The following is a 487,587-nucleotide window of genomic DNA, read 5'->3' as shown; positions in this document are numbered from 1 at the left end:
TCTTCCGATCTCATTCAAACCAAGCATCCAGGGCATCATAATAAAAAGATAAAAGGCGCTAAAATGCAGGACACCACTTTTTACAAATATTGCCTAAATTGAATAGCCTCTGACCATTCTGTCAGTTGAACATTTGGTACCACTTCTCAGCTTACGTTAGAAGAAGAAAAAATATGTGCAGCTTGCTTTTCTGTGAAACACATCTGTCACCGTGGCAATGCTGCCAGAGCCATGTTATTGTATTATGCAAAACGTCACCTCCTAATCTCTCAAAATTTAGCAGTTGAGAATGGTCATGGGTGGAATGGGAAGGAAAAGTATTCTAAAGATGGAAGCTTCCCCTATGCATGTTCTCAGAGTTCTCAATCATATAGGGAGCCTGAGGAGGGCAGACTCTGCTCTTCAGACCTTTACCCCAACAAGTATTCAAGAATAAAGGTAAAGGGACCCCTGACCATTAGGTCTAGTCGTGACCGACTCTGGGGTTGCAGCGCTCATCTCGCGTTATTGGCCGAGGGAGCCGGCGTACAGCTTCCAGGTCATGTGGCCAGCATGACAAAGCCACTTCTGGCGAACCAGAGCAACACACGGCAACGCTGTTTACCTTCCCGCTGGAGCGGTACCTATTTATCTACTTGCACTTTGACGTGATTTTGAACTGCGAGGTTGGCAGCTCACCCCGTCGCAAACATAATTGAGGCAAACATACTTGGTACACTCTGACCATTAAAACATTGCTGATGAAGAATTGGCGAAACAGGGCCTCGTCCTGGGATTTTTTCACTGGAATTTATTTTTATTTGCCTCATTATCATACTGGAATTGATTCCTATTTGAATTCATCTTATCATTACATAAATAAAACCTTTTGAAGACTTACTTGAAATTCATCTTCTTCCTGGCCCGAGTTCTTGCAATTTACTGTTTATTTCAGGAGCTGAGACAGAGCAACGGGAGCTCACCCCGTCGCGGGTATTTGAACCGCCGGCACATAATGTCAATCGCTTGTGCTACATGCAAACCATATATTGAAAAAAACAATCCTAGGAACAGTAGTTTTTTAAGGGTGGTGGGAACTGTTGCTCTGTGAAGGGTAAACTATGGTTCCCAAGATTATTGCGGGGAGGTCAGTGCTTCAAATTCATGGTTTCTAAACAACTAGGGTTTTGCACTCTCAAGTGGGTCTCACTGCCCATTTAGATCCCCTCTCAAGGCCAGTTAAAAATAAGAAATAAGTTGCTATTGTTGTGTAAAACCATATAGACTCTTTTATTTCCAGTCTTCTGTAGTTAAATATGCAAATACAGTGATCTGCTTTTCAAAAGTGGCCTGAAACATTTCATTGTGCTTCAATATGTTTAGCAGCAGAGTTTTTATACTGATTATTCCAGCGTCTTAACTTAATGGAATGTGGCCTGGGAAAATTGGGTATTACAAAAAGTTAAGCTCCCCCCCCCACTTGGAAATGAAGAGCACCTGTTTGCCCACTGCATTAAGTCAGAGGAGCATAGGTATGATTTCAGAGATTACTGGAGTTAAAACGGGGATATAGAAGCAGGGCTAGAATTGCCAGCAGGAAAACAGAACAGGGGAGGTACAGTGGTTTTATGAATGCAAATGTAAAAGGTTGCTTTGTTTGGAAAGAGGCAAACAGGGAAAATTAGTAAGAGGTACATTGGGATGTATAAGCACAGTAATAAGCGTCTAGGTGAGATTCTGAAAGGACGAACCAAAGCATTTCTCAAACCATCCAAAAACAATTAAGCTGTCTAATTATAGAGCACCAGTGTGATTAGACTCCTGCAAAATTTCCTGGGTGGACATTTGTCCTAAAAGCAGGCACACCATGGGGGAGGACGATAGCAACCGTTTCTCTTCTTCTGCCTCCGCCACCATCTCTCTAAGCAGCAGAAGCATATGCAGGACCATTATTATCTGCATTCATAAATAAAACAATTCCTTTTCAGCACAATAACACAATGCTGGTTAATCAAAACATTTCTCCGAGCAAACAGCACTGAGGGAACAAATATAATTATTTCAAAGTCAACAACCAGGAACGCAGCAGAGCTACTAGCATGACTAAAAGGGGCTAAGGAAGGGATTGTCTTGCTTTGCTTACTCTGGGCTATAGGGCTTCATTTGGAAATGCAGAGGGTTTGCTTAATTACGGGCTTTTGGAGAGTTCAGATCTATTTACGACCAGGTAAATGGCAGTGTTTGGCATTTGCTCCCACATGAGGCAGTGGAAGTCACGAACTTGGACAAATTCCCTGCACAGTGGCTACTCACCCTGATCATAGCTGCCAAGTTTTCCCTTTTCTCGCGAGGAAGCCTATTCAGCATAAGGGAAAATCCCTTAAAATAAGGGATAACTTGGCAGCTATGACCCTGATGACTATGTTCAGTGCTTCCCCCCCCCCGAAATACTCAAGGGCACGCAGAACCAGCACCTTTTTTGTTGTAATTTAAATATGTGGCACTTACTGTAGCAACTTTGTGGTGAGTACCAGCACCTCTCTTTTTTTGGTTAAAAAGCGTGACACTTAATGTAACAGCTTCATGGTGAGTATCGGCTCCTACTTTTCTAGGGGGGGGGGAGCACTGGCTATGTTCCACCTCTACGATTGGAGACAGCATGCTTCTGAATACTAGTCTCTAGATACCTCAACCTCAAGAGGGGAGAGTGGTGTTGCAGTCAGGCGTTGTGGTTTACAAAATCAATGGCCTCAACAACAAAGCCAAGGAAGTTTGACTGTACTATAGATGTTTTCGAGTGATATTGGCTCTCTCTGCAAAGGAAGTCATGCAGTTCTCAGAATGATCTTCAGAATCTGCTACTAATAGCTTTCTTTGTCCCCCTCATCCTGCAACCTATATTGGAAAATTGCATAGGAGTCTTGAAGTTAAAAATTAACAGCCCCCACGCCTGCTACCTGTTAACCTTTGGATAGAAGTGCTGGCAGCGTTGGCTGGAGTCCTGTTTGGTTTAAAAAATTGTGAATAAAAAAGGGTGATCAAAATGGAGAGCAGAATGTTGTGGCCTCTGTATGGAGTGGTGCTCGGTGGTATGAAGCTCCTGCAGCCAATCGGAAGCTGCGCCGGATGTCTGGATTCCAAAAGAACGTTCACAAACTGGAACACTCGCTTCCGGGTTTGCGGAGTTCAGAAGCCAAAACGTTCGAGTGCCAAGGTGTTCGGCTTCCAAGGGAGACGTCTTCCCTCCCCTAAAAAGCAAAGTCTTGGAAAGTATTCTATGATGCCATGTTCACAAAGCATTCTATTGCAGGCATCCTTCGATTACATGACTTTGGGCATGCAATATATATTCAGACCCTGCTTTTTAGTAAGAGGCATGGCAGTATCAGTATCAGCAGAGTGCAGCGAAATAGCATCATTCCTCACCCCACCCCCGCCCAAATCATTTTCGGATAAACAGAACACATGAAAAGCACACTATTGGTGCCAATCCTAATAGTAAATCCATAGTTAAGTCGACAACAGAAACTTCCATAGTTCACGAACTGTATCACAGAAGTCATTAACAGTTACAGTTATTTATCTTCTAATTTGTTTTTTTATATTAAAAACCCCTCATTATTTGACTATTCCAGATGTTATAGCAGTTAGCATACTCATAGTCAAACCGGCTGGTATTTAATTGTTGTTGTTGACGTTTAACAATATGAAATGAAATGAAAGCCTAAATATTCTAATACATTCCACGGATAGTCTCTAAAAATGCTTGAAAGTCACCAGATAGTTTGTGAAGCTGCATGTGTAAGGAATGCACCACACACCGTTCAAATACAAGCCTTTCAATCTGAGGGTGGTGTTGCATACATAATATATTTCAAAACACACTTAAAAAAAGAGAGTCTGAATAATAGCTTGCTTCAGTACTTCAGTCTTTCAGTCTGTTGTCGCAGCTATACAAACAAGAATCCAGGTGATGTCAGTTATACCTAATGAGGTGAAAACTTAGGATGTCTTCAATGTCACAGCAGCCAAACTTTTCATTTTAGAGCATAGTCAGAACAGCAGCTACAGCGTTTTCCTCCATTCAAGCTGTATCCTCTTTTAGGGGAAGGGCTTGTTCCACACACCTTTTCTGGAAATAATACACATGGCTCAAATCTGCCTTATTGGCCTTGCCCAACCAAGCAGCTGGTGCAACTTTTAATGAGTGAAATGGTTACTAAAGAGTTGGTTGCAACACTTCCATTCCCTCTCCTCCCAATTTCCCATTTCTTTCTCTCTTTTTAAGCAAAATGATGAAGTTTTTAAAAAATAGGTATTTATTACAGAAAGAGCTTTGCTGTTGCTTGCTTGCTTGTTTTCTCTTTCTCTGTCCAGCAAGGTCACCAACTTAACCAAACAAACGAAAAAGCTTCTCAGAGTAGGAAACACTTCCCGTTGCTTCTCTGAACATGCTCAGAACCAATGCATTGATTCTGATAGGCCTGTGTTACCCCACAGGGCTGTTTTTTATGCCCCAGCATCTGTTGTGGCAGCTGTGCTGGACAGGCCTCATAACAACAGAAGGAGACAAGACTTTACCTACCAGCTGCTCAATCAGTCACCGACTCTTTTGGCTTGGGGGCTTTGCACTGCTCAACTGGTCCTAACACAGAAGTAAAGCTGTGTCCGAGAGCTGATGGCCAGAGGACAGACTGACACTATTGAATCTGTAAATTCAAGGCAGTATAAAAAGGGGTGGGGAGAGTGGACAGGGCAGGAAAGAGTGTGGTGGCATGGACATTTTGAGGATTGTTTTTTAATTGCCTGATATTTTCAGTGGGAGGGCTGTGCCCCAATGGGCCAGCCTCCTCTGTCTGTGCTTACATCTGAAGCATGCCTGGATAGCGCAGTTGGTTAGAGCGTTTTAAGTTTGATCCCCATATGGGGCAACTGCATATTCCTGCATCATAGGGGGTTGGACTAGATGATCCTCAGGTCCCTCTCCAACACTACAATTCTATGATCATCTACCGTGTTTCCCCTTTTTTAAGACACCGTCTTATTACTTTTTTTTCTCAAAAAACCACAGGGTGGCTTATTTTTGGTGGGATGTCTTACTGGTATTTTTATTATGAGTCTGAGGGAAGGGAGGTGTGTGCGTCCCTGGCCCAGCCCTCTCTCCCCAGCCCTGGGATGTTCGCAAAGGGCTGCTCTCTCTCTCCTCTGATGTGGGGACTCACTTAATAGCAATCTGCTACACTGGAGCTTCTTAAATCTAAACCAGTATAATGGAATCTATCTGTGTGATACAGTCCTAGCAGTAGCCTATACGTAAAAGCAAATAAGAATCTCTACTAGCCAGCTGCCCAAGACTTAAGTTCCAACAATGTAACACTTTGTAGTGCTAAAATAAAAAAAATCCTTCAGTAGCACCTTAAAGACCAACTAAGTTTTATTTTGGTATGAGTCTTTAAGGTGCTACTGAAGGAATTTTTTTATTTTACTTCGACCCAGACCAACACGGCTACCTACCTGTAACCAGAACTTTGTAGTGCTATCACTGATAGCAAAGAAGCTACCTGCTGAGAACAAAGAAGCCAGCTAAACAGCAATTAAGATTGCTGACTTGGTAAATGGTAGCAATTAAGAAGCAATTGAGCTAGCAAGGTAAAATTTTGTGGGTAAAGGAAGCTAGGACCGGCAGTTTAACTTTTGTGCTCACAAACAGCAAGAAGGAAAAAGTCCTTAATTTTTTTAAAAAAGTCCCCAAGGCAAGGACTGCGATCCAGACTACTTACAAATCCTTAAAGGGGCAGCTCCACAGACAAGCAAGCATAAGGTAGAAAGGAAGGCTGCAAGGAGACAACAATCAGACACAGGAGACTGCCGTCAAGAGGAAATCAACAGGCAACTCATGGGTGGACGCATAGAATGGAAGGGAAAGGTGGAGGGAAGCGAGAGGTGGGTTCTGTGTGTGTGTGAGAGAGAGAGACAGAGAGACAGAGAGACACAGACGCGCACACGGAGATCTCTCCCTTAAAGGGAAAACAGCCTTTGCATTCAATCGCTCCTCTCCCGTCAAGAGGAAATCAACAGGCAACTCATGGGTGGACGCATAGAATGGAAGGGAAAGGTGGAGGGAAGCGAGAGGTGGGTTCTGTGTGTGTGAGAGAGAGAGAGAGAGACAGAGAGACAGAGGACACAGACGCGCACACGGAGATCTCTCCCTTAAAGGGAAAACAGCCTTTGCATTCAATCGCCCCTCTCCCGTCAAGAGGAAATCAACAGGCAACTCAGGGGTGGGCGCATAGAATGGAAGGGAAAGGTGGGGGGAAGCGAGAGGTGGGTGCTCTCTCTCTCTCTGTGTGTGTGTGTGAGAGAGAGAGAGAGAGAGAGAGAGAGAGAGAGAGAGAGAGAGAGAGACGCAGGGGGCGGGGGGAGAGAGAGAGACAGACGCGCTCACGGAGGTCACGAGGCTTCGGCAGCCAACAGCTACGGCTCTTCAGTGCATTTTTACAAGCTTTTAAAGGAAATACGTGTCTGTGGAGCGACAGCAAAATGGAGATATTTTTAAGGGGGGGTTGGCTGGCGGGAGGGGGGTTATTGCTACTGGGTGAAGGGTCTATCAGTATGTCTTATTTTCGGGGTATGGCTTGTATCGCGCAATTGCTTAGAAATCCTGCTATGGCTTATATAATGACTACGTCTTAAAAAAGGGGAAACACGGTAGAGCCCCCATCAAGACCATTAAGTCCAGAGTTCAAAATTACCTAGCTGCACCACTGCTACTGGCCGTATATGAGCAGGGCTTCTGTAGTTGGTTTGTTCATTTATTTGGTTAATGAAAGGTGCTCTCCTTTCTGCCTTTTGTGTGTGTGTGTGTGTGTGTGTGTTCCACAGGTGAAGAGGTAAACAGTCTGTGAGGAACTAAATAAGGGGAAACCAGAGGAGGTGGTAAAATCAAGCAAAATTTACAAAATGCTCACATGGCAGCATGGATTTCAAAGTCCTCATGCACACATAAATCTGCAAGACACCGCACTGTTTCCCAGAAACACAAAAGCTTTAATTTGTTAAAAAACAACAACAAAACTCAATATGTTCAAACACTTCTTTGCCACCTAAAAAGCTGTTAACTATAAAATGCTTGGTCTGTAGTGAACTGAACAAGTTAGGGAAATTAGGAGCAGGCTGCCTTTAATATTTCTAGTTGTTGGTTTGTTTGTTTTTTAAAAGGATCACCTTCAACCCCTTTATAAGTGAAACTGTAGACCTACAGGTGAAACTCGGAAATTTAGAATATCTTTGAAAAGTGCATTTATTTCAGTAATGCAACTTATTATTTTATTTTAATTTTTACAAATGCTTTATTTTGGAAATTCCGCAGTAATAAAACTAATAGTTACAATAATACAAAAATAAACATCGCTATTACATTTCATTAATTACATTCCATTTATAATTGACCCGCCTAATGACAAATAATTACAACAAAAAAGGCTTGACATATCTTGCTTTGCATGTCATGCATCTATCTCATATATTGGTTTCACCTTTTAAGTTGCATTACTGAAATAAATGCACTTTTCAACGATATTGTAATTTTCCGAGTTTCACCTGTACATTTGATGTGCAACACTCATTAGGGTTGGATCTACACAGATTTAAAGAACGCTAAGAAAAAAATTATATACTGTAGCTATTAATGCATATTTCCATGGTCTGCAGTACAGTGTCCCCCAGTGTCACATTTTTATAACGCACTTTAACATTATAATTGACCTGTATAGCTGAGTCCTATGTGTTGTAACAGCATTCGCCAGATTTTAGACACTTGGTTAAACATAGGTGTTGTTTACTATATAGTCACTTCTTGAAAATCTTAACAAAAATGTCAAAAAAGGTACAAAAATGATGTGAGAAGAATTCTGTCGCTTCTTGCCAGCATTAGCAAGAGCACTATCTATATACCATTCATCAGTGGTGTTGTGCAAGAAGAATAGAGTGCACGAATCACAGAGCAGGAGTGATACTATCTGCTAAAAGAGAAGGATAATTGATAAAGCTTCCCCTTGCTCTGGCAACTGAATTTGACAATAACAAGTCTTTCAAGTATTACTATTGTTTGTGACATATTAGCACAGAGGAAGGCAGAGATTTGGAAAAAAATAATTAGTGGAAGCTGAATCATTCTTTTCTTGATGGGGACTATACTTCGTGTTAGTTTAAATGAAAAATGCTCCTTTTGCAAGAGTGTTCACATTAAAAAATGAGAAAAAGTAACTAAAGCTAAGGGCTGCATTACAAATGGCTGCAAACACAGATGGAAATTAATAGTTAATGCTCCACGCGTTTTGCAAAATTAACCTATGTAGTAAAAGCACCACTGAGTTCAATGGAGCTTATCCGTTTAACTATGCAGAGGATTCTTGCAGTCATGCCATGCGACTAATCAGAGACACAACTGGTCTGTCTCCCCAGTAATATCCGAAAAGCTGCCGGTGCTTTAGGGCTGTCCTTGAGAACCTGGCTGTGAGAGCTGTCATGATGAGTTCCTGCACTTTGCTACCAGAAACCCACCACAACACCCCTGCTTTTCATACTGACATTTTTGCACATGCCTCCCTGCTATAAAAAAGACATGCTGTTGCGGGATATGCTGTCGCCTGCATTCTAGCGATGAAACACACCTGCTAGGACAAAGATCTTTGGTTCCCTAGAGCAACTATGCATTTAATGGCCAATCAAATTATATTCTTTAAAAGCTCCTGGCAAATGTGTGAAAGCTATTATAAAGTTGAGTCGGCAGTGGCAGGGCAGACAAAGGAGACAATGATCAGCAAAGAGATTTGTTCATTTTCTCTCTCCTTTAAAACCAGAAATGAAGTTAGATCAAATACAGGAATGAAACTTTAATTCCATGGCGAACTGATTTACAAACTCAGCACTCAGCAGGAAAAAAATTGTACAATAAAGATCAATCAATTTTATTGTGTATTTACGGTTCTTCAGCAACCAGTATAACCATCTGTAAACAGAAACTACATTAAAAGTTTTGCTGTCAAGCATACGTCAGTAATACGTGCACATGAGTAAAAATTTTGCTTACTGCCAAATATGTTTTAAAAACGGACTTGAGGAGCAAATAACACTGATTGAGACTATGCTGAAGGACCAGGCAACACACTGATTCAGCTCTATGTATAAGGTTGGAGAGGGATAAAAGTAGGTCTGTTATCCAGTTTGTGACACTTTATTTAAATTACAATACCTTTTCCTTTAAAAAAAACAACAGCATAAATATGTAAGCTAACAGCTTCAAAATTCTGGTTATGCGGACATGAAAATGTTATGATAAGCGAGAGCTAGTTCAAGAAATCTCAGGACTTCAAAATCAGCAACGTACAAAGCTAAAATTCATATGCTCCTTTTCCAGTTATAAACACTTTTGCTAAACATAGATTTTTCAACATATATTAATATATTTTTCTGACATTCAAAGTTGTAGAGTCAATATGGCAGAATTATTGTTAAAAGCACATATGTACAAATATTTTTCCCCGTGCCCCACCCTTACATAAAGTATTTGGCATAATTATAACAATCTTACTGCATACACAACTGTCTGGTTTTTTCTTTTTCACATAGTTGTACTCCTTATTAAAATTAACCAGTTATGTACAAAAATACTCGGACATTTATTATAGAAAACCTCTATAGCTACCATTAACAGCATATACCTGCTGAAGGTTTCGTTGAGGGAATATAAAAAGTGGTCACCATGTTGCAGAGTTAAGCTATCAACAAAGCAAACTGTTAAATCAACATACACACACACACACACTTCCCAACAAAACAGGGAGATAACTTTTGAACGGTATGACTGAAAAATACAGATCATACGTGTCGGTTGTCAAACAGATGTTGCAAATAGTACATAAATGGGATGGGGAGTGGAGAAGAGATAGAAAAATTGCTTATACAAGGTGATTTAATCTGTGGTCCTAGAACTGAGTACGAAATTTCGAACGGATCTACAGGAGCTTTCAAGTGAAATGCCACCTAGAACGTCATCCGCCAAGAGTAAGGGCACTTCAACACAGAATGTTCTGCAGGGACTTGGGCTGCGATCGGGAATGTCTATTTGCAGACAAGTGTTTCTATTTTACTCACTGAGGGGTCCGTTTTCCTTTTTTCAGACCACAGTTCCTCACCCTCCTGAGGCTCCCTCATGTTTTGGGAGTGGAATGTACAGCAACTGAACAGAAAGGAGGCCCAGCTCTTTCATTTGGGGAGATTGGAATGTGCCGTGCTTTTGGGGAGTGTAGACCTTGCACAAAGTGTCTCCACTCTGAGCAGCGTCCTTTGCTTGTCAGGACAGATTTCCAAAGGCAATTTTGCAAGTTGCACTTGGGTAGAGATACTGCGGTGATTTTAAATGGCACACCTTTGCAATGTACGGTGCAGTATGCAGTCTGGAGGCTTAAAGGCTGCCAAATGGGCAAGATGGTTGATTAGGAGAAAGAAAGAAAAAAGAAAAAAAATCACTATTAAAGCCTGAATCCTGATTTATAATTCTGATGTTTCACCCACAGTTAATGCCCGCTGCAATTATTTTTCAGGAACACTTTTTGTACCCAGTTGTTTTCCATTCTTTGCATTTACTAATTTTACAGTGCTGACAATGGCCATTTCAGATCACAATGAAAAGGACACAGTCATCTGAGATACTAGAACACCTCAAAGTTACTTCCCTCCTCTGAAAACACACAATTTTTAATGTGTAGGTGAAAATTCTACAACCAGCTGTCCATGGGAATTTTTTAACAGCAGCTAAATGGAATTATGAAGTAAATTGGAAAATGTAGGCCATGTTGACAGATCATTGCCAAAGTGCTGAAAATGTCATTTTTCAAAAAAGTATGAAAATGTATATACATACGCTTTATAAAATGTGGAAATGTGCGAAAAGAAAGTAAGTAACCCCAAACAAAGTGTTTTGTTTCATGAACTCAGCAACAACAATATCCTCATGATTTTGCAATGCAATTATAAGCACTTGACCCATAATCACTTTTGTTCATGTACATGTATTAATAAACAGGTTCAAAAATGGTAAGGGAACAGTCTCCAAAATGTTCACAAAAAGTAGAAATGAAACTATCTTGTTACAGGAACATGCCCTGGTTTTATATATTAAGTTTAAATCATATTATTCTGCATGCTCTAAGAAGTACAGGGAATTATGTTAAAGGAAGTTGTGGAGGGGAATTATAGTTTTGCTTAAAGTATTTTTTTTTGGGGGGGGGAATTAGCTTCAGATTCAAACTGGTATGCATTCATGTCTGCTGTACCTAATATTAACGAAATCATTTCAATCCTCTTTCTTGCAATTATCTGACATTCTAGGTTAGTACTTTTCATCTGCCAAAAATATGCAACATAATATTAAGCAGTTAAAAAAAAGAAAAAAGAAAAAAGAAAACGACTGGAAAAGAATATTTGTGAAAAATATTAAAGTGCCTTTGTTAGATGTGTGTGTGTGTTTTTCCCACTTAAGTCATTACAAAAAAAAATGACCCTCTCTTTAAAAAGTTATAACTGAGACACTTTCCGCGGAAGAGGCCTGGGCCGAGGGACCTGTTCAGTTCTCTTGCTACTGTTTTCCAGATTGTTTGGTCGGACCAGCAGGGGTTTGGGTGGCAGAGCTGGCGGATCCGTGGGGATGGGGATGGAAAGACTGTGAGGTAGCGGGACAGGGCGCCTCAGTGTCCGCTCATAAACGCTGTAAGGTGGTGGAGTCTTGCTCTCTTTTCTCACGGGCTCTTCGGACATGTTGCAGTTAGAAATAGGTACTGGGTGCTCCATGACTTGAGTTTCAAAGCCGGATGTCTCAGACGTGCTACATCGACTGAGGGAGGAGATGCCACTGCTGTAACTTCCAGACAAGACTGGGGAGTTGGAAATGAGTCCCGAGGAATGGTAGTCCACAGGAGATGGAGTAAACGATTGTATTGAACCCTGGGTAAAAAGAAAAGGAATTAGTCCCCCCACCACTGCCACCCAAAAGAGAGAGAGGGTGGAGGAGGAGGAGGAGGAGGAGGAGGAAAGTATTTCTCTGAAGAAAACATGCCAAATTATGGATAATTTTTCCTTCGCCACAAGGTCTGGGTTCCTTGTGATACGGCGCACTGAAATTCTGCAGCTACCAGAAACGCAGTGTAGTTTTCTCATTTTGCACCTTCAAAACCAGAAGCTGAAGAGAGCTATTGCTTATCACTACATGCGCATTCACTAGCAATACTATAAAAGCCTCTAGAATGAATGGTAGCACTGTGCCCTCTAATGCCAGAAATGAGTAGTTTCCTGACAAATCTCTAGACTGTAATGCTGAATCTGCTTCCCAGAATTTTCAGATCTCAGAAACAGGCAGTGGCAATACAAGATAGGAGAAGCAATTCTCTATAGCAATTACCACTGCATAAATCTTTCAAGAGAAGTAACCGTATTTGTAGGCATTGGGTATAAAATAAAAACACACAAGTTGTTCTATGTTCACTCCAGCTTATGGCCGCTGTCTTCTGAAAGCATAGGAGCAACTTGCTGCTACAGACACTGGTACTGTCTTTTTATTCATATCAATAAATAAACTATATGCTTATTTTATTTATTTATTGCCTCATAACCTAACCTCTCTAAGCTGTTTTAATAAAAAGGAAACACGAATGTGCTGGTTTCAAGGGCTAAGCTTTTATGATATGGTAAAGGGATCCCGACTGTTAAGTCCAGTCACGGACGACTCTGGAGTTGCGGCGCTGATCCAGGACATGTGGCCAGCATGACAAAGCTGCTTCTGGCGAACCAGAGCAGTGCACGGAAACGCCATTTACCTTCCCGCTGTGGCGGTTCCTATTTATCTACTTCCACTTTGATGTCCTTTCGAACTGGTAGGTTGGCAGGAGCAGGGACTGAGCAATAGGAGCTCACCCCGTCGCCAGGATTCAAACCGCCGACCTTCTGACCGGCAAGCCCTAGGCTCTGTGGTTTAGACTACAGCTCCACCCACATCCCACAGGTGCAGGGTATTCAAAACATTAAGATTCTAAAGGCAATATGCATGTCAGAATATGTGTTGAAGGTGAAAAGAAAAGCATCGTATTGTAAACAAGAAGAAACACAAAATAGTTCAAATTCCATTTAGCCACTACCTTCATTGGAGATCTTCCAGCAGGAGAAGGGGAAACTGAGGTTAGGTGTCGAGGTGATGCCGCTAAAAAAAGGGAGAATTTAACCGATTTGAGAATTCAGTTGTAATGAGAATAATAATGAAGCTTCAAATAGACATTATATCAAAGCTTACACACATGCATGGACACTAAGATAAAAATTTGGTGAATTATGACAGCGTTTGTGGGGGTGGTGTTTTTTACTTCCTTATTTTCCTCATTTTTTGCTATTTTTTCCCTTTCTATAGCAGCTTTTATCTTACTGACAGAATGATATAGTATGTATTTATTTATGCATAAGTGTTGCTTGATAATAACATTATGATGACCAGTCATAATAGTCCACATTCATCATTTACTTTCCTTTAAAAACAAACCTAGGCTTTGTCCTCAGACCCCCATGGAAGCAACTCCACAATGAAAGGATCTCGCCCCGCCCCCCGCCTCCATTACCATAAAAATCAGCAACCCACAGTTCTTGCTTTTCAGCTTTTCAGCTCCAGACAGAGCACTGATAGAACTTTTCAACCTAGAGACTTCTCTTATCTGCAAAAGCCCTCTAAGAAGGGAGGAAAACACTTCCTCTTATTTCCCCCTCTCCAGCTGCGCTGAGGACCATTGCTCTGGGACCCCTCAAAATATCTCTCTCCAGACTGGAGGCACCAGGCTATCTCCAATAGCAACACAACATAAGCAACACAATTGTGTGTGTGTGTGTGTGTGTGTGTGTGTGTGTGTGTGTGTGAACAAACAGGTAGTTGAAAAAGAGCAGGCAGCAGCAAGAAATATGGGACCCATTGCAAAACCAAAAAAACTATCCTGCAGGCCCTCTGGCAACATCCCTGTGCCCCGCTGCCTGTTTCCCACCTTCCTAGTCCCTTCCAGGTCCTTGAAAAATAACCTCTTCCCAGTCTGCTTGCCTTGTCCCTCTTCAAGCCATCTATTGCTCTCTTCTCATGGCGGGTCTCCTAGCCATGTGGCTCCTGGACCTACCCATCCCGGTTTCTCAGACGAAACCTGAGCTGAATTCAGCCTGTGGCAGACCATTCCCTTGCCTGGTACTAGAAAAGAACAGTTGTGATGTATCCACATACCAGTTTGCGTGGGGCGTGGGGGCACAGGAGGAGACATAAGCTTTGCACTCTCTGACATGTTCCTGGCTTCCTTCCCGCTGTCCAAGCTCCAGCTGCTGGGAGTGCTGTTTACAGCTGGATAAAGATGACAAAAATGAGCACTGGTATTCTAAGCTGTCAAAAGTTAAACTACATAGAAGCCAGTTTTTAAAAGATGGCTACAAATTCTTGATTAAAGACCCTAGAGTGAATTTACTTAACTAGTCTCTGTAGCCTCCAGGTTAAGGGTTATCCTTCAAGGACAGAGGTTTCGGCCTCTCTTCTGTCTGAATCTACTGAGGAAGCCATTGTTTCACATTTTATTTAGACTCACTATTTCGTCTTACTGAACACCACTGTGGTATTTAACAGCAATATACATATAGTACTGAATGCAAAATTGATTACAATTGTGTATATATCTATTAAGTAGTACCTGAATAAATCATACTTACTAAATCAATAAAAATCAATTCATTAGCTTATAATCATGACTAAGTTACAGTGAGTCCGTTACTTCAATGGGTCTCCTATGAATATGACTAAATGGGGTGCCACCCATTATATATCTTATATTATATTATAACACTACATTATATATTATTTCTGCTTAACAACTTTTGATTATTGTGCTTTGCTTTACTTTTTTCTTGTGAGAGCCACCACAGATATTTTATAGAAAGGTGAGATATGAACAGCAAAATAAATAAAATGCTTACCTTTCTCAGGACCAGACAAATTAGGATCACTTCGGGGCAAAGCACCATCTCCAATGTGATTGAACAAAATTCTCTAAAAAAATCACAACATTTTAATGACAGCGTTTTTATTAAACCTTTAGAAATCAATTTTCAGATATGTTTGCAAATATAAAATTAAATTTGGGGGAAATTATCTTAAATAAAAACCCAGACTAAAGCATGGTTGATATGGCTTGATATGGATTTTCTTTAATTATGAGTCCTAAGACGATAGCTATAGAAGTCAAAAAACAGAGGTAATTTAATTTAAATACCATGTAGAAAAACAAAGGTCAGTTCTTTATGTATTGAAAAACGAGGAATAATTAATCTGCAGAAAGCCTATGCATTGAACAGTTACAAAATAAGGCATTCCCGAGGCTTGCTTTTTAAAAACCAGTGGAAGCTAAAATGCTTCAGATAACATTCAAATTCAACTGCAGAAACTCTTGAGATCTTAAAAAATATGAAAAGAGCTTCCTTATTTTTTTTGGGGGGGGGGTCCTGCCTCTACTTAATAAAATATATATCTGATATAATCTGGGCAAATCCTATTCATACAACCACACTTGACTCATGTGTAATACACCATTTTTCTAACCACCCAATGATACTGGGATTTTCTTAAGGACAGTTAGTAAAGAATATATTATATAATAATTACTATATGTCATTAAGAACTTGTTAGCAAAAGTCAACTGGATGAATTTTACAATCTCCTTTGAAAATGATGGTTTAATAATAATGCAGATACAATCATCAGACAAACCATTTAGACCAAGTTTGGGAAGGCAACAAAACAGAGTTTCTTCTAGAATATAAAGTAGCATCATTTAGTCAATGGTACCTATAAAAAAAAATCCCAAGGCAGTTCCCACATCTCCCTCCAAGGGCAATTACTTATTATATATAGGAAGTGAGGCAAAGATGTACAAATGAAGTTTGAGTGAAGGTATGCACTTAAATTGAAGACTATAAAGTAGATTTAGATGTTTATATAGAAATAACATTAGTAGGTCCTGAAAGAGCTAGTGAAAAGGAAGAAAGCACCCATAAGGTCATTGGATGTGAATGCTAAACTACTAGTAATTTCCAATTTACATCGCAAGAGCTTAAATACTGGTTAAGCAAACGTGTCAAAATCAAGGTTAGCAAAGGCAACATTTGCAAGAACTTCAGATCTTTTCTGTAGGAGAGTATACAGGGACCAGCCAAGGAACCAAAGTCACTGATAAAGTAGTGGAAGCAAACTAATAAGACAAGAACTGCCAGATACCCAAGGCAAACAATACATTAATGAGAACAGGGAATTGTGGGGTACTTGCGAAGAAAGAAAAGGGGAAAAGGTGTGGCAACTACAATGAAGCTAGAGCAGACATTAAGAGGATGTAAAGCTTTATCACTAGAAACATCGACATGCAGACACGTCAATTAGAAGATGGAGAATAAGCATGACAGGTTGTGACAGCGCAGCCAACAGCCACATTCTCAGAACAGGAAACGATCAGACCGCCCAAATGTGACGGTAACTCGGTCTAACAGGCCAGCTTGTGAATTTGTTAAAAATGGGGAAATCTGAGTGGCGGTGGTAAAATATGGAAATAGTTTGACTAAAGCCCATGTTGTACCACCATTGTGTCCCATATTTACTAAATTCACCCCTTACAAAAACGAGGCACGTCGTTACCAAATAATGATCTTGTCCTGGTGTTGTGACATAGGAAAGTACAGAAAAAGGCAAGCAGCATGGAAAGGAACCATACAAATGGGCAGATTCCTGATCAGCCACCCTAAACATGAAGAAAGCTAGAATGAAAGACCTGTCGTCCAAGTCTGGCCACCGCTTTCAAGTGCCCTTAGTGAGGTTTCTATGGTCTGAAATGAATTACTGAAACTTCCAGGTCTGTTTTTATTCCCCTGAGGCAAATGACCACCTGGATCTCAATATCCAGTGCTTTCTCTTATGTGGGTAGGTATTATGTGGGTAGTATTTCTGAATGTGAGGCTACAGGGGAACTGCTATTGCCTCCAATAATGACTTGGTGAACTGTGACAAAGCAGTATGCCATTTCTCCCACCCCATATCCAACTCTCTAGTGATAGCCCAGAGTTCCCTGCTATGGTGATGTTCTATAGCACAGGGCCACCACAAGAAAATATCCTTCTCCTCTTTGATTTAGTTTAAAGAGGTGACAGAGAAAAGGAACTGCTTGAGTCGTTCTCCATAATGTTTGCATGAGAAATAGGTATTTTTTTTCTACTTACCCTGTCGGGGGCTACTGAGGTTGTTGACAGATTGTGAGACTTCCCTGTCAGGTAAGCCTCTGGGTGAGCAGATACTGGGCCTATGTGCTCCTCAGGCTCCTTTGGTGAATCTCGGATGCAGCGCGGAATAGAGGCCTCATTCCACTTGGCAAAGCAAGGGTTTGCAGGCTGGGAGCAAAAATGGTACAGTTCTTTCTTTGTGGCATGTACCAAAAGCCACTTTAACATAAGAACATTCCTCCGGGGGCCCATTTCCTGCCCTGGCTGCTCCAGCGGATGATAGAAAAGTTTAGGCTGATTCAAAAATAATGTTTGCTGTCGCTGAGCAAATGTCAGCTACAATGGCAACCAGCAAGTCATAACAAGACTAGAGGAGATCACGTTATAGAATGGCAGAGGAACTATTAAGCAAGAGCTTCCTATCGGAGAAAATGAATTACAAAGACCCAAGGGACATTCGTTTCTGAAGATCCTTTGAAATGGCAATAATGTTCTACCAACAGAGCAGAAACTCCACAAATCACAGGGAACCTGCTCCAAGGTTCCTCCAAGTCTCAGCATGAGAACTACATTGTTAATAGCATGGTGTGGGGATGGAATGGTCTACAGAAGTTTCAAGAAATATGCCAAGGGTAAATGTGATCGTTAAAAAGAATGGCTGTCAATTTTAAATAGCATCATGTAAATGGAAAATGGTAGGTACTTTGACCTCATGTTACAAGAACTTCGTATGAAAAGGAGTCTGCCCTGCTTCAAATAATAAAACAGTGACACTAAAGGAGAAAGCAAAAACAAAAATCATGGGCTTTCTTCATTCACAACACTTCTCTGCTATTCTTCAAGAAACTGCCATAATGGATCAAGCTAAGAAATTTAGGAGCTGAATTATTACTTACCCTAAAAGTAAACATCTAAGCATTATCATCTGATGAGGAAGATCAACAATGCTCAAAAGATCTACTGTATCTTTTACATGCACAAAAAGTAACCTGTTTGAATTCGGTAGGTAGGTCAATACCATTTCTGCCCCGCAGAATCCCACTTGAGAGAGGGCTGCCCTGTCAAGTCATCCTTAGCAATGCCTACCTGTGAAGACTCAGCAGGATTTGGGTAAATGGCACTACAAGGCCTCTCCCTTGGAGACAAACAAGAATTTTCTCTGGAATGTTTAAGCTTGTCAGACAACAGAGGCGAGCCTGGAACAAAAGAAAAACCTGCAGAATCAGTACAGTTCTCCTGACCTTCAGTTTGGACAGAGACTCTACAGTGGCTTGCCTCGCACTGCAGAACTGCAAAATGGTGTGATCGAGAAATGGGTTGCATTAAAATCATTTAGTAGTGCACAGAAAGCTTCTGGAAGGAACTTTAGGAAATGAAGCACTAACCTCTGGCACTGGATGGAGCAGAGCTGGTCACATTAGGTGAAGCTGAATGAGTGGAACTCAGGCTTGAGGTAGATGGACTTGGCTGGAAATACAAGAGCCACAAAATCTCAATGTCCTCATGTGACATGATGATAAACAGGTGAACAACAACATGCTCTGATTCATGGTATGGTAGACCAGTGTTTCTCAACCAGTGTGCCTCCAGATGTTTTGGGACTACAACTCCCATCATCCCTAGCTAGCAAGACCAGTGGTCAGGAATGATGGGAGTTGTAGTCCCAAAACATCTGGAGGCACACTGGTTGAGAAACACTGTGGTAGACTATGGAGAGGCTCAACATACAGGATCCAAGGCTTGACTTATTTAACAAAAGATAAATTGGAGCAAATATATGATTGGGTGTGCAATTCTGCGCATGTTTACTGAGAAGATTTCAAAGGGATGTACCCAAATGTACGTGGTTGCAGCTGAAATTCACTTCTCACCCCAAAACCGTAACCTCATCTTTTTGCTCCGTTTATTGCCTTTACAAACCATACAGTAAACCTAGTAACTTTGTGTGTCAGGATTAACAGTGGGCCTTTTTTGTGTGATAGGAAGGAACATGGAAAGGCAGCAAACAATCAGAAACATTAACAAATGTACTCAACCTTTAAAGAATATTTTATTTACAGAAAAAAATATTCTCATCTTGCACTTGCTACCCTAAATAAAACTAGCAAATTGGGCCACAATAAAATACTAAAAATGTGTTTTTGAATGTTATGCATAGAAAATTATTTCTGGTTGCTAAACTGATGACCCTCGGGGTCCTTTCCAACTCTATGATCCCTTTGTTTTGTTATGTCCATCCCACTTCTCCAAGGGGTACAGCCCTTACCCGGGTTTAGTTTACTTTGGAAGGAGTTCACTGGAGACTCGTGGCCTAGTTAAAAATTTGAATTTATTTACCAAATACTGTACACAGGTTGAGTACAAGTGATGCACAGCTTCAACACTCAAACACCCGAAGGTTCACTACTTCCACATCAGATATCCAGAAAAATGCAGCTGGCACACCAAAATGCTACTAGGTTACAGGGTCCATAAACTAGGGGTGTGCAAAAGTTGTGTATGGACTCTGAATCATGAACTGAAACGGGGTTACTTCAGACAGATTTGAGGATTGCCCAAGTGAGGGAGAGATCCCTGAACCAAAGTGGGGACCTCTGAAGCACTTTGGAGAGTCAGATTTATTTATTTATTTAAAAAAAATGGTGGACAGCATGCCTCTAAAAACTGAAATGTCTCTCCCTATATTTACCATACAAGAAAAACGCCAGGGTGGAGAGAGGGAAACCTCTTTTGTGACTGATCTATTTTGAAGGAATCGTTAGCCAAGGTTCTCAAATCACTGTGTTTTGGGAAGGGATGTTGAAGTAATGGATCTTGTATGTGGCAGCTTTGCATGTATCTTAATACATTTATCTGTATCAAGAACTAATGGCTTAAAAAAACAGATCCTGTTGAAATACATCACTAGACTATCCTGAGCTCTCAACACTCCTTTGTCTGCTCCAAGACACTGTCCAGGTATTGCCTCAGCATAATCACAGAAGTCTGATAGGAAACCTGTAAGAATATCTCCTCTTAAAAGTGGAATATGAGGGTAAATAATCTACAAAGAGACCTGGCGCTCTGTGTGACAATATTTTAAACGGCTGTGCAGTTTGTTGTCATGGAGCAGCATGGCTTATCACCCACTCACCCCATCCCCAATGGAGAGAGTACAGTAAGACAAAACCTTGATGCTAATATATTTAAGATCCTCTTCTTGAATATGGAGTCTGCCTGACAAAGGGCAGTTGGAGACTGAACCTTGTGGGCTTCACCATTAAGTGAAGAACAGCTTTTCTCTGGAGATTTGCCAAAGGCAGAGCTAGAGCTTTCCCTCCCAGCACTTACTGAATGATTAGTCTTTGTTTGTCAGGATTATAAAATAAAAAGGGTATTTTAAATAAATAAATAATATTGGAATGGGGATTGATCGTTTCAAGTTTTATTTCTAATCCTGAGCTGATCAAATTGGATGTGTTAGAAGTACAAATAAAAATAATGAAATAAATCTTGCAGCATCCTCAGCTGAAGATGCTGCAAGATTTATTTCATTTTTTTTATTTGTACTTCTAACACATCCAATTTGTTTCCCTCCGTACCGCTTCAAAATAGTACCCCCAACCTCCCCAAACTAGAAAGGTCCTCAGAAAGATATAAACTGATCCAGTTTTAGATGAAGGGAGCATTTTGTACCTGCATGTTGAAAACTTCATCGGAGCTTTCAGACTGTCCAGTTATATTGCTGACCTCTGCAGAGGCTTGAGAGGACAATGATGAGGAAGAGTATCTGTTGACCGCTGGGTAACTTAAGGGGCTGTTACAAAGAAGAAAACAAGTTTTCATCCACTCTGATCCTTTATCAGTTTGTCATATAGTGTACACACACACACACACACACACACACACACACACACACACACACACCATACAACTAAGCCATCTTACCTCCCCCCAAAAAATCCTGGAAACTGTAGTTTGTTAAAGGTGCTAGGAATTGCAGCTCTGTGAGGGGTGAACTGCAACTCGCATGATTCTTTGAGGGAAGCCATGTGCTTTAAATGTACGGTGTGTACTCGGCCAATGTGTCAGCACTCAAGACTGCTTTTCCGCATGTCAGTATTAGATTTTAATGTGGATTCACATATTCTTTAGGGTGGTTTTTAAAAAACACAAAACCACAAAAAACCCACAACTGACCATGAGAATGTTGTGGGGCAATAACAGCAGCTCACCCTATAGCAGAGAAAGGAGGGAACCTACAGGCCTCCAGGTGTTGTTGGACTACAGTTCCCATAATCTCTAGCCACTGGCAATCCTGGCTGGGCCTGAGCCTGGTGGACTCCAAGAGGACCTGAGAAGCCTTCAGGTTCCCCATCCGTATCGTAGAGCAGGGTTTCCCAAACTTGGGTCTCCAGCTGTTTTTAGACTACAACTGCCATCACCCCTGACCACTGGTCCTGCCAGCTAAGGATAATGAGGGTTGTAGTCCAAAAACAGCCAGAAACCCTGTCCTAGAGTGTTGCAAAACTGTAAGACTAATGGGATTATCCAATTTGTGCCCTAAAACAGTTTCTCCCTTACTTCAAGCATTCTGCCCTCCATCACAAATGCCTGCCCAACTTTATTTTTATGAATACCTTTAAATGAAGGAATCACTATAACCTCCCTTGGCAGCTGGTGTTATTATTTTTTTATCTATTTCAGGATTGTCCAACTTTTGTGAGAATTGGTCCCCTTGTACAAATATTGGAAACACGGAACTTCACTTTTTCCACGTACCTGCGTCTGGGAATCACTCTGGCACCCTCTGGACTCATAGAAACAGGGATTGAATTTCTAGAGATGCGGGGGCTTCCGTTCGGAAAGTGAATTGGACTGGCCTGGATGCATGCAGCAAATTCCTAAGTATACATTTAAATTTAAAATATTAGGGACCAGGAGAAATTTTTTTTAAAAGAGTATACTTTGCTGTTTTGAAGACAACTTTTATATATGGCAAGTATCTTGTAAAAAAGAATTAATACTATGAACTAAGGAAACTAGAATTTTCTTTTTTAATGCCCTCCCACAATATGCATTTTCCCTTGTAACAGGAAGATATAAATTACGGTGATGCAATATAATCCTACAACCAGAAGATGTCACTGTCTGTTGCTTAATAAATATACTGACTATGTACAACCTAAGGGCCTTTCATCATGAATCACACATACCTGTATTCCCAAACTTGATTTCATCACAAAGAACTGATCCACTAGTTTTTTATGTAAAGGTCTCATATCTTGAGGGACAAACTTCTCATGCACAGCTAAGCCAAATTCCAGAATCTGGGCCTTCACACAACAAAGGAAGAATGATTATTATTTGTCTTCATACGTTTCTTTGCTATGACAGCAATTTCAAACCATGTAACTCCAAAATTGCTACTATGAACAATTAGCTAACATTCAGGCAACTATGAAGCTGAGGAAGTTCAGATGCCATGATATTATTTATGGCGACTTGAGTGAACCACAGTGAGCTCTCCCTCCTCATTTCTCCATCCTTATAGCTATGAAGAAATTGGAAGCTTCCGCTTCCATTTTTTAAATGAAGCATAGTTTGATTAACCACCATAAACGATGACTAATTTTAACTATGGTATGTTGAAACAAGTCAGCTTCATAACCCATTGCTGGATTCAGATAAAATCCCAAAGTGTACTTAATCAAAAAGAGAAGCAAAAACTCCTGTTTCCTTCTCATGACTACACTGGAGAAAGTCACTGTGACTTGCTCCCATCACAATAAACTATGGCTTATGCCCAAACCAGCTCGCTGTTGGATATGGAAGAACATAGTTCTGCATGCATAGATCTTTGCCACTACGCAGAGAGCAATCCTTGTGGGATCCTGGAGCCTGCTGTAAGCATACGGCATACATTTCAAAAGCTATTCCAAGAAATTAAATCCCGCTGGAAATATGGACATTTAAAGGGCAGTGAACTGCAAAAGACATAGCTGCTAGACTGCATAATTCATCTCCAGTTTTAAGGAGACTAAGAATTAATACCGCAAAGTAATCTTAAGATATTTTTTTAAAACCACCCTTGTTTCTGATCCCCTTCATTCCCTGCTTTAAGCCAGATGGAATCCTTCCTACAGTACATTTCAAGCAGCATATTATTAAAAAATATGCAGACAGTCATGTGGCAAAGTTCTGCCTGTCACCCACTCTTCAGTTTAGGCTGCTCTGCCGAAAACAAGAGAAATAGCAGTTTTAAAAGATCAGAGGGATGATGTTAACAACACTTAGCTTGCTCACTCGCCCTTAGCATTGCCATCTGAACATCAGTTCTACAAATCCCAGAGCCCTCTGAAAAGCAGAATGTTGCCTTGTTGTGCTTTTTCCTGGGTGCATGTCAATTTCAACAGACAGCACATGGCTTGCTTGGGTGGGTTCCCCTTTACCTGCTCAAGCATAAGTTCCCTCAAGCATGCGATCTTCTCTCCATCCTCTGGGTGGTTCAAGATATATTCCTTCACAAAGAATGCCTGAGAAAAATACAATTGTAGCACAGGGTCTACATGTTAGTTCAAAGTACATTGTGTTTACAAGAGTTTCCATCCAAACCCAGTCCTCCTGACAGCAGCCTGCCATCTCCTTAAACTGCATTTTGGCTCAAAAGAGCAACACCAGTTCACGGTCAGTTCATTTCCACGGTAATACATGTTTGCAAGGTATTATTGTTACCGTGTTGTGACTCACTCGTTTTTACATCTAACGGTGCATGAGCAGCTGCCTGTCACCTTAAACCAAGGTTCTCTGATGAACACTGCCTTAATAAAATGTGTCAGTTTCCATTCCGTGTTAATCAGCACGTCTGCAAAACCAAGGAAAGGTCCTGCAGCCCTTTAAAATTGAACACATTTATTATGGCACAAGGTTTTGTGGTTTTAATAAATTGCTGGTAACTGTCATATGGGTTGCATCCAACTGAGTTTTACTTAGAGTAGGCACATTGAAATTAATGGTCCTGATGTATCTATTTATTTCAATGGGACTTCTCTGAGTATGACTGTTTACCTAAATCAGGCTTCCCCAAACTGCGGCCCTCCAGATGTTTTGGTCTAAAACTCCCATGATCCCTAGCTAACAGGACCAGTGGTCAGGGATGATGGGAATTGTAGTCTGGAGGGCCGAAGTTTGGGGATGTCTGACCTAGATACAGTCCCCAAGTACTGGGATTGTATCTGGGAAGAAGGGCTGGATAAAAAGGTGATAAATGCTATCTCAGCCTAAAGAGTCAATCAGATTTCTAAACAGTCTCAATTAGTGTGACAGATAGGATTAAGTTAAATATTATTATATAGCTAAGTAAGGTGGAGCAGAGGGGCTTTAAATAAGAATGCACCTTAACCCCCAGCACTTTAGGTAAGAATGACATACCTCTTGGTACCTGGTGACTCCACCATTCACCGCTGCATCAATGACCCCATTCAAACACATTGTGAGGGGGTTGATGTTCTGCATCTGTCGAGTCTGACACTGACTGATCAGTGTCCTCAGTTGTTGGTTTTTATTTTCCAACACTTCAATAGCATTCTCCAGGGGGCTCATTTCCACCTGAAAACCATCAACAGCAATGCATCTGCTTATTTGACACGGACTTAGCAGCTCCTTTGCAACTGCCAACAGCTTTGACAACCTCATCTCTGATGCTGTAGGCAAGAGCAAGATGTACTATTCTGGCTGAAGAGAAATTAAGCACCACCCCACTTCCAAGTGATGTTCTGGAAAGCTTGAGGATATGTAGAGTGTCGGGTGGAAACTGTGACCAAACTTACAAGAGGTGTTAAAGCTACTATATAGTGTTATTTATTTAGCCCTGCACCTCAACTAAAAGCGGCATGGAAGGGATGTCATAACTATACATGCCATGTCTTTGTCATAGTGGTTTAGAACTAAATCTTTATATGCAATGACTATAGCTATAAGATTTCTATATTTACATTTATGTTAAATGCACTTGGTTAATTTTTATTCACATTCAGAAATGATTATATAACAATCTCTTTATTTCTCCCTCTCTCTGTCTTTTTCATGGGATGAGCTTCTATCCAGTTTTAGCAGTTCCCAGGATATGGTCCCAGAGCATTGTGTACCCAAGGCAGATATGACCACTATTTTGCTGAAATTAAGCAGATCTGGTCAGTGCTTAGATGGGAATGACATTTATGTCATCTTGGGTTTGATAGCTGAAGAGGAGTGGAATATAAATGGAAGAAAAGAAATAATTTCTGTACTGAGTTCGTTCACTCCACACACACCGCATACCATACCATTTCATTTGCTATTTGCTATTATCTAACTAATTTAATTTACAACAGTGCCAGAGGGGAGTGGTCAACTAGATAGGAGGGATAATTTTATTTGGCCAGCAAATAAACCAATATAATTTGTACTGAGTGGACTAATACACACACTGGAAAGTAATGTACTTTTCTGTGTAGAAGACTTTTTTTCTTTAAAAATTCTGCTAAAAAGTGGAGGTCATCTTATACATGGATAGTGCATAGGGTGGACATTTGATTGGTTGCTGCCATGGCTGTCAGCAGCTATTGGGCGTGGTATTGGATGCTGCATCAAGGGCTGGTGTTGATTGGCTGATGTTGCGGCAATTGGGTGGGCGTTTTCAGTTTCTGCCGGCAAGGGGACAGAGAAGCGGATTTAGCACCGCGTGCAGGTGAGCGATTTTTTTGGGGGGAACCCCCAAAAAAGCTCAACAACCCTGTGCAATCTCCCCCCAAAAAGCTCAACAACTCTGAGGCTTCCCTCCCCCCATTTTCTTAAATTTGAGTCCCCAAAAATAGGGGGCGTCTTATACACAGAAAAATATGGTACTTGTTCTTCAGATTTTCCTCTTTGAATGTTTGTCACATAATTATTTGCTCACAGATGTGCCTAACGCACATTTTCCTTTAGATAAAATGCATTTGCATTGATATAAAATACGCATCTAAATACTTATCCTGTGAGGAATACCGATGAAAGTAACTTATTTTTGAAATAATAAATAAATCACATACGAATATAGAAACCGGACAGAAGTAACACATACAAAAGGAGGGGCTACAGACTGATACATCTATCACTATGGTCAGTACCCAAAATGACTTAAGAGCGTGGCGAGGGCAAATTCAATCCATACTCACTACTTCACGTTTCTCCACTTCAAACCAACGTGAAATCCCAGGCAAGCTCTGCACCAAGATCAGTGTGGTTCTCTCCACCCACAAACTCTGAAACAAAGGAACGTTAATTACACAGCAGCCCAAATTCCTTACCCGCTTTCTGGAGTGGATGCGGGTGGAGCACAGGTGCTACTCTACCCAGCCTGGAGCGAAATCTGCTGGTCTCTGCTGCCATCCACAAGCGGCACTCCAAAGTGGCGGCCCAAGTTTTGGGCAAAAGACACCACGGATGGTTCCCCTTCCAGAAACAGCCAGCAGAACCCCCCCACCTCCCACCCCACCCCCAAAATGGGTTGGGGAAGTACAGAGAGGGGCCAGCACAGGATCTGCTGGATCTTGATCTGCTACCACAGCACATGATGGCAGTGGGCCGGATTCAGACCTCTCTATTGCACCCAGCCTGGGAGGTGGCGTAGCATTTTCCCCTTGGCCCTTCCTTTCTACCTGTGCAGCATGAATAGCAAAGGCTGCGGGTAAATCAGTGGCTCCATTAAATTCTGTCACCGCTAGCCAGGGGATTGGGTTTTTCTCTTATTAATCAGACTGCTTCCATTAGCAGCATTAATCCCATTCAGGGGTGGGTCTCCTTTTACTGAATTTGTTGCCACTTCACAGCATATTAGTTTCCCATCCACAGGTCAGCCGACATACGTAGAGAAACGAACACCCTCTACAATTTAGGTCCAACCATAAGACAAACGGAAGAATGTGCATGGCTCTTTTCAAGTTTATCTAGGCAAATATGGTGACAGGAGCTATGCTGAGACATGGTATTGGAAAGGGGTATAAAACAAGGCTCTTGCTTCTTATACTAAGAGGAGGAGAATGTGAAGAGCATTGAACTAGAGCCTGGGAAAACAGGGGTTAAATCCCCTCTCAGCCATGGAAATTGGTCAGGAGTCAAAATCCTCATTTGGCCATGAAGCTGACTGGGGGAATCTTAGGCCAGTCACCAGTTCTCAGCCTAACCTTCCTCATAGGATTGACATGGAGATGAAGTGGGCAGCCATATACACCACCTCAAGCTCCTTGGAGTAAAGTTAGAATATAAATGCAAAAATAAATTGATAATAGTTCCACCACACACACACACCCCAGAAATGTGTAGGGAGAGAAAATATTCAGCCAATGTTATCTGGCCTGCATTTATTTATTTCATAAAATTTTTGTTTAGCTGTAAACAGTAAACAAAAAAGAACCCTCAAAGCAGTTTATAGAAAGTTATTCTTGGCTTCACATCAGTAGTGGATGCAAACCAATAAATATAATGGGAAGCTTATCTTTATGAGTGAAAAATCTCACACTAGATAGGATTCAGGAGGGGAAATTAGTTCTGTACACCAAGGAGGCTTTGAATTTGAACACATACACACACACATAGAGGGCATTTCAAAAGGCAATTCTGGGTTTTTTAAAAGCCACATGCAAGATGTCCATAAACACTAACTTCAAAAAAGCCTACAACTATAAATTCTCCTTTCATCCACAATCAACCTGTGAGTCACCCTCGTCCCGTCCCCCCCACTGCTTCTCTCCTAATCGCCAAGCCATCCTGCCAAAGGGAACATCAAATTTCAGGGAAAATTGGATAATAATAACAACCAGAAATCCACAGACCAAAATGAAAAGAAAGAAAAAGAGGAAAGAGCAGGAGGAGGAAATAAACCGAATGGAACCCCAGCCAGACAAAGATGAAATCAATGGTTGTACATTTTCCAATAAACTAACAGTTTTGATAAACTTGAAATACAAGGAATCCCTGCCAAATATTTTGAAACTTTTTCCAGAGTTTCTAAATAGGCTATTCTCTCTTTTGCAGCTATGTCAATTAGACATAAATCTCCAAACCTAACTGCCTTCCAGAACAGCAGGATTAATTATCTGGTGACAATTGCTGCATAATACAAACCAATCTTTCTGATATTTGTTTAGCCTCATATCTGTCGTATGTACTGTGGAAGTACGTGGGCAATTAAATGTCATATGAATTGGGGCCAACTCCTCATTCCAGAAAGGTGCATAAAATGCATAAAATCAATCAGAACTGGGGAAACATCATACCTTGAATTCATTGTCCTTGTCTTTGGTCCCTTTGTGGAACGGCCTATCATATCGGAATCGCCAGATGTGATTCACTTTATAAAAACTTTTGATGTTATCTGGAATGCCTTCTCTTTGCAGCACTTCCTGGCTTTCTGGAATTGGTGTCACGGCATAGATTTGCAGGTCTATGTGTAAGGTGTTAAGGTCAAAGCCAACTTTCCAACCAGCAAAGCTAAACAGATGACCCTTTTCACTAGAAGGAAGGACTCTATTGTACAAATGAAGGTCCGTACAAATGATACGTGTTTGCCATTTGAAAACAAAATATAAACATTGAGCCCTTATTATGATATCAGAAGCTTCCACCACAAGCCCTCACCCACTTTCCAGCCTCTTTTCAGTCCAAAATTTGCCTAATGACAGTGGTGAATGCTCACAACAGAAACGTTTGCAATGAGCCCTAGTGTTTTGTGGTCACCAGGAAGCACAGGAAATATAGTTCCCATGGTTTTTGTTTAAAACCCCAACCAGATTCATGAAATGGGTAATGATATCTGTGGAATCAAGTGTGACTTCCTGTTAATAAAGAATTAAAGGAATCCCATGATTCTTTGCAGTCTAGTGCACAAGCAACATAATAAAATAACAGATATTCATAGCTGTGAGTATTCTAGCTTAGTTAGGGTCCACAAACAGTGGCACCATGGATTTTTAAATATAACACCACAACTGGGACAACAAAATGGTGCCATGTGGAGTACTTCTATCCAGCGTCTTAGTCAACCTGCCACAGCTTCTTTCAGGATATGCTATTACGGTAAATTCCCCTTCCCCAAAATATAATTGTCAGGGGGACTCCCTACAGGGAGCCTCCCCCCGTCATCCTGACCAGCACTTCGCCCAGCAAGAGCGGTAGCAGCGGGTCAGGTGGGGGGAATGAGGAGTGGAGCGGAATGGAGGAGGAAAGGCTCAGCGAGGTATCAGAGCCCCTGCACTGCCCTAGCCAACAAGTGAAAGAAGGAGCACAGCCGCTTCCAGCGCCCGAACTGAGGCACGCACCCAAACGCAGGTTTAGAGGGCGGCGTTTCGAGGTGCCCAAGCTATTATGCTGGCCCAGGAGCAGAAGGGCGCCATTGCAGGATTCTGCGAGTAACTAAGAGGTCATGTTTTCTGTTATCTCTGCACTGTAAATAGTATGCACAATAAAACCCTTAAAGACAGAGCGGACTGGAGCGTCTTTACTTGGGAGTAGCCGCGACAATAATTATGCAGCCACTGAGCATGTTTAGTCCCATCGGGCCATGGGAGGGCTGCCCCCTTAGTTTTGCTCTCCTAAATACCTCTCTCTCATTTCTCTGTCTTGCTCTGTCTTGGCAACATGGTCATCATAACTAAAAGAAAAATGTTCATTTCAGCTTCACCAGTGCTAACAGTGGTTTTCCTTTGATTACACCCATGGGGGCGGGGAGCATGCATGCTAATAATGAACTTAGCTGATCTTACTACTAGTATATGTTATTTCATTGTTTCCATACTTTTGTCAGAAAAAGAAGAAAAAGACACCCTTTGCACTGGCACGGCTGAAGTGGGCTTTTGGAGGAATTTCATTCATTTCAATCATGCTACAGGTGAAACTGTGTGCATTAAGGCAGGCATACTGTACTGTCGACCGAGTGGATACACTGTGCTTCTGCTTGAAAGATGGTTTCATCGGGCTGATTGGCATGTTGCATAGCAATGGCATGTGGGAACTCGTTCAGCATCCGCTGTTGAAAAGCCTCCAAACGCTCATAGTCATGCCCTCGGCAAACAAATTCTTTGTTCTGGGAGGAATAAAAGCAAAGTGAGTTACATGAAAACAGCAACAACAAAAAAGAGGCTACCATTAGCCAGTAAGATACAGTAATTCACAAAGGTGTTTTCTTCCCCCACACTCCAAATTAGAAATAAAAAACACTGGAAGCCTTTTCACTGTGTCATAGTCAAGAAGCTTTGTAATTCCCATTCTTCCATTCCGTTTTTGTCAGGCTGTGTATAGTTTTAGTGATTACATGTAATCACACCTTTTGTACAATGTGATATTCTTCGTGATCATTGCATAACAGAACAGTTCTTAAAAATAAAGATGATTTTAAGAAGAGAGTGATCTTATTTCCAAACACATAATTTGGAAAAGGAAGCATTAGAACCGGCAACAATCTATAAAGATGAAAATATCCAGCGGTGCTGTAGAACTGGGGAAGGGATGTAACTCACTGGAAGAGCATCTGTTTTGCATGCAGAACGTCCCAGGATTCAACCCCCAGCATCTCCAGGTAGGGCAGGGCATGTTCCATGTCTGAAATCCTGGACAGCTGCTTCCAGTCAGTATAGTCAATTCTGACCAATGGGCTGACTCGGTATACGGCAGCTCCATATATTCCTAAAGGGACTATTGCTCTTTGAATGATCTCAGTGCATTTGCAGCTTATTTCTCAAGAGAAAATCTCAAGATTTTCAAACTCCTCCCAAGCCTAACTTGCTTTTCCTCTTTTCAATTGTTTTCCATCTCTTTACCATCAAAATGAAGCAAAACAAAGAAACTCTGTTTTGTAGGTATTGCAAACCCCTGGAGAAAGAGCCGTAGGAATGCATCTGGGTTAGCTTCAAGACTAAAAATAACCTCTTAGAGCACTATGGATATTTTATCTAGTTTTCACTGTAGATTGCTGTTCATGTTTCTAACTATAAAGGCAAGCCAGACCAGCCGTATATCCCTTATGGGAAATGTATTTTATTTTTCTTTATCATGGCCTTTACTCAAAGTGCAAAAGAAGCCCCTAACAAACTGCACAAAGTAAACAACAACAACAGCAATTATTTATTTTTACTCCGCCCATGTGACTGGGTTGCACCAGCCATTCTGGGCGGCTTCCAACATAATACGGTACTAAAATACAATAATCTATCAAACATTAAAAGCTTCCCTAAACAGGGCTGCCTTCAGATGTCTTCTAAAAGTCTGGTAGTTGTTTTTCTTTTTGACATCTGGTGGGAGGGCGTTCTACAGGGCGGGTGACACTACCGAGAAGGCCCTCTGCCTGGTTCCCTGTAAGTTGGCTTCTCACAGCAAGGGAACCACCAGAGGGCCCTTGGTACTGGACCTCAGTGTCCGGGCAGAACAATGGGGGTGGAGACGCTCCTTCAGGTATACTGGACCAAGGCCATTTAGGGCTTTAAAGGTCAGCACCAACACTTTGAATTGTGCTCGGAAATGTACTGGGAGCCAATGTAGGTCTTTCAAGACCAGTGTTATGTGGTCTCGGCAGCCGCTCCCAGTCAGCAGTCTAGCTGCCGCATTCTGGATTAGTTGCAGTTTCCGGGTCACCTTCAAAGGTAGCCCCACATTGCAGTAGTCCAAGCAAGAGATAACTAGAGCATGCACCACTCTGGTGAGACAGTCTGCGGGCAGGTAGCGTCTCAGCCTGCATACCAGATGGAGCTGATAAACAGCTGCCCTGGACACAGAATTGACCTGCACCTCCATGGACAGCTGTGAGTCCAAAATGACTCCCAGGCTGTGCACCTGGTCCTTCAGGGATACCCCATTCAGGACCAGGGAGTCCTCCACACCTGTCCATCTCCTGTCCCCCACAAACAGTACTTCTGTCTTGTCAGGATTCAACCTCAATCTGTTAGCCGCCATCCATCCTCCAACCACCTCCGACACTCACACAGGACCTTCACCGCCTTCACTGGTTCTGATTTGAAAGAGAGGTAGAGCTGGGTATTATCCACATATATAAAAACCTAATAAGACACGAAGCATTAAAAAGCTTCCCTATACCAGGCTGCCTTCAGATGTCTTCTAAAGTTACTCTAAAGTTCTAAAGTTTATAGTGTAGCCTTATTAGCTGATAAGGGTCCTTAAGTTGCGCCCAGGCAGGGACAGAGACAGTCAACAAGACACCGAGGGTTGAATCCAGAGAAAGAAGTTAATTCTTAAATTTAAGAGACCCTTGGTGATCAGCTCACAACAAGAGTAAAGAAACACAAATTTGCAAAGCTTCTTATACACTTCTTGGGCTCCTTTCCCCCTCCTCTGTAAATGTGCGCACACAAGGGGGTCACAAGTACATATAAGGAAGATCCGTGTCCGGTCCTGTGCCGGTAGCATCCTCACCCGGCCTCGAGTGGGGGCTTGAATTCCTATCTATCTTGCCTGCTCTTTGCGTCAGACTGCTAGCATCAGACAAGACAGTCATCCGGCCTTGATAGCTTAGCAGGGCATTCTGTCTTGCTCTTGAATGTTTTTATTACACTTTGGCCCACTTTGGTGCACAGACGCCGAGGAAAAAAGGAAAGCATTTTAAGAAGCATTTTAGGGCTATGGGGGGCTAAGCCATACAATCAGAATTATACAATGCAAACTATATGATCAGATTTAGCTCAATAACACAATTGGCAAATCTCTCCCTTCAATATAGTTACTCATCTCCTTGGCAGTAAGACAGTGCATTGGGTTTTAAGGATAGGAAGAGATCACCACTACTGAGCAGTGATCTGAAGTTATGGGGGGAAGCTTCCCATGTCTTTAAAGACAAAACATATGGGGCAGCAGTGGAGGCACCAAAGGCAGGAGATGGGCATATCTACATGGTGCTAAGTCCACAATGGGTTTTCCTAGGTAGTCAGTGGCTGTGCATCTGGAGTACAAAATTCAGCAATCCCCTTGCTTCTACCATGGACCTATGACTCTGCTGTTAAGAGTCTTTTCCTTCAGTTGCCACTCGCTGGTGACAGCGTTTTCTAATGCCTTTCTAGCCATTGTCCCAGATCAGCAGCCACCGCTGGTGCCAGGATTTGGAAGGCTCATGAATGGCTCAATAGCTGTGCTACTGATACTAAAAGATCTCTTTCCACTCCAGTTCCCTGTATCTCAGATCAGTAATGCTCCACTTGCACAAGAACCTCACTAATTCTATATTTAATTTCCCTACGTTCAGTGTGTTGTAAATAATATATGCCTTTGGCACTTCCATATATATATATATATATATATATATATATATATATATATATATATAATCTCGTAGCAAAGCAATTCACTGGGTTTCTCCCCATACATCTTTATGGTGGTTCTCCAGGATTTGATGATACAATTATCTTGAAAACAACCAGACACAAACAATTACCAACTTGACAACTATAGGAGCATGGACCATGTAGAATTCTTATTATTTACAATCGAACCACTTCACGTTGCTATGGGAGCCGAAAAGATTCCTTGAAGGAGATAAAAATACCACACCTCGAGTAAACCTTGTATTCCTGGAATGGCTTACAAAAGGATTCAGAAATTGGCATTGATCTAAAAGTCTGTGTTTGAGGGACCCTGTAAATTGCTGCAGACATAATCACTCTGCAAGATTATTACTATTGTTCCTCTTTATCACTATTCTTCTTCTTTCGTTAGTTCATTGCCCCATATACCTCAAAGGTCTCAAGGCAACTTACATCAATAAAATGGAATCATAGGAAAACACGTACAATAAGACACAAATGTGCATGAATACCCAAGCATTAAAATCTCCAGTTTCTAGCCTACTTACACTATGCTCCACCATTAAAACAACCAGCTAAAGAATAACAATGAAATTTCAGCAGCAGAAAAAGCATCAACCACCAAATGCCAGGGGGTAAAGCAAAGTCTTGGCACAGGACCAAAAAGATGACCATGTTTGCATCAGACAGGCTACCCTGGAGAGAGCAGTTCACAGCTGGTGGACCACTACTGACAAGTTCCTCTCTCCTGTCACCACCCTCTGCACTTTTGCCGCAGGGGCCACTGAGAGGAGGGCCTCTGATGATGGCCCGAGGGTAAAGGCAGGTTCATCTGGAGAGAGACATTCTGGAAAGTACTGAGGCCTTGAGCCGTGGAAGGTTTCATAGGACAAACCCAGAACATCCAATTGTGCCCAGTCATGTACTGAAAGGCAGTGCAGTCTTGCTAGAACCAGTGTTATGATTTCCAACCATCTGGGCCCCATTAGCAATCTGGATGCAGGATTATGCTTCTTTTGTCACATTTGAGCTTTTAACTGACTTACCGTCCCAAGTAACTCAAATTATTTAATACCTCTGTTGCTGTTTATGAACTGACTAATGGAACTACAGAAGGCAAACACTGCAACAAAATCAAATTACTTCTAAGACAACACCTAAGAGAATATGATGTGTCATGTTACTTTTAGTAAGTGTGTGGGTGGGTGTCTGTCTGTATATTCCATTGCACTCACCCAGCAATGTGGGGACCCCCAACTTTCATATGTGATATGGTGAGAGAACTGAGAGAGCAGCCTGCATAAAGTAGGTAGGTGGGATGGCGATTGCATGCTCACTTTTCCCTCATTAAAGCTATATATCAGAATCAAAGAGGGGAAAAATGGAGGGAAGGCATAGCCTCAATGAAACTAAAGGTTATTGGAACTTCTTTGATCTTGAAGTTCATGCCAATGACCTGAATGACCACAGGGGAGTATTCCTCTCCTATTCATTTAAAATGGGGAGGCTTCATGAATCACAGTTGACCCTGTCACACACCTTTAAGCTCCTAGATAGTCTGAGATGCTGTAAGCCTGATTCCTATATGTTTTGGGGAAGGGCTTTAGCTCAGTGCTAGAGCATCTGTTTTGCATGCAAAAGGTCCCAGATTCAGTCCCCAGCATCTCCAGGTAGCATTCGGAGAGCTACTGCCAGTCACCATTGGCAATACTGTACTGAGGTAGGTGGATCAATGGTCTGACTCTCTATAACAGGCATCCCCAAACTTCAGCCCTCCAGATCTTTTGGACTACAATTCCCATCTTCCCCGACCACTGGTCCTGTTAGCTAGGGATCATGGGAGTTGTAGGCCAAAACATCTGGAGGGCCGCAGTGGTATTGATGAAATCAGGAATTTATGTCTGCATGGTGAAGCACGATGGCCTTATAGCTGGGGTGTGTGTGTGTGACCTTATAGCTGGGGGAAAGAGCATTATTTAGTGCTCTGCTTCAGACGGCAAAAGGTTTTGAGCTAGCTCAGTCATGAATTAAGGCCTTAGTGCAACATAAGTAGATACATTATATACTCACTCGTAAGAAAAAGGGAAACTTCTTCCCATAGAATCCAACTCGGAAAAACTCTGGCTCCAAACGTTGTTGATCCATAATTTTATCATACAAAGAAGCTTCCATCACCTGAGTAAGATCAGATTGAAAATAAACAAATCAGATAAGCAATATCAACAGCTAAAATGCAACCAAGGTAAATGAGAGTTCCTCAGCCCACATAAAGATACTTGAATGTATCTTTCAACTTGTGCTTATCTGCTTTGGTCAATATACAATTGGAATTATATTGACAGGAGGACAAATTGAACATGAGGGGTAGCACAGTGTTTGTAGAATTAACAGAAGTGTTACTTAACGATCATGGTTTAGTGTTCAGAGATTCATCAGTCTAAATATAATCAATGTGGAAGGCAGAATTGTACTGTGGTTTAAAAACGAAATTAGAGTAGGAAAAGTATTGAAGTTGATGATGCTTGGCAAATGCAAAGTACAATCCTGCCTCAACCTGGCACAATGTGTCTTGGCTTGAATTGGCCTGATTCATGTGTTTTTTTGCCAGGATTTTAAGTAAGTTAGTTAAGAGTTTGGGCATGGCCAGTAGCATTTTAATCCCCTACCCTGCGTGATATGGAATAGGTCTGTTGATCAATCTGCTGTTGAAAATGTTGATTTTAGTAGAAATGGGAAAAGAAATGCATTGCCACATGTTATTTATACACAACTAGCATAGCGACTATTGTTTGGCTTCCCAGATGAAGTTTATTAATGTATATAAATGGTTAGTAGTACTATTCTAAGTCTATGGCGAAATAAGTCCCATTGAGTTCAGAAGCCTGCAGGTGAGTGGATATAGGATTGCAGTCTCAATATAATACAGGGACTACACTGCAATTGCATACACTGCAATTCACAAAAATAACAGAGCATTTGAACTATGCTTTAAAATAACATAGAAGTGTGAGTGTCTTTGCTTTCCCTTTTTGCAACAATCTGACCCAAGCAAACATGTATGTTAGAATAACAAATGTAGCTTTTCCATTTATTCGCTCTTTCTAGCTATAGCCCTCTAGAACAGGGATTGCTAGGTTGTAAGAACCTGTTGTAAAAAAAAGATTAAGTCAAAACAAAACAAAACATGAGCATCATAGTTTCAGCATGAAAGTTTCAGTGGGGAAAATTAAATTGCTGCCTTGCTGACTAAACAAAAGCCAGTTTTATACTGATTCTTAATGGCCAAATACATCTATCTCCATTACCCGCATCTTGCTGAGGTTTCTGTAGTCGTAATAGGTTTCATACTGCTCAGCGATCTTCCTGCATAAGATAATGCCATTCTCCCAGCACTGTAGACAAGCAAGAAAAAAGGAATGTTCGGCAAAGAGAAGGATCTTAAATGCTTTTTAGTTGTTTCAAACAGAGTTTCAAGTGTCCCAGTTGGCAGTACAATCTAGCATTAACCAGCGCTTTCAGAGAACATTAACCAACAGGCAGAAAACAGCTGCTTATGAGAACTGACAATATGGTATTATAAAGCCTCTTCCTTTTTGGGATTGGCGAACTGCACTCACAGGTACTGAGAGCACTTGTCGTACAAAATAAACCCAAATCACATGACAGCAGCTGTCAAGAATCAATTCCACAGCACCATTCCTAGAATAGGAACTTTTTTGGGTGCTGGGGGGTTAAGGTTCTCTTTTGGTTTCAATTCCACAGCACTATTATTCAAATAGGAACTTTTTAGGGTTCTTAAAATCTAGGTCTGTTAAACTTGAGTTCCGCAATTACTGCCAATGCTAGTTGTGGAAGAAAACTGTGAGTACATTAATTACTATTCAGCCAATGGCATGGTTCACACACTACATTAAACCATAGCTTAAAATAGACTATGGTTTAACTCACAAAACTGCTTTCCTCCTACCCTACTCCTGGCTGCTGTGCCGGGAAGGAAAGAAGCCAGAGCAATGTGTGAACCAAGGCTTCTCTCCAAACAAACCACTTCTCTCCAAACAAACCATGGCCAATCAAGTTGAGCATCATGCTCTCACAGTGGCCAGTCAGATGCCTATGGAAAAGTGCAAGAGCCTTCGCCCCTCCTGTGGATTCCAGCAACTGGCATTCAGAAGTATTACGGCCTCCAACTGTGGAGGCAGAGCACAGCCATCGTGGCTAGTAACCATCTTGATAGCACATGGGGTGTGCTCATCAAGAAACAGACTCCCCAAGGCTCCATGGCCATTTGAAACCAGCAGCATTGCTCTCCTTTGAAAAGGACACAACAAAAAGTAAATGTCCAATCAAAATATGATCATTAAATCAAATATATATTCAAAAATCTACCCATGCCATTGGGAATACGCAAAGTTTAAACCTGTATCAGCCTAGAATAGGAGGGGGAAAACCCACCAGTTTTCAGCTAGGCAAACTGGCTGAGATGCTTGCTAATGTACAAACAGTTGGTTTAAGCAAGCTATGAATGGACTGCTTACAGGCGCAGACTCTGCTTGGATAAATATGATAATATATGTATACAGTGGTACCTCGGTTTATGAACTAAATCCGTTCCGGAAGTCCATTCTTAAATCGAAACCATTCTTAAACTGAGGCGTGCTTTCCCCAATGAGGCCTCCTGCCACCGATGCCTTTCCATCATTCGGATTTCATTCTTAGACCGAGGTAAATTTTGCAAACCGGGACACAACTTCCATTTTTGTGGAGTTCGTAAACCAAATAGTTCGTAAACAGGGCTGTTCTTAAACCGAGATACCACTGTATGGACTTTATACAAAATGTAGTAAGCTGTTAACATTTGCATAGGTATTAGGATAATAACACTATACCAATTTATAGAAAAATGTATGGGAACGTCATATATTGCATTTTTGCATATATATATATATATATATGCATACACACACACACACACACACACACACACACACACACACACACCAATATATGTATCTTTGTTGTTGTTTTCTTCCCCTCACCTTTCCTTCTTTTTTCTATATCAATTTATTTCTTTTAATTGAAATCACTTCAATAAAATATAAATATTTTTTAAAAGTCGGTTTAAGCATATGGTTGCATCACTTGAATGAGATTAAAAACTAGGTGTGCACTGAAATGTTCTATAGAATTGATTAATTCTCGTAGAACCGTAACACTGTTAAGGATGGTGGATGTCAACTAGCCCAATCCCTTGTTCAAGGCAGCCTTCTTAGTGCAGGATGAAACTACTGGCCCCTGCTTAAATAACTGCAGAAAAGGCATTTAAGAGGCATAGCAATTTCCAACCTCAGATTTCATATGAGAATTTTTTTAAAAAAGGACAACTCACTTTGTATAGAAAAGTGCTATATATTATATATCAACAGTGAAAAATATATCAACTGCAAACCAGTTTGATTAAGAATCAGTTTGGTTCAATAAGAAAACAAACAGAAAACACCACCACCAAAATGTGGTGACGAAACCCACTTACTTTCCCCCGGTCAAAGTTCTGGATGATAGTGAGATGAAGGTATTCTTTGCGCTGCCACTCGGTCTGCATGGGATAGTTCAGAAACTCTCTCAGCGGCCGTTCCGACCATTCCAACAGCTCGTCATACAGCAAGAGCGTGTATGCAGCCTCTGTTGGGTGTTAGAAGTAAACAGGAAGAAAATCCTAGTGGGCACATATTTTCATGACGAATGGCACAGGCAAGCAGAACTGATAATTTCAGCTCTTGCCTGGAAAACAGACACACTGGAGGAAATATATGTAACAGTTTCATGGGTCAGCCTGCTTAGAGCATCCATGCAAAGGGCTGGTGGACAACGGAAGTATAAATAGAACCAAGGTGCCTGATTCACCTTTGAGGCACACAGATCAACTGGCGGGGTGTGGGTGGGTGTCCTCAAATCTGCTGCAGATTCACTAGAATAGATCTGGATAAAGCTTTCCCTCCATCTTGCTCACTGACTGCTGGACTGAACAAGTCCACAGTTGCATTTCCTATGGGCCACTTTCAAAGATACCAGCTGCTGTTCTGCCCACATGAAGGTATTGTGGGATACCGTTTGCAGAGACGTTGATCTTGCAAGCTTTTAACACATTGTCCATGTTAATCAGTAGGTTCTTCTTAATGAGAGGCCAAAACACCTGGAATGTCTGGGCAGGTAGCCAGGAGCTACCACCAGTTTGCATTTCTCAGAGAGCCCTCCAACAGCTAGGTACCCTTAATTATATGTGGTTCCATGTGGACTTTCCACGTGGTGTCATTTTCTTGACAACCGTGCTGCCCTGTTATCAGAGAGATACTTGATCATTCGAGGCTGCCTTATCTTGGAACCTCCGGAGAATAATATTGATAAATTCAACGGTACCAATTAATTAACTATTTTGTATTTAGGGCTATATATATAGATACAGAGACATACACATGCATGGGCAATGAAGAGATGCCACAGCAATCTCCCATACAGACTCTGGCATAACATACTAAAAATGAAAAAAAGAAATCTGCAAGCCCCTCATTTGCTATGATGTAACAAGGGACCCAGATGGCGCTGTGGTTAAACCACTGAGCCTAGGGCTTGCTGATCAGAAGGTCGGCGGTTCGAATCCCTGTGACGGGGTGAGCTCCCGTTGCTCGGTTCCAGCTCCTGCCAACCTAGCAGTTCGAAAGCACGTCAAAATGCAAGTAGATAAATAGGAACCGCTACAGCGGGAAGGTAAACGGCGTTTCCATGTGCTGCTCTGGTTTGCCAGAAGTGGCTTTGTCATGCTGGCCACATGACCTGGAAGCTATACGCCGGCTCCCTCGGCCAATAATGTGAGATGAGCGCGCAACCCCAGAGTCGGTCACGACTGGACCTAATGGTCAGGGGCCCCTTTACCTTTTTAACAAGCAAGTTAAACTATCTTTCAGAGCACGATTTCTCTTTCATGGCAATATTCAAAAATTTAGAATGATAACAATAGTAAATAAAATCATTCAATTGAAAACACATTTCACCCATTAAAAATCAGTAGTACCAATTAATTCATAGCAGGTTTTACCTGTAAAATACAGGTTGAAATAAAAATGTCATAGGAGTTTGTTTTTAAACAAACCAATAATGCTGTAGCTACAGGGGTTTCCAGGGAGATAGAGTTCAACAGATAAGAAGCCACCACTGGGGGGGGGGAAACAAAAGACACAACTGCCCCTGATACCCAACAGTCTGGAGTATATACTTGTATATACTCAATCTGACTCTTCAGGGGGACTGCAGGCTATACACTGATATCCAGATCAGCAGATTTCTCAACCCACCAGATTTCTGTTTTGAATATTACTCATACTAAAGAAACAACTGAAAATTATACAAATCCCCCCACAGGAAAATAAATCCTAAGGAAACCTAACCGGTGGAAATCATGCTGTGAAAAGCAATGTTTTCTTGGTAGAAGGTCAGAAAGTTTATAAGAAATAAAGAATGCAAATAGATAAATATCAGTTCTCAGAAGGGAGTACACCAGCACAGTCTAGGTTAAATGTGTCAAGCACTGCCGCTGTTTAAGCATCAGCTGCAGACATAGTCTCTTGAAAACACATCCACGATGCTTAGCAACCCAATTTGCAATTGTCACCCAGGAGCAGCATTGGCTGCCAGCTGTTCGAGGGAAGATTTAAACTTGACATTAAAAAGGAGTGGGTTTTGCCAAGAATTATTGGCACGTAACACTGGCCACAGATACAATCATGCAAAACTAGCAGCATCTATGGATTCCAATTATATCATTTCTCTCCAACAAAGATCACTAATAATCTAGAAGAAGAAGAAGAAGAAGAAGAAGAAGAAGAAGAAGAAGAAGAAGAAGAAGAAGAAGAAGAAGAAGAAGAAGAAGACGTTATTATTTATACCCCGCCCATCTGGTTAGATTTCCCCAGCCACTCTGGGTGGCTTCCAATCGAATATGAAAAGCAATACAGCATCAAACATTAAAAAGTTCCCTAAACAGGGCCGCCTTCAGTTGTCTTTTAAAAGTAAAACAGTTGCTTATTGCCTTGACATCTACTGGGAGGGTGTTCCACAGGGTGGGCGCCACTACCTAGAAGGCCCTCTGCCTGGTTCCCTTTAACCTCACTTCTCACAGTGAGGGAACCGCCAGAAGGCCCTCGGTGCTGGACCTCAGTGTCCGGGCAAAACAATGGGGGTGGAGACGCTCCTCCAAGTATACAGGACTGAGGCCGTTTAGGGCTTTAAAGGTCAGCACCAACACTTTGAATTGTGCTTAGAAACAGACCGGGATGGTACGCTTAATGGTAAAAGTAAATCACTTTGATTCCAGGGAGCACGTTCTCAATATCTAGGGATGCTGATAAACGAAGCCACTTCTGAAGTGGGATCATTTCTACTCCATTTCCATTTTTTATTTAAAACAAAGGAAGACCTGGCAGCTAAGTCTGCCAGGAAGAAGTTACTCACTTTCCAAGTGAGGACCTGCTGCAGTACAGATACAAGTGACTACATGTCTCACCTACAGAGAGGCTCCTATTACACATGCCTTAATGGTCCTGTTAGCTTTTTATGTTACAGGTTGGTGCCTTAGGTGGTCAGATGCAAGATTCTCAGTACTTCACACTACAGCTGGAAGGTGCCAAAAGTTCCCTCCTGTTTGGTCCTCCTTTGTCCCTTGTTTGAGCAAACCAAAGGTTGTTCTTACTCAAGGCAGGCCCAACCATTGAGGAGGACACCCTAGGCAGCTGGCTTTGGATATCATAAAAGGGCAGAGAATTGTTGGGCTATTTAATATTGTATTTTTTTTTACTGCCAGGGAGGGTAGCTTGTGGGAATCCCCCTGCCCCACAAGTTAACTGACCTTGTATACAAAGTACCTCAACTTGGATGCAGGAAGAGCAGGCACAATCTGTTGCTCTGCCTCAAGCATAATATTCTGGGGGCTTGCTCCTGCTATTACCTCTGCATCCAAACCATATTTTGCATCCAAACTAGGGATTGAAATCTAAATAGCCATTTCAATTGGTGGCTTGGAGATACCACCAACTTTAAGGAGTATCTGAGAAGATAAGATCAGTTCCCATGTAGGCGTACACGACTCTACCTTGCTATATCCAGCTTTTTCCAGAAAATATAGATGCCAGCTTGAGACACAGGAGGAATTCCTGCACCTATTTATTCCACTAATCTGCTTCCATGTCTCAAAACATATTTTATACCCAGATTATTTGGTGAGTTATTTACCTGTAAAGTTTTGCGCTTTAAGGTGCAGATCATACAGTTTATGTATATATCGAATATACATCTCCTCCTTATTCAATTCTGTCTTGTAAAAATTCTGGAATAAAAACACATTGCAATGCAAGATAGTTATAAAAAGACAAGGTAGCAACATTTATCTATGCCTTTTAACCTATGCCTGATCTTTCTCTCTCTCTCTCGAAAACCATTCCTTATCAGATACCAGAAAAGCTTTGCAATCAAGAAAAAACCGTTTTTGTGAAATGTTGTGATGAATCTCAAGCAGTCATTTTAGTCTTTTAAAACAAAAAAAGGTGTTACTTTAAAAAGGGAGGCAAATGTAAAAAAAAAAAAGAGAGGAAAATGTGTGATATTGGTAACAAAATGAATTAAAACGTAAGTAAGGAGTTGGGAATGGGGTGCAATGATGCTGCAAAATGTATGTTTTCAGAAATCTACATCGATTCTTATAGGTAATTATTTTCCATGGGTTTGTTTACCTCTGTGCACTGGGTAAAATCTAGCTTCTGTTATCCATAGTGTGGGACATTTGCTATACATATCCCTGGTGCTTTTTACTACATACAATGCCAGAATAACTGCCAATTGGTACCTCATTACACACTGATATTAGTATAATGTTGTAAATAAAGAGACTGAGAAAGATAAAGATAGTCATCACTAGTGCTCCAATCTGAAAATGGAAAAACATCATGATTCACCTATTCCTAATCTGTGACAAAATATTTCACATGGGGCCTTACATTTTAAAAAAATTATCTGCGAATTTCAAACTGATACTTGCTTTTTTTCTTCTTCTACTACTCTTTATATTATGTTCTTAGTCACTGTGAGAAATCAATGAAGCTAGGTTGATGGAGTATACATTTTAAAATAAATGTATTTCTATGGTTTTTTGCATTTAACAAATGTGCATGCATTTTAATAATCAGATACCCCTCAAGAAAAGAGGTGTTCAGGGAAACAATATTAAACACCTAATCTGGAGATGCTGCCATTTTGAATACAAATAGTTTAAAACGGTATCTGAGTCTCAGGTAAGTTGGAATGCGAAATCTGTATGGGTCTGGTTTGAATGAGTTTGTACTACCTTTGAACACACTGGATTTTCAAGGATTAAAAAAATAATGGTTCCTTGAGGCTGAAAGCAGCATACTGTACATCGTAGGCTCAAATCACATAGTTGTCCCAAGTGGGACACACTATATTGGAATTTATACCTAACTGTAATATCCAGACAAGAACATTTGGAAAAAATAAAAATAGGCAAATGTGCCTTGTCTGTGTTGTGGAAAGGATACACTCCCACACCAGGTATATCCACTTCTAGCATAGGGATTTGTTCAAATAGGGTCAAGGGTTTTTCAGATTTTGTACAGTGAGTTTGCTTTTACATGAATATTCCTCTACAGTAGGCAAATAAACTGTACCAATCTTTTAATGTAAATGTACAGGGTGCTGGTGCACATTGCTAAAAAGGTATTCCACTTCTCCCCTGCTCCTGTCAACACAATCAGAAAACAAGCCAGAGTTTGTTTTTAGCTGTGGTTTAATGTGATGTACAAACTGGATCAAAGGCTTGCATGTATGAACCAGCCTTCGCAGATAAAACAAGCATATTTTCTCAGAGTTGGTACATGTTAGACACAGCTAGTTCTAACTCTGCAAGAATCAAAGCACAGCACCTCAACTCATTTAGTCCAATCCCATTACAGAGAATGCAGTTGTTTTCTTTTTAGACATGGTAGTCAATAGCGCTAGTCTGGGCAAAATCATAACATATGAAATTCCCATAGCAAACTCTTCATGGACCACCTTGCCTAGAGGAAAGGGAAGGGGGGATGTAAAAATACATTCAAAGTGTGGGTCTTTAAATTACCGAACACTAAAAATGTATTGAATAGAGTGGCCACGTGTGCTGCTAGTTCTCTATTTGAAGACTTTTCTATAAATAGGCATTTGCAAATTTCATGCAAATGTGTGTCCTCTTTTGCAATGATACATTTCCTCCTTTTTGGCAATTTGCATATGGCCACCCTAGTTATTTAAATGCTGCTTGTCTCTGTAGTCATTCAAAATACAGATTCTTTCATCCTTCCTCCCAAAACAGAATGCTTTGAAAGATCAATGACTTATCACTCCATCTGGTGATATTAACAGAAATTTCCCTTCACATAGGATCTACGTCAGACACAAACAGCAATGCAAAGCATCGAAAGCAGCATTGGTGGGAAGAAGCTACGCAGCACTATGTTTGAGTGAAGCAGAACTACAGAGGTCAAGGACTCTGGTGAAGTGCAATGTTGTTGTTGTTGTTTAGTTGTTTAGTCATGTCCGACCGTTCGTGACCCCATGGACCAGAGCACACCAGGCACTCCTGTCTTCCACTGCCTCCCACAGTTTGGTCAGACTCATGTTGGTAGCTTCGAGAACACTGTCCAACCACCTTGTCCTCTGTCGTCCCCTTCCCCTTGTGTCCTCAATCCTTCCCAAAATCAGGGTCTTTTCCAGGGAGTCTTCTCTTATCATGATGTGGCCAAAGTATTGGAGCCTCAGCTCCTCACCACAGGTGTATTCAAAAGGAAGTTGCTGGATTGTAAAGCCATGCCTACATGCACATCAGGGGAATCTAATCTGAGGCATTTGGAGACATTTTCATTAAGTATTGTGAATGGTAAAGTATAGTCCACATTGATGGTTTCGAGGCAGAGAGATGAAAGGAATAGAGCAGCCTGAGCCCATGGATAAATAAAAAAGAAACAACAACTTGCAATTAAAGTGTCACCAAGGTGACATTTTTTTCTAAACCTGACAAGCTCTTGCTGTTAAGAAAATGGTTGAGAGCCTATTTGGCTCTTCATATAAAAAGCAAAAGTTTGGGCTTCTCAATAACAGTCTTCACTGAGTTCCTTTACTCCAGCTCCTATACTCATGGCAAAGAAATTCCTTTTGGATGAAAGATATGTATTTCTGTGGGCATTAGGATTCAAATAATGACTTGGAGATTGGAAGGGGCCACCATCTATTTCCGCAACTGGTAAAGCAGCAGTGGTAGGTCTGGATTTGGAACCTCAGACAAAAAAAATCCCCACTCAGCTCCAAAGTTTACTGGTCCACCATTGGTGGACAAATGGTATGCAGCCCATTTTCATGGAGCTTTTAGCAGGTTGAAATGTGCACCTGGTACGGGCTGATATGGTTTTGCTGACATTTGTTATATTAACTGTGCTCAGAAATTTTAGGCAATTTGAATCTCTTTTAGTATTTTAATTTGTGAATTAATTTTTGAATTTTTGATTTTATTGCTTCATCTTTTTGTAAACCGCTTTAAGGTTGTTGTTGTTGTTGTTGTTGTTGTTGTTGTTGTTTTACAGCCAAGCAGTGTGTAAGTTTGAGGAAATAAATTAATTAATGGAGGAGCAATCACACATGTCTACTCAGAAGTAAGCCTTATTGAGTTTACTCAGGTAAGTGTATATGCAAGGAGAGATAGCACCTTTCCAGGGGTGCACCCAGTATTGTGGAAGGCTTGACTTTAACGAAGCACAAAGGGTCTCGTCTCTTGCTCTGTGCTGATTGGTAAAAATATTGTTACACAGGCAGGCTTTTGCCTGCTAAGTATCTGCTGTAAATGCCATTTTATTTCTGTGGTTTCTGCCTTTTTTATTTTCAATGCATTTTAATGCCTTGTATTCAATGTATTTTATTGTGGTGTTTTAAATAATATTTTATGGCATTATTATTTTTAATTGTTGTAAGCTTCCTTCCCTGCATAGTTCCAAGGCAGTAGCAGATTCAGTGGCGGAGCATATTCCTGCACTGACCAGGGCGAGTACACTCCCGAGGGGGGGGCACAGAGGATACCCTCCCAGGCGCTGGAATCTGGATAGCCATTCGGGTGCACCGAGCGATGCGAGCGCCATGCAGCTGGGAGTGGAGTGAGCTGCCGATGGCGGACATTCAGCGCACCACCCACCCGTGACTCCCAAGCCTCCCCCAGCTGCCAAAACGAAGGGAGAAGGGGGGAATGCCCCTGGCAAAGCTGTGCAGCTCCCCCCCCTTCTCCCGACGGCTCAGGGTAGGCTTGGGAGTTGCAGGCGGGCGGCGCACCAAATGTCACCCCCTCAGTGAAGACACCCAGGGAGGTCCAGCCCCACCACAACCGCTTCTTCCGCCCCTGAGCAGATTACAAGGGTCGGCAGAATTCTGCATTAAGTAGAAAAATGTTTTTATATCTTTTAGCCCCCGCTTTTATTGGCTGCTTTTGGTGAGACAAAAATATTAACAGAGGAGACAGCAACCATATCCTCTGACCTGGTGCCCTCTGAGGAAGGCTAGGATGCAAATGTGCTTGATTATCATAAGCCACTCTGTGGTCCTAAGGGATTAATGGTTGGGCAAAAATCTTACAATTACATCCATACAAATAAAATAATCACCCAACTAAACTTGAAATAATATACTTCCCCTAAATCATGCAGAAAGTTTTTTTAAAAAAGGAGGGGATATATCCCACTCTATCACACATTTCTCAGAGAGAAAATCACCCTTTGAAAAATATTATTTCACCTGTAGTTGGGAAAAGTTACGCAATTCCCTATCAATTGTAAAAACCAGAAAGGTTTCTGTCCTGTATAAGAAGAAGCAAGGATGTTGGAAGAAGTATCCCTGCTTCCTTTTCTCACTGCCAGCAAAGTAGCAAATGTGCTCAGAAGAATCCCACTTCTTCGGCTTCTTTCCCACCTGCCAGCTCATATAATTAGAGACACCCACCCACTACCCAAACCAGGCAGGACGACTGTATTTTTGCAGGCTTATCAATATATATTCAAATGCAACATGAATACTTTATGATTCTATAATAGGTTTTGAATTCATTAATTATGCAGTGGAAAGCGTGCTTTTAAATCCCAGTTTGGAAAGTAAGCTATTAAAAACACGCTCCTTATCTAAACATTCAGATCCTTAAAGTGGCATAGTTAAGATCTCCCAAAAGAAAGAGATACGCACCAGCAAGCTGACAGTACAGCCAATCTTTTTGCCATCCACTTCACCCATTTTCATGCAGTCCCTGGAGGGATTAAAAAAAATATTGTTTTAAAAAAAGAGACCAAATCATGTGAAGAAGAATTAATTATGCATGTTACATAAAACGATGTATCCAAAATAAATTCTGTTATTAACTGACTCAAATACACTATTTGATTCAAGAATGTATGACAGGTGGTACTCTCATTATGAAGCCTAATGCAAGAGAAGATCTCCAAGGGCCAAAGCATAGTTCAGGGTAAATCAACCTTAAACTGTAAATGCAATAACTGCAAAAATTCCACATCCATCCCTTGTCTGTTTCTGCCTTGATTATCTGCCCTTCTTCTGTTGTATAGATCAGGCGTGGGACAGTTTTTTTCCCCTATCAAGGGCCAATGACCCACAGAGAACAAACAATTGCAGGTATGTGTATCAATGTGAGCCAAAGCTCCAGTGTGTTCAACCCCAGAACCTGCAGGTTTCACTCCAAAATTGTTTTCAGTGCCAGATTTGAGCTCTAAAGCACGTGGAGCAGTAAACTTGAGAGTGCCTCTGAGAGCCTCCCACTACAACCAGGTGAGACTAATCTAAATGTGAAAAGTAAATGAATTCAGTTATTGGCAGAAGAAGTCCTGGAGTCATTCCCTGTTGTTGTTGTTTAGTCGTTTAGTCGTGTCCGACTCTTCGTGACCCCATGGACCATAGCACGCCAGGCACTCCTGTCTTCCACTGCCTCCCGCAGTTTGGTCAAACTCATGTTCGTAGCTTCAAGAACACTGTCCAACCATCTCATCCTCTGTCGTCCCCTTCTCCTAGTGCCCTCCATCTTTCCCAACATCAAGGTCTTTTCCAAAGATTCTTCTCTTCTCATGAGGTGGCCAAAGTATTGGAGCCTCAGCTTCACGATCTGTCCTTCCAGGGAGCACTCAGGGCTGATTTCCTTAAGAATGGATAGGTTTGATCTTCTTGCAGTCCATGGGACTCTCAAGAGTCTCCTCCAGCACCATAATTCAAAAGCATCAATTCTTCGGAGATCAGCCTTCTTTATGGTCCAGCTCTCACTTCCATACATCACTACTGGGAAAACCATAGCTTTAACTATACGGACCTTTGTCGGCAAGGTGATGTCTCTGCTTTTTAAGATGCTGTCTAGGTTTGTCATTGCTTTTCTCCCAAGAAGCAGGCGTCTTTTAATTTCGTGACTGCTGTCACCATCTGCAGTGATCAAGGAGCCCAAGAAAGTAAAATCTCTCACTGCCTCCATTTCTTCCCCTTCCATTTGCCAGGAGGTGATGGGACCAGTGGCCATGATCTTGGTTTTTTTGATGTTGAGCTTCAGACCATATTTTGCGCTCTCCTCTTTCACCCTCATTAAAAGGTTCTTTAATTCCTCCTCACTTTCTGCCATCAAGGTTGTGTCATCTGCATATCTGAGGTTGTTGATATTTCTTCCGGCAATCTTAATTCCGGCTTGGGATTCATCTAGTCCAGCCTTTCGCATGATGAATTCTGCATATAAGTTAAATAAGCAGGGAGACAATATACAACCTTGTCGTACTCCTTTCCCAATTTTGAACCAATCAGTTGTTCCATATCCAGTTCTAACTGTAGCTTCTTGTCCCACATAGAGATTTCTCAGGAGACAGGTGAGGTGATCAGGCACTCCCATTTCTTTAAGAACTTGCCATAGTTTGCTGTGGTCGACACAGTCAAAGGCTTTTGCATAGTCAATGAAGCAGAAGTAGACGTTTTTCTGGAACTCTCTAGCTTTCTCCATAATCCAGCGCATGTTTGCTATTTGGTCTCTGGTTCCTCTGCCCCTTCGAAATCCAGCTTGCACTTCTGGGAGTTCTCGGTCCACATACTGCCTAAGCCTGCCTTGTAGAATTTTAAGCATAACCTTGCTAGCGTGTGAAATGAGCGCAATTGTGCGGTAGTTGGAGCATTCTTTGGAGTCATTCCCTATTTGAGTCCAATGGCTCTGGCCAGCCGAGAGATTCAGGTTTCGAGCCTGGGCTGCTCCACAATCAGTGTGAGGAGATGACTCAGTGACCCAGGGCAGTGTTTGCACTCCCAGCATTCCAGGCTGCTCCTCCATAGCCAATGAATAGAGCAAAGGAATTAAAAGGATGGAGCTGGGCTCCTGCAGTTCCTCTGGTAGAACTGCAGGAGTCCAGAACTGAATGAAACAGGGGGATGCCAATTGGTTGCTGTGGAGCAGAGGTGGGGAACCTCAAGTTTAGGGGATAAATGCAGCTCTCCATGCCTCTCTTGGGATCTTTTCCAATACACATGCTTCCCTAGCCACAATGCATTTCCACAGGACGTGGGTGGTGCTGTGGTCTAAACCACTGAGCCTCTAGGGCTTGCCGACTGGAAGGTTGGTGGTTCGAATCCCCGCGATGGAGTGGGCTCCCATTGCTCTGCCCTAGCTCTTGCCAACCTAGCAGTTCGAAAGCAAACAGTGCAAGTAGATAAACAGGCACCATTGTGGCGTTTCCGTGCGCTCTGGTTTCCGTCGTGGTGTCCCGTTGCCTCAGAAGCAGTTTAGTCATGCTGGCCCATGTGGTAAATGGCGTTTCCGTGCGCTCTGGTTTCCGTCGTGGTGTCCCGTTGCCTCAGAAGCAGTTTAGTCATGCTGGCCACATGACCCAGAAAGCTGTCTGTGGACAAACACCTGCTCCCTCGGCCTGAAAGCAAGATGAGCGCCACAACCCCATAGTCGCCTTTGACTGGACTTAACCGCCCAGGGATCCTTTACCTTTTTGCCTTTATACAGGCCATAACCCTCACTGACCATGAATCACACTTTTCATGAGTGCTTTGGCTGGCTGGAATGTGTCCTGGAACTCTTTGTTTCTTGCATTCCAGGGTAAAAGACAATGAGGGGTGTGTGTGTGTTTGTGGTTGTTGTTGTTGCTGCTGTTGTTGTTGCCATTCATCTGTCTTGAGAAACAATAGAAGAGTGCACCATAGGGGTCAAACCCTTGGAGAGTTTCAGCACCTGCTGTGGTTGTAGAGACCAATATGGTAGAGACATGTTTCATTGCAGCCGGGGGAAGACGAAAGCGTCTGGTTTCACTGTTACAGATACACTATGGTGTTTCTTCTCTCTGCACTCCTCGCAGCAGTCATTTCTCCTCTGATCACTGATGTGGATGCATGGCACTCTGTCTCCAAGCACTGTGATCATCTGCAAGGGATTCCTACACTGTGGTGCTAATGTTGCCATCCTTCATGTCATGTCTGCAGACATCTTTATAACGCAGTTGGTCAGCTGATAGGTTCGGTGCCTGAAGCCAGCTCCCTGTAAAGCACAGCCTTGGGGATCCTGCCATCTTACACTCTGTGTACATGACCAAGCCAGCGTTGATGTCGCTGAGACAGAAGTGTAAACATGTTGAGAATGTAGGCTTTGAAGAGCACATCTTTGTTGAGACACTGTCCTGCCATGTGATACCCAAAATCTTCCTGACCCTGAACATACGGAAGGCAATGAGGTGTTGCTCCTGCCCAGTGCAAGTTTCATAAAGCAGTGTGCTCAACACACAAGCCCAGTAGACCTTCATCTTGGTCTTGGTCTTTAGCATGACATTATCTCAGCCATTGCTGTAGCTGCCTTGCCAATCCGCTTGTCTAACCTACTGTACAAAAGTAAATTCATCATTTGTTGCTCCGCATACTTTTTGCTTCTGACTCTGGCCACCACTGGCACATGCCATCTGTAAGGTTGCTGAAACAAGAATTCAGCCATTGGGCTGAGAAAAGATTCCCCACCCATGCCCCACAACAGGGTTTTCTAAACTTGGGTTTCCAACTGCTTTTGTACTACAATTCCTATCATCCCTGAACACTGGCCCTGCTAGCTAAGGATGATGGGAGTTGTAGCCCCAAAACAGCTGGAGACCCAAGTTTGGGAAACCCTGCCCTAGAAGGATACACTGCAGCTTCCATCCTAAATCATCTTTCTTTTTGTCCAAGCTAGTGGAGCTATGATACTAAACAATAATAAAAAATTTATAATAATTTTTATTTATACCCCACCCTTCTGGCTGGGTTTCCCCAGCCACTCTGGGTGGCTTCCAACAGAAAAATAACACACAGTAATCTATTAAACATTAAAAGCCTCCCTGAACAGGGCTGCCTTCAGATGTCTTCTAAAAGTCTGGTAGTTGTTTTTCTCTTTGACATCTGGTGGGAGGGTGTTCCACAGGGCGGGTGCCACTGCCGAGAAGGCCCTCTGCCTGGTTCCCTGTAACTTGGCTTCTCGCAGCAAGGGAACCACCAGAAGGCCCTCGGCACTGGACCTCAGTGTCCGGGCAGAACGATGGGGGTGGAGACGCTCCTCCAGGTATACTGGACCAAGGCCATTTAGGGCTTTAAAGGTCAGCACCAACACTTTGAATTGTGCTCGGAAACGTACTGGGAGCCAATGTAGGTCTTTCAAGACCAGTGTTATGTGGTCTCAGTGGCCGCTCCTAGTCAGCAGTCTAGCTGTCGCATTCTGGATTAGTTGCAGTTTCCGGGTCACCTTCAAAGGTAGCCCCACATTGCAGTAGTCCAAGCAAGAGATAACTAGAGCATGCACCACTCTGGCTAGACAGTCTGCAGACAGGTAGGGTCTCAGCCTGCGTACCAGATGGGGCTGATAAACAGCTGCCCTGGACACAGAATTGACCTGCGCCTCCATGGACAGCTGTGAGTCCAAAATGACTCCCAGGCTGCGCACCTGGTCCTTCAGGGGCACAGTTACTCCATTCAGAACCAGGGAATCCTCCACACCTGCCCACCTCCTGTCCCCCACGAACAGTACTTCTGTCTTGTCAGGATTCAACCTCAATCTGTTAGCTGCCATCCATCCTCCAACCGCCTCCAGGCAATCGCACAGGACCTTCACTGCCTTCACTGGTTCTGATTTGAAAGAGAGGTAGAGCTGGGTATCATCCGCATACTGATGAACACCCAGCCCAAACCCCCTGATGATCTCTCCCAGCGGCTGCATGTAGGGGGAGAGGACAGAACCCTGAGGCACCCCACAAGTGAGAGCCCAGGGGTCTGAACACTCATCCCCCCCCCACTTTCTGAACACGGCCCAGGAGGAAGGAACGGAACCACTGTATAACAGTGCCCCCAGCTCCCAACCCCTCTAGATGGTCCAGAAGGATGTTATGGTCAATGGTGTCAAAAGCCGCTGAGAGATCCAGCAGGACTAGGAAACAGCTCTCACCTTTGTCCCTAGCCCGCCGGAGATCATCAACCAGTGCGACCAGGGCAGTTTCAGTCCCATGATGAGGCCTGAATCCCGACTGGAAGGGATCCAAATGGTCCCCTTCTTCCAGACGTGTCTGGAGTTGTTCAGCAACCACTCGCTCAATCACCTTGCCCAAGAATGGAAGATTGTCCATGGGCAAGAGTTTGTTCAACCCCTTGTCAACTGGAAGACCTAAGTGGTAAGAACTGATCCTCTCCTCTTCTGTAAAGCATCATATACATGCACTAGCTTTGTTTGTTTAATAATAATATAAATCCCACCATATATACCCAAGCATCTTTCTGTATCTACACTGTAAATCCTTAATAACCTGGTTATCTTATGAAATTGAAAGCAAGGACAACAAATATGGTTCTGTGCTCGGTCCCCGCAGTAGAAAGGAGTTATTGTGCAGGGTAGCGATTTGATTCTTGCCTCTGTCATATACCCTTGAGGGGGCCTTAAGCAAGCCTGATTCCTGCCCACCCCACCCCTCAATCTGCAACAAGGATGTGCTGCACAGGGCCACAGCAAAGATTACAACTATAGAAAGAAGAAATGCAAAGCAAAGGTGAGCTGCAATATGATATTCACCACTCAACCAATGCCTGGAACTGCTATCAAACTAAACAGACTACTGTACCTGCAAGACTGGTATCACCAAAGGAAAAGCTGGACAGATGTGGACTCTTCTTTTCTTTGGATTCAAGTTATCCATGGCTTACATGAAAAATTTAGACTAGCGCTACCTGCCTCCTACATCTTTCGTCTGCTCTGTCTAGTTGCCATCACGTTTTCAGGCCACAGATGGCCTCTCTCTATGCCAAATGTGCAGAACCTAAGACAATTCGTCCTCAATTCTTGGCTGTGTCTGTTGCCACAGCTCCTACAGATGTCAAAAGTGAGGAAGGGGTTGCAATGCATCCTGTACATTAATGTGCAGTAAGATGTGCATTAAGACCCAACCTGACACTGGCAATATGCCTGATGGAAATATGCCATCAGACCTAGTGCACAGCTGCGGTGCACATTAGTGCAACATTATGGCTGATTTGCACTAGCATAAGAGTCATTCTTAGAGCTGATCTACATATGCAGAACCATGGCATTCTACTAATGTTCTGTGATTTATTTATTTTTTGGTGGGAGAACCTTTTACATAGAAAACTATTGTGTCAGGAAAGTGGTGAGATCTCTTCTTCCTGGCACATAAGCTTTCAACAGGCAAGGATAATTTTGTGTGGGTGGGGTGGGGTGGGGGAGGAAATCAAACATGTGGCTTACCCTCTTGTACCCTGCATTGAATTATGAACTCCCGAAAACTTGGTATCTGATATTGTATGTGTGCTTTCATATTCTAGCTACTGATAATTTTCTCGAAGGAATGCTGGCACCAGACTTTCAGACCATGGCATATTTCTTGCTATAAATCATGCAGCAATTGCTCACCTGTAGTCCAGCAGTCTCTCCATAAGACGGGTTACAGTGGCGATTAATGAAACGCCACTTTCTCTCCATGTTTCGCGTTCAATTTTCTTCAGCAAGCTGGAAGGAATGAACCCAGGGCAAAATATCAGCATTTATTTTTACCGGTCTCCATAACAACCAATTTATACTCAAAGGTACCCAAAAATGCCTTAGCAGTATCTGCTCATTCACAGATTTTATTATTATTTTTATTATTTCCTTCAAACAAAGCACAATTGCAAATATTCTCTTACCTGGGATAAGGACCAAAGAGTGGAATTCTACTCCAGGAAGCATTGACAAGGCAAATTGAATTTTTTTTAGGTTAGCCAACTTCAAGACAACACACACAGAGAGAGCATCCTATTTTCCAAATATATCTAGACATCTCACAACCTTTACACACAGAAGATTCGGGATTTATTGCATGCTCACCCCTTTGTGCTATTCATTAGACCTGTATTTCAACATCAAGAAAAGAAACTGAAGATTTTGTTACCTAGAAGAGAGCATTTCCCATCTCACTGCTTCCCTTTCGATGAGATTTCAAATCTTCTCAATGTAGGATTTTTCCCCCTCCGTACTTTAGTCGACAGTAGTTCTGCACCCACACAATTTACTGCATTGTAACTGCCACAGGAAAAGCCTTTTCCTGAGGAGGATTTTTTTTTCTTTTTTAACCCAAACACTTTCCTTTCGCTTGGTGTTATTTATGCATTTCAATCTCATTCATTTAACTGTTAAATAATTGATAGCTTCTTGGTGGCAAATGTTAGCCAAATGCACCAGGTCAGTTAGAATTGAAAGGTTCTGAGCCCAGCAATAATAAGAAAATACAGAAATAGAACCACTGGCAATAATACCAATGAGCAATGGCTAGCATTTGCTTCGTTTCTAAAAATGAGAGGGGCTGGGGGTTGTTCCGGAAGTCCTTTTCCCAAGTCTAGATGCATGCAAGCCTCAGAAGGGCACATGGCATATGCTCACAGAGACTTTGTCCTTCAGGATTGCCTCTCACATTCCAAGGCTGAGCCCTAGAATCCTAGAGCTGCCCAAAGGTGATTCCACAAGCGCTCAAGACCCCATCACAACTATGCCTTTTGCTGAAGTCCCTTGGGAGAAGCTTTGAAATGTTTTGATGTTAATAGCACAGGTATCCTCCAGGGACGAGTCCCCCTCCCACAAATCATAAACAAGGATTCTAGGTTTTTTAAGGTGTTTTAGGCATTTGTAGATTTGTAGACCTCTCCCTCCCTCTCCTGCTCTCTCTCTCTCTCTCTCTCTCTCTCTCTCTCTCTCTCTCTCTCTCTCTGTGTGTGTGTGAAACTAGTTGCTCCCCCATTCCAGTTCCCCTGCCTTTGACTGAATCCTGAGGATCTGTATAGTTACTGGTAGTACCAGTATGTATTTTGTAAAAGTGGGATGTTGGACACGTTGGGGGAAGGTGAGAAACTCCATTGTCGTACTCGTGTTAGAAAGGGAAACAGGCATGGGGGTGGTTAAGCCATTGAAAAGCAACAGCACTGAAGTGCCCATTTATGTTACTTAGGTCAAAGCACTACAACCAACACCAGAAACTTAGGGAAAGGAGAACCAAACATACCTAAGAGCTATTCACACAACCATCTGAGTGCACAGTGGAGACATCCACCAGCATATGGAAAGCCAGTTGTACATACTCCCAAGTGTAGAATTTGACTTCCACCACCCGTTGAAAAATGCTAATTCTCTGGCAATGACTGGCTCATCATGGGTTGGGAGCTACCATGTGCAAACTTTTCAGACATGCTCCCCACAACTGCCACATACCCAAGGGCTATTAAATAGCCTTTGGATAACCCAAAGCTATGATGGGCTACCCTTTGTGCTTAATGACTCTACAATGTCAGCAATTGGCAGCTTGGACCAGTCTAGCATTTCTCAAAAGTCTGGTCCCAAGACCCGCAATGAGTAATTATTTAACAGATTTATAAACTGCATAATGGTTGAAGTAGTGTACAATATAAAAGCAGGATAAAACACCAAGCCCAATTTCCCCTCAAGGAAAGCCTTCCTGAATAATAATAATAATAATAATAATAATAATAATAATAATAATAAATGTCATTAGATATGGAAATAATCTGGTCTGGACTTTGATGCCTCTGTGGCTTATTCTTTGTAGCTCCGTAACCTTGATTCTCTCTGTTGCTCTTATTTTTATTTTGCTTTTACTGCTGTGACTGAATGCTAAAACTAATAAATACATTATTGAAGATAAATATATCCAATAGCCACCTAAATACTATGTAGTTAGGTGCCTGTCTAATTTCAGCTGGGAATTCATTCTAGAGGGCTGGAGCTACAGCACTAAAGGCCCAATTGCTAGAAATATACAGGGCAAAGTTGTCCTTTAGGGAGAATTCAGAATAGTATGCTAAGGAGGTGTATGAGGTATTTGACTGCTGAGCTGTAAGTTTATCATTCCACTTCCTGCAGCTAACAGAAAGCTAAGCATAGAAGTGTATTCCTTGGATGGGAGGAAAAAAGTTTATGTTCCTTCACATTTTGTATGAGACACACACTACCCAGTTGCCTATAATAATAATAACTTATTATTTATACCCCTCCCATCTGGCTGGGGTTCCCCAGCCACTCTGGGTGGCTCCCAACAGAATATTAAAAACACAATAAAACATCAAACATTAAAAACTTCCCTAAGCAGGGCTTCCTTCAGATGTCTTCTAAAAGTCAGGTGGTTGTTTATTTCCTTGACATCTGATGCGAGGCCCTCTGCCTGGGTTCCCTGTAACCTCACTTCTCGCAGTGAGGGAACCACCAGAAGGCCCTTGGAGCTGGACCTCAGTGTCTGGGCTGAAAGATGGGGGTGGAGATGCTCCTTCAGGTATACTGGGCCGAGGCCATTTAGGGCTTTAAAGGTCAGCACCGGTACTTTGAATAGTGCTCGGAAACGTACTGGAAGCCAATGTAGGTCTTTCAGGACCAGTGTTATATGGTCTCGGTGGCCACTCCCAGTCACCAGTCTAACTGCCATATTCTGGATTAGTTGCAGTTTCCAAATCACCTTCAAAGGTAGCCCCACGTAGAGCTTATTGCAGTAGTCCAAAACTGTACTTGAACTGTACTTGACCCGGATAGCCTTTCAAATAGAGGACATACCTCTGGCAGCTTTACAGATAGAGAACTATTCCCTGTAAAGTATGGCCAACCTAATAGTCACACATGCACATCCTATGCAACACCTTGAACTATACTGCTCCGACATGTCTCACTGTGGAAAGGAAAACATTGTTCATCTTGTTACAGTCCAAATAATTTTTAGGTCACACTTCAGCTTGCGTACACATAGCTATTGATCCCATAATCAAGTGATGGCCAGTTCCACTCCTGTATGCCATAAAGTCAACTCCATAGCATTTGAGGGAGATGCCCATGTCCTGGAAAGCTGGAGCCAATGCCAGCTTCCTGCCATACATCCCTGTGGGTTTAGAGGCATATGTTTCCCCTCGAGACAGAACAGGGTTCGCCTGGAGACCTCCAGGAAACACATCTGCACAAAGCCTGAAATAGCCTTGAGTGACATAAATTAGGGTACCGAAAGGTTGGGCTTCATCTATTTCAACGTATTCAGGAAAACCAACTGGATTCATGTAGAAGTGCTGAGGGGGATTAGGAAATTGTGCCGAAGGAAAATGTTCTCTCGCCTGGAGGTTTCTCCCCTGCCAAATATCAAAGACTTGCTGAAGGTAAGGAAACATCTCAAAATGAGAGCTAGTATAATCTCTCAGAAGTGATATGGATTAGCCAATTTAAATACAGGCTTACTTTCAGTTTATATTTTTTGTATCCAGCATATTATGTGGGTAGGTCCTGCCTCCCTCCCTCCCACCCACCAAGAATTCGTGCAAACCCCTTGCATCGCAGACCTTTCAAAGATAATGCACAAAGCAAACATTCCTGACTAGAGAGCCTCTCAAAAACAAGCCTCAGCTTCCTCGGGCAATATCTAGATAGGAGGTAAGAAGAAGGGTATTTCAGCTAAGCTGGTGTTCTCTCCTGAAACTCTTCTGCATGCTTTACTGTAATCTTTTATTCCATCTTCCTTTGTTCCTTCTCCAGAGGTCTGTTTGCTTTCCAAACACCCAGAGTGGTGCTTCTTTAATCTGCAGCTAGATTGCCAGCAGATTTATAAAAATTAAATAAATAAGATATAGTTTGAAAAAACAAGAGTGGTTCGGTTCCTCGTGCCATATCCTGTATTGTAGTGGTTGGATGGCCATCTGTTGTGGATGCTTTAGCTGAGATTCCTGCACTGAAGGGGGTTGGACTAGATGACCCTTGGGGTCCCTTCCAACTCTAAGATTCTACGATTCTATGATTGAGGCGACAGGAACCATGTCAGCTGTAGTGGGTGCATAATAGTAATAATAATAGGAAATGTGTTTGCTTATGGACCGTTTGTGGGATATCTATGCTAAATCTTAACAAGCAACAATGGCTACTGTTGCTGAATGCCAAGTTGGCTGTGAGTAAGACCTCCCTCATCCATGATTTGATTATGAATCACTCTGTAACCCTGAGGCCTGGGTGGTGGAACATGGTGGAGTTGGTCTCACCCAGCTGTGCCCATGGCACTCAGGTACTGCGTGCAGAATTCAGGACCCAATTGAGAGTTGGGGAGGGTAAATTGCTGTGGTCTATGCAGATTCTCTCTCTCTTTCCTTGAGTGTGAGTTCCTGGCACTGGGCAATTGGGACAGATTAGAGATTCTGCAGGTTTACCGCTTGCCTTGCTGACCTTTCAAAGATAATGCACAAAGCAAACATTCCTGACAAAAGAGCCTCTCAAAAACACTTGCTGGAGGTGAGGAAACATCTCAAAATGAGAGCTGCTATAATCTCTCAGAAAGTGATATGGATTAGCCAACATTTCTCTACCACCAGGCCTTTGGCTGATTAACATTCTATGTGTTCATGATAGGTGGGTTATTGGTTTGTTTGTTTTATTATGTATTTGGTGTTCTTGTTTTGTATTTCTATGTTGCGATCCACCCTGTGATCTGTGGATGAAGGGCAGTATACAAATTTTAATAATAATAATAATAATAATAATAATAATAATAATAATAATACACTTTGCAATTATTCTGCTACTTAGATCTAAAGTTCCATTTTTCTGCAAGACTCTGGGCCACATGGAAAAGTGTCACCTCAAGCAACGACACCACTGTGTGCAGGATGGAGAGGTGTTATAAAGGTCCTGTGAAACCATTGATATTAGAAAAATTATCTATGAAATTTGCTATGCCTGAGATTGTCATAAGAGCGCCTGGGCTAAAATTGTCTATCAAAAACGTCACTCTTGTGGTTTATCACCATAACAGCTATGCTTGAGATGTTACAAGTACAGTGGTACTTGGGTTTACAACCATAATTCATTCCGGAGGTCCGTTTGTAAACCAAAACAGGTTGTAACCCAAGGCGACTTTTCACCAATGGGGGCCTCAAAAAAATTTTTGTTCGTAATCCAAAAAAAATTGGTTGTAATCCAAAAAAAGGTTGTAGACTGGGACACACACTTCTGGGTTTGATGTATGCAAACCAAGACGTATGCAAACCAAGGTACCACTGTATAATGAACAACTTATTCAACAATTTTCATTTAATGTGAATCAGACATTGCATCATAATGTTGAAGATTGGTATCTATGCATACAAAAAGTATCGTATTAAGACAATACCACAGGAATGCCTAATAAAAGGTGAGAAACACACTGACTGATTTAAAATTAATGAAATTGCTACAAATTTCCAGGAGTGATTCTCTAATAAAATAAAATAAAAGTACCACAACATCATCTAATCTCCATTTTTTCGGATTTTATATCTCTGTCTTTTTCTTCATATAAAAAGAAAGTGCACCCAAAACTACTGTAACTAGCATGCATCCAGTCAGCTATTTAGTTCAGGAAGTTCATCCGTAAAGATTCTTTGGGGTGTTCTGTTATAAAGGAACTTACAAATGTCGGAAGTCTCTCTTGAGAGCAGGTATTTTGCTTCTATTTTGCACACCAAATTATTATGACATTTGAACTTGGTGTCATGTGCCTCTTGCTTTTCTGCTTTTAATAAGTGAAGACATTTTGGTGAGGAAAGAGTTTACTGTATATAAATCTTAACCAGTCAGTTTTCAAGGTTGTAGAAATTTCTACAGAGCTTGACTTTTCATGCTTTATATGTGAAAATAAAGGCGCAATACTCAAAAAATAAATGAAATAAATAACAAATGCTTCAATCATAAAAAGGTTTCTGATGGGAATAAGTTAACTGTTAAAGTCTATGCTTCAAAAGAGCCGTGTTCTTCTAACTTGATTTAAAAACAAAACAAAAACTTAGGGCATTATTGCTTTGAAATTTTCATGATTTCATGATAGAGTGAAGCAAGACAGAATAACTGGAGAGTCAGAGCCATAAACCATTCTCTCTTCCATTTTTAGTACACCTCTTAGTTCCAAGTCAGCCATATCTGTGACTTTTCAGAGCTCCCCAATTGAAACCAGCCGGAAGACTGACAGCTACAATTTGATAGGATATTTCATTATAACCGAGTTTTAAGTAGCACTGGTCTCCAAACAATTTTATTTTTTAAAAAATGAAGGTGACATGAGTGATTTGTTTCTGAAATCAATAAATACCTTAATGTTTTAAACAGAATTGTCCTAGGGATGTATTTATTTTAATGTGCTTTATGATTTGTTCCATAATTCAAGAACTGCAGGGCAAGTTCAGTTAAAAATAAAAAATGCATTATCATAATAAAGTCTATCTGTGCCCTCTTTACAAGGGGATCACTAGAAACTACTTTTTAAATCTGTTGATCCAAGCTTTAAAAAGTGAAAACCAGTCAAAGATTACCCTAGAATAGGCTTCCTCAACCTCAACCCTCCAGATGTTTTGAGACTACAATTCCCATCACCCCTGACCACTGGTCCTGCTAGCTAGGGATCATAGGAGTTGTAGGTCCAAAACATCTGGAGGGCCGAGGTTGAGGAAACCTGCCCTAAAACTTTGTGAAGCTTTAACTAAAGTGTACATGCTTCCAGTATTACCTCAGCTTACAGCCCAATTCATGTATAGCAGGGGTGGCCAACTTCCAAGAGACTGCGATCTACTCACAGAGTTAAAAACTGGCAGTGATCTACCCCCCTTTGGGGGGGTTCAGGTCGAGGTTGTTGAGCTTTTTTTTTAGGAAGGAAAGCCATCCATGTTTTAGGGGGTTCAGGTCAAAGTTGAGCTTTTTTTTTAGGAAGGAAAGCCCTGTTTTGGGGGCTTCAGGGCAAAGATGTAGAGCTTTTTTTAGGGGAGCCGAAGTTGCTGAGCTTCTTTGGGGGGAGCCAGTGATCTACCACAGATGTCCAGTGATCTATTAGTAGATCATGATCTACCTGTTGGACATGCCTGATGTATAATGACATGGAAGCAAATCCCTAAGGGTGGTTTCTACTCTGAGTAAAAACTTAGTTGAATACCACACACTGCATTCAATGAGATTTCCCCTTTCAAACAAGTGGGGTGGAAGCTTTAATTTCAAGCACTGGTTCCCAATGGAACACGATGGAAATACTTTGTTTAAATAATGGGTGAATGAAATGATTTTGAACACAAAGCATAACACAGACACCTGGACTTTTTCTTAAATTCCCTTTTGTCAACGATATTACAACTTCGGTCTCAGTTTCAGATGCTTGCAAACACTCATATGTTTCCGAGCACAATTCAAATTGTTGATGCTGACTTTTAAAGCCCTAAATGGTCTCAGCCCCGTATACCTGAAGGAGCGTCTCTACCCCCTTCGGTCAGCCCAGATACTGAGGTCCAGCTCCGAGGACCTTCTGGTGGTTCCCTCCCTGTGAGAAGTGAGGTTACAGGGAACCAGGCAGAGCCCTTCTTGGTAGAACAGATGTCGAGGAGATAAGCAACTATCTGACTTTTAGAAGACATCTGAAGGCAGCCCTGCTTAGGGAAGTTTAAAATGTTTTTTTAAAAAAATATTCTGTTGGAAGATGCCCAGAGTGGCTTGGGCAACCCTGCCAGATGAGCGAATTATTATTATTATTATTATTATTATTATTATTATTATTATTATTATTGGAATTGTCAAGCTCATCAGACATTAACCAATCCTCTCATATATCAACACTAGCAATGGGGTTTGACACACAGTAAGTTCCCATTCCAAAGTACCCTACTTGCATATACTACAGAGGTGAAATGTGTATGGCTGTTTGATTTGCTTCTCACTCTCATATAACACACACTTAAAATACAATTTGCAGCTTATCAACAATGCTCTTCAGAACTTCAAATAGAACCGGTGAGGGCACACACTGAGCTGAATATTCTTTTTGAACATAGGCAGGGCGTTGTGCTAGATTGCATTTGAACCACGAGTAAACTTTCTATAAGCTAGAATCTAGACCAAGGCAGAGAGCAGCCACGGGTGTTCTCATTGTGCCAATTCACTTTAAAGGGGATGATGTATGTTCCAGGAGGAAAAGTGATCCTTCTTTCTTTGTAAGTGGTTTCGCAATCAATCAGAAAGGATAGGGGGAGAAGATACTTTTATAATAGATGTTGTTCAATCTTTGGGGACTTGAAAGCTATCTTGATATTTAAATATTTCACGGTTTTTGTGCAGAGACAAAAATTGAGTTGCTGTCCCTCATTCTCAAGGCATGTAAGGTAATAGTTCTGCCTACATTGGAGAAGGGCCCAATTAGCGGAGCTGATTTCTGCCTTGGCAGTCAATAGTCTGTCTATAAAGATATTTGGATGGCAGCTATTACATCCAATTAGCTATGTTTCTAACCCTCTCTTGTCTATTTGGCATTTAGAGTCAAAACATCTGTTTGTTCTATCATACTTTCTTGAACTATTGGAAGTCATGGTAAGTAGCAATTGACAGGTTTTTGGTGAAATGGAGACAGGATGAAAAATTAAGCTTCATACCTGCTGCATCAAAATGTGCTAAATTTTCTGTTTTACATCATAAGCTTTCTCAAAGTACTTTATCCCCCCCCCCGACTAATATTTTGTGGGTAAAAGATGCAAGACATAGCTGTCCATGATTCTAATTGTATCATTGACTCATTTCAAATGAAAAGATGGGAATTATGAAACCATTATTTTTGAAAATACAAAAAATATGGGAATAATCCATTTAAATTTGTGCCACTTTCATGCCAATGATTTCAGTGGCAAATATGCAAGTATTCGCTTATCACTTCCACTGAAATCAATGCTGCTTAAAAATGCCAATCTAATTGGTTTGTGCCCCATCTTCTTTAATTTATACATAGAATTAAAAACTATATTAGCTCAATGCATGTTCTCTAGAAAAATAAAAAATTTACTTCACATTTTACACTAAATATTAAAAATTTTAGCACCGCATTGCACATTATAACAGTATAATATTTATTCACTGTGGGAAACTTATTTACTTTTAATATAGGGTTTTTATGTGAGAAAATTTAGCAAAAGAGAGACAGAGACAGAATAGAAACCAATATAGTTTCCAACGTGTTGTTTTTCAAAATACTACATATTGTTTGAGCTCATAGTCAGCATTTCTAGCTCTTCCAGTTTTAACAATTAAATGAATGAGAAAAGAATTTGCTCTCAAAACGAACAGAAAACCCCACAATCTTAGTAATTAGACACAAGGACAAGACTTGTTCTCTCATTTAGGTAAATTAAAGAGATTCCAATAAGACAAAGCATTCCCTTCAGTACTGGAGCCGCATCTGCAGTTGCACTCCGTCACAAAACAATCCGTAGAGTTTGGACATTTATTACTCACATACTATTGAAGAGCTCTCGGTATGTTTCGTCACCTTTGCCTTCTGACATCAAGCTATCCAATTTGTCAATCAGTTTTGCTTCCACCTGCAAGGGACATATGTCTGCATGTAAAATGAGGGTATATACATTGTTGGCTAAACTATTTAAAAGGTTTTTGTTTTCCACAAAGGGCTTTTCCTGCGCAACTGTCCTCATATGAAGAATTAAACATTTAAGTAAGATTCCTACACTGTTCCCATTCTTTGTAGAGCTGAAATTATCTCACAGGAGCCTTCTCATGTATGGCACATATGCAGCAATTTAAGTGGAGCAACATGACTTTAAACTACAGGCATGTGCTGCTGCTAAGGCAGCTATTTATGGAGCCAAACAAATGCAGCAGACAACTTAACTCCCCATCTCGAAATTCCACCCCAGGCTGCAAATGAAAGACAACTATATGTATCTCAGCAAAAAAAGCCTCTCTCTTTTTTTCTCCCCCACCCCCTTCTCTAAATCCCTAGATTAACAGGATCACAACCCGCCTGCCTCTTTCAGCACTGGGTGAGAAACAGAAATCTACTGGTACGGAAACCTACCCTGCCTCCAATGTTGCTTGGAGGAGTGAAAGATGCTCTTAATTTTCAACCCAGCAAACAAGAGCAGTTAGGGGAATATGAGTTTGGTAGCTAAGGACCATTGCTTAAATACACACACGGCTGTGTTTGTTATCAAGAAAATGTAGCAAGGTGCAGTTAATATTGCATCTGTAAATTGCCTCCCGTACAGTAATAAAGGCAATTAGTGAACAAAAAACCCAGAGAAAAGGCTTGCTGTAGAATTATTAAGGAATGAATAATAGCTAGTGTCTTTCGCGATAATGAATAATGCACAGATAAGTAAGAATGCTTGTACCCTGTTTATATGAAAACTGTTATCCCTGATAGAGTAACTGACAGTTTATCATAGCCTGCTTATATTGCATTCACTGCATTCCACTTTCATTCCTTAATCTCCTCGCCGCCGCCGCCCCCCCGAAAGATATCTGTGCAAACTCCTCTCCAGTTATTTTGCCACTTCACTTCCCAAATTCAGACGCTGTGGCTTTGCTTCATTTGAAGCAGCAGGAAAGGGAACAGAGAGAAATGGTCTGAAGATACATCGAGGAGCAGGATACAAACTGCAAGAGCAGATGGCACATCTAGTACTTGGCATCTTTAAGACTGTTTAAGTAGGGAAAAAAGGAACTGGATTGTGACACGGCTTGAAAAGAAGTCACAAGGGTCAAGTTTTGGGAAGCGTGAATACTGAGGCACGTTAGTGAGAAATCACAGTAGATAGAACCTTGCATTCACTACTATAGTCCGTCCCCCCCGCCCCCGTTCGGTCCATAGCACAAGCACTTCCCGTAACAGGAGCTATTCGCACAATCGTTATTTCAAGCAATGAAAATGCAGCCGTTACTTATCCATTGCATAGGAGGCCAGACATTTTCTTTCAAGTTTTTTCTCCTACTGCAGTGATACTGCCTTAGGATTTCAACTGCTGCCTAGAACGTGACTACACGCCACAGGCACCTACTGTTATCACCTGCAGTGAGTGGCACCAGCCAGCCATCCCATTCACTGAAGTTCATTTTAAAAGGAACTAGATGGATGAATGGTTTGACTCAAGTTTCTGATGATCAAATCTAAAATCCTACCCACCAAATGCAATGCACTGCTTTCATCCGCTTTCTTGCCATTGCTGCTCTATTTAAACATTCATTTGCTACCTGTCCTGCTCCCTTTTATCACGCCAACCTTGTTCTAGGTACCATTTCCCTCTATGCTCGCAACTTCTCCATTTACGAAGCAACCTTCACCTTCAAATTCCTCCTCAAAATGCAGTTATTTCCGCTGCTATTTGATCCTCTGCTACTTGTTTTTAGCAAACCAAATACCCTTTCTCTTTGCCCTGTCCAATCCATCATATCTTGGCAGCAAGGCATTTTTGGTTTTCCAACCATTTTCCCTTCAACACTCATGTGCACCTGTGATAGCAGCACTTGCCAACTGCCTTTGGATACAGCGGCACCTCCCACACCTGCAGTCATCCAATATCCCCACAAGAAAGTTTCCTATCCATTTACCAAGCCATGTTCAAAGTTATCATATTAATTTACAAAGACCTGAACACCTTAGGCCCAGGGTCAACCTTGGGGATCACCTGAACCCTTATATCCTAGCTCAATCACTGAGATCATCTGCAGGAGCATCGCTGGTCATTCCTCAAGTTGGCAAGGCTCATTTGACAACAATAAGAAACCAAGGACTCAGCTACACAGCTGCAAATAAAACACTTTAAATCTGATAAAAAAATTCCTTCAGTAGCACCTTAAAGACCAACTAAGTTTTTATTTTGGTATGAGCTTTCGTGTGCATGCACACTTCTTTGTGCATGCACACGAAAGCTCATACCAAAATAAAAACTTAGTTGGTCTTTAAGGTGCTACTGAAGAATTTTTTTTATTTTACTTCGACCCAGACCAACACGGCTACCTACTTGTAACTTTAAATCTGTTGTAACGTGCAATATACAAATGTGACACTAGATGGCGACAGTGAGCTATGAAAATTCAACGTGTTTTTCAAAAACTTTTTTTAAAAAACATTTTCACAGCTTTTTTAATATATGTGTGTAGATTCTACTCAAGTCTTTAGTGTCCTCAGCCTTGTCCTGTGAAATATTCTGATAATAGAGTTTTATTAGGTGCATTCTGTGCCAAATTTTAAATGCCTGATGGAAACATTTCTGTTCCACCAGGGCTATGCAGGTAATTAAGAACAACACATCTTTCCAGAATAGTTGATGTCTGAGTTTAACTTTCGATGAGTTGATTTTTGTCGTATTTTATTGTATGGCTTTATGTACTTTTGCTGTAAATAACTATGATTTTTTTCCTGAAGTAGCAGTACATAAATTTTTAAACAAACAAACAATAGGAATAGACATATGAGCACCTCTTGAAAGTAAGATAGCCAGGGACTGCAGCCTCATCCACATCTTGCCACCAAGATTCTCAGTCACTAGTAGCTTTGCAAAAAGCACAGGATGAGGGTTACTTCAAAGGTGCCCTATAAACCCATATACCACAAGTATAAGCTATGGTTAGAGACAGGATATCCTCACAGCATGTTGTGCGGATGCCTGATTATCGTCTTCCAAAGCAACTATTCTATTCCGAACTTAAAAATGGAAAGCGTAATGCTGGTGGTCAACAAAAGAGGTTTAAAGTTTGTCTCAAGGCAAATTTTTAAAAAATGTAGTATAAACACCAACAATTGGGAAACACTGGCCTGCGAGTGCTCCAATTGCAGAACAGCCTTGCAGCACAGCCTTATCCTGGGCTTTGAAGACACTCAAACTCAGGACGCAAGGGAGAAATGTGCTAAGAGGAAGGCACACTTGGCAAATCCACAACGTGATCAACTCCCTCCAGGAAACCAATGTCCCCACTGTGGGAGGACATGTGGATCCAGAATTGGCCTCCACAGTCACTTATGGACTCATTGTTAAAACCGTGTTTATGGAAGACAATCTTACCAGGCCAAAGAAGAAGAAGAAGATTACACGGATGGCCTATAGACTTAATCAAACAATAGGAGTTTGTCTGATTACACAGGCCTAGAGCAGATGGTAATCAAAACCATGCTGGGGATGGGGAAAGTTCTGAACCTCCAGTCTGAACTGGCCCAAGACATTTTGACACCTGAGGCAAATCACAAAACAGTGCCTCCCCCCACCAAGGAAGAAGGGGTAAATGAAGATCTACATCATGAACAGGGAGGGAATAAGAAAAAATATATTGAGAAGGGGTGGAGCTGAAGATCTACAAAGGGAGGAGTCAAATCAATCCTGCCTGATAGTGGAAGTGGGAATCAAAAGACCATTATGGGGGCTCTCAATAGCACTGAGTGGTGCAGACCTCCAGAGACCCCAGAGGGCAGCCCCCACAATTTCCTCCCTATATGTGGGAGGAAAGCCGCAGCGCCTCCTGTTCAATGAGAGGCCGCTGTGGAGGTGGCATTGGCCAGCGGCATCTTGGTGAATAGCTGGCATTCTGGTGGTCTCCCCCTCACCCCTAGAGGGGTTCTGTCAAGGAGGTGCCAGATCTGGCCCCTGAGGAGTGCACCGCAGTTGTTACTGGCTCCACGGCAGTGCCAACAGGCAATGCATTCTTTGAAGGCTGGATCTGCTGCCTTGTGGATCCTGCGGCCCAAGGTGGTCACCTAACCTTGCCCCTGTGTTGGTCTACTACAATTCCCACCATCCTTGACCAGTGGCCATGCTGGCTGGGGCTAATGGGAGTTGCAGCTCAGCAATATCTGGAAGGTCAGAGGTTCAACATCTGTCAAGGCTTCAGGAAAACTATTCCTCCCCCAGTTGCAGCAAGAGTCCTTTTTAATGAGTATATTCATTCATAATAGTGAGAGAGAAAAGAACACATTAAGCCCTGACAATGGCGTTCCTCCAACTGGGCTCCTCCCCATTCCTTCCTAGCAACAGCATCTCCCCTTAGGTTGACCACTCATGGCCAATTGTCTCCGAGTCCTTTGTTCCTGCACTCTTAACGAACGCCAAGTTCTGGGAGAAGTGGGGTCAGAAATACTTCCCAGTGACAATGCGTCAGCCGGTTGCTCTGCCTCTGTGTCCCCCTGCCCTTCTTCTAACACTTCCCAACTCTTCTGTTCGTCTATCTCTGAGCTGTGACCTTCCTCAAACCCCTCAAATAATCAATGCTGCATTCCTCTTCTCCTGCAGGGTCAGGAGAACGGGGATGGGGGTGGGTGATTCCTCTTCCGTCTCATCCCCTTGAGTCCAATCTCTGACAACATCCCTTCTTCACACACGAAGAGAGAGAGAGGGTGATGTCTGTTTTCACTTTGGAATAAACCCCCTTATATATGAAGTCAGGAAATGGGTTTGTTCCAACTGGAGTTAGTTAAAGCAAACCAGGATCCAAATGTATATAGCATAGCGTGAGGGCTACTCATTGAGGTCGGGGAATTATTTCTCTTCTCTTAACCAGTTGACCCAAATAAAAAATAATAATACCTGTTTAAAGTTGCCACTGCGCCTTTGCTCCCAGTCCATCATGTCATGGAAAATAGGAATCATTACATTTCGAAGATCCGGTTGAGGTATCAGTGTCACTTCTAAGAACGGGCCAATCAGTGCTGGGATGAAGTGGACTTTGTGTTCCCCTAAAACGAAAACGAAGCCAGATTGACTTGAACTACATTCAGGGATGAAGTACTGCAAAACAGAAATGCTGTAACTGCAAGATGAATTGAGTCATGTGATGTCATAAAGATCTACAGTACAGTGGTACCTCTGGTTATGAACTTAATTTGTTCTGAAGGTCCGTTCTTAACCTGAAACCGTTCTTAACCTGACGTACCACTTTAGCTAATAGGGCCTTCCACCACTGCCGCCGCACCACCGTCGTACAATTTCTGTTCTCATCCTGAAGTAAAGTTCTTATCTTAACCTGAGGTACTACTTCCGGGTTAGCGGAGTCTGTAACCCGAAGTGTTTGTAACCCAAGGTGTTTGTAACACGAGGTACCACTGTACATTTTGTCCAATAACATTTTCAGCATGGATTGTTTTATGAATAGATATAAGAGAAAGAAACCAAGGGCAAGATAAAGATAGGCCTAATCGTACACATGGATGAGACTGCTCATGTCTCACAGAGATTTTGAGACAGGGATGTGGAGAAAAACAGCTAGGCCTTCTTGAAGTGTTTTCCTAAGAAATAGGTCTCCACCAAACCAATTCACGCAGACTAACTTGTTAACTGGAATGCACCATGAATCAAATGGGACTACGAAATAAAATTTAAAAATCCTCCCAAAACAATGATCGAACAGGACTACAAGCGAAGATTGCATATAGAACATGTTTTCTAAAAGGCCATTTTTGTGTTGGAGGTACAAACTGCTCTGGCATTCTTGTACCTGAACCTTCAGAGACTGCTGCAAGTGTGAATACCCACCTGAATGTACTGTATATGCAACACCAGGTAGAGGCAAAAAGTGCACCCACCCTCCATTTTGTAGCACAACAATGGAAGTGCAATTTTCACCTGTAGAAAAGGAAGCTGGAACTTAGCTTTTCTTCGGGGTGGGGGGGAATCCCTTTACAAACAAAAACAAAACAACTTAAGGGCCATTAAGAGTGTGTGTTTTTTAATTAGAATTAAAGAAGTTTTATTAATTTGAGAACTGCCCGATGGTCCATGAAGAAGTTACCTAAATACGTTGGCTAAAGTAACATAATGTTCTCTCTGGTAACAAACTAGTATTACACATCAGATTAGCAATGTTTTCTAATCTGCATGGATATGGCAGCAAACAGATGAAGTAATCCCTGCTAATAGCACCAACAGATAGAGAGACCCAGGCATGGGTTGTGGCGCACAACACGCATTGTGTTTCTTTAATATAACCCTTCACATTATATTCACATATAATTGGTTTGGCACCCTTCAGAGTCTTGTTATTTTCCGTTACAAAACTTGACAGCAAATTCGCTCGTGGGAGTATTTTCCAGTTCTCTATAATGTATGTGTTTTCAAAATACAGAAGATCAATACATGACCTCTTCTTTTTTTAGGTGGGGGAAGGTTACAAGAGGTTCTCTATATTCCAAACAACGCTGGCAGTTCCAGTAGAATATAATATAATACTATATGCCACGACAAACAATGTATAATGAACACACAAATAAAAACGATGGCATTCCTAAGGATCCTGTGATAAGAGCTAGGGCTGGACCTTGGAGCTGAAAGACAGTGACTCAGAAATCCAACCCAGGGAGCAGCAGATAATTGGGGGGGGCAGCCAAAGCCCCCCAAGCCAGCAAGGGCCAGCACAGGTGACACAGCCTCCTCTCTTCTTGTTCTAAAAAACATTTTGCAGCTGGAGTACAGGTGCGTATTTATTTACATAAGCTCATCAGTCTTACAACTTTAAAACGGTGCTTATTCCCAGGTAAATGGTCTTAGCACCAGGTCGTCTCCTACCTAGAGGTGTATCTGGCACCTTCATTATACAGTTTCCGGAGAATTCCAAAGACTCTCCTCTTTGCCCTGCTTTTGACACTTCAGGTGTACTTATTTCTGTAATGGTAAGTTGCTGTAAACTGTTTTTTTAATATTGTGTTGTAATGTTGCGTTTTAATGTTGTCACTCACTCTGGGACCTTAATAAATTTAACAATAAGAATAAGAATCCTAAAAAGTCAACTGAGGTGAAGTATCCAACACTCAGTTTTCTCCTTTTGCTACTTAATTATAAGTTGCTTACCAAAATTTCTAATCAAATTCATAAGCCTTAATCAAAGGCTATTTATCATTCATAATCAAATTCAAGTGAAAAAAAATCATTTTGTAGTGACATGGAATAAGCTAATAATTAATCCCTTTCATAAGGTTCAGAAAAATGTGTATCTTAATCCAAAATTAAAATACTAAAAGACAACTAGCTAGAACAATCATTAATTCATTGATATTGTAATTCATTCAACAATAAATTGTAATTCATTCAGTGTTAGGGTAAATTAACCTTATCCAAAATGAGGCAATTCATTAATGAGTTAAATAAGGTGGTCCTTCATTAATGACCTTGCTAAATATTAGTCATTAAAGGTTAGCTTCTTTAGCATGTAACCAAAGTGCATTAACCAAATATCAACAGAACTGAGATGAATCATTTAGATGGGACAACAGAATATCCTCAAAAAAAGGTGTCCTTGTTGCTATTAAAGAACAGTGAGCAGATAATCGCGTAGGAAGCAATCCTACGCTTGAGAAGCTGGTGTGAAGCAAGCCAGTGTAAATTACGCTTGCATAAAGTTATGCCAGATCCAAACCCTGTTCATCAAAGGAGTTGCTGCTGCTCTGCTTAAGCCTGGCAGAGAGAAAGCAAGCCTTTAAAACACTGCTCTATGCTGGGTTCCCAGCTGAACAAGTTTGGAATTGAGCCTAAGTCCCTGCTCTCTGGGCCCAGCACACACACCTCAGCACACCGCTTTTTGGGGGGACTTCCAGCGGCCTTGACCCGGCCAGTTTTGGTCCTGGCTGAGCCAGGATAGGCAAGTTATGCCAGCGTATATTTGGCTGAGCCAGAGTTTGCAGCTTAATGCCAGCTGTGCCCACATCCCAGCACATCTTGCCATAGGATTGCCCCCTGAATCAGTTAATCAATTTGATGGTTAATCAGTGGGGCAATTAGTTAGAGATTAGTAGCCTTTTATTGACTCCAATTAAGTCATCTAGGTAACCGGCTTGTTGTTACGCGGTAAGCAGTCTCTCATACCAGTACTTAGGGGAGAGAGAAATTATTCTGCAATAAATTATTTAGTCTAGAGATTCTTATCCAATGCTACAGCATATTAGTCTCTTAAACTGTCAGCTGCACCAAGTCAATTAGCCTTGTAACAAACAGGATTTTATTGTCTCATTATTACCATTTGCATCTTTAGACTTCAGCATCTTGCAAGCAAGGTTTCTGAACCAACCATCTTCCACATCTTTTGGCAAAGCTGGAGATGCTTAAACTCCTTGTCAGTGTTAGAAGGGGGGTGGTCTAATCACACTGTTGCCGACTGGCCTCTTTGGAGTATCTCAGAATCATAGAATTGCACAGAATCATAGAATTCCTCCTCCTTCTCCAGCTTTGATTTCCACCCATGTGTTTCTTAGAAGAGCTGGGATGGTACAATCTTGCAGGGAGTGAGAGTGGCAACTGACAGAGGAAGCCTCTCACTGCAGTTCCTAACTCCATCCGGCTATTTGGGTGTTTGGAACTAACATTGCTTGTGACTTTGTAGTCTAGAGCGGAGGAGGAGGAGGAGTGATGGTTGGTAAGCAATATATTGATTAGAATGATCAACTTCAAGGTGTGATCCACAGAACAGCATTCACCATATGTTAGTGGTCACTGGATTACCACAATCCTTCAAAACAGTGTATTAAAAAGTATTGCTCCAAATTTAAGGATATGGAAGCAAGTGCAAGCTTTCAGGATCCACACATAAGATCTGTTTCACTTCTGAATCTTCATTTGGTAAGGCTTACATTCTGTATGTCACACTTTTGCACAGTTTTCTAAGTAAAGCAACTCCAGTTTTTAGTTTTTATACATATATATGGATATGGATCTTAAGAAATACCAAGAAACTTACCTAAATTTTGCCACATGCTGAAGATTTCACATCCCATTGTCACCCGCATATCGCCGTATCTGTGATATATTTTTAAAAACGAAAGATTATTTGGCAGATCATTTCACTGTATCATAAACCACTCTTTTTTTTCTTTTCTTTTTTGCATGTTTGCAATAAGGGCAACTTCTGTGCATTTTGCTCCTGGAATTTGAGTACTTGTAGAATATGTGCCTGAAGAATACTGCTCCTGTCAACCTCATGATCATTGGATAGAATAATATTTTTAACTGTAATTGCTTTGGGGATGTTTTTAACTGAAACTGCTTTTAGATGTTTTTTATTGGAATTATTTTCAGAGTGTGGACCAGCTATCAGGCTGCAATTTAATATAGAGTTCTCACAAGGTTACACAGACATGATAGCAGGAATTCCAAGGGGTGTGCTTATGTGGAAGAAAACAGCAGTCATAACTGATGTCTTCCTTCTCCCTGCTTGCCATAACAGTTCCTACTGCTAAAGAGGCAATGAGGGCTTCAGTTTAAAAAACAGCATGTGTCTTCAGCAGTGGGGATCACTGCAACAAAACAGTGAGGAAAAATTTGAGCTATGCATATAGCTATTCTCACAGGCACAACTTCTTTCTTTGATTCCTGATGTGTAGTTCTTCTGCGCATTGGCCCCATTCCTTGCTTTAACAGGGTGGACCAACAGATTTAATCCAAGAGCTTGGATGGTTCATACAGAATACCCAAAGTATTCCTTTTCTTTTCCTGGCAAAGGTCATTCAAGCATATGAAAGCATTCTAAGTTATGTCAGCAATAAATAAGCTGTTAAGAATTGCCCATTGTGACCATTGCCCTGTCTGTGTGTTTTTTTAAGCATCTTAAATCCAGCAAGATGGGTTTTTCTTTATTAAAAAAAAAGTTACATCACAGGATAGTTTCCCCCAAAGACCACTACCTTACTTTGCATAATAAAGAGTAACATAAATATTAGATGCCCTCTAGTTCAATAGTGATAGTGATACTTACTTTTCTAACACCTTTTTCTTCTTGGATGGGGTAAACATCTCTAACTGCAGGCATAACTGGTTTATAAAAATGACAGCCAGGTAAAAGTAGGAATCCCATATCTGGAAGTAAATAATAATAATAATAATAATAATAATAATAATAATAATAATAATAATAGTTTATTATTCATATCCTGCCCATCTGGCTGGGTTTCCCCAGCCATTCCGGGCAGCTCCCAACATAATATTAAAAACACAATAAAACATCAAACATTAAAAACTTCCCTAAACAGGGCTGCCTTCAGATGTCTTCTAAAAGTCAGATAGTTGTTTATTTCCTTGACATCTGATGGGAGGGCATTCCACAAGGAGGGCACCACTACAGAGAAGGTCCTCTTCCTAGTCCCCTGTAACTTCACTTCTCACATTGCGGGAACTGCCAGAAGACCGTTGGAGCTGGACCTCAGTGTCCAGGATGAACAATGGAGGTGCAGACGCTCCTTCAGGTATACTGGGCCGAGGCCGTTTAAGACTTTAAAGGTCATCACCAATACTTTGAATTGTGCTTGGAAATGTATTGGGAGCCAATGTAGGTCTTTCGGGACCGGTGTTATATGGTCTCGGTGGCCACAAACACGAAGTGTGGTTGTTTCCCTCCTATTTAGAGATAGTACAGCTAGGGTTGCTATATTTTGAAGAGCAAAAAATAGGACACATTTGCCGACTTCTACTTTTAACTATAGATCGCTTTGACAACTCTACCAATGAAAAAGAGGACATATGGTAACCCTAGCTGAGCAACACTATGGTGACCATGATTTGGGATGTATGCTGCCATGAGTGCTTTTTTAAAAAAAAATTTAAAAAGTAAGTGGGACATATTTTTAAAAAATATAAATAAATAAATAAAATGTTAGTGTAAGCTGAGGACAGGGGGATGCTGGCAAGGAAAATGTTTGTTAAGATCAATGGTTCCAAATGAAACACATTTTAACATACCAGCAGCTCAGTAAATCCAACACATACCACCACGAACAAAACTAAAAAACTCTTTTAAAAACTAGAATAACTAACAAAAGGTACAGACAGCTCGATAACATAAAATGCATATCATTCTAAAACTTCCAAATGAACTAAAATAGAAGTCCTACAAAAGTCATATTCTTGAAGACTTTCAGCACAGGATTGCGATCCCCTACTCATTGATAGCCTAAATCTGCGGCAGTACTATTGCTTACCCAGAGACTACAGGAAGGGAATAAAATTTAGGAGAGCTCATTGCACTGGAAGCCCAGTGTGACAACAGGGGGGAATGGAAGATACCAACAGACATTTAGGAGGAAAAGATCGTTATTACGGAAGCCAATCGCTAGCTTACCTTGTAATCAAAGCTTTCATTTAAGAAGTTTTTACGAAGAGCATCCGAAAGATATAATACTGTTGTAATAATAACACTAGAAAAAGAAGAAAACATTACATATTTTAGTAATGATACTGACTAAATTATATATATGATCTATTTTCTTTTATTAAGGCAACAAAACCAACTGCAGACTATAAGATAAATGATGCACAATAAAATCTTAATAACTTGTGAAATAGGAGTCTATAAGCTACTGGAATATGTATTTTGCATCTAGTTATGTTGATGTGAGATATGAAATATTCTGATTAATGCATCTCTTCAACTCACAGAATTTATGAAGGAAAGCAATGGGGAAAAGCTATTAATATACTTTTGTGTATTACTAGCTTTGTTTATTTGTTCTGGCACAACCAATTTCTTTTCCTAAAAGTTGAGATGTCCATTTCTAAAATTTATGTATCTAGGACTAATTACTTGTAGGTTTTAATATAGAACCATCATCCTTAGCTCAGATTTGCCAAGTACAATCAATGTCATCAGGGCTGAAGTATAGCTGGCAAAGCTGAGAGCTTTGTATGTATGAAAAGACACCAATCTCATCACAAATATATTCCATTACTGATACAGTGTTTTAAATCTATTTCTGACTGACTCCTTTCTCCACCAATCACCTCCTGACTTATTGCCTCTTCCCTCAGCCCTAAGCAAGACTATTAACATTCTGTGGGATATTCATGTTTTGAATACACAAGACAAACAAAAGTCCCATTGGTTTATTCCAGAGATTTTAAGATCCAGAAACTACTAAAAAAAACAAAACCAACCTCCCAACCAAAAAAACCCCGAACACTTTCCCTAAGACCATACATTTTGTTTGCTCATAGGCCATCAAAAGGATTAATAAAGTTTCCATAAACTATGCAGACTACATCCTTCCATCCTTCAAAACACCAGTGAAAACCACCATTGGCCACAATTTTATTCAACTAATCATCGAGAGCCAATGTGGTAATGTGGTCAGTGTATTGGGCTGAGGACCAGGGGAACCCAGGTTCAAATCTCCACGGAAGCCTGAAGCTCACTGAGTGATATTCAAATAAGTTTTGTTCAGAGGAGACCCAATGAAATGAATGAACGTTACTAAGATAGGTTAATTGATTTAAATGGCTCCACTCTGAGTAAAGTGCAGTTGCATACCTATGCCTAATCAGTCTTACAGAGTTGTTGTAAGTATAAAATAATTTATCTTTTGAAATCCTAGATTCTGTTAGGCAACTAAAGTTATATTACTTATTTGGATGTTTTCTCAACCCCAGTGCTTTTTTCTACCCCTAAACATTATGTGAATCTAAGTTTAGCCTTATGGAGGGGCAGTATTTCAATATGAGTAGGAAAATGAGAGTACCCCTTAAAAAAAATTTTTTTAGAAAAAAGAAACACTGCACCATCCCTATTTAAAGGAATGCATAACATCCAAGTTTGTAATGTACTTGACAAACTCAAACATCCTGTTTAAACATGTTGTGAATAATGCAGTTTTTGTCTTGCAGACAACGTTCTAGCCGATCCAGTGCTCAGCTGGTGTACCATAGCTGAGAATCTGTCACACTTAAGAGGCCTCACTCCAAGCTCCAACTCACCCAATGCCATGAAAACTAGCAGAACTTTCATGCGTGTCATTGTGCACAGGGCTGCATCCTACATAATTTACTTCTAAATAAGTAAGATTATACGCAAAAAGGTACAAAGACCTCATACGATTACTTGTTTTATGCTTAGTAACAAGGACTAAGTTTTCAAATGAGGCTATTGATGTTTTTCCAGTACCGTGTGTTTAAATACGGTTCTCTGTGCATTCTGGGCCTCTTCAGCTGATGAAGGATTTAACTTGCATCAAATGCTGCCAGTTCTTTGCAATCATCCTTATGCTTACTTCGCTTTGCCAACCTAGTCATTGATGTTAGAATTCTATTTGTTGGCATGCAATATGTTCCTGACTTGAAATCATCAGTAGTTCTCTGGCTTCACAGCCGCCAACATGGCCATCTTTTCTCCTTTTCAATTTAAATTACACCAAACAGTAAAAGAGTACCATGATTAGCAATGAACTCCTGGGCAAATACACACACACACACACACACACACACACACACCATGTGCCTCAAGAGTCTTTTGTGGGACAAAAGCTGTAAGCTGCCGGAAGAAAATAAGGAAAGATTTCACTGTTCTTTGTGTTTGTCAATTTTTGAATTGCTTTCCTTTCTCCAGAGTCTTCCTGTTTGATTTCATTTCACCACTGCTCTATCTAAGACACATACTCGTTTCTTTGACCTATTTAATGTGAAAACCATAGGCATTCCATACTACTTATGAACTATACACCTTAATGGCTTGTTAGGATCGAGCCAGAAGTGGTTAATATTAACCCAGACCTGAGGGTCATTGGTTAAGGATCAAGTCTGAGTGGTAACTATCACCAGAAACGGCAGACTATAAAGGAAACAACAAACTGGACCAGTAGAGACCCCTATCAGACCACATTCCCCACCGCAGCTCAAGATAATGCTCATCCTTCATAAAAGCTTTCTGGCTGAAGAGAGAAGGAAACTCTGCCACTTCTCCTCACCACAAACTTGCCTCTCAAAACAGCAATTCAAAGGATACGCTTAGAAAAACTACAGGGCTAAAAAAAGTTTAATTTCTCATTAGGAACCAAAACATTTGAAGAACCAACATTCAGCTTAAATTCATAACCATTTGTCCCTATGCCACTGAAAATTAATGATCCTATTTCTACAGGAACAATAGTAAGAATAGAAGGACATACGTGTTCCTGGAAAACTAGTTGTTACATTTTATTTTAGCAGACAGCAGCATAGTAAGACTTTGCAGTCGTCAACTTTATCTTGTATCCATCCAAATGTGCACACATAAATGCTTAAAAGATTACTTAGGTCTTTCGTCTGCAATGCGCTGCCAGGAGACATGCAGTTTGCAAGCAGGCAGAGCAACCTAATGTGGCTGGAGGGAAGGAGAATCCTTGGCAAAAGAACCACAAAATCGAGAGCCTTACGGGTCCTGCATTGGCAGGGGGAAAGGGGGTTGGTGAAAGGGGGAAGGGGAGAACTGGGGTGGGTTATATATTTTCCCATTCATGCCATTAGTGTGTTGGAGGAATTGGAGGAATTTAAATTCTACAGATTCAGAGTCTCTCCTGAACATGCTCAAGGTCAGATGGCTGTTGATATTCCCAGAGCCAAAACAAAGGCGTCTCTGGGGATGGACCTCCTTCTCTGCTTGTGAAGAGGGAGCTTTGCAATATTCTCTGGCCGCTGAGATGACCTCCCAGGGGCCACAGAACTGGTTCTTAAATTATTAGTATTGTTTCCAGTTCTATTCCCATTAACACCAGTTCTATTGTTACCATTATATTTAAGCAGTCTTACTTGTTAGCAACTAAACGCATCACTGTCCAGTCCTTTGGAAACATCTCTGGCCGTATTAATATTCGAAAGACTGTAAATATCTGTAATAAGAAATCCTAGAGCAGAGAAGAGGGGAAATATTCCATAGGTAAGAGAAGGAAATGTGCAGTGAATCGTTTTAGCATTTGACATTACAAAACTTGCAATTAAGAAGGAAACAAGATTCTAATAGGTTATGGGAGGGTAAAAGCAGCCACTTATTTTTTCTCCAAAAAAACTTCACAAGGATTATGAAACGATTTAATGATGTGCTTTTAAGTGAGATGCAGACAGGAGATTGTATTGTCAAAGGCTGCTGAATAATGCATTACTCCTGTGATACAAATAAAATGTAAAGTTAATCTTTATACCACGCAGACATTTTCAACCTTCAAAATAATAACACATGTGATTCTTGAAATTTGCAAACTTCAGCTTTACTTTTCACCAATAAACTGTGTAGACTGCATGTGAAAACAATTTCTACCGGATTTGGCTGCTGGTGGGGGACTCACATAATTGAAAACTGGATGTGTATCATTCAGATGTTTATCATCCACATTCTGTTACTGAGAAATAAAATTATTCCGATAGCCTGCAGCAGCTGAAGTGCACAGTCAGCTAGTGGGGCCGTAGCAATTTGGACTGCTACCTGGAATGCCTACAGGAGGGACTAGATAGCTCAGTTGGTACAGCATGAGACTCTTAATCTCAGGGTCGTGGGGTCAAGCCCCACGTTGGGCAAAAGACTGCAGGGTGTCGGCCTAGATGACTCTTGTGGTCCCTTTCAACTCTACAATTCTATGAGGGTCACAGGAATCCCTTAGACAATTAATGATGAACAATACTATTTCCTGCTCTGTTATGATGTAACCCTAATGCTAGTCTTCAACCTGCAAAGAGGGATGAAGCTGTCAAGATGTGCAGAAGTGTGTCACCCTAGCTGTGAGTCTTCAGACTTTGCTGTGTGTCTTCTGCTGGACTGGATCTAGTATCCTAGGGATAGGTTCTTTTGGAGGAGAAATGGACTGGCAAAGAGATGTATATCTATTGCATGAACATCAATTTCCCTGCCTGAAACTCCCAAACTAGCACAATGACAACAACTGAAACAGCCTGATTCCTGGAGGCAGCAAGTCAATATTATTATAGCCTGTAATAAAATCACAGCTTCATAATGGACATAATGATCTGTGTTCTAGGTCTGGTGGGGTGAAGTCTGTAGCAGTTGTGCTCGAAGCTGCTCCGATAATATCCACCCATGTGCACTTCCAGGCTTTTAGCGCATGACATGTTGTTCTTGGGTTCTATATATACACGAATTCATGCATTTTCAATAGTACACAGCTGGCTCTGGTAAGATGCATCTGTCTCCCTCATTACTGACTGCAGGAGGAATGTAAAAACATTCCTGTTTACCCAGGAATTTGATGGCTAAAAGATGCTGTTCCTGGCAACTCTGAAATCATTAGCTGAGAGAATGTGATGGTTTTAAACTGTTCTTGGAATATTTTTAATAACATTGAGTGGAATTTGCCTAACCAGCCCTGGCAGCAGCACTTCTGCTTCCTCAATAGGGTTTCCACCCCGCATCCTGCCCTGTGCACATACCCCAAAATTGACCCACTGAAATTAATGGGCATGACTAACTCAGGACCTATTCTGAGGAGAACAGCAAACTGTTATATCATCCCCAGAGTGTTTTTGTCGCAAAGCAAGGATTTGAACCCAAATCTTCAACAACTAAGCTCGGCAGACAATCCACTTTATCACACTGATCCATATGCATGAGAAACCTTACATTAGCAAGTCACCACTAACCCTAAAACAATAACCTAAGAAAGTCAGGTCATGCTCTATTCCCACTGGGATCAGTGAGCTCATTCAACTGGCTTTGGATTGCGTCTCGCAAGTGCATATCAATGGTCACATAAGTAAAACAGGACAATGTACAGGACAATGACAAACAGGACAATGAACAGACTGGAAGGGGGAGAAGTTGATGAGAACATTTGTAGATGCTGAAGCACAAGCCTTGCTACTTACCCTCAGCTCGTCCCTCGTCTTGAATCTATCAAGGAGCTGCTGGTAATGTCTGTCAGTCATTTGGCGCAATAATGACAAAAGACATGAAACAAACTCTCCCTGTAAGAAATGGTTTTAAAAGGAAAGGAAAGGCATTACAAAGTAAAGACTGTTGTTGTTGTTGTTGTTGTTGTTGTTGTTGTTGTTGTTGTTAAAAGTACAGTGGTACCTCTACTTACAAATAACTCTACTTACGAATGTTTCTACTTACAAATGGAGCTCCGTCCGCCATCTTGGATGCGGTTTAGATAGGATTTTTTCTACTTACGAATTTTTAGATAGGGTTGCTTCGACTTACGAATTTTTTCTCCCAATGCATTCCTATGGGATTCGACTTACAATTTTTTTTGACTTACAAATGTGTGTTCGGAACGCATTAAATTCGTAAGTAGAGGTACCACTGTATGTGTTTTCTATTGATTATGGAGGTATGAGGACAAGCAGTATTATCATCATCATCATTTATTAAGTTTGTATACCTGCAGGCCTTAGTTTAGGGCAGTTCACAACATAAAGCCACAATATAAAAACACAAAATACATAATAAGAACAAGAACAACCCACTAATCCCCCAACACATTTTAAAAGAGCACTGGATGTCAATCAGCCAAAGGCCTGGTTAAAGAGGAATGTTTTTTGCCTGGCGCCTAAAGGGGTATAATGAAGGCGCCAGCCGAACCTCCCTGGGAACAGCATTCAACAAAGAAAGCTCCTTTGCAAAGATTTATCTTAAACCCAACACTGCAGTTCTTTCCTCAGTGTTTAACAACTGAATCACATTTCCTGAGCCTGCAGTACAGAACTCACTTATTAGAGAAGAAGTCCAAGGGAGCACTTTGGCACTTACTTCTGAGGGCCACATTACGCTCAAGGCATTACATGCAACTTTATCACTGGTTTCTTTCTTTAATTAGCAGTGGGGTGAGGAGATATATTTCCATCAGATATTTCATCCCTCCCTTCCTAGCAACGATCCAGAAAGAAACACTCCCCACCCCACCCCATTCTGCATGGCTATAAGGCTTAATAAAAAGCTCCCATTTGGTGGATATGGATTTCTGCCCAAATCACGACTGGAGAACAAGAGGATAAACCTCCCCTCCACATATTCTGTGGAGCCCCTGCACCTGTAAAGAATTAAAGAAATGGAGCTGAATACTATGAATTTTGAATAATGTATAGATTTTGCCACCAGTCAACATGGATTTGCTGTTAATACTCCAAAAGTAAGGATGGCTTATGTTTGTTAGGGACGCGGGTGGCGCTGTGGTCTAAACCACCGAGCCTAGGGCTTGCTGATCAGAAGGTCGGCGGTTTGAATCCCCGCTACAGGGTGAGGTCCCGTTGTTAAGTCCCTGTTCCTGCCAACCTAGCAGTTCGAAAGCACGTCAAAGTGCAAGTAGATAAATAGGGACCGCTACAGCGGGAAGGTAAACGGCGTTTCCATGCGCTGCTCTGGTTTGCCAGAAGCGGCTTAGTCATGCTGGCCACATGACCCGGAAGCTGTCTGCAGACAAATCGCCGGCTCCCTCGGTCAGTAAAACGAGATGAGCGCCGCAATCCCAGAGTTGTTCAAGACTGGACTTAATGGTCAGGGGTCTGTTTACTTTTTTATGTTTGTTTAACACAATTTCCATGTTGAGCAAATATCTTATACATTTGCGGCCTTTCAAAACAATGCTACCACGAAGTCTATACCAGTACCAATGTGGAAATGGAAGCAAGTCTCACACCATGGGGAAGGAAGAAGAAGTTGATACGGTTAAAAATCTGGTCTAAGTGAATTAAGCTATTTCTCTGATAATAGATCTCTTTCCATTCTATCTGTATACATGCAAATTAGTTATCTTTTGGCTTGAAAACCAATGAAGCAACTAAGCATATACAGTATACAACATAAATGGGCATGTCTTCTATTCCAGATCAGCTCGTGTAGGAAGAAATCACAGCGTTATTTGCCCTTTGCTTGTCTTGTCTCGGTGACAAGACTGCATTTAGTACATGTTTCAGCACTTCAGTCCTACACATACTCAGCCAGGGAGTAAGCACTATTGAACATAGTGGGACTTACTTGTGTGTAAACATGCACAGGTTTACCCTATAAGTAAGGCATAGGCAAACTCGGCCCTCCAGATGTTTTGGGACCACAACTCCCATCATCCCTTGCTAACAGGACCAGTGGTCAGGGATGATGGGAGTTGTAGTCCCAAAACATCTAAAGGGCCGAGTTTGCCTATGCTTGCTATAAGTCACCATGAGCACTCCTTTAAGGCCTTGACACACAGAACTAATGAAACACACTGCAGTCAAGGTTGATGGAAATGCCATTTTTCCTTAAGCTTGTTTCTATAGCAAGGCAACTCCAGCTTCTGAATTTGGGATGGAAAGCTGAGCCTGGTATTTCCGTGCAAGTCCACCTACATGTCATAAAATGTGCTCATTTATCATTTTGATAAGCATAGAATGGGTTCCTGACAACACATGGGGACCAAACCTGCCACCTACACTCAAACTGGGTGGTGTCTTTCTTCGCAAATATCTCAAGAGCATTTGGCTCAGTAGGTTGCCGTAAGCAAGTACAGTTCTGCATGAACTTGCTACATAACAGTATATAATTGCCTTATGCTGTGCGGTGAGTCACTTAAAAATTAAGTGCTTGATGTGGCACTTGAAACTTCCCCACACAACGGCTTACACGATATGGTGCAAGGCCCCCAAGAACCTATTCTTTGAGAATGTGTGAAAAAATACTTTCATACAGCTTTGGGGAAAGGGAAGCCACCTCTTTCTCCAAAGGAAACCTATTAAAATAACACTTGCTCAAACTTAAGGCTATACTTATCCCACAAGCCTTATTTAGCAACATTTGCGTATGCGAATTATTAAATAAAAGTCAATGGACTTATATTCAGCAAGCCTTCAACAATATGGGGGGGGGGGACTTTTCAAAACTAAAATGTAAAGAATCCTGAAATCTTATCAGTACATCCTGCCAGAACTACAGCTTGTTGCTAACATCTGCCAGGTGTGGTAGTGCAAGTGCTGGACCAGTGTCTTGCCTTGGTAATGGACTGGATGAGAGCCAGCAAGCTGAAACTCAGCCCAGATAAGACTGAAACACTGTTAGTTGCTATTTCCCTAAACTGGGTGGATGGAGGTTGCCTGCCCTTGAAGAGGGCACTCTCTTTCTGAAGGAGAACATATATAGCTTGGGGGTCCTTCAGGCTCCTTTGCTGTTGCTTGAGGCTCAGGTGGCCTCAGTGGTGCAGAATGCCTTCCATCAGCTTAGGCTGGTGGCCCAGCTAAGCCTGGACAGCCTAACTACTGTTGTCAATGCTCTGATAGCCTCTAGGTTACTGCAACATGTTATATGTGGGGCTGCCTCTGAAGACGGTTCAGAAACTTCAGTTAGTGCAGAATTCAGAAGCCAGGATGCTAACTGGTAGCACTGCCATATTTAAAAAAGTAAAAACCAGGATACCCTGAAAGTTGATGAGCCAAAAAAAAACCCACGATTTTTTTTTATTGACTTGCCTAGGATCCAGGACAAAGGCACCACTCCCCCCCCCCGGTCAATTCCGCTTTTGAAATCCCGGTAATGTCTGGGAAAATCTGGAAGTATGGCATTGCTACTCACTGGGTTTGAGCATATTACACCGATCCTGGCCTGGCTGTCAGTTAGTTTCCAGGCCCAATTCAAAGTGCCGGTTTTGACCTATAAAGCTTTAAGTGCCGCAGGACCACAATACCTCAAGGGCCATGTCTCCCATATGAACCAACAAGGACCCTGTGATCATCATGAGGCCCTTCTGCATGTGCCCCCTCCACAAGAGGCCTGGAGGGTGGCAACATGAGAACGAGCCTTTCCTGTGGTGGCTCCCTGTTTGTGGAATGCTCTCCCCAGGGAGGCTTGCCTGGTGCCTTCATTACATATCTTTGGCATTCTAACATTCTACAGCCTTTTAACTGTGTTTGTGGGACAGGGCTTAATGGTTTGTTTTTGTTCTTATTTTATAATGTGTTTTGTGCTCTCATTTTGTATTCTTATGTTGTGAACTGCCCTAAAGTATTTGGATGAAGGGCGGTATATAGATTTAATAAACAATAGCAAGAAAGTCACATATTAACTTTGTCAACAGTACTTCAATTTGGGGGGGGGGCAATAGAGAGGAGTGAAAAATAAAGTTCTCACATTTTTTATTAGATTACCTCTAAATGATTTCACTCAGAACAAAGTAGCATTTAGAATATATTGCTAGAAACCTTTTTCTATCAGGAATATTTTTTCAAGGCTCCATGACTAATAAGGCCCCATGTCAAAGAATGGGTGTGCTAAATATTTCCCTGAAACCTTTACTATATGAACAAAAATAGGTCAGCTGCTCTTTTAAGAGTTCTTCCGTGCCTCCCACTGTGTAAGATACCTCCCATTTTGACAAAAGCAGAGCACAACCTGACATTATTTCACTTACGTGGCTTTTGTGTTGTTCTCTGAGAAATAGGATTTGAACAGCCTAACTCACATTAACCTCTCCATATCATTGAACAAAATAGGACATGGGCTGTTGTTGTCTTTTACTTACAAGTGACCCAGATAGGAGAGAGGTGTATCTCCTTTTTTAAAAATAATAATAGAAAAGCAGGTGAGGAAAGCTTCCAGTTTCAAAACAAACAGCAGAGGAAGGGACTGCTTAATCCCGTTCCCCTTCCACTATTGGCCCACCATTGGCTATTGCCCTGACTAATCACCCTGCTTTTCTCTCTTCATAGGAAAAATGTAAGGCTCCATATCTTTTCCGCTCTGGATGGGGCGGGGGCAATTGGAACAGGATAACAGCAAGAAGTGGGAAAGTTGAGCAGCCTCTCCCACGTTCCTGCTTGCCACTTGGGGTGCTGCTTTTTTGATGTGCATCTACCATGAATTTTCTGATTTGGCACTCATACTCAAGAGAAGTATTTCACTTGTGCTTTCTTTCGCAACACTAGATCAGAACAAAAAGTTCCCTGTTTCGACCGATGGAACAGTGGACTGAGCACAAGTGAAATAAAGTACTTCTTCACACAGCACAGAATTAACTTGCGGAATTAACTGCCACAAGATGAGATGATAGCCACTGACTTAGTTGGTTTTCAAAATAGGATTGGGCAATTTCATAAAGCACAAGTCTATCAAAAGGCTACTATAGCAAACTTATGTAAATATGCTACCAAGTACCAGATCCAGGGAACAAGCAATGCAGGAGGGATGTTTCTTGCATGTTTTCTATATATGTTTCTAGGAGGTATTTGGATATAGACTAGATGAACCCTTTGTCTAATCCAGCAGGCTCTCTTTATGTTCATAATGTTACGCACTAGACCTGATCTTCAAATGCTCATTGTAGGACCAACTCGCGCGTGTTTAGCAAATCCTACAGAGGGAACATGGGCTAGTTTTTGGGCCAGCCACAAGGACTGAGGCCAGCCATAAGAATTTTTAAAGCTGGATGAGGGAGAGAAGGGGGAATTCACATTTTATTTTATTATTTATTTGTTAGAATATTTCTAAACCTCCAACTCATTTCAAAAGATGTCGTGGCGGTGTACATGACCAATCAAATTCCTCAATATTAAAATTCAATGGGAAGCCTTTGTGCAAGTGGATGGCCATTTTCTCTTTGAAGCACACATGAGCCCAACACACAGGGGCTGGAAGCCTTTTCTTACCATTTTTATACACTGAGACAAATTAGGGGAAGCCATAAATCAAATATTCAATCCAGTTATTTCTACTGCAACACTTACAGTAACATCTTGAAACTGAAGCCTCGTCGCGGACCCTGCTGTTTGAGGGCGGCTTGTGATCTCCAAGATGGTTCTGAGCAGCACATCTAGCAGGCTGTTCACAATTACATCTATTTCTTCCAAAACTGACTTTTCCTTTAGTTTGTTTAAAAAGAAAGAAGAAGAAATGGACTATTTAGGTCAGTATTAATGAAAAGCAGATACATTATTTTCTCAGCCAAATGTTAACAAACTAAATTTGTATTATGCAAGGGAGAGACTTGTCGTTTCATTCTGGGTTTATATTTCATTCTGTATTATACTTTACCCAAGACAGCAGAAGTACCAACTTTGATATGCTTACTATTCTGAAGCAAATAAACAAGAAATAGTAAAAAGAAGTAAAACTTCTATCACGTCTGAACATCAGCCATGCTGACTCGGGCCGATGGGGGCTGGAGTCCAGCATCATCTGAATGGCACCAGGTTGGGGGAAAAGGGGAGCTAAAAAAGATTTTAAAGCCAATATTCACCTAGATCAAACACAATCTTAACTGAGCTCTAATTCAATACAATTTTTCTACTGCTTCTTACAAATGTATGGCCAAGAGAAATCATAACTACATGCAGAACAATGTGGCATATTCATTAAACAAATATCATTTCACTTCCCCCCCAGACAACTGATTTTTTCCTTTCCTGTTAGAAGTCAATTCCATATGATGTAGCTCCTACTTACAGAACTATTTTTCTTTATGAGGCAAAAGATGTTGCTTAGGATGTGTGCACACGTGATCAGATCCTTTTGTTCCTGCAGATGTACATAGAGGTGATGCAAAACAACCGGTAGTAGAATATATCGAGACTCTGGAAGGAAAGAAGAAAACTAGTCAACACTCTTCTTTTGTGGCATCCCAGCTCCACTCCATTCCTATCCTTTAGCAATTTCACCATCCTGTCCTTTCAATGGATGGGACTATGCAGAACATCACATTATAGTACTTCACTTTCCACATACAGAATTACTTGATTAAAAGTGTTCCCACGAGAAGAAGCATTTCCTATGTAAAGACCTACAGCCTCTCCTTCTATAGCTCACATTTTCTGGATGAAAACATCCCCAATGTGTTGCATTTTTTTAAAAAAAAAAAAAAAAACACCCAACTACTGTGCTTGAAGATTGGGCTTACTCTCTCAGCTTTATCAGGCTTCATCACAATTGCCAGTATCTCCAAAGGAAGATTTATGAACATCTGAATTGGGAGGAGGGGATAATATATCTAGTCTAAGCTAATGAAGAGTCAGGAGTCATAAATGAACTCTGCTACATTGCAGAGCCAACCTGGTGCTATGCCACAGAAAATTGAATGCTATACCCAATGGCACTACTTGTCTCCACTTCTGCAGAAGAAAACACAAAACCCCCCTCGGTGTTATACAAATCTGATTAGCAGGTAAATCTGGCTTTAGAACAGAAAGCTATTCACCACAGAAAGCTTTTTTTGTCTTAGAAGTTTGAACAATCTGTTTGTACAGCCTACGAATTCTTCCCTTACCATGCTATTTTTCCGCACTCAATAGCAAATAACGTTGCAATATTGTAAAGAGTTCATTTTCACCCCCTGAGACAGGGGAGTTTAATTACACTTCAGATCACAGCGAGTCTCGGCTTTACCGCAGGACTTCATGCTTTATTTTTCCAGACCAGCATACTTTAGACAACTGAAAGCATTTTTAAGTTTTATTTAAAGCAGGGCAGGGGTGGGAAAGGGATTCTCCTCCACTTGGGACTGAGGGGAATGGAGGGTGGGGGAGGACAGAAAAGGGACAGTGCAGAAATGGGGATAGACGCCCCCCCCCAAAAAAAACAATTACAGGAATTAAATAGTGTTTTCAATACTTGAAAGATCTCCAATGGACATTACATTGGCCATGGGACCAAGTGACCTATAAACAGGGCTTTTTTCCAGTCAGGCCAAGAGTCAGATAATCAGCAAAGGCAAGAGGCCGCTTCAACTACTTGCCATCCTACCTGGGTTCATGTACAGTTGGCTCTCTACTGTTTTTCCAATGCACTGGAGTTTCACAGCTTGAAGGGATTCATCTGCATTTGTGATGGTTGGTAAGCTTCCTAGAGTATCACGCACCAAATTTGCAACCTCTCTCACTTCAAATAGCTTCAGCAGCTCTGCGTACACAGCAGGGAAGGAGACAAGAAAGACCGCCTAGTGAAAAGAGGGGAGAAATCAAAATACACTATGAACCTGAGATTAAAGAAATTGGGACAGGTGGGAAATTTGAGTATGAGGATGGGATCTGACTTTAAACTATTGTTAAAACTTTCGTAAAACATCTCCTTTGCCAGAAGAACTCAGTTTGGGGTTGGAGGGTGGTGCTTTTATTTTATTTTTCTAAAATGAGTGATATTGCAAATTGCATTATCGTTAAGTAACTGAAGTTCTAAACTGAAGACCAGAAAGCAAATGGGGCTATGGTGAAGATGAATAAGGGGAACAGTACTTAAAAGATCCATAGCTACTTGCAGAAAATACAATCAGGTAGACTGACAATATTCTTGGAAGTGAGTGTGGAACAAAATGATCTCATAGCTCTGCTAGCTTGGGCCAAAAGCTTGCTATAGGGGGGAAATGTGCAGCCAGATGTCTGAACCCAACTTCTGCTATCAACATGTCAGTAACAAAATGAAGCACATTATAAGTCATAGCAGCAAGAAACAGCAAATTGGTCGCATCAGGAACAAGGCTGCTTTCCCCCCGTATCTGTGACCAGGCAGCTTGAAACAGCGGCAACAGTGTGGTGCAACAACTTGTTAACTTACTTGGGCTTGGGATAAAGAACTAGCCCCTTTGGTTTCTTGGGAAAGGAAGAAGCGCACAGACATCAAAAGCTCTTGAATACAGCAGCAGAATTCCTCCTCGTTTTGCCCTCCAGTAGCAAGAGAGAACAGCTTCCGAGACTGGATGATATACTTAAATATATATTCTTGTGCCTACAAATGTCGAACGAGAAATATACAAGACTACATTGTTGGTTCTTAATAATTAATAAATAAATACTTGGTTTCAGAGACATTTGAATGGTCGGTGTTTAAACAAATAATAAACAAGGCAATGGAATTGTTTATACCAGGAATAGAACTCTTTGCAGTCAGAAGAAAAACTAATATGAAAAAGGAATAGCAAGCTGAGGGGAACCAGGGGTCAGCCCCCACACCCACATCACTGAACAGAATCTCATGTTATTTCAGTGAATGATTATTTATTGGACAAAAATCTGCTTCATTATGGCCCCGGATCATGGTCATGAAGAATTTTCTCCGATAATTGCTTATAGGCAATGACCCACAAATGCCCAATTTGTTCTGTACTTTCACATTATGTGACTAATTTTTTTGTTTCTAGTATGAAGTAATTTGAAAAAAATAAATAAAACCGAAAACTTTTTAAATCATCAGAGCAAATTTTTACTGGAGTGTTTTATAATGTTATTTGTACTTATTATATGATCTCTTTATCATAATGAAACCTTTAGAAAAATCCTCTGAGCTGAACAGTTTGTGTCTATAAGCTATTAAGCAATTTTCTTTTATTCACAATCTTTTCACCAGGAAAGTAAATGCAAATCCCTTGAAATAATGACAAAATTGTTTACTTTCGGTTTTCAAATACAAAAAGTTAGGCAATTTGCTCATGTATTTTAAAATTTATGTCCTACAATTAATTGACACCATCAAGCTCTGGTTTATGCTCTTATCGATACATCTATGGGACTTTAGTAGCTTCTTCTTGTTCTATTCCTATTATATTGCATCACTGATGGAATCATGAGGGCTACATGTTTTGGGTATATCAGTCATTGAAGGTCATCTGACACAGGTTTTAGCTAAGTCTAAAACTCCATAAATTGGCTTGCATTATTAACATGGAAACAAACAAATACAAATGGACAAAAATTCGCGTGAATATCTGTAAGGGCGCTTGTTGGCTTCTCACAAGTAAGAGGCTTCAAACTCCATAGCTGGTTTTTACAGAGTTTTAGTATATACATATGTACATGACAGAGCTAAAAAGTTCATGACTGTCTAGTCCGAATCAAAATCCGGAAGTGGAGCCCGTCTAGATTGGTGCTAACAAAAGAACCTGGGAGCCCTCAGTTTCCGCTTTTGCTCCTGACGCTTGTCCCCCCTGCGCTCCTGGGGTGAAGGGGCAGGGACATTGCCTCCCCCCCCCGAACTACTAAACTGTTTGGCAGGTTCTCTGGTAGCTAACACTTCTCCCTCTACAGTTCTCAGGTCCAACACTTCCAACATAGCTGCCAAGTCTCTCGTTTTCCCCGGGAAACCCCCGTTTTTCCGGCTGTCCCCAGCCGAAAAAATGGATTTTTTTGGTTTACCCGGTTTATACTGGCACGACGGCCATTTTGGAACTGGGCGGAGCATGCTCAGAAGCGACTTTTGATGCTGCTCTGCCCAGTTCCAAAATGGCCGCCATGCGACTTCTGGTGTGGCAGCCATTTTGGAACTGGGCACAGCAGCATCAAAAGTCACTTCTGAGCATGCTCCACCCAGTTCCAAAATGGCCGTCGCGCTACTTCCGGTATGCTAATTTCGGTCCGGTCCCTTATTTTTCAGAGAGGAACTTGGCAGGTATGACTTCCAACCTTCCCCACTGCTGCTGTGATCTGTCAGCATCCCCAGAGCTCTCCTCCTCTGTGAGAGCCTCGGCACCACCTTCCAGGCGATGCTCTGAGGCAGCAACATCTGGGCTCCCTGCTGACCCCTGGTGGTCCCCTGACAATATTACCTATTACTTTCTACATGTCAGGTTTCCAAAAAGGGTTGAGTCATTCTGTGAGTGAGCTGAGTATGTACTTAGTTTTACATGTTAAGAGCAATAAACCATTGTTTGTCGCTATGCGAATGAGCTTCAATGGGCTCAAGCAAAGGGTTGGGCTTATCCACTCCACTTGCCTGCCTACTCTGCTCTGTACAGTCAAGAGGAGGACTTCTGTCAGGTTTCATTTCCGTTTCGTAGAATCTCGGTTTAGCATTATGCACAAACCAGGAATCTTGGTTTACAGCAAACAATACTTAGTTGTGAAACCAAAGAACTTCAAACCATGGATTATGAAGCTAGCTTGTTTAACTGGCCATGGTTAGTTATTAATGACTGTCCACATAGTGCTCACCCATGGCTTAGTAATATGTGCACACCAGCCTTTTGACTTCAAACCACCACCACCCAACCAACGCACAAAGCATTTCCATGCACACACTCGCAGCAGGATGGGTCCCATTATCCTTCTGCCAGCTGCATCCTCTCCTAAAAGTTACTCCAGAGGGAATCTGATGCTTCAAAGACAAATTTAGAGGATGTATGGAGCCTACCACTAAAAGGAAAAGTGGGAAAGTGCCCTTGCACAAGCAGACTTTCTTAGTTCCAAGTCTCAGTAACTTCAGCTGGCATAAATTCATGTTGATATAAAGAGATACAAGCAAGATTACACACTCCCCTGCCAAACTGTGTTACCTTTAATACTTCTTGGTTGTGTGTTTGCCTTTCCACTTCTGTTATCCGATCAACATGCCACTTCAACACCTTTATGAGGTCTCTAGAGTATAACACAAAATTTATTTCCAGGCTGAAGTGTGAAAGACTTAAATAACACACTGGATTACACGACGTCTAAAACAGATCAAAATAATGTAAGTAATTTATAGTGCAGTCCTAAAGGCATCTACTCTAAACTAAATTTCATTCAATACAGTGGCACCATGTCCCAGGTAAATGAGAATTAGGTGGCAAGCTTAGCTTGAAATCTCAAAGTATTGCCACTAAAGAGCAAATACAAAAGAAGATCCCATTATATTTTTGGATACTTAGAAAAAATTGTGATTTTGTTGTTTACAATTTCATTTCACAGGAGTGTCTTGAGAGCAGAGTTTCCCAAACTTGAGTCTCCAGTTGTTTTTGGACTACCATTCCCATCATCCCTAACCACTGGTCCTGCTAGCTAGGGACCCAAGTTTTGGAAACCTTGCTTTAGATCAGGCAGGACTTGCTTTAGATGCAGGACTAAACCTTGCTTTAGATGCAGGACTCTATGTCAGTGAAAGAGAATACATATTGCATGCAGAATGTCCCAGATTCTATTCCTGGCATCTCCTGATACGGCTGGGAAAGACTCCTGGCTGAAATCCTGAAGACCTCCTGCAGTCAGCAAAGGCAAGATTGTTCTAAGTGTAGACAACACCGAACTAGATGAGCCAACGATCTGACTCATTGCAAGATAGGGTCTTATGTCCCTATGGTCAATGTGTTTGGCTAGCTATGAAAATTTGTAAACATTCCTAGCAAGGGAAATTTAACAAATGAAATACTGGCAACTATCCAGAAAGCCTATGGTTATATTTACACTCTGCGACAAAAAGTGTGTCCTTAGATATAAATATCTCTTCCTTGGGAGCCGATTTTGATCAAGGGCTGTAAAGTTTAATGCACTAGTTCTCCTTTTACATAAGACTCCAATCTAAGCTTCGTATCCACTGTGTGTATGTTAAGTGGTAAATTTATGTGTAGCCCCAAGGCAACAGAGAAGCAGGATGTATCTGTCTAACGGAGATATGTATCTCCCACCCAGAACAATAGGAAGGCATTCCTTCAACTGTCTCCTTTGATCTGCTAATTGTTTCTTTTTGCAATAGCCTTGATCTGGTTAACCAAGAGGTGCACACTTAGGACTGCCCCAAAAGGCATTCACGAATACCACTGTCTAGCCATGGGAAATCCTCCCATTGGGGCCTCTTAACTTGAGACCGGAAATGTATTTGCCACCTGGAAACTGATTGGACAAATTCTGTTCTACTCACACCCTCCCTTCCTGTAACCAGGGAACAGAATGAACCATGTATCTTTGCACTTCCTCCTTGTCTTTCCTCCTCTTGTCCTTGAGCACCCAACTTCAGTGAAGATGCCCGGGATTTGTTAAGCCAGTTTCACCACCACAACATCCAAACCAGCAAACTGGTTTTAAAACGCACCACAAATCAGAATCCACTCCTGGTTGTTTTACAATTACGGTACATTTTAAAGTTAAATATTTCCTCTTACATTTTACAATTAAGTATTTCTAGGTGTCAGGACAAGGTTAGGGTTTGTTTTAAAGGTCACATATCATTACACAGCATTATGGCAAAAGGCAGAAAACCATTTAGTGGCAATAGAGATAGTAGAACTGAACTGATTTCAAGCTGATAGTCTCTCTCTCTCTCTCTCTCTATATATATATATATAATGTATATATTCTCAATCAATTTATCAGCTCATTGAACTTTTATTTTGATCTACTGCCCTTTTATTTAGATCAGTTAATTTAATTTACCTTCAGTCAATTAGATGTTAGTTGTGCTACTGTTACACATACTGCCTGTCCTTCACCAGCAGGTCCCATGGCAGCTTACAACAATTAAAAATTGTAAATTGTAAACTGATAAAACAGATCACAATCACAGAAATGGGGTGGGTGTATATACTTTTACCTGTATGCAAGTGCTCCTGCAAAGTGACTTTCAATGTAGGTGTCCATAACTGGCTTAAAATGGTGAAACTTGCTGTCCTGCAGCAAATTAATTATGTGAACCTAAGAATAACAACACTGGTGTTTATTAGTGTTTGGAAGTCAGCTTCCAAAATTAAAATAAGACCGTAGGGAATAATAAAATATACCTTACCAAACAATCAAATACTTGGGAGCCGTACTTTTGAGAATTTTCATCTAAAATTCCAAATAAAGTGTCCAGTGTATCTTGGAGAAACTTGATGAAAGAGAAATTTAAGAAATACATATTTAATGAATGTTATTTATTATATAACCTGCTGGAGAAATTACATTTCTCTACAAATGCAAAACAAACAGTGAAAAGAGTCTTTACCTTTACTATTTCTGACCCATCAATTTCTTTCAATTTTGAGAGGCAGCTGGCAATTTTTTCTGGGTGGGCTCGCCACTTAAGAAGGTCAAGCATGTCTCCTACAAAGTAAAGACACAGAGCAACAGCTAGAGATGCAACAAATGTGTGATTTATCTACATGATGTGGGAGGAGGGGAGAGAAAAGACAACAGACACAATCCAGCAAAAGTTAGGTGTGTCAAAGTGTCATTGATGTCAACAGCACTTATCATCAGCTAAATCCCACCGAACCTAATGAAACATACTTATGAATAGATCACACATATATATGACCACACTGGCAAACTTTTGTCTTTTAAATAAAAATTCCATGTACGTCTGCAACTTATGCGGAGGTTACGTTCGGGTAATCATGCCCATAGCCAAAATTGCATATACGCATAACACATTGGGTGCAAAAGAGACTGGGATTGCTTAAGTCTTTTTCCTAGATGTCCTTCCCCCCCCCTATTTATTTATTATTTTTATTTGCCAAGCCTTTAAAGATTAACACGCACATGTTAAATGTATGTAAATTGTGGGCTTACTGTATTTCAGTAGATCTGTTGGTGTGCTACCTTAATGCACAGACAAGATTACTAGCCCTAACAGATAACCACACCAAAGCCGTGACTGTCCTGTTCCCCACCAGGATGTTTACCTATCCCTAAAACAAGTTGTTAATGCATTTAATTAATGTGCATTATAAGGATATTGCTTTTAAAAAGCAAGAGAACAATTAATAGGCAAATCTAACAGTACTTTTTGATTCCAGGTGTGCTGCTGCTGCTGCTGCTGTTGTTTAAAAAAGTTGTTCACTACATGCAGCCTATGTCAGCTTTTGCTTTGCTCTCAAATAGTCCCACAAGTTCCTTTATTAGTGTGTTGATAAAACCAATGTTTTATTCAATATCATTTGTGTCTATCTTGCAAAGATTAAAACGACATGTTAAAAGCATATCCCGATTTCAAGAACCTCACCTGTTACATTAACTGCCTGTTACACTGTTTTAAGAACCAACATGTTACTTTACCGTTCTGTGTAAGCTTAGTCGAACACAGGAAAGATGTTATCCAGAATGATTCCTTAGTGGTTTTTACTGCTTGGTGGTTATTTGAAAGGAGATGCCCCTTTGAAAAGGGGAATTTGAGGTAGCGACTAGAATCCTGAAGGCTTACATTTTCTTCACACTGGGGGAACAATTAAGTCAAGTTTGCATTTCAACTTGCTATATAAAAAATGAGATAAAAATGTAGCACAAAGCTGTCACATAAAACTGTTTTTCTTTGAAGAATGGCATAATGTGCTAATTACCTCTCCCCAATGGGTTTCCTTCATGGTCTTTTCTTAACCCTCTAGAATATTCTCTCTAAACGCTGTCCCAAGGTGATTTCATTACATCCTGTGTCTTTCAATACCACACACTTTCAGTACCCAGTTCTGCTATCTCTCTCTCCATCCCAACTCCACATCTCTAAAGTGCCCCTCTGATATTTCTACTCAAATGCTTTGTTCACAGTGAATAAACTGAAGACATAGGGCACCTTTCTTCTCACTTCACCCTCTGCCTAATGTCTCTAATTATCTGCTAATACCACCATCCATCCTATTAAAAGGATGGATTTTCTTTGAGTTTTCTCTTTGTCTCCCATATTCACTTCCAGTTACAAGCAAGTGGTCCTTCTTGTCTGCCCCCTGTAGTCCACACCTTGGTAAGCTTTCATCTTGATTACTGCTATCTTCTTCTCTCTGGCCTTACATTATCTCATATTGGGGCTCATACACACTTTCGCTGCCTAGAAAGCATGGGTCTGAGTGGTTTCTCCCTTGCTGCGATCCTTTCCCATGGGAAAACCCGCTCTTTAGCTCTAAATCAGAACAAACCCAATTGCTGTTTGCTCCGATTGAACGTAAAAGAGTGGTTTTCCCAGAGGAAAAACAGCAGGACAAGAGGGAGAAGCCCTTGGTGTCCTCAGCTCTACCCCATATCAGCTGCCTAAAATCATACAACTTTCATCGCTCTTACCAACTGGGAAACACACACACACACTGTTGCTAAGCACAAGCGGTGTTATCAGGGAGAAGATACACAGGGAACTTTTTCGTGCGTGCAAATACACAGAAATTTCAGTGTGGATAAAGGGGTGTGTGTGTGTGTGTGTGTGTGAGAGAGAGAGAGAGAGAGAGAGAGAGAAACTTTGGCCATCCTAGATGCAACACGTTAGCAAAACAGGAGCAGTATCCAATAAGGAAATTATTCACAGTACGAGGTACTGCATTGAAATGCATAACAAGATTTAAAGAGCCAATAACATAAGCTTGAAAGGATAAAATGAGAGGGTATTTTGCAAAATGACAAGCCTAGCATTCTTTTGGCAGATGATTCAATCTGCCTAAATCTAAGGGGAGCCCTAGGCATTTGGAGTGTTTCTCTTGAATAAATCACATTTCTCTTTGCTTTCCAGTGGAAATTACCTTGTGCACAATGAGCTCGTGAGTGCCATCTGGCAGTGTCCTTCCATTTTCCTGCATCAGAGGGACGAAAGAAAAACCAAACAACTTCTTCTCCCCCTTTTCTTTTGCTGAAACACATATATAAATTAAAAATCCACCATATTCCAGGCTGGAAATGAGAATGCATAGATTCAGCGAAAGCAGAGTTGCATATATAACTTGGCACTCATCCACAACCAGAAGTCGGAAATGAAATTAATAATAATAATAATAATTTATTTGCACCCCGCTCATCTGACTGGGTTTCCCCAGCCACTCTGGGTGGCTTCCAATATATAAAAACATAATAAAACATTTAACATTATAAAGCTTCTCTATACAAGGAAGACACCTTCAGGTGTCTTCTAAAGGTCATCTCCTTGACATCTGATAGGAGGGCACTCCACAGGGTGGGTGCCACTACAGAGAAGGCCCTCTGCCATAGTGAGGAATCCATAACCTACAAAACTACTTATAGGACACAATCCAGCAAACAGTCACAACTCACACAGAAAGCAATGTGACAGGACACTTTTGGACATGTTTCAATTAAAACTGAGATCAACAAAGGCTACCAGGAGCATGGGAGTGTGAAGGAGGAGATTTACAATGGCCTCATCTCCATGTTGTGATAAGCCACTTTGTCTCAGTCTTACATGTGCCTTGCCCCTGCTGCGTAGCTCCCCCAGGCAGCTTTTCTCCCAGCATGCATGGTGCCTGGGCAGCTCAAACAATCCACAGTATGGCTTGCCATGTTGTCCACACCGAAACTATGTGAGTGTTAAGCCAGAAATAAACCAAGAACTTGATTTCTGGCTTAGTGCTGATGGTTAGTTTCTTTAAAACAAACCATGATCCAGGTTGGGATGGTGTGATACCATACAATGGCTTGTTTGAGTTGTACAGGCACAGGGTGTGGGTGGGTGGGTGGTTGTAAGATGGAGAGGGACCCACGCAGCAGGGAGAGCTACATTCACAATTAAGCCATGGCTGAAGACGAACTATAGCTTTTCATGATGTGTGAACTAGACCAACATGATGGCATAAATCTATGCAGGAAATAGTTCATGGCCATGTTAGGAATCATTCCCAAAAACGCTGTTGGCAGCTACTTCCTTGTAGCATCGGGTCTAAAGTAATTAATAACATGCCATTCAAATTCATCTTTCTTTACTGAGCACAATCCTTGACTCATCCAAATTACGGAATTATACCAACTATTTTGAAAATACTTACCCTGATTCTGGATATATTTAAAATGCATTCAAATTCAAAACAACTTACTTTCAAGTAAACGTGCTTAAAAGTGCCAGCTTGCTAGGAACAAAAAGCAATACTCCGTACTTACATCACTATTTGTGATGTTTTTTAAATAAAAGTTGATGAAAGACATCTATATAGACCTAGCCAAACTAGAGACTAATCTAAAGTCAGATCTTGAGGTCACTCAAAGAGTTGAATGATCCTAGCTAATACCTGCAGAGATCTTTGACAACAGTCAAGAATGCAAGAGATAAGGAGAAACAAGCTGTATTCTCAGACCACTTTGTTCATCACACATACTAATGTACGATATCTGAAGAAGAGAAGGCAAAGACTTCTAAAACTGTAAATTGTAGCTCTCCTTCAATATCACCTTACATTGCTTTGAAGAAAAGAAAAAAGGCAAAATGTTCTAGAAAAAAATCACCTACTTACTCCTATTTCTGTGCTCTTGTTTTACCTCAAGGAATAAACATGTCACTTCCCTAATAATTCTATTATTTGAGCCCACAACCCTTGCAAATCTCTAGAACAGTGGTTCCCAAACTTTTCCCCACACAGACCACTTGAAAATTGCTGGAAGTCGTGGTGGACCACATAATGATATTTCTGCTTGTAATGTGCTGTGCTAGGTGCTGTATGATTTTTAATTGTATTTTTATAGACATGCCATGGACCACCTGAATAAAGCTTGTGGACCAATGGTGGTCTGCAGACCACAGCTGGGGAACCCCTGCTTTAGAACAAAGCTGGGGGAGCCTGTGGGGAATATGGGAGTTAAACAACATCTGGAGGAACACACCCCTGTTCTAGAACCTTCCAATTATTTCCCCTAGCAGTCTGTGCAGGCAGGAAGCTTTTATCTTATAGCATTTCAGGTTTTTTTCTGAACTGTGTTTGAGAGAATTGTCATTTGCATTTGACCCTCGTAGGGGTGAAAAGTGTTTAGGTAAAACAAATACTATCAGAAAGGCAAGTAATAATGACACCGATATTGAGGAAAACCTTTACAGCTGCAAATACCTGCAGCCTGGTAAAGAGTTTCATAAACTCTATAGTTATGGAAGAAAACCCATCCCTTTCTGCAGGATAGTGTTAAGGCAAAGCTGTTAATGCCAGTGGATAGCTGGTTTTCGAATGCGATTCCCTCTCCCAGTAAGCTGCAAAGAGTAGAAAATCTGTCTTAAGTCAGTGTGCACGAAAAGCATTTGAAAAGCTCCAAGACTGCCTAGTGCAACTCCAAAGCGCTACAACTTATGAATAGGTCTTACTGGAACAGTGTCGGAATTCAAAGCGAAGATGAGCTCCCCTGAATTTATCCACAGGAATAGGAAGTTTCAGCAGCTCAGCCCACCTGGGACTGTTGTTGTGGTAAAGCACAAAGGAGTGAAATTCAGTGGCTGGTGGCTCTCCAGAGCCAAAAGAGATAAAATCCTGATGAAGAGAGAAAGAAAGCAGGTTAAAGGCATTACTTTAGAGCCAAAATTAACAAGGACTCTGGAAAAAAAAAGACGTCAAAAGCATCTACGAAACATTGCCAACCCTTCATTGACCTTCTCAAGCAAGTTGACCTTCTCAAGCAAAGGCTCAATAAGGTTCCCTAATTTATTTATTTTTTGGCTTGCCTGGGACTGCAAAAGAAGCAAGGTTATGAAGGTCCAGCAGGCCATGGTATAATTCATGGGCTGTGTTTAGCTTGGTCACACAAGCTGTGCAGGCCTAACTAGAAGTTGCAATTTATGTGCTTGATTGCTGTGATTATGACCCCATGAATACCTAGTGTACATATTTCTCTCTATTGGATAGCTGGACTGTACATTGTTATAAAATCTAGGGGTTGTCATTGACTGAGAAGGTTACCACTTAGAATAAAATAAACAATAGGAAAGGTTAAGGAGAAAGCTTGCAGAAGAAAAATACCTTTAAGATTTGACCACCACAGTCCACAATGTACATTGTCACTTCTACATTCCTAGCCACACTTTTTCCTCCCTTCTCAAACTCTCCTCTTTCTATTGTGATATATAAGTCATTCCTCATTTCACCTGCAGGAGAGGGGGGGGGAGAAACAGTTGAAGATTAACCCAAGCAGAAACAACACAGCCTTGATCTTCACTTTAAATAGCAAAATAAAATAATAATAAATTGGGTAATAAGCCCAGGAGGAAGGAGTGCTAGATAAAATTTACTCTGTAATCACACTGTGTGTGTGTGTGTGTGTGTGTGTGTGTGTGTGTGTGAGAGAGAGAGAGAGAGAGAGAGAGAGAGAGAGAGAGAGAGAGAGAGAGAATAGTAATAATGAGATGGGATCCGTTCTGAAAGAATCGTATAATCAGACCATGATCCCCTCTCAGGAACATGCCCACTGGACAGGGTGAGGCTCATCCTAAACCCCTTGTACTGCTGAGACACAACATTAAGCTGGCAAAACCATGCTGGTGTAACAACACTCTTGCAGCAATAGGACTCCATTGGTGCAGGGAGAAAACTACGAATACCAATATAAGTGAGGGAGGCCTTTGGCTCATTCAGGGTCCCTCTGAACTACACACATCCGTCTGTATGCACACAGAGCTCTTTTCGACATCAGCTGAACATACAGATGGCATCTCTCCTGGAAGTGAGGGGGTGGGAGGTGCACTCCCAATTGTTCCTTGCCAAGAGGGGTTTGCTGATGGTGTCCATCAGGGAGCCCCGGGAAGCTGTCCATTTGCAGATGCGCTTTGAAATCAAACCGTTCCTGCAAAGCAATATTGTTCCTTTGCAGGGAGCTTTGCTGGTCCGCAAAGGTGAAACATTCATTTGCAAATGCCCTTTGCAAATGGACAACTTCAAAGGTTCCCACTGCCAATGCCTACTAGCTGATAGCACTACCCATCTGCCCTAAATGGCTTGTGGATGGTGAGCCAGTTCTTGACCTGGTCCTTGGGGTGAAAAAAGCCCCCACCCCCACCATCTTAAAAAGAAAAGAAAAGGAGGAAAGATGGGTGAGGGGAGCTGAAGGTATTAGTTAAGCCAACTATTTCTGCATGCAGCAGTTTGTATGATGGAGTGTGGAAGGAACGAGAATGCAAGCAGCTGATGTGCTTTCCAGTAACTTTTCTTTAACCAGGTTACAATCCTATTAAACACATAAAAATATATTACGGCAGGCACTGCGAACAAAATAAATTCTACTATGCAGCGAACTGTGTTTCAATAATTACTCTATAACAGAACAAAGGGCAAGAGCAGTATGTATCTTAGAAGCTGGTTGCTAATTTTGTATGTATTATTTTAAGGGGGAGAATCATCATTCCACAGCCGGAAGCATTTTAATTAATGCTGCAGATAATATTAAAGTGACTGGGAATACTATGCTTAAAGACACAAAACAATCAAGACTCATTCAAGCTGGAAATAACCTCATAATCCATTCCCCGTGTAAATCTGTTATAGTCATACTAGATCTTAAACAAAGCATGCATGCATTTGCCCAGAGATGCATATACCAATACAAAGCCCAAATCTCAATTCAAGAAAAGCCATTTGGCAATTAGCAAGTGTAGATATATAATGGAGGAGTTCCCAATAGAATACCTAATAAGAGCAGACACAGACGACTTGAAAAAGGCTTGAAAAAGCTGAAAGAGAGAGGCATCTGAAATACAGGCTACATTCCCCACAGCTCATAACAGTTTTATGGATGGTTATAGTTCAAGCCCTATTTACTTAACTGTATTGCTTTAAACTTATTTTTCAATAGCTAACACAATCAGAAAAACTTTGCGACAAAGGACTCTGGTCTGGTAAGGGGGGGGGAGTTTCCAATTGAATTTTATAGACTTTGCAATCAGCAAGAAGTTCCTGACTGCAAGAATGGAAGAACATTACTATTATGGGAATAATATTGGGTTGCGTCAAGCGAAGAGATGACTCTCTTGGGGCTTCTGCACAGCTTGATTGCTTGCATAATGACCTCGAAGGCTGGTGGGTACTTGTTACTGAAATTTGTGGCAAACCTGCCTGGCAGGGAAGCGGCTGAGACAGGGTACAGTGGTACCTCTACTTACGAATTTAATGTGTTCTGAACGCACATTTGTAAGTCGAAAAAATTTGTAAGTCGAATCCCATAGGAATGCATTGGGAGAAAAAAATCGTAAGTAGAAGCAACCCTATCTAAAAATTCGTAAGTAGAAAAAATCCTATCTAAACCGCATCCAAGATGGCGGACGGAGCTCCATTCGTAAGTAGGAACATTCGTAAGTAGAGTCATTCGTAAGTAGAGGTACCACTGTACTGCCTGTTGTATGTGTCGCAGAAGAGAAAATACGGCAGTTTTCAGTGTAAGCAACTAAGGAGAAAGAAAGCTGAATTTTATTGCTGGGTAGCAGGAAGGTGCCTTGCAGGGCGAGGTTACAGGTGCCTGCTGTTACTTTTTGAAACACATAATGCTTTACAGATTAGATCTGTGGCTGCCCCCTATGCTGAATGTTTGTATGTTTGTCATCAGACAGGTAAAGTGGTACCTTGGTTGTCGAACTTATTCCGTTGCATTTAACTCTTGGAACCATTCAAAAACCAAGGTGTGGCTTCCGATTGGCTGCAGGAGCTTCCTGCACTCAATCGGAAGCCACATCGGATGTTCGGCTTCCAGGTTTGCAGCGTTCAGGAGCCAATTTGTTCGGGAGCCAAGGCTCTTATCCCATATAAGCCTGCCAGGTTTTTGCAGTTCTGCTCCAGGGACCTTCCCTTCTGGAGTAGCATTTCTGTTAGCTTTTCTTGCTGTGAAGTTGTGGAATGTTCTCTTCCTCAAGAGGTTAATTTATGCTCCTTTTGAGACATATAAAACCTTTTGGGGAGAAAACCTGAATTGTTCTATATTTTCATTAAACCCCCCCCAAAAAAAACAGGTTAAACTGTTTCAGAAACATTATTTTGTTCAAAAGCGGTATATAAATACTGGAATAGTGTAACAACAATAAAAATTAATGTGAGACAGTACTCCCCGAACCCCATTTGTACAGGTACACTCATTAAGTCACAGGGAACAAACAGAAGACAAATGCACAGCAAATATCTGAAAGAGCAGGAAATTAAATTCTTAACACAGTTAAAAATCTAAGGCACAGCTCTTGCATTCCGTAATTTCATAATGGTAAACCCTTTAAAACAAATACTGTAACTGCATTCCAGTTGTACAAATCCAACACCTTCTTTTTGTCTTCTTGATTTAGAGTAGAGTCAGTGAGTACAGAGAGGACAGAAACAGATTCAAATAACACAACCTAATTCCTCAAGGAGACTTTTATCTGATGAAAATACTTCCCTGTAGATGGTGCTCACACCCAGCATCTGAGCTCTGTAGTGTTGATTAATTACAAAGGCCCCTAAGCAGAAAATAATATTTACTGCTGTTGAGGGAGAAGAGGATTTTCTGGGGGCTTCCCCCCACTATAACAATGGGGTCTAGGATGGGTCTAAATAGAGCTGGAAAATGATTGGGAAATACTGACATCTGAAGCTTTAAGGTTTAATTGCTTGATATCTGAGACACTTTCAAGTGTCATACAGAATCAGATGATTTGTGATTTCAACATAATACAGTAGAATGATTTCAACACAATATTCTCAGCCTATGGCTGAGTCTTTCACACTTCTTCCTCTTCCCAACAAACAATATATATGCACATGATATATAGGAATAATAGTCCTGTTTAAGAATGTAAGAGCTCTTTTGGATCAGATCAAAGTTCTACTTAGTCCAGTACTTGTTTCCCACAGTGAACAACCAAATGCCGATGGGAAGCACACAAGCAAGACATCAAAGCAACATTTGAAGATGACTATCATATCTCCTCTCAGTCTCCTCTTTTCCAGGCTAAACATACCCAACCATTCCTCATCAGGCTTGGTTTCCAGATTCTTGATCATATCTTTCACCCTCCACTACACATTCCAGCTTCTCAATATCCTTCTTAAATTGTGGTGCCAAGAATTGGACACAGTACTCCAGGTGTGGTCTGACCAAGACAGAATAGAGCAGTACTATGACTTCTCTTGATCAGGACACAATACTTCTGTTGATGCAGGCTAGAATAGGGTCAGAGTTTTTTTTGCTGCTGCATCACACTGTACTCATAGATCCTTTTCACATGTACTACCAGGCCACATGTAAGCCAGGTTAAGCAGCTACAAATTCATCTGACAGCTACTTTGTCAGGCTCACATTTTACCAGCTTCTCTGGCAAGAATATCATGGGGGACTTTGTTAAAAGCCTCACTGAAATCAAGATACACTATGTCCACAGCATTCCCCTGATCCACCAAGTTTGTAACTTCATTTAAAAAATGAGATTTGTCTGGCATGACTTATTTTTGAGAAACTCATGCTGGGTCTTAGTAATCACAACATCCTTTTCTAAGTGCTCAGATATGGACCATTTAATTATTTGTTCTAGGACCTTTCTTGGTATCAACATCAAGCTGACCAGTCGGTAGTTATCTGGGTTTTCCTTTCTCCACTTCTCAAAGATTATAGACAAAGGTTCTGAAATTACATTGGCAAACTTCTTTAGTACTATTGGGTGCAGCTCACCAGGCCCTGGAGATTTGAATTCATTTAAAGTAGCTTGTGACCCCCCCCCAACCACTGTGTCCCTTGGGTTGCCCATCCCATCTGATTAAAGCTGTGTGTTATTCATGGAACAAAGTCTATCCTACACTGAAGGATAACCTTATGCTTTTCATTTTCCATAGTGTCTGGCTACAATTAGCAAAACAAAAATTCATTATTATTAAGGTACGATTTTTGTTGTTGTTTAGTTGTTTAGTTGTGTCCGACTCTTTGTGACCCCATGGACCAGAGCACGCCAGGCACTCCTGTCTTCCACTGCCTCTCGCAGTTTGGTCAGACTCGTGTTGGTGGCTTCGAGAACACTGTCCAACCATATCGTCCTCTGTCATCCCCTTCTCCTTGTGCCCTCCATCTTTCCCAACATCAGGGTCTTTTCCAGGGAGTCTTCTCTGCACATAAGGTGGCCAAAGTATTGGAGCCTGAGCTTCAGGATCTGTCCTTCCAGTGAGCACTCAGGGCTGATTTCCTTAAGAATGAATAGGTTTGATCTTCTTGCAGTCCATGGGACTCTTAAGAGTCTCCTCCAGCACCATAATTCAAAAGCATCAATTCTTCAGCGATCAGCCTTCTTTATGGTCCAGCTCTCATTTCCATACATCACTACTGTGAAAACCATAGCTTTAACTATACGGACTTTTCAAATAAATATATATATATCCTTTACAGCATGTGCCGTATCTTCACAAAAGTGGTTCAGTAGGCTCACAAAAGAATGGAGCCAATTACTAAGCTGATGTCAAAATCTATATTTTTAAGCAAAGTCCATCACAGCTACAGTAGCGCAGTTTTTACATAGCTGCTGAAGTCTACCAGCAGCTGGCCACACACTGCTCGGCTGTAATGTGCATTTTCATAGTGGCACAGAATATCACTGTGCCTCACAATGGGAAGTCAAAAGAAGAAAAATTATTTATAGCAGCCAGAGGAAAATGTGACAACGCACAGCGGAGAGCCGCTATATCATGCACTGCTAGCAAAGGATGGAATAGAGCTAATAGGGATGCCTGGTGCTCGGTAAAAGCTGTTACTCATTAGCATCAGTTACACCAGCTTCCAGGGTGCTTGATGACATTTCCTCAAATTACCAAACTACAACAACACAAAAAAAGGTAAAGAAAGCTGGAGTGCTAGTGGATACTGCTGAACTTCAAGCAGTTATTTATGATGGACTTTGGGGAGAAGATTCTTCAAATAATCTGCATGGTATTCTGGATAGAATCAGGACGTGGCAGAAGATTAGCCTTTCACCCCCACAATCAACATAAAGCTGAACAGGAAATAAAAGGGAGGAAGGACCTATGTAGTATCCAAAATGGGTTCTTCCTGGCTTCTGTACACCAGGCAAAAATGCAGACCAAGCAAAAATGAGAATTATCTGTTTAAAAGCTCTGAGATTAGCTTTCAACAATTAATTGTGCAATAGTCCCAAACATCTAACAACAGGAACTTGTGGTTCTCTGCCAATACTTGCTGCATCTGGAACTGGATGATTTATAGCTACCCTCCATTTGATTCTCAGAGCTAAAGCTCCCAGAAATTCTTGCTACACACTCCTGTCTAAGCAAGCCAGCTGCTGCCTAAGCACCTAAATCAAACTGCTTTGATGCCCGAACCTCTCCACTTCCTATCATCCTAACTTTACTCCTGCTTTCCTCATTCCATTGTCAATCATGTCTACCTGGACATGCTCAAGTCTAAACTGTTCTTCCCCAATGTCTGTTTTCTTGCCCTAAAACACACAGAGAGACACACAAACCTTTTTGCCATGGTATAATTTACCAGTCATTCAGAAATTCCATCACAGAGACAGTTAATCATGTCTTTAGTCACAGCACTTTTGCAAAGGCTTGGACCAGAAGTACAAAGATTTACTGTACTTGGAATTAGATCCTACTGCTTTCGGTGTGATTTATTTCCATGTGAGCATGCTTAATCATGGAAGATGCAAAATCTAAGCATTACAAAAAATCACCAAGGAAAAAGAAGTAACTTTCCATTATCATCATTTGTAACCTCATGGAGTAGCTGCTGCAATGCCCTTTAGCTATAGCGGCCCTTGGAGGTAATTCAGAAGAACCAGCTGGTATAAAATGCTATCGCCCACCTCTTTGCAGAAGTCGGGTTGATAGGAACATATATAGTCTGCTGTACAATTTGCTGCACTAGCTATCTATCTGCTTTCTGATCCAGCTGACAAGTGTCTTTTCAACCACCTCGAACCTTAATTCCCACTTTAGGATAGGGTTTTTCTTATCTTGATTCTTTAACCCACCTGGCATGATAATATTGGAAAAGCCCAGCTTTCTTGTTATCGATACTCCATGGGTAAACATAGATGTGTAGTCCCTCCTGATTTGTTCAATGTCTCCGTGTAGCAGCTGCAGAGAGACAGCTAGACCTATAAAAGGAAAAGGAAACAGTCAAGAATCAGTCACTCTTCACTTTTCCAGAGGAGCACCAGGGGCCATCTGTCAAAAGAATCTAGACAAGCAGCACGTAAATTCATAGGGCCAATAACAGGTACTCTATAGACTGAGGGTGACCAATTCTTGGGGACCATAAAGTGTTCTAGAGATTGGAAATCTGTTTTCCCATGCAAACTGACTTCAGAGATCATCAGGTTCCATAAAAAAAATTGGCACCATTCAGAAATAAGGGCTTCACAGTTAAAGATTATAAGCTAGGGTTACCAGACGTCCCCGGTTCCCGGGGACAGTCCCTGGATTTGCAAATCTGTCCCCGGACAAATTCCATCCCCGGAATGTCCCCAGATTTGCAAATCTGTCCCCGGGAAACGTGGCAGTGGCAGCCTCAGCAGCCCGGAGCCAGCTTGGTAGCACAGTTGGCTCTGGCTGGCTTCAGGAGCTGCTTGCTGCCATGGCGCCTGCCATTTTTCCTTGCCAGAAGTCCCCATATGATGTGTTGTGCGCAACACACATCATATGGGGACTTTTGGGAGGCAAACTCGCGGGCACCAACTCTGCTGACTACCACTGCCGCTGCTGAAAGGGAACTGGGGACGTCCGGCGGTACAGATCTCTTGCCCCCTTCCCCCTTTGTTTTAACTGATCGGGGGAGGCTAGGGCGTTATGGGCGGGTGGCCGTTACCCGTTTTTTTAAAAACTCTGCGCATTTATGTTTCACAGGGTGCGAAAGAAGGGCTTTGCACCATTATACAATATGCATGTGTGCTTGGGCCCAGGATCTTTTGCCTCACCATCCCCACTACTTTTTTTTAATATAATTTTTATTGATTTTACAGATTACAAAAAGAAACATATATAAAAGAAACACTTTCATAGATAAATTTTCCACCTTCTTTCCACCCCCCCTCCCATGGGTCCTCCCCTGCCACAGGAGTATCCCATGCAGGCAGGCAGTTGAAGATGTTCCATTTTGTAGATGAGTTTATGTCCCCCCCTCCCCCACCCCCCCAGAGTCCCCCCCTGCCACCAGAGAGCTCCAGGAGCAGAAAGCAGAGAGACAACCACCCAGCAATCCAAAAAGAAAAAAGCTACACTAAAAGAAAAAAGAGGGAAAAAAAGAGATTTAAAAAAAAAGAATAATAAAAAAGACAAAAGACAAAAGACAATAATAAAAACAATCTTTTTCAAATTTACATTGATAAACCATATTTTGTGGGCTTCCCCTACCTCCCCCCTTTCCCAGTTTTCTTCCCTTTACTATCCTCTTTATCAGTTTCCATATCTATAAACAACTTACTTTTCCTCTTCATAAAAATTTTAAACTTAGCTAATACCATTTTCACTAAATCTCTTAATCCTTATAATTCATTATCCAATTTTTCTTCCCTTGCCTAATTTTTCCCCCCTCAATAGACTTCTTAAAATTTTAAATCCCTAAACTTCTTTTATTTTAACTTTTCCCATAATTAACTCTTACACTCTAAAAAATCCCAATATAACCTTTCTTCCCCAGATTCCGACTACCTCCCCCCAACCCAGCAAATTCCGTAATCAACAATCCTAATTTGCTCTTGATAATCCGTCCTAATAATTACACTCCCATTTTTCCTTCATCCCACCCCCTTTTTCCAATGTTTTATCCTCCAGATATCCATAGGGCCCCCCTGAATTTCTCCCCTTCTTAAGTTATTCATGTCCTTCTCCTTGTGGGAAATCTGTAATTCCATTGGTTCCTGTCGTTCCCTCCTCAAAGGAGGGGTACTCCTCTTCTCTTTTTGTAAGGCAATATCAACTTTTTCCTTGTGGTGTGCTTCATTTTGTGTTGTATTGTCCCAGTCCTCATCGTTGTTCTCTTCATGCTCCACGTCAGAGTCCGCCTCATTGACCAGATCATCCAAATTGCTATCGCTATCATTGTCGCTATCTTCCTCCTCCATTTCCATTTCAATATCCTCATCATCTGAAAAATCATATTCAGCAATCACCATCTGAAATTGCTGCTTTAGTTCCTGCTGTTGGATCTCATCTCGGCATAGTCCTATTTTTAGTTCCCACATGGCTGTCAAAACAATCCGCTGGAACTCAGGCGAGTAGCTTTTTGTTGACATAGTTCCGTCTTGTCAAGGTCACTGCTTATCGTGTGGGGTGGAAAATGGTCACTGCTTATTTTCCCAGTCTCAGCAAAGTAGTTACATTTTCCAATTCCAGATTCACAAAGATCCAAACCAACATTTCACAATTCAAACATTTCAAAGCATATACTCTTAGCTTCTTGAGAGTCTGAATGAAGTAAAACTCATTTATAAATCCTCGTCAGCTCGCTGGGTTGTCTGGGCTGCCGGCTCCCGGGGAAACAAAAGGTTTTCCTCTTTCTTTTTCATCATTCTGCAGAGAATCGTCCTTCTCCCCTTTTACCCTGCATCCAGGGGAGAACCTTTTATGTCTTTTGAGGAAACCTTTTAAACATTCAGTTCGTGGCTTCGGGTATTTATTTTACTGTTCCTTAACTACCGGTGGGAGGGGGTGGCTTCCGTTTTATTTCCCTCTCTCCCAAATCCAAATTAGTCCAGATTAATATTCAAAATCCAATTTGAGAACTACTTACAGTCTTAATTTCTAATTCTTTCTTTTGGAAGAATCCAGCGCTCTCCGCCTCCGGCTCGGAGCTTCTCCCCGCTAGAGCGACGATGGTGCTCAAAATGGCCCCCGCGACTTCGACCCTTCTCACTCCGGCGCTCTTACTAGGGCAGCCGGACGGTTGGGGAGTCCGGTTTTGGGCTCTGCCGAGCAGTTTTGCCCCCAGGACGCCCGACCCGGGGTTCTATGGGATGCAGCGTTGCTCTCGCTGCCCTCCCTCCTCTAGCAAAGACGGGCTGTCTCGGAGCGAGACAAAGACCCTGCCGATCGGCGCTGGCGCTGGACCGGAAGCCCCACCATCCCCACTACTGACTCCCTGTTGCTAGCTTCCAAAAAAAAGTGTCCCCAGATTCATTTAAAAAACCTGGTAACCATATTATAGGCGAAGTTGGCATGCTGCACGCAAAATCCAAAGAGACATTGGCTTGCTTCATTTGTAGCAACAAAAGCATGGCTCAGCTGTTGGGTTCATCCACTCCCTCCCACTTGCATGTTCCAGATGCCTCTCTCCCTTCCTGTAGTCTGCAGTAGTGTCTGTACAGGAGAAACTAGTTTGCACAAGCAGTACTGTAGTTCACCTCCAAATACCAGAATACGAAACCTAAATGCAGTAGTGGCCTGGTGATTGTTGTGGCTGAGGGCATTGTGTGGCCTGAGGAAAGTCCCAGTCATCAGACAGACTCCTGGAGAACTGCATTTGGCCTCCAGGTCTGAGGCTCCCCATGCCTATTATACAGTCTCAATTTTTCCAAAACATATTCAGCATGGCTACACCTTTTTCTGTCTATTGGTCCAGAAACATTATCCCCATACCTTCTATTGTGATTTTCATGGGTATTTTGCCCATGATAAAAGGGACCACAGATGACATGCTCTAACATTAGAGATGTGATCACTCGATTCTCAACTCATTCCAGATGTGTGTGTGTAAATGCACATGTGAACACAACTATATAAGGGGGACTTTTTAATCACTGGCCATATTATTTTTTACTGTTTAACAAATAACTTTGCTTAAGACGTTTATTAAATTGGGTGATTTATTTTTATTGCCTTCTAAGAGACAAGGACACATTTGCTACAGACTACAATTACTTCAAAGAAGAAGTCTGCTAAAAATAATAAGATATTCTGCACTGCCTGGTGCCGTGTAATCTTGTTATTCTTCCTAAACACTTTAAAGTTCAAGACCTTAAATCTAATTAGCATTTAAAGATTTCTCCAACCTCTTCTTTCATCTGCCTCAGACTTCCTTTGGAGAATTGTATTTCACCCAGGAAGCAGGAAAATATCAACCACAAAAGCAGCTTTTAACCCAGGACTTGAAGCTGTCAAGCATCTTAGACTAAGGCCCTTTTCACTTGCTCAAATACCACTTTCAATTTACATTGCATAGGTGCATGTGGATTGCAGTCCTCACCCTCACCTGCAAACACACAGTACTCTCAGTACATACATGCAGCTGAGTATAAGAGGGATCTTTCCCAGTATTCAATGACTGCAAGTAGGAAGAGAGTCTGAGTCCTGCCACAACTAACCATGCTTCTATCACATGATGTTCCAAACCCAGGGCATCAGTATTGTATCTCCAAAAAAGTAGGCAACTGAAGAAGAATATTCAGTAGGAGATCTCAAAACACAGGCTAGATTGGTATGTTTTTAAATGCTTAATGTTTTGTTATGTTTTTATATGTGTTGGAAGCCGCCCAGAGTGACAACCCAGTCAGATAGGTGGGGTATATTATTATTATTATTATTATTATTATTATTATTATTTATTTAGGGTGTCCCTCGTGGGTGGCGCTGTGGTCTAAACCACAGAGCCTAGGGCTTGCCGTTCAGAAGGTCGGCGGTTCGAATCCCCGAGACGGGGTGAGCTCCCGTTGTTTGGTCCCAGATCCTACCCACCTAGCAGTTCGAAAGCACATCAAAGTACAAGTAGATAAATAGGTACCACTCCGGCGGGAAGGTAAACAGCGTTTCTGTGCACTGCTCTGGTTTCACCAGAAGCAGCTTGGTCATGCTGGCCACATGACCCGGAAACTGTCTGCGGACAAACGCCGGCTCCCTCGGCCAGTAAAGTGAGATGAGCATGCAACCCCAGATTCATCCGCGACTGGACCTAACGGTCAGAGGTATCTTTACCTTTAGGGTGTCCCTATTTTCTTTGGAGAAATGTTGGAGCGTATGTGGAAATAGGCACCTACTTGTTCAGGTGTTGAGGTCCCAAGTCATTTACAACTTTAAAAGGTTAAGTACCAGCATCTCAATTTGGGTCCTGATAAAAAGCATTGCAACCCTCTTTCCAGTTGGCGAAAAAGCTTTCCTGAATACTGATGCAACCTGCTATTCCTTGGAGTGCAAAGAGTCAGAAGTGACCCATGTTTGCGAGCCTACTAAACGAAAGTGTGGGCCAGCTCATTTGAACATAAAGTGTTAATAAGCCTGAGCAAATGCCAAGACCACTGGGACCAGACAGGCACTGTATTATAGTACCTTTTAAATATACTGAAGCCACAGGAGACCAGTACTCACTTTCATGCAAGGTTTGCTCCATTGTTGAGAAGCCATTTTATATATACTGTATATATTGTACCAAGGACACGGTATAGCACAGAAATCTGAAAAGGTGTCAAGTTTAACTAGGGTTACAACTGCCTTCCAGGCTTTCTACAAGCAAATTTTACGTGAAGTCTTTATGCTTCATAATAGAACTACTTTTTTTGAAGTTGCACAATTCAGGTACCACTGAAACAGGATGAATGATAGCCTGAGATGCTAACAATAGTTTATTGGTACAAGGCAGCTACTGAATGTCCTATTACAACATAATTTTTTAATAAAACTGTAGCTGTCAATTACCTTAAGCCATTGCTGCAAGGGCGTTCAAAGTGAGCTTAGTCAATAGAACATTATCTTCTTGTTTAGATTACTATAACAATATAACGAAACACCTTTCCAATCTAGCAGAATTTAATAGCATTAAAATGTAAACAAAGTATAAGCTGGCGTAGGAAGATAATCATGGCTTGAGCATCCAGCTGAACACATAGCAGCTCGAACATTTGGCTGTGTTAGATTATTATAGCCAGTGCAAGTAATGAGAGGGGAAATACAATACATTGCATAGCAGTCAGTGAAAATAATGAGGGTGGAAGTGTGGAAATTTTCTGACCGATAAATGAGCTGTGCGGATCAAGAAGAACCGGCGCAATTTGTGTGCAGCAAGACTCGTGCTCATCGTTACAATATTCAGAATGGGTGTGAAGACATTGCATGGATATCAGACACCTATGTGCCTACAAATGTATTACCACTTTACAGGGGCAGTCAACGTGGTGCCCTCTAGACATCGCTGGACTACAATGTCCATTATTCATGAACTTCAATCATGTTGGTCAGGGTTGGTGGGAGTTGGAGCACACCAACAGATGAAGATAACCATGTTGTCCACTCCAGCACCACTAAATGGGGCTCCTTTGGGCAAAGCAGAGCTATGCAATGTCAGGTTGCAGGGAGGGGGCAGATTTTACCTCCATCTTCTTCTTCTTCTTCTTCTTCTTCTTCTTCTTCTTCTTCTTCTTCTTCTCCTTCTCCTTCTCCTTCTCCTTCTCCTTCTCCTTCTCCTTCTCCTTCTCCTTCTCCTTCTTATTACCGGGTATTTCATAATATAATGCCATCATGGTGCTTTACAGAGTAACAAGTCAAGTCCTTGCCTTGAGGAGCTTACAATGTACAATTGGGGGGGGGATGCCTTAGCTTTGCTATATTCTACAGAAAATCATGGCATTAAGTTCATAATGGGCCAAAGAGCAAGGAACCAAAGATAAATTCACATCTTCATGCATAATTAGAAGAGTGACACACTCATAAGATGCAGGAAAAGTCAAGGAATGGAAGGTGTGGAAGGGAGAAAAAGATAACATGACATCTTGCTACTTTTACCTTCAGGCATGAGTGATAGGTGTTTATGTATTTAGGAAGGAGGGAAGGGTTAAAACTGGGAACCCTTCTAGGCAATATTGTCAGTAGGCTACATGTCAGCAGTGGGCAGGACCAGAGGCGAAAGTGGGAGGAGCAATGAAAGTAAATTTTACCTATCTATAAGCTAGTTTACACCCCCACACCCCTCTGTCTTCAATCCAGAAAAGCAAGAATTGCACAAGCACACACTCCAGCCCAGCAAAAGCACCTGGGGCAAAAAGCAGGACCAGTAAGAGGCATGGTCTGGGGAGAGTTCTGAAGGCTGAGTTGAAAGGCCTGTGGAGGGCCACATCTGGTTCCCTGGTCATGAGGTTCCCCACCCCTGCTCAAGGATCAGGGGCTAAACTTGCTTGTTAGAAGCACATGATCTGAGGAAGGGCCTGGCAACCACCACCATCCAGCAGCAGCTGTGTCCCAAACTGCAGTCTAATTACCGTACTAGGTACTAGAGACTTCAATGGGTGTCTTAGGAAATGGAGCAAGTTCCGTCGCCATAGGTTTGCCCTTTCTTCTGCAAGGTCCAGCCGTCGTTTCTGTTCCTTAGCCACACTGGAGTTGGGAGCTGGCTTTTATATTATGGATGGCAGATTGTCCCCTCTCTTGTAACTGTGCTCCAAAATTTGAGGCTTCGGCTAAATGTGCATAAGATGGGCAAGGAACCAGATGAGCCTGCCAGAATGGCCCCATAAAACGTTTCCAACACAACAGAGAAGTTTGTCTTTCAGTTATCCTAAATCCCCCCAAGCAGTGCTTGTCAAACGTGAGAGGTCAAAACCAACTCATGGAAACCATGCTGTGTCCTATCACCATCTGCTATGACTAACTACTTACTCCTCATCATGAGTCAGTGCTCACCTCAATAATTATATTGGCTTAGAAGTCATGATTGTATTTAAAATCATCTTTTCGCGCATGGCTTCCTGAGATTTGAGTCATGAAGATATATACACTGTAAGCAAAACTTTCTGGTCAGAAGAGAACGGAGCTGAAAACTCACAACAAGCTCAAACTTGTTCCCGTAATGCTAAGCTACAGTCTATCATTGTGTCTGAATGCTGTCAAAATAAACCGGGAGGCAAAGCGTCGCTCATCTTGGAGATCAGAGTGTGCTCTCCCTCTCATGCTGTGAGAAGCAAAATGTATTATTTCCAGTATCTTGATTTCTAGTCAATACTCGTGCGCCTTAGCTGACCATTAATTTCAAAACATGAACATTGCATGGGAATTCCAATTTCAGGTAACCATGGCTTGTCCTTATGTGCAAATCCAGACAAACAGTTTCTGATCCTGGCTTGATATACCACTGTTTACATAATGGCAACTGAACTTAGTTGAAAACAGAAATGAAAACTTCTTATCTCTTCCTCGTGGTTGCATCAAAAAAGGACAAGGAAGGGAGAGTGCATGAGTAACACTAAATCATAGTTAAGTGTTATGTTGAAATCAAGCCACTGACTGAAGGTGCAAATGGCCAATGAAATTATGCCTATTGTTTCATTTGCTTTGCTATCTCCTACCCCTTAAGAAATAGTGTTATTCATAGAATCACCATTTTTGTTGGGGTTAAGGGCCCCATGTTTCTAAATCTTTAAAAGAATAATCTAAAAAAAAAATCATCCAGGAACCAGATATATGTGCATAGCTTTTATTTTATTTTATTTTAATCAAAAATCTCAAAATACTTCTCCTCTACTGTCAAGTAATAATTAAAGCTAATTGAGCAATAATTACCAAGCAAAAAAATCTCCAAAGTTCATTTGCCCTGGCTTTCCTTTTATTGAGAACAAAGTGAAATGCTTCCATGCTGTGTGTATTTAAGTTGAATCACAAAGATCTCAGCATCATTCCTGCCTTGAATTTCTTTCTAACAGCAGCCTTCAGTGACAATTGATGTTTAAACACATCAAAATCTAATGTACATAATCTCCTTCCCTCAGAAGTGTAATGAAGGATTAAAATGGCAGATTAATATCCTGTCACAAGAGTGCAAAAGCAATTATACAAAAGCACTCTAACGTATGGGTGCCAGGGAGAGTGGGTATAAAACACAACTCTTCAAGTGCTGTTGGTATATTTCTGAACTAAACAGAGGCATATTCGAGAGCAAGCTGAATCAGAGACCTAACAAGTCAGCGTTTCCTAACTTGGTGCCCGCTACATGTTTTGGACTGCAGATGCCCTCAGGCCCAGCCAACTGGCAAATCGTCTTTGAGAATAGTATGCTGGACTAGATGGGCCTTTGCCCAGATCCAGTGGGGCTCTTCTTATCAATGGGAACTACAGTCCAAAACACTTGGAAGAGAGCCAAATTCAAGAAGGTTGCAGTAAATAAGTTCCTTTCCTCCTTGATGTGAGCAGGAAGAAGCGCATTATCAATATGGTGACAAATGTATTCTATAGAAAGAGGCAGGGATTTTTGTCAGCCATAACTCCTCTTAGGTGGGTTCTGGCACCATTGCTGGTGGGCACCATTGCCATGTTAAGACCTCAAGAGAGGTGTTCATGGTGAATTTCAGCACCTCTTTTTCCCCTAGAAAAACAGCACTGGAAAGAGGCCAGAACAGAACATTTTCTAGATGATATGGTGCAGCTTCGCCTTGCACCAAAAGTTCTATAATGCAATTTCCACATCATTTACTATAAAGAGCTGACAATCAACCAGCAGACCTCAGCTGCAGATTGTGAGCTCACGTTGTAGCCACATTTTTACTATTTGAGTGAGGGTATGTATATAATAGGGACGTGAGTGGCACTGTGGTTTAAACCACTGAGCCTCTTGGGACAGGGTCAGCTCCCGTTGCTCGGTCCCAGCTCCTGCCAACCTAGCAGTTCTAAAGCATGCCAAAAAGTGTAAGTAGGTACTGCTCCGGCAGGAAGGTAAACGGCGTTTCTGTGCGCTGCTCTGGTTTTGGTGTTCCATTGCGCCAGAAGCAGTTTGGTCATGCTGGCCACATGACCTGGAAAAACTGTCTGCAGAGCAGACAAACGGCGGCTCCCTCGGCCTGTAAAGCGAGATGAGCGTCACAACCCCAGAGTCGTTCATGACTGGACTTATCTGTCAGGGGTCCTTTACTTTTACCTTTATGTATTTAATACCATACAGGTTCAGAGAAAGTCTGTTCAATAAAATGAAAGGTCTCAATGCACATACACACAGAGAATTGAGAAACGGTGTCTGTAAGATTTAGATATTGTCACCCTACAAGAACAAACACCAGTATGGAAATGGACTAATATGTTACCTACAGGACAATCTTATACACATCTGCTTGGAATTAAGACGTGCTGTGTTGGGGTTTACACTGCCAGTAAATGTATTTAGGACTCTGACATTAATGCTGTCTCTGAGGCATCATTTGGAGGCAATTCATGCTGAAAATATGCAGCTTCTGGAGCTAGGTGGAAGATTGCCTGGGAGCCCTGGAAAGTTGTGGTCCCTCATGGAAGAAAGGCAGAATAAACAGTGCAGGATCACAATACCTCAAGGACCATGAACCAACCAGGACCCTGCAATCATCATCTGAGGTCCTTCTTCGTTGCCTCCCCTGGAAGGTGCAGGGCCGGCTGTAGGGGTAGGCTGGGTGGCACGGGGCGCCAGGGCGCTGGGTCGGCAGGGGGGCGCTACACGGCGAAACTGCGCGGAAACCGCGCTGTGCCCGCCCACCAGCCGTGGGAAGAAACGGGGCGGGGCGGGGACGTCAGAGCGATCCGCGGACCACAGCGCCAGGGCGCCCGACCCGCTTAAGACGGCCCTGGAAAGGTGGCAATACAGGAATGGGCCTTTTCTGCAGTGGCTCCATTTCTGGAATGCTCTCCCCAGGGAAGTTCGCCTGGCGCCTTCATTACCTATCTTAAGGCGCCAGGCAAAAACATTTCTCTTCAACCAGGCGTCTGGCAAATTAACATTCTAAGACCTTTTAAATGTCTCTGTGGTTTATTGGTTTGTTTTGCTTTTGCTTTTGTTTTATTATGTATTCTGCATTTTCATTTTGTATTTTTATGTTGTAATATTTGAATAAAGGGTGGTATACAAATTTAATTAATTAATAATAACAAACACTATCATAATGGAATAATTAAATGAAAACTGGTTCAGAAATTCCACTGGGCTGTATCATGTGCTCATTGAAGTTTGCAGGAGGGATATAAGTTGTAAATTAGTTGTCCGTGGATCTCTGGTGCAGCATTTTTCAAAATGATTTTTTTAAAACAACAACAACAACAACAGACCTTCACACGCTTCAAATTTCTAGCAAAAAGCCCCAAATTGATCACTTGGGTGTGGAATTAAAGCTTGTAATTCATTAACATTACAGCTACTACATAAACCAGGATAAGACAACATTCTGGCTTAAATTAAGCCTCCTTTATCTCATGGGAGAATACACACACATGCATGGTTTCTTAGTGTAATAACTGCATCTCTAAATGTATCTGTAAAAGTATGTAAACCTCATTCACTGAACTTGGCTTACTCATGTGCAGGTCAGCAGCATGAAAAAATGCACATATCTTGGCCAAACATATGCAACAACAGCCTCTATAACTTTTGGATTATTAAGACTAATAAGTACTCTTTTAGGCCAGGGCAATATAACGCACTAAAGTTTAAATGCAGTGCACACACCATGACCCTACTACTTTTTAATTAAGACTGCAGCATGCTGACTTTCCCATTACATTAACTCTTTCAAATCTCCCATGTCGCCAGGGTTCCGCTGCATCATGAATTTAAAATGGCAAATTCACCTTACATTAAAATGTGCTCTGCAGCAAATCACCGTCATCACAAAGCCCATCAGAATGTCATGTGCAGAGATAAGACCGCTAATGCTCTGGGGCAATGCTGAAAACACACATCCAAAATTGCATAAGATTGATGGTGCTAGTTGAGTCTCTTTTCTTAAACTGTTTCTTTGTGATTAGTTGCATTTAAATTAGCACGACTACTTATATACCTTATATACTCGCTGGCAGAAATTGTATGGAGGGCTATGAAAAGCTCTGTCTTCAGTTTTTAAAATCAAAAGCAAATTTTCAGACCTCATGGTTGCAAAACCAAAATTGTTTGCTAATGTATGGGCAGCGTCTGCTGAAAGATGGTGACCAGCCTAAGATGGCAAGGCCATCCATATTTATTTATTTATTTGGGGGGGGGGTCAATAAAACATCATGGGACTCAGGAATGGACCAAAAGGCTATCCAGAAAGCTTAGAAGTTAAGCAGGAATTGATACCAGATTTTGTGCTGTGTGGAAAGCTAAAATACTACCTGCTACACCATACTGACTCTTCAAATTTTGCAGAAGAAAATCAGCTAGATGACTTACCAGCATTAGATCCTGTAAGGTTGTAACGAGCGTTGAGCTTCTTGATGATGTTCTCATGGATCTGGAACCAGTCACTCTCTGTGTTACACCTGTAAAAGGAGTAGTGTTTTAAAATTCCAATAGGAGACATGTTTTCCCTAGTTAACGAATTCAGAGGGTCTATCTCCCAAGACAGGGTTGTATCTCTCATCCAACGCTACCAACTGTGAAATGAAACAACTTCGATGCGTATCTGTTATGGGCTCTGAAGAGCATTGAGGGCAGGGAGGCAGGGGATCAGGGGAGTGACCCAGGAGAGGGGACCAGCAATGTATGGGGTGTGGCACAGCCCACAAGTCTAGAGCTAAGGTAGGGGAAGGAGGGTCAGCCAGGGCTGTCTGAGAAGGAGGAAGGCACTCAGGATATGGCGGAAGGAAAGGCTGTTCTGGCAACAGGCAGATCAGTAATCTACCCACCTTCCCCTGCCCCGCTGTCTCCCAGAACCAGGAGGGGCTTAAGGCAGGGAGAGTAGTAGCAAGCTCCATGCAGGAGAAGTCTCAGGTTGCGAGTGTGCAACAAATCAAGGGAAGGTATAGAAGCCAGCAGGGGGCATAGCTGCCAAGTTTCCCCTTTTCTCGCGAGGAAGCCTATTCAGCATAAGGGAAAATCCCTGTAAAAAAGGGATAACTTGGCAGCTATGGCAGGGGGCAGGGTCTCACTGTTGCTGCAACTGACCCACAGAGTGCTGTCAGGGACAGCTGTCTAGTGGCTGGAAGTGGGGGGGGGGGGGCTGGAGTCAGATGCAGGTCAATTGTCAGTGAAGTTATTGGGTTTTTTTTTTATTCATACAACTTAGCAACCCTTCCTAGCAGGTCTTGCCCCTATAGAGCAGTTGCCAGGACTGACGGTCCCTGACTTCCACCCTTTCTAAGGCTTCTCCTTAAAAAAAGGATGCTTCCCAAGCCATCTCAAAATACATCTGTGCAGCTCTGGTTTGCTCTTCTCATTACTCTGCACATTCTTGGAGACCAGGAGGCGAGGGAGAGTCCTTGGAGTCTGCAGCAGCCTCCTCTGCTTCAGCCTCAGAGCCTGAACTGCTGCCTGTCACAGGCTCTCCCTGCTCACCAAACCCTGTTGCCCCATCAGAATCCAGCTCCCCCTCCTCCCAATCTCTCCTCAGTGTCCCACCACAATACCCTGGCTCTGAGCCTTCTTCCTCTGGGGTTTCCCTTGGGGGTTTCCCGGCTGGTGCCTCCCACCACTCCTCTTCGTCCAGCCAGTCCCTGACATCGGGGATCTGGGAGTTGCTGTAAGTGCTTCTTTTTGGTCAGTAAAGTCTTAACTATCAGATATGTGCCTTCCTTAGCTGGGGTACATCTAGACAGTATCTGGAGCTTTCTAAGAATTGCTCGAAATGAGTGCTATATACACAGAACTCTAAGTAACGCATCTAGGGATAGCTCCAGGTTTGACACCATCACCCCAGCCAAGTACCATCTGATGGGTTCTTTCCAACATTAGTAGCTCCCCAACATCAGTCAGTGCACACCCCAATAGGCTTACCAACAGTAGCATGAAACAGCATGACCTGTGGTGACTGGGTGCCCATCGTTTTAATGAGCAACAGTGCCCACCACTGGACCACTATGGATAATTATATACCACATTCTAATGCACAGATAATGGCACCTTAGGAATACCTGCTGAGCAGTTAGAGATCATGAGCTCTAAACTGTGAGCCTCTTACTCAAGTCATCTAGGGGGTAAACCACCCAAGCTGGCTTTCCCCCAAGATGACTTACAGATAGTTGAGACTGGCCACTGTGTATAGATTGTTTGGAACTAAAGGGCAAAGAAAATTATACCACAACACAATTTATTTGAAGTGGGCTCACTCAAAATGGGAAGCCACTAAAGAGGGAGCCATGAGTACCAATTTTCAATAGCAGTAGCAGAAACAAAATGCTCAAATCCCATAATTCAGCAATTATTTTAAGATGCATTTGTTATTTAAAGGAAGCCAGGATCCTTTTTTTATGTGTTGTCCTGCTATAAAGAAAAGAACACATTTTAAAAACATACACATAAACAGTCCCATTCTCAAAGGAGAACAAAATTGGCAAGTCAACCTCCCTACTGCTGAGGAATCCAGCAGAGAACACTTTCAGCTGAACTGTCAGAAAATTAAAGTAAAATAAAAGCTATTCTGCCATTGCTCCATCACACTAAATTGCTCTCAAAACCATTGCTTCCAGCAGCTATAATATGGGGGGAAAGAGTCCAGTGAAAGATTGACCTTGAGACACTGAGGCGATTCATAATCCAAGTACTAACCCTGAAAGTAGCAGAAGTCCCCAGTGAGTACAGCTGATAACATCACAGTCTGTGCCCTCATATTATTTCCCAAAATATTATTTCACACTTTCAAGTCCAAAGTCAGAGGAGAGTGAAATATACTTTTCACTGCTTCCAAGAAACTAAATAATACCACAGGGTCAAAACTACAACTTACACTTTATTTACTAAACAGCTCCAATGGGATTGGAGTGATCATTCTGTGATATTATAGAAGTGGACAAAGCTGTATTGTAACTTTCGAAAAATGCATATGCATGTTATGGACATAAAGACATGGAGGCATATTGGAAGGGCCCATTGGTACATCTTGCTCAGTGCTGTTTGCTGCATTGGCCATGGGCTTTCCAGAGTTTCCAAGGGACGTTTCTGGCTGTTGCTGGACAAGCAAAGATTAAATCTTGGATCCTCTTCATGCAGCCTGTGTGCCCTGCTGCTGAGCTACCGGTACTATCTCTGTTAAAATGTCTGGCTTCTTGCAGCCACCAGCCTTGACAGACTGTGTGTAAATTAGTCACCACTGCATCAAAATATAATGTTGCTTTATGGTTGAAACTGCTAGTCCAAAATTGCTGGAAAATAATCTGTTGGTCAGTGAAGAAGAAGCAAGATAAGAGCAGATACTGAGCAGCTTAGAAAGTTGTGTGAAATGTGAAGCTGTAGCAAGTGGCATGCAAACATCAGGTAGGTGTTTCTGTGGAGCCTTGTTCCATGGTTAAATGCTAGCAACAACCTGCCCAGAGAATGGCTAATCAAGGACTGGAGTGTAGTAGAGGTCAACAACCCGCATAGTATGGTTCTGGTCTGCTTTCTTACTCTGGATGTGCGTCTTGTTAGACCTGATCAAATTCTCATGGCAACTAAGTATCCTGTTAGTTTGCTTGAAAATATATTATAATATAGTAGCAACTAAAGTAGTCAACTACCAATACAGGTGGGCAAAATATTGGGAGAGCCCTTCAAGTGATGTGTAGGAACATACGCTCAGTCAAGGATATTCTTTTTTTGATGTTTCGACTTATAAACGGTTAGCAGAAGCAGTATGAAGAATAGTGTTTGGGGCTGGAAAAGTACTCTCATTTTATTTGTAAAACCCACAAGGGATAGTGGGGTTACAATAAGGCTATAGGGAAGAGTAGAGAGGTTTAGTGTTACCTCAGAAATCCCTATTAGTTCTTTTTATAATTTGAGAGGTTTGAAAACAAAAGGCGTAAGGTGGGGACTTATTATGTCGCAGATGGCTCTTCCAATTCTACAATTCTATGAATCAAAAAGTGCTGCTGCTGCAAAAAAGATTGTTGTGTCATCTTTTAAATCCACACCTTTACTCAGAGAGCAACTTTTCATAGGCAACATCCTCCTTTGCATGATGTTATTGTTCTTTAAATTTTCACAGAAGTCTTTATTGTATTAGCTGCAATAGACTGTGTGCTAGATTTCTTGATCAGGTCAGAGAATGGAGTTGAGGCTGAAAATAGCCATTAATAACTGACTGATATTAAGACTCAGATAATGTATCATACCTAGGGTTATATGATAACTGTGCGCAATAGGCTATAATGGCTTGATCTGAATGTACAATGAAACGTGGATCTGCACATATAACTTGAAGTCAAACCCTTTTTGGAGAGAAAACATCAGATTAAATTTCTATTACAAAATTTGACCTCACAATTTCTTCCCATGGACTATTTTAATGTACTTCATATTTACATTTCCTTACATGTATACTTTCAGAATAAGATCATCTTTTGTGTCTCCTGCCAACAGATCCGCTATGCTGAGGACTGCACAGCCAAAAGGTCGTCGGTACTGTACATTGCAAGCATTTTTCTTTTCACCAGCTCCCATTCGGCCTGTCAAACAAAACATAAAACAAGACGCATGAGCCACAAAATAGCATCTTTCCAGGCGTGCACATGAGAAGGAGGATATACCTGCCAACATCAGCAGTTAATTTATTTATTTTTTAACAACTTTATTTAACTTTATAAAACATACATATTCAACCAAAAATAGACATTAAAAATTTCAAATCATAAAGAACATTTTACACAAACAAACAAAAAAAGTTTCGAATATCATGAGCTTAAAAGGGCAGAAAGAAAAGAAAAAGGGAGAAAAGGGAGAAAGCAACACTATGGAAAATAAAATAAAAAAACACTTCCTGTTATTTACGATACGCTTTCCTTTGTATATACTCTTTTCCTTGCCATATCTCTTAGTCTATTTAATTACCATAATTCCCACTACCTCATAATATTTAATATTAATGTTATTTAATTTAATAACATTATTGGATTACAGCTGGGCAAACCTTCCCACCCCAAAATACCAACTGCATTGAAAGGGTGGTAAATATTCAAACTGCTGTCATTAAACCATAGGTTGGCAGAGCACTCTAAGTTCCATTTGTCTTATTCAAGAAGCACTCACAATGCAGTCCCCAAAGAATTGTCTCATAATGGCATCCAAGTAAAGGAATCCATGCCAGAGGTTCAAAACTTGGATGCCCAGTTTGGCTCAGATATCTCACCTATCTCCTATGGTGTCAATGCACCTTCCTTTGGACTTCAAGCCTAGTAAGGATCATCTGACAGTTTAACTAAATGTTATGCTTAATGCATAGCCCAAAACAGCTATGTCTTTGGGTTTTGTTTTGTTAAAATAGCTCCAGCTGCAGGGGTAGGGACAATTTTTATTTGAATCACAGTGTGCGGAGAAGCAAAATGTATCTCTTTCTTCCCCTAGCCATGACCAACCAAATAACAAGGCTGGGAGAGGGTGAGTCCCAACTAGCACCAACTTTTTCGCTATATCATAGTCATGTGAGGGTGGTGATATTAAGGGAGCTCACAGAGAGCGGGATAAGGGATAGACTTTCACCATCTACATGCTGTGATTCTGGTAACTGGGCTCTCCTGGCGGCTGTACTTAATCTAAGAAAAATAAGAGGCATAGCTGCGCTACATAGGGCAAGGAATAGTTTGACTCATTCTAGGAGTTGGGCTTCATCAGAGCAAAGTTTCTGGCAGACATGGAGCTAGCCATGGTGCTGGACAGTTTATCACAGAGAGTGCTACACTGCTGCCACTTCCTACTTCAACCTGGCTAGCCAGAATCTAAACTTATTACCTATTGTTGCATGTTCTCGCTACCAGCCTAGCTGACTTTCTGAAGCCTACTTGGCACCTGCAAGTTTCTGCCCCAGCTGGAACATGAGAATGTGGAAGACAATGATGATAAAAAGAAGAAAGGGGGCAAACAAAAGATTACCAGGACTACAAATGAAGGTTTAAGCAAAAACTATTCAATTGTTAAAGAGCATATGGAGACAAATACTGACTTTCAACCACGTGTTCACAAAAGTTGCACTTCAATCTGGATTACTACTGTTTTGACAAATTTTCAACAGTTTGTGTGATTGCTCTCTCTCTCCCACTCTCTCATAAATCCACATGAGCTATATGTTTAATTTATGTGGTGACAAAAGGCACATTATTCCCAACAATCTACACAGTTGCTTGCTTCTTCTGCCTGTCACTTCTTCTTTGTGTTAGAATAAGCTGTGCTGCCTGCCCTTAAAAACCTGCACTGGGGCCTGACTGCGGTAAAATGAAAAACACACAGCAGTCTATTCTAGGCTTTGCAAGATCAGAAGCCATCAGTGGCTGAACAGATGCAGCTTAAACAGAAAATGCAGTGAGGAGAATACTAAGTCTTTAGTTTAACATTCATAGGCAGCATTTCTAAAATCTTAAATATGTGTGTTTGTTTAGATTTATATCCTGCTTTTGATCAAATCATTCTCAAGTTGGCTAATAACAGATCGCATAAGCAACCGAACAGCCCTTAGCTCCTTGGCTGATGCATGATATTTGCCCTAGGTTATTTTGGATTCGAACAGGTTATTTTGTTCTACAAGTTTACTTCCTGAAGCCCTCTCCTAGCGGAGCATCCATGATAGTCTGTTTTTTCGGGGGGAATAGTAAGTGGTTCAATCATTGGCTTATACTGGTTCAATAGACTAAATATTTGATTCATGTTGTTTGATGAATGTTGGAGCCCAATCATACTCCAACCTGAAGCATTCAAAATATCAGGATCCAGATGAGTTTCCACAGCAATTTACCTATGGTGAATTGAGCTTGTGATTGGGAAGGTGGCTCTCTGAATTTATTCTACTGGCAATTCAAAATATTGCCACTGCTGCCACTAGTGTTCCTCGAGTTGAAGCCAGGACTCTCTCTCTTTTTTCATTATTCTCTATCTAATCATTCAACATTTATTTTTATCCTAGCATTTTTTCAAAGGGTGGCATACATAATCCCCTCCTTTATCCTCCCAACAACTCTATATTAGGTGTATTAGGCAGAGAGAGAGAGAGAGAGGACACCCAGCAAGCTTTGTGGCTGAATGGGCATTTCAGCTTCTCCTTGACTGAAGTTGAGCACTCTAACCTCTATTCCACACTAGTTCTCTAATGTTTCTACATATGTAGACACAAGTTCAGCAGTATAGGAAGGGGCATGCAACTGGAACAGAAGTGGCACAAATAACAGCAGCTAGAAACACATTGGTGAGTTGGGGTTCCTGTTGGAGTATTTGCACCTGTCTTATTAACCACAGAGCCTAGGGCTTGCTGATCAGAAGGTTGGCGGTTCGAATCCCTGTGACGGGGTGAGCTGCTGTTGCTTGGTCCCAGCTCCTGCCAACCTAGCAGTTCGAAAGCACATCAAAATGCAAGTAGATAAATAGGTACCGCTACAGCGGGAAGGTAAACGGCGTTTCCATGTGCTGCTCTGGTTTGCCAGAAGCGGCTTTGTCATGCTGGCCACATGACCTGGAAGCTATACGCTGGCTCCCTCGGCCAATAATGCGAGATGAGCGCGCAACCCCAGAGTCGGTCATGACTGGACCTAATGGTCAGGGGTCCCTTTACATTTACCTTATTGCATGACATCTGCAAGGTTCAATAACGGAACTCTAATACAGTAGTATCGTTCACCAAAGTCAGGCAATTTTTGACATATGCATTGCCCCAGCTATAGTATGCTCAACCACAGTCAATAATAGATAAAGATACATTCAGTATTTCAAAATGGAAGGCATAAAATGCCAAATTGGGAGGAGGAGGAGGAGGAGGAGGAGGAGGAGGAGGAGGAGGAGGAGGAGGAGGAGGAGGAGGAGGAAGCCACTGTGGATGATAAGTGAAGATTACTGGAGTTAACTCAGTGAAATCCATATGACAGCTTCTTTAAATAAGGAGATTAACCACTCTTCTCTTCTACACTACCTTAACATTGTATTTGGCTTAAATCAGATTTGTCTAGAATAATGTTAACCATATGATAAACTGTTCTAGGAAGGAAATAAATGTTCTTATTCATGCACACACCCACATATGCAAGACAAACTGGTGTTACCAGGGGGGGAGGGGAAGGCAATTTCAAGAACCAAGGAAGGCACAAGAAAGGTAACAATAGCTGGCATAGGAGGAGTTGAGAGATCCAGACTCCCCATGCCTGTTAATAAGCCTGATTCCATTTTTCTCCTCCTCCTTTTCTCTCTCTCTCTCTCTCTCTTTTTCTCTCTCTCTCAGAATTTCACCAGTGTCTGTTGGCAGCTATTTAAAAATCATCACATACTATGGCCCAGTGCTTTTAAAATAAAAAATAATAAAAACAAGGTCCAGGTATCAGGCAGCAAAAAATATGTCATACTGGTAAGTTCAGTCACAGAACTCCTAGGGCGAGCATACACAAAATTATTTCCTACATATGTGTGAGACAAAATACAGTGGTACCTCTGGTTACGAACTTAATTCGTTCTGGAGGTCCGTTCTTAACCTGAAACCGTTCTTAACTTGAGGTACCACTTTAGCTAATGGGGCCTCCCGTGCTGCCGCCGCACAATTTCTGTTCTCATCCTGAGGTAAAGTTCTTAACCCAAGGTACTACTTCCGGGTTAGCAGAGTCTGTAACCCGGAGTGTTTGTAACCCGAAGTACCACTGTAAATGTGCACATTTCCCACACATTACAGTTGGCAAATGGTGTAATGTGCCTTTTTCCTTAAGGAAAATTATCTGTGAAGCATAGGAAAACGATTTTGTGTGGGCAGAAGACCAAATAAAGCTGGCTCCTTGGTGGCCATTTCCCAAGGAATTTCATGAGATCCATTGTTAAGTTCGATCAGTGTGTCTTATCCCTCCTCCTACTTCCAAAACCTAGTCTAGATAAATAATTTATCTTGTGGATCCATCACTTCCAGATATGTAGCATTTTTCTGATGATTTTTTGTTTGTTTGTTACATTTATTGTGCTATTTTGCTTTTAAAGAGCTTTTAAAACCAAAAGCCACTGTAGAAATATCTAAAATAAATATATCAATTTCTCTCTCTACGCTCAATTTTACCACAAAATGCTTATCTAGATCAGACCTAAAGTAGCTTGGAGATGGTTTCTGGGCTAGCTCACACATAATGCTAACACTGGTTTTTCCAGCCCCAACTAACTGTGGTAAATCCTAACTAGGGTTAGTAGAAACAAAACAACTTCAAATTGTAGTTCATTGTGTTTCAACTAACCATAGTTAGTTGAAGTTAGTTGAAACTTAAGCACATGCTAAGGCTTGTATGCAGTGCTTCCCCCCCCCTAAAAAATGTTCAGGGGTACTCTCATTTTCCTACTCATATTGAAATACTGCCCCTCAATGAGGCCAAACTTAGATTCACAAAATGTTTAGGGCTATGTGTACTCCTGCATTCCCCCCCCCCCAGAAAAAAGCACTGCTTGTAAGACATATTAAACTAAGGGTGATCTATAAAACGAAAGTGGAAGCTTCTTATCTCTTTACTGTGGAGGAGAGGTGAGGAAGGGAACAGTCATATGCAAGGTTCATTGCAGCTCATTCTTATAATGTTAAAGAATCATGGCCCTAAACCACAGTTGAGCATTACTACATGAGAAGAACCCTTTCTGAAAGTATTATTAATATTTCAATGTAAGGCATCCCAAGTGCTAAGTGGTGGCCCAGCAGCAGTGACAGTAAGGATAACCATCATTGCACAGTGAAAACACGTGGCCTAAAATTATCACATTATCTAACATCTTCTTACGTAAAGGTTTTGGGGAAATCAAGTGTACATACCAATCCGTATAATGTGCACAGTGATGTAGATGTCTTTCCTGAGCTCACTGCTTCCCAAGTCCTGTAGAGAATCAGAACAGGCTACAATTATTAATTTTTGTTGTGTTATTACTGTATATTTTTTCCTAAGTTTACTTGTGTCTAGGAGATAAAGAAACAAGGAGGTGATAGCTTCAATATATTTGATTGACTCACAGAAATGTTTGCTCAGAAATAAGTCCCATTGTGTCTACTGGAACAAGTGTGTGTTTCGGACTGAAACCTAAAAGCATCAATGGCATATATTGTACTTATATCAAAACATTGCTGTACTGCGGCTAGTACCATGCAGAATTTTGAAACTAGTGTGTGTCCCATCCATCAGATATGCATTATCATAGAATTGTAGAATTGGTAGGGACCGCGAGGGTTATCTTGTCCAACCCACAGCAATGCAGAAATTTCAACAAGATCACACATAGCAGATGGCTACCCCACCTCTGCTTGAAAAAGGAAAGAGAGTGCACCACCTCATGTGGGAACAGCTCTTGCTGTCAGGAAGTTCCTCCTGATGTTTAACCGGATTCTCCTTTCTTGCAACTTGAATCCATTGGTTTGGGTCCTAGTCTTCGGAGCAGGAGAAAATAAGCTTGCTCCATTCTCCATGTCACAGCCCTTTGGGTATTTGAAGATGGCTATCGTATCTCCTCTCTGTCTCCTCTTTTTCAGGCTAAAGATACCCAGCTCCCTCAACCGTTACTCATAAGGTTTGGCTTTCAGACCCTTGATCAACTTGGTGGTCCTCCTCTGCACACATTCCAACTTGTCAATACACTTCCTAAATTGTGGCACTCAGAACTGGACACAGTATTCCAAGATGGCAACCGTATCGTGAAATATCGAAAGGGCTGTAACATGTGAAGTTCTACTTCCTTGAAGACAGGGAATGCCATTGGTGATGGGGTAAGCGGAAGTCAGTAAAGGACTGCCCGACAAATCTGGAATGAGTATATTCATCTTGCAATCAATATAACCCAGTTCCCTAACCCTCTCTGTTAAATTGGACTGGCTCTCAAGTTCTGCAGAAATCAAATGAGGTTTACTTCTTAAAATGTGGTTTCAAGTCTACTTTCTAGAAAGGAAGCCCCATTGAACTTGTGTAGCCCTGGGTTGCAAGAGATTTATTTGATTTGACAAGTAAGATACAGAAAAGAAACACACATTCAAGTTATCAAGGTGGCTGTCATACCTATTTGGCACAGTTGCTGGTACCCAATGGAAGGGTACTGGACAAAATGAATGGTAAGTCTGCACAGCTATGCCCACTCTTTTGTGCTTTGTAGTGTGCTTTTTATTTCTACAACTGGACTACCAGCAAGCAGGCAACCCCGTTAACCAAGTCTTGATTTATTTATTTTTGCAATTACCAAATGCAGACAAAAATAAACACCCACTCACCACAAAAAGAGAACAATGTCTTTCTGGCTTCTCTGGACATTTTGGCAAACCATTCCGATTCAATTTTAAGAAAAATCTCTCACTGCAAAAGAAAAGAAGCAATGTAATATAATGGGCAATATTAAAATCAAGGAGAAAATACATCTAACACATCTGAGTAAACATGTTTTTGACACTGTTTCCACAGCACACGTTTCCAATATTCACAGCTGACACTGCAAAGAAGTTAAACCTTCTTGCTGTGTGGCAGAAGAAAGCTTATTTGAAGTGAAAATCTAGAATTCCATGGGAATGGTGCAATGGTTTCAAGAAATGCTGACTTTAAATCGAAGCCAGATGTGATCTTTAAAGACACTTTAAAGATCTTTAATTAAATTAGCAAATGGGAAACACATCAGAGCTAATGTTTCAGAAGTTATGAGCGCATATAGGATATTAGGTCAATCAGAAGGGGCATAATCACAAAGTTTGTAAGAAAAACATTACGGTTCATCCAAAATAGTGTGCGTGAGAGGAGGGGGGCATTAACGTCATTCTAGGGCCAAAACACCTGTGATGTTCTGTGAAATTACATCTTACAAAATGAAGCTGTGGGTGCTACAAATTAAAGAGCAGGGGACTGTCCCAAAAAAAATGGCGACCTGAGGAACATGTAAGGATGGAGATCCCCCCTTTTCACCATTCCATGTACTGGAACAAAATTTTACTTCAGCATTGGTTAGCATCCTTCTCTGTACCTGATGGCAGCAAGCTAGGTTAGTGGTTGTAGGACAGGTTCCCAATCTCCCACAAAAGGGATCGATCAGGGAGCTCTGGAAGAATGGCCAGGGAGGCTGCAGCTGCTCACCCCCCAATATGCCAACCTGAGGCAATATATGTCAACCTGAGGCAATTGCTTCACTGCCTCATGGCAGGGCCAAGCCCACACAAGAGTGGTGTGAGGAAGGAGAGTTTTAATCACCTCCCCTCATCCTGTTTTCAGCTTTAAAAAAGCCCCCATCTGCTTCACATCCTGCATAGGAAAAGATATGAGGTTCCTTAGGTTTTCCTTGAAGGGCGAAAACAGTTGAGGCGGGGGGCACACACAGACACACACCCACATACAATTTTTAAAGGGGGGGAAATGAGCGATGTCCCTTTCTTCTGCTTTAGCTTGAAGCTTGCCCCAGTTTACTTTGTAAAACAAAATGAACAGAGACAATCCACACACAAGACTGCATCGCATTAGCGTGGCCCAGCAGTTGTTCATCACCTTTGCCATAAACAGCATCAATTTTAAGAAACCGACATCTAATTTTAGCCACTACCACAGAAAACAAATGTCAGTAGGATCAAATAATTAAGACCGAGAAAAAGCAGGCTCCCCACACAAGGCTTTTCTTTTTCACTTGCTGTACCTTCCAATCATCTTACCATCAAATCCCATCATACATAAGAGATCACTCCGTACATTCCTTTTTAACTATAGCTTTCTCAGCTGTTTCCTTGGCTTCTGCCAAGGCTGAGCGACTGCCACACATATGCTGTCTTCCATATGCAACGACGAAAATAGCAACCAGAACATCTATGCAAGCACAATAGAAGTACTAATAGTATATATTGTGTATTGTGTGTGTGTGTGTGTGTGTGTGTGTGTGTGCGCGCTGAAACGGATGCAGCTTAATTCTCCTATTGCCGAGGGGGCAACTGTCAGTGTCTGGCAGGAAATCAGGCCCCAAGCAGTTGGGTTTCCAAGTTTGGGGGGAGGTGACCATCAGTCTGAAGGGGCCAAGAGGTGAAAAACACTGTCCAGGAAAAGCAAGGGTCAACTTCTCTAAGCAGCAGGCAAAGATCAGAAGCAGGACGCCTAGTCCAGGGCATGCAGGCCAAATTCCTTTAGCAAGAATGTGGGAGGAATAGAAGAACAGGATCTTAGATTGGCAGGATTCTCTAATGGGGAAAATGTTGCTCAGTCTGAGGGCCAGGAGTCAGAACTGGTTCCAGGTTCGAGAGGGCAAACAGCACATGATTCCTCAAAACTATGCTACAACACCAGCATTAAAACGGTAGCTAGATTCAGCTCCCTGTTGCTGCTCAGATCACTAGGGAAGAATGAAATGGGGGCACCAAAGACATTGGCCACCTCTGCTGGAGTCCAGGCAGCTGCCCAAGGGTGCCTGGTAATCATCTCTGGTATAGAGAGACTGGACCTTGGGGTGATCTCACTCTGTCAGGTGGCAAGGTTGGCACTGCAGCCAAGGTGGTACCATGGAAGAGCTCAGTCTCCAAAGCATGAATCCACAGTCACATGCTGGTGGCCCAGAAGGAAAGGCACTAAATACTGATTGTTGGGGAACACAGTTTAGTAACACACCCACACCTCGCATAAACGCTAATCAGGAATTACTGCAATGCCACTTCACACAGAAACAACAACCATGTTGGTGTCTGGTGGGCTTCCCACAGGAAAGCATTCCATAGAGGGCCCGTTCTGTCACTACTATCCTCTGCAGAGCCGGCCCTACGTGCAGGCTGGGTGGCACAGGGCACCATGGCGCCGGCCCGCCAGGAGGGCGCCGCGAGCTGCGCCAACCCGCTGGCCGACCGGTCCGCCGCGCAGCTGCGTTTGCCCGCCCGCCTGCCGCGCAGCAGCGCCTGCTGCACCCGCGCTGCGCTGGGAAACGGGGTGGGAGGGCGCCGGAACGGGGCGGGAGGGCGCTTGAGGGATCCGGCGCACCATGGCGCCGAGGGCGCTTAAGACGGCGCTGATCCTCTGGGCCTCCTTTGGAGTTGGTACAAGGAAATAGGCCTAGTGTAAAAACTAGCACTTTGAAACGGGACTTTGAACAAATAAGATTATGTAAATATTGCCTTTGAGGATCCATACATAACAAGCAAATTTTCCATCTAGCTTGTGGCTCTGCAGGGTGAGATGCTGAAAAGATAGTGACCAGTAAACCCTGAGAGACATGCTAGCATTAATCACACTCCTGGATTAAAAACTGATGGCTAGAATAACACCACTTTTTAGGATATTTGCCTGATGTGCTTTCCTTTTTATGTTCATCTGTCCAACTCTGTCACCAAAATCAAGAACAGTTATTGTGAATGCCTATGATGCGCTCTACTTCGGAATGTGTTTCTATGAATTTACATGTGTGCGTTGTAAAATTAATTGAACGTTCTCAAATGCAAGCCCTACTCTGATCAGCCACAGTACTCCTAAAAATATCTCAGCTCACACATTTCTAGACTGTCACCAGTAACCCCCCTCAACTGACAAAACCCAGGCCTCTGCAAGTTGAAATTAAAAACATGCACTTAAATATATATTTAGCTGATTGTCTACCACCTACTTAGCAAGCTTGCTTTAAAGTGTGTTTAAAAGAAAAAAAACTTGTTGAAAACTGTAGTAAGTTGCATCTCCCGTCACAAACTTCTAGCTTATTATTGTCACCAAATCCATGTTCATCTCTCTCACCTTCCAGGGAGTATTACTCCTTCTCTCTCTCTTTCTCCAAGTTGTCTTCCAAATCAATGTACAGGTGGAATGAGAAACTCAACTATTTGGGCAAATATCAGGAAAAGAAAGGGCTTAGAATGCTACAGAAGTATGCTTAACCACTAAACTGGAGTTTCACAACTTGTGGGAAAGGGAGAGTAACTAAGAACACCTCCCATATTATTATGTACTCCCAGTTCCACAAATGTAAGAAAGTTTAGAGACAGAGAATGTGATTTATCTGTTATTGAACTGCACCACTTCAGACTGCCTGTGGGAAATCCAACTTTTGAATGCCCTGGCCTGTTGGGGCAAAAGAGGAAACGACTCTGCATGACTTGCAAACAAAAACTAGCACACTAGGAAGGGAGAAGGATATACAAGAACATACAGTATCTCCTTGCCATGCTGATTTTGGCATGTGTGCGGAAACATTTTATACAAGGGAAATTTCTGAACATTTCATTCCTCACTTGCAGGCTGAAGTGGTGCAGTTCAGCAGCAGAAACTGCACACGGGATAGTCGATTATGTACAACAAACAGATAACTTTTGAGGGGTGTAGCTCTGTGGTGGAACACACAGCAGTGGTCCAGTGTTCAATCTTTGGCATCTCTAATTTAGGCTAGGAATGACTCCGCCTGAAATCCTGTCACGTGGAGAAGAAGCCCTAGGATCTTGTGGCAATTTTTGTGAACGTTGGACAAAGAGAGAAAGCAAGCAAGAAAGCAAGCTAGATGGATAGCTCAGTCAGTAGACTTTTAATCTCAGGGTGTGTGTTCAAGCCCAACTTTGGGCAAAATGATTCCTGCATTGCAGGGGGTTGGACTAAATGAACTTTGTGGTCCTTTCCAGTACTACTATTTTATGATTCTATGATTCAAACACTGTTTCCTTTACTAACCAGATGGGTGGGATAGGTATGGCATCCCTTACTGGCTTTTATTTCCTTTAAGTCAACATTCATAGTTCATGGCCAAAACATGTCAAAGTTAAAGTTTTAGCAGCAAGACAGCACAGCACTCTTTCCCTCTTTCTCTCTCTCACTTCACAATCTGTCCTTTTATTCCTCAGCAAAAGCAATAATGATGCATCTACTTGGCACCTCCTGTCTAAACAACATGTTTTGAGATTTTTTTGCCACGCATTTTAAAGAGAAAACCAAAACCAACTGTTAAGCTTGTCCTTCCTAGGCCTAAGGAACCATCAATTTTAGCCAATTTCAGCAAATGTGAGAGCAGTGATGATGGGCTGAAATGGATGACAATACTGGAAAAAGACAAGTCTTTTGGGGCAAGCTGCTTGGAACTGTTGCTGGATCACAGAAACAGTAGTTATGTGAGAAACTGGCATCTTGGGGGGCTGAGAACCTGATGGGGTTAAAGTAAACATCGTATGTGTGAAGATGCTAATGACAATGACAACGGCATCTTAGCAACTGTGGAACCATAACAACATCAGAGAAAATAGAATTTTTATTATTTATTTATGGGTCGCTTTTTACTTTCTTCTCAAGGTGATTTACAAACACACAAAAAAGGCTGGAATTACTTTTCAAATGCTTCTGAAAACAGACACCTAAAGACAGGTTTGAAAACAGTACCAATGCTGGGGCTAATATATTTTCATTCAGCCAGGAAAGTCTGTCAAAACAAAAATATCTTCATTTATTTCAACAAAGTATGGATAGGCAGAGGTGCCATCTTCTTAAGAGGATTGACAAGGCCCATATGTGACGCCATGCAATGTCATGCGTGAGATGTCATGCATGTATTGAGGGGGCTCGGCCTCTAGGAATTGGTACACCTGTGGATAGGGAGTGCCTTCTGTATCTCAACAGAGAATGTAAGAAATGAAAGGGCTGTAAAGGAGGGGAAATGCTGGTGAATAAAGGATGTTCATTCAGAGGCGCCTTTCATTGCTCTCTTCTGCCTTCTTGCACTCTCACCCAGCTGAGGACACAATTTCTGTGGCCTACTGCTCTGGCTCGGCAACCATTTATTGCAAAATTTTAGGGTATGTGTGTCTTGTTTGGTCACCTGGCTTGAAAGGGCAGACTCCACCTACTCGCTCGGGGAAGGGGGAGGTTTGATGCTGGCATCAAGTTTTAGTTGTGGATATGCATTACTTTTGCTTCTATCTGAGTGACATGCATAGCTGGCAAGTTTTCCCTTTTCTCGCGAGGAAGCCTATTCAGCATAAGGGGAAATCCCTTAAAAAACGGGATAACTTGGCAGCTATGGTGACATGGCGTGTTTATTGTTAGACCTTATTACAAATTACTGTACCAGTGGATTGTTTAATTATATGCTATATTAATTAATATGAGATATTTTCATTGCTCTATTGTTCATGACTCATATTCAGGCATCCCCAAACTTTGGCCCTCCAGATGTTTTGGACTACAATTCCCATCATCCCTGACCACTGGTCCTGTTAGCTAAGGATCATGGGAGTTGTAGGCCAAAACATCTAGAGGGCCGCAGTTTGGGGATGCCTGCTCATATTGCTACATTTTGTTATTGCTGTGAGCCGCCTTGAGCATGGTTTACTATGGAAAGGTGGGATACAAATAAATGAGCCAGATGTGTTAGAAAACGTACAAATTAGTATATAGTGCAAAACTTAGAAATTATGTTTGATAATTAGGTGGATTGCAGAGAGGCCAAATCTTTGGTTAGGATAGGAGCAAGCAATACTAAACTCCGACTGATTGTTGCTAATCTTGCACATTATTATCTAAGCACTTCATTGCTACAGTACATCTCCCCCCCCTTACATTGCTTTTCTTTTTTTGAAAGCTACCGTAATAATACTCTGTATGAATATTGTTCTCTGAAAAGCACTGTCTATCAAAAATGATTGATTTGTTTCAGTTACAACCTTGAGTCTTTTATCACTGGTTCTGCCTTGCTCCCTGACCCGCTGGGTTGCTAAAGTACAAATGTGAACCTTGATTACATCACCAAATTAACACCAATTACAAGACACAGAGGATGAAAAGAATGCTGAGGAGAGAGTTATGGCTGGATAACAGAACAGCTTAAGGGGGTTGTGATAAGCCGCAGAAGTAGAATCAGCTCCAGAAATAACATGACTTCCATGCCAACTTGTAGCTGCTGAAGGCAGCTCCATACATTACAACTGCCAAGGGAAACACCAGCATTTCATCAGTGTTTCCTACACAGCAAATGTGTAACTACACAACCTTTAGAAGACATCTGAAGGCAGCCCTGTATCAGCAAGTTTTTATTATGCTTTTGTATTTCTTGGAAGCTGCCCAGCGTGGCTGGGGCAACCCAAGCAGATGGGTGGTATATAAATATTAAAATTATTCTTCTTGTTGTTGATGATGATGATGATGATAACCATATCCAGTAGCAGAGGCAAGCTTTCATGCACCCAGCACCTGTTCATGGTTCTAAGGTAGGAGAAAACAACAGAAGTGCACTTGATCATCTTTGTGGCCACAGCCTGATCAGAGATTCAACCCTCCAGGTGGGCATGGAGAAAGAGTAAGCATGCATGCTTCTGTTAGCCTTCACCAGTTCTGAGCTGTGTCTTTTGGTGCACGTGTGTGTGAGCAACTATGCTCCAGTTTATTCTTGATACCATGTTATGTTTCAAAGATGCAACATGAAGACAAGGCTACCCAACAGGGGTGCCAACTTGAATAAAATATTGTGGGGACCCAGGTAAGCCCTGCCCCACATAATCAATCACATGATGCAGTGCACATGCACCATTTTAATGGGAATGCTTATCAACTTTGTGGGGACTCAGCCCCTCAAATATTTTATTGTGGGAGCCAAAGCCCCCACAGACCCTAGGAGTTGGCTCCTATGCTACCCAAGGATGTTTTGACCTCTGAACAGAGTCCATGTCTAATTTAGTAACATCTTTGCTTTGCTTCCAATACCTCTTTTTCCCCTTCTGCTGCTTCTTTTTTTCATTTAAGGCATTTAATTGACAGCCTCTCTGCCTGAAGGCAGCCGAAGCACGATGCAACATTAAAAACCAACAGTACAATTCGGGGAGGCAATAAAATTACAGAAGCCTAATAAAGCCTAATGTTACAATATAATTTTAAGAATAGCATCAGCAGTACAGAAAATCTATACAGCAACAAAATGCAACAGGAAACGTTTCCACTAGCCGCCACTTCAACAAGTGTGTGTGCATTGTGGAGGGAGGAAATACACAATTCAGTGCAGTAAGATTCTCATATCAACCCTTTCCTGATGAAATTTCTCACTTGCAAATATGGTTGCTGGAAGCAAGCATGGTTTCTTTTCCTCTAAACCACCCACAGCCAGGCTAAGCAAACATAATTGAGAGTAAAAAATACTAAAATACTGCAAAGCATTATTTATAGCTCTCTGTTCACTAGTGCTGCAGTGCTAAAACCTTCATAATCTCACATTGGTGTGTGTATGTGTGTATTGTTGCCTGTATTTTTAAACTCTGTTTCAAAACAAAAGTAAAATCCCACGGAACCAAGAGACCCATGCAATCCCGCATCCATGTGTGGCTATGTTGTCTGAGTAACATAGCTCTGCAGGATAGTATCACGGAGAAGCATCTTTAAGAAGCTCTAATTCTTCATCTAACCAGCCCTATCATGTTCGACCTCATTCACTCTTTATAACAAAACCTGCTGTGAGCAGGTTTATGCAATTTATTTTTCAATTTGTAATTAAGCTCCTACAGTCCCGGCAACAATTCAGTAATTATATTCTGGAAAACCAGAATGAATTAATCCCATTGCCATTTTTATTCTCTCTCTCTCTCTATTACAAATATCCATCCAAACTTCATTTACAAATCCAAGTAGCACATCCAATGTACCTAAGTTTTTAGTACGAAGTGCAGTTTGGGTTGCTCAACCACAGAAAGATTACATTTATGGGTCATGAAGATGGAGCATAGCTTTATAAAAGCTCATAAAATTAACAGTCTGGAGGTAGGACAAAGGAAAAAAATATTTTCCATCTCAAAGCAGTAGATCTCAGGGTCATCAAATGACATTTCAATAGGTTCACAACACACAGAAGAAAACATTTTTTTTCATGCACTGCATGACTAACTTCTGTAATTTATTGCTTTAATTGTGACTTTCTCTGACTTTAAAGAGGAATGTACAGATTGAATGACAATAGAAATATTAATGTGTATTAGACTGAATAGGAACAATTTGTATCAGGGAGCAGCACAGACACACCAGAGCATATTTTATGTGGTGCAATGATGTTTGTTGTTGTTGTTTAGTCGTTTAGTCGTGTCCGACTCTTCGTGACCCCATGGACCATAGCACGCCAGGCACTCTTGTCTTGCACTGCCTCCCGCAGTTTGGTCAAACTCATGTTCGTAGCTTTGAGAACACTGTCCAACCATCTTGTCCTCTGTCGTCCCCTTCTCCTTGTGCCCTCCATCTTTCCCAGCATCAAGGTCTTTTCCAAGGATTCTTCTCTTCTCATGAGGTGGCCAAAGTATTGGAGCCTCAGCTTCACGATCTGTCCTTCCAGGGAGCACTCAGGGCTGATTTCCTTAAGAATGGATAGGTTTGATCTTCTAGCAGTCCATGGGACTCTCAAGAGTCTCCTCCAGCACCATAATTCAAAAGCATCAATTCTTCGGCGATCAGCCTTCTTTATGGTCCAGCTCTCACTTCCATATATCACTACTGGGAAAACCATAGCTTTAACTATACGGACCTTTGTCGGCAAAGTGATGTCTCTGCTTTTTAAGATGCTGTCTAGGTTTGTCATTGCTTTTCTCCCAAGAAGCAGGCGTCTTTTAATTTCGTGACTGCTGTCACCATCTGCAGTGATCAAGGAGCCCAAGAAAGTAAAATCTCTCACTGCCTCCATTTCTTCCCCTTCTATTTGCCAGGAGGTGATGGGACCAGTGGCCATGATCTTGGTTTTTTTGATGTTGAGCTTCAGACCATATTTTGCGCTCTCCTCTTTCACCCTCATTAAAAGGTTCTTTAATTCCTCCTCACTTTCTGCCATCAAGGTTGTGTCATCTGCATATCTGAGGTTGTTGATATTTCTTCCGGCAATCTTAATTCCGGCTTGGGATTCATCTAGTCCAGCCTTTCGCATGATGAATTCTGCATATAAGTTAAATAAGCAGGGAGACAATATACAACCTTGTCGTACTCCTTTCCCAATTTTGAACCAATCAGTTGTTCCATATCCAGTTCTAACTGTAGCTTCTTGTCCCACATAGAGATTTCTCAGGAGACAGATGAGGTGATCAGGCACTCCCATTTCTTTAAGAACTTGCCATAGTTTGCTGTGGTCGACACAGTCAAAGGCTTTTGCATAGTCAATGAAGCAGAAGTAGACGTTTTTCTGGAACTCTCTAGCTTTCTCCATAATCCAGCGCATGTTTGCTATTTGGTCTCTGGTTCCTCTGCCCTTTCGAAATCCAGCTTGCACTCCTGGGAGTTCTCGATCCACATACTGCCTAAGCCTGCCTTGTAGAATTTTAAGCATAACCTTGCTAGCGTGTGAAATGAGCGCAATTGTGCGGTAGTTGGAGCATTCTTTGGCACTGCCCTTCTTTGGAATTGGGATGTAGACTGATCTTCTCCAATCCTCTGGCCATTGCTGAGTTTTCCAAACTTGCTGGCATATTGGGTGTAGCACCTTAACAGCATCATCTTTTAAGATTTTAAATAGTTCAGCTGGAATATCATCACTTCCACTGGCCTTGTTATTAGCAGTGCTTTCTAAGGCCCATTTGACTTCACTCTCCAAGATGTCTGGCTCAAGGTCAGCAACCACACTACCTGGGGTGTACGAGACCTCCATATCTTTCTGGTATAATTCCTCTGTGTATTCTTGCCACCTCTTCTTGATGTCTTCTGCTTCTGTTAGGTCCTTACCACTTTTGTCCTTGATTATGGTAATCTTTGTACGAAATGCTCCTTTCATATCTCCAATTTTCTTGAACAGATCTCTGGTTTTCCCCATTCTATTGTTTTCCTCTATTTCTTTGCATTGCTCATTTAAGAAGACCCTCTTGTCTCTCCTTGCTGTTTTTTGGAAATCTGCATTCAGTTTCCTGTATCTTTCCCTATCTCCCTTGCATTTTGCTTGCCTCCTCTCCTCCGCTATTTGTAAGGCCTCGTTGGATAGCCATTTTGCTTTCTTGCATTTCCTTTTCCTTGGGATGGTTTTCGTTGCTGCCTCCTGTATAATGTTACGAGCCTCCATCCATAGTTCTTCAGGCACTCTGTCCACCAAATCTAAATCCTTAAACCTGTTCCTCACTTCCACTGTGTATTCATAAGGGATTTGATCCAGATTGTATCTTACTGGCCCAGTGGTTTTTCCTACTTTCTTCAGTTTAAGCTGGAATTTTGCTATAAGAAGCTGATGATCTGAGTTACAGTCAGCTCCAGGTCTTGTTTTTGCTGACTGTATAGAGCTTCTCCATCTTTGGCTGCAGAGAATATAATCAATCTGATTTCGATGCTGCCCATTTGGTGATATCCATGTGTAGAGTCTTCTCTTGTGTTGTTGGAAGAGAGTGTTTGTGATGACCAGCTTGTTCTCTTGACAGAACTCTATTAGCCTTTGCCCTGCTTCATTTTGAACTCCAAGGCCAAACTTTCCAGTTGTTCCTTTTATCTCTTGATTCCCTACTTTAGCATTCCAATCCCCTGTAATGAGAAGAACATCCTTCTTTGGTGTCATTTCTAGAAGGTGTTGTAGGTCTTCATAGAATTGGTCAATTTCACTTTCTTCAGCACCGGTAGTTGGTGCATAAACTTGGATTACTGTGATGTTAAAAGGTCTGCCTTGGATTCGTATCGAGATCATTCTGTCATTTTTGAGATTGCATCCCATTACAGCTTTTGCCACTCTTTTGTTGACTATGAGGGCCACTCCATTTCTACTACGGGATTCTTGCCCACAGTAGTAGATATGATAGTCACCCGAACTGAATTCGCCCATTCCCTTCCATTTTAGTTCACTGATGCCCAGGATGTCGATATTTATTCTTGTCATCTCATTTTTGACCACATCCAGCTTACCTCCACTCATGGTTCTTACATTCCAGGTTCCTATGCAATATTTTTCTTTACAGCATCGGACTTTCCTTTCGCTTCCAGGCATATCCGCAACTGAGCGTCCTTTCGGCTTTGGCCCAGCCGCTTCATCAGCTCTGAATCTACTTGTACTTGTCCTCCGCTCTTCCTCAGTAGCATGTTGGACGCCTTCCGACCTGAGGGGCTCATCTTCCAGCGTCATAACTTTTATATGCCTGTTGTCTTTGTCCATGGAGTTTTCTTGGCAGGGATACTGGAGTGGCTTGCCAGTTCCTTCTCCAGGTGGATCACGTTTAGTCAAAACTCTCCACTATGACCTGTCCATCTTGGGTGGCCCTGCATGGCATAGCTCATAGCTTCTCTGAGTTATTCAAGACAAGGCATTGATCCATGAAGGGGGCAATGATGTTTATAGATGCTGAAAAAGCCTTTGACAATGTATCTTGGGATTTCAGCACATGATAAAAATAAGTGATTTTCAGATGCTTGGGTTTTAGTTACCTTCCTAATTACCTGTCAGATCTTTCCATAGACCTCTGATTGGCTACTACAGAACACTGACTGATAGACCAGATGGGCTTTTGTTCTTAGCCAACAAAGAAAATCTTACGGTATTTTGACTGGTTTTGATACGTACTATGCCAATTCATTTGCTTGAAAAGAAGTTAAAGGGGGTGGATTCAGTCCTATAAACAGTAAATAGGTCATGGGCATGGTCCTTCTAGGCTGGCATGCAGCAGACCCAATAAACTGCAGATCCATCACACAACTCAATTCTTAATGCAGTTTTGTACCCCTCTTGGTAATAATCAAGCTGCGAGTCCATGTATTATACCCATGAGTGGAAGACCATGGGTGATTATTTTGAAATAAACATCCAGGACCAGATTAAATTACAGGCGGTCTGGGATGCAAGTAAGGCGGTGATGAGGGGACTGTTTATACAACAAAATTCAATCAAAAGAAAATTGAAAGGGAAAAAGAAATTTTAGATGAAATTATGGGAAAGGAGAAGGAATTACAGTTGTACCTCTTGTTACGAATGCTGCGGGTTGCGTACAACACGGGATACATACGCGCCGAACCCGGAAGTACCAGAACGGGTTACTTCTGGGTTCGGCAGTTCGCGCATGCGCAGACGCAACGAATGACATCATGCGCAGAAGCACAGAATCGTGCCATGCACATACGCAGATGTGGCGCTTCATGTTGCGTACTGCTCATGTTGCGTACGGGGCTCCGGAATGGATCCCGTACGCAACATGAGGTACCACTGTATAAAAAAAGGCAAACAAAGAGTTACCGTAGTAAAACAGGCAATTAGAACATTACAAATCCAATGTTCCATGATAGTTAATGAAGAAATTAGCTGGAAAATAAAAAAGAATGAAGGAGAAATATTTTGAACATGCTAATAAAACAGGAAAACTGCTAGCGTGGCAATTGGAAAAAAAAAGTGAACAAAGGAATTTTATAAACAAAATTAACATAAATGGAAAAACTACAGATAAGGTGAAGGAAATAAGAGAAGCATTTGTGAAATACTTTTCAGAATTGTACAAGAAAGGAAAGGAAAAGAATTTTAAAATAGAAGAATACATAAAAACTAGCAATCTGCCAAAAACAAAAGAGGAACAAGCAGGGATTTTAAACATCCAAATAACAACTCAAGAAGTTTCAGAGGCAAAAAGAAATGTAATTGGCTAAATTGGTTGATGATTGGTTTTGTAAAATTTATTCAATAAAAATATATTTTAAAAAAAGCCAAACGAATGAGCCCTTTTTGTTCAACAAAAGCACCAGAATACAATTTTGTGGTTTGGAGAGAAAAGACAGGAAGTACCAGGAGGTTTTTGACTAAGCAGCTGAGACAAAGAATATCGCATATCCACCTAGCTCCTCTTTCACGCTCTATAAATCATGTCTGCTTACACTACAGATGCTGACAACTACCAAGAGGAGCTGCCAGAAATAGCTTACCTGCAGTTAGTAAAACAAAACAGAAGCTTCCAAACAAGTTTCCCCAATCAGTTTAATTAAGCTGAGCCCTGACATATGCAGCTACGTCTCGGGCAAGAGGGCCTGATGGATGGCACCTAAACATTTTACACAGCAAACATGTGAAGTATGAATAACAAACAGATAGCTATCTTTAAGTTGTGTATATGTCTATGGGAACCCTGACTGAGCAAGATTTCATGTGCACAGACGTTTAAAGATGTATCCGTGCTTGTTCATCATGCCCACCTTTGATCAAAGGTTCCAAAACTTAATTGGCCTACCACCCCTTTCTCAAGAGGAAAAAAAACCCATTACTCAGCACTGCCCTCCATCCCCGGAAATCTAGTATGACCTGAGTGAACTCAGACCGCACTGTCCCAGGGGTGGGGCCAGCACTGCAGCCTGCCTGCCATTGGCCAAATAGGCAGGCAAGCTGCAATCCACTTCCTGGGCCTGGGTGAAACTGAAAAGGGTTCACCTAAACCAGAGGACCCAGGTGGCGCTGAGGGACCCAGGTGGCGCTGTGGTTAAACCACTGAGCCTAGGGCTTGCTGATCAGAAGGTTGGCGGTTTGAATCCCTGTGACGGGGTGAGCTCCCGTTGCTTGGTCCCAGCTCCTGCCAACCTAGCAGTTCGAAAGCACGTCAAAATGCAAGTAGATAAATAGGAACCGCTACAGCGGGAAGGTAAACGGTGTTTCCATGTGCTGCTCTGGTTTGCCAGAAGCGGCTTTGTCATGCTGGCCCCATGACCTGGAAGCTGTACAGCGGCTCCCTCGGCCAATAATGCAAGATGAGCGCGCAACCCCAGAGTCGGTCACGACTGGACCTAATGGTCAGGGGTCCCTTTACCTTTTTAAACCGGAGGAAACCCTTCACCTCCAGCACAACCACTGGATCCAGGGGAGGTTTGTCACCATCCCACAAGAGCAGCCAACCTGGCGGTTAAGTGCCATTACACAACAGATGAAGCAAGCAGTTTATCAAAATTTTCTTCTCTTCCTTCTTTATACTTCCACTGCCCCCTTATTTTTATTCAATGCCCCTCAATTGCACCCAAGGTTACTACCACACCCCTGAATCACCCACCTCCAGGGGATGGTATCACCCACTTTGGGAAACACTGCTTTAAATCCAGGGTTCCCAATACGGTGATTGTAGACACCACAGCGATCACATACACACAATGCTTACAAAGCACACTGCCCCTTGAGTTACTTGGGTGGGGATTGTTAACTGAGGTGTTGGGATTGTGCGGTACTGTCTGGGGCTTTTTTCATCTGTTTTTAATTGTTCGTTTTTGGGGGGTGCATATATTTTCCCTGTGTTTTCTTTCAGAAACGGAGAGCTCCTAAACATCAGCAGTTTTTCTTCTGTGAAACGTGTATTTTATTGTGCTCATGACACTTTTTCAGATTCCCAACGTGCCTCTGGGCCCCCAAAACCTTTATGTATATATAGCAAGATCACACCCTCCCTCTCATTCCGGGACTGCAAATCGCAAGTATGGAGAGTGGCCGCTATAAGAACAGGATGATGGAACAGACTGGTCTGATCCAGCACGACTCTTATATGTGCAGAGGACATGTAGTGGCCTAACTATACATTACACTAATTGTGCGACTCACTGCAATGTCAGGGATTTGAAAAACAAAACAAAACAAAAAATCCTAGGCACGGGCCAATCAGGAAGACTGCAGCATATTACACATTACATTCTCTGTATTTTACTTCATTTCTGTGAATCACTTCAGGGCTTACACTGCTTGTGGGAAGCAATTAATAAATTTAATACAGTGGTACCTCGGTTTATGAACAGAATTGGTTCCGGAAGTCTGTTCATAAACTGAAGTGTTCATAAACTGAAGCGAACTTTCCCATTGAAAGTAATGGAAAGTGGATTAATCCGTTCCAGACGGGTCCGCGGAGTACTTAAACTGAAGCGTTCATAAACTGAAGCATGGGTGTAATTGGTTCCGGAAGTCTGTTCATAAACTGAAGCGTTCATAAACTGAAGCGAACTTTCCCATTGAAAGTAATGGAAAATGAATTAATCCGTTCCAGATGGGTCCGCGGCGTTCATAAACCAAAAATTCATAAACCGAGGTGTTCATAAACCGAGGTTCCACTGTAAACTAAACTTCAGAGCTGAGGCTGAGAAAATGCCACCTTCGAAATTGATCGCCGTTTCTTTACCACCGCGGCAAAGAGTGCCATTTCCCCAGCAACACATTCTGTGAGACTGAGCTTGCTGCTCAAGAAACTACTTGCCTTTCTTCCCCCCCCCCCTTACCGGTAAATATGTTTTTCTGAGCATATTTACAGCTCTAAACCTATTTACCAATCATGCTGAATGCATGTGTGGGTATCTCACCAAAGGTTTGCCTACAGAAGTTCAGAAAACATTACCTACCAAGTGGAGTAGAAAAGTATGCAAGGAAAGGAGTTGGCATTTTTCAGCCAAGACCCATTTTTACCCCATGTGCCACTTTTGCTGGGGAACTGCTTCCTTGAAGGAATAGTACCCTGCCCGGATCTCCAAGCCATCAGGCAATTGGGCTTGGGCCTACTGAAACAACATTAAGCAGCCTGTGGGAATTCCTTGTTCCTCCTCCATTCAAAGCAGTGCTGAATAAACTGGATGCCTCTTGTGGTGCAGATAGGTAATTTTAGACCCTGGAATTAATGCTCTTATGGAGATCTTATTTCCACCGTGAGACAAACTTTTAGCATTTCTCTTTCTCTCCCTGCCCTCCACCATTTCATGCTTTTACAAATGCTATTACATTCCTGCTATATTAGAGCAAAACAACAACAACAAAAGCATGAAAGAAACACTTTCAACTTTCAACTCACATCAATTATAGCATCATCACGGACACAGAGGGAAAACAGGTTGGTTTCCGCTGTCCTGACTATAAACATGTTTGTCTGGGAATGAGCACCATTTTGTTATTCCAAAAATGTAAGGTACTTTAAAGTAAATAATAATAAAATCAGCATCTGTGGCCAGGCACACACCGGGCCAGTCCTCCTCCAACTATAAAACGTATTTAAAAATAAGAATGGTTGCTGTGGTAACCAGCAGGTCCATGTCAGCCAGATGACCACACCTGCCATTCCCTGAGTGGTCAAGTGGGGGTGGGGGCCAAACTGCGAGGCTCTGGGCTTCGGCCCCAAGTTTCAAGAAAGAAGATTCTGACTAAACTTAAGGAAAAACTTTCTGGCAGTAAGAACTGTTTGACATTGGAGCAAGACCTACTAGGAAGAGCTGTTGGGGTTACTAGGCCTGCACTTGTTTTAACTTCTTTGAAAAAAAGAGTTATCTTCACTGACACTGTAATTTTCATTGCTGACCTACCCTTGACTCTGCTTCCTGACATACCTCAGCCCATGGGGTTCACCTGCTATGAACAGGGGGGTTAGCATCAGAATAGCTTAATCTAAAACAAAACAAAAGAACAAAGCTAGGAGAAGAAAAAGCAAGTTTCAATTTTAAGTGGCAAGAGCTCGAAAAAGGTATTAAGAGACAGATATTAAAACAACAAAGTTGGTTCTTTGAGACAGAAGAAAATGTATTGATGCAGCCATAATAAATCTTGTTCTGTGTCCATATGGATGATATATCTGTGTGCATTTGTGGGCAAGGTGAAATATGAAAGAAACAGTGTTTACGTTGACAGAGAGCAGCAGATTAACCTGACATTGAAGGAGCCGGGAACAGTCAGTCAGCTGTAATAGGACTCTCATATCATATTGACACAGACCTGGAATATACACATAGAGCAGAAAATCTTATCACGGCAGCATCTTTCACAGTCAGTGCCCAGGAATTTCCAAGCTAGTTATTCATGTTACTTGGGAGAAATTACATAAATTATTTTTTAGTACTTGGGAGCAAAATTTTGCTTGAAAAGGCAAGAAACCCCTTGCCCATACTACAGCAAATTTCCAGAAGCAATGGCTAACATCGAGCCTTTTAAGTCAGGCCTTTATAGTTTAATGGGTTGCTAGTTGTTGCATTGAATGCATTAACAATGGGAAGAGGGGTGGGGAAACCCCAACCTATGCAGATTCATTTACTAGCTAAAATCCTAGGTCTCATCACTGAGTTATTGCTTCTAGATTTATATTCTTATGCCAGTTTTCTCTCCTCTGGCTTCCACTTGCTGCAACTGAACTCAGCCAACTGGCAGGCTCATCAGGCACCAACCACCAAGTGCAAGGAGTCTTTTTTGTGTGTCTGCATCTAATCCTGCCTCTTTCTAAGAATTTCTTTATTGGTGTGCTGTTGTTATTTTCTTTTTCTTTTGTAAATCTACCAAAGAATAAAATAAAATAAAATTGGACAAGAATTACAGTATATGTTATTCTTAATGCTTTAACATGAAAGCTCTACTAGTCAATAATATTTGCATCCAAAAAATCTAATTTCCATTTCCATCTCAACCACAGTCAGAAATTGACCCCGAATACATCATTTTCTTATTGTGTGTCTCTGCTCCCCATACAACTCTACTCCGTATACAACTGAAATAGAAGCAAAGGCTGATAGTATACAAAGACTGTACTACTTGCAATGCTAAAAAAATGCATTGTAGATAATAAATCATAATTTTAAATCCAAGTCATGCCACAGTAAATGACTTTTATTCTTTTCCATGGCCATGTAATCTTGACTTTGCCTCTTGTGGGGTTTCTGAAAATGCACAGAGATAAGCAGGATTTGTTGAAGATCTGATAAAAAAAATCAATGCAGGTTTGATTAAAGAATCAGTCTTATCTGAGAAACGCAGTAATTGGGCCCTCAAGCAAGGCTGGGGTCAAACTACCTCAATGTATTGCAGATGGTAAAATAGGTTCTGGTGTCAGATTATGTTTTATATATTGGCAATTTATTAAAGGCAACATCTACATTACCTGAGGAAAATATGTGTATTTCAAAACTACACAGGATTTTATAGTAGATGTCTATTCCAATAAATGTTGGAACTAAATGTCACAAAAATCCATAGACCACATAATTTGCCTACACCATTGCAGGTGCACATTTAAAACAACAGAAGGTTTTTTAATTTCCACCAGAAGCGCAATGGGCTGTATGTATTTATGACTACAGTATGCATATCCTTCAAGACTTTGAAGCCAAAATCCAGGGTGCTATCTTTTCTGGGCATGGCACTGTACAAAATTGTGGCACTGAAAAGGGGTGGGGTGGGGCGTTGCATCATGAAATCCTGCGAGATCACAACAACCAAAAATGACCACTGTTCTCTCACAATAAAAAACAATATATCCCAGTTTTTCTGGGACACTTGCGGGGTATGAACTATGTACATTTCAATTAAACCAGCACTCTCTGTAACAGAAAAACAGAAGCATTGCTGCATCCTTCAGACTGCAATGGGATAATCTGAAGAATCCATTATTCTTAAAAGAGTGTAATATCCTTTGGATCTTCATGTGTGATTTGAACTAATGAGCAGAACTATCTCTGTCTTAGGACATGATTCAGTCCTAGTTCATTTGGGTCACATTCATTTCAGCTGCAACATACAACACATGGTTAGCTCTCTTCCCACTATGATCAATAGGACTTTGAAAACAGCCGTGGTCTCGCGGTCCTCACTTGTACACTACAAATGATTGCAGTGTTCAAGATTTAAGGAGCATAAAGACTTGGCAGTAGTTATTAAGATTAGCATAATATTTCTTTCTTGTAAAAAAAAGCCTCATTAATTAGCAACTGTTATGTTCCACATAAACCTACATTGTAATTACCACTGCAGTTACATTAAATGCTAAATGACTTTAGTAAGAATATTAACACCAAAGGAGGTAGACATTTATTTTAATAATTAGCAGGCATCGGTTTGCATAAGTGGCAGTGCCCCCATCAGTACTGAGTGGGACTACTTTGCGGTTGTCGTGCAGAAAGTGTTCAGCCCAAACTGGTCCATGGTCCATTGTCCATCTTCATGAATTGCCTATGCAGCTGCCTTTCTACCCTCATGGCAGGAGTGTTTTGAGGGCAAATGCCTACCTATTACCACAAAATTCATGCTACCATCTACACCGCATGATATTTCTGCAGCATCTATGTGTACTCCCAGGTGGAGAACCTCAGATCCTTCAGATGTTGTTGGGTTCCCCCTCCCATCAGTCCCTGTCCATGTGGCAAATGGTCAGCATTGATGGGAGTTGTAGTCTAGCAACACTGGGAGGGTCACAGGCTCTCTGCTCCTGCTGTAGTGCAAACAATCATCCAACCTAAGACACACAGAATCATAGAATTGTAGGGTTCGAAGGGACCCTGAGGGTTATCAGATCCAACCACCGCAAAGCAGGAATCTCAGCTAGCTCATACATGACAGATGGCCAGCCAACCTATGCTTAAAAACCTCCAAGGAAGGAGAGTCCACCACCTCTCATGGGAGTCTGTTGAACAGCTCTTGCTGTCAGAAAGCTCTTTCTGGTGTTACGTGGAATCTCCTTTCTTGTAACTTGAACCCATTGGTTTGGGTCCTAGCCTCCATAGCAGGAGAAAACAAGCTTGCTCCATCTCTCCAGGCCCATTTTCTATGTTGCTTTAAGAAGAAGCAGGTATAGTGGTGCCTTGGCTGTTGAACTTAATTCGTTCCGGGAGTCCGTTCAACTCCCGGAACCATCCGAAAACCAAGGCACAGCTTCTGATTAGCTGCAGGAGCTTCCTGCACTCAACTGGAAGCTGCATCGGATGTTCAGCTTCCGAAAAAAGTTTGCAAAGTGGAACACTCACTTTCGGGTTTGTGGGGTTCAGGAGCTGATTTGTTCGGGAGCCAAGCCGTTCAACAACCAAGGTACCACTGTATAATAATAATAATAATAATAATAATAATAATAATAATTTATTTATACCCCGCTCATCTGGCTGGGCTTCCCCTGCTACTCTGGGCGGCTTCCAACAAACATTAAAATACATCAAATATCACAGATTAAAAACTTCCCTAAACAAGGCTGCCTTTATGTATTTTCTAAATGTCAGGTAGTTGTTTATCTCTCTGACCTCCGATGGGAGGGTGTTCCACAGGGCGGGTGCCACTTCCGAGAAGGCCCTCTGCCTGGTTCCCTGTAGCTTTGCTTCTCGCAGGGAGGGAACCGCCAGAAGGCCCTCGGCGCTGGACCTCAGTGATACAAAGTGATACATAAAATCCTCTCTTCTAATATTTTGGTACACACATTTCCTAACTTCAGAAACTTTTCTTTACTGAGTATATCACTTTGAGCTATCTTTCCCCGCCCCTGGCACCATCAAACTTGAGAATAGGCACAAATGCCTTCTAATACAGTCAGCATTTATGCCTGAGAATTTAAAATGAAAGAATCTACAATGTGTACTCAAGCTTCCTCAAATAAAGGAAATATTGCCAAAAGTTTGAACTGCCCCCTTTAATCGAGGGTTCTCTGAATATTTTGTAAATACAGTGTGACTTCAGCAAAAAGAAAAAGAAATAAGGGGAGGCTCCCACGTGGCAATACATCCTTGCTGGCTCTTTGCACACATGATTTGCTTTCCGTCCGCTCCCTGGCACATACTGGCCTGGCTGAGGCGTTTCATTTGCTCCATTACACTTGTGCCAGTGGTAGAAGAAAGTATTTCATTCCCTCTTTTGTAGGTCAAAGACTAAACCATAAATTGTGTCTGTGTGATATATGCCTGCATCTTTAAACAGGAGAAGGCAACAGCCCCATTTGCTGTTCTCACATGAATCACAATCTGTCTCTCTCTGCTTTCTTTTTCTGCAGTCAGAGGGACCCAGCTGCTAAGTGTCTCCATGCATACCACAATACAGTCTGATGAAATTACAGGTTTTCACTACAGCCTGGGGCTAGACGGCTTCGTGTCTCTTTTGGAAACCATATATTAAGCCACCTTTTCCTTTCAATATTAGTGAAGTTTGTTTTCCTTTTTATAAAAAAATAAAATTTTGCATGCTTCCTCCCTCAATTCTCAAAACGATAAAGCAGGGGTCAGCAAACTTTTTCAGCAGGGGGCCGGCCCACTGTCCTTCAGACCTTGTGGGGGGCTGGACTATATTTTGAAGGGAAAAAATGAACCAATTCCTATGCCCCACAAATAACCCAGAGATGCATTTTAAATAAAAGCACTCATTATATAGTACTCATGTAAAAACACCACAGGCCCCACAAATAACCCAGAGATGCATTTTAAATAAAAGGACACATTCTACTCATGTAAAAACACACTGGTTCCCAGACCGCCTGCGGGCCGGATTTAGAAGGTGATTGGGCCGGATCCGGGCCCCGGGCCTCAGTTTGCCTATGCAATAAAGCATTTCCAGATTGTTGAAAGAACAAATTATCCAAAGAAAGAAAACGCTTACCAGCAAGGTTAGTTTTTTTAAAATTAAAAACAGAGGGCTAAAATTTCAACAGCCTCCTTATACTTTTTGTGTTAAGAAGTATTAATCACAATAGACCACAGTATCCTCAAATATCCAGGCCAAGGATGGCACAATTTGTCAACCAGCCCAGTGAAGTGGGTAGGCATAGGAGTGAAGTCTGAAGTACTGATTCTTAAAGAGATAATTCTCAGAACCATTCCACAGGAAATTATTATTATTATTATTATTATTATTATTATTATTATTATTATTATTGCCAGTGGCACACATCAACTCATCTGGTTCAGCTCATAGCCCTGCTGCAGGTAGCCACTCTGAAAGATCTCCAAAAACCAGACCAAACTAAGATGTTGGGTAAATCAGAATTTGGGGTGCACTTTTAAGAAGTTAAAAAAATGTATCAGGGAAATTGTGTGTGAGAGGAGCACAATTCAAAACAAAAGCACAAATAGTTCCACATGCCCAAGCAAATGTCTTGTATTTCTCAAATGGCATCCTCCCTGCTGCATAGCAAATCCCTTTTGAAGCTTAGGGGAGTTTCAAAAGCAGTTTGCGCTATGGTCTTGGAGCCTGCTGTTCAAAGGAAAATAATCAACAATCCAACTGGGAGCAGCCATGCAGCTTTTTGGAGCCTAGGCTTTGTTCCTACAAATATTCCGTGACATATATATATATATATATATATATATATATATATATATATATATATATATAACGAAGCTGAATTTTTTTTCCAAAAAAATTGTAAAATATATTCCCTTACAATAGTTTGGAGGATGATTAGTGAGCAAGATACAGCGGCAAAGTTTGTTGTTAACAAGAAAGCTGAACAAGCTTACTGCCATTGCTTTGACAAAGAACGGATTAGGGCAGCATGCCTGCGGTTTTGATTCTATTTTATAGACCTCGTGGTTCTAAGCCCTGAGTAGTTTTGAGTGCAACAATGGATAAGAGACGGAGGCTTAGTCTAATATGTTAATAATGGACATTCTGTCTTCAGACAGCCAGTGATTTATTTATTTACAACTCAAAGGCTCTGTCTTACTTCCAAAAATCACACAAGCACATATCCATTATAAACAAATCTGGGGGTGGGTTGGGGGGGAGAATCTCAGCAGGTAGTGGCTGTAATGCAGCGTAAATTCCACTAATGGCTTTTAATGCAGAGGAAGCAGAGCTTGGCAGGAATTATGGATTTCCCAACACGAGCTTTCCCCAACCTGGTGTCCCTCAGTAGCTTTGCACAACAGTCCCAGCCAGCATAGGCTGCCATGCACTATGAAAATAACCTCTGTGTCATATAATGTGGTCTCTTTTCTTCTCTCTTCATCACATTTAATGGTGTTACATATTTTCACCTTTGAAAAGTATAGCTTGGCAGGAAGGAAAGAGCCATTTTCACAGGTTTTTATAGTGTCTGGAAAACAGTCACTTCAGTTAGCTAGCTATTCCAGGTTCTAGTTACAGGTAGGTAGCCATGTTGGTCTGCCGTGGTCGAAACAAAATTAAAAAATTCCTTCCAGTAGCACCTTAGAGACCAGCTAAGTTTGTCATTGGTATGAGCTTTTGTGTATCTGAAGAAGTGTGCATGCACACGAAAGCTCATACCAATGGCAAACTTAGTTGGTCCCTAAGGTGCTACTGGAAGGAATTTTTTAATTTTGCTATTTCCAGGAATTCTGATCTAGCAAATTTTGATGTATTAATGTAAAGGTAAGTTTTAAATAAAACTAAGCAGCACTTGCCGTACATAAGAAAGCAAACACCTTGCAATGAATTTATCAGCCCCCATCAACACAAACCTTTGTATCACTGAGTGATTAGATATGTCTGCCAGTGGCGGAGCTTCATGCTCCGGCACCAGGGGGTGGAGAACAGGTAGGGTGGGGCACGTTCTGGGGGCAGGGCACCAGCGGGGGGGCAGCCGCGATGGCACCCTGCCGGGATCGCGCTGCCGCTCTTCCAATGATGTCTGGTAGCAGGTGGATTCAGATGTGGCTAAATAAAGGCTAATCCTAACAATGTTTTCAGAAGGACATCCAATTGTTTTCAATGAAACAGAGCAGGGCTGTGCTGAAAGCAATTCATGAAAATCAGCAGCACTGAAAAACCGCTTGCCTTGACAACAATTTATCACAAACTTGCTCTAACCCAACACTGAACTCTCTGTGACATCAGGGCCAAATCTGATGGGTATTTAGCATGTGTTATGTCATCCTGTTCACTTTGAGCTGTTCACCTGTCGCAATCACCTTGATGACTAATCTGGAATCATTGCTGTCACTCATTTGCCCGTAGTGACATTTATGCAGCCTAATTGAGCTGCACAACATCACAAAGACACCTTACTTGTCATGCAACTCCCAACTTTGTTGGGATCAATTATATGCAACTGATTAAGGGAGGAGAAGTAGCAGCAGCAAAGGAAAACTAGATGGCAAATCAACAGTAGCCAGAGGCAACAATGGCAAATGGTGATCCAGAAATATCTAAATAAATAAGATGAAATAGAACCACATTAATATTTGGAGCTGAGCACCCATGTGTTGATCACCCCATGTATCCATCACTGGTCGTTTCCAGTAAGGAAAAAAAGTAGCCACCTATATTCACATACCAACTGGATTCAGTGGCTCAGACACCAATTCAGAAAGTTAGACAACAACAATTAAAATACAAATTTGGGATTACATTTATGGGTTCCCTAAGACCCAAGAGTCAACACATGCAAGGCAAAAATTCTTTGTTCTCCAAATGAAGACAAGAATGCATGAAGGAACATTCTTGCTTTCTTCAATGAAACTACCTGATTGGTCGGTTCTCTTTGCTATCAAAGAGTGAGAAGATGACCTCTAGTTCTTCTCCCAAGTTGGAACACATCAAACTCTTCATCTGAACGAAGAGGTGGTGGCTGCTTGCTGGGACGGGCGTGTCTTTCTTGCGATGACGGTGCTCCATCTACATATGGCCATCAACAGTCAGGTTACCATTTTGTATTTTATAAAATTCAGCATACCATAGACTAATGCTGAAAATAAGGCTATGTTCTGTTGCCTGAAACATAATTTTCTCCACCAGATCTTATTTTTAACCTCAGCCATCAGTGATGCGCATCTGATTTTTCATTAGGTAATACTGGAAAGAGATCGAAACGTTTTTGGCTGAGCTTATTCGCCAATCACTGCATCTAGTAAATAGTGAGGTTCAGTTTATTCACTCCCTTTTTACTTTATATCCCATCCTTACTCCAATGAACACATTACAATAAAGTATGCATTATCAGAGTTGGTTGGAAAACTCCCAACCAGGCAAAAACACTCATGGAGGGTGTGAAGCAGGACTGAAAAGTGGTCTGGCCTGGGGAAATGGGCGTAGGGTTGGAACATTCCAGAGGGTCAGTTAAGGAAGCTATTTGGCCCCCATCCCTGGTGTATAGGATTGCAAGCTCAAAGAACTGAAGGAAAGTGGAAATTTACTTACCAGTCTATACAGCTCTGTAATACTGATCTCCTCTGGATCCACCATAGCATATTCTTTTCTTGGTACCAAGTCAAGTCCTAGTTGTCTGCAAGGGAATATGGAAAGTCTGGTTGGTAAAGGACATTGGCTAGATCCTCCTAAAAGCATAGTTAGGATCTCTTATTCTCTTTATCCATTGACAGCTGCAAAAGAGACAGGTGGTACATAAATGAAGTGAAATGGAATGAATGAATGAATGATAAGCACTTTGTTCCACATGATTGCAAAACATGCATCCAGTGCAATATTATCAGAAACAATTATTATTACTCCCATTTATATAGAGCTTTTAATGGTTGGCCAGCACCATTTATTTGCATGCTGATTTCCCACAGGAAACCATGATCAAGGTGGTTCACGACATCAAAACGTTTCACATAATTCTGCAACCGTAACAAGACCTAAGACAATTTAAGTAGTCGTAGAAGTGATGCACTAACAAAACATCTCATAGTAACAAATATTCAACAGAGTTAAACAACTTGCTGAGAACTAATGACCAAGTCTGACAACAAAATACAGCAACGTTAAGTCAGATAATAAATGCATATTCAAAACTAAATATTGCCCCAGCAAAAAAAACCCCAACACTCTAAACAATACCCCATCCTAATGTTCAAAGTATTCGCATGCAGTTGTACACTTAATTGTTTTCTAATCTAGCACACTTATTTTGGGTGTAAAATACTGGTTTGCAAATGTCAAAACAAAAACATTAGATAACAAATAATGACATTAGATGTTAAATAGTTGAAATCCCTGCATTACAGGGGGTTGAACTAGATGACCCTCTGGATCCCTTCCAACTTAGCAAGTCCATCCTTCTATTATAAGAAAGTAGCACAAGATGTAACGGGAGGAGGGTATCAGGTCATGATTGCCAGGGCGGAAATGATAACAATATACATTTTGGAAACATTTTTTAGCTTTTGGTGTGGGATTCCGATTCAAAGCTTTATCAGCTGTTTGCAACCCTGCAGGATATAGGCAGTCCCTGTTTGCCCTGTATCTTTTTTTCTGCCCGTGCTCTTGTTTCCAAAACTTGGATACAATGTGCTTATTGCATGAGGGGAGATCTCTGTCTTCCAGTACACCGGGGATCACTCCCCAGCTACAGCCCTCCATGAACAGGTTCCTAGAGGGGCCCAATTCAGGAGGGTGTCTAAGGGGCTGCACTGAGAAAGGAGGCTGCAAATCCCCTGTATGTGCTATTTTATCCAGGCTCCATTCTGCAACTGGTACAACAAATGCCGAGAAAGAAATAATCAGGTAGCAGATGGCATAAATCTGAATAACTCACCTGCTTAATCTTGTGATGCATCAGAAACACTTAAGTATCTTTGATTTGCAAATTGTACAAGCAGCTCCTTTAATTTAGAAGATTAAAGCTCTCCCAGGAACATGTACAGATGCCTGCCGCCTTGCCTCTAAAACAACTGGCGAGCAAACCGCTTCTAGAAAGAGGCAAAATCTGCGCAAAACTTTCTGCTTTCATATAGGAGCATCCCTATGCATGGTTTATTACCTGGATTTATCTCCATTCTCTGCACCAGTCTCAGCCCCTGTGAAATACGACCACATATTCTCTACTGCCACCCATATTCTATTCCATATTCTATTCACTCTCTGCCTGCTCTCTAGGTTGATATGCATTGCAGTACATGATCGATTCTAATGCAAGCCCCTTATGTGTTATGTGCTCAGACAAAGGCAACAAACCCTAGTAAAGCAATTCTCATAGATGACAACACAGGAGGGAGATAATACAGATGCGCTTACAACAATGGCATAGAAACAACGGGTCCAGCCAGGGGTATGTTTGGTTTTTTTAAATTTTATTTTTTGTTGAATTTTTAGAATGGATGAGCCAGTTGTTTTTACAGTTGTTTTACAGCTTAAGCACCCATTCATTTGCAAAGAAAGCACAAAACAGGTTCCCAATAATTGGCACCTCTAATAGTCATCATTATCATCATATACCTGGATGCCTCCCATTTGACTGGGTTGCCCCAGCCACTCTGGGCAGCTTCCAACAAATTAAAACATCAAACACAGTAAAATATCAAACTTTAGTCTAAGAAACTTTAGTCCTATCAGTTCCCTGCAAGAACATAATCCTGAACTTTAATGCAACTGCCTGGGTACTTTCAGCCTGTGTTGCCATTGTCCCAAATAATTTTGAGATGAGAGAAGCCCACTGTGTTTATTTTTTCCTACAGCATCCTGTCTAGAATAGAGATGAGCTGGTTAGTTTTTTCAAACCCTGCAAGGTGCTGTCAAGATCAGTGGGAGTCTTACCTGGCAACATTCAGATCACATTCAGCGTCAACACATAACTGTATGAATTTTTCATTTCCGAAATAGGTGACGGTATTATGCATTTAGTAAAAGCGAAGTGAAAGGCTTTGATATGGCACGGGTTTAGCAAGCACAGAAACATAAAGGCTTGTTTGCTATAAAAAATTTAACACGGCATGTTGATTTTTCTGTATGTCTGCAAGCAAATATTCAGATGAGAGCAAAAGGCAAAAGGTTTTCTGAATTCCTTCTGCCTTTGTGGAATTTTTATTTTGCCATTTATAAATTGAGATTGTCCGGACAGATACCCTGTTTCTCATATTTTAAGGCACCCCCATAAAATAAGCCATAGCAGGATTTTTAAGCATTCAAGGAATATAAGCCATACCCCGAAAATAAGACATAGTGATAGGAGCAGCAGCAATGCTGGCCGCGGCAGGAGGAGGAGGAAAAAAATAAGACATCCCTTGAAAATAAGCCATAGTGTGTTTTTTTGAGGAAAAAATAAATATAAGACGTGTCTTATAATATGAGAAACACGGTAGGAAGCAATCTGGCTGTGCCCATGGCCAAATGAAACTGAATTCTGGCGCAAGACACTCCGCTGTTTTGCCATCACAGTCAAGGAGGAGCATTAATGAGATCTGTTTAATCTCCTCCCATACAAACCCTCCCAAATCTGCTCCAGAGGCCCATCTAACCCTTCAGAGCTGATTTTGATGGTATTTGGGGGGGGGGCTGGAGTCAGCAGTAGAAGAAGAGAAACAGGAGCTTCTGTTGCACTTTAATAATTAATATTGCAAATGTAAATGCACAATAATGCTTGAGGGCACCACCACTATGGAGGCCCCGTCATACATTAATCCAGGGGAACTGGTGTCTCTTGCCAGCACTTGCTGGCATTGCGTGCTGCTAGGGGATGTGTGTAAATACACATACAGAGATGGTTGTGAAGGTCTTTCAAAACCTCCTGGGTGGGTACCAAATGGTGGGAAAGCCTTATGGAATTCTCCTCCGTTGCATGGAATATTTGCACTCCCCAGTGACGTGAGAGTCAGTACAGAGATTACTATAGCACTGGATGGATTATGACAGCAAGGTGAGCAGGCAGCACTTCATACTTAAGGCTTTTATTTCAGCAGGTATTTTAACTGAACATTGATTTTATTGTTTAACTGTTTATTATTATTATTATTATTATCATCATCATCATCATTGTATTGTATTGTTAGGTTGTGTGTACACCACTTAGAAGGCTGTAAATAAGCAGTGTATAAATTGCTGGAAAAAATAAACAAAACTGTGGACAACAAGCAGAAGCAAAAAAGAAAGAAAAACCCTTGAGTGAAGTTCCAGTCAAGGGTGACTGTTTCCCATCTTCTGTTTTCCACGGCAGAAAAGCCACTGTTGTCAGGGGTGGAGATGAGATGAAAGGCATAAAGCTGCAGGTGGGAGAGGGCAGGATGAGAGATTTTCTCTTGTGTGCAGACACGCCTTTCACTTAAACAAGAGGCTTCCCGGAGACTGACCGTTTCTTTTCCCAAGGTAGCTAAAAGGACATACATTTTTCATGAGCATCAGTCATGGTGATGGACCCCCCCCCCTCCTCTTTAAATCTTCCTGTGTAAAAGCTGCCTGCTCTTCATGTTGCTTTCTTTTAATTGCCTTGTAATAAATAAATGCAATGAATGGAGGAAAACGCAATTGGTTTTATATATCATCTCTTACTCACTCATTGCCCCAGTCCAAGCGAGCAGTGATGTGCCGTTTGACGTCCTTCATCCTATCATGGGTGAGATGGCCGACGAGTACCTGCCGTCGTAGGTCTAGGATTTCATTCATTATATGCCATAGTCGGTGAAAGAGATCCCCTTCATTTCTCTGTCAAATATATATATAACCAAATTCTTAGGCTTTGGTACAGAGAAATAAAACAAAGAACACCTTTGCTTCTCTAGGGTATTCTGTTCTTCGGTTTGCAGAAACGTATATATACAGTCATACCTTGGAAGTCAAACGGAATCCATTCTAGAAGTCTGTTCAACTTCCAAAACGTTCGGAAACCAAAGCACAGCTTCTGATTGGCTGCAGGAAGCTCCTGCAGCCAATCGGAAACCCTGTCGGACGTTTGGCTTCCAAAGAACGTTTGCAAACCGGAACACTCACTTCCGGGTTTGCGGCCTTCGGGGTCCAAGGTCTTGGGAAGACAGGCGAACTAATATCAGTGTACTGGAAGAAGCAAAGATCACCAGTGTTGAAGCAATGATTCTTCAACATCAACTTCGTTGGATTGGTCATGTTATGCGGATGCCTGATGATCGTCTTCCAAAGCAACTACTCTATTCCGAACTTAAAAATGGAAAGCGTAATGCTGGTGGTCAACAAAAGAGGTTTAAAGACTGTCTCAAGGCAAATCTTTAAAATGTAGTATAAACACTGACAACAGCCTTTACCAAAGGTGTCATGGGCTTTGAAGAAGCTCGATCTCAAGATGCAAGGGAGAAACATGCTAAGAGGAAGGCACGCTTAGCAAATCCACACCGTGATCAACTCTCGCCTGGAAATCAATGTCCCCACTGTGAAAGGACGTGTGGATCCAGAATTGGCCTCCACAGTCACTTACTGTGTTTAACATACACTTGTTAAAATCGTGTTTATGGAAGACAATCTTACTCGGCTACGAGTGATCGCCAAAGAAGAAGTATATCTTGATCTGTAACTGCGTAAAAGTATAGTCTTGTAATAGGATTGATCCCTACCCCACAAACTCCTCCGTACTCCCAATTTGCCTCCTTATCTTGACATATAAAAGTTTTGTTATTGGGGGGGGGGGGTTGAGGTCAAGCTGTTGGATGGTTGCTGTGGCTCCAAGCCCACATTCCCAGCATGTTCGCACTCCTGTCTCAGCAATGGCTTGGCTTGGTCGTGTCCACATTTATGTCTACCATCATGGAGAGAAAGGCACTTGACCCCAAAGTGCCAGTTGCCCGCTTACTACCCTCCTTCTACCATTTATAGCATGAATAAGGATGATGAAAATTGGATGGTTCCCATTCTCTGCACTACACCCTGTGGTATTTTTCTATGTACAGTGAGGACACACAATGATCCCATACCTTCAGCTGCTTATTGGCTGTTATCAGGAAGCAAGGCAAATGTCTGAAACGGTCTTTAGTCATTCCAACAAACTTTACTGAACAGAAGGATTATAGTCTAAGGACTCTCATATGGATTGGAATGAATATTTTAAAGTCATCCATGGCACTGTGTCATTTTAATGTTGGTAGTACATTGGATTTCACTTTAAATCTGTTAGATTAGCTTTGTGCAAGTACTGTTTAAGGCTGTTATTGTCAAGGTCAGTCTTTCTGCTACTTTTGTGCATCAAAGCAGGTTTCTTTCTTTGTAAAAAAACATCTGCTTTATCTCAATTCAAAGTGCAAACATGCAAGATACTTAAAAAAAAAGATCAGGTTTACTTCTAACATTTTGTTATCTAGTCTTCACCTTCACTTCTAAAATTAATCCTACATTTAGCTACCTACATATTCAGCTGAAAATTTAGCTACCTACATATTCAGCTGAAACAGACATTTCCATGTTCAATTTTGGGTGAGTGTGTGTGTGTCTGCTTTAAACCACGAGGGCAATTTGTACGGAGGCAACTTATACACAGTTAGGCCACCTTATGGAACAAGCATTGGGCTATATGCAAGAAAGCAGCTGTCATGCAAAAGTCTCCTTATGGAAGAAGCATTATGTACATAAAAGGGTGTGATTTGCATGGTACCCACAGCTAAATTCTCACACTAGTATTATGTTTACAATTCCGGTTGCTGAACTATGACTATGAATGGAGAACCCAACAGATTATCTCCACACTTTGCCTGGCAGCAGCAATCATCAGCTTGGGGGAAATCAGAGAACTTCATCCAGGTACCCTCTTTCCCTGTCCCACCCCAACATTGTCAAAGCTGACCTCACTGACGACACACAGGACTTTTAACATTCTTTATGAAATAACTGGTATACCATTTTTAAAAATACTTAGATTTGTTTTTTGGAAAAAATAAAATAAAACTACTTTATTGCTTTAGAAAAATACGCATTATCCCTAAAATTGTTTCCAGAATAGGCACATGGTGCATTTACCACATAAAGTTGTTTCCACATCGTTCCCCAGTCTCTTAAAGTTGACGTCATCTCTGTGATAACCGAATCTTCTGTGGGAACAACCATTTCAAACTGCCTGTTGCCATCAAAAGAAATACAATATCCAGCATTAAAATGGCATTACTTTTACTAAGCAGTTTAAGATCACAAAACCAGGTTGGGATGATCAAATCTGGATGCAGTTTCCTTCCGCTTATAATTCCCAGGAACTTTTGAACATTAATGGAGACCGAGAAACTGACTCTAACAAACTGAACTGTGATAATTCTGCAGCAAAGTATCATTGCAATGGACCATCAAGCATTCTGCTTGGTCAACACCACAGTGTGGAAACATATCATAACCAAGAGTCTTTCCAGTATGCAGGATCTGCTAAGAATTTTTAATTATTGTTATTCTTCCAGAATGGTTTTGTTTTTTGCAGGTGTATTCTGGATTGGGTCACTGATGTATTAATAGTGCTTTAATGATTGATTGATTCTGGACCATCCACACATAATTCTACTTTATTAGTTGTTCTGTGATGGTTCCCCAGTGTTATTGTCTTATTGACATCTAGAGGGATACTGTTGCAGTATATTGCAACTAAAGTAGGTCTAAAACCACATCAACCATGTTACCTAAAAGGGTGGAATTTATAGTGTTCAGTCTTGGCATTTGTAATATGTTACTTTCTGGTGCTTAGATAATACTTTACTATGTTTCCTATGAATTTCCTGTGCTATTTTGTAGCTGGTTTTTATGTGTCATGTTTGTTGTGGATAGTAAAGAAGTTGTTGTATTTAGTTGTTGGTTGCGTTTTGTGGAATTTTTTTTTTTTACATTTGCTCATTATTTAAACGTTTTAATCTATGTTGCAAACCGCTTACAGTTGTGCTTAAATATAATTGGTATTTAAGTTGTCAAAATAAATAAATAACCATAACATTTGTGGTTAGAAACACTATCGGATTTCAGTAGGAAGACATGGGATATGCACTGATTGGAAACGAAACAGTATATCTGGCCTGAACATTTTTGCAGGACCAAAAACAGAAGATTATGCAGAACCACACCGATACCATCCATAGCTGCCAAGTTTTCCCTTTTCTCGCGAGGAAGCCTATTCAGCATAAGGGAAAATCCCTTTAAAAAAGGGATAACTTGGCAGCTATGATACCATCACGAGCACAAATCATATGAATGCACAGTCAAAATGACACCTGGAGTCTCTCAGTGACTGATATTGTTAACCACCAATAATATTTGCACTCCAAAATAAGCTCCATTACATCTGGTGCAAGGAAATAAAAGAGTCGTCCCGTAACAGTTTAAAGATTAATCATTAAACCATGACTCCTAATCATGGTTAAGAGACCAACAGTGCCTCAACAGGTTGCAGACTCCTTTGCATCATTCATGTGAAATTCTGCCTTCCTTTCATTTTGGAAACTACCGCATTTTCCCGTGTATAACACGCCCCTGTGTATAAGACGCCCACTATTTCTGGAACTTCAAATAAAGAAAAGGGGGGGATTGCCAAGAGTTCTTAAGCTGGGGGGGGGGGGACTGGCGAAAATCGCTCAGCCGCCTGACTGACACTGCCAATCGCACGCGTCGCCAAAACTACCAATCGGTTGCCCAATTGCCACAGCGGCAGCCAATCAACAGCAGCCCTTGCCACAGCCACCAATCACCCACCCAATCACCACTGACAATCTCCTGCTCATGGCTGCAACCAATTGCCTGTCCCCCCTCTGCACTATCCATGTATAAGATGACCCCCCATTTTTAACATTATTTTATAATTTTAAAAACCTCATCTTATACATGGGAAAATACGGTAACTGTGGTGCAAAATTACACTTGCCCTGCTCTTTTCCCTAATCGTAGTTACTCTAACCCAGTTTTCAAACCCATATCTCTGATTGCATGGCTAGTTTAAATAAAGGTGATGCTGCAACGTAGTTAAAAAGGACGGTTACTACGCAAACACATAGGGCACTCCCAATTTCCCACCCATCTACACCAGGCCTTTAAGGTGCCATGGGCTTCACTTTGAAAGATTTATCCCTTTTCAACACAATTCTTGCAACAGCTTTCCCCACTGCTGCTTTATAGCCTTTGCCAAAATCCCAGAACCCCAAAATCTCCACCTACCCTTTGTTCTTAACACAGGCATTTTTCAGGTGAATATAGCTGGATGGGAAGATACCCTGGAAGAGAAAAGGAGCTAAATAAGTGCCACAGACAACCAAAGACAGGGAGAGGGAGGAAACTGGCATGAATGCATTATTGAAGAGAAAAACTGAGTCCATACTATGGAAGACGTTTGCATTATACTTGCAAAACTTGTTGGAAGGCAATACAGTGCAGTAGAACTTTCTGTATTCAAATGGTCCAAGAGAGCATTATCGTTGGGTCCCGGCAACTCAGGTAAAGAGTGAGGACTGAGGTGTCAGAAAAATTCACAGGTCCGCTTACGAATCAGGGGCAGTGGTTGAGAAGCGCCTGCTATCACTGTAACATTGCTCATCTCTTCGCATCTGCCACCGTTGTCCCTCACTGCCATTTCAGAGTGTGTGTGTGTTAGGAAGGTTGTTTAATAGAGAATAACTGTGAGAACAGGGATGTGTCCCTAAACTACTCACAGTGGCTGGTAAGTAGCTATGCTGCTGAATTAATTATCTGCAATTCCACTTCCTCCTGATAAACTACTTCATGTGAGACAGATCCTATCCCTTCAGAGCCTTTGTTCCCTCCTCGTTCTCCAAACCTAATAATAATAATAACAATAATAATAACAATAATTTATTTATACCCTGCCCATCTGGGTGCTCTCAACAGAATATTAAAAACACAATAAAAACACGATAAAATATCAAACATTAAAAACTTCACCAAACAGGGCTGCCTTCAGATGTGTTCTAAAAGTCAGGTAGTTGTTTATTTCCTTGACATCTGATGGTAGGGCGTTCCACAGGGCGGGTGCCACTACCGAAAAGGCCCTCTGCCTGGTTCCCTGTAACCTCACTTCTCGCAGTGAGGGACCTGCCAGAAGGCCCTCAGAGCTGGACCTCAGTGTCTGGGCAGAACGATGGGGGTGGAGATGCTCCTTCAGGTATACACAGGTGTGGGTGTGTGGGTGTGGGTACACACACACACACACACACACATTCTTCTACTACTACTGCTACTATCATCAGGCTACCACAGGCTACAGCCACCTTTTTATGCCTTAAACGATACTGCTACTTGGTTATGCCAAATAGCTTGGTTTTTGTGTGGCAGCTTTATAATTCGTATGAGTATTTCAGCGTGATTTTACATGCATTTCAGGTGAGCAACAAAAGTGGTTTTACCTTGAGGTTGGGGTTTTTTAAGGCAAATCCTCTGTACCAGCCTGTAGAAAAATAATAATAATAATAGATACGTAAACTTACATTTTATCTGAAAAACTCTCTGACATATGTCATCTACAATAATAAAAAGTGGCAGATGGATTCATAGCGTGCTATTGTATCAGCAGTGACACATGACGCAAATCTCATAGTCTTTAATGGGTGGGTCTTGTGCAGAAAGAAAAACGTTCACAATTGAAGTTTCCACACACACACCCCACACGTTTTTAACTAGCACAAACTAACACCCATAAAAAAAAATCAAAGAATTGTAAACAACAGCACATAAATAAATAGATATCCTTTCAGCACTGGTATGAAAAGGAGAATCTGAAACATAGCAGAGGGTATGCATTTATATTTTCTTTGTCTAACGGACAGAAATTTAACCCATTAAATCAAGAGAGAAAAGAACTCTAGAGTCTTGTGGCCAGGGCTTTTATTCAGCCAGAACTCACAGGAATTCAGTTTCAGCACTTTTCAGGTGGGAGCCATTGTCATTATAAGAGAACAAGGAAAGTGTTCGTGGTTTCAAAAAGTGTTTCAAAAAGTGAAAATCCGGCTTTTGGCAAAGTTCTCGAGCTTTTTTAATGGGTTTTTAATGGGATTTTCCCAGACTGCAGTGTTTTTCACCCAGACACTGTTTATGGCTGCTTGAATTCCGTCTATGTCCAGGAAGTTCCAGGCATATGGCAGCTCTAGTTCACTGTGATGTCCAGCATCCTTTTTCTAGAAAAATAGCACTGCTCGTGGCATTTCTAAAGCTACACCTTTTCCCCCAACAAGCACACATTTTTTGAATAATACATTTTAGCATCCAGTATCACATGAGTGGTACTAGATGCTTCACCCAAAGATTTTGGTGTTATTTTTCTTACCTCTACAGAAGGTGACTGACAATGCACTTGTTTATAATATACTTGTTTATAATTTGGAGCAGACTTCAGTGTCTAGATTTTGCTTTCATGGCTACTGAAAATGCCTACTGTACATATAATAATTATTTCCCCACTGACCGCGGTTGCTTTTTCCACAATATCTGGGTGACTGGACTAATTCTGATATATTTTAGGTTAGAAACAATTAATTTTGCAAGTGATTTCCTGTTACAAAGGCATGTCCAAACTCTGTTGCCTTTTCTCATCAAAGATTAAAGTTGGTTTGTCCCCCCATTAAATAGGCACTTATCTAGAGCAAACACACTGATCCTGCCTCAGTGTAATGAGGTGAAATGACCTTGGACAACCTTCCCACCAGACAGTCCTGTACTAATGTCAACACTTACCATCACATTTCTCCAGTATTTGAACAGTATCTCCAATCTCCAGTGATAAGCCATGGGGGACTGCTCCTCGAAAACTTGCAATTACTGAAAGAGATATTAAATTCCAATTAAACATATATATATATTTAACAAGCCACATGTTTGCCATTAAGCTTTCACTGTAACGAAAAGCATGGGCATTAATGAACTAATTTTTCTAAAACACACAGTGATATAAGATGTATTCATGGGCACAGCCAGGGGGGCAGGGAGGGGCAGCTGCCCCCTTCTATAAAAATAAATAAAAAATACATAGCTAACTGAGGTTCTGCCTCCCCATACAAAAGGTCTGCCCCGTCCCTAACAAAAATCCTAGCTACACCCATGGATGTATCTACCGGTACTAAAAATATGAGATTATGGTTTTAGTGGGTAGATGGCAAGAGCTCCCCCCCCCTTACTTTTACCCAATAAAAGAAAAAGGAGTTCCCTTAACAATAAGTAACAGAAACATAAGCAGTTTCTAGTGTAAGAAAAAAAGACTCTTCATATCACTGTGAAAAGAGCTTCAGAAATATGCAGACAAATTCATGGTAAAATCTAGCACTGTGCTTGGATACTTAATGGTGCTTTTATTTTAAATCTAGATAAAACCTGTAGCAATTAGATAATGACAAGACATATTGAATATGAGAAGGAATGTGTTTTATTTTGTATTTCTCTTTTGAGGGTTTGTTTGCTGGTTTTCAGGTGAGAAAAGGTATAGAAATCAGGTTTTTTGTGAAAAGGGGTTTTTTTTCTCCTTGCACCCCCACTAACGATCTCAATTGCCACAATATTTTAGGATGACCAAACTCATGGTTGCAATTAGCCTTGCTAATTTCTGTGTTAATTTTTATTCTGATCCACTTTCCTTGGTCAAGGTTTTTGGGGGTTTTTTTCTTTTGCAAAATCTCCCCCCAAACACTAAGTTTTTGAGCTTTTTAAAAAAGGAAATTCACCAATATATATATATATATATATATATATATATATATATATATATATACACACACATACATACATACACACTTTCAATATGGGCTGCCATGCACCCAGATTTTCCCGGACATTTTAACGAATTTCTGAAAAAATCTTCCTGGATGTTTTTTTCGGAGAACGAATCCGGGATATGTCCGGAAAGTCCTGGATGTATGGCAGCCCTATTTTTAATGGACTAGCATGGGGTTTATCTGTGATTGTAGCAATCTTACGAGTCTCATACTGGTAGCACTTTGTAAAGGCTAAACTAAAAAAAAGTAGGAGAGAGTGACTTTACAGGATCATTCCTAAGATGAGGAGTACAAATGCTGAAAGGGACTGCTAGAGCATTTAAGTTCCCTGCAAAAGATCAGGTACATGCTCTGAGAAGAAAGGAATCTCTATGGCCCCCTTTTTACATGAATGCTTCAAAGGGACTTTACCTGCACTTTCGTTTTGTTTTCTAAAATGTGGGCAAAACCAAATGTGTGGGTGGAGAAGGGAAAAGACAAATATGTTAGACACTGTTAATCCATTTATCCTTTTTGTTGTTAACTGGTGGGTATAGTAATACTGGTAAAGAAATTTCAATTTGGGCCAAAACCTTTGCTCTCCTCCATAATCTCACAACTGAAATCACTGTTAAGAAGCTCAACAGACAAAACTATGGGTGCAACAAGAATGAAAGGAAATCCATCAGACTTGCTGAGAAAGCAAGACTCCAGTAAGGAGGAAGCAGCTGTGGAATTGCAGATGTGCACGGAGAATTACTTATCAGCCCAATCAAGGAACTGCAATGATCTTTCGAGTCCCAGCTACATGACAAATTGCCTTTAAAGTTCCAGCTGCTCTCTCAAAGACACTGCTTGTGAGTTAAGTCCCACAATAGGAAGGAGGGGAGGAAGGAGGGCAGCGCACAAGGTCAATGGCACCCTTGAACAGTAATCCTGAAGACACTTCCTCTTCAGCCTCCCGGTTGTGAGCAGTACAAAACAACTATCTTTACAAAATAGCCTTTCTAAAGACGGAAATCATCCAGTCTCAGCAGAAGCAAGAACCGTCTCAGCAGAAACTTAGCACGGCTGGAAGCAAACTTTCCTAGGCATTGCCTGTATTAAAACGATTGTCGTTGTTATGTGTCTCGTTATGGATAATGGCAATCCGTACAGTGCATATGAAACCATGACAAAAAGGGGCACCATTTCAAATTTCCACAGCAGTGGTGGTAGCAGAGGGGAAGGTTTGTTTAAGGACTCACTCTTCAGTGTCAAACTGGAAAAATACAGGGGCTTGGGGTCTATGGTAAGTGAACGGAAGGAAGTTTACAGAAGGGAAGTTACCTATTCAGAAACTTCTCCCGTGAGTGTGGGTCAGAGGGCTGTTCTGGACAATGTGAGAACAAGCACGCTGGGCAGCAGAGAGGAAGGGAAATTTGCCTTCCATAAATCTCTTCCCAGTCATTTAATATTACAATCGAAACTGGCCTATTTTAGGAACATTTGGGATTGTCCTTTGTACCCTTCATAACTCCAATAGTTGTGCAGTTATTAACACAGAACTGTCAACACAATAGCCTATTATGATTATGACTATTTGAAAAACAAAGGGATTCAAGGGTTCAGCATGAATTCAGTATGCATTCCATGCATTCCGTCCACTTAATTGTTCACGATAATAGTACGGAAACAGTAAAGTTGCTAAGAGATCCGGAGGAATAATCTCATGTGTTCTTAAACTTAGAAGAAACAACCTAAGCAGGCCCAGAATTCTACATTCTACATTCCGTGGGGCACTGGAGTCAGTCATAGGCCCTACCAATGAGATCAATCCATTATTTTATATTTTTATTTCACAGTTGGCAGAGCTCGTGAAGAGGAATGTCCACATGTAGAAATAGGCTTATTTCATGTCTCATATTCTGTGAGTGGGCAAGGTTCACTCTCTCACCCCACTGAATTTAGATACACTCAGGTGGGGTGAACTGGTTCATAGAAATTGTAGGGTTGTTGATTTGGAAGGGACCCCTGAGAGTCATCTAGTCCAACCCCCTGCAATGCAGGAATTTTTTTTGCCCATTGTGGGACTTGAACCCACAACCTTGAGCTCAAGAGTCTAATGCTTTACCAGCTGAGCTATCCTAGTCATATTCAGCATAGTAAACCTGCAACCTTTGTGGGGGGTTACATTCCAGGAATCGCATCTAATGCCAAAATCACGTAAAGTCAAAACACGTTGGGTTCCATAGCGGGTGCAATTGCCAGCGCATTCCCCCCCCCCCGATACCCGCCCCCTTTTTATTTATTTTTTAATTTTTATTTGCCAAGCATGTAAAGCTGGATGTGCGTAAGTTGTGGGCTTACTGTACTTTATATGCTCCTGATGAACAGAACAAATAGGGGAGTCAAAGCATGTGGCACTATTAATGACCAAATAGACATTTGTATCTTTCACTTAGGGGTTTGTCCTCAGTGGCAGCAAACATGACAGATGTTAATACCAGCACAGGCTTCTAACATAAACAGTTCATCATAGCTCTGCACATGTCCCTCTAGAACAGGACCACATTCCCACATGGTTAACCTGTCAGGACTGCATGATGGAAAAGTGTGAGGAACCAGGGTAAAGTGGATTGAGTTTGTGAAATGGACAGGGTTTTGAAACTAGGCCAGGGCCACAACTTCCTCACTTCTGCTTTAGAAGGAGTGAAACAGCAAAGTAAAATCCCATTATTTTTGAGTTGCAGAATACCTGTTCACACTTACAAACCTCACAAGAACAACAACAACAACTTATTATTATTATTATTATTTCTACCCCGCCCATCTGGCTGGGTTTCCCCAGCTACTCTGGACGGCTTTCAACAAAAGATTAAAACAACATTAAAACATCAGTCATTAAAGACTTCCCTAAACAGGGCTGGGATATAATGCATCCCAGAAGATCAGAAGATTCCTTTGGTCTTACACTTGGGGGATTGCAAGTTTGTTAACTTTGTAATGACCGTGAGATATGCATGTGTATTTGTTAACAATGTTTATCCAGGCCTTTGGAGCATAGCTGCTCTTGCTGAATAGCTCAGTTGGTCGAGCATAAGGCTCCTAATCTCAGGGTCATGGATTCGAGTCCCACATTGGGCATCGCAGGGGGTTGGACTAAATGATTCTTGTGGTCCCTACCAACTCTCCAATTCTATAATTCTATAAAGGCATTAACCGCTGCAATCTGAAAGAGGTTTTGATTGATTGTTTAAATGTGTTGTGATTAATTGTGTTATTTTATGTTCACTGCCCTGAGCTACCTTTCAGGAGGAAGCATGGGGGGAACTAACTAACTAAATAAATGCACTTGTTTGCTAACTTAAGCTGCAATCCTATTTATGCTTACCCGAGAACAAGTCCCATAGGAATCAATGGGTGTCACTCCTGAATAGACATGTAAAGGATTGTGCTATCAATTTAATTTATCATTACTAAAATTCCTTCATGTATTCTAATGTTGCAATAGTGCAATAAGAAGGAAATACAAACTCTGGGCTTTGCCCCTCCCTTTGAGAGTGCAGTCTGATTTTTTTAATAAAAAAAATTAAGAAAGTGAGCAGTTGGAACATAATTAGCTACATTTACCCTTCCGTACATTTTTATTATATAAACAAGCGCTGAACGTTTTGGGATCCACTTCTTCTCTTTGCTTATATAAAAAAGCCAACTTGTTGCTAAGCAAGTAACCCATTTTATCTCTATCCATAGTGCCCTATGGCTTCATACAACATGAAGACGATTTGGGTTTTTATGTTTTTGTTTTGTTTTTAAAGCAGATAAATCAAAACTACTCACACAGAGCTTTATGTTGATTCAAGCTGGAATTATGCCAGATGTGGGCAGAGGTCACCCCTGGCTGAGAAACTTACTATTCTTCCCTTCTCCCTCCCCATCCAACCTTCTGTTAGTGTTTGGATTTGCAAATACTGCTGGACACTGTTGCATGCTTCAAAAATACTTCCAATTTTATTCTTGCTTCTACTGCTGTGAATGACCCTGTCCATCTGTCAAGACTAATCCTGAACATCTGTACTGGGTAGGGTTGCCATATTTCAAGAAGGAAAGCCCCAAAGGACCACCTTTCGGAAATTCCTCCCAGACCTCAATTCCGCCTTTTAAGTCCTGGTAATGTCTGGGAAAATCCGGACATACGGCAGCCCTAGTACTGGGATGCAGTAGACCAACATGTTGTCACATTTAATGGAGTGCCATGTATTTGTTGACGATGCAAGTTTTACTCTAGATCAGGCATCCCCAAACTTCGGCCCTCCAGATGTTTTGGACTACAATTCCCATCTTCCCCGACCACTGGTCCTGTTAGCTAGGGATCATGGGAGTTGTAGGCCAAAACATCTGGAGGGCCGCAGTTTGGGGATGCCTGCTCTAGATTATCTGATATTATCTCATGGGCTGCAATCCTATATCTATTTACTTGGGAGTAAGTCCCGTTGAACACAATGGTACTTCTTTCTGAGTGGCCATGCTTAAGATTGAGCCGTAGGTCTCCTGATGGTACATGAACATGTATGAGAAAAAGGGAAGAAGATTAAACTCCATTTATATTGTATGTAACCCACTAAGTTAAAAGGGGATAAATGCTATGGTCCAGAAAGGTTTAACACAAAAATGGGGTGGAAGAAAGCTACAAAACTTCCCGAAACACAGGCGACAAAAGCCTGCAGAAAGAGGCACCCTGTCAAGAGTGATAGAACAAGGAATGAAATAAGAGTCTCGTTATTTGATCCAGCACATTCATGAGCTTTGCTGCAAAATACAGATAGAATTCTAAGAGAGGCCTCGTGCCAAGGTCAGTTTCGATACAGCTAAGCCCATGTATCTGGCAGAATTACTCATAAGAAGGCAGACGTACATAGCAGAAAGCAAAGGTGGCATCAGGCAACTGTGAAAGTAGACCAGATATCCACAAATCCAGTTGGCAGCTCTCCAGAGGCAAGCACAGCCAGCCTCCTGGCAAACAAGACACCCAGAACCGCATGGATCCTTATCCTAGATAACCTGATTTCTACTGCACTTTTCAAGCAGTGGGAAGCTTTCCAGAAGCTGTCGAGGTGAGAGCATAAATTGTGAGCTTGGGAGAAAGGTACGGCTTGCCAGACGATGCAAGGTTCAATGGCAACTACAAATAATGGCTAGCTCAATACCAATTACACCAGGATTTATGGGAGGGAAGACAGGCTTCTACAAATGCTATACTAATTATATTTATTGGTACCCAATAAGGAAGGGTTCCCTTGCAGCACTCCTGGTTCCTGACAGTTTCCTATGAGCCTGTCTTAACCCTGACTTAATCTGGAGACACAACTTTGGATGGAAATACCAAATCCACATGCATTTACACACAGCTCACAATAGATGATGTTCACAATGGAAGTGCTTCATATTTCAGATTTATATACTCCGTTCTTATAGGTAGAACAGCAGGAAGCAAGCAAAGGTTCTGTCCAACTTGGCACAATGAAGGAGTGCTCATGAATCTCCAAAAGAATTATTCTCAAACAGCCATAGATTTAATTACAGTACATGAAAACATTTCTGTCTCATTTTAAAATGGGTTGTGGGTAGGCAGAGAGAACAAGATGGAGAGCGAAGAATTTTTTTTATAAAAAAAACAACCCACTAAATATTGGTCAATAGTGTAATTTATTTAAGAGGTATGTTTGTGAGGGGCGAGAGAACATTAACGGCAATTGGATTTATTTTATTGTTCCCCAATGAGAAATGAGGCACTTAAACTTCACTTGCACAATGATCTAATTATGGAGTTTATTTCAGAGTAATATAAAAAAGAATGACCCTTTAATTACACACCATACAGCAGACAGCTGGAACAATCAGGGTGCCCAGGTCTGTTTAATACCACTTCGAAAAAGTGAGTGCTATTTCAAGTATATATTCACGCACGCACAGAGAGCAATAAAGTCTTGCCCGACCTGAAAATACTACCCCATCACGCACGCAAATTAACAAATCCATGCGAAGTAGCATAAGCCTAACACCTAATACCTTTGTCACAGAGTGCTATAGTATTCTATCAATGAAGAGGATAGCTGCAGAAGTCTGTTCTCATTAAACAGCATGAGCCCAGCTGATAAATCTCATATGCATTGTGAAAGCCCCATAGCAAATGTCCAAGTTAACAGGGCTCACGTTTCCTTCCTTCATAATAGAACAAAGTTGAAGACTCAAATGCCTGCTAGCTTCTGGATATAATAAAAGTTAATGACGCTTTCCTCAGCATTCATAATCTTTCTAAGGTTTAACTGCCTTTCATTGCAGCAAGACGACAACGATCGCACTGTGTGTGCATTACAATACTGCAATGTAAATCTGACGTGACATATGTTGCCTTCTGAGCATCTTTTTTTTAAAAAAAAATATTTTTATTAATTTTCCAATTAAAACCAATTATATCACATTCAATATTTCAAATTATACACATATATATATCAATCAAACCGAATGTTATGCCAAATCATCTAAAGAATTTTTTATTTGGGTTCCCATGCTTCAAGAAATTGGGAATTCCTCGCAACTGTCCACTGCCGTCTTTTTTCTAAAGTTCAAATCGTCCTCCAAGTTCATAATAATCCAGATCTTCCCCTTACAGTCACATAGATGTTTTCCACTTTCATCCGATTGTTTCCCAGCTGCTGAGATAAATATCAAACAAAGTTTCACAGATGTTCTTTCTCCTGTGTGAGTTAATCAGTCCAGCCTCCCCATAAATCTTCTTAATGGAGCTCCCTGTTGCGTCGAAGCAGCTCGAAGTAGCGCCATCTTAAAAAGCTCAAATCACTTTCGTTTTCTCTCATAGCCATGAAGATTTACGATCATTATAGAATTTACAGCTTTTCCAGGCAGGAGACCCAAACATCAAACCATAAACTCTTGGTAAATTAATGGATCTCCTTGCCCTATAGCTGAACTTAGCTTCAGGTCGCTGCTCCAATTTAAAGTGCGTCACAGCTCATAAATCCTCCGAACGCGTCCAGAACTCCTTCCGTCCGACTAGGGGGGGGGGCTTTTCTCATCGGCAACTCCACATCTTTAAAAAATATGCTCAGTAACAACAGTTATAAAGTTCAACTCACACAGTCTTTTGCTTCTCTTTCACTCCAAACAAGCCAGGACATCGCGTCCGGGAAGGTACGAGGCAACAATATGAAGAAAAAAAAATAAAAACTCACTTCCCTTATCGCTCCGTCCCCATCAATCCTTCTTCCAGATGCAGTACAATCTTTGACTCCTCTTCATCAGCAGCATAAATTTCTCAGCAGTAAACAGCGCTTCTTCCCCTCCTTCTGAAGTATGTCCATAGATTTAAGCCTAATTATCTTCTTTAACCATGGAAATCCCCGCCATGCAGATTAGCGTCCGGGAGTCCTGGCCCTCGTAAGTGCTCAGCCCAAGCTCCCCCCACTCCAAAAACAGTCGGAGTGGGTCTGGGGGCATCGCGGGCCAGCGGCCCCTCTCCGTAACCCCCGGAGAGGGTAGGGGGTTGCCATTTACTCCCCTAGCAACCGCCAAATTCCTTACGAAGGTCAGAGAGATGGAAAACAGGTCCGCCATTCCTGCAGGCGGAAACCGGAACCTCCTTCTGAGCATCTTTTGGGTGGTGGGGATTGGTTCGACATTTTACCCATGAAAAGCACAACTCCCATTTCTTTATTTTTTTCAGGCACCAAATTTCCTTTATAGAGTAATTGAAAGCAAACTAGTTTGTTCCCCCCCCCAAGAAAAAACCCTTCTAAAATTGACTTCTGTGCATTGACCAGCTGTCAGATATTGACCAAATGCTTCATACTGCCATTTGAAATCTAATTGTTTTTGGCAATATTTAATATGTGACCTGCGCTGACCAGAGAACCTTTAAAAAAAGAAGTATAGAAACGTTGCACTTCATTGAAATAGAACATTATTTAGTATGAGATGGATGGCAAGCAATGCTACTTAGGTTTGGGGGGGGGCAATGGTTGACACCTGAAAAAATCAAAGTAGTAAAGAGACGATTTGATTTTCAAGATAATAAGTTGTGACTGAAAATTCAAATTTTACATTTAGAATTTCAAAATCTTTAAAAGGCAAAAATCTGGATGCATCAAAATGAAAATTGTGCAAACTTTCACACTGTTGCCAATATTCATTTCAGCTCTAAATTTCACTTAATACTACAGCATCAGGATAGTCCTTATTGATTTCCTATCATGTCTGCTTTTTGCGACATAACTGGGCAATCACAATCTTATATTATTGATTCCTACCTTGCTTTTAAGAGTACAGCATTCTGTAAAGCAACTTTCTCATTCCACCTCACAACACCTCTGTGAGGTAGGTCATTAAATAATTCCATTTTACAGACTAGGAAATGAGAAGAAGATAGAATAAATTGCCCACGGCTATCCAGAGAATCCACGACTGGGCAAGGAAAGCAGTATAATGGAATTATACTGTTTTTTGGTTAAAAAAATGGGGTGGAACAATTATCAAACTGACACAATGGAAGCCTCTCTTTAGTAATTCAAGTACAAATTATGAGCTGCACAAAAGCACTCACTTATTATAGCTATTGGCAACATTGGGGCCACACTAAAAATTAGTTTACACTAAAATTATTTTATAACCCCTATCTGAGAAAGGTTCTCAAGAGGGTGCTGGCAATCCAGATTCAGGTAGGCATGCCTGAAAATCTGCATCCATTACAGTGTACCTTGGTTCTCGAATTTAATCCATTCCAGGAGTCCGTTCAACTCCTGAAATGGTTCGAAAACCAAGGTGCGGCTTCTGATTGGCTGCAGGAGCTCCTGCAGCCAATTGGAAGCTGCGGAAGCCGCATCGGACATTTGGCTTCCAAAAAATGTTTGCAAACCTGAACACTCAGTTCCGGGTTTGTGGCGTTCAGGAGCTGATTTGTTCGACTTAGTTGAAGTAGTTGAACTAAGGCATTCAACTACCAAGGTACAACTAGTTTCAGGCTTGGTCGTGGCACCAAAACTTCCTTGGTCACCCTGGCTGATGATATTTGTTGGGAGACCAGATTGAGGGAGTGCAAATCTGCTTGTTCTTCTTGACCTCTTGGCCATTTTCGATACCATTGGCCATGGTATCCTGGAAGGAGTTTGGCGTTGGGGTAACGGTGGCAGCATTGGGCTTCAGTGGTTCTGCTCCTGCCTCCAAGGATGAAAAGCAGCATGCGAATTTAATAATGAACAAACAAGCAAACATTATACAACCAGGTTTACAAGCCCTGCTAGTTGCCTCTGTGCTAAAGCTTTGACAAAGGTTTCCAGGATTTGGCTCCAAATGGACATTTTAAAAAGCAACAGAAATTCTCCACCTGTTTTTTTCTTTTCTTTTTTAAACTCAAGAGTTTATTCACTAGAAAACTCCCAGGCTGAAAAACGTTACCTCAACTGTCAGAAATATATAGGTATATCCATCTACTGTATATGTGTTTGTGTGTTGTTATTTCTAAATGTGTCTTTTACTTGCCTGAGAAGCTGACAGATCTTCACCCTCCATTCAACACTAACTATCCATCAAGATGAGTACAGTGGTAGACGCAGCACATTCTCTCTTTCCCTCCTCTCCAATCCCAGCTGAGACAAACCCATTTTCTCTGCCCATTCCTTTTCATTTCGTTAATTCAGCAAGATCATTAGCCAAGAATCTGACAGAATATAACTTTCCAAGAGACATAATAAATGCAATGAAAACTTCTAGCTCAAATAAGCAGATAGATAGATGATAGATAGATAGATAGATAGATAATATAGATAACTAGATAGATAAACACTGTCAATAAAACAGTACCAGGCATGGAAATTCAGAAGGCTGCAGCTTACGGCTACTCTGCTTCATCTCTGAGCAATGAAAATGTATTTATTTCTTTTCCAAAAATAGGAAAGCGGCAGATCACTTAGCCTAGTTCGTTTTTGTCACCTGGACACTGCTAGGCAATAAATCTGCATACTCTGAAAGGAATACCCTTACGCAAATGAGTGGGGGGTGTTGAAGGGCTACAAAGGATGCATTTTGTGCAAACCGGCAGCTAAACCTCATTTGGATGGGAAGTCTGGTAACTCTAAACCATGGGTAGGCAAACTAAAGCCCAGGGGCCGGATCCAGCCCAATCGTCTTCTAAATCCGAGCCATAGACGGTTCGGGAATCAGCGTGTTTTCACATGAGTAGAATGTGTGCTTTTATGTAAAATGCATCTCTGGGTTATTTGTGGGGCATAGGAATTCATTCATTATTATTTTTCCAAAATATAGTCCGGCCCCCCAAAGGTCTGAGGGACAGTGGACCGGCCCCCTGCTGAAACAGTATGCTGAACCCTGCTCTAAACAATGGTTGGAATGGGTGCATGTTGTAAAGCTAAACCACTGGTAAAGTAAATGAGAAAATGGAGGCAGAAATTCTCTCTGGAGAAGTAAACAGTGAACACAGGAATTGGGCCAATTCCTCGGCAGTAATACATCAGCAACAGGTCACATTCATTTCCCAAATAAATAAATAAATAAATTTGTTTATGTGTGGGTTTTTGCTATTAGCCTCTAACTGACAGCAACAGAAAAGGGAGACTGTGCAGAAAGGTGAAAAAAATGGAGAATAGGCGCTTTCGTTACTGACATTTATTTTCGGACTTTATATCCGGTTTCTCTTGCCAAAGCAACCCATAGCAGCTAACGGTCAATGAATAAAACAACAGTAAGACAATCAAAACAAAAATATTTTCAGGGAAAATTCAGAGGGGCAAGTGACAGAGGAGGCAGAGCGGGGGCTCGGGGATGCTGTGGAGCCCTTCAACCATCCAGAGACAGAGAGAAGAAGAAGAGAAGGCAGAGATTAGCCACAAGGAGGAAGGGCTCAGGGATGCTGCAGAGCCCTTCAACTGCCCAGAGGTCCAGGAAGGGAGCTCAGACTCTGGAAGGGAGGGGGCTTTCAAATCAGCACAGACCAGACAAGGAGGGAAATGAAACTTTGTTGGCGCAGGAATTGAAGGAAGCCACTCCCCAAATCTGACTTAACGGGTTTGGACGCATAATCCTGAACTATAGCTGTTTCTTGTAAATATGTAATGAAGACTGTAAATATCAAGCTGACAGTGCCGGGGTGTTACTGTGAAGGGGAGACACCACCTTTACAAATATAGAGCATAAGACTTCCTCACTAAAAACCCAAAGCACTATAAAGCCAACAGCAAGCAAGCAAGCAAGCACCCACCACAAAACAGTACAGTCCAAATGTATGGCAAAATAAGTTTAGTTCTAGTTTGGTGGCTGAAGTTATGGAAAGCCAAGGTTTGGCAGGCTTCCCTGGGAAGGACATAGCACCATGTTGATAACCAGCATTTTCCCTAAATGGGGTAAGAAGATACATCATGATTTTTGCAAAGTTTATGTATCATTTAACAAGTTTCAGGAGTGTAATTAGTTTATACCGCTTCCATACCCAACATACATGCTAGGACTGCTTCTGGTTTGAGGGAACCCCCTCAGTAGGTAGCCTTTGGTAGGTCCTCTCCATTTAAATTTCCCATAATGCCTCTGAGGTGGCATCTTTCCAGGACATTGTGGGATATCTAAAATATTAGCTCAGAGTTGGGTGGCGTGTTAGTGCAGGACTGGTCCCTGTCAGGGCTCTGCGAACCTCAATAGCTGCTCAAAGATGCAGTGTGCTGTCACCAGGTCCACCACCACACAAAAACCTGCCTCACTTGTACATTCTCCCTTTCCTTTGATCAAAGGAAGGTGTTAAAAACTACCCTCAGTATTTGTGCAAAAAAGATATCTCAACCTGCAGAGAAACTAGACTCAGAGTCATCATGATACAGTTAGTTCTAGAACCTCTTTTTCTTCTCAGATAATGTCTCCTTCAAAGCAGGTGGCACTGTGGTCTAAACCACTGAGCCTCTTGGACTTGCCGATCTGGTCGGCGTTTTGAATCCCTGCGACAGAGTGAGCTCCCGTTGCTCTGTCAACCTAGCAGTCCTGCCAACCTAGCAGTTTGAAAGCACGCCAGTGCAAGTAAATAAATAGGTACCACTGCAGCGGGAAGATAAACGGTGTTCCCGTGCGCTCTGGTTTCCATCACAGTGCTCCGTTGTGCCAGAAGCGGTTTAGTCATGCTGGCCACATGACCTGGAAAGCTGTCTGTGGTGAAACGCTGGCTCCCTCGGCCTGAAAGTGAGATGAGCGCCCCAACCCCATAGTCACCTTTGACCGGACTTAACCGCCCTGGGGTCCTTTTACCTTCAAAGCTATCCACACCCCAACTCTGCATCTAAGGCCGTGCACACACTCCCATTTACTCTGCAACCAGCATGCCTCCACTGCTGTTTTGGGACGCGGTCAACAAATTACTTAACCACAGTTCACATCTATCCTGTCATTTCTTATGAAATACAACATTTTGATGCATCTTTCCCCAGAACAGCTTTGATCCACATGTGGGGTGGGAGGGGGGAGAGAGAGGACAACCTACGTAGCTGTGTTTAAAGCTAATAATGTGTACACAGCCTAAAACCAGGTATTCCTAGACAGGAATTATGAGCTGTAAGAATATTATAATGTGTGAAGTGGCATTAAGCCCCAAATTTCATTTTACATCTGTTCCAGCATCTATTGCTATCCCAAAGCAATAGCTGCAAGTTGGAGTCATCAGACATGCTGCAACAATGCTTCAGCTTCCCAAAGTGTGAAATTTTGCTAATCACAGTTCTCACCCTAGCTGGCATATTACCGTACTTTGTTTAAAAAGCGGGCGGGGGGGGGCCCTCTCTTCAGTTTCACTCTTAAAGGCTGCTGATTAACTCAGCATTTTGTCCCGCTGAGACTGTGAAAGGCAAATGTCGTGTTTTATATTTGTTCTACCAGTCGGGATAATAACAACTTCCCTTGCAGGCCTCAACAATCAAGAAGGCTCTGGAGCCTGTAGGCATGTTGATGAAGCTCATCAATGAGAAAGTCTTCCTGGGATCAGTTCCATCAAAAACAGCAGGATTCATTACACAGCTTGCCCAAATGAGTCTTTCGGAACTTTAGCAGAAGAAGCAGGCATATGCCGGACATTGCTAATATCCTTTTACCTGTTCCTAGAAGATTATCCAATAGTTTGCACATTGTATTAACACTGCATCCCTAGGAGGGTAATATCTTTGTTTGCTTTAAGTATCTACATAACTACCACAAAAAATCTGAGAAGATAATTCTAGTGTGAACAGTCTGCTGACCCCCTTCCCCACTGTGGGGATGGATTAGCTGCACGAGTATGGAGAGGAACAAAACTAAATGCTGGGATGCTGCTGAAAAGCTTGAGAGCAGGAGTCTTCGGTGTTGCGTCATTTCCAAGGCAAAGACTCACTCAAGGGATATATTTAGATTGTTTTCAAGTTCCCCTTGTCTAAGGGAATCTGTATATTCACACATACTAATTTTGGAAAGAGGAAACACTGCTTTATACAGACTAGAAAAATGACAAATAAATCTGAAGTCTCATCTCCACGTAGTCTGCGCCAAACACACCAGGACAAAGTTTATAAGAAACCAAAGTTTCAACAGAAAAATGCAGCCGTGAAGCATGCATTTTGGCACTCATGCCGAATAGGGCCATATATCAGAATTAGTGTGTGGGATGAGGGAATCCTGTGGCCCTCTGGAGGGTGTACAGCACGGGTGTCAAACACAAGGCCCGCGGGCCAAATCCGGCCCGCCAGACCTCGTCATGTGGCCCGTGTAGCCAGGGTCGGCGCCTCCCCTTCCTTCCCGCTGAGCAGCGCTGGCCAGCCCGCCCGCTGCCGCCTGCAGGGCCGTCTCTGGGCCCGGGCTGGGGAAGGAGGACAATGCGGGAGGCGATCCTCCTCTGAGGCCGCCGCTGCTCAGTGGGAAGGAATCTCCTGCAGCCAATCAGAAGCTGCGGGCTCCTCTGGGTGCCGCCCCTTCCTTCCCGCTGAGTGGTCAAGAGCGGGAAGGAAGCGGCAGCGGCATGGAGACTGCCTTCACCGCCTATGCAAGGTAAAAAAGGGAAACCCCTTTTCTTTCTTCCCCCTTCCCCAAAGCTGCTGGTGTGTGTGTGTGCGCGTGTGCCAGGCCCCATTTCTTCGGGTTCAAGGGGGTTCATTCACAAGGGGGGGGGATAAGGATGAGAAATGGCGGCAACGGTGCGCCTCAGCCGGTTCTCAATCTTTATCTTGAACACACTCCACGTCCACTCCACGTCCTACAGATACAACCGGCCCTTTGAGGGTGACCAAACTGCTAATGCGGCCCCCGATGAATTTGAGTTTGACACCCCTGGTGTACAGCCTTTGACAGGGAAGGGAGAACACATTTTTCCATGAATTGTAGCCCTGGATGGCCTTAACGTCTATGAATATCTTATGGGTGCATGGTTTAACTATGCACAATGTGAAGAAGTCCTTTCTTTGGTTTCAGCACTCAGCTTCGCTGAATGTTCATGAGTTCTAGTATTATGAAGGAGAAAAACTTCTGTATCAGCTTTCTTCACACGATACACCATTTTATATACCTATATCACGTCCCCTCCTACAATTTTTTCTCAACTGAAAAGCCCCCAAGTGTTGTAACCTGTCCCTATATGAGGGTTGCTCCAACCCCTGATCATTTTGGTTGCCCTTTTCTGAACCTTTTCCATCTCCGCAAGATTCAACTTACCACTATAGACATTGTAAACTATTCCTCAGAGTATGTGAGCATGTATGATGCTTTGAGATAGAAGCACAATATTCATTTTGTTATGTTTGTATCCTACCCATTCAATCCAAGGAACTCAAATGTGCCTCAGAAACAGCCCTGTAAGGTAGGGTGAAAACACTATACATTACGCACTTTGGGCAAAACAAAAACTTTGTATCATACATTGTCGCTCAAATGACCTTATATCCTCTGTTTTTTTAAAAAAGGAAAGGAAACAGCCATCCAACTTACTTGACTGTTTTTCTTATCTCTTCCGTTTGAAGGGCAGGGTTTCATTTTGGACTTGGCAATGTCTCACTGGAATACTAATGGCCAGAAATCAGCACTTCGTACACCTCTGAGTGACAATATTTTTCCAGCTTTGCCTGTTGTTGCATTTTGTTCACTTTAATCTCAACCGCTAGCTATTTTAGGCTTATCTCTTTGAAAACACATACACCAGCCCTTTGCATTTTTAAGTTCCAAACTTCCCCTGGTTTGTAGGAAGAGGGCAAGCTTTTCAAGTGAAGCCCATTTCCATTCTCCCTGCAGCATTGTCAAAGGAACAGTTTGTCTAAAATATACGGTGGCTACATTTTTCTCCCATATGCATCAAGTTATTTCTCCTCCAATAAAACAAAGACTGAGAGTTTTCAGAGATTGCTGATATCATCTGTGCATATGGCAATTCTGACACCTTATGTAGGTAAGCAGCACTTATTATTATTATTATTATTATTATTATTATTATTATTATTATTATTAATTTATACCCCGCTCATCTGGGTGGGTTTCCCCAGCCACTCTGGGCAGCTTCCAGAAAGATATTAAAATACAATAATCTATTAAACATTAAAAGCTTCCCTAAACAGGGCTTCCTTCAGATGTCTTCTAAAAGTCTGATAGATGTTTTTCTCTTTGAAACCTGGCGTTCCACAGGGTGGCTGTTATATGAGTTTTATGGACAGTGTTTTGTTTTGTTTCAAAAAAGAGTCATCCACTATGAACCCACAAATGTTGCCTTTACAAAGAGTTAGCACCACTATAAGGTAAAGGTAAAGGGGCCCCTGACCATCAGGTCCAGTTGTGTCCGACTCTGGGGTTGCGGCGCTCATCTCGCTCTATAGGCCGAGGGAGCCGGCGTTTGTCCGCAGACAGCTTCCAGGTCATGTGGCCAGCATGACAAAGCTGCTTCTGGCGAACCAGAGCAGCGCACGGAAACGCAGTTTACCTTCCCGCCGGAGTGGTCCCTATTTATCTACTTGCACCTTGATGTGCTTTCGAACTGCTAGGTGGGCAGGAGCTGGGACCAAGCAATGGGAGCTCACCCCGTTGCAGGGATTCGAACCGCTGACCTTCTGATCAGCAAGCCCTAGACTCTGTGGTTTAACCCACAGCGCCATGATCCACAATTTTCTTGATGCCATTTTTTTTTAAAAAAAGTATATGTTTATAAATGTTTTGACTGCTGCATGCTCCCATACTGGAGTGCAAAACACCTCTGATGATATTTAAAGTGGTTTTAAAAAAACAACAACAACCATGCACCCGAAATGCACATTTCCCCACCTAGGAATCTCTCACTTACATGGTAGGACATCACACGTGTGTATGTGAGAATGCACACACACAATTAATATGCATTGCTAGGGTTATGCACATATATTGGGTTATGCACAACCCAATGATACTTTAGTCCTTTTTGTAAGAAAGAAAAATTTAGAAAGTGCATGGATAACCTTGCACACTGTGATAGCTCAGTAGCTAGAGCGTGAGACTCTTAATCTCAGGGTCATGGGTTTGAGCCCCACGTTGGGCAAGATAAATTCCTTCATTGCAGGGGGTTGATCTAAAAACAGGGGTCAACAAACTTTTTAAGTTGGGGGCCGGTCCATTGTCCCTCAGACCTTGTGGAGGGCCGGACTACCGTATATTTCGGGGAAAATAATGAACGAATTCCTATGCCATACAAATAACCCAGAGATGCATTTTAAATAAAAGCACACATTCTACTCATGTAAAAACACCAGGCAGGCCACACAAATAACCCAGAGGTGCATTTTAAATAAAAGGACACATTCTACTCCTGTAAAAACACGCTGATTCCCGGACCGTCTGCGGGCCGGATTTAGAAGGCGATTGGGTCGGCCCCAGCGCCCGGGCCCTAGTTTGTCTACCCATGGACTAAATGATCTTTGTGGTCCCTTCCAACTCTACAGTTGTATGACTATGATTCTATGACCACCCAGTGTACTGTAGGTCTCACATGCCCTTCGATGTATCTGGGATCCACAGACCGGCATGAACGGCAAGAGTTTCACGCAGTCTTACGCCTGCAGCAACAATGTAATCTTATATTTTCCTGCAATAATTCAAGTGTGCTGGTGACTAACCAGTTCCTCATGTTCACATATCACAATTGAGAAAGGCTGGCAGCAGCCTTTCTAGGCTGATGATGAATCACGCAGATGACTAAATCACCACAAGAGGGAAAAGACAAAGAGAGAGACCCACTCTATAAATTTAAAGTGCATTCAATGCACATTTAGAGCACATGAATCTTTAAATGTGTGGTGGGTGCCTTTTAAATGTATGGTATGTATTGAGATCTGCTCAAATAGGGAGTGCAGCACAATTGTCATATGTATTGGCCCTCAGTCAACGCCATTAAAAAGTGAACCTAAACAACAGCAAAATTGTAATCCGAATTCCCTCGTTTTGGTTTTCCAGCTTCAATCCCAGAGAAATCATTTAAATAATAGGATCAAATACTTCACCCCATTAAATAAAAGTGGGAGAGAATATGCAGACATACTCTCAAGAGCCATTAACTAGCACAATACTGGTCAGTTGATGCTGTAAATTGTCGGTTCCCCTATTGCTTTCTCAATTAAATAATATATTTGGTGTAATACATAGGGGGGGGGAATGCTAACTGAGACTGCAGAACGTACACGAACAACGCCAAAATAAATAAAAAAGAGGAAGGAGGAATAGCATCCCTCGTTGAAAATTAACCTTTACACAGTATTTCAAATATTTTACCATATTTACTATTTCAGTAAAATAAAAAAAATTCCTTCAGTAGCACCTTAAAGACCAACTAAGTTTATATTTTGGTATGAGCTTTCGTGTGCATACTATTTCAGTGTTAAGAAGAAGAAAAGAACCACTTCCCATTTCATTAGGATTATCCAAAAGGTCAGCCTGCTGTCATTCTCTGGACAGCCATTGCAATTCATTAGTCCCAACAAACAGATGTGATAATTGTGCTTATTGGGTGGCTTCCATGCTTGTGGTGGCGGAGACAAAGAGAGAGGTGCTATTATATAGCCAGCATAATCCTGCCTAATCTCTTAAGGCATATGTGTTAACTGCTGGTGGAAGGAGTATTGAAAAGCAAAGATCAGTGGACTGAAACATACTGTACCTTCTAAGCTATGTACATCATGTTTATATGAATGTACAGTAAGTAGGGAAATCAACATACATTTAGACCTGCATTTGAAAAAGTACAGAAGATCTCCAAGTATGCCAATTTCAGCTAATCCTATTCAAATGTACGTTGCAACGTCTGCAGCCTTCTGTTCCAACTGCATTAGACACAGGAAACAACTCATACAGCTCTCTGCTAGGAAATAGCATTGCTGACACTTCAACTCTGTCCTTACCATAATAAGAGACTTCTCTTTATCTGCTAGTGAAGAAGCTGAATATTTGTTTATGTGAACTCTCTACCTCTACTCAAGATAACAGGCTCTTAGCTTACTTAGAAGACCACCGACATTGGCACTAGCATGAAAACGGTGCCAAAAGATCCCCCCCTCCCAGAAAAACAGAGACATGATAGTTAAAACAGAGAGCAGAGAAGAAATGGCATTTCTAGACTCACAGCAGGAGGAGGAAGAAGACAAAGAAGATCAAATTATTCTCCTTTACACTGATGTGATGCCAATGAAGCCAGCACAATCACTGTGCACTGGTGCAAAACTTGTAGTAATGAAATAAAAAGAAGGGTCCAGCTATCAGCTCGAGAGATCCAATTCTGCAGTTGAAATGTTGCCAGCTCAACTGGCCATCTCCCCTCTAGAGTCTTCAGGCACCCGGAGGACTTTCTTCTAAAATGTTCACATTTACAAGTGATTCATAGGCTATTCTTTCACATTCGCCACACAGGTATAAACTCGGTCACTTATGCCACCGTTGGTGCACCTGCACACATCCTGTTGGAACAGCAACACCAGAGACCAAAACTTTTAGATTCATCTCAGAAGGTTCTTGCAAACAGCTGGCCATCAACGGTGAGAAACAAGGCAATAATCTGCAACAGTGGATAAAGCTCCTGCACCTTTAAATAATTGCAGAGAAGGTGTATTTCAACATGGGCAGGTTCTGTGTAGGGTAATAGGTCAGGCTGGTGTAAAATGAAGGGCTTCCATACGTCCTCCTCCTGCAACCTCTCATGCTCCACTGTCTCCCAGGATCAGAAGAGGATTGAAGCGGAAGGAGCCTGACAGCACTGTGACACCCAAGGTGGTGCTGGTGGTGATGGGGAGGCACTCAAAGAGCTTGCAGTCACCAGATATTTGAGATAAGGGAAGCTAGCAGACGAATGTGAGCAACATTCACTAAACTTAATGGCCAATCACAGGGATTAAGTAAAGGGAGTTTAAGTAAGTGGTTTTTGTAGAAAATGTGGATTTTGAAGTGGAATTTGAATGGGAAGGATTTTCAGGCATTAGGAACCCCAAAGGAGAACAGGTGGAGTTTTCCACCGTCCTTTCAAAGCTCCAACCAAGCCTGCTGTTTTACCACTGGTGTTGTGCCAGGTAGAGGGTGGAAGGCTATTTAAACACATGAGAAGACCCATCATTTATCTGCATCATGTCCCATGAGCCAAAGGCAAAATGATCCAAGAGCATTGCCTCTGACTGATTCGACACCCCAAGCATCCCCATACGTTGAGTTGTACGGGGCTGCTTGAAAACAGAGAAAGGGAAAGGCGATAGTTTACTACATTTTAGAAAACACTTCTGATCCTTTGTGGGTCACAAAGAACTGCTTTAAAAAACAGCCAACAGCTTTGTCAACTAAAACCTGCTGTTCTTTCAAACTTAGCGCTTGTCCAAATTTCATGAAGCTTTATGGAGATCTCAAGATTTCATGCAGATCAGATTTACCACCGTTAGAACTTGGTAGGATTACTAGCTATGTAAGGGAAGAATGCAACATCTGGCACATGGAGACTAGTCAAATTAGGTATAAAAAATGGTATTGAATGCTAGGCTGCATTCCTGCAGATCTTTGGATCAATTTAATCTCAGCTATACAAAGGACGTGGCTGCTGTGTTAGCATCCACATGGGGACAAGCGAAGTCACCCTCAAATCATCACTTGAACTACATAGCCCCTATTGTTGAGCTCTGACAGCTGAAGGTACAAAACACACCCCTGCAGTATTTTGCTTTGCTGAAACTGCTCCATTTCTAGTTCTTTTAAAATCCCAAATCACAGCCACAGATACCAGCCTTAAGCACCAAACTCCTAGAGAACTTGACCAAGGGGCAACTCAGACATTTGACTTAGTAGTTGTTATGCATGTGTTTGTTAAATAACCAAGCAACTTCTTCAATGTCTAACCAGAATACAGAAATTACCTGAGTATGTTTAGTGATCCTGCACATTTTCTCCATTCTGCAATATACAAAAGTTTCCCCAGTCACATTTTGGGTTATTTGTCTATGGTTTTCCAGTTTTCTTGCAGTTGTCCTATGTAGAAGGACCACAATAGCTACAATTTGTAAACAAAGCATCTTTGCCTAATAAAATCAAGACACAGCATCATTCTGATCTCCTGAGAATAAAAGTTATAGGAAGTATGAAAAGATACGTTTTCATACTTCATAGTGAGTCTCCAAGTTCTGTGATCATCACACATGCTCTTGCCCAATAAGGTAATTATCTGTGTTTTACTATTATGTCTGAACCCAGAATTGTCGTTAACCTTAACCATCGTTTAGGCCCATAGTTCATGTGGCCCTCTGCCCCCCAAAAAGCTAGCTACCCCTAGTTTAGGGGGGAAAGATTACTTCATAAAGCATGGTTTTCTAGTTGTTGTTGCACTACAACTCCCATTTTTCCTAAACCCAATGGATATGCTGGCTGGGGCTGATGGGAGTTGGAATCCAGCACCATTTGGAGAACTCCATGTTGAGAACCCCTGCCCTAACCACAGTTTATCCAGTTATGGTTGCAATATATTAAGTGTTAGTTGACAATTTAGCTTAGTTAATTCCTACCCCCCATGTTATGATTATGCTAGAGAAGGGGAAGGGATTGCTCACAAGCCCAAAACTTATTAACATGTTAACAACACATAATTTAGTGTTACATTCAATGCAGCCATTATCAAAGGGAATCAATATCTATACAATGTATTTCATTTATATGAGTGTCCATAATATTAAACGGATAACACATATTCAATGAAATTAGATTTCTATTTAATGATTAAATAAGACAGCTTAGCTCACTGAATATGCTAGTTACCCATTTAATATTATCGACACTCATGTAAATATATGATTACATTTTAATCATGTAGTGGAGGTCAAGGCTTGAACATGAACATGTGTCTCAGAGGTATACTACTCTTGATCCACTTCATTTCCATTGTTATTTTGCAATTGCAAAGAACATTTACAAGTTTTATAAGCCACTAAAGGCTCCTAATGCACTGGTGTAAAAGGTAAAGGGACCCCTGACCATTAGGTCCATTCGTGGCCGACTCTGGGTTTGTGGCGCTCATCTCGCATTATTGGCCGAGGGAGCCGGCGTACAGCTTCCAGGTCATGTGGTCAGCATGACTAAGCCGCTTCTGGTGAACCAGAACAGCACACGGAAACGCCGTTTACCTTCCTGCTGTAGCGGTATCTATTTATCTACTTGCACTTTTGATGTGCTTTCGAACTGCTAGGTTGGCAGGAGCAGGGACTGAGCAATGGGAGCTCACCCCGTCGCGGGGATTCGAACCAACGACCCACTGATTGGCAAGCCCTAGGCTCTGTGGTTTAACCCACAGTGCCACCACTGGTGAGTTAGCCGGAATTTGAGAGAAACAGCCCATGACAAAAGGGAGGTTGCCTAGCTGTGGGTCTAAGCAAATAGGTATTCCCCCTTTTCTTCCCAATGTCTCAACAAATGAAACTGATTTGTAAAGATGTTACAAGAGATGTTTCACATATTTTTGTAACTCAAGAAAATCTTTAATAAAAAAAATGACTTAGCCCCTGAAAATAGGTGTTTATAACTAACGCTGACAAGCTGGAATTACAGCCAAAGTGAGTCTGCTCCTGAAAATTCTTCATGCAAGCATGTTAAATGAAAAAACACACAAATCCACTAAAAACCAACTTCTCTTTTGAGGAGCCCAGAGAGAGAGGAAATTGCTTAGAAGAGTTACTCACAAGCTTGCAAAATTCTGGCCATTATCTCCATAGAAACAAAAGTGAAAAATATACATAAGGAATGCTTAAAAAGCAAGCACACTTTGCTGCATGAAATTCCCTGGCATTTTTAATCTTGTCATAAGACCCTTAAGTAGGTCACTGCAAGCTTAAAGAATTTTGACAGTAAGCAAAGAATGATGGTTAATGTCATGCAAATCACCTTGCTAGAAAAGTTAGTATTTTCCCCCCTCCTAACTTGGCCCAAACTTCGATTTGAGGAGGAAGCCAACACTCTAGAAGTGGGAGATTATTATTAACAGAATCAAAAGTAAGAGATACAAGTGTAAACTTACTCCAGAGGCTTCCAAGATGGGGAGTCCTTTTGACTCTGAAGGTCATGCCCTATTTACACTTGTTGAAGAGATTTTCGCAGGCACTTTCTGATGGTGGAAATTGCATAGAGGTGGAAGGTGACATTTTGGCAGCGAAGTACCGGTAGCTGTCTTCAGTGCAAAACCTAAGGCTGCTCCATGGCTCCCACCAACAACTCTTGGCTAATATAGAAGTACATTGTACAGAATAGCACATGGTTTCTAATTCCAAGTGTAGAAATTATGCCCTATTAAATTCAGTGAATTAAAAAGCAAAGAATTTTACATAGCACAGAAACATTTATTCTCATATGGATTTTCTTCTCAAAAGATCACCTTCACAGAATATCACGTTCTTAGCTATTATTCAGTTCTTTTTGAGTCAGTTCACACACATTATGCTTTCAGTTCTTATATCTAAAGAGCATTTAATTTAGTATTTCCAAAGAGTAAGGAGTATTTCTTTATTCATAGAGCTTAATTTTAGAAGGCGGGGGGTGGGTGGGTTGTTACACCTTTGAAAAGCTTCAGGTTTCTCTCTTGTGCAGAAGGATAGCAAACTTCGTTGCCTATCTAGGTCAAGCCTGTCACTTATGAATGATCATAAGCAAGGTCAAAATAACTGAATTCAGAAAGCCAGCTGCATTTTAAATATTTTTGGAAAGGGGAAAACACAGAATATAGAACGTAGGTAGGTGCCATCCATCACACAATAGACAGAGTCAGTCTAAAAGGAGAACCACAAAGAGGAACTTCAGCTAATGCCTGCCTTCAGGAAAATCCATCACATACAACAAATCACATACAACACTGAACTAGTATGAGATGCACTCATGTGCTCCCTCCCACAATGCACATCAATTTAACAAGTTACTTCCACTTACATTGAAATCATTTGCTCTTACATCTGAACTGACAAAGTATGGTCTTCGTGACCCTCCCCAAAGCTAGGGTTGCAGTCTCCTATTTGATCCCAGACAAAGAACATTCAAACACAAAGATAATGAACACCATAGGAGCTGTCTCCCAGGGGCCGAAGTCCCTTCAGTCCCCCCCTAAAATATTTGAGCATGCTGGACCCCCAAAAAGTTGATGGGCATTGCCATTCAAATGGGGTGTGTGTGCCGTGTCATGTGACCACCCCAATATTTTATTGGCACCCCGATGAACATCTATGGGGGAATGATCAATCTACTCGTTCCTGACTGTTCATACACTACACTGAACTCTGGAGAGCTGATTTAAACAATCTGCCCTATGGAAGCTGCCAAAAATTACTTCCGTAGGCTGGCGTAACACCTGATACGTCTTCACCAAATGCAGCAGCTGATATAGAGAGGAAGGCTTTCATACTATTATGACAGCCACACAGAGACTACCGTGACAGTGAATAATTTTTGGCAGAACCATACAAGAAAGCGAACCTGGGCTTCTTTATCCAGATATCTGAATGAGTCCTTAAATAAACAAGGAACGCTGAAACAGAGAGGGGGTTGGTTCTCTGAAGACAATGGATGTGGTTGACCACATGCTTTGTATTCATAAAGTCACTGGTTCATCTCCAAGAAGGCCTGAGGGTGATTTCTGCCTGAAACCACAGAGATCCACGGTCATTCAGGGGACAGAGGCTGAGATAGATGGGCCAATTGTCTGCCTCAGTATAAGCTAGCTTCCTGAGCTCTTATGAGCAGCATACAAGGAAGCGAAAAACTCACAGAAGGTCCTATTCACCCTTCTATGAGTGTGTGGGGGGGGAATAAAAGGTAAATGGATCCCTGACCATTAGGTCCAGTTGTGACCGGCTCTGGGGTTGCGGCACTGATCTCGCGTTATTGGCCGAGGGAGCCGGCGTACAGCTTCCAGGTCATGTGGCCAGCATGACAAAGCCGCTTCAGGCGAACCAGTGCAGCACACGGAAATGTCGTTTACCTTCCCGCTGTAGTGGTACAGTACCTATTTATCTACTTGCACTTTGACATGCTTTCGAACTGCTAGGTTAGCAGGAGCTGGGACCGAGCAACGGGAGCTCACCCTGTCGCGGGGATTCGAACCACCGACCTTCTGATCGGCAAGCCCTAGGCTCTGTGGTTGAACCCACAGCACCACTCATGTCCCGGGGGGGGGGGGGCGTAATCAGTTGCAATTGCCTTGTTTATGGAAGGGTACAGATAACCTTGCGTAAGCTTCCTTTGTGCACTTGTACTGCCCACACGAGTAGACCGCTAATGTGTGGAGTGTTTTTATGCAAGCTGACCTCTGACTTCCCAGCACAGCTAACTCAGATACAAGAGCCAAGTGGAAAGTAACAGAAACACGCTGGCTTGATGCTATTAATAATTGAACGAAGTCATAAATGGAAAAAAGTACCTAATCTGACCATAGAGAACAAAAAACAGCCACACCTGTGCACAACTGGCTGGTGAAACAAAGCAGTAGTCAAAAACCATGAACACGGTGCCCTTTCAAAGAAGTTAACCATACAGTACTTGCCTGAAAGCTAATGATAAGGAATTTCTCTTATCCACAATGCACTAAGCAATCAACTCTCGCATCTTTCCGGGGTTTACCAGAAGGAGAAAATTAAAAGGAAACCCTGTGCTAGGATGCAGAACAATATTCTAGGTCAGTGTGCCAAGAGGAGCAGAGAAACGTTATAGGCCGGACAACAGTGGTACTGTAATCTCCCTGTTTGCCAGTGGGTGTTGCCATGGTAACAGAGCTCATTAAGGGGGTGAGATAGGGAAGCAGCCCTTTTCAACAAGTGGATCGCACAGTGGTAGAACAATGCAATCTATCCATCGTGATTCATTTGCAACAACCAAGGAGCTACTAGATTCTATCACTGGCTTTAGAAGCGAGGAAAGCACGTGTCTATTTTTTAAAACACACACAAACACACACACACACACACACACACACACACTTTTCTAGAAACTGTTTCTCTTCCCGCAACAGTAGCAGCCTTATTAAGTCAGTTCAGGCTTTAAATCTCCTGTTTGGGTTTGCATGTATCAGATTGCAGAAATACCCCGTGAACATCACAGGCTGGTTTAGCTCAGCGAGATGCACATCTGTCGCATGGGAGCGAGATCTTGTTCTGTCTATCCTCCTGTCATCAGGTTGCTGCTCTGTTTTGCTCCGCCGGTGATGACATTCGCAGGAGCACAAATATGAATCTGGCTCGTGCTTTTCAAACAGATGTTGCCAAATTGCTTTCCCCTTTTTCTAGCCTGCCTCTCCTTCTCTCAAATATTGGAATTTATGTGGAGGAAGGCTGCTTGACAGCCTGCTGTTCCCAGCTTTGAAAGCAAAAAAACGCTGGGGAGAATGGCAGCTGGAAGTGAGGCAGCCTCCGCCGATCCTTCCCAGTCTTTTCATTCAGCAGGATGCTTTGCGTTCGGCTCACCTTTCCCACGCACAGCCTGATAGACAATTCTGGCAGCAAGACCTGCGGAGAAAAGGTCAAAAGACACAGAGGCTGGGAAATGAAAGTGCTGGATTAGCTGGTTTCAGACTGCTAAGCAGCAGGAAAACGTTCAGTGTGGTATAGCCTCGGCAGAGAGTAGAGTTGCCCTCATGTCTGCTAGGAGTGAGCAGGAGGAGACAAGACTTCAATAGGCCATGCATGAAACTCCTCTAAGAACCAAGAGAGCCTAATTATCATTGGAGTCAGATGGCGGCTCTACGGCGAAAGGCAGGCACACATTGCGTAAGGGTCTCTCATCCCCAGTTGCCTCAGAACAGGCTCCAGTTGTGGGCACTGGGCTGTCCTCAACCAGGAATTAGCAGGCTGGGCTTTCTTCATGGCAGCCTATGTTCCTTGGCAATCCCTCCCCTTTCCCCCCTATAGCCACTTGCTTCAGTAATAGGAGTTAGCAAGTTATTTTTTGCTGATTACTTTATTTGGTTCATCTTTTTATCATTCTGCTGCTGCTAGTATTTAGCCACAGTAAGTGAACCTTTTTATAACTGAATTGCTTTTTGTAACCTGCCTCAGGAGCCATTACGACTGAAAGATAGTCTATAAATCTTCAGGCCACTCCCATTTCTTAAGAGTAACTGAATATTAGAATCTTGGCTTCATTTATTCATTTTATTTGTATTCCAATTTTACACACACACACACACACAGAGAGAGAGAGAGAGAGAGAGAGAGAGAGAGAGAGAGAGAGAGAGAGAGAGAGAGAGAGAGAGAGAGAGAGAGAGAGAGAGATATCACGCTCAAAGCAGCTTACAAGAAAGAAACAGATACGCATTTCAAACAAACACTACGAAAACAATTTCACAATAACATAGCAAAGCAACATTCCATCTTAAGTTTGGAGTTTCTCCCATCTTCCTCTCTTTCTTCAAAGTTGCTACACCTGTATCTTCTCACTTAGTGTGCAAGTTACAGGATCCCGGCCTTTTGTATTGAAGCTTCTTATTCACTCTTATTCACTTCTTATTCAACACGCTATGGTGGGTGTTGAAAAACTGAGTTTGAAAATTTGTTTTAACATAAACTAGATAGTTGGGAAATTGGGACAAAAGAATAGAGAAATGGGCATGTACAGTACACCCCATCTGTACAAAAGCAAATGAGCGCCTTCTCACTAACACAAGTCGGATTCCATTTAATGGCCAAGCTCACAACTGCAGGGTCTACATTCAGATATCACAATAAACCATGGTTTATCATCACAGGAACAAACCACATCAGCCTCAAGCTCACACAAATCCCATTCCCTTCTCTTTCTCTAGCACAGTGATGGGCAACCTTTTGAGTTTGGTGTGTCAAAATTCGCCAAAAAACCGAGCATAACTCGGGTGGTGTGTCACTTCGAGAAAAAAACCACAATTTTGTGGTATTTATAGTTTAAATAACAAAAATGTATAATTGTAATATATAACTGTATTTAATAAACCAAAAACTAATTATTTAACCAAACCAAACCAAAAACCCCTTATTTTATCACAAAGTGCCCAGAGTTGTTGAGCTTTTTGGGGGAGCTGCTGACCAAAGTTTGGGAGGTTTTTTTTGGGTGGTGCAAAAGTTGCTTTGCTTTGGGGGGGGGGATGCCCCAAAGCTGCTGCACTTTTGGGGGGGGGAAGAGAACAGAAATAAATGACAAATAATACCTTCGCTGGAACTAACACGCAGCACCGACATAGTCTGCCAAAGCGCCAAAAAACCCCAGCACAGAACAGGTTAAAAATGAACGCTGTTACACCCAATCATAGTCTTCCAAAGCGCCAGAAAAACAGCACAGAAAGGGTTAAAAAACCAATCTCTGGCTACCAGCAGCAGCAACAACAACAAAAAAGGATCCGGGTTTTAACAGCGGAGACAAGCTGTAGTGGAGACAAGCTGTAGGAGGAGAGGGAGAACAAATGGGGGGGGGGACAACAACAACAGCGTGAATGGGCCGATGGGGCACGTGCCAGCAGTGAGGGCTCTGCGTGTCACTTCTGACACGCGTGTCATAGGTTCGCCATCACTGCTCTAGCACGACCATGAGAGGAGTTGGGATGCTTAGACTTCCCGTTTATATTAACTTCAGCTTGTTGTTTTCCCTGACCCCCCCCCCCCAGAACTGTAGTTGACCTTAACAATAGTTTCTTTGAAACAAGCCAAGCTCAAACCACTGAAGTTATGAAGCTGACTTGCTTCAACAAGTCATACTTAAGATTAACCACAATTCATGGTTTTGGAGAAAGCACTACACTGTAGTTAAAATCTAAAGTGAAAATTTAGAAAGCTGCGTCAACAGAGGAGGGGTGTGTTTGTAAACCCAACTATCACTGTGACTCATTGTCATCCTGATACCCAGCATACATTATCCATTTTTAGGAGACAATTTTTTGTGATTTCAATATAATTTGTTTATTTGTTTCTAGTAAGTCTCAGAACCTAATAGAAAAATTTGAAAATGTCGTATGTACTATGATTTGGAAAGATATATTTTCTAGGATTTGGGGTCTTTAGAAAATCAGTTAAACAACTCTCCAGTTGTTGTGACTATAATTTCCATCATCCCTGACTGTTGCCAATGCTGAGACAAGATTGATGGGAGTTGTAGTCCAACAGCATTTGGAGTGCACCCAACTGGCTACCTCTGTATTAACAGATTTATTTTAAATTGTCTCCAAGTTCCTGAGGCAGCAGATTGGGGTGGTAAGAGATTACTTTAAATACAAATACAAAAACTACAGGTGGCAGGCTCTGCATTTATTCTAAAATAGAGCCTGATGTTTGCAGATGTAACTAATTAATAAACCAATTAACTACATTATTAAATCAATGATGTTTAATTGGGCAACAGCCTTAGTGTTAACTGATCTTTTCATAAATAACTTTCCTGGAAACTACAAAGTTAAGTAGTTGTTGTACCAAGTGTAGAACAGATGGATCCCAAATTCTTTTGTAGGAAATAATGAGAAAGATTTCTCTGCTCACTTGCAAACCAATAAAATTACCAGAGCAATTTCTAAACATCAGCATCTTTGAAAGTACAGCTACAGGATGTCTCTTGACTTTAAGCTGCACTTCCAAGAAACAAAAACAAACCCTCAAGTTACTCATAACTCGGCAAACATTCAAACTGGCAGAGACTTTTTAAAGTTCCACTCATCTGAAAAAATAAAACACCCAACGTGAATGAACTGTCTAATGCTGGAAAGAATCATTAAGTGTGTTATTACAATAGGCTATATATCTGATTTAAAAACGCAGCTAATCTAGCTTTAAAAAAAGAAAACAGAGAACAGAAATAAAAAAGGGGGGGTGGAAGTAAAATTAAGACTGTAAAGTAGATACTGCCAAGCAAAACACTTAAGAGTTCCTTTTTAAGGTTATCAGTATTAAAGTGATTTAGATTTGTTAAGCCAAAATATTTTCCTCCTATCATCTAGAAGATACTTGCCAAGATAAAAGAAAATGTGAGGTCAATCAATTTGCTAAAAATGTTTACAGATGCAGCTAAGCCATTCATTTTTTAAAGGTCTGTCACCTTTCTACCTTTCTGTCTGTCTGTCTGTCTGTCTGTCTGTCTGTCTGTCTGTCTGTCTGTCTGTCTGTCTGTCTGTCTCTCTCTCTCTCTCTCTCTCTCACACACACACACACGAAACCATGCAGCATAATTTAATTCAAATTCAAAAATACAAAGTGCATAATTTTAGTTGTAGTTGTAAGGAGTATTTATGTTCAATAACCCTTAAGCAACCCAAGTTTAAAGTTTTGAAATCCCCAACCACAGCACCCGAAGGCGTTATTACCAGCCAATCCATTTCAAGCACCAAAATTTACTTTAATTTAAAAAAATACTTATACACTAGAATTCCATTTTTTTTTAAAGTAGCACAGTGTACAACAAATATATATGTGCAATGAAAACCACATAAAACCCAAAATCACAGGTTGGCTAACGAAGTGGTGAAATAAATAGTAATAATTGTCTGCGTAAGCCTGGCAGCATTGAGAAGTTTTCAGCAAACTTTTAAAAATGAATCCTAAATACGCCTGCTGAATCTCTGTTAGAAGAGCACGCTACAAGTCCGGACTAGAATCATGAACTTTGAAACTGGCTCGGCAGCAGATGGGTAGCCAGTGCAGATGTTTTAACAATGGTGTCATGTTGTCAGCTATCTACCCACATCAGCAAGCTGCTGCCTTCTGCAGCAGCTGGAGTTTTTGGACAAAGCCCAACAGGGCAGCTCCACACAGAATGCACTGCAGTAATCCAGCCTAGAGGTTACCATACCATGGACTATCGGACTATCTCTGCCCAGGGTTTCAGAAAACAATAGTTCTGCCTATCTTTTGCATGTGCTGTTGAGGGCTGATGGCAGCTGCAGCCCAAAGAATCTGGAGAGCACCAGGTTGGTGATGGTTTCACTACTGGATCAGAATGGAGAAGCAAATGCTTCCACCCCCAATTCTTCTTGGGATCCATGAAGATATAACCACCCTCCCTTATCTAATGCAGCAGAGTATGCAATAAGCAAAGAATGGCTTCTCTGATAGCAATTGGTAAAAGAGGACTGAGTTTCCCAGATATGTGACAGATACGTATCGGAGAATCATAGAACTGGAAGGGACCGTGAGGTTCATCCTCCTGCAACCCCTCTGCAAGGCAGGAATCTTTCACCCAATGCGGGAATAGATTGGTTGGTAATGAGAAGGTGCCTTTCCAGACAGAACAAAGGCAGATTCAAGTCAAACTTCAGCTCAAGTCACATCTCCTCTCCCCACCCCCCACCCCATTTAAAGGCAACACAAATGGACTGCCCCCTCCGAACAGATTTTGTGACTGGTTTAATACACATCCAAACTGCAACCTATGTCCAGCCAACATTTATTTCCCATCAGAGGGGGTGGGGTGGGGATGTTGTTACAATCCGGAACATATGGCCAGACTAGACATAGGATTGTGCAAAGCTACCTTATACAGAGACTATTGGACAGCCTGGCTCAGCACTGCCTGCACTCATAGCTAACGGTTTGGAAGAATGATGGGATTTGTAGTCCAACAACATCTGGAGATGCCGCAGGTTTCAAACCCCTGGTCTTGGTTGGCTTTCCAGGATTTCAGAGAAGGGTTTTCTCCAGCCCTACCTGGAAACACCAGGGATTGAAGTTGCAACCTTCTGCATACAAAGCACATATTCTACCACTGAGACACAGCTCTACCTCATATCATACCATTTGGGCAATACCCACAAATGTCAACATGAACCCAACAGCAGCCAACATGTGAAGTGCCACTGGTTGAATAGATTATGCCAACAGTAATCACTATCTTCCTTAGAACAGGCTATGCTCTCTTCCTCGCAGTCTCTATCTGGGTTACATTTCCTGGAGTCTCCCGCCCACCCACCCACCTTTTTTTCTTTTTTTCTTTTTTTCAAGCATGCATTTTCTACCCATGATCCAGTACAACAAGAGGAAGTGTGCACAGAACATGTTTCCTGTAGCCGTCAAAAATGATCAACAACTTCCTCAAACCACAAGGAGAATAAAGACTGGAGAAATGAAAGCTGGAAGATCTTGCTTCATTTTGCTTTGCAAACGTCTTGCTGAATCAGCGATGGGCGGAGTGCATAAAACCCAAATGTATGTTAGCCCAGTGTTATGTGGATAACTGTGTATACCTGGTCCTCCTGCCAGGATGTCTTACTACACTGTTTCACTGAAAGCTTGACATTTTATTTGCAACAAACTTTTATCCTCAGCCACTGAGAGTCTTGCTAAAAAGGTGGGAGGGAAAACATACCTTACAAGATACATTTAAAAGAATCAATAAGTAAAATACCCGTGATGCTACATTTCTGCTTGCTTCCACTGGTTGGAATGATGATAAGCATGGAGAGAGAGGTGTGGGTTTGCTTTCAAGTCCCTAAAAAAGGTACAGTCAGGGGCAGACTGACTGACAGTAACCTAGGATACCTGATTTAGCATGATGGTTACATGCATGAGCTATGAGTTGGGTTCAGTTCTCAGATTAGCTGTGAACCTACTCGGTAACCTTGGGTAAGTGACTCTCTCGCGCCTCATGCCCTCCATTCATCATTGACAAAACCATGTGCCCTACCTTTCAGGGTTGTTTTAAAGATTGCTGAGAGTGTGTAGAGGAATTTTGAGGGAGTTTATGAACATGAATTACAGGTGGGACCTGCAACAAAAAGCTAATAATATATAGGATTGTGATGATAAGTGAGGAAGGGGGAATATCCACTTAAATTTGCTCCATATGGCAGCTCTCATTACGTGATGATTTGTTTTAAGCATAGCACCTCACTAGGCACATCAGTACATTTTCTTTTGCATTCCTGCCTGCCTGCTTTGTTGATTAGGTGTGCTAATAGGGAAAACAACACTCAGTTCACCACGCATGCAGCTGCATATGTGTAGTTGTTGCATATCATTTAGAGCAATTTAAAGCACCTTTTGTATAGCAGATTGAATCTAACAACCAGTTCTTACTTTGCAGAAGATGCTCAGGCTCAGACTTCAGTAAACCTCCATAGGGAATCATTTACATAATTGTGAGGTCAACCAGCAAAATCCTCCCTCGTTATGTTTTTCTCTCTCCTCTGAACACTTAGTTTGAGCAGAACTTTGTCCACCATGGGTGCAAGAAAAAACGAGACTTAACTGGGAATACAGAATTGTCACATTGCCAGACATGCCAGAACTAGAAGATAGATATACGTGGTTCGTGTGGAGAAACTAGGACTGCCATTCGTCTGGATTTTCCCGGACATTACCGGGATGTCAAAGTCAGAATTGACATCCGGGGGGGATTTCCAAAAGGCAGCGCTTGGTTAAAAATAAGTTCAACAACCTGGGGGGGGGGGGTGTCCTGGTTTTTACTTTCGGAAATATGGCAACCCTAGGAGAAAGAAAATGATACTGAATAAAACATTAAGAATTTCACACCCCTGTAATTCCACTGATACGGAGGCAGGCTGCAATATGTGAATTTCGTGCAACATTAATGTGTGTTTTTAAAAGTTCACTTTTAGCAAAATGTACTGTCACGGTGGCTGGAGAAGGCTACTTCAGAGTAACGACTCTACACAGCTCTGCATTTTATGGTTTTATTGGTGCTGAGTATTTACAGTGCTAATGGCAGTGCTATTTACAAAGACCCATCTGTTTAGCTTGAATCAGAACCTCCCAGTGGCTTTTGGCGCGTTTTGCGCCAGCATAATAACTTGGGGAGACCCATCCTCTTCCCCCGACGCCTTTTGCGAAGTTCCGGAGTTGGGGGGACTGGCCTGCCCCCCTTCCTTTCCCCTTCCTGTCCCACCTGGGACGATGGCTCTCTTTCCCTGCCAGAGCCTTGGAACCCACTTCCTGTTTCCCCACTTGAGCTGGAGCTTTCCTTCTTTTCAGCCTCGCTCGGGTCTGGGCTGGAACTCAGGAGGGGAGGGGCTTCGCGATATCCCTTGCCCCTCACATGTACATACCTGGGAAAGCATTTGCTCTGCTAAAAGAGTGTGTATAGGCAGTTCAATTACCGTTTCCAAAACATCTTAACAACTGCCACCTTTAGTCTTGCACTGGAAATATCAAGAACGGCGTCCCTAATAATGGCCTTGGGCCCACAACATTCATTCAATTTTTATGCATATTGTGTCAATAAAACTATGCAAATTAGCGGCTGCCTGCCAGATCTTATTAGTTTTCAGAATCTTTTGTGAATAAGCTACCTAGCCAACTCTGTTTTCATCTGACAGAGAGAGCACATGCAAGGTATCTGAAACATGGACAACTACGGTAATTCTACTCAGGCACTTAAGGATGAACAGAGACACCCTTTTCTGAACTGTAGCACTATTCATCTGAAATTAACTGCTTCCCACCCCATTCCCGTCTGCACCTGTAGTACTGCTATTTTATCAATTAAAATGAGAAGTGTGGCTCCAGTTTTCTGGATTGCCAGCATGTATGTATACTGGCCATATAGAAACAGTTCATCTATAGGTACTAATGTCATCTCATCCTATGATAATTAGGCCCATTTGAACTTTTCCATGTTAATTTCACTACCCCCAAAAAAATTACTACCGTACATACGGAAAGAAGAGTTTAATTTAAAACTAAGTCGCCCGCTCATTTATTCATTTGGGTAATTCCATATCAAGCGATCCAACATTTTTACCTCACATCATCCAATTTTCTTAACATTTTGTATGCTTGTTGAATGATCAAAACTAATTTTAAATCTAAGATTTTAATTTTTCATCTCATCCCATTTTTGAGTTATGGGAGTTTGAGATTTCAAAAAACTGACAATTTTGGCCTTGCCGGACTACACAAAAACCTTTAAAACTCAGCCCAGTCGCAACTCAGTCTTCACGTGCCATGTGTTGTTGTTTTTTGTCATAACTACAGGCTAGGATTCAAACCAATGGCTTCAATAAATGAGATTCTGACAAAACATCAGAAAGAACTTTCTGACAGTAAGGACTTTTGGACAGTGGAATGGTATCTCTCGGGAGGTTGTGGGCTCTCCCTCCCCGGAGGTTTTTGAGCAGAGGTTGGATGGCCATCTGTCATGGATGCTTTAGCTGAGATTCCTGCATTGCAGGGGGTTGGACTAGATGACCCTTGGGGGTACCTTCCAACTCTATGATTCTGTGATTCTATTATTTACAGTGGCCTACTCGACTACCAACATTCATACTCACCATCATGTAAAGTATCTCCGCCTGATGTTCCTGGTGCTCAAGTGGCATACAAACTATTCCCATGATGGCAGCAATCCACATACTAAACTGTTCTGGACATTACCCCTGCAGTGTTTAGTTCTGGCGACAGGGAGGAAGCCTCCCTCTAAGAAGTTAACTATGTTTAATAGCCTTTTATTCTTCATACAAAGCCATCAGTATACCTGAACGCATCCATTACCTTTCTGCTCTTGACCCACATCGGATAACTTGATTTTCTACAAGTCAAAATCTCAAACTTCAGTCTTGAACCTATTTTAGATTAATAAAGGATTCGATGATGTGTTCTCCCCAGCAAGTTTTATCACACACTGGACAAAGCAGCACAGGGTAGAGAAGTGGAGTGTTGGATTGCAGTTCTCTCACGGGTCATACTCAAATCCCATCAGCAAAAGGGTAGCTCATCTGAGTGAGGCATGACCTTTAGACAGTATGTTGTCATGCAAGTGAAAAACGTTGGAAAGCATAGTGGAAGAAAGAAGGCCAATGCAAGTAATGAATACAACAAAATCTTTCACTATGATACATTGCTGTTTATTTACAAAAATCACAAAGCAGAAAATTCAGGTTGCACAACTGTGGTTGATTGGGAAGTTTCGCACAACCAATCTACCTTCTCCAAAGATTGGACTTTTTGCAATAAGGAAAGTGGCAAGAAAATGAACTGGAAAGTGTGGGATAAAACTTGCTTTGGTACAATGTCTTATAGCCTCCATACAAACAATTAAATAGCCAGTGTCATCTGGTCTCTCTGCAAAAAAAAAATCAGACCGAATGCTCAACAAATAGGTTGTCTGAAGCTGTTCAGATTAAAATTCCTTTCAGGGCAATACCCAGTGTTTTAATTACAGGTCCTCTCACCTTTTGTGATGGCCTTCTTAACTGCTATTTTTAGCAGGCTGGGGAGTTAAGAGGTGGTGTGGCACCACACTCTCTTGAGGAACAGAGATAACGTGATTCTGAGAAGCAACTGTGGAAGATTAACATTGCAATTATATCCTGATTGTGGGCTACGAATCATAGAATAGTAGAGTTGGAAAGGGCTGCAAGGATCATCCAGTCCAATCCCCTGCAATTAAACAATATTTCACCCAACGTGGGGCTTGAACCCACGACCCTGAGAGCAAGAGTCCCAAGCTCTACCAACTGAGCTGTCCAGCTTCCTAGGTGCTGGACTAGAAAGGCATTTGGCCTCATCTAGCAGAGCTCTTTTGTGTTCTTAAACTGGAGGGAGAGTGCGTCTCTCATGATTTGCTATTTATGAGCAGGTTTATAAACCGCTCCGGAGCCAGAAGCTACCGAAGCAGTTGCCAATTAGACAAAAAATAACGTAGCACACAATAGGTTGCAGGCGCGTTAAATTTAAAGCAGCAAAATCATTTCTACAATTCTACAATTAATATTCCATAAAACGACAAGGTCATACTTTGGGGGGGGGGCTTTTTAATAACAAAAGTATCTTCAATAACCACCTAAATATCGAGAAGCTAGGAACTTCTCTAATTTCCAGCTGGTGACTGATTTCGGAGGACTGGAACTACAACACAGAAAGCCCGGTTTCTAGTGCTGCACACTGCAGACGTGTGTTTAGTCTCAGCAGTTCCCTATTTGAATAGCACAGATGGGGGTATTTGGGGAAAGTCCCCTGCCTTTCCCCCCTAATTTCAGTGCTAGCAGCACGTGATACAATTTGTGTTAGAAATACCAGTGTTCCAATAGTGTACCCTGCAGCAAACATTCCTATGTAGACAGCTTCTCTTTCCCTTTCTTTCTTTCCTCCTCCCTCCCTCTCCTCTTTTTACCTGATTACAGAAGCATTCCCCAATATATCTACATATGGTAAGTATTAATAGTAGTGATGTCACACTCACAGATGCAGAAGGCAAGCACTGTAATGCCTCATCAGAATCCGAATAATATTATTTCAATATCTCATTTTAACTTCCTTTCCTCCGCCTCCAAATCTATCTTCATCTCTGGAGGAGGTAGACATTCTTACACTCAGAATGACCTCTGTTCTATTACTGAGCTTTATGTAAGATGCAAAGTTCAAAGGACTGCTAGGGTGCTAAAGAGATATTTTACCTCTATAGATGCTGCTCTGGAAAGGATTAATGTTTGTCTGCACCAAAAACGTAAATTTGAAAATAGTCTCTTCTGCACAAGTGAAGCACTGTTGTGACCATAAGGCATCATGCAAAGAGGAGGATTTCTACAGTCTGCTTTAAACTGGAATTCCCCTGCACAGCTAGTGGTGCTTCTCATGTAATACCGGTAAATGAAATAGTTTGGATAGCACTGCTGAGGCCCACAACCATCACCACCCAAGAGGAGAAGAACCAGCTGACAGCTCAGAATTTCAAATGCTTTGTTTTCCTGCATGCATGCTAACTCCTACCACCTAAGGAAAAGCACAATATAAGCCCATAAATACTACCAAAAATTTTCATACCTGCTATTTATAGTAAGCTTCATAATGCAATGAATGTTTTCTATTTACAGCACTGGAACTTAGCTAATCTCCTCAGTTCCCTTCCCGTGCTATTTGTAGCCCAATGTTTCCTCTTCCCTCTCTGCAATCTTGTAGAAGAAAAGCAGGAGGAGTGATAGCCCGACATTGGTTAGGTAGGAGGGATATATAGTCAAGCAAAGTGCAACTACATGGTAAGAAGTGTAAGCAGAAAGGAAACTGGGAAGAGATGAGGAAATTCCCAAGTAAGAACCTTGCTGGAGAAGACTCAGAGCCACCTAGCTGAACACCCTGTTTTCACAGATGCCTATGTTGTTGTTGTTTAGTCGTTTAGTCGTGTCCGACTCTTCGTGACCCCATGGACCATAGCACGCCAGGCACTCCTGTCTTGCACTGCCTCCCGCAGTTTGGTCAAACTCATGTTCGTAGCTTCGAGAACACTGTCCAACCATCTTGTCCTCTGACGTCCCCTTCTCCTAGTGCCCTCAATCTTTCCCAACATCAGGGTCTTTTCCAAGGATTCTTCTCTTCTCATGAGGTGGCCAAAGTATTGGAGCCTCAGCTTCACGATCTGTCCTTCCAGGGAGCACTCAGGGCTGATTTCCTTAAGAATGGATAGGTTTGATCTTCTTGCAGTCCATGGGACTCTCAAGAGTCTCCTCCAGATGCCTATAGGAAGCCCAAATGCAGAATAGGAGCCAAATACTTTAAGGCTTTCTACAACCTTGCATAGGTTCTAAACTTTCCTCTCTCTCATGTTGAGTATTTCAAACAAAACTCTTTGGATTACTTGCATAAAAAAAGAAATCTGGCAGGCACCAGGAGTTAAGAGTTCAAAGCAAAAGGGGGAAAGGCATGCAGGGCACAACCCACAAGAATTGCTACCCGAGGAGCCTGCAAAAGACCAGTGTCTCCCCAAGGCAGAGGATGTGACACTGCCATCCTCAGACTTGGAAAGCTCATACTTGGGGGGTCCTCTGCTTTTAACCATCCTATACCCAGGCTTGACTCAGTCTGCTTGGTGCCCAGCCTGAACCCCACCCTGCACCCAGCCTGAATTCCACTTTGCTTCCTTAGCACAGAGCTTCACAATCTCTATCTCAGGTGGTGATGGAAGTGTCCTGGCTGAAATTCTGTTGTGTATCAGTAAAACACAATCCAGCATGTTTGCTGTCCTCCAAATGACTAGCTACGATATGGCCCAGGGCTCTTTTATGACCTCAAGTACCCTTTAGACGCTACTTTAGTACAGCTGCATTCATTTTTTACCAAGTGTCAGCACACTGTGAAGGCAAAGCACAGACCTGAGTACAACACATATTTTTTTTCCTCTTCTGTCTCCTTTCAGGAAAGAATGGAATTGAAAGTTTCTGTCACCTGGCCAGGAATGAAAAATGAGACCTCCTTCTCCATTCAACTTGCAATATGAACAAAAGATACAACTAAAAGGATTTGACAAGGTACAATGTGAGAACATAACTATTTTCATTTTTAATTCACACAGCAAACAAACATGTGTCATTAAGCAACTTACTACATAAATCGTTAGAATAGATGTTGCCCTATGTTTGGAGAACCTTGCGAATCATAGAATTGTAAAGTTGGAAAGGGCCACAAGGATCGTTCAGTCCAACCCCCTGCAACACAGGAATCTTTAGCCCAGGGTAGGGTTGTATGCTCTACTGACTTAAGATATTCCTTCACATAGTTAAGATATAAAGTTAGGACAGTTTATTTATCTCTCACCACCACCACACATACACAAAAAAACCCCATGAGAATTGATCAACTTAGTAGCAATCCTTCATTTAGTTATCTATCATAACTTGGACCTCTTGGCAAGCCCCTTCCTTTTCACAATAACTGTATGAGGAATTGTTGCCACCCTTCCTGAATCCCAAGTGATGTTCACAAATTTGCCAATGTTCTGCATGTTCACCCAAAACCTAACCAACTCCTCACGCATTTAGCTGGGTTCCCGGCCAAGACCCTCCAAAGCAGCTCCCAGAAGCCATTTTACACAGCAGCCACAACAGCTAGAAGCAGCAGATGAAAAGAGGGACTGTTACGGGAAAGTCACACAGTGAATGAAAAGAAACAAAATGCTTCAGAAGGAGTTCTGAAAAGGTAGAAAGGATGCCTGGGGTTTTCTGTACTTTCAAGGGAGGAATTCTGGCAATTGAATCTAGCACGTATACCACAGATTTATTTTCCTCCTCCAAATACAGGCCCATGAGATCAAATCCTAGATTTGGATATTTTCTGAATACATATCCAACGTGACCCATCTACGGTAGTTAAACAAGCTGTAAACATATAAGAAGAAGCTAATAAGGTACAGAATTGTTGTTAAATTCATTACAAAAGCATTTAACTTGCTTGCCATCTTATTAACTTGAGGGAGGGGAATATTCTCGTGATCAGCAATCATTGCCTTTGCTGAAAAACAAAACTAGCTCAGTTGGTAGAGCAGGGTTGTGGGTTTGAGCCCCACTTCGGGTGAAAGATTTCTGCATTGCAGAGGGCTAGACGAGATGATCCTTGAGGTCCCTTCCAGCTCTGCAATTCTGTGATTTTGTGAAAACCCCAAGCCCTATCTAAAGTCAGGAAGGTCCATTCAGACATTACCCATTCCCTCACAACAGGCAATAAACAACATGTGATCCAGCTACTCTGTAGTTATTTGAAGGCTGCATCGCCCTCATAACCCTGAATTTTGCACAGAGTTAGACAAGGGAGGAGATTCATGAGGATATTGAGCTGAAACACACATGGCACTGCCTCTAGATCAGATATTGCTTCACTCTCCTGCAAGGGGTGCCTTAGACTTCTGCCAGAGCAAGATTTCTGCATAGTAAGTAATGTCCCCACAGCCAACGTAAGAAGTTCACATGCTCATACTTTCCCCCTCCCCAGTTTCTGGCACACATTTTAATTCAGGAAAGTTCTGGAAAAACAAAAGCAATGTCCACTCAATAAGGAAGCAAGCAAAACTTTGCATGTGCACATAGTTTAGCCTACTGTTGCCATTTGGATCCAAAAGGAGAGACTGAATAATTCAATTATAATGCTTGCCTTTCAAATAATCTGCTGATCTGGCAGAAATTTATGTTAATATGACAATTTGAAGCTATGCAAATCCAGTTATTTTAGGTGGTTTGCATAAACATGAAACCATACTGTCTTAGAATTGTACAGCACATCAGATTCCTACAGCCCATATCTAAAGGAGTGTTGACCCTATACTGATCCACCCTTCATCCACGGATAGCTGTTTTAGGATTCTGTACACACTGCACCCTGTGGCATAGCTAGATTTCCACACAGGTGCTGTCCAGGACAATTTAGATTTTCCCGCTTTTCTTCACTGGGAGACTAGCTGGCTTACAGCAGAGAGAGGCTGTGGAAGTGAACTGGCATTGTGCTGTTCAGTGACTGACGTGTATATTTAAAGGATAAACTAAGTGGTCTGCTCACATGGGCAGCATAATGTACCAGGAAGGAACTCACAATGCCACAAATTGGCAACCCTCAGCTGGGAAGTGGTGTGTGATCCCCATCTGCTCATCTCCAGTATTCTCGCCTTGCACGTTGCATTGCTCATATGGCCTAATTGTGCACTTGCTAGCCAATGAAAACTTGAATTAGCCCCAAGATAGATTAGCTTTGCTATGGGCACTCATAATTTTTAGTCAGCAACAATCCGGAGACAATGTGTGCCATGCTAAACATCTGCAGGATTTTTATGGCTACACACTTTCTCACACATTTTGCCTGTGACTTTCTGAGCACTGCAAGCATTCCCGATTCTTACCCATCATTGCAGCATGAACCACCACACGTTTTACGCACAAAGTGAGCAAGCAGTGAATTGTATAGGGAACAAGCAAGCCAAGGAAGCAGAAGATTTCTTTGGGGCTTGCTCCAAGGCCCACCCTTGTCATCAAATGTTAATTCAAAGCAGACATTTCTCTACAATGTAGAAAGCTATGGTTGCCAACTTTAAACTGCCCCTGCAGTTCAAAAAGGCTAATACAGTCATACCTCTAGTTGCGTTAGGTTCATGTTGCAGCTTTTTGTGTTGCAAACGCGGCAACACATGCTTTGCGCATGTGCAGGAACACTCTATTGTGTCACGCCCACGCACAGAAGCAGCACTCTACTTACAGACTTTTCGGGGTGCAAACGGCACCCCGGAATGGATCGCATCTGTAAGTAGAGGTACCACTGTAGTTAAAATCCAAGTAAACATACATCTTAAAAAAATGTCTTGTGCACACCACTAAGGAAGCTCCATATTTGTTCTGCTATAAAGGATGTGATTTCAGGCAAACTTCATAATATAGGGAATTAGGTTTCATTCTTCATAAAAAGTCTTTGTGCATGCAGCATTATTGCCACACAAAAACCCATTTATGTCAGGAAAGTTTCAGAAATCCTGCCTTTCTAGGATTGTTTTTATTTCAAGGCTACTATAGAAGCTACATATTCACTGCAAATTCTTCTAGCTCAAATTGTGGGGTGGAGGTGGGAAAATATACTGCTTATGGTAATGAAGTATAAAATAATGCACCATCACGATCCTAAGGCTGCCAACAGTTGCACTGTCTTAGCTGATGCTCACATATACTTCTCGTGGGAAATGCTAAGCAAAATCTACAGTTAACCCGGGAAACAAGTCTGAGTCCTATTACTGGTGTCTATAACTCTGAGCAAGGAAAAACAACAACTGAGCTACTCTAATATGGCAGGACATTTGGATAGATTGTTACCCCTCCTGCTAACTGAAGGAAGACAACACAATGCTCGTTCTTGATGTGTCACAAACACAGCCATAATCTGTGAAATAAAAGGACCTCCTAAACACTGGAGAGATGATTGGTTTTGAATGAACCCCATTATCTGTGCAAACACAAGGAAAAGATTCATGCCACCGAGAACTGGTCTTTTGCAAACCACAGTCTGTTTTTGTCAGCTTAGATTAAATGTGTCTGTAATGCACTGGTGATCTCTGCACTTGAAGTCAAGAAACATCACTGACCACTGTATGCTTATCTGTGCTGGAGGGAGTCTTCTCTGATGATCAGTTCACCAGTCAAGCCCAGGCAGATACATAAATAACCCAAGACAGGCTAGTGGAAAAGGCACATTTCTGGCCTCCTGTGAACTGAGCCTCATAGAATTGGGTACTGAGATTCCTGAACATCCTAAATTCACTTTAGTAGCTCATTAGGTTTCCCAATAGGTGTGAAAGAGAAACAAACGAGTATTGTGGCTGCTATTAATATGGCTTAAGGGCAACACATGCTTCCATCAACCCAAACAGTTCCACTGATAAAGGGAAGGAGTCTACATCCCCAAATGCTGTTCCTAACACCCATTTCCTGACATTGTTTGGAGAACTTGAATACTTGCACACTTTTCTGTGATATTTTGGCTGGCCTAATAAAGCGCTAATGCAGATTTGGGGTGTCCCCCCCTTATGGGTCAACACCAGCTACCTCTGCTTTGTGTGGAAATCCAACAATAGCTGGAGAGTTACAGATCTCCCATATCTGGCCTAGGCAATGTGCAAACAATCCCACAATGTTGTCCCTTCAGAGACCTTCTGTACTAACCAAAGACATACCCTGCAAACCATCCTCACCAAGCAAATCCTCCATTGCATCTATATTCTTACAATTTAAAAATGTACAGTAATATTAAAAGTGGATTTTAACAACAATTGTAATGTAACAAATGGGACCCAGGTGGCGCTGTGGGTGAAACCACCAAGCCTAGGGCTTGCTGATCAGAAGGTCAGCGGTTTGAATCCCTGTGACGGGGTGAGTTCCCGTTGCTCGGTCCCAGCTCCTGCCAACCTAGCAGTTCGAAAGCAAGTCAAAATGCAAGTAGATAAATAGGAACCGCTACAGCGGAAAGGTAAACGGCGTTTCCGTGTGCTGCTCTGGTTTGCCAGAAGCGGCTTTGTCATGCTGGCCACATGACCTGGAAGCTATACGCCGGCTCCCTCGGCCAATAATGCGAGATGAGCGCGCAACCCCAGAGTCGGTCACGACTGGACCTAATGGTCAGGGGTCCCTTTACCTTTACCTTTAATGTAACAAATACATTGGATAATATGGAAAGATACAAATTATGAATTAGGTAATAATATGCAGGTGAAAATGTTCACAACAGGACCCATGGAGGGAAAGTTGGGAAGTCAAGGGATTAAGAGAAATCTCTACATATGGTTATGTATTTGATAATGTGATAACTTTTTACTTGTAAAATCAAATTAAAATTATTTCAATAAAATAAAATAAAATAAATGCACAGATGCCTCTTCCTACCCTTTGGTATTTCAGTTTCCAAAAACACATTGCATCCTTATTAGGATCCAAGGCAGAACCAATAGTCCTTGCAGGATCAGACACAAGGGGGGAAATCATCCAGATCATCCAAGACAAGTCTAAGCAGACCTGGGGTCCATTCTGCAATGGGTGGGGCTACTCAAGAGCATCTAGCCAAAGGGTTCAAACAATAGGCAGGCAAGAAGAGGCAGACTTCATTTTCAGTTCCTCCATCTTCAAATGGTTTAAAGATGTTTGGCTTGGGCCGTTTATCACACTGGTATGCATACTCATCTTAGTATACTGAGCTTTAGTTAAACTCATTATAAGGATTCTGCATGCTTAAAAATCCCACCACTATTGAGTTAGAAATCCATTATGCAGAAAAAATGAATATGAGTAGATAATTATGCCTTATCTGCTGCTAATAAACATGCAACTGCAAGTTTTCAATGCAAGTGGCAAAGTCTATTCTACGTCTAAAAAGAAGGGCAGGGAGAATGCCTGGTTTTATTGAATGAAAAAGCCAAACATGTATAAAAATGAGTCAATAGGGGGATGAGCAAAATGAGCAGCACTGAACACTGTCCTGTTTTCAGTATGGAAACAGGTCACAGCCAAAAGCAGTCAAATGCTTTAGCACTCATCCAGGGACCCATACTCCTTTTCACATTTGACCCTTGATGGGGTAAGGTGCTACCACGATATCTAGTACACACACAGAACTTTTCTTTTCAACTAGAACTCACCAGAACTAAATTCCGGCATCTCTCCTTTGGGTGCCAATGTCATTATAAGAGAACCAGAGAGGCATTTGTGGTGATTCCAGCACCTCTTTTCCTATAAAAATAGCACTGTGTGGGTATTTGGTTATTTGGAAATCCCATAATCTCTCTGTCTCTCTCTCTCCCTGTGCATTGGATCACATGCACCCCAGTGTGCAAGAGAAGTGTTCAGCCTACAGCAAGGATCCCAGTCTCTGTCTAAAGACCCTGGGAAAGTTTAAAAACTAGCTGCCAGGTATGAAACTGAAAGGGGGCTTTTCTTCTCCAACACCACTTTCCCAGACGGACTGCCAGTATCCCAAACAAACATGGGAGCGGGAGGGAATTTTATCACTTATCCTCAGTGGTGTCCTAAGCTTCTTTGCTTCCCACTAGCTCTTCTGTGAGCCTTTCCCAGCCATCCATTCCAAATTCCAGTTTCGAACCTTGCCTTCCAGCTTCCTGCCCTGCCTCTCAAGCACCTAATCCTACCTTAGTTCTGTCCTGAACCCTATCCCACTTTGTCTCTTTTCCAGGAGACAATCCACCACAAAACTAGTTGTGCCCCAAATCTCTTCCCTCGCTCTAATCCCAATCAGAGTTTTTCCTAATCAAGAAAGAGGAGTGGGGGCGGGGAACAGGATGAAAGCTTCTTGAAAGCTTACCTCCACCTTGGATAGTCATATTAATGGGGCAGGAAGGAGTATGGTTCCGCAGAACCACTCTGGCATCAAGGAATATCGACTATCAAATGGAATTGAGAGGATATGCCTGTTCTTGCTTAAAATTTGCCTTTCTACCCTTCAACAACACCGAGAGCTAGAAAAGTGATGATTCCTAGATTCAGAGGGTGGTGCTTAAGTCCTCACAGACCTCAAGGCATCTTCTGCACTACTGTCCTTGGTTCTTAGCCCCCTGGCTCTTGTGGAGCTACAGACAAACACACAGAAAACTCTGCTCATTTATATTATTTACCCAATATGGTCAAAGACAATGATCAAAGACTTGTTTTGCTGGGTTTAATGGAGCACTTGGGGATTTCAATGCCTAAACTCCAGGTTTCCAAGAACAAAAAGAGTTTTGCAGCAAAGGAGATAGCAAATGCAATGTGTTTCGGTGACTTCCTGAATTTTGCCCTGCGTCATGTAGAAAGCAGTAGCACAGAAAGCTTTATTCTTGACTGTTAAAAACCTTACAAGGGAATAGAGTTTACAATATTGCTTTTATGTACTGTACATCAATCTGATAGAGGTATGTTTTCCAAGTCTGGGAGAGGGGAGGTGTTGCAGGGGGAGGGGAGAGAAAAAAGAGCAGTGATTGCCCAGCCATGTAGATATTCCACCCACATAGCAACAGACAGGGAGTAAGTACTTTGCTTGCTACGCTGCCATACCACTCTTTAAAGCAACTACTGCCATTATCACATTGCTTCACTACAGTTTGCTCGGTGCACAACCATCTCTGTCTGCATGAGAAATTCAGAGACAGAACGGGCAGTGAATGTTAAACAGACTGCTAAATTGAGAAGCTTCAGAAAGCTACTTGACCGCAGTTGTTCGATATACAGTGGAACCTCGGTTTATGAACTCCTCGGTTTACGAATTTTCGGTTTACGAACGCCGTGGACCCGTCTGGAACGGATTAATCCACTTTCCATTACTTTCAATGGGAAAGTTCGCTTCAGTTTATGAACGCTTCAGTTTAAGTACTCCGCGGACCGCCTGGAACAGATTAATCCACTTTCCATTACTTTCAATGGGAAAGTTCGCTTCAGTTTATGAATGCTTCAGTTTATGAACAGACTTCCGGAACCAATTGTGTTCATAAACCGAGGTACCACTGTATGAAGCTTGCATTTATTGGTGTGGGGAGGGAGGTGGCTGTGACTTTTTACAACTGGACCAAGCTCTTGATCCAATGGTTCAATTATCATCATGGCACAGAAGTTTTCTCCAAGCTCAAAAGATCCAAAGTGCCAAGCACTTTGGGCTCTTATTGACTTCCATGGATGTCAGGGGCAGCTGGAATTATAAGACACTGGGCCCAAGAAAAACACAGCACCCTTGTCCATGAGCATAAACAGCAGAATATTCAGCACAATAATTTTTTTATTATGTTCAAAAGCAGTGTAATACAGAGCTTCCATTTCCCTCACCACTTGAATTTAGAATAGCACTCGGATCATGAAATCCCCAAGAGCATTTCCAAACATGAATTTGACTCCCTCTCTTATACATTTAGGCTAAATGTACCTTATCTTCATGTTCAAAAGCTTATGCAACTGATAGCCTTGGACCATTTCCCACCATCAAAATCATCTCTAAAGCACCTTTCAGTGCAAGATGTATTTCACAGTACTTTATTATATAGCATGGGCTTTCATGTAAACAAGCATGCCTTTGCCTTCATGACTAACAGATACCCATGGAAACAAGAAAGAGATGACTTTTAAGGCTGGTTCAGGGTAACTTTATTTTACTGAGCGATTCCTACTAGCAATTTGTAATGGTTAGAACCACAGCAATTTCATGTCTATTACATTGCAGGCAAACATCATGTTTTTCTGAACATGTGGTGGAACTGAAAGCAATAGAAACTCTACCACTGTGATGGCATTCAGACAAAACAGTAACAAAACTAAGGTGATTTAACAAGGACTCTCCACCCTTCCAGAGGGGAGGGATTGCGCACGGAGCCCACCTCCTGCGTCTTCAGGGGGCGTGGTCAGCCCCCTGCACCAGCCCCTCCCCACCGCCGCATCATACCCCTCTGCCAGCCAACAGGGCTCATGGGGGGGGGCGGAGTCCAGTTCCGTTTAAATGGCTGTGGCAGTGGGAGATTTTTCTCTTTGCATTCCTGCCCTCATCGGATCACCCGCTCTCCCTCCCTTTAGGCCTGGCTTTTCTTTGACCTTGCTGTGGACTTCGGTTGGTCACCTTGGTTGCCCAAGGGGCGTGGTAGGAGTTTTTTATCCATTTGGCAAATTGGCACCGGCCTCTTGGTTTTTTCGCCTACCTCATAGCAATTCATCACAACTTTTGGTATTGGCAGTTAGGCACTGGATTATTCAATATGTGATGTATCTGTGTTGTGTGTCAGAGGTCAGGTTAAGGCCATCACCTACCTCCTAGGGGTATCCCGTTAAGGGGATCCGGTGGTCATGGATCCCGTCCGATGCCCTACTTCGGTTAGGGCCATGGCACGACCCCCAGTGATATCAGGGGAAGCTTCCAGTTGTATTTGCATCAACATGCTCCTCCCACTGTTCGTTAACCTTTAAGTGTCTCCACACCGGTAGGGTGGAGTCACGTGTTGAGTTCCTGTCCAATGCCTAAGCCAGTACCACTTACCAATAAAGTTGTGGCCTTTATTTACCCATTAACCTAAATCACGTGCCCTTGTGTCTTATTTACTCCAGCACGGGTGACGGGTCATCGATGCGCAACACCTCATGCACATACACCCTTCTCTCCAATATGACAGCAAAGAGATTGGAAGCTTTCGCTTCCATTTGCAGTTAACCACAGTTTAATGTTACATCCAAACCCTGAACTGTGGTCAATCATAGCTATGGTTTACTCCAAGGGTAGGAAACCTTTTAAAATATGTAAGAGGTGCACGTTCCCTTTTGGCCAGGGACAAGTTTACAAGTTTACAAAGCTGAAAATAAATTGTGTCTATTGTCAGCTCCAGCTAAGATCTGACTCACGCCATAACACGGCAGCAAAAAACAAACAAACGCTGTTGTGGGACAGCCAGCCAGATGGTGGAGATGTCAGATACTGTCCTGGCGTCCAGGCATCTTCACCTGGTCACAAGTGGTTGACAGCCAGGTGCAACATGCGCCTGGCTAATTTCAAGCACCACCCCTAAGATAGTGCCTACCACTTCTGGTTTACATTGGTGTATTAAAATAATTTATTTTAAAATTCACATCACCCTCTGCTCAAGTAATTGAGATCACCTTTTTAATTGATCAAAGGGTTTTCAGTCAATTAACCTAATTGATCATTTGACTAAGGTTGCAATCCTGCACGGGCTGCCTTGGGAGTAAGCCCTGCTGAACGCCCTAGGATTCACTTACAAATTAACTTGCCTCGGATCAAGCTCCCAGACGCTGGAGCCCTAATTACAGTTTGCTCTTAATCACATCAACCGAAAACCTGTGAAGCGTGCTTCAGACTTTTATGTTGTCTACATAAAAACAATTAATCATAGCCTCTTCTCCTGAGATGCACCTGGGATAAACTGCAACAACATAGTAAGATATTCTAAGACAGAGGCACGGAGAACTCTTTGAAGAAGAAGCAACTACTCTCCGAGCAAGATGAGCCAAACTGACAATCAGAGGGGATGGGGTGGGTGTAAATTAAACACGCTAATTTTTTTAATGATATATCTCTTTCTTGCCTTGTATCAGGCTTTTAAAAGTAGAGCATTGTTGCCATTGCCATCATTATTATTTAGTTGCTTTCCTCACAAAAGTGACCCAAAGCAACTTAACAAGATTAGTATAAACACTAAAACCAAATATAACAAACACAACCGTTAAAAGCCTACTGTCTCACTCAAAGAAGCCACAAACACAGTGGTACCTTGGTTCTCGAACTTAATCCATTCCGGGAGTCCGTTCGACTCCCGAAACCTTTCGAAAACCAAGGCGCAGCTTCCGATTGGCTGCAGGAACTTCCTGCACTCAATTGGAAGCTGCATTGGACATTCAGCTTCCGAAAAACATTCACAAACCAGAACACCCACTTCCGGGTTTGCTGCGTTCGGGAGCCAGTTTTTTCGGGAGCCAATCCATTCGAATACCAAGGTACCACTGTACCTGCCAACATTCAAATTAAGGGCCGAAAGCCCAGGTAAAAAGGAAATGCTTTGCCTGGTGCCTAAGAATAGATGGAGATGGTGCCAGGTGTGCCTCCCTGGAGAGAGCATTCCACAAGCAAGGAGCAGCCACTGGAAAGCCTCATTCTCATGTTGCCACCGTCAGAATCTCTTGTGGAGAGGCACATACAGAAGGGTCTCTGGACAGTTTTAGAGGCATTGGGCACTGGGCACATAGAGAAATGTGGGCAAGCCCCCAAAGAATGTCCCTGTCGAAGATATCAAAAGTCACTGAGCAATCAAGCAGAATTAACAGGGACACACTCCCCCTGCATGATATGCATTGCATTACAACCTGTATATATAAATATAAAACGAGATCCACTATGGTCTAGCAATTGCAGTGATGGACCAAAACCTGGGAGACTAGGGTTTGAATCCCCTTAGCAGCCATGAAGCCATGAGGGTAGTCTCTCTTACTCAGTCTAACCTACTTCACAGGGTTGTGGCATACCCTCCAACTCCTGGATTGAAAAATCCGGGATCAACAGCGGCGCGGCACCGGAAGTCGCTTCTACGCATGTCTGGACGGGGTTTTCCCGTGAAAAACGGGATACTTGGCAGCTATGGGTTGTGGTGAGGATAAGATGGGGAGGGGGGAGAACTATGCATGCACCTTTGAAAGGTGGGATATAAACGTAATAGTAAATGAAATGAAATAATCGCCTGGAGAGTGCTCTTGGCAATATATGCGCCTGCATCTTCCTATCATCCTAGCCTTCTGTGGCTCACAGGCTACCAGAGCAGGAGCTTGCCTTATAGGCATTTGTAAACAAGTTGCCCTTATATGGTCCCTCTCATTCTCTTTCACACACATTTACACTTCAAGTCTGCAATTAATTCTTTAGGCCAACTGATTCCTCTTCCTTTCAATAAAATGCTAATTGAATAAGCTAGTACACTCCATGTGCTTGCAGCTCACTAGAAGTCATGTACTTCATAGCTCATTGTCATCGATCTGTTGTAGTGACTGAATTAACAATGATTATGCAATTAAAAGAAGAAGTGATGTATTAACACTACAAGTGAGCTTAGGTCCAGCTGGTAGGCACAATCAACTACAGCAATACCTCCGCGAACGTCCGCCTCGTCTAGCGTCCATTCCAGCAAACGTCCGCGGCAAACCCAGAAGTACCAGGATGGGTTACTTCCAGGTTTGCCGCTTGCGCATGCATTTCACGTGTGCTCTTTGACCTGTGTCCTTTTTGGCTGGTGGCTGGGGCTCCGGAACAGATCCGAGTCGCAAAACAAGGTACGACTATAATGCACGGACATTTCTGGTTCCTTTGGTAAGGAGGGGTCAGGAAAAATTCCGGCCTGGGTGGCATTCCAGGGGTGATTAGCAGAAAAAGTGAGTCGCTTAGAACTGTCTTTCCTAATTAGCTAAGTACTGAGGACCCCCAGTTTTTCAAAAGCCAAGCCATGGACCCCCTACTTTGATATCTCTGTAGTAGTATTTGTTATGTGAATGTTACCACAGGCCCCCTAGGGGTGTTATGTGGACCCCAAATAGGGAACCACCGGTCTAGGGAGTACCAATTGCAAAATATCTATATAAATGCTTTGCTCTTTTCTTGTAGTCGCTCAAAATTGTACTGCTCTTGACTGCATTTAGCATTTTTAAACTTCAAAGTGGGGCAGAGAAGAAGAGATACATTCAGGAGACCAAGAAGTAAACTAAGGAATCAGATCAGCATATGGATGAGATTATGCGGTTTAGGTCCATGCTTGTAACTTGAATGGATTAAAACTGAGGTTGCGGGGAAGAAACCCTTTAAGAAGAGAGAAAAGGAATCAGTTGTTTGAAAAAGAACTGTTTCCAATATAACAGAAGAAGAAGAAGAAGAAGAAGAAGAAGAAGAAGAAGAAGAAGAAGAAGAAGAAGAAGAAGAAGAAGAAGAGGTGAAAAATTGGGAGTTGGGCTTTTGTCTGAATGTTAATTAACTTGTATTATAACAACTATACTATATGCACTTATAACAGAGACAAGAGGTATGGATTTATTGGGTTGGATCTAGACTAAGTTTGTTGCACTTGGTTCCCATTGAAACCTGTAGGGCTTAAGTCCTGACTAAATGGCCTCATGGATTTCAGCAGCAACAAAGTACAGCTAACTTAGTCAGGATTCAATCAATTTTGACTCCATAACTTGGCTTCTAACATTTCATTCATGCATCTTCTCACACATGGTTAGGATTCATCAAAGAATGTGTGTGTCCATCCATCACTTATGGGGGGGGGGAAGGGTACAACCCAAAATGGACCGCTGGCATGATAAATCTCCGTATTCTGGCACAGCATGTGCTCATTGGAGGAGAAAAAAGATCTTGCAAGTCCTCAACTGCCATTGAGCTACTAACAGTCCTTTGCCTACCCTTCCTATTGCATTCTTAATCTTTCAACTTGCCCCCTCCATTTTTACATGTATCTCCTTTTTACTGTGTACAGTGACTGTGTTGCCCATTAAGCCAAACAAACATAAAGAGTGATATAGTTTTGCATAGTATTGATCACCACCTTCATATAGAACCGGTGCAAAGTAGGTCAGATGTAAATGACTGTCAGCTTGATGTGGAAAACTGATCAGCGACAGTTCAGCTGTTGGAAGCTTCTGCAGTTATAGTTGCTATTATCAGATGAGAAAACTATGTTGCCTGAAACCAAATTCATTTGATGTCCAAAAACTGAATGGCTGGTGTCAATGGCAAACCTTCATTTCCTGGAATGACTATGTGCATCTGAAGGTCATCCATTCAATATGTTTCTACTATTGTATCCTTACAGTTACATTCTCAACCAGTGGAGAAAATAGCCTAGCAAGGTCTGCTAAAATGATCCAACCTACGTTACCTGTTTTTTGTGCCAAAAATTGCAAGCCCTAGATAAACTTACAAGGGAGTAAGTCTCATTGAATACAGTGGGCATTACGGTACTTTCAAATATATGCATAGGATTGTACTACAATGTCGTTAAAGTGATTAATATGTTTAGGAGGAAGAACCAAAAATATTTAGGAAAACACACATACACTCGACTACAGGTAGACAAAATAAATTACACTACATACTGTCTCATCAACCTTCAACAATCTTGAAAGAAACAACACTATAGATCACATCTATAACTTAGTATGGTTGGTTCACATCATTTTTTCTTCTTCAAAAGAATGCATCCCTTCATCTAAAAAAACCCTCTGGTCAGCCATGTCGTATATTGGTTGAGATTGCAACCGGGATTGCAATTGCCAAGAGAAGTATTTGAAACAATATAAAAATAACATTAACACAGTTGTAACTCTCTGGGCTCCTCTCCAAAAATAACGGCAAAGCATCTCCTGTTAAAGGCCTCGTTAATTAGTTTGGCATGCACAAGAGCAGGTTGACTTCCATTTTTAATTCCATACTACTATGAAATCACTTAAAAACAAATAGTTCACCGGAAAGAAAATAGTATAATCTTTCATTCTAAATAAAGCAAGATGATTTATATTTGGGACCAAATATAAATATAAAGAGAGAAGATGGACAGAAGAAGGAGGGACCTGTGTGGGAGACAGATTAGAGTGTTTTCTCCTCAGGGTTAGAGGCTGAGAAAGGTGGAAGCTATCCCAGGTGAGAGCTGGGAAGACTCATATCTCTGTACAGCCGTACCTTGGTTTTCAAACAGCTTTGTTCTCAAATGTTTTGGCTCCTGAACGCCAAAGTGACTGTTCCAGTTTGCGAACTACTTTTTGAACCAGAACGTCCAACGGGGCTTCTGCAGCTTCCGATTGGCTGCAGGAACTTCTTCCTGCAGCCAATCAGAAGCCGTGCTTTGGTTTCCGAACGTTTTGGAAGTCAAACGGACTTCCGGAATTCTGTTCGACTTCCAAGGTACAACTGTATGTGAATTGAAGATTAAGATAGAATAATGATAGAGGGCAATAAATATATGTAATATGCTTTCTTGCTGTTTTTCTCCTTTTCTCTTTGTATTGTTTGCTTATATCAAATCTGTTTGGTTTGGTTTTTTATTGTATATGTTGAAAACCTTTAATAAAACTGATTTTTTAAAAAGGAAGGAAGTTGGGTGCTCATTTGGACAGGAGACTTATGGGATATAGACAGAGGCATGGAAATAGGGACTGGTAGTTGCAAATGTCATTTTCCACAAAGCACAATTCTCCTACTCCTCCTATCTCAGATTATATGATCAGAACTAGTAACTTCAGGTTTTAAATTGCTTTATAACCTTGAGGCTAGAAATGTTCGGTTTTGTTTTGTCTTATTAATTTTCATGAATTGCAGGAAAGCGATTTTAAAATGCATAGAACAATCACTGCAATGCAGACATTGGCATTCCAGCAAATAAAACATGAATCAGTGTCAGTTTGCAGGAAAACGACACGTTGTCAATGCAAAATGTGAGAAGTCACAGCATACTTCTACCCAGTTCTGGTAAAACCTCATCTAGAGCGGTTGATTCAGTTTCAGAAGCTACAGTGAGAAAGCAGGGATTGCCAACATTTACAAACTGGAGAAACTGTCATCGGCACTTTACACAGAGAGAAAGAGGGAGAGAGAGGGAGAGAGAGACAGACAGACAGACAGACAGACAGACAGACAGAAAGAGAGAGAGAGACTTACTACAGATCCATAGAACAACTTGTGCGTGCATCTCGGATTATCTGAAATTATACACTAATCTGAATAGCCATATAGCTGGAATATCTCTCTATCTGGATGGCATTCGCCACATCCCTGCAGCCGTATTTACGTGCCAGAATTGAAGTCACAACCAAAAGAACGACAGGCCTCTCCCTCCCATATAAGCAGAGTTCTACCAATAAAAGCTGAAGGATGCCAGCAGCAACCACACACAGGGTTGCCGCTGTCAGGATTTTTTGCACCCAGTGCACTGCATGCAGACTTGGCCAACCACCCCACTCACAAAGGACGGCACAAATTTGCATAAAAATTCCATACACTTTGCACTGCGTGTAGCTTTGTATCCTTCCAGCACATTGCACACTCCTCCCTCAGTCCCCCAACATTCCCCGTGCTGCATAGGGGAGGTCTGCAGGGGGCTTCCACTCATATTTGCTTGAACTCAAGCAGACTCCTCTGCACAACTGAGGACCCACCTGAGCAGCCCTGCCATTTCCCTTTGATGGTGGGCAGAGCTGGGTGTCCCATGTGGCTTGACCTGTGCCACCCTCAAGCTTGCTTGCTGTCCCAGGAGCAATGGAGGATGCTATCCTAGGGTTGCCATATTTCAATCACCGAAAATCCAGACTGAAAAGTTGAACTTTTTTGGCAAATTTGGAGGGAGGAGGAGGAGGAAGTTTTTGAGCTATTTTTAAGAAAAATTGCCAAAAACACTGCCGACATGGGTTGCCAGAAGTCTTGATTTTCCCAGACATTTTTTCAATTTTTGCCCGGACACTGCTTCCAACTGAAGTATTCCGGATATGTCCAGGAAATTCAAGATGTATGGCAACCATATGCTATCCCATCACCAGTGCTGTAGTAAGGGGCACCTGCCATCCATGTTAGAATGGCTTCTTAAACCAGAGTTACAGTCACCAAAACAGAATGCCTAGTTGCCCATTTCGGGCTGGACAGCTAGAACGTCGTATTTTTCAATATGACAATTTGGTTCCTGAAATTCATATTGATTGTGCAGATAAACCAGAACAGATAGAATTCTGCTGAATGTGCTACTAGTGTGTGAAAACAGTCAAGGTCCAAGGATTCCCCAGGCATGCATCTCCAGATGGCACCTGTGCATCTTCATTTGGTTGTAAGTGACCAATCGCCAGGTACAAAATACGCCTGGTAAACTTCAAACACTGTCTGCTGGTCCACTGAACATACAGCAAAGGGCGCAGGTGGAGCATCATCTTGCCTTTGCCTCAGGCAACAAAATATATTGGGCTCCATCCTGGTTTTCTCTGCTGCATCACCCCTTAAGGGGAACTCCCTGCCCCAAGAAGTTGTGTTACGTTCCACTCCATTTATGTTCCACTGCCCTTGAACACATTTCTTTTTAAACAAGTCTTTGCTTTTGTTGTTGCTTTATGTATGTGTGTATTGTCAGCTCTGCCTCTCTACTCTTTGGTTCTTCGATGCTCCTTTTACCGCCTGGGTTGTTTGGGGTGACGTGTTTTAATTGTGGATTGCACTCACTTTATGTTTGTGCTTGTTTTTAATACTTGGTGGGTTGATGTTAAATTTTAAAATACATACAGACTCGGGTAAAAGTTTTAATCACTATTTTGTGATATATGGATGTGTGCTCATTCCACCCATTTAGAGGGTAAGCCAAATCCCTGGGCTGGCAGTGGGGAAGCATAGTCAACACAGGCCAGAGTGGAAGATGGGAAGACATGGGAAAGATGCTGTTTCACTGCATCAGCTCCCAGACTGGCCCACAATGAGCCTGTTGCTGTAACATGATGGCAGCAGGGCCTGCTAAGGATCCATTAGATTGCCTCTCCCCTGAATTCCTCCCCCTTGGAGGATTGGCTGTCACCCACCTACCATTTGAGCAGGCATGTTAAGAGTGTTCCTGAATGAAGGAGCTCCCTCCTGCAAAGCTGGGAGTCAGAGGAACCAGGCAGGTCTGGGAGGGAGAACATCTCCACCTCATCCAAACCCCCTCCAGCACGACAGCTTGGCGATTTAAACTGCTCTGCCCTGCAGCATCAACACACTCTGTGCCAACACATCTCCTGATGCTTATGAGGGTACGCATGAGGCATGTCGGAAAAGTGAAATGTATAGCTCAAATGGGCACAAACTCAAATAGCCCAATCCACGCCATCTCCCTTTTTTTTTCTATTCAGATTTTTTTCTTCTTCTCAGAAGAGTGAAAGACATCATCACATTCCACATCATCAAGCTGAAATTCTTACACAATTTGAGGCCAAAAAACCCCCCCAGCCAACTTCAAATCAGAACTTCTCTTTATTATGAAAGCTTCCTCTGATTACTCAACATCCAGTATTTGTAGTCCAGAAACATTTCCTTACCCTTTATTTCGGTCACTCAAATCAAGTTACACGTAATTGATTCTGCCAAGAAGTGCTTGGCTCAGCTATGTTGCGTAAAAATACCAACAACATTTCAGAACTGCCAAACAACTATGCTTTTCTTAAACCACCAGCCAAGACGCAATGTGGAATGAAATAAAATATAAGCACATTTCTTCATAAAAAATATTACATGTACATGTGTGCAAGAGTCACAGCAGATTGCTAGCAACTGAACATGTTTAAAGCACTACTTAACACTACATCTTTTGAAGATCACATGAAGCCTCTGTTAATTAGGTTTCAATAGACATGAAGTGTGTGTGTGTGTACTACAAAATGCTATTAAAAGTAATTGCTAGTTATCACTTTTGAGACACTCTGAAAAGACTTAAAAGCAACACTTCAATTATTTGTTATTAAGCACATGCTTTTATATCCCTGTGCTACTATTTAAAAACAAAATTTCAGCTCTTTTGTTCAAGTTCAGGTCCCTAGTAATGAATTTACCCATACTAGAGAGTGAAGAAAAGCTACCAGCTATGCTACCTGGCTAATAAGATTCTGAATATTTCATGCCTTTCTTCCTTTCTCTACACTGGATTGAAATTATTATTATTATTATTATTATTATTATTATTATTATTATTATTAAATACAGTAGAAGATTTAAAACTTGCTCCCCTTAGTGAAATATAGGATGGGCATCTTCCATTAAGATAAGCAGCACAGCATTGCAGGAATTGCCTAAGGTTAGAATCCTATGTGTTTAAAAGCTATTTTCTTGCTGCTCAGATCTGGGTGAGCCAGTTGGTGCAGCAGATGTTGCTTCCTAGCCCTGAAGATTGATTGGTACCTTTGGCGGCAGGTCCTGCTGCTGGTCCTTTGGCACTTCAGAACATAGGGAGCTGACTTACATCAAATCAGACCATTGTTCCATCTCTCAGCCCTACCAGGGACAAAACCTTAAACTTTAGCTCAGCACCTAAGCTGCAACCCTTCCATTTGGTAATAACCCAGCTCAGTCGGTAGGCCATGAGACTCTTAATCTCAGGGTTGTGGGTTCGAGCCCCACGCTGGGCAAAGGATTTCTGCAATTCAGGGGGTTGGAATACATGACCCTTGTGACCCATTTCCAACTCTATAATTCTATGCAGAGTGCTACAAATCAGTTACAGTTGTTAATATTTTTGAATCTCATACTATATGGGCTTGGTTTTGTAGACAATTTGCTGTAAGAATTCAGATGGTGATTCTGACAGTTCCTATAGTAGTGCAAATGTTAACAGTCTGTTTTCTACATTTGCTGCCAGCATTTATAGTAAATCTAATCAGCACACATAATTTGACCCTAATTCTGATCATTGAAAAGTAATTAATGTGAACTACAGTTGCCTTAATTAAAACAGCAATGAACAATCAAAGAGAGAGAGAGAGGTACCTGCAGCCCGGGTGAAACTTTCATAAGAAGTTTTATTACCAACATGAGGCTTAAAAACACAAGGACAAATAATTCCTCCCATTTGAAGCCTGAATTTCAGGTAGTTGCTGAAATCCTTGTTTAAGCAGCACCCATATTTCCTCTACCAAATGAAAGCTTTCCTATAATGTTAGCAACACAGGAAGCTACCCATTATCATCAGGTACTGTGGCTGGAGTATTGTGACCATTTATTGTGGCCAGCAAACTTTCTAGCAACAAACCTAAGATTGTACAAAGTTTTCAAAGGATTGCTGCAGTTTAAAAATACAGAAATGTAAGCAGGCGAGAACAGCCTACTTCCAATTCCAGCATGTCATTTGCTTGGTGATCTAAATGGTTAGCTGTCTGTTTTAGACAAGCATTTAAGAGATACTTGCTTTCATCATATGCTTGAGGATGCAAGTAGCGACTGTCATACAAGGGGCTGCTTTCGTTCAAATCTTGCTTTTCGTAGCTGTTTGACAGAGTAGAAGGTTCCCCCCCCTCCGCATACTAACAGCTGTTTGTGTTAATCCATCAACCAGCAATGCATTGCTTTTTCCCCCTGACCAGAACACAATTCAAACGTTCCACAGAGATATCACTCGCATCTGAAAATGGAAGAAGTTACAAACCCAGAGGTTTCTGAAGCACAAAAGGATTGCTATGGGGGTAAGTTCTAAAAGGTACACTGTTTTGTTTTTTTGATTTGTTAGTGGCATCTTTTGGAGAGGCTGCTCTTCGTGCTGGTTTATTTCTATTCTAGCGTGGTTTAATTGCAATAGTAGTGGCTTTGGTCCAAATATCTATCTTAGTGGAAGGAGGAATTTTTGTTCCCCACTCTCAATTCCCCCAAAGCTGCAATTGCAGAGGGCAAAAGGGAAATTTGAAAGTACGGTACTCCCTCAAGGAAAACCCAAGAAGCTTCAATTTGGGCAAATTGGTATTTGGATCCAAGGCAACATATTTGGTGATCAACTCGTTTTAATTTGTCTGTTGTAAGCTGCCATGTAAGCCAGTAGAGGTGGGCTATAGATGTTTTACATGAATAATACAAGGAAAATTATAAGCTCACACATGGATTTATGGGTGACTATTTTGCCATAAAGTGGGGTGTGAGGTTATGCCTACACTTGCAGGCCAGGAGCGAGGAAAAAAATCAGGTACATGTGAGGGAAAGAACCTTCAGGAAATCTCTGTCCTTTCCTAAAGCCATACCTTTTTTGTCTATGTGAATTCCCTCCTCTCCTGCAGTTTTACGACACTGTAAATCATGAATGAATGGCTGCAGAAGGTCTGGCAGAATGGAGAACTGGGATTGCCTTCTGATAACAATCAGATCGATCCTTAATGTAGCCATAACTCATTCTTGGAAATCAAACTTCTGAAGTACAGTAGCAACAATTAGAAAGTCACTCTCCCCCCTCCCCCCAAAGAGGTGGGGAACTTTTTTTCAGCCAGAGGGCTGCATTCTGTTTTTGCCAGCTTTCTGGGGGCTACATGCCAGTGGAGGGTGGGGCCAGAGGCAAAAGTGAAGACAGCAATGTATGTTAATTTTTACCTTTCTACAGAAGGCTAATGTCTATACACACTCACACACTCCATCCTCCATCCAGGCATTATCAGAATTCAATAGCACATCCCAGCCAGGCAAAGACTTCAATAACTTTACTGTTGTTGTTCTTGTTGTTGTTGTTCTTGTTGTTGTTATTTATTACTTATATGCCGCTCATGTGACTGGGTGGCTTCCAGCAATCTATAGAACCACAGTAAAACATCACACATTGAAAACTTCCCAATAGAGGGCTGCCTTCAGATGTCTTCTAAAAGTCAAATAGTTGTTTATTTCCTTGACATCTGATGGGAGGGTGTTCCACAGGGCAGGTGCCACTACCGAAAAGGCCCTCTGTCTGGTTCCCTGTAACCTCACTTCTCGCAATGAGGGAAATGCCAGAAGGCCCTCGGAGATGGACCTCAGTGTTTGGGCTGAAGGAGGGTGCAAAGTAATAGACAGTCCCCAGGGCAAGATAGAGAGGCTTTAAGAAGCCACACCTGGTGTCTGGTCTGAGGTTCTTCATCCTTGTCCTAACAACATCAGCTTCCTAGCCCTGAAGATGGATTAGTACTTTTTGTGACCCAGCTGCCATGAGCCACACTGGAGCTCCCTTAAAATAGGCCTGATCAGAATCCTGTTTCTCAAAGAGATGAAGTAAATGTCTCTTCTACCCATGGCTGGCTTGTACTGCATTCTTTGTCTGATCATTAGATACTCCCTTTCTATGGCAAATAACTACCGGTAATAGAAGTCTGCATGTCTCTCTAACAGAGGTCCTCTCCATGGGATCATTAGATAACAGCCACCATTTCTTACTTAGAACTCAGTAAGATATTTCACTCCAAACCTTCCATTACATTATTAATTTCCAAATTGGCTGAAAAACATTAGGATCCATAATTGCATAGCTGTTCTGCTGTTTGTGTGTGTCACCAGTTTCCAGAAAAAAATACTAATAAAGTAAGTGGGCCATTATATTACTTTGCAGTTTATCCCAAAATTGAAATGTGCTGTACCTAATTATTGCAAAACATTGAATGGGTACTTTTGTTATTAAATGCCAATACAAGGAAACATCACTCTCACTGTAATGTGCCTGCAAAGCCCAAAGCAACATTAAAAACAAACGAATAGCCATCTTTCATGCCTTTCTAGATATTAAAGACTGAGTATTGTGTTAAAGTTATTTACATATTTTAATGGCTTTGTTTCCTGCAGATCATGTCCAAGGGTAAGTAGAGAAGCACGCTGCTCTTCTGTAGCAAGCTTCTTTGAGGGAGAAGGAAGCTGGTTACTGGGTCCAGAACAATGGTCCACACCTATGGTGCTATGCATTTTTAAAGTGCCCACAGGAAGCTGTTTCGGCTCTGCATGCAATTACTACCCAACATTTCACAGACAAAAATAGGGTTTGTTAAATATTTGCAACACCCCTTTCCACATACTAAGATCAAGACCAAATTTAGAAGCAATAGCCCAAAGTTGACTCACAAGCTAGCAAAGGTGCCAGGTTCATGGGTTACCTAAACTATCCTATTCAATAAGTGGAATAAAATCATGTAAGCAATTCATATTCATTTCTAAAGCTGGTCACCTTGAAACTGAACTGCATTGTGTTTTTATTATTGTTCCTAAGGAAATTTACAGCATTCAACAAAGGCATAAGTGATTTATTGGTTTTTTATCCCTCAAACATCATGAGATCAGGAAGAAACAAGGTTATATATTTAGGACATTTATATCCTGCTCTTCTTCTATTATTATGGAATGCAAGATGGAGCACATGAGGTTCCCAAGTGGTCTCCCAGACCTGCTTAGCTTCATTATCTGCCTCAGCTCATGCGCTGGGAGAAATGGGTTACGAATGCAATCAAGTTTAAGGTAGAAAAAGTACTGTAGACACACCTCGCCTAGGCACCACTTGGCCCACGGTCAACCCTATCCCCAATACCCCATCCATTAAGCCTGGCATGCACTGGCTTCTAAAGCAAGCTGTGTTGTAAATCCATTCATTTAAGCAAAAGGGAAACTGTGCAGATGGCTTGACAGTAACACAGGAAAGTGTCTGCAATTTAGGTGGAAGCATTTTTGCAGGTTGAGCTTCCAAAGTGAGGTAATTGCACTTTACCACAAAAACGAGTGGGAGGACTCAGGCTTGGCAACAACTCAAGCTGGAATCCGACTGATTTTTTTTCCCCTATAGAGGAAACTAGTTCTGTAGAGGAAGATGGACTTATATGAACTTCATAAAGACCCAGAGTTGAACCAGACTTCTATTAGCATCCCACTGAATGCAAATATTGAATACGTAAAATTATTGTGTGGTTGGGAATACAATATGCACTATTTATGTATTTTGGTGACTTGTTTGAGCAGGGGGGAAAGCAGAGGTAAATAACCCCCACCCAAAAAATGAAACCCCACCCACAACTACAACATGTTTTTTTTAAAAAGTACATACTGAGATTCATATCATATAACACGGACCTATACAGAAACCTCAGTGGTTTGTGATCAGCTACTGAAGCGATTTTCTAAATTCACTTAAGGCCAGATCTATATTACATTAAACACACAACTGTCACCAAGAGCAAAACACCTCCCTCTTACCAGCCAAGACCATTTATTTGTGCCCAACATCCTTCTAACCTCCCCTAGCCATGCACCTGAAGGAGGATCTTCCCTGGATATAGCTGTATAAACCTAGATCAGATCACACACAAACAGCTGGGGGTGGGGGGCAGACGCGTTATAAGAGAAAGAGAAAGAATGAGAAGGAGAACATCGCTGTTTAACAAACACTGGAGATGTAGAAAGAATGAGAATATCACTGTTTAACAAACACTTGACCATGGTTCTATTAAAAGACTGTCACCTCACAAAATGAATGTAAAACTCCACACACACACACACACACACACACACACACACACACACATTGTCGCAGTTCTAATCATATAAACACAAGTGAATTGACAACTCCTTCATCCTATAGTGTTTCCCAAACTTGAATCATAGAATAGAATAATAGAATCATAGAGTTGGAAGAGACCACAAGGGCAATCCAAACTTGGATCTCCAGCTATTTACAATTCCCATCATCCCTGACCACTGGTCCTGGTAGATAGGGATAATGGGAGTTGTAGTCCAAAAACAGCTGGAGATCCAAGTATAGAAAACTTTGCTATAGAGGAAGGGCCTCTATAACAGAGCATCTGATTTCTATGCACCTTATTTCAGATTCGATCTCCACAGCTGCACTGTCTCCCGGTGGAGTACAGGATCAGGTTTAAGGTGCTGGTTTTGACCTTTAAAGCCCTATGCGGCTTGGGACCCTCGTACCTACGGGACCGCCTCTCCTGGTATGCCCCGCGGAGGACCTTAAGGTCGACAAACAACAATATTCTGGAGATCCCAAGGCATAAGGTGGCTAGATTGGCCTCTACTAGGGCCAGGGCCTTTTCAGTATTGGCCCCAACTTGGTGGAACGCTCTTTCACAGGAGACCAGGGCCTTGAGGGACTTGTCATCTTTCCGCAGGGCCTGCAAGACAGAGCTGTTCCGCCTGGCCTTTGGGTTGGACTTAGTCTGACCCCTGTGTTTTCCTTTTTCCTCCCTCATGGCTTGGATTTATTGACTACTTAAAATGAGGCTGCATTTTAAATTTTAATATTGTATTTTAATCTGTATTTTAATTAATTGCTTTTTATGTTTTATTGTAATTTTATTGGTGTTAGCCGCCCTGAGCCCGGTTTTGACTGGGGAGGGCGGGGTATAAGAATGTTCCCTCTGGAGAGCTGCAGCCAATCAGTATGGGCAATACTGAGAGATGGGCCAATGGGCTAACTCAGTAAAAGGCAGCTCCCTGTATTCCTACAACCTCCACCTGCTTCCTGCTATGGTGGAGCAGGAAGCAGGGCCGTCTTAAGCATATCGGGCGCCCGGGCGCTGTGGTGCAAAGATCGCTCCACGCCCCCGCACCCTGTTTCCCACCACGGCTGTCTGGCAGGCGCAGCGCCGCTGCAGCAGGCACAGCCACGCTGCACCCCCCTGGCGCCCTGTGCCACCCAGCCTTACCTTAGAGACGGCCCTGGCAGGAAGGACAAGGGATGCAAATGTGGCGTTCGCTGTGTCCCCATAATGACTCCCAGCATAAAAGCAAAGCAGTCTCAATAAGATTTTTAAATATACCTTTCCCAAAAAACCAGAGGCATTTTTGTTAGGAATTATGGGAGGGGAGATTGCGAAAGAAGACCAAATACTGTTTATGTATGCGACAACCGTGGCTAGGACTTTGTTGGCCCCAAAATGGAAAAATCAGGAAATACCAACGATTGATGAGTGGCAGATGAAACTGATAGACTATGCTGAATCAGCAAAACTGACATGCAGGGTCCGAAACCAGGGAGAGACAAAGTTCCGAAAAGACTGGAGTAAATTTGTGGATTATATGGAGAAAAACTAGAAGTTTAAAAACACTCGCAGGACTGAAATAAATCCTACGAATTGACTGAAGTAAGGACAACGGTAAACTGCGAGACAGGAGTAAATAAGAAAACCGTGGGAAGGGAGGGAGGGAAGTCAAAGCTCGGCAGAGCAAACTGAGATGGGTGAATTTAAGATGAATTGTGTTAAAAATGTTGTTTTGTTTGTTTTATTTGTTAATTTGGAAAAATTGAATAAAAATTATTATATAAAAAAAACCAAAGCAGTCTCAGGGAGCCCTTACTGACTAACTTGGGGCAGAGGGACTAGAGATGTGAGCACCCCCCCTGCTCAAAAAATGACCACAGTGGAGGGAGAGAAATGGTTTCTTTCCCCCACCTGCCTTGATTTCACATCTCTGAGAGAAAAATTCTTTGGTCATTTCCCCCTCAAACATTAGGGTATGTTTCCCTGCAGAGCTACTGGAAATGAGCTGCTTATAGAAAAGTTGCACAGCTCTCTTTGTTTTGGCAGACAGGGTTAAGCTGGTATGGCAATAATAAGTTTGCCAATAGTTCTGCTTAAAATGGATAGTTTCTATTCAACTATAATCCTAACCCCAGTTTCCTGAGCTTTTGGGGTGGGCTGGCAGGATATAAATAGCCAAAATAAATATCCTGTTAAGTATATAGACAGAAGATTAATTCTACACTTAATTCAAGAAGCAGTACGTGCTAACCTAAAAGGTGTTGCATTTCTACACGTACGATTTCACCACTGCAAAAGACACCCTTTTATACAGGCTGAAAGATCAAGGAGGAAGGCAATTACCATTATATGCCAATCCTTATCTGTAATCTACCAATCAAGTTCAAAGGTGACAACGTTAAACCCCATATGGGGGGGGGGGGAAACTTCTCTATTTTAATGGTGAAGACAAAGGCTTTTCTGGCGATGGATCTGCAGAGAGGCAAAAAGGCTGGTATTTATTTTTCCCCTCCCCCCACCGCTAAAAAAAAAAAAAGATAAAGGCTCCCTCATACCTCACGGGGATATTGGCACAGGCTGAATACATCCACAAAGGGAAGATTTCTAGCACAGCTGATGTGTATTAGAGCTCCTGTGTTGGAGACAAAGAGCGTGCTTCATCTTGTTGAGCGCTTCATTCCCCGCGGGCTACGTAACATATCACAGCAACACTGTATGTATGTTGCTGACAGGAAGAGAGGCATTGCTTACACTGTAAGATAGAGTTATTCTTTTAAAATAAAGTATCAATATGTATCTAGGAAGCTGCTTCATAAGAGAGGGCTGGTCCATTAGTTTAACAATGTGGTTAACACGGATTAGCCATCGGCTGTCTAGAGTTTCAGCCAGGGGACGTTCCCTACCTGGAAATGCCAGGGATGGAACCTGGGACCTTCTGCTTCCAAAGGAGATGGTCCACCACTGCTCCAGGGCCTTCCTCCTTAAATCTGTCATCTACATATAGCTTTAAAATGTCATCGTTCAGTTAAGTGCCACGATTCTCTCTTACCTTGCCTCATCAATCTGTCTTCCCCCCCTACCCCATTTTATCTGTGTCAGACCACTGGGGCAGTCTAGATCAGTTTGGCTCACACTGACTAGCAGAAGCTCTCCAGGATTCCAGGCAGGGTTCTTTCTCCCAGCCCAACTTGGATGGAGATGCTAGGGATTGAACTTGTGGCATTCTGCATGTTAGGCAGTGTTAGAAACTCATATATCTAATCTAATCTAATCTAATCCGTGACAGGTGTGGTGCTGTGATTAGAACTTGGATTACCGGACTAAATCCTATGAGACCAGGGTTCAAATCATCACTCAGCCATGAAACTCACTGGGTGACAAAAGTTGAACTATAGTTGAACACTATACTATGGTATTGATACAAATGGCTCATTTAGCCTCCTCTTCCTTTGAGGTCTTCTGATTCAAAGCTCTGCGATGGCATGCAATCAGATCCACCCGAATTTCAACTATGTCAACTCTAGTGAAGCCTCTCAAGTAAGTAACATGCATCTTTAGCACTACCACCATCACCCCAAGAACGATTGTTGGTTGGAAAAACACACTTTTTCACATAAACCAGCCAATTATACAGGGGCGTACCCAGGATAAAAATTAGGGGGGCAAGGGGTGGGGGCAAGGGGTGGGAGGGGAGGGGAGGGGCCACAGTGGGAATGTGGGCAGGGCTACGTTGCCTGCGCCTCCCCAGTCTTCCAAGGAGGCGGCCCCAGGCTCCCGCTCCCAGCGCGAAGCCCCAGAGGTGCGCGGGGAACACGAGCCTGTGGCTGCCTCCTCCGTGCCTCCCCGGTCTTCCGAGGAGGTGGCCCCGGGCTCCCGCTCCCGGCGCGAAGCTCCAGAGGCGTGCTTAGCGCTCCTCCGCTCCCCACTCGTGCTTACGCTCCCTGCGCGCCTCTGGAGCTTCGCGCCGAGAGCGGGAGCCTGGGGCTGCCTCGCCTGCGCCCCTCAGCCTTTTGCTTTTCCTGCCCCCCTGCCTGCGCCCATGCAATTATATGCAGTGATCAAGGCCATAAGAGGATCTGACTTTAAACTCCATTCATTCATTCCGCATCACCTGAATGGTTTCTATTTTATGCTTTGGACCACCTAAAGCCTCTTAGCTAAGCAGCACTTTACACCTTGCAGTTTTGAACAGCAACAACTCTTCACAAAAGGCTGTCTTTCATTAACAGAAAGAAAGCAAACTGGATCTTTTTCATTTGGCGCAAGAACCACCTGAGAGATGCATATGTGTGTAGTGTTTTGCCCTAGTAACATATCTGACCAAAGGCCAACAATTTAATTAACAGACTAATTTCTATATAGATATTGGGGCTCAATATACAGGGGATCAGTACATTAAGTGACCTTTTTGAAATTAGTGTTTAGTTGCAAACTTGAGAGGTATAAACCAAAAATGGCTTGATTCAACTTTTTTTTAAAAAAAAATCCACAGTAAAATTTGCTATTCAGTAGCACACAATAAAAGGTGTCAATGTGCAATGATTTATTCATAAATGGACGTTACACTCCCCTGGGCAGAACAGCTTGTGAACGGAGACTTTTCCATCAGGACTACTTAAACAATATCAATAGTTCATTTTGTGACATTTCCACATCCTAGTTAAATCAGCATAGCAAAGTAAATTTCCAGAGCCTTAAGCAAGAGCTATTCTTTCCCAAGGAATAATTGGCTCAAAAATAATGGCACACAAAACATTAACCTTGGTTGTACCTGAAATATTTGACAAGATGGAGGAAGATAATTAGCGATAATATTCTCACCCCGAAATGTACTCCTGTATCTTTTCAAGAAACTGTAATGAAAGCAATCTTTTTGCAGCAGACTTCTTTAGCAAACTTTCCAAGTTATAATTTATTCACCACCTGAAACAAAATGCCCTGTGGAAAAGAAAGCTCCAGGCTTTTGATGCTATACAAAACTTGCACCGCAACATTAGGTCAAATGCTGCAGAAGCTGGAAAATGGAGCAGCACATATTCACTGTTTAGGAAGGTCAATTTACATGCCAGTTTTGATATAAAGCATGCCTCACCAAAAGGGTTCAAGCTTGGTTAAAAGCAATGGCATGGGGCAGAGTCAAGTTGTGGGTTTCGTTAATTTGGAGAACGTTTTACTTTTCAATACACTTCCATCCGCAAATTCGACATGTGATATGGGAAGGTGGTATGGAATCATGTAACTCAAGTTGTTGGGGTTTAGAAAAACAACAAAAATATTTTCAGAGGAGAGGCCATTGCTTGGCAGCAGAGTTTATGCTTTATATGCAGAGGGTCTCTGGTTTAATTTCTAATAAATCAGCAAGAACCATGGTTTATTGTATAAAACAATATCAAAACAATAGAAAGTCAAGATATGTAAACAGATTTTCATATAGGATACAAAATGTTGAATTAACTGCATATTAAACTGTTTCTTGAGTTCCAGCCCAAGCAGCAATGATTTACGCAAGGTTCCTGCTACTGTCCACTTGCAAAAATCTGTAGCAGACAGATAAAAGGCTAGGTGAAATCTATGGGATATTGGCAGCTTATAACTAGAAGTACAGGTGGTTGATGTGGCAGTTTTTAGTGTTCCTTCAGTGGGAACCACAATTAAGAGACAGAGGTTGCTGCAAGCATTTTATAAGTTCTCATCTTAAAGGCAGTTTACCTGCCCAAGTTCCTGGGCATCCGATGGACATTTCAGATGGCAAGTTAGAGAACCACATTCTGATATTTGCCCTGTATCTGTGTGTGCATGTGCTGTAGTTTCAAGAGATTGCAAGTGGCTGAGGTTTTTATATGAATAGCTTGGAAGTAACAACACTCACATCACCCAGCGTTTTGAAGGATGCAAATAAGAACGTAACCATGTATAACACACTCTTAAAATTGTGACGGTTCCAAAGGGGTAGCTGTGTTAGTCTTTGGGATCAAAAATAACAGTCTTCTGGCACCTTATTGAATAGCTCATTTACTGTATTATGGTAGGGTTGCCATACGTCCGGAATTTCCTGGACTTAGCTGGGATTCAGCCTTCTGTAACAGTGCCCAGACAGAAATCACTTAAATCTCTGGAAAAAATACGGACGCATGGCAACCCAAGTTGGACGTGTAGATGCGAATTTCCTTAAAAATAGCTCAACAAGTCAACAACTAAAAAACAACAACAGCTCAACAACTTTTCTTTCCGGATTTTCACTTTTTGAAATATGGCGACCCTGTACTGTGGCATAAGCCGGGGTAGCCAACATGCCTCATCCCATTGCCCTAGCCAGTGTGGCCAATGGTCAGGGATGATGGAAGGTGCAACGCAGTAACATCTGAAAAAACAAAACATCAGCTAACCCTGGCCTGCACTTTTGTGGACTTCAGTTCACTCCATCAGATGCATGAAGTACAGTATTATAGTCCTATAGACCAGGCACCCCCAAACTTCGGCCCTCCAGATGTTTTGGACTACAGTTCCCATCTTCCCCGACCACTGGTCCTGTTAGCTAGGGATCATGGGAGTTGTAGGCCAAAACATCTGGAGGGCCGCAGTTTGGGGGTGCCTGCTATAGACACATGATTTCATGTGGAGGAGGGTTGAAAGTAGTGCTTTTCTGCATTGCATTTCCTTCTAACCTCATTGTTTACAATTCACTGCCACTACACGTAAATGCAGGATTCATGCAAAAATTGTGGTTTTTCCAACTGTGTTCTGGAAACTCTGGACTTCCTTGCAAAGTTGCCAGGCATTTGTCAGTAAGAGTGAAACATCCACTGGTCCACTGCTACCAATGATCTTCGGGCACATACAGCTGCTGAGACATATGGGATAAGTTCCAGGATGTACATTCCGTTCATGTTGGGTGACAGAGAAGCTCATCATGAAAGCACAGCTTAGTACAGAGGTATGGAATCTTGGGCTTGAATGGCGTCCTCCAGATCTCTCTGTCTCAACCTCGCAACTCCCCCAGGCCACAACTCATCACTGGCCCAGCTCAGCACCCTTCAAGTACTTTTGCCTGGCATATGTCCTTGAATTGTCACAATGCCTCTTGCTTGTGTGAATGGAGAGATGCAGCTGGGCAGGTTGTTCAGGGTAGAAACCTCCAAAATTAATGTGGTGGGAATATAGCCTATTGTGCAAAAGATGGAGGCGCATTTGTTGCTCCACTCCTTTTTCCTTATAACACTCCCTGGAAGGTGTCCTTTGGACAAAAGAAGGTCCCCACCCAGCCTTGAACATGCCCTCAACCTCTAAAACATACAGAGACTCTTTCGTAGAATACCGACATGAATGCTTTAACTATCCGCAATAGGCTTTGCGTGGTTCCATAATGCATTACATATGTTCAAAGTGATAAGACATATTTTATCTCGGTAATCTTTACAAAAGCTCTATAGTTATTTTATTTCTTGAAAGAACTGTATTGAATATTGTTACAGTCTCGGCAGGAACCTCAAGGCAATAAAAAGTACAGTATTTCTGTCACATATTGGAGACTGTGGGTTGTCATTCCCCTTGGGGCAGAGAGGCCAGATCTGATCCAGAAGGTATCTGACCCAAATTCAGAATTTTATGGCTCTTGGTGAGCCATAAAATCAATAAAAAGGGAGGCATGACATAGCACATACAATCAAGGCAAGGTGCAAGATTGAATAAGGTACACAAGGGGAATACTGTAATTCACACAATGTGAATAAGGTAGTACACCAAGTGGAAACAGAAGTGACAGGTAATGCTGAATATGACTTTTTACTCCAGTTCCTTTGGTGCACAAGGACAGAAAACACTTCTCTCATGCAGTCTGTGCATACACACTGGCCATACTGTCATGTATGACATTATTTGGTAGAGCCAGACATCAAGTAGCACTATATGAACTGATTGCTTAGCTATTACTGTAAATACTTGGGTAATTCAATGAAACATTTGCAGTTTAGGAAAGACTATTGTTTATTAACATGTCTGGTAAATTATGTATGTAGGAGAGCTTGTGGGTGATTTCCTGAACTTGACAATTCAGTATTCAAGAAATCTTACAAACATTTCACCATAGCAGAGTTCTTTAATGTACTGAATGACACTATTCCACATCTATTTTCATCTATCCTTCAATATCCAAAGGATTATGACAGCAGGCTTAGGATTAGGGTATCTTTCTGGCTGTCTGAGTTTGTTGACTTCCCTAGGATATACTGAGAGCCAGTTGCAACCTTTAATTCCTGTGAGCCAGATCAATTGATAAAATTGTGCATTAGTTCTACACCAGTGCCTGCTGCTTATTGTTGAAGGGATTTCCTTACAGTTAACTTGTTTTCCTTCACCCTCCATGTCAGAGAGACGGTATTTAACGAATATATGGAACTGTACTCAGCACAAGATATGTCGTAAGCATTGCAAACAGAAATTTGACGCCAAACTTCCTTCATTAATTCTTAATAAACATAGACCTACATTTTCTTTCTTTTTAAAAATTGTGCCAATGTATTATTTTAAATCGCAAGTATGATTTTGTATTCCAATGCCATTAAAAGCTCTGTAACATGGTTCCTGAAAAGTAAGATTAAAACTGACAAGTTTTTTAAAAAACTATTTTTGCCATTGAGATCTTGGTGACTGGTGTGTGTGTGTGTAGCACATTGATATTAGCTCACCTAGTGGCTGATGAATTTATCTTCCCCAGTAGGCCAAGTCCTTAGTCACTTTCACAGCCTACAGGTACCTCTCTCAGAGCAACAGGACCAATCACCAGAGCCAGAAGGGCCTCTGTGTCCACAAACTCAGTGAGCTCTGAGGCGTAGGGAGCAGCAGGAGGGTGCTCTAGGAAGCTGAGACAGGCAAGGGCCCACAGCCCAGCTCCCTAGCTGGCCAGGTGGGGCTTGTGGGGTCACATGCCTTGTCAAGCCCAGATGCTGCCATCAGCAGGCAAAGTAAAAAAAAAATGGGCAGCAGAGCTGAAGTGTTGTGCCTGCTCAGCTGCCCATGTTGATGGATCTTGGCTTGGATGCTCCTGGACCTCTACGGGACTGTGCTTCAGGATTGACTCTGGACTGTATTCTGACTGCTGGACTTCAGACCTGGCCTATGTGGGTTGATCCCAGACTGTATTTCCTGACCTTTGGACTTTGCTTGCGTGGATTGACCACTGGTCTTTGAACTTTGGACTTGACATACTGGCTAGCCATCAGGTAGGCCAGGGGTTCACTACACAAATTCTCATCTCCTCATCAAAACAAAGAACCCTCTCTTTTCTGATCGTTCATATTTGTCAAAGTTGAAAATCCCGGTTCACAACAATGTGTAGTGAAGAACATGCTCTTGAAGAGATGTGGGACTACTCTTTCTGGCTGTATATCCAAAAAAAGTTATTTTGATCCTATACAATACTACACTATACAACTATACCATACTACACTACACTACACTACACTGAAATGTTTCTTTGTCCTTGGAACTTCCCATCACACTTGCCATCCTCTCCTGCCACACCACTGTGGAGTGTCACAGCCTTTGAGAACCACTGAACAATGACATTGATGGTACGAAAAAATAATAATATACAGGCTTGTATCCAAAGTACCTCCTGAGGAAATGGAAGGCACATGCAAATTCTACACACAACAACCTATTTTGGGAAGGGGGGGGAGAAAGCCTGGTTGTGCCTGCAATTGAAAGCAGAAGAGAAAAAACATAAGCAGGTGGTCAAGTAGCTAAGCTGCCAGAATGTTTGGACAGCAACTGAATGGCTTGAATTCAATCATTGCTGAGGCCATTATTACCTCCTCTAACATACACAGCTGTATTGTGGTTATTTAACTTACTTAACAGCTATGTTAACTCATACAGTATCAGCCTTCAAAACAAATAGAAAGGGAGAAATAAACACATGAGCAATTAAACAGGCAACCCAGACTGGATCCCCAGGCAACACCACACTTTTAAAGTGAGCTTTTGTTATAATGATGCCATACACAATCCAAAATAACACAAGTTCTCATTTTCTACTGCATTGCCTACAAAGGCCTTTTGTTATGTTATTTAAAATATTAGTGGCACATTCTCATTCTCTCTCACTTTTCTGTTTTCTAAATAAAGCTGGCTGCCAACTCTATAAGCTTCCAGAAAGCTCTCTGAACAACAACTTTGGGACTCTGTTAAGCTCAAGTGGTCGGTAAGCCAAAAATAAAGTCGAACATGGTTCTAGCCCAATGAGAAAGTCTTCCCACACAAAAAATACCCAGTTGTTACCTGCCATTTAATGTACGCAATTGAAGGCAGATAGTTACCACTCTCTCTTTCTATTTTTATAACTTTGATACCAAGGTGGCTCCAAACAGATATGAACAGGAGTTTTAGCATTCACACACAATATAGAATCATATAAGTGTCTAGTCCAACCCCTAGAAATCCAGAAATCTCAACTTAAGCATCCATGACAGGTGGCCATCCAACCTCTGCTTATAAACCTCAAAGGAAGGAGAGTCCACTACCTTCCAAGAGAGTCTGTTCCACTGTCGAACAGTTCTTACTTCTGATGTTTAGTCGGAATCTCCTTTCTTGTAACTTGAAGCCATTTGTTCAGGTCCTACCCTCCAGAGCAGGAGAAAACAAGCATGCTCCATAGAACAGTGGTAGGGACAGTGGAGTGAAAATAAATTTAAATTGTGCAATGCATGACAGAAGTACTACACATGATCGTCTGAAGACCACTACCCTGGAAGGTCATTAAGTCGAGTCGAAGGTATGAAGTTACCTAGCTGCACCACAGAGGGCAGAATCACTTATTCCAGGCATCCCCAAGCTGCGGCCCTCCAGATGTTTTGGCCTACAACTCCCATGATTTCTAGCTAACAGGACCAGTGGTTGGGGAAGATGGGAATTGTAGTCCAAAACATCTGGAGGGCCGAAGTTTGGGGATGCCTGACTTATTCCTTGGGAGGCTGTTTTTCAAATCGTAGCGACACTATTTTGAATTTCTGTTTCCATACAACAAATGTATGCAATAGTGGATTCTCAATTTAATTGCATTTTGAAATAATATTTTAAAAGTTGACTGTTATGCCGCTTCTAACTGTAACTTGTTTACTAATAGAGAGGGAACAGAATGACCGAAAGTTATTATTGCTGGCAAGAGTGGAAACTTCCCTCTACATTAATGGGAAAGGTAATAGCGCTTTCATATGGCAGTCAATCGTCCTGGGTATGGCTCATTAGACAAATTCAATAGAAAGTGACTACACATCGAAAATGCAACAGCAAAAATGACAATAAGAAAAAATTGGGGATTGGCATATTCACAGTAATGAAAGAATGCAAGAAATACTGTGTGCTGCCAGTAGCATTTTAAATCAAATGTATATCAAGATCTTTCCTATAATGTCGTTCTCCTCCTTCGGTCTGACACGTGGTTTCCTTGAGTTGGTTTTGCATGGACCTTCTCTCCTGAAGTTTTCTATTTCAGAATGCATAACATCGGTAATCTTTTTTTCAAGCCAAGTCACATCTCCAACTGCATTCTTAATTTCATTCATAAGCATGCTTAGTACTGGCCACTTTAAAATCAAGAGGAGGTAACCAAGCCAATACCATAGTGCACTACTACCGTATGTATTGGGACCACCTCTAAAGTAAGCATGCATTAAAGGCATTCTATTAGATACCCTTTAGAGATTGAAAGTTGCATGGCAATGGCTAGTGGTGGAGCAATAAAACCGCTAGCACACTTGCAAAGTAAAAGCAGGGTCTGGAATGGTTTCAAATTGGATGGAGGACCGTGTGTTGAGATTCCTGCATTGCAGAGGATTGAACTAGATGAACTTTGGGGTGCCTTCCAACTCTACAATTCTATGATTTTGGACCAGGGTTATCTAGTCCAACCCCCTGCAATGCAGGAATCTCAACATTCTGTCCAATCTGGAACCATCGAAGACCCTGCTTAGCTTTGCAAATAGGCTAGCAGTTTTATTGCTGCACCACTAAAATTACTTTCACATTTAACTATGCCACATTTGAAATTATCCAGGGATAAAAGTTGGTCTCTCCCTTGCCACCACCATCTAATCAAACTTTCTTATCTGATTGTGTATTTTCTCAGAAGCAAGCAGCAGGGTCTGGTGGCCATTGGGAGTATCAAGGCAGAAAGTAGGGAGATCAACAGCAAGCAGAGTCAGAGTCACAAAGACAGGCAGGGGCAACTAATTGTACTTTTGTCCCCAACCTCTTCCCTGCTGAGTTTTACAATAGGCAACAGCAGAGTGAGAAGGAGAAAGCAGACAGCCAGGGTCACCTGCTGCTGTTAGTAGAAAGGAAGGCAGGTAATGGCAGGTTGAGGTTGGTGGAGCAGTATTCCATTCGCCCCAGGGGACCAGCTTCCACTGGAAATAAGTCCCATTATTGTAAACGAAACTTGCTCCCAGAAACCTAGGTTTACTACTGTCACCTAAGAGAATTCTGAAATTGTAAGAACAGCAGTACAGCATTAGTTGTCATTATTTATCTTTCACAAAGACAAACTGCCACAAGTAAGCTTCATTTAAGAGGTCTTGCCTTTTCTTCTAATTTTATGAGCACAACTGTCATATTTCCCCAGGTCTTAATCAATGATAATATCTTAGACTTTGTGTAAACACTCCAAATTACTCTGCATTCAATGCACTCCGAATACTGGTTTGGGAAGCAGTGTACACATGACATTAACTACTATCCATATTTCATATGAAATATTGATGCATTTTCCCCAAACCAACTTCAATCCAAATTGAGAACAAGAACAACCTAGCTGTGTGTTTAAGCCAGCAATGTTGTACACAGCCTTCTTTTCAAGTAAGAAAACAAAAGTTGCCTTCTATGAAGCAAATATCAACCCATCCATAAAGAACCAAAATTCATCTCCCAGGTTTGCTGAGTTTGGTGGGGGAAACTGTTTTGTGTTGTCAAGGAATAAGAAAGAGGGAGGGAGGGCATTGCAACCATGAGTCATGACAATGATCTTTACCAACACATCTGCAAATAACTCTTGACTACCATAAGACAGTGAAAGACTAAAGATGGACTCTTGCATCTGTTTGTTTAGGGGGGGGGAAGAAGGGCAAATTATAGGCTGTGTCACAGGGATAATTCCCAATGATACCCTGCATCTCCAGCTTTCTACATCCAAATATCCACTAAGCCACGCAAGAAACAATTTAGGAGTGTTTCCAACCACTTCTCTGCTCTCACACAACAATTAGACTTTCTGAAATTAGTCACTTAAAAGGTGAAGTGTTTTAAAAACAACCACCACCATGCAGACTACTATTAGGACATGGGCAGTTCCTTCCCTTGGGTGGGAAGCAGGTTTGGGAGATTTGAGAACAATATTATGGCTTGTTCTCCCCATCCCCACCTCAATGCATTGGCTCAGTTTCTCTCCTTTCATCTCCTACTGTGGGCAGACTGCAATACTTCCAACAAAAAGTGGTGTGGGCATGGCTAGCCCAAGACACTTTTCGGCCTGAGGCCCCCTCCTCCACCCCCGGTCCACATATAGTAGCTGACTGGACTAGCAGCTAAATCTTACTTCTACACTGCAGACTGGACAGCAGCTTCCACTGAATTTGAAAGCAGGACAATTGGGTGTTGTGGAGTGTGGGAAAGGCCAACCCTGCTCTGTCCTCCAGCACCTCACCTTGACTGTGTGCGTCCGTCCCCACACCCCAGTTTCTGCTGCCTTTGGTAGCTACCTCACTCTGCCTAATGTTACAGGCAGCCTGGAAACTAGAAACAGTCTGTTTAGGGAAGTCTTAGATATGTTGTAAGCCAGATGGGCGGGGTATATATCATCATTATCATCAGAGGAATGCACGACCCAGACTGGTCTCAGGCCCCACTGAGTGTCTGCATGACATAGCTTTCTGAAGTCAAACAAAGACCGGTTTTAGCCATGACTTGTGCAAGAGCAGGACACAGAATGCTGTTTTAGGAAGAGGGGCTAAGTAGTTTGAGACAATCAATATGTGATTTCTCCCTTCAAGAGGACCTTTGAATTTATGTGGCCAGGCCACAAGTTCTATACAACAAATGACCATTATTGTAAACAATGCATTAGGTAAGCATGCAACCAGTGTTCAAAACTCCCATTGTTCTATGCGCATTTTTGCAACAGGGACTTTCATTAGCACAAGAAGTTTCTGAGTTGTGGGCAAAGTATTGCGCCTAAGATTTCAGATTAAAACTGCAGAGTGAAAGGAAAGGAGGACTGCCTCCCCACTTCCAGCTACTATCTGAAGACTGAAGAAGAGACCCTCTTAATAATATTAGGGTAGTGGGCAGGGGAAGGAATAGACCATGTGAAAAATGAACATGAATTTTAGCAGCAGTACATTCATTATCAACTTTGTATGTTTGTTATAAGAAGTGCACCTAGACATTCTGTTGTTGCGCCCATAACCTAGGTTTAAGGTGCCTTTTAGCTCCTAGCTTTCACATCTCAGTTTCTAACACTGCATGCAACAGGGCACAAGTTAAGCATGGATGTTATATGTTTGTTTGTTTGTTTTTCCTATTTGGAGAAGCGCCACACAATCGCCTTGCATAAGATGTCCTGGGAACACTACCGGTAAGTGGCTTTGAAGGGTGGGATATACAGTATGATTTAATGCTTGTACTGTCCTCTGCACAAACCAGAAGAAAATAACAGCATGTACAGTAAATAAAGTGGAATATAGTTCATGCTGAAATGTCAAGTGTCCATTTTCTACATATGGAAAAAGGCTGTTCAACTTTTTGGGAACAAACTAAAGCCACATTGGTCCACCTAGTGAAAGATTATAATAAGTGCTATATTCATCGCTGGTTCATCACCTTTTGCAAATTCAGTTCTGAAGGAATATGGCATAACCACATATTTCTACATTCCACAAACAGAAGTGCTGTGCTAGTGATACAGTTGACAGAGAAGATAGTAGCAGGTCAGGGATACGCACGCTAATTTAAAGTGGCAACTCTGAACAAACAGTAATTATACCTGACTGGGTAATATAAAGACAGGTTTAAAAAAAAGGAACATTGACATTCTACCTTGAGGTATTTTGTTTCCTGGATTCTATCCTCTTGCTACACTGAAGGTATATGCACCCAGTATACCTTCAATAGGAAACTCTAATGAGACAGTGAAATACTGAGAAAAGAACACTGCCCTGTAGCTTTTACATCGTATGTAAATTGAAAGTGTGCTCAACTGTTTCAGTTATTAAAGATTCTTTGGTCTTTCATGCCAACACCCACCAAGGGCAAACGTTTTAGTGTTGGTGCACTGAACAAACTTTAAATCAGGCAACTATAACTGTCTGCCACACAAGCAGAGCAGAATATTTCAACTCCTTGCCATCGTGCTACTATGGTACATGGGAATAAGTTCTTCCTGTAAGGGATTTAATCCAATGAGTATATACCGGGTATGTGCACAAGTAGTTCAGATGTGCGCTCAATAGAGTTAATATGTAATGTTAAACAAGTGTACCGCCTCTGCACGAAACACACTCATTTATTTATTTATTTATTTAGGAGGACACCCCCCCCTTCTCTGCCCTTCACCACAAGGTCCCAGTGCAGATTATAGCCATATAAGCATACACTATTAAAATCCAACAGAACAATTTAACTGAGGGATATACATCAGACTGTAGAGATGGTACCGTATCACAGAAATTTAAATAGTCAATGGGCATGGTAAAGAAATGAATCTTCAGCAAATGACATGAAGATAAATGACACATGTCTAATGTAAGTGCCACATTTTGGAAGCCCTCTCCCAGGCCATAATCTCCCATGCTTGCAAGGGTGGTGGAGCTACCAAGAGGCCACCACCTGAGCTGAACTGTAAAAATAAACAGGCATACACTCTTTCATACAAACACCTGTACACGTGTACAGACCTGTGTTCAGTGTAACATGCGGACAAGCCTATATCATCTCTGGGTGAGAGTTTTGTTTCTGTTTGGGCTCAGTGAAATCTCACAGAAGGTTGATAAGATACCTTGTGGCATGCATCTGCATTTATTAGCTCCACGTATCCCTTGTGAATTATGGTGCTGGAGGAGACTCTTGAGAGTCCCATGGACTGCTAGAAGATCAAACCTATCCATTCTTAAGGAAATCAGCCCTGAGTGCTCCCTGGAAGGACAGATCGTGAAGCTGAGGCTCCAATACTTTGGCCACCTCATGAGAAGAGAAGAATCCTTGGAAAAGACCCTGATGTTGGGAAAGATTGAGGGCACTAGGAGAAGGGGACGACAGAGGACGAGATGGTTGGACAGTGTTCTCGAAGCTACGAACATGAGTTTGACCAAACTGCGGGAGGCAGTGCAAGACAGGAGTGCCTGGCGTGCTATGGTCCATGGGGTCACGAAGAGTCGGACACGACTAAACGACTAAACAACAACAACATCCCTTGTGTCACCCATTCCTTCCTTCCCTCTGTTATGTCCCCTTGCTGACTTGCTTAACAATATCAACTCTAGAGAAGGAGCAAGCTTTTCAGTGAAGGTGTTCATGCACTCATCTGCAAGTCACCAAGTGAGGAGACACCAAGTAGCACCCCATGAATGTATGAACCAGCTTTATGGAGGAAAAGATGCTAGATAAGTTGCTTCTTGTGATAAGATGGCTAATTAAAACAACATGAAAAAGAAGCATATTTTCAGGATTAAAGTACTGTATAAACTACACGGATGGCCCCTTACAGAAAATGATTCTGTCCAATTGATAATGCAGAGGTCCACATGGTGACGGTCAGGGTTGGGTGCCAGATGAAGGTCAGCAATAACTCACAGTGTTAGTGAAGTTAACTCTTTATTCAAAGAAACACGTGGCGCAGGAGGCCAGGACTAGTGAGCACAGCAACTTTTCCTGGTATTACACCAATGAGATAGCTGTGAGAACTGAAGGTCCCCACCTTCCCACAGCTTTCCTCATCCCTCGAGTCCTTCCCAAGCAATCTGAGACTTTGTAAATGCATCTGTATTTGCTCCACCCTCTTCATACTGCTTCTGGTTCTGGGAGACCAGGGGGGGAGGGGAACTGGTCTCAGCAGGAAGGGGAGACACCCATGCCTCTTCACCAGCCTCCCTCCTCTCTGCCTCGCTCCTCTCCTGTTTCGGCTTCAGATTCTGGACTTCTCTCTTGCACAGCCTCTTCCCTCTGACCACTCGTCGTCATCCCACCACCAATCCCCTGGCTCTGGTCTTCTTCTCCTGGGGGTTGCCTTGGGGGGTTTCCCAGCAGGTGTGCCTCCCACCATTCCTCTGCATCCAGTCAGTCCATGACATCAACTCTCTGAATAATAATAAAAAATGTTGCATGCAAATGTTCAATGCTGAAGTGTTACCCTGGGCATTGCTTCAACTTCTGACTCTTAAATTAAAAACTTAAATTATGTATGTTCCTGTTCAAAGCAGAGACATCACCTTGCCGACAAAGGTCCGTATAGTTAAAGCTATGGTTTTCCCAGTAGTGATGTATGGAAGTGAGAGTTGGACCATAAAGAAGGCTGATCGCCGAAGAATTGATGCTTTTGAATTATGGTGCTGGAGGAGACTCTTGAGAGTCCCATGGACTGCAAGAAGATCAAACCTATCCATTCTTAAGGAAATCAGCCCTGAGTGCTCCCTGGAAGGACAGATCGTGAAGCTGAGGCTCCAATACTTTGGCCACCTCATGAGAAGAGAAGAATCCTTGGAAAAGACCCTGATGTTGGGAAAGATTGAGGGCACTAGGAGAAGGGGACGACAGAGGACAAGATGGTTGGACAGTGTTCTCGAAGCTACGAACATGAGTTTGACCAAACTGCGGGAGGCAGTGCAAGACAGGAGTGCCTGGCGTGCTCTGGTCCATGGGGTCACGAAGAGTCGGACACGACTAAACAACAACAACAACAATGTTCCTGTTCAACATTGAGATTTGAGGACGCCAGCTATGTTCTAGTGAAAAGAAATGATTATTCCATGTGGTTTTATAAATCTTCACACATGGAATAGATGCTACTTGATCTGCCAACCTTCCAAGCCTAAAGCAAATTTGATGTAATTAACTGACTTATGGGCTGCATAACTGTTACAAAAAAATGAAAGAAGCAAAATGGGAGCCCCTGTCGGTGCTTTCACTCCTGAGCCATGAACAGCAGCAGAGGGCAGGAACAGAACTGCTCACTATAATAATGATCACCTTAATGCATAGTGACTGTGTGTAACACAACCTGTTAAAACCCTGCAAATTAACTCTTCTGTTAAGTCCTGAGTATCCATTTTAAAAACACAGGACTGCCCTTATTGCAATGCTGCCTGCCTTCCCCCTTCCCCCAATCATAAAGGTTTTATCAGATATTAAGACTCATTTGCATAATGTAATAAAACTGAACAGTTCATGTTACATGTGCTATGCTATCATATTGTCAGGGTCATATTTTTTCATTACTTAGTATAATACTGCTCAATTTCTTGAGGAGATCAGATTTTATATCAAATTTGGTTCCATGTGCACTTTCCTTCCTATAAATAAACTATCTTGCATATTTTCAGTATATGATTTCACCATCAACAGAGGGAAAAGATGTTAGTCACTTTTTATATGGTACTTTTTACCTGAATTGCAATAACACCAGAAGATGTATAAACCTTCTTCCTTCCACTGGAATAACTTCCTTTTTTTTTTTACAATCTCACTAGAAGTTTCATTGAAAACTTTAAATACTTTGCACACATGTTACATGACTTCCCAGTTGGGAACCTGGACAATATGAACCAATGGAGAGTTTGATACAGAACATTTTCCCCCGCCATTGGAATAACTTCTATCCATATCATCATATCTATATATTTTTGTTGGTGTCAGACGATTTTAACTGTACGTATTTGCAAGTAAAACTGCAAACAGTGGTACCTCAACTTACGAATTACGACTTACGAGTGGGGGTAATGGCCGCGCGCTTACGAATGTCTCGACATCCGGAAAAAAAACCGTGGCGGTTTTAGATAGGGATTTTTCGACTTACGAATTTTTAGATAGGGTTGCTTTGACTCACGAATTTTTTCGTTTTCACTGCATTCCTATGGGAAAATCGCATTTCCAATGGCGTTTTTCAACTTACGAATTTTTCGACTTACAAAGGTGCCTTCGGAACAGATTAAATTTGTAAGTTGAGGCACCACTGTACTTTGTTTTGCTTAAAGCCACCAAGGAAGTAACATGGAACTGTCAGGTTTTGAGAGCACCAGAAATGATCACTACTGGCAAAAGATTACACTTCGAAAATCAAGAAAATAACAGCCCAACAGCAAAAAATTTATCAAGAGTCTCTCAATTTGCACTTTCAAAGACAGGGTCTGAGTAAACAGACAAATCAGGAAAAGAGCCTGTTTAGAAAAAGAATGAGGTGTAAACATCCTATGATGGGAAGGTTCTCTCCTTTGCAATTGTCTTTCCCATAGTTTTCCTCTTCCATAATGAGCAAAACAAGTGACCCAGCCGACCTGTGGCCATGGGTACTTTTTCTTGAGATTCTTCAATAACTAGGATTTCTATACTGAATAAGTAACATGACCAGCTGTATTTAAATTTCAGTGCATTAAAACATGAAGCTAAATTCTGGATCAGCTGAAGTGCAAGGGAATTTGGGAGATATCACTTCCATTTGGCAAAATAAGCAGAGACAGATGAGTCTCTCATCACTTTTAATAGATAACAACTTAATCCTCTAATCTAAGAGAAGGCCATGCACAGCTCATAGGCTGAACAGCTCATAGGCTATATCCAGCCAGCCAAGGTTTCGCCTTCTGCTTCCACAACAAAATCCAGCTTTCCCCACCGTCTGTGCCTATGATGCTTAAAATCAAAACCAAAATTATTAAATGAGGCCCCAGGCCATTATCTTAGCTACCTCACCTCTGGTAAAAGAGACCAACCCATTGAACTAACCAATGAGGAAAGTAAATTTAAATGACATTGGTTTCACATTGGCCAGCTCCAAATTCTTCCCCAGATACAACCACTGTCAATTTCAAGAAGAACACATTCCACACTTGTTTCACCTAGTGTTTGGCTAGTCGACTTTCAGCTAAAAGCCATGACTTACAAAATAACTCTACAAAATGTTCAGTGGCCATGTTCCATGTTAAAATTAGATTAATAAGTAGACTTTAGGAGCACCTGTTTAGAGTCAAATTACCAATGAGTCTCTGAACTCATGTCAACTTTCAGTTTGCTGATATATTCAAGAAATGAATTGAGATTGGTGTGAGCTGAAGGAGAACTAAATATCTCACACAAAAATTACAGCTTCCAGATTAATTGTATGGACATATTTCATGGGCTGAGTTCCATACCAGACACACTGAGCAGAATCATGGGGGGACAGGATTAAGCTCAATACATACTCTAAAGGGCAACAACCCTATAGCATTAGCCCCCTTGGACATGCAAAATTCAAATGATGGTGTTTGATGTAATTAATAAATAATAATAATAATAATAATAATAATAATAGATTATTTATACCCCACCCATCTGGCCGGGTTTCCCCAGCCACTCTGGGTGGCTTCCAACAAAATATTAAAATACAATGGTCTGTTAAACATTAAAAGCTTCCCTGTTTCAGTTTGTTATCACCTATTAGGTCCTCCTTAGGATGCACAGGCCCTTTCCACTCCAGGGTATTATGGGAGAATCCTCTATCCCTTCACATTATGAATGAATGTAAGCTCTAACTGGGCTGCAGGAACCTTAAAAAGACTCAGTACATTATTGTAGTCAAATTGTTAGGATAAAAAATGCTATGGTTTTAGCTTGGAGCTTTAGCAGACTAATAGCCAAACTGAACGCATGTTTATGGTCAACGTTGCTCATCTGCAAGTAAGTGTGCGTAAAATAACAAACTTAACTACAATTCTTATTTGCCTGGGAGAAAGCTAGACTGAAAACAAATTGGTCATAATTTGGGCAGAGGGAGGGCTCATAGTTACATACACAGTAATAGAGGAATCATATTTTTACTCATAGGTGTGTTCAAAGGAATTTACTCCTAGTGAATGAGTTTAGGATTGCAACCTAAGGCTGAATCTGTATACGTGCTTTTTTGGAATTAAGACCCATTGAACACACTGGGGCTTCGGTATGAATATATATAGTATTAGGGCTGTAATCCTAGGCAGATTTACTTAAACACATATTTAAGCCAGGCTCCATGGCTGCCATATGCACTCTTATTATGAAGCTAAATTCCATAAAGTCTAGAGGAACTCCATCTTGGAAGCTGCTGTCTAATGCTTACTACAGTATTTGGGAAGAAGTCCCACTGCACTCAGGAGGACATTACCTCTGAGCAAATATGCAGAGTATCAGGCTGTACACCAAGCAGGCAGCAAAAGCCTACTGAAAATCATGAACCCATATTTATAAAATACAGCTCTTATGTTTGCATGTAATAAGGGAGTTAACTACTTCCCATCACACACCACATCTCAGGATTCTTATGCTTCAACAGCAATTCATTTTAAGGTGAAAGCAAAGCCAGTCGCCTGTCTGGTGACTAACTGCGCTAATGAAGAGGTGCCTAAGGCCTCTTTCTGACAAATGTTCAGGCAATACACCAAAGCGATCACTGACTCAACATTGAAGCCATTCATAAGCCAGCACGTGTACTCCACTCAGCCAGTGACAATTGCCTGGTGCATTCTCCGTGTAGCACAGTGGCATATGCTGAAAGCAATTCAAGAAACAGAACCAAATATTTAGATCAGGAAAGGGCATGTTCAAAGGGTTTGGTTTTTTTCTCTTCAGGAAAGGGCATGTTGTATTTCCCCTGAGATCACAAGAATAATAGCTTAGCCACACTGTCACACCTTTTCCACTTAGACAGAGAGGAAGCAGACAACCAGAGCACAATATGAGGTTCGCTAGGGAGAGACATCTTTCAAGGAAAATGTTACGGTCCAGCAACTCTAGGTTGGGAATTCAGGTTGTGTGTGTGTGTGTGTTCCTTCCCATGAAATAACAAACTGCAGCAGTCAGATTGTTCTTTGTGTATGGAAAGTCTGTTTCAGTTGAGGGGGACCCTTTCAAAGTGTTTAAAAAAAAGCAAGCAAATGTTATAGCTTGAAATACTTGACCAATAATATCCCACATGCCATTCCAGGAAATACCAAAGTGGCTTTTCAATCCATGTGCATAGCTCAGTGTGTGTATTTCCCCCTCAAAGATCAATGGGAGGGCTAATCAATATCCAGCAGTCCAGCTGTGACTGGGTACATAAAGAAGTCAAGAAAATAAATCCCATCAATGATCTGTATAATTTAACATTTGGGTCAGAGAGCAGCATCTGGGATCATTTCCAAATGGAGCAGTTGCATGGCATGCGTCCTGGCTCCCGTGCTAATGGTTAAATACAGAGAGATCACACACACACATGTATACAGAAAGTCTTTGCATTCCAGCTGCATTTTTCGTTACATCGGCAATTCAGCATGCAGGCATACCCTCAAGATCAGAGCGAGCAACATTCTTGCCATGCCCTTCACCTGTAAAGCCAATCAAAGCAGCTGCTATTGGGGTGAACTAGTCAGCAACTACGAAACAAAACAATAAGCAATTCTTCATCACTTTGTCTGAAGCTGAAGAGACCCTGCAATCTCATCTCCAAAGCAGAGGTGGGCAAAATAACCCCATCGCCCATTGGCAACTGCTATCCAAAACCCATAGCAGGGAAGATATCCTTGATGTTCACATCATTTAGAAAGTAAATTTAAAATGAGGCACAATGTACGAAATAATTACTATCACAGGCTTAACATTTGTTTTCTTTTAAAAGGGAAAGCTTTCTATATGTCTGGCTGAAATTAATAGCCCCAAGTAGTATCAGAAGAATCTGGTGTAAGTGACTGGAAGGAGAGAGAAAATGCCAGCTTTAAATAGTCAACTGAGGCAAGTGTGTGTGTGTGTGTGTGTGTGTGTGTGTGTGTGTGTAAGGAGAGAGGAAAATCAGAAGAAAACCTACATGCCGCTGTTGGGAGGCGGGGTGAAGGGAAAGATGCGAAATTCCACATTCATCAGTCAACATCTAACGTCCTTTGTTGTTCACCTTTTGTAGAGAGGATGGAAGCAGCCTTTCCTCCTCCAACAGGATCGCAAGTTCCCCAACTGACAATACACCACCCTGTCTGTTTCCTTGGGCAATCCAAACACTTTTGTACTCCATTAAACCCGAGAACAAAAACACCACTACTGGAAGTAGGTTACTATCCAGATTAAAACAAAAACACTCCTCGGCCAACCCCAACACACCAACACACACACCACATCACATTCAGTCGCGCACTGGTGCCTCTCGCAATCTACACGAAAGATGGCAGCAGTTTTAGCCTGTCTTTAAATCCTATGCCAAAATACACATTTTCGCACAATCGAGAGCTGCTTAGTCTGCTTTTTCTTTTTTATCCAGGACGCCGAGAAGACTGAGGAAACCCCCCCGTTGTTGTTTTTAACGATGTTGCTTGCTTAATTGGATACATTGTTTGGATATCGCGTTGCATGCAGACTCTTTAAAGAAGCCACTTACTCTTCTTACCAGCAATGGTCGCCAATTATTATTTTTTAATAATAAGATAGATATCCAATCCTTCCCCGCCCCATTTGCTCCACATTTTCAAAACCACAAAAAGACACTTTTTTCCCCTGTGTGGTGTGTCTCTCTGCGTGTGTGATATGTTGAGGATGAGGAACGGGAAGGGAATGGATCTCATGCAATGATGGTCTTTCGCTTGCACCAAACAGCAGCATCCGACTGGAAAGTAAACAGAGCGATGCACGAATTGCCAAGATCAAGGTTGGAGGGAGCAAAAGGGTGCACAGTGGGTGCGAAGGATGGGTGCCTCGCCTTCTCCTCTCCCGACTCGCCCCCTTCGGAGCAGCAAGCAAGACCCGGGAAGGGCAAAGCGAGGACAATCCGAAGGGCGCCAAAGGAGGTCTCTTGAGGGGAGCTCTCCTCACTCACCCACTCCGTATTTCTCGTGCTCGGTGGGAATCCACATGCTCCAAAGAGTGAAGGCGGCTCTCGGTCCCTCTTGGCCAAACAAGAACAGGAGCAGCAGCAGCCGCGGCTCCCCTCCGCCTCAGAGCAACAGAAGCAGCAGAAGCAGCAACAGCAGCGACCGCCAAGCGGCGAGCCCCCTTTCCCCGGCGGCCAGCGCTCCCGCTCGCTTCTGTGCGCCTCAGCTCCGCTCCTCAGGCGACCGCGGAGAAGTCATTGTTCTGATTGACGGAGCGCAGCTCGCGCTCTGGGACAGCCGCCGCCAGCCCCGCCCCCTTGCCCCGCCTTCCCCTCTCGCTCTCCTCTTTCTCAACCCCCCGCCCCGCCATGAATTTTCAACTGCATGATGGGAAGTGTAGTCTTTCCGGAAAGCCACGCCTCCCGTTCCGCGCCGTGGATTATCGGGCAGAGCCCGCGGCCAAAACAAAAGACGGGGCCCGGCGCTCCCGACATCCCTTGCGACGGCGGCGTCGACGACGAGGGGCGCTTCGTCCTCTCCCATTGGCCCAGCCCGGTGGAATCCCCCGCGTGCCTGCGTAGCCACGCCGCGCGATATCCTCTCAGCTGCAGACCGTGGCCATGGCAACTCCCCAAGGCTCGGCGGAGCGGGCGAGGAAGAGCGGTGAGTTCCGGCGACCACGTTACAGCTGGTGGCTGCTTCATATGCTGTGTGCCGTCGTGACACTTGAGCCGTTTCCGTGGTTCATTAGAATCGTAGAGTTGGAGGGGTCACGAGGGTCATCTAGTCCAACCCCCTCCAATGCCGGAATATTTTGCCCAGCATGGAGCTGTTGGCAAGCTAGATCGCCACAGAGAGCGGGCTCTTTCTATATACGGTAGCTTTTCACCCAAATATATTTCTGAACCCTAGAAAGACAGGTAAATCAGAACTGTGGCTAGTCTCTGCCACTGCAGAGGGATTCAGGCTGTTACTCTCTGCACGCACTTGGAGTAAGCTCCACCAATCAGAGTGTGAAGTGTTTGGGAGTCAGTTCGCAAAGGACTGTGTTGTCAAGCTGCAGTTTCCTGAATGCTTGGGAGAAAACCCTGTTGAATGCCATCAGTCTTCCGAATAAACTTGGACTGTCAGGTGTATTTTGGGACGCTATGCCCAAGCTGTTGAAACAGAAAGGTGATGAATGTTATTTCTTTTTGCCGTGTATTTTACTTAGCTTGCACTTGCATTCCATCCTTGAAAGGCACATGCCTGTTTTCTAAAATCAATGAAGATGTGACGTTGGAATGGTATGTGCATGAGTTGAAGTAAAGGGAAATGGCTGGAAACAATTCCAGGATGAGCAAGTGTTTTCTACAAACATATGGCACCTTTGTCAGAAATTGGTTTAGCTTGCAGTGGCACATGCTTCAGATTCTTGAAGTACAGGAGGATGGGTAAAAGTTGTCCTGGATGACAAAATTTGGTGTTACTGAATCATAAGTATGCATTCCTGATATGGTCAGTTGGTCTCCCAAGTGCTTATGCACTGTTGCACATTCCTGCAGATTTTTATAAAAGGCCATGCCTCAGGAAGATGAAATCCCATTCTGTAATGAAAGTCATAAGGAAAGAACTGGAACAAACTGCAAGACTTCAGTATGCCCACAGATCCTTGAGGAGCAACATTTCAGTGTGCTTTGATTTTCATTCCTTGAAAAGCAGTTTTTGCCTTTTTGTGTCCCATCTCTCTTCTTTTCAGGGCACTTGTTCTCCTAGTACAGTGGTACCTCGGTTTACAAACACAATTGGTTCCGGAAGTCTGTACTTAACCTGAAGCGTACTTAACCTGAAGCGAACTTTCCCATTGAAAGTAATGGAAAGTGGATTAATCCGTTCTAGACGGTCCATGGAGTACTTAAACTGAAGCGTACTTAACCCAAGGTATGAGTGTAATTGGTTCTGGAAGTCCATACTTAACCTGAAGCATACTTAACCTGAAGCGAACTTTCCCACTGAAAGTAATGGAAAGTGGATTAATCCGTTCCAGACAGGTCCGCGGAGTACTTAAACTGAAAATACTCAAACCGAGGTGTACTTAAACCGAGGTATGACTGTAATCTCTAGATCTTGCTTCCCTTTCCCACTGTGCTTCCGGGGAATCCTGCTCCTGTGTCTGATTGTAATCAATCTGGCAATGTGGTAGGGAAGCAGAAGAAAACAACCTGCTTGTAAACAACAGCACTATGTTACAGCAGCTCAGTTCTATCACAGATGAACACAAAAAAGGGTTTGTTTGAATTATTTCTATGCCACTCTATACGGTATATTTTTTTGGAGGGGGAAACTTCTAATTTACAGCATATTTATGTTATCTGTTTATGCCAGTGGTTATGCCAGTGGAATGTCATCTGATGTTTAATGAGTCAGTGTGATAATTAAATGGATGGTGACATGCCTTCGATCAGAGAAATCTGGATTCAAATCCCCATTCTGCTATTAAGTTCACTGAGTGGCTTTTGACATTCTAACCCTAACTTGTCTTAGAGCTGATTTAGTGGTGACAGGAAGTCATCAGTTCAAACCTTGTCTCAGCCATGAACTCACTAAGTGGCTTCAGGCAAGCTATCATTCTCTTTCATACTTTCCATCTCCTTATACACATCTTGCATCTCACCATCGTTTGTTGTGAAGATAAGTGTAGTGTATGTCAAGCACATACTGACCGGGACTGATGGGAGTTGTACAAAACAACTGGAAAAGCCAGGTTGGCAAAAGAGAGGGGCCCAGGTGTTGATCCATTTCATACTTCAGCAGTATTATCAGCTGTGTTAAGGCCGGAGTAAACTCATTGAAAGCTCTCAGATTCCAAAGCCTTCTTGTTCCCCTGCCATAAAGGACCCTTAGGAATATCTGGTCTTGGCTGTGCTTCCAGCTAACATTGCAATTTAGGATGTTTCCGGGCTTGTGACTTTTCAAAATTGTCTTTAGAAGTAAAAACAATATCTTCCCTACTAAAAAACCTTAGCAGGTGTTTTAGGCACATTCTTTTAGTGCAGTTCCGTTAGAAGGGTAATGATTACAAGCAGAAGTGATTATGTCTGAAATAGCTTTTCTAATTAAATTCCAAGCTCCAGTTATTATCACTACCAAAATTGGGTTTCTTAAAATAGTAGATGTTAATTATACTGAATTAAAATCATACGAATACATCTTTATCATACAAGTAAAACGTTTTAAAGTTATTATCTGATAACTGTACTAAGTGTTATGGATGGTTGGAAGCAAGAGCGTCTAGTATCCAACAAATGGGGAGGAAAACAAGCTTCCTGCACCCAATCATTTCCTATATAATATCTTATACATGGGTTTCAAACATCTCTACTTGGGTTTTATGTCCATTATATTTGACTTGCACAACAACACCCATTAATTATTAGCGTTTGTCCCTGCTCCTGCTTTTCTAACAATTATCTAGAATTTAGAAGTAACTACCAAATAATAAGACATCACCTTTGTTGTAGCATAGTTAGAAGTGCCATTTTATTTTATTTTTTAAAAAACTTAAGCCCTGCTACAGGGAAGTAGTATTGAAAGTGTACATGTGCCACCAAGATACATAGCCCCAGATACAACAGGAATATAGTCTGGAGGTAACGATCATACCTACTGATTACCTGAGAACCCCTGCCCCCACTACATACCATTTCATATTGTAGTGGTATTTTCCCCCTTCTTTTTGATAAATCCCATTCCACAATACGTGATTTGGGGTCACGTAGGTGGTGGCACCACAAGCACAGAATGCCCTTTCTAGGGAAGTCGAGCAGTCCGCTTCATATATTGATTCTTGGCAGAGTGTAAACAAAAAACTTGTGTTTTTTAGCATCAAATAACACAAGACTATGTATGCCTATGCTTTTCCTGGGTTAAGATTATCGGATTACAATTTTAATATAGGAATGGTGTATGGTATATTTCAACACAATTAAACCTTATTATTTAAGCAGGGGTAATTTTAGGGAAGTGTATCTTGTTGGGGCTAAAACAGCTGCGCTGGCTGAGGATCCCTTTCAGAGTACAATTCAAAGGGCTCATGCCTATCCTTAAAGCAGGGGTAGGGAACCTCAGGCCTAGGGAACGAATTCAGCACTTGAGGCCTCACTGTCTGTCCCCCTGGATTCTCCCTTGGCCATATCCACTCCTTGCTCCCTATCATTTGCTTGCTCCACACCCACCATGTTTTTACCTGATTGGAATGTGTTACTGAACTCGGATAATGTTATTTGCCTGCCTGGGTGGAGATTAGGGGCGTATATGTGAGTAGGTACCGAGACGTGCAAAGGTAAAACTTGCAAACTTGCAACCACTGCGCTGTCCACTTCTGTGGCTGGTTCTGTCACTACTGGCATGTAGCCCTCAGAAGATGTCATGGACTGGATGCGTGCAGAGCACTGGTGGAAGGCACCAGCCAGGGAATCCCCAGGGGGAGAAAGCTCAGAGCCAGCCAACTGGTAGTGGGTTGAGCATGAGTGGTCAGAAGGAGAAGGAGCAGACCGGGAGGCGGAGGTGTCAGAGGCAAAAGTGGCAACAGGGTTTAGTGAGAAGGAAGAGGCTGCGGCAGAGCACAGTTCAGACTCCGAGGCAGAAGCTGGCAAGTCTCCCCCTTCTGCTGCGACCAGCTTGCCTCCCCCCTGGTCTCCTAGAACACGCAGAGAAATGAAACGATTGTGTGCCGATACAACCTGAGGCTGCTTGAGAAAGACTCTGAAGAGGAGGAGTCCTAGTGGGCACTAGGAAGGCGGGGACCTTCAAGTCCTCGCAGCTGCTTCATTGGGACAAGACCTCCCAGAAAGTTGATGAGACCACTAGGCCAGAGTAGTGGTTTGTTCCCTTGAATAAATAATTAACTTCACTGGCCTCAGTTGATTTATTGTTTTGCTAACCTACCTCTGACTCAGCTCTGGCAAACTGCATAGCTGCCAAGTTTCCCCTTTTCTCGCGAGGAAGCCTATTCAGCATAAGGGAAAATCCCTTTAAAAAAGGGATAACTTGGCAGCTATGCAAAGTGATGCTCAGAAGGGAGAGAGAGCTCAGTTGGTAGAGCACGAGACTCTTAATCTCAGGGTTATGGATTCCAGCTCCACGTTGGGTGAAAGATACCTGCATTGCAGGGGGTTGGACTAGATGTTCCTTGTGGCCCCTTAAACTCATATGATTTTATGAATTCATCTTATTCAGGAATGTAGCCCTCAAGCTGTGGAAGATGCCCCACCGCTCCTTTAATGCCTTATATGGCTTGGTCCTTGGCTGGTGCTTCTCCTACATCAACCTTCTTGCACACTGAGGTCATCTTCAGACAGCCTTTTCTAGCGCCTTTGAAGGGTCCTCGAGTGACACTAGACAAAGCATCATTTCAGCTATTGTGCCCTGTTTCCGGAATGCTCTCCCGGAAGGCTTGCCCGAAAATCTAGTGTTTTTCGGCACCCAGGAGACAACCCAGGTTCTTTAAGGGCAGTAGTAAACAAGATGATATCTGTAGAATTGGGGCCTTTTAAAAAAATAGGTGCAGGGGAGCCCTGTTCCAGACTGCTGTGGGTAAGGCACAGGGACTTCCTGCCCCTTGCATCTGATGATCTGAAATATTTCCCCCCCAATGTAGATAGCAGGCATGAGAGGTAAAATCTGGAGCAAGACTATAGAGTGTGTGTGTGTGTGTGTGTGTGTGTGTGTCGCACACACCCCACCCCACAAACTATTGTCCCAATCTGGAGCAGGAGCTGCTGTTTGGCTTTTAGAAAGTCATTTACACAAATGCTAATTGCATGAATGCTCATCTGGTTTGGCCCTTAAATATGGCTTGTGCTGATTTTTAATTTCGCTGCTGGTTAGTTGTTTTGTTTTTTTACTGTTTTTCTCTCGTATTGTAGTGTTGGTATTATTGTTTCTATTTTGATTGCTTTAATATTACTGTAAGCCGCACTGGGAGTGCTAGCACTGAAGGGTTGCTTGCCTAAACACATGTGACATTCAAGGAGCTTATGGGAATTCCTGAATGACTCTCATACAACAATTTTTATTATTATTATTGTTTTACAATTGCCTTGAGGAGTTTTTTTTTTACTAGAATAGCAATGAATTAAACTTTCATGTTTAAAGCAAAGATATGTCTCTTTCCTCTCACCCACTCCCTTTTTACCAGGCAGATTGGTAATGGAAAAATAGATTTAACTATAACCTGCCAAATTACCTGTATTTAAGCATTTGCGATATATGAGAATATGAATGCATTGGCTATCTAGGGCTATCTGGGGAAAGGCCAGGAAATGGGGTATAGATGAGATCTGCTGGTGGTCTCACTGCAGAACAAATCACTTTTGGGAGAGTGCTAACCTAAAACCCATTTTATAAACTGATTCAAAGGTTTTTATACATCTTCTGGGACATCTCTGGATCAGGAGATAAAACTCTCCCTGCTCTTCAGAGATCCTTTCTAAAGGGTATCCAGAGAGATCTTTTATCTCTGATCTTGTTGATAAGCACCACAGCACAGAGATAGAACATAAAATAAAGCCCCTAGGCTATTCTTTAAAAATAAAAGTGAGCATCACAAGCATCACACACACAAACATCACAATGCTGGAGGATGGATGAATTGATTGGGGGGCATATAGAGGTGGGTGGAAAGGCAGAATTCCCTATTGCCACACCCAAGCACTGCAGCATTAAAACAAAAACTCCTAGCAGCAGTCTGAACTGACATAGTCTAGGGCAAGGGTGTCAAACACAAGGCCCGGGGGCCTAATCCAGCCCGCCAGACCTCGTCATGTGGCCCGCGTAGCCGCCGCCGACAATAACCACTGAGAGTAGTTCTGGAGCCTGCGATTGGCCAAGGTTCAAAACCGGGGGCGGGGCTGCAGGCGGAGGCCGGGGCGCTGGAGCCGCGCTGACGGCCTTGGCCAGGGAATTTCAATTTCGAATGAGGCTGAGGGAGGCGGTGGCACAGCGGCCAGACGGGGAAGTGAGATGCAGGAGGAGGAGGAGGAAGCCCGCCGAGGAGGTAGGAAAGCCCTACAGGTGCCGCCGGCAAAGTTGGTGCCGGGACGGAGCAGCGCTGGATTTTTTTTTTTGCGGGCTATACTGTTGTCCCCGAGAGCGAGTGAGGCGGCACTAGGGAGCCGCCGCCCGCCGCTTCCCTTCCTCTCCTCGGCTGCATCCGGGAGGTGGGCAAGCGAGTGGGCGAAAGGGACACGGAGTGAGCCTGAGGGGGAAGTAGGCGAAGTGCAACAGTCGCTCTCTTGATGGAGCCGGGTTTCTCTTCCCTCTTGCCCCGTTTTCTCCTCATAGACACTCGGGAGGGTGCCTGGCTTTTGCTCTGCCCCCCACCCCCGAGCTGCCCTTTGGCTTCTCAGTTCCGGCGGAGCTGCTCCCCGGGGGGCGGCCAGGAGGGAGGCGGCGGCGGCACGGGTTCCTGCTCTTCCCGCTCTGCCGCCGCCTCCTCTCAGCCCCTCGTGATGTAGGGCTCCAGATGGAGTCGCCTCGCGGTTTGAGTAGGTGGGAGGGGAAATTTGGGGGGGGGGGTTTCAAGCCTCCTCCGCCTGCAGTCCCGGTAGGGAGAGGCGGCGGCAAAGACGACAACAGTGCGGGTGGGGGGAAGAGCAGCTCTGAGGCGAAGATGCACGTCCGCTGGGGCTGCCGCCGCCTTCCTCCTCGGGAAATCCGCTGCCCTCCCTCAGCGCGAGGGGAAGGGACTCTGGTGCTGAGGAGGGAGGATGCAAAAGCAAAGCAGGGAGTTGGCGCTGCACCGCATGTTCCTGCCCCTCTCCAAAGCATGGGGTGGGTTGCAGCGTGTGGCATCCTGCCTAGCGGGGTTTGGGTGTGCGCAGGGCGGGAGAGGGAAGCCCTCTTTCCACCTGCAGGTTTTTAATCCCAGCAGTGGCTTTCTCCTTCCTGCCGAAGGTTTAGTTGAGCCCCCCCCCCCCCGGAAGCCGCCGATACCCACCTTTTGTTCAAATTTCCCTCGTTTACATCCCCTCCCACACACACACCACGACGCAGGAATGTGATCCGCGTGGGGGCGGGAATGAGCTTACATTATTACAAAAAACAGTAATAATTGAATGCAGTGACAATAATTTATGATAATAAAGAGTGGACACATAGTCCTACAGACACAACCGGCCCTTTGAGGGTGACCAAACTGCTGATGCGGCCCCCGATGAATTTGAGTTTGACACCCCTGGTCTAGGGAAAGATTTTTCCTTTGATGCTGCTCCATGGAACTGACAATATTGAGGTCCAAAAATTTATAGAGTCAACAGTGATTGCCCTGGTTTAATCCTGGGGTGCCCAGTGTGGAGAAGGAATTAAGAGTTGGGCTTTTCCCTTTCTTTCTTTCTTTCTTTCTTTCTTTCTTTCTTTCTTTCTTTCTCTCTCTCTCTCTCTCTCTCTCTCTCTCTCTCTCTTTCTTTCTTTCTTTCTTTGCAAGGGGTTTGCCTCCCTATGTTTTTTTTGTTTTGGGTGAGGTGTTCTAGGTTTGTTTGTCTGAGAGGGGGGAGGAATCTATAATTTTGGTGAGATGGGTGTTTTGTTGTCCCCACCCAAGGAAATTTCATAGATTTCCAAATATACCCGTGCGCCCCAAAGGTTGCAGATTTCTGGGTTGACCTGTGGCAAACTACAGTGGTGCCTCGCAAGACGAATTTAATTCTGCGAGTCAATTTGTTTTGCGAAAAAATTGTCTTGCGAATCGCAGTTTCCTATAGGAATGCATTGAAATTTCTTTTTTTTGCCCATAGGAACGCATTAATTAAATTTCAATGCATTCCTATGGGAAACTGCGATTCCCAAGACGAATTTTTCGCAAAAAAAAATTCGTCTTGCGAGTCACCATCAGATCGTCTGGCAAATTCGTCTGGCAGGGCATTCGTCTTGCGAGGTACCACTGTATTAGTTCTTCTGTCTGTTGTGCACTGTATAAAGGGGGTGTGATATACAAAAATACACGTGAAACTTAAATGGAAATGAGCTCAAAGCCAAATATTGAATTTATTTATTTTGAAACAGATATCCCAGGTTTACTGGCTTCATTCAGATAATATATGATGCATTTGTTTTCAAAATCTCCTGGAACATATTGCATAGAAATATTTTCACTAGCGGAGGGAAAAAATCTTTTGTGCTTCTAAAATTTTACTGAAGCTTGCCAAAAGAGCTGAGTTTGAGAATGAGATGCAAGACTTGAAGCCGCTACCAATCTTGTTTCCTAATGAAGTAGAAACTACTGTTGTGAGCATTGGAACTAAAGGGCCAGGTTGCTAGAATTGCCACTATGAAACAAAGGCACTCAAGATTGGAATGAAGGAAGCATAATAGCATGCCAATAAAATAGTCGGCTTTATTCAAAGCTTCAGTGACACAGAATTAAACAGGATCTATGCTGCTTCAATTGAGACAGCCACTCGTGCAGAAAGACCACACTGTCTTATTCTGTGTTTAACGTTTGCTTTGAGAAACAGAGTTGGTGCACCATTTCTGCCCTCCAGAGAGAACCTACGATAAATCAGAAAGTGAGGTTTCTGATCAAGGAGACCTATGTGGTAAATAATATAATGGGATGTATATCCATATTGTGTGTAACACACTCAAGTGGCCTCCTATACCACCCTCCTTTGTTAATGCAAACGGTTGTTGTAACTAAAATAGTATGATTTTCAGGGTTAATCAGCTTAGGTACCGGTACTAGGTTTGTGCTGTTGGCCATGGATATGTTTGTGTTCCATGTTTGGCACCATGGTTTTGTGACCAGAAAGGAAGAAATGTAAGATGCTAATAACTTGGGAGCTTTCGGAACTAGAAAAAGGAATACTTAGAAAGAGTTGTAAGGAGCTTTTGTTCCAGAATTGGCCATTACCCAGGGGGGAAATAGTTTTTGATTTGGAAGCCATAAATAAGAGCATTTTCTAACCAGGTCTCACCCTCTTTTTATCAACTGAATAAGGGAAAAGGAGGGGGGAATAAAAAAAGATGGAGCTACAGATGTTTCCTTGAGCTAGTGGTTCAGTTGCAGCTTAACCAGCGTCCGAATACATGAATATAGAACGTTTTTTGGTGGTATCCATCCACTTAGTATCGGAAAAACAAGATTTCCCTCTTTTATAAATTCTGGTGTCTTGCTACTGATGGGAGCTCTTTGGCAGAGGACCCTCAGTCGCCCTCCTAACCTGGAAGAAGTGGAGTATGCAAAGTGATGATCTTGGCCTGCATCAGATCCTCTTGAAAGCAAAAATAATATCGCTGTCAAGATGATGCACCCTCTGCTGATCTGTGAAGGCCCAGCCTTGCCATTTTTTGGAGCAGGCCCCGCCTTTTAACCAAACAGTTTGTGGCAGTTTTGATCTGTATTGGTAATTTACATCACTGTAGCTCAATGATAGAGCACGTACACTAGATGCCTTCCATCGCTGGCATCTCCAGGCAGGGCTGGGAGAGACCCTGTCTAAATCACTGGAGAACTGCTGCCGAGGAGTGTGGAAAGTACTAAACTAGCTTCCCGTTGTATAAGGCAGTTGCTGTATTCCTTTATTTCAAAACTTTCACAACCCATGGCTTGAGGTGCGTACGTTGGAATCGGAAGTAGGCATTCCCCTTTTATAATTAAAAACAACAACCCTGGAATATATGTGGGAAGAATGTGTTGTACCACAGCACACTGGTACCTCGGAAGTCGAACGGAATCCGTTCTGGAAGTCCTTTCGACTTCCAAAACATTCGGAAACCAAGGCCCAGCAGGAAGCTCTGCAGCCAATCGGAAGCCCCGTCAGACGTTCAGGTTCCAAAGATCATTTGCCAACTGGAACACTCACTTCTGGGTTTGCAGCATTCGGGAGCCAAAACGTTCGATTCACATGGTGTTTGGGATCCTAGGTACGACTGTATTTATCAGTTATATTAGAAAGTATGCTCTGGTTTTTATTTTGTTAGCGCTTTGTGTTTCACATCTGGTGTTCTAAAGCTGAGACAGTGCCTTGTTGGGGTGAAGCTGAGAAACCATGACGTGGGGCAGGGTCTTGAAACCAGTTTTATCCAGTGGCTGTTGGTATTTTCTCTTTCTCTGTGGCAACTCTTCATATATTTCCAAACCTGCTGCCTCCAGCGAACTAAGACACAACTCTCTCTCTCTCTAATCCATCTGCAGTCCATGTACTGAAGGATTTCTAATAACAGGATGTAGCTGAAGAAGATATTAATGACAAAACAGGACTAGTCCATTTTCCCTGTAGTGAGACAAAGACAATATTTTTCTGCAGGGCAATGAATTTTGGGTGTTCACACGGGGAATAATATGCTATCCCCATGATGTTCATATTTATTTTAAATGATTTATAAATTGCTTGATCATAGAGCTCTCCCAGCAGTATACAAATAAAACTAAAGATGAAATACAGCTAAAAGTCAATTAGAAAACAATTACGGTATACATAAAACCATCATAATTAAAACACAGATTAAAACAGATAAAATCAATAGCATTTCTAAAACAAATATAGCATTCTGTGCACCATTGCTGGGAAAGTTATTATTTTTTAAAAAAAAATGTTCTTGTTTTCAAGATCTACCAGAATGATCCCTGGGTGCAAGTATATCTTATATGGAGTAGTATATTACTCCATTGTTCTTTTAGAAAGGACCTATATAGTCACATGGACTCACTCACTAATAAGAGAAGGAAAGATGTCTTCTTTTTAAAAGCCTGGCCCAATTTGGGCTGTTCCCCTCCAACTGTTGAAGATTTTTGTTCAGCTGTTTCCTATTTCTTCCATTCACTTATATTCCGACGCCTCCACTCTGGTACCCATAGCAACACTTGTTAATGCTGGTGAAACTGCAGCATCTAAAAACTTCCGTGCTGAACAAAACTGTTCAATGTTGCAGTTAAATCCAGTTGTATTTCCGTCAGGCTTGGATTCCTGCAGTACCTGTTTGAAGTAAACTTGGATTACAAGATTTTGGTAACTTTCTGCTCTTCCTACACTGTTGGATGCATTTATGCAGTGAAGCCTTGTATTCGGGTAGCAGCGAAGGTCTGAAAAGATCGATACATGGCTTGTGTAAAATTGACCCAGTTTAGCTGCAGGACGGAGTAGCCTTTTTGAAGTATTAAATTTGCATTCAGTAGATCACTGCTGAATACTGAGGCTGATTGATCTGTGAGATGTGCTGTCTTGGAGCACATGGCTGCTCTGGCTAATTCCCATGTAGCAGTAATAGCATGTTAATGAGTGAAGTAACAGACAAATGACTCCCATGAACTTGAACAAAATGCTAATTCAGTTTATTAGGAAGATCTTAAGCATTTCACAAAACGTTCATGAATTTTATTCAACAGATAAGCTTTCCCTCATCTTTTAGTCAGAAAGCTGGTTGCATCTTTTATGCTGGTCAGCTTAGATATAGGAGACTATTTTCATACCTAGGAAATCCAAGTTCATGACATTGCACCAAAAAATGTGAAATTTACTTGTGTCCTAGCCCTATTGCCCAGGTGCTGAACAGTTTGATTGTAGGAACTAGGATCTTCTCTATCCTGCTTGTAAGAGCTGTGCCCACATTAGGTAGAGTTGTTCATAATGTCAGGTGTCAATGCATGTAAAATATAACATGTGTAAGTCTGAAATACATAAATTTTCCTCCTTCACTTTCAGTGGGTAAGGACTATGAAACCTCTTTGTGTTGGACTCAGTGCACATAGCCACATCACATATTGGTTTTCTGGGCTTTACCTCAATATGTAGACCAGCAGATGGCTGTTTAGACATTTCATGCTACCTTGGCACAAATTAATTGGTCCCAACCTGTCCAGTAATGCCCACTACCTTGCAAAAATACAATATAAACAGACACAGTTATATGGTAGCTTAGAAGTGCTGTAATTGTACTTGCTCTTTTTCATGTTGTATGAAGCCTTTGGACTAGAGAAAATGATTTACAAACTACTCTGACTTCATGGTGGCAACCCTAATTCAAAGCTGTGCCTTAAAGTGTTGTCCTGCAACTTCTTAGGGTGATATCTCAGAATATAATGATAGATATCACCTAGACTGAATTGCTAATATTTCATATCTTGTTTAAAGCTTGTGTCTGCATCTCATGCAATTTTATATCTAGTGCATAGTATTTGAAGCAGCAGAGATCACAAGATAAATACTATAACTTCTCTTTAGTTAAAACTTTATTTATGTAGCATACTGTTCTATTTTCTTTTTAGGTATTATTTAAGGATTTTTATTTTGTTTGAAAACCCCACCTCATTGTTCTACCTTGCTTTCTTGGCTGTATGTTTTTGTTGTTGCTGCATCCCTTCTTGTTTTGGGATTGTTGTCAAGTTTTTCAACTAATCTCATATTAGCCAGCTGTATTAATGAGATAATAAACCAGACTTGTTGCTAATGAATTGATTCATTCAACTGCTGAATTTAATTAGAAAGACACTTAACATTCCAGCAGATGTTCTTATTTTGTTTGGGTACAATTGTATTTCTACACAATGAGCTGACAGGCCCATCAATGTCCATATCTATATGCCCTGCTCTTAAAGACTTGTGCCGCAAATGTTATCATGCAGACACGCAAGTCTATAAATTCCAGTATCGTTGACGATTGCAGGTATAGTGTCTCTTGCCTCGTTAAGACTAAAGAGAGTTCTTCAGCAATGCTCTTGTCAATTTTATCATCAGCTTTACCTTTACCCTTTTAATCCTAACTCCACTTACCTGGGAGTAAGTTCTATTAAATTCAGCAGGACTTGCTTCTGAGTGAACATTGTTAGGCTTGAACTGCAAGTAACTTTCCTGCTTCCAGACTGCTGTTCATAGGTTATGCTAGTGAGACAAGTATGCAGGAAGTGTACCTTCCAAGTTTTGTCAGGAAGAAGAAGCCTAGTCTGTCCTTATCTACAAGTACTGTATGCACATTTCCTTGTAGCACTGGAGCAGGGGTAGGCAACCTCAGGCCCGTGGGCCGGATGCGGCCCAATCGCCTTCTCAATCCGGCCCACGGACAGTCCGGGAATCAGCGTGTTTTTACATGAGGGGAATAGGTCATTTTATTTAAAATGCATCTCTGGGTTATTTGTGGGGCATAGGAATTCGTTCATTCCCCCCCCCCAAAAAAAAAAGTCCGGCCCACAACATGGTCTGAGGGACTGTGGACCGACCCACGGCTGAAAAAAGTTGCTGACCCCTGCACTGGAGTGTGTGACCCTTTTTCCGTTGAGGGCTGCGTGGCAGGGGGGAATAATTTGTTGGAGGCCTCATTCCAGAGTAAAAGGTAAATGGGGACACTCCCTTGTTGCCATTCCTTTCTCTCTTTCTGCATTTTGCTTTTCCTCGTGCTTGTAACCCACATGAACTCTGACCAAGAGCCTCAAGAAAGCCTAAGAGTTTCAGGTCCACTATCTGTGCTGCAAGATGCATATCCTCCCTTTCCCCATTCTCCCATTGGTCATTTTGCTTTGGGATCCCAGGGCAAAGTGGAACATAAGGAGTTATCTCATACAAACTCTTACTTTTGGTTCAAATAGCTCAGCATTGTCTACACCAGGCATCCCCAAACTGTGGCCCTCAAGATATTTTGGACTACAACTCCCATGATCCCTAACTAACAGGACCGGTGGTCAGGGATGATGGGAATTGTAGTCCAAAACATCTGGAGGGCCGAAGTTTGGGGATGCCTGGTCTACACTCTCTGAGAGTGGCTTTTGGGGAGTTTAGGCAAGATTATTTTTCACCCCTATCTGGACATGCCATAGGTCAGGGGTCGCCCTGATCTAGTGGGGCTCCTGGGCAGGTGCACCAGACTGACATGCCATTTGAAAAAAAATCAAGCCTCTAGCTCTCCTAGAAAGGTTATGGAGTAATAAAATCTCCATTAGCAAAATATTGGAAAAAAGAAGAATTGCCTTCGAAGCAGGAATGGCAAATGAAAATGATGGACTATATGGAATTGGCAGAATTGACAGGAAGACTCCGGGACCAGACAAATGACAAAGTTTCAAAGGACTGGAAGAAATTTAAAATGTATATAGGGAATGTATTCGATAATTAGAGTTTGAAAATCCAGGAAAGTAAAGAGGTTAAGGCATTAGGGAAACAATAGAAGATTTAAAGTTTGAAATCAGGGTAAATGATATGAAGATGAATTAACTTAGAAGTTTTAAAGGGATTGCATGATGGGAAAGAAGATGATTTAGAAACTGCTATAGAAGTTTTAAAAAAAATGAAAACCAGATAGTAGGGAATTGGGGAAGCCTGAAGACAATGAGTATTATAATGGATGAGAAATGATATATTTTTCTGTTATATTTTTGTATTTTGATGTTTTTGATATGTTTTTGTATTTTGTATTTTGCATGTTTGTTGTATGTTTGTTGAAAAAATGTTCAATAAAAAATATTATAAAAAAAAAATAGAAAGGTTATGGAGTAAAATGTGCAGGTTCCTAAGCGATTTCTGTGAAATGAGAACGGTGTGGCCGCCTTGTATATATTTTCTGAAATGCTCCCTGCTATTAGGCATCAGAAGCATCAGTATACGTACAAGCTTGTGTGATCTCCATAGCAAAAGGCCAACCAGACATAGTTGGCTTCCCCTGGTTGTCGGAAATGGTTGTTGCTCTAATTTTGTGTTATGTCATGCCCTTTCCAAGGCAGCCATTTGGTGACTGGTGCCTCCAGCACACTCGCAAAATATGAGATGTGCCCTCATCTCCAAGCAGGTTGTCAACCCCTGCCACAGATTGAATTTATGATGTGTTGCATGAGCTCTGCTACTAAGCTGTGACCCTTCTGTAGTGCTCTGCGAGGTGTCAATTACCAATATAAAAGGACAGCTGCAATATAAAAGACACATGCAAGAATGCAGCCACCCATTTGCAAACAGGGAAGTATTTTTACTGTATGTGGCCAAATCCTATCTTGAAATTTGTTCATTAATCTTCGGGGACATTAAAGATGCAACTCCTGATCTGGCTGTTCCTAACGGGAGCAGCGGAAACTGTCCATGTAGAACTTACTTTACATTTGACTTGTAGCCAAAGGTTTAGCATTTGATCATTGGGTAAGCAGACTGTAAGTTTTTCCTGTGAAATGATTCTTGCCACTAGGATGTTGCAGAAGACTGGCTTTTCAGATAGTTGTGTGCACTTTGCAGTAAGGCTACAAGCTTAATCCCATTTATGTGGGAGATATGAAAGGAACAATTTGTGCAAAGATTACCATAATAAAGGACAAAAGTGGTAAGGACCTAACAGAAGCAGGAGACATCAAGAAGAGGTGGCAAGAATACACAGAGGAATTATACAGTACCAAAAAGATATGGATGTCTCATACACCCCAGGTAGTGTGGTTGCTGACCTTGAGCCAGACATCCTGGAGAGTGAAGTCAAATGGCCCCTAGAGAGCACTGCTAATAACAAGGCTAGTGGAAGTGATGACATTCCAGCTGAACTATTTAAAATTTTAAAAGATGATGCTGTTAAGGTGCTACACTCAATATGCCAGCAAGTTTGGAAAACTCAGCAGTGGCCAGAGGATTGGAGACTAAACGACTAAACAACAACAACAAAGCCCCATGGGATTTAGTAGGACTTATTTCTGAGTGGACATGGTTAGGTATGCCCTGTAGGTCTGTATTTACCCTCCATTGAAGTGAACTGGAAATTTTACATGTATGAGGTCTACATACCAGCCTGGGCTGATGTCACGTTTATTACAAACTCCAAGCTGGCCAGAAATGGTTTCTCTCCCACGCTCTGCACCTAACACTGTAAGAAAGTAATATGCAAGAAATCTTTAATGCAAGACCAGCCACACAGGAAGTTCATTGCCACCCTTGGCTCATTTGGGAGCAAGGGCAGGATAGAAATTTAATAAAGAAACATATTTCCATTCTTTTTCATTCCATCATATATAGTGCACACAAGTCTGTTTGTTGACTTTTTTAAAAAAGATTGCTTTTGACACTGAGATAGACTAATATAATGTCTTTGTAATTTATTATTATTATTATTTCTCTTTAGACCACGAAGACTACATTTTGGAGCCACTTTCTCTGCCAGAAAGTCCAGGTGGCATTTCTGCTGTAGAAGGTTCTCCATCTGTGCCTTGTATATTCTGTGAAGAATATTCTCCTGTATCAGAACAAAACCAACTTCTGAAGCACATGATTATAGAGCACAAGCTTGTCATTGCAGATGTCAGGCTGGTAGCAGATTTTCGGAGGTATGTAGTTCTTGCTTAAAATTTGATTAGACAACCTAGGATAGAAAATGTCCAGAAAACTAGAACTGGTATATACTGAGACAACCAAAACATAGGATAAAGTTCCCAATTATGCAAAAGAAAACAGAGAGATCCCCCCAAAAAAACAGTGAAAGGGAGGCTGAAAGGGTATGTGTGTCTGAAGGAAAATGAATTTATATTGATTTATATATATTAGTAACTTTGTATTAATGCAACTGTGTGTATTTTGTTTAAGTTGTCTGTTGTTGCTCCTGTTTTTTTGTACACCATTTAGATACATGTTTAGTACTGTAGATTAAGCAGTATAGAAATTAAATAATCATTTAATCAATGTTTTATGATGAAGCAGGATAGATACATTTTTGTATATAAATAAAAGGCAATTTTGCTAGACGTTAATGTAAGAAACTGAGCCTTGGATGAGAGAGCTGGACCCAGGGACTGTAGAAACAAGGCTGGAACGTGAATGTGTCTGTGCAAAGGAATCCCAAACTTCAAAAATTGGGAGTAAATCATTCTGCAAAAGTAGCCCTGGTCATGGCACATAAACAGATGCATCAGCCTTTTGGGGACTGGAATGAGAGTTGAGAACCTTAAGGGAGGCAGATCTTTACATTGACCAAAATGCTTCCTTTTATTCTTTTGGAGCTCAGCCCTTTATGTTAAGTTCTGCAGATCAGTTGCTGTTTCTTGTAAGCCTGTCAAAACTTGTCTATCCGTCTCTATGAACTTATTCATACAAGTATAGATCACTTTCTTTATGGAAGGGGAAACCCATGCAATAAAATAGACAGGCAGTGAGAAAGGCATGGTGAATCCACCGCTGAAATGACCTTTTTGTTGTCTTTCAATGGTAAACTCTAGATCCTGATAACTCACTTGAACTTCCTTCCCTTAAAAAGTATTACAGTACATGTTGCAGTTGACATGTGATGACCACGCCCTTCTATAAATGCATTGGCCTCAGTGCTATTTGCATATTCTAATGACTAAAGTTCTAGAAGTTCCTATACCAATAGTTGTACTGACTGGGGCCACAGGTTACCCATCCCTGATCTACAGCCTATGTTAAATAAACCAATATACCTTCTCCTCATCAATATGTGCTTTGCAAGGTGCACATGTTTTATCTAATTGACAAGCCTTATTCAAAACATTAAATGCTGTTGCTTAGCAATTTCACATGGCACACATTCCAGTCTGTACATATGTTCTTTTTGTTGCCGTCTTCTTTCCACTTTGGTATCTGCAAAGCTGCTATGTGTGTCTGGCTTCAGATGGCAAAGATCAATACCTTTTCTGCACTCAGTTTTTACCATGCATATATCAGTAGGCCAGATTTGAGACAACTGATATGCACCAAAAATGAATGGGATCAATTTTTCCACTGTAAAAATGGGTCAAAGAAAACTAAAATGCATAAACTCCCCGTTGCATAAGGTAGGATACTTGTGAGTGGAACCGAGTGATCATCTGTCACCATGTCAGAATCAATGGTTTTATTTTTCCAAGAGACTAGAGAATGGTCACCTATAAATAAATGCTGTCCACATACCAACATCCAGGTGAGTTGCCATGACCTGGTTCATTACACTTCAGTACTGTATATATAAGGCAACTGATTGAATGTGGCAAACAAATGAGAGAAGAATTGATGAAAAAGTGGAGTCTGTGTGAGTGGTGGTGCTGTTGGCAAATCTGGGGAGGATCAAAAGAAAGACTTGGGGGCGGGGAGAAGCAGCTTCATCTTGGACATGTTGAGTCTGAGATGGTGATGAGAACAGTATCAAACAAGCAGGTAGAGACATGCAGGATTGGATGGAAGGAGAGAACTCTGAAGTGGAGAGGTATACCTGGGTGTCATGAACAAGCATATAGGTCAGGTTAGGGAGCCTCTGGGCTCTGGGATCCTAACTAGGGTTGGCACAGGTCCCAAATTCCCCCAAGACCACTTACAACATTGGGTAGAGGTGCAGCAGCCAGTGAGCAAAGCAGGAATGCCTTTGAAGACTCTCAAGTGAGGTTTGCTGTCACTGCTTGTCAGTGGCGACTTCAAACCTGCTGAGTTTGGATGCACTATAAAGTTTCCATTGGAAGAAAATAGGGTTTAAAGTTGGCACTGGTCTGCATTGACTTCAAGCAGTGTTAGGACCTTCATTTGCAATGTGACATGAATTCAAACCACACTACAAACCACAGAGAAAAAAATGCGTCCCATCTGTCAAAATGGTCCCCCATGGGTGGAGAATCCAGGATCCAGTCCAGAGCTGCAAAATGTTCTCCACAGGTAAAATTGGTAGTTTGGATGGAACACTAAGCCATGGTTTGTTATAGCCATGGTTTGCTGAACAAGCCGGGATCTGGCTTGCATATGAGCAAAGAAAATATCATTTGCTCCACCACCACCTCTGCAAGTACACAGCTGCAATTCCAAATGCTTTGGTGGTATTTGAAGACCAGCACAGCCTCACTACATCACCAGTTATCAGAGGCAAAGGGATTTGTGAAGCTTCTCAGATGGATTCTCAGCCACACAGCATCAGTGCAGAGGGAAATCTTTATGCCACTTTTGTCTTTAGTGATTACCTAGCAGAACCAGGCAGCTCTTATTCAATTTTTGGCTCCTGAGAGAACCTCGGACATGCAGATCAGTGCTCACAACTTTACATCATGTAAAGTGAACTATTTCCATGAACGTTTTTATGCTTGCAAACATTAGTGTCTGTATTGCACCTGGAAATAATTGAAGCCAGCAACTCTTTGAGATCCGGTCCCTACCTGCCTCTTAGACCCTTCCCTCAACACCTGTGCCCACTATTGAGCTAAAGGCGCACACAATTTTGGTTCATTAAGACACTTGATTGATGAGCAAGGAAAACAGCTGAAAGCAATAACTTTTGTTAGGGTGTAACAGGGACTTGAAAGCCAATGCAAGAAACCGGGAAATGTGATACCAACAAACGGCTATTTGCTTCTTAAAAAGTATACATGGTCAATATGTAGGACTATTGGCACTGCAGTGTTCAAGTTCTCTGTCAGCTTTCTATGCCTATGTTGCAATTCATCCCATCCCACGAGGACAATTTGTTTTTCTTGCCAAATTATGGCTCTAGTGTTTTCAAATCCAGAAGTTTCCTTCTCTCATGGGAATGCCATATGGCAGCACATGGTACCAGGGCACTGAGCTTCTTGATATTTGCTTGGATGGAATAATGTATTTTACTGTCAAGCTGGATAATTAAACTACTAAGTAGGTCTCAGTATTCATGCAGTACTGTATACATTTTTCTAGAGACTTATGACCAAGCATGCACAAAGCACCCATTTATGTTTTGGTAAGTATCAGGTTTTAAAGCCAAGTAATAAGATGAAAAGAATCTAGGGCAAATAAAATCCGTATAAAAAGTTAGCTTATTCAGCACCGTAAGCTTGCCATGTTTTTCATTTTTTTAAAATCAAACACTAGTCATTGTGTCTGGTTTCTTCATACAAGCTGAACATTTTAAATTACCTGGTAATGGATATCCAATTTCCAACTTATCTGTACTGGGAAGATTGTTCTGGCTAAATAGAAATGTCGCCTTATTTGAAAAACGACCTCTACAAAAGACTGGTAGCAATGAGTGGCTCGGGTATCCAAATGCTGCAACAAGAATTGCATATTAAGAGTGTAATGAAACGAACAACAGTTTGGGAAATGTTTTGTAACATAGCTGTTTGCATTTTTGCTTTCCCCCCCCCTTTGTTTTTTTTAAAGATATGCATTGTACTGGAAGAAAAGATTCTCAGAGCAGCCCATTACAGACTTCTGTTGTGTGATAAGAACAAATTCTGAAGCAACTTTAGGTGAGTGTGTTGTTAATGTAACCTGCACAGGCCTGGTTTGCAAAATTCCCCACAATCTGCCATTGGACCACCAATTTTGTTGGGACACTTTTTGCTGAACTGTATCAGGTGCTGAAGCCCTCTTGTTTGTGAGCTTGAGTTCAACAGATTATTTGATTCACTTTAAAATACAAAGAGTGAGTGTCCAGCATTATATCTTGGACTATAAGCTTGTGGGCAATGCCTGTGTTGATTTTTGTACATCTTGCATACATCATCATCATCTATACTTCGGGCCAAACAAAGGATGATTATGATAGAATGCTAGGGAAAGAGCCCTCTGCCTTAATATTATAGGTACTCCCATACCAGTTATAATGTTTCTGAAGTGCTCCATTTCACTGATTAGAGGTTTATAAGGGTGGCTATAGTAGCTCTGACTGTCAAATAAAATTATAAACCTCTAAATAACTGCTATGAGACACAATCAGTTCGGCACCCTGCTTCTGGCCTACCATCAGGTATTCATTTAAAAGAAGGAGAGAAAAATCTTGGCAGTTGTAGAATGCAGTTCAGCTGTAGGAAATGGAGAGTCTAAAGAAAAAGAGGCATAACAAGGGCTTCAGGCATTTTAAACTGATTCTGGTTCCTATACCTGTGTGCCTGGAAGATTGGGGTGAGAAGACCAGTTCAGCCTGTTCTGAGTACAAAGTCAGAATGCAGATTTCTTTTCTTTTCTTTTGGAGAATTCTTTCCATACCAGGCAGTGTTATTCCCTTAATGTATGAAATATGCAGAGTCTGCATTTGGATGTGACAGTAAACCATGGGTTCTGAAGCTGGCTTGTTTAACAAACTATAGCTAATATTGATCACAGGTAAGGATTGAAAGTAGTGCTAATCTGTGGCTAATAAAATGAAATGGAAACCTTCAGATTTCTTCATGGAGTAGTAATTGGGAGGGATTTTATTACACTATGGTTTATTGTGACATTTGAATGCAGCCAGACACGAGACCTGGGACTGATTATCCTTGTCCAGTAAAATCTAATGGCATTCCCTGGTGGGCTTCGCTTTATATTCATGGATTTGCTTCTGGCTGAAGCACAACTGCCAACATGACTAGGAAATTTCTGAACAGACCCCTTAGAAAGAACATTTTGTCTTAAATGGATAGAATTACCACTTGCATCTTTCTCCCTCTCTCAGTGACTTAATATAACTCAAACCTGTATTACATTAAAAAGCTCAATGTATCGACCTAAGTGTTCTCCTGACATTTGATCTGTAATCTTTTAACAGAGGAACAAGACAATTACTTCCTTTTATGTGATGCTTTGCCTGAAGACAGAACACTGAGGGAGAAACTCCAGCAACAAAGACTGGTAAGGTGGTTTGCATGTGACCATCCTGAAGCATGATATGAACTGCACAAAAAATGAGGATTTAATTTAATTCCCAGGTTTCCTCTTTCAGTAATAATGAAGTCGATCCTCAACAGTTAACTTAACAGTTCCAGTAAGCTTAGTAGGACATACTTCTTTAAAGCAGAAGTGTCCCTATTTTCCAGGGACAGTCCCTGATTTAGAGAAGCCATCCCAGTTTCTGATTTGATCCCGGAATGTCCCACTTTTTTTAGGACGTCTCTATTTTCATTGGATAAATGTTGGAGGGTATGGAGTTACGCGAGCCCGGAGCCATCTGTAGACAACCCTGTATAGGGAAGTTTTTTCAATGTTTAATGTTTTATTATGTTTTTATGTATGTTGGAAGCTGCCCAGAATGCCGGGGCAACCCAGTCAGATGGACAGGGTATAATAATAATAATAATAATAATAATAATAATAATAATAATAATAATAATAATAAATGGAATGGGACGTCCCTATTTTTATTGGAGAAATGTTGGAGGGTATGTTTAAAGGTGTGCTGAAAATTGACTCAAAAGAATCCAAGGCTGTGGTTTTGAATACAAAGTGTATGTCATATGTTTGTCCACAATAGTAAAGATTCTTCACCTGGGATTCTGATCTCTGCAGAGCACTGCCCAACCCTACTTAGTGACCCTGTTATCTATAAATGTCTGGTCTTCCTTCAACAAAGGAATTATAGAAATCCACCAGCTGAGCATTCCCAGAGGCAGCTGAGTGTGTTTATCAGCCATGGCTTCTTATTTGCAGAGCTATTCCAACATCAGAAGAAGCAAAATAAATAGGAACCTCTTGAAAGGGGGGGCAGCAGCTAGATAAAGGTCCTGCTCTTTTTGCTCGCTTTGAACTGATTCACACATGCATATATCTCTTGAGTTTCTAGGGCTCTTGCCATCTTATCGCTTAATGACTCAACAGCTGAAGGGGAGGCACTGTTCAGTGACAGTTCAAAAGCAGGCCTTTAAAACCTTGCTGTGAATTTTGCATAAAGCAAGCCCTAAAATGGCACCTCCGCAGTGAAACTTTCTTCTCGTTAAGTTGTTTTGGAGATGTGAAAGCTGCATGGGGGGGGGGGGGTGTTCTTTCACACATACCGAATCCACCACTTTTTGCAGCTGCCGAGAAGCAGGCATGCATAGGTAAGCTCAACCTGCAAAGTAGTTCTAGCAGGTTGTCTAATTGCCTCAAAAATAAACCAATTGCCAGAACAACTCAAGCTTACCATAGAGGGGTAGCTAATGCAGTGCCCTTTAGGTGTTGCTGATTACGGCTTATGTAATCTTTAGTCACTGGCCTATTATTATTATTATTATTGAGAAGAAGAGTTTGGATTTGATATCCCGCTTTATCACTACCCGAAGGAGTCTCAAAGCAGCTAACATTCTCCTTTCCCTTCCTCCCCCACAACAAACTGTGAGGTGGGTGGGGCTGAGAGACTTCAGAGAAGTGTGACTAGCCCAAGGTCACCCAGCAGCTGCATGTGGAGGAGCGGAGACGCGAACCCGGTTCACCAGATTACGAGTCTACCGCTCTTAACCACTACACCACACTGGCTCTCAATTAAGCTGCCTGTTCCTCTGCCGAGGTGCTTACAGGAGTGTGAGGGTGAAGAAAAAGGGATCTTTTTTTAAAAAAAGAGCTGACTTGCTCAGTTTCATAGCACTGGGGCACCAAACAACTGTTTTCTCCCGGTGATGTAGAATGTGTCAAGGGTTTTTAGTTCTACATTTTTAATCTTGAGTTCTTTATATCTCCTGTGCAGTGAGGAGAAACCTAAGTATCTTCAAGTTCCAGTTTCCTCACTCTGGGTCTTCCGTTTCTTGTGTAAAATATAGATGATTGCTTGCTTCAATCTCTCTCGTGGAAAATATACACCTAGACTCTCTTAACTCAGTTCTCTTGCCTGAAGCAATATGCAGCTTCACACTATGAACACTCAGCAGTAAAATGCAGCTTTTATTTAAATTGGAGGAGAACATTCCTAGAAATAGATACCAAAAAAAATTAAGTGTTCTAGGAGACCTGTTAGGAATATACAGTATGTTAAATTGTTTTGCTTTAGTTTAAGGCTTAAACCTATATTACTTAAGGTAAAAAAACCTGCTCCTTTTATTCACATGGGTGCACCTATACATCAAGGAGCCATTGATGATCATATTGATTTATCGAGGCTAAAATATTTTCATTATGCAGCCTGATTCCATCAATCCTTGTGTCATCCAAATTCTCATTTTGGGAGGTGCAAATACATTTTCTCCAGTTTTCATTTGAACTGCACTGGATTAGACCAGCCTTCAGGTCTTTCTGTTTAGCCTGTTATTCTTCCTTCATGCTGTGTGAACATTTGAACCTAATCGTCGGCGAGAAAACCATGTTTTCAAATGAATCAAGTGCCTGTGTTGCTCATTAGCTGATAATGAGAGACAATGGAAAACTGCTAGGAATAATTTACAATGAAGCTATTTCCAAAAACGAATGTGATTGCATGTGTTCCCCCCCCCTGTTCAACAGAGAGAGAATCTGGAGCAACAGCAGCGAGAGAGAAATGACACCGACTTTCACGGTGCATGCATGTTCTGTGATAAAGAGTTCACTGGTAACAGGTTAGCGATGAATGTTTGACTACGTGTTTTCATCCTCATGAACATCCCAAACCTATGCAAATGGGGGAAATGGAAATGTCACCATAAGGGTTTGGTACTGATGGAGCTGTAGCAGCATTTTATAGCTGGCAAGATGTTAGAGTTGCCTACAGGTAGCCCAGTGTAAGAAAAGTGCTGGAGGAAAGACCAAAGCATCCATGCAGTCCAACATCCCATTTCACACATGCCCATCAACTAGCTAAGGCAGTGGTGGAGATTTTGTAGTCCAGCCACATCTGGAAGGCCACAGCCTCTCTCATCCCTGATGATTGGCCATGCTGACTGGGGCTGATGGGTTTTGGAGTCCATGAGCAACTTGGGGGAGGCACAGGTTCCCCGTCACTGAGCTAAGGCACAATGCTTTGGAGCAAGGATTTAGCCATCATGACTAATGGCTATTGATAGATCTATTGTTCCATGACTTCATCCCCCTTTGAAGCCTTGTGAGCCATTGGCCATCATCACATCATGTACAGCGAAATCCATAAAAGAAGAAGCGTAAAGAATTCCTTTGCTTCGCCTGTCCTGAATCAAAGTCATTACAGTGGTACCTCGGTTTAAGTACACAATTAGTTCCGGAAGTCTGTACTTAACCTGAAGCGTACTTAACCTGAAGCGAACTTTCCCATTGAAAGTAATGGAAAGTAGATTAATCCATTCCAGACGGGTCTGTGGAGTACTTAAACTGAAAGTACCCAAACCAAGGCGTACTTAAACCGAGGTATGACTGTAGTTGACTGGCATTCTAGTTGACTATATCATAAGTTGACACGGGCACGCGGCTCACTTTCAGTCTGACATATCATGGTTGTTGGACCAGAGTTGTTATGTATGAATAGTGGATCTATGAATTAGTGGATCTCAGTGGCCTGCTTTGCACATCCCTTTAAACCACAGTTAGGCTTAACTATACTGTCAAGGTGTTGTGCAGTACACTGGGCTAAAATCTTGGACACATGGCCCATGGTTTGACTTGGTATTATATCTGAACCTGGGTTTGTGGCTTCTCTCTCAAAATAAACCACAATCTGTAACCAAGATTTGTGCCCATGGTTTTAGCCCTGGGCACCAGCATGCTGCACATTCATCTTTAAAACATAGTTAACTGTGTGCAAACCAAGCCCATCACACTTTTTAGTGGTGGGAATATTCTCTTCTAGTTTTGCATTGGCTCTTTCTTATCACCTACCTGGTTCTAAACAATGAATTTGATTTATGTACTTGTTTTGCATGCCAAGGTTCTTTCCTTTTTTAAAAAAAGGTGTTTGTCTTGTGTTGCTACCATTCAGGAGGCACCAAGGTGGACCGACAGGCGCATGCCCATAGAAGCCTTCTTGGGTGTCTGCAGGATCCCTTCCCCAACCCTGGTATTAGGCCTGAAAGGATCGTTTTGTTGTAGCCAATAGAATAGTTTGGGAGGGGAGCCATGTTCAGTTTATCCAGTTTGCAGAGGTGCCCTTGGGCTCTGCAAAGCATTAATATATTCTCCCATTTCTACTGAAATCTACTCAAATGGTGCCCCCGGTGAGTAATTAGAGTATTGGTTAAAATTAGCCATTCTTTTTGGTTTCAAGCAGGCAGGTCAGGTTGTGAAATGCTGCAGTGAGGTGGCGATAAATCTGAGATGTAAATTTTCCCATTTAGTTACACACAACTGCTTTTGCTGCTGGGAAAGCTGCACGCAGTGCTGTAACTTATTCAGTGTTGGTTTTATAGGGGTGAAATCCACATTTTCTTCAGTTAAGTGGAAATAATTTGTCTAGCCGCAAAAAAGAAACAGTGCCGTTACTTAGTTGCGGTTTTATACTATTTTAAGTGTTCCGAGTACAGAGAGCAGCTTCAGAAAGACTCTTCGGGCTTTCTTCCTCTCTCCATGTTGGCCTCTGCAGGGAAAAGAGGCACACTAACAAAGGGGAGAAAGGACATTTATTTTTAGTGATGCTCCTTAAACCATAGCACCAGCCTCTTTCTTCCCCCCACAACCCACCAACCCAAAGAGCCATGTTTTGAAGCTACCGTAAAAGTATGTTAAAGGAACTAATGCTCTGCTTGAATTCTTCTTTGTAGATCAGACCTCCTCAATCACATGGCAAATGATCATGCATTCAATGTTGGGCTGCCAGATAACATTGTACACTGTGAGGAGTTTTTGGAACTTCTACAGAAGAAACTAGACAGGTACGCTAAATAGCCAAGTTTATGGAAAGACTGGATATGATAATTGTATCAAGTTAGTGGACAGATCGTGAAGCTGAGGCTCCAATACTTTGGCCACCTCATGAGAAGAGAAGACTCCCTGGAAAAGACCCTGATGTTGGGAAAGATTGAGGGCACAAGGAGAAGGGGACGACAGAGGACGAGATGGTTGGACAGTGTTCTCGAAGCTACGAACATGAGTTTGACCAAACTGCGGGAGGCAGTGCAAGACAGGAGTGCCTGGCGTGCTATGGTCCATGGGGTCACGAAGAGTCGGACACGACTAAACGACTAAACGACAACAGTGGACACGAGAGACTCTGTTTGCTTTGGGGACTCTTCACATCATTATCTTCACCTAGACCATTCCTCTTAGAGCCCAGGTCCCATAGCTTTTGTATATCAGGGTTGGAAAGAGCAGTGGTTTCACTTATACAAAGATATGCATTCATTGTGGAACCAGTGCAGGTTTTTTACAAACATGGTTTTGTCTTCATCAAAATGCTTAGCCCAAACCATACTTTCCTTAACATTAATCTGAATTTCCCCTTACCACAGAAAATTCACTAAATAAAAACAACCCATTGTACATCCACATCACTACTGGAAAGGAGGTGGGTAGGATGGCAACTTGCTTCTTGCATTTTTTTATTTTAAAGTTTGGAATTAAATCAATAGTAAGGAGCCGCTCGATTATCTCCGAATTGTGTTTATGAAAAAAAGAGCTTGATGTATAGGTCCTTGAGTATTCAGAAGCAACTGACTCAGTTGGTAGAAAATGGATTTTTAAGAGCTTATAAAAGGGAGCCTGGGAATTGAATAAGTAATATTGTTTAATAGTTCTATGGATGAAGTAACAGTAAAAGTTGGAGATGGTCTCTAAATGCAATACCTGACCAATCTGGGCATCTGAAGGCAGGAAAGGGGTGTGTGTGTGTGTGTGTGTGTGTGTGTGTGTGTGTGTGTGTGATGGTTGGAAAGAGGGCAGTATTTTTACTTACCAATGCAATATACTAACATGTTAAAATGTTCTTCAATTCAGTTCAGTTACATTGATCTGTGAATCATGCAGCCACACAAAGGGTCTTTGTGATTCTTGCTCAGGCAGCAGAATGAGATATAAGGGAATCTGATCAATCAGCATTATATAATGTAGCATGACTTACTAAGGTTCTTCCACACTGTAACACTATTGCAATAAGCAATCTTTTAAATAATATTCAATCCATGTTTTCTGTGTTGAAGGGCATTTTCATCCAGTACCAAATGATGCCAACAGCTAAAGCTCAGTAGCTCTGCCTGTTGTGCTTGCAGTGGTTTATGCTTTGAAATATTTTTTTGTTTGTTATTGCATAAATTTAGTGGTATGTTTTTTAATATTCTTTGCCTCCATGGCTGCAGAACTTCTTTATTCCAGTGCCAAATACTGTACAAGGATACAATACAGAAAATCTATATATATAAAAATGTAAAAATCTTGAAATTGTTGGCCGCTATGTTCTCCGTAACCACTTGACCGATCGTCCTGAAATTTTGACACAACGATCCAGGCCACTCCCCAAGGGCTCAGACAAAAGTAAATACTGGGAAATTGAACCCAGAAACTAACATTTCCTTCTCCAAGGGTGGGGGCCAATGTAGGAAGATACCGGGGGTAGGGGCCAACACTCCCCAGGGACAACAGAGGGCTCAGACAGAAGTGCATGCTGGGAAATAAAACCCAGAACCTAACAGTTCCTTCTCCAAGGGTGGGGGCCAAGGTATGGAGATACATGGGGGAGGGGCCAACACTACCCAGGGACAACAAAGGAAAGGGTATCCTACCGAAACACAGGGATGAGCCGGGGTGGATGGAGGAGGGGCAGGATACGTCATGGATCGGGACAAGGGGGGGAGGAACCACAGGAAAGAACCACAGCAACGTGTGGCCGGGTCAGTATTGTATATAAAAGTTATGGTAAACATGGGGGGGGGAAGCTCAGTAATACCAATAAATCAGCAGTCATATAAATTCTACAAGCCCAAACCACAGATAATTCCCCAAAAAATGATTTTATTTTACATATTTACACTACATCAGTTGGCAGTGGTGGTTCCTTTAACATAAAGGATTAATGTTTTTTCTCTGTTGAGCCAATTCTATATCTGCTCTCCCCCTCCAGGGACAAATTTTTAAAATGGGTGGGGTCACCTACCTCTCAATCAGCTGACGTAGGGTGATGTGACTCTTTTTGAAAGTGCACTCCCATTGTGGCTTCAAGTAATCATAGAATCGTAGAATTGTTGTTAGAAGGCTCTTCTAATCCAACCCTCTGCAATGCAGGTATTTTTTGTCCAAGGTGAGGCTCGAACCCATGACCCTGAGATTGAGTTTCATGCTCTACCAACTGAGCTATGCCAGCTCTTGCAGGGTGCTCCAAGATTATGAAGCAGCTTACATTGAAACAGCTGCTGAAACAGCGTTAACACATGCCTTAAGTCTTCTAATTCAGCATATGCTCCTAAAAACCTCAAACTGCCTGAATGGTGTGTGTGTGTGTGTGTGTGTGTGTGTGTGTGTGTGTGTGTGTGTGTGTCTTTCTCTCTTTAAATTTATCTAAGCATGCTTTCTCAAAGTAAGCTGCTGTCATCATAGTTACTTGAAGTAACTGGCTGGTTCCTTATAGTAATGTCCCTAGCACCAGTTTGTAATTTCATTTGTTTGTTTTTAATCTTAGCTTGCAGTGTTTGTACTGTGAAAAAACCTTTCGAGATAAGAACACGCTCAAGGATCACATGAGAAAGAAGCAGCATCGCAGAATCAATGCCAAAAACAGAGAATACGACCGATTTTATATCATTAATTATCTGGTAAGTTGATGTATATGCAACTCTTATTTGACTGACAGTGCAATCCTCTAGATGTCAACTCATTTTTTTAGTTCACTGGGACTTCCTGCCTTCTAAGAAAATTGCTGAAATTGCAGCCTGATTTGCAAATTGTATGAATGATGCCATCAAACTGAATCAGGTTTAAGTCTCACCAGTTTTAAATCAATGGGATGCAATTGCTTTGCTGGCTGGGGAGCTTGACAATGGTACCAGGAAGGGTTCTAGAACAGATAATTAAACAGATAAGCACTTGAAAAAGGGTGCTGTGATTACTAAAACCCAGCATGGGTTTCTCAAAAACAAGTTATACCAGACAAATATCTCTCTCACTCTTTCTTTCTTTCTCTCTCTCTCTCATAAAGTTAAAAGCTTGGTGGGTCAGGGAAATGCTGCAGACATAGTATAGTATATCTTGATTTCAGTAAGGTTTTTGACCAAGTCTTTCATTATATTCTTTCGGAGAAGCTGGTAAAATGTGGAGTGGTGAGGTAACTGTTGCTCTTGCTTGTTCTTTGGCCATGTTCTGCAAGACCAAGTGACAAAACTAGCATTCCATTGTGGCCAAGAAACGGAAATGCCTCTTTCAGCCAAGGTGAATGGGCATGTTTAAGTTCTTTGGTCCCAAGGCATTGGAGGTGTTATAGTGCAGTGCTAACATTCTGATATCTGGTATCTCACTGGCATTTCACTATGGCTGAATCAGTTTCCCAGCCACTATTAAAGCTTTCCCTTTCTCTTTAACTGAATGTGGACTGATATAATTGAAATGACAGATGTGTAGCCTCTCCCGTTCATTATTGCACACCCTGAAGCATTTGGAGGTCATGAACCAGCTCTTCAAAACCATGTTTGATTTTTCTAAGAAGACAGAAATGTAATGCTATTGCCTTATAAGAGTGTTTTTATTGGGCAGTAAATATTGTATAAAACTCAAGAGTTACTGTAATAGCAGTAATAATTTTTCTAGTATTGCCGGTGTTCTAGAATTTCATTTAATGGGATTATTTATGCGTTATGGCTAGGAGATCCTGTGTGCTAGTTACTCTAAAGCAGTTTTCTGTGTCACAGTTTATTGTTGTTGTTGTTCATTAGATTTATATTTTGCCATTCATTGGAAGACCACAGGGCAGTTTACAAATTTACAAGTTTAACTGGCCTGGCTTGCTTTAAGCCTGTCTGAGGGGCCATTCACAAAGTTTAGGTATGTTTGCAATATGCCAGGATACAGGAGCTTGTGTAACCCCACCAACCACATGACATAACAAGAGGTAAAATGAGCATGGGGGAATGAGGCGACTGCCTGGCCCTTGGGCTCACCCTTCTGCTATACTACATGAGTGCCTGTATGCCTATGCAGATAATGAAATGGTCTGCTAATAAAAACTTTTAATTCCAGTAGTGGAGAGCAAGCCCAAACCATTGGGCAGTTTGCTTCTGTAATTCTCCTACAATGAACTTGTTGGAAGAGGTAAAATTCCCGTTGCTTTTGGTATAGCTGGAAATTACTTAAAACCTGATGTAGCCTAAAGCTTTTGTCTATTCTAAACTTGGGATCACTTGATACCATTAGGTAAAAAGCTAAAGAAAGGTAAAGGACCCCTAGATGGTTAAGTCCACTCAAAGGCAACTATGGGGTTGCGGTGCTCATCTTGCTTTCAGGCCAAGGGAGCCAGTGTTTGCCCACAGACAGCTTTCCGGGTTATGTGGCCAGCATGACTTAGCGGCTTTTGGTGCAACAGAACACCATGACAGAAACCAGAGCACACGGAAACCCTATTTACTTTCCTGCTGCACTGCTTGCACTGGCGTGCTTTCAAACTGCTAGGTTGGCAGGAACTGGGACAGAGCAACAGGAGCTCCCCCCGTCGCGGGGATTCGAACCACTGACCTTCCGATCAGCAAGTCCAAGAGGCTCAGTGGTTTAGACCACAGCGCCACCCGAGTCCCCACTTGATACCATTATACCGTAAGTGGTTAGGGAAGAGAACTCTTCCTCTACTACCCCCTTACCACCCCCATTTATGAGCTTTTCATTAAAAAGCTTGCCACTAATATGCTCGACATGACCACTTTCATGGGAAGGCACATGGTACTAGGGAGGGGATGTGTGGTGAGAGGGGTGTTAATGTGAGGTAGTTATCTCACTATCCCAGTAACGTTAATTAATCTGGCTGCCGCACTTGGAGAGTTTACCCTCGAGAGTAGCATCTCTGAATTAATTACAGGATCCAAATTCCCTAATCTGTAATGAAGGACCTAATCTGTAATGAAGGACCTATAACGTTGTGTGAATAAGGCGAAAGCCCTTTAAAATAAAATGCCTCTAGGCTACTCCTGATCTAAGCATCTAGCTAATACAGTGGTACCCCGGTTTACAAACACAATTGGTTCCGGAAGTCTGTACTTAACCTGAAGCGTACTTAACCTGAAGCAAACTTTCCCATTGAAAGCTATGGAAAGTGGATTAATCCGTTCCAGACGGTCCGTGGAGTACTTAAACTGAAGCGTACCGTGTTTCTCATATTATAAGACATGTCTTATATTTATTTTTTCCTCAAAAAAAACCACTATGGCTTATTTTCAAGGGATGTCTTATTTTTTTCCTCCTCCTCCTGCCACGGCTGGCATTGCTGCTGCGCCTATCACTATGTCTTATTTTCGGGGTATGGCTTATATTCCTTGAATGCTTAAAATCCTGCTATGGCTTATTTTATGGGTATGTCTTAAAATATGAGAAACAGGGTACTTAACCTGAAGCAAACTTTCCCATTGAAAGTAATGGAAAGTGGATTAATCCGTTAGGTCCGCGGAGTACTTAAACTGAAAATACTCGAACCGAGGCATGCTTAAACCAAGGTATGACTGTAATACACTTGGCATTAGAGTAGCTAGATGGTGCTTTACTATTATTTTAAACATTTCCCCTTACTCTTCAGCGTTGTAGCTCCTTCAAACATAATAGCCCTTCTGTCTTCCCTACCCCCAGAAAAAACATGCATTGCCAGAAAATGATATAAAATAAAAGTGGGTCGTATCTGTGGCACTCCAACTTACCCAGGGTCACATCTTGACAAAGAGTCAGAATCCAGCCCAATATGAGATTTATTGTATTTATGTATTACCTAATATATACACTACCTCTTGGGGGACAGTTACAGGTAGGTAGTAGTGTATCTGAAGAAGTGTGCACGCACACGAAAGCTCATACCAAAATAAAAACTTAGTTGGTCTTTAAGGTGCTACTGAAGGAATTTTTTTATCTTGGGGGACAGTTGATCCTTCAAGGTGGTGTGCAAAATTACACAAAATATAACCGTTTTAAAAACAAAATAAACATAATTTATACTACCAAACCAGCCAGTTTAGGTTTTTGTGGCAGGCTAACAATAATTAATTAATATCATTAATACCTACAGTACATTTTTCCATAATAAAACAACAATCTCTTAACTCTAACAAGCTAATACAAGGAAGCAAATGCTTTACTGGAAATGTAAAAATGTAAGACATGCAAGTGAAAACATATTCCAACTGGTTTTGGGAACTGACTTTTTAAGGAGAGGAGTGGTGTGATGATCTGTATATTTTAACAGATCTCATATACCCATATAGATACATACATAAGTTCTATTAATGTTTGTTTTTTAATTATTGCTTTCTTTTCTGTGTTTTAAGCTGTTTTTATTTCAGCTGTAAATGACCTTGAGTAGCCTCATTTTGAATTATTTGCATCCACTGTCTAAGACTAAGACTTGGAGCATTCACTCTTGCTGAGGTCTCATGGATTCATGTTTGCTCTGTGCGTTTTTCTTTCCCCTCCAGGAATTTGGCAAGACCTGGGAAGAGGTTCAGTCCGAAGATGACAGAGAATTATTGGACAACCAGGAAGAGTAAGAGTTGTATTTAAAGTTTAGAGTGGTGGGAAATCTGCTCTGCGGGCTTGGCAACATTATGTTGTAAAAAAAAAGTGGCATTCAAGGACAATGTAGGTATGGCCGAGAATGTTGATGAATTGGATTTCCAGTGTTTTATAGTGTTTTATAGCAACCACGAGGCGCTGCAGAGCCATAGAAGGTACAGTTCAACATGCTATATATTCCCACCCCACTTAAAATAATCTTGCATTTTAATGTATGTCGTTTCCAGTTAGGGCATTGCAATAAACTGTATGGGCTACCCTTCTAAAGAAGCAGAGCCCACCATATTTACCCAATTCTCTCATAACCCCCATGAGAGTCAGAAAACAAAGCAAAGGGGAGATAGCACAGAAAAGCTAGGCCCCAGTGCACTACAAAAATTTTGCAGCAGTTTTTTATTCCCTCATTTAAAGTTCTCAGAAATTTAGGGATGGGGTTGGAGAGGAAATGGGGGTTAAGAGGAGGTGAAACTGAGCCAATGGGAATAAAATACAATTCCCTTTCTAGCTGTTATTTCGGAGCATGCCCACTAGCTAATAGTTTTTATTACTATAGAGATGACATTGTCCAACTGCACTGGAAGAAAACCGCCCTGCATTGAAGTATTTTTTTACCTTGCATTTGTTCCTTAAAAGTAATAATAACAATATAATAATAATAATTTATTATTTATACCCCACCCATCTGGCCGGGTTTCCCCAGCCACTCTGGGCGGCTTACAACAGAAAAATGAAATAAAATAATCTATTAAACATTAAAAGCCTCCCTAAACAGGGCTGCCTTCAGATGTCTTCTAAAAATCTGGTAGCTGTTTTTCTCTTTGACATCTGATGGGAGGGTGTTCCACAGGGCAGGCGCCACCACCGAGATTTGCCTTATCAAAAAATAAGCATTAGTCATGTCTGCAAAACTAGGAGAAAGAATGTTGCCTGTTCTTGTTAGATTTATAGAAGAGATGCCCGGCCACAGATTAGCAAAGGGGGGCCATGACAGCCTGATGTGAAAGGGCTGTGGAATTCTGTTACCTTGGGTGGAGATGGTAAGGCCTTCTAAGTAGTGGCACCCGCCCTGTGGAATGCCCTCCCATCAGATGTCAAAGAGAAAAACAACTACCAGAGTTTTAGAAGACATCTGAAGGCAGCCCTGTTTAGGGAAGCTTTTAATGTTTAATACAGGTGAAACTCGGAAACTTAGAATATCGTCAAAGTGCATTTATTTCAGTAATGCAACTTTTTTTATTTTTTTTTATTTTTACAAATGCTTTCTTTTGGAAATTCCACAGTAATAAAACAAATACCGTATATTCCGGCATATAAGATGACTGGGCGTATAAGACGACCCCCAACTTTTCCAGTTAAAATATAGAGTTTGGGATATACTCACCGTATAAGAAATACGACCCGGCGTATAAGACGACCCCCAACTTTTGAGAAGATTTTCCTGGGTTAAAAAGTAGTCTTATACGCAGTATACAGTAGTTACAATAATACAAAAATAAACAAAAATAAACATTGCTATTATATTTCATGCTATTACATTTCATTAATTACATTCCATTTATAATTGACCCGCCTAACGACAAATAACAATTACAACAAATAAAGGTTTGACATATCTTGCTTTGCATGTCATGCATCTATCTCATATATTGGTTTCACCTTTTAAGTTGCGTTACTGAAATGAATGCACCTTTCGGCGATATTCTAATTTTCTGGGTTTCACCTATAGATTATTGTATTTTAATATTCCGTTCGAAGCCGCCCAGAGTGGCTGGGAAAACCCAGCCAGATGGGTGGGGTATAAATAAATTATTATTATTATTATTATTATTATTATTATTATTATTATTATTATTCCAAAGGACATTTCATTTAGTTCAAAGGGTTGATTTCTGCCAGTATTACATGCATTCTTATAGCTAGCCTATGCTATAACTCCCCATTAGAGCAGAGTCAGATGCTGAGTGCCGAAAGCTATGCAGCCAAAGGAAGGCCAGTGAGAAACAGAGAGTCCCAAGGTTTGCAGAAGTTCAAATAATATTTACATGAAAACATGAAAAGCTTAAAAAAAACCCACCTCAAAACTCACCCAAGGAGGACTGAGTTTGCTTAGTGACTATGGAATGGTCAAGAGCTATGGGGTGAAAACTGGGGTGGGGGAATGGAATATCATGGCTGCCTTGCAGGTGGTGAAGACTCTTGTGAAATAGGCTTAGGTCCCGTTTCAACTCTGTTCCAGTTTCCACAGAAAAGGGTATTACTTTGCATTGACATAGCTGCACGATATTCTGTGAAGTTGATTCCCGTTTACTTTCATGTTGGATAAGCTGAAGCAGAATTGGGTCCCGTGTCTGTAGCATCTCCATATCTTTCAAAAAAACCTTTGCAAATCACAACTTCAGCTGGCTTTTTGCACTGCTTTTTTTGCAGAGACTGGTCCGGCTGGGAAGAACATCCAGTTTGTGCAGTGTGCCTTTTCTGTGAAAAGCAAACCGACACTACAGAAAAGCTCTATGCTCACATGGAGGTAAGAGGCATGTTCCACTTTCTCTATTAGATCTTGCTTTGGAGTCCAAAATATCTGAAGACCACCATATTGGGGAAGGCTGCTCTGTATTAGTTTCAGCAGAGGGAATATTTTGGCCACCTTTTAGCAGAGTTTAAAACTTGGCATTTATAATAAGGAAAGATTAGAATCACCATCGCCATCATCATACTGATTTGAGTCTTCTTGTACTCATGCTATGTTATTATTGGCAGGTGTAGTAAATAAATAAAAGATTTTAATGCAGCTGGGACTGGGTACAATTTGTCCAGGCATCTCTGATAAAGCACAAAATGAAGAAGAAAATGAGAAACAACCCAGTGGGGACTGAAGAAGCTCAATGGGCACAGAATACTGGCTGGCTGGTGGGGTGGGTGGGTGTGGGCTAGAGTCACTTGTACCCTGAACAGAAGCATGGCACACTGCAGCATTTTGTTGCAGGGCCCCACTTGTAAAGGTTAGCATTTCAATAATCCACTTTAGAGACCTATATCCTACTTAGGTCTCTCTTAATAGAACATGCACGCTGAGTATTGAAAGCTTGAGTTTCAATCCCTGGTGTTCACAGTTAACAAATTCCAAGGAGCATGCTTGGCAAATACCATGCGGAGTAAAATAGCCCTCTGCTAGGTGGAACGGTAGTTTGATTTCCTGTGATGCTGCTTGTCACGTCCTAACAATAGTAGCGTGAAGAATTTTCAGCAATCATACAGCAGTAGTCCGTAGCCTGTAATCACAGCATACTTGCTAAGGTGTGCCTGTTTTTTATAAACTTCAGGTGTTTTCAATTTGAAATATTTTTAATTATTCACAATTAGAAGCCCTTTTTGCTCTTCCCAAATTCCAGGAAGCTCATGGATTCGACCTGCTAAACATTAAGGCTCAGCATGGTGAGTAAAAAGCATATACTGTATTGGGGACCTCTACCGCTGCTGGAAATGTGTCTTCTTAGAAGTGCAGGACCAGAAGTCAACCTATGTTACTCCCAAATGTTTCAGTTTTGGCAGTTCTGACCTTTCCTGAGTGTAAAAAGGTAGCATGAGATATATATAGTGGTACTAAAAAAATCACTGTAGTAAGCAGATTGAGGACAGTATGTATTGCTCTTGTTCTGTTAGTGCAAGGATTTACTCTTGTGCAACAAAGCAGCCTATGCTTCCTCTCACATGTGCTTCCTCCCCAAATCAGCTCTGGAGTATTGGGGAAAACCACAGAAAAGATTTAGATACCTCCTTTCCTGTTCCATCTTAAGACTGCAAGTAGACACATACTCCATGGGTCGAACATAAGCCAAAAAAATGCTTTCTCCTCGCTCCCACTAACCCCCTCAATATTCTGTTTACCACCTAGCCCAATGAAGACTTCTAAAGAACTCAAAAGGTTGTTAGCTATTGGTTGGCTTAATTAAAGTATTATCCTAATTTGGATTTTTTTTATAAAAAATGGGCCAAAATGGTTACCTTCACTGCTTGCGTCTTCCAGTCCCCCTTTCCCCCTGCACCTTAAAAAAAAAAAAAACTTTTCTCTGCTAGGTTTGAATTTCTATCAGCAAGTGAAATTGTTGAACTTCATCAGAAGAGAGGTCCATCAGTGTCGATGCTACAGTTGCCAGGAGAAATTCCAATCGAAGAGGGAGTTGGTAAATCATATGGAAGAGACCAGACATATAACACTTCTGCCAGCCAGATCCATGTGGGATCAGCCACAGTAAGAGTGTTTTCGTTTTTCTCCAGCGTTGTGCTCAGTGCATGATAGTGACCTGGTTTGCACGGCACAATAAGCCAAACCGTAGCTTACAGAGTCCATATGAATGTGCACACACACACCCCAAAAGGAGCTTACAGCCACTTTGCTGCACCCCAGATCTTTTTTACTGCCCTGAGAAAAACAAGCTTTGGCTTAGTGTGTCCTTTGAACCCAGACTTGAGGTTAAGTTCTTACTAACCATGATCTGTAGCCAAGAGCAAACCTTGGTTACAGGTTGTAATTAGTGAAGAGACAGCTTAACCATAAACACTCTAAGCCAAACCTTGGCTAAGCTCAACACATCAGTAAAAAGTACTGGGGAGAGGACTGGGAGCTCCTCTCCTGGAGCCTGCAAAGTCTCATTAAGTCATAGTTTGACATACTGTTTCATGAGAACCAGTTTAGTGTCTTGTAAATGAGACGTAGACTCTGCATTCTCTGCCCTTGCTGTACCATATGGGCCTGCTTTGTCTTTTCCAAAGACTTAATAAGTGTTATGCATAGTATCTGATAGCCACATAGCTTAAGAGTAAAAGGGCGATAGAACAGACTGCAATGTCCGCTTTGCTTGGCTGAAACATGGATATTACCTAAGTGGTATAATACAAGGAATGCAATATGCCCATTGGTGAGTGCATGACTTTTACCAGGCTATGGATAAATAAAGTTTGAAAGTGAGCTGCCCTCAACCACAAATTTACATTTTCACTTCGGCTGTGAGTAATGGACCCAACTCCTGCCCTGCACACAGAACTCACAGTGCAGTGAGTTGGATGGGACCAGATCATTTCTCCAAGTGGGATAAATCAAATAGAAAGGTAAGGTGTTTAGAAATAATTTACAGTATTATTACCTTAAGCAGCCCATAAACTCCTGCTAAGATTTCTTATAAGTAAATGTGTTGATTTATATGGAAGAAAACATACTGTGCATGTATGCTTGCCCATCCAAATATTGGGGCTGCTTCCCTAGCAGTGTGGGGAGCAGTATTAGGAAACGTGTTTAAATATTGCACTCATGTGGGAGGTCTCAAATTGTTTCGCTTTCCAATGCGATTGGCACCCACCTAAAGGTAAAGGTAAAGGGACCCCTGACCATTAGGTCCAGTCGTGACCGACTCTGGGGTTGCGCGCTCATCTCGCATTATTGGCCGAGGGAGCCGGCGTATAGCTTCCAGGTCATGTGGCCAGCATGACAAAGCCGCTTCTGGCAAACCAGAGCAGCACATGGAAACGCTGTTTACCTTCCCGCTGTAGCGGTTCCTATTTATCCACTTGCATTTTGACGTGCTTTCGAACTGCTAGGTTGGCAGGAGCTGGGACCAAGCAACGGGAGCTCACCCCGTCACAGGGATTCGAACCGCCGACCTTCTGATCAGCAAGCCCTAGGCTCAGTGGTTTAACCACAGCGCCACCTGGGTCCACCTAGATGGCTGCAATATTCATATGCATGCTTTGTCAGCTGGGATATGCAAACGGTAAGGTAATGCCGTGTGGAAGCAGGACCAATGTCACAAGTTAAAAGCATGTATGTAAAGGGGACTTTTCACTGAGAAGGTGTGACGTTGTTCTTCACTGTTCTTTCTAGGTATTATTTTCCTACCTATGAAAACGATACCCTTCTCTGTACGCTCTCGGACAGCGAGGATGAATTGTCAGCTGGGAAACAGAAGGAGGATGTGCCTGTCATCAGCGAGGATATTTCTAACATAGAGGCTCTGAAACGGACGAGTGTGTTAAATCAACTTCTTTGTGAGGAGATAAATAATGGAGAACCCTGATAATTAAGTGAAGCATCTTTCTGAATACACAGTTTCCTCGCAAAGCAAAAGGTGATTTGGTAACCTTCAGAGGCTGTAATAGACCCATTCTGCGTGAGAAGCTCAAAAAATAAATTAGAAACTAACCCTATGTTCTTAAGCTGTGTTTTAGTCACATACAAGACGATGCACGTTTACTGAGCTGATCTGCAATCAGTTAGGCTTGCTTTTCAGAAATCATTTAGGATTGCAACTATAGCGCTAGATACAGAATTAGTTTAGCTGGTAGAAACATACTGTCATGTTTATTGGTATAGATGCTTTTTCAGCGGAACATCTCCAATCAAGCAACTTTTATGCCTGCTGTTTTACTGCTGTAAACAGGAGACAACCTAGCCCCTTATGTATATGGGTCGTGATGTTTAGAGTCTGATTAGCAGAACAGGATTTCAGCTTCCTCCATTCAGATCAAATCTCTTGTTTAAAGCGAATACAGGAGATAATAGAGTGAAATATTCATGTTGAGGCTAATTTCTACTCTGGAATGCTCTTAGGGCCAGGTCATAGGTTAACACAGTGGTATGTGAACTACTTCCTTTTCGCTTCTTCCCTTTGCTGCTTATTGGACGCAGCATCATTCAGGAAAGGCCAGTGATGCGGTAACACGAATCTGATCTTAGCCATGTATATATGCATAGGCTTCTTGTAGCAATGAGAGGAGAACTTGATCTGGACCAGTGAGAGGCCAGAGTGGAAGGAAGCTAAAAAAATCACTGGGAAGAGTTCCAAGTCAAGGGGTTGGGATTGGGAAATGGTGGCTGGGTAGAGGTTAGAACTGAAAAGAAAAGGTTGGGAGAAAATAAGCAAGGAAGGAGGCAAAGGTGGCCAGAGACCAGTAATTTAAGAAACATTAAGAACATGAACTAACCCTCTTGACTATGTTCTGCCTCCACTGTCGGAGGCAGCGTGCTTCTGAATATGAGTGGCTGGAATTTGCAGGAGGGGAGAGTGGTCTTGCACTCAAGTGCTTCCCTTAAGTATCTGGTTGGCTGCTGTGAGAACAGGATGCTGGGCTACCTGACTACTGGCCTGATCCAGGAGGTTTTTTTAGGTTCTTACGTAGCTTACATTGAGGGGGACCAAACTGAAGAGGGAGACAATATTTGTTACAGAAGTGAGAACTGGAGCAGAGTGAGTTGGCATTTGTTACAGTTCTGCTTAGGGTAAATAACACAGTTTGCAAGTTTACTGTTGACCAAGCAGCTTTAGACGCCAGCCAAGTGGACCTCATCCAATTCCCTAAAGGCCTAGATTTGCCACAACTTCTTTATCTTATTGGCAAAGATACCCACGTTTGGGTAAAACACATACGCCACCTAGCTTTAGTCTGCAAGGCTCCAAATTCCCTGCCTTGTTTATTTTTAAAGACCTTTTCCATTCCTACTAGGAAGGTCAATCGCCACCTAGCCAGATTTGGCAAACAGAGAGTGGTTTGTGCAAATTCAGCCAGTGATTTCATGACTGGAGTGGGATTAGGACTAGATATGTGTATAACTCACACTTTCACCTGGTGTAGAGGAGCAGCTAAGTCTTGCTCAATTTACTCTTGGCTTCAACACTTGGCTCAATAGTTCAGGGTTTGTGTGCAGAAAGTTCTATCTTTGGTATCTCTTGTTAAAAGGATTAGGTAACAGAAACACAGAGAACCACTTCTGTTCATAGCAGACAGTGCAAAGAAATTAGCCAGGACCAGAAGCTTCCTATGGATTCAATGATGTTGCCCCGTCACATCTTGTGCTCCAGAGATTATGAATTTTAAGAAGACGGGTTAGAGGATGTTCTTGTAGTGTTAGTGAGAGGCTCATGGGGTGTCCTAGATCTGTAAAATTTTCATTTAATTTTTAAAAAAATGGTAAAAATAAAAATTGGATCAGAATTCTTCCATGAGTCTAGCAACATACCCAAATACTCAGGTATCCAGCAGGGGAGATGCTCTTCTGCTGCCTAAGGTGCAATGGGCGGAGACATAGAATAGGGCCTTTTCAGTGGTAGCTCCAGGCTTCTCTGCAAAGTTCCCTTTCTGTTCTTCTTTTTGAGAAGCATTGCCAAGACATTGATGCTTTGATATGATTTTGAATTGGGCAAAAATAGAATGCTTCTGATTTCCTGTATTCTTGTGGCATTCATATTATTGCTTGGCTGTATATTTGTTTTTAGTTGGTTGATGTGTTATTTTGTTGGTATTACACTTGTTTTTAAGGTCTTACTGTGTCAAACCAACAGCTAAAAATACAGGATGGATAAGCACACAGATAAACCTCTGTAACAAACTGTATCTTAGAAATATGCAAGACAAAACCTTAAGCAAATTAATTTATGGCTACCCCCACATTGCATGTCCACAACTAAAGAAACATGCCAGGGTCTTTGTTTTGTTTTTGTTGGGGGTGGTTTAGGAGGGATTCTCTGGAACACAGATAACATGAGACAGAATTAAGGAATGCTTCAAAATGAATGAATGGTGAATGCCTTTTGCAGCAAGAGATGGTTTTATATACTGTACTGCAGGAAAAGAGGAAGCCAACTTCAGAGAAAAGCGAAGACTTCAAAGAAAGGAACAATACTTTTTTATATTATTTTAAAAAACACCAACTCTTCAGTGCTATCTATACTCAGGGGGATGGGATCAAAGCTCAGTGGCAGCAGAGCACATCCTTTGCATGCAGAAGTTCCATGCTCAGCCCCTGACATCTCCAGGGTTCTTTTTTAATACTTTTAAAACAGCAGATAGCAGGTTTTGGGAATAATCTGAACCTGAAACCCTGGAGAGCTGTTGCCAGTCAAAGTAGACAGCTCTCTGCAAAATGGACAAGTAGGCTGACCCTAGTATAAGGTATAGCTTTCTTATGTTCCAGTGAAATTGCAAACAGTGGTCTGTTACTGAGCTGGTGCATTTGATGCTTCAATGTTTTCATTCTCCGTTATCTTTTGTTTCATGGAATCATAGAATTGTAGGGTGGGAGGGGACACCGAGGGCCATCTAGTCCACCCCCTGCAATGCAGCAATCTCAGCTAAAGCATCCAAGACAGATGGCCATCCAACTTCTGCCCCCAAAAAAAACCTCCAAGGAAGGGAAGGTCACCACCTCCCAAGGGAGACAGGCACTGGTTTTTGTTGTTTTTTCTATGCATGTTGAGTACATTATGGTAACTCAAGGTGCAGACTTCTTTCCTCCTCCAGTCCGTGAAATTATTTCTAGATTGTTATTCTTCTGTTTTATCTGCCAGGCATGAGATTAGTATTCTTTACGATACTGTAACTGGGAAATGTGTAGTTGATCCCATGCCACGTGAAAGAGGAGGACATTGCCTTTAATGCACGGCGGAGTCCACAAACATCAAATTTTGGGAAATCTGCAAAATGATATTCTGCTACAGTTCTACCACTGAGTAGTTACAAAATCCCACCATAAAGCAGGCAGGGAGAGAGAGGCTTTTTGGTGAGGTAAGCCAATAAACAGAAGCTTGGTGGAGGTAGAAGCAGGAGCTAGGACTTGCTTCTTTACCACTAACACAAGCACTGCCACCTACCTTTCAGTCCAGCGCTGGAAGGGAAGATTTGCCTTTATCACAGGCTGAATGAGTTCCAGCTACTCAGCCCTCTCTGCCTTTGGTAGGAGCTGCTGTCTATGAGGTGGTGACCAAGCACAATAGCAAAAAACTGCCACCTGAATAATGCTGTCATCATCATGTACCATCTGTTCCTGTGCTACACTTTTTTAAAAAAATTGTGGAAATATTTTTGTTAATAGGTGGCCACCCTAGCAGTAAGTTGCTGTAAGAACGTTTGGGCGCTCTAGAGTGGGATATAAGTACTATAAATGAATAAATGGTTCTTAACATGGCAGCAGAAAGTAATGATATAATCATTCTGTGTGGATGCTGGAAGTAGTAAACCCAAGGTGACTTTGCCATTTTGTGTTTGAACCATATGCAGCTAGTTTTCAAGAAAGCTGTTTGTACATGAAAGGACTTAGATATTACTTCAATATCAAGCTTAAAAATGAGAATTGGAAAGCTACAGCATGTCCGTCCGTCCCCCGTCCCCCCCGTTGCCTTAGGTATGGTATCTCATGTTTGTGCAGGAGCCAGGTTGCCTAGGCAGAGCTGACAAATCCATTCCTTGGACGTACTGGAAAATGGTATTTTATTGCTTATGGATACTAATCTAGTAGCATGCTGGAGGGAGTAAAAACTAGAATAATATAGTGAAAAACTTAGAGAGTTTTGGGGGGAAAAATGCACCATGAAGGAAATGAATGCAATAAAATTCAGTGAACGCATCACACAAGAGCAGAGATGTTACTTGTTGCCATGCTGCAGTCACATCGTGATTGCGGAGGGTTTTAAAATCAAAACTGTCCTTTTGTCCATTGGCATTGTCTGCTCAATTCACCTGAGCCCATCTTCGCATGGAAGACCCTAACTCAACAAGGGATTATTATTATTATTATTATTATTATTATTATTATTATTATTATATACCGCCTTATACCCAGAGGCCTCAGGGCAATTCGCAGAAAAGATCACAAGATATATAATCAGAATAAAAACAACAACCCAATAACATCCCCACATTTTAGAAGGGTATAGGATGTCAAACAGATCAAACAGATCAGCCACATTTTAGAAGGGTATAGGATGTCAAACAGACCAAACAGATCAGCCACATTTTAGAAGGGTATAGGATGTCAAACAGATCAAAGGCCTGGTTAAAAAGGAGTGTTTTTGCCTGGCGCCTAAAGGTGTATAATGAATGCCCTGGGGGAGAGCATTCCACATGTGGGGAGCCACTGCAGAGTAGGCCCATTCTCGTATTGCCACCCTCTGGACCTCTCGAGGAGGAGGCACACGAAGGAGGGCCTCAGAAGATGATCTCAGGGTGCAGGTAGGTTCATATGAAAAGAGGCAGCCCTTGAGGTATTGCAGTCCTGAGCCCATTGGCTACCCTCAACTGGTTTAGGGAGTCAACCAAAGCTGTCCCCAGGGTGTGGCTGCTGTCACATGCTGACGGCTTCTAGGAGTCACAGGTGAGAGCTGAGTGCAGGGTGGGGAGCAAAGGTAGACAAATTACCCCAGAAGAAGCATGATCAGAAGCCTATATAATCTATGTCAGGGTGGCTTACCTGTAGCTTTCCAGATGTTGGACTGCAACTCCCATCCACCCCAAACAGAATGGCCAGGGGTCAGTCTGAGAACACCTGGAAGTCCACAAGTTCCTCTTCCCTAATTGAAATGATATGACTGATAAAGAAAGTAGGAACGTCATCACAAGGTGTCATTGATGGTTATATGGAAAATGTCAACAAGTTCTCAAACCGTTTTAGTTTAACCATATAAATTAGCATAGGGACAGTTCTGAGCACACAACTTTTTTTACTGCACTGGGTTTGTTTTGCAAGGAAAAGAAATTGCAACCATGCTAACGAGCTCTAAAGAAAAAAGTAAAAGACCCCAGCTTTGGTGGGATCGTTGACCTTTAAAGCAGGAAAGATGACACAAAAGCTTAAGGTGAGAATTCATATGTAGAGATGTGGTTGATATAAGCGGGCAGGTGTGAAAACAAGATATTAGTCATCTGTGATCGCCACAAATTGGAACAAGTTATCTTGACAAATCAACCATTGCTGAGTATCCTTGAGCAAAAAGAAACAAGTATGAGAGCTAGAAATTCAGAGCAACGAGATACACAGTAGTACATGACTATCCATTTAGACTACATGGTTTCAACTGCCTTCAGAGTGACTCTTCAAATACAATTACAATATTGTAATTGAAGATACTCTGCTGAAACATCAGTACAGAAATTAGTAAAGGCCACCCAAAGTGTGTCATACTAATGAAGGCATCTTGAGATTTTGCTCTCCTCTAATTCTTAGAAGGTGTTCCCAAAATAATGGCAGAGGTCTAGTATTGTGCCGGACAGTTTTCCTCCATGAATTAGCAAATGGGCTGTCCCACTTCAGAACCTGAGCTTATTTTCCAGTTGAAGTTGGTTTATTATTTGCATCATAAAAACACATATTTATGCAGCAGGGGATACCTGCTACCTAAATAGGCCCATCTTCTCCCCCCAAGGAGGACACAGCATTGTTTCATTGTGTGTTCATTTGTCATTCTTTTTATAACATTTCCCTTTTGAATAGTGGTACCTGAAACTGAGCACAGCGGTTCGTGGTCTTGCTACTGCTGAGTAGGGAAGGATGCTGTTACTCCTTGGGGGAGGACCCAAAAATGTCACAAAGAAGGGACAGGGCAAGAAGAGTGGAATAGGATGTTTGCAGGCTTTTTCAATGGTATTTCAAATACCATTAAGTGATTGCACTTAAACACGTGGTGCCTTGGAATGTAAACCCCGCATAAATTGGGAGTTGCCTGTAGTTTGATGTGTTCATGACGAGCTCACTTGAGTGCAAGAGAGAGAGAGCTGTGAGTGGGGGGGGTTGCTATCAGAATTATGCAAAGCAAGGAGCGTTACACAATTTGGTCAACTTGAACACTTCATTGTGAACATTTGTGATTTCTTGGTGCAGCTTGCGACACACACACACACACACACACACACACACCAGGAAAGCATTGGTTAATCCTTAATCTTGTCATGAAAATGCCTCTGGTTCCATCATTGTGGCTGTGCAGAGACCTGCTGACTTACGTCTGCCTGTGCAGATATGTGTACCATTGTGGCCTGAGGCTCATGACAAATTGATGGCAACTTCCACAAACCCAGTGAGTAATTACTGAGCAGTTATAAAGAAATTGTAGCGCAACTGCCTGTCACCAAGTCATTATTTCCTGGTGAATGAACTTCAGGCAACCTTTGGGGGATGTGACGACCCTGGTCCCACTCTACCTTACTATCACTGCGACACAGGAATCCAGAGGGGAAAACACCCACCCTCTTCTCCTGCCGCCTCAAAAATAAACCCCTTTTCCTAATGGGTTTCTAAGTAAGGAGAGCCTTCCAGCTTGCGTGGCCTGGTACCTTAAGAAACTCTAGGCTGTCCCCCAGGAATAACCTCTTGCCTCCAGTAAAGGGTCTCCCTCAGTTGGATTTCCCCACTGTAGAAGTTTGCCCTATGCACTCTGGCAACTTCTTGGCACCTCAGGTTACCCTTCTAAGCCTCCTCCGTGTAACTACAGGACACAAACCACTACCTCCCTGCCTGAGGTGAGTTTTGCCCTCTCTTGAGTCACCACGGCTGTGAGTCCTGGTACCTCGCTGGAAAAATACAGACGGACCTCTTGTTGGCAAAAAAAACAGAGATGAATTTTTATTGTGTTAAAAACATAAGTGATTCTTTAACGTGTCATTTATTAATTAGCTTTGTTCCAGTTGTACAAAATAAACTCAGTCAAACATTTAACTTTAAGTTGTCCTAGCCTCTTAACTGTCTTCATACAAGCCACCACATAACACCACACCACACCTTCCTCCCTCTCCCTCCTAACTCACCAAACCGACTCTCCCTCCTTTTTTAAAACCGGGCACAGTCCCGCCCCCATCAGAGTTCTATGCCAGTCAGGCTGGAGGTGGGTTAACTCTTTGCCAGCCGGGCAGAAATAAACATTTTAAAAGTGCTTCAATTTGTCACAGATGTTCACATTTGTTCCTCTTTAAAAATGGTTGTTGGCACCTGTGACAAGTAACAGAAAATCACCTAGTTTGAAAACAGGCTTAGTGCCACAGGTTTCCTACATTTAATACACGTAACAGAAGCCACCCCCTCGAAGAAGCCATACAGAGGGAGGTGATGCTTTGGCTAAGTCAAATGCTGCAGACGTGAAAGAAGAAATTAAAAGGGGTGCCTTGACAGGCACTGCTATTTTGCTTCCAAGAGTGGCAAACTAAAAGAGTACCAAATTTAAGTGCAACTGTTCAAGGGGCAAGCTATAAATGGTTGTGAACCAAGAGATGATATTTAATGCATTGCCTACTTTTTGACAGGCATTCTTCCCGAAGCTGAAATCCTATACACACTTACCTGGAGCTGAGTAAACATGTATAGGATTGCACTGTTGCTAAGTAAAGGTGATCATCAAAGGGCTGAGGGAGAGAATAGATTATGAAAGAGCTGGTACCAGAGGACTATTTTATATTTGTGCTTAAGAGTAAATATGAACATTAGAGACCATTTACATAAATAGAGAGTTTCTGAGCTTGTTTCCATGGAAATCAATGGGACTTTTTGCCATTTTCCTCAGGTAAAAATCCCAGGTGAAGAGGAATAAATATGGCTATAACATAAAAAAAAATTGCTGTTGAAATAGGAATTAGAACATTCCTATTTCAACAAGAGCTAAATTGTTCCAGCTATTCATCACCTCCCCCTTTCTGGTTTGGATGCAAACAGCAATGCCTGGGTAATAGACATATATGAGCATCTCTTTTGCTGCAGCAAAAACATCTTAACACCTGAATTAAATGTAAATTTGTTTTTTATATATATATTAAAGCAAAAACAGGCCATATTGTTTAAAATAATTATTTCAAATCTGCCTAGTTCACAGAAGCTAATGAGTATTTAATTGTAGGCATTTTGACGCTTTTTGGTTGCATTTATATATAGCCTTTCTGCCAATGCACTCATTTATATTCATCGCTTACAATGAATAGACATGATGCAAAAGGGAAAGGGTCAAGGAAGGAAGCAGGAGGGAAAATAAGGCAATCCCGGCACTAATGCCACTGTAGGAAATGGTTCTGGAAAACTATATGCCCAACTGGCAATTGGTCCTTTCTGTGGGGTGAGGCCTGGCTGTCTTACCGCTGCCTCCTGGGAGAGGAAAACAAAATGGTGGTTGGTCCTGGTTGAGTTGAAGTGGTGCACTTTGGGCCAGTGTGTTAGCTCCGTGCTTTGCAGGGCCCATGGGCACCTCATCCTTCAAAGCCCCTTCCCTCATTGAATCTACCTCCTCACTGCCGCGAGTCCAGAATATTCTTCTCAGTAGGTCCCATGCTAGGGTGTGGACTCTTGGCAGGTGGCCCAGCCATGCCGACACTTGAGGGCCTCACTCAGCAGAATGAGCAGGAGCTTATCCCATGCAGACTTACCACCTGTTGAAGCAAGTGAAGCAGCACACCATTACCATAGGAAAGGGGAGGGTCTCATTTTAAGTAGATGAAGTAATACACATTTGGCTAATCCAGGCGTGGCTAAACTTTGCCCTCCAGCTGTTTCGGGACTACAACTCCCATCATCCCTAGCTAACAGGACCAGTGGTCAGGGATGATGGGAATTGTTCCCAAAACAGCTGGAGGGCCAAGTTTGGCCATGCCGATCCATATGGCATGGTAGTTGTCAGGGGAGCCAACTCAAAATATTGGGGGAGGGAGAGAGGGAAACTCCTCTCTGTGTAATGGATCTCATAAAGCGGTGCACACGCACCATTTGAATGGTAATGTCCATCAATGGGGGGCCCCTCAAATCTTTTATTGGTGGGGCTGAAGGGACCCCGACCCCTAGGAGTTGGCTCCTATGGTAGTTGTGGCTTAATAGGGCCTTGCAAAGAGCACACAGCCACTTAGCTCCTCCCCAGTCTTTTTTATTGCACGCCACACTAAGGTAAATGAAGGTTTGGCCTAGTGTGTTGTCAGAGCCCATGCTCATGGTTAAGCGTCCCACCCGCTAACTATGAGCTGTAGCCAAGGTCTACTCTTGGCTGCTGAAAACAGGAGACTGATGACAGAGGCAAAACCAGTATGGGGAGCATGGCTTCATTGATTGTTTTGGAAAAGCCGCACTCCTGTTTATGGGGAAAGAATTGGCACCCTGTATATGCAGCTGTACTGTGTACATGTGTGTGTGCACAAAGATACCCTTTAAGGGCATACTTCACTCTTCCACATGAGAGTGCCATGGGGCACACTGCTGTGCGCAGGTCACGGTGTCCTGTCACTTTCCTCACTGCCTGAATCCAATTGTAAATAACAAAGACCACCTACCTATTCATCCAGATGACTCTCTTAACATCTTGCCCAGACACAGTTGGCATCAAATTAGACTCAACTACTAAGCTAACAGTGACTGTACACATGGCAGAGCTGGTGTGTTATTAATCTCACAGGTGCATCTGCAGCCAGATGGCCCAAGAACAGAAGTTCGTTCAATGGAGGAAATAAGTTAACTGAATATATAAGTTCCCTCCTCCATTCTCCTTTGTTGATGGTTCACCTAAGAATGCTCAATGCAAAAGGATATTTATTAAAAAGTGTCTGGAGGAGTGAACATGTTCCTCCAACCCAATCGTTTTCTGAGTAAGCTAAACTTCAGAAAACTCAAGACAATAGGCTTATTAATTGAGAAGATGACACCAGTGATTAAAGCCCGCCTTTCCCCGCTCTCCTACAGTGGGGAAAAAGGAACTGAATAATGAAGGGACAATTAAAGAGTCTGTTTTCCCAGCTTGGCCGATGCCATATTGAACAAGAAGTAATTCTAGGGCAGAAGCCAAAAGAAGGAAGCTTCTAATTAAAAGACACAGCTACCCAATAGTGCTTTGTATGTCCAAACTGAACAGACTGGTGCTGTAATTGCATTTTTAATGGGGGAGAAATCTCCATAAACCAGGTCTGGGGGTGGGGGTGGGGGGTGGGGAATGACCAGTGAAACACAGAAAACACGAATGTAGTGTGTTATCAACAACCTAAAATTGGATGAGGCACAATAGTTTCATGTAAGTAGAAAAGGTTTCTTTTGCACTTGTGTTAACAATCATTACAATTATAGACTGTATACCTCAGACCAAGCATAAAAATGCACGCATTTAAAAAGAAAGAAAAAAACTTCAATTACGCAACCAGTGGATTGCTGGGCCACTTCAACAGGTCCTGTTACGGCACTCGGAGCACTGTTCCAGAGCCTGAAAGCTGCTTAGGAAAACAACCGGGAAAGAGGAACAAACTGGAGAGCTGTTTGTTAGACTCTTCTATTGGAACGAGGCTCCCTGCCAGCTCCTTGTTTCCTCTTGCACTTCCCTTTCAAGTCTGGCTTTACCATTTACTTCTTTTCAAGGTTTTCTCTTTGAACATTGTGTTCTCTCTCTCTCTCTCTCTCTCTCTCTCTCTCTCTCTCTCTCTCTCTCTCTCTCTCTCTCTCTCCCCCCCCCCCCCGGGGAAAGAATGGCAGGACAGCTTCAGCTGCAGTCCTTGCTTTTGAGGATTCCCCAACCAGATTCATTGATGAATTGGGGCTATGAATTCTATCCCCGCTTACTTTCAGTTAGCTGGACTGAATTCAACAGAACCATGAGAAGGGGAAAGATGGGTATATAAGCAGCACGCAGAAGTGTCCTGTTGCAACAGCCACCATGCAGCAATGCTTGTTCACTCACTCCCAGGGCCAGCAGGGAAGGAGGGGGTGGTAGATTTACCTCCTATGTTGTAGGAAGCATTACAGTCATACCTCGGTTTAAGTACGCCTCGGTTTGAGTACTTTCAGTTTAAGTACTCCGTGGACCCGTCTGGAACAGATTAATCCACTTTCCATTACTTTCAATGGGAACGTTCGCTTCAGGTTAAGTACGCTTCAAGTTAAGTACAGACTTCTGGAACCAATTGTGTACTTAAACCGAGGTACCACTGTATTATTTATTTATTTATTTATTTATTTATTTATTTATTTATTTATTTTATTTTATTTTATTTTATTTTATTTTATTTTATTTTATATTTACCTCCCAAGATTTATACACTGCTTGATTGTAATAAAACCCAAAGCGGTTTGCAAAAAGAATAAAACAACAAAATTATCAGCAAAAAAGCAGTTAAAATGACCATTTAAAATGGTGTTGTTGTTTTTTTTTTAAAAAAGGGTAAAAGCCAGATTTAAATACATGTCAGCATTCACACAACTGCATTTTCCTGCATTGCAGGAGGTTGGACTAGATGATCCTCAGGGCCCCTTGCAACTCGACAATTCTATGATTCCACATGTCTGGATAGGCTGGCCTAAAAAATAGCCCCCTCTATCTTGCCCACAGAACAACCCCTCCCCTCCCCGCTAAGCCCCACCCCTCATCAGCAGTGCCGGAATTACGTATAAGCTAAACAAGCTGTAGCTTAGGGCCCCACTCTATTGGGGGCCCCAAAAAAATATAAAGGGGAAAAACCTGAATGTACATTTCCACAATATAAGATGAAAAAACAAACAAAATAAAACCTACATCATTTTAAGTTAGAGCTTAATAATTATTTCACTATTAATATACCTCTTCTTAATTGTATTTCACTATTAATATACTTCTTCTTAGTTGTATTTCAGTTCAACAATTTCTTTGATCAAATACATATTTTGTTATGTGCAAATGGCTTTGGATACCTATTAGGTCCGTAAATTACCATATAGCATACAGTATATTCAACACAAAAAACGGCGACAATTTGTTGTTTTCAAAGGACAGCCGGACATAAAGGGCCCCATTACCTTCAGTAGCTTAGGGCCTCATCAAACCTGAATCCAGCCCTGCTCACCAGCCTTGCTTCACACCCTCGAGTGTTTCTGCCTGGCTAGAATGTGACCTCTGATAATGACCTCTGATAATGCTGGCCTGGATGGTCTTTTCTGTAATTTTTTTTCCTATATTTATTATTTCTGTATTGTATAATTTCAAACAGTTCCTCTTTTCTACATTGTTTTCAATTGCTGAATTTTTTCTTAATTAATTAAAAAGTTATACGAAATGAAATGAAATTGTGGCAAGCGTACTCAGGGAAAGGATTTAGGGCCTTTTGGTAATTTGCCTTATTATTGACATTGTGCTTTGTTAGAAAATCATACTCTCTGTGTCTCTTCCTTGTTGCTGATGTTTGCAATGTATTTTGGCTGTGTTTGCAGTTTGCCATCTGCTAGAAGGAATGTTCTGGGCCTCAAGGTCTGGAAAAGGTATACAAAGCCAGAGCACTGATGCTCCTTGCTCAGTCTTTGGGGAGTTATCCCACTGTGCCTTGTGCAGGATGGAGGCATCTGGGTGGGAAGGCCAAACTTGCTAACGATTTACTGAGCATCAGAAATAACTCATGTCATCACCTGCTCTCACAGGAAAGCAAGATGTAATTGGAAAGCATGCTGCCATTAAAAGTTAATTTCCCAGTAAAGATGAGCCCAATCTCTCCTTCCCCCCCTTTCTTTTTAATAAAATAGAATCACAGCTGGAGAGTGCTGCAGAAGCCTCCGAAACCCCCATCAGGTGGCTGATACACATGAGATTGAATTAAATTCTCTGCTGGCTGCAATGGGAGCCTAGGGAGCGAGACAATATTTATCTATTTTTAAGAAATGAATCGGGATGTCTGATCAAATGCAAAAACGATGCTGGGGTGGGTATAATTTGAAAAGGGTGTGGACACCTTGGCTTGGCACTGGGCACTGATGTGCAAAACAATAAGCACTTCCCATAAGTGCACCTGCTCAAGATCATGGGTCTCTGGCCTCATTCACACAACACACTAAGCCAGGCATCCCCAAATTTCAGCCCTCCAGATGTTTTGGACTACAATTCCCATCATCCCTGACCACTGGTCCTGTTAGCTAGGGATCATGAGAGTTGTAGGCCAAAACATCTGGAGGGCCGCAATTTGGGGGTGCCTGCACTAAGCCAATCCCAGTGCAGCGTGGCAACAAAAAGGACTGGTGTTGCTCTAGGGCAGGCATGTCAAACCTGCGGCCCTCCAGATGTTTTGGACTACAATTCCCATCTTCCCCAACCATAGCTGCCAAGTTTTCCCTTTTCTCGCGAGGAAGCCTATTCAGCATAAGGGAATTTCCCTTAAAAAAAGGAAGAACTTGGCAGCTATGTCCCCAACCACTGGTCCTGCTAGCTAGGGATCATGGGAGTTGTAGGCCAAAACATCTGGAGGGCCGCAGGTTTGACATGCCTGCTCTAGGGCAAACGTGTCATTGCCGACTGACCACCACTGCCACTTGGTAAGGCAGGGTCTCAGAACAGGCATCAGCACCAGTGGGCCCCATTGAAGAACTAGGGTGCCAGCATTGCTATAGCTCAGGCATCCCTGATTGGTGTCAAATCTTGAGAGGCGAATCTTGGCATGTATATCTGCTAGGAACTTAGGTGACTGATCAGAATGCCTCTTATGTTGGAATCAATCCTAGTTCAGTCTTGTATATCCAAGCATTGGTGAATAAGAGAGGGCCTTAAATATCCACTTAAGTATTCAGAGTTTCGCATCATCTTCTGTGACACTTTGTGTCACAGTGGACAACTCCCCACTACACACACCTTTTGCCATTCCAAGAAAAATATTACACGCAGCCTATTCCCACTGGTTCAACATATGCCTACTAGGCAGGCATAGGCAGACAAAACCAAAGTGGTTTGGCAGAGGCAATCAAGTATAAAATATAAAAACGTTTCATAATAATTAGATAGCTTTAGAAAAACAATCTATTATAAGTCACCCACAGAGACAAATCAGTTGACTTGTGTGTGATTTGATCATCAGGGGTGAAAATGCAGTGTGATTACTCCTTGAATTATAGCCAGGGAAATTGCTCAGCTCCATATCATTGCCAGCATTTTAATACATAGCAGTTGGTTGCATTATTAGCTAAGATAAATAGATAGATGTCGCTCTGCTGATTTGAGTGGAGCGTTTCTGATGACAGTACATTGCTCTTACAGCCAGTAGTGGTTTCTTCAGTGGTTTATCACCACCAAATAGTGGCTTAGTCGATCGGAAAGAAGGTTTGTGCATTTTACAACCCACTGTTTCCAGGAGGAGATTTAGGTGTGCAGCAGAACTAGTTCCCCACTGCCATGCTATACTTGTGCACCTGTAGTACCTTGTGCCAGCAAATGCACCATTGGTTTGCAGATGACATGTGACAAAGGGGTAGCCATTCATTCATTTAATAGTTTTATATCCCCTGCTTCTTCCAGTCTGGAGCAAATGGCGACATAAAACAACATATAACAAGCCAGGCAGTAAGAAGACATCCTTTTTAATATATATATATATATAAATACAAATTCAAGTGAAATGAACAGTGGCAATAAAAATAGAAGGCTCAACCTCGAAATTTATTATTTCATTTTGGGGCATTCCTAAAGCTATACAGTATTAGCAGGGCTTTTTTTCAGCCGGAACTCAGTTCTGGCACCTCTCAGGTGAGCGCCATTGCCCTTATAAGAGAACAAAGGAGGCGTTCATGGTGATTTCTGACACCTCTTTTTCTAGAAAAATAGCACTGTTGCAGCAAAAAGAACATCAAGTCATGATGGCACTTTAAAGACTAACTATAGCATCACGTTTCTAGCACTAAAACTTATGTCATAGTAAGTTTCACTCTTTCATATATATTTTTACAGGCCGCTAGGAACTTCTGCTCAACCCAGGCCAGCTGGTAGCTTAACAGATCTCCTTTCACTAAGGAGTGATGCTCGAGAACTGCAACATTTTCCACTGCCCAGGCTGCTTCCTGCTTCCTCGCTATACATGAGATCATGTGGTTGCATGCCATTCTTATGTGCGCCTCACTTCTCTGAGTGGGGATAACTTTATCCCCGCCCCCCTGTTTCCAATGTGGATCTTCACTCACCCCTTCTTCCTTGGGGGGACGGACGCCATTTTGTCATTCGCCTCAGGTGCCAACATGTCTTGGGCCGGCCCTGAGCACTACACACAATATTGCATTAGTACAAAGGTTCAGTTCCATCCACTTTTTGCCCTACCATGCAAAGATGGGATCGTGTACTGTACACCCTTCGAGGGAAATCGAGAGGCACACAGGAAAGATAAACCCACAGCGCCAAAGTCCCCTCACCATCACCAATCAAAGCCAGCTTCTGTTAGTTGTTCCTCCATCTGCTGCCTGGAGAAAGTCAACAGCCCCTCTGCCTATTGTTCCCTCAGTCAGTCCATTTGTATGCTGCTTTTCTCTCCCAGCAAAAACTCAAGCAGCTACCAGGTGCCAAAGAGCTTATTGAAATCAAAAGCTTTTGCCCCTTGTCATCTGAAATTTTTCTAGCAGCGGACACCCTCAAACTATTTTCTGCCTCTCATTCTATGCGACAAGCGTGGAGTAGAAAATGGTTCATGCAGTGTTCAAGAGAAGCAGAGAGCAGAGTAGTACTGCCCCCTGTTGGCCTATTACATTATAAACTACTCATGTAATACCTCACACAGCTTCCTTCCTTCCTTCCTTCCTTCTTTCCTTCCTTCCTTCCTTCCTTCCTTCCTTCCTTCTGACAAAACATACCAAATTAGGGAGAGGAAAAAAGGCTTTACCTTGAAAAACGATTGCACTTCCTTAGTGCTGAAATGGAGGGATATAGCAATTAAATATTAATGGCCTAATGTGCAAATTAAAAACAACACAACACGCCGCGACTGGAGAACGTTTATGCATCGAATAAAGATTTGAAATGCCTTGCTTGAGAAGTGCTAGGAGTGGCGCATATGAAAAAAATGGAACAAGACCCCTTCTTAATAAATGGAACAGCCAAGGTGCTGAAACCTTCATGGATGTGACGCTGCCAAGATCGGAATGTTGGTGCTGGTTTATCAGCTGATAAGACGTTATTGAAAAGTTCGTGGGAAATGGGGAAAGTTAATGCCTGACACATCACCAGGAACGAGGAAAGTTGCACCTCAAGAAGGCTGGGTGAAAGCGGTTGGCAACCAACAATGTGGGAATCAGGAAATGAACGAGAAAAATGGGAATAAGAGATTCCTCACTACCAACCCATTCTTTTTTTCTTTTTCTTTTGAAATCATTTTTATCTGATTTTACAATACAAAATTATTTTAAAAAATCAATATACAGAGATTCCTCTGAATCCCAGGACCTCCCCCCACCCCCTCCCTGGGAGTCTCATTTTAAACATTTAAAACTGCATCTTCTTCCAAACTCAATTATGTGGTCTCTTAAATAACTTATAAATTTTCCCCATTCTTTTGTAAAGTTTTTGTCCTCTTGGTTCCTGAGTTATCCAGTCAGCTTTGCTATTTTGGCATAGTCCATCAGCTTGGTTTGCCATTCTTCTCTGGTAGGGACTTTGTCTTCTTTCCATCTCTGGGCTAGTAGCATCTGGGTGCGTGCTGTTCCATACATTAAAAGTCTTTTCTGGTCTTTTGGGATGTCAGTACCTGTAATTCCTAACAAAAAAAAAGCTTCTGGTTTTTTAACAAAAGTTATTTTAAATGTGTGGGGGTTTTTTTTCCATTTCATTGTATATCATCTCCCAGAAAGCTTTTACTACTAACCAATTCTTAAGGGCATAGGTGCCAACTTTAACAAAATATTGGTGGTGTTCCCCCCCATACTTCCCCACACACACACACACTTATGTGGAACGCACCTTCCCCTGCCGTACATGCAGGCCTCCCCTTCCTGCTCTCTTCTCACCCACCCCCCATACACATGCAATAAGTTTCTACAACTCGTCTGCCACCCGTTTCCAACCCCACCGCTTCCTGCTTGCCTCTCCTACCGACCTGTCTCTCCTTCCTGCCTGGCTGCCTGCCTGCCCGCTTCCCTTCAGCAGGTGCCCTGGCTCAGACATGCTTGGAAATGGCACCGAAAGTAGGAAGGCAAGCCAGGAAAAGAGGGCAGTGCCCAGCTGGAGAGGAGGTGGCTACCCAAGGGAGTGAGGGAGGGAGACGCCAACTTGCAGAAAATATTGGGAGGATGTGACCCCCCTAAATATTTTAAGGGGGAGCAAAGGAACCAGGGCCCCATAGAATTGGCACCTATGCTTCAGGGCCTTGCAGAGAAGCTATACCACAGCACAGTAATCCCCCTTCCTTACAATGGGCTAACTGCCCATAATGGTGGCTGCTTCCTGCTTCGGGTGTCTCACAAAAATATGTGTAGGGATATCCTCCTTCTAGAATACTTTAGGAGAGAGCGCCAGTGGGTTACGCAAGGAATAATGCGTCTAGATGAAAGCATCCTGACGGCAGCCACCATTATAACAAGTTGGTGCTCCTGAAGTTATTCAATTATTCATGACGATCCACTGGACCTGAAACGTCCTGTATGCATTTAAGGCCTCTGCCTGCCATTTCCTCCTGATAAACATCGACCCTCCTCAGGGCTTTCTCATCACGCCTTGGCCTCTAAGACAATTATAATACAGTAATGGGAATCAAGGAGAGAGATTAAAGCTTAGCTGTGTGTTAAGGAACCATTTATGGAAGTTGCTTCCCTATCTCCCCCACCTCAGCTCACCCCCTGGCCTTTCCCCATAATCTACCCAGGACTCCTGCATCAGGATTGTTTTTTTAAAAAAAATCACCGTTATTCAGAAGGCTGCCCTTTTTTTCTGCCGAGATGGATTTTTCCATTTACATAATGAACGTACTCGATTGACTTGTTATCACCCGATTGCCGTTCACAAGAATCTGGCCCCGAAAGGTCTCTTTTCTCCGCCAGTGCCCTATCTGTCTCCTCTCTGTCTGCCTTGAGCAGGTGTGTCTATCCCTCATTGAGCTTGTTGCCACAAATGCTCTCTCTCTCTCTCTCTCTGTTGTTGCCATCTTTCAACACATTCCATTTGGGCTAAGCAGAACTTGCATTGCTTGACCGCTTGCCTCTTTATAAGCGACGACTCCATGCTGCACAGCCTGGAGAATGGCAGAGTAGGAAAGCCCACTGTCCTTGAACATTTGCACACAAACTCGGGGGCAAAACTAGGCTTTCTTTCACCTAGGTCAAAGACTCAGTTCAGCACACACACACACCATGCTTGTTTGCATGCGTGGGCACACATGCAGCTCAGCACATTTGTTTTTAAAGAGCATAAAAAGTAGGCAATATATTATTTGAAAACAAAGTGTTTTTTAATGTAATATTTTTATTGATTCTTTGCATTTCCTTTCGGTCCTCTTTCTCTTATGTTAGGAAGGCAGACATGGTAAATTATTATTATTATTATTATTATTATTATTATTATTATTAATTCCCCACCCATCTGGCTGAGTTTTCCCAGCCACTCTGGGTGGTTCCCAATCCAGTGTTAAAAACAATGTGGCATTAAATATTAAAAACTTCCCTAAACAGGGCTGCCTTCAGATGTCTTCTAAAAATAGGATAGCTGCTCATTTCCTTGACATCTGATGGGAGGGCATTCCACAGGGCGGGCGTCACTACCAAGAAGGCCTTCTGTCTGGTTCCCTGTAATCTCACTTCTCGTAATGAGGGAACTGCCAGAAGGCCCTCAACGCTAGATCTCAGTATCCGGGCTGAACGATAGGAGTGGAGACGCTCCTTCAGGTATACAGGACCGAGGCCATTTAGGGCTTTAAAGGTCAGCACCAACACTTAGAAACAGGGTCGTCTTAAGCGTATCTGGCGCCCTGATGCCATGGTGCGAATATCCCTCTGGCGCCCCCCCCCCAGCTCGTTTCGCAGCACAGCTGTCTGGCAGGCCGGCGCCCTGGTGCATTGCGCCACCCAGCCTTGCCTTAGAGCCGGCCCTGCTTAGAAATGTGCTTGGAAACATACTGGGAGCCAATGCGGATCTCAGGACCAGTGTTATGTGGTCCCGGCGGCCACTCTCAGTCACCAGTCTAGCTGCCGCATTCTGGATTAATAAGCAGTTTCTGGGTCACCTTCAAAGGTAGCCCCACGTAGAGCGCATTGCAGTAGTCCAAGCGGGAGATAACCAGAGCATGCACCACTCTGGCTAGACAGTCTGCAGGCAGGTAGGGTCTCAGCCTGCGTACCAGATGGAGCTGATAGACAGCTGCCCTGGACACAGAATTAACGTGCAGCTCCATGGACAGCTGTGAGTCCAAAATGACTCCCAGGCTGTGCTTTGGACCTTCAGGGGCACCATCACCCCATTCAGGACCAGAGAGTCCCCCATACCCGCCTGACCCCCCAAAACAGTACTTCTGTCTTGTCATGATTCAACCTCAATCTGTTAGCTGCCATCCATCCTCCAACCGCCTCCGACACTCACACAGGACATTCACTGCCTTCACTGGTCCTGATTTAAAAGAGAGGTAGAGCTGGGTGTCATCTGCATACTGACCAATGAGTGTTACCACAGGAAAGGCTCTCCTCAGTGCCAAGATTGTTGCTGCTGCTGCTGAAACTGTGGGAATGATCGGGCACATACCAGGAAGCAAGTTCTAATGAACTCAGTGGGACTTCTGAGTAAAAATGCTTAGGATTGCGGTATAAAGCAGTCTTTACACAGTTACCTAGGAGTAAGCTCCATTGGATTCAGTGACAAATGCCTGGTTTTCAGTCTTGCACTCAAGGGGCAAACAGGGCAAAGACTTGACTTATGATCATTTGCTGCCCTGGATGTGAATGAAACATGACAGTCATCCTCCCACCCCAGCTTCCATAATTTAAAGACAAACTTGATTTGCTTATGCATGCACTGCAGCCCAGCTCAGGGCAGTCCACTGCTCGTTCTTGTGTGGGGTTTTGTATATAGGATATGACTTAGGTCTTTTCCTGCAGGGGCTTATGCTGATCACTGTTGCTGTTTTTGCATTTTGAAACCACATTTTGAAGGCTGAATGCAAATGAAACTTATGTTTAGTTGACTGTATTGTTGACGCTTTATTCTCTCATACTAGTTACCTATTTACTCCCCCCTTGAATATCATCTGAAAAGAAACTCATCCTGAGAATTCATTCGGCATTCTCAAAGCTTTCCAGCATTTATTGTATATTAATTGCCAGAATAAAAAGCTTTGCCTTGCTGCCTCTTTGTTTCATTCTGCAATGGGTACTATACAACCTTTAGAAGACATCCGAAGGCAGCCCTCTATAGGGAAGTTTTTTAAAAAATGTTTAATGTTTTATTATGTTCTTATATATGTTGGAAGCCGCCCAGAGTGTCTGCGGCGACCCAGTCAGATGGGTGGGGAATCATCATCATCAGAGAAATGTTAGAGGGTATGGTTTAGGGAGTGCAGCAGGCAGCAGTTGGGTGCTGGAGGAGAGGAGTTGGTGGGTGATGAAGAGGGAAGGGAAGGGAAAGGGTGTCTATGGCTGATGGTCGTTTGAGAAAAAAGTTGTGCGTAGATGTATGAGTTATGCTGAACTGCTGAACTCCTTCAGCCCTTTAGAATTTCAGAACTTCAAAGGCTTCAGGAGCATCTCCCTTCTAAGAAATCAAGGCAAGCGAGGCAAGCAATGTGGCACAGATGCAGAGAGGGAGGACCCCTGGGAAAACATGAAGAGTCTCTCCTTCCCTTCAAAAAATGGGTCACCGATTCCCTTGATGTATGTTGACATGATGCAAAATAAATGCAGCTAACCATAATAAAAACGCCGTATCAGCCAGTCTGCCTGATTTTAAGGAAGTGGAAACAAAAGCCTAACTTTTACATTCATAATTTAATGTGGCATCTTCATATTCCACTACTAAAAGCATGCACCACCCCAGACACAAACCCCCTGCACCTGTAAATCGATATGAACAGCCGTTTTCAGAATTCCAACCCCCAAAGCCCTTTCTCAGTTGCTATTAAAATGCAGCACTGCATACATTTACAGTGCAGTCCTATATATGTCTACTCAGAAGGCAATTAGTCCCCTTGAGTTTAATGAGGTTTACTTCTGGTAAATATGCTTAGGATTGTGCTGCTAAATTCCCAAAGTTGTTGCAAATACTTTGTTAAGACCAATGAAAAGGATGGATAGCATTCCTGGCATAAATAGCCTGGCATAAATAGAAGCCTAGATAGCTTCGGTATCTGGCAAAATTTCTTTCCAGGTGCCTAATAATAATAATAATAATAATAATTTATTATTTATACCCCGCCCATCTGGCTGGGTTTCCCCAGCCACTCTGGGTGGCTTCCAACAGAAAAATGAAATAAAATAATCTATTAAACATTAAAAGCCTCCCTAAACAGGGCTGCCTTCAGATGTCTTCTAAAAATCTGGTAGCTGTTTTTCTCTTTGACATCTGATGGGATGGGAGGGCATTCCACAGGGCAGGTGCCACCACCGAGAAGGCCCTCTGCCTGGTTCCCTGCAACTTGGCTTCTCGCAACGAGGGAACCGCCAGAAGGCCCTCGGTACTGGACCTCAGTGTCCGGGCAGAACCTTATATGTCTAACATGCCCTTATATGTCTAACATGCTTAGGACTAACACAGGAACACCACAAGGATGCGTGCTTATACTCCTTTATACTCTTTATACGTATGATTGTGTCGCTGCCCACCCTAGAAATAGGGTCGTCAAATTTGCAGATGACACAACCGTGATCGGGCTCATCTCTGATAAGGAGGGTGAAACTGAGTATAGAGATGAGGTGGAGCAGCTGACAGAGTGGTGCAGAGTCAAGAACTTGCTCATAAATACAAAGAAAACTAAGGAGCTTGTGGTGGACTTTAGGAGACAGAAGAACGAGGTCCAGCCACTTTTGATTGACGGAATTGGTGTGGAGAGGGTAACAACGTTTAGATTTCTAGGCATTGAGTTACAGGAGGATCTGTCCTGGAGTGTTAATACAAGGGGGCTTGTGAAGAAGGCGCATCAGAGACTGTATTTTTTGAGAATTGTAAGGAAAAACCATCTTCCACAAAAGCTGCAGCTTGCCTTCTATCACTGTGCCATACAGAGCGTGCTCACGTATGGCTTATGTGTGTGGTACGGAAGCTGTACTTCCCAGGACAGAGCAGGGCTGTGTAGAATTATTAAAACAGCAGAGAGCATTATTGGCTGCTCACTCACCACCTTAGAACAAATTTACACCACCAGGTGCCATAGAAAAGCACTAGATATATCAAGAGATCCAACGCACCCTGGTCACCATTTCTTTCAGCTCCTGCCATCGGGACGGAGATATAGAACTATGCAGGCAAGAACGAGCCGTCTCAGGAACAGTTTCTTCTCTAGAGCAATTTTGGCCTTAAATGGAAAGCCTGGACTTTGAAGTCATCTTATTTTACTTGTTATTTTGTATTATATTTACTGTTTTTAATTAGGTTTTTGTAATTTTGGATTATGCGGAATGCCTTATCGGAGTGGATGTAGCAACCGAGTAATTTCGTTGTTCCCGCAAGGGGACAATGACAATAAAGATATTTAAAAAATAAATAAAAAGATATTAAAAAAGAACCTACAACCTTGGGGTTGTCAGCACTATGCTCTAGCCAACTGAGCTATCCATTGTTCATTGGTGTGGTGTAGTGATCAGAGTCTTGAACTAGTAGCTGGAAGCCAATGTTCAATTCCCCACTCAGTCATGAAGCTCACTGGCTGATGTTCGGCCAGTCACAACCTCACAGCCAAACATACTTTACATAGGGTTGTGAGGACAAAATGGGGAACAGGAAAAACCATGTATGCCCACCTCTCCTTGGAGGAAAGCTAAGATAGGCATGTGTTGCTGTTGCTGGTGATGAAGGTAATGCTAGGATATAATTTTATTGATGAAGATGGTGAGCTGAGAGTGGCTTCTTGGTGGTGCTCAAATTGCAGCAACCCAAATAGAATTGAGTTCAGTGGGACTTACTGCCAGGTAAGTGGGTATAGGATCACTGCCTATATACCCACTAACCTGGGGAAAAGTTCCATTGGACTCAACGGGGCTTACTTCTGAATAGGCAATATAGAAACACACAGTGAATGTGGCAATTCTGAACAGTTCGGGTGTGCAAAAAGGTAATTGCTGTACCCTTCCATCAGTCTAGCAAATGCCATCTGGCAAAAGGGGGAGTCTGAACGGAAAATCTCCCTTGACTAGTCTTTGGCAACAGGGTAGGAATAGCGAGGGACATGCATATAGCAAAATTGTCTTTGTCAATAGCATTAACTAGCATAAAGCTTTCAGAACTGAGTGCTACGGGCTCTACCAGTAGGAAGTGCCCTTCTCAACCAACAGGTTTTTTGGGGGGGGGGCAGCAGCAAGACGCTGGAGGACTGAGCTGTATTGACCATTCTGCCTACACTAGAGATGTGAAGGCCCTAGGGGAAATCAGGAAAAAAAATGTGGGGAGTGGCTTTCCGCATTTTCCCAAGTTTCTTTCCCCAGGTTGTTGTTTTTTTGGTTGGTTTTTTTTTTGGAAACAAATAATACAAAACAAAACAAAAAGAAACGAATAATAAATAATGAGAAACCCCCCCCATTTTTCTGGGTTTTTTGGGGGGCGGAGCTTCACAACTCTAGCCTCCACAGGATCCTGTAAGGTGGGCAGCCTTCAGGTTTGCTTGTTGAATCTACTTTGAGCTCCGAGTAGGGACTATGCTCTTGCAGTTTACAGAGGAGTGGGGTGTATTTTATCAGATCTACATCTGATTTCCAAATGAGCACAGAAACAAAAACTACAGGAACACCATCATCTCTGCTTTTATGAGCTGTAGTGGCTTTTAAGTCACTGGCTAAGCATAATATTTGATTATTTTAATGCTTTACAGTGAATTTGGAGAATCAACTGGGAAGAGACCACTAGCCCAGCTTTTTTTGTAATATAAATAAGCTCCAGTAAACAGCTGCAGTTACATTTGATTTAGCCCTTATCAGTGCAAGGGAAGAGGGTGCATGCATTTAAAAGGTAATGGAAATCTCAACTCTAGACATCAGCCGGGTAAAATCTAGAGCCAACAGTGCAGAAATTCAGCATCTTATTTTGTTGCATTGCTTCTTAAAATATAAATTGGTTTGGTTGCTTTGCTTTGACTCTAACATCTTTAGAAATGTTTCCATGCCACAGAAAAAATATTGTAGCACATATTTTAAGGGCACGAAGGAGTGCATTTCTGCCAGTAGATGGCAAGAAACATAGACATCACATATAGCAGCATTTCAGATTCTCAACTGAAACATATCACGGCATTGTCACATGGCAGATAAAATCCATATTTCAATCCATTTAATAAATCTAAAGATCTGCACTCATTCCTTGCAGTGAGAGACATTAATTCTTGAAATCGTGTTCTTTCTCTTCTTTTCGCTCCCCACTTTCACATCAGCAGCGGTGATCTAGGGGGCCAATTCATGGTTGCATGAGCTGGGAAAGGGTTTGCTGTCACTGGACAAACATTGACAGAAGCAGACACTGAGGGAGGACAAGAACTGACACAGTGCTGGGCAGGGGCGTAGCCAGGATCAAAACTAGGGGGGGGCAAGCCATGGTCGTTCAGGGGCGGGGCCAAGGCACAGAAGGGGAGGGGCCACAAAGTGGGCGGGGCTAAAGGACCAACGGGCCTGATGACATCGTGGCGGTGGCAGCAGCGGCCACCTTGTGCTTCTGGGGCTGGTAGCGTTGGCGGCTACCCTGCTTGGCTGGAGAGGACGGGAGGGTCGGGCAGGCGAGAGGGGGTGGCAGGGCGGGCGAGGGCGAGGCAAGACACGGCCGCAGCCACGACGGCTCCGAGGCGTTGCTGCATATCAGCATAATATTTCAACCATGGTTCAAGCCCCACCTTAGGAAAAAAATCCTGCATTGCAGGGGGTTGGACTAGATGACCCTTGTGGTCCCTTCCGACTACAATTCTATGATTCTATTGATATATTACCATACATATGCATCATTCTGCTTTCTTGAATTGTCCTACTCCTAGGCATAGCATCCAACTCCTAGAGGCCTAGGTGCCCTCCCAATTACTGGTAAATACCGTATTTGAAAGAGTCATCCCCCCATGTTGATGGGCTTTCTATGTGGGGCTTATCTGCCCCCCCGTATTTTATTAAGGATGGAAGAGGGAGGGAAGGAAGGAAGAAAGAGAGAGATAACTCATATTTGTGGGTGTCTCTGGATGACGCTGTGATGCTGGAACTCTGCAGCAAGAGGACAGGAGGGTCGGGCAGGCGAGAGGGGGTGGAAGGGCGGGCGAGGGCGGGGCAAGGCATGGCCGCAGCTACGACAGCTCCGAGGCGTTGCTGCATATCAGCATAATATTTCAACCATGGTTCAAGCCCCACCTTAGGAAAAAAATCCTGCATTACAGCGGGTTGGACTAGATGACCCTTGTGGTCCCTTCCGACTACAATTCTACGATTCTATTGATATATTACCATACCATATGCATCATTCTGCTTTCTTGAAATGTCCTACTCCTAGGCATAGCAGCCAACTCCTAGAGGCCTAGGTGCCTCTCCCCCCCCCCAATTACTGGTAAATACCGTATTTGAAAGAGTCATCCCCCCATGTTGATGGGCTTTCTATGTGGGGCTTATCTGCCCCCCCCCGTATTTTATTAAGGATGGAAGAGGGAGGGAAGGAAGGAAGAAATAGAGAGAGGGATAACTCATATTTGTGGGTGCCTCTGGGTGACGCTGTGATGCTGGAACTCTGCATGTACAGGAGCCTTGTAAGCAGCTTTCTCTCTGCTTGATTTACAGCAGGCACGTCCAACAGGTAGATTGTGATCTACCAGTAGATCACTGGATGTCTGTGGTAGATCACTGGTAGGTCACTGGCACCCCTAAAAAAAGCTCACCCAAAATTTTCCTCCTCCCTCTAAAAAATTGACCTATGACCTGAAGCCCTAAACAAAAATGGGCCTCCCTCCCTCCTAAAAGAAGCTCAACAAGTTTGACCTAAACCCCAAAAAACAGGGCTTCCCTTCCTTTAAAAAAAACTCAACAGCTTTGACCTGAACCCCCCAAAAGGGGGTAGATCACCCCCAGTTTTAAACTCTGAGTAGATCAGAGTCTCTTGGGAGGTGGCCACCCCTGATTTACAGTATACAGATGCAGGAGGAGGGGCAGACTGGAACACCAATGCTTTTTATAAACATCACTGTGTCTGTCAAAGCTACAGCCCCCCCCTTTCTTATTCACTTCCTTTTAGCCTTGCAGAGCCACCTTAGTCAAATTGAATCCTCTGAGTCTGCACCCTCATTAAATCGCCAATAGAACTCTTAATGCTCCTGAATGCTCATTAACAAGTCCCACTTAAGAACAATAGGGTGAAATGGTCAGCTATCAAATCTTGCCTGGGGATATATGCTCCATTGTCTTAACTGCTTAACTACTGGTAGCCACTTTGCTTTATTTATTTGATGTGTTTTTGTTACTGCTGTGCCCCCCCCCCCAGCAAGCGGAGACTTAGCTGCTCTTGCTAAAGCAAAGCCTTTTCCACTTCAGTTTTTGGAGGGGAAAAGTACTGGTTATGGTCTGTAAAATACATTATTATTTTTGCTTCTAGGGGGGGGCAGCTGCCCCCTCCTGCCCCCCCTGCCTACGCCCATGGTGCTGGGACAATTTTATGGAATCCGATAAATATATTTCATTTTGAGTTCTAGGAAAATATTTTGGACGCAACCATGGTTCGATAGTTCAAAATCTGTTTCAAATAAACAAATTAGAACTCGGAGTAAACATACGTAACAGAATCCAGTTACAGGCACAGATTAAATACTTTCTAGTACAAAGTCAGACAATCACAGCAAATGATTCAATGACCTTAGAAGAGTCATTACCAGTTTTGTACGGGCCAATATAGCCTCTCCAAAGTGAGATTTAGCTATTGGGAGGGTCTAAGAATTTTGAGTCCTTATTAATATAGAGGGGAAAGTTAAACAAAAACCCACAGTTCCTCAAACTGATATTTCTTCATTTCACCTCTCACTGCTCTTCTGTGTTGTGCAAGACATTCAGACAGAGCTATATCCTGGACATTCTTGAACCATGTAATTTCCATTGTTGAGCAATGACCATCCGAGCAGCCGCTACTAGTAAAAGCGAGGTAAGATCTTTATGCTTAACTCTTGGATTAAGGTTGCGTTCCAGTCAGAACAGTGCGTGGCTTTAGTGCTTCGTGTTTTGTTCAAGCAACAGATCACCTGACAACCAGCATGTTCCCGCGTAGCCATAGCTAGGTGATATTGTGTCCCTGGCAGAACTGTCCAGACTGTGCCCCCTAGCCACGGACAAATTAGCTCTTCTTTCCGCATCTCCTCCAAATCCCCCCCCCCCAAATCATATAAAGACCCTCTATTTAAAACCTTTTCTTATGAGGCAATGATATGGGGTCTATTATATGAGTCTGATATGGGGATATTTTTATTTATGGACATATTTTTGCCCATTTTGTGCTCCTCCCCCTCGCCTGCACCCATGGTGAGGGTATTTCTCACTCCACCCCACCCCAGCTACAGCCCTGATTCAAATCAAATCAAATCAAATCAAATACCTTTATTGGCATCACAGTTTAAAACATTTCAAGTCAATGGGATAATTAAAAGGACAAGGGTGAAGCTGTCAAAGGTCATAAGGTCACACTGTGATCCTGTGCACTTATCTATTCTGCTTCGCCCTGTTTGTTTCCTGAAAGGATGGTTTGTTGGGAAACATTTTGGGTAAAAAGGAAGCTACTAAAGCAGTGATATCTTTGCCCTGTCCTGATTCATCTCCATCCCTCAGAGTAGAGGTCTGTTTTGTTTTATTTTCACTTTCTCCAGATTAGCAAAGCTTCTGCTCAGATCCTCCCGTCCAGGGGATACCCAAAGGAGCCATGTTGGGTGGTCCTCCCTCTGCTCCCAGGGTCCTCAGGATGCTGAGACCAAACAAATGAGTGAGTCTGAAATGGGGATGTTCTGCCTGAGGGTGCATCTTGAATTGGGGGTGGCACAGGGGCAGGGGGTGGCGCAAGGTCAGGGTGAACAAGAGTGCAATCAGCAGGGACAGGATTGGGCCAAAAAGGAAGCCGAAAAGAGAAAGGGGGCACCCGAGACATCTGAGGGAACAAAATAACCCTCAAGGAAAGGCCTTAAAAAAGCATTCTGAAGTAAAACCTCCAGCCCCAGCCCAACAGGGGATGAAATACATAAGGAGCCTCCAGATAAAATGAAAACACTGAGTCGGGGAGGGAGAGGCTCCTGAATTTTATTTCTGAGGGCTTGTAGGAATTGTGGTACTCTTGACCACTTTCCCAGTTCACCCATCAGCAAAGGAGGTGTGGGTCCCCATCCCCTTGACATTGTAGAGGTGTTGGTCGTTGTACCACCAGACTCCTTATACACCTCTGCACATTTCTGGTTCTTGGGCTCCGGCTGTTTGTCCTTGGTTGAAAAAGGCATGTTGTTATGGTAAGAAAGTGAATCGCCTGTGAGGAAGAGAACAAACTCCAGTCAAAGTCAGACCAAGTTTGCACATATGTGCCAATCCCTCTGTTCCAAATTTGTAAGGCAACAGAGGGGAAAAGCCAGAGATTCTGGCTACACACCATCAAGACAAAGGAAACTGTTGACCTAATTTTTCCTCTGCTACAGCGTCACCTATATAATGGCCAGAGAGGCTACTTTAGTCACTGCTAACTGTAAGGGAGGGAGGGTGAAGCTGGACCATGTTACACTCCTGATGACATTGCCAGGGGGTGCAATAGAGTCACCCAAGGTCTATTATCCTTTGCAGTAAAAAAAAAAAAGGTTTGTAGCAACACCTTGGGGTGCAGATCCCAAAGCAGCACACACACACACACACACACACACACACACTATGACTAATAAGGTTAGAATGGTATTTAAAAGGGTGTCACACATAAAACCATCCTCTCCAAGTCTGGGGGGAGTCACGCCGCCTGCTGCTTCTCCCCAGCACTATGATTCCACTTCCTCCTTAGAGGTGGGCAGAGGGTGGCTATGGAAGGAGACCTAGACACAGTCACAATCCGGCAGGAAGCTTCTCACATGTGCATCAGGTGTCTCTTGCACCACTCTCTCACCATGGGATTTGAACCCAGGCCTCTCTGGGTCTAGTACAACACTCTAACCATCACACACCACACTTGGGTCTCCCACCTTCACAAGGAGAGGACCTGGGAGATGGTGGTGAAATAGAAAATTGTGGTCAGAGCTGGAGGACCTGAGTGAAGAAGGCGTGCTATTTACCCAAGGAAGTCAGTAGATGAAGATGGTCATTTCCCAGCCAGAATTCCGTCAGTTGGCTTCCAACACCTCTCCTGCAAGAGTCCCAGTCCCGGTAAAAACCCACAGAGCCACCACTCCGTCTTGGAAACACCTATAAGGACATGATGACAAGGTATCTTTTCGGCCTTCTCCTCAAACTGGGACATAAAACTCAAACGTCTGCTCAAAATATATTCCTAAGTATGTTAGATGCAACCAACCAGGATGGTCTTCTGCAAAAGCCCTTCAGAAAGGAATGGAAGCAACAATTGTCTTTAACAACGAGAAACCCTGAATGCCTATCCTCAAAGGGAAGGTTATTCAGTTCCCGGTTCAATTTTCACTAAAATGGCATCAATTGCTTCAGGATATTTTTTGGGGGGGTACAATACAAGCCTTTCAATTCCCCCCTTTTATAACTGTATTTATCCTTTTTCATTAGAGTGTTTTACATTTCATTGAATATAACCATACATTCAATCCTTGACTTCCCTTCCCCCTTCTATGGTTCTATTTCTTTATCCATTGTGACTGCGTATTCTAATGTCCCCACATCTTCATATTTCTCCTCTCCTGCTGCATCTATAATACTTTACACTGTTGCATTTACAATAACCCTGCTAACATTTAACCTGATTAACAAACAATGGTGGAAATCTGCAGGGCCTGCCTGGCTCAGCAATGCCTACACAAGGGAACCTCCAGTGCATGGAAAATGTTTGGCCAGCAAGGTTATTTTGCCCAAACCGGGCCCACTTGCCCCACACCTGACACCTGCTGTGCCCTGTGGAGAACAGGACTCAGCTGATGGGTGAAGAGTTCAATCCTTCCTGCTTGGCATCCATGAGAAAGTTCCCTGTGGGACCTGGCCAAACTCTACAGAAAGAGGACTAAACACACCAAGTCCTGCCATTCATCAGCTGATGTGCAGGGAGGTCTGGCTTGTTTGGTTCTTCTCATCTCTTCTCTTCTCTTCTCTTCTCTTCTCTTCTCTTCTCTTCTCTTCTCTTCTCTTCTCAAGCCCCTGCGGGCCAACTTTGACAGATGGGCAGGACCTGTCAAAGTCTGCCCACAAGGCAGGGAGAGATAAAGATCTTCCAAAACCAGGACACCAATGTGTTTCCACTATAATTGTCTCCAGGGTTTCACAAACTGGAAGTGCATCTGTCAAGCTCTGCTAGGAGATTGACCCTGGAAACCCTTCTGGATGCAAAAAGTATGTTTAATAATAATAATAATAATAATAATAATAATAATAATAATAATTTATTATTTATACCCCGCCCATCTGGGCGGCTTCCAACAAAACACTAAAATACAGAAATCCATCAAACATTAAAAGCTTCCCTAAACAGGGCTGCCTTGAGATGCCTTCTAAAGGTCTGGTAATTGTTGTTCTCTTTGACCTCTAGTGGGAGGGCATTCCACAGGGTGGGTGCCACTACCGAGAAGGCCCTCTGCCTGGTTCCCTGTAACTTGGCTTCTCGTAGCGAGGGAACCGCCAGAAGGCCCTCGGCGCTGGACCTCAGTGTCCGGGCAGAACGATGGGGGTGGAGACGCTCTTTCAGGTATACTGGACCGAGGCCGTTTAGGGCTTTAAAAGTCAGCACCAACACTTTGAATTGTGCTTGGAAACTTACTGGGAGCCAATGTAGGTCTTTCAGGACCAGTGTTATGTGGTCTCGGCGGCCACTCCCAGTCACCAGTCTAGCTGCCGCATTCTGGGTTAGTTGTAGTTTCCGGGTCACCTTCAAAGGTAGCCCCACGTAGAGCGCATTGAAGTAGTCCAAGTGAGAGATAACTAGAGCATGCACCACTCTGGAGAGACAGTCAGAGGGCAGGTAGGGACTCAGCCTGCGTACCAGATGGAGCTGATAAACAGCTGCCCTGGACACAGAATTGGCTGCGCACCTGGTCTTTCAGGGGCACAGTTACCCCATTCAGTACCAGGGAGTCCTCCACACCCGCCCGCCTCCTGTCCCCCACAAACAGTACTTCTGTCTTGTCAGGATTCAATCTCAATCTGTTAGCCGCCATCCATCCTCCAACCGCCTCCAAGCACTCACACAGGACCTTCACCGCCTTCACTGGTTCTGATTTAAAAGAGAGGTAGAGCTGGGTATCATCAGCATACTGATGGACACCCAGCCCAAACCCCCTGATGATCTCTCCCAGCGGCTGCATATAGATGTTAAAAAGCATGGGGGAGAGGACAGAACCCTGAGTCACCCCACAAGTGAGAGCCCAGGGGTCTGAACACTCATCCCCCACCACCAATTTCTGAACACGGCCCAGGAGGAAGGAGCGGAACCACTGTATGACAGTGCCCCCAGCTCCCAAGCCCTCTAGACCAGTGCTCCCCAACCTTTTTATCGCCGTGGACCAGTCAACATTTGATAATTTTACCGCAGCCCGCTGAGGGGGGGACGTTGATTGTTTATATTTTATTTAGATTGTTTTGATTTAATAATTTTAATTTAATTGTATTTAAATGTTCCTTGGGCGGCCCGGTACCAATTGATCCACGGACCAGTACCGGTCCGTGGCCCGGGGGTTGAGGACCACTGCTCTAGACGGTCCAGAAGGATGTTATGGTCGATGGTGTCAAAAGCCACTGAGAGATCCAGCAGAACAAGGAAACAGCTCTCACCTTTGTCCCTAGCCCGCCGGAGATCATCAACCAGTGCGACCAAGGCAGTTTCAGTCCCATGATGAGGTCTGAATCCTGACTGGAAGGGATCCAAATGGTCCGCTTCTTCCAGGCGTGCCTGGAGTTGTTCAGCAACCACTCGCTCAATCACCTTGCCCAAGAATGGAAGATTTGAGACTGGGCGATAGTTGGCCATATTGGCCGGATCTAAAGATGGTTTTTTAAGAAGCGGTTTAATAACCGCCTCTTTCAGCGGGTCTGGGAAGGCTCCCTCATGGACAGAAGCATTCACCAACCCGCGAAGCCCATCGCCCAGCCCTTCCCGGCTAGCTTTTATAAGCCAGGATGGGCAAGGATCAAGGAGACAGGTGGTTGGTTTCACTCGTCCAAGCAGCCTGTCCACATCCTCAGAGGTAACAGATTGAAATTGATCCCACACAACTTGACTAGACAGGACTCTAGCACTCCCCCGCCCCGGCCCTGCTCCCACGGTGGAGTCTACCTCTTCCCGAATCTGAGCGACTTTATCTGCAAAAAACTTTGCAAATTCATTGCAGAAGATCATGTGGCCCGTACCGGGCCCGGATGGAGCAGGTGGTTCCGCTAAATTGCGAACCACCTGGAAGAGTCTCCTGCTGCTGTTTTCTGCAGATGCGATGGAAACGGTGAAGAAGGTTTTACCCACCAAACCACAGCTCGTCCCCAACAAACCACAGCTCAAGCCCTACAAGTCACCAGAGATATGCTTTTCAGGCCCCAAACTGGTCTGGCTACCATCCCTTTTAAGATGTCAGCACCTGGAAATATGGATTTGTGCAACTCACTGATCAAACTGCAGTCCTCAAAAGATGTGTGCTGTGTTGGGATGGAGAAAAGGGAGACATCTCTGGCTAGGTTTCTTGACTGTTCCTTCTCAGATGATGGAGGCACCGAACATGGATTCAGGGTGGGCATATCCATTTGGTAATATTTTAGAATGCAGTAAAAATCAGGAGGACTGTAAAAATGAAACAAAACACCTTCTCACCCCCCCCCTTATCAATCAGCACTGGGCCTGCAGGGCACTTGAGCCACCACATCCCCCCGAGTGCCTACCAGCACTGCAGGCCCAGAGCTGCCTGGGGCAACCCCTCCTTCCCACACCCCTCTAGCTATGCCACTGAGTGGTACCCCATAACCAAGGGGGCACTGCCTCCTCCAATTCCCAAGGTATCTCTGGGTGCTCCTGCTTTACCTCTAGCAAGTTTTACTTGGGTTTAGATGGCTTTCACTCAAGGTAGAAAACATGGCCATGTGTATTTTGCCCATGAGGTCAGTGGCAGAGAGAGTTAAGACAGGACACAGGAGTTCTGAGGGGATGGGATTCCTATTTAGTTGTCAGTATTCTCCTATTTCATTGCCAGAAGGTTTTGGAGGTGGAAGAAAGGCGGCAAAGGCACCCACTTCCCTCTTGGTTGGTAAGAATTATTAGTCTGTCATTGAGGTGCCTTCCCCCTCAGAGGATGCTCTTGCGGGCGTTTGGGAATAATTTTTTGCCACCTCTTTGAATTCTTTGGGTTAGCATTGTTGGCTTGTGGGCAAAATCTCTTATAACGTCCAACTTTGCTGCACTGGTAACACTCTTTGGCTGGACAAGACCTTTCCCTCTGTGCCAAAGCTGAGAGGTTTACTGAGAGGGCACAGACTCACCTTGGTCAATGGAGGGAACCTCTCATCCCCTGACTTGATGTTTCATATTCTCTGGAGGCTTCATATGTATTGTATTTAATCCCCTGATGGGCTGGGGTTGGATGGGGTGTGGGTGGAGGTGTCTGGCAATATGGAGGGGGGCCAAATGTGGCGGGTCAGGTAGGGTGGGACCCCTACCAGCAATGTTGGGCAGGGGTCTCCAGTGGGTGGGGAGGGTGGTTGCCCACGCATGTGGATGCGAGCCAGATGGTCCTGCTAACGGCTTGGGGTAATCCACATGGGTGGGCAGGGAGAGGGGTGCCAGCCTCCACCCAAATCGGGCTGATGGCTTCGGGCAGGGAGGGGGTAGGGAGGGGGCACCGGCCAAAATAAGCTTTTGGAGTGTTTTTAGGCCTTTCCTCAAGGGTTATTTTGTTCCCTCGGGTCCCCCCTTTCTCCACCCTTTTGGCTTCATTTTTGGCCTTGTATAATTTTCTCTATGGGGGGTTCTTTTTTGGGGCGGTTAGGTATGCCTATCCCTTTTATGGCCAGGTCTCCCCTATCTTCCTTCCCACAGGCAGGCTGGCTTTTTCTGAAACACTCGGGGATAGGTTCCAGGGTCTTTCTTCATCTCACGCGTTCACCCAAGTCTGGAAGAAAAGAAATGGAGGTACAATAGTTATATTTTAACTGCAACTGGTTTGTCCAGAATGAGTCTTAATTTATTCCAATGTATTATATCCTTATTTAGAGCTTTCCGAAGCACACTATAATTAAACTGATAAAACTTGTTCAAATTTTGGTTAATTCGTATCCCCAGATATCTAAAACTTTTCCTGGCTATTGGAATCTTCAATATTGCTATAAAAGTCTGTTGGATAGGTTGGTGTGTGAAAAACATTACCTCTGCTTTCTTAAAAGTAACTTGCAATCCTGAGACCCTGGAGAACTGTTCCAATTCTGTACATAGTATTTTGCCTGCTGTGATACAGCCAGAGATGCATAAAAATATATTCTCTGCAAAGAGGCCTGAATCTTGTTCATTTCTGTTTGCAACCACTCCTGTACGAGAGAGGACATTGATTACTTTTCTCCACCTTTTCCAGGTTTCAAAGACCTGTTTTGAGGTAGAGAGGCCAGGACTGTGCACTATACAGTATACTAAATGTGGTTGCACCATCGATTGGGAGAACAGCATCAAGATATTGGAACTCACTTCATTCCACAAGGAGATACTTAACGCATAACCACAATGCAGAGCCATGTGGAAATGGTACTAGGCTTGATAGCTACTGATGCTAGGCTAATCCCCTGATGAGATAGAGAAAGACCCAGAGCCCCATGAGAAAGAAAGTGAATGATGAGCACAGACCTTGCGAGGCTGGAAAGTACCCAGAGGCTGGAGTAGGTTCTAGGGTAGTTTGGGGTTCTACCTGCTGGAAGAAACAGAAACATTCCCTTGTTTGTGGCTGATGGCATAGAGACAGGGCTCCCAATCTGGACAGTTGGGTTCCTCTGTTCCAGTGGAATGGGAGCTAAGGTTCCATGATGATAAAGGCCCACCCCGTCCTGGAAGGAGGCTGAGTGGATGGGTCCAAGCCCAGGAGGCTTGCATCTGGACTAGCTGGAGGTGAGGTGGTCTATATAATTGATTCATAGCTGTGGCCATTGCAAAGTCCCAGCGCAGTGGCAAGGAGAGATGTCTTTTCCCTAGCTCCTGTTGCTGGAGGTTCTAAATTACGGGATCTTTGAAAAGGGTTGTGGAAGATCCTAATGGTTGGCCTTCTTTTGCTGCCTTGACCATCTTCCTGCTATTCTGTAATGCCCTGGTATCCAGGTGCTTTTGATCCCATTGAGAAAGAATATTTCCCTCATCTTCTCCCTCTCTCTTCCATGGATGAATCGCCCTGCCCTGCTGCTGCCTGTTGCCACAACAGATTCTGTCTTTCAAGATGCTCTGCTATTCCCCTTCTTTTCAGGGAAAACATGAGGGTGACCCCCCCCCGGGGCCCTCAAATGCACCCGCACTCAGTGTTAATTCAAGTCAGCATCCATAATGGGAGCCCCTGGAGCTGGGGTCATGTGAACCTGTTCCCTGCTGTCACCACAGTGACCTCCAAGATTCTAACTGGCCAGAGAATGTTATGATGCAAAAGTGATGTACAGAGTGATGGGCAGTTGGCCTTAACTGAAGGTGCCAGGATAGAAAAGACGTCCATTAGGAGAAGAGTAACTGAAGTTATGACAAGTTTGAGTCACAACAAGCCCTATGATACACCCCTCCCCTGGTTAGTACCCCCAAAATTTGACCGGGTTAATCTGGATACCTAGTGAAGTCACAGGCACTGGCTAAATCTTACACCTATTAAGCTTACCTGTTTCTATAATTTGGCAGGTTAGGGGTTACAACAGAAACAAAGACCATCATTCATCTAAAGAACAATTGCTATTTTAGGCACTCACGTGAGAGCAGAATCTAACCAAACTGCTTTTGGTTCTGGATCAATGTGGATCATTTATGGATATTTGCTTATTTATCTACTGCTTTTCCTCCCAAACTGATGTTTTGTGTTGTTGCTCCCTGGAAAATCTTGGTTTGTAAGCTGCTTGGACAAGTGCAATGTACATTATTCTACAAAATGCAATGTAGATTGACAGTAGTACCGAAAATAAATATGTGATTTTGAAGGAGCCTCAGACTTTATTGGCACATCTAAAGGTAAAGGTAAAGGGACCCCCTGACCATTAGGTCCAGTCACAGAAGACTCTGGGGTTGCAGCGCTCATCTCACTTTACTGGCTGAGGGAGCCGGTGTATAGCTTCCGGGTCATGTGGCCAGCATGACTAAGCTTCTTCTGGCGAACCAGAGCAGCGCATGGAAATGCCGTTTACCTTCCTGCCGGAGCGGTACCTATTTATCTACCTGCACTTTAATGTGCTTTCAAACTGCTAGGTTGGCAGGAGCAGGGACCAAGCAACGGGAGTTCACCCCGTCGTGGGGATTCGAACCGCCAACCTTCCGATAGGCAAGCCCTAGGCTCAGTGGTTTAACCCACAGCGCCACCTGTGTCCCATTGGGACATCTCGTGAAAGATATATTCAAGACTAAGTCCCATTGAAGGCCATTGAATGGGCCTTAGTCATGTCTTATCTAATCCCCATGAGGAGTACTGGTACCTTGACTAACTGGGGTAGCTTTTTAAGGGAATCCCCCTTTCTCCCTTTTCTTTTGGTAGCACAGCATCCACTTGTATGTAAGTTGTCCAATGATTTCATCCATTCCCCAGTTATAAAACTTTAACTTCTCAGCTGGCTTCTCTGTCTGCTTCATGGGACAATGTAGCGGAACATGTGAACATCACGATGGCACAATTTCCTACCTGCCATGTTGATAGGAATGCTGAAATAACACAAATAGGCTAAGCTGAGAGCACTCCTCGCACTGCTTACTGATCGAGCGTCCGGTAAGAAGTGGGTAACGGAATAGCGATGATGCAAAGTTGTTTCTTGCTGTTTCTACGGTAACACTGCAGAATGTGAGGAAGGGGCTAGGAGAATATTAGAATCAGAATCAGATGATGTCAACATGAAAGGTGGAAGAACAACCCAGGGTTAAGAAAAGGGTGATCAGTTCACCCTTCCTGGTTGAGCATTGATCGTCACAGGCTCCCTACACATTTTTAAACATAGTCATCTGAATTTTCCTTTGGGCTTTGTTTGAATGGAAGACCAATGTATTATTATTTTTTCATTATTAAGTGACCTAACCCCTTCAGATCCAAGGATCCCGGTTGTGGATAACTATGCAGAAAACCCACTTGCTACCTTCCATGGAGACAATGTTGGAGAAAGAGAATTGCACTCTGGAGATGGTCAGCTGAGAGGAAGTTGTAGGAAGTAGTCAAACCATACGGTTCCTGCCTTTGTAACCTGTCCCAACAAAAAAATAGAAAAAGGGGGCATCTGAGCAGCGCCATAGCTGGGTGATTTGCACCCCTGGCAGAACCGTCCAGATTGTGCCCCCTAGCCACAGACAAATTAGCTCTTCTTTCTGCCTCTCTTCAACCCCCACCCCCACTACCCATTCAATTCTTTTAAGGCAATAATCAATATTATTATTTATAAACATATTTATGGACATTTTTAAAGCCGATTTTGCGCCCCCCCTGCCTGCGCCCCCAGCGGGGGCCTTCCTTGCCACCCCCTAGCTACAGCCCTGTGTTCCTATAAAACCTAAACTACTCTACTTGCTGAGGGTATACACCATCAGCTACATTTCAATATGAACTTAGCAAGGGGCCTAGTGATAATCGCCCGGCTGTGGGGCATGTAGGCCGCTCCCTGCAAGGCCCTTTCCACCTGGCCTAGGGGGCAGGGCCCACACTCGCCTGCCCCACTGAAGAGGCTCCTCATGAGGCCGGAGGAACATCACCCGGCTGTGGGGCATGAAGGCCGCTCCCTGCAAGGCCCTTTCTACCTGGCCTAGGGGGCAGGGCCCACACTCGCCTGCCCCACTGAAGAGGCTCCTCATGAGGCCGGAGGAACATCGCCCGGCTGTGGGGCATGTAGGCCGCTCCCTGCAAGGCCCTTTCCACCTGGCCTAGGGGGTGAGGCCCACACTCACCTGCCCCACTGAAGAGGCTCCTCATGAGGCCGGAGGAACATCGCCCGGCTGTGGGGCATGTAGGCCGCTCCCTGCAAGGCCCTTTCCACCTGGCCTAGGGGGCAGGGCCCACACTCACCAGCCCTACTATGATAAATAAGTACAGTGGAACCTCGGGTTGCGGGCGTAATCCGTGACAGAGGGAAGTCTGCAACCCGCAGTGTTCCTATCCTGCAGCGCCGCTTCTGCACATGCGTGTGACGCGATTTGGCGCTTCTGCGCATGCTCAAGCGGCGAAATCCAGAAGTGACCCTTTCCAGTACTTCCGGATTTCCCACGGTACACAACCTGAAGACGCGTAACCCGAAGCGTCTGTAACCCAAGGTACCACTGTATTCTGCAGTTGACCTCCTTTGTAATGTTTTATTTAGAAATCTTTAAGATAATATTTTAGTTTTCTGTTATGTTGCTTTGACTGTAGGCTCTATATTTGAGTTTCTTCAGATTGTTTTATTTATGTTTTATTGATTTAATATGCTGTAAACAGCTTTGAAATATTTCTTTAAAATATAAAGCAGTATAGAGATAAATAAATAAATTAATAATATCTGGTTTCGGGATATTGTTTAAAGGATGGCACAGGTTGCCACTACCTTGCCAAAACTAAACAGGTCTGGGTCTGGTTAGAGCACTGATGGGTGCAGGAACCACAAGTATGTCATCTTGGCTTCCATGAGGGGGGAAATTGGGATAGAAATGTAAGATAGAAAATGAATATATAATAATAAAATGTGTGTGTTTGTTTGTTTTCTATTTCCATGCAACAAATGGCACCACATGCAGTAGCGGATTCTCAATTTAACTGCATTTGAAGTTACATTTAAGAAGTTTGCTTGGCTGTTCCTCAGTTTTACCTGAACTTTTTTACTAACAGAGAAATGGTAGCATGACCCAAAGTTGTTATTCCTGGTAAGGGTGGGAATTGCCCTCTACATTAATGTTGAAGGGAATAGTGCTTCATACAGCAGTTGAACTCATTATCAAATGCTTAAAGATTTTCAGGAACTAACTCATGAACTGAAAAGCCTCCTAACCAGGGGATGAGAACCCAGGAAGCTCCAGAGGGTTTAAGCAGAATCACATGTGCTGCCTTGGGCCGAAGATTTGTGGGGCTCAGTGATACAGCACACATGTGACATCATGCACGTGATGCGCATTGTGCACCTGTGATGTCACACTCTCGTCATCGAGAGGAGGCTTTGCCCAGAGCCATGCAGCTTCAATGGCCATGGCTGCTCCTCTCTTGCGCTCAGGAGGAGCCTGCCTTTGATGCTACGCAGAGCTCAGATTGGTGATTCGGCCTCCCCCCTCCCCTCAATATGAGGGGAGGAGGGCCGAGCCCCCTGCTAAGGAATATTGAGGGGGCTGATGACACTTCTGTCCCCTAGAGTTGGCATGCCTAGCCAGGGTGGAGCCCAAAGTTGCTGCAGGGTTAAAACACAGACCATGCTCCTCATCTTGCAAAAAGGCTAAAAAGCATAGGAATCATTTCCTGTACCCATAGCGTGATTACTGGGTTCAGTGGCCTGGATTTAAATATCACTTTAAACAATAGCTACACTTAACTATTTAAAGGTGAACTCACAGTGTGCTGGTGCAGACATCCAACAACATCTGGAAGGCTACAGTTTCTCCTTCCCTGATCTACACTGATTGGCAGTGAATCTCCAGGGGGGGGGGCTAGTTAGTCAGTTCGGTCTGTAAACTTCTCCGGAAGACGTTTTTTTTTGCTGAGGAACAGGATTTAAATGCTTTAAATAAATAAATAAATGCCTCACTGTTTTGGAATGCTGATTGCAGAGCTAACAACTCCCAGAATTCAATGTTGCTCAGTGTGCGAGCCTCTATTAGTGTTCGGCAGAAATTGCTAATTGCCTGCTGTAACTCAGGGTGATTCACTGTGCTCATGCTGCTCAGTCAATTGTGCTTTCACCTGCTTACAAAAGCCATTAGAAATATATGTTTATGCAGCAATCTAAATAAGGAAGTGCCCTCTGTCTTTAAAAGGAAGGTGTCTATTCCCACATACTGAATATCTTTTATGATGTACTCTGATCAAGTCTCCAATTTATAAAGAAAAATCTAGTGTTTAAAAGCCTACTTGTCTGCAAATTTACATTGAACCCCCTGAGTTCAATGGGGCTTCGTGTTTTTATTTGTATGCAATTCATGTACTGCTTGATTGTGTGGGATGTGTCAGACAACTCCAACATTCCAAGAAGGACCAACTGTCATCTCTGTGTCAGTTTGTTTTAGTCTGTTGAACAGTTAAGCTGCTGCTGCTGCTGATAGATGCTATGAAGGAGTTGTTAAGACTCACTAATATGCAACATATAGTTTATTTTGTAACCCAAGTATGAATCTGACAGTAAACTAGTTTGTTTTATTATAACACAGATTCATGTGTATTGTTTTTGAAAGAGGGATAAAAGGGATTCACAACTAAGGAAAACTAACGAGTCAGCAAGCCGTTTTGCTGCTGTGCAGACCTCAGTAAGGAAACGTTTGACTCTGCAACTAAACCAGGGCCGGCTCTAGGGGTAGTCTGGGTGGCGTGGGGCGCCAGGGTGTTGGCCCGGTAGGGGGCGCCACGCGGAAGAGCTGCGCGAAAACCATGCTGCCCACCAGCCGTGGCAAGGAGTGGGGCGGGGGCGCCGGAGCGATCTCCGCACCACGGCGCCAGGGCACCCGACGTGCTTGAGACGGCCCTGAACTAAAGTATATTATAAACGTTCCTACAGATTGTTTAAAAATAAATAAATCAAAGTGATTTTTTAAAATAGAGCAATTAAATCAGTCAAACAGTTAAGTAAAGACAGTATCAAATAAGGATACATAAGAATGCAAATCCTTAGGTTCTGTTCAGAAGTTATGTTTCTTTATGTAGCTGTCTGTACACATATATGAATGCTAGACCATGCCAAGGCACAAATAACACTATCATTGTGGGTCTGGCTATAGGGCATTACTAGAGTTACAGAATTAAAAATGTACTGATTTTACAGATTCATTAATTTATCATTCATTTATTCCACAGTGCTTCCAATTGCACTTCATGATTTGTGACCTTAGTGCTTGAACAATAATCTCTTCCCTCGATTACCTACCCAGACCTTGAGATCTTTTTTGAGTTCCCCTGTGGTGGTGAAAGGGTCATTTTTCAGTGGTGGTACTGAGTGCTAGAAACTGAAATATGAAAGCTAGGAGCTAAATGGCACCATAAACCTAGGTTATGGGAGTGCCTGGGCGTGCCTTTTTTATAACAAGAATACAAAGGTGAAAATGAATGGACTGCAGCTAAAATCTTATGTTCATTTTTCACATGGTCTAGTCCTCATCTGAGGACTGCAAAAGAACTCAAATCCATACTTCCCCTGCCTGCCATTCTAATATTCTTATCATGGTGCCTTCTCTAGTCTACAGAGAGTGGCTGGAAAGTGGGGAGGCAGAAAAGGGCCCTCCTTTCCTTCTACTGTGCAATTTTAATCTGAAATCTTAGGCTCAGAGCTCAGAAACTGCTTGCATGAATGAAATTTCCTGTTGCAAAATGCACCTACAACAATGGGAGTTTCGAACACTGGTGGTACCCCAAGAGAGGCCCACTTTACACCTACCGTATATTAAAGGCTTTTTGGCACCTGGTAAATACTTTTTTCATTTTCCCAAGCCTTTTAATTCATGTTGTACCTTTTAATTGTAGCTCTACTGATATATTTTCAAAAATCATGTTTGGTGTTATTTTAATGCTGTGTTGCATCTTGTATTTTTATTGAATTTTTAAAACTTTGTTTTTATTTTGCAAATTGCCTAGGTAACTTTTTCTCATAGGGTATCCTCTAAATAACATGTGTGTATATAACAGTTGACAATCCTTGTCTCTTAATATGCACACAGCCAAACATCAAACAGCCAGTTCTCCAGGTGACTAACGAAAAGAGCTTTGGAATTTGATCTTTACCATAGCTCTGGAGTGGAATGCTGCTGCCAGAAAGTATATTACAGTGTACTGGTACCTTGGAACAATTGGTTCCGGAAGTCTACTTAACCTGAAGCGTACTTAACCTGAAGTGAACTTTCCCATTGAAAGTAATGGAAAGTGGATTAATCCATTCCAGACAGGTCTGCGGAGTACTTAAATTGAAAGTACTGTACTCAAACCGAAGTGTACTTAAACCGAGGTATGACTGTACATAGATTAATAGAACTACACCTTGCCTAGAATACCCCTTTCCTGTCCAACTTCCTGCAACTGCTATAATTAAAGCTCTGAGTCAGTCCCTAGTAGTCACTACAATGGTGTTCTAATGCCACACCCAAAAAAAACCTAGAGCAAGAGAAAGCTCTGATGCTGTGTAATAAAACACTGCACAAACACACACCCATGTCCCTCAATCAGATGGAATTTCTGTGCTGTGCAGTTTTCTGCCTCATCCCACGCCAATATTTGCCAATTGTCTTCACGCCGATTGTTTTCACTCATCCCGGCCATTGTCCCTGCTTTAACTGAACAAATTCCATTCTTTTAGTTATTATAACTTTAAAAGGGCAGAAGGAGAAGGTGTTCTTCCAGTGCTCACCACACAATTTGATTTTAAAAGATTCTTTTATACCTCCATATTTCGTGCAGCTGTGAAAATCTGAACTGAAAGGGGAACATGAAGCAAAAACCACAGCAAGGCATCTTTTGAGACATCCTAGTTGTTGATTCAGAGCAAGCTACTGTAGTTGGTTTTGGCCACTGTATGCGATCCAAATTGAGGAGCAGAAGGCAAATACTTGTGGCCTTGGCACTGAACCAAACAGAAGCAAATTCAATTGCAATTCAGACTAGCCCTGAATCTGTATGTTTTCTAAAAGGTTAGATCCTATACCATAGCCCTGAGAAGACATATACTGTATATTAAGCTGATGCCTAATATGCCTCCAGTGAGGTGAGAGCTGTTTCCTGTTCTGCTGGATCTCTCAGCGGCCTTTGACATCATCAACTATAACATCCTTCTGGACCGTCTAGAGGGGCTGGGAGCTGGGGGCACTGTCATACAGTGGTTCCGCTCCTTCCTCCTGGGCCGTGTTCTGAAAGTGGTGTTGGGGGATGAGTGTTCAGACCCCTGGGCACTCACTTGTGGGGTGCCTCAGGGTTCCGTTCTCTCCCCTATGGTTTTTAATATCTATATGAAGCCACTGGGAGAGATCATCAGGGGGTTTGGGCTGGGTGTTCATCAGTATGTAGATGACACCCAGCTCTACCTCTCTTTTAAATCAGAACCAGTGAAGGCGGTGAAGGTCCTGTGTGGGTGCCTGGAGGCGGTTGGAGGATGGATGGCAGCTAACAGATTGAGGTTGAATCCTGACAAGACAGAAGTACTGTTTTGGGGGGACAGGAGGCGGGCAGGTGTGGAGCACAATTCAAAGTGTTGGTGCTGACCTTTAAAGCCCTAAATGGCCTCACTCCAGTATACCTGAAGGAGCGTCTCCACCCCCATCATTCTGCCCGGACACTGAGGTCCAGCACCAAGGGCCTTCTGGCAGTTCCCTCATTGCGAGAAATGAAGTTACAGGGAACCAGACAGAGGGCCTTCACGGTAGTGGCACCCGCCCTGTGGAACGCCCTCCCAGCAGATGTCAAGGCAATAAGCAACTATTTTACTTTTAGAAGACAACTGAAGGCGGCCCTGTTTAGGGAAGTTTTTAATGTTTGATGCTGTTCTGTTTTTAATATTCAGTTGGAAGCCACCCAGAGTGGCTGGGGAAATCCATCCAGATAGGCGGGGTATATATATATATATACATATATATACATATACATATACATATACATATATATATATATATATATATATATATATATATATATACGTATGGACAATGTCCTGGCTCCCAGCTGCTATAGAAGAGAGACGATGTGAAATTCCTTCCAAAGGTTTAAATATTTAGTATACTGCCATACATACACAGATTAAGGTAATGCTGTTCAGCAAGGGGGTGAACCGTACCTTGGTTATAGACAGGACACCCATCTATGCTGAAATATTAACATCAAACAAGAAAACTGTTCTGTCTCCATCCGAAAGCCAAGGTCCCGTTTACAATTTGGATAGACAATTTCCCCAGGAAACATGGATTTCGACAGGATGTTCGTTTTTGGAACTGAATATCAGTAGTATCCAGATTTCATAGGTGGTTGTCAGAGTTTGGATCAAGCTCAGGTCAATAATTACATAGGAAAAAACCTAATGTAAGGAATGTTCATAGTTGACTTCGAAGGGAGTGACACACAGAGAGAGTTTGTACATGTAATTGTTTCTAAACTCTTGTCATCATGTTGTGAAATGTATGACCTAAGTAATTATACACAACAGATTAGTCATAATGATCTCAGCCTCTTACCACGTGTATCTATTAATCAGCCTAAACCTATGTAACCAGAGAAATTGTTTATGACATAGAAATATATTCTATTTTTAGCAGCTTCAACGGATACAACTACTACAAATGGAAAGTGAGGTCATGTGGGAAACCTACTCTCTGCTGACCATCAGCTAAAGCCTTCAGTGCTATATAGTGTCTGGGCAAATGTGATGTAATATTATTTTACAGTATTTAGTAATTGACAATGCATTCTATGCATTTTTACTCAGAACTAAGTCCCACTCTGTTCAATGGGATTTAATCCTATTCTATGTAATTGTGCATCAGATTGCACAATTTAAATTGCTTTAAAAGTTGTTAGAAACAAATGAATATATGCTGGCATACGCTTTTGTAAACTACAGTCTACAAGAACTACAAGGGACAGAAATAATCGACTTGGTTGGTTGGTTTTAGTTTAATATCAACCAGCCACAATTAAGGCAACCGGGCAGGGGGCAGGATTTGGTAGAGATTATAGTATTGTATGTGGTTTAGATAAATTAGACAGAAAATTCTCTCCTGCTCTCACAACACTAGAATTTGAGGTTCTTCAAAGGAATTGACTGAGTATTCAGAGGCAGGTAACCCTTTAATACTACCGTAGTTGTCTGACGGACAAGGAGGGAGGCTCTCCAGATTCCCAGATCTATGTAGGCTGGACTAAATAGACCCTTGCTCTGATTCAGCATAACTCTTATGTACTTTGGTAGACAGGTGCCTACAAAAAGCTGTGCCATAATAAAATAATCTGTACTAAAAATGTTCCCCACTGTACTCTTCTTGTTGTAGGCATTTTCATTTAAATTTGCACTCCAATCTGGTAAACAGAAAAGAAAGTAAACTCTTATTAAACTCAGTGGGACATACTGTGCAATCCTAATGTTCACTCATAAGTAATTCAGTGGGGTTTACTCCTAGGTAAGTGGGGATAAGATTACAAAGTTATTTCTGAATAAACATGTGTAAGGGTATCAATGTCCAAATCCTAACGATCAGAAAAATCAAATATATAAAGTATGTGTCTTCTGCAGACCCTCCAAGTGTCTATCTTTCCCAGGGACAGTCCTGGATTTAAAGAAGCTGTCCCAGTTTCTGATTTGATCCTGGAATTCCCCGCTATTCCTTAGGACATCCCTATTTTCATGGGAGATAACTATACAACCTTTAGAAAGACATCTGAAGGAAGTAGTCTATAAGGTGTTTGTTTTTTAAAAAAAAGTTTATTGCTTCATTTTATTTTTATATATGTTGGAAGCCACCCAGAGTGACTGTATTATATTATTATTATTATTATTATTATTGAAGAGGATATCCCTATTTTCATTGGAGAAATGTTGGAGAGTATTATGCTGGTAGGGAACCAGGTGGCGCTGTGGGTTAAACCACTGAGCCTAGGGCTTGCTGATCAGAAGGTCGGCGGTTCGAATCCCTGTGACAGGGTGAGGTCCCGTTGCTTGGTCCCAGCTTCTGCCAACCTAGCAGTTCAAAAGCACGTCTAAGTGCAAGTAGATAAGTAGGAACCGCTACAGCGGGAAGGTAAACGGCGTTTCCGTGTGCTGCTCTGGTTCACCAGAAGCGGCTTTGTCATGCTGGCCCATGACCTGGAAGCTATACGCCGGCTCCCTCGGTCAATAATGCGAGATGAGCGCGCAACCCCAGAGTCGGTCACGACTGGACCTAATGGTCAGGGGTCCCTTTACCTTTATGTATGCTGGTAACTATGTAATTGGGGACCCAGGTGGCGCTGTGGGTTAATCCACAGAGTCTAGGGCTTGCTGATCAGAAGGTCGGCGGTTCGAATCCCTGTGACGGGGTGAGCTCCCGTTGCTCGGTCCCAGCTCCTGCCAACCTAGCAGTTCGAAAGCACATCAAAGTGCAAGTAGATAAATAGGGACCGCTCCGGCGGGAAGGTAAACGGCGTTTCCATGTGCTGCTCTGGTTCACCAGAAGCAGCTTTGTCATGCTGGCCACATGACCCGGAAGCTGTCTGTGGACAAACGCCGGCTCCCTCGGCCTATAGAGCGAGATGAGCGCCGCAACCCCAGAGTCGGACACGACTGGACCTGATGGTCAGGGGCCCCTTTACCTTACCTTTTTAACTATGTAATTACTACCAGTCTACTTAGGGTGTGATTTCTTCAAGTCTTATCTTTATATGTTTTATTACAAATATTGTGTATGTGTGTTTTAAATTTTGTTTTCCCTCTCTGATTATTTGTGGAGAGTTATTGGGTTGTTCTTGTTTTTATTTTGATTATGTATTTTGTGGTTTTATATTGTGAATTTATCCTGTGACCTGCGGCGGGCATAGGGCAGTATATATACTTAAAATAACAATAATAATAAAAATCACTGTCACTGTGTTAAAATATATTTAAAGTGCTCTTTAGGCTTAGTTTCCATGGCTAAGGAGGAGCTGATGTCATTTCATGCATCCCGACCCTCCGCCCGAGGGCTGTGCAAGCGAATAACCTTCGCCTCCGTTTCTGTCTGGAACAGTGAAGTACCAGGAGGTTATCTGAGGACAACGACGGAGGCAAGGCGACCGACGTGAGACCGCCGTGTACCGCAATGGCCTCGGAAACGGTACAGACTACAGTTCCCAGCACGCCACGGGGGCCTGGAACGAGCCCTTATGTCTGAAAGGGGAAAAAATGAAACGGCAGCTGCGAGAGGCACCGCCCTTGTAAACGATCGCGGAACTTCGAGAGAACGGGACGCTTAGGGGGAAAAACCACACGCCCCAGAGGTCAATGCGCGGCTCCTCTCTTGTACGTCATGGAAAACTGCGGCTGCCATTGGTAGTTTCGAAACCACGCCCCTGTAACGTCACTACACCGCCTCCGCCTCCTCCGAGTTCCCTATAAAAGCCACGTCAGCGTCAGCCCTCCGCCTTTAGTTCCTTGGCGTCTGAGAGGGGAAACATGTATCGATTCCGTTCACGGGCATCCACGGGGATTTCTGCCGCTGCTACAGCTTTGCCTATCGCCTGCTTTCCTCAATCGCATCCGCTGCCTCGGTCCGGGAAGCCGGCCTCACAGAGACGTTTCTATAATAAAAAGCGCTCCTGCTCTTCCATCGGCTGATTGTCAGCGCCGCCCGGGCGAGGGGGAAGAACAAAAGCCAGGCCGACGAGAACCCCAGCGAGGGAGCACCGGGAAGGAGCCGCGCACGTAGCCGTCGCCGCGACAAGGCCGCTGCCATGCCCAAGTCCAAGCGGCGGGGAGGGGGTAACCCGCGCGGAACGTCAGGTGAGGGAGCCGGCGCGCATGCGCCCCCGCCGCGGGGCGTGCTGGGGGCTGTAGTTCCCTGCTTAGCTTTCGCCCACTGGTGTCGGGAAGCGAGTTTCTTGTTCTCTGTTAAGGTTGCCACCTGTCCTGTATTGTCCTGTATTTCAGGTCCTCTCTCTCTGCCAGGTTAGGGATCCTCTCCAAATACATGTGTTTGAAAGGTCATGTATTTATGGTCTGGGTAGCCAAGCACAGACAGATTTACTACTAATAATAATAATTATTAATAAATTTATTATTTATACCCTTCTCTTCTCGCCAGCCTCTCTGGGCGGTTTCCAGCACATATAACATAGTAAAATATCAAACATTAACAGCTTCCCGATACAGGGCTACCTTCAGATGACATCTAAAAGTCAGTTAGATGCTTATTTCCTTGACATCTGATGGGAGGGTGATCCACAGGGAGGGTGCCACTATCGAGAAGAACTTCTGCTTGGTTCCCTGTAACCTCACTTCTCACAGTGAGGGATCCGCCAGAAGGCTGAATGAGATGCTCCTTCACGTATATTGGGCCAAGATGAAATTGAGGCAGAGGACAACTTCTGTAAATGTATTTGTGGACACTGAAAGGTTTTTAATGGAAGGACAAGTCTCCTTTGCTATGGACAGCTTTAGAATTTGTGATGAAGCAATAAAACTATGTGGCTATGTTCCTTCAGGTCTCTATCCTAAACAAATGCTCACAAAGATTGAGCAATCGGACCCATATTGCGTGCTTGGTGGGAAAAGATTCAAAATGCAATATAAATTGTAAAGGCACAGATTAATAATAATACAACTTGCTGCTCAAATCGATTTTTTTTAGCTGTGTTTGATATGCAGTGATATATTTCAATCTTGGGTACCATTTAAATTATACACAGAAATAAACTCTCTGGTTCTCCTGGTAATCTGAAAATACCTGCAAGGCTGTGACAGGTATCATCTAATAGGTATAAAAGCAGCAAGGTGTTGCTCATTGCTCAAAATAAAAAGATGAGAACTAGGCGTCTTGGAAGACGATTAGTCACTAGACATTTATGCAACCTCAGTGATGTAATTATGTGTTGTTGGTAAAATTAACATGTAAGGCCTGTGTGGTAAGTATACAGCAGTTCTAACCCAGTGAAATTGGCTAGATATTGCTTGACCCCCCTGCCCCAACAGTTAAGAATTCTGATGCTTTCTGTTTATTCTACCTGAGTTTGATGATGTGGCTTGATAACTTTATAAATCTATATTTAGTGGTTTTTTTAGTGGTGCCCCATAGTAATAGTTGTGTTTGGGCCTACAGATGAAGTTGGATGAAGTCTAGAAATGCAACATGCATAATAGGGTAGTTTTTAAACTGCTCCTGCCACATTTGTATACTTGCTGTGCGTTGTACTGCATGCCTCCCATTTTGTTTTAGTAAAAGCTTACTTCTGTGCCAACAAGGCTGTTCTTTGGCCAGAGAAATGCTGCCTCGCAGCATGTTGCAAATGGTTGACAGCAGAGGAATGTTGGTTTAATGTGCAGATATTGGGAGGTTAAAAGAATTCAGGCAGTTAAGAATAGGCGATAGCAGAATAGTTTTAAAACAGGCTGCCACCATATACAGCAAGACAGAACTGTGGCTTGTTGAAATAATTTGTCTTTGAGATATAGCTGTCAGTTGGTCTTCCTCCCCAACACATAATTCTGTCCGCAGTGGAGCCCTACTTCTAGGGTTTAGAAATAGAAAATTGACAGTATATTAGTCTTGATAGGGTAGACATTCCAGAATATTACCCTGTGTTAATGTGGACTGCTCCAAATGCTTTTCCTAGGTGCCCAGCACAGAAATATGCAGTCATTTAGTGATGAAGATGCATCAATTGAAACTATGAGCCACTGCAGTGGCTTCAGTGATCCTTCCAGCATCACTGAGGATGGTATGTTAACCTTTGTGTCTTATTAGGAAACTACTGCAGACATGAAATGTTTATTACATTTGGAAAGAGTTTGGTTTGGATTGAATGTGGTATATTTTATTTTGAAATGTTACTTTATTTAAAAGCACCTAACACTCAAGATAACTTACGGGGGTCTAATTTGTAGCTCTTTTATGAAACTAAGGCAAGTCAAAGAATTTATATTTAATGTACTTTTGTTATACGTTCACATTATTATCTGGAGTAGACCAGTCATTGAGTGAAGCAAGTTTTGCTTACTACATGGTAATAGTTGCGTTGGGTACTCACATAGCCCCCTTTCCAAAAGAGTATACAAGTAGAAACTCCAGGGAGGTTATTTGTCCAAATTATTCTCCCCCTCCACAAATGAACAAATGTTTTTACATGGCATCAAAACACCTTTAGTAATGGGGCCAGTTCCTAAACCTGGCTGCCACAGTGGAGGTCCAGTCCCATCTACCTGCCAACTCCACTATTGCCCAGCAGTGGGACACAGAGCAGATCAAGTATGAATGAATGAATTGATTTATTACGGGGTCAGACCAGAAACACACAGAGCAGATCCTCCACTGAAGGCTTGGCTGGCCAGGCAGAAGTGGAGGAGAACTTACAGGGGTTAAATCAGATACGTATAATTTCCACAAGACTCTGAAAACTCATTCTGTGCGGCTAGATTTAATAATTGTAATCGTATTGTCTTGTCACATACGTGTAGGGCCTGAAGTTGATGAGGAAGCAACACAAGAAGACTTGGAGTACAAGCTGAAGGGATTAATTGACCTTACGTTGGACAAGAGGTATGGGGGGTCTGAGAAGTAAAAGCTAAATTGGACATCTGGATGTTTGTTCTCCGGATGTTTTGGGATCCTGTCCCGTCATCCTTGAGCACTGTCTGGGGTTGGTGGGTAATTAAGAGTCTAGCAACATCTGGAAGACACCTGGTTTAGAAGGCTGGCTTAAAAGATTTTACAAATTGTGGGCTAGAGCTTTCCCATGAGATCATGGAAGCTTTATAATATTGTAACCCAGCCCTGTGATCCTCAGATGAAGGGTAGTATAGAAATTTAATAAATAATAATAATTTAGATTTGTTCAGGCAGTTGTATCTTAGCTTGGCAGCAAATCCTATGAGTTAAACATTTGGGATAGCTACTGCTTTAAGTATAAGTCAATCTTCATCATGTCTTAATTTGGGAATAGCAGGTGTTAATAGGGGAAATGACTTTTTCAGCTTGTTCCACCCACAACATCATTTTTCAATGTTCTTGCCTGCCATGATTTCTCAGCTCACCACTACTTCAAGCAAGCACTTTGTCATTCTCTAATGGCACTGGGAATTTATTCAATTTAAACTTGAGTCTCATTCCCTGCCATATCTACTTTCCTCCAGTTACCATTTCATCAAATGCTCTCTTCCTAAAGATGTTGGATTAAGAGTCTGTCCCTATGCCTAGAAAAGGAAAAGAGCTGCGAAGAGAAAACATTTTATGAGCAGTGTTTCCTTGGCATTGATACATTAAGGATTGCAGAATGAGAAATTGGGGGAATGTGGTGTCTGCCACAGCTGAGGTTGAGTGCCAGTATGGGAAGCTCTGATAAGCAGTTTTTCAAATACTGACTTTGCAAATCTTAGCCTTAAATGTTGTTCCGCCTTTTGGGAAGGAGGTAGAGGTGGAATCTAAAGCATGCGTAACACAACCAGATTGAAATTTGCAGCACAGAGCTTTCAACTGACATTTTACCATGAACTCCCCAATAGTGCGAAGACAAGGCAGTCAGCTCTTGAAGGTCTTAAAAATGCCCTGTCTTCAAAAATACTGTACGAGTTCATCCTGGAAAGGAGAATGACGCTAACAGATAGCATCGAACGCTGTATAAAGAAAGGTAATGTGCATCTCTCTTCCTATAAAATAGCATTATTCTGTTTACAGGTAGGTAGCCGTGTTGGTCTGCTGTAGTCGAAACAAAATAAAAAAATTCCTTCCAGCAGCACCTTAGTGACCAACTAAGTTTGTCATTGTCAGGTTTAATTGCTCTCGCATTTAGTTCTACCAAGTCATGACTGGCTTTCTGTGTTTAGGCAAGACCGATGAGCAGCGTGCAGCAGCAGGGCTGGCTTGCCTGCTTTGTGTGCAGCTGGGGTCGGGAATTGAAAGTGAGGAAATATATAAGACCCTTGCGCCGATTCTGAAGAAGATTCTCTGTGATGCGTCAGCAAGTGTACAAGCAAGGCAAGCGGTAAGTAAAAAGTTGGTACTTGGGATGAAGAAGTGCAAGTGTATCCCATATTGTATCCCATATTGCAGTGATGTATGTGTTGGAGCCTGAGGACCTTAAAATATTTCCCTGGTCAGTTGGTGTCTTATTCTTTGGCAGGCTTGGCATCAAGGCTTATAACTTGAACCGTCAGGCAATGCCTGTGTGTCACGCTTACTCTCCATGGTAGGGTTGCTGGCGACAGTGCATGGCAACCGTTTTGGACCCATGAGAACTTCCACACGCTGGAGAGGCAGTTGTGGGCACCATGCACACCCACCCACCCACACCTGCGACCTGCACCCACACACCAAGCAACCTCTTCTAAAATGTTTCTTTCAAGCTTGATATCGCCAGGGAGAAGGAAGCCTCTGTGGGTGTAGATTTTGCTTGCAAGCACCACATTGGTGACCCCTGTGCATGGCGATTAAAAACAGCAATTGTAACTCAGAATATTTCTTGAAGGTTTGGTGGGTAAATGTCCCTTGGGAGTATTAGAGCTAGCCATTCAGGAAGGAGAGACCACTAGGGAGTTGGGAGTGGTGTTTTCCTGTAACGTGCTTCCTTAAACATTGACATCTCATCAAGACAGTGACAAAACTATAAGCATCCTTTTTTTTGTATGAAACCACTTGCAAAGTGTGTGGTTTTTGTGGTTGATTGATCTGTTAAAGGATGCTTTGTTGTCTTGTCTGAAGACAAGGACAGAAGCATGTTACATGATTTAAACCACTTTTAATTAGAACAGCCTCACTCATTTTAGGTCTGTTGGTCTGTGAGCACAAAATGTAGCAGTAAAGTTAAAAGCATTAACTTCTGCTTCTTTTTTCTAGTGTGCCACCTGCTTAGGAGTCTGTTGCTTTATTGCCACTGATGATATCACAGTAAGCAAACATTTTTATGAACGGTATTATTTAGCAATGAATTAACCAGTCCAGATCAAACAGTGAATTAAACGGTCTTGGTCTGTTTCTTAAACCAGGAATTGTATACAACCATGGAATGCCTGGAAAATATCTTCACGAAATCCTATCAGAAGGAGAGGAATTCAGATAGCATTTCCAGTACCCAGAATACGGTTCTTCACATCAGCGCTCTCTTGGCATGGACGCTTCTGTTAACCATCTGCCCAATGAATGAAGTGAAGAAGAAACTTGAAATGTGCGTATTATGTTCCCTTGGAAACCATACCCAAATCAAGTATGGCTTTGTGTGCAATAACGCAGATCAATAACATGCTCCCAAATTTCCTAGGCATTTGCATAAATTTCCCATCCTGTTATCCTGTGACGATGTCAACATGAGGATTGCCGCTGGGGAATCTTTGGCTCTTCTATTTGAACTAGCAAGAGAAACAGATGGGGTAAGTTCAGAGAATGATTCTGCAGCGAAAGAGACGGGGAGAGCCTGTTTTTGTGAATAGCTTTTATGCTATATCTTGGGCGTTTTGTGTATTCTGATGGAAAAATAATGGCTTTCTGCATATGAATAACATTTGATCATATATAGTTCTTACAGTCATACCTCTGTTTAGGTACGCTTCAGTTTGAGTACTTTCAGTTTAAGTACTCTGCGGACCCGCCTGGAACGAATTAATCCACTTTCCATTACTTTCAATGGGAAAGTTCGCTTAAGATTAAGTGTGCTTCAGGTTAAGTACAGACATCCGGAACCAATTGTTTACTTAAACCGAGGTACCATTGTATTAGAATCTGGCACAAATGTAATATTTCAGTAGCAACTAATCAAACACCTGCAAAAATCAGGATCCTATTTCTGAGTAGCTGAAGTCATGCTCTGTGTTATGTCTTACTGTGTCCCTTGAGTGCAATAGATTGTGTGACTCCGCAGTGTTTTAGTTCAGTGTGTGTGAGAGAGGGGGGAGGGGGGGAGAGAGAGAATACATCACTTCCATAATCATAAACTTACATGAGATACCATTTGTATGGGAATGCATCATTCCAGGGTGGTTTCCACCAGTACATAGAAATACAATGAGAAAAAAAAATATTTAAACAATCCAGTTAATAAAAACAAAGCAACAGCATGAGGCCAGACAGCCTACAATGACTACAAAATCTTGAATTGAACCTGGTCGCATATGGGCAACTGATACAATCTTGGTTCATTATTGTTTCAGACTTCCATAATTTGCTTTATCATATTTTAAAGTGGCTTCATTAATATCTTTACTGTTTTCTTTAACATTACTGAAGGAAAAAAGTCTCAAGTTAACTATGTACCTGTCTTGGTAAGGTAGCTAGAAAAACTCTAGGTGACCTAGGATGGTAGAAAAAAGAATAACTGTAGATTAGTCAAGACAGCCAGTCCATTGTACAATATCTAAACGAACGTTCAAAACTTTAAGCTCTTATTACTGCACTTGACTTGGGTTAATGGCATCTGTTTGACCTCATTAACATGGGCTTCCTACACACTGCCAAAAACAAATAGTCACTCAGCCTACTCATTGTTTCAATGATTGAGCTATCACTACTAAATTTTTCCACTCATACGAACAGCCAATAAAGACATTATATAGGATCATGTGATAAACAACTTGGGCAGACAGGTGTAGTCAGATGAGAAGGAAACCTAAGATATTCAGTGTTGCTACTGAAAGACATATATAAACAATGTGGGAGGTAAAAGGTGGAACCAATAGCTGACTCAGTTTTAGTAGTCATGAATGGAGAGTGGAGACCTGTTAAACCAGAGTTCTAAAATGCAGAGCCATTTCAGCATCTACTTACTTGAAGCTACTCAAATCAGAGCAGTGAAATGATGGCTACACTGAACTAAAACACTGTGGAGTCATACGATCTATCACACTAAGACACTTTATAACCTTAATAATAATAATATATTTATTTCTCACACTTCACCAGAAGGCCCCAAGGCAGGTTGCAGCAACAAAACAATTTAAAACAACAAAACCAATCATGTACAATAATCATCAGGTGAATTTACAGTTTCCAGTTAGGACAAAGAATAATCTGCCCCTTCTAAATTTCAGGGTGATGGATAGAAGGAGAAAATGTAGACTTCAGAAGACATTTTGCCCTTAAAGGGAGGGCTATTTTACTCTGCAACCTCTCAGAGCGCCTAGCTTTTAGTATTGTTAAAACTTGATCTCTCCATTTAGTGAAGATTTGTATGACAGTTGAGCCATTCTAACTGAAATGTGAAATAAGGTTTGCAAAATATTCAAGAAGTTCAACTCCCACAAATAACATGTTATTCCCCCTCCCCCATCTGACTAGGATTTCTTTTATGAAGATATGGAGCTTCTAACACAGAAACTGAAGGCTCTAGCTACAGATGGGAACAAGCACCGTGCTAAAGTGGACAAAAGGAAACAGCGGTCTGTCTTCAGAGATGTCTTGCGAGCTGTAGAGGTAAAGAAGAATGAGCAAATGTATAAAATGTTACTGGTTAAGACTTCCATCTTTGAAAAGCAAGTGCTTTGAAAAGCTTGTTCTTTTTAGTATAAGGGACGTTGCTCAGTGCTAAGATACACCTGCTGAATATATTGTACCTGATCTCTTGTTTTTAGTAATAATGACAGCATCCATGGAGGCCACTTTTGCTTAGTGAATATCATTTTGGGGCAGGGTGCTTTTGAAACTTCAGGTCTTTCACTAGAGATACTGGCTTTGTCTAAAGAGCAAACTGCTGTCAGAGGACTAACCAGTACTCAAAGCTGAATCTTGAGTCATGAAAAATTCCTGATTTGCTTTCATTAAAGGGGGGGGGCAGTACATTGAGATAGCAACTATGTCCAAGAATTGTGTTTCACAGGATATGTTTTTAGTTGTTATATTTTAATCTGATGTTTAAAATGAGAGCAAATGATCGAGAATCCAAGGCCTGCAGCAGTATTTGGGAGGCATACATTGGAGTCTGGCTCAGCTACCTCCACTTGAGAATAAGTCATGAACTTAGCATGATTTTTACAATAGAGTCGAGCAATGTACTATCTTAGTTTGCAGTGGCAGCTAGGGTGCATTGAGCTGTAAGTTGCATTTTTAAAACCACACTTTCCTAAGATGACTGCTTGTTTATTTTGACAGGAGCATGACTTCCCTACAGAGACAGTCAAATTTGGACCTGAGCGCATGTACATTGACTGCTGGGTGAAAAAACAAACATACGATACTTTCAAGGAAATCTTAGGATCGGGGATGCAATACCATTTGCAGGTAAACTTAAAAACTTTCAATAGAATGGCAGTGGTACTTAGTGCTTTTTAAACTACTTTAAAAACACAAACTGGGGTAAGAGAACCAGAAATTGCTTTATGATGCTACCTCCTCTCTACTTGAGTAGGACCCTCCTAGATTTTTAGCCATGGAAAGAAAACAAAAATAGTACTACAATCACATTTAGCAGCTCTTGATAGCCGATATGTCACAAGCAATGGTTGAACATGAAGGTGCAACATTTGCTCAACTCTAATGACTTAATGTTCTATCCAGTCCAATGAGCTTCTCCGGAATGTCTTTGAACTCGGGCCGCCACTGATGCTTGATGAGGCAACTCTTAAATCCATGAAGGTACCCCGTTTTGAAAGGGTAAGTTACTCACATTCTGTTAAGCTGATTTACTTGGTTTGGTTTTTAAATTTGGTGCGGTTTCTGCTTTGCGATTTTGTCACTTGCCCTGGGGCACACAGCAGTTTGTCTCCTGACGAAAGCATCTCACTCGGGGGTTTCCCAGACTTGAATCTCCAGCTGTGTTTGGACTACAACTCCCATCATCCCTAACTGTCAGGACCCCAGTGGTCAGGGGTGGTGGGAACTGTAGTCCAACTGGAGACCCAAGTTTGGGAAACCCTGATCTAACTGGAACTGAGTCTTGCTTGGTCTTCTTCTACCTTCCGAGAGCTTTCAGTAGCACAACTTGAGCATGTGGCTCAGCACTGCCTAATCCTGGGCTTGGGGTTTCTCCATCATGGCAGACATTGTAATTAGGTGAAAAGAAGAGGGGAAAGCAGTACAGATAAATAGAGTTGGAGTAGCTGTTCCCCCCCCCCCCAAATAATTTCCCCAAATATGCAGTGCTGTACTACTAAAAAGCCTGGCCACCCTCCTTTGCTTTTTGACTTTATGTTGATAGAAATAACTTTAAAGAACTTGATCTGTTCCTTGGTGACTCTTTGGGCCAACAGCATGCTCTTTTAGAAGGTGTTGCAGCCCTCTGGTCCAGGCATCCCCAAACTTCGGCCCTCCAGATGTTTTGGACTACAATTCCCATCATCCCTGACCACTGGTCCTGTTAGCTAGGGATCATGGGAGTTGTAGGCCAAAACATCTGGAGGGCCGCAGTTTGGGGATGCCTGCTCGTCTAGTCTGTAAGAGAAGCTGGTGGTTTCACAGGTGTAGATAGCAACTGTGAATGGCTTTCTGTGTTTGGATGTACAAGTGGCATAACGGAGAACCGGGGTGATGGCGGAGAAGAGATGATACCAAGTATACATAGACCATATTATTGAGGGCTCTCTGCTCATGCACTTCAGCCACCCACGCACCTGAAACCTACACCTTCCAATTGTGTGTTAAATAATTCCTTTCTAGTTAACCTTATGGCTATGGAAAGCACTATATTGCAACTTACCAAATTTACGAAGTTCATAAGTTTAAATAATTCTTTTTGAAAAGTGGTTGGTGTAAAAATAAACAGCAGTCCGTCCCCAGAATCATAAAAGTAGCACATGGCGGAGGGATCCGCAAAAAATACATGCTGTCTTGGATTGGGGAACCTCTGCTCCACAGGGCTTCCTCCCAGTTTGTCCCTACCCTGATGTAACATTTAGGGTTTTAAAAAGCCTTAGAGCCAATGGCAGCTTTTAAAAAGCCTAAATGCCGTGTGGGGGATTGAAGCTGGAATGAGAAGGGTTAACCCTCAAGCAGGGTCTCACGGGGGGGGGGGAGCTTCAGTTGTTGATAGACATTCCCATGGGGACTTCATTTATGTGGTCAGCTTTGACTCCACATAAGTGTCCCTTTGCAGGCAGAGCATCTCTGAACTGTGAACTCTTAGCAAATCCATCTCTCTCCAGGGATGTCCTTGAGGAACATTTTGCAGAGACGTTCACAGAGTATGTAAACCTTCCCTTAGAATTCCATTTCTCTCGATACACAACTTGTGTACGCAGCCTTCATAATGTGCTGTTAGGGAGGGGTGGAAAGGCAGCTGCTGGCAACAGTTGCTATGCATATAGGCTTTCACGGTGACCAGGATGATCAGTGTTATGATTAGCTCTCTGACCAGGTTCTTAGTGATACATTTGTATGGTAGAAAATCAGAACGGAAACAGTTATAATAAATCTGAGACTCCCAGCTGTGTTGGCATGGTTGCTTAGCAATCATTCGGATTGCAGAATTTTCTTCCAGACGTGCGATATCTTGTGCAACAATTGCGTCAACCAAGTATTGTGGTTTTAATTTTAATCTTTAATGCTAAGAGCACCACTTGAAATATTTAGAACTCGGTGATGCAGAACTATCCAACGGTCAGCTGGCAGTGCGCAAGATTTAACAAATCTTTCTAATTTTTACACATTGACTGTTTTCAGATACACTGGGGTGTGTCTGTGCAAAATGAATGCATAACCCCAAAACGTTGTCAGAAGGAATGTTAACATTGATTCCATTTCTCTGGTGTTTTTATAGCATTTGTACAACTCTGCAGCATTCAAAGCCCGGACAAAGGCTCGAAACAAGTGCCGTGATAAAAGGGCCGATGTGGGCGAAGTGTTCTAGAGCAAGCTCTTCTGAAGACCTTCGACTTCGTTCCATTAAATTGAATTCCTGTTTAGTGTGATTAATTGTGCTGTTCAAAGTGAAATGAGACTTTTAAAAGCTATGTACCTCTTAGGTATCCTCTTGTCCATCTGTAGAACAATGTTGTATATTAGCTCCCTAGATGGCTCTGTATTGTAGATTAGAATGTAATCTGATGAGGGGGAGAGAGGTGGCTTTTGTAGCACTTTATTGGTGAGTAAGATAGCTCATGAATCTGGCATAATTCTTAACACCACTTGGCTAAATGGCGCTGAGGATTGGTTTGTTTCAAGCTTCATTGTTTTTAGCAATCTAATAAGATTGGAGAGAAATTCTAATATCTGTAAGGTTAAGCGTGCCTCTGAACAAGCTATTTTATAGACCCTTGTTTTAAAATGAAACATCCTGGCGGTGGCAGTAACCTCTGTTTACATGCCATGGACCCCTCTAGCTTGGCTCACAGCCTTTACAGTGAAGTAGCACATGAAATCTTTCAAGAAATGTTACGCCTCATATACTGAAACTTGGATAATAAAAGCTATTTATATCTGAAAGCTGTTTTACACAAAGCGTCTGTCTGAAATGAAATTGCGTGAAAGAGTGTTGCGTGGAAATTATATACCGGCAATAAAGGGGTTACAACTGTTTAAAGCGAAGTACCGGTAGCACTTTTGACACTAATTGTAAAATTGAGTGAGCTATCAGTAGGACTGCTCTGTAAATATTAATAACGGTGCTGGCACTGCTGTCTTTGGTGATCCACATGTGTAGATGGTATCTAGACTTTTATTAGCTTATAAATCCCCAAATCAGGTAAATGTCAGGAGTAAAACAGCAGACAAAATGAAAACTACATGTTCTTAATCTTTCGCCTCCAGACGTTCAGCCAAAAATAATTATTGCTTGTTGCCAGAAAGGAAAAGGGGGAGAAAACCAAACTGTTCTGGGTAGAGATTCGTGTTCAGTTGCCACCCAGAAAAGGCCCTCTTCTTGGTTGCCACCTACCTTATAAGTTAACGAGGAAAGGTAAAGGGACCACTGACCATTAGGTCCAGTCGTGACTGACTCTGGGGTTGCAGCGCTCATCTCGCTCTATAGGCCGAGGGAGCCGGCATACAGCTTCCAGGTCATGTGGCCAGCATAACTAAGTTGCTTCTGGCGAAACAGCATCACACGGAAACACCGTTTACCTTCCCGCCGGAGCAGTACCTATTTATCTACTTGCACTTGGACGTGCTTTCGAACTGCTAGGTGGGCAGGAGCTGGGACCAAGCAATGGGAGCTCACCACGTCGCGGGGATTCGAACCACAGACCTTCTGATCGCCAAGCCCTAGGCTCTGTGGCTTAACCCACAGCGCCACCCGTGTCTGAGTTAACTCTGCAAAGTGTATTGAACTAATTCCCTTAGCTAAACGAATGCTGGAAGGACTGTCCTTACCCAGGAGAGAATTCAATGTGATACACCAAAGTTCATGAAATGCCACATGGTCTTCTAGAATAGCGGTTGCCAATACTGTATGTTGCTCTCAATATTTTTTGAACTCTCATCACCCTAGCTCTACCTAAGCCAAAGCTTAGCAAAATGTTCTAATGGTTGATGAATCAGTTATATGTTATATGTTAAATGAAAGTGAGGACAGGTGAGTGTGACTTCAGGGCATGATGATTTCCACCACCCTGGCTTGTGCCTTCCATAGATCAGTTTCATTCTGTATTCCTCCTTCCTGGATGAGGTGCAACTTGGTCAAATTGACTGCTTGAATGCACAGGATTCAGAAGCTGTGACAATCCCTATCCAATCATAGTTCAAGTCAATCTCAACAAGTGGGGACAAATATACTAATAATGTAATACATTGCTCGGTATGTACCAAGATGGTCACTGGATGAAATGGACAAGTTGGTATTGGCTTTATTCCAAAGGATCAAGAATTGCAGAGTAAAGGAGATCATTTTGGACATAACCAGTGGAGTGGGCTAGAAGGCAATCGTATCTTTGGTTCCACTGGCTAAATCAGATTGTCAGGCTGCCATACCATCTTATCAATAAAACAATGAACAGGGTGGTGATACAATGACTACTGCAACCAACACAAGATCATATCACCAAGGCAACAGTCTATAAACATAAAAACAACATTCCAAAGAATCTCCTGGACTTCCCTCCTCCCCTTTGTGGGTCCTGTTGTTAAATCATTTCCTCCTGCATCTTTTATGATAATCAGAATCAGGCACAGGCAAACTCGGCCCTCCAGATGTTTTGGGACCAAAACTCCCATCATCCCCGACCACTGGTCCTGTTAGCTAGGGATGGTGGGAGTTGTAGTCCCAAAACATCTGGAGGGCCGAGTTTGCCTGTGCCTGATTTGGATTATCATAAAAGATGCAGGAGGAAATGATTTAACAACAGGACCCACAAAGGGGAGGAGGGAAGTCCAGGAGATTCTTTGGAGGGCCAAGTTTGCCTATGCCTGATCCAAATCTTTTACATCTCCATTACGTCCAAAAGTCACCGTTAAACTGCAAGTGTTATTTACAATGGTTTTAAAGATAAATTATAAATGTTCCCCATTCCTTATTAAAATTCTGGTCTTGCTGATTTCTGACTCTTCCAGTCATTTTAGCCATTTTGGCATAATCCATCATTCTTCTCTGGTGGGGACTTTTATCTTCTTTCCATATCTGGGCCAATAATGTATGTGGTTGCATACATAATTAGCCTTTTCTGATCCCTTGGGATTTCGGCACCTAGAATTCCTAAAAGAAAAGCTTTGGGGGTTTTTTTTTTAGAAAAAGTTATTTTAAACATTTTTTCAACTCTTAAATCATTTCCCAGCACTTCACATTTCAAACCCTATCTCATTGACTTGGTGGGTTTTCCTCCCTTTATCTCACAAACTGCCCTAATGTCAGTCATATTTTCTGTGGTAACTTCTCTCAATGCAGCATAAAGATATATTTATCTTTAAAATGAGGTTTTCCTTACCAGCTGCATCCAAGAGCAAGCCCTCAAAATATGTGACACTTCAGGTATCTTGCTCCTGAACCTCCTTGCTGGAAGTAAAACAAACCAATACGATTTTATTTACCTGCAAATATTAATTCTATGTAAATACGAATACGAAATGACAACAAACGAATCTGCATACACACTGAGAAAATTGACTACTGGCAACTGGCCGGTACTGTACTCCATTTATTTTAAATAGTTGAGTCACTTTCCTATTAAAAGTGCCCAGAGTATCTGTCAATTAAACAACCAGAACTTTGTAATGCTATATCTATTTTTAAATAGTAAAAAGAGAGAGAGAGCAAACTTGGTAGACTGAGTAATTTTTGTCCTGCTATCCTGGATGGCAGCTGTAATAGCATTGTTACTCAAGTTCTGAGTCTGTTTTGGTGAGTTTGTTTTATGTTTTAATAATACTGATCTTTTAATTTCAGAAAATACTTAATATTTTTAATTGTTGTAAGCCAGAGGGCATCTGCACAGTCCCCTCCCTCCACTGAAATTAGACTTAAAGGAAGCATTCTATTGTAGTCAATAGTATAGGTTGTGACCTGCACTTGTAGTTGTGTGTGTTTGGCACCAGGCACAGTTTTTGCACTGCAAATTTGCCCACCGGCCCAAAAAGGTTAGCAACCCCTCTATGTAAGCTGCTTTTTTTTGTTCAGGAAAGCATCCTATAAATATTTTAGGATACTAAATAAATAAAGAAGACTTAGGGTAAGATCAATGCGACAGCAGACAAGGAAACCAGTGGAGAGATTGCAGGACCATAATTCAGTTAAAAGCCTTGGCTAAGTTGAATGGGTTTTGTCTACCCCAGGCATCCCCAAACTTCAGCCCTCCAGATGTTTTGGACTACAATTCCCATCATCCCCGACCACTGGTCCTGTTAGGCCAAAACATCTGGAGGGCCGCAGTTTGGGGGTGCCTGGTCTACCCTAACAATGAGGCTCCTGCCTCAGTCTACCCAGGAGGGTATGGTGCCACTAGATTGGAAAGCCAGCTGTATCAGCTTCAACTCTTGAGACGTTCAGTTCTCTCCAATGGATAGTGAAATATATACATGTTTGCAACTTTTATATACCAGAGAACAACATTGCACATCGCCAGCATATTTTATTGACGTGGTGGGCTCATATCTATTCATGAATGTTATAAACTTTACCCTGTCTATATTTTTCTCTATAAGTGTGTTTAAAAATTATACTGTCTTCTAATGAAGTATTTGAAACCTGACAACTTGGCTCAAATGAAGACTAAATATAGATGGAAAGCACACTGTGTTTCAGAGCTAAGCTTGTGGGTTTAGTTGAGACACTCCAATGGCGTTCCAAAGGACAAGAGGAATAGTATACAGTATGTTTTCTACTTGAACGAAATACCGGAATTCTTCTGAAATGATTTAGAATTAGACTCTGGAGAATTCTGGACATGGTTGAAGATGTAAGTAACCTTCAGCTTTTATGGTTTTAAATCTGCTAATACTGTTATTTATTCTTTGGTTAGCTGGATTTATTTTCAGATCTTTGGTTAACGACAGTTACCTTTTCTGCTAACTTCTCTCTTCATCCTAAATAAATTAAACGGGGGGCGGGGGGCGGGGAGAACAAGTGATGAGTCAAAGACCAAATCAATACTGACACCAACTCACTCAAATGCACGAAATGTTATAGTTACCATGTTAAGAAGGGCTGAGTTTTGAGTGCTCATGCTGTTAGCTTCTGCTTTCAGCCACACTCAAGGGAAAGAAAACACAAATCACATGCAACTTCTTGGTTTTAATTTTTCATTAGACTTAAGTGCATAGCAGGACAGCTGGCTTTTTCAAAGTATACTTAAAACCAGTCAGACAAAACAAATTACATTGACTAGAGCAGAGCTAATTAGAAGACTCTTCCATCGTTCTTGCTTGTTGGTTCTCTTAACAGGAAACACTGAGAAAACATCTCCCTCAGGGATTTCAAAAAGCGCTATGAATACTGGTGGCGAACCTTTAGAATTCTGTGCAACTTGGGTTAAAGCACTGTGTCTGGTCCTTTGTTGAGGGAAACCAAAAATAGAAATAATGAATCATTATATGGCTGTGTTTGATATAGCTCCCTTCCCTGTGTCACAGTTTCCCATGGGAGCAATAATCCCTCTGTCCTGAACTCAGTGTTGCAAATATAACATATTTTCGATCAGAATGGGCATGTTCGTTGCAACCAGAGCTCTCCTTGCAATCCTCACTAGTTCAGAAAGAAAGAAAGGTTCTGCAAATCTTATTTTTTTAATCACTTTTCAGTATTTTTTCCTCCATCTCTTTACTAATGGGAACTTTTTGCTTAGCTTCCTTGTACAGTATTTGAATATATAGTACCCTGACGCTCGGTTCTAAGAGAGATTGACAGCAAATAAGCATGCAGAATGGTGCAGGTAGATGTGATGAAAGTTGATGCAGCTGTCACTTGGGGATTTCATCTTTCATATTTGTACCTCAGGATTGGCTGTTAGTACACAGCCAACCAGCTCATTTCAACACTGCAATGCTGTGCATAAGAGATGAAGTATGAGTAAGAGATAACATAAAATGAGCCTGCTAGATCAGGCCAATGGCTCAGCATCTAGCCCAGTATCCTGTTCTCACAGTGGCCAACCGTATACCTGGAAATGAGTGCACCAGTATTCTACTCACCTGCCCAGTTTCCCAGAAACTGATACTCAGATGCTGCTGCTTCTTCTTCTTTGGCGATCACTCGTAGCCGAGTAAGATTGTCTTCCATAAACACGATTTTAACAATGGGTCCGTAAGTGACTGTGGAGGCCAATTCTGGATCCACACGTCCTTCCACAGTGGGGACATTGGTTTCCAGGCGGGAGTTAATCATGGTGTGGATTTGCCAAGCGTGCCTTCCTCTTAGCACATTTCTCCCTTGCGTCCTGAGATCGTGTTTCTTCAAAGCCCATGACACCTTTGATAAACGCTGTTCTCCAACTGGAGCGCTCGCAGGCCAGTGTTTCCCAGTTGTCAGTGTTTATACTACATTTTTAAAGATTTGCCTTGAAACAGTCTTTAAACCTCTTTTGTTGACCACCAGCATTACGCTTTCCATTTTTCAGTTCGGAATAGAGTAGTTGCTTTGGAAGACGATCATCAGGCATCCGCACAACATGACCAGTCCAAAGAAGTTGATGTTGAAGAATCATTGCTTCAACACTGGTGTTCTTTGCTTCTTCCAGTACACTGATATTAGCTCACCTGTCTTCCCAAGTGATGTGTAAAATTTTTCGAAGACACCATTGATGGAATCTTTTGAGGAGTTGGAGATGGTGTTTATAAGGGGCCCATGTTTCACAAGCATATAGTAAGGTTGGTAGTGCAATAGCTTTGTAAAAAAGCATTTTGGTTTCCCTGTGAATGTCTTGGTCCTCAAACACTCTGCACTTCAATTGGGAGAAAGCCACACTCACAGAGCTCAGGCGATGCTGGATTTAGGCAACAATATAACATATGGCCCTTGTGGAAAGGTAGCTGCCTCTGACAGTGGAGGTCATGGCCAGTAGCCCTTGATAGCTTTGTCTTCCACAAATTTGTCTAACCCTCTATTTAAAGCCATCTACGTTTGAGGTCGAGAGGACACAGGTGGCGCTGTGGGTTAAACCACAGAGCCTAGGGCTTGCCGATCAGAAGGTCGGCGGTTAAAATCCCTGCGACGGGGTGAGCTCCCGTTGCTCGGTCCCAGCTCCTGCCAACCTAGCAGTTCGAAAGCATGTCAAAGTGCAAGTAGATAAATAGGTACCGCTCCAAGCGGGAAGGTGAACGGCTTTCCGTGTGCTGCTCTGGTTCGCCAGAAGTGGCTTTGTCATGCTGGCCACATGACCTGGAAGTTGTACGCCGGCTCCCTCGGCCAATAACATGAGATGAGAGCCTCAATCCCAGAGTCGGTCATGACTGGACCTAATGGTCAGGGCTCCCTTTAACTTTAACCAACATTTGAGGTCATTCCAGCTTCCTGTGGGAGCAAGCGCCATAGTTGAACTACATGCTGCCTGGAAAAATTATGCCATCCTACAGACGTTCTACCCACCATAGAGCTTATATATGGCAGTTCAAATGTACACCAGTGGTACAGTGGAACTTTCTGATGTGCAAACATTCTTCATGACAGCCCCTATGACCACATCCCCCATAGCCACGTCTATAAAACTATTATACAAGGGGGGAGGGGAATTAACCAACCTATTATGGCTGTAATACCAAGCCAGCTTTTCCCCACTTTGCTTGAAATTCGTAAGACGAACCTGCAAGAGCACTCCAATGGCCCCTCTAGTCCAACATTTTCTTCTGACAGTGGTCAACTAGATGCCTATAGGAAGGCAGCAAGCTGGAGCTGAATTCAAAAGCACTTTCCCCAGTTGTGATTCACAGCCAGGGTTGGCCCACCCATGAGACAAGGCCTTGGGCGGCAGAATCCAGAGGGGCAGCAGATCCCAATGTGGATCTTTATTCCCCCCCCCCTTGTTCCCAATGTAGAACTTCACTCTCCTCTTCTTCCCTAGCAGGGAGGAGGCTGCCATTTTGTGGTTTGCCTCAAAGGTCCAAATGTCTTGGGCTGGCCTTGTTCACAGCAACTGGCATTCAGAGGCTTACTGCCTCCAACAGTGTAAGTAGGACATCTCGCCTGATGGAGAGTTCTTCTGGACCCAGTAGCTTGGTGTATGACATTTTGGTTGGTCATAATTACTGGATTTTGGACTTTTTCCAAATACAAGTGACGGTTTAAGCCTTAGCCCTGCCAATGGAACCTATTTCTTCCTCTGTTTCCACTGAGAAAGGCTTATTTATTTGGCGTACGGAAGACGGGCAAATAGAGACCCAGGAGATGCAGCCGCCAATCCTGCGGGGAAATAAGTTGTGGAGCTGCTCCCTCCTGCTCCAACACCTCACTTAGGTAGACTGAGGTACAGTGATATACTTCAGCAGCAGAAGTGAATAATACTTCCACGTTGCTAAGAAGCAGTCTAATTTTTCAGTTTGAGATAAAAGCATAAGGGCCCCTTACAGCCAATACTGAAGAAAAGATGGCTCGGGAGACTTGTGGCACAGAAACCAAGGCACAGGGAAGAAAGTTGGCCAGATATCTTTAATGTCATTCAGCTTGCCAAAAGGGTAAAAGGTGAAGCCGAGCAGACATTTGCACACTGCATCAGAACAGGTTGGAAACAAGAAACTTCTCATGGGCAAAAGATTTGGGGCATAATATTGAATATGATGCGTGGTTGAAACTATGGAATCAAACTTTAAGATTTACAGCATGTACTGCCTTGAAAGAAAATGTATATAAGATGATGTACAGATGGTATTTAACTCCAGTTAAGTTAGCTAAAATGTATAGAATGAGTGATAAAAGTTGCTGGAAATGTAAAGAGAAAGATGGTGAATTTTATCATATGTGGTGGACATGCGAAAAAGTTAAAAGATTTTGGGAAAGTTTATATAATGAATTGAAAAAGATGTTTAGATATACCTTTCCAAAAAAACCAGAAGCATTTTTGTTAGGAATAATAGGAGGAGAGATTAGAAAAGAAGATCAAACACTGTTTATGTATGCAACAACCGCGGCTAGGACTTTGTTAGCCCAAAAATGGAAATTACAGGAATTACCTACAATTGTGGAGTGGCAGATAAAAATGATGGACTATGCTGAACTTGCTAGATTGACATGCAAGATTCGTGACCAGGGGGAGACAAGGTTTCAAAAGGACTGGAGTAAATATGTGGACTATATGGAGAAAAACTGTAGATCATTAAAAACTCTCGCAGGATTAAAATAAACCTTACGAATTGACCAATATGTTAAAAAAGGAACTGCAAAAAAAGGAATTAACAAGAAACCCGCATGAAGGGAGGGGGGGAAGTCATAGCTCGGCGGAGCAAGGTAAAAGATGTGAATATAAGATTTTGTATAAAAGATTGGTTTTGTTAATTTGTTGAATTCGGAAAATTGGAATAAAATGTATTTAAAAAAAAAAAAAAGGAAACAAGAAACTTCTCACAATGTTTGAGAACTTCCTTTGCAGCAGCCCTGTAGCCAAATTTCCTTGTTGGGTGGGATGACCACATTTCTAGGTGCAGCATTTTGTGTGTGGTGGGGAGGCACATGGCCCCAACCAATTCCCCCCTCTACTCACTTGTGGGAGAGGATGTGGAAAGGCCAGGGGGAGGGAAAGGTCATGATCTTTCCCCTCACTCTTTCTCTTCCATGCAGAGTAAAATTCATATTTACACAGTCCATTGTGTAGGTTAACAGAGCTTTAGATGACTGGCATATTTTTTGCTTTGTAAGAAAAAAGGATGTTAACGATACAAGGTGGTTCTGAAAGGTAAAAAAAACCAAACAAAATAGTTAAGCTGTTTGCAAAGTTAAAGACTTGCGTGGAGTTCGTTTTCTCCAAAATTCAATCTAATCTTGTTTCTGACCTTCAGATTTTCCTTCCTGTTGGACAGTCAAATCATTTTTAACTGGTTGTTATACAAAGTACTAACTAAAAAAAAACTGGAAACCAATTGTGGAAAGCAAATGGATTTTTTAAAACTGGTTGCTGCATTGATTTTTCTGCCCAAAAAACTCTGAAAAAGCCTCATACTGAGCTTCACACATTGGGGAAAATCAGAAATTAGGCCTGAGCGACCAGCCAGTTAACTGTAGAGTGCACACAGCCATGTTTTTTATTCCTCTGGGGCTGTTTCATTGGGTACAAAAGAAAAAGAAGAAAAAATAGCCATTCTGATTGTGCGTATAGAGTGTGCTTTAAGCGAGTAAAGGGTAAATCAGTGTACCGTAGTTTTTTTCAGATTGCTTTCAGTTATCTCTTTATCTCACACTTTAGCAATAAGCACCCAGTCCTGCTCTACCCATCTTAACAACTGCAGAATAAACAAACTCTTACTATTCACTGCAGGCATACAAACATGCAGGGCCGGCTCTAGGGGTAGGCTGGGTGACGCGGGGCGCCAGGGCGCCGGGTCGGCAGGGGGGCGCTGCACGGCAAAGCTGCGCAGAAACCACGCTGCGCCCGCCCACCAGCCGCAGGAAGAAACGGGGTGGGGTGGGGGCACCGGAGCGATCCGCGCACCACGGGGCCAAGGCGCCCGACCCGCTTAAGACGGCCCTGAAAACATGCTTCCTCATCGCCAGCTGCGTTAAGAATGAAACTGAACCTGGAAAGCAGAACAAAGGAAAATTCAAGGGGTGGAGTCTTAATTCTAGCCCATAATACAATACAATACAATACAATACAATACAATACAATACAATACAATACAATACAATACAATACAATAATTTGTCAAGGGTCATGGTACTATACAGGCTTGGAGGGGGGTGGTCAGGATCAATTAAGTAAGTATAGGGCGGTTGTGATAATGAAAAATCAATTCTTATGGAAAGTCTTGAATGAGCCAGACTTGGGGGGTCCTGAATGGGGTAACTTTGCCCCTGAAGGACCAGGTGCGCAGCCTGGGAGTCATTTTGGACTCCCAGCTGTCCATGGAGGCGCAGGTCAATTCTGTGTCCAGGGCAGCTGTTTATCAGCTCCATCTGGTACGCAGGCTGAGACCCTACCTGCCCGCGGACTGTCTCGCCAGAGTGGTGCATGCTCTAGTTATCTCCCGTTTGGACTACTGCAATGCGCTCTACGTGGGGCTACCTTTGAAGGTGACCCGGAAACTACAGTTAACCCAGAATGCGGCAGCTAGACTGGTGACTGGGAGCGGCCGCCGAGACCACATAACACCGGTCCTGAAAGACCTACATTGGCTCCCAGTACGTTTCCGAGCACAATTCAAAGTGTTGGTGCTGACCTTTAAAGCCCTAAACAGCCTTGGTCCTGTATACCTGAAGGAGCGTCTCCTCCCCCATCATTCTGCCCGGACACTGAGGTCCAGCGCCGAGGGCCTTCTGGCGGTTCCCTCGCTACGAGAAGCTAAGTTACAGGGAACCAGGCAGAAGGCCTTCTCGGTAGTGGCACCCACCCTGTGGAATGCCCTCCCACCAGAGGTCAAAGAGAACAACAATTACCAGACCTTTAGAAGGCATCTTAAGGCAGCCCTGTTTAGGGAAGCTTTTAATGTTTGATGGATTTCTGTATTTTGGTGTTTTGTTGGAAGCCGCCCAGAGTAGCTGGGGGAACCCGGCCAGATGGGCGGGGTATAAATATTATTATTATTATTATTATTATTATTATTATTATTATTATTATTGGGGTTGTCTCTTCCAGATGATGTTTATCTTATGCACTTTCCCCGCCTTATTCACCGAATTTTTCAGAGTATCCTACTATTAAATTGCCCCTGTAACATATTAAAAATATAATTTTACCACTACAACAAATCCAGTGGTGGGGAGGCGGTGGCAAAACACAACTCTAGGGAGATGGTGGGCCTTGGCTACAGGGCTACCCTGCACCCTTCAGTATTTTCCTCCATTTCTGCTGTAAGGTTACATGTCTTCTCCTTCATTCCACGTTCTTCAGATGAGGCCCTGCGAGACTTTTCATGTCTCCCCATTGGCTGCCCCATGAATGGGAGGAAAGGAGCTTGTGTCAGCCACAATCACCATGATGGCTCCCAGAGAGTAGTTCTTGGCACCTCTCCTTTGTTCAGAGTGGTGGGGGAGGTCCTAGCATCCAATAAAGTGTAAGCATGTGTGTTCAAAGTAGGAGAAGCTGAGTCAATGCAAACAGGAGCTGAGCAGGAAAAGCAAACAGTGCCTCGTGCATTCTGGATTTTTGAGGGCATATTTACTGAGCCTTTGTGCAGGTGACATAGGAGAGGAGGTACTGAACTCCATACCAGCAGCCAACAAGGTCATACGGAAAACCTCGGTGATAAAATCAACGCCCTTACGTTAGATTTAAATATCATCATCATCATCAACAACAACAACAGCTTCCTATTTGGATACAGGTAGGTAGCCGTGTTGGTCTGGGTCGAAGTAAAATAAAAAAATTCCTTCAGTAGCACCTTAAAGACCAACTAAGTTTTTATTTTGGTATGAGCTTTCGTGTGCATGCACACTTCTTCAGATACAGTCTGAAGAAGTGTGCATGCACACGAAAGCTCATACCAAAATAAAAACTTAGTTGGTCTTTAAGGTGCTACTGAAGGAATTTTTTTATTTTCCTATTTGGAGATTGCCATCATAGGTGTTTGCTGCCTAGAAGAGCAAATATATTGATTAGAGACATGTTGCCAAGTTTCATTTAAAAAAAGAAGCCAACATGGTGTAGTGGTTAAGAGCGGGGGACTCGTAATCTGGTGAACGGGGTTCGCTTCCCTGCTCCTCCACATGCAGCTGCTGGGTGACCTTGGGCTAGTCACACTTCTTTGAAGTCTCTCAGCCTCACTCACCTCACAGAATGTTTGTTGTGGGGGAGGAAGGGAAAGGAGATTGTTAGCTGCTCTGAGACTCCTTAATGGGAATGAAAGGCAGGATATCAAGTCCAAAGTCTCTTCTTCTTCATAGGTGTGATGGAGAGTTCTTCCGTGGAAAGTGACTTGCAAAACTTTCATAAAGAAAGGAAACTTTATGCAGTTGATTCTTTGAACAACTTAAATGAACAAAATCTTTGTGCAGATCGATATCGGCACGCTGGTATGTATGCTGCAGACCATTTGTCGTGCCAAAGTGCTCCAGGGGGTAATAAAAACTGCAGTGGCCAAAAAAAATCCGTTCCGCACAACAGTTAAAGAACGGTACCGAGACTCTGTCTTCTGTTTCCTTTGATTTTTCTGTTATATGATAATATCACCGGTTTATGAATAAACACCGAACTGGTAGTGATTGCATTCTACTAAGCTGCTTTGAGTTGCTCTGAAAATAAAACAGGCTTGGGTTTTTTTTAATAAATAGAACAAAATGTTGAGGGTGTTAAAGAAATTGTTAATTGCCCACTTTTTCGCTGCTTTTCAGGCTATGAAGAATGTGCTTCATCCATTAGCTGCTTTCAATGTGTACCTCTTTCTTTCTCTAGAACTTTTTAGCTGCCGTATATTTCCCCGCTGAATTAATTAGCTGCATGCGCAGCACAATCCCACGCATGTTCCCAGAGAAGTCAGTCCCACTGTGCTTGCTCCCAAATCAATACATTTAAAACATATTTATTTATTTGATAGATCTCATATTTCACCATTGGTGGAACTGATGAGAGCTGAAATCCAACCAACCGCATCTGAAGGACCACTGCTTCCCTCTCCTTGTTTTGAAGAGGAAGAAATGCAATCCTTTCTGGGGTCATCATTTCTTCAGCAGGGGTTGTTGACCATGATATTCTCTTGACAAGACAGATAAATTCCCCACTACATCAGATAATCGTTTTTCAGTTGCTCCACCCTAATTTTATTCTCATGTGTATTTGTCTCTACTGTACACATGGTAACAAATATTATTTTTAGCTCTCTGTGCTCAGCTCCCTTGCAGTGTTCTGAAAGTTCTTTGGAAGTTATTGTCTCTTGGCAACATTCCACATTTTAATGCTGGAACAGATACAGAATCCTGTGGCTTGTCCTTGACTTAGAAAGCGTGCCTATATACAATTTGTCTGAAAGTTCTCGGTAAAATGTGTGCTGTAGAATGGTTTGTTTCTGATCAAATGGACAGGCGTGTCAGGACTATCTCTAAGTGTCTTGGGTCCCTCAGTGTGGTACCCTTTGCCAGCCTGCAGCTTTTGCCTCTAGGTCGCATCACAACCAACTTTCCCCTCCAAACACCGGCTTTGTCCTTCTAACTCTCTAAGAGCTGGAGGAGGGGCCCCACCCATTTTTCATCTGGCACGGAGCCCGCTTTCCTTTGTTGTCTTAATGGCCCATTCCCTTTCTTTTGTTCCAGGCTGTTATCTCACCAGGAAGCTAGCCTGGCTTGATTGGCTTTTAACATTTGCTAGGATTATACAGGTATCACAGCCAGAAACTTATAACAATATTATAAAACATGAGAGAGAGGGGTGTGTGTGTCCTGATAACCCATATTATGTGGTGCCACTCAGTGCTCTTAAGGGTTACTATGGGCTTCCAGTACGGTGAATTCATCTTAGCACTAGAGTTTGCAGATCAATGCAGGCTTTGAGTTTTTAAAGGACTGCTTTCCCTTCTTTTGACTTCAGTGGGCTGCCCTCCAGCATGCGGTTTGGGAATGCAGCCTTGGAGATGTGTGCTCTTGCGCTCTAAAATTCAGACAGATGCCCTCTTTATGGCTGCCAGCTGTTTTTCCGCAGGAATCTGTGATCGGCTTTCTAAATTGCAAACATCCTTCGGATTTTTTTTTTTATAAAAATGTTTTCAAGTAATGATTTTATGAGATTTTTTTAATGCCCCAATTAATGCAATGCCTTTGTATATTGTAAGATAAATATGAAAACTGAAACTTCTACATTATTTTGTTTTGTTTATTACATTTATATCCCGCTTTTCCTCCGAGGAGTCCAAGGTGGCATACACTGCTTTCTTCCTCTTCATTTTTATCCTCACAACAACCCTATGAGGCTAAGAAGATGGTTATTGGCCCCAGGTCACCCAGTGAAGCTTAGTGGCTGATTTGAACCCTGATCTCCCAGGTCTTAGTCCGGCATGCTAACCACTGCACCACATTGGCTCCCCGCCATATTTATATGCTAAAATGCGTTATCAGGGGGTCATTTATTTATGTTGGGTCTCAACATGGGATATATATAATGCAGCAAGCCTGGAACTATTTTAAATGAGCTTCTGAAATAGGTGCCTTCAGTTTAGCCTTGGTAGAGAAGCAAGGCTGCATTTCTATTTTGGCCAAGAACACAGAAGCGCCACACTGTTAGCAGCTTGGCAGAGTTTCTTGCTCACGGATGGCTTACAATACTTTAATCTAATTCTCTTGGCCAGCTCACTTTCTAAGGACTGCCCATTAAGCAGAGCGGACAAAAGACATTTGTTAAAGATACTGGTAGCTTACTGTGTTTGAAAGCCCACCCTAGGGGTACTCCGCATTTCATTCCTGTGACTGGGAAGCTGCCTCCATTGTGATGGAACTCAATAAACTTAACACATGATAGGTTTGTTATGAAATGGAGGAAACGGGCGGAAGCGGGAGACAACTATTAAAAGTCTGCAAACTTTGGTTTCTGCTCGGGCAGGAAGATTTGTGTTAGAAAAATTAGGCTTGCTCTCAAAATTTGTCCAAGTACAGTACAGCCAACTCTTCCAGTGGGGATTTAGGCTAGTCCACTCTGTTAATTCTCTGAGGGCTTTCTGCGACAGATACTTTAAAAATGGTTCTGTTCATGCCTCGCAGCAAAGAACCAGGTCAGTTGTGGGGAAACTTTGACCCGCCAGATTTCCTTCCATGCCTAGCCATGTTTGTTGGGGCTGTTGGGAATTGTAGTTCATTAACAACTGGAAGGTCAAAGGTTCCCCACACCTGTCCTAGGAGGTTGTTAAAAGTCAGCTACTTATTATGTCGTCACAATTTTCTCTGTGCCTCCTCACGTCCAGTCAAGAGTGAGCCAAGAAGTTAGAGTCAAAGGAAGGCAGAAGAAAACACAGCAGAGTCAGAAATTTGTTGTCACTCAGGCAAGGACCCCAAACAAGCAGCCTTTTATAGCCTTTCATGTCCAGTGACCAACCTGGAGTCAATCCAGGGCCAGAATTGCTCTGGACCAGGCTTCCTCAAACTCGGCCCTCCAGATGTTTTGAGACTACAGTTCCCATCATCCCTCACCACTGGTCCTGCTAGCTAGGGATCATGGGAGTTGTATGCCAAAAACATCTGGAGGGCTGAGTTTAAAGAAGCCTGCGAGTCTGGACAATTTAGCAGTGAACTGTAAGGGAGACACAGAGACCTAAATAGAGAAGACTATTATTTGTGGCCCGGCACCCCTTTTGCTTGTATTTATTTTTGATTCAAATTTGTCATGGCCAATGGCTAGTACAATAAAGTTATTTGGATTGGTTGGCTCCCCACATGGGCCAATCACACACACGGACACATCTGAAGTAACAGTCTATTGAGTAAGCACGTGATGTGTTTTAAGTCACCTTTTAAGTGAGTAATTGCTTATGACGCTGAAATTAAGATTCTTGGATGATATGATAGTGGTGCATTACTTAGCAGGGGAATACAGTGGTACCTTGGGTTACAGACGCTTCAGGTTACAAACGCTTCAGGTTATAGACATAGCTGCCAAGTTTTCCCTTTTCTCACGAGGAAGCCTATTCAGCATAAGGGGAAATCCCTTAAAAAAGGGATAACTTGGCAGCTATGGTTATAGACTCTGCTAACCCAGAAATAGTACCTCGGGTTAAGAACTTTGCTTCAGGATGAGAACAGAAATCACACGGCTGCGGCAGTGGGAGGCCCCATTAGCTAAAGTGGTGCCTCAGGTTAAGAACAGTTTCAGGTTAAGAATGGACCTCCGGAACAAATTAAGTTCTTAACCAGAGGTACCACTTTACATGGCTCCAGTTCAGAAATTATTAGCATTTCCCTTTATTGTCTTCTTAAAACCAGAGCCAACTTGCTATGTTTATTCTCAAAGGCCATTGCATGTTTTCGTCTTAGAATTTTGTCTTTGTTTTACAGCAGTCTGGGAAGAGAACTTACACAGTCAGAGGTGTTTGACAATTCAAAACGGCATGAGATGCCAAAGCTGGTTCTTTGTCACATTGATCATTACTTTAATTGTCAGCTTGGCACTAGTTTCTTTTGTAATAATCTTAATAGGTAAGTAAGCATGCCTTAGTTCTTACAATATCGATTGCAAGGGGAGGATAGGCTGGAATTTAATAGCCTAGGTTCTGTATGTTTTGTAGCATGCTCTCATCTTTGATATGTGGCACAATGGATAAATGAATAGAGGAATGAATGAATGAACTATGCTCACAGTGGCAATAAAAAAGTATTTTAGTACAATATAAAGCTGTGTGAATAGCTAAGAAGCTGATCGTATGTGAATGGAAATCTAAAACCCACCATCCAGTCAACATTGCCTTGTTTTGCAACTGGCAGGGAGGGAACAGGTGGTTTATATTAAAAGAGACTTGGGTAATGCAATTTGATCTCCCTTCATATGGTGTTTTAGAAATGCTAATTGATTCTCCTGTTCCTCTCCAACCCCTTTTTTTCTCTCCTTTGCACTTTCCTAGGATAGGCATGCGAAAGAATGAGAAGGGAGTATGTGGGCATGTAAATGTGTACAGTTGGTGTGATTTTGGCTGGAAGTTTGTTTGAGGTGGGCTGTATATGAAAAGGGAGGAACTGAGAGGAATTTGGGAATTATGATTGTCACAAACGGTAATACAAAGGCAATGTTTTGAAATTATAAATCACGATATAATAAAATGTATAATATTGTGGGGGTTTTTAAAAAATCATTTAATATGGAGAACTGCTGAAATGTTACTCCAGGAAGGCAGAGATGAACACCAAATAAATGCGGAAGAACGCAGTATTTGGCTTGGTGCATCAGGGCTTGTGTGGATGCCAAAAAAACTATTACTCATGATTTTATGATAAAAATGTATATTTGCTGCTGGCCCCCACTCTTAAGCAGTTAACTTTGCAGCAGTCTTGTAAACTTAAATGTTCTTAAAACCTTGCTTCACCATTCATATATTAATTTCAGCCTTCATCTATGCCTCAACTCATTGTGGCTGGAAGCAGGTTGCTTCACCCCGCTGAGTAGAAGGGTGCGATTTCCTGATTATGCAATTTTCTGTATTATGAACCATATTCAATCCGACAATCTGAGTGCTGGTTTAAACATTGCCTTTCCTTCCATAGTTCACACTGGAGACAAGATGGATGAAGTGTCAAGAAAATTAGTGCTAGAAAAGAAGAGCATTGATGACCTTAAGGAATTAAACGACATGATTTTGCAATACCTTAATCAGACAGAATGGATGGGGAGTATAGGAAACTTCAGCACAAATCAAGCAAGGGATCCAGGCTATTGACTAAGGGAATACTGAGCAGCTGGAAGGAACAGGAGAGTGTGCCATTTTTGCAATAAAATCCACTCAGTATACTTACCTAATTCCTGACCTCTGTGCAACAAAGCTTTTTATTAATAATTCTGTAGGCTCCATAACTCTTAAGAGTGAACTTTAAAAAGCCTGCTAAGCATTTGTTTCTAGAACTACGGTGCATTGGTGCAATGCAGTTTCTAGGTTCTTGTTCATTCCTTAGTTATATGGATGAGCTTAGTTAAAATACGTCTGATTTTGAGGTGATGCATCTAGATCCCACATTTGCAGATGGTGAAACATCCTGTATTGTGGTTCCTGTTTCTTGTTCACTGTAAACATAAAAATTAGCATCTGCTTTCTCTAAGGTTGCATATGTTTATAGTGGCACATCATAAAGTGCCTGCTTTGTCTTGTGTTATAAAATTTGCAAGTGAAGGTAGATGGGATTTACTCCTTTGCAAAGCACACTTTAGGATTATTATTATTATTATTATTATTATTATTATTATTATTATTATTATTATTATACAATTAAGGCAAGCCTTCATTTGCATGAGTGCAAATGTTTGGCTGGTTTGTGTATACATCACATGCTTTCTCAAAACTTTAAGATTCTCAGCCAAATGTGTGAATCGTCTCTGTTGAAAAGCATTGTTTGATATGACATCTAGTGATATGAAAGTTCTATCTATAGTGATTAATCTGTTCAATGAAGGCTGCTTGATCTCAGACATAGCACTGGGTACTTTTGAAAGTCCCTCCCAGCTGTTATTGCCCGCTAGATGTGCTTCTTGTAGTAAACAGCATTTGGGAGTAAATAGCAGTGTGTGAGGATCTTTTGGCAGGAAACAATTGCATATCCCAATGAAGTATATGTGGGTTCCCACAAGGCAAGAGACAGTGATAACAGCAAGAACCTTTATTGAACTACATAACTGGGAAACAGAGGCAAAGCAACTGCTTATATACATTTTTGAAAGCCTGGGCCACTCCCAACGTGATTGGCTGTATAAACTCCCAAGCTGCAAATCATGACTCAGAGTTCAAGGGCCAATGGCAGAGGCCCAAATCCTGAAATGTTCTGAGATTGGACATCATGCATCGAATCAGAACACAGCAGCTCAGAATCCTTAGTCCAGACTCAAGCTCAGGCGAACACAGATCACTGAATACATAACAGTCCCCATTCTGGGTTCAGAGCATGTCCCAGATTGAAGCCCTGTGCCTGCTTTTTCTTCAAAATGAAAGTGGAGACTTTAAGCACTTTTATTTTATAAAAATCATGTTTATTGTAACATGTACCTTGGCCCTCATTGACACTATTGACTCTTTTTGTGCATGGCTCTTGTGGTAATTTTCCAGAAATGCAGAAGTGTTCTTCTTGTGTGTGTTTGCTTTTTATGTTTGCATGCCAGCAATCAGGGACTCCCCACGTTGCACTACGGGTATACTAACACTACACAAAATGAGTGACAACCAGGCATGTATAGACTATGGGAATATCTCTATGGATTAAGAGGTTTACGGTACCTGCCATGCTCACCTCTTGTATAACTATGATTTATGAAAATGCAATCCCAAAGAAAGCAAAAGTCATTGTCAGATGGTACTGAATCAAATACAGTACTGTATTTCTGAAATCGTGACAACTCAACGTTGTAAAAATCAGGTGCTTAGCTAAGAGTCCAGCTCTGGCATGATTACAGTTAGCGCTTCCTGCCAAAAGGGGAGGAAAAACATCCAAGCAGTTTACAGTCTGCAGCCAGTTCGAGCTTTATAACAAAGGATTCACATACAGAGATGAATCGTAAACAACTACATTTGCTTATCAGAACCAGCTCCAGCGTTTTCAGTTCAGGAATGGATTTATATAACTGCATTTCCTGACTATTTGCTGTCTTCTAGACTGGTTTGCCACTGTTTGCAATGCACTTCACGATGTACTGATTTAATGTCCTGAATTGCAATGAGCTTGTTCCAAAGGAATGAGACTCACATCCATGCAGTCAATTTATGTTGCAGATGAGTGGAAAGGCACATTCAACATTTATCAATAATTATGGTTTCTTTTGTTTCCCACTTGTATCCTCTCCTTAGCAACCCTTCACTCCACTTTTATCCAGGCTGAGGAATATACCTTACCAGCAAAGTGACAAAGCACCATTAATAAGCTTAAAGTAGAAAACATTTTCATTAGGATTTATAGCAGCTACTGAATCAGCTGAAGTTTGGGATTATGCCGAAAAGAGAGAAAACTATATCACATAATAGTTTGGGATTATGCCGAAAAGAGAGCAAATTACATCACATAACCACTGCACTGAAGAACCAAAATGAATCCGAAGGTCATCTTGTCCAATTTCCTACTGTAAGAATTGTCATATTGTTACAAGCTCTCTATCCTTCTCCAAGTGGGGATAAATGGTTTCTGGGGCAGAACTACAGGAGTTAATTTTCTTGTGATGAAAGAATACTCTTTGCTCCCTTTCCTCAGTTCTGACGGGTATGTCATTTCAAAAGCTGGAGAGCAATACCCAGCTATCAGGAGATTGTATTTGATCGTTAGTGCCCACACTGCTGAAAAACCAACTGGTACACCCTGTATGGAACAATCAACTCTACAAAGAGCAGCTGACTATCAGCTGTAAAAAAATAGCCATCTAGAGAACAGCACCTACAATCTGGAGTATAGTGTGCCATAAAAGAAACAACAGGACCCCAACCTAAAAATATTTATGTGCGTTGATGGGTGTGGGCAAGAATCTCAATGCTTCCCAGGGCTGTTAGTTCAGACAGTACTGTATAACTGTTGCAAAGAACACCAAACACATTCACCAGACAGCTGGATGTTTCTCTTCTCTCCCTACAGCATGCTTTTACATGGGCAGAATCTGATCCAGAAAAGCAATTTGTAAATAAAAGTCAATGAATACCTTGCCAAGTTGAGGTGCAGGACTGAGCAAATACAGGGTCACTGATAGGTTATGTACAAGCAATCGTAATAGTTTGCTTTCCTTTGCTCCAGGAAACTCTGAGCACTGAGGTTTTGATTTGGGCCTTTGTTCCAAATAGACTCAGAAAAACATGCTGAACATAGCGTCCCACCAATCAGGCAGATTGAGGCAGATGCCTCGGGTGGCAGAATTCCAAGGGGTGGCGCCACAAGGGCGCTCAGCCCACCTCTGCCACCACCGGAGAAGTGAAATGCGGTGGCGGCTTCTGGTAAGATATCACGAGATATCACAGAGTTCTCATGAGATCTTGCCACTGCTTCTCCTTATTTCTCTGCCGCCGCCCTGGGTGCCACCCACCAAAGAAGCAAGGAAAAGCTATTGCAGCTTCTGACGAAATCTTGCAGACCTTTTGCAGGAACCTGGAAGCCACAGACCTGTGACCCCCGTAATGAGGGGGTGGCAAGAGATGGTGGCAGGGAAGGGAAAGCACCTTCTTGTTTTGTCTCAAGTGACAAAACGGGACAGGCCACCCATTTTAAAATGCATAACATTGTAAGTGTTTTGCTGTCAACTTGGTGTCTGAAGGTTGTGAATGTCCTGTATCTAGTTTCTGTTAAAAGCAAAACAAAAGCAAAACCCCTATGCAAAGTCTTATTTTCTGGTGGCAAACTGTCCTGTAATGTGAGGCAATATTGCTGAATATATTGTATTGCGCACTATTAAGGGAAGAAGGACCCCTGGTGGTCATGAGTTATTTAAAAGCAAGGACACAAACATTTGGACGTTTTCACATGTGATTTTTTTTTAAATTGAGATGCATACTTTATAAATGTTAACATTGGGTGGAATCCAAGGAGCTACTTCAGGCATATAAAGAAGCTTGACAATGCCCAATGGAACTGTTTCCCCCCCTTTTGCTTGTGTATAAAAAAATTGAACAGCAGGCTGCTTTGCCATATAAGCAGCAGCTTTGGACTATATCCTGTTTCAAAACCAAATTGTTATGTTGTGTTTGTTGATGGTTACTTTTCAAGAAGCAACAGACCAGGAGCCTCTTAAGTATTTGAAACTAATTGTACAGTTGGGTTGGTTTTTATCGAGCTGTAGTATATAGGATACAGAATATAGCCATATTTAAGCCTTCATTTTAAGCCTTCACTTTTGCTAGGGAGTAAGTTCTATTGGCTTCAGACTTATTTCTGGGTGAACATGCATAGGATTGTATTGTACAAAATGAAGAGCATGCATGCTGCTTTTCTTACTAAAACGCATGTAAGCAAGTAATATAAGCTGCAATTTTAAAATCTACTGCTTATTTTACTTTTGTTTTGTCTCATGTGTTGTTTTATATTTTAACATTTTAAGTAGTTAGCCACCATGGGAATACTTTGCATCAAACAAAAAAAAACCACGAACTGGACTCTTTGCAGTTTGGAAAGTGATGGGGAAACCCATTGAAACATGTGGGATGAACAGATGAGAATTGAGAAGATGTGTAAACTCCTCGTAAATCAGGATGAATGCTCATTGTCATACCACCTGGTAAACCAGGTATAGGCAAACTCTGGCCCTCCAGATGTTTGGGACCACAATTCCCACTGGACCACTGGACCTGTTACCGTAGCTAGGGATGATGGGAATTGTAGTCCCAAACATCTGGAGGGCCAGATTTTGCCTATGCCTGTGGTAAACAAATGAGAACTAACGTTCAGACCACTGCTATGTACACAGTAGCACCTTAAAATGCAGATCTCTTTCTTCTGATGTGTTTCAAGTCACACCTGCATGTTTTGTACACATCAGAGAAGGGGTGGGATTTGGTTTTCTTAACTGTGCAACCCTCTCCCCCCCCAACCTCCTATTCTTGAAGCTGTCTTCTGCATATAATGCACAACACCTGTTTCAAATGTATGCACCTCAATTTGTTAAGTGAATGGGACTTAAGTTATTAATTTAGAGGCTGATTATAGGGGAAACTTGTCTAGCAGCAGTATTTCTCCAGAAATTACAGGCTAGCTGTGGCTTGTGGCTAATATTGTGCATGCACAGCTTCAAAACCCAGTGGCGAAAGTGCAATGGCTGCAGAGTGATATGTAAACAGTCAACCGCTGCATAAATCAGAATGAATGCTGAACAGGTCTGCAGAAAACCCAGTGTTTGCACGGAATTCCAGTGGAGAGCATCCACTAGGTGGCGGAAATCTGCCATCAGCAGAGAAATGGGGTGGGGGGGGGGAATCACCTTTATTATGAAGGGCAGTCTGAATAAAGGTACTGTAGTTGGAATAACAATTTAGTATGTATCGATTAAAATCAGTTACAGTGGTACCGTACCTTATTGCAAGAGTGAATTATTCCTAATCCTGCCGTGCGACGCAAAGGCAAAAACGTCACTTAAAAGGTTTCTCATTGTTTCAGAAAAAGGATAATTTGAATTAAATTGAATTAATAATTTAATTGATAATTTTAATTGATAATTTGAATTAAATTCCTCCGGCCTCTTCATTGGTAACTCTGCAGTCGCGGTCCTCGAGAGACAACTTTGCCATTCGTACATGGAATGATCATCCACCGCGGAGCAGCGTGGCCTTTGGCGCATTTACTCAGAAGTAAGGCACAGAAAAGTTGGAAGAGACGCAGTCAGATGGGCGGCAGAAATTAAAAGAATATTAATGCGTTACGTCTGCTCGTTTCCCCCTCCCAGAGGCGTAGCTGTGCCCAACTCGTCTGCCCCGACGGCGGCAACAGTGACGTCGGAAGCAGGCAGAGTTGCACGGGAGATTTCCCCACGTACAAAACACGTCCATCTGCGTTGCCGCAAAGGCGAAACTATCCCCATTGTTTTAATTTAAAAAAATTGCATTGTCTGCCAAGTGGCCCAACTCTCCCTACTGAATGCAAACGTCTGGTGGAGACGCCATGAGGATTTTTATATGGTTCTGTCCATTTCTGACGGTGCAAAACGCCCCCCCCCAAATCAAACAGGAACCCCAGACAGAAAGTGGGGGGCTGGGGTGCCGTGCGTTACTCCGGCCCCTTTCCCGCCCGTTACCATGGCTGCGGCTCCGAAGCGCGTGGCCGGGGGCGAGGCTGCCATGGCGACCGCGCCGCGCTGGGCTCGCCTGTTTCACGCGCCTCGGCCACCGCAATGGAGCAAAGTCGCTTCTCTCTGCAGGGCCGGAGGCAAGGCGGGAGCCCGGCGCCTCCCTCGACCGGCACGAAGTCCGCCTTCGCCAAGAGCGCCGGGGCGGAGGACGAGGCCGAGCTCGAAGCCGCCGTCTCCAAGCTCGTCTGCAAAGTTGGGCGCGTCCAGACGGAAGCGCGCACGTATCTGCACTCGGCCATAGGCTGCGAGCGGGCCAAGCGCTGGCGGGAGGTAACGGGCGCCTCTGCCTCCTCCCGGCTCGCTAGGGCGGCTGCCCGGTTGCGCGAGAGCGCGCGTAATGGCGCGCCTCTCAAAGCTGCGCGTGGTGAATCCTTCGGGCTCCACGGGTCGAATCCGGCTGTGGAAACCTTCGGGGGGGGGGGATTCATGTTTCGGATTTAATCATCTGGCTTGACCCGCGTGAAGACGTTTCACCCGTTTCCATGTTGGATGAGCTGCACATTCGTTTGTGTGTGACGTAGGGTTCCACACGTCATTTCTCTATTTTAAATAGGGACGTCCTAATCTTTATCATTTATTTATTATTATTATTTATTGAGTTTTGTATATACTGCCCTATACCCGGAGGTCTCAGGGTAGCTCGCAGAATAAAATCAAAATATAAAACCACAAAATACATAACCAAAATAAAAACAGCAACCCAATGACCCGCTCCCCCGCTCAAAAACCCACACCCCACATTTTAAAAGGGCATAAGTAAGAATACATATTTTGTTTTTACCTATTTCTGTTGTGAACTGTTTTAAATCTTCTTCTTTCTTTCTTTCTTTCTTTCTTTCTTTCTTTCTTTCTTTCTTTCTTTCTTTCTTTCTTTCTTTCTTCTTTCTTCTTCTTATTACCTCACCCATCTGACTGGGTTGCCCAGCCACTCTGGGCAGCTTACAAAAAAACAATAAAATGTTAAACATTTTTTTTAAAAAAAAAATCCCTATAGAGGGCAAGTCTTCAGATGGCCCAGAGGTCGCATAACTCCTAAATCTGATGAAAACAGACGTCCTAAGGAAAAGCGGGTTATTCTGGGAGGTGAATCTTCTCGCTGCTTTCTCACAGCAGGGAAGATGTCCTCACTCAGAAGGTCAGCTGGTTTGGCATCTCGCTACCAAAGGCACACACCCAACAAGCCTTAGTTTAGGAGGAGAGGTGGCAGTTGTTCCTATCAAGTGAAAATCGGCAGGCTGCTGTTAACCAGGGAAGGGCAAATGGTTTCTTTTTCTCTGCCCTAAGACGGGGGGGGGGGTATTTCCCCCCCTGTTCGGGTTTTGCCACAGTTGTGCCACACTTTTCTCTCCCAGCAAGCTCAAAGCAGGGTACATGCTTCTCCCCCATCTCATTTAACCCCTACAACAACCCTTTGAGGTTGGTTAGGCTGAGAGATTGTGACTGGCCCAAGGTCACCACCAGTGAGCTTCATGGCTGCGCAGGGATTCGAACCCTGGTCTCCAGGTCCTAGTTCAACACTAACCACCACACCATTCTGAGACACTAAACTTTTGCATTCCTTCTAGGATTACAGTCATTTGTTTTCTTCCTTTGACACAGTGGTGTGGCAGAGCTTGAGAGAAATGGAATGCCTATTGTGATTTTCCTTTCCTTTCTTAATACAGTAGTACTGTTTTTAAATGAGTGCTTTATACACAAGTCATATTGGATACAAATACACACTGTTGTGTGTATACATACACATACATATACACAAATATACACACAATTATATTTCATTCGTATGAATCTTGCAACAATTTTTTGGTAAACAAAAAATTGCAACTGCTCTGACCTGCTTTTTGTTTTTGAAACAGAATTTTTGTTACTTGCAGAAGAAGTTGGACATTTTCACCCCAGCTTTAGGTCCTTATTGTATTTTTATTTTGTTTTCAGGCAATTGAAAACTATAGAAAGCTGCTATCTTGCATGAACACAATGAAGTTTCCTGCAGAATATGTTCCTGGTCATAGCTGTATACGGCTGGTAATTTCAGTTTAGCATTTAAAGCAAAAATAGGACCAAGCACACACTATTAAGCACACACTTGTGGGTTTGGCTGTAAAGCATGGGTTGGTTTTTGATTGATATTTGTATAATTAGTATGGTGCCCAAGCTTCCTATGGCTGTTATGGCGGTTGTTTGGTTTTTACGGTATCCAGGCAGCCCCCAGCTTACATGCGCTCCAATATGTGAGCAACCATGTATATGTATGTGCATTGCGATGAACCTGGAAGTGACCTGGAAACGTCATAAGGATGTCACTGAAGCATCACTAAAAGTATGGAACGGGTGGGGGTGGGGTGGAACAGAATGGTGTTTGCAGGCTTTTTCAATGGGTTTCAATTATATGTGATTTCACCAACATGAAACGTTCACCACCTTGAAATGTAACCCCCGTGTAAATGGGTGTGTGTGCCTCTGTAATCTATATTGTCTTTTAAACATTGGGGGAATAGTTATTCTTGATTAGTCCCAATAGTCCTGGTTGCATTCTTATTTCATAGCACAAAATCTTCTTATAGTGGGTATTACTCGTTATTTTGAGCTTCTGGTGCTGTTTTAATCATACCAGTACTAAAATATTATAAATACTGTAATGTGCTATCCTGGTTCTTATATTTTAGGTGTTTGAAACCTATTATCATCTAGGTGTTGCTCTCCAAAAATTAGATTTGCACCGTGATGCTTTGGAAGCGTTTACTAATGCAATAGAAGCTGCAAATGTCCCCAAGGTATGGAACTTCCATAACATTTGTATTATGTGTACAATTTGTACAGCGGTTCTGTATCGTAGGGAGAGAAACATATTGTTTTCATTTAATTGTTACCTTTAGAGAAGTTTAATGAATCATAGGAATGCATTTTTAGATGCATTGTTCATGTACATAATTTTTAAATAGTATACTATTCACCCCATGATTAGGAGGAATTAGGTTAACAAGGTACTGTTGTGGTAACATTTAACAATTACTGTATATCACATGAGAAATAACACCTAAATAAGTATTTTGGCATTGGCGACGCTTAGCAAGAACTAATTTCTCAAAATGTTAGGATATTTTATGCCGTAGTTATTCCCAAACTTTTTCCCCCACTGACAAATCGAAAATTGCTCAGAGTCTTGGCAAATTGCTTAATTTTATCTGCTTGCTGTAGCAATTGTAATGTGCTATGCTAGAAACTATATGAATTGTAATTGTATCTTTCTTTATTGCTTCTTTTATTTATTATATATTTTATCATATTGCGATTTGAATTCCATAGAATACAACTTGTAATGCAACAAAACACAATATAAGACCATTGTGTGAGCAAATTTTTATTTTGAAAGCATGGTGCAGAGAAAAAAAGTTTGAGAACCACTGCTGTAGTCACTTAAGTAGTATTGATAATGTTATTTAGTACATTGATTAGACATTATGTAGGCATTGGGGCTTTATTGGGGCCCCATAGTTTTTTGGCTTTTTTTTAAAGTAAGTGTCTAGCTGTCCTAGAAAGAAAGTTGTGCAGCAAAATGTGCAGATATCCTTCTAAGCAATTTCTGTGAAATGAGCCATCCTGGCTACTCCCACCTGTTTCTAGCCAATGAGTGAAGTGAGAGCTGTGATTGATAAGTGAGCACCAGGCAATAGAAATCCTTGTTGTTTTCTCCTCCCCTTTAGTGCCCTTTTCCTGCTTCTGTCTTATTTTCCAGGCCATGATAGTTTGCCTTCCCTGTCCCTCTAGCAACCAAAATGCATCTTAATCTGAGATCAGGTAGTCACTAGAAGTTATCTTCTGCAGATATTACACAATAAGTGTGGGTGGGTGTTTAGAAATCCTCTTCCCTCAAAAAGCCAAATGTGTAAACTTTGCAAAAAGCTTAGGCATCTTTCCTGCTGTGCCAAAGTCCAGGCTTTCATTAAGAATTCATTTCATAATTAACTCACAGTACAATGGTATACATGCCCACTTAGAAGTAGGTCTCTTTGTGTTTAATGGGGCTTGTTCCCAAATAGTCAGATGCATGATGGCAGCCTAGGCTTTGGTTTAGGGGTGGCATTGGGGGGAATTATTGTGCCTTTTCCAGCTGTATGGTGGAAACTCAACAAGTTAATCCTTTTCTAGAGATGCAGTCATGGGGGAAGCTTCACCATGAACGGCAGCTGTTCCCCCACAAGATCCTTTTAAAAATAAAATAAAAATGGTGCTACATTGGCCACCCTCCAGTTCTCAGGTACAAAGGGAAGTAATCAGAATGAATTAAATATTTTGTTAGAAGATCAGCGATTTCACATGTGAGTTCTTTAAGAACTCTTGGATGGATAACAGCTGGATGTGATCATTTGTTTATATTGAATTTGTCAGTGATACCGAAAACTTCATTTTTTCACCTGCCTCAGTTCTTCAGACCTGCTCAGGGATCTGCCGTACATCTTCTTTAGTCAAGACAGATGCAAAGAATTAATTCAGCTTCTCTGCAATCTCATTTTCCTCCTTTAGCACCCCTTTAACTCCCTTGTTGTCCAAAGGCTGTAGTCCTGTTCATACTTATCTGGGAGTAAGTCCCATTGCGTTAAGCGGAACACCTAGGTAACTACTGTTGAACTTAACATACTCTCAGACATGCTTCTGCATCTAACATTGCACTTTTAGGTATGGAAAAAAGAGAGTGTGTATTGTTTTGCCTTCAAATTTTATTTCTGTGATCTATTTATACTTCAGATTAAACGTAAGTTATTATAAGTGTTGTTAGTGCCTTTGTAGTTCCCATACAATCTCATTAAATTCTGTCTTCGTTCCTTTTTCTCTGCAAGGGAATAAATTGATTCATATGAGGCATGCTGCTAATGTTATAGTTCCTTGTCTAGCCCCTTGGGTTCTAATGTTTTTTAAACTCAGTACAATTATGGGAAACACTGCACTGGAATGATGACATAAATCTTCCCCGTAGGAGTCTGAACAGTCTGGGGAGTAATCTCATAGAACCCCGCTGAGGTAAATAAGACCAGTAATTTGAAATAAATAAAAGAGCAATGGAGCTAATGTGAATGGCTCAAGAGTTCCATTAGATTCACAATGGCAGTGTTTATGTGGCATAGCTGTGTAGATCACATTGCAGGGCTGTATTAAATATAATAATATTGCAGCTCACAAGAGTATCCTCTTTTCTCCAGCGTGTCTGTCATGTTGGCTGCGTTACAGGCTCCTACTACCAGACACCTGCGTTTGCGAGGAGAGCTTATGCATATGTAAAATGCGGTAAGACATATTGCTTCTGTAGCCAAGCTCAATAAGCATGCTTGTGTAGGAAAAGTAATAAGTCAAATTGAAATATATTCTGCCCGCCTTGGCATCACCATGGAACAGCGTGATAAGATCTGAGTTTGGATTCTACAGTGTTATGAGTCTGTCTTACGTGCCAAAGGCAGATGTTCTTCTAAATTCGGTGAAAATCAACAGGTAGTGTGTGGATTGGGATCACACCAACTGTGCCCCCTACTTCCCCTGGGCTGTATATATTCATCTGAAGATCTTCACAGAGTTGCATACATGTTCTGTATCTTGCTGTGATGCATCCTGTATTCTGATGTGAATGGTCAGTGTTCCTAGTGTGTCTGGGAATTGACATCTGTGCACTGAATCAATTCAAATCAATCCTCAACCGGCTGATATTTTTGTAATGTAAGTTCAGAATCATTAAGGAGGTGGGAACCCTCTCTCTCTAAAAGAAACCTCTACCTGGCTATTTCAACCACTTACTTCAGAGATGAAGCCTGTTTTGCAATTAGTCCGAAAACAATCCAGCTCTGTTAAGATGCCATATTTTACAGATCTTGAATTCCCTTTAAAATGAGGCTTCACTTTCACCCTTGTGTCTCTTCGAAACCATTTAACTAAAAAGTCTAAAGATTCTCTCAGATTTTCTTTTCCACAGGGAGCTCTGCACATGCTCTGAAAACTAGATTCTATGCAAGTAGGTAGAATGTAACTAGATAAGTTAGATTGACTTTTTTATTTAATTGGAAGACTCTCTGTATATGACTTTGTTTCATTCCATTTCCCTACAAATAAGGTCCTTTATAGTTTGGCATTGGCTTCATTGCTTTTAAAAGGCAGCTCCATGGAATTTCTCACTTCAGTCTTCCTCGTGTACCTGCATGGCTATCCTTTAGTGTTCCAAGCATAGTTGAGACGAGTCTCTAAAATTTGCAGGAGGGTGATAGTGGAAGGGGAGTAGGTGAGACAAAGGTTTTGCTTGGGCTTGTTCCAGCTTGTTTACATAGCACTAAACCATTGATTTTAGCATTACAGTGGACCCTCTGGATATGAACTTAATTCGTTCTGGGGGTCCTTACATACCCTGAAAAGTCTGCAACATGAGGCGCTGCTTCTGCGTGCACACACGCAGCGCGATAGAGCGCTTCTGCGCATGTGCACAGAGTGCTTCTGCACATGCACATGCGGCGAAACCCGGAAGTATACACTTCCGGGTTTGCCGTGTTCCCAACCTGAGAGTTACGTTACCCAAAGGTTAAGTAACCTGAGGATCCACTGTACGTGCCAACCAGTTGAATGGCAACTCAACATTTTCTGGCCCTACAAGTAGCCTTGTCTTTGGGTTTATTAACAAAATGTAGTTTGCAGTGATAAGATTGGTTACTTGCTAAAGTTATCAGTTGGCCTTCATGCTGAGTAATATTAGTAAGGCTGTGGCCCATTTCGCACGGTACAGTAAACAGTAGTTAAAAACAAACCATAATTTAATGCAAATGTACAGGATTCTTGTGCGTGCTGCCAAGAAGTTCACTCTCTGCTCCTCCCTGTGGGTTCATGGTTTATTTCTTTCCAAACAAACTACCGGTACTAGTGGTAACTAAGGTTGGTTCTTGGCTTACTGCTTATGGCTTGTTTGGAGAGAAACAAACCTTGAACCAAGTTCAGATGTAGCAGCTTAGCAGGAGCAGAGGAGGAGGGAAGCAAGAACTTTTCACCAGCATGCCCAAGTACATAGTGCATTCATACTAAACCATAGTTTGTTTTTAATTATAATTTAATGTGATGTGCAAACCAGGCCTGTATGTGCACTAATGAAAAGCAGCAAGTTGATATAATATTTTGTGGTGGTTGATAATCATAGAAGAAACTCTCTCTGCTCTGTTTCTAGGCAAAATCAAAAAAGCAATATGTGATGCTACAAGAGCTGTGGATTTAGACCCCAGGAATCCTGTGAGTAGTAATGCTGTGGTTCATGTAACTATAGGATTTGCTGTATGTACATTTTATACTCTTGTAGAATTTTAAGATTTTTATTCGGGAAAATTGTGCCATATTTAGATTTGTCAGTAAGAGGTAAGCCCAAATAAATACACGAATTTCTTTGCAGACTCATGAAGAGTTGAAGCAAGCATCCATGTCCAAGGCCTCAGTTGCACAAAGCCATTTCATGATTTGATAAAAATTACACTGCTGCACCATAAAACTGATTTTATAAACACAAGCTGATGCGGTAAACATTTGCTATACAGTACTATGTCTATGAATCTAGTAGAACTTGCTGTTACTTGAGCACAAACATATTGTTGCACTCTCCCTGTTTCTCTTGAGTGATGAAAAATTCCAGGGCTCAGCACATACAGTAGCTGAATTTGGTTTCCTTTGGAAGAAGGACACTAGATGCTTACAGTGTTTTGTAATGTTTTAGTTTATTTACAGAGATACAGGTTGGGTATAGGAGGAGGTACATCTTTAACATTCATATCAGCCAACCAAATCTACCACCCTTCATCTGATCTCCAGAGAGAAGCAGCTCTGAATCTCCTGATGCTGTTAGCTTATAAAGGAATTACAAACTCCTATTTCTCTGTGTATGTTTCTCTGTCTGTCTTAGTCCTTAGTCAAATCTAAACTTTCTTTTGTTTCTTTTCACACAGAGGCACACAGGAGTTAACACTCCTTTATTATCTTCAGGATTCTGGCGGGGAGTTGCCTTAATCCACATGAATTGCCCTGTTCTCAGAAATCTAGCAGCAAGATGTATGAGCTTTCGTGTGCATGCACACTTCTTCAGATACACTAGAAACAGAAGTGTCAGACCCTATATATATACAGAGGGTGGTGGGGGTGGGTGGGAATGGGTGGTGGGCTGATGGGAGTGGTAAACCTGGAGATGGCTGTTAATGGCTGCTGATGGCTGCAATTAGTCCTGGGCTGAGGTGCTAAAGAGAGCTTGATCATGCATAATGAGATAAGAATCCGATGTCTGGGATGAATAGAGACATCGGATTCTTATCTCATTATGCATGATCAAGCTCTCTTTAGCACCTCAGCCCAGGACTAATTGCAGCCATCAGCAGCCATTAACAGCCATCTCCAGGTTTACCACTCCCATCAGCCCACCACCCATTCCCACCCACCCCCACCACCCTCTGTATATATATAGGGTCTGACACTTCTGTTTCTAGTGTATCTGAAGAAGTGTGCATGCACACGAAAGCTCATACCAAAATATAAACTTAGTTGGTCTTTAAGGTGCTACTGAAGGAATTTTTTTATTTTGCTTCGACTCAGACCAACACGGCTACCTACCTGTAGCAAGATGTATAACAATGTAAAAACATGTGCAGTGCTTACACTGGATTAATAATACTTCCTAAATCTGTGGTTCCCAAACTCCTCTCCCACCCTGCAGACCACTTGGAAATTCCTGAGGCTCTTGGTGAACCTCTTAATATATTTTTGGGTGTTCTACTAATCAAAGCACATACATAATTCATATTTTAATAACCGTAGTCTTGCCTTTTTAGTGCAATGGATGAATAATCCCCCATGCTGGCTTCGCCATAGACCTGAGGCCAAGCTGCTGAGAACCGCCCTTTCAACTGGTGATTTTTAAAAGGAAAAAGTAGCAGTCTGCACCAGCACCATATTACAGAAATCAATAAAGACTGGAGCCTCTTTGCCCTGTGTGATGATTTGCCCCTTGTCAAAGCATTCTCTACCTCTTATCATTGCAAAAAGTCAATCCAATGCCAGGACCAAGTCTTGATATTCTTGGTGGATCATCTGGAGTGGAGCTCACAGACCACAGTTTGAGAAAGGTTTAAAATGCAATGGTGTGGCTTCAGTCATGATCTCGCCACAATTTGCATCTACACTGGCTCTCTGTTAGTTTCTGATTGCAAAGTGCTAGTTTTAACCTCTAAAGCTCTTAAGTTGGTTGGGTTGTGGCTATCGAAAATATTGGACCTGCTTTTCACCTTAAATCAGTGGCAGAGGTTCTTCTCTGTTTCCTCCTCTATTTGGAGGTGAGGAGTGTAGAGAAGCATAATGGCCGTGGGATGCCTAGGGAACATCTTTTCTAGGTATGTCTTCCTACTGTGCCTGGCGCTGGTGGAAGGCTGCTGTTCTCTTGTGACTTTCATTGAAGTGTTCCTTTAAAGTAGACTAGTTCAGCTGTTTTCTCTGTTTATTTCGTAGCTTAATCATTGTGTGATTTGTGTTTGTAGAACTTATATATATATCATTGATTTATTGTAAGCTGTTTCAAACTGTACAGTTTGGAGTTATGCTACCCTTGTAGCCTGTCTGTGATCTACGCAGTTCCTTCACCCATTTCATCTTTGTGGGAAGCCTTTGAAGTAAGTTAGGAGCTGAAAAGTAGTGACTTCTGGCGAGGGGCAGTAGTAATATGCTGCAGATCCCAGGTTGAATACCAGGTAGAGCTGGGCATTCCCCCTGAAAACCTAGAGAGCTGCTGCCACTCAATACTGAGCTTGACTTTCCTAAGGTGAGCTCCATCCCTGAGTGGGGATTTGAACCTGTTAGTTCAAGCTACCTGTGGATTTAAGCCGTGATTTAGACAAAACACCTTTTTTCAGTTTATGCTGACTGCTATACTTTTTATTTCCTAGGATGTGTACTGTATCAGAGCTCTTGCATGGAGCTCAGCAAAAGAAAAAATGAGAGCCCTTACTGATTTGAACTTTAGTTTCAAGCTGAATTCATCTCATATTTGCACTATGATCTTAAGGGGAGCTATTTTAAACTCCCTTGGGAAACTGCCTCCTCCGAAGAAAAATAAAGATCATGAAAAGGTAAATGGCATTGTCCTGGAACTTATGGTTTTCATTGGTTTGCCTCATAATTGCCTCTGAAGGGGCTACCAGATTATATCCAATTCTGAAAAAGGTCTAGCACAAAACAACAAACACTGGACCTATTAGTATGTAATTTGACAGACTTTAGCTGCTTGCTAGGGGCTATTCAGCTATAGATCTCACACTCATTACTGTCAATAAGCTGGGGAAGTTGTAATCATATTAAAATAATAATTATAATAGTGAATTGGAGGGCTGCAACGCTTTGTTTTTCTGAATTGGGATTTGTTTTGTGACCCTGAGCCAAATTGGAGACTCAAAAATTGGTTTCTACTGTCTCAGGCTGTTTTTTTCAGAATGTTGAGTGGGAGTCGGAACCAAATCTCGTGCTCGGTGCACACCTCTTGTTTCCATATCTATTAATTTCATGTTCTTCACCACACAGCTCCTCATTGAGGGTAAAGAAACAAGCACTGTTTGTGATTGTGTATGATTACCGTGGCATGGCAGGCTAATCACCTATGTGACTAGAAAGGCTATAGCCAGCAGCAGCATTTTAATACATTCAGGTTATCATGTGAAAACTGTATTTACTGTGGATAGAATGTTATGTAGCCTGGTTCTGTTTCCTTGTCAGATATTGAAAATCTTTTCTCTCTGTGTATAATATTAATAAGACAGTGGCTGTGAAATCTATGCATTGGAACCCCCTCATGTTTCTTTTCAGGGTTTCAGTGCTTCACACGATCATTAAAGAAGCCATCTCTTGACATCTACAGATATGATTACATTTCTAGTGTTTCTGTTCTGATTAACTCTGAAATTCTTAAGGAAGTGTGACACCAGCCACCCACTTGCATGCTTTTTAATTAAGTCCAATTAAGTCCAATGTTATTCTATGACGTAGGAAAGTTGAATACAGGTTTCCCCGCATAATGACACGGTTTGAACAGCATTTTTATATTCTTTACGAAAGCATTATCCTCTGTATTTAGCACTACAGTAGATACATCCCCACTTTTAAATGACTCTATATGTCTATATGTTACATCCTTGAAGGAAAGCCTCCATTCTGCCTATCTGTAGAATGGCTAGTAGTGCTGGCATTGCAATACTAAGAAAGGACCAAGTGTTCTGCTATAGGCACAGCCTAAAATAGTCTTTCCACTAATTTTCATCCCTGGCAATGAAAACAAAAACCAAGATCCTCTATTCCAGTATCAAATTCTGAGTTATCCAGATTCTAAATAAATAAGTCAATTTACAGCATTGCACCTTTTAGAAATCCTACATGTGCTCTTAATCAACCCTTATATTCCAATGTCTAGTAGTACTGATTTTTCTGAACACACTGGTACCTGTCTCTGAAGATTATTTAATTGTTTTTGTATCCCAATAGGCATCTAATATATCCTGGGAAAGTAGGAATTTCTTTGATGTGGAAGATTTTTATAGTCCCAAAATTTCTTCATTCTATGATAAGTGAGTAGGAACGCAAGCAGCTGCTGCATGCAGTATAAAATTGCATGATAGCAAATGCAAACTATTGGAGGGAACGCTGTGCTTTTGAAAAGGGCTTGAAGTAGCGAAGTAATCTCTTTGCACTTATTCCATTTCAGTTCGTATCTTCCACTGTAGTTGCAGCAGCACTGTACTTCGCTGAGAAGCTGGATTTCTCCTTCAGGGGAATTTAAAACAACAGCAACCAGGAAAAGCCATCTGGGGAATGGGTAACTTGAAGTGCTGCTGGGATATATTTAACCATTCTCCATTCCAAATCCCTTTCCTGGCAGCATTCATCCCCACTGACATGGGATTTTCAAATAACTTTGGATATAATTTGGAGTGAGGAAGTAGCAATGGATTCCCAATTGCCCTCTCCTGAAGTGGCTTTTCTTGCTATACACAAAGGATGATTGGTGTGTGTTTGTGTATTTACATCATGTTTATTTCTGTGTAATGTGTAGTTTGATTTTCAAAGAACAATTCCAGGATTTCACAACATACTCATGTGAAGTGCATTAAGTGTGTGCATCCACAGTGATATGGGGTCAGAATGAATCAACTGCAGAATCATTCCTTCACTACCAGAAATGCACAGGATGAATGTACTCTTAAATAACATATACAATTGATTAGGGAATGAATAATACACAGACACATTATCATCATCATTATTTATTAACATGTAATTTGGATTTTTAAAATATCTGCTATAATATTCTTTTTTTCTTTTTTAAAAAAGCATGTTTGAAAATTAAATCTGACCTTTTATATATAACCTTCATAAAAATGAATGAATAGCCCTCTTTTGGGGGGAGCTGGAGAGCCAGTGTGGTGTAGTGGTTAAGAGCAGTAGACTCGTAATCTGGTGAACTGGGTTCACGTCCCTGCTCCTCCACATGCAACTGCTGGGCTAGTCACACTTCTTTGAAGTCTCTCAGCCTCACTCACCTCACAGAGTGTTTGTTGTGGGGAGGAAGGGAAAGGAGAATGTTAGCCACTTTGAGACTCCTTAGGGTAGTGATAAAGCAGGATATCAAATCCAAACTCCTCCTCCTCCTCCTCCTCCTCCTCTTCTTTTGAAATGCTGTTTTCAAGAAAGAATTGTGAGGCACATCACCACAGCTGTTATCCTCCAATCTATTTTATTGACTTTTTAATCCTATTTGATGCCTGGGCATTAACTGATTGCTGCAGTTTGCTCAGTTAGTACTCCAGCTCTCAAAAAATGTGGTTACCTTAAGCAACTAGCGTGTACTTCATTTTAGGAAATATTTAAATAAGTAACTACCTGTAGATCTTTTAAAAAATTGATTAATGATTTCAGATGCCTTTTTTGATTATTTAAATAAATCCACCCTAGACATAAAGGGACCCCTGACCGTTAGGTCCAGTCGCAGACGACTCTGGGGTTGCGCTGCTCATCTCGCTTTACAGGCCGAGGAAGCTGGCGTTTGTCCGCAGACAGTTTTTCCGGGTCATGTGGCCAGCATGGCTAAGCCGCTTCTGATGAAACCAGAGCAGCGCACAAAAACCTTCCCACCGGAGCGCTACCTATTTATCTACTTGCTCTTTCATGCTTTCGAACTGCTAGGTTGGCAGGAGCTGGGACCTAGCATCGGGAGCTCACCCTGTCGCGGGGGTTTGAACCACAGACCTCCTGATCGGCAAGCCCAAGGCTCAGTGGTTTAGACCACAACGTCACCTGCATCCCTACCCTAGACATACATTGACTTTTAAAAAAAACTACATCTGGGAAGAAAGGCTTCTAAAATTATACATTAGCAGAGCGATCTTAGACATTTCTATTCAGAAGTAAGTCTGAAGGAGCTCAATGGGACTTTACTCGCAGGTAAATCAGGCACAGGATTGCAGCCCGAGGGAATTATACTCATGCTTGAAACTCCAGAGAGCTTCATTCAGCCATTGTAGACTGTATTACCGGTAATCTCGGCCAGCCAATGGCCTGTTTCCTTTGTCCTCACATCTAAAGCAGTTTCCTTTGTTCTTACGTTTTGTGATGTTGAATAAACCATGAAATGAAGGTAATAGTGCATAAATATATTACTATGCATAAATGTTAACAAAACCAAGTTCCTTATCTTCTGATGATTTTTTTATTTATTTGTAGATACCTCTGGTCTCTAAATGTTTTTCACACCGTAACTGAAATAGACCTGTTCGATGGAGCTAGATTCCTCTCCAACTGTAAGAGCCAGTAAATGTACTTAAAATGATTATGCTACAAATGCCCGCTTTGCTTTGCCTTTGAGTTAGTTGGATTCCTCGAAAATGTCCTTTGGTTATAGAAGCCTACAGGAGCACCTCCCTCAGTGGGGTGAGTTTCAGCTATGTCCTCCTGGCAGCAGTGCCATTGCTACTTTACTAAGAAGGAGAGGGCAAGGCCATGGCTGCATGGCTGCTCTGGTGGAGACAGCAGAATAGCTCCATTGGTGCATCAAGAAGCCCCAACCTCACCTGCCACCTTTCCCCTCCCCTCCCTTCCCTTCCCCTGTGATGCTTCTGCCAGGAGGCTATTGCTGCCACCAGGTGAGACACCCCTGTAGCCTTAGAAAAATAGGATTTGGAGAAGAAATTGCAGGAGATGAGTAGAAATACTTTGAGAGTCATGCTAGGGTTGGAAGGAAAACGCACGTTTTTAAAAGCATGCCTAGATCCTCTGGATCAGTAAATTCTCCTCAAAATGGGGAGGCTGAAATGCAGTATTTTAGAACAAACATCTGTATTTAATTTCTGGAAAGCTGAGCAATGGGAAGTCCCTGCCACAAGGAAAACACCGTGTCAAAGAATCCAGTAATAGCAACAGAACATGATGTCTGCTGCCTTTATCTGCCACCATTTTGTCGCAGGCTCTGCCACTGCACCACCGTTTTGTCACCAATGAGCTCAGTAATTTTCAACCCATCTCAAGCAGATCCTAGGGGGGGATTTTTTTTAAGCACGGTTTATGGGAAAGATGAACCCTCATGCCAGTTTTTGCTTTTGTTGTTCCTGAGTGCTCCCCATCTTTTACTGGAAAGACTAAAGGTTGTCTTCGGTGCTGTGAAAGCAGTATTCTACTTGAGCAACAGGACTTCTTCTCGTCTCCCCTCATGCCCCCGAAATTGATCTGGAGGGTCCCCCCAGCCTTCATCAGCAGAATTGGAGGGTGTGGGACTGCAGGCGAAAGGAGGGAGAAGTTTCACTGCATATGAATAACTATTTTGGACAAGTGGAACAGCAGTGTTGGATACGACACACGACTGTGCTACGTGCACCTTAAATTGGGTTTTATTACGTAGAAAAATATGCCTCCTCAAGTCAGCAGCATTCTTAAAGTGACTACTGTTCTAGCAGTGAAAGCTGTACATACTATGAAACTTGTTTACTTTAACTTACATTCTGATTTCTGTTCTGCCTTAGCTAAGTATTTCGTGACTGTTTTTTGTTTTACAGTTCGTTTTAATCCTTTAATTCAGAAAAACCTTTTCTTATAATATATATATATATTGCATAACATAATTTCTCATGTTTTTGAATTAGCCATTAACAAAAACAAAGAACAAAACCTGAGGAGACCATTTAAATGTGGCTCTCTGACAGTGTATTCCGACAACATTTCCTTATTAAGGCGAAAGATGTACTCACGGCAAAGCATGGCATCAGTCACAGGAATTACTGGTAAAAACTAAATAGATACTTCAACATAAGAAATAATAGGACGCTTTCTTGCTTCAAGCTTGGCAATGTAGTTGTGATTGTTAAGGTGCTTGCATTTGCACAGACTGAATCTTGCACACACAAACATATGCATTTACCTAGAGATGTCTGAGTATTTTAACGAAAACAGGGGTAGAAATTGCTGATGTTTGCTTATCAGTCCAGTGAATACAATTGCTATTCACTGTTGTTGCTTTGAGTCCACGATTGATATGTAATGGGTTAGGTTTTGCATCAAAATGAATGGGGTGGAATAAGGCAATGGCCACATAATTCACATTAATTTTGTAAACAGTGTAAATTATATAATTTTATCACAGCAGGCAGCAAGACAATGTTTTGGATGGAGGATAAACTGTGGCAGAACAAAATAGCTCAGTTGGTTTAGAGTGTGGTGCTTATAATGCCAAGCCTGCAGGTTCGATCACTTAAAGGCAGCTGCATACTCCTGCATAATCTCTTCCAACTCATATGATTCTATGCTCAAGAAACAGTGTTGCATGCAACACACACACACACATTCCCCCTTCCACCCTTATAGACAGGCCTTCTGCTATGATGTGAGGGTGTTTCAAGGAAGTTGAAGAATAGGAATAAAGTCCTGAAAACAATATATGCTATATTAAAACCTGTGAAAAGAGAAGTCCGCAGTAATTTCCTTAAACAGTCACAAAATAACCCAAATACTACACTGCATATTTATAAAACACATTGATAATATTTGCTGTTATGTGTGCAGTTGCTTTTTAAATACATCCTAACACTTGCTTTTCTGTATTATTATTATTATGCCTGAATACTGGATTGGTGCTCTCAGGGAAGAGTCGCTCCAGTTTATCATCAGCATCTGGTAATCATTTATTTTATTTTTTCATATTGTTAGAATTTGTACCAGAATTGTTTTTATATAAACACTCTCAAAATATTAAAGTGTTCATCAAGCCCTGGAAGCTTCAACAGAAGCTTCAGAAAGAAAACTTGGAAACATGATCTGCTTTGTATATTATAATATAGGCAATGTAATCCATCTTATCCCCTGGCAGGAATCTATGTTACAAGCAGCTGGAGCCACATTTATTTAAAGCCATATTGGCTTGTGAGTTGTGTGGTTCCCCCTGCTGCCATACTCTACCTTTCTCTTAGATCAGTCTGTAGTAATATAATCATCCTGCCACAAAATAAATCAACTGGCTTCTGCAGACCGGTGGTATAAAATATTACAGGATTTCAGGCAGGAAGCTGATTAGAAATGAAGCTGTGTAAAAGCCCACAACCTCTGCAGGTGCAAACAGTATTTAAAGTAGAATCGTATGTGACTTCTCTGATAGCAGCACGAGCAGAAATCATCATGAATGCACAATAAAAATGGTGTCTGCAGAGTTCCGAAGACTACACTGGATTTATACAATGCTGTCCTAATACAGTCATACCTCGGTTTAAGTACGCCTTGGTTTGAGTATTTTCAGTTTAAGTACTCCGCGGACCCATCTGGAACGGATTAATCCACTTTCCATTACTTTCAATGGGAAAGTTCGCTTCAGGTTAAGTACGCTTCAGGTTAAGTGCAGACTTCCGGAACCAATTGTGTTTGTAAACCGAGGTACCACTGTAAATCATATCATTTGCCCCCCCCCCCTGTTATTACTGTGCCTGACTACTGAATTGGTGTTCTCAGTGAAGAAAGACTCACATTTGTCAGCTACACAGAAATCTGGTAATTAGTTTTTCTTACCATGATTATTGTTTTTCTATAAACCATCTCAAAAAGGTTGCATTTGAAGGCCTTAAAATGTTCAACAGAAGCTGCAGAAATGAAACCTGAGAGTATGGTGCACTTTGTACCTTGTGGGGAATGCAGTGCAACCTCAACACATGGCAGGAATCCTTTCGCCAAGCAACTGAACCATCATTTCCCAACCCCCAATGCGGCATGCCTGCCATTTGCCAGAGTACTACCTGTGAGATGCAGTGCCATATGGCCAGCAATTCTTGGAAACTTGAAACCCTCTGCTGTCTTCTGAGCTTCTCTAGGCCCTGACCATTTCAATGAATAAGGCATCTTAGTTTTCTATAGTTTACTGGGCCTGGATTATTCCTTGGAAGGAATACTTAGAGACAGGTAACTCTCAAGTCAACCACCATACAGAGGCTGCAGTCGCACCTTGCAATGGTAGCGCAGAAAAATAAATCCTACAGATCTAAATAAACACCACCTTCACCTAGCGATAAGGAATGACACAAGGCCGATGTTTGCTGAGCACCCTTGGGTCAAGATTAGATGCACTATGGACCCCAGGATCCTAATCTGCCTGGGAGTATTTCTTATAGTGCACAAGTATGACTTCCTAGAAGCATGATCAGTAGAGGGGCTACGGAGTGTATTGCCTAGATTATTATGCCCAGGCTCACCACGTCCCTAGCAATGGTATAGGAGCCCTTTCTCTGCATGGAGCAGCTTCCTTGGGCCAGTAACCTTCCATAGGATAGTCAGGAGGTCCACCCTCCACCTTCATGGGACATTCAAAGAGCATTAAGTTTGCTTCTTAAGAATCATGCAATGGATCGTGCAATGAGTACTACAAAGCTTTTTCCTCCCACCATGTTCCAAAGATACTGCTCTTTTCAATGCCTTTGCTCTCTATTCTGCAACCCTATTGACTGACAACTTAAAGTTGGACTCACCATGACTTAAGTATAGGGGAGAAATTCAATTTAGTTTGCATTTAAAGGTGAACCTACATAGTTTGCACTTTCCCAAGCAATATGCAAACTGAAACATTTCCTACAAAAGTTGCACCTTTTTGAATTTTGCAGTGCCAAATAATGTGTATCCCTTAGCTGTTTTAAGTCTTATGTGTTCAGTTTATCCATATGTTTTATCTTATGATAGTTTGTGAAGGAAATAAAATTTGATACTTTGTATGAAAATGCATATACTAGGGTTATGTTTGCATTGAAACACACTATTTTATAGGTGCAAATAACCTACAAAAATGGATTATAGTAAGGAAATGTGTTTTAGAAAAAGCATGTGTATTAGGCAAAACTCCGTACAAATGTTTGTATAAAAAGAAATTCACACTAAAGTGCCGATGAATTTTCATGAGGATTTGTAAAAACAACAACAACCCAAAATTGTTGAGGAGAACTGAACTTGAGATTGAAAAATGAGAAACAGATAAACTTGATAGATTCACCATGGCTACTGTGAAGTACTCTTCTAGTAAACAAGGAGTGAATCAGACTACGTAGCTCACACACACAATAGGGGAACAACCAGATCATTGAGAGTGGTTTGGATGTTTCCGCTGCACAATTCACCACGGTAGTTTCTTAGTTAAGGACGCTGCTGTAGTCTTACTTTCCCTAAACAATGGCTTTTTGTTTATAAGAGATATTATTTAAATTAGGCTGGAGTCCATTTGAAAATTGGTGATGGTTAAACTAATGCAAAAATACAGAAGAGAGAATGCTGAATACAGTAACCCCTCCTCTCCCTCTTCCTTAGGCAGTGAAAATTTAAAGAAAACTGTGGCAAAAAGAACAAGTTCATTTACAGGCTGGGAGGCATGAAGAAGAAAACAGCTTTCAACAGGATCATGGTGGCCTAGTACACGTGGCAAAGTATCAAGTGATGTTTTTGGCAGTGGAGCTTAAAATATGCTATATTTTAAAACTGGCATTCTTTAAAATGTATTCCGTTCCTTAGTAAAGGGCTTTATTTAATATATGCATATGCTAAGTGTGTTTGTATTGTACCTCCTTGGTGCGGCTCTCAGGATCCTCACTTGTTTGTGGGTGGCATGACAAAACCTACGCCGGCCCCAAATCTATTTGCATTGTGCATTTACACTGTTATGGGGGATGAGGCATGATTCATCTTCAAGTCCTAAAGAGAAAACACAGCTTGATATTATAACTGGAGAGGGCCCATAAGACTTTTCAAAATAAGCGTGAGTGACTTGAACTTGCCCATTGACCACATTATGCAGTGCTATAACATTACTCATTTATATCAATTCAGAACACTCTGCATAAAATTGATTCTGAACAGGAAGGGAAATACCTGTACTCTTAGTGGTACCACACACACCTCACTTTTTGTCCCCTTGACGCACCCAAAAGGCATCTAACAAAAATTTCAAAACAATATTCTGTCTAAATAGCATAACATGAAAGCAAGTGGAACAAAGTTTTTTCAGGCTTGAAAACTTTCTAGGCTGGGTTATTATGCCTATGAGCATAATAACTGTTTCTCGGTCTTTCTGTTTATTACCAAAAATAGTAGTGCAGTTCTAGTCTTGAATACACCTCTTGGATTTTGCTAATGTGAATATGCCTTGCCCTGCTTTAGCCAAGGTGATTGAATCATGCCATAAATTTCGCACGAACCTCTTGGTACATAAAGTCTAAAAGAGCAAAACCAATAAAACTTTTTGATGCTGCTTTGGAGTATACCAATATTGACTATATTTTCCCTGTCTTTATTAGTGAAAGGATTTATTTTTTTATTTATTTGCCAGCTGGTGTGTGGCATGCTTAGGATTTTGTGCAGTGCTCTTTCACAGTGCAATGACAACTTCATATTGAAGTCAGAAATTCATAGAGGCATAAACACAGCTGCTTATACCCATAAAATAACTTGTTTACAAGGGGAGGCATAATCAGTACTATCAAGTGTTTTGTCAATTACATTAAAAAGAGAAACAGAAAACAATATGTATTTGACAGGAGACCATTTTAAGATATTATATTTGCATAATGCACATCTTTTTACGTTGTGCGAAGCAGTGAGACACAGAAAGAATGGTATCCATTATTCATGATTTGAAGTAAAGCATTGCATGGAAACGCAGGGCTGAGACTTCTGATGTTTGCAGACTTGTTTCTTTCTTGCTTGGGAAATTATGGTCAATTATTGTTGTTTTGCTGTTTAACTACATCTTGTTCCTTGAATGGATGACATCCCTTTCATACGGTCTTCTAGTTAGCACAGATCAGCACCAATGTTTTTGACATCTCACGATGACATCTCAGGGAATAAATGCTCCTGTAGATCCGCTCAGCCAACAAGCTAGTTTAAGCAATAGCCGTTTGGATTGGCGACAATCTGCGAGGCTTCCAAAGCAATAACAGGCCTGTAGATATAAGTGTTAAATAAGAAATGAAATGTTTGTTAAGGTGATATGAAAAGGATTGAATTATGTTTGTTAAGAGAAAAATAAGAGGATTGAAGTATGATATAGAAATTACTGAGGATGATATACAATGGAACGCAGTTAGAAAGGACAGGAGGAAGTCAACAATGATAGGATATTATGGTTTCTTTTTCCTTTTTGTATTTTGTTTTGGTATTTTTTCTTTTTGTGCTTTATGTGATTTTTTGTATCTTTGTGTTTTATGTGTTTTTCAGTGTTATAAAATCAATAAATATATTTGGAAACAAAAAACAGGCCTGCTCCGTAGAAGAGCTGCAGATTTGCCTGTCTCAACAATAGGACTTATATGTGAACGTACATAAGATTAGGCTGTAAAAGGTAATTTGAACATGAATGGGGATAATTTAGTTGTTAATGCCAATGTAAACTACTCAGGTGGCCCAGTGCAGCAGTGTTTTCAGGCACTGGCATGCCTACAAAGCTTCACTGACTGTGAAAGGGATTAAATCCATCCACTAGTGAGAAAGATGTCCTATTTGCGCAGTTCTCCTAAAACGTGCCTCTATATCTAGAGAGACCTGTGCTGTGCAGTTCGCATGACACTTAATGATTTCTGAGCTGTCACTCAGAAAATATAGAGTTTGTTCCTGAATATTGGACACACACCAATATTTATATACCATACACTTACACAGGAACAAATACGGTATGAGACCAAGCTTAGGATCTTCCTACCGGTAGTAAAAGGAAAATATACCTGTAATGCGGGACCCAGGTGGCGCTGTGGTTAAACCACTGAGCCTAGGGCTTGCTGATCAGAAGGTCGGCAGTTCGAATCCCTGTGACGGGGTGAGCTCCCGTTGCTTGGTCCCAGCTCCTGCCAACCTAGCAGTTTGAAAGCACATCAAAATGCAAGTAGATAAATAGGAACCGCTACAGCGGGAAGGTAAACGGCGTTTCCATGTGCTGCTCTGGTTTGCCAGAAGCGGCTTTGTCATGCTGGCCACATGACCTGGAAGCTATACGCCGGCTCCCTCGGCCAATAATGCGAGATGAGCGCGCAACCCCAGAGTCGGTCACGACTGGACCTAATGGTCAGGGGTCCCTTTACCTTTACCTTACCAGTAATGCAGAACAAAGAATATAGGACCCTGTCAGCTCTACACATTTAGCACACTTATTGTGCAAGCCAGAAGGACTAGGAATGAAAAGTTAACTACTCTGGGGCAAAAAATAGAGATGTGGTCAGGAGTGCGAACCTGGCCCTGCGACTGGGTGGCTGGGGCCATGGGTGCCACAGGGTGCATGGCCCTGGCACTGAAATTTGTAGGTGCTCAGGGCCCCAGGGAGTTAGCACCTATGGGTGGGGTTTGATTTTCGTATGCTTCAGATTCTGTCAGCGAAGCTCAGATGCTGACAGGAGAAGAAGAAACAGGCATAGAGAGAGAGAACAGTTAAGAGCGGAAGGCAGAGAGGAGGGGGAGAGCAGCTGTAATCTGAGCTCTGAACAAAGGGGAGACAAAGGACAGGGCCAGAGTGACATTGGAATGCAGGAAGCATTCTCTCCCTCATCTCCTAGGATCTCAAAAGAGGCTGAGACAGAGACACAGGTGAAAGATACTGGAAAAGAAGGTGGGGGCTTCTGTGCTGTGGAAGAGGGAGGAGCTCAGTCTGGGCAGCTCCATCTTCTGGGGATGAGTAGAGGAGCTCCGTCCTAGTTTGTTGTTTTAGCAATAAATCTGAAATAATTAACAGCCAGAGTCATCTCGCATTTGTGGGTGAGACCAAGCCATAACAGATTCATAGGACCCTGCACATTAATTAATTAATGCCTTTACCCTTCCTAGATCCTAATTGTTATTTAAAATAATTATTGTCCATCTTTAGCACAAATACTGCTGTCTGGCTCATCATTTATGTGGGTCCATGTGCACCTTGCATTTGTACATGCTCCTTTTGAGCTACAACATTATAAACAATAGCTTCCAAATTTAATTTGTAAGGGATCCCTTAATAATCTGCCCCTTCCTCCTGCGGTTGCTTTTGAGTATCAGCTCAGAGTTTACTGGAAACATTTTATCAAAGAAAAAGTAGAAAGTGATGTGCAAGGTAAATAGCTTTCAGCTTTACTGCTAATATATGCCAGTGTGCGTCTTCGTGATTCAGTTTGTTTCCTGGTGCTGAACCCTTATGTAGTCATGCTCCAATCTTAATACAGCAAGTTCATCTTGATCAGGGATCTGAAGGACTCATAAGCAAAAGGCAAAGTTAATAAGAATGACCAAGATTTCATTATTTTCTTTTCCCTACCGCACTCAGGGAACTAAATTATCTTTTAGGTGGCAGAACAGATGTATCATAATGTGAATTTTAGAAATCATTTTGGAAGATTAATTCAATAAAATGGGGGAAAACATGTTTCAAGAAGTCAGGTGAGAACCAAAGCAGAAGTATGAATACTTGGGATTTATTAAAAGGATTGAAATGTGAATTTTATCTGCCCTTATGCGTATCAGCTGAGAATCTGAAATGCTTCTATATGGTAGGTATGTTCCTTGCCATCTGCTGGCAGAAATGTACTGCTTCAGGTACTTAAAATACAGTGTGCCTTGATCTTTTTGTTTTGTAGCTGTCAATGAGCGGATGTGTAAAGGTAATATTTCCAATGCTGCTTAAATACATGAATCCCCTTTCCATGCACTGATAAGGGCTAATTCAGGTGTACCTGAAGCTATTTACTGGAGCTAATTTATATAATAGAAAGGTTGGGCTAGTGGTCCTACAATCTCAGGCTCCATCTGCACTAAATGTTCAAAGCAGTGGCATGGCACCTTAAACAGTGTGGCTTCCCCCAAAGAATCTTGGGAGAATGGCTACTTCTTGATGTGGTCTCGCCTGTTAATCATAAGCTCCTCTCCTCATGTTACAGGTTCAAGGTGACTGGGAACTTTTAACTCCTCTGCCCTCAGATACGGAATGTGTCATCACCTATGCAAAGGAATTTTACTGTCATGATATCTGAGCCTCAGGGTATAGTGGGTTAAACCCATAACTCCCGATGGACAGACAGGTGAAACTATGCACCCCATATAACATGCAAACAGCCCATCTAAACAAAGCTAGAAAGATAGGCATTTCAATGCAAGCAAAATGCAACAGTTCATGACATTAGGCCTTCACAGTTGGTCTTAGCAAAATACTTGCAACAACTTAAGGAACGTTGTTGATTGATTGAATTTACATCCTGCAGATGGGGGCAGATATAGCCACATTAAAGAGTTACAGTTAAAAACATTCTAAGAGCAATGACTATGGAACCCACATATTTCAGTCTGTGATGTCAGGGTTGCCAGGAAATTTATTCCTCATTCACCAAATGCCTGGGCAAACAGGTGCATTCTTGAATTCCTCCTGAAAGTTAAAGATGGAGACACATGCACCTCATTAGGGAAGGCATACCACAGATGAGGGACAACCACTGAAAAGGCCCCGTCACAGGATAGCACCAGCAAGGCAGTCCCACCAGCAGTGCAATCCTATATGTCCCTATTTACCAGAAGCAAGCCTTTTGGAATTCAAGGAGACTGTCTGCTGACTAGACATATGTAGGACTGGCCTGTAAATGTATGTTGTGCTGCATTTTAATAGCAGCGGGGGCTTTGGGGTTGGCATTCTGAAAAAGACCAGTCGTACTGATTTAGAGGTGCCATGGCGTCATGCGTGCTTCTAGTAGCAGAATAGGAAGAAGCTGCATTAAATTATGGATGGAGAAGCTGGGATGCTTCCATTTCCTTAAAGCAGCCTTGCTGATGCAACATTTTATTACGGTTAGCTGCATTTACTTTGCATCATGTCAAGGGAATCTGTGACCCATTTTTGAGATTGTTGGCACGAATATTTCCCCCGGGGGGGGGGGGCTTCCATCACTGTATCTGTGCCATGTCCCTTGCCTTGATTTCTTCGAAGGCAGATGTTCCTGAAATTGTTGAAGTCCTGAAATTCTAAAGAACGGAAGTACAGTAATTCAGTAGTGAGTCACCAGCCACACACCTATGCATGCCTTTTCTCTCAAAAGACCATCATGCATACATCTCCTTTCACTTCCCTGCCCTCCTCCCTTTATACCACACTTCCCACCCCCCACAGCACCCCACTACTCCCTGCTGTCCTCCATCACCCCTCCAACTTACCAGGTGATGTTTCAGGCAGCCACTGTGTTCATTTCGTAAAAACGCCTCTCTGCTTCACACGGCACCCAGAGGCATTCTGGGGGGAATAAAGATGGCATATTGCTGAAGGCTGGTGCTGCGAAGTTAATTTAAATCTTGTGGGCACTGAGAGAAGTGCTGCTGACACCAGGTTCCAGGTAATCATAATGTGCAGGTAGATGTAAAAATGGCCTTGGTCCAGTATACCTAAAGGAGCGTCTTCACCCCCATTGTTCTGCCCAGACACTGAGGTCCAGCGCCGAGGGCTTTCTGGCGGTTCCCTCATTGTTGGGAGAACCAGGCAGAGGGCCTTCTCGGTAGTGGCGCCTGCCCTCTGGAACGCCCTCCCATCAGATGTCAAAGAGAAAAACAGCTACCAGATTTTTAGAAGACATGTTCAGGGAGGCTTTTAATGTTTAATAGATTACTGTATTTTATTTTTCTGTTGGAAGCCGCCCAGAGTGGCTGGGGAAACGCAGCCAGATGGGCGGGGTATAAATGATTTATTATTATTATTATTATTATTATTATTATTATTATTATTATTCAACCACTGCGTTTTAAAAATACTTAAATTGTAACTACTGGAAAGCCACTTATGAAGGGTCGAATACTTCATGCAACAGCTGTGGAGTGGAGGCAGCAATGCTGGGTGTGGGGCTTCAGGCACAAAGAAGAGTCAAATGGTGTCTGGATCACCAGTCTTCTCCTGGGAAGCTGCAGCCACATTTGGGTAGGTCTTGGCGTATTCTTGGGTTATCCTTTATGATGCCTGCCTTTTCTTCCTGCTGGATGGCTTGACAGCCCCAGGTCACCCTGGGTAATCAAAATCAACCTGTAGCTTATCCATCAATTTATTGCCTATTTAGCCCCATGGCGATATTTTAAAGTACGGTTATTGGGCACGATGTAGCCAAAACTAAAGTTGGAAGTTCCATTGATTGCAGCAAAAGTTAAACATCCCGATAAAACTATGGGGCTTCACTCAGCCAATATTTATATATTAGATTAGATTTTGAGCATCAAATGACAAGCCACATGGCTGCCCGAGAAGCCTTGATCTATAAGACGTCCCCCCTCGTTTCAGTGCACAGCCAAGATGCTCTGTACGTTGTCAGACACAAAACAGTAATGTGTGCAGTTTAAATGCATAGGCGGTAGATGGTGCAAGGGTGAGAGCCAGTCACTTCAAATTACCAGCATCAAATTTAAGGGGTGCAGAAAATAAGCCTCTGCAGAAGCTATTCTGCTCAAAAGAGCTGCCATTTATTATCCACATAGCAATTCCAGCATAAGGATATTTTTCTAAAAGAAAAGACGCTTCATGACACTGCACAACTTTATTTTTTAAAAACTGTATAACCATGGTAGGCACAATCTAGGAATGATCTATTTTGTGTCTGATAAATGATCATCTAGTGACAGTATTTGGGGACACTGATCAGGGTTAGGATCATCACTGAAAGGGAGTTAAGTTTGCTGAATAAAAACACACTAAGGAGAGATTTGAATGAGTCAACAACACTAGTAACTTAGTAGAATTTTAACAATGGCCCTTTGCTCATCACCTCCCAGCCATTTCATCATATTCATTTTCAGCCAATCTGCAAGTGAATTCAGGGAAACATTTTCTGATCCTTGACTTAAAAACCTGGGAAATGCATGTTTTTGTGCATCACAATGGGTTTCTTTGTCCCCTCACACTGCTACACACCATAGCTGCCAAGTTTTCTCTTTTCTCGCGAGGAAGCCTATTCAGCATAAGGGAATTTCCCTTAAAAAAAGGGATAACTTGGCAGCTATGCTACACACTGCAGTACAGTACCTGACTTCCTGTTCTTGTATACTCAAAACAAGATCAGCATTTTTTCTTCTTTTACTACTAATATTCCCTGTTCAGACCTAGATTTGGCAGTCAACCCCACCTAAATCTCTTTAGAATTTTTAAATAAAGGTCTGGCCCACAATAGGTCCTAAGAGTGCAAACTGTAGTAGCCACAGGTTTCACTTGTCTGAATATTTGCATCTGAAATTCAGAAACTCTCCACTTTAAAAACAATTTATTGCATTTTCAGTTGGCTCTCTCTTGAGCCTCCACACTTTTTGTTTGTTTGTTACTGACTGTTCAACACACGGCATTCAAGTGTTTTCAGTTTGGGGGAGGGGGGTTGTCAAAGATGATTGAATGTGTTGAACAAAGATGTGTTCATTGAAATTATTTAACTTCCCAAGTTGTTTATGTTGGACTATTCATGGGAACATAATATCCCAAATATGCAGGTTTAATTCTGTTCATTGTGCACGCAGTGAATATGATAATGGCTGAATAAAGTTTGTGTTGCAAAATCCCACTAATGTTGCCAAGAGAATTTGGTTCCTAATCAACAGCTGGCTTATTGCTTCTAGTAGAAACATTTTTCCAATTAAATTCTTTCAGAAGACATTTCTTGGCACATTAGCATGCTGTTTATGCTGTGGTACTTTTCACAAGGCATTATGCAAAGGATGTGCATATGAAACACTGAGAAATGACAGGCTGCTTTAGGACTATGCCACAAGAAATAGCTTACATTAACTATTTCCTACCATACCCATACTTCTTCACCTCAAATGTTTAAATAGAAATGTGCTAACTGCAAAAATGTATTACCACAGAGCAATATTTATGTCTAAATAACATCCAAATGGAAGGAGGCACTTGCAACAGCACAACAGACCTGCTTTTTCCTGTTTAGATCAGAGTCTCCCAACACCTTAAATATGAATGAGGCATCCCATTTAAGAAAAGTGGCTAACAATGCAATCTGATGAATGCCTGCTACCGGTAAGAGGAGCTCCATAAAATGCAGAGTGTTGAACACTAGAACAAGTTAATCACATGCCGCAAGCAGGCTTCCCTTCACTAAGGCAGGGGGGAGCAACAGGTAGCCCAGGCATAGGCAAACTCGGCCCTCCAGATGTTTTGGTACTACAACTCCCACCATCCCTAGCTAACAGGACCAGTGGTCAGGGATGATGGGAGTTGTAATCCCAAAACATCTGGAGGGCTGAGTTTGCCTAGGCCTGATGTAGCCCTTGGCCTAATATAATGTGGGAGGTGGCTAATATAAGGTGGCTGAAAGAAGAGGATGTGACGAATATAGGACTCCTTTGAGTTATTTATGACTCAATTAGGAGCCACTAAAAACCGCCCGGCACGCTTTCTCTAGCGCCTCTGCTCCGTAGACCCGGGCTGGCAGTAAAACATACAGCAGAGTCTTCTTCTTCTCACACACAGCGGAAACTTGTATAGCCGTTGTATAAAAAGCCTCTTAAGAACACACAGAGTCCAAGGTGTTCTAATAACTACTGAAGTTTATTTTACAGAGAAAACAACAAACTTCCTGGTGAGAGCGCCGACATCTTGCGACCGTCTCCCAGGCAAAAACGAAACCAACTGATACACAAAGAAACACTTCCAGTACATTCTGTAACATGATATCTTCCTCAGTGGTCAGGTGGACAGTACACAGTTAACCCTTTGGTTACTTGTTACTCCTCACAGAGGATGCATTGTCCACTTTCTGCTCTGGCATGCCCACTCCTGGCATGCAGCCCCCAAGGGGGAAATGCTCTTAACAAAGAAAAAAAAAGAAAAGGTCCCACCACTCTTGCCTCAGGGGCATTACTGGGCCCTCAGCCCAGTATACCTGAAGGAACGTCTCCACCCCCATCGTTCTGCCCGGACACTGAGGTCCAGCGCCGAGGGCCTTCTGGCGGTTCCCTCACTGCGAGAAGCAAAGCTACAGGGAACCAGGCAGAGGGCCTTCTTGTGGAACGCCCTCCCATCAGATGTCAAGGGAAAACGACAATCAGATTTTTAGAAGACGCCTGAAAGCAGCCCTGTTTAGGGAACTTTTTAATGTTTGATCTTTTATTGTGTTTTTAATATTTTGTTGGGAGCCGCCCAGAGTGGCTGGGGAAACCCAAGAAGATGGGCAGGGTATAAATAATAAATTTACTGTTGTTGTTACTACTACTACTACTAAAGTCAATAGTGTGGGTATAGGGTGATTTTTATCAGGACTGCCAAGTGGAGATAAGGGTTAAATACCCCTGCACACATGGAGCTGCCCTAATTCTGACAAGCCCCTGCCCCTTAAAATATGTAAATATACCTTTAACTAATGAATGAATACTGAAGGTGCAGAGGTTTTAGGTGTCTTGGAAAACTAGTATATTAACTATCAAATGATAGTTACAGACTTCTAAGCAAAGATTCCTTTACCCCATGCAATCAATATAGTTTCACCGGAATACTGTACAGATTACAGAAGCTTTCAAGCAGCCTTTGCATCTTGTGGCTGTAATGCAAGCAGGTTACTATTTCCACAAAGAACAAACAAACCTGAGTAGTCCAAGTACTGCAGCATGTCTTAATATCCACTTAAGACAAATCATACAGGGTCCTTTTTTATTATTAGGCTATCAAAACAGTTGCAGAGGAAAGACAATGCTATTGGAAGAAAATGCAGCTTATTTCACTAAACTTGAGTAAACTAAGCTGATGGATCTTAAGCATAGTATTATTTTCATAGACTACGGTCAATTGGCCCCAGCTGACAAACTGTCCTTGCTCCAAGGTGCAGCTAGTATAACACCGTGTTGGGGAACCATACAGAATGATGGCTACCCCTTTAAGGTTTGGAGCAAGAGTGTTGAATGCATGGCTGCCACAGCATTGCCGTGTGTGATGCAGAGCTGTATTATGGACTGCATGCATAACTTTATCTCTGCTTAAAGATGTTGCTTGAAATAAATGGAAGCAATCTTTTAAGCACTACTTCTAACTGGTCACATGGGTTTTCTTTCTATGAAAACATGCTAATAATATGAAAGAACAGTAGATCTTAAGGCGTGACGTCTGAAGCGCTGAGCGCCTAATGCACTAAATATCACGTATGAGAGGCAGCAACCTGTTTTGGCATCTCTTAAATACTTAATGATTTAAGTATGCTTCTGCTGATTTTAGTGATACCTTCATTTGATACTTTTTCTATCGTGGATTTCCACATTTGTGATTTGAATATATTGTTTTGCCATTTTTGTAAGTTGCCGTGGAATTTAATCAGGAAGGGTGGTATATCAACATTTTCACCTACACCTGCTGAAATGAGATTCGCATGGGGTCCCCCATCCTGTGTACTAGGATTTAGTTTCATTTTCAAAGGATCCTGGCTTGTCATATACAAACCAGGGATTGTGTGATTTAGAACTTAACTCTGGTCAATTTCTAAGCAAACCAACTTCAAACAAAGCTTGCTTGTTTAATTAGCCTGTGCTTATTTTAAACCAGTCTACAAACAAACTAGGATTCATTGAAAGTGAAACTAAATGCTAGCAAACCATAAACTAGGCAGGGTTTCCTAAACTTGGGTCTCCAGCTGTTTTTGGACTACAAATCCCATCATCCCTAGCTAGCAGGATCAGTCAAGCACATACCTGTAATGCAAAATCACGGTTTTAGCAGTAAGTGCAAACCAGTCTTTTGTCTAGCTGTCTCATTCCCAGGTAGAAAATAAAGGTCAGGTCATTCATGAATGTTACTTTCAGTCAATCTTATTGTGGTTTTTATTTTGAATATAACAAATAATAAAACAAACAAAAAGGCCATGAAACTGAATACCTGAAAAGATAACTGAATGTAGAACTTGAGAAATCAAAATTTTAAAAGGAGCATACAAAAAAGCCACATATATTTAAACGATCCCTTTATAGAACAAATTCAATAAAAAAAACTGAGTGGTATCAATGGGAAAAAAATAAGAGTAATGTTATCCATTTGCTGCCAATAAACTCCTTTAACACTCTGGTTTAGCTCAATGTTAGTCAGATTAGCATTTTTTAATCCAAAGGAAGCACAATGTATCCAACAGAAATGTTTCATTTTCAATGTTGAGAAAGTTTCAAAGCATTGCTAAAGAAATTAGAACAGATGAAAGTGCAATTGTATGAGAAAGGAAATGGCTTACTCCTTTTGCCAAGATCACTTATCTGCTTTTCAATTAGATGAAAACTATTTGGAGACATGAACATTTGCACATTCTAGGAAATGTGAAGTATAAAAAGGAGGCAAAATGAAATGTAAAGAGCCAAGCTAATCTCTGCACAGAACCATGTCATTCTCAAACAATATCAAAAGAATCACACAAAATGTTGGGTGTCAGTAAATCATTTACATTCTAGTTTATTCACTCCATTCAGCATAATGTGATGTAGGTTGTTGGAAACTATTAATCTGGAATCAAATATGACATTTCGGTTGAACCTGTACTTGAAAAGAGAAACCCAGTAACACTTTGTCAAGGTAGGAATATTATCCTTGAATTCATTTGGGCCTGTTTACATGTCTAATAAACATCATTCAACTTGTTCAATGTCTTCCTTTGCCTCAATTTCTGACATCCCTGAGCTAACTGTGCACACGTTTCATTTCATTTTGGAATAAACAGCACTCCCTGACTTTTGATCATACTTCCATCCCAGTATAATAGTCATGGGAGAAGGGGGCCCTGATATTCGTGCCGGACAAACCTACAGTTGATCTCACCAACATCTCTTCATCATCTCTCTGTGCAAACATCTAGCTTAGGAACATAGGTACCTGCAGGTTATTACTGCCATTGGGGATAGGCTATGCAAGAGAAGAATTTGCCAGCAATAAATTCCGGAATCTGTAATACCATGATCTATGTGAGAGAAAGGTTTGTTTAGTACAGAAATATTAAATGGCTGTTTTCAGCAAATGTTCTATGGCAAATTGCCGGGATATGTGAATTGCTCTTAATGCGTTAAATAGTGAATACTTATTTTGCAGTGCTTGACAGGTAGCTAAAATAATAAAACTTTCCTTAAAAAAAGTAAATGTAAGAATTTGGATGTGTAGTCACATTTATACATACCCACTACCATCCTTGCCTTGGGCTGCATATACGCTATACCTTTAAAGCACATTTGAAGCACATTTCCCCCCTCAAAGATTCTGGGCACTGTACTTTGTTAATGGTTGCTTGAAATCGTAACTCTCTGAGGCGGCCTATAATTGTAACTATGGCGGCCTATAATTCTTCGAAGTGGAACATGTGTTTCAAATGTGCTTTCAAGGCATTGTGTGTCTCAGTATGCGTTCTTTCATGAAGCAGTTTTGATATAATTTTACAAATGACAGAGAAACTTGACACTTGAACTTCCGCATTGAAAGTAAACGTGTGGGTGTGTGATACTAGTTTACAGTGATTTTAGTTTTAAGATCTGGCAGTTCTAGTGAAGTGATAAAACTATTTGTGGATGATAGCTTTTGTTTAAATGAATAGAATGAGCCAAAATCCAACAGATGGAAATATTCAAAAGGCAGTTACAGTACTGATAATATCTCTCTCATTATGAGCACCTTTTTCAACCCCTTCCAGTTTTTCAATTTAAAAAGATTTTGAAGCCTCAAGGAGGCAAGAACATATATTCTTTTCCACAAACAGCCGTTTGTGTTCCCTTACATAAAAGTAAGATAATGTGCTTCAGTTTGAGGAGAGAAATATATTTCAGGAGATCGTTACCACCTGATTAATATGACAACAAAGCTGGTTTGATACGTCAACTTTGTTGAATTCAACAATACTGAATTCAAGGTCCTACCTATCTTTGTATCATTTTTAATTGAGGCCATTACATACTCTGATGAAGATATTAACTATGGTATCCAAGATGAAACATGATGGCTTGGATCCAGATTTTGCTACTGCTTATTGCAGCAGAAGTGGAGTTCCACAGGGAGTGTTCCACTGGTAGAAAGTGGGGAATATTTTTGCTGAGCTTCCTCTTTTCCTGTAGCCCTTTGCTTCCTCCAAAAACCTGTGCCAGAGCATTGGAAGGAATTCTAAATCTGTAATACCATGATCTATTGGAGAGAACAGCTTCTGAACTGGATCAAAAGCCTTCCACCGATGGAAGGAGTTTTTCTGCTCGTGGATGGCTAAAATTTGGGTCCAACCTTATGCCTTGCCATCTGAAGAATACTGCTGACATCAATGAAAGTTGTTTCCATATATGCATCTTGTAAGGCTGCTTTCCTAAGTACATGGAATTCCAATAAAAAAGCTATCAAACTTACATTCACTTAAGCATTCCTGGACTGCTACTAGTTTCCTGACATGGTTCTTTGCTTTGTTTTAATTTCAGTTCATTGTTATTTCAGGAAGCCTGAAACTTATCAAAGCAACATATAATCATAATTACTTCCTTTTACATATGAGTGTCAAGTGGTGTGCTGAGAACACATCAGGAATTTAACAGTAAAAAGCATGGAAACCGTGCTAATTTAAATAAATTTGTGCAAGTGTGCAGACAAACCTGTCTCTCAAGGACATGGTCATGTTTCATAACTTTCATGGAATTCAGATTCAGCTCAGTAACAATTAACACTTTTGCTGCTTTTTGTTTTCTAATGAGGTTTCTAAACCCTTTCCAAAAACTTTAGTTGCTCGGGACAGTGAGCAAAGGGAATACAGCTACAAAAGTAGCAAAGTTTCTTCAAACAGTAAACTGTTAAAAATCAGTCATATTTTCAAGTTCTATGAGTTCCCAGTTCTTATCATCTTTGGTTCTTAAATTAAGATCTGACGAGTTTGAAGCCTTGTCCTGTGTCCAAAACTGTGGGAAGAAACCAATTCATCTTAAATCTTTTCAAACACCTAAAGCAAGCTTTGCAAACCCAAAAGATATTAAGACCACAGAACCAGTTTGCCAGATGAATCAGTGGGTAAGTGATGCGTGGGAAATATATCATCCAGTGTTTGGCAACATCACTTTCACTTGGCAAGTGCAATGTGTAGTCACTCCACCGCTTTGACACGCCATACATGGCTTTCACGGTACGCCCTTTTTCAAACCAGCTGATGTCGTTGTCAGGATTGCAGTTGTATTCAACCCATTCTCTAGTAAAATCACCAAGGTGTGGGAGGTCTGACTCTTCTGTGTCTACCACTTTGGCCAGTTCTGCTCCTTGAACTGCAACATACTGGTCGCTGACTTTTCTTACTTCTTTAACCCACGGCTGAGAGTTCTCACAGTCCAACAGTATAATAAGTCGTGAACAAAAAGAGCCATTCTTTTCTCTCCACCATTCTATAAGTGTGTCGAGCCGTAATGCATCACCACCTGTGGGAAAACCAGAAATATAATTGTTACTGAAAATGAAGCATTCACATGGGAACTTAGCTTCAAACACAGCAGGTTAGGATGTAAAATACTTGCAGAACGCATTGAATTTCCACAATGTTCTCATATTCAGATCAATTTCTAGACTGAATGCATATGAAAAGGGTGCCATAAACGTTGGATTGAAGCTGTGAATGCTAGTGAATAGAGGACACAAGCTATCACCTGTGACAAAAATAATAATTAAAAGAATAATTACCTGTTTGGCACCAGAAACTGAAAATATTCCTCCAGTCCTTGCACCTATGGTTAATTCTGATCATAGCTGAGAAGTTAATGCTTTTGGCACTAACTTAGTAAAGGCATTCAGGAACCACTTAAAAACTCACTTCTGCTTAGCTTTTTAATCCCTTGCAAATGTCTAAAAACTGTGACCCTTTACTAAAAGTCCATGCATCTAAAATGAGCAAGATGCCTTCGGCATGACTAGATTTCCATGCCCTTGCTAGGAATTTCCATTTTGATCCTAAAAGAAGCAGCATGATATAACCAGAAGTAACTGGAGCAGCCACCCTAACTCTTAAGTAGCAGAAGTGCCACTCATGGGAGCAGCTGACTTTTAATTAGGAGAGATGTTGCTCTAGGGCTTTTATCAGTTCTTTTAGGAGCTGTGATAAAAGAAGAAAAACAAAACAAAACTCTGACTCTAGTCTAGAAAAATGGTCAGCTTCCAGTTGAATTTTCTTATTTAATTAATTAATTCACAAAGTGCTACCACAAAACAACGTTTAAGAAACAATGCATGTACTTTTGTAAACCAAGAAAATATTTACTGGTAATATTATTATTTTTTAAAAAACAACAACAACAAGGATTCCAGTAATTCATTTGTAATGAACAAAATAAATGGCAAATCTCCCTTTCTTTGTGCATGCTATCGAGTAATATTGCTAAAATAGAGATGTTCTGGGGCCTCTCCAATAGTTTCAAAATCCTGAAATAGCACTGCTGATTCTATTCAGTAAAGTTTCTGGGTCTAAGTAAGGAAACACTACTTGAAAAGCACATACATCCCCCCCCTAAATCATGTGCTGTGATCAGAACCTTTAAATAAAACAAACTGTCCACATACTTCTCTTAACACAATATAGCCACTTCCTGCTTTCTCTATTTGCTCCATACAAGTGCTGTAATTCTAAACAGAATATATTATTATACATGCACATTTGGAGAGGTAGCAGTTAAGCAAGCAGTTCCAGTAATAGAGACAAAGCTTTATTGCCCAAACCTTGACTCTGCATTCAGTCAGTGAACTCAACTTTCCAAGCTGTTTTGCTGCTCATGGTTTATTTATGACTACTTAGCAGTTTATTTTACACACCACTGTTAAACTACCAAGCCTCCAACAATGAAATAACATCATTAGACAAGTCCAATACATTAAACCTTCCTTAAAGATGTCCTCAAGTTTATGCTGATCTGCTACACAGTGTTATTCCTCAGAGGATCTTTTTCGTATTTGAATACTAACTGGATGTTTAGATTTTCATTCTCACCAACTCTTCTCCAGACGTAGGAGATTCGATACACTGTCTTAAATCCAAAGAACTGGACATGAGCAGAAATCCTCTTACCTCCCCTATCATGCAGGATATATACCATTAATGGCTGCATGTTCTACCTAGCACAGGACATCAAGGATTGATAAAAATGGCACTTACAATATCAGCCACTCTTCAGTTCCGAATTCTGGTTGTATTCAAAAAGCAGGAATAGACTGTATGCTATGGTTTTCACTGTGAGAGCTTAGTAAACTGGTCAAAATCAATCTGTCACTAGTGCCCCTTTCCTTCTTCTGATTATGTCATCTTTTCTTTAATGCAAATTTTGTGAAGTGCCTAAATACAAGCTTCGCATATGACTGTCACGGAACTTCTTCCTGTTCCTCCGTTATCACTTTCTCTTGACATTTTGATTATAACTTATCTGGACTTCGTGTTAAGCCGCCTCAGATAATAGCAGCAGCATGGAGTGCTTTTAGTCAGCTACAACTAACTGAAATTGAGGCAATAATCTTGCACTCCTTTGCAATTTCCAGTTTTGACTATTGTATAACAGGCACTAGCTTAGATTCTTCAGTTATACTACTGCAGTCCCATTTCTATTAATGCATCTGCAAAGGTGGAATAGTATAAAACTGGGGGAAACCTAGAAATGATACAACATGAAAGAAGAGCAAATAACATCTCACTCAAAGCTGTTTGTGCTGGTTTTGTAGTCTGGAAACTCTTCTAAGAAACGAATATGTTCAAAATTCAAAATATTGTGGTGTTTTGAATGAATATGCAGCTTCCACAGCAACTTTTCAAAAGGTGTAATAATTAGTTAAGACTGCATATGAAAATTTCTAACACTTTAAAAATCAAATGCACAAATGAGATTTTAAAACCCTTTTCTACTCCCTCTCCCTTTGACCTACTCGTAGTATTTATGATTCAAATGGATTATTAATTTCATAAATATCAAGTATCTAATCTTAAGACTTAAATGTTCTTAAAGAGAAAGAAATCAGGATTATGAAAAGCTTCAAATGTAGAATACCTGCAAGCGCCCATTCTCCAGTGCTGTGAGAATGGCCACTATAATATAACACATAGGTATCATGTCTGGGTCCGTCAGGGGTCCGAAGTTCAAGAAAAGATTTTAACTTAGAATGAAGGGTGTCAAAAGAAATTCCACTTGTTGAATAGTCACAGCCGTAAGTCTCTATCATATGATATGCAAAGAACCTTTGGATGGCATTAAGCATGCCAGTGGATCTCAAATTTAGCTCTTGTACATGCTCAGGTGGAAGCAGTGTTGGTTGGCCATCAGGACTAGAAGAAGCAGAGGGGAGAGAAGAAAAAAGGAGAAATTAGCTTTTGTCATTAAGGGAGGTAGTCCTTATGTTGCAATAATGGAAGTTACTTCTGTGTTACGTTGTTCACTACCCACATCTGAACTTTGAACCACCTCACCACTTTGCGGACTTACTTAGTTTAATTTAGAACAAGCATCTCCAAACTTTGCCCCCCCCCAGATGTTTTGGACTACAATTCCCATTATCCCTGACCACTGGTCTGTTAGCTAGGGATCATGGGAATTGTAGGCCAACACATCTGGAGGGCCGCAGTTTGGGGATGCCAGATTTAGAATGTTCAGTTACAAGTGTCTTAAAACAGGTCTCTAAATCACTGAGAAGATCTGTACTACTTAAACCAGGCATCCCCAAACTGTGGCCCTCCAGATGTTTTGGACTACAATTCCCATCTTTCCCGACCACTGGTCCTGTTAGCTAGGGATCATGGGAGTTGTAGGCCAAAACATCTGGAGGGCCGCAGTTTGGGGATGCCTGACTTAAACAGTTCTCATTTAGGTGGAAAATAATCCTCTATTACCTACCAATTTAATTATCTGTATGGTAAATTCATAACTAGCTTAACTTGTCTTATAAACAGAGTTCGGGAGGTGATCACCCACTCTGTGCTCCACAACCATGATGAGCTTTACCCATGCTCTTCTTCCCCATGTTCACTCCAACAGCAACCCCCATTCCACAAAGATGAGGTAGCACAGCATAGCATACACAGATGGATGCAGCTTTATCCTTCTGTCTCCCTTACAAATGCGTTACACCAATGCGTTACACCAATTACTCTTCTTCCTCCCCTATAAAAAACCCTCTCTCTTTGTTCTCATAATGTTTAGTGTACTTTCTTATTAACAAATGTTGAGGAAAGGCAGACAAATCATTACATCCACACACATAGCGGCTTGGCCCCTAACTATACTGACAGGATACGCCTGCCAGCGAGCATGGGGAACCCTATGCTTTCCCTATGCCCTCTGGAAATCTGCTCCTATGCACTCTGAATATTTGCTCTAGAGGGTTGGGTGAACTTCCAGAACATGATGGGGTTACTTGTAAAAATTCCTTCCACCAGTGGACCCTCCAGTGGATTTAAATCCCTTCTTTTCACAGAGGGTACCTGAGGAGCTAAGTCAATATATTTAACTTTTCAGAGTACCATTAGGACAAAAGACGGCTGGGGGGGGGGTAATCAAAATCTAAGTCAACAAATTAGTATTTAGTTGGTGAGAGAGAGATTGAAGTTGGTCTAATAACTTCACCTAATAACATGTCTGCATTAACTGTTGACTTGTAAGGCATAATACCTGCAGAAATTGGTAGGAATCACAACTGCATAGCCAACACATGTTCCTCCCAAACAGTTGCCCAGTTCATGAAATAGCCCATGAGCCATGGATTCTAGTGGCAAGACAATCAGAAACACACTCATGAAGATTCCATTGAATTTCTAAAATAAAAAGATACAGTCATTATATATATTATAGCAATTAGCACATATAAATGAAAAAAACTAATTCACAGATTTTCCTCAGCAACCCTACTGTAAATAGTTCAGTATACAAACCATAGCTGTCAAGTTCTCCCTTATTTTAAGGGAAATTCCCTTATGCTAAATAGGCTTCATTGCGAGAAAAGGGAAAACTTGACAGCTACTACAAACTGCAGTGCTAACAAGATTACTGTGTAGAAGTATATACAGTGGTACCTCGGTTTATGAACACAATTGGTTCCGGAAGTCTGTTCATCAACTGAAGCGTTCATAAACTGAAGCGAACTTTCCCATTGAAAGTAATGGAAAGTGGATTAATCTGTTCCAGACGGTCCGCGGAGTACTTAAACTGAAGCGTTCATAAACTGAAGTGAACTTTCCCATTGAAAGTAATGGAAAGTGGATTAATCCGTTCCAGATGGGTCTGCGGCGTTCGTAAACCGAAAATTCGTAAACTGAGGTGTTCATAAACCGAGGTTCCACTGTAATGGATTGCATGAGGAAACATGAAAACAGCCTTGAAAATAGCAAAATATATTAATTTATTGTTGCTTATTAGAAAATTTACATGCCACCTTTCCAGTAGTTCTAAAATGAAATATTCATGGTAGCAAAAAATGGTAGCATTGCAAACTTATTGTGGGATAGTTAAGAATGAACATAATTAGCTTCCCCCACCAAGGCTGCAATTAATTTCTGTATGGAAAAATGAAGGGCTCTTGTGTATGTATTCTAAAATAAAACTAGCTTCCAAACTATCATACAAATTGCCATTTATTTTATGTTCAGCATAAGTAACATCATCTGGTGTCTTCATTCCATTGCTGTAAACTGGCCACATTTTGCAGTTCATATAAGCCACTGTGGAACAAAATAATAATGATGATAATAATAATAATAATAGTAATTGTATTATTTATATTCCACCCAACTGATTGGGTTGCTTGTTTGGTACCGGTATGTTCAGGGTATTCTACTACACATTTGATGCAGTAACTTGCTACATGCCATGAATTTTGATACAAAATCCCCTCCCCCCCCATTCTAAGAGCAACAGAAGAGAATGTAAAACCATTATAACATACCTGCCAACATACAGTACCCAAAACTGCTGTTGAAAGAAGGCTAAAAAATACAAGTTGCTCTGAAATTAAACAAAAATGGCGCATTCCTTTCGATGCCATAACTCTGTCAAGGCTGTTGTTCTCTGTCCTGTGTGTATAATATATTTTGTGGCAGTCATTTAATTTTGTATGAAATCCCCAGAGGGTTATAAGAAAAATGATGTGGCAGACCATCCAGAAAATTCCAAAAATGGAAAAGCCAGGTATCACAAAATACCAGACATCCAAATCGCCTAATTTCAGGGCTGAAAGAATGAAATAAATAAGTTCGATAAGGCCAACAAAAATGACTGAAAACCTCCGGCATACTCTACCACGATACAAATAGGGTTTCCAACGTTCTGTAACTGAAAGTCCACTGAAGTAAATGTCAAGAAGAGGATCCGTTATTAGACAGCTGAAAAAGCATCCCAAGGCGAATGGGTTCGTTGGTATGAGTAGGGATGGAAAAAATAACCAAGAGGAAAGGACTCCAAAGATTACCAAATTTGGAATCGCCAGGAAAGACTTCATCCGTAAATCAATAATCAGCATTGCCAAAGCCACCACCAGCAAGATAATACTCATGGATTTTTTGACCAGCATGGTTGTGCTGGCAATTGCAAATCCAACCAGCTCAAGAAATTCAACTGTTGTCAGCAAAGTAGGTCGATGATGAATACAGCCACATATCCTCTGCACGAAAGCAAACAATATTCTTATGATTATGGAAGACAGCAGCAAATATTTAGTTGCTGCTTCTTTCACATCATTTTTAAAAGAATTATTATCAAGAAAACAGAGAAGGCCAAGTAAAAATCCAAACCAAAGATTAGAGAGACTTAAACTTGCTGCTTCCATTGAAAAATAGTAATAAAGTATACTGGCAATTCCAAGAACAAAAAGTCCCAGGATAAAAATTACAAGTATTAATGCATCTGCTGTCTGCTCCCACCTGACATAAAGGCCCATACATATTGCAACCAATAAATTAATTCTGGCTAAATAGCCCAGATACCGAACAGATGAGTGCATGTTCACTTCTCGGTTTGCCTCGTCTAGTCTTGTCATTGCTGCATAGAGACAGTGGCTAACACAGTAACGCAATGATCTACACATGTAAGCTGACTCGTAGTGACTGCATCCAGTTCACAGGAAATAACTGTTTGAATTTTCTCCAATAAATGCGAAGCAAAAGCAGCCTCCTGTAGCGTTGTTTCATCAATAACTGCCAGGGATTACTGATGTACTGAAAGAAAAAGAAAAAAACCACATTCACTTCAAGTTACACATTTTAAAAAAGTTTACAGATAAAGTAAATAGGCATGCTAATATAGTTATTATCAGCATTCAAATACTTAATACAGTGGTACCTCGGTTTATGAACACAATTGGTTCCGGAAGTCTGTTCATAAACTGAAGCGTTCATAAACTGAAGCGAACTTTCCCATTGAAAGTAATGGAAAGTAGATTAATCTGTTCCAGATGGTCCGCGGAGTACTTAAACTGAAGCGTTCATAAACTGAAGCGAACTTTCCCATTGAAAGTAATGGAAAGTGGATTAATCCGTTCTAGACGGGTCCGCGGAGTACTCAACCTGAAGTGTACTTAACCCGAAGCAAGGGTGTAATTGGTTCCCAAAGTCTGTTCATAAACTGAAGTGTTCATAAACTGAAGCGAACTTTCCCATTGAAAGTAATGGAAAGTGAATTAATCCGTTCCAGATGGGTCCGCGGCGTTCGTAAACCGAAAATTTGTAAACCGAGGTGTTCATAAACCGAGGTTCCACTGTATTCTAATTTCGGTATGATACATGAACAGTAATGCAGATCATATGTAAATCTTGTTCAAAAATATGTGCTCACAAGTGGCACCTACTTTAGATTCTGAATCTACAAAAATCCATGTTTTAAACATTACAGGAATATAAAGTTGAACAGCCAAGTTGGTCTGAAAGAACCAACATGTCTTTTGCCAGAAACTGAAGCCTCTTCCAGTCTGATGGACTTTTAATGTTTTACACCTAATTTTAATGCTGAGTGCAACATATACAATATACTTTTGTTTGTTATAAAAACAAACAAAACCATCACAATAAAAATAAGCAAAACCATTCCAAATTGAACACAACCATATGCTTTCAGCTAAAGAGGTGGTCTCACCATACAATATCTCTTAACTTCAAAAAGGTGCATGTTCAGCATGCAGTGAAAGCAGTATCATGAAGATGCTGGACTCACCTTTGTGGTAAGATATCAATTTCCCCTTTTGTTTCCCTTTGTATTTTTAAATGCGTGGATCACTCAGAACTCAACTGGGCAACAGATTTATTTATTTTAAAGGTAAATAATGTAAATCTGCATAACTCCTCCTTTACTGTTAAAAGTGCACACCTTGGCGGGCAGAGGCAAACTTTGGTCCTGCAGATGTTTTGGCCTACAACTCCCATCACCCATAACTAACAGGACCAGTGGTCAGGGATTATGGGAATTGTAGTCCAAAAAATCTGGAGGGCCGAAGTTTGCCTATGCCTGCCTTGGAGTTTTCATATCATGCCAAACACGCTTCCCGCCCCTCATTCCTCTCCCTTCGTTGAACACGGAACCTGAGAGAAAAATTCCGAAGACTTCGAAAGCTCGATTTTTGAAATTTTCCTAGAGGGAGCTTCGCTATTGTTGCTTCTTGCGTTCTAAAAGACCGGGAGAAGAGCCCCTGCTTCAAACTTGAAAAGAAGAGGGGGAAACTTCCTTCCTGAGTAAAAGAAAAAAGTGACGTCGAGCCAGGTGCGCTGCGATGGAGGGCAACCTGGGCGCGTCTGATTAGCTCAAGGCGAGTCCCTCCCTCCCCATTCACCAAACTTTCTTTCCCTTCCCTTCCTACAGGCCTCTTTCCAAAAGTCTGCGCTAGTTCAGGAACCGCTTGGGGGGCGGACCTTGGGGGGGAGAAACCTACTATCGCAAGGCCCGGACTGGACAGACAGACAAGGGGAGCGCCTTCCTTTCAGCAAACGGCCGGGGGGAAGAGAAGAACGCCCCCCCCACCTGCCCAACCGCCACTTGTAGCCGAGGCTGGGCAAAGGCGCCGCTCACTTCTGAGGGGAGCCCCTCACCCCCACCCCATCAAAGTGAGAGGGAGGGGAGGCCGAAGCCTCTTGTCTTTTGCCCAAGCTCCCCCACCCCTCCCCGGCTGGCCCTTCACAGCTTACTCACCAGCCGGCGCTCACTCCGAAAAGTTCTCCTCCCGCCGCCATTTTGACGCTTCCTCCCCTGCCTGCCGCGGTTACGGGGAGCGCGAGGGCTCAAAAAGGCGACGCGTCCGGAGGGCGTTCGGGCGGGCAAGGCAGGCTGCTGCTGCTGCGGACGGAGAAGGAATCTCGGGCGCCAGAGCAGCAGCAGTTTCTGAGCTGAGCGGCGTCGCTTCCCCACCCGCCTTTATGGGACCCTTTTAGCAGATGTCGCTTACAAGCCCCTCGAGAAGATTGCATTGGGGGCAGTGTGTGCTTTTTCACAGGCGTCTCCCGCTGCAAAGGGAAGCGTCGTTGTCCTGTGCTGGCAGCGGGCGGAGTGGCTCCCCCTAGCACGGTACCCAACCTGATCAAAAAGGGGCTTTCGGTAACGTCGTTGGCCTCTGGGCATGGGCAGAGTGGCTTCCAACTTGCTGAGGTGCTGCAAAGCTCTGAAGGTTGCCGTCGTGCCGTCAAAGGGATAGAAGGGCTCCTTAAGGCAGGTACACCCCAGTTCATCTGGAGAAACGTTTTCCCAAACTGGGATCTCCACCCGATTTCGCACTACAGTTCCCATCATCCAGGACCACTGGTCCTGCTGGATAGGGATGAGAATTGTAGTCTGGGAGCGGCTGGAGACCCGAGTCTGGGAAACCCTGATCTAGAGACTATATAGGTGGCAGGCTGGCCCAAGACATTTTGAAGCCAAGGGTGGATATTGCTTGAATGTAACTTAAATGAGTACCAAGAGCCTTGGGCCACTTTGTCTGCACACACTGCTGGACAGCAGGCCACCGCTCACACAATCCAAACGAAATAATCTGTGGCATGTTCCAGCCGACCAAAACGTTAGCATGCTATTGTATGCATCACATGTGCACACATTCTATCTTAACAGCTCTCCCTCCAGAACAAGTTTTCTGCTCCATCTAACAATGGGCCATTCTGGGCATAGGCAGTATAAATGCTTAAGAACTCAACCAATTTTGGAAAGGATTATTTTTAATTTACATTGGGTGCAAACAGTATTTGTCTTAAATAGGTGAGATATCTAAAGAACACCTCTATTTAATTCTATACCTTTGCAAAGTGATAGCGGCCTTAAAGGGCATCAAAGACCAAAGGGCTTTAGTAAAATTGGTGCCTGAAGTCGCTTTGTTGTTTGATATATGTTGTTGCTATTTAAGTTGCACAAGTTACAGGCTAGTAATTGCAACCTTTAAAAAGGAATGATTAAGATTGTGAAAGTGACAAGTTAAAACAATTCTCAGAATATTTCATTCTAAACAATTCACTGTATATAGGAATGCAAACTCAATGGTAAGCGTCAGTGATGAATTCATATGTTCTACTACTTTTTTCGGAAATAAATGAATGCACAAAGAGTGCCAAGTATTTTTATCTGCTATATATGAACCAAAATATATTAGAAGTGGGTAAGCCTTAATCGCTGATTGATATGGGTAATATCCATGTTGTTATTTTAATTATAAACTAAAAATTATAAAGTTTCCTACATTTGATGTTTAAATATTATTTAAATCAGGTATATTAAAAATAAATTGGTGGGACCAGAGCAAGGCATTATTGGATTGATGAAGTAAGCCCTTTTCCCCAGTTCTGAATACCTCTAAAACATTTCTGAAGATTATGTATAAAATCTGGTATAAGTATACAGTACAATTATTATGGTTTGTGATAAAATGCTACACTCACACTGTATACTTTGCAGTTAATCATTTGCAGTTAATCATTGCAGTAGTGTCCTCATACATACCGTAGCCAAGAGCAAACTGGGCAATATAGCACACACCAAGCAATACTCAAAAGCTGTTTGCATACCTTCTTTTAATATGTTCACAAAAAAAACTTAAATGAAATGAAAACACAAATGTGATTTTTTTGTGCTACACATTCTTCCTTGCATTGACCTGGATTTCTTTATTATTGTTAACCCCAAAACTCCCCAGATTTACACAGCTTTCTCTGTATTTCTAGTGAGATTCCAGTAACAAGTCCGTTTAAAATAAAATGTGCCTGCAAATATTACTTGGGAGCAGTTAATTGCTCCAAAAGATTTGTTCACATTAGGGCAATTGGGAAAATAATAAAGTTATTCCTCTACTGAAGGATCCACAACACTTTCACGAAGCCATCAGATATTACTGGCCAACTTCTATCATTAAAAGTTTTAAACCATTTCACAAGTCATACGTCATGACTTGAATTTCAGGATCTGAATGAATGAGAAAACATTAACATGCACTAACAGAAATGCACCTATGCTTAGGAAGTCCTAGGGACTTTCTGCTAATATTAAACTGCACATCTTGCACATTTGAGAAGTAAATATTTGGAATGAGAGAAAAGGTAGCACCAGCATGGCATCTTTACCTACTCCCAACACACAAAAACCACCCTAGGAAGCTTTTAAATAAATGAAAAGGAACATTTAGCATTAGATGTAGGAAACCTCTACTTGCCTATGCAGCAACTATTCTTGTTCAATGGATAATCAAACTAACTGGGGAATGATGTTTGAGTGTCAACTCCACTCTGCAAGATAGCAGTTATGACAAGCAGGATGACGAGCAATCCCCCCGTTGTCACAGATGCAGCCCCCCATACCCTACTTTTGCCTGTGGGATTAAGTGAGTGAGTGGCCGGCCAAATCTGGGCCTGAGGCTGTACCACAAAGCCTTCAGAGGGATCACACTGCCCTTTTCAGAAAGTAAGAAGAAACCTTACAATTAATCAGGTTTTCTTTTAAACATAAATTTCTTATGGTTACTTGCAGTCAAATCTGAACATTCAGTTTTTTTTTTAATGTTACATGCAAGAGGTAAAAAAACATGTTTACAAAGCAACACCACACTGTATGCAAGTTGTGTATAAAAACTTCTTAGCAGTATGCAAAAAGCAAGTTGAGATGTCAGTTTTGTGAAACATTAGTGCGACGTTTTGGTGGGAGTGTAAAACTTGTACACATTTTTAATCACACAAAAATCGCTTTCAAGCTGTGTAGTGGCACTCCTGAAATGGCTGCTGACTGCTTAACACCAGGCCAACGTTTATTAAAACTGCCATTTTATTTATTTTTAAATATATTTTATTGATTTTCATTTCATGAAACTACAGAAACTATTGGGTCTTTTGGCTGTTGGTTTATATATTTCAACTTGTATCAGCTTGAAGCCACATTCAGGCATGTGAATACAAATGCCTTTAATCTGATATGGAAGCTAGCTATAGGAGTCCAAAAATTCTGGTGCAGTTTAAAAAATGTTGGTGCAGTTAATAAAACAGATTTTGCTTAAAAGGAAACAGTTCCACCCAGGATTAGATTTGTGAAAAAAGTTATACTTCATTTTTCTCTCTGCCACCAAAGAAACCAGTTTCTTAGCTTGCGAACTTCAGAATTTTTTAAAGAAGATTTATTATGCAGATTAGTCATCTAGCCCTCCAAAACATTAGAGTGCCTTTATTTGTTTTCATTCATAGCTGCGGGAAAAACTTACAAACAAATTACATTAATAAAAATATGTAGGATTATAATGAGGCTCAATTCAATACTTTGCTGATTTCATGCATCAGAGACTTCTGGAAGGGATTATTATGCAGCTTTGTACTGAACTACTTCAATGCAAAATACTTTGTAACACAAAATACTAGGAAAAACTGTAGTGTGGGTGACGTTAGTGTAATTTAAAAATGGCAAGGATATTGTACCTGGCAAGTTAACAAAAATAATAATAATCCCGTATTTTAAATCTACCATTATATATGTGTGTGTTACATATCATTCCAACAGCACCAGGGACATGAGAATCTAATCTCTTGCTGAAATGTTCTAATTGCAGTATTAAAGACAAGTAAAACCAATCTGCAGATATTTTCATTTTACCCTATCAAGATTGACTCAACCCAAACTTTGTTCTAGGTCCGTTTTTTGTTCAAGTCAAACACTAACAGTGCATACTCTAACGTTCTGTGCAAACCTCTAAGAAATGCTAGCATGAACCTCAAAAATCATATCTTGAGATTTAAAAATATCACACCAAGAAACACTAGCATATTTGCAAAATCACAGTTCACAGCACTGGAGGGTGGAGGGGAATTGTACCTTTCCGGAGTATTTTACCGGTACAAATATTAAAGTAAACCCTTTTTATGCTATGGACACGAGCCATTCTGCATAAAACATGCACTTCAACTTTTCAATACAAGAATAAAATTTAAAATTCATAAGTAGAAAAAAGTGATGGCTCCCAAAAATCTTTCGAATTTCCTTTTTGTAAATGCTTTCATGTGCAGAGCAGATGTCAGTATAGCAAAATTAGTTTTACAGTAAAGGGAGTTTGAACTTCACAGCATATTTTAATTGTTACATTAACTTAGAAGCAATATAGGATCTTCTAGCTCATAAAACGGAATAGAGCTGGTCTGGCTTTCCCCAGAGTCAGAGTCATAAGGAGCATCTGGAAGCTCCACAAAGCTGTATGCCAGTTGTTCATCTTCTGCATCTGATCGGATGTAGCAGGAGTTATTAGAAAATTCCTCTTCTTCTATACTATTGAAATCCTGGGGGATGTACAACATCCCTGGGTAGTTCCTACTCACCAAGTCACTTGTTGTTTTAAGTGAGATCTTCCTAAATGCCATCAGGTGCATATGAGAAAATTTTGAGTACTTGAAACGTTTAAAGCCCAAGGATTCTATAGCAATTTTCCAGCTTTTCATCATCATAGCGTGGCGATTCTGATGGGAAGAGTCAGGAGTGATAATAAGTAGCAATCCGTTTAATACAAGAAGCTCGTGGGCCTTTTTGCAACATATCCATCGTTGATAAGGTGAAGGGAAGTAAGATAGGAGGAGGGAGAAGACCACAATGTGGAACAATTCTCCAGGCAGGGAATCAATAGGATTTTTTAGCTGTTTCAAAAAAGCATCTATGGCATCTTGTGCAAGCTGAAGAGGCTGCTGAATCTGAAGGTTCAAGAAGTCACATTTATAGACACTCTGCGGAAAGAAACAAATGCAGCTATATACTTGGATGGTGCAAGTCAGGTACATTAAAACTACAGTAGATGCTCGGGTTGCGAATGTGATCCTTGCAGGAGGCACGTTTGCAACCCGCAGCGCCGCGTCTGTGCACACGTGGGTTGCGATTCTGCACATGCGCAAAGTGCAATTTAGAGCTTCTACGTAGAAACCTGGAAGTAACCCATTCGGGTACTTCTGGGTTCGGCGTGGGACGCAACCTGAAAAGACGCAACCTGAAGCATCTGTAACCCGAGGTATGACTGTACACATTTGAAGCATGGCTACACCCTGAACAGATAAACCTTTTGCGCTTCAGTATTTTAATCTAAACAGTTGTAGAGCACTTTTCATCAAGAAAAAGAATCACAAAGCATTTTCCAGAACAAAAACAGAATCTAAGAAATTGAAGTAGATATAACAAACAATTCTGTAGCAGCCAACCATCACAAAGCCCACTGAGGTGGACAGCATAAAAAAACAACAACAACCCCACAGATCACAGCAGTTAGCCACCACCATCATCCTGGGTGAATAAAAAGGTATTATAGCTGGTGAAGTTTCAACGGTGTAACTGTCTGCCCCACTAGAGAAAGATAAGTTTTATCATTACCAAGAAGGCTCTACCTTGCATACCCAGCAGTTAAGCAACACTCACCAGGGGGTGGAGGGGGGAAAAGGGGAGACACAACAAGCAGAACCTCCTCCACTGATCTCAAGGCCCAGGTAGGTTGGTATCAGCAGAAGTGTTCTCCCAGATACCTTGCTTCCAAGTTGTTCATGGCTTTCTATGTCAAGAAGAGCACCTTAAATCGGGCCCAGTAACATATAGGCAGCCACTGCCCATCCTCCAAGAGAGAAGTCTCATGAGACTACGTACCAAAAGTGCCAGTCAGCACTCTAGCAGTAGTACCGTGTTTCCCCCTTTTTAATACGTAGTCATAAAGTAAGCCAGGGCAGCAATTTTAAGCATTTGCGAAAGATAAGCCATACCCCGAAAATAAGACATAGTGTATCTCCATGCCTGCAGCAGCGCGGGCGGAGAGCTGAGCCAGCGGCCGGGCCTCTGTTGCTTCTAGCCCAGTTTCTAGTTTCTAGCCCAGCAGCTTGGAGCACCCAGGAGCACCGGAGCCAGCGGCCCTGCCTCTGCCTGGCCGAGGAGGCCTGCTGTTCCACCGCCCGGAACCGGCTGCTGGAGCGCGCGGAGCGCCCAGCAGCCCCGGAGCCGAGCGCCAGAGCCAGCGGCCTCGCCTCCATCCGGCCGCCGCCGTCCCGCCACCCGGAAACAGCTGCTGGAGCGCGCGGAGCGCCCAGCAGCCCCGAAGCCGAGCGCCAGAGCAAGCGGCCTCAGCTCCATCCAGCCGCCGCCATCCCGCCGCCCGGAAACGGCTGCTGGAGCGCACGGAGCGCCCAGCAGCCCCGGAGCCGAGCGCCAGAGCAAGCGGCCTCAGCTCCATCCAGCCGCCGCCGCCCCGCCACCCGGAAATGGCTGCTGGAGCGCGCGGAGCGCCCAGCAGCCCCGGAGCCGAGCGCCAGAGCCAGCGGCCTCGCCTCCATCCGGCCGCCGCCGTCCCGCCGCCCGGAAACAGCTGCTGGAGCGCGCGGAGCGCCCAGCAGCCCCGGAGCCGAGCGCCAGAGCAAGCGGCCTCAGCTCCATCCAGCCGCCGCCGTCCCGCCGCCCGGAAACGGCTGCTGGAGCGCACGGAGCGCCCAGCAGCCCCGGAGCCGAGCGCCAGAGCAAGCGGCCTCAGCTCCATCCAGCCGCCGCCGCCCCGCCACCCGGAAATGGCTGCTGGAGCGCGCGGAACGCCCAGCAGCCCCGGAGCTGAGGGCCAGAGCCAGCGGCCTCGCCTCCACCCGGCCGCCGCCGCTCCGCCGCCCGGAAACGGCTGCTGGAGCGCGCGGAGCGCCGAGCAGCCCCGGAGCTCAGCGCCAGAGCCAGCGGCCTCGCCGTCGCCGTCCCGCCGCCTGGAAACGGCTGCTGGAGCGCGCGGAGCGCCCAGCTGCTCAAAGCGCCCAGCAGCGCTCAGACAGCCCAGCAGCATGGCGCGCAGTGCCCAGCAGTGCCCCGAGCCAGCAGCCTGGCCCGGCCAAGAAGACCTTAAGGTGCTGTAAAAACTGTAATAACGTAAAAAAAAATAAGACATGCCACCAAAAATAAGCCACCCTGTGGTTTTTTGAGGGAAAAAAGCAATAAGACGGTGTCTTAAAATGTGGGAAACACGGTATTATGCCCTAATCACAATTTCTGTATTGTGCAAGGGCAACCCCCTGTATAGGGTGTTACAGATGTCAATTAACTGATAAATTAAACAGGCATATGTGTAAAGCTTTTTTTTTCCAATTAAGCAAACAGCATAGTTTGTTCTTAGACAATGTACTTGTTCCATAGCGGGTATCATTTTATAAGAGACATTCCCTTCTATGGAAGAGAGAAAGTGGAAATGACATAAGATGGTGCTTGCCATCTGCTGTTTTTCTAGGCATTTGCACCAATACTAAATATTACAATTTTTTTTTAACAAGAAATCTGTTGGATGATCGGAGGTGCTTTTTTCTCTCTTCAATTAAGTTGTCTAACCACTGCAGTCCTAATTTTGAAGCACAAAGGAATGAAATTATACTTTTGATGTAACACTGAACTATGGAATTTAAAGGAATATTGCAAAATTCATAGTGATTATTAAATGCATGAATAAATACACACAAAAATGAAGAACACCCTGGCAGCTGTCTTTCAAAGAAAACATTGGTTTTAAAACAATTCAGGAAGTAAAATATGCTTTGACATTTCCCCCACTGATTTTACCTGAATTTTACAGCATATAATCAAGGGGTTCAGGCAGTGCTCAACTTTGGATAAATCATGTTCTTAGTGAAAAATCCAATGGCAAAACTGCTACCTTTAATGGATTGCACTGTTCCATTAAAAGTTTTACTTTTTATGACACACTGGTTTGTGGATAGAATGGTTAAACAAACCCATATATGACTGTATCTGACTAAAGTCACGATTAGAGCCACTGAAATCAATGGACTTCAGTCAATGGGTCTGCTTTGAGTGTGGCTTAGCTGGGTACAAGCCAAGTGCACGCTGCTAGTAACCAACTGAATAATTTTTTGCATGTTAAGGATTTAATAATCTACTCTTGATTATCTGTACTGACAAATGTTTCATACCTCAACAGCTGGGACAATGTCAATGCCAACCGTCAAAAATTCTTCAAACTTCAAAAATGGATTAAAACAGCTGCCAACATCAAGTAATCTGATCTTTCCTGAAGGATGTAGCAATCTAAATGGAAGGGAATTCAAATTGTGAAATAACCTTTAAATAAATAAAATGTGTGAATCTTTTAGAATTTGCATTGCAATCTTTTAGAACAGGAAACATATAGCTGCAGTTATATAACTGGTGAATGGTGATATGTCCTGGTCATACTTGGTTGGAAATAAGCCAAGGCATTTCCCAAGAAACCTTGTCTATCTCTATAAACCCACAACTCCCCACATATGCAATTACTAACCCTCTTCCTAGTCCCCTCCAAACTGTACTTCAATGTGCTTCAGCTATTGAAAGAGGAAAGGAGGCCCTTGTTCTGAACCCATTTCTAAATGGTTTTTTTCTTTTTTGGGGGGGAGGGAAGGAGACTACGTATGGGCCCAAAAAGTAAAATAATAATAAATTCATTTATTGAAAGATAAATAGGACCTGTGGTCTCTTGGGAATATAGAGGTTTCCTGTTTCTACTGAACTTTGCTTATAACTTTAGTCATGGCAAAACTCCGACAATTTTTAAAATAAATTAAGTTTCTATTGTTTAGACAATACACTTCAGGCTTCCTCTGGTGTTGTTTGGCAATACAGTTCTTGTTTGGCACGATTAGACCAAAGGGACGCAGGTGGCGCTGTAGGTTAAACCACAGAGCCTAGGGCTTGCCGATCAGAAGGTCGGCGGTTCGAATCCCCGCGACAAGATGAGCTCCCATTGCTCTGTCCCAGCTCCTGCCAACCTAGCAGTTCGAAAGCACGCAGTGCTAGTAAATAAATAGGTACCGCTCCAGCGAAAGGTAAGCGGTGTTTCCGTGTGCTGCTCTGGTTCGCCAGAAGCAGTTTAGTCATGCTGCTCACATGACCCGGAAGCTGTCTGCGGACAAACGTCAGCTCCCTCGGCCAGTAAAGTGAGATGAGCACCGCAACCCCAGAGTAGTCCGCGACTGGACTTACCGTAACTGTCAGGGGTCCTTTACCTTTAAGCTTTTTAAAGTCCCACTGATCTTAACAGCAACATTAGATCATACATAACCCCCTTTAGTAAAATAGGACTTTAAAATGCCTACTTAGTCAAGCATGCTAAATTCACAAAACACACACAAATGAACTTCCACCACCACACCTGCCCTCTGATAACACTTACTCATCCATTATAGAACTGTGATTTGAATTTTCAGAAGAATCTTCTATTTTGGAAGCTGGGTGAATACTCATGGTTTGAATACTTTGAGTAGCAAGAACTGCTCTTTTCTCATCTTTTTCCAGTGCTTTTCGTTTTCCACCATTTTGAAAATATTCCCGTGACACACTTGAGGGGGGAAAAGAGGGGGAAAGGCAACTCAAAATAGTTTTCATTATCATTTTCTAAAGGCATTTTCTTATCTATATTTTTCAAAGAACAGAATAGAATTATTCCTTATCTAGGTAGAATGATTTGAAGTGATCGTACACATAAAATTAAACAAATGGGTTTGCACCAAATGTTAATTAAAGTAATATGATATAGTTCAAGACCATGCAGTTTATTCAGGATCACAAGCAATTACAATTTCTTTCCTTCTTTCTTCTTCTGAATCTTTTGTCTTATTACCGGTAGCAGTGTTTTCCACACCAAGCTGGTGTTTATATCTCTGCAGGGCTTCCTTTCAGCTGTATCCTGCACCCCATTTCAACCAGAATAAGCAACTAAAACTGTTAATTCTGAAAATTAAGTGCTTTCATTTGTGACTGCATAGGTAGAGTCCAAGGAACTGCCAGTTCTACACTACAGGTGGGTGTGCACATTCCTGTATTACTGGGTAAATCTATTCTAAAAACTGGAACAAACAACTAAGATCCCTTTTAATCTCCACCTGTCTAGTGATGCAGTCTTAATCCATCGATTTAGTACTAGGCATGTGGTTTGAAAACAAAGCTTGGCAGCAGAAAACATCAAAACTTGGGGTTGGGAAAGAATGTCTCCATTTGTATACATTTGATAGGAACACATTTTCCAGTCATTATTTGTTAAATACAAAGAATGTTACAAATATAAAGAAAACGAAAACAGAACCCTGAAAGCAATTATATACAGAAATATATGTATTCTGTGGAAATGTATTTTTGTAATCTGTTCTCCTGTAGAAATCCTGCAAGTTTATGACCAAAAACCACATTCTCAATAGTTTGCATTAGGTCACTTACCTGCAGCACCATTCAATGCGACCCTCTCCTTCACAGGTTTTAGCCCAATGATTATCTGCCAGATTTTTCATTGCCTCCGCGTATTCACAGAGGGTTTCTTCATCTTCACAATGTTCACGCCAGATTTTATCAAAGTCCCCCACTAAAAACGCACAAAAAAGAGAGATGGGGTGAGAATAATGGACAAGTGTTCATTGTTCATCAAAACCCAGAGTTCAGCTTATTGTGGAAGCATTGCAAGAAGGGGAAGAGAGATACCTAATTGTGGAAACTTAATAAACAGAAATAACAGAAACCAACTAGCAGCTTCGTTTTCTGTTTGGGTATAAAAATACAGTTTGGATCTTCAGTCATATAGAAAAAAAAGGTATGAAATATTTCTCTCAAACCCATTGCATGAAAGTTTGTTGAATTGGAAAGGAAAAAGCCCTAAGGAGCAAGAGCGATATATATTGCCCCGTCTCCCAAGTACCCACACAGAAAGGACTACATTATTCAGAACAGAAAATTGGATTATAATCACCACACCATTGCAAAATATAATTTCAAAAGTAGCTCAAGAGCCTTGCCTACAATGTTTTTGAAACAGTTTTGTTGAAAATATATACCTAGCATATTTAGTTTGACTTCGTTAAGGAAGTTACTCATATGACTAGATTACAACACTTCTGGTTTTCTCCCTTGTTTACTGTGCACAATAACCTATTCCTTTGCTATCCTATTTCCCTTTGAAGCTCATGCTGGAGAAGCCACACAAACATTGATTCTGCTGCAGCGAAGAGATCCAGGGATAAAAATCATTCCTCCTTTCCCTCCCCTCTTCCAGGTCCCATGAAGGGCCTTCACTACCCTAATGGAAAATTTTGCTTGTTTTTCTGGCTCAGCAGACAAACTACAATATCAGATTACTAATAAGACAAACTGTTTACCATCCAAGATTGAATTTACTCTAACCACCATTTCCTGAACCTTCTAAACTATGCTGACGTAACAAACACTGGAAAGCTGTATAATCTCTTCTAAATAACCGACTGATGCTCTCTCTGTCCAGTTCACAACCAGTAACTAATTCAGTGTTGCACCAAATGAAAGCTACCACTCTGTAGTATATTGGCAGGGAAAGCCTATTTTCCCAACTCTCAGCTATTACCCAATGTTTTTTGCTCATACTCCCTTAACCTGTTCCTCACAGTAGGTACAGCATCATTTTGTTCACCCTTCAGGGGCACCGGGGTAGGTTACTTGAAAGGTTGATCCAGACAATGCCAAAATACTCATGTAAGCCAAGTATTCAAAAGGTAATTAGACTGAATGCTCAAAAATCTACTACCAGATTGTTAATTATCATTATTATAAATTATTATTATTGTTACTACTACTACTACTACTTGGAATGAACTTCCTTGTACACACCCAAAAAGCTCTTTTGTAGATAACTGAAAATTATCAGCATGCCATAAATGAAAACAAAATGGGTGCTAATAGATTTTACCCTCTGGCTCACTATGCTCCTTCAAAAGCAAAATTTGAATTCAAAAATATTTTATGAAACACGTAAGAAAAGACTAGGAAGCAACGTTGCGTACAACTTCCTAATAATTATTTTAAACAGCTGTTATTCACTACTTGGATACTTCAAATTACAGCTTCCTTCATGTAAACAACCTGGGATTGGCATGCAGCTGCAATCTCATCATGGTATTACTGTGAACTGGAGTGGGTTGGCTATTGGTTTGTTTTTGTTTTGTGTGTTTTTATCTCGTATTTTTATGTTGTGGATCACCCTGAGATCTATGGATGAAGGGGTGCTATACAAATTTAGTAAATAATAGAAATAAATAATACACATGTATCTAGTTATACACAAATGCCTCAGGAGCTATAACCAACTGGAAGGCCACACGGATGTCCCCATCTCTGTGAAGTAAGATTAAATCTCTCATAATCTGTGCAGCGATTCGTCCTTTATATCTGTGCGCTGGCAGAGGAATAGGAGTGCGGGGGGAGCACCCCGCCATTGGCAGCACGATCCCGGTGGGGTGCCATCGCGGCTGCCCCCCGCCCGTGCTGGGTACCCCACCCCTAAAGACGGGTACCCACACCCCTGGGATGCGCCCCGCCCCCGCCTGCTCTCCGCCCCCTGGTGCCGGAGCATGAAGGCCCACCATTGTATCTGTGCCCCCACCTTAATATAGTTAATAAATCATGTACACATATCAGGATGACATAATGGTTAAAGGAGAGCTAAGTTGACAGGTAGCTTAGATTGCTTTGAATTACAAAGTTATTCATATTTTCATTAGTATAATGAGTATGTCAGGAAAAAGCTTCAAGATAATGAAAGGATGCAAAGCGTCAAAGACTTCTGTGCATGCAGACACCTTTGAGTGTTGGGGCATTCTGTGGAGAGGCATCTGATACTGTGTGAATAAGTGAAAGATTGACCAATCAAGTCCCCACCCCCACTGGAAAACCTCATAGCAAGCCTAGGGACCAGGTTAGGCTCAGATCTGGTGTCCCAAATACAGTATATGTTCAATGGATATCAGGCAAAGACATTAGGTAGCTTGGAACCGTATTCATGTATTTTTGTTTATTGTAATATGTATAGATTGCATTTCATAAAAATACAGCAAGGTGTTCTCTACCAATATACAGATGTATATTGCTTGACTCACATCTGTATATTGGTAGAGAACAGTGGCACAGTTCAAAAGCAGTGACTGGACACTCATACTCCTTTCCCTCCCCCCCACCTGCATACAGTACTGTACATTCATTCCCCCCCCCTACAATATAAATAACTTAAGGAAACCGTATGCCATTGAACTGTCACATCTAAATATACTTAAAAGATTCCAACTAAAAAGCTTTGGATCTCACATTCCAATTAAACTGTGCACCTTATTACATATATATCCTCCAAACCAAATATTTCAGTTCAACTAATTTTGACTACAGTATTGGAAAAACTGTTCAACTATTTTTACTTCAATATTTGGCTGAATATGTTTTACATGTGGGTCACATATTAACAGTCCATAACAACCTTACTACACAGCCGAAGCACATCCAATTCAATGTAGATGTGAACTGATAAAACAAGGCAAAACTTTGAAGAAAGACTTGTGCAGAACTCAGTTTTGTTAAGTGTTGAACTTGTAACTTGCGTATTAAGTAAGCTGTCAACCTAAAAGGTCCATAAAGCCAATCATTAGGAGTGACTACAGAGGACAACCACCCCCTCATTTAGTAATCACATCTCCCCATACAAGTTATTACTGAGATCCTAGTTCCCTAAAGAAGACAGGAGTGCCCTGGTCCATGGGGTCACGAAGCGTCGGACACGACTAAACAACAAAGTTCCCTAAATTCTGATGCAGAAATCTTGGGAGGTGCCCTTCACCTCTCAACATTTGGAGAAAGGACAAAGCTGTGAGAATATTTATAAGTTTCAATGGCTAAACTAAGATACAAAGATCCTTCTCACCCTCCAAGTCCTCATAACAGAGCACTTGGGGAGGAATAGTGCTGGTGTGGCAAGTGAAACTAAATGGTGACGAAATCATGCTAAAATGTGCATACCCCAGCACAACTATATTGGTTCTCATTCATGCCTGTGTTTGAAAACTGTATCTTATCCATAAATCAGGGCTACAAGCACTGTACATTTCAAGAAAAGAAAGTCTTCTACAAGAATCAAAGTTTCTTCATTCAAGATTCAACAGTGGTAATGCTTCTACTGTATTAGGATGGGGAAAACTTTTCAGCAGTATGCCTGGAAAACACCAAACATGTAACACTGCCACAACTCCAATGTAATCGCGGTAACGCCAGAAAGTGCCACATATACTAAGGATTAGGGTGCAAAGTTGGATCACCAACATTTCCTTTTACTACCGTCTTTCAAAGTAACAGAAGGAGCACATCCATTAAAATGGCTTCTTCACAGTATATTCTTTGGAAAACCTACACCAGCTTATTAACTTCAAGACACAGCTGACACTATGGAAAATTGAAACTTAAGCCTCTGTGAAAACTATACTGTATACTCATCCCATTTGCTTAAATGGAGACAACTGATGGGTTTTATGTGTATATAAAATGCTTGTTTTCTTCTGATGCATGCATTTTTACTCCAAGGAGGCAACAGTAAATGTACTTTGTCTATTGCTTTTTTGCACCTATTATGCAAACTAGTACTGTAAATTAAAGGCAGATCTGTAGTTTTACTCCTTAAATCTTTCCATTACAAGAAGGTCCTACCTTCAGCAACTACGGGCTGAAAATTTCCATTTCTTAGTTCTGCCTCAGGCTAGCAGAGTCGAGCCCGGTCAGCATATGCAACAATGGAATCTCTTAGATATAGGTTCTCCCACCAGTTTTCTATGATGAAGCACTTCACTTATCAAACCTTTATTAGGCATTTTACAAATAAAACCATAAAAGAGAAAATATGATGAAGCATATGGGAGCCCATTAGCAATTGCTGATCCTTGAGCTCTAAAGAAGAGTGGATATACTTAAGAGATATACTAGCAGCAATGGACTGGTTTCAAGTACTTGCTTTCTTTGATCTTCTGCAAGAAAACCCTGAAATACCACAAGATTACAGTCATACCTCGGTTTAAGTACACCTCAATTTGAGTACTTTCAGTTTAAGTACTCCGCGGACCCGTCTGGAACGGATTAATCCACCTTCCATTACTTTCAATGGGAAAGTTTGCTTCAGGTTAAGTACGCTTCAGGTTAAGTACGGACTTCCAGAACCAATTACACTCATACTTCGGGTTAAGTACGCTTCAGGTTGATTACTCCGCGGATCCGTCTGGAACAGATCAATCCACTTTCCATTACTTTCAATGGGAAAGTTTGTTTCAGGTTAAGTACGCTTCAGGTTAAGTACTTTGCAGATCGTCTGGAATGGATGAATTCACTTTCCATTACTTTCAATGGGAAAGTTTGCTTCAGGCTAAGTACGCTTCAGGTTAAGTACAGACTCCCAGAACCAATTGTGTATTTAAACTGAGGTACCACTGTACTGTACATTTATTTCATTCAAAATACTGCAAGTGAAGCGGTTTAACTGGAAATGCTACCGTACACCCACTTTGCTCCTTGTGTGCCAAGATTTCGGCTAGAAGAGGTCACAGACAATCTAGAAGGAACGATGACAAGAACATGCCACAACATATGTAGAAACTACCATATCAGGAATGGCATTTCCTTCATGCACAGCAGTTATTAAGGTAATCAAGCCAAGTCCACAGGATAATCTTGCAACCTCTGGGAGGAAGTAATTGCCATCAAGGAAATGGCTCATACCTTACAGTATTTAAATAGCTGATGATAATAAACAAGTAAAATTATTGTTGTGTAGCATCAATATACATGGTACCATTGCACTATACATGGCAAGTGAGATAGGTCCCTGCCTAAATTTTTAGATGGGCAATAGGAAGATACAACCCAGGGGGGGCAAGGGTCACAGTGCAGCTACACGTACATTTGCTTCCTTCAGTTGTGAATGAGGACACACAAAAAGCTTAATTACCAGAATTGTTCTGCATCGCATAAAATGGTTATGAACATTTTAGTCAAACTAGCTACTCAGTATGAAATTTACATTTCCTCCTCTTTGACTTGTATAGAGGACTTGGGATATCTGTACCACATTCAAACAAGACTTTTATTTAAGGGTCAGCATTAAAATTCCAGGACTGCATCTACCAAAGAGGTAACGAAATGCACCAGGATGCCATTTCATTATTATGTTAGATCCCACACACAATGGGATCTTGTGAACCCTTCTGATCTTTAGATGAAGGGTGGTATATAAATCTAAACAAAATAATAATAATACTAGCAGAATGGTTAAGGCCATCTCTCAAAACCAAGGCTGCCTTATAATCCTTTTTCTTTCAGCAGAATTTCCCATAGTACAAATACAACATGTCTTTTCTACGGATGTGGTACAGATACATCTTACTAAAACTAAAACATCTTACTAGTATAAGAAAACTTATGCTATAAATATAGCTATAGTACAAAGCATATAACAGATGCATGAATTTTAGCTGACAAGTTAGGTTACACTTGTGCTTAAGACATTAATCACACTACATATATTAAGGGCTCCTGTTTGCTTACAGCAGGGGTCAGCAAACTTTTTCAACAGGGGGCCGGTCCACTGTCCCTCAGAACTTGTGGGAGGCCAGACTATATTTTTGGTGGGAAAATGAACGAATTCCTATGTCCCACAAATAACCCAGAGATGCATTTTAAATAGAAGCACACATTGTACTCAGGTAAAAACACCAGGCAGGTCCCACAAATAACCCAGATACGCATTTTAAATAATTCTACTCATGTAAAAACGCGCTGATTCCCGGACCGTCCGCGGGCTGGATTTACCGTAGAAGCCGATTGGGCCAGCTCCGGCTCCCGGGCCCTAGTTTGCCTAACCACAGTTTACAGATTATGTTACGGATTCCCCCGAAATGCAAACAAAAAACACCCCACACATATTATCCCTAGTCACCCAAAAGATGCCAGACAAATTAGAATACAAGACAATGAAAGAAGATAAGGTGTGCAAGAAACAACACAAAGTTTTGAGTTGTAAAGACTTTTCAAAGGGCAGCTGAATAAATCTCAAGAGGATGAGCTAAAACAATCTTGCATGTTATCAAATACCCTTATCAGATAGCTTGTTTTGCAAGTTTGTTAAACCTATTTGATAGCATGCAAGATTGTTTTAGCTGACCCCTTGATGAGATTTATTCAGTTGCCCTTGGATAAGAGCCCAAAAACCAGGGGTCGGCAACGTGTGGCCCATGGGCCAGATGCGGCTCACGAAGACTGTTTTACTGGCCCACGAGCCACCCCTGAACCGAGCCGCCCGCTCAACTAGTCCCCCCCCCTGGTGTGCTAAACCAGCGCAGTGCAGCAACTCGGCGAGTGGCGCCAGAAATTGCGTCTGTGCATGTTCAGACGCCAAAAACTGCTTCTGCACACGTTAAACTTTCGGCGTTTGGCATCATGCTGCGCCAGTCCGGCCTACGGATGATCTCCATGGGAGTGATCCGGCCCATGGCCAGTAAACCTTGTATCTAGGGCCTGAGTATGTCACTTCTATTGCACTCTGTGCACTTCAGCAAACAGCTTACACTAGGCCTCGTTTCTCTCTCAGTAAACTCATATATTAGATATTGGATATGTGACATGCAAAGTGATGACAAGAGCTGGAAGAAGAGGTCTGTATTTGTTCCTTGCCTGGAATTTTCATATTGCCAAGAAGAGGGGTGGGGGACTGGTTACTAGGATTACTTACTCTATTGACATGATTTCGTGGAAGTCCACGAAAAGTTAAACTAGCTGTTGCCATATTTGCCAATCTCAACATACATTCTGGACTGAATGTTTTTCTAAAGGATGCAATGTACCAACAGGATGAAGGCTGGAGATAGAGAAGCCTTGCAAGGTGAGATGCCTAAGAAATACAGATGTATGCAAGAGTCCGTTTAACAAGTGGAATACCGAAATGGATAGCTTCAAAATTCCCAGTAGTCAAGATTCCAGATTCGTCCCTCTCCAATTGCAGCCAAGTAACTTCATACCTCATAGGCCTTAAAACATGGGAGTCCAGAAAAGGCCCTCATCCTTTTCACTGCACACAAAGCCAGGAAAAGAATATGGTAGCATTTCCCCCAACTCCCTTGGGAAACTCATCACATCATTAGCTTCCTGGACTTGCCAAGCAAAATCAGGAAAATAATGTGGAGCAGCAAAGCTGGAATACCCCCCAAGTAAAGGCAACACCCATTATGCTGTACAGCTTCACAACATTCTGGAACAAAATGGCAGCATTCAAAACGGGGACTGTGGAAACACTGCAAAGCCCTGGGACCATGATCACAGAAGAACACATCGCTTCGTGGCCTTTCCCCTCCCCTCCCCAAACCCATCTCTGCCACGGTGCTCCCAGCAGGTAGCTGAAATAAAGAGGCTTGAAACTCTAGATTCATGCCAATAATACTCAGAATTATACAGGCTACTGTGTATGTTTTGTGTCACGCCCTCTTAAACCTTTGCGGGCAACCGCTTATCACCATCCCTGTGGCCCCTTTGCACTCTTGATATGTTGGGGGGAGACGGGGGGGGAGTGGAAAGCAAGCAAGGATCCCATTTTGGCACAACGATGAAGATGGTAACAACAACCGTTTCTTGAATGAAAGGAGGCCCCAAGGGGGCCGCCCTCTCCCCTCACAGGCCCGGGACCCCAGTCCCACACAGCCGCCCTCCTGCCCTGCTCCTCGCCCGGGGGGCCAGAGGCCTATAGGGCAGGCGGGGAAAGGGGGTGGGGCCCGGGCTCAGCTTCCCCGCCAGGCCTCGGCCAAGGCCTTGCTTTCCCCGGCGACCGAGGGGCCTCCGTGCGGATGGGACCCCCCCCCGCTTCCTCCGCTCGGTCCCGTGGCTCCGCGGGAAGAGGGGCAGAGACCCGGCGGGGCTTCTCCCACCTTACCTTCGCGGTACTTCTTGCGCAGCCGCCGGTGGACGCTCTTCACCACCCCGGAGAGCTTCTCCTGCTGCAGCTTCCGCTCCTGCTCCCGGGGCGGCGGAGGGCACGGGAAGGAGGCTGAGGCGCCCGAGGGGGGGCCGAGCTCCGGCTCCATAGCGGTGGTAGCGGCAACAGGGCGCCTGCGCTCCGCCTCGCTCCCTCCGCGGAAAGGGGGCGGCGGCCGTCGCCGGACTCTTCTGCGCCTCACGGCAAGCCAGGCAGGCGGAATTAAAAGTCTGGCGAAGGTCACGTGGCCCTGCTCGTCTCCCGTGGCTTGTTGGGAAGTGTAGTCTCGCGCCTTTCTTTTTTCTGAGGCGCAGCCGCCGGAAGCGCCGCCGTTTCCGGATGCTTGGTCGTTGTTTTCTCCCACCCCACCCTGCTCCCCGTGGCTTGATGGGAAATAAAAAAATTCCTTCAGTAGCACCTTAAAGACCAACTAAGTTTTTATTTTGGTATGAGCTTTCGTGTGCATGCACACTTCTTCAGATACATTTGATGGGAAATGTAGTCATTAGCCCTTGGAATGCCTCTGGCGCTTCTGCTACGGGCAGCTATAGGCAGCAAGCAAATGCACCAACGACGACGCCTAAGCGTAAAGGGGAGGCAGGTTCTCAGAACTGGATTATAAACCACCCATGCGGTCCAAGTGACATGAAGATCTACCTCCTACTCCCAACACAACAACGACAACAACAACAACAACAACACCCCGTCCATCTGGCTGAGTTTCCCCAGCCACTCAAAATATTTTTGCTCAAAATTTTGGTTTTCAAATTTCAAATTTTTGCTCAAAATTTTGGTTTTCATTTTACATTCGTTCACTCTTGATTTTATACGGATTAGCCAGTTTTTTTAATCATTTGAAGGAGCCTCCACTTTCCGCACTCGTGTATAGCATTATTCAACCTGTCCACATTTCCTAAATGCCCATTTCAACCCCCGCCAACCTCTGAATGTGGGCATTCGTCCAGAGCACTTGGGGCAACTCAAAAAGTAGTAGCTCCAAATCTTTTAAGGTGCTGGGGAGCCCAGGACAGCTCCCAAGTTCTGATGCCAGGCCTTTTGGCAGCATAGGAGCAGCTGTTGGTTTTCATCTGAGCTGCTAAAACTTATACTGATCTACAAAGTCTTGATTTCACCAAAGGGTTAAGTTTTGTGTGCACTCTTTGAAGCGGGTTGTGGGCCTTTCAAGGAAGAACTAAGTGTTCAACTCCTATTCATATATTGCAGTGTATGCATCAAATCAACCTCTCGTGCCAAATTCCCTCTACCTGTCTATCTTTAGCCAGTACCGTACTATTTCATATTTAACTCCAAGCATGTAGCTTTTTTTATGAGAGAAACTACATAGACTTTTTTTTATAAAAAGTTGCAAAACAAATGCTGTGTTGCTCATAGGATGGGAAACCAATACTAAAATGTCATAAACAGAATTGTGATATGGGGTCACAGTGAAAAATTGAAACTACAGTTCAAATATAAAATAAGTCTCATATTTTATTCTGAACTTGAAGAGTTGTTAGATAATCAGAAAGATAACCGAGCTGGCCTGCTCCTATGACTTTAAGAGCAGTTTGATGTACAGACATCAGCAGATGAAGCCAGATCATAACATTATAGCCTGCTAATGTCTGCACATCAGGATATCCTTAAAGGAGCAGCTGCAGTGGTTATTTGAAAAGTTCTCAACCCTATGTGCCAACCACCCCAACCTTCTACTTATCTAGGGTTATTATCCCTTTTCTGTCAGGAGAGCTGACAAAAAGTTTAAAAGGTCATTATTTCTTGGTGGTAGTTTTGGTTAACAGAAGCAGTCATATACAGAAGCACACACACACACACACACACACACGTTTGTGTATATGTGCATATATAAGGATCTGCATGCAGAGTCACTTTCAATTGCATATTTTGAAGTTATCAAAGGTAACTTCTTGGTTTTAGTCCTTATTCCAAGGGGGTTGGACTAGATGATCCTTGGGGTGCCTTCCAACTACACAATGCTATGATTTCACCTATGTTCTTTTGGCATGTCTAACGCAACACAAGCATTATTAATTTTAAGCAAATAGTTGGGAGCCAGACTAAGTCTGCCATCCTACCGTGTATTTCCGAAAATAAGACACCGTCTTATATTTATTTTTCCTATTAAAAAACCCCACAGTGGCTTATTTTCAGGGGATGTCTTATTTTTTAATTATGCGTCCAGCCTTGCCTCTTCCTTGGGGCCCTCCAGAACTGCGCCTATAACTATGTCTTATTTTCGGGGTATGGCTTATATTGCGCAAATGCTTAGAAATCCTGCTATGGCTTATTTTATGGGTATATCTTATTTTAGGAGAAACAGGGTAGGTATGCTTATGAGGAAGTAATTTCCATTAAACTCAACAATTTACTCCTGAACAGACAAAGAATTGCACTGTATGAGTTGCATTTAGTTCCCAGTAAAATAAATGAGACCCAAGTCATTACTAACTTTTTCAAGTTTTTTTAAATGGGCCTTGTGTACATTTACTCAGAGACAAGTCCCACTCAGTTAAATGGAGCTTAATTACCGGTGAACATGTCTAGGATTGCAGCCTTTGTCTTGATTCAATCCAAAGGCTGGGTGCACCACAGAAATTATGTTTCAAACATCTGTTCTTAAAGCTGTAGGGAGCTGCAAGTACTACTTAATATTCTCCATCATGCTAAAATGATATACTGGTACTAAGCACAACAGGAACACGGAGACATGTTAAAATATAATATTCATCCAAGATGCTTGGATGGTTTCTGGAAGACAAACTTCAGGTTACTCCTTCGAAACCAGGCCTGTCTTGAGGGTATATTGTACTGGATAAGGAAGGAAGCTAACGGAATCACATCTAGGCACTTACAGATGCCCGTTCAGGACTAACAACAACTCTGTCTTATCAAGAACAATAAGCCACCTTTCCACACAATGGTGCCAAAGCAGCTAACAAACAAGATAAAAGGCAAGACAGAAACAGTCTTGTGAAACACAATGCATAGAATAAGGAGGTACCCCAGCCAGTTGAAAACACTATTAATGGCAGATAAAGCAAGGGTGACTGACAGTGGATTGATAAGACACCCACACTAAGTGAGCTTTTTCCTTACTACTGTGTTCAGCAGTAAGGAACTGAATATAGGGCCTATGTGTTTTGGTTCTCATCCTTTCCTCTTATTTAAAGCACCTCTACCCACATAAACCTCCCTAAACAATGAGGTACATATTCTTCAGAGGCCCTTTGTGACTTACCTACCAACAGGCAAGCGGACAAGGACTAGGGGTTTCCCCCCCCCCAGGCACCGCACCTGTCCACAAACCCACAACCTGCTCTTCTACTTTTTCAGCATGGAGCAAGACCCATTTTATGCACCCAGGCTTTTAAGTACAATTTTCATTTGTGATTCAGGTTCCACATTTTAATCCTGATTTATGTCAATTTGTGTGGCTGATTACTGTAAGTCACACAGGAAAACTCAAAGCAGGCCCAAAAGTGAGTAAAAAAAATGCATTCATACTTACTCCTGCTGTGCTCGCCTGATGCATTGTTTCCCCTTATCATTATGTTAAACAAGGCAAGGCTAGAAAGGCCTGAAATGTGCTTTCTTGATGTAGCCTATGTAGTACAGCCACTGTACTCAAGCCACTAGGTACCCTATACAGCAATCCTCTCAAACATGACACCTGTCTCAAATAATCCCTTTACCCAATTGGTGGGCTGGTGCTGAAAGCCAGATAATTAGATGGTGGGGTGAACCTGAAAACGATCTGCTAAGAAAACTGCAGAATCAAAATGTGAGCTTTTCTTTTCTTTTACCTTAATCTTTGTTATATTCATCCATATATGACTTAAACATAAGTTGGTAGAATAGGTGGCTCAAGGAAAGAATGACGTAATTACTGCTACATTATCCCCCATCCATCCTATCCTCTCTGCACCCTGTCTCTGTTCTGTACCTTCCACAGCATTCTGCTGTACAGAAATGTGGAGCCTTTTCTGGTATGCTGACCATTAAATAATGCTAAAAGATTCCCATATTACAGGCTCAGTTAAGTCACACCCTCTCTTTTCCAGAGAGGAAGTGGAGCTTCCTTCCTCTTCCTTCCTTTCTTTCTTTCTGCGTCATGTAGCCAACAAAGATAGATGTGTCTAAGCTAGTTCAGAGCTTTGAGCACATGTCTGAAGCTATCTAGCTGTATTTTCTACTGAAGAGCATTTTGCTTCCTTGCTGCTGCATGGAACAATGCATGACTGAGACATTGAATCTGTAAGTAAAGCATTTTAAACTTACTTAACAGTGTGTGGTCTGCTCGTTGCAAGAGAGGATAGAAAGAGGTTAGCTGCTGTGTGCAGCTGAGTGGGATAAAAAGGTTTAACAGCCTATATTCCTGATGCTTCACTGTGCTGTTTATTTTGTGAATTTAATATTCTACTGCTGGGGCTCTCTGCATAGCTGCCAAGTTATCCCTTTTTTACAGGGATTTTCCCTTATGCTGAATAGGCTTCCTCGCGAGAAAAGCGAAAACTTGGCAGCTATGTCTCTGTGTGCTAGCCCTGTGTTTTGAATTCAGGCACCCAGCCGTTTCTTTTTGTTGTTCTCCCACCCACATCCACATGGATTCATATATTTAATTCCTCACACTTCATGCTCACAAACGGATCTTAAGGATTTTATATACAGTGTCCCTACTCATATCATGTTTTCATTTATTTTACCAAGTCTTCCTGTTGAAATCTTTTGCTGAGTCATTCACAGCAATAGCTAGATTCTCTGGGTGTATAAGTTTAACGCCCCCCTCCCCAACTGCAGTCAGTATGAATATACCAGTGTAGTAGGCTTCTGAATTGCCTCCATGGGCTAATAATCAAAGCATTTGCTAAGTGTTTACCAGGACTTATCCAGCCCTCAGCAATGACCCCTGTGTCTTGTTGACTATTTCCCCCCTTCCCTTTCTTCTTACAGTTCCCGTCTGCCATGAGCTATTACTGATTTTCAAGCTGTTTCTTTTGTGTCAACCTCTTTGATGGCATATGAGTTTCTTTCTTTCTTTCTTTCTTTCTTTCTTTCTTTCTTTCTTTCTTTCTTTCTTTCTTTCTTTCTTTCTTTCTTTCTTTCTTTCTCTCCCTCTCTCTCTCTCTCTCTCTCTCTCTCTCTCTCTCTCTCTCTCTCTCTTTCTCTCTCTCTTTCTTTCTTTCTTTCTTTCTTTCTTTCTTTCTTTAGCAAATGTTGTCAAAACAGCCAGTCAGTCCAAGTGCTCTCCTGTCTTGATGTCACTCAGAATGGCCTGTGTCTTTTGCATGGATTCATGATTTTGTCAGCACTTGCTATGTATAATCTTGCTTACTAGTCAGTTCATGTGCATTGTGCTGAGGACAGTACCCTGATGTCAGGAAATGACAGGACAGAGGAGGAGATGTTAGTTGGGCTAATCTAAAGAGGCTGGTGATATCATAAATATTTAAAAATTGGAATATTTGTGTCTACTGAAGCCAGGGCAAGACCCAAGAAAACAAAGGCTACCGAAACAGCATGCAAAGAACCTGCATAATACAAACTAGCACCACATTATGCATATATCTATACTGTATTTTCCCAACTGTGTACCTTTAAGACATTCTTTTCAGCACAACCCTAACCCCATATCTACTCAAAATTAAGTCCCATTATATTTTGTGAGGCTTACTCCCAGGTAAGTAGGATTAGGACTGCAGCCTTAGTATGAAGTAGCAAATGTTAAGAGAATATATAAAAAATGTTAGGGTGGAGTAGGAGACAGACTGAGAGAGAGAGAGAGAGATTAAGTAACGTAACAAAACACTTAGGTATTGTTCTGACTGCTGGACTTTTCGTCTCTTTTGTTAAGCAGTTTGCTAGCCAATGGCCCAGAATAGCGGGGTCCTTTACCTTTATCTTTTTAATGGCTGGCAAATGTACAGAGATCATATCTGGAATCCTTGGGAGAGGCTATGGCAGGGACCCCCAACATTTTGTGGGCATCACAAAATACCCACTTCAAACTGTTGTGGGCATCACAAAATACCCACTTCAAAGAAGGAAAAACTGGTGATACTCAGAACCAAGAGGGGAGGGCAGGGGCTTTGTGGGGCACCAAGGGGCATGTGTCTGAAGGTATCATAGCACCCACAAGTGCCGTTTTGGGGGTGCCATGTGATAGGAAAGAATTCATTTTCTCCTCCACAGGCCGCCCCAGTGAAAGGGAAGTGGTTAAGATAGGTGTGTGTGTGTGTGTAGAGAAATCTGCAGTTTGGAAAAGCAAGGCAGAGTGAAGCACATGGAGATTGCTGAGAGCTATCTGTCAGCTCTTAAGATGCACTGAGGTGTAGAACTGAGTGCCGATTCAGCACTTGACTTGCTGGAATGTCCATCTGTAATGCAAGGCAAAAACAAGTTAATGCTATGGGTGAAGAACCTCATGACTGCTCTTAAAATATTGTGTCTGCTTTAACCTACCGGATAATGATGGTGTTCATAATGATTATAGTCATTACAATCATTCTGCCATTATATTTTCAATGTGTTTTCTCCCAAAGGGCTTGCACTTTTCTCCCCTTAGCACTAGTGAACACAGCTACTGTCTTTTTTTAAAAAAGCAAGCAGCTTTCCACTTGGTTTGCAAGACTACTTTCATTGCAGAAAGCTCCCTTCTTTATGCTAAGCTGGAAGAGTGGTCACGCTATTGTCAGAGCTGAACTAGCATCACAGTTTCATGGCTGCGGAGCTGAAGGTGCTTCCTTTGTTCCCCATATTGGTTGTCTGTGCAATTCCTTATTCTGTTGTCGCCTCACTGGTTCAAACTGTGTACTCTATACTCACTGGAAGTGTCTGGAGGAAGCAGTCTTGAATTATTGATTCATTCATTGAACTACTCTGTTCATTTCAGTTTGGTGCCTAGAAATCTGTAGTAATCTTGCATTCTGTTCTGAAATCCTTGCAAGTTACTTTATCGGCCATTTATGTACTTGTGTGGTTCTAGGATTGCTCAGGGCTCTAGCCTTGTTGGCTCTCCTGGTGAGTCAAGCCAATAGGCCATTTGCAGATGTTTTAAGATGTACATAACCTTGGCTCTAAAGATGCTTGCTGTTGCTGAATCCACATACATGTACTAGGTCCCAGAGATGAGTGTTCACAAGTGTCCACAATCTATGACAGTGACTGCTGATCCATGCTAAATATGATCAGTTTTCACAGCTCAACGGTTTAAGATCTATTACAAAGTTAATTGCGGTGCTATTGCTATATGCACACTACTTTTGACTTAATTCTGAAGTCAAAACAGTTCTGAAACAAAAAATGCAATCAATATAAGGAATATTTTGGGCAGGGAAGGCTATTTGCAAATGTTCTTCCAGTTTACTTCTTTATAGATTCATATGTCACGCTCCATTTCACGTGGCTGTGCTGAAAATTAGGCTAGTTCAGCTCTTTGTGCCATAAGGACCTAATTGTAATTCAGTGAGGAGAACAGGGGTCTCTTAAGAACTATCAACACATTTAAGAAGCTTTCGTTCCCAGGATTCTTTGGGGGAAGCCATAAGTCTCAAGGTGGTATAGGAGTTGTACCTATAAATAAATGGTGTGGGTCTGGGTATTATCTACCCTTTCCACAAACAAATCAGAGTGAATGCTCCTTAAATAGCCCGTGCCATCTAATCTTCCAAAAACAAATCAGGATGAATGCTCAGTAAACAGGTCTTCTGGAACCATACTGAGAGGGCAAAACAGAAGTTAAGGACCAAGGACAGCTCCAAATCGCACTGGGACAGAATTTAGTGGCTCCAGGATTCCAAGAGCTAGGGTGCTGCTTCAGCAAAGTCTGGAGCTAATTGAAGACTTAAATTGTCTGCAGATAAATCAGAGAAGAAAGGCTCTGGAGATAAATCCTCTCTTTTAAAATCTGGGAACATTTACCTTGAAAATGGTCTCTGAACCATTGTTTTCTTAGAGGAGCTATTTTATCTCTGTTCCTTTAAAGTGACTTTAAAAAACCCTTTTCTATCTCACCCTTTAAAGTAATCAAGGTGGCTAACAGCAAAAAAAACAGTCCACAATTTAACAAAAATATAAAAATGATAGTCACCATGTCAAAGTATGGGGAAAGCTAAAACCACAGGGTTGTCTCTTAAGCAGCGATACTGGTATAAAATGATATATATCTGTAGTACAGATAGGACTTCCATTCTGTCACCCTTGATGAAACCGATTCCTTGTGTGGTTTTGGATTATATAGATCCTGGGGCCAAAATAGTCATAAAGTGCCATTCCTGTGTACAGACAGCACCCGATAGTTGTGCTATTTGCACTGTATCAAGAGAAAGAAATGACAACATCACAGTGTAAGGCCCCTAAAATTGGAAGGGACTAAAAGGCTCTTGTTGTGAGGCATTACCATTTGCAAGCCACACATTTAGCAATGCATTTTGCATTTTGCTTTGTTAGAAATAAAAGCAATTTTCAGAGTAAGTGCTTTTGCAAATGCAAACTGCATATGCCTATAAGGAAATAAAAATATATCTTTACAGCTTAGCCTAGCTATTTTGTTGCAATACTTACCCTGGGGAAGGAAATCCAGTTGGTCTCGCAGCTGGTTTTGTAGCTGATATCATTTCTTGATACTCATTTCCTTCAGGTACAAGAGCATTTGAAAAGAAAGGAGGCATTTAAGTGAGGAAGCGGGAGTACCAAATTATGTTACTTGAACCATTCCTGTGCTTTTTACTCATGCCTGCAGGTCGTGTTAATTGTCATTCTTACTTTTTTTAAAAAAATATTCCAAATTATCCTCTATAAGCAAAATGCACCATCTGCGGTGCTCAAATGAAACTTTCAGTGAACAGTTTCTCTTGCAAGCCTGAATTTCCCAATTGAAAGTGTCTGATTAGAATTCCTGCTTGTATATATAATAGAAAAATGGATAGACGGAGAAGCTGTAAGGTGCTCAGCCCAAATTAGTGCAGGTGATCCCTATTGTATAAGCAGGCTTCTGCATCTGTATCATGTATTGGTTTGGGAACTGTGGGGTGTAAATTAGATGCACATCTCAATGCACACCCAGAGGAGCATCTTCATATGCACCCTCTAGGCTAGCCAGCTGCCATCAGGTATGGTGGAGGATGCCCTCTCATCAGTGCTAAGGTAAGATTCAATTTTCACTCCACTTGGCTTCTTTACCTGCCATTGGGTGAGGGACACCATCTTGTCCTTTGCCTCAAGCAGCAAAATGTCTTGAGATGGGTCTGTGCTACACCCCTAGCCACAGAAAAATGTTTTTATGTGTTATTGTAGATGGACTTGAGTAGCTTAACCTCTCCCTCAAAAAGTAAACACCACCATAGCTGGTCTACATCTTGTGATAGGTGCAAATATGTTCTTAAGATTCTTGTCCGACTTTAGTATTTAGGTGTGCAATGCTGCATTCTAGAGGAGGTTATGTGATACAGGAAAGCAAAGCAACTGAAGCAGTAGAACCTGGGAAAGTAAGACGGGGGAAAGGATGGGTTTTGTTCTTTCCCCCACACTCTGTTTAGTTATAAAATTAAGCCCACCCTCAGTTTTATCTATCCTGAGTAGATCCTGAGAGATCTACACTGGCTCCCAGTACGTTTCCGAGCACAATTCAAAGTGTTGGTACTGACCTTTAAAGCCCTAAATGGCCTCGGTCCTGTATACCTGAAGGAGCATCTCCCCATCGTTCAGCCCGGACACTGAGATCCAGCACCGAGGGCCTTTAGGCGGTTCCCTCATTGCAAGAAGTGAGGTTACAGGGAACCAGACAGAGAGCCTTCTCGGTAGTGGCACCCGCGCTATGGAACGCCCTCCCAGCAGCTGTCAAGGCAATAAGCAACTATTTTACTTTTAGAAGACAACTGAAGACAACTTTAGAAGACAACTTCCCTGTTTAGGGAAGTTTTTAATGTTTGATGCTGTACTGTTTTTAATATTCGGTTTGAAGCCACCCAGAGTGGCTGGGGAAACCCAGCCGGATGGGCGGGGTATAAATAATAAGTTGTTGTTGTTTGTTGTTGTTGTTGTTGTTTGTTGTTGTTATAGAAAGTCCCCACTGTGGGCCATGATACAGTTCCAGATTTGAAGTAGAAACTTCTCTTTCATGACTGATGAGACTGAATGGATGAGATTATCGTATGTGTGTTGGGAGGGAGCCTGTGTATTGACTCTCCCCACAAAATTATTCTTGGGCCCTGAATAAATTACAAACAATGATCTATACCATGGGTAGGGAAACTAAGGCCCAGGGGCCGGATCTGGCCAAATCACCTTCTAAATCCGGCCCGTGGACGGTCTGGGAATCAGCATATTTTTACATGAGTAGAATGTGCCGTTTTATTTAAAATGGATCTCTGGGTTATTTGTGGGGCATAGGAATTTGTTAATTCCCCCCCCCCCAAAAAAATATAGTCCAGCCCCCCACGAGGTCTGAGGGGCAGTGGACCAGCCGCCTGCTGTAAAAGTTTGCTGATCCCTGATCTATACATTTTTATTGTACTTGTATTGTATAGAATATATATCTTTAATAGATCTTTAATTCCAGCCAGTTCTGTCTGCAAGGGCAGTTTATTCTGGTTGTAGTTTATACATAGCTGATTCTGGTACCTGTTCTCAAACTTGTTAACTGACATTGTGGGCCTCTACCTACGTGGAGACTCTTTTAAATTGTATTCTGTATTCTGGTTAAATTGTATTCCGCTCTGGTCAGACCTCACCTGGAGTACTGTGTCCAGTTCTGCGCACCACAGTTCAAGAAGGATACTGACAAGCTGGAACGTGTCCAGAGGAGGGCAACCAAAATGGTCAAAGGCCTGGAAACGATGCCTTATGAGGAACGGCTTAGGGAGCTGGGTATGTTTAGCCTGGAGAAGAGAAGGTTGAGGGGTGATATGATAGCCATGTTCAAATATATAAAAGGATGTCATATAGAGGAGGGAGAAAGGTTGTTTTCTGCTGCTCCAGAGAAGCGGACACGGAGCCACGGATTCAAACTACAAGAAAGAAGATTCCACCTAAACATTAGGAAGAACTTCCTGACAGTAAGAGCTGTTCGGCAGTGGAATTTGCTGCCAAGAAGTGTGGTGGAGTCTCCTTCTTTGGAGGTCTTTAAGCAGAGGCTTGACTTGACAGGCATATGTCAAGAATGCTTTGGTGGTGTTTCCTGCTCGGCAGGGGGTTGGACTGGATGGCCCTTGTGGTCTCTTCCAACTCTATGATTCTATGAAATTGCTCTGTGATTCTATGAAATTGCTCTGAATTTGGTTCTGTTGTCTGCTGAAGAACGTATGGCGGCCTCTTCACCAATAGGAACTTGTGGAGCTGCCGACAAATCTATCATTTCTTTGAAGAGCTCCCATTTGTTGAATGGAAAAATGTGCCATTGGATTATATTCTCATTGAAATAATATGTGTGATTGACTAAAATAGGAAGACCAGGGCAGTCAACACCAGTTCAGAGTCTGTGGGTCTCAGTAAATATTCCCTCAAAAATATTCCCTCAAAAACAAAGCACAAGAAATTAGTCTCTGGTTCATGCTCAGTTCCTGTTTGCACTGGCTTGGCTTCTCCTACATGGAACATATCCCCTGAAATATACCCACATTTCACTGGATGCCAGGATTGGAGAACAACCTTCCCATTCTGAACAGAGCAAAATAAAAAAATTTTTTTCCTTCAGTAGCACCTTAAAGACCAACTAAGTTTATATTTTGGTATGAGCTTTCGTGTGCATGCACAGAGGAGAAGTGCAAAGAGCTTCCCTCTGGGAGCAAGTGTAGCAATGATTGACATAGGTGTGTTTTTCACCCATTGATGGGCAGGCATGTCTGCACCATTTTGCATCCCTGTCTCTTTTCCTGCTCTTTTGTAACAGCCATTTTGTGATATGCAGCTGCCCTGTGACAGCCATTTTGTGGTATGTCACAAATACCCTGCACCCATTTTGTGGCTGGCACCCACAGGGCCACCTCAAAATTCCAAATGTACCCACTGACCCCAAAAGACTTGTGGTTCCTGGACTAGGGGGAAATATTCCAACACTTCCTTTTTTTTAAAAGAAGCAAAGCAGTTTCAATCTGCCTTTATATACTACACTGTGAATTGCTCGATTGTTTATCTCTTTTGAGGCAGCATGTCCAAAACTTCATTGCTGTGAAACAGTGATTCAATCTGTATTAGACAATACATTATCCAAGCCACTTTTTATATATTGCACTGTGTACAGTGAAAAATGCTCTATAAACAATCTTATAAAACCAACTGAGCAGCATAACTGTATAGCCTCAGTGTATACTTTATCTTTTCGTTTATATAGACTGCAATAAGCAAATGCTTGTAGTGTCCTATGGGGACCACAAATTAAATTGAAAATTGTTTTGACTTATGTGTAATGTACTGTACAGTATAAAAAAACCTTCCCAAATAAACTGTAATAGCTGAGGGGGAATATGAATTACAGCACAGAGGATAAAGTCAAAGAAGCATTGGCAATGTGTAGACGATTTTTGGCGCTTGAGGGAAAAGAAGGCATGGGACAATGTGCATCAGATTAGAAATTAGGGCTCAGTGCCAGATGTAAGATGCAGTTATATATATGCTTACCTGCGAGTAAGTCTCCTTGAATTAAAAAGTGTACTTTTGAGCAGATATGTCTATGATGCATTCCTACATGTACTTACCCAGGAGGAAGTGGGCATTGATTTCAATGGGAGAAATTAAGCACATGCTTCATTCTCTCAATGGAAGAAACAGACAAATTTATATATTAGAATGTCTCTATTACAGTCTTTTGATAAAGAAATTCCCAAGGGGTGTGTGTGTGTGTGTGTGTGTGTGTGTATACACACACACACACACACACACACACACACACACACCTTGTGTATATATATATATATATATATATATATATATATATATATATATATGGACAAGCCACAATATACATTAAAGCACCCATCAGACAATGGGGCGGGAGTTTTGCAGTCTCAGTGCCACAGCTAAGAGGCCCTTTAGCCATGTGGGTTAAACCACAGAGCCTAGGGCTTGCCGATCAGAAGGTCGGCGGTTCGAATCCCCGCAACAGGGTGAGCTCCCGTTGCTCGGTCCCAGCTCCTGCCAACCTAGCAGTTCGAAAGCACGTCAAAGTGCAAGTACATAAATAGGTACCACTACAGCAGGAAGGTAAATGGTTTTTCCGTGCACTGCTCTGGTTTGCCAGAAGCGGCTTTGTCATGCTGGCCACATGACCTGGAAGCTATACGCCGGCTCCCTCGGCTAATAATGCGAGATGAGCGCCGCAACCCCAGAGTCGGTCACGACTGGACCTAATGGTCAGGGGTCCCTTTACCTTTACCTTAAGGCTGCAATTCTGTACATGTTTCCATGGGAGTAACTTCTGTTGAATTCCATGGGACTTACTCACTTAGACAGTAAGTCTAAGACACTTAGACTTAGGCATAGGATTGTGCTGAAAGTTTGGTTGGATCATTTTGGTTGGGCATTGAATTAAACATTGAATTGCTTAATTTATCTGTATAATCTGCACACAATTGCATATGGATAACAAGAATTGTTAAGCCCAAAGCACTCTTCCTTTGTTATTAAGTGATGCATGCGGGTAACTCATCTTAAAAGAGGCCACTCTCTCTGGTGTGAAATATCTGCTGCCAGTTTCATCAGGGGGTACCCTTTTAAGCAAGCACAATGATTTCAATCGAAGTGATCGTTGAACTAAACATTGCAGCCCTAATCTATCATTTTGCATATGGCGGCCACATAGGGTTGCCAGACTCAATAGAGGACAGGACTTCTGTGCCTTTAATTGCCCTGCTCTCTTTTGAGTCTGGAAACCTAAAAGAGAAACCAGCAGACCCTTTGCCTGGAAATTAAACAAAGGGTCTGCTGGTTTCTCTTTTAGGTTTCCAGACTCAAAAGAGAGCAGGGCAATTAAAGGCACAGAAGTCCTGTCCTCTATTGAGTCTGGCAACCCCACGGCCACATCAAGGGATTCCTGGTTTACCCTTTGTATACAAACCCTTACATGGACTCTGATCATTCTCATGACATCTCACCCCTCCTGCCCTCAATGAGCAGGGACTGAAAATTGACATGATACTCATAGCTGTGGTATACATTTATTTTAATTTGTACAGCCTTTTTGAACATTTCTGCTGGTTATTAATCATAGTAACATTCTGCAGCAATGTTGTATAATTGACATATTCACGAAAATGCAGTCTGACTAATTGCTGGCAGTCTTGTGAAAGTTAATGAACCAATGAATTTCAATCATTTGCTGTTTAGTCATAATTCTGCTCTCAAACACCCCACACCATGTGCATTTCACATATCACACCAATGAATGTTGGGATTGCTTCAAAGAAGAAGTAGATTGAAGCTGTAATCCTATTGCACTTACCTGGAAGTAAGTACCATTGAACTCAATGAGACTTGCTTCTGAGTAGACAGGTGTGAGTTTGAGTAGTCAGACCACACTGTTAGCTGGTTAAAATGCACTCTTAAAACTGGTTCAGAAGGTTAGTAATGTAAGAACTATATAAAAACATTTAGCAAGACAAGAGGATTTGTAACTGGTGAAACATAAACTACACAATATAATTTGGATTACATCTTGTTATATCAACAGCAGCATTGTCAAAGATGGGAATGATTTGTCTTTTCTGCAGTTTAGCGATGCCACCCGTTCTTATGCATGTTTACTCAGAAGTAAGTCCCATAGAGTTCAATGGGGGGAGAAGTATTCCCAAGTAAGTGTACACAGGATTGCAGCCTCATAGGCCCCTTAAAAGACAGCAATAGGAACACTAGACAGTTGGGACAAATGTTAACATCACATTTTCCCAGTGTTTCTTTTAAGTGGGATATAAATCTTTTAAAATGTGCATTTTCCCACATCTGACTGCAGAGTTGCTGCAGTCGCATTTCTTTCTTCTAAGATGCAGGATTTACTAGTGCAATAGATGACTGGCGCTCTTCCTTTCCCATGCTGTTAAATTTGTATCCTATATACTATTATGCCACTTTTATTACACCGTACAATAAGAATAGCAACTTGGCACGGAAGTCAGGTTGCTGTATATAGCTGTGCTCCAGTAGCAATAAAAATCTGCTCCAATTAATAGGCATTCTGTGCACATTAATTGCTTCTGCACACAGAAATGAAGAGGCAGTCCCTTGTTACCTATTCTCATCATCCTCCATTTCTGATTAATTTGCTTCTCTCCTCAGGGCTTCTTAAAGCACTGAAGAAAAAAAAGAGCAGTTCTTCTGCATACTTAAATATCAGCTCTAGTTCCAGTATCTTTGAGGTTACTCGCACAAAAAGGAATGCGAAAAACAAAAGCTATACGGCTTCTGATGTAAACGATCCCTGCATCTACCGTTGGAGAGTCCAGCAGTATGAATTTAGCTGGTTTTATTTATGCAAAAATATATATCAAAAAATCAATGCTAATATTCATAAAACAATGGGAGAACACTTTAACTTCCCAGAACCCTCTGTGGCGGACCTTAAGGCAAAGGAAAAGTGCATCATGAAGTAGCTGAATTGCAGTTTCTCAAGAAATACGATGTTATCGTTTGTGGGTTAAATCAAGACAAAGGTTTGTTTGTTTTTTAATCACCTTGTGTGTGTTAGTCAACTGAGCAATGCCAGGGTATCTGTGCTATCTGTGACTTGTTTCTTGCAAATAGTTCCTGGCTCCGCTACAGAGGTTGATGCAATCATCTCCACAATGCTTATCACCAATCTGCTCAGGAGTGCCAGCTTGGCCCACGACCCTGGGAGCCCGGGCTTGTGGGTGCCATGCAACGTGCATGGCCTTGGTACCCAAATTGGTGGGTGCCCAGCCCCTTCATGGGAAATTTTGTGGGTGCTCAGGCACCCAGGGTTCCAGGGACTTGGCACCTTGAATCTGCTACTGTGTGCCTATTTAGCATACATTTATGCTCTAATTTCCACTGACTGTAATTTTTTGCATCTTCTTGCCGTTCAACTCCCGCTTTACAGTTTTCGCATTAATATACCTGCCAGCTACGATTTCACTTCATGCATCTCAGAAAATGGGCTTGAATTCTTGAAAGCTTATCATAAAAGCGGCCTACACCATATTTGTTAGTCTTTAAGGTGGCATGTGACTCTATATTTAAAGCTCTTATCATTTCTTGCAAACAGTACCTTAGGGTCAAGTGGGTTTGCAGCCACTTGCATGCTTGACAGAGAACAGCAGCTAATCCTGGCAGTAGGAGAGCTGGGGAAAAAATCACATCTGGCAACCAATGCGTCCCTTTGGTTTCAGATAGTACATAGGTAGACAAGTCATTTTCATGGCCCTCTAGCAGCTATGGTGGCTCATTTACCAGAAGTAATGTATTTAGCATTAACTCGGGAAGTGTATACTCAATTCTGATCTAACTCATACCCTCCAACATTTCTCTGATGAAAATAGGGACATCCTATTCCATATTATTATTAATAATTTTATTATTTATACCCTGCCCATCTGACTGGGTTGCCCCAGCTACTCTGGTGGCTTCTGAGATATATAAAAACATAATAAAACAATAAACATTCAAAAACTTGTTTATACAGGGCTGCCTTCAGGTGTTTTCTAAAGGTTGTATACCGTGCTTTTTTTCTTAAAAAAATTGGTTAGGGGTACAGTACTCTCATTTTCCTACTCATATTGAAATACTGCCCCTCAATGAGGCCAAATTTGATCCACAAAATGTATAGGGGTATGCGTACCCCTGCGGAGCCCCAGAAAAAAGCACTGGTTTTATAGCTACTTATCTCCTTGGCTTGGGGGGGGGGGTCACATAACTCCATATCCTCCAACATTTCTCAGATAAAAATACAGGTAGGGACGTAATAAGGAAAAGCGGGAAATTCTGGGATCAAATCAGAAACCAGGACAGCTTCTATAAATGTGGGACTGTTTCTGGAAAATAAGGACAGGGTCTGCAAACGAAGCCTCCTGATATATATTTTGCTGGGTGAAATGGACCTGTTCTCTGACCCGGTTTAAGGCATCTTCTCAAGTTCCATGAAAGGTTATCTCAGAAGAGGCCCTCTGTAGAGATGCTTCCAGCCATTACATTTGATAAGTGACCCACCCAACAAGTAGCGGCTGATACCAGCCATGCACTTCCTACCCAGAAGTAAACCTTCTGCCTTTAAACAGCTATCTGTCGTTTTCTTTCAGAGTTCTCCACAGCATCCCTTCCATACATTTCTGTACATTAGAATAAAGCATTAACTGCAAGAGGGGGAGGGGAAGAAAGCTAAATATAGTTCTGCTTCCCCTTTAGGGAGCCATTGCTTGAGCCTCATTACTACACATTTTAGTACAATCTAATTTACTCATGTGGCCGGCCCCAGGTGTTTCGAACGGCAACCAGAGAAAAATCAGATCATGCTAAAATTAGACGCTCTTGGATGGCTTCCTGTGTAGGAACTCAAAACGCACGTGGCTAATTAAATAGGACACACTTATGAAAACCAATACTGAAAACTGGAGTAATGAGGATGTTTTTTGTACACTGACGTAAAGAAACGGGTGCTCTCCCCTTCTGAGTATTCCTAGCAAAAAGTCACATAAAACAACACTGAGTGTTTAGATAGCAGGTTGTTAATGGAGATCAGGGAGGCCAGGTGTGGGGAACCTTTGGTCCTCCAAATGTTGCTGAACTACAACTCCCATCAGCCCCAGCAAGCATGGCTGATGACCAGGGATGATAGGAGTTGTAGTTCAGTAACATCTGGTGCCAAAGGTTTGCCTGTATGGGGGGGGGGGGGGAAGGGTGTGATTAACCCTTTCCTTGCCTTGTTCCTACACTCCAGATTGCCCCACAAATGTTTACACCAGGGGTCCATGAACTAAGGTCCGGGGGCCGGATGCGGCCCAATCACCTTCTATATCTGGCTCGCGATGGTCCAGGAATCAGCATGTTTTTACATGAGTAGAATGTGTTCTTTTATTTAAAATGCATCTCCGAGTTATTTGGGGGGGCCTGCCTGGTGTTTTTTTACATGAGTAGAATGTGTCCTTTTATTTAAAATGCACCTCTGGGTTATTTGTGGGGCATAGGAATTCATTCATTTTTTTCCTTCAAAATATAGTCCGGCCCCCCACAAGGTCTGAGGGACAGTGGACCAGCCCCCTGCTGAAAAAGTTTGCTAACCCCTGGTTTACACAAACACATACAGACACACATGGCCATTGCAGGGTTTAAAATGCACATTTGCTGCCTTTCTCTGGTTACAGATATAAAGGAGTTAACATGCCACATATATATATATTTGTAGGCATCGCTGAGCAGAGGAAAAACATGACTGTTTCTTTAAAAAGGGTGGGTGATTTGTCATGGGCTTCTAAAGTTAAAGGATGTGCACCTGGCATCAGAATCTGCCTGTAGTGATCCTGAGGAGCCTGTTGGAGTCGGGGTTCATTCACCCTCCATGCATGCACCTCTCGTGTGTGCCACACCCTAGCTGCCCAGTCCACCAGCACTTGCCCCGACCCGGGTGTCAGCAACCCATGCTACACCCCTGGGTGTAATGCAAGGGTGGGTAACCTGTGGCCTTCCAGATGTTCTTCGGGTTACAGACTGGGACCAGAGAGACCCATTCAACCACAAGGCCATGTGACCTTGGCCCAGTCACTCTCTCTGCCCAGGCTACCTTGAAAGATTGTAAAGATATAATAAAGGGACCCCGTGACTGACTTTGGGGTTGCGGCGCTCATCTCGCATTATTGGCCGAGGGAGCCAGCGTACAGGTTCCAGGTCATGTGGCCAGCATGACAAAGCCGCTTCTGTCGAACCAGAGCAGCACAAGGAAACGCTGTTTACCTTCCCGCTGTAGCGGTACCTATTTATCTACTTGCACTTGACGTGCTTTCGAACTGCTAGGTTGGCAGGAGCAGGGACCGAGCAACGGGAGCTCACCCCGTCGCGGGGATTCGAACCACCGACCTTCTGATCGGCAAGCCCTAGGCTCTGTGGTTTAACCCACAGCGCCACCCGCATCCCAATAGATATAATAGGAGAGGGAATAACCATGTGTACACTGTTCTGAGGAAAGCTGGGATAAAAATGAGAAAATAAATTAATATGTTAAGGGAGCCTTGCCACTATTTCTTTTTTTCTTTTTAAGTCTGCTCAAATTCCTTTCTAAAGGCAGTTTGGTGTGTTTGCAAAACAAAACAAAACAAAACAACAAAACAAAACAAAACAAAACAAAACAAACCCTTTTGGGATGTGAAAACATGTATACACTACATGCAATTGAGTGGATTGAATAGGACCTGCTATTCATTATCTCTTAGTGACAAGAGAACCTGGCAAGCAGTGTTTTGATGTGTTAAGCAGAGCTATATTAACAGTGGCCAAGATAGTTTGCTGCCATCACAAAGTTTAAGATGCCCTTATCAAAAGCAGCTATTATGGTGGCACATAAGAATACTTGTCTTGGCAAACACCCGGCAAAAGCAGAACTTCAAAGGAAATGTGTTTCCGGATAGGTTTTTCAGTGCATCAACGAAGTGGAGATTACATTAAATCACACAGAAATTGAACAGAGAAGAAAATTGTTATGTCCACATACAGAAATGCATCCGATAGTAAATACATACTGATAACAGCTCTGATTCTTTGCAGGGAAAGAGATGGACAAGGAATGCTTTGAAAAAATGTACAGTATTGGGAAAGACAGGGGCAACACATCCTGTTTTGCCACTTGACACAAAACAGGAATGTGCCCCCACTGCGTAGAACTTCTCTTACCTGTGTTGCACAGCTGAGCTACAAAGCAGCAGCGGCGGCGGCACTGACTTTTGGTGAGATCTCACAAGATCTCGCCGAAGTTTCACGAGATCTGCTTAATGATAAGACCGGTGCTGAAAAAGGGGTTTTAATTTTAAACAGCTATCCTGGCAGGAAAACAGTCTACCTGCAGATTTCCAGCTAGGGCCTAGTATAAAGAACCAATCCACAGACCGTTAATTTTGTTCCTTAAATGAGATGGAAGATTAAATCAAAATGCAGAGTGGAATGCCACATTTGGAAATGTCACACATTTTGCATATTGGTAAGAGGTCTTAGAGGCATACTCTGCAGCTTTCCATCTCTAGTGTATAGATGCAGTTCCTTAGAACAGCCTTCACCAACCTGGCACCCTCCAGATGTTGTGAACTACAATTCCCATCCACCCCAGCCAGCATGGTCAAGGGTCAAGTATCCAACGACATTATACGTAGGAGGGCACAAGGTTGTTGAAAGCTCTCCTATAATGTTGGATTGCTTTTTTTATTTTCATGGACCTTGCCAAAAAGTGGAGATAGCACATCTCTGCTTCTTAACCAGTTTATATATTTTTTCAATTATATTTTGGAATAGTCTTTTGCAACATCCAGTAAACTACGCAGACTGCCAAAAACAAAACAATGCCAACCCTCCAGGAACTCTTGCCTTGTGTTCTGGAACGTTCAATTAGCCACCAGAGGGAGTCTCGTGAATGCAATAGAAATGTTTTAATATTGGCATAGAAATGATATTGAGGTAGCAATCCAGCACTTAAAACCCTACCAGTCAAGGAGCTGCAGGATATAGCACAACTGCTGGATCTCAAGACAAGCCCCTGGCACTGTGCTGCTCCACTGACAGAACACTGGTAAAGATACACACCATTCAAACAGCTGAAATGGGATGGGATTGTGGGCAGGACATAAAATCATAGAAATGCAGCCGAGAAATGTTGGAGGGTATGACAAAGTCATAGTACTAAGTAAGTCTTTCCATTGTAGAATACCAATTTGTATTCTACAATTTATATTTGTATTCTACAAATTGGGCACTGCCACTGAGAAGACCCTTTGGAACCTTGAATGAATATTGTTATAGATTTGGGGTAAACCCTAGAAATTAATAAATGCCAGGGTTTTGATCATTAATTGGGATATGGATTAAAGTGCAGAAATGTGCCAGATAGGGAATTCAGGGAATTCCTGGGCTGGCTTATGCAAACCAGCCTGGCCAAGCTAGGGGCATTAAGGGAACAATAGAGGACACGGGTGGCGCTGTGGTCTAAACCACTGAGCCTCTTGGGCTTGCCGATCAGAAGGTTGGCGGTTCGAATCCCCATGACAGGGTGAGCTCCTTTTGCTCAGTCCCAGCTCCTCCAACCTAGCAGTTCGAAAGCACACCAAAAAGTGCAAGTAGATAAATAGGTACCGCTCCGGCACGAAGGTAAACGGCGTTTCCATGCACTGCTCTGGTTTCGGTGTTCTGCTGTGACAGAAGCGGCTTAGTAATGCTGGCCACATGACCCGGAAAAACTGTCTGCGGACAAACGCCGGCTCCCTTGGCCTGTAAAGCAAGATGAGCACCGCAACCCGAGTCATCTGCGACTGGACTTAACTGTTCAGGGGTCCTTTATCTTTACCTTTTAGAGGACCATTGAGGGTTGTTGCCAGTGCAGGAGAACCTCCCCCCTGCCCTGAGGTGTGGATAGAGAAAGGGGTCTGAAAGGTTGCCAAGGTGGTGGGATGTGGTTTTGGACAGGGGTTTCTGGGAGAGAGAAGGAGGAAGGAGAGTTGGGATCCATCCTTGAGGGAGGCAGCCTGAAGGTTGCTTGCGCTGCTGCCTCTGAAATTCTGCATGCCGTAAGATCTGGACTCCCTCCATGCAGACTGAAGGTGTAAATAGGTGAATAACCTGGTTTCTTAAAGCACAACAGTCTCCGCCGTGTCTTCCGTTCTCCAAAAGGACACAGACCCTGTGAGTGTGCCTGGGGCCCCATGGGCTCTTGCTGCTGCTTGGCAGAGAGAGGGGCAGGCCCCCAGATTTTGTAGCAATATTTTCAGGTCTGGGTAGGTATGCGTGTGAGGAAGTGACCCTTTAGGTAGCCTGGTTGCCAAGTCCCAGAGGTGAGCAATGATCTGTGGGGGCAGATCTGTGGGGATAGGCATAGTAAGTGTGGTGTATACACAACCATGTGGCATAGGGGACCTGTGGGCCTCCGAACATCAGACTACAACTCCCATCATCCTTGACCATTGTCCATGCTAGCTGGGGATGATGGGAGTTGGAATCCAACAACACCTGGAGGGTCATAGCCTGCGCTAAATGATGATGTTGTTTGTTCATAGCACAGAGGAGTGTGTGTTTCTTCCACCTGGCCGAATGTTCTGCACAGGAAAGTTTATCTGACAATGATTTTTCAGCGTCTTTATATTCCTAATTTTTTAAACCTCTGATGTGATCATTTTAATGCTGCAAATGCTCCGCTGTTTATCCTCTTGTTTTGGTTTTATGGCTTGCAGATTTTATTGTTTTAATAAACAACACAATTGTCTCTGATGCTGGAAGCTGCCTTGAACAGGCTTCTCTTGAAAGGCGGGGTAGAAACGGCTAAGGGGGGGGGAATAAGCAAACCCACTGTGCAAACTACTTTCTGCACCTTCTCACTGGCTTCCCCCATTTTAAAGGGTTATAAATGATTCAAAAACCAAATCAAATCATGGTTTACAGTCATTGCTTTCTCTCAAATATTAATTGCATGGCTCTTAGCTCAGTTAAGCTATGTTTACATTTCCACAATGCTTATGGTTTCTAGGGAGGCATCAGTCGATTCCAGCCGACCTGTTTATTGAGCATTCATCCTGATCTGTTTCAAGGAGGTTAGGCGATGCTGGCTATGGACTGAACCGTCTTTCTATTTTTTTGAAGGGAGGCTAGAGGACGTTGTCTCAAGCAAATGTTGTCCCACATGATCTGGTGCATTTCTTCCTCACTTTCCCTTATTGCAAAAAGTTGGATCATCTGAAGAAGTAGGTTTAACGTGCAGGATCTGCAGATCAACTTTAAATGCACCACTTTGGTTTGTTGGTGTAAGGGTGACTCCCTACAGGGAGCCAGCCCCCATCATCCTGACATCCACCTTGCCAAGCACAGGGAGCAGCAGTGGGTCTGAAGCAGCCAGGGGGGAGGGGAAAGACTCGGAGGAAGAGGGAAGCCAGCGTGCGGAACAATAGGAAGGCTCAGGGGAGGAGAGATGTAAGCAAGGGCTCAAGGATGCTGGAGAGCCCTTCCACCGCCTTGACAGGGAGGAGGCTGAGAGGGCATCGCTCCTTCCGTTGCAAGAGTTAAAGAGAGCACTGTGACGCAGGTCAAGGGGGAGGCGTTTTGGGGTGCCCCGACTACTTTGCTGGCATAGAAACAAACGTATGCCATTGCCAGATTCTGATTTGGAATGAGAGGTCATGTTTTAAGCTGTCTCTGCACTGTAAATACTTTGCACAATAAAAGCCTTTAAAGACAGACTGGACTCAAGCGGAGTTACTCCAGAGTAGCCACGACGACCCTCTGACAGCTGGTAAATGATGAAATCCCACCTAGAACTAGGGAAGGTCGTTACAATTCATTTTACCGTGGCATGCAACATTGCAGAGTTAAGGCTACCATGGCACACACTAAGGGATAGAACTGCTCAGGTTTTCATTTCTTTGCATTTTGAAAGTGACTTCACCTTGAACATCAAGACTCCTTGTGCTATGTCTGGATACGTAAGAGTGGCTTTCTTTCTTTCTTTCTTTCTTTCGTTCTTTCGTTCTTTCGTTCTTTCGTTCTTTCGTTCTTTCGTTCTTTCTTTGCTACAGTGCTAAGGACAGGAAAGGAATGAAAGAGTAGAGGGAGCCTCGGTTATTCTGTCTCCGCCAAGAAGCTATAGGTCAGAGGTGGACCAACCTGTTCTGGTACCCAGAGTGGCGCGTGTCCAAGGGGGCGTGGCATGCATCCCAGGGGGTGCACGGTGAGTGGTGCGTGCCCCAAGAGGTGCCACCGAACGGGGGTTGGCATTTTGTCACCCCTCCTTTGGAATGGCACCCAGGGCGAGCCACTCCCCCACCTCCACCTCGGAACGCCCTTGGCTATGGGGGATTGTGATCAAGTGATGAAGACAGTTTTGCCCAGCCTTTGACTTGATACTCTTAAGTCAAGCTTTGGCAACTTGGACTACATCCCTGCCGACTCCAGCCAGGATGGGAATTTCCATGATCTCCAGCATCATATAGCAAAGCTGTAGGGCTGGATCAACCATTAAGCAAAATAAGCATGTGTTTATGGCATCAATGGAAGGGAATTTCCCATTGCTGGACCAACAGCAAAATAGTAATAATAAGATAGTAATAATAGAGATTAATGATGTACACTGGTCCCATCACCTCCTGGCAAATAGAAGGGGAAGAAATGGAGGCAGTGAGAGATTTTACTTTCTTGGGCTCCTTGATCACTGCAGATGGTGACAGCAGTCACGAAATTAAAAGACGCCTGCTTCTTGGGAGAAAAGCAATGACAAACCTAGACAGCATCTTAAAAAGTAGAGACATCACCTTGCCTACAAAGGTCCGCATAGTTAAAGCTATGGTTTTCCCAGTAGTGATGTATGGAAGTGAGAGCTGGACCACAAAGAAGGCTGATCACCGAAGAATTTATGCTTTTGAATTATGGTGCTAGAGGAGACTCTTGAGAGTCCCATGGGCTGCAAGAAGATCAAACCTATCAATTCTGAAGGAAATGAGCCCTGAGTGCTCACTAGAAGGACAGATCGTGAAGCTGAGGCTCCAATACTTTGGCCACCTCATGAGAAGAGAAGAATCCTTGGAAAAGACCCTGATGTTGGGAAAGATTGAGGGCACAAGGAGAAGGGGACGACAGAGGACAAGATGGTTGGACAGTGTTCTCGAAGCTACGAACATGAATTTGACCAAACTGCGGGAGGCAGTGCAAGACAGGAGTGCCTGGCATGCTATGGTCCATGGGGTCACGAAGAGTCGGACACGACTAAACGACTAAACAACAACAATGATGTACACTAATCTTGGGAATACAACAAAATTAAAACAGCAACTCGGTCCCCGAGGCTCATATAATCGTCCTTATCTTGGTTATATTGGCGGTCCCATTAAGTCGCCCACGGAGAGTGAGTACAGCAGGGCTCAGTACTGTGGTACCAGATGGGGGGATGGGTTTTTCCAAATCCATAGGTTTTTAAAGGCCTTGGCTAGAATTTTGGTAATTGATGTGTCAACTTACGATGAAATAATATGTGCATCGCTATGAACTCATCACATCACTAATTCGGATACTATTTGGATACCCTCCAGATCATCAAATACATGCCTGGAGGAAGGCAGTAGATTGGGTGTGGAAGAGAGGGAGAGGGATTTGCTGCAGGGCAAATCTTGGGACCAGGGGAAAAAATCACCCCCTTCCCTTCTGCTTTGCGGCTGTATAGCGGTGACCCGAATTCCTGGACCCAAACTGTCAGCCTTGGCATTTGTAGAAAGATACACCAAAATTCATTCTTTGTTTGCAGGGGTCTAATAGCTGCAGAGAAGAAGAATGTTAGCTCTTATAAACGTTACAGTTTGTTACTTCATTTGTGCGGGTCAGAATGTTATAATTTGCTTTTCTGTTCCTTTCTTGTGTAAGCACACCAGTTTGGGGAGCGAGGCTATTATGCGAGGCTGATTAAAGCAACCTCAGATGTAAGGGAAGGAATCCATATCTCTGTTAGGAAAAGAAGAATATTAAATAGCCTTGAAGCAGCAGCCCTGCGATGTGACATTTTTACAAGGAACTCATTTGTAGGAAGATGAAGCGCAGACACTCAGAAGAGATCGCAAAGAATTAAGCTATTGTGCTTCCCTATGATTTGAAAAGCTGACAATTTGTTACTCTTATCTACAGAAAAATATCCTTCAATAAAACCAAATCCTAGCAAAATAGGGAGGCTAGATATATTGTGATAGGTCTGTCTCCTTAATTCTTCTCCCATTATTTTAAGTAACATTTATTGTTCCTGCTGCTCCTTGCTAATCTCCTTGGAAAATTACCCACGGAGTCTGGCTGCATTTAAAAAAAGAAAAGAAGAAAGAAGAGCAAGAGAGACGGAGGCAGAGAGAGGCACCCTGAAGAGGAGATAGCAATGATATGCTCAATTTCGCATGCAGAGGAGCAGATGCTCAGAAGAGAGGGTGGAGCATAGACAGTGAAAGCCTATGCATGCTTACTCAGAAGTAAGTCCCATTGTATTCAGTAGGGTTTGCTCCCAGGTAAGTGTGCATATGATTGCAACCCCAAGGAGGGGGTGGGGTGGGGGAGGGAAAGGGACCACCTCACTGCTTGAGAAACCATTCTACAAACACAGTTCTTGTTGCAATGCCAGCTAATTCAGTCATCTCATAAGAGCATCAACTGGGGAAATTTAGGGTGTTGAGAATTCAAAGCCACAGGTTTAGAGGCCTCATCCTGTGAGGCACTGAGGGAGCACAGCAGCTGAGGTGCTGGGGGTCCTGCCAAAAGTGGGCTGCAAAAAACACTGAAAACAGAAGACAGTTTTTTTTTAAGACTTGGAAGCAGTGGAGAGTTGAATGGTTGAGGTCTCGTTTTTTGCCCATAGCATGCAAGTCTAGCCATAGACTGGAGGAAACTGGTCTTGGCAGAAGACTGTTTGTTTTCTTTTTTTGTTGTGCCCTCAAGAGTTCTGGGAAATGTCAGAACTAACACTCAGCAGCGCAAGCAGCATCAATACAATATTATACCTTAGTGTATTTCAAAAGTATATACAGTACTGAGTTATTTTTCCGACTCTTGAGATGCTTTCATTATGTGCTGCTATATTTTTGCTTTGGGGGGATTTTTATCTGGTAGCATTATTTTTTTAAAAAAAGTTTTGTTGTTTTAATATACACACATTTATATTGTATTTATTATTTCTTGTAAATTGCTGAGAGACTGTTCAGGTATTAAGCAGCATAGAAATATATGAAATGAGATCAATAAACTGCGAGTCAGCCATATCCCACCATTCAAGTATATTAAGGATGAAATTGATCCCATTTCACCATTCCATTGTCTTGTGTGGAACTAGGTGAAACAATTGGAAATAGGATAGAAATTAACAGGCCTTTTCTCCCTGCAGTGAGGCTCACTTATTACATGTGTCCAGTTTGGGACTGATACTGTGCTGATGTGATGAGATAATTTGCTCCTGCCACTGTTCAGAAATGGTCACCTGCACAGGGTTTAGCCTTGGAGTCCTTTTTGGTCGTGGCTTTGAGAGCAGACTCCCGGTGCTGCCTTGTCAGGTCTTAGGTAAAGGTAAAGGACCCTGAGGTAAAGGAGATGGCAGCACCGAATCAGTGGTGCATGCCCTCCTTGCGGGCACTCTTTACAAAGACCTGAGGAACGAGATTATCATGCCTCTTTTATTGACCATTCCGGGTCGCCCAACCACAGCCACAGATGAAGAGGAGCAGATAACTGCAAAGGTTGCAAGGTTTCTAGCTGGGGCAATCAGAATAATATTTGACTGCTGATTCAGGACCCTAAACTGTGTTTCATATAATCAACTTTTTATTTTGCTCTGTGTATATCGCAATGTTTTTTGTTGCTATGGCCGATGGCTAACGCAAAGAAAGTTTCATTCATTCAAAGGACCTCTGGACGGTTAAGTCCAGTCAAGGCAACTATGGGGTTGTGGCGCTCATCTCTCTTTCAGGCCGAGGGAGCCGTTGTTTGTCCACAGACAGCTTTTTGGGTCATGTGGCCAGCATGACTGGCATAACGGAACACTGCGATGGAAACCAGAGCACACGGAAATGCTGTTTACCTTCCCGCCACAGCGGTACCTATTTATCTACTTGCACTGGCGTGCTTTCGAACTGCTAGGTTGGCAGGAGCTGGGACAGAGCAACGGGAGCTCTCTCTGCTGCGAGGATTTGAACCGCTGATCTTCTGATCGACAAGCCCAAGAGGCTCAGTGGTTTAGACCACAGCGCCACCTGCGTCCCTCAGGCCTTAGGACCAACCTATATGACACGTTTCCTGCTTTTTATAACGCTACTCCAGATAAATATGATTAGCTGTATAAAGAAAGGTAGGAGGAAATCTGACCTGGGTGTTAAGATTATGCTGCATTTGAATGCTTGTGTCGGTTCTGATTTGTAATATTTGTATTTTTCTTGTTTTTCTATTTTCTTTTATATAAATTGCTTCAGGAATTCTGTACTGAAGGGAAGTATGAAATATTTATGATACATAAGCAGGTACATAATTAATACATTAAACAGTTTGCATTTTTAAAATTTAATAGCGTCTATATTTTCAGTCTAATTATTATACATTCTTTTTTTTAAAAAAAGTCACAGGATGTTTGTGGATAATATGCAGAACATTTACACGGGCTCAGATGTGTACCTAATTCAGATAAAGCTCACAGCGCAATCCTATAGACCTACTTAAAACTAAACTCCGCTGCATCCAGTGGAGGTTACTTCCAGGTCAAGGTGGACAGGATTGCTGCCTTAGGTTGCTCAGCAATCCAAAGGATGGCTTTCATATGAAACAACAAGGATGTTTGGAACACACTAATGTATGAGCCTTGGATGCAGAACCTTCCAGGAACTGCACATCTGTGGTGGGTGGAGAAATCCTGCCAAAAGGAGCAGTGCAGCGGATGTAAATTGGATTAAAGTCTAGGTAAACTCAAGAAATTAAGGGAATAAGGGAAGATGGCATCATGCAGACATATCTGTCCCAAGGGCACCAGGTAACGCTATTAAACCACAGACACTGAAAGTGTAAGGAATCGAAGTGATCTATCACGCCTTGTGTTCTTGTAATTAGACTGCCATCCAATTCAAGAAACCTTAGCCAATTAATTTTCTGAGTCTGTTAATGAATTGCCTAATCAATTGATGAATTATGCATATGAATAAAACAGTATTTCTGAAGGCACACTTTTTTGTTTTTCGACACATACCTGTCGAGCTTCCCAGCCTGCTCTCCTTGCTGGCTCTTTCCTTAGCAGGAAGAAACTCCCTGTGAATGCCCAGGAAGGAGCTGGAGAATTTTAAGTCGGGTGCAACACCCCAATATCCCCCACCCCTGAAAAAAAGCCACTTAATGGTTAACAATGACTTCAAATTTGAGCTGAACTGGTCTATTTTATTTATATGTGTTTCATAATCATTTGTAGCTTTGTTACCAAAGGTGGGAAGTGATAAACCTTTCCACTTGAAACAAAGATCTTGTCTATCATTATGTTCTTTGCACTGAAAAAGGCTTAGTCCTGCCAAGTAGTGGGCAATTACTCATGATAAGACAAAGGAAGTTTATAGGTTATGGCATTACCTACTTAAATTAATTTAGAAATTCAGCCTCATAGGTACTTAGCTGTCAAGATGGCAGCCAAATGCCAAGATTAGAAAAGTCACACACACGATTCACCCTAGATACCTCTAAAATTATTTCCAGCAGTTCAAAATATATTTTATCATGCATGAAACAGACATTTTCAGACCCCCCTTATCCATATATATCTATAATAGATATAGATAAGACGCGACCTTTTTATTATATCAACCCAATTGTCTTCATTACCCACTGCATCGACAAGTGCAACAGAGCCCCTATCAAAGAGAAGCCTCGGTCTTTGTTAATCTGCCTTTGCTTGTTGTCCATCCAAAAATGGCCAAAATAAGAAAGCTCTGCTAAGATGAAAGAGAGAATACTGGTCTTCTGATAGAAATGAGCTTTGTTTACTAAGATACACCCCCCCAGGCCAATTTGCTCAACTGTTAGTTGTCAGGCCTGCATAGTGCTCATTCATTGTCTCCAGCTAGCTTCCTGTGTGAACTAACAACCCTCACTTATGTTGCCAGGAATTCTGAAACAGAAAGTTGCCTTGTTTTGTCCATGTAGCCTAGTACTGTAGTGTCTTCTCTGACTTACAGTGGTGCACCACACTCGCCACGGGCAGAACATCCTTCCTAACGCCAGCCCCCTGATCCCGTTAACTGGAGAGTCAACTTTGAGCTTTCTGCCTGCAACAGCTACCATCCCTCTGGGTGATCTGGGTGAATCTAGGCTTGTAAAAGTCTTCACACCAGCCAAACAGAGGCAGACAAAGAGAAGTTGCTGGGGAAAGTGTTTTGTTTTGTTTTTGCCAAATCTAATGAATTTGGAGTATAGTGCTGCCTCTTTCCCCCCTCTGCTTGTACTGGAAAAACCATTTGTGAATCCAGAGAGGATTTGGGGAGCACTCAATTCATCTTACCCAGCTCTGCTCAGGTTGGCAAAAGATGCAAACCAGCCTTGATCATTGTACACCATGGCTGTATTCCAGAATGTTGTGCAAAACCCAAGGCATTATAACTGCTCTTTATTGTGATTATTTTCTAATAAACAATTCACATCCTTTGTGCTGTATTAATAACCACTTCCTATATTTAGCGCGCTGCATTTTTCGCACCTTCCAGCCGAGTGTTAAAGCCCTTTGCAAATATTAAAACATATTTATAATATTGGTACAATACTGCATCCAATTAAAACCGAGAGAGGGGAAGTGGGCTTAAGGTATTTAATCTAGTTAGACCTCCCTCATTAACAAAGCTGCAGTAAAAGGTAGGATCCCATCTCTCTCTCTCTCTCTGTCTCTCTCTCACACACACACCCGCACAACACATGTGGCAAAGGACCTGGTTTCCACATGAACGATGGAACCTTAATGGCATGCTCAGATACTGACAGTACATAAGGCTGCAGTAGAGAGGGGGGGGGGAAGAGATGCAGGCCCCATCAACACTGCTGAGAAGCTATGCTCCCTCCTTCATCAATTACCCAGCGGTAACCAGTGATGTATGGAAGTGAGAGCTGGAACATAAAGAAGGCTGATCACTGAAGAATTGATGCTTTTGAATTATGGTGCTGGAGGAGACTCTTGAGAGTCCCATGGACTGCAAGAAGATCAAACCTTTCCATTCTTAAGGAAATCAGCCCTGAGTGCTCACTGGAAGGACAGATCCTGAAGCTGAACTTTTTTTGGAACCTGAATGTGCTCCATTTTGAGTGCCACACTTCCGTTCGGAATGTTATGCTTTCATTTTGAGTGTTACACTGAGGTCTGTTTTTGCTATTTATTTTGCATTTTTGTGGCGCTTTTTTGGTGTGCCTGTGTGGAACCCAGTTCAGCTACTGATTGATTGATTGTGTAACTGCAGTACATTGTTTATTGCTTTCATTTTATGGATCAAGGGCCTCGTTAGATAGTAAAATTCATGTTAAATTGCTGTTTTAAGGGTTGTTTTTAAAAGCCTGGAACAGATTAATCCATTTTGCATTACTTTCCATGGGAAAGCGTGCCTTGGTTTTGGAACGTTTTGGTTTTGGAACGGACTTCTGGAACAGATTAAGTTTGAGAACCAAGGTACCACTGTAGTAGAACAAAGACTTCCATTCTTCTTTTAAAAGTAGATCCTTTCGATCTCTTAATACTGCTGTCAGCTTCGCCATTTCCGCATAGTCCATTACTCGCACCTCTAAGTTTCTCGTACTATATTTTACCCTGACCGTACTCAGTTTGAAAAAATTCAAATGTAGCATCTCCCTGATATGCATTGAGGTGTAGCGGCAGATCTTGCAGGAACTCATTTTCAGCATGTGCATTATCACCCCAGTCCAGCTTCCATATCCTAGCTAGATGTGAACAAAAAGTCCTCTGTACATGCTGTTCTTGGCTTGATCCAACAACGGCTGGGCTGTTTTAACAAGAGATTTATTTTCTAACGCTGTCAAACGACAGAAAATAGGGAGGGGGGCATCTTAAATGCTAGTAGTTAAGCAGCCATTAATAACTTGCTATCCTGATGTACGAGCTAGGTGGGTGTTATTTATCGTATTGCCCAAATAACCGTCTTCCCCCATGCTCACTTGTCCTTTGTGAAGTCCTGTCTCCTCCCTTCACCTTTGTCTCATCTGTGCAATACATTCTAGGCTGGGCTGATGAGCTTTTGACTAATGCTTGAAGGACTGTCAGTCACCTCGGTTATGTTTGCTTCATTTCTCACTCAGGAGAAGCATTCCATTAGCAGGCTCCTAATAAATCAACATGGTGGTGATATTGCTTCAGAAAGGACACTACTATTTTTCATGGTTCTCAGTATCGTCTACACTGAATGGCAGTGGGTCTCCAGGGTTTTGGGGAGCAGGTTTTCCCAGCTCTACCTGGAGGTGCCAACGATTGTAACCCATCTGACTGCAAAGTCTATGTTCTTCCACAGATCAACAGCCCTCCCCTTAGAGCAAAGTAGCATTTATTAATAGGAACAATGCAAGCATACAACGTATTGCTAAACAGGCGCCAACTCTTACAGGTCACCAACATATTGCTTGTGTGGAATAGTAGCAAAATGATCCCTGCTATTATCTTCCTAATAGTTTTGACGGGTCCCACAGCATTAAATAATTGATGCAGTTAATATTCTGCTCATTCATTAAATGTAGCATCCCTTATTCACTGGTCTCTTGCAGTTGCGAAGGTTCCAATGTGGGTTTGATGTGCCCCTGGGACTCTGCAGAAGGGCAAGATTATGAAGATGGATTTCAGCCAGGTTTTAATTAGAGGTTGTAATCCCTTGCCTGTCCAATTCTGAATGATGTATGCCTATCCTCTGAGACCGGTGTTGGGCCAGGCAATTCTATCATCTTCATCCCCTATTGTCCCCCCAGTGAGCCATTCGGTTTGGATCCTATGCTCTCAAGTTCAGCCCTCCAATCCTAAATTAGGGGTGCAACAGCCAGTGCTGCCTCAATACAGCTACACGCTTACACCACTGGGCTCCATTGAAAACATCTTCTCCATGCAAACCAGGAAGTGACCTCTCCAGACAACGGAACAACTTTCCCCCCTTATGTCTGTGGCTGAATGACCTCTCCTGAGTGACGCAGATGCCATTAGGCAGTTGAATGTGCATGCTTACTCCATCTGTTTCCCTCCTTCCCACCACCACCCTTCCATGTGGCCCTGGGTACTGGCAACCCATGCCGTCGCTACTCCACTGTCTTTCAGTATCTTTCAGCCCTTGAATGAACAGGAGTGTTTTGAAATGCCACCTAATAATGAGGATGGCACACCTCCCATAGCTGCCAAGTCTCCCGTATTCCCTGGGAAATCCCCGTTTTTCCAGCTGTTCCTAGCTGAAAAACTGGGTTTTTTTTGTTTCCCCCCGGTATATTCTGGCGCGACGGCCATTTTGGAACTGGGCGGAGCATGCTCAGAAGCGACTTTTGATGCTGCTCTGCCCAGTTCCAAAATGGCTGCAGTGCGACTTCTGGTGCGGCGGCCATTTTGGAACTGGGCAAAGCAGCATCAAAAGTCACTTCTGAGCATGCTCCGCCCTGTTCCAAAATGGCGCCAGCGCTACTTCCGGCCTGCTACTTCTGCCCGGTCCCTTATTTCTCCGACAGCAACTTGGCAGGTATGACACCTCCTCAGGCAAGGCAGTGTATTTGCTACCTAAGGAGTCCCAGTCCTGTGTGGCAGAAGTCCACACAGGGATACCTGTAAGAGTATTGCAATGCCTAACCATGCGATTGCTGTAGGCGGGAACACTCCCATTTAGAAATTGTATGCCTTTTGCAACAGCTATCCTATCAAGCCACACCACGCCCTTGCTCATTTGCACAATTGGCTGAGCTTCCTTTTCAACCACGCCCCTCCTCCCAACCACTGGCTGCCTCCATTCTAGCCACAGTGATGGTACTGCCTGTGATCTCCTTTACCTGTGCTGGACTTTAGTGATCAGACGGTGGAGATTCTGCCATCCGTCGTAGCAGGAAGTCCCAGAGCCCTGCTCCCAGCCAGAGTCCTACCCCGAGGCCAGCTAAAGCGAGGAAGAAACAGGATGGAGGGGGATCCCTACCTGCCACCCCAGCCGACAAAGAAACAACAGCTGCCACAACACCAGAGCTTTTATTGAACAGCATCACAGCTCAGGCAGGTTCTGGAAGGGGGGAAAAGGGAAGAAGATATGAACGGAGCTGCCAACCTTCCTGGTCTCCTATGCTTGAGTAGGGCTTCACCTGTTATGCAACTGTCTAGCAAGATGCTCTCAAAGCTACAGTAGCTGGGTTAAGAAGGTTGGAGCAGAGGACCAGGAATCTGGCATCTGCTGGTTTTGCTGTAGACCTCACTAGGAATCTGACTGAGGAAAGTCCTGCCTTCCAACCCAGCTGGAATGCTGCCTGTGGAAAGCCAAGGAAGACAGGAAGAGTGTAATGGTCAACTGCTACAAATCATAGAATCATAGAGTTGGAAGAGACCACAAGGGCCATCCAGTCCAACCCCCTGCCAAGCAGGAAACACCATCAAAGCATTCTTGACATATGCCTGTCAAGTCAAGCCTCTGCTTAAAGACCTCCAAAGAAGGAGAGTCCACCACACTCCTTGGTAGCAAATTCCACTGCCGAACAGCTCTTACTGTCAGGAAGTTCTTCCTAATGTTTTGGTGGAAACTTCTTTCTTGTAGTTTGAATCCATTGCTCTGTGTCCGCTTCTCTGGAGCAGCAGAAAACAACCTTTCTCCCTCCTCAATATGACATCCTTTTATATATTTGAACATGGCTATCATATCACCCCTTAACCTTCTCTTCTCCAGGCTAAACATACCCAGCTCCCTAAGCCGTTCCTCATAAGGCATCGTTTCCAGGCCTTTGACCATTTTGGTTGCCCTCTTCTGCACACGTTCCAGCTTGTCAGTATCCTTCTTGAACTGTGGTGCCCAGAACTGGACACAGTACTCCAGGTGAGGTCTGACCAGAGCAGAATACAGTGGTACTATTACTTCCCTTGATCTAGATGCTATACTCCTATTGATGCAGCCCAGAATTGCATTGGCTTTTTTAGCTGCTGCATCACACTGCTGACTCATGTCAAGTTTGTGGTCTACCAAGACTCCTAGATCCTTTTCACAAGCTCTGGATCCGAAGCCCCAGTAACACCCCCCCCCCCAATTAAGGGAGAGAGTATAGTCACTGATTAGATGCTTTCTCCATCTTGTATGGATTTGCCACAGAGTTCTGTTAAGCACAGGTCTGTTCTGCAGAGATAGGTTTTGTGTATTTGTGGGTAGTTTTTAAAGGAAAATCCACCAGTTTTTCACACACACACACACACACACACACACACACACACACACACACACACACACACAAAGTTTGAGGATTGTCTCTCTCTCTTTAACATTTTACAGCCTCTAATGCTTCTTCTGAATAGAGTAGAACAAAAATTGGCTCTAAAATGTTTCAAGGAAGTGATGGTACATGATAATGTGCATTTCTGCCTGCAGGCCCCCCCCCAGTACAATGTCCTTGTAAGGCTACCATGGGTGGGGGGTGGGGGAAGGCTGCCCCCAAAGGTACATAGGGACAGCCATCCTTTTCTCTGCACAATTCCCCGGAAAGACTTTAATGTTGTGATGTACAGTTTCTTCCTGGGAGCATTTCAAAGCAGCTGTTTTACTGCACAGCCATGGAGGAAGTGTTATCTTTTCTAAGCCAGTGGGAAATGTTAAGGAAAGAAAGAGGCAGCCCTCGGATCACCTTGTAGCTACGGAATGAACCCATCCACAGATCGAATAATCAGACATGTGGCTTAATCTGCAGATTTATGTCCTGATCTGTGCCTGGGTCTGAGGGGGGTAAGCTCGGTCAGTTTCCTCCAAAATGTGGAGTGAATTAGAATCCTCGTACACCATAGCAAAGACATAGTTTCCATCGTTCGCATGGGATTATGGATAAGTAGCATGCATTTTTTTAGCCATTGTACTCCGATACACAGACTCCGGCCTTCTTTCGCTTACCTGTGTGTGGTGCTTGTCCTTCCACCCCCAACTGAAGGAGTTGCTGTTTGTGTTCGGAGCCCTGGGGCAGTGTACCTGTAGGAGTTCTGAGGAGAGAAGTGTTAGCAATGCGCTCTTTTTCCGTTCCGTTCATCCAAAAGTATCCTTTCGCCATGTTGCCCACCACCAAGTTCCCCCTTGTGTGCGCAACATGACTGATACAGCCTCATGTTGCCAGTCTTCTCTTCTGACTCGCAGTCTCTTTAGCGGCAGGGCTGGCCCTACCATTAGGCAAAGTGAGGTGGCTGCCTCAGACAGCTGGTTCTGGTTGTCAGGAAATGACAGCAAATTGTGTGTGTGTGTGTGTGTGTTTTTTTTTTAAAAAAAAATTACAATTATAGTTTCACTCCCAGGGAAAGGCTGCTGTGGAATTTTATGTCTCAGATGCCAAAATACTTCGGCCAGCTGTGGAAAACATGCTCCTTGATTTGGGCAGGAGGTGGTGCCCTTTGCTGTTCTGTCTCAGGCAGCAAAATGCCTTGGGCCAGCCCTGCTGGTGATGAGCAATGATGAGATGCAGAGAGAAGCCTCCTTCACCCATTGTAATTGCATGGGCCTCCCTTCCCTGTCCCCCCCCCCCTGCCCAAACCTTAAAGTGTTTGGGTGCACAGATCGGGAGCTTAAAAGGGAAGCAGGCGGAGGCTTGCAAAAGCCTTTGTGAGTCTCCCTTGCTCCCCCTTTATGATCAGAGCACATGGGATTTGGGCAGGTGGACACCGGGAAATTTTGGCCTGCAAGGCAGAAGCTGATAAGGATCTGACGCATGGGACCAAAAGGTTTTCCCATCCCTGCTCTACTACAACATAATATTGATGTACTGTAACAGTTAAGGCTTTAGAGTTCTCAGAGCGCTTCCCAGCAAGCTCCTTAATTAACCTTTGACCAAGGCCTGACTTTTGAGGGGGCTGTTGCCAAAGGGATCCCTCATGAGGCCCCTCCACTGTTGGCAGAATGTTGCCTTTTACCCTCCAACATTTCTCTGATGAAAACAGAGATGTCCTAAGGCAGTGAGGGTGAACCTTTTAGAGATCGAGTGCCCAAACTGCAACCCAAAACCCAAAGTGCCAACATGGCAATTTAACCTGAATACTAAGTTTAGAAAAACAACAACTCGTACACGCTTGGAGCGTGAGTAGTTCATGTGATGCGCTCAGCTGGCTCCGCCTGACTCAGTCGAGGGGCACAGAACGGAGCGGGAGCAGCTGGGCTGGGCAGGGCAGAGGTGCGGGTGTTGTGAGAAATGTCCTCATGCGCATGTGGAGAGGGGGAGGGGAGCAGCTCAGCCCCATGTCCCTCTGGCTTTCTAGTAACGAACTCTGTGCTGGGGCGATGGCGCGCGTGCCCACGGAGAGGGTTCTGAGTGCCCCTTCTGGTATGCATGCCATAGGTTCGCCACCACTGTCCTAAGGAAAAGCAGAGACATTCTGGGATTAAATCAGAAACCGGGACAGCTTCTCTAAATCCAGGACTGTCCCTGGAAAATAGGGACACTTGAAGGGGCTGTTGCCTTCTGCTGGCAGTGACAAACCACCATCTTAAATTTCCCACAATGCCTCCAACAGAGTGTCTCTCTGGAGCATTGTAGGAAATCAAAATGCTGGTCCTGGTGGTAAGTCATGGTGATTAGGGTGGGGATTAAAATAGTAACTCATAAATTCAGATGCCTGAGCCAGCCAGGCATTGGCACTGACAGGCCCTGCATAGGGTTGCCATATTTCAAAAAGTAAAATTCCTGACACACCCGCAAAATTGTTGAGGTTCTTAAAGGAATTGTTGAGCTTTTTTTGGGGGGGAAACAACCCCAAATTGTTCAGCTTCTTTGGAGAAAGAACCCCCCAATAGTGATTTTAAGCTTTTTCCATCGTGTTGCTATACATACGGGTTTTCAATGACATTTTGCCACTTTCTGCAAAATTGCCCCCGATGCCATTTTTACATCTGAAAAACAGGACATGTCAGGAATTTTCCTGACGTATGGCAAGCCTACCTGCAGTTACCTGATGGTACCAGGTTCTGGTGAACAGCCTGCCCTTTTCCTTTAACAATTGGCAGATCTACACCATACATTTCAAAGTACATTCAAAGCACAACCCCCCATCAAGAATCCTGGGAATAGTAGATTTATAAGGGTTTTGGGAACTGTAGCTCTGTGAGGAGGAACTGGGAACTGTAGCTCCTACATGGCTGTTAGCTGCTTGAGGGAGGGTTACTCATGTCTTGCTCAAGGGCCCTTTATAACCTGTAGCCAACCCTGTTTATGGATTGCTGTCGCTGAAAAGGGGTTATGTCAAATAGTAATAGAGTGCTTCTAGAACTAGTTGTTAGAAAGGACATTTTCCAGCTTGTTATTAATTTGCTGGATAAGGAATTATAATAAAATGCACTTAAAATTATTGTCTTTGGGAATGATAAATATAAACAACGCCTTGAAAACCATGTCCCCCAGGCTAGTTATTACTGTCATAATCTATTTCTCTTCAGAAGTGTGTGTGTTTAAAAAATATTTTGCAGCTGCAGGGACTTAAAGCAAGATGTGTTCACCCCCAGCACAGCTGCAGCTTGAATATTTAAATATTCGATTTACCCAGTAGACATTCCCAGGTTACTTACACAGATATTTAAAATATAAACACTTTCAAATGGGAATAGGGGAAACAATGAGTTTAGGAAGAGGCAATTCAAAACATGTGCGTTTCACTGCAGCATAGAATCTAGTAAAGACGAGAAAGAAAATAAATGCTATGCCTTATGAGGGTGGCTGATGCTTTGAAGGAGACTGTCGAGTGCCTCCAACCCACAGGTTCGGCTGCAAGATCCAATTGCTGCCAGTCTACGTGAACTAGCTGGGGTAAAGGTGAGCTATTTTCAATCAAAAACAGCAACAACAGCTGTAACTCCAAAGCTCGAAATGGGAACAAAGGAATTTGCCTTATACCGATGCAGACTGGTCCATCTACGTTGATTGGCAGCAGAGAGCTGGGACAAAGCATTTAGCTACATACCTTACCCATCTCTTCATTGTGTTATTTCCTGCTGCCGTTTCCTGTTTGTTCATCATTGTTGCAGCTAGGTAATTTTCAACCCTGGGCTTAGTGGGTAAGTGTGCTTGTGTGCTTTAGGTGGCCATGTGCATTACTTTGGATGTGAAACACACAATTGAAATTTCTCTCTCACATCACCTCCTTGGTCAACTCCAAGCAACAAACAGGGAAACGAAAAGCTGGTTGTCAACAGAAGCAGATTTAGGGCAGTGTGACTTCCCTATGCAGGGCTGCCTTCAGATGTCTTCTAAAGGTTGCATAGTTACTTATCTTCTTGGCCTGGGGGTCGCATAACTCCTTAGCCTCTAACATTTCTACAATGAAAATAGGGACATCCTAAGGACCATTGGGACATTCCAGGATCAAATGAGAAACCGGAACGGCTTCTGTAAATCCGGCACTGTCCCTGGAAAATAGGGACACTTGGAGGGTCTGACCTTATGGTACAGATACACCAGTGCAATTGTAAGAAGTGAAAAGTCATCTCCACTTATGCAAACCATCACTTTTCACATCTACAATCGCTGGTTTCTTCAATGTAAGTAAACTGCATATTTGCTTAGACAGCTGCCATTAGAGCTTCAATGGCCTTTCAATCAAAACCAAATTCTGGTGTCAGTTATTCAGTTTCAGCAAAACTGATTTGTATCAGAGTTCCCCAAAGCATAATGGAGCACTTTCAAATTTATACATGTATAGCCTGTAACACACAAATCTATAAGGAGATTAGTATGTAGGTTAGGTAGAATTTCCCTTCTTGAATAGGAAGATTGTGCAAGAATGAACTATTTCTATGGACGCACTAGAAGTATCTTATGGTAGGAAATCATGAACAGGATTTCATTGCAAGATGCTTCTTGGCAATAAATATGCTTATATTTCTATACTGTCATGCTGCAGGTAAATGGCTTTTGAAATCCTTTGGGATTATAGGAAATATGTAAGAATCAAACATTCCACTGTGACACACACACACACACACAAAACCCAGACAAATGTAACATTGAAACATGTCCAAGCAATAATCAGAAGAAACAAACTCATACACCTAATCATAAATAAGAATTTTATCCCAATCCTTTACGTAACTAACACAACATTATCCAAGTGTTTGGGACTACAACTCCTATCAGCCCCAGCCAGCATGGCCAATGGTGAAGGATAATGGGAGATGTAGTTCATGACATCATAAGACCCCTATGTTGGCTACCCCTGCTTTAATTGGTGAGCTTATTTCATGAATATTTGGTACTAGTTAACTTTATGCAAGTGTATAATGCGTTGCTCCATTTACTTTCAATATACCATACGGCCACTTAATTGCTCCTCTCTATACCTTGGAATCCAAGTAAAAATATGAACTGAGGAGAAAGCTTTCCATCTGCTATTATATTTGTGGTTATCAAAGAGCAGTCATCAGAGCTGAAGATGAAAATCCATGAGCTAGTGTGGAAAGGGGATAGTTAAGGTCTCCTGGGACTGATGTAAATTGCTGGGCTGGGGGTGATGGGAAATGTAGTCCAAAACACATGGAAGGCACTAGGTTTAAGGATCCGAGCAACTCCAGCCCTCATTCAGGCACAATTACCGTCCCTGCCCCACTCCAGATGTTCTACAGAATTCCATGAAATGTAAGATACAATAATAATGTGCCTTACAATATTTTCTATCTCGGGTGGTCCCAGAATAACTTGACCAGCCATATGCACCTTGAATCCAGGCACTGGGTGGGGCATTTGCTGCTCTGCTCCAGGTAGAAAACTACCTAGGATGTAAGTGAGCCAGCTGAAATGCTTTTGTTAATTAGACTTCCATCTGGCTTCCTTTGCTTTGGACCAGGGGAAACCTGGGAAATATTAACTCTGTAGGGGAAATGCCCCTGCATCCCCCAACACTGTCCCCCTGCAGGTCCTGGCCTCCTCCTTGCCCCCTCCATTGCCCCCATGCTGCTGCCAGTGGTGCTATGGTGGAAGTGAGGAGTTGAGCCACATCTGCCACTTGAGTCCTGTTGCTTCGCCTCGCCCCATGGAAGCACTGGCGTTGCTTTGACTGAGCAAAAGTGGTGGCGTAGGAAGGGGGGTGCGGTGGGTGCGGGCTGCCCTGGGTGTCATCACTGAGGGGTGTGTGACCGCAGGGCCTGGCCTGCAGTGCGTCCGAGCCACATGTCTCTCCTGGGGAGTGATGCGGTGGCTCGGGCACCTGCAGGCCCTGCACTGCCCAAAACGGCAATGTGGGGCTTGTGGACTCCGTGGAGGTTCTGCGCAGCATGCTTTGCCCCGGCTTGCAGGGCATTTACGCTGCCCCGGACGCCCAAGCAGCTAGCTACGCCACTGTCAAAAAGACAGATTACTATCTTAATATACTGGTGTATTTTTATGAATAGCCCGTTTCTATGAAAAAGCCTTTTCTGGAGGTTTTCTATAAGAGATAGAAAACGGTTATAATATTTGTAGGATACTGATTATACGAGTAACTCAGAACTATAATATTAATACACACCATTATCCATAATGCACCCCAAATCCTATATTTTCCTCTAGAAAGCCAATTAAACAGGCCCCAAAAGTTACCAGAAAGAACAAGAAAAATACCAAACTTGGTCGTAATACTGAATAACACAGGGTGGTGACCCCAAAATGGGCATTTTCTGTTGTTGCCTCTGTGCTTTGGAATGTTATTTTCTCTGCCACACTTTAAGCAGCATCCATCAGTTGCTTCAGATGTCTTGCAAAGATGTATCTTTTTTTGCCCAGGCTTTCCTTAACCCATAAGACTGGACCCTGTTTGTACTGAATTTCCGTGTTTTCCTGGTTTTTTATAGCAATACTTCACTAGTTATGTTTTTATGATACTGTTTTGCTGTATTAATGTTGTGCTTTTGTATACTTGCTTACGAATTTTTCAATAGCAAGGGATTTCGAAAGGCTTTTGAATAAAGAAAGAAAACCTCTGTTTAAAACTTTGATGCATGAATATCTACAGCTATTTAAAAACACAATTACTCATATATATTTGCACAGATATCTGGAAAATACTGTTTCCATTTACTCAAATGCAGTAACAGCTGTGTGTGGGTTGTTTTTTTTAAACACACACCAGAAGAACCTTTCTTGGCCCCCCTTTTATGAGATACCTAAACATTTATCAGCATCTTGAAAAATAGTCTCTCTTTCGCGTGGTTCATTTAGTAGATGTTTCCTGGTGGTTTTTTCTTTTCATTTTATTTGATTTGGACTAATAATCCCTAAAGGGAAAAATGATTTTATAAGCAGAAGGGGTGCACATAGCCAATCCTGAAATGAAATGAAGCATATCAGAGGAATTTTGGGCTTCTCAGAGGTAAAACACAATCTGTATGAGGTGGCAAAGTCAAAGCAGTAATCTCTGGGGTGCTTCATGGTGGCTCAGTGAATCAGATGTAAAACAAAACAAAACAAAACAAAACACCACAACAAAAATGCAGACAAGTGTTTGTCAAAAGAGAAACCAAACATCTCTAAGATTACTGAGAAATACCACAGTGGGGTGGTAGAAGAAGGGAGATGGAAGACCATTGGGGAGAAAGGGTGGAGGGGTTTTTGACTGACAGGCCAAGCTTATAATCAGAGGGAATGTTTTATTTGGAAAGCTAATCCCTTTAAATTATTTCCCCCTCCTAATCAACTTCAAAGGTGCCTATCATAAACATCTCTAGACCTATTTGTCTGCAATTTGGCAATTTTCTTACCCAGGAGCACCTCTCTATGCCTAAAAAAATCAAGGAAGTTTAAATCATTCCTTTGCCCACTACCCCAAAACTCTAATGACTTCCTTTGTCAAAAAAACACTGCAGACAATTTCTAAAATTGGGCAGGAGTCGTGCCCTCAAATTTCAATGTGGCCTACAAATTTCACCCACTTCTGCAGCAAAAGGAAAAGGTCCCTTAGAAAACAAGATCAAACTTTAAAGGTGCTGGGCGCCAAATCCCGATTTGCCTGTAATTTAGCAGGCTCTGTCCACTCTGGAGGGGCCAATATGCCTATAAATTTCATCTGCCTGTTGAAAAGAGGAAAATTATGACCCTTTAACAAACATTCTTAACAGGGCAGGGGAAGAGAGGACATGAAGTTGACTCAGATCAACCTTGAGCTGAATCTGCCAGTTCCCAAAGTGCTTTGGGCCAAGGTGGGCTGAATTGAGGTTCAAACCCAATCTTATGATCGGTGCACACACCTAAAAAATAGTCTCCTCTGGTCATGCTGAAAATTATCACTTTCACTGTGTATTCCGTTTAAATGAAAAATGTTCCTGGTATCTTTGGCTTGAAAAAAAATACTTTAAAAAATTATATACTGCAGTTCTGTTGGTTTTTGTTGCATTACTCATCTCAATCTGCCATTCATCTCAACAACCCAGGTCAAGGGCTTTGCCTGCATTCTCTCTTTTATTTCCGTTGTTTCAAATGTGGACAAAGTGATTCAGGGGGCTCAAGAGGACAGTCTTGTGTGGAGAGCGTTTAGTTTGGTGGGGCCTTCATTTGATTTCCTTGGGCATCTAGAGCCCTGAATGTGATTTGCTAACACCCAGACCTGCAGAAACAACCATGATGGCCTTGGATGTTGATACTATGGGAACAAATAAAAACCAGCTTTCTTATGCACATGAGACGTTCTTCTGTTGTTTGTAAAAACATTGCGACAGCTTAAAAACTACTATAATATGCAGCCATTAAAAAAAATAGATATGGCTGCTTCATCCAGTGGACACAATGTGGGTTGTATGGTAGCAACATAAACATGAGTGCTTTGTTGTAGGATGTTTCATGTTGTTGGCCATGGAGTGGACAGTTTCCATGGCAAATGAGGCTTGTTGGGAAGGCAGAGATACTGTGGGCACATCCTGCATTGAGCAGGGGGCTGGAATCCAAGGTCCTGTCAAACTCCATGGTTCTAAATTCCAACAGAGAGGACATGAACCGCTACTTTAAAGTATGTTTCACCTTGGAGAGGGATGCAGGGTAGCAGTCTCTCACTCCCCAACCTGATCTCTGCAGAATCCTTTATGAAATTCATGGTCCTATTCAAAGACCTATTCCAGTGGGCCTGTTGCGGCTGAATAGGCAAAGAAGAACATGATGAATGACTCAATGCAATGCCTATTCATTTTCACCCGACAAGTATCGCAAGGAGGATGACGGAAGTCTTCAGGCTGCTTCCACATGGGGCACACTCTGTGGAATAGACATGCGTTGTTCACTCACTTTTTACGAGGCACGTGCATGATGTTGTGAGCTAAACACCAGCCTCCTATGTTATCCCCCTTCAGCTTCCTTCCTCCCCACCACCCCAGAGTTCAGACAATCTGACTTTTAAAAAACACAATGGAAGGACGACACAATTTTCCCATCCAAGACATTGCACAGCTGCTGAATAACTTTGGGGGCAAGTTATGGCCTGTAAAGCTTGCTCTAGTCATTTCCTTGTACATCTTTGCCTCCCAAAGGCTTGCACAGCTGTTAGTTGCAGCAGCCCTGGCTACAAGCTCCCCAGGCAAATAGTGGCTCTGGGGCTGGCCAGGGGGGTAGTGGTTGCCAGGATCTGAGGCAGCCTTGGAGCAAGCAAGCAAGCAAGCAAGCAAGCAAGCAAGCAAGCAAGCAAGCGGGGTGAGGGAGCCCAGCCAGCCAGTCCACCAGCCCTTGCTATTGGGAAAGGACAGACAAATGGGAGGCCAGGCAGGCAGGCGCTGCACAGGCCTTTCTTGTGCTTCCTATGTGCAAGGCCTGCCTGGGAACTGAGTGCTTTTCCGCCATGCAGGCGTGGAAGCGTCCATTGCTATCACTGCTGCTTCCCAAGGTAAGGTGCTGGCCTCACATTCACCTTTGGCCAGTCTTCATTGGGCCACTAAGGTGGGGGCATCCTTTTCCCAGGCTCCTGTAAGGCAATGTGAGAAGGTACCTCTCTTTGGGGTGGAGTCCTCAGCAGCTGCCCAGAGGACTCCTAAGGAGAGGAGGCTGAGGAAACACCCCACAAGGGAGGGTGTTTGAAAAAGGGTGAGAGGCTGCCAGCTCTTCAGGCAAGGGGTGACACAAATGGGCTCCCGAGCCCCACAGGGATGCTGCAGAAAGAATGTAGCTGGTCAAGGGAGCCATGGACCCAAAAAGGTCGAAATCTCCTGTCATATACAAATTTAAATATGTGAGGGTTTGGACTACTCTGGTTTAATTTGAATAGCGGGGAAGTGGCTTAACAGCTAAATGATAAGGACAAGGCCATAGCTGTATAATGTAACACCAGCTGGCTTTTTATTCAACTGTAATATCAAAAAAAGGTTGCTACCCTTAAATGAAATAAATGGTAAAGCACGACCAAGGGGTCACCTTTAAACTTGATCTGCATATCATTTAGGATGTGTGGGTATAAGCTACTATTTGAAATGTTTCCAAATCCCTCTGTTATTATCTTCCAGATAGACGTCTGCCTAAAATATACATTTTTTAAAATTAGAAAACATAACCTGCAAATAAAGCAGAAGCAGGGCACGGACATGCTAATGAAATATAATGACCTGTTTGCGTTAAAACAACAAATGAAATGAAATGTAGCACTTAAATGAACCTGATCCGGAATTTCTTCCATCTCAAAAGCTGCCAATGAACTAAAATTGTACATGTCCAGAAATACTCATGCTAAGATGATATTAAAAATATGGAGATGGGTATGGGACAATTGGGGGCTTGGGGTTAGGGTGGACACATATCACCAAAATGTTTTGGGCCTTTCTCCCGAGGGAAATCAAGCAGTTCCCTTCTTTATCTGCATTCAGGAAGTGTGGAAACTCTTTACTTAATTTATCCAGGCTTTTAGTCATTGGTTTTATGAAGTTTTTTTTTATTCTGTTAGTTTTAACTGCTCTCTGCAATATGTTATAAGATTGTTTTGAATTGTGTTGTGCTTCTTTTATTCTTGTAAGCCCCTCTGAGCTTCCTTTGGGGAAGAAGGCTATGTTATACATTTGAAATTAATAAACAAAACATGAAAAGGACACCAGCTGATAAAAATGTGCACACGGCCATTTATATGTATAGTTACAAATTTCGAAATAAATACCCTAATTTAAACAGAGATACAGCACATCTCACCATAGTAGGAAAGACTTGACCAGGTGACCTATGTTTCTGCCTGCTTATTCTATTGCCCTGGCGCTAACTTCTGATGGATACCCCAGATGCACAGGCCCGGCTCGCCCATTGACTCTAGTAGCGCAATGCACCACTGCGCCTGGGCGATCAGGGGGCGTGAGGGGCGCCCCAGCAGGTGGGGGAGCTTCGCGGCGGCCTCCCTTTTCCCTCCACCAGTCGCGCCACGAGAGCAGGGAGGGAAGCGAGCGGAACAGGGGCACTAGCGCCAGGGTCATCCCTGCAGATGCACTCCCCTTTTTGTGGTTCCCTAGCCTTAAACTGCATTTGGACCACACAGCCCTTTGGTGTGGGACTCATTCAAATAGAAGACAGCCTTTCAAATGGAGGATTTCCCCCTGAAAAGTAGATAAAGAAGCCAAATTACTCAACAGCTAGTCATAATCAGCTCTACAACCGTCAAGGAATGGTCTGCCCTTCCTTACCAAAGAAGACAAACCAAACGCTGACGCAAAAACTGAAAGAAACAAGGCAAAAATCCATGGTTTTCTGCAGAGATACTCATCTCAGCACCACTTTAAGAAAATCTACTGTAATATTAAATGCACACCCACTCTGGCTCGGCTCATCCACCGGCTCTGCCACTCAGGACGAAGTAAAAAATCCTTAGTGCCAGAAATCTGTGAATAATCAATCTTTCAGAATGGTTTGGCACTCCCTGTATATTAACATTAAACAGGCACCTTCATTAATACAATTTTAAGTGCCTGCTAAAACCTTTTTTCAAAAGAAAGAAAAAAACAGCAAACCAGTCTGGACATATAATTCAGTCATGAATACTTGTTTTAAATATCTGTTCATTTAACCTGCATGCTGTCGATAAATATTTTACGAGTTTATGTACACTGCTTAGTGTTTATTATTATTATTAAGTGATTTATAAATTTAATTGTGTGTAAGAGCGTGTGCACTAAAATCACACTGCAGCAAAAAACAACGAGCCTCATTTTTTTCACATTTCCCATACCTGCCGACGGAGTATGGGAGGAGCCTGAAGAGACCCCCATAATTTACTCTCGTCCTCCTGAACAGAACCAAACTCTGCAGGCAGGAAGTCTGCCATCTTCTCCCCTCGGACTGCACAGAATGGAAGGCCTTCACTGCCCTCAATTTCTTTATGCTCAGTTGAGAATTCCAGCCTACCTCCCAGGGCTTGGAATGTGGCAGAGATCCTCTAATGCCTCCTGTTATTCCTGAAATTGACTCAGCAGGTTAAGGGGTGATATGATAGCCATGTTCAAATACATGAAAGGATGTCATATGGAGGAGG

General features: G+C 42.3%; 7 protein-coding genes, 1 long non-coding RNA gene and 1 pseudogene across 15 annotated transcripts; 4 read left to right on the top strand and 5 right to left on the bottom strand.

The window, feature by feature from the left end:
- Nucleotides 1-9,245: 9,245 nt before the first annotated feature.
- DOCK4 (dedicator of cytokinesis 4) lies at nucleotides 9,246-255,205 on the bottom strand. 2 transcript variants are annotated; one of them, XM_035128338.3, is made up of 53 exons: nucleotides 254,878-255,205; nucleotides 167,643-167,726; nucleotides 166,319-166,359; nucleotides 165,117-165,172; nucleotides 162,957-163,053; nucleotides 160,537-160,685; nucleotides 156,468-156,552; nucleotides 155,794-155,945; nucleotides 131,038-131,119; nucleotides 129,601-129,661; nucleotides 124,174-124,306; nucleotides 120,117-120,205; nucleotides 108,013-108,138; nucleotides 101,045-101,169; nucleotides 100,396-100,558; nucleotides 97,844-97,950; nucleotides 96,402-96,558; nucleotides 95,350-95,447; nucleotides 95,149-95,232; nucleotides 94,957-95,057; nucleotides 92,948-93,029; nucleotides 90,238-90,408; nucleotides 89,431-89,623; nucleotides 88,138-88,265; nucleotides 87,420-87,554; nucleotides 81,597-81,695; nucleotides 79,533-79,627; nucleotides 76,099-76,174; nucleotides 74,740-74,840; nucleotides 73,726-73,784; nucleotides 69,591-69,739; nucleotides 64,513-64,598; nucleotides 54,634-54,729; nucleotides 47,913-47,973; nucleotides 42,885-42,978; nucleotides 39,136-39,284; nucleotides 36,911-36,997; nucleotides 35,676-35,780; nucleotides 30,244-30,385; nucleotides 28,581-28,747; nucleotides 26,481-26,567; nucleotides 24,715-24,891; nucleotides 23,736-23,819; nucleotides 22,500-22,619; nucleotides 22,066-22,187; nucleotides 20,980-21,100; nucleotides 18,690-18,771; nucleotides 18,391-18,500; nucleotides 17,305-17,472; nucleotides 15,019-15,091; nucleotides 14,282-14,395; nucleotides 13,170-13,231; nucleotides 9,246-11,982 (listed from the first exon to the last, which is right to left on the bottom strand). In XM_035128338.3, exons 1-53 carry the CDS (start codon nucleotides 254,912-254,914, stop codon nucleotides 11,557-11,559), a joined length of 6,048 nt encoding a protein of 2,015 aa, XP_034984229.2. In that variant the 5' UTR covers nucleotides 254,915-255,205; the 3' UTR covers nucleotides 9,246-11,556. The 2 variants fall into 2 exon arrangements, with proteins under 2 accessions (XP_034984229.2, XP_034984230.2); XM_035128339.3 differs by lacking the exon at nucleotides 17,305-17,472.
- Nucleotides 255,206-255,313: 108 nt separating this feature from the next.
- Nucleotides 255,314-295,227, top strand: ZNF277 (zinc finger protein 277). Of its 2 annotated transcripts, none has more exons than XM_035128020.3 (12): nucleotides 255,314-255,535; nucleotides 271,925-272,126; nucleotides 275,905-275,993; nucleotides 277,274-277,356; nucleotides 279,913-280,004; nucleotides 282,111-282,221; nucleotides 284,957-285,089; nucleotides 288,933-289,000; nucleotides 291,457-291,553; nucleotides 292,419-292,461; nucleotides 293,104-293,278; nucleotides 294,905-295,227. In XM_035128020.3, exons 1-12 carry the CDS (start codon nucleotides 255,493-255,495, stop codon nucleotides 295,095-295,097), a joined length of 1,329 nt encoding a protein of 442 aa, XP_034983911.3. In that variant the 5' UTR covers nucleotides 255,314-255,492; the 3' UTR covers nucleotides 295,098-295,227. The 2 variants fall into 2 exon arrangements, with proteins under 2 accessions (XP_034983911.3, XP_088507870.1); XM_088651744.1 differs by having other exon boundaries at nucleotides 255,525-256,045.
- A 27,973-nt stretch (nucleotides 295,228-323,200) lies between these two features.
- On the bottom strand, nucleotides 323,201-326,373 carry LOC148684560 (ficolin-2-like; annotated as a pseudogene). The gene is made up of 3 exons (XR_015945831.1): nucleotides 325,828-326,373; nucleotides 324,910-325,039; nucleotides 323,201-324,125 (listed from the first exon to the last, which is right to left on the bottom strand). The product of XR_015945831.1 is annotated as a ficolin-2-like (transcript).
- A 3,565-nt stretch (nucleotides 326,374-329,938) lies between these two features.
- LOC148684559 (uncharacterized) lies at nucleotides 329,939-335,614 on the bottom strand. Its single transcript, XR_015945911.1, has 5 exons — nucleotides 335,494-335,614; nucleotides 333,071-333,175; nucleotides 332,626-332,793; nucleotides 330,618-330,681; nucleotides 329,939-330,307 (listed from the first exon to the last, which is right to left on the bottom strand). It is a non-coding gene; the product is annotated as an uncharacterized LOC148684559 (long non-coding RNA).
- A 7,596-nt stretch (nucleotides 335,615-343,210) lies between these two features.
- IFRD1 (interferon related developmental regulator 1) lies at nucleotides 343,211-355,121 on the top strand. Its single transcript, XM_035128039.3, has 12 exons — nucleotides 343,211-343,570; nucleotides 345,400-345,504; nucleotides 346,241-346,322; nucleotides 347,285-347,409; nucleotides 347,606-347,763; nucleotides 348,615-348,665; nucleotides 348,764-348,942; nucleotides 349,036-349,144; nucleotides 351,045-351,179; nucleotides 351,855-351,983; nucleotides 352,260-352,355; nucleotides 354,457-355,121. Exons 1-12 carry the CDS (start codon nucleotides 343,522-343,524, stop codon nucleotides 354,544-354,546), a joined length of 1,308 nt encoding a protein of 435 aa, XP_034983930.3. The 5' UTR covers nucleotides 343,211-343,521; the 3' UTR covers nucleotides 354,547-355,121.
- A 3,535-nt stretch (nucleotides 355,122-358,656) lies between these two features.
- Nucleotides 358,657-372,993, top strand: LSMEM1 (leucine rich single-pass membrane protein 1). 2 transcript variants are annotated; one of them, XM_088652387.1, is made up of 4 exons: nucleotides 358,657-359,020; nucleotides 367,084-367,212; nucleotides 371,173-371,310; nucleotides 372,370-372,993. In XM_088652387.1, the coding sequence occupies exons 2-4, from the start codon at nucleotides 367,089-367,091 to the stop codon at nucleotides 372,540-372,542; spliced, it is 435 nt and encodes a 144-aa protein (XP_088508513.1). In that variant the 5' UTR covers nucleotides 358,657-359,020; nucleotides 367,084-367,088; the 3' UTR covers nucleotides 372,543-372,993. The 2 variants fall into 2 exon arrangements, with proteins under 2 accessions (XP_088508513.1, XP_088508512.1); XM_088652386.1 differs by having other exon boundaries at nucleotides 358,669-359,020; nucleotides 371,170-371,310.
- Nucleotides 372,994-377,970: 4,977 nt separating this feature from the next.
- On the top strand, nucleotides 377,971-397,683 carry LOC118091113 (uncharacterized). 3 transcript variants are annotated; one of them, XM_088652384.1, is made up of 11 exons: nucleotides 377,972-378,116; nucleotides 380,549-380,638; nucleotides 381,280-381,387; nucleotides 383,812-383,896; nucleotides 385,803-385,864; nucleotides 388,549-388,731; nucleotides 390,134-390,216; nucleotides 392,369-392,445; nucleotides 393,781-393,918; nucleotides 394,775-394,807; nucleotides 397,466-397,683. In XM_088652384.1, exons 2-11 carry the CDS (start codon nucleotides 380,582-380,584, stop codon nucleotides 397,528-397,530), a joined length of 891 nt encoding a protein of 296 aa, XP_088508510.1. In that variant the 5' UTR covers nucleotides 377,972-378,116; nucleotides 380,549-380,581; the 3' UTR covers nucleotides 397,531-397,683. The 3 variants fall into 3 exon arrangements, with proteins under 3 accessions (XP_060135577.2, XP_088508510.1, XP_060135576.2); XM_060279593.2 differs by having other exon boundaries at nucleotides 377,972-378,883; XM_060279594.2 differs by lacking the exon at nucleotides 393,781-393,918 and having other exon boundaries at nucleotides 377,971-378,883.
- An 11,223-nt stretch (nucleotides 397,684-408,906) lies between these two features.
- On the bottom strand, nucleotides 408,907-421,294 carry TMEM168 (transmembrane protein 168). 2 transcript variants are annotated; one of them, XM_035127553.3, is made up of 5 exons: nucleotides 421,229-421,294; nucleotides 418,002-419,268; nucleotides 416,732-416,874; nucleotides 415,118-415,392; nucleotides 408,907-412,516 (listed from the first exon to the last, which is right to left on the bottom strand). In XM_035127553.3, the coding sequence occupies exons 2-5, from the start codon at nucleotides 419,136-419,138 to the stop codon at nucleotides 411,969-411,971; spliced, it is 2,103 nt and encodes a 700-aa protein (XP_034983444.1). In that variant the 5' UTR covers nucleotides 419,139-419,268; nucleotides 421,229-421,294; the 3' UTR covers nucleotides 408,907-411,968. The 2 variants fall into 2 exon arrangements, with proteins under 2 accessions (XP_034983444.1, XP_088507869.1); XM_088651743.1 differs by lacking the exon at nucleotides 421,229-421,294 and adding an exon at nucleotides 420,260-420,893.
- A 3,364-nt stretch (nucleotides 421,295-424,658) lies between these two features.
- On the bottom strand, nucleotides 424,659-440,501 carry SAMTOR (S-adenosylmethionine sensor upstream of mTORC1). Its single transcript, XM_035127556.3, has 5 exons — nucleotides 440,265-440,501; nucleotides 431,741-431,882; nucleotides 430,701-430,865; nucleotides 429,463-429,577; nucleotides 424,659-426,261 (listed from the first exon to the last, which is right to left on the bottom strand). The coding sequence occupies exons 1-5, from the start codon at nucleotides 440,413-440,415 to the stop codon at nucleotides 425,632-425,634; spliced, it is 1,203 nt and encodes a 400-aa protein (XP_034983447.1). The 5' UTR covers nucleotides 440,416-440,501; the 3' UTR covers nucleotides 424,659-425,631.
- Nucleotides 440,502-487,587: the final 47,086 nt, after the last annotated feature.

The sequence above is a fragment of the Zootoca vivipara genome, chromosome 9 (genome assembly GCF_965207765.1).
Source record: "Zootoca vivipara chromosome 9, rZooViv2.hap1.1, whole genome shotgun sequence".
Classification (NCBI taxonomy): Eukaryota; Metazoa; Chordata; class Lepidosauria; order Squamata; family Lacertidae; genus Zootoca; species Zootoca vivipara.
This window is presented reverse-complemented; position numbering and strand designations above follow the sequence as displayed.

Bases quoted from the DNA above. Each gene is read 5' to 3' on its own strand.
- LOC118091113 (XM_060279593.2), top strand. From the start codon at position 378,656: ATGGAGCAAAGTCGCTTCTCTCTGCAGGGCCGGAGGCAAGGCGGGAGC. The intron at 385,865-388,548 runs GTGAGTAGTAAT...TTTATTTCCTAG, and splicing joins ATTTAGACCCCAGGAATCCT to GATGTGTACTGTATCAGAGC. The intron at 388,732-390,133 runs GTAAATGGCATT...GTATCCCAATAG, and splicing joins AAAATAAAGATCATGAAAAG to GCATCTAATATATCCTGGGA.
- SAMTOR (XM_035127556.3), bottom strand. From the start codon at position 440,415: ATGGAGCCGGAGCTCGGCCCCCCCTCGGGCGCCTCAGCCTCCTTCCCG. The intron at 430,866-431,740 runs GTAAGTGACCTA...TCCCCCCTCAAG, and splicing joins CGCATTGAATGGTGCTGCAG to TGTGTCACGGGAATATTTTC. The intron at 429,578-430,700 runs GTAAGTGTTATC...CCTTCCATTTAG, and splicing joins CACAGTTCTATAATGGATGA to ATTGCTACATCCTTCAGGAA.
- DOCK4 (XM_035128338.3), bottom strand. From the start codon at position 254,914: ATGTGGATTCCCACCGAGCACGAGAAATACGGAGTGG. The intron at 129,662-131,037 runs GTGAGTGGGTGT...GATTCTCTACAG, and splicing joins GACATTGTTCTCTTTTTGTG to GACTTGGGAAGCAGTGAGCT. The intron at 24,892-26,480 runs GTGAGTATGGAT...GATGGTTTTCAG, and splicing joins AAGTGGAGAAACGTGAAGTA to GTGGAAATGAGCCCCCTGGA.
- ZNF277 (XM_035128020.3), top strand. From the start codon at position 255,493: ATGGCAACTCCCCAAGGCTCGGCGGAGCGGGCGAGGAAGAGCG. The intron at 272,127-275,904 runs GTATGTAGTTCT...TTTTTTTTAAAG, and splicing joins CTGGTAGCAGATTTTCGGAG to ATATGCATTGTACTGGAAGA. The intron at 291,554-292,418 runs GTAAGAGGCATG...CCCAAATTCCAG, and splicing joins AGCTCTATGCTCACATGGAG to GAAGCTCATGGATTCGACCT.
- TMEM168 (XM_035127553.3), bottom strand. From the start codon at position 419,138: ATGTGTAGATCATTGCGTTACTGTGTTAGCCACTGTCTCTATGCAGCA. The intron at 415,393-416,731 runs GTATTATGCCTT...TGCTTCTTCTAG, and splicing joins ATTCCTACCAATTTCTGCAG to TCCTGATGGCCAACCAACAC. The intron at 412,517-415,117 runs GTATTCTACATT...GTTTTCCCACAG, and splicing joins TGGAGAATGGGCGCTTGCAG to GTGGTGATGCATTACGGCTC.
- LSMEM1 (XM_088652386.1), top strand. From the start codon at position 367,089: ATGGAGAGTTCTTCCGTGGAAAGTGACTTGCAAAACTTTCATAAAGAA. The intron at 367,213-371,169 runs GTATGTATGCTG...TTTGTTTTACAG, and splicing joins AGATCGATATCGGCACGCTG to CAGTCTGGGAAGAGAACTTA. The intron at 371,311-372,369 runs GTAAGTAAGCAT...TTCCTTCCATAG, and splicing joins TTTTGTAATAATCTTAATAG to TTCACACTGGAGACAAGATG.
- IFRD1 (XM_035128039.3), top strand. From the start codon at position 343,522: ATGCCCAAGTCCAAGCGGCGGGGAGGGGGTAACCCGCGCGGAACGTCA. The intron at 346,323-347,284 runs GTATGGGGGGTC...ACTCCCCAATAG, and splicing joins GACCTTACGTTGGACAAGAG to TGCGAAGACAAGGCAGTCAG. The intron at 347,410-347,605 runs GTAATGTGCATC...TTCTGTGTTTAG, and splicing joins CGAACGCTGTATAAAGAAAG to GCAAGACCGATGAGCAGCGT.